Source organism: Girardinichthys multiradiatus, chromosome 11, assembly GCF_021462225.1.
Source record: "Girardinichthys multiradiatus isolate DD_20200921_A chromosome 11, DD_fGirMul_XY1, whole genome shotgun sequence".
Lineage (NCBI taxonomy): Eukaryota > Metazoa > Chordata > Actinopteri > Cyprinodontiformes > Goodeidae > Girardinichthys > Girardinichthys multiradiatus.
Window position 1 is genome coordinate 42,433,174 of NC_061804.1, and position 419,833 is coordinate 42,853,006.

Below are 419,833 nucleotides of genomic sequence, written 5' to 3' on the forward strand. Positions count from 1 at the left end.
TACTCATCTAGTTTAAATACCATGTCACATGCTGTTTAAACACTAAGCCTATTTTTAAAACCTCACAACTAAATCCTGATCCTCTCCCCTCATCTCTCCTTAAAAATGTTCAGCCCCTGTTCCATCATGTGTGAAGAGGTTTAGGCTTGAAAGCAGAGAAAACAGACTGGACTCAGCTTGACGTGAATTCCCCAGGTGAGCTCACCATCCTGATGTAGAAATATGGACTGACCTGTGCTCGGCGAAGTGGTCAGTCCACCTCATTTCATTTTCTAAGGTTACTCTGTTGCCTCAGCAACAATGCTGAGGCTAACGCAGGTGGACTGCTCATTTATGTAAGGTCAAAAAGGGTTATTGTGTGATTGAATCCAAAGCAGCAGGGTCCAGTTCTTGTGGGAATGAAATTCTGTTGTATTGTTGCTAATGGCCTCTGCGCTTATTTCTAAATCTGCAGTTTTCAAGCAAAGGAAGAACATGCCTGGTAATTTGAGGATGAGAGCTATGTCATCAAGACAGAGGGCCTAATCCTGGAATAAACTAAATTAAACTGATTTTAGACTGAATTAGACAAACCAGCAACAGAGTGAAAATATTGAACAAACCTGACACCTGGAGGGCAGACACACAATCCTCTCCAGCTGTTTTTTAAAGATGATTCCTTTTCTCACAGTATTACTTCCACTTGTCTGTTTCAGTTTTGTTTTGTTTTATTTTTTCAGAAAACTACAGTTTAGTAGGGCTGCTGGGTGGCGCAGTTAGAAACAATGGATCTTTGCAGCAAGAAGGTCCTGGGTTTGAATCCTTGTTTCTTTCTGCGTAGAGTTTGCATGTTCTCCCTGTGTGCCTACGGGTTCTCTCCGGGTACTCCGGCTTCTGCGGGGCGTACCCCGCATCTCACTATATGACTGCTGGAGGTAGGCCCCAGCTCCCCTGTGAACCTGTACATATAAGTGGGTATAGACAATGGATGGATAGATGGATGCCATTTAGAGAGTTTATAAGAGATAATGTAAATGTTGCATGAATGTGTATGAAACCAGAGTACCAAGTGAAAATCTGTTCATTTACAGAGAAACCATGTCAGCTCCACACTAAAAGACCCCAGCCAGGCTTTAAGTTGGCTTTAAGACCTATTCCTTCTATTACATTTATTGAATGGACCATAAGGTGGAGTAGCAGTTCATTCATATGCGGGGGCAAATATATCCACAGTGCATGAAAGCATTAATATGCAGCTGACAGTGTCTCTGATTGTCTTCATTAGGGAGGCTGATACTCCATGCAGACCTAAGCAACCTAACAGTTCCTCCCCAAATGTCGGACCAAGAATCCCCTCAGCCCTCATAAAGGTGATGTAAAGAACATCATAGTATCCTGATTTTGTGAACAAATCACTTCAATCTACTTAGTTTGTGACCTTTGTTCTGAATTCTTTTAGTTTATAATTAACAGATTTAAGTGCGTTATCTTTCATAACACAGTGGCAAACAGATAGCAAGGTCATCAACTATATTATGTTAAGTGGAGACCCTTGGGCAGATAGATCCAGAACTGTTCCACAAAGTTTTCTATTCTCACTAGTTTTGGGAAGTAGAGGAAAACCTTTTGGACTGGATTTATCATCACAATCTAGTGTAGGTGTTGTTTGTACATTCTCACCTGTTCCTATAAGATGAGTATCGGGCTACTGCAGAGGAACATTTACAGGTTCTGTTTCGTTATAGCACTCTAAAGAACGTAGTCTTGACCAAATTAACTTAGCATCAAACTTGTCATCTTCTGAATGTAATTCCACTGAATGGTGCCATACTATTGGCCCAGTTCTTCAGGCTTTGTCTCCGTCAAGTTATAGATTTTCTTACATTTAAACAGATATCTATTATTTTCTAAACATACTTTATCTCTCACTAATGGAAGATTTCAGTTATGTTCACTACAAATTCTTTTATAGAGAAACTCAGCAACAGCTACACGGGGCCATCTCCTGGCCAAACGGAGGGATGACATCTTAAGTATGTGGGTCAGAACAGTACTGTATTCAAGTTTAAAGCCACCGTATAAGTTCATTTCATTACAATGTGTTCGTTTTGGACTCTAATGGGATATATTAGAATATGCTCATGTGTATAAAACAACACCATTGCAGCCGGTTGCAATAGCCTGATTTTACATAATCTATTGTACTGTATTCTGTAAATGAGTCATCTGTGGCAGTCTCAGCATATTCCTTCAAGTTTGTGGTCATCAGATTTATTATCAGAATTTATTACAGCCATGAAAGATGTAACTGCCATCAGGGAATCCTATTCTCATGGAGCACTATAGTTGATCAGCAACAATGTTTAGGTAAGTGGTGGTTCAAGCATGAATGGTACCCAGGGTGAAACCCCTGCTTCTCCCACCTGACAAACAATCAAACACCCACCTACTAAAAAATGTAGATGTGGTCAAAATTGAAAATTATTTTTGGTGTTTGTAGAATAAAGATTTCATAAATCTGAAGTTGTCTTTTGAATAATCTCTCTTCAGTGATCACATGCCATCCAGACTAATTAAAAGGCCTTAAATATAACTTTGAATCATAAGTTACAAATCAGACTATCTTTGTTTTACCCTCCAAGTCATGCTACCCTGGGCAGAAAGCCGTATTGGTCCTATCAAAAACCATCCCCAAATGGTGAACCAAAATGAAAGCCAGAACCCATATCTTCAAACAGAGCATAATCTCAAGCTTCACCCTTCTTTTTTAATGCATCTTTTTGTGATGATTTTTTTCTGTTGGAAGGGAAGCGTAATGAGCCATAAGCATTAATTTGGTGCAAACAAACAAACACCATTATTCAACAAACCTGCTCGTGATTTGCCGGACCGAACAGGGTTCCTCCACAGTCGTCACACAACTTGCTTTTAGCAAGTATGGAACAGTATCTGACTCATGTTTTATGTTCAAAAAGAGAATGTGAAAGTAAAAATACTAAAAACTCAGCCATCAGTGTCTTGGTTTTTGCTTTGCTGTGAACCCACAGATAAATGCATGTGATTTATCTGATTTTCAGAACACTCTTTGGGTCTTTGACATGGTATCTTGAGCGTAAAGAACAATCCTTCAAACAATTAGTTCAATTTAACAGTAAATAATCAAATCAAGGTGTCCAAACAACCCCAAAAATAACAGAAAAATAAAAAAAGTTGAATCTGGAAAACACTGAAATTTAAAAACAATCCCACCTGTGTAGGAACCCTGTCTTTGGTCAAGTTCTGATTCTTTCATACCCAGTGTTGGTGCTTTCATCCATTTATCCGTAGGAGGTCACAGGCCCGCATGGGAACGTTGACAAGTTTTCAGCAAATCAGTTCCAAACAGTCCTGTCAAATTTCCATTAAAATGTGCTGACCCTTTTCTGCAGAGGACACCGTTTTTCGAGGAGCCTTAGTCTACCATGACCTTGAGATGAACTAATGTATTCACACCCCTTGAACCCTTTGTCACTGTATCACATTTCCTTTCTTTATTTTATTGATATTTTATGACAGACACACACAAAGTAATGCATAACTCTAAAGCGAAACAAAAATAACACCTGGTTTTTACAAATCTGAAAAGTATGGTGTGCATTTGTATTCATGACTGGGTCAATACTTTGTAGAACCATCCTTTTCTGCAGTTACAGCTCCAAGTATTTGAGGGTATGTCTCTACCAGATATGGGCATCAACAGAATGCATTTTTACCCATTCTTTGAAAAATAGCTCAAACTACAGAAAGCGTCTGGGAACATCATGTTTCAAGTCTTGCTACAGATTCCTAATCTGATTTAGTTCTGGACTTTGACAGGGCCATTCTAACACAACAGTATGGTTTGACCTAAATCATTCCATAGCAGCCATGGCTGTTTGTTGTGGGTCGTTGTCTTGCTGGAACCTCTTCCCCAGTCTTAGGTCTTGTGCAGCCTTTTTCAAGATCATGCCGTATTAAGCTGCATCCATGTTCCCATCAGGAAGAAGAACATCCCCACAGCATGATGCTGCCACCATGTTTTACCATGGAGTGTATGTTTGTGTGATGTGCAGTGTTACCTGTCTGCCACACACATGCTGTTTTGTGTGTAGGATCAGTTTTGTCTCATCTGATTAGACCTTCCACATTTTTGCAGTGTAACTTTTGTCCTTCTTCCATAAAGGTCAGATTTGTGGAATTAGAGAAACAATTGTTAGCAGATTATTTGGGCTTATCTCTGCAGCTGTTCCTTGGTCTTCATGACGCTGTGTGTTCACTAATGTTCTCTAACATACCTTTGAGACCTTCATAAAATAGCTCCATTTAAACTGAGATTAAACTGCACACCGGTGGACTCGATGTAATAATTTGGTTGATATCTAAAGGCAGGTCATCTCCCTGAAAATGTTCAGGGGTATTGCAGTAAAAGGGGCTGAACACAAATACACACGACACCTTTCAGAATTGATTTGTTCAAACATTTGAAAACCGTGTATCATTTTCCTTCAAATCCACAATTATGCACTACTTTGTGCCACATAAAGTGGCACACAGAGGCCTCCTCTGTGATGCTATTGGTCAGTTGATCACAGTTAGTTCCCTGTTAAACCATTTTATCACAGACAAGTCATTTTCACTATGCGGTTAACCACAGAGAGTTCCCCATTTATTATTGTTCGAACATGTAAACAGACAAGATGGTGACTTTGAAACAAGCACAGACAGTACATGGCATTAATCATGATTAATCATGAGGTAAAATATATCACATTGATCTTGATATCTTTCATGTTCAACCAAATAAATCTCACTGGAATGCTCAAGAACACTGATGTTCTTAAAAATACATTATATAAGCTATATGGTAGATTTCACATTACATAGATTCATATAGACACGCCACGTTTTGTTCTTTATCACAGTCCTTTCCTGACACATTGCACATAACCTTAGGATTCAGGCTTTATTATTGGCCATAACTGAGTCGCAGTGCTTTTGGGCCGGTTTCTGAGCAAACACAACATCCTGAAAACAACGAACATTTCTTCTCTGCTTTTGAAACACATTGGATTCACTGATAACACATCATTACATCACAAACCATCCAGTGGCTGCCTGCAGCAAGGGATGCTCCAAACTACTGGTGGTTACTTAGAATCACCAACCGGGTTTGTTCTGGCAGTAGGTCAGATCCCTGCCAGGGCAGTAAACTAACCTGTGAGCTAATCCGGTATGTTCATGTGCATCAGTGCAATGAGAAACATTGCAAGAGGGCACAAGGCCAGCATAAAATTGCTTTTAAATAGCTCTGCAGTAAGCAAACATCGCCTCCTGGTGGGCAGGCTGGGTTTTGTTTTTAAAAGTGTTCTTTTCATACCTTGTTTTACAAGGCAGCTTCAAGCTATCCAGTGACTTCTCTGACACACCTGCCTTAACTAACCCCCTATATAAAAGGTCTCATCATTAAAGCATGGTCTCACTACATTCATATGCTGCTGGTTTCTATGGAGACATGACACAGTTAGAATTATAGAGGCTCTAAAATAGAAAACCTAATGTAATGTAAATCTAATATAATCTAATGTAGTATGGTTTTTCTGTTTTCTATGAGATAACTCAGACACGAGTAAGTCAGAGAGTAAAATGAGGTCTGAGCTCCTACATATGGAGTTTTAATTAGAAGGTTGTTTTTCTGGTGGATGTGCTCATGTTTAACGGGTTTGTTAGCGATGCTGGAAACATCTGCACAAGCTTCATTAAAGTTGTAGGTCTCTGTTGTCCAGTTTTGGTCATTTCATGTTTCATAATTACTCCAACAACTGATTAAAGTTATTTTCTGTAAAACAAAATGTGCTTATATGACTCCTTTAAACAATGTCTACCAACAGATCACTCAGAGTTATTTTGATATGATCAGGGGTAATAATATATCATATTTAGTGAGAGTCGCCTGGTCCAAACATTGATCAGAGCCACAATCATTGGAATAATTGTGAAACATAAATTGCTTCATTAATTTATGTGATATTTGACCGTTTTATGATTATTTATCTCCTTAATTTGTTATGGTAGCTATCAAGAGAAATAAAGTTTAGTATATGGGTATGAAATGGTTTGTTTACAGGTACAAAATGGAATATGGTGGAGGGATAAAATAGAAACAACTGGGTATGAAATGGGATTATAAATTAGTGAAATGGGTCAGTGGACCACTGCTGCTGTTATATTATGAGCCAGAAGCTTAAAAAGTTTGGAGAACATGATTCTAGGCTGCAAAACCATGGTGACAAACCCAGGAAAGAAGACAACCAGCAATGCAACACTGAAAATCCTGAAATAAGCTGGAAGTCCTGCTTCTTCATACAGGCCTTGGCCTGTTCTGTTAATGTTAATGCTGGCTAACACCATCTGGACAGGAATGTCTCATTTCCATTGCTTATGCTCTGTTGTTTGAGTGGAACCATCTCTTGCTGCTAGCCAGTAACATGTGCAAAGCATAAGGCATCAATCAGTCTCTACCCAAAGATATTCTGTGAATTCAAACCGGTCAGAGTGAAGGCAGTTTCTAAATACATATATACCTCGGTCCCCTCACTTGGTTTGCTACATCCTACTGAGGTAGACAGATGCATACTGCAGTGTAGTCCCCTACCCAAACCCTGCTCTCCCTGATCAGACACATTAACAAACAGTGGAACAGTTCTAGTGCACCATTTTCCAAAATAAACCCAGGTCCTGGTGTCGTCAGTGCTGCAGCTCTACAGACTGGTCTGTACAACATTTCTGCCACAATCTTTGAGGGTCTAATGAAATGTTTTACTGAGACAGAAAATTTTGTAAGTTACAAACATGTCATTAAGTGCTGCATCCAAACTGAAAGATGAAGTATTTTAAATAACTTGAGCACATCTTCATGAGCTTATCATGGTGGGCAGCTTTAACTGGTGACAGATAAATAAATACGTCCTTTAGCAGCAAATCAACATTACATTTCAATGCATGTTTCCATGACAATCAAAAGAGACAAGAACTGTTAACCTTTTTTAAGCTGCTGGTCTGTAACCAGAGGAGTGTCCCCACAGCATGATGCTGCCACCACCACCACTGCAAAAACCAAATGTAGAACACTGAGGGGTAGTTACAACGTTTCTTTGTTGTTGAATTTCAATGAGTAACCAACAGCAGTTTCAAGGCATTCCACCAGGGAGCCTGCTGAGAGGAAGTCCAGCTCCACCTCAATGAATTTGACATAAATAGCGCAACATTGTTGTGAGTCTTTGCTGCATTCGCTGTCCTGACCTGTTCTGGCACTGCGACAGTTCTCCTGCAGGAAGTGTGTCACACTGGAAGGCTCACCATAGGCGTAGTGTTTCCCAGATCCCTGAAAGTGCTGGAAGAGGCACTGCTGAATGGTCCTGTCCTCAGCTATGCCCAAGTAGCAGTAAGTGACTGTTGGCCAAGTCCTGACACCTTGCTCTGTTTCTCCGTCACACTGCTCTGACCCGTTTTCTCCCCCACACTGAGGTAAGCTGCAGCTGTCCTCCTCGTCAGCCTGAAGAGATGTGTGAGCTGGGTTGTTACAAGCCGACAGTGTCCCATAGCCGATGGCATACAACCCATGTGTCTTGGGGATATGACCAGGAAGGAGATAGTGGGACGAGACCTTGCTGCTGCTCATCACCTGGGACTGCGACACGGGGATCCAGTCCACCTCCATGTGGAGCTCCAGGCAGCGCGCCTCACTGATGGTAATGTCCAGGAACTTGTAGTAAACACTCTTCCAGTTCATCTTCTGAACTTTCGTCATGATGACCCGGCCCTCTGGCTTTTCTGGGTTGAAGTACTCCCGAAGCCTCTTGCCCAGCGGCACCTGGGAGCTGATTTCAGCGTAGTGGTAGCGTATGTCCTCACGCCAGCGCGTGTTGTAGCCCACGCCGAAGATGGCCAGTTTATTGGACAGGTGCAGCCGTGAGAACTCAGTCCATGTCTGGAAGTGCTCCCAGTTCAGCTGCACAGACTCCAGGATGCGGATCGTGGTTTGCATCGTCTCCCTTTTTCTGCACACAGCAACAGATTCAATAATCAATACCTAATGCTCAAGGTATAAAATCATACAATGCACTAACTTCTCACACAATTAGAAATCCATTCCACTGCTAATTCACAAATATGTGTCTATACTGAGACACCCAGTTGGACTTTATATGCTTAGTAAATGAGTTCTGACAATTGGGTGCACAGAATTTTATTCAGGGGTATCAGAGTGAAGTGGGCTGAATACAAGCGCACAATGAGATTTTGAAAAATGTTCTTTGAAAAACATTCATCATAAGATCCATAGAGGTTTGAGATGACAAGCTGTGAAAAGGGTCAAGGGATGTGAATACTGTTTCAAGACACAGTAGTTTACCCTAATGACCAGATTTTAAAAACTCTAATAAAACATAGCTTTTGTGACACCAGACAGGAGTCCACACATGTAGTAAACACAGGACCTGAACCAGTTTGCTGTAGAAGCTAGAAAAGACCAATCAGTTAAATCATATAAAAACAAGCTTCTTAGAAAAAAACTACTAGAAATGAAGAATTCTTGTCTTATTGACTTACTGTGTTAGTTCACACAATTCTGCTTGAATCTGTAGAGCTCTGCTTTTAGGCACCTGTATGTCTTCTAAACCTGAGAAAACATGGAAAGAAAATAAATATGACAATTAATTCCATCTATTCCATTTTGACACAGTTACATTTTAATAAATGCAACCAGAACTCACCAGTGTCCATGTCTCCCTCCTGGAAAGCTGAATCCAGCACCTGGTTGCACCAGTCCTCCTGGGAGAAGTCTTCCAGGGTGCTGCCATTAGACTCCATCTCCTGATACAGCCCGCTGCTGTTGATGAGCACAGGGGCGCAGCTCTGAGAGTCCCAGCCTCCTTGGCCAAACACCTTCTCCAGCTGCTCCAAAGTGTAGCTGCTCTTTCTTTTCCCGATTCCGTGTTCCTTCACACGGCTGTAGCAGCGCCTCAGTGTCTGTGATGGGGGAGCAGGGAGGATTCACTCAGCAACCAGCACCTACGTTTCCAAAGACTGCTCTAAAATGAATCACACACTACTGACCAGAAACTGATCTATGGAGCTGTAACATCTTCACTTCCACCATCTCAATGGATGAATGGCTGATGAAAGCATAAACTGGTAAATACGTGAATTCTTCTTTTAATGAAGTCTCACTGAACTGTGGATCAATTGATTTATTGCAAAACTCCTTTTCTGGCCATCCTCAGAACTATACCTCAAACGGTAATAACCCAAAAACAATAAATTGAATCACACAAAACTTTTCTTCATTCTGGCCCATTATTGAACAAGCATTGCAAATTATCTAGTGTTGCTCTGAAGGCTCATTTGGGCCTAAAGCTCTACAGAAATATACCAGATCTGAAAACACTTTACATTTCCCATTTTAGGAAACAACATCAGAAACATGAATACATTTTAGGAAGTGCGATTTAACAAATATTAGCAGATGAAAATGCGCCCGGAATGACCCGGCTGTCCTCTAATCCGAGCTGCAGCCAGCATACCCAGTTTGGTGTCATGGTAACAGGTTAGAGTCGTGACAGTGACATGTTGCAACCATGATTCCATACCTTCATCCTCTCCCTGCACTGGGACGGGGTTCTGTCGTACCCCAGGTCCAAAAGGGCTCTGGACACCCGCTCGTACATGGCAGGACCAGGTGGCTTCCCGGAGAACACGGTTCCAGCGACCTCCAGCTGCTGCATCCTCGCCTCCGTAAGCCTCTCGTTGCCCCACACCGCGATGAGAGCGTTTGTCTCGGACGGCGTCCATGACATCCCCCGGCAGGCGGTGAAGCTGTTAGACGAGGATGAGGCCGCCGTCCGGCCCGCGGTGCCAGAGCCCACGTTCAGAGGCGAGAATCGGTTCGGTGTCGAGGGATTAGAGTGGTATTGAACACTGTCACTCAAGTCCTCTGACTCGGGAGATGGCACTTCGGTTTTCGGTATCTTTAATGGTGTCGTTATCTCTGGAGAGAGCTCAGCGTTACTGGACGCCGCCATGTTGGCTCTGTTGCTAAGGGGAGGGGCCGAGAAGAAGATGTAACGTTAGAGGGGCTCGGAGAAACGGGTGCGGCTGTGAACAACTATTCATTTTGGGCGAAATCTTCTTAAAAGTATAAATAAATTGAAACATTAATTCAACACAGGAATAAATAAGCCCAGTGAACAGCCCAGTTGAAACCAGATTTTTAGTGTATATAACGAAACAAACATTTTTTAATTGTCTTTGGTCAGTTTGTATTTAAGAATTACTAAAATTATTTTTATTTACTCAATACATTTCCAGAAAAATAAGACAGGGAACGTTTAGAGACGTGTTACTATCTTCAACTGCTGAAGCAAACACACAATAAGTTTGCTGTGCCTTTAAAATTTTTGGGAAAGGAAAATAATATAATTTAATTCCAAGCTAAGTATGTTAAATCACAACTAGAGATGCACTGATATGGAACATTAGTATCCACTGTTATTATGTTACGACAAATTACCGATATTAACCGATTTTATTGTCACTACCCTTTTGACACCGTGAAAAAACGACCTAACCGCTGACATTGCTTCTCTGCTTCTGTCAAATATGGAGGACCGATCCTGACAAAATTTAAAATAAAAGCAGAAATATATATATTTTCTTTTTCCTTTTGCTTACACATGCGTTTTCATCAAGAAATGTATATATTTTCTTTTTCCTTTTCCGTACACATGCCTTTGTTCTTTTTACATTTCCTCGTCTCGTCTCGTATGCATTTCTACTTCATTATGCAAATGAGGAGGGCTGCCTTCTTCTCTTCAGCTCCTCTCCTATTGGTCAATATACAGGAAGGAGGAGGATCCATGTTCAGGCCGAGGGTGTGTCCCAATTCAGGGGCTGGATTCTTCCAAGTCCGTACCTGTGGGCCGATTACGTCACAGTGCGGCACGCAAGGTCTGTCAAATGCGGCAGACAAATGTGTCCTTCTTTTGCCCGATTTGAAGGATGCGTTGTGAATATCCTTCGCGGTCCATCTTTTCCCATGATTCATTGCGGGTCGAAGCGGTTTGGTCAAACAGGGGCCGCCATGGCGGACCACAGTGGCAAAAGCTGTGAGTAAACTGTGAAAAATTACACTTTCTGTGATACAAATGAACTTTTACAATGTTTTTAGTGCGGGAATATAAATGTGTAGACGTGAAAAATTTGCTTGATTCATCAAGACATCGCTTAATTTCAAACGTGCTTCGATGTGTTCGGAGTTTACCGCTCCCGCCGTATTAACTCCCGGCTTGCCTCGCCAGCCCTACCAGCGGTGGGGCGAGCTAGACCCGGTAGAGATCTGACCGGACTATCGGCACTGAGTTCCTGCTGCCAGTCATCACAGTGAATGTTAAACACAAGTGATTTCTAACAGTTTATGTTAGTATTATTTTAATGTATTGTGTCATTTGTTCATGTAAGTCGATTTGACATTACAGGTGATATTAAAGTTAACCTGAATAAATGGACGATTTTATGTAATCCTACCGTATCGCTGGAGAGTGTGATTGAGAATAAATAAGCTTTTAAATATTAATTTTTGATGAAGAAATGTGCTATATGTGTTTTTAAAACACATATAGCAATGTGGGTTACATTGATAACTGGCGAACATTTTGGGGAAAATCTGGTCTGATCCGGAGAGACGGCATCCATCCCACGTTGGATGGAGCTGCTCTTCTTTCTAGGAATCTGGCCGAATTTATTAGTTCGCCAAAACTCTGACAACCCAGGGTTCAGACCAGGAAGCAGGGTCGTAGTTTAATACTCCTCTCTGCAGCTTCTGTATTGCTACCCACCCATTACCCTATTAAGACAGTGTCTCGCCCACGGCCAAAATTGAATAGATTAAAAAATAATCTAAAAGGAGGAAATCAGGAAAATCTAATAAAAATAAACACAGCTCAGACTAAAAAGAAGAATAAAACCATTACATGTGGCTTACTGAACATAAGATCTCTCTCTTCAAAGACATTGCTAGTTAGTGACCTGATTTGTGACAATCAGATTGATTTATTTTGCCTCACAGAAACCTGGCTGCAGCAAGAGGATTATGTTACTATAAATGAGTCAACTCCTACTAATTATTAAAATTTTCACATTCCTCGAATTACTGGCGAGGAGGAGGAGTAGCAACCATCTTTCAGTCGGATTTATTGATTAGCCCCAGACCAATCAATAGCTACAACTCTTTTGAATATTTAATCCTTAGTTTTCCTCATCCAAATTGCAAAGCACTAAAACCTCTTCTGTTTGTTGTCTTGTACCGTCCACCAGGCCCTTACTCTCAATTTTTAGATCAGTTTTCAGACCTTTTATCTGATTTAGTGTTAAATACAGATAAAGTTATTATAGTGGGGGATTTTAACATTCATGTAGACGCTGAAAGTGATAGCCTAAATATAGCGTTTAATGCTATCTTAGACTCAATTGGCTTTGATAAAAACATTATTGTAAATATGAATCTGAGAATATTATTTAATATTTAATATTAATATTTTAATATTTTACCAAATAATATCCCGGTCTGTTAAGGATTGTCCTGTGAATACCAGCCCCATTAAGGCGATGGTATTAGGACAGAATAGAAAGGTGTGAGACGAGCTCTGGCGTTATTGAACAGCGTAAACTCTGCACACATATGGAATGAATTCACACAATTTCTTAAAATACAAGAATTTATTAACAAAAATAAGTCAACTCAAAGTCAAACATATTTCAATCAACAAACTCTTTACTATGCTAAAACAATCCAAATAAACTACCAAGCAGAATCAAAGAATAATGAAGACTAATGGGCTATGTACAATATAAACAAGTTGATTAAAGATGATTAGAAATCATGACCAAAAAGAGTGATGCAACATTACCATGCAATGTTTATGTTTGAGAACCAAGGATTATCTTGAAGAATCTGGAAGTGAAGTTAAGTTAGTTTTGGAACTAACTTAGAAAATAATCAGCAACATTTAGACAACCCTTCACAATGCAAGATCAGATTAAATATTATTTTAATAAAATAATGTTTTAAATAATGATCTGCTGAATAAAACCAACCTCCTGGATGACTAATTCTCAACGGTGTCTAATTAACTGCCTTTATTTATTAAAATAATATTTGAAGAAATATTATTGAGTATTTTGGAAAAGGGCCAAATCTTTCTGGAGAAATGGGGCTTAATGGTGTTTACTTAGTTATCAACTCTAGCAAATGATGTTCGGGGACTATTATTCACTAGCTTGAAAACTAACAACCTTTCTGTTGACTAGCCTTAATGCTAGCACACGTGTTCTTACCGGCTGGCCGTTGGGCTAACAAAGAAGCTAGCTAAAGTGCTAAGCTAGAAGATAGCTTAGCACCAGAATCAACACATACCTCTAAAATACCAGGGTTACAATGCATAAGCGCGGACGGCGCGTTATGAGCAATGTTCTGGTTGAAACCACCCTTTAAATAAAGTTTATCTTAGCTTTAAAACATACAAAGAACACGGAACCGGCACGTGCCGTAGCTAGCCTACTAGCGCTAAAGATAGCCGGGTTCCACAAAACAAACTTCATAACATGAAAACGTTTAGATCATTTCATGTTAAACCTATCTGTTAATCTGCCCAAACCCAACCTCTGACCATGGTGAGTAAACGTTGTCCAAGGCGATGAAGTTCGAATAAACGTCCACAGTCAACAAGTGGTTGGTTTTCAGCTAACCTCTGCGTTCGCTCTGTGAGCAATAGCGTTAGCTCCGGAGGGCTGGGCGGCTGTTCGGTACCGTAACACGGTGGTGCAAGCCGTAATCCGTCCTTGCGGCTCGGCTTGTAGAAACAGCTTCTCCACCGGGATCTCTCCTCGATACAGTTTTGCTTCTGTGGGGCCTCGAAGAGAAAATGTAAGCAACTCTTACACCTTAATTTCCCCGTTCATGAATGAAAATACCGGATACACAGACAGTATTTCATTCTACTTAACTTTGCATATGATCGATGATCGTATGGCTTTGGATCCAGTTGAATTTATGTCTTTTTGCCATCAAAAGACATCAGCGCGCTCTCCTCTCCTATCCGGTACCTCTGGAAGGCCGCGTGGAAGAGAAAGACTTGTGGAAAGGTGGGGGCTTTTATTTGGGTAATGGCGCCACAGAAAGTCCGCAGTTACCCCCTTTCCTGGCTGTGCTGGAAGAAGGTCAATGCACTTTATTTTGAAAAGTTCCAGGAAAGTATGTACCGGAGTTTTAGTGTTGAAACCCATGGCTGTGGTCCCAACAACATTAACAAACCTACCCACCTTTGTCTTCATTCTCTGGACCTTGTGCTGACATATGGCATTGAGTGTAAAGACATAACAATATTCTCTCATAACCCTGTCCTGTCTGACCATTTCTTAATAACCTTTGAGTTTAATTTAACCGAGTACTCCACACCTGAAAGAAAATTTCATTATAGTAGATCATTATCAGGCGATGCTGTAACAACCGTTCCACTTTTAATTTCCTCATTATCACTGAAAAGAACAGTGGAGGGAAATAATTCTGTTTCTGCCCCTTCACAAATTGATTCTTTTGTTCATAGTGTTTCTTCATCATTGCGTGATGCATTAGACAATGCAGCCCCCTTGAAAAATAAGGTAATCATTAATAGGAGGCTAGCTCCTTGGTTTAATTCAGAGCTGCATACTTTAAAGCACAATGTTAGAAATTTGGAGAGAAAATGGCGCTCAGGTTTCAGAGCTCATCATAGCACTGAAACAGCTCTGCTGAAAGTCACTAATGATATTCTTATGGCCTCAGATAATGGACTTGTGTCTGTTCTGGTTCTGCTAGATCTCAGTGCTGCATTTGATACAGTCTATCACAAAATTCTCTTAGAAAGGCTGGAATATGCTGTAGGGATCAGGGGAACAGCGCTAGGCTGGTTTAAATCTTATCTGTCTGACAGATTCCAGTTTGTTCATGTAAATGATAAATCATCTTTAAACTCCAGGGTTAATTGTGGAGTACCACAGGGCTCAGTACTTGGGCCAATTCTCTTTACTATATATATGCTTCCAATAGGTCAAATTATTAGGCAGCATGGGATAGATTTTCACTGTTATGCTGATGATACTCAGCTTTACTTATCCATAAATCCTGATGAGCCCAACCAGTTAGACAGACTACAAGCATGTCTTGAAGATATAAAAACTTAGATGACGTTAAATTTTTTGCTTCTAAATTCAGACAAGACATTAAATTGACCTCTGATAATAAAGTAAAAAACCTTGGTGTTATTTTTGACCAGGACATGTCATTTAAATCCCATATTAAACAGGTTTCTAGGATTTCCTTCTTTCATCTCTGGAAAATTGCCAAAATTAGAAATATCCTATCTAGGAGTGATGCTGAAAAACTAGTCCATGCAGGCCCAAAACAAAGTGGAACAATATGAAAAAGAAATTTAAAGTATGTTCAGAAGTTCTCATGTCACACACAAATAAATATATGTCTAAAAGTCTTATTGGTTTCTCTGTTTTGTCAACTCTTTTTTTCTTCCTTCTAACTTTAGGATTGTAAGTATCCAGGGTCAGGAGAGGGAGTCAGTGAAAAGCCCACTGCTGCTACTTGGCCCTGGTTTGTCCTTATGGATGAGGTGTTGGGACAGAGGTCTTCCACAACACCTCCTGTCCTAATTGCCTCCATCCCTGAGGACACTCCAGGGCCAAGCGGAGCGGTGGGCAACCAGATGGAGAAGGAAGACAGAGAGCCAGCAGGAAGGGGTCAGAAAAGAAAGAGGGACAGATATGAGGAGATGATGGAGTTGATCAGGGAGGACATGAGGGCACAGAGAATTGACAGACTGTTTTCCATCTTAGAAAGAATTGTACCGAAATAAGTTGCTATATAAGAAATAAATAAATATGTTTTGTTCAGATAGTTTCTTAAAGTTTTAAGCTGTTCTAATACATTTCTAAATTGTTGTTGTCACCAATGTATTTTATTTCCATTTGACCTAACTATACATCAACTTCATTTAAATTTCTAAACACAGTTTATTTTGAAAATTACAAATAGCATTTTAAACAGAATGTGGAAAAAAAAACATTCAAACAGATCAAGATTATAAGACAAAAGGCATAAAATAAAACTATGTACAAGTATTTACAATGGCGACAGCAGGATCAACCTGAGTGACTGGTTCCTGGAAAAACCTCTTCAACAGAACAAAGAGGCAGATGTCTTTCTGAACAGAAAGTCTCTGGCGGTGTGGCTAAATCTCTCGCAAGGTCAGAGACTTGGATGGGATGCTGCAACTGAGACCTGTAGTTTGTCTTTCTGGATGGTGAACTTAGGAAGAAACACTGATTGACAATCAATTTCACATTGTAAGGATTATGATTATTGATTAATTAATATTCATCAAGAATTTTAATTCAAAATCATAATTTGAAAAAAATGTATTTCTTAACCAAAAATCATTACTTACAAATATAAATCAGAGATATCCTCTGGTGTTGTTATTATGGGCTCAAAGCTCTTTAATAGTTACAAATTATTAACCAAAACTACAAACTGTCACTGTTTATTCAACCGCTTCACGAAGGTGGGGGAACTTTGACCTTGTTTTGACAGATAAATCATTCTTGCACGAAATAAACACAAACGCTTCTCTTAATTATATATATATATGAAGAATTATTGAAGCCAAATAATCCTGATATACCATTATTCTGGTCCAAAAACCTTCACCTAACTAACAAGCACCGTTCTACACAAAGGGAATAAAAATGACTACCTAACAATGATAATAAAAGAAAAATATATATGCGCATTTAGTGTCTATGAAGATCAAACTAGTAGTTTTATGGACAAAATGTGTAATTTGGGTTAAATGTCGTGCTGATGTCTCGATCGCAGCGATCAGCTGATAAAACGATGGGGCCACGCCCCTTTAGCCACAACCAGCTGATCGCTCCAAATCTTCACAAAGAGTCATAAACTCTGAGGCAGGAACTCAGTGGAAAATCTCCAGCAATAAAACTGGAACAAAGAGTGGTCGGGCGAGGCCCAGACTGCAGTTGCTTTGAATGAAAAACTTTTAAAAGTTCAACTTCTAACTCCTGGCTGATTAGAGATCAGCCGGACAAAACATTAACCACGCACAATTCAGCAGCGCTGGCGCGCCAAATCAAAACACAGCTCAGCATAACATAATTCAATCGGTATTGCATGCAACAAGTTAGATTAACTATTGGTGATTCTAAATCACTTTCATTATGGCTCATCCTGCCCAGACCTCTAAATGGACCTATCCGGTTTAATATAAAAAGAATGAAATTACTTTGACGTTGATTTCTGCTCTCTGCCGGTTGAGGATCAAGTCTGAAGAAAAACGATTCAGCAAAAAAGCAGCAGCTGGGATGACGGTGTCATTTGGTACTGACTTAATGAAGCTGCATGTCACAGTTAGGAGGAATTTGTTACCTCCTGCTAATTTTGGAGCTGGTTCGACCCAGTTGGTCTGAAGGTGGAACCAAAGTAATGTAACCCCCTTCGCTGAAGTGGAGGTTGACCGATTGGCTGGGATGGCTGAAACTGGCAGCAGGTTAAGCATCCTTGGATGTAGACCTGAGTGCCGTGAGATGTTGGAGGCCAGTACGCCATCTGTTGGAGGGTGTGGAGTGTGGCTTTGCAGCTCCTATGGCCCCCTACAGGAGGGTAATGGGCGTAGGCTAATGTGACCCCCCTTTGGTCTGTTGGAACAATGCTCAAAGCATGGGAGAGCTGTTTGATGCACACTGGAGGTGCACAATCTGGCTGTCTTAAGGAGAGGGCGGAGCCCGTCTGTTAAGAGGAGTATGTGGCTGTGCCTCAGTTAAAAGGGGATCTTCTTGGCACACGCGGTCATACAGCTCTCTACCAGTTGATAATTTCTCAAGCCAGAAAGCTAGAAGCACTTCTGATATGAACATGGTTTCCAGGTGTACATCTTCCACCACTTTGGGGTTGTGAAGTTTCACACTTGGGTTCTTTAAAAAGTTAAGAAATGATGCATGACTGCATCTGGGAGGAGTTTTCTGGGTGGCTGGGTGCAGCTGTGTCCCAGAGGTGCCCATGTCTGGCAACAACGAGGACCTGAGAGGTTATTTGGGCTCCTCTAAGCTGGCAACTTGGTCTGTCAACAAGGATGGTTTGCTGCTTGCACCCAATGGTTTTTGCACCTCCACCTGGACCCAGAGTTGGTCCTGGTGGCAGTCAATGAGTGGGGCCAGCCAGTACAGCAGGTCCTGGCCACCAAGAGAAAGCTCTATGTTCAATGTGCACATATAGAAGGGGTGCACCAGAGTCATGTCTTTGAGTGTGATGTCCATCTCAACCCAGCTGGTGATGCTTACATCACAAGCTTCAGCCTGAAATAGTTTATTGAGGGAGAGCATGGCTCTACTCACCTCCTCAAACAAGACTGAGCCCATCAGGTTGATATCTGATCCTGTTTTAAAATGGAAACTCAGTTTGACATGTCCTCCTATACTGGTGAGATAGTATAGGTAAACTGTATGTTCATTTTGGTTCAGTTTACTTAAGAACCGTGGAAAAGTGGTTTGTTGTGTTTCTCCTGGAGAGGTCCCAAGGGGTTCTTGGAGTTTCCCAGGATTGTCTCCCCATTCGCGCAGGTAGACTCTGATGGCTGTGGAGACTGGGTCCATGCCTAGTTGTACTGGCGGGGGTTTTGGATCCGGTTTCACCAGATGGTTAGCTGTCTCTAATGATGGTGGAGGTTGGGCGCATGCCTGGCGCACTGCTTCTGTCAGAAGTTTGATTTACATGGAGTTATATTGTGTTGTTTAAGTGATCCCTTTATTTTTTTTAGCAGTATATATATATATATATATATATATATATATATATATATATATATTTATATATACACCACCAGAACATGACTACTGTATGCAGGCAAGTATAATATTATAGATGTGATTAATTTTTGAGGTGTATAACTAATTGTCATATTTTGTGAGCACCATCTTCTAATTCTGCATTTTTCTGATTACATCTTAGTGATGTGGTCCAGCCAGCCCTTTAAACTTGATCAATGAAAGAGGCATCACAAACATCTGCAGACCACCTGTGTGATGCTTCGCTCAGCATCCAGAAAGACAAACCAAAGGTCTCAGTTGCAGCGTCCCATCCATGTCTCTGACCTTGCGAGAGATTTAGCCACACCGCCAGAGACTTTCTGCCTTTTTGTTCTGTTGAAGAGGTTTTTCCAGGAACCGGTCACTCAGGTTGATCCTGCTGTCGCCGTTGTAAAAATTTGACCATCGTTTTATTTTATGCTTTTGTCTTGTAATCTTGATCTGTTTGAATGTTCTTTTTTTCCACGTTCTGTTTAAAATGCTATTTGTAATTTTCAAAATAAACTTTGTGTTTAGAAATTACATTAAGTTGATGTATTGTTAGGTCAAATGGAAATAAAATACATTGGTGACAACAACAATTTAGAAATGTATTAGAACAGCTTAAAACTTTAAGAAACTATCTGAACAAAACATATTTATTTATTTCTTATATAGCACCTTATTTCGGTACCATTCTTTCTAAGATGGAAAACAGTCTGTCCATTCTCTGTGTCCTCATGTCCTCCCTGATCAACTCCATCATCTCTGTCCCTCTTTCTTTTCTGACCCCTTCCTGCTGGCTCACTGTCTTCCTTCTCCATCTGGTTGCCCACCGCTCCGCTCGGCCCTGGAGTGTCCTCAGGGATGGAGGCAATTAGGACAGGAGGTGTTGTGGAAGACCTCTGTCCCAACACCTCATCCATAAGGACAAACCAGGGCCAAGTAGCAGCAGTGGGCTTTTCACTGACTCCCTCTCCTGACCCTGGATACTTACAATCCTAAAGTTAGAAGGAAGAAAAAAAGAGTTGACAAAACAGAGAAACCAATAAGACTTTTAGAAATATTTTTTTATTTGTGTGTGACATGAGAACTTCTGAACATACTTTATATTTCTTTTTCATATTGTCCCACTTTGTTTTGGGCCTGCAAGGGGATGACCTTCCCCTGTTGGCCCCTCTTCTCCAGAATTGTCCTAAACAAGCAAAAGGAAAGAGGGAAAACCAAAAGAAGTATGTTAGTCACTGGATGGATATTTATGAAAGTTAGAAAGATAGGAGTTATTGAAACTGGACAGAAACTGACAACAAAGAATGTTGTTATTGTACCTCCAAGCCACGTGGCTGAGTTTTTAGCTCCAGTAAAAAGGTGGTGGTTCTCACCCCTGAGCTTAATAAACTGGACCGTCTGCTCCTTTGTCCCTAAACAATAAAAAGAACAAAAAAAAACATCTTGCTTAATATCAGTGTAAAAAAAAGCCTTTTTTAATTTTACATTTGTCTTAATTTGTAGAACATATTACAATATTTCTATACAAATGCCTAAAACAAGCTCTTTCAAACTTTTCACTTCTTTACTGAGATTTGCTTGCATTTGAAAGTGTATTTCTCTTCAGCTGTACCTGGAATCACAAATTATAATGCTAGCTGAATTATAAATACACTTTTAAAAACACATATAGCACATTTCTTCATCAAAAATGAATATTTAAAAGCTTATTTATTCTCAATCACACTCTACAGCGATACGGTAAGATTACATAAAATCGTCCATTTATTCAGGTTAACTTTAATATCACCTGTAATGTCAAATCGACTTACATGAACAAATGACCCAATACATTAAAATAATACTAACATAAACTGTTAGAAATCACTTGTGTTAAACGTTCACTGAGATGACTGCCAGCGGGTGCTTAATGCCGATAGTCCGGTCAGATCTCTACCGGGCTAGCTCGCCCCACCGCCGGTAGGGCTGGCGAGGCAAGCCGGGAGTTAATACGGCGGGAGCGGTAAACTCCGAACACGTCGGAGCACGTTTGAAATTAAGCGATGTCTTGATGAATCAAGCTAATTTTTCACGTCTACACAGTTATATTCCCGTGCTAAAAATATTGTATAAGTTAATTTGTGTCACAGAAAGTGTAATTTTTCACAGTTTACTCACAGCTTTTGCCACTGTGGTCCGCCATGGCGGCCCCTGTTTGACCAAACCGCTTCGACCCGCAATGAATCATGGGAAAAGATGGACCGCGAAGGATATTCACAACGCATCCTTCAAATCAGGCAAAAGAAGGACACATTTGACTGCCCCATTTGACAGACCTTCCGCGCCGCGCTGTGACGTAATCGGCCCGCAAGTATGGACTTGGAAGGATCCAGCCCCTGAATTGGGACACACCCTCAGCCTGAACATGGATCCTCCTCCTTCCTGTTTATTGACCAATAGTAGAGGAGCTGGAGAGAAGAAGGCAGCCCTCCTCATTTGCATAATGAAGCAGAAATGCATACAATAAAGGAAAAAGAGAGATGAGGAAATGTAAAAAGAACAAAGGCATGTGTAAGGAAAAGGAAAAAGAAAATATTTACATTTCTTGATGAAAACGCATGTTTAAGGAAAAGGAAAAACAAAATATATACATTTCTTGATGAAAACGCATGTGTAAGGAAAAGGAAAAATAAAATATATATATTTCTGCTTTTATTTTTAATTTTGTCAGGATCGGTCCTCCATAGTCAAATACATCACGCATCCCTATTCACAACATTTGAGTTAATTGGAGGTACACATTCAGATCTATTTAATACAGCACTTCAAACACACTGCTTCTGTTTGCAGTCAATAAAAAGATAAATCTGCCAACAAATCAGGAAGACAATGGAGGACAAATCTGGTTCATCCTAAGGTACTATTTCCAGATGCCTGGAGGCGCTACATTCATCTGTTCAAACAATCATCTGCAAGTATAAACACCATGGGAACGTCCGCCTGTTACAGGTCAGGAAGGAGATGTGTTCTGTGCCCCAGAGATGAATGTGTCTTGGTGTGAAATCTTTTTCTCGACCCCAAAAACAAAAAGCACTAGTTCTTGTAAAGATGCTGGCTGAAGCTGGTGAGACCCCAGCCAGCATGTTCAGATGGGCCCCATAAAATGTTACCCAGTTCTGGCCCATGCGTATTGAACCATACCATACCACACCAACTTTATTTATAAAGCACTTTAAATATCCCACAGGACCAATACAGTCATAAAGTAAAGAAGGTGAAATATAAAAGCAGTAATAAAATAATTAAAATATAAACACATTAAAACAAAGTCAAATATCTCAGATTGTGCCAAAAGCCAAAGAGAAGAGATGGGTCTTAAGAAGTGATTTAAAAACAGCATGTGAAGAGGCCTATCTTATGCCCAAAGGAAGGTTATTCCATAGCTTTGGAGCTGCTACAGAAAAAGCACAGTCCCCTCTGAGGGAACGGAAGGGTGTGTAAAGATGTAACAGCTCAGACAAATAGGGAGGGGTAAGGCCATTAAGAGCTCTAAAAGCAAATAAAAGGATTTTAAAATTAATCCTAAAATGTACTGGCAACCAGGGTAAAGAAGCTAAAACAGGGGAAATTTGGTTAAATTTCCAAGTACCTGATAAAAAACACGCAGCAGCATTTTGTACCCTCTGAAACTGGGAAATGCACAAATCACCAGCTCCTATATGCATTAAAGTAGTCTAGCTGCATGGTCAAAAATGCATGAATAACAGTTTCAAAGTGCTGTCTAGAAAGAATGGGTTTTACTTTGGCATACTGCCTTAAGTGAAAAAGCTGGATTTTACAACAGCTCTAATGTGAGTTTCAAGCTGAAGACCAGCATTCATCTTGACCCCTAAATTTGTAATGACTGGTTTGACATAGTTGGCCAACAAGGAGCCAACATCGGTCATGGAATCTTTACTGGAGCTGCCAAAAAACATTACCTCTGTCTTATCTTCATTAAGTTATAAGACGTTTAGTGCCATCCAGGCCTTTGTTGGGACCCACAGCCATGGAAACAACATTAAAACTCCGGTACAAACTTTTCTGGAATTTTCAAAATAAATTGCATTTAACCGACTTCCAGCAACTGAGGAAGGTGGGGTAGCAGCGGATTTCCCATGATGCCACAGGCTGTATAAAAGCACCCCCTTTCCAATGGTCCTATCTCTACCATCCGGATTCTGTGCGAGACTGGCCGGTGAGACAGCGCACTAATGTCTCTTTGCTGGCAAAAAGACATAAACTCTTCAAACTGGATCCAAGGGTGTCATAAGATCACGCGATAGTATGCACAAGTTAAGTACTGATGAATTACTGTTGAAACAATTCGGTATTCATTCATAAAGGGAGATTAAGGTATAAGCATTGCTTTATTTTCTCTCTGAAGCCTGCAGAAGCAAACTGTGTTCCAGAGTTCCCTGCAGAAACGCTTTCTCTACAAAGCAGAGTGGAGTTGTTTTTCCCCGTTCTGAAAGGACGACAACAGGAGCCGCATCACCGTGGTTACGGTAACGTGCAGTTGGTTGGCGGACACAATGAGCTGTCTTTCATCCACAGCAACGGAGGTTAGCTGAAAGCTAAGCCTTTGTTCACAGAGCGGCCGCACCTTCAAACCCCCCACACCCCCACAGCTACGGAGGTTAGCTGAAAGCTAACCATTTGTTGACTGTGGATGTTTCTTCAAACTTCGTCATCGCCCGGACAACTCCTCAACATGTTCATACGAAGTTTGGTGTTTGGGCAGAATAATAGAGAAGGATTTAGAATGAAATGATCTAAACGTTTTTCAGTTGATGAAATTTGGTTTTGTTTGGGTTGAACTCAGCTATCTTGGTGCTAGCAGATGATCTGCCAACACGTTCTCACTCCCAAGTCGTCACATTTGGACGATTGGTCAGGCTCCCTCTGCGTCACGTATTGAAGGGGCTCTGCGTCAATACGTGACGCAGAGGGAGCCTGACCAATCGTCCAAATGTGACGAGTTGGGAGTGAGAATGTGTTGGATCTGCAGCACACGTGTTCAGTTTTGTGTTCTTTGTTTGTATGTTTTTAAATTTAAGACAAACTTTACTTGAAGGGTAATTTTAAACAGAAGATTGATCTTAACGTGCCGTCCGCGTTTATGAATTTTAACCCTTTTTTTGACGGTATTTTTAAAGGTGTGTGTTTGATTCTGGTGCTAAGCTATCAGCCTCCTTTATTAGCTTCAATTGCTAACAGATAAGAACACGTGCTTGCTGCCAAATAATATTTACCCAGAAAGGTTTAGTTTTCAATCCAGTAAATAATGTGTCCCTAACATCATTTTACTAAATTTGATAACTAAGTAAACACCATTAAGCCCCATTTCTCCAGAAAGATTAGGCTCTTTTCCATAATATTCCCTTAAATATTTTACCATTTCCTTTAATAATATTTCTTTAAATATTATTTCAATAAATAAAGGCAGCTAATGAGACCCCGTTGAGAATTAGTCATCCAGAAGGTTGGTTTTATTCAGCAGATCATTCTTTAAAACATTATTTTATTAAAATAATATTTTATCTGATTTTGCATTGTGAATGGTTGTCTAAAGGTATGCTGATCGTTGCCTAAGTTAGTTCCAAGACTAACTTCATGTCACCTCCGGATTCTTCAAGATAATCCTTGGTTCTCAAACATAAATAACATTGCATGGTAATATTGCATCACTCTTTCGATCATGGTTTTCCATCATCTTTAATCAACTTGTTTATATTGTACATAGCCCATGAGTCTTCGATATTCTTTAATTCTGCTTGGTAGTTTAGTTGGATTGTTTTAGCATAGTAAAGAGTTTGTTGATTGAAATATGTTTGACTTTGAGTTGACTTATTTTTGTTAATAAATTCTTGTATTTTAAGAAATTGTGTGAATTCATTCCATGTGTGTGCAGAGTTTATGCTGTTCAATAATGTCAGAGCTTGTCTCACACCTTTCTATTTTCTCCTAATACCATCGCCTTTCTGGGCTGGTATTCACAGGATAACCTTTAACAGACCAAAATATTATTTGATAAAATATTAAAATAATAATATTAAATAATATTCTCAGATTCATAATCACAACACCTTCAAATCTTCCAGACATAAAAACAGAGACTGAAGAGAGGGGGAGTCTGCCTTCTTTAGCGGTACATACATCTGTGTGTCATCCGCATAGCAATGAAAAGCAATCCCATATTTCCTAAGAATAGAGCCAAGAAGAAGGAGGTACAACAAGAAAAGGAGAGGGCCTAAAACCGAGCCCTACGGGACACCACATGACAGTGGAGCAGAGGAGGACATATGGCCATAAAGACATGCACAAAAGTACGCTTGGCCAAATAAGATTTAAACCAATCCAAAGCTACAGGTCCTTCTCAAAATATTAGCATATTGTGATAAAGTTCATTATTTTCCATAATGACATGATGAAAATTTAACATTCATATATTTTAGATTCATTGCACACTAACTGAAATATTTCAGGTCTTTTATTGTCTTAATATGGATGATTTTGGCATACAGCTCATGAAAACCCAAAATTCCTATCTCACAAAATTAGCATATCATTAAAAGGGTCTCTAAACGTGCTATGAACCTAATCATCTGAATCAACGAGTTAACTCTAAACACCTGCAAAAGATTCCTGAGGCCTTTAAAACTCCCAGCCTGGTTCATCACTCAAAACCCCAATCATGGGTAAGACTGCCGACCTGACTGCTGTCCAGAAGGCCACTATTGACACCTTCAAGCAAGAGGGTAAGACACAGAAATAAATTTCTGAACGAATAGGCTGTTCCCAGAGTGCTGTATCAAGGCACCTCAGTGGGAAGTCTGTGGGAAGGAAAAAGTGTGGCAGAAAACGCTGCACAATGAGAAGAGGTGACCGGACCCTGAGGAAGATTGTGGAGAAGGGCCGATTCCAGACCTTGGGGGACCTGCGGAACCAGTGGACTGAGTCTGGAGTAGAAACATCCAGAGCCACCGTGCCCAGGCGTGTGCAGGAAATGGGCTACAGGTGCCGCATTCCCCAGTCCTGGGCTACAGAGAAGCAGCACTGGACTGTTGCTCAGTGGTCCAAAGTACTTTTTTCGGATGAAAGCAAATTCTGCATGTCATTCGGAAATCAAGGTGCCAGAGTCTGGAGGAAGACTGGTGAGAAGGAAATGCCAAAATGCCAGAAGTCCAGTGTCAAGTACCCACAGTCAGTGATGGTCTGGGGTGTCAGCTGCTGGTGTTGGTCCACTGTGTTTTATCAAGGGCAGGGTCAATGCAGCTAGCTATCAGGAGATTTTGGAGCACTTCATGCTTGCATCTGCTGAAAAGCTTTATGCAGATGAAGATTTCATTTTTCAGCACGACCTGGCACCTGCTCACAGTGCCAAAACCACTGGTAAATGGTTTACTGACCATGGTATCACTGTGCTCAATTGGCCTGCCAACTCCCCTGACCTGAACCCCATAGAGAATCTGTGGGATATTGTGAAGAGAACGTTGAGAGACTCAAGACCCAACACTCTGGATGAGCTAAAGGCCGCTATCGAAGCATCCTGGGCCTCCATAAGACCTCAGCAGTGCCACAGGCTGATTGCCTCCATGCCACGCCGCATTGAAGCAGTCATTTCTGCAAAAGGATTCCCGACCAAGTATTGAGTGCATAACTGTACATGATTATTTGAAGGTTGACGATTTTGTATTAAAAACACTTTTCTTTTATTGGTCGGATGAAATATGCTAATTTTGTGAGATAGGAATTTTGGGTTTTCATGAGCTGTATGCCAAAATCATCCGTATTAAGACAATAAAAGACCTGAAATATTTCAGTTAGTGTGCAATGAATCTAAAATATATTAATGTTAAATTTTCATCATTACATTATGGAAAATAATGAACTTTATCACAATATGCTAATTTTTTGAGAAGGACCTGTATAAGAGGACGGATTGCCAGCACTTCTTTGCCTGAGTGTTTTGCCAAATGTGGTTCAACTATCTGGCCATTTAGCTGTTTATTCTTGCTACGAACCTTGCAACTTTGAAAAGACTAACTGTCTTGTTTTGATCCAGGTACCTGACCAAGCCAAGCTCCTCACGGAGAAATCACACAGCTGAACTGAAACCAGTAAACCCCAGGATCAAGCCTTCAGCTGGCAGTTCGTTCCAACTTACCTCCAGGTCTGCCTAGCCGAACTCTGTCCACCCTCCGACGGTTAACTCGCTCCGGTCATCGAGGCTCCAGGCGGTTCCCGGCCATCAGTCCAGATTCTGTTGCCTTCTCCCTGGAGGATCGAACATCGCTCCAACTAGCACCCGCTCCTGATCGATGCCCCATTCTCACCATTTGCCTTCAGTTTAATAAACTTCCTAAATGGTCTCAGTTCTCTGGGTGTTTTTCTGCATGTGGGTCAAGTCGGCCTCAAAAATCATGACAGAAAGTAAAATTCTGTGGTCGACTGTGTCAAAAGCAGCTGATAAATCTAACAGCACCAGGACAACACAGTCACCAGTCAGTTGCTAAAAATATATCATTAAAAACCTTTAAAAGAGCTGACTCTGTGCTATGAAATGCTTTAAAACCGGACTGAAAAACCTCTAAAATATTTTGTTCAATGAGATGGTCCATCAGCTGATTATAGACTAGCTTCTCAAGAAATTTTGAAAGGAAAGGTAGTTTAGAGATAGGTCTATAGTTCACCAGAACAGTAGGATCCAAAGTTGGTTTCTTAATTAGAGGCTGGACAACTGTATGCTTCAAATCGTCAGGAACAACACCTGAAGACAAGCTGCTATTTACAAGGGTAAGGACTGAAGGACCTATAGTAAGAAAAACATTGTTGAATAATCTAGGTGGAATAGCATCATCTGGAGAACCAGTTGGCGTTAAGTGACTAACCACCTCCTGCAAAGATTGCAAGGTCATACATTCAAAGCTGTGGAAAACAGCAGAACAAGGCACAAAAACTGAAGGGTCATAAACAGGGGGTATGCTTTGGGTCCTTATAGAAGTGATTTTCTCAACAAAAAAGTGTAAAAAGCTCTCACATACAGCAGGTGAAGTCTCCATACAACCATTATATGGAGCATTTAGAACAGAGTCAATAAATTTAAATAAAACAGAAGGATTGTGACTGTTTGATACAATCAGATTTGGCAGGTGTTTTCTTTTGGTGTCTCTTACTATCTTTTGATAACGGCGCCAGCATCCCTTCAATATTATCAATAGGAGCGACACTTGTAATTTGTCCCATTTTCCATTTGTGTTCAGCTCTGTGACAGTCTCTCCTGCCAGCCCGAGTGTCATCATTTAACCAGGGCTCATGCTTGGATTATGAAAGTCGAATTTTTAGTGGTGCCATCTAGAGCTCTTACTGGTAGAGTAAAGCCAGTTGTTGAGTTCCTCAGTTTTATTTCCCGCAGTCTCAGGGATGATACAGTTCTGATTAAAAACAAGAGAGAACTGACCAGCAGTAGAAGGGTTAAGAACACGACAGAGCCGAACTGCAGCGCGAGGTTTTGCTTCGGTACAGAATCAGAATCAGAATCAGCTTTATTGCCAAGTTCGTGCATACAAACAAGGAATTTGACTTCGGTACACTTTGCTCTTTTGTTCTGTTTTTGCATTACAGAATATACAAATTTACAATTTACAATGTACAATATACACATATCTAATAGAAAAGGTGCATTTGCAACATCTGTATGCTGTTGTTCTGTACTCTATTGAATGTTCATCAGAGAAACAACCTGGGGGAAGAAACTGTCTACAGGACAGCTTTATCTCAAATAAAACAGGCATGTGGTCTGAAAATAATGGGTCACTAATCACTAAATTAAAATCCAGTAGACCATGAGATAAAACCAAATCAAGAGTGTGTCCATGTTTATGCATGGCACCAGTCACAGACTGCACAAAATTAAAAGAGTCAATAACATTAAGAAATGACTGAGCCATAGGTGAACCTCCATAGGCTCCATGTAGGTCCTGTATGGCCTGCCCATGTGGGCTCCCCATGTGGGGCTCATATAACCAAACATATACGGGTCCTATGTAATTCTGCCCAGTTGTAACCTGTGCCCATACAATCTAAATGGGCTCCATATGGGTCCCACGTGGACAGCCCTCATGGACTTCTCATATGGGCCCTGTATTAAAAATTCTATGTGGGGCCCACACTGTTTGCCCAGTTGAAGCCCATGCCCACCCTTTACCCATGTAACCCATCTGTAACCCACATGGGGCCACCACAACATGCTGGCTGGGACCATGTCACTATCCACAGTGAAATGAGTCCAGTTTGTTACACCGTCTCTAGCCTTTGTAAGAACTTGAATTCTTTCAGTCATGAACTTCAGTCAGTGACAAGATACATTATCATCAGCAAATACTACGGATGAATTACATAAGAGATTTGTAAAAAAAATTCAGAGTCCACCTATACCTTACTGTAGAGGTACCTACTCCTCTGCCCTGCAGCCAAATATCAGCACTGATTGTGGACATTTGCTGCTTTTCTTCACTTATGTTTCATTGGGATGGCACCAATCAGGTTATTTTCCCCTGCAAGTAGTTATATTGCAGCAATGTATGTTTAATGTAAGCATAAAGAGTTTATAACACACACTGAAGAAGACTCAGTAGACACTGATAACTGAAATCTACTATTATAAACAACACTGTGCTTGTTACTGTGTTACATTAGGTAACTCGGTGAGAAGTAGGGTTGGTTTAGTGATCTTCTGCGGATTCATGCTTCTTTTTGTATCTGATTTGTAAGCGTTTCCTGCTGTGAATCAAACAGATTACAACTAGATTTCAGTTAATCAATTCTAAAAGACTGGGCTTTTCTCATTTTTAAATTATGAATATGGACACAGTGTTATGATTTTCTGTGACATACAAAATACGGATTCAAAAATTATCAAAGTACAATCAGTATACATTAAAAATGTATCCTCATGTAATACTGTAGGCACCTCTTACTGCAGTGTTTAATAGTGCAGGATTTTACAAAAAAAAAAATATATATTTTCCTTCTACTTGATACTTATGCACTACTTTCTGCTGTTCTGTCATATGGGATCCCAATTAAATATGTTGAAGTTTCTTGTTTCTTGAAACATTTTAGGAGTTTGAATATTTCTTACAGAACATTGTATCTCTATGCCAGTTACTTCTAAATTAAATTTTAGCTTAAACCACAGGATGTAAAAATTTATAACCCAGTGAGATTCATTGCTCATCTCTACTTTCTCAGATGAGTGAAGCCCTTTGCCACCACTGTGCAGGGAGCAAGACCTTTTGTCAGATTTTAGTGTATAATTGGTCAGTTGATGGCCGGATCAATAAACTTTCTCATTGTTTTCTTCATCTGACTGTGTTTGATAAGCTTCCATCCGGGAGTACGAGTCATTCAGGCCTGCATTGCCATCTGCTCCTTGTTGATTCTGTGTGTGTCTCTGGGCAGTAAGGTCCTGACCTGGCCAGAGGAACAGTAAGATCCACTGTGAATGAGCTCCTACACATTTGCTGTCCAATAAAGATTAGAGACAGGAAGCAGTGGACAGTCTAACCTTGTCATGTCAAAACTGCTGTTGTGACAGATGACACATGCTTGATATGTTTTCTGTCAGGAAGGGATGAATTGAACCAGAAACATGATGTCCCAAAGGCAGCTGGATTTTTTGAGTGGACTTAATCAACTTTTTTTGAAACTGGGAGTGTAACTGAAGAATCCCTAAAATTTGTTTTGTTTACTTTTTGTCTCAAATACAATGTTAGATATTGGAAAAATGATATCAAATGTTTCAAAAATTGTATAGATGGTAGAATGAATTGGATCTAAATCTGAAGTAATGATCAGTATTTTGTTACTCATAGCATAATTGGAGTCATATATATATTATATATATATATATATATATATATATATTTTGCAAATATTGTTTTAGGCAATTATGCTATGAGGCTAACAATTTTGCGAGCCATCATTTCCTGTCATGTTTATAAACTATAAATGTTTATAAAAGAGTCATTTATGATCCACCCCTGTTTTGTATACTTCATGTGCATCAGGACAAGAGGTGTAGTTTACAACTGCATATGGAAAGAGTGAGTTACTATGCTGTTGTGTCACTGTTTTGTTTTTACTTTGTTGGGAGTTATGATTATTGATTGATTAATCTTGATCAATGATTATAATTAAAAATCATAACCTGACAAAATCAACTTCTTAACCAAAATCCTCATTTATGAATCGAGACCAGAGATGTTTCTGGTGTTGTAATTGTGGCTCAATGCCTTTAACAATTACAACCGTTAAATACTCCGTAATAATTATTAACTATTGCCGGAGATGTCACTGTTTAATCGACCGTTTCTGCCAAAACGTGTGGAACTTTTAACCTTATCTTGACTGACGAATCTCTTTTGCACACAATGAACACAAAACGCCTTCTGTTACCATCTATGTGAATATTTATTAATCTTCACCTACTCAACATGCAACGTTCTACATAACAAGGGTAACGCATCTAACTAAGCAAAACTAAAGCAAACATCAGTGGGTGTGTATTCAATCAACCAGCAGTTATGGCAAAAAAAAGAAGGAATGAGAATATGAAAAAGGGGTGTGGTGGCGAGTGGTGGTGGGTCGCAGCTCCACTATAACTCAGTGATGTCCAATCATAAAACCCCCAACTCCTTAGCACACAAAGAGTTATAAAACTTTTGGCGGCAAGCTAGCGAGCAGTGAGATTGGAGACAAAGGAAAATGGGGAATTTCACTATGAGGTTATTTTAACAGTCCAGTCTTACAGTGCACCTGCGCTGACTCTCAGATGGTAAAACACGCCCAGAGCTAGGAGAGCAGCGGCTTCAGACATCAACATAGTACATCAAAGTCTCAATAAACAAGGTTACATGCACATATCATTCAGAACACATTAGATTCTGACTGCACTAAAAATCTCCTCTACCCTGCCTGGCTATTCCTAATAAAGAAATAAAAGATTAAAATAAAGGATGGATTTTACTTGGTGAAGTTTCCTTCTGGGGCAGCGAGTGAGAAGGAAAAAGGGGGGTGAAGCGTTGCTGCGCGTCCGCAGTTAAACTCCAAGAAAGCGGTCAGTCCTCGTCCTTCGGCCTTCTTGGCGAAAAGGAAAAATATGATCTGACCATCAAAGTCGACTTGGGATGAAACACGGTAGTGGTTCGACTCCTCGAAACTTCGTGTTCTTAGCTACGTGTTAAGCTCACGTCTTCGATCGGCAAAGTGAAATTTCTGGCCTTCTCATTCCAGAAACCTCAGTTAGGAATTGTTCGTTGTCCAACGAGAGAGAATAAATGAACTCCGCCATGAGCTCTTCTCTTGAAGTGGCGCGCTTCAGTTGCTAGTCCGGTCTCCAGCAGAAGGCGGGGTGTTCAAAACGGAGGCCTTCCTATATAGCGTCTTGTAACGTCAGACTTGGGACGCTCGTTATATCAGTCGCAGTGCTCGACGGGATATGTAGTAGCGGGCTGTACAAAATGGCCAATGCCATTGGAGAGGCACAGTGACGTCCAACAACGTGCAGATAGTCCAATACTCAGCAAACAAGTGGTCCAACAACTTGATGATCGACTGACCACATGGAAAACAAGGTTCAATGCTCTCTGTATAGGCAATTGGTCAAATAACCTTACTGAGCAAATAAATGTTAGCAAAACCAATGAGAAAATGAGCTGGACTGTGAACATTCAGCACAAATCTGCTTTTAAAGTTTATAAAACACAACATTTGAGTCAATGCCAAAACATATATGTAGCCATGACTGTATGATAGTAGGACAAGAATGCTGCAAAAGGTTCTGACAGCGCAACACAATGGTTAAAACATTATACTGCTGGTCAATCACCAACCCAGCCACCTTGCCCCCTCTCTCTCTCCCACCCATTTCCTGTCAAAATAAAGGCCACTAATGCCAAAAAAAGAAAAACAAAAGAAATGATGCAGTGCACCCATAAAGTATTCACAGCACTTCAGTCTTTTCACATTTTCTCATGACACCACTGTATCCCAAATCAATTAAATTCACAATTCATACAATACAACAGAAAGACACAGTGAAAAAAATGTGTGAAAATCATTGTAATATACAATAACAGCAAAAAACATGTGTACATAAATATCTACAGCCTTTACCTGTCATAGTCTGAATGACTTGTACTTTTGTGTTCTGTACTCCATGTATTTAAGATTCCGATTTAATACTGTTTCTGAGTTTCTTAGTCCCATTTGGCATTTGTATTTAGCCCTTCTTGGGTTGAACTACGTTTTGATCTATATTTTTTTCTGTTTCACCATGCAGTTCTCTTAGTTTCCCTGGTTGTCTCTGTCCTCAGGTTTCCAACCCAGCTGTATTTACTTAGGAATAAGACTTACCTGGTCCCTATACAAGTAATTAGCTTCCGTCTGTGTATCCACCCCATGTTTTCCATAATTATTTGCTAAATCTTAATATTATCTTCAATACAGGCTGCTGGTTTAGTCTCCTGGTCACACGTCTTCAAGTTTGGCTTTTGTATTTTGGACATGATTTATTAGGTCTCTGTTTGTTTCATGAAAGTGCTTTTTCTGCAACAGCCCTGCCTCCCACCTACCTGTCTGCATTGGGGTCTTGAAGAGCGTTATTAACAGACATTGCCATGACACTCTCAACTGGACCAAACAATACTTGGTAATAATGAATGCAAATTGTAAATATTTAGGTAGTGAATATTTGTGTACATGCAATTTTTATGTTCTGTTTTTATTTTTATGAATTTATAAAAATGTCAAACCTCTTCTCTTTGTCATCATGGAGTATTGAGTTAAGATGTTTGAGGGAAAACTTTAAAACAAAACTGCTACATACCAAAATGTGGAAAAGTGAAGTGTTGTGAATACTTTCTGGATGGACTGTATACCAGTGACACGTTCAGCAGGGAGAAAGGTCACACCATCTATGGCCTCATTTGTATTCACATTCCTTAAAGCACAGTGAGACAGAATAGCTAAGGTCCATGCTGATCTGTGTACCATCCAGGAAAGGCCATTAGATTCTGTGGACATGTGCAGACATAACTTAATGTTAATGAGATGTTATTTGCACACATTCAGGACACAGATGTCACCTTTCGGAGCTGCTTTGCTGACACCTCATGAATTTGAAGGTTGACTTTAGCTTTTGTGCCAATTAGAGAATGACTGTGAACATAATCCTGGGCCTATTATCAGAGGGATGATTTTTTTTTGCAGTCTGTGAGTAATAGCTGCCATATCACTTTTGGCAGAGATGAAGGGGGGAATTGGTGGGAAGTTTCATGTTGGCTGCTGAATTTTGATATTGGTTAAGTTGACAAAAACTGTGTGCTCTTTGTGTTATTGAAATAATTTGGAAAGGCTGGTTTCGAATATTCTTCAACAACGAATATTGAAAGGTAACTTTCCTCTCCACTGCAATGCCACTATAATGAGAAAGGCAATGACTAAGGAATAATATCAAACAAACAAAATGACAATCTTTCTATTTGAGAAAGTAGGTCTACCAATCAGCTTTTTTATTGCTCCAGGCTAATAGGCAAATCCTCCCCAACACCCAGGTGATGGATTTATTTTGTGTCACTATGCTCATCTTTGATCGAGCCACATCTGTTCCCCATGATCCTCAGTATTAATGACAGCACCAGGAATTGCCTCAAGTGCTTTCAGTTATGCATGTCTAACTGCAGTCTGGGTTTTAAACTCATTACTTTACACGTGTGATGTGGCATGATGATTATAAAGTCAAAGTGTGACCTGTTAACTTTTATTTGATGTTTATTTGATGCAGCCATTAGAAGCTAGCGTATGCATTGGCCTGCAGGTCTTCTCCAAGGAAGTTTAAAGTTATTTGAGTGGCATAAAAACAGCCCATTTGCTGTGCTCTGCACTCTATATGGAATGATTTTCAGACTGCTAATACCCAAATGAATATCATAAAATGAGCACAAATGGGTTTCAAACTATTGCAAAGCACATATGGAGCTACGCTATCTCAATGCAATATATGTTGCTATAATGGATATCACACTTTGCTATAATCAGTCAGTCAGTCATTTTCTACTGCATCTTCCATAGTGGGTTGTGGGGAAGCTGGTGCCTATCTCCAGCAGTCTATGGGCGGGAGGTGGAGTACACCCTGAACAGCTGCTATCATCACTGATGACATAAAAAACAGCATTTCTAACACTTTCCATAGGATGTTTTAATCAGTCAAACAGAAAAGATCTGTCTTTGTTAGACACCGCCTATTGCTTCCACTGATGGGATGTTTTATAGAGAACCTTCAGTTGAAGAATCCAGAGATGGCTGAAGTGGTGGGAGGGTGCTATTAATTTGATCCAACTTGGCTGTCTAGAAGAAGTAAATCTCCAGAGTTCCATGTTAGTCCTTTTACATATAGGCTGTGTTGGAGATTGAGTGCAGCCATAGTTAATGTTTGTTTTATGAACCCAAAATACCTGCTATATTGATGATATACTGGTATATATACAACTGTTAGAATTCAGCAAAGTTTTGTTCAGCAATTCAAAAGTAAATGGGATTTTACCCACAACCAAAATGTGTGACAGTACATCTTACAATGACAATGTGTGTGCTTGGTTGGCTTTGGCTGACTGCCAACCTGGTGCCAAAGGTCAATTGAGCAAAGGCGCTCAGGCATGACGCAGAGGTGGACATGCTACAGAACAGTGTGGAAGAGGAAGATCGCAACTTGGTGTTGCCCCCACAAAGGACATCCAAGAAAAAGGAGTACAAAGCAAGGATGCCAACTTTGGTTTGGTGCTAGAGGATGATGGTTATCTACAGAATCAGGTTTGGGGTAGAAGAAGCCTAAGGAAGCTCAGCGTTTGTATTCAAACAGAGAGGGTGAGGGTTTCCTTCACCCCCTCACAGTCAACTCCTGTTTCTTCTTACATTTTAGTACAGCAGTTGGCCAAGAACAAGATATATATTTTCTTCCTTTGTATTGGTCCCTTTCTTGCATTTATAGACATTGGTTAAATTGAAACGTTTAGAATTGTTAAGCATTTGGAGTTGCTCCTGCCCTCAAATTAAGAGTCTGGCTGCATGATTTCATCACTATAATGCCAAATATGTGCTCAGCCAATATCAAGCTACGAATCATTGCATTTATTGGATCCTCACTTTACATTCAATTATAGAGCATCTGCACTAACTGGCTGTCACTATAAATTCATCTAAAGATCAGGTGAACAGTCACATCATGATTCTTCTGTTTTGTATTTCTGTCTTGTGACTGGCTTCAAGAGATATAATAAAACAGTTTTTAAGGAAAATTAAACAAAAACAAGTTTCCACTTTGTCCTGTAACTTGGGAAATGAGTATGTAGATAACAAAAAACTTAAGGGAATGTTTATTTTTCTGAAATCATCAGCAAAACTAAATAAATAATAAATAATGCTCATGCCTAGTTTGCTAGTTGACAGCTGAACAAACCATCCTGTGTCTGGAGCATCCATGTTATCAGGTGTTTTCTCGCAGACCTTGAAAACAGCAACTATCAAACCACTGTTGAGCTCACCACAGAACCGAGACCGCCCTTGTCAAGATGTTTTATAACATCTGTATAAATGCAGACTGTGGAAGAACCAGAGTGCTGGTATTATCGGAACTCAGCGCAACATTCATCACTGTTGATTACAAAATATTACTGGAATGACTGGAGAACTGGGTCGGTCTTTCTGGTACAGCACTTGACTGGTGTGACTTTTATTTAAAGCAACATTTTGTGTCAATAAGTAAATTTACATCAGAATTGAGAAAGATCATATGTGGGATTCGCCAAAGTTCCTTCCTGGGACCTCTGCTATTTAATATTTACATGCCCCCCCTAGCTCAGATAATAACAAACAAGATAAATTACCATAACTACACAGATAACACACAGCTCTAAATTACAATGTCACAAGGTGCTACTTCAAGCATTGGCTAGATGCATAGAACAAATCAATGTGTGGATGTGCCATCATTTTGTTCAGTTGAATAAAAACAAAACTGAAGTTCTTAGTTTTGGACCAAAGTAGGAGCGATCAAGAGTCAGCTCACAGCTTCAGTTAATACAGCTAGAAACCACAGATCAGACCCACAATCTGGTTGTTATGATGGATGAGATCCCAGGATCTCATCCATGCATTTATTTTTAGTCAAACTGATTACTGCAACACTGTCTTTACATGTCTGCTTAAAAAGTAAGTTAGACAGCTTCAGCTGATCCAGAACGCTGCTGCCTGCGTCCTCACTAGAACCAAAGCAGTAGTCCTTACACTGGCTCCCTGCATCTCAGAGAATAGACTTTAAAATACTTCTGTTAGTTTATAAATCACTGAATGGCTTAGCAACAAAATATATTAAAGATTTATTGCTGTTGTATCAACCCTCCAGACCACTTATGTCTCCTGGTTCAAGTCTACTCTGCATCTCGAGAATCAGAACCGTACACGGAGAAGCAACATTCATTTCCTATGCTCTACTAATCTGGAACAAACTTCCAGAAAACTGCAAAAATGATTAAATCATGAGTTCTTTTAAATAACGGTTAAAAAATCAGTTGTTATGAGTTGTCTTTACTGTTTAAACTATTCTGTTTAAACTATTAACTAATACATCACTAATTTCAGTCTGTAGTTCAACTTTTCTTTACTTTCCTTTATTATGCCAGTGTTCTGTGCTTTTTCCCTGTGTTTTCATTTATTATGTTTTCATCTAAAGCACTTTGATTACTTTTTAACAATTGTCTTGTTACTGATGTGCTACACAAATAAACTTGTCTTACCTAGCCTTGCTTCTTGACCAACATTCAGTTCAACAAGAGACATGCACACCACCTTTTTGCATTGTGCTAGAAATGACAAATTAAAAACACATTGTCTTCACATTTATTCTTTAAAAACTTGCTTTACTATTTTTGCATATAGTGGATTTCAGTAACAACTCAGTCCATTCTGGTCTTTGCAAAAAAGTAAAGCAGCATGAATTACTGAGCAGGTCTGTTTAATTGGTTGAAGGTCCCCAAGGAAGATACTGTTTTTCCCCCTATAGAACTACTGAGGCATGAACTATCATTTTATTATTATAAATCTCCCTAAATGATATGCTTTTCATATTCATTATTAGAAGTAGAACCTATTTAATTGTGAGTAAAGGGAATAGGTTGTGCAGATTAAATTATTGATGAACCAATCAGCTCAAACACTCAAGTAAAGTAACACTAGAATAATTTGTTTGCCCTCTCAACTTTGAAGCCCAGAACTAGAAAACTAGGCTTTTTTCCCTCTTTATCGTCACTAGTGTCATCTCTTCCTCATCATGTCAAGGCTCTGGCTGGATCTCCAGGTCTGGTCATTTCACACCATCTGGCGCAGAGACTGCTTCCCTGATACTAATTATAAGAAGATGTCAACTTAATAATTTCAAGTTCAAAAAGAGCAGTAATACTGGAAATTATGTCTCAGCTTTAGGGTAACACTTCAGTAAAATCACTCAGACCCTATAAGAGACAGAATCTATCAAAAAATTGGAACCGACTGTATGTATTTCAAATTTAAACTATTCTTTTTTTAGAATAGTTTAGAAAGATATGTATTCTGTATATAATGTTTTTAATTTAAGCTCAGGTGTAAGCTCAACATAACCTGTTATGATTCAGGCACGTCTGCTCTACCCTGTCTCCCTGGCTCCAATCAGCTGATGAGATGCACCTGGTGGCTGCTGCAGTGCAGTGCAATCTGTGGAATGCCAAGCACCTGTGTCTGCCCTGATATATACTGACTCTGACAAGCAGACGGTGCCAGATTTTTGAAAGCCATCGTGTGAGTAGATATCCATCGTTCCTTCCTGTCTGATTATTGTTCTTGACCTTGCCTTGCTTTTTGGATTTATGCCTCTGCCTGCTCCCTGTCGAACTATTTGGATTTTGGTTGTCGACCTTGTTTCCTGCATCTGGTTTATGCCTCTGCCTGCCCCTTGCCTGACGCCTCTTGTTCCGATCGTTGACCCTGTTTCTGTCCTTGGATTATTGAGCCAGCCTAGCCCTCGGATTATTCAGCCTGGAGTCACTTCTTACCTGTGCTGTGGAGATCACCGCCTGCTGCCCACTGAGGTTTACCCTCTGGGTTTCAAGTTCCACTCAAGACAAAAGCAGGTTAGTGACTTTTCTGATCCCTGCAAAATCTGGAGACTACAAGTCACTAATCCCTCTTTCTGCCTCAGTGATTCCTGAAAGCTGTGAGGAGTGTTACCTGTGTGACATTTTCCTGTGGCTGAATAAACCTTAAACTTTCAGTACTGTCTGGCTGAATCTTGGGTCCGCCTTTTTCTGATTCATAGCAGAAAAATCTGGCCAAAAATGGACCCTTCGCCAGCACAACGATGGCGCACCCATGTTGATGAGACCCTTTCCTGGTTGGGTTCCGGCTTGGAGGAAATAATTTCCACATTACGTTCTATCAACCTTGTCCCCGAGCCACCACTGTCACAAAGAAACCACGCCCAAGTGACACGAACAACAGCAGAGGTAAGGGAGCCACGCCTCTCTCCGCCTGAGATGTTCATGGGAGACCCAGACCAGTGTCGAGCTTTCCTAACTCAGTGTGAAATTAATTTTGAGCTTCAGCCGTCATCCTTTCCTACTGAACGTTCCAAGGTGGCTTTTGTTATATCTCTGCTAGCAGGAAAGGCAAAACAGTGGGGAACTGCTGAATGGCAAACAGGTCTACATCTTGTAACTTCTATAAAACTTTTTCTAAGGAACTCATTCGAATTTTTGACCCTATTATTCCAAGTTGTGAGGCCGCAAGAGGATTACTGTCCCCCAAACAGGGTGATCAGCCTGTCTCGTCCTATATAATTGACTTTCATTTGTTGGCTGCAGAGAGCCGTTGGAATGAGGCAGCACAGATGGATGCATTCATGAAAGGACTAAACGCAGACATCAAGGATGAGTTAGCGACCCGTGACTACCCCTCTTCCCTGAAACAACTCGAGGATTTGGCTGCTCGCATTGATATTCGGTTGGCAGAGAGAAGGAGGGAGAAGCGACATGAGAAAGGTCGCTCATCATTAACTCAGGGTTCTGCACACCGGCATGAGAGAAGGAGTCAGTCACTTCTCACTGAGGAAAATGAGAATTGTGAGCACGTGCAGCTGGGCAGAACCAAGATTACCCCTGAGGAGAAAGATCGTCGGAGAAGATTCAAACTCTGTTTTTATTGTGGAGAGAAGGGACATTTAGCACTCAGGTGTCCACTAAAAGGACAGGCTCAGCAGAGGAAGGGAGGTCTCTGCTGAGCCGATGTCAACTAACTGCCTCCTCCTTCTTGTTTCCTGCTCGTTTTCAAACCTCTTCTATGTCTCTCCCGGGGGCCGTGTTTATTGATTCAGGAGCAGACACTGAATTCATGGATGAAACTTTCGCAAATAAGAACGGCATAAAACTTATTCCATCAGCTGACACACGAAACGTGCTAGCATTGGATGGTCACAGCATGAACAATTCACACCTCAGGACGGAGGAGATTACTTTAACAGTTGGAGGTAATCATCAAGAAAAAGTAACTTTTATGATCATTAATTCACCTGAACTTCCTGTAGTCCTAGGGGCCTCCTGGTTGCAGAAACACAACCCTCACATTGACTGGAAGAAAAAAGAAGTTCTGGGTTGGTCTGAGTCATGTTCCACTGACTGTCTTTTGTCTGCTGCTACGGAGGTCAGTGTGGAGAATGAGGTTGAGGAAACCTATCCGGATTTATCCAAGGTACCGCAAGAATACCATGATTTAAAGGAAGTATTTAATAAAATCAAGGCCACAGCTCGGCCACCCCACAGACCATATGATTGTGCTATTGATTTGCTTCCTGGCACATCACCCCTAAAGGCAGAACCTATTCATTGTCTGGTCCAGAGCACAGGGCCATGAAGAATTATGTTGATGAGGCATTAAAGGCAGGGCACATTCAACCTTCTTCCTCTCCTGCAGGTGCTGTTTCTTTTTTGTTGGGAAGAAGGATGGTTCGTTGAGACCATGCATTGATTATAGAGGCCTTAATGAGATAACAGTTAAAAATAGATACCCCTTACCACTCATGAACACAGCTTTTGATCAGATCCAGGGAGCCAAGATATTTTCTAAGCTGGATTTAAGGAATGCATATCATCTGGTCCGAATCAGAAAAGGAGATGAGTGGAAAACGGCTTTCAACACGCCTACGGGCCATTATGAATACAAGGTCATGCCATTTGGACTTACTAACGCTCCTGCAGTTTTTCAGTCATTGGTCAATGACGTTCTAAGAGACATGGTGGGTCAATTCGTATTTGTTTATCTTGATGACATACTGATTTATTCTCAAGATCTGGAGACCCACAGAAAACATGTCAGAGCTGTTCTCCTGCATCTTCTCCAAAACCAGTTGTTTGTCAAGGCAGAAAAATGTGAGTTTCACATCACTACCACTTCCTTTTTGGGCTTCATCATTTCCCCAGATCAAGTGCTTGTCGATCCCTCCAAAGTGAAGGCCGTTTTGGAATGGCCTGTTCCAACTGATCGCAAGCAACTTCAAAGATTTCTGGGCTTCGCAAACTTCTATAGAAGGTTTATTAGAAATTACAGTCTGGTTGCTACTCCCCTGAACGCTCTTACCTCTTCCAAGACAAGATTTTTGTGGAATAAGGATGCAGAGAAGGCCTTCAATAAATTGAAGGAGTTCTTCACGTCAGCTCCAGTGTTACAGTCTCCTGACCAAGAGAGACAGTTTATCATGGAGGTGGATGCCTCAAGCACTGGGGTCGGAGCCGTATTAAGCCAAAGAGGTGAGGATGATCGTGTTCACCCATGTGCCTTTTTCTCAAGGACTCTGTCTCAGGCTGAGCGGAATTATGACGTGGGAAACAGAGAGTTACTGGCCGTCAAGTTGGCATTGACAGAGTGGAGACATTGGCTGGAGGGGACTAAGGAGCCGTTTATGGTGTGGACTGACCATAAAAACTTGGAGTACCTGAAATCAGCAAAACGGCTGAACCCCAGGCAGGCAAGGTGGGCTCTGTTTTTTGGTCCTTTTAATTTCTCCCTGTCTTACAGGCCAGGGAGTAAAAATGGCAAACCTGACGCCCTTTCCCGGATTCAAGAGCCCGCAGAATCTCAGTCTGCGGGTGAAGAGGAGTTTATCCTTCTTGAAACCGTCAGGTTGTCTGTATCCTGAGTTGAGGTGGAAAGAGAGATCCAGGAGGCCATTAGGGATCTGCCTATCCCACCATCATGCCCACCGGACCGCTGGTTTGTTCCTGAACACCTTGTGCCAAAGGTATTGGAGTCTTGTCATTGCTCTCGCCTCGTTTGTCATCCTGGAATCAGCAGAACTATTCAGACAGTTCAGTCTCAGTTTTGGTGGCCATCGCTGGTCAAGGATGTCAAAGACTTTGATTCTGAATGCACTCAATGTTGTCGAGCCGAGCCTTCTTGTCGCCCCCCTGCGGGGTTGTTGCACCCATTGCCCATTCCCCCTCACCCATGGTCGCTCATTGCGATGGATTTTGTGACAGGTCTACCGGTTTCAAATGGTCACTCTGTACTACTAACCATAATTGACAGATTTTAAAAGATGGTTTATCTGGTGCCCCTGGAGAAGTTTCCATCTGCAAAGGAGATGGGTGAGATATTGACCAGAGACGTTTTCAGGCTCCATGGAATCCCTAATGACATTGTTTCTGATAGAGGACCCCAGTTTGTGTCACGTTTTTGGAAGGAGTTTTGTTCTTTGTTGGGAATTTCTGTTAGTCTCTCTTCAGGGTTTCATCCTCAGTCTGATGGCCAAACCGAGAGAGCCAACCAAGAAGTAGAAACCAAACTTCGTATCTTATGTGAGTCTGACCCGACCAAGTGGTCACAAAATTTGCCCCGGGTTGAATACGCCATGAACACTAAGCAATCATGTGCCACTGGTTTGTCCCCATTTCATGTTGTGTTTGGTTTCCAGCCACCCATGTTTTCGGTTCAGGAAAGAGAGGCTAATGTTCCGTCCGCCCAAGCGGCTGCTCTAAGGTGCCAAAGAATATGGAGAAAGGCCAGGAGGTTGATGATCAGAATGTCACTGGTTCAGTCAAGAACGGCCAACCGGAGACGGATCCCTGCCCCTAAGTACCAGGTGGGGCAGAAAGTTTGGCTCTCCGCCAAGGACCTTCCATTAAGGGTAGAATCCCGGAAATTGGCACCCCGATTTGTTGAACCTTTCCCAATCTCCAAGATCATCAACCCTGTCGCTGTACGGCTGAGATTACCCATCTCCACGAGGATTCACCCCACGTTCCACGTTTCTCAGGTTAAGCCCTTTGTGGAGCCCCGACTTGGGAAGAATCCTTCTTTGCACAATGATCTCAAGAGGTTCTAGAGGAGTCCTCAGAACAGAGCCAGCCTTCTTTATCAGCTTGTTGAGCTTTTTCAAGTCCCTGGCTCTGATGCTGCTACCCCAGCAGATGATGGAAGAAGAGATCACACTCTCCACAACAGACTTATAGAAGATATGCAGCATATTGCTGCAAACACCAAAGGACCTAAGCTTCCTCACGAAGTACAGTCTGCTCTGTCCCTTCTTGTAGACGGCTTCACAGTTGCATCTTTACTCCAGTCTGTTGTCCAGGTGAACACCGAGGTATTTATACTCCTCCACCACCTCTACTTCTTCTCCCATGATGGAAATAGTGTTTGACCTATTCTTGTTTCTCTGAAAATCTACAGTCATCTCCTTTGTTTTATTCACGTTCAAGATGAGATGATTGTTTCCACACCATGCCACAAAGTGGTCCACCACCTCCCTGTACTCAGCTTCTTGTCCATCTCTGATCCAGCTCACAACTGCAGAATCAATTCAATTCAATTCAATTCAATTCAATTCAAATCAATTCAATTCAATTCAGTTTATTTATATAGTGCCAATTCACAACACATGTCGTGGTACTTCACAAACATCAGGGACATACATTCCAATTAATCCTAATCATTGAACAGTGCAGTCAGATTCAGTTATTTATTCAAATTGGAAAAAAATGTTTTTCTATATAAGGAAACCCAGCAGATTGAATCCAGTCAGAGACTTGTAGCATTCACTCCTCCCGGATGAGCATGTAGAGACAGTGGACAGTCCCTGGCGTTGACTTTGCAGCAATCCCTCATACTGAGCATGCATGTAGCGACAGAGGAGAGGAAAAACTTCCTTTTAACAGGTAGAAACCTCCAGCAGAACCAGAACCCGGCTCAGTGTGAGCGGCCATCTGCCACGACCAACTGGGGGTTTGAGAGAACAGAGCAGAGACAGAAAGAGAACAAAGAAGCACTGATCCAGGAGTCCTTTCTATGGGAAGGAAAAGTAAATGTTAATGGATGTAGCTCCTTTAGGGATTTCATCTAGGAAGAAAAAACAGATAAACTCTGAGCCTGTTTTCAAGTTTAGAGTATGAGAGAGAGCACATACAGTCACAATAAAACCTCAGTCAGTAGCTATGTCTAGGAGAAAAATAGGGTTAAACACTGAAAGACAGGGCCATATGGATCATCGGTAGAGGGTGAGCATTAAGTTGTTGCCAGCAGAAGCTTGGCCGATGCCCCTCTCCAGAAAGGTGTCACAGGTAGACACAGAGTCAGGCCAGGTGTAGCTTCTAGGAAGAGAAAAGAGAGAGAACATAAAGTTAAAAACTGTTCACTAAAACCGGCCACCACAGAGACAGTTTCTTCCCCCAGGCTGTTTCTCTATTGAACAAACTTCTAGAAGCAGAATGGTCCATGGCTGAGGTGGTAGATAAAACATTTGAGGTGTGACAGGAAAGCTGTGGGTCAAAGGATGGTAGGATGTCTTTTTGGCTGTGAACAGGAGAGGAGGAGCTTGTTCCTGAGCTGAACCTATTGAAGAATGTGTTTAGGTTGGTCCATAGTTACCTTTACTCCTAAGGATACTGAAGCCACCTCTTGACATATTCAGAAGTTGAATGTTTAGCTCCAATGCAAAGCATTAGACACTGTGTTTTTACTTGTTCATGTTTCATGTTCAAATGGAACATGACAGTGAACAATGTCATTGTTTTAGGAACCGACTTGACCCACATGCAGAAAATGCTCAAGAGAATTTTAACTTTTTAACAGGTTTTATTGTCAACTAAGGTAGAACCAGAGAAGTACTGGTTGGAAACAACCGGCAACTGTATTGAAAGAAACAAACCGTGAGTAATGGTACTGACTGCACCTCAGCAGACTCGTCTGTGAAACTCCTTAAGTTTGCAGATGACACCACCGTCATTGGACTGATCCAGGACGGAGATGAGTCTGCATACAGACAGCAGGTGGATCGGCTGGTCCACTGGTGCGGTCAGAACTACCTTGAACTCAACCCACTCAAGAATGTGGAAATGGTGGTGGACCTTTGGAGAACACCACCCCCATATACCCCCCTCATCCTTCCTCAACAACACTGTATCGGCCGTGGCCCACTTCAGGTTCTTAGGAACCACCATCTCAGAGGACCTTAGATGGTCCTCACACATAGACACTGTTCGAAAGAAGGCCCAGCAGAGACTGTACTTCCTGAGGCAACTCAAGAAGTTCAACCTTCCACAGGAGCTTGCTGGTCATCTTCTACACTGCCATCACTCAGTCTGTCCTGTCTTCATCCATCTCAGTGTGGTTTAGCTCATCCACAAAACAGGACAGGTCCAGACTGCAACAAATAATCAGGACTGCAGAGAGAATCATCAGGGCTGACCTTCTCTCCATCCAGGACTTATACAGGTCTAGGGTCAGGAAAAGAGTTGCTAAAATCTCTGCAGACCCCACACACCCTGCACATAAACTGTTTAGAGTTTTACCCTCAGGCCGTTGCTACAGAGCACTGTTCACTAAAACCAGCCGCCACAGAGACAGTTTCTTCCCCCAGGCTGTTTCTCTGTTGAACATTCAATAGAGTACAAAACAACAGCATACAGCTGTTGCAAATGCACCTCTTTATTTATATATGTGTATATTTTACATTGTAAATATGTATATTCTGTAATGCAAAAACAAACCAAAGAGCAAAGTGTACCGGAGTCAAATTCCTTGTTTGTATGTTTGTATGTACAAACTTGGCAATAAAGCTGATTCTGATTCTGATAAGGGGTAGAAACTGATGGAATACTGTATCTTACTAGGTTGGGGATGTGGACTGCCAGGAGGAGAGGTATACATGGACTTGGAGCAGACACGAGGTAGAACAGCGAAGGTAGGTTCATAGGATTTCTCAGTCACAAGACCTTGGTGTCTGGGGCTTGGCTTTGCAGTGCTTGTACTAGGCATAAGTTGTGGAGTGTGATGGAGAGTGGAGAGGGTTCGCTGGGTGAGGAACGTGGTGGTGGAAGCCCGGTTGTGGCCAGCTGATGATTGATCCGGTTGAATCACGGCTCGGTAGCGTCTTGTAGACAGTCAGGAATCCCTTGTAGTCCGGGAATGAAGAAGCCCTAGGAGGTAGCCAGCCGGAGGCAAGACTGGGTACGGACCAGGTCGTCTCCGGCATAGTACTGAAGAAGAGCACACAAGACAGGTTAGACGAGGTTTAACGAGAACTTCTAAATCTTTACTAAGATGTTTGGCCTGAGCTTATACCATTGTAGGCTAACACTCGAGCAAAGAGGTGCTGGCCGCTTCCTGCTTAAATACTCCAGAAATAATCATCGGGAATGGGGTACACCTGTCTTCTCACACCACTGTCTCCAGCACTCTCTGGGGACTAAGCACATAGCACATAGCAGACAGAAAAACAGTCACTCCCAGAACCCCAACAAACAAGAGTTGAATCTTATTTTTTTCTTCTGATTGTGAAAATGCCAGTATGGACACCAAGCTCATTATTTTGGCAGGTTTTTTTTTTGTTTTTGTGATGTTTCATAATATTAGTCTTTCCATCTTCTGTTTATATCTTTAAGTTGTTAAACGTAGTTCTGGCCCGTACAGAAGTATGAGATTTTGCAGTCATGAACCTCCTGTGTTTTTTAAACCTTTATGGATAATTTCCCTAGGTTCTGGCATTTTCCACAGTGTCCTTATACAAAAGAACCCCCACGAGTCCCCCGCTGTCTCTCCTGATGCCAAAAATTCAAACCCCTCTCTCATCCTTCATCCAGCTTCAACACCTCCCCCCCAACTTGGGGCCCAGGTGCCATCAGTGGACGAGACGTCAAGGTAATTTGGCTCGACGAGCTTTAACACACACAGATCAGGGGTGGGGAGGTCTCTGGGCATTAAACACTGTCTCATTATGTGTTTGGATGAGACTTGAGACGTAATGAGAGGTGGTGTATGACCGAAAACATCTGATCTCCACCCGCTCCAAACTAAACATCCAGGTAGGCCCTGGGTCAGGGCCAAAGCCATGTCAAGCTTGACTGCCTGTGTGTGTGTGTGCGTGTGTATGTGGTTTGGGGTGGGATGGGTAGGGGTGTGTGAGGATAATCCAACTCAATATATGAGTGATGGACTGTTCTTTGTTCCTTTGATGTTTTAAAGCTTACTCTCAGTTATTGTTCCATTTGTAATAGATTAAAGTTTTTTTAATATGGTAATAAAACCTGCTTGGAACACATTCTGAAAAATAGCTTTTTTCCACTATTGTTGTGTTCATGTGAAGTAAAACAAATAGAGAATAAACCAAAGTTGTACTGAAATTTATTATAAAAAGCAGCTGGGTACCTTTACTTAATTAAACCTACATTTCACAGGCAGCTTTTGAAATGATGGGCATTCTTCAGTTCATTAACATCTCATGAATGTTGGATCAAAATGCTAATAATTGTTTGGTGATGATTTAATTTGCGAAGTCATCACAAAGGATAACCATAAATAACAATCTGACCACAGTGCGGCTTTGTTTTTATTGTTGAGGGTTTATTTACATTATAAGACCGTCTGCCCTATTTATGTGATCATTTTCAGACTAATTCATAAAATATCTTTTTGATATTATATATATTATTATATATTACCAATTATATTATATATTATAAAATATATTTTTTTCCAATTTGCTGTCTTAAATAAAATCACACATCCTGTAGTATTTGTTTGCAACATGAGAAGTGATGTGTTGGTTTGCATCTTCTAGAATGCCAAAAGTTAATATAACGACAGAGAAAACTTAATTAATGAATCAAAGACTGCAAATTGTAATGGCATTTTGACCCAAAGTGCTAGATATGCCTCTTTGCTTGGATGTAATTGAGGGGACTCAATAGATGAGTTAATGATGAATGAATTCTTGGTGGTAAAGTGGACCCCCCATCTACACCTCATCTTCACAGGACCTCAGGTGCAAAGCAGCTGAAGCTCCCAGGCCTCTTGACCTATGGCCTGCCCACAACTCAATACAGCATTAGCCTTTGTGGCTGACCTGACCAATGTGTTCAGGTCTGTTCATTCTGGATAATAACTGGTGAGAAACATACCACTTATCAGTGGCAGAAATGGTGATGAATTACAAACTTAATACCGGACAAACTTAACAAACTTAATTTCTGAGGCCGTTAAATCTTTTTTTCTCAAAATTACACACAAAATGCCACATATTTCTGTAAGCTTTCGAGGTGTTTAAAACTGCAAAATTAATATATACAGTGCTGTAAAATGTATTTTCCACCTCCCTCTGATTTGCTTTTTTCTCACTGTTGGGGTCATCCATTTTGTTCAGGCAGTTTGACATGTGCAACCCACGGAAAATAAACATTCGTTGCCATTTCCAGTGTGTCTCACGGGACGGCGCAATGGGTGTTCTCCACACAACCACAGTGAACATGCCAACTTGAGTCTCTTGCCCAAGACATAGAGTGTTTTGACCCTAATAATACAGAATCAAACACTGATGATTATCTTAGGGAAGTTGAACACTGCCTTTTGGATCTGTACTGCCCATCAGTAGGGGAAAAGTTGAAGCTCATTTGGACGACAACAAGGACCATCTATGTTTTCATGGAAAGCCTGCCCTCTAGGGTCCGTGACTGTTATTCAACCCTCTGGGAAGCTTTAAGGGAAGAATATTCTGTGTACACGGACTGCTCCTCCGCAACACTTGGTGCTTTTGCCATCCAGCAAATAAAAAGCAAAGCACCCAGGGAGTATTACTGGCTGCTGAGAGCCCCTAAGAGCATCTACCGGTGCACATTAGATACAGAGCCTTTCCCTGGTGGTCAGGACTGGCTGAACAGACTGCCCCCGCTCATTGACTACCACCAGAAACAACTCTGGGTCAAAGTGGGGGTGCCAAAACCAATGGGTGCAAGCAGCAAACCATCCTTTGAGACCAACCAGGTTGCTAGCTTAGAGGAGCCCAAAGAACCTCTCAGGCCCTTGTCACAGCCAGGCGTGGGCACCTCTGGGACACAGCTGCACCCAGCCACCCAGAAAACTCCTCCCTGCAGTCATGCATCATTTCGTTGCTCTTTAAAGAACCAAGGTGTGAAAACTTACAACCACAAAGTGGTGAAATGTGTGCACCTGTAAACCATGTTCATACCAGAAGTGCTTCTAGCATTCTGGCTGGAAAAAATGCTCATCAGTAGAGAGCTGTATGGCCGCTTGTGCCAAGAAGATCACCTTTTAATTGAGGCACAACACAGCCACACACTCCTCTTAGCAGACGGGCTCCGCCCTCTCCTCAAGACAGCCAGTGTGCAGATTGGCATAAAACAGCTCTCCCATGCTTTCAACAATGTTCCATCAGACCAAAGGGTGGTCATATTAACCTACGCCCATTACTCTCCTGTAGGGGGCTACAAAGAGCTACAAAACCACAACCTCCAACAGATGGCGTACTGGCCTCCAATGTCTCACGACACGCAGGTCTACATCCAGGTATGCTCAAACTGCTGCCAGTTTCAGCCATCCCAGCCAATCAGTCAACCTCCGCTTCAGCGAAGGGGGGTTACATTACTTTGGTTCCACCTTCAGACCAACTGGGTTGAACAGCTCCAAAATTAGCAGGAGGTAACAAATTCCGCCTAACTGTGACATGCAGCTTCTCTAAGTGGGTTGAATGCTTGTCAGCGCCAAATGACACCGTCATCCCAGCTGATGCTCATTTGCTAAACCAGATGAAGTTCTACATCGAACTCTCCTCCAGAGCTTGTTTCTATGTTTGGGAAAGGAGAGACCAGTACGTAGGACCAGTTTAAATGAGTGCATGTTTCAAAACTCACACTAACTTCCTTCAATAGTAACTGTTAAAAATAGAACTACCTTTCAGGACATAGTTTTGAACTGTAAGTTTGCACGCTACGTTTCCATTAACGCTCTGCAGGCAATGCAGACCCTCACAGAAGTGATTAAGAATGAGTTAATGAACACACACGTTGCCAGAGATTTCATGCAAAATCTTATTAGAGAGGTTGGTTCATCTGTAGACAGCCCCACCGAGGCACGGATACCTACTTAGCTTGTTCTGCTGGATTTAGTAGAGAAAATCCTAAAGTCCACCACAGCAGACACCTTGCAAACTCCACAAACACACCTGACTTATAGCCTAAGTAGTGCAATTCAATTGTTTTTTTCTTTCTCTCTTTTCCAATCTAGATAGTTTAGAGACAGGAGTTATGTTAAACCCCATCATCATTTGAAATAGCTAATGTGTTTAAACCTAAACCCATGTTAAACATTGGTTTTTGTTAAGATAACACACTGCATAGTCGGTTACAAACCAGGATGGACTCCCTCACATTTATTTTCCCATGGTTCATAGCTCCACCTATGTTAATGAAACAGGCTGATTCCCGTGCCTGACTGGAGTTGGTTGACTAAGCTCTGACCCCATTAGTTGGTTATCTTGTTTTTTTTGTTTGCTTTATTGTTGTTTCACTTTGTCTCAAGGTTACCAAAGCTGATGACCAAAGGAATGTGATAATGATGTGAATGTATTGTTTTTGTATTTTTCTCATTGAATGACATAGACAGGTATGAGTTAGTCAGAGTTTAGTCCTGCCCAGGCTAATCTTATCCTGCCCAGTCATAGGCCTTTGATAAGCGAACTGAACTGGGAACTCCCGTTCCTGCCAAGAGGAACACAGGGACAGTATTTCAGTTTTTTATTTTTGCTTCTTCTTGGATCACGGATCATTGAGTTTCAGCTCCTATGATGGATGGACCCAGTAGCTTCAAAGACTACGATTAATCACACCCTTCGGACCTAGGGGGGAATGTTTGAGTCATCCATTTTGGTCGCACAGTTGAACATGCGGAGCTCAAGAGACATCGCAGCTCTGACGTCACTCGGGATTATAAAACCCACGGAAAATAAACTTTCGTTGCCATTTCCAGTGTGTTTCACAGGACGGCGTAACAGAGGCTCATATCTGGAGAGGCAAAAGCTCGCAGGCGAACTTTTCCTCCACACGGCCATTCCTGGAAGAGCTTGAAAGCTGGAAATCTGTCTGATACAAGAAGGTCAGGAAATTCATATACCGATCAAAGACCACGCCGACACCCAGCACAGGTGAAAAACCCACAGAGGTTTTATTTCCAAGCAGATGAGTTTTCCTCCTTGTTGATTCAGTCGACTAAACAGTTCTTCATATTTTCCCATCTTGGACGGATGAGAAGCTTACCGTTTTTTTTTTTTTTTTGGAGTTGACACCTGACCCCCCCTGTTTTTCTTCGGACCTGCCCAAGAAGAAATCAACGTCAAAGTAATTGTGCATGTTCATGTTTTTAGAAGTTAGAAGTTGGACTTTTAAAGTTTTCCATTCAAAGCAACTGCGGTCTGGGCCTCGTGGCCTGACCACTCCTTTGTTCCAGTTTCATTACTGGAGTTTTCACTGAGTTCCGGCCTCAGAGTTTTATGACTCTTTGTTCGAGATTTGGGGCAATCAGCTACTAGTGGCTAAAGGCCCAACCCACCGTCTACCAGCTGATTGCCACAATCGAGACATCAGCACACCAGGAGGGCTTCTCTTTCTAAGTTAACTCAAATTGTACATTTTGTCCAAAGAACTGCTGGTTTGATCTTCATAGACATTCAATGCACATATATATGTTTTTCTTTTATTATTATTGTTAGTTAGTAATTTCTATCCCTTGTGTAGACTAGTGCTTGCTAGTTAGGTGAATGTTTTTGGACCAGAATGGTGGTATTTCAGTATTATATGGCTTCAATGAATCTTCATATATATAAGTAAGAGAAGTGTTTGTGTTTATTTCATGCAAGAATGATTTATCTATCAAAATAAGGTCAAAGTTCCCCCACCTTCAGTGAAGCGGTTGATTAAACAGTGACATGGTTCAGTTAGTAATGAGAATTTACTAATTGTAATTATTAAGGGGTTTGAGCCCATTATCCCAACACCAGAGAACATCTCTGATTTCTATTTGTAAGAATGTTTTGGTTAAGATATAATTTTTCTGAATTATGGTTTTTAATTATAATTTTTGATAAATATTAACTAATCAATAATCATAATCCTTACATCACACTCAAAGGTTTCTGATCATCGATCAAATATTAGTATTGGGCAAATATAACATGGGGGAATGCAAAATGCATTTTTTAAATAAGGAATGCATTTATTTAAGGAAAAGGAATTGGAAGGGTATAGCATGATTTGAAGACATAGATGGGTTGCAATTTTGGAAGCTGGTTTATTTGGAGAATAAAAAATTTACTTTTTATTGCTCATTCCAGTTATCGTAAGCTCTCATTTTCCCCCAAACACTTCTCTGTGTAACATTTGGTGTCAGAAGTGGGATTTACACCCGTAAAGACAGAAGAGGGCAGACTAAATGAGAACAGGACTTGGAAAAGCCTGTGGAACTAAGGGAAGCCCTGTTACTGACATGTAAGATGAAAGAACAATCCAGATCCATCACCTGAAGGAGCTATGGCTGCTGAAAATGATTATAACTCTGTGATAGAGCTAAAAGGCTAAAGCTGATTCTTTGAGTAAAGAACTTTCTGAACCTTAGATCTTTGATTAAATGAGAGAATTTATGTGATGCCTACTTACTTAACATATTAAACAGATGTTTAGTAATTACCTGACAGATTACCTGACTTTACGTATAACTGAAATGTGGGGATGGCATCTAAGTAAACAGCATGCACGAGTTGTCACATTATGAACAGGGGTGAAAGTAGTTTTAAAATCTTGCCGGTACTTAGGGGCGGAGCTGGAGGGGGGATGGGGAGATATATATATATATATATATATATATATATATATATATATATAGTACATACCAAAAATTTGGACACCTTCACATTCAAGAGGTGAAACACAAAAACAATACAAATATTATTATCATTCAAATCTTTTTAACCTCAGTTCTCCATGTTTATTTGTTCAGGTTTGAGACGATAAAAGTTTCATGACATAAAAATAACCCTTTAGTAAATAAAAATGTTGTCGTTTAGTATTTTTTCTGGATTTCTCCAACAAACTAAATCACAAATAAAAATCAAAATGATATGTTTTTTAAACTAGACAGAGATAACCGTGACTTTTGTCCAAGATGTGTTATGATTTCTACTGCAGTGACAAGGGTCATAGAATTTCCAAATGTCAAAAGAAAGGCCAGTACAGAACTCTGCTGAGCCAAAGGAGAGTTTCCACCCTCACTTCCCTAAAATCCTTCCCCGCTAATCTTGTGGTCTCTTCCATTTCTCACCAGGTCTTGGTATTCATTGAATCTGGAGCTGACACTGAGTTAATGGATGAGTTATATGCCAAGGAGCTCGGCATTAAGCTCTTCCCAGCTCCTTCCTCGCACAATGCTCTAGCCTTTGCCTAGCCAATGCAGCTCAGATCACTGAGAGCATCAGTCTGTCCATTGGGGGTAATCATCGTGAGGGCATGACTTTTATCATTATTCAATCCCCTCAATTACTCATTGTTCTAGGGGCTACCTGGTTGAGGAAACACAACCCACATATTGATTGGCAGAATAACACTATACTGGGTTGGTCTAAGATCTGTTCTGATTCTTGTTTATTTTCTGCCTGTTCTCCCTCTGATGCCATCAGCTCCGTAGAAGAGACCTACCCAGATCTGGCTAAGGGTCCCATCTAAATGCCATGATCTTAAGGAAGTGTTCAATAAGTCTCAGGCCTCAGCACGTCCCCCTCACTGGCCCTATCATTGTGCCATTGATCCGCTTACGGGTCACCTCCTATGGGGCGCCTTAATTTTCAGTCTGTTCCTGAGAACCTTGCCATGAAAAAACTATATAGTAGACTCTTTAAGGCTGGCATCGTCCTCCCCCTGCCAGAGCTGGCTTCTTTTTTGTGGGCAAGAAAGATGGCTCTCCCAGACCATGCATCGATTACAGAGGTCTTAATGACATTATGGTTAAGAACCGTTATCTACTCCCTCTAATGAATTCTGCCTTTGACCTCATCCAGGGGGCGAAGTACTTCACTAAACTGGATCTCCAGAATGACTATCACCTTGTCCGCATCAAAGAGGGGGACAAATAAAAGACAGCATTCAACACCCCTAATGGACATTACGAGTAAGTCATAAAGCTGTTTGGATTGACCAATGCTCCAGCAGTGTACCTGTAATTGGTCAACAACGTTCTCAGAGACATGGTGGGACATTATGTGTTTATTTACCTTGAAGACATTCTGATCTTCTCGTACACTCTAGAGTCCCACAAACTCCATGTCCGGTCTGTTCTCCTTCTCCAGAACCATCTTTTTGTGAAGGCGAAAAAATGTGAGTTCCACACAACATCTACCTCTTTTCTGGGTTTTGTTATTTTCCCTAACCAGGTCACCATGGACACTAAGACCACAGCAGTTTCGGAGTGGCCCATTCCATCTGATCGTAAACAGCTCCAAAGGTTTCTGGGCTTTGCTAACGTTTATCTGTGCTTCATCTGAAATTACAGTCAGGTTGCCTCTCCCCTCCATGCACTCACATCTTCCAAGGTTCGTTTTGAGTGAAACAATCAGGCTGAGAAAGCATTCAGCAGATTGAAGTCTCTGTTTACCACAGCACTTGTTTTGGTCACCCCTGACCCTGAAAAACAATTTATGGTGGAGGTTGACGCTTCTAATGCTGGGGTAGGTGCTATTCTCAGCCAAAGATCCACTGATGTTCTGTTCACCCATGTGCATTCTTTTCAAGGACACTATCCACGGCAGAGCATAATTATGATGTGGGAGACAGAGAATTGCTTGCTGTCAAGCTCGCCCTGGAGGAGTGGAGGCACTGGCTGGAAGGAGCTGTTGTGATTATTAATCTGAGAATATTATTTAATATTTAATATTTTAATATTTTATAAAATAATATTTCGATGTGTTAAGGGTTGTTCTGTGAATACCAGCCCAGTAAGGTGATGGTATTAGGAGAAAATAGAAAGGTGTGAGACGAGCTCTGACATTATTGAACAGCAAAACTCTGCACACACATGGAATGAATTCACACAATTTCTTAAAATACAAGAATTTATTAACAAAAATAAGTCAACTCAAAGTCAAACATATTTCAATGAACAAACTCTTTACTATGCTAAAACAATCCAACTAAACTACCAAGCAGAATTAAAGAATAGGGAAGACTAATGGATTATGTACAATATAAACAAGTTGATTAAAGATGATTGAAAACTATGACCAAAAGAGTGATGCAACATGCAATGTTTATGTTTGAAAACCAAGGATTATCTTGAAGGATCTGGAAATGAAGTTAAGTTAGTCTTGGAACTAACTTAGGCAATAATCAGCACAACTCACAATGCAAGATCAGATAAAATATTATTTTAATAAAATAATGTTTAAATAATGATCTGCTGAATAAAACCAACCTTCTGGATGACCATTTCTCAACGGTGTCTAATTGGCTGCCCTGGGAGAAGAAGTGGAGGTGGTGGAGGAGTATAAATACCTCAGTGTTCACCTGGACAACAGACTAGAGTGGAGATGCAACTGTGAAGCCATCTACAAGAAGGGACAGAGCAGACTGTACTTCTTGAGGAAGCTTAGGTCCTTTGGTGTTTGCAGCAAGATGCTGCATATCTTCTATAAGTCTGTTGTGGAGAGTGTGATCTCTTCTACCATCATCTGCTGGGGAAGCAGCATCAGAGCCAGGGACTTCAAAAAGCTCAACAAGCTGATAAAAAAGGCTGGCTCTGTTCTGGGGACTCCTCTGGAACCTCTGGAGATCATTGTGGAAAGACGGATTCTTCATAAAATGAAGAACATTATGGAGAACCCTGAGCATCCTCTTCATGAAACTGTCCTACAACAACAGAGTGTCTTCAGTCAGAGGCTTCTTCAGATCTGCTGTAAGACGGAGCGCTACAGGAGATCCTTCCTGCCCACAGCCATCAGCATCTACAACGGCTCTTTGAGGAAACCTTCATAATATGAGCTATAACAACATTTAATTTCCCTTTGGGATTAATAAAGTATTTTTGAATTGAATTGAATTGAATGTATTTATTGAAATAATATTTGAAGGAATGTTATTAAGGGAGTATTTTGGAAAAGAGCTAAATCTTTCTGGAGAAATGGGGCTTAATGGTGTTTACTTAGTTATCAAATCTAGTAAATGATGTTTAGGGACTATTATTCACTAGCTTGAAAACTAACAACCTTTCTGTTAAATACTCTTTAGTAGCAAGCACGTGTTCTTACCGGTTAGCAGTTGAGCTAACAAAAGAAGCTAATAGCTTAGCACCAGAATCAACACATACCTTTAAAATACCAGGGTTAATAAAAGGGTTAAAATGCATAAGCGCGGACGGTGCGTTATGAGCAATCTTCTGTGTTTAAAATCACCCTTCAGGTAAAGTTTGACTTAAAACACACAAACACAGAACACAAACAGGACACATGTGCTGTAGATAGCCTGCTAGCACTAAGATAGCCGAGTTTCACACAAACAAAACCAAACTTCATAGAATGAAAACGTTCAGATCATTTCATCCTAATCTGCCCAAACTTAACCTCATGAACTGTGGTAAGGAATGTTGTCCAAAAGACGATGAAGTTTGAAGAAGGTATCCACAGTGAACAAAGGGTTAGCTTCCCGCTAACCTCCTTAGGTTTGGGGGGGTTGAAGGTACGTTCGCTCTGTGAACAAAAGGGTTAGCTCCGGAGCTGTAGCTGGGCGGCCCGTCCTGTTCGCTGACCACACGGGTTAACACGGAGACCGCGTCTTTGCAGGGGCTTCTCTCGAACACCGTTTGGTTCTGCAGGGCTCGGAGAGAAAGTCAAGCAATGCTTGTACCTTAATGAAAATACCGGATACAGAGACAGTATTTCATTTGTACTTATCTTTGCATATGATCGATGATCATATGACATCCTTGGGTCCAGTTGAAGAGTTTATGTCTGTTTGCCAGCAAAGAAACATCAGCGCGCTTGTCTCCCCTATCCGGTTCCTTTCGAAGGCCGTGTGGAAGAGGGCGGATGTAGCAACAGCTATGCTTTTATTTGGGGAGTGGCGTCACAGGAAGTCCGCAGTTATCCCGTTTCCTGGCTGTGCCGGAAGAAGGTTAATGCACTTTATGTTGAAAAGTTCCAGAAGAGTTTGTACCGGAGTTTAATGTTGAAATTCACGGCTGTGGGTCCCAACAGGGCGAAAGAACCATTCATTGTTTGGACAGATCACAAACATTTGGAGTACCTTAAGTCAGCCAAGAGACTCATCCCCAGGCAAGCCAGTTGGGCAAGAAACTAGCACCTCGTCTTGTTGTACCTTTTCCCATATCCAAGGTGGTGAACCCGGTGGCAGTCCGCCTGCAGTTACCTCGCTCCATGAGAATTCACCCTATGTTCCATGTGTACCGGGTCATGCCCTATGTCACGTCTTGTCTGGAACCCTCCTTTGGGGCCCCTTCGCCCACCCGGGTACTAGATGACGAGCCTGTCTACACGGTGCGTCACATTCTCCGGACTAGGAGAAGAGGCCAGCATTTGGTAGACTGGGAAGGTCCACCAAATACTGGAGAGTTCCTGGATCCCTGCACACTTCATTATTGACAACACTCTCATCAGGACCTTTCATAGGTCGCACCCTGATCAACCTGGTGGTCCGTCAGGAGCCGGACCTTGAGGAGGGGGTACTGTTATGATTCTGGACTGTTTGTCTGCACCATCTGTGTCTGTCTACTGATCATCTCTGTGCTGAAGCTATTAGGAGGATTGCTTTCACCTGCTCCTTCCCAGCCAGCTCCCTATTTACGCCTCTTCAGCTCCACCTGTTCCCCTGGCTTTATAAGCAGCACGCTGACAGACAAACAGCGGCAGATAATCAAAAGCCTTTGTGTGAGTAAATGTCTAGCATTCCTTCCTTGTCTGCCTGCCTGATCCTGATTTCGTTTTTGCCCCTTGGATTTCTCTGCTCTGCCTTGCCCACGTCGGATATTTCCCTGGCTTCTGAATTCTGGACATTGACCTTGCTTCTGCCTCCTGACTACCACTCTCTGCCTAACGCTTGGATCCGCCTGCCTGAATCTGCCTCCTCGTTTCTGTGCCCTGACCAATGATTCAAGCCTCTCCCTCAGATCCTGTCGCCTGATTGTGCTTCCCTGGCTCTGACCCAATTTCTATCCCCTGAGCACCACACTCTGTGTATTCACTGGAGTTGCAAACCTGAGAACCCGTGTGATGCTATCCTGCTGTCTGCAGTCCATCACACTGAGGAGCCGAGATACAGTTTCCTTATTCTCCCATGGATTCTGAAAAGGTTAGTGGGTTTATTTCTGAGTTTATGTGGGAGAAGAAAGTTTCCTAATTTGAAAATGATGAAGAAACAACTGGTTTCCTCTCAAAGCCGACGCGGGGGACCTTTCATTCAGAACACATCTCTGAATAAATTTTCACAGAAAATCCCAAAGAATCCCAAAATCCCTTTCACGTGTCAATATATATATATATATATATATATATATATATATATATATATATATATATAACAGTCATATCGTTGTTGTGTATATGCGACTATTTGACCAATCAGATGTACCCTTTCACTTACGCACATTTTGGCACTCACAACATTGATTCTCAAGCGCAGTTCCAGGTATACAGAACCAGCAAACATCTGCAGGAAATCAAACTGGTCTACGTGAAAGTTTGTACCATAACACTTTCATCACTCCGGTCAACTCCCCATTCTTCAGCTAAACTGGACTGCTGAACTAATGTCAAACCAACCTGGCAGGATTCAGGATAACTGTTTCCATCTAGCCTACAAGTTTGCTTCTACAATAACGTCGTTCATCATGCCAAGACTTTTTCCTTATCTATCTTGTTCCCAGACAGGCCTTGCATGCTGCTCAGAGTGACTTCTCCGTTATGCCCAGAAGAATCTACACAGAATTAATTTTACATATGGTAAAAACTATACACTTTTTAATCTTCTCAGTTCTCAGTTCTCTGCTCAGCCACTATCCTGTCTGTCTGCCCTCAGAGGTTCCTGAGCCTGTCACTGGTGGTTTCCTGCCGAGTGTCACCCAAAGCTTTCAATACTTCTTTTGAATCTTATCTGTTTTGTCTGGCTGAAATTTCGGGTCCTCTGTACTACCTGTTACAAGATGGGTTACAACATTATTGTGTGCTTCAGGGAACAGTTGTTAAATAATTCTAGTGTTTTTCTTGTTTTAACATAATTTTTGCCATCAGTTAAATATGACAATAAAAGCTGCTATTTTACCAATCCATGTGGCGTGCACAGACATTTTGGGGGGCAGGTGCTCAAGTGGAAAAAAAGGGCACCTTGTGCGACACATGGAGCTGTCGGTTGTCTTTGTAGTGTGAGATTTATTACAGGCACAGCATTAACAGCATGAACATAATTTATATGTATTACTAAGCACCCCCAAAACAAACTGTCCTGTGGGTTGAAGGGAAATGACCACCCAGGAAAACAAAAAACCTCAAAACAAGAATGCATTTGACAAAATTCTTAAGATGAATAAGGGAAAAAAATTATCATAGACTGATTTAAATTAGATTACTGACTGACAACCTGAACTTCCTGAGTCAAATTTGAAACTTATGTTATCCTTCATTTTTTTTCTTTTTACACACTGAGCACAACGTGTTTGTCTTGACTATATCACTCTTTACTTTTATCACAAAATGTCTTCTGCACCAAATAACCTTATGTTGTAGCAAAGCAGGTTACACTGCCAAGTTTACCAGGTAGGTCACACTAAATGAGTTATCTTCAGAAATGTTAGTAACCAGTGACCATTCTACAGTGTAAATCAACTATACCCAGAAAATAAGTTATAAAATCTTTTTAGTCAAAATGAAACCAACATCAGAGAATATGATCATAAGAAGAATCATCTATACTTCTACATGTAGCCAGTGTGATATATGACAGAAACTATTCTTAGAGAATAAAAATTAATGCGATTACAAGTCCTGAGAACTGATAAGATGTCTGCTATTTAGAAAATAAAATACTCTGATCACATCATCATTTTTACACACACAGAAGTAGAAAATACAACTTAGCCTACATGCCCCACATTTACTGAACTTTATTAAAGGTATTTTAGTAGTGTATGAATTGTAATGTTAACCAGCTCATTTGGCCGTATTTGCAATAAAAAAAAACATGAGTCAAACAGAAGTCATCATGGACCGTTTTAGCAAATGTAATACGTACAACTATGAGATAGATTTGAATTTATTTATTTATTCTAATTTAATCTAAGAATTAAATCATAGACACTCTCCTAGCCTGTCCAGGGTGTACCCTGCCTCTCGCCCATAGACTGCTGGAGATAGACACCAGCTTCCCCGTGACCCACTATGGAATAAGCGGTAGAAAATGACTGACTGACTGACTGACATTCTCCTTAACTTTTTCATCTGAAGTTTAGGAAGCAAGTCTATTCGTTTTGTTTGTTTCCTGGATGGTTAGCCGGCCTGTCGGCAGGGCAGGGCTCTATCTGACGGCAGAGAGGAGGAGAGAAGAGGTAAATTCAGAAATTTTACCTTGGGCCCCACACTATACATTGTAAAAAACAAAAAAAAGATTTCAGGAGGGCACTTTTTTCTCCAAAGGATAAAAGTGCAGGTGCTCTAGCAGCACCTAGCGTCTATCTGTGCACGTCCCTGCATAGGTCAGATACCAAACAACTGGTATAGACAGACACTGAACAAGTATTAGTAATGTGCAAGTAAAACAGACCGTTAGCATAGAGTAAGAGCACACCATGTATATGTGCCATTTCCAAAAATCATCATCAGTGTGTCTAACAGCGAAATATAACTGCAAAACAGCATTTACAGTCCCCTCCTATCAATAAAGTCGTGGTCTGGAGAACAATTTATTTTGTGAAAAAAGTTGAATTGATAAAATCAACCTCAAAATCAACAGATATTTCTTAAACTTTTGGAAACAATGGATACACTGGCATTCTTCTGTACTACAGGTTTTTGTGTACCTTCCATGTCATTTTTGAGGTGGAAGATGCCACAAAAAACTTTATTCTGCTGAATTTGTTCTGCTCCAACAAGAGACTGACAGATAGTGATGTGACGTTCACAAACGATCCAATTCTTTTGAACGGCTCTTTAACTTGAACAACAGGATTTGAGTCTCAGTCATTGAGAGCCTTTTTTTGTTTTTTACGACTTTGCTTTCTTATAAATGCTTTGCATGCACTACACTCGCCACTTTTTTCAATTCAATTTAATATTATATATTTATTACTTAGGCAACTAAATATGGAAACAGAAAGTGGGGTGTTCTGAGCATACAGAACTCATGCTCATTGCTCACTGTTTGTTTTTGTCACGTATCATGGCAGCAGACGTGTGGGACTGAATACGACCTGGCTGCGATGCCAGCGCAGGCTGAATAAAGCGGGACAGAGGAGGAATTTTCTCAACCCAAATTTGTCAGATTATAACAAGGTAAAAACAGAAGAAATCTTAAATCAAGGTTCTGCCTTTTTTTAGGGCAATACATTTGTTTGGATGTTTGCACACTTTATTTGGTTAATGTTTACAGTTAACTTTTGTTCATCATTAGTGTGTTGTCCTATTTCTTATATTTAATGCTGCCGTAGGTGATTTTGGTTCCTGGCAAAGCAACTCAAGTGCAGTTTTTTCTCTACTTCTTTGTTACTTTTTGCTCTTTATTGTGTTTCTATAATACCAACAGCACTAAAATGCCATTCATGCACACAGCATTTGTAGTAAAGAGCTACATGGGTATTTGATATTTATTTTTTGATATTTTATATCTAATTTTATGGAAATATATACATAAAGATTTTTATTTAGCGTGAATATGCCTTATTAGTCTTAGTTAATACAGATGTTTCAACTTTTTTGTGAAATGTGTCCACCCATGCCAGGTTTCCCAAAGTTAATATATTTTACACTATATTAGGGATAAAACTTCTTGTTCTTCAAAATATGTACAGTACAAACCAAAGGTTTGGACACACCTTCTCATTCAAAGAGTTATCCTTATTTTCCTGACTATGAATATTGTAGCTTCACACTGAAGGCATCAAAACTATGAATTAACACATGTGGAATTATATACTGAACAAAAAAGTGTGAAACAACTGAAAATATGTCTTATATTCTAGGTTCTTCAAAGTAGTCACCTTTTGCTTTGATTACTGCTCCACACACTCTTGGCATTCTGTTGATGAGCTTCAAGAGGTAGTCACCTGAAATGGTTTTCCAACAGTCTTGAATGAGCTCCCAGAGATGCTTAACACTTGTTGGCCCTTCTGCCTTCACTCTGCGGTCCAGCTCACCCCAAACCATCTCGATTGGGTTCAGGTCCGGTGACTGTGGAGGCCAGGTCATCTGGCGCAGCACCCCATCACTCTCCTTCTTGGTCAAATAGCCCTTACACAGCCTGGAGGTGTGTTTGGGGTCATTGTCCTGTTGAAAAATAAATGATAGTCCAACTAAATGTAAACCGGATGGAACAGCATGCCGCTGCATGATGTTCTGGTAGCCATGCTGGTTCAGTATGCCTTCAATTTTGAATAAATCCCCAACAGTGTCACCAGCAAAGCACCCCCACACCATCACACCTCCTCCTCCATGCTTCACGGTGGGAACCAGGCATATAGAGTCCATCCGTTCACCTCTTCTGTTCTGCACAAAGACACGGTGGTTGGAACCAAAGATCTCAACTTGGACTCATCAGACCAAAGCACAGATTTCCACTGGTCTAATGTCCATTCCTTGTGTTCTTTAGTCCAAACAAGTCTCTTCTGCTTGTTGCCTGTCCTCAGCAGTGGTTTCCTAGCACCTATTTTACCATGAAGGCCTGATTCACACAGTCTCCTCTTAACAGTTGTTCTAGAGATGTGTCTGCTGCTAGAACTCTGTGTGGAATTGACCTGTTCTCTAATCTGAGCTGCTGTTAACCTGCGATTTCTGAGGCTGGTGACTCGGATGAACTCGGATGAAAGGAAGACTCTTGGTCTTCCTTTCCTGGGGCGGTCCTCATGTGAGCCAGTTTCTTTGTAGTGCTTGATCGTTTTTGCAACTGCGCTTGGGGAGACTTTAAAAGTTTTCCCAATTGTTCGGACTGACTGACCTTCATTTCTTAAAGAAATGATGGCCACTCATTTTTCTTTACTTAGCTGCTTTTTTCTTGCCATAATACACATTCTAACAGTCTATTCAGTAGGACTATCAGCTGTGTACTGTATCCACCTCCTGCACAACACAACTGATGGTCCCAACCCCATTTATAAGGCTTGAAATCCCACTTATTAAACCTGACTGGGCACACATGTGAAGTGAAAACCATTTCAGGTGACTACCTCTTGAAGCTCATCAACAGAATGCCAAGAGTGTGCGGAGCAGTAATCAAAGCAAAAGGTGGCTACTTTGAAGAACCTAGAATATAAGACATATTTTCAGTTGTTTCACACTTTTTTGTTCAGTATATAATTCCACATGTGTCAATTCATAGTTTGATGTCTTCAGCGTGAAGCTACAATATTCATAGTCATGAAAATAAAGACAACTCTTTGAATGAGAAGGTGTGTCCAAACTTTTGGTCTGTACTGTACGTTTTCAAAAAAAGATCATTTCAACAGCTTTTTTAAACGGCGCCTTGAAGCGATCAGATCCTGAAGATTTGGTTCCCTTCAAAGAGCCACAAGTCCCATCACTACTATCAGAACTGGCAATAAAACACAGCAACCACTGTCACTGTCAGCTGAAATTCAAATGCATATGAATCATATCACTGGTGAGAGTTTCTATACTGTATATTAAAACTATTAAACTATAACTAAAACTATTAAACTAAAACTATTAAAATGTTATACACCTACTGCCTGGTAGGTGTTCTGTTGGCCGGTTGGTGTACAGTTTACACTGATCATTTGTGCTTAAAGGGCTGCATTGTGGTGCAGCTGTCAGCTCTGTTGCCATGAGCAAGAAGGTCTTGGGTTTGAATTCCAGCCTTGAGTCTTTCTGCATGGAGTTTGCATGTTCTCCCTGTGCATATGTGGGTTCTCTCCAGGTACTCTTACTTTCTCCAACAGCCTAAAAACATGAATGTTAAACTAATTTGTCTCTCTAAATTATCCTTAGGTCTGAATGTGTTAATGCATACTGTTTTTCAGTGTGTGTTTCTGTGATGGACTGGCAACTTGTCCTGTCCAGCAGTCCCTGGGCTCCTCGCCCAATGACTGATGGAGATAGTCACCAGCCCCCAGTGACACTACACAGATAAAGCTGATATAGAAAATAATGTCTTAATGTTGGTTCCGAAATGCTTAAGAAGATGAATGCCTCGATAGGCTTGTTGTTATTATGTGTTCTAACTTAAAGCTTTGAAAGGTTTGCATTTAAACTGTGGCAGAATGTAACTCAGGAACTCTAAATAAAGACCAAGAGGTGTGTTAATAAAAACATTCACTAAGCACTAAGTCTGCCTTCTTTGTATTGCCAGGATTCTGAGATTGATAGAGGTTTGAATTATGTCTAATCCACTGAAAGATGAAGAAGCCTCATGTAACAAACATCTTTAATTAGTAAATATAGGAAAACACTTGAAATATGTATGATCCAACAAGATGGCGCCGACGATGGCAGCCTCGGAGCTTCGCTCTCTCTTTGTTTTTGTATTTTGTGTGTTTTTATGTTTTTCGAGCCACAGTTCTGTGGTCTTGGGCCACAATCCTGTGGTCTCATTCAGCAGAGAGGAACTTCTCAACATCAGAGAGTCCTCTCTTGGGTTTTTTTCACCATCTTTCATCGATCCGAGGTTCACTGAGCTCCTGGCAAGCGGAGCTGCGGCTCTATATGGGGTCCTGCTCCGATCCGGCGGAGGGGAAAGGGTGCTTGCGCGCTGGTAAAGCTCCGCAAAAGAGGACTTCGCACACCACTGCCTTCAATCCACCTGGCAAATGTCCGCTCTCTCAACAACAAGATGGACAAGCTGCTTCACCTCACCGGTAAAAACACGGACCTCCGCGGATCAGCGGTTCTCTGCTTCACCGAGACATGGCTGAGTGAAAACATCCCGCTGATGCCGGACTTCCAGCTGTTCAGAGCGGATCGCAGCGCGGAGCTATCGGGGAAGAGACGAGGAGGCGGAATATGCTTTTATATAAATGAAGGTTGGTGCAGAGACGTAAAAGTGCTGGGAAAAACATGAAGCCCGGATCTGGAGTCATTTTCTATAATCTGTAAACCGTTTTAATCACCGAGAGAGTTTTCCTCGTTTATAATAATCGGCTCATATTTTCCACCGCATGGCTGCACTTCTGCTGCTGAAAAACATCTTGCTGAGCTGATTACAGACGTGGAGAAAAAATACATGGACTCTTTCATCATAATACTGGGAGATTTTAACAGCGCAGACCTCTCAAATGAACTCCCCAAATACAGACAGCATATTAAGTGTCCCACCAGAGACAAAAACACACTGGACCATTGTTACACAGCTTTAAAGGACTCATATCATGCTGTTACCAGGGCTGCTCTGGGTTTTTCAGATCATTATCTAATCCACCTCATCCCAACCTACAGACAGAGACTAAGAGCCAAGCCATGGTTTACTCCACACCTCAGGAATCTGTGCAGGGAAAAGGAAGAAGCTCACAGCAGTGGAGATTGGGCACGGTACAGGCAGGCCAGGAACAAACTAACAAAGGAGATCAAAGCAGCTAAGAGAAGCTACAGTGAGAAGCTTAAGAACAGCCTTTCTACTGGTGACACTTCAGCTGTATGGACTGGTCTGAGAAACCTGACTGCCTACAAGAGCCCCTCCACCCATCCTGAACAGAGTCGTCTCCTGGCCAACCGTCTGAATGGCTTCTACTGCAGACATGACAAGAAGCCATTCACACCTCAAACATCCCCTCTACATCCCATTCAGGAACAAATTCCTCCCATAAAGCAACCAACCCCCACCATCAGATCCTCTGCCTGCACTAAAGATCTCTGAGGAAGATGTAAAAAGGCTCTTTCAGCGCATGAAAACAAAGAAAGCTAGAGGACCTGATAATGTCTCCCCATCATGCCTGAAAGCCTGCGCACATCAACTCGCTCTGATCTTCACAAGGATCTTCAACAAATCACTGGAGAAATGTGAGGTCCCCTCCTGCCTCAAACGATCCACCATCATCCCGGTTCCCAAGAAACCCACCATCGTAGGATTAAATGACTACAGGCCTGTAGCCCTGACGTCTGTGATCATTAAATCCTTTGAGCGGCTGGTGTTGAAGCACCTGAAAGACATCACAGGCCCCCTGCTGGACCCCTTGCAATTTGCTTACCGAGCAAACAGGTCGGCAGATGATGCTGTTAACTTAGGTCTACACTTCATCCTGCAACACCTCGACCACCCAGGGACGTATGCCAGGATCCTGTTTGTAGACTTCAGCTCGGCCTTCAACACCATCATACCAGACATCCTCCACCAGAAGCTCACACAGCTCAACGTCCCAGCCTCCACCTGTCAGTGGATCAACAGCTTCCTGACAGACCGACAGCAGCAGGTGAGACTGGGGAGCATCTTTTCCCGATCCAGATCAATAAGTACTGGTGCCCCCCAGGGGTGCGTTCTATCCCCACTCCTCTTCTCTCTGTACACAAATGACTGCACCTCACTGGACTCATCCGTGAAACTCCTTAAGTTTGCAGACGACACCACTGTCATTGGACTGATCCAGGACGGTGATGAGTTTGCATACAGACAGCAGGTGGATCGGCTGGTACACTGGTGTGGTCAGAACTACCTTGAACTGAACCCACTCAAGACTGTGGAAATGGTGGTGGACTTTCTGTGAACACCAACCCCATACACCCCCCTCACCATTCTCAACAACACTGTATCGGCCGTGGACCATTTCGGGTTCTTAGGAACCACCATCTCTGAGGACCTGAGATGGTTTTCACACATAGACACTGTTCGAAAGAAGGCCCAGCAGAGACTGTACTTCCTGAGGCAACTCAAGAAGTTCAACCTTCCACAGGAGCTGTTGGTCATCTTCTACACTGCCATCATTCAGTCTGTCCTGTCTTCATCCATCTCAGTGTGGTTTGGCTCATCCATAAAACAGGACAGGTCCAGACTGCAACGAATAATCAGGACTGCAGAGAGAATAATCAGAGCTGACCTTCCCTCCATCCAGGACTTATACAGGTCTAGGGTCAAGAAAAGAGCTGCCAAAATCTCTGCCGACCCCACACACCCTGCACATAAACTGTTTAGAGTTTTACCTTCAGGCCGCCACTACAGAGCACTGTTCACTAAAACCAGCCGCCACAGAGACAGTTTCTTCCCCCAGGCTGTTTCTCTGATGAACATTCAATAGAGTACCGAACAACAGCATACAGATGTTGCAAATGCACCTTTTTATTATTATATATGTGTATATTGTACATTGTAAATTGTAAATTTGTATATTCTGTAATGCAGAATATTGCATTGTACATTGTATATTCGTACTCGTCGTCTTCCGCTTATCCGGGACCAGGTCGCGGGGGCAGCAGACTCAACAGAGACGCCCAGATGTCCCTCTCTCCAGACACCTCCTCCAGTTCCTCCAGGGGGAGCCCAAGGCGTTCCCAGGCCAGCCAAGAGACATAGTCCCTCCAGCGTGTCCTGGGCCGTCCCCTGGGCCACCTCCCGGTGGGACGTGCCTGGAACACCTCCCGAGGAAGGCGTCCAGGAGGCATCCGGTATAGATGCCCGAGCCACCTCAACTGGCTCCTCTCGATGTGGAGGAGCAGCAGCTCTACTCCGAGCTTCTCCTGGATGGCCGAGCTCCTCACCCTATCTATAAGGGAGTGCCCGGCCACCCTACGGAGGAAGCTCATTTCAGCCGCTTGTATCCGGGATCTCGTTCTTTCGGTCATGACCCAAAGTTCATGGCCATAGGTGAGGGTAGGAACGTAGACCGACCAGTAAATTGAGAGCTTTGCTTTTTGGCTCTGCTCTCTCTTCACCACAACGGACCGGCACAGCGCCCCCATTACTGTGGCAGCCGCACCGATCCGTCTGTCGATCTCCCGCTCCATTCTTCCCTCACTCATGAACAAGACCCCGAGATACTTAAACTCCTCCACTTGAGGCAGGAATTCCCCTCCAACCTGAAGAGGACAAGCCACCCTTTTCCGGTCGAGTACCATGGCCTCGGACTTGGAGGAGCTGATCCTCATCCCAGCCGCTTCACACTCGGCTGCGATACCGCCACAGCGCATGCTGTAGGTCTTGGCTAGAGGGGGCCAGCAGGACCACGTCATCTGCAAAAAGAAGAGACGAAATCCACTGGTCCCCAAACCCGACCCCCTCCGGCCCTTGGCTGCGTCTAGAAATTCTGTCCATAAAAGTTATGAACAGGACCGGTGACAAAGGGCAGCCCTGCCGGAGTCCAACATGCACTGGGAACAGGTCCGACTTAGTGCCGGCAATGCGGACCAAACTCCTGCTCCGCTCGTACAGGGACCGGATGGCCCCTAGTAAAGGGCCCCCGATTCCATACTCCTGGAGCACCCCCCACAGGGCATCACGAGGGACACAGTCGAATGCCTTCTCCAGGTCCACAAAACACATGTGAACCGGTTGGGCAAACTCCCATGAACCCTCGAGCACCCTGTAGAGGGTATAGAGCTGGTCCAGTGTTCCACGGCCGGGACGAAAACCACACTGCTCCTCCTGAAGCCGAGGTTCGACTATTGGTCGGACTCTCCTCTCCAATACCCTGGCGTAGGCCTTACCAGGGAGGCTGAGGAGTGTGATCCCCCTGTAGTTGGAACACACCCTCCTGTCCCCCTTCTTATGAAGGGGGACCACCACCCCAGTCTGCCAGTCCAGAGGCACTGTCCCCGACCGCCACGCAATGTTGAAGAGACGTGTCAACCATGACAGCCCTACAACATCCAGAGACTTGAGGTACTCAGGGCGGATCTCATCCACCCCCGAAGCCTTGCCACCGCGGAGCTTTTTAACCACCTCGGTGACTTCAGCCTGGGTGATGAAAGAGTCCAACCCCGAGTCCCCAGCCTCTGTTTCCACCACAGAATGCGTGATGGCAGGATTGAGGAGATCCTCGAAGTACTCCTTCCACCACCCGATAATGTCCTCAGTCGAGGTCAGCAGTCTCCTGCCCCCACTATAAACAGTGTTGGCAAAGCACTGCTTCCCCCTCCTGAGGAGCCGGATGGTTTGCCAGAATTGCTTCGAGGCCAACCGGTAGTCCTTCTCCATGGCCTCACCAAACTCTTCCCAGGCCCGAGTTTTTGCCTCTGCCACAGCCCGGGCTGCAGCACGCTTGGCCTCACGGTACCCGTCAGCCGCCTCAGGAGTCCCACAAGCCAACCACAGCCGATAGGACTCCTTCTTCAGCTTAACAGCATCCCTTACTGCCGGTGTCCACCACCGGGTTCTGGGATTGCTGCCGCGACAGGCACCGCAGACCTTACGTCCACAGCTACGGGCAGCAGCATCGACAATAGATGCGGAGAACATGGTCCACTCGGACTCTATGTCTCCAACATCCCCCGGGATCTGGTCGAAGCTCTCCCGGAGGTGGGAGTTGAATACATCCCTGGCCGAGGGCTCTGCCAGGCGTTCCCAGCAGACCCTCACTATGCGCTTGGGCCTGCCAAGTCTGTCCGGCTTTCTCCTCCTCCAGCGGATCCAACTCACCACCAGGTGATGATCAGTGGACAGCTCAGCCCCTCTCTTCACCCGAGTGTCCAAATCATGCGGCCGAAGGTCTGATGATACGACAACAAAGTTGATCATCGACCTCCTGCCTAGGGTGTCCTGGTGCCAAGTCCACTGATGGACACCCTTATGTTTGAACATGGTGTTCGTTATGGACAATCCGTGACTAGCACAGAAGTCCAATAACAAAACACCACTCGGATTCAGATCGGGGAGGCCATTCCTCCCAATCACGCCTCTCCAAGTGTCACTGTCGTTCCCCACATGGGCGTTGAAGTCCCCCAGCAGAATAATGGAGTCCCCAGGAGGGGCGCTATCCAGCACCCCCGACAGGGACGCCAAGAAGGCTGGGTACTCTGCACTACCACTTGGCCCGTAGGCTGAAATAATAGTCAGAGACCTCTCCCCAACCCGAAGGCGCAGGGATACGACCCTCTCATCCACTGGGGTAAACCCCAACACGAGACGGCTGAGCTGGGGGGCAACAAGCAAACCCACACCAGCCCGCCGCCTCTCCCCGTGAGCCACTCCAGAGTAGAAGAGAGTCCAACCCCTCTCAAGGAGATGGGTTCCAGAGCCCACGCTGTGCGTGGAGGCGAGCCCGACTATTTCTAGTTGATATCTCTCGACCTCCCGCACAAGCTCAGGCTCCTTCCCCCCCAGCTAGGTGACATTCCACGTCCCTAGAGCCAGCCTAAGCATCCGGGGATGGCCTCGCGTCTCTCGTTCGGGCTTGGCCCGGCCGGGTCCCGCGAGGAGCAACCCGGCCACCAGGCGCTCTCCGACGAGTCCCGACCCCAGGCCTGGCTCCAGGGTGGGACCCCGGCTCCGCCGTACCGGGCGACGTCACGTGCCTCAATATACATTGTATATTGTACATTGTAAATTGTAAATTTGTATATTCTGTAATGCAGAATATTGCATTGTACATTGTATATTGTACATTGTAAATTGTAAATTGTAAATTTGTATATTCTGTAATGCAAAAATAGAACAAAAGAGCAAAGTGTACCGGAGGCAAATTCCTTGTTTGTATGTATGAACTTGGCAATAAAGGTGATTCTGATTCTGAATATGGTTATTATAAAATTCCATGAATAAAACACCGCAATCAATTGTAACTTATCCTCCATCCCACTATCCATCCCACTATCCGTTTCCAATGAGGAAATGGATAGTGGGATGGAGTCATTGTGTCGGTTCAGAAAAAGTGATCACAAGAAAAAGTTCAAGACCTTCATGTTTTTAACTGAGCAGCCAAAAATGCTCAGACAGGTCATGACTTAATTTTCTGTCAAGAATAACAAAAACCTCAGCTTGGCTGTTTTGATTTTGTTGGATAAGTTAGACTTCTCAAAACTTCCTGGAAACAGTTGTTTACAGTTCTTAGCATGTCTATTTCATTTCAAGCCCAGAGATTCTAAGGTGAATGTAGATTTAAAGCAAAGCAGCACACACCTTGTTTCAAGCTGTGAACGTTGGAGGCATTGTGAGCATTTTACCAGATAGCATCTTACTGCCAATTCATTCATCACTACTTTGTTTTGTTGTACAATTTCATCAAAACGCATATTTTTCACATTTTGGTTAGCATTGCATTTTAAGAAGGCCATGACAGAAGAGAATACTTGAGACTGGGAATATTAGAACACTTCTATTGTCCTCTCAAGATCTGTGGGACAAAGAACATTATTTAACAGAAGCTTACGATGACTTATTTAGACAAAACAATGAAGCAGAAGAAAGATATGCAACTGTCAGGCTTATGTGTGTGTGCATGCATCTCTGTGTGAGTGATGAATGGCGTGTGTGTGCTGGTGCAAGGTTCCTGCTGTGAGGCTAATTAAAAGGCACTGAGTGCAGAGGGGGCTACTTTGCCGTCCAACCGAGTCTCTTTATACCCCTGCTTTCCTCACAGTATATCCTGTGCCTTTGATGACCATAGAGCACTAATGCCCCTCAAACAGAGCTGCATATGTGGCTCCTTTGTGGTTGAAAAGGGAAGGAAGTGAAAGAGAATATCTTTCTTTGTTTTATAGAGTCAGCTTAGGGCAGTGTTGGCTAAAATCAAGAGGAATCACAAAGTGACAAATACATACTTTTGTGATGTGGCTTACAAGACAAGCTACCATTTAATTGTCACTATGAGGACATCACTGATGGAAACAACCAGATAACTTTTACATATTCCTTTGGGTTTGGACATTATCCACAAATATGCAGGTTAACTTTGTACAATTGGAATTATTTTTTATTTAATTAATTGTATTTCCCATCATTCCTTTATTGGCATTTTAGGCATAGCCTTTTCTCTAGTTTCTAGACCTTTTCATTTTATTTAAATCATTATAGCAAGAAGCCTCTCTTGCCATCATTTTGTCTGTAGCGACATGGTCATCTAACTTCACATGTTCAATGTTTTGTCAACCATGTGGGATAGACAACGTTTCTCCACACAAAACCAGATGTTTACAGTCAAATTCAGTAAATTTGAATATTATTGAAACATTGTTTTTTCAGTTTCTTAGTTCAGTAAGTGAAACATACTATATAGATCAATTATACACAGACTGATCACTGGTTATATGAAGCCTGTTGGGTCTCCAACTAAGTAGTTGTTCCAATTGTGGCTTCTTATGTAGCCAATATTATATATTATATTATATACATGCAGTGGTGACACTATTGAAAAAGCCTGGCCTGGACTCCACAAAATTACAAATTTTAGGCTCATCTCAAAACTCCCTTTTCTGTCTAAGATCCTGGAGAAAACAGGCAGTTCATTTTCTACTTAAATGAGCACTACCTTCTTGAGCCATTTCAATCAGGTTTTAAAACCCGTCATAGTACTGAGTCAGCACTGTTGAGGGTTTTTAATTCTTTTAACCACAGACTTTGGTAAACGCTGATGTTTTTCCACCTAAAAACTCTCTTTCTTAAACAGGTTCAGTTTGCGTGCTATCACACTTTGGTGTTTTGTTGACCACCAATGCATGTTTTCACCAGTTTTGGGAACCAAGCATGACTTAGCAGTGGGTGTTACACAGCGTGGTAGCGAGACAGCGTCGCTTGCTGAGCTGCGTGCAGTGTTTATTTTAATGCAAAAAGAGAGCATCCATAAACTATACATAATACGGAAACCGAAACGGCGACGAGAACAATGGTATGTATTCATTTGCATATCTTTAGCATCCAAGAGTGTGACGGAATTAAGTAGTCATACAATGAGTGTTTAGTGTGTTTTTGCAAACATATAAATGTTTATACTGTATGTTCTTCATCTTCACCGCTATACTTGTTGCTTCTATTATCTGCAGCTTCCACCTGCCCATGTGTAACATTATAGTTTGCGCTGAAGAACCAAGTACTTGGCTGTGCCTGAGTTGAACCAGAGTTCGTGCTCTGAAACCTATTTCTGTCGGTGGAAACACGCTTCACTGGTTCAAAATCACGTACGGGAACCAGAACAGGCTACGAACCGCGATGGTGGAAAGGGGTATGTGATATTTTAATGCTGTTGGACTGCTGCACACCTTTTAACTGTTACCAAAAAGCAAGAGCACATCAGTCCTGTTTTAGCATTACTTCATAGGTATCCAGTTTGTTTCAGGATTGATTTAAGTTCTTTAATTTGTTTTTAAATGTTTACAGGGTCTCGCCACTGAGTATCTGTTCAACCAGAGCCAGCTGCGTGCTCTCTTATGCTCACTCAGATTGGCAGATCAGTTACTGGTGGTATGTTTAATACCTTCTTAAAGGTTGCTATTTTCAAAAGGTACTCTAAATCTGACAAACAAGCCTCATGGTGCGTTTACTTGCATTTTCCGGGTTCAGATTCACCTTAGCATCTTTAGTTCTGGTCCAACATCGTATCTTAGCATACAGTCAGCATGTTTCACCTGTTATGCTGAAAGATGCTAAGTATTTGCCACAATCAACCTAAAGCATACATATTTCCAAATACTCGTCAAGTAGGCCGACTTATGTTCTCTGAGGTTTGGGCATGCACCCAATGCATGTTTGCAGTCCGTGGCTCTGATAGTTAAATGAATGAGCAATATGCACTGCTCTGATGCATATTCAGAGTTTAGGTTTGCACTTAAACCACAAGAAAGTAGACTTCAATCTTTCAAGTGACCACCTTCTTAGGTATGGTCCTAGATTCCAGCTACTGTGGTCTTAAGCCTAGAAAATGGACAATCCCTTGCAACATACACCACTGGTCAAGTTTTAGATACACTTTCTCTCCTAACAGATCTCTTTATTTACATTTGTATGTAAATAATTTCTAAAAATGCTAAAATAAATTATATATTACCATTTTTTGTTTGCTTGATAATTCCATATGTGTTCATTCACAGTTTTGAGGCCTTCATTGGGAATCTACGTACAGTGTAAACAGTCATAAACATAAAGAAAAACATTAAGTGAGAAAGTGTTTCTAACACTTTTGATCGTTAGTGTATAGTAGTGTATAATATAAAGATATAAATGGTGAATCTGAATGATTTTTGTCAGTTTATTACCATATAACAGGTCCTAAATAACTACATTGCATATTTAATGATATTGAAGTGGATTGCAAAATAATACCATTAGAAATGTTTATAATAATGATAAGTATGACAATAAAGATAATAAATAATAAACAATAATACAATTTTTTTTGGCAGATTTCTACTAAGATGTTCTCAAGTGGCTCTTGCTTGAGATGGTATTTCTCCTGGCCAGTCGTATGCCAGCAGAAAAGACTAGCTCTATGTGTTATTTGTTCACAGCCTTTGTTAAGCATTTCTGCATAAGGAATTGGGAGTAGTGTTTGTTCAAATCCAGACTAAATTCCATCTGTCCCAGTCAACTGGGTTGCAGTCTTGGTTCTCTTCTGGTGAAGGACAGACTACACTTTGTCCTGTTTAGGTCCTACATGCACGACACACTGATCTGAAAGCATTAGCATTAGCATTAGCATTAGCATTAGCATTAGCATTAGCATTTTGTCTGCTAAAGTCCTACACGTTTCAGCACGACTTTATCTATGTCCAAGCTAAATTGTGGGTGTGATTCAGAATGTGTACATATTTTCAGGTATGCTAGCACTATTACATATTTGGGCACATTCAAACTGTGTGGTGGCCATATTATGGCCATTAGGGCAAGGAGACTCTGGCCAGTATTTCCCCTGCAGCAGCTTGGTCAACAAAGTTCACATCTTCAAAGTTGTATCACCTCAATGTGGCAGCCAATCCCTTCTTGGGGATCTGATGGGTAAAACTAATAGAAACTTGTTCTTCATTAGCTTGGCAACTTTCAAATTGATATAAGTAGCCAGTTATCACAGGTGTTCCTGGGTTAGTCTAGCATCTCCCAGACTGTCCTGAGCTTCTGCCTTTCAGGATTTGCCTTGCATCTTGCATGCCAAGTCTTGGATGCTTTGTAGATACTGGACAATTGTAAAAAGCTAATTTGCTGCACCAGTTATGGGTTCCTCTCTCTCCTCACAGCATGTCTTAAAGAGTTACCACATACATATGGAATTTGTAACGGAGTGGAGACATAGCCCCGATGTTATAGAGAACGCGCTGTAACCTTGGTTTTCCGAGTGATACAGCCATCTCTCTATCTTTTAGGCTGCTTGAAGACTGGTTTCTTTCAACCTATCACAGTCTAGGGTGTGAATGTGTAAGATATTCCGGTGTCTTATCCACACAGTCTGAAAAGCAACGGGAATCACTTCCTCAAATATATAAAATATGTAAGATAGTGGAGAAAAAGCATTTTCAACCAGTGAACCAAAGTTTCAATGTAACCACATGTTCTTTAATCAAAAAATCTCTGGCTATTTACAGCAAAAACCATAATGGTGACCTTTGTATTTGGAACAAGTAAGATAAAAATATGTTGATCTTATATGGCAAGATTTGTTTTCTGACTTCTTTTACTTTAGTTTTTATACTGAAAAAGATTTTTGACGTGAAACCGCAGTTTTAATAAATAATTTTTCATCCCTGTCACCCATTGACAATATCTAAAATGAAATATTGCTCTTATTTGTTGTGTCACATTTATTCTTCTTGCAGCTGTAACTATGATAGTAGATTTGACTAAAGGATGAGACTAATATCTTCCGGGGGATCAGCTGCCAGACAGGATCCCTTCCTCTTCTACATGGCAGAAAGCAGACACTTAAACACACACTGTGGCCAATTAGGGTTTAAATAAGGGATATAATACCTCGCTGTAATTGCATTCAGGAGGATTCAAAGAGTCTTTATACCTCACTGAATCCACTTCAGAGGGAAAAGTTGCATCTCACGTCTTTTCAAGGTCGGTGCTTGGCAGCATTAGTCTCATCATTCCTTAATCTCTTTGTTCCCAAAAATGATAATAAAAGCACAAGCTGCAAGGTTTGTAATTACCCAGACCTTCTGATGCACAGCTGTATTTGAAATTGCTTCAAAATGAGCTGCTGAGTAAAAACAGAATGGCAGCCTATGAAAACTGAGAACCATAAGTAGATGTTGTTGAGTGTTCTTTTCTTGAAAAAAGAAAAAAGCCTTTAAAAGTCTTGGGGGTGAATCAGTGAAAGATTTGGTCTGTCCTTGGTTGGAATTAGTGGCAGAGCTTTAATGGGTTTTAAAATCTATAACTTCTATATAAAACATAAAGGTGACTTTGACAATAATGGATAATTTTTGTAGCATTTTTACCTGTAAAGAATAAACATTTCTTATACAAGTAATAGGATTTCCTTCGAACAGAATTCACTTTATTTCACCACCTCCCAGCTTCTGCTTATGTTTTTGCCATGTCCTCTCAACTCCTATGGAGCACCGTTTGTTAAGGTGTAGAGATGGGGCTGCAGATGAGCCCCAGCCAAGCTCGTCCATCACCTCTGGCACTAATCCACCATATTCCCTCAACTGCTTCACATACCACATACATATTCACAGGAGCTGGTGTCCCATTTGAAGACCCCAGATTGCCCCACCTTCTGTATCTCTTTCTTAGTAAATATTAAAATGGGCTAATAAAGAGGGGTGAGATTCCCCTGTGGTAATGGCACCCCAGGGAACCCTGACTAATTAAAGGCCTGCCCCTTTCAATGAACGGTAATCACTCACAGCTTTGGGTTGGAAAACACATGCTCTTTATAAAGATGAACAAACAGTATATGCTGTTTTGCTTTGTTCAGACTTTAAAGAGATAATGCTTAGGATGTAAAATACACTGACTGTTAGAATCCGAGTTGGAAAAAATAAATAGATTTTGCATATTAAATGCATTGTGACCAAAGAAAATGAAATATGAATAAAGAGCATAGCGTGTCTTGCATATCCATATGCTGAGCTGTTTGATTTGGTATCTGAATTCTGATTGCTGAATAAGATGGATAGACGACATATCAAAATGTCAGTTTTTTTCTTTAAGAAACTTGTAGTTTAAATGTACGAGTTTCTAAAGAATGTAATCATCAGTTTCTTTTTTCTTGTTGTAATTTTGTAATTGTAATTATAATGCTAATCCAAAAAAGAAAAAAAAAAAACAAGCACATATATTTGATGATAAAAATATACAATCATTAAAATTCTCAATAATTGTAACACTTAGAGTGCAGCAAGGAGGAAATATTATTTCACAGTTGCACATTGACAAAAGAGTAAATTGAAATATCACATCTTCCGTAATTGGAAACAATTGATAAAACAAATCAAAAATAACAATAGCAAACATTATATTACTTAAAAATTAAAATATCACTGGTAGAAGGTACCTGATGCCAGAGCTGATTGTGCAGCAAATCCTAACAAGATCCTCCTAATGACCTCAGTGAAATGTTCGCTGGCCTAATTAATTGGTACACTTTACATTGTGCCTCAGAGAATTGGGAATTAGTGCCTGTTTGTCCCTACATGAGTTTCTGGGTGGTTTCAGAGACCCTTTAACATGGGATAACAAAAAACCTTAACTAATTTTAATCCTAACACAAGGACCTTTTATGAATTTGTTTATTATGGAAAAGAGAAAGGAAACAGTATTCATTTACAAGCACAGTACAGTCCATTCTCCCTCCATATTTGTTTTATACAAACAACACAGTAACCCGCCATTTCTTAACACACTATGATTTTAGCATTAATTTGTAGTGGTGAAAACAATAAAAGACATACACACCCACACAAACATGTGCAACAAATCCAGAAAAAAAAGGGGGTCTGCAAGACGTTCAGTGACTTCCAATAGCTCACAAAAGAGCCCCACATCTTATCAAATTTTCCATAGATGCCCTTTGCTGTTACATCTATCTTCTCCAACTTTAGGAATGTCATAACATCTTGGAACCACCAGGAAACCGATAGTGCCCTAGAAGATTTTCAAAACAATAAAATACGACACCTGGCTAAAAGAGATGTAAAAGGCTAATATTTTAGAGCGAGCAGTGACAGTTAATACAGTATTGACTGGAAGCCCAAAGATAGCTTAGTAGGGGTTCATGCAAACCTGTGTCCTAAGAACTTTGTAAAGAATGGCTAAGTACTGGCTCCAAAATATTGGGTCTTGGGCAGAGAAAGAACATGTGACTCAGGTTACATGGAGTGGCATGACATCTCTCACACTGATCCATTACTTGTGAGTACATTTCAGACAGTCGAGACTTTGAATAGTGAACCCTATACAATACCTTAAACTGAATAAGTTGTAACCCAGTACAAGCTGTACTGTAACGGACATTGAAAGTTGCCTTCTCGCACTGTCGATCTGAAAATGTTTTGCTTAATTTTTGTTCCCAAGACCTCCTAATCTTAGCCAGTGAATGAATATCCAAAGCCATAGGTTGTTTGTATATTAGAGATATAGCTGAGGTTTTTTATTTTATTTAAGGGACTACAGTTTCTCCCATAGCTGGACAATTGGAAGAAAAGGATAAGAGGATAAAAGAGCGGAAGCACAAGGCCGAACTTGAAAATAGCTAAATAAGTAGGCCGCTGGAAGATTTTCATCTGTGGACAAGTCAGAAAAGCTAGAGAAAACACTGTCTGTCTAAAGGTTTTCAAAAGAATTATTTCTGTACATAATTACTATCCATCTGACCAGGGGTGAATAGAAAATTCTCTGTGATAGGCATGTTTACTAATGCAGAACCTAAAGTTAATCCTGTACTGAGACCAGATCTTAAGACTGGACTGCACCACAGGGTTTTCTGTGAAACAAGAGGGTTTTATTGGTAGAGGAGAGAACAGTAAAGCCTGTAAACAAGAAGAGTTGCAAGACTAGTGTTCTAACCTGCACCATAGCAGTTCTTGTAATTGGAGCCAATAGGTCATTCTATGAATATGTGCAGACCAATAATAAAATAAGAAATTAGGCAAAGCAAGACCACAGACAAATGTCAGTCTCTGTAACAACAATTTCTTCACCGTGGGATGTTTTCCTCCCTACAGAAATGTCCTGACAATTTGGTCCTAATTCTTAAAAAATGTCTTTAGCAAAACACAGGAATACACTAACAAAAATACGAGCCGAGGCAAAATGTTCATCTTAATTACGTTGATCCGACCAATTAGTGACAAGGGCAATGATTTCCATTTCTGAAAATCAGATTTAATCTGAGTAATCAGAGGCGGGAAGTTGAATGAATATAAAGAAAGAGTACAAGTCACATTAACTTCCAAATATTTAAATCCTGAGGGACTGAGCTTAAAGGTAAGCTCAGACTGTTTAAATGTAAGACCTGAGGAATTTATGTGGAAACACTCACTCTTGAGAAAGTTTATTTTATATCCTGAAAAAGAGTCAAACCTCGTCAACAAGGATACAATCAGTGGTAAACTGCGCAAGGTATTAGAAACTCAAAGAAGTAGATCATCTGCATACAAAGACAGTTTTAAGTAAAGACCAGACCGAGAGATGTCATGAAATTGAGGGAGGGACCGTGAAGCTATTGACAAGTGTTCAATAATATTTACAAAATGCAAGGGGGACAAAGGGCATCCCTGTCTTGTACCATGTGATAATGCAAAGTAGTCAGTGGAAATTAGTTTTGTGTAGACACTAACCTGGGGCCAATTGTACAACAATCGAATCCACGAAACACACTGGTCCTTAAAACTAAATATGCGTAGGACAGCAAAGAGAAAGCTCCACTCCACACAGTCAAAAGCATTCCTAGCATCAAGTGAGATAACTACTTCTGGACTAGTGGTGGATTGCTGTGATAGAATCACATTTAAAAGCCATGGACATTAAAAAACATCTGGCAACCTTAAATGAAGCCGTTTTGTTCTTCCAAGATAATAAAAGGGAGGATCTTTTCAAGGTGAATTGCTAATACTGTGGCCAAGACTTTAGCATCCAAATTAAGAAGTTAAACTGGCCTGTATGAAGAGCAACATGTAGATTATTTGTCTTTCTTTAGAAGGGATTCAGATTCATACAAGGAGAAATAATATTGCTTAAACACTTTGTTACCAAGTTACCTGCTGTGTCCTTAATTGGAGGTACTAATCAGGAAGAGGCCTGATGTTTTAACTGATGGGCCAGGAGCCTAGTCTGCTTATCACCATGCTCATAGTAAGCGCAAGAGCGAAGGAGGAGGTGCTCAGCATCTACTGAAGAGAACAAGTCAAATTCAGTCGTCAGATTGAGTCATTTTTTGTGAAATCAGGAGTTGAATGAGCTACGATTTGTCTACATCACAAATGTGTAATTAGATTGTGAAGTTTAGCTTTATGGTCTTTACTGGAGTAAACAGAGAATGAAATTATTTTCCCATGTAGATACGCTTTAAGAGATTCCCATAGCAATGATGTCACTTTCATTAAAGGCTATATATACATCAATTGTAGAGTTAATAAAAGTCATAAATGCCTCATCTATGGGTAGCAGAGAGTTTAACCTCCAGGGTGTTGGAATAAAGACTGAGTCATACACTGAAAAAAATAATGCATTGGATTTACTCAATTCAATAGTGGACATTGGTTGCACACAAAGTTTTTACTTTGGCAGCAATCTACACTGTTGTGTTCATTTAACACAAAGTTGTTATATTCAGTAAACTCAAATATTTTATGTTACTACAAAATGATTAAAATGTGTTTGAATAAATTAAGTTCTGCTATCATTTCACTTTTGTCATTTGACTTCAACACAACTCAGTCATTCCCCCAGTGGGCCCACCACCTGCAGGGGGAACCGTGAGGGACCGGTGCAAAGAGGAATGGGTGGCGGACGAAGGTGGAGACCTCAGCGGCCCGATCCCCGGATGCTTAGGCTGGCTCTAGGGATGTGGAATGTCACCTCGCTGGGGGGGAAGGAGCCTGAGCTTGTGCGGGAGGTCGAGAGATATCGACTAGAAGTAGTCGGGCTCGCCTCCACGCACAGCGTGGGCTCTGGAACCCATCTCCTTGAGAGGGGTTGGACTCTCTTCTACTCTGGAGTGGCCCACGGGGAGAGGCGGCGGGCTGGTGTGGGTTTGCTTGTTGCCCCCCAGTTCAGCCGTCTCGTGTTGGGGTTTACCCCAGTGGATGAGAGGGTCGTATCCCTGCGCCTTCGGGTTGGGGAGAGGTCTCTGACTATCATTTCAGCCTACGGGCCGAGTGGTAGTGCAGAGTACCCTGCCTTCTTGGCGTCCCTGTCGGGGGGGCTGGATAGTGCCCCTCCCGTGGACGCCATTATTCTGCTGGGGGACTTCAACGCCCACGTGGGGAACGACAGTGACACCTGGAGAGGCGTGATCGGGAGGAATGGCCTCCCCGATCTGAATCCGAGTGGTGTTTTGTTATTGGACTTCTGTGCTAGTCACGGATTGTCCATAACGAACACCATGTTCAAACATAAGGGTGTCCATCAGTGCACTTGGCACCAGGACACCCTAGGCAGGAGGTCGATGATCGACTTTGTTGTCGTATCATCAGACCTTCGGCCGCATGTTTTGGACACTCGGGTGAAGAGAGGGGCTGAGCTGTCCACTGATCACCACCTGGTGGTGAGTTGGATCCGCTGGAGGAGGAGAAAGCCAGACAGACTTGGCAGGCCCAAGCGCATAGTGAGGGTCTGCTGGGAACGCCTGGCGGAGCCCTCGGCCAGGGATGTATTCAACTCCCACCTCCGGGAGAGCTTCAACCAGATCCCGGGGGATGTTGGAGACATAGAGTCCGAGTGGACCATGTTCTCCACATCTATTGTCGATGCTGCTGCCCATAGCTGCGGCCGTAAGGTCTGTGGTGCCTGTCGTGGCGGCAATCCCAGAACCCGGTGGTGGACACTGGCAGTAAGGGATGCTGTTAAGCTGAAGAAGGAGTCCTATCGGCTGTGGTTGGCTTGTGGGACTCCTGAGGTGGCTGACGGGTACCGTGAGGCCAAGCGTGCTGCGGCCCAGGCTGTGGCAGAGGCAAAAACTCGGGCCTGGGAAGAGTTCGGTGAGGCCATGGAGAAGGACTACCGGTTGGCCTCGAAGCGATTCTGGCAAACCATCCGGCTCCTCAGGAGGGGGAAGCAGTGCTTTGCCAACACTGTTTATAGTGGGGGCAGGAGACTGCTGACCTCGACTGAGGACATTATCGGGCGGTGGAAGGAGTACTTCGAGGATCTCCTCAATCCTGCCATCACGCATTCTGTGGTGGAAACAGAGGCTGGGGACTCGGGGTTGGACTCTTTCATCACCCAGGCTGAAGTCACCGAGGTGGTTAAAAAGCTCCGCGGTGGCTAGGCTTCGGGGGTGGATGAGATCCGTCCTGAGTACCTCAAGTCTCTGGATGTTGTAGGGCTGTCATGGTTGACACGCCTCTTCAACATTGCGTGGCGGTCGGGGACAGTGCCTCTGGACTGGCAGACTGGGGTGGTGGTCCCCCTTTATAAGAAGGGGGACCGGAGGGTGTGTTCCAACTACAGGGGGATCACACTCCTCAGCCTCCCTGGTAAGGCCTACGCCAGGGTATTGGAGAGGAGAGTCCAACCGATAGTCGAACCTCGGCTTCAGGAGGAACAGTGTGGTTTTCGTCCCAGCCGTGGAACACTGGACCAGCTCTATACCCTCTACAGGGTGCTGGAGGGTTCATGGGAGTTTGCCCAACCGGTTCACATGTGTTTTGTGGACCTGGAGAAGGCATTCGACTGTGTCCCTCATGATGCCCTGTGGGGGGTGCTCCAGGAGTATGGAATCGGGGGCCCTTTATTAGGGGCCATCCGGTCCCTGTACGAGCAGAGCAGGAGTTTGGTCCGCATTGCCGGCACTAAGTCGGACCTGTTCCCAGTGCATATTGGACTCCGGCAGGGCTGCCCTTTGTCACCGGTCCTGTTCATAACTTTTATGGACAGGATTTCTAGACGCAGCCAAGGGCCGGAGGGGGTCTGGTTTGGGGACCAGTGGATTTCGTCTCTTCTTTTTGCGGATGACGTGGTCCTGCTGGCCTCCTCTAGCCAAGACCTACAGCATGCGCTGTGGCGGTTCGCAGTCGAGTGTGAAGCGGCTGGGATGAGGATCAGCTCCTCCAAGTCCGAGGCCATGGTACTCGACCGGAAAAGGGTGGCTTGTCCTCTTCAGGTTGGAGGGGAGTTCCTGCCTCAAGTGGAGGAGTTTAACTATCTCGGGGTCTTGTTCACGAGTGAGGGAAGAATGGAGCGGGAGATCGACAGACGGATCGGTGCGGCTGCCACAGTAATGGGGGCGCTGTGCCGGTCCGTTGTGGTGAAGAGAGAGCTGAGCCGAAAAGCAAAGCTCTCAATTTACTGGTCGGTCTACGTTCCTACTCTCACCTATGGCCATGAACTTTGGGTCATGACCGAAAGAACGAGATCACGGATACAAGCGGCTGAAATGAGCTTCCTCCGTAGGGTGGCCGGGCACTCCCTTAGAGATAGGGTGAGGAGCTCGGCCATCCGGGAGGGGCTCGGAGTAGAGCCGCTGCTCCTCCACATCGAGAGGAGCCAGTTGAGGTGGCTCGGGCATCTATACCGGATGCCTCCTGGACGCCTTCCTCGGGAGGTGTTCCAGGCACGTCCCACCGGGAGGAGGCCCAGGGGACGGCCCAGGACACGCTGGAGGGACTATGTCTCTCGGCTGGCCTGGGAACGCCTTGGGCTCCCCCTGGAGGAACTGGAGGAGGTGTCTGGAGAGAGGGACGTCTGGGCGTTTCTGCTGAGTCTGCTGCCCCCGCGACCCGGTCCTGGATAAGCGGAAGACGACGAACGAACGAACAACTCAGTCATTTTATTCAAACACAATTTGATTACTTAAATTCAACATTAATTTTATATGCTAATGACACCTTGATAATGTTAATACTTTAATATCATTAAAAATTTCAAAAATAAATGTTACTCAAAAAATAAACCTTATTCTAAATTAAAACCAAATTTTAAATGCAAATTAAGTTGTATTCTACAATCTATTTTCAACATCTTGTTACCCACTTTCCCCCCACCAAATAAGTTAACATTTAGAAAACATTTTGACACAATAAAAGCTTTTATTCAATGACTTGCAAAAAGTTAAAATGGCACATTTACAGCCATTATAAATGGTGTATTGATTAAAAAGTATTTGCACCAAAACGTTCAACAAAACTGGTATCTGGACCCCCACACACATGAAATGTCAGTTTGTTTTTAAATGCAAACGCTCATTAACAATTATTGCATTGGCTCATTGGTGCAGTCATTTTATTTTATAACCTGGAAGAACAGTCAAAATGGCACAGCATTACATTATAAATGGTGTATTGATGCACACATTGCTCCAATATGTACAACAAAACTGGTATCAGATCCCACCACCCCTCGCTACCCACACATTATATTCTATAACCTGGACGAACTGTCAAAATGGCACATTTTACATCCGTTGTAGAACAGCATTATATTATAAATGGAGTTTGATGCACACATTGCACTTATTGTCACTGTTGGGAGTTCCTCTAGATATGTAGATTCCAACAGTTGTTGCTTCTATGGCACTGCGGTGTAGTAGACTTAGTCATGTCCTGGTGATAAAACATGAATTTATTTTTAGATTTATTTTAAAACACATTTAGATCTTTTATCCTTTACAGTAGGGTTGAAACAATTGGGTTAATTCCATTTAATTGATTAAATAATCAACTAATTTAATAATCAAATAAAACATGCCATTTCCTAAAAGATAAACACCCAGAGCAGTAATTGAGGCAAAACTGTATAAAATATGAAAAACATATAAAAGCACACAGTGGCACACTAAAGATAAGCAACTATGAAATAATTGCATGAATGCCTCAAAGTAAAATTTTATACAGATACCCACCCACACCATACATATATAGATATAGATAGATATATATCTATATATGTATATATCTAGAGATAGATAGATAGATAGATAGATAGATAGATAGATAGATAGATAGATAGATAGATAGATAGATAGATAGATAGATAGATAGATAGATAGATAGATAGATAGATAGATTTATTAACATACCTGAGGGTGTAGACAATATTAAGAACACTTTTCAATATAAAGCACATATGCAGCATCTATTTATCTCCTTAACAATGAAAAAAAACTGTTTCTAAAAGTAGAATTCATACATCTTCTACATTGGATTACATAACAAAAACTTATCTCACCACCACAAACACTAGAGTCCACAGCAAAAGACTTGACAACAGGATATCCAGAGATGGATTTGGTCTGTCAATCTGCAGCAAAAACAGCAACAAAAAACATTGCAGTGAACGGAACTTTTACCTTTGCCTCAAATCCACAATCTACCAACTCAAAAACGCTCTCGTGGAACAGTTGTGAACTACATAATTACCACGCTATAAAATAATAATGTAACATCACGAGACATAGTTGTTTTCTAGCCAAAACCTAAAGAAGTTCGGGAAACAGAACTTCGCACAGAACTTGAACTACATTCCAGAGACGGATGCTGTGCGGGGGGATTTCAAAAGCGCGCGTGGTGGACAGCTACACCCGTCCTAGGAATGTAGTTACGAGTATTTGCTTCATGTCTCGTAATATTACATAATTATACGTTATTATTTCATAGCGTGGTGAATGTGCAGGTCACAAAGTGTCCACAACAGCATTTTGAAGTTTTTAGATTGTGTATTTGATTAGGTTTGAGGGAAAAACGTGAATCCCGTATCCCTCCGCTTACAGAGTACCTGCTCTCAAGCCAGAGGTTTGGTGATGGACAAAACGTCTTTTTCCCGCCTCTTACTAATATGACTGCAGCCAACATGGCCAGAAACACTACATGTGCTCCTGGTTGTCCAACAACGCTAGTCAACTAACCATCAAATATTTGAGAGCATATGCTAATTTAGCAAACAGCATTAGCATGGTGAAAAACTACAAGGGAGCCACGCCTTAACGTTAATAACTTTACAAACGCCGTCGCAACAGCACGAAATATGGCACAGCTTATTTATACAAAGTCATTCATTCTGCCTGTTCATGACCTGGTCTGTTAGATTTAACAAGTTAGGAACATTTAGTTGGCAACAAAAAGTTAGCTTGCACGGAAAGTGGCGCATTTAATAATGGCAGCTGAAACTCTGGATATGCCCATTAAACAGCGCGACAAGAATATATCCCTTAAAAACTGGTCTTTCATGTTGCTATCCAAGAATATATTAAACATCGCTGCTTGGTTTATACTGAAATAGATTCCATACATACCGAGCTGAGCTGCACCTTGCACTTGCTTAGTTGGGGATGTAAAGGAGTCAGATACCGTTGGGCAGGATTTTCTTTTAAACTTTCTCATTTTAAGAGAGCAATATCGCGAGAAACCTTGTACTAACATGAGTGATTCACTTTATCCCAAGATGAATTGAACATGTTAAAACACAGACTATGTATATTATGTAGTATCTACACAATGCAATTACTTTTTTGTTCAGTACATAAAACAATTTTGTTAAAGTTAATAAAGACATTTGCATGGATTCAACAGATGCCAGTTTCCTTTTTTTCAGTGTACGTTTAATATCGACAATAAGTGGTGCATGATCAGAAATAACAATCTGGTGATATTCAGTTGACAATACTTTCGAAGTAAAGTAGGCATCCACAAAGAAATACTCAAGGCATCCACAAAGAAATACTCAATCTGTGTAAAAGAATGATGTACCCGAGAGAAAAAAGAATAAGCTTTTGTAGTTGGATTAAAAAATCTCCAAGATCCACAAACCCATTCTTAAGCATAAACTCTGAAATAGAGGATTGGGACACGGTCTGGGGGTTTGACTGGTCTAAAGTGGTATCAATAGTACCACCAGAATGTCCTAGGTTTTGATCTGATGCAGTTATCATTGAAGGTGAATAAGAATAAGGGAAAAAAGCACACTCATGCATACACACCAACCAAAATGACAAATGTACAACACCGGAAAAACAGAAAGAAAGGAACATCAAATTGGCTCACCACCCTACCTCCCAGGCAGATGCCTCCTTCCCAAAATGATAGAGACGGCGGTGCACACTCCCACATGGAGCAATCAAAACAAAAATGCTCCCGACTATAAAACAATCCACAACTAACTAAGGAAGTTTCAACAAATTCATTTCTGAATAAAATGTAAGGCACAAATAAAATGGCTTACCAGTAACCAAACTCACTGAAGTGAAACTATTTTGGTCAATCACTTTCTCAAAGAAAAATAATGTCCGGCTATGTCCTTATTGTGTAACTATTGTTTGAATGTCCTGTCCAGGTTGTACCCCATCTCCTGCACATAGACTGCTGGAGATAGGCACCAGCTTCCCCGTGACCCACTATGGAATAAGCGGTAGAAAATGACTGACTGACTGACTGTTTGAATGTATGCCTTGGGCTTTTCCGGTGAGACTTAGTCATGTTGCACATCCTCGTGTGTGATGAGTAACTTGGCCGGGTGGAGAATCCCATTACGGACTCTATTGATACCCCCCAGCTACTGCCGAACATTGTTGAAAGCCGCACAGGCTTGTGCCATCTTAGCAGTATGATCAGGGAAGATGGAGATAGTCATGTTAGGTATTTTTATCTGCCGCAGCTCCATGGCTTTCTGGAGAATTTTGGCACAGTCCGTGTAATAGTGCAGCCTCACTACCATAGCGAGAGGACGTTCGTTGGGTTTAGGCTCGGAGGCCATGGTCCAATGAGTTCTGTCCACAAGCGGCTCCTTCTCGAGTCTGAAAGCCTCCATCAGAAGGGCGGACATGTCCACAGTGGACAAGATGTTTTCCTCTGGTACACCAACAATGTGTATATTATTACGACAAGATCTGGACTCCAAATCCTGACATTTGTTCCCCAGATTTATCGGCTCTTTTGACATACTCTATGCTTTGGCTTGGAGAAGGACAATATCATCCGTTCGTGTAGATAGAGCCAGCTCCACCTCCGTAATGGTGCCCCTGAGCTCATTGAATTCCTGCCGCTTGGCAGTGATATCAGAGGAAAGTTTAGTTTTTAACACCAGTAATTCAGACTTGATAGTCAAGATATAATTGAAATATCTTTGTGAAGTTCTGAAAAGAGTTTAGCCATTGTGTGCTCGTCTATTTCAGCAAGCTGCAAGTTGGATGTCCCAGGCGCCGGGGAGGTTAGCTTGAGAGGCATTTTTCGCGATATCATGAATGCCAGGGATAAATAAACTGTACTTCAAAAAGTTATCAAGCGGTTAAAATAAAGAGGGCAACCCAAACGTGCCTGAAAATATTGGATAACAACAAAACTCTGCAGGAGCTATACTCAATGAGACCTACTCCATCTTCAGCCAAGCCAGAAGTCCACACAAAGACCTTTCAAATGCAAATTCTTTGTATTTCTTGTATTGTCTATGTTTAATCAATGGCTAAATTATATAAGACTAATGATAAAAATGAAAAATCTGGTTGATGAAGATATACAGGTCCTTCTCAAAATATTAGCATATTGTGATAAAGTTCATTATTTTCCATAATGTCATGATGAAAATTTAACATTCATATATTTTAGAGTCATTGCACACTAAGTGAAGTATTTCAGGTCTTTTATTGTCTTAATACGGATGATTTTGGCATACAGCTCATAAAAACCCAAAATTCCTATCTTACAAAAATTAGCATATTTCATCCGACCAATAAAAAAAAAGTGTTTTTAATACAAAAAACGTCAACCTTCAAATAATCATGTACAGTTATGCACTCAATACTTGGTCGGGAATCCTTTTGCAGAAATAACTGCTTCAATGCGGCGTGGCATGGAGGCAATCAGCCTGTGGCACTGCTGAGGTCTTATGGAGGCCCAGGATGCTTCGATAGCGGCCTTTAGCTCATCCAGAGTGCTGGGTCTTGAGTCTCTCAACGTTCTCTTCACAATATCCCACAGATTCTCTATAGGGTTCAGGTCAGGAGAGTTGGCAGGCCAATTGAGCACAGTGATACCATGGTCAGCAAACCATTTACCAGTGGTTTGGCCCTGTGAGCAGGTGCCAGGTTGTGCTGAAAAATGAAATCTTAATCTCCATAAAGCTTTTCAGCAGATGGAAGCATGAAGTGCTCCAAAATCTCCTGATAGCTAGCTGCATTGACCCTGCCCTTGATAAAACACAGTGGACCAACACCAGCAACTGACACGGCACCCCAGACCATCACTGACTGTGGGTACTTGACACTGGACTTCTGGCATTTTCGCATTTCCTTCTCCCCAGTCTTCCTCCAGACTCTGGCACCTTGATTTCCAAATGACATGCAGAATTTGCTTTCATCTGAAAAAGTACTTTGGACCACTGAGCAACAGTCCAGTGCTGCTTCTCTGTAGCCCAGGTCAGGCGCTTCTGCCGCTGTTTCTGATTCAAAAGTGGCTTGACCTGGGGAATGCGGCACCTGTAGCCCATTTCCTGCACACACCTGTGCACAGTGGCTCTGGATGTTTCTACTCCAGACTCAGTCCACTGCTTCCGCAGGTCCCCCAAGGTCTGGAATCGGCCCTACTCCACAATCTTCCTCAGGGTCCAGTCACCTCTTCTCGTTGTGCAGCGTTTTCTGCCACACTTTTTCCTTCCCACAGACTTCCCACTGAGGTGCCTTGATACAGCACTCTGGGAACAGCCTATTCGTTCAGAAATTTCTTTCTGTGTCTTACCCTCTTGCTTGAGGGTGTCAATAGTGGCCTTCTGGACAGCAGTCAGGTCGGCAGTCTTACCCATGATTGGGGTTTTGAGTGATGAACCAGGCTGGGAGTTTTAAAGGTCTCAGGAATCTTTTGCAGGTGTTTAGAGTTAACTTGTTGATTCAGATGATTAGGTTCATAGCTTGTTTAGAGACCTTTTTAATGATATGCTAATTTTGTGAGATAGGAATTTTGGGTTTTCATGAGCTGTATGCCAAAATCATTCGTATTATGACAAAAAAAGACCTGAAATATTTCATTTAGTGTGCAATGTATCTAAAATATATGAATGTTAAATTTTCATCATTACATTATGGAAAATAATTAACTTTATCACACTATGCTAATATTTTGAGAAGGACCTGTAGCTTAACAGGGTCCACTCCTATCACAGAACATAACTAAACATGTCTCAACAGATGACAGCTTGTACAGTCCAAGACTCTAAAATCTGACTCAAGAAATGCTTAAATGAAAGACTATCATAATCAGATCATACAATACTGAAAGACTGACTCTGGTGTTTGATGAAGACTTGGAGACATCCCACAGTAAAAAAAGTGATCCATAAAAATGAAATGCTTTCATCATAATAACTAATACCAATCTGTACAAGGGTTGGACAATGAAACTGAAACACCTGCCATTTTAGTGTGGGAGGTTTCATGGCTAAATTGGACCAGCCTGGCAGCCAGTCTTCATTGATTGCACATTGCACCAGTAAGAGCAGAGTGTGAAGGTTCAATTAGCAGGGTAAGAGCAGAGTTTTGCTCAAAATATTGAAATGCACACAACATTATGGGTGACATACCAGAGTTCAAAAGAGGACAAATTGTTGGTGCATGTCTTGCTGGCGCATCTGTGACCAAGACAGCAAGTCTTTGTGATGTATCAAGAGCCACGGTATCCAGGGTAATGTCAGCATACCACCAAGAAGGACCAACCACATCCAACAGGATTAACTGTGGATGCAAGAGGAAGCTGTCTGAAAGGGATGTTCGGGTGCTAACCCGGATTGTGTCCAAAAAACATAAAACCACGGCTGCCCAAATCACGGCAGAATTAAATGTGCACCTCAACTCTCCTGTTTCCACCAGAACTGTCCGTCGGGAGCTCCACAGGGTCAATATACACGGCCGGGCTGCTATAGCCAAACCTTTGGTCACTCATGCCAATGCCAAACGTCGGTTTCAATGGTGCAAGGAGCGCAAATCTTGGGCTGTGGACAATGTGAAACATGTATTGTTCTCTGATGAGTCCACCTTTACTGTTTTCCACAAATCCGGGAGAGTTACGGTGTGAAGAAGCCCCAAAGAAATGTACCACCCAGACTGTTGCATGCCCAGAGTGAAGCATGGGGGTGGATCTGTGATGGTTTGGGCTGCCATATCAAGGCATTCCCTTGGCCCAATATTTGTGCTAGATGGACTGTGCAGGACTTGTATATGTCATTCCCAAGGCGAATTGATGGTGTATTGGCCGCAAAAGGAGGCCCTACACCATACTAATAAATGTTTGTGGTCTAAAACCAGGTGTTTCAGTTTCATTGTCCAACCCGTGTAGTTATCGGTGTAGCTCTGGTGATACAGGATATCCTGGTACTACAATGTGACAGTGTTTGTTGTTTGAATACTGTCAGTCTGGTCAGACACTCACTATTGCTACAACACTACCTGACATCATGACGGTTGGGTGAAATAGGCCTTGATGAGGCCCCTGTCACTTTTATATCATTTGTACTGCAGAGTTTTGGGTTCTAGGTGAAAAAAATAAATGATGACAAAGTGACAAAAAAAGCATCAAATAATATAACCATAGTGTAAAGAAATGTGACTTATTAATGATGCAAAGTTGGCATCTAAGTCAAAGTTTCCTATTGAAGGCTTAATATCTATTTACTGTTCCTTAAGGAGTCTGGATTGCATTTAAATATCTGTTTAGAGTCTTAAACACTCCAATGCTGCCAATCTCTACTTTGGTCTAACCCACAGGTGTCAAACTCCAGTCCTCGACAGCCGGTAACCTGCAATTTTTAGATGTTCCTCTGTTTCAACACACCTAATAATTAGGCTCTGGAAAACTGACTGCAGCCATTTGTTTGAGGTGTGTTGGACCAGGGACACATCTAAAAGTTGCAGGACACTGGCATTGTTGCTGAAGTCTTGCGGTTCATTAAAATGCTAATTTTGCTAACCTAACTCATGCTGATATTTTTGTTAGATTTATGATTATTGATTAATTAATCTTTATCAATAATTATAATTAAAAATCATAATTTGATAAAATTTATTTCTTAACCAAAATCCTTATTTATGAATCGAGACCAGAGAAGTCTTCTGGTGTTGTAATTGTGGCTCAACGCCTTTGATAATTACAACCGTTAAATACTCAGTAATAATTAATAACTATTACCAGTTTTGTTGTCCGCTGAGCCAACCCCTCCCTCCTACTTCCTTAATTCTAAAAGGGATTGCTCAATCCAGCTCTCCATCCAACGGGTCCGGACTTCCCTAAACCTGAGAGGTCTTACTAAATAGGTTTACTGAAAGTTCTGTTTAAGCTGGTGTCGGGAAATGACTCGCCTAGCCTCTGACAGCCTACATCCAAAAGTCTCACCCTTCTTCAACTGGAGGTCCGGGTGACCGAGTAGCCTCTCGCAGTCATCCACACCTTCGACAGTCACTTTTGTTCACGGCTGCTCATTCCCTAATTTACAACTGGCACTTGGTATATGGGCTAGGTTAATTTTAGTAGCTCGGAACAAGCTTCAAGGGCATTGTTTTGTCAAACTTTGGCTAAGGCAACCAATAAAAACCTCCTAATACATCTCAGAACCAGGCAACAAGACTTTTTACCACCACTGAAAAACCAACAGTATAGTGACTCAAATAATTGAATGTCCACGAATGAACTAGAATTTTATATGCTTGCTTTAATTAGTAACGCTTTGGCAGGAGTCAGTAACAGCTTAAATTCAGCAATACAATTAATTATCACAAAAATAGAAATTAATCAATCAACACAACCTGTCTTTCCCTGATGCTGAAACTAGTGGATTTAAAGAGGCTTTTGAAGACGGAGACTCATCCATGAACCTGATGGAGAAGAATTCTTCTGGTGACAACGAGTGGTTTCTTGAAGGGAATATGACTTAATCTTCAGTTTTCTTCCTTTAAGTGGCATGTACTGATGCTCTAAAACTTGATGGTTAAACTGGATCTTTGTTGTTCTTTGTCCCCAAAGGTACTGGTTTCCAGGGACTGAAGAGTTGAGGGAAAACCGGAGACACAAATGAGTTTGAGTCAGGACTTCCAGATGCCTGAATCTTGGAGCAATCAGCTGTTCACCGATCAAGTTCACTTCTGTTGTCTGGATAAAAAAGCTTTCAGATGAAATCAGATTCCTAATTGTGAGGCACAGTCCTTCAAAGGCAACGGGTTGATCCTCTGTTAAATGCAGTCGATCAGCTGGGCTGTGTCTCTGATCTGATTCCTCTGTGGCATCTCTCCGATCTTGTTTGCTGGTCTTCTGCGAGAAATACAACCCTGTTTCCTCTTTTTCCATTGCTTTTATAGTGCTTGGAGTCCTCCTCAGTCAAGCCCTTATTAGGAAACTTTAGTGTGCCTGCAGTCCTCCTCAGTCAAGCCCTTATTAGGAAACTAAGTTGTTGTATACTCATACTGGGATTTAGTCATCTGGCTCTCGGCTACAGTTCTTCCCCTATTCTGCTCAGTTGTAACCTTGTTCAGTGTTATACATATCATCTTTCAGCTTTCAATATTTAGCTTTTAAAACATTGTTTCAAAATCATCACATCACTTCATTTTCCAGTTCTTAACCACATTTCTATCATACATCTTTTGATTTGTTAATCAAAATCTACTAACTTTATTCATTACATGTAAAAGGTATAATCATCAACTAACCTTTATTCATTACATACAAAAATATAGAATCATCATACATCATTCCTTGGATATAATTGTTTATACTTTTGCATGAGAAAACATAAGACAGATAATTAATGGCTCCATACAGTCCTCTCCAGTTTCTCAGCTTGATTATAAGAACATTGCACACACCACACACAAGGATATTTTTGTTATAACTTTCATGGGGTTAATTGTGAGCATTTACTATGTGCAGTATGGATTACATGGCAAGATCTCACCTTATTTTGACACCAGAGATGTCACTGTTTAATCGGCCGTTTCTGCCGAAACGTGTGGAACTTCAACCTTATCTTGACTGACGAATCACTCTTGCACAAAATAAACACAAAACGCCTTCTGTTTATTTATGTGAACATTTATTAAATCACAGCCCTGATACAATCCGTTCTTCCGATTTAATAATCTTCACCTACTCAAACATGCAAAGTTCTACACAAAAGGGGTAAAATATCTAACTGAACAAAAATAAAGCAAAACAGCAGTGTGGTATGGGACCAAACCAGCAGTTATGGCAAAAATGATAATATGACAAAGGGGTGTGGTGGTGAGTGGAGGTGGGGAGCGGAGCTCAAACTGTAACTCAGTTATACTCAGTCATAAAACATCCCCCAACGCTGGGCGAGGTGAGCAGACAAAGGGTTATAAAACTTTTGGCGGCAAGCTAGTAAGTAGTAAGGTTGAAGACAAAGAAAATGGTGAATTTCACCATGAGGTTATAACAGTCCAGTCTCACAGCGCACCTGCGCTTGCTCTCAGGTGTTCACCAACCCCGCAATACACACACAAAGCTGGGTAGCGCAGCGACTTCCAGGCATCCAACACGGCACATCAAAGTTTCAATAAAAGGGTTACATGCACATATAATTCAGAACACATTAGATTAAATAGCGAATCTCATCGCACTAAAACCTCCTGTACCCTGCCCAGACTTTCTGAGAAAGAAATAAAAATCAGAATCAGAATCAGCTTTATTGCCAAGTTCGTACATACAAACAAGGAATTTGACTCCGGTACACTTTGCTCTTTTGTTCTGTTTTTGCATTACAGAATATACAAATTTACAATTTACAATGTACAATATACACATAACTAATAGAAAAGGTGCATTTGCAACATCTGTATGCTGTTGTTCTGTACTCCATTGAATGTTCATCAGAGAAACAGCCTGGGGGAAGAAACTGTCTCTGTGGCGGCTGGTTTTAGTGAACAGTGCTCTGTAGCGGCGGCCTGAAGGTAAAGCTCTAAACAGTTTATGTGCAGGGTGTGTGGGGTCTGCAGAGAATTGCAGCTCTTTTCTTGACCCTAGACCCGTATAAGTCCTGGATGGAGGGAAGGTCAGCTCTGATTATTCTCTCTGCAGTCCTGATTATTTGTTGCAGTCTGGACCTGTCCTGTTTTGTGGATCAGCCAAACCACACTGAGATGGATGAAGATAGGACAGACTGAATGATGGCAGTGTAGAAGATGACCAACAGCTCCTGTGGAAGGTTGAACTTCTTGAGTTGCCTCAGGAAGTACAGTCTCTGCTGGGCCTTCTTTCGAACAGTGTCTATGTGCGAAGACCATCTCAGGTCCTCAGAGATGGTGGTTCCTAAGAACCCGAAGTGGTCCACGGCCGATACAGTGTTGTTGAGGATGGTGAGGGGGGTGTATGGGGGTGGTGTTCTCCGAAAGTCCACCACCATTTCCACAGTCTTGAGTGGGTTCAGTTCAAGGTAGGATGGGTTTTACTTGTCGCTGTCTTCCTTCTGAGCGGGGTTGAGAGAGAATGGGGTGGAAGTTGGAAGTTAATGTGTGTCCACAGTTGTTGGATGGGTGCAAAAACTTGTTATCACTCATGTAAAAACCTTGGGTTGGAAGGCACCTGCACTATGCCTTCCTCCCTGTGTGTGTGAGATCATTGTTATCTCTGTGTGAACCAGCCTCCTTTCCGTCTCACACACACACACCCTGTCTGAACTGTCTGTTGAACTGTGCATATAAATAAAGAGATAGGGTGTCAAAACTTTGTAGTTTCACTGCAAAGTGGGCTACCCTTGTCACAAGTAACTATGACTGTATCGTTCTTACCTCTGAGTTGACTAAATAATACCTAACATTTATTGGTCCTTCGAAGCCGGATTAATTCAATAACCTTATTTCTCTTTGCTTTAACAGTGACTCTGGGATCCGTGGGGGAAGCCTGACGTCGAGCGAAGCACCGCTGCACAGCCTCCTTTAGCCGGAGTGGCTGAAAGTCCCGGTGTGTGTGAATTCACACCTGGCCAGTGGGTTATAGCCTTCCTCTGCGCGGGGTGACTCTCACAGGGTTCAAAGAGTCACCAAGAAGTCAACTCCGAGGTGAGACAGTTTTAAAATACAGTTCATAGGAAAAGTACTTAACAGTCGTTGGTAGTGCGTCGCCGGTAAGGACGCTGCATTCGAATGGTTTTATTCCACCGTGAAAGGGATAGTGACAAATTTGGTACAATCCCGCCGTGAAGGGGATTAAAGAAAACGACTGAGGATTATTCCCCTGCGAGGGAATAGAGTAAGCGCTATATAAATAAAAGAAGAAAAGTACTTAAAAGTCGTTGGTAGTGCGTCGCCGGTAAGGACGCTGCATTGGGATGGTTTTATTCCACCGTGAAAGGAATAGTGACAAATTAAGGTAGGGCCCCGCCAAGAAGGGGGCCAAATAAAACGACTAAGGGTTATTCCCCTGCGAGGGAATAGAATAAGCGCTATAAAAGTAAAAAGAACGGAGTAAATTGAGCTCATAAAATAACACCAAGTTAACTTAGAAAAATTACAAGGTACCTGAAACTAACTGTGTGACTGTGTTGTGTGTGTTTGGAGGACTAAGCATTTTAATAGAATCATAGCAGGATTCTGCTAGTCCTGTGTTTTCTTTTGCCCAGATTAAAACTACGTACTGGTGACTTTGGAGATTCAGGTCGGATTTCATTCCAGAAAATTAACACCGCTGCGAATTAGTCGCAGTAGAAGGGCGTGTTAATGTCCTCTCCTTAAAGTCTCATGCCAGTGACCTTTTATCTGGGACATTTATACTACAATTAAACTAACATAAAACATAATGGGGAAGAAACAAAGTAAACTAATTGACTTAGAAGGGGAGGTAAAGTTTATGGAGAACTATGTAAAAGGAGCAGGTATGATCTGTCATAGATGGAATAAAAAATAAAAAACATGGGTTTTTGGGCAAATTAGATACAAAGGATGTCTTAAAATTACAAGGGGATCTAAAATTAGCAATAATGAAAACTAAAAAGAGAAAAATAACAAAGAACAATGGGGAAAGAACAGAGAAAAAGCTCTGATTTAACAGAAATATGTGCACGATGGCATAAAAATACGGATTTTCAGGTAACTTAATTATCACTGAAATCCTAAAACTACACGGGGATCTTAAACTGGAGATTAAGCATTCAAAAGATTCAAGAGACAATAAAAAACCTTGCCAGATTATAATTTCAAAGGGGACTTTTCAGTCCCTGAGTGCTCACAGTTGATAAACAGATTAAAACAAAAAGATGAATTAAAAAAACAACAATAAGAGCAGCTTTTAACTGACATAGCCATAATACTGAGGCCTTAAGAAAAGCACAGAAAAAAACTTTCAGCTTAACTGAAAACAAATAAAGGGGGGGGGCGGACTGCCACCCATCCCAGTTTAGAATACCAAGGTAGCCCCAAATTATAAAGACTAAGAGGTGGTTTTAGAGGACGTGGTAAAAGAAGTTAAAATAGGAGGTGACAATGTGGACAACATGGAAACTGTCCAACTGGACAACCCAGTGAACAATGACTAGAGAAGAGAGAACAGAATGTTGTTAAAGAAGTAATCTGAGAGTAAAAGATTTTGTAGGCAAGCATTAGTGAGAAACAGGTGCTTTAAAAATCATTCTATGGTGTTATACTACTAACAATATCATGATAAAATGCAAAAGATTCATTTTACAGGGAAATAATTCCATATTTGGCTCAGATTGTGTGCATTCTTCATTTTTCCTCTTTGAGAGAAGTTAAATTTCAGCTCTGTGAAACGACCTTGACAAAGAGATGTAGCTGCCTGAAAACAAAGATAAAACTTCTGCAAACAGCAGAAGTCTGTCTCTGCTGAAAGGTCTAAAAAAATAAATTGTAACTCTACCCTGCATGTGTCAAACTCAAGGTCCGCGGGCCAAAACCGGACCCCAGAAGTTTAGTGATTCTCTAGAAGTAGAGCCTTTTAATATGGTGATTGTGTGCTTGAATGTTATTTTGTCAATCAATAAGCAGTTTTGTCTACATTCTGCCACAATCTGCCTTTTGAAAATGTTTTGAATCTTGCTCTTTATGTATAAAAAAAAAAAAAAGAAAAGAAAAATTGGCTAAAGTCTGCAGACACAAAATGAACTTGGATTGAAGCTCTAACTATGTTTATTTAATCTGAGATCCTCTCCAAATGCAACAGTATATGTCAGTCTACATGAGATACTAACAACTTCACCTACTGGTATAATATAAAGATCTGATTGAATATGTGAAACAAACAATGATGAAAGTTTTTCAACAGGTGATGTTCATCCAGGAGGAAGACAGTGTTCCTAGGAAATGCAGCTCATTCATTAACAATCATTTTTTCTCCTATAGGTGGAAGTTTTGCTGACTAATCATAGGCTGGATCTATGAAACATTATGTGCACAGAACAAATGACCAAGGTTCTGACTGACTTATGAACCTCACTGACCTGACAATGATAACATGACACCCAACAGATAACACCTTTAAGGTGGACCCACTAAGACCACCTTATTGATTCTTGGTGAATAAAAAAAAAGAATTTAAGCATTCAAAACAGATCTAGTGGAAACAAAGGGGTTATGAGGAAACAATGTGCATTTTAAGAATAATAGAAGTCAAATTATGTTCAAATTTTTGCAAATAAAAATTACTCTGACAGAAAAATAAGTAAGTAGTGTGTGAATGTGTGTGAATGGGAATGACTGATTTCATTGTAATGCATCTTTGAGGGACTTTAAAATCGCTAATAAAGGTCTGATGTTCTGATGATCTTTGCCAAATTTATATCTTAATAAGGTTTCCAGAATCTTTTTCAAAAAATCATATAAAGATGGCAAAGGTTCTACCTCTACTGAAAATACTGATAACCATAAGAAAGTTCATAGATCTGTCTTCAATGTTTCATAATTCTTTTACAAACAAGTTATTTAAACTTTCATGTGGCCAAATGTCTGTGTTTGACTTTCTGTTTTTGTGAAATAAATGTCTGTTTCATGTTATGTAAAAATTAGAGTCCTCAACATTACCATAATAATATTAGGTCAGTTCTCTATAGTAAAACAAAAAGATTTTAACAGACGTTTAGACTTTTTCCAGTCAGGTTCAAAATGATTGAATTAGACTCAAACTTAACATAAGATTAAATTAACCTTAACAGAATTACTGGACTGGACTGAAATAGAGAAAACTTTAGTTAATTGAAACAAACTTGAGTTACTTGAACTAAATACAAAGCTGACTGAAACTGGATGTTGTATCTATAAAACTGGGTAAGATAAACTAAGATTATAAGATATAATATGCCCTTCATTTTTTGTGTTCATCAGTGAGTGAGTTTTTATTTTTTATTTTTAATAAGAACTAAACCAAGCATTATTTATAATAATAGCAACTACCAAAAATAGTGATCTCATTTTTAAATGTAATAAGGACTTACTTTATAAAATATGATAAAAAAGAATAATAAGAATTTGGAAAAACAGAGGCTTTAAACCTCTGCAGGAACAGCACTGACACCGTCAAAAGTGGATCCTAATACAGGAATCTGGAAGCTCATTCTGGCGTGGATAGTCAAAGTCCATCCAAGGATACATTTAGATGAGGCAGAGGGACAAATACAGGGCTTAGCTGAGAGCAAAGAGAGCAACATGCATCCTGCCCTAGCTGCTGTCCCACCTGAACTGTGGTCCCAATCATCAACTGATGTAGGGCTTATAAAGGGGTTCCCACCATACAAGGTTAAACTAATATCTGAAAAAAGGCCATTAGTCCGTCAATACCCCTTAAAGCCAGAAGCTGAAGAAGGTACTAAGCCAGTAATACAAGATATGTTGAAGTCAGGAATATTAAGAGAAGCACCTGACGCTACATGCAAGACATATCACACTGACATCACTATTATTATCACAGCCAAACATAACTCTAAAAAGATGTGCCCTTTAAATCCAAGTACTCTAATACCTACTGCAGAAGATGGAAAACCACATTCTTATAAAGCAAAAGTTGAAGAAGACACCAAACCCAGACAAGACATTTCTCAAACCCTTATACCAGATTCATGTGTTGTGTTTGTAGATGGCTCAGCATCTAAAGATGAATATGGAAAGAATAGAGTTGGTTATGCAGTAACAACCATCGACAGAATAATATAAGCTAAATCTCTACCCAATACATGCTCAGCCCAAACAGCAGAATTATATGCTGTAGTAAGAGCATGTGAATTACATGAGGGACAAATACTTACTATATACACAGACAGCCAATACGTTTTCTGATCAGTACATCACCATGCTAAGATTTGGCAAAATAGAGGTTTTAAAACATCATCAGGGACAGAACTAACTCATTTCAACCTATTAAAGAGAAAATATCAGATCTGCTATTTATAGACACAGACGTGCTGAAAGACGCCCAACAGTCAGCACCCAAGACAGAAATAAAGGCCTGGTTAAAGAGAGGAGCACAGAAAAAAGATGACATCTATCAGATAGAAGATAAACCAATCCTCCCAAAAAAGTTATACAACACAGCGGCTACAGTGACACATTGGGAAGACCCACGTGTCAAGGGGGGAATATGTCACATCTGGTAAAGCATTAATGCTACACTATAAATATTTCTGACTATGCAAATCATTTTTGCAGATCATGCATAATTTGTTGCAAACACGGGGGAAGAAATATTGCCTAGTTGTAATAGATGAACCTAGTTACACATTTCTTCCCCACATATGGTATCCCACAGATTATAAGGTCAGATAATGGAACTCATTTTGTAAATAAATTAATAGATCTAAGTTCTAATGCATTAGGGTTTCAGTTAAAGATTAAGGAAAACAATGGAAGAAACAGGGAGGCCATGGCCCGAATGCCTATCCCTGGTTAATTATGGATGAGAATAACTCCAAATCAAACTGGTCTTACTCCATTTGCCACCTACTGTACATCATTGTATGGCTCCACCCACTGTGTTCTGAGTCTGAGATCACGTGACACCAAGTTGCTGATGTGAATTTGTATTCTCAAAGAAATAGTACATGGCAGACCGTTTTCTCTGCCCTCTGACATGAATGAAATAGAGAAAGCACAACAGGAACCTTCATTAGCTGAGTGGATGAATAAAATGTTGCAGACAAAAGAAGAACAAATGTCCAGTGGTCTGCCGATAATCTCTGCTCCTATCCCACAGAATGAGGCCTGGAGACCTGGTCCTGATTAAGACACTCCACCGGAAGGATTGGAGCACTCCTTGGTGGAAAGGGCCGTTTCAAATACTCCTGACAACGCCCACAGCTCTGAAAATAGCAGAGAGGCCTTCCTGGATCCATAAAAGCCACTGTAAGCCAGTTTTGCCATTACAGGAGCCAGATCAACCGACGGGGTAGCAGAGGAAGTCCGGGTTCAAAGATGGCCCAGCGTCTCAAACCGGTGAAGAAAACAGCTGATCTGCGCCCAATTATAAAATGGCTCTCTGTAACTTGTGGACAGGACTGATAAGCCTGAGCTTAATTCTGGTAGCAGGACTCTTTCTCTATCTAAAGCAGGATCCACAGGAGGTGATACCGAACCAGAAGAGATGGACATCAGATGGGACCCATCTCAGAACACTGACGGAAGAACATGACGCACATCCATTCCTACAGAATTTCTGGTATCGTTCATGGTGGCATATGCAACACTGAACTAGGTAGAAATACACAAAATGAAGGGGACGATTATGATGACATGTTGTAAATAAATCACATCAAAAGTCTGAGTGTACTCATACATTGTATTTCATAAAATAACCTTACAGCAGAAAATCGAAAGAAGTTGTTGCTTAAGTGAAATGAGAAAAAGTACAATGATGACATAAACAGGGCAGATTTTTAAATTCCTTTATTATGTTTCACTGTTTTCATTAAGTATTATTCTTTTATTTTTATGATTTAAAGTATTATTTTTTATTTTTATGATTTCAAGTATCATTCTTTTATTTTTATGATTTCAAGTATTATTCTTTTATTTTTATGATTTCAAGTATTATTCTTTTATTTTTATGATTTCAAGTATTATTCTTTTATTTTTATGATTTCAAGTATCATTCTTTTATTTTTATGATTTCAAGTATTATTCTTTTATTTTTATGATTTCAAGTATTATTCTTTTATTTTTATGATTTCAAGTATCATTCTTTTATTTTTATGATTTCAAGTATCATTATTTTATTTTTATGATTTCAAGTATCATTATTTTATTTTTATGATTTCAAGTATTAATCAACATTTAACTTTTAATGGTTGCCGAGGGCGGCGGGGCCGTATGAGTATTTCCCACAAAATATAATCTGTTTACCGTCCGTGGGTTTTCGCTCATACAAAGTATTTTTCTTACTCGTTTTTATATTAAATGTTTTTACTTGTGATAAAAGGAGGGACTGTTGGATGGGTGCAAAAACTTGTTATCACTCATGTAAAAACCTTGGGTTGGAAGGCACCTGCACTATGCCTTCCTCCCTGTGTGTGTGAGATCATTGTTATCTCTGTGTGAACCAGCCTCCTTTCCGTCTCACACACACACACCCTGTCTGAACTGTCTGTTGAACTGTGCATATAAATAAAGAGATAGGGTGTCAAAACTTTGTAGTTTCACTGCAAAGTGGGCTACCCTTGTCACAAGTAACTATGACTGTATCGTTCTTACCTCTGAGTTGACTAAATAATACCTAACAACAGTTAACTTCAGGAAAAGCGGTCAATCTTCAACCTCTGGCCTCCTTGGCAAAAGGGAAAATATGATCTGACCATCACAGTCGACTAGAACAAAACAAGGTGGCAATTCATCTCTTTGAAACTCCGTTGTTTTTTTTCTTACGTGTTAAACTCACGTCTTCGATCGGCAAAGTGAAATGTCTGGCCTTCTCATTCCAGAAACCTCTTTTATGAATTTTTGTTGGCCAACGAAGGAGAATAAATGAAATCCACTCAGGACTCTTCTCCAGGTGATGCTTCAGATGTTGGTAACCGTGTCCCGGTCTCCAGCTGAAGGCAAATGGTGGGTCGTCTCATCCTCTGTTATATAGCAGGGCTGCGATGCCCCTGTCTTATCAGCCGCAGGGTTTTGTAGGACAGATTATCCTGCGGTACAAAATGGCCGATGCCGTTGGAAAGGCATAGTGGCGTCCAACAACGTGCAAATCGTCCAATATTCAGCAAACAAGTGGTCCAACATTTTCTTTTAAAAGGAAAAAAAGGTTTCTCTTGGCAAAACTTCCAAAGAGCCCGTACACGTTTAGTCTGTTTTCATTGTTCTGTGATAACTTTAACAGATAACATACTAACCGACACCTGTTGAGTCTGAGATGTAGCAGCAGCTGCTTCTTTAAGGTAATGACTGATGTATTTCCTACCTGGCATTGTTAATACAAACATGTTTGCTTCACATCAGCAAGCTGATCAATCTCCTGATTTCAGAGGTGGTCAGACTACATCTAATTAAGTGTATTTGATTAGCAGCACATAGCTGCTACTCTCTTTAAATGCTCTGAAAGCAGCAAGAATGTATTTACTTAGAAAAAAAAGCCTGTAGAGTCTCCTATAAAATAAACCTCTGCAAAAGTATTCATACCTCTGTAGCTTCTTAATATGTAGTCACTTTACAGCCACACACTTCAGAGTATATTTATGGATTTTATTTGATTGAGAAACACAAAGTAGTGATAATTATGAAGCAAAAGCAAAAATTATTTATGGTTTTTAATTTCTTTACAAAAAAAAGTCTGAAGAGTGTGGTGTGCACTGGAAGTCAGCCTCTTCCTGTCTCTTCAGGGTCAGAGTGGTATTTAAGGGGATCTGCAGGCTTAGTTTATGGCCACACATTTTGCATGTGGGCCAAAAAGATTAATTTTGGTCTCTTTGACCAGAGCACCTTCTGCCACAGGTTTTCTTTTGTCCCCCACATTTCTTGTGGTAACTGTAAACTGTAACTTATTACATGTTTCTTTCAACAATGACTTTCTTCTAGCTGCTCCTCCATTAGTGGTAGAGTCATGGAGGCATGACTAATAGTTGTTTTGTTGGCGTGAATCTCTGCAGCTCCTCCAGAATTACCATGACCATCTTTGATGATGCCTGGATCAAGGAACTCCTTGCTTGGCCTGTCTGTTTAGGTAAATGGCAATGTCTTGGTAGGTTTGAAGTTTTGACATACCTTTGCTCAAAACATGGGATATTGTTTTATAAACCTTTTAAAACATCTTCAACGCTTTCTCCCTGACCTGTAGGGTTCCCTGGTCTTCATGATGCTGTTTGTTCTCTAGTGTTCTCTAACAAACCTCTGAGACCTTAATAAAACAGCTGCATTTATACAGAGATTTAATTACAGACAAGCTAACTCCTATTTACTAATTAGATGACTTCTGAACTTCTGAACTTGATTGTATTTGGTTGATTTAGGGGTATCAATGTAAAGGACACTTTTTAGATCTTTATTTGTGGATTATTTTGAAAAGCACATGTAATTTTCATTCCACCTAATAACTGGTTACATTGTTACATCAAATAAAACTCCAATAAAATATATTGTGTCGCAAAGCATGGAGCTGATGGACCAAAATTCAGACAGGAGCTCGAGAGCCACATGGTGAGTGAAAGGTTTAATAAAGAAATGTACTTACAGGGAACACTTGGAGGAATGGAACTTAGAACAGGCCAGTAGCTGAATCTTGAAGCAGAGGAGCATGAGACATGAAGTAGGGTACAGGAGATCTCAGCAAAGAAACACTGAAAACTAAACAGTATATATAAAGGGAGAGAGTGAAGAGAAAGGCAGGAGAGAACAGGTGAGGAGAATTAAAGCAGGGAGCAGAGGGAGAGAGAGAGACAGAGTATTAGCATGGGCCGACAGGGAGAAACACAGGGAAAAAAATCTCAGAATATACCTAAACAATAGAATAAACCATGAATTAAGCACAAAGGAATACACTTATGAGACAACATCTAACAAAACAAGAAAATAAAATGAAATTAAATTAAATTAAACTCACCTAACAACTACACAGTTGGAACTAATTCAATTCAGTTTCAATTCAGTTTTATTTATATAGCGCCAATTCACAACACATGTCGTCTCAAGGCACTTCACAAAAAGTCAGGTAGATACATTACAATTAATCCTAACCATTGAACAGTGCAGTCAGATTCAGTTATTTATTCAAATTGGATAAAAAGTTTTTATATCTAAGGAAACCCAGCAGATTGCATCCAGTCAGTGACTTGCAGCATTCACTCCTCCTGGATGAGCATGTAGAGACAGTGGACAGTCCCTGGCGTTGACTTTGCAGCAAACCCTCATACTGAGCATGCATGTAGCGACAGTGGAGAGGAAAAACTCCCTTTTAACAGGAAGAAACCTCAAGCAGAACCAGGCTCAGTGTGAGCGGCCATCTGCCACGACCGACTGGGGGTTTGAGAGAACAGAGCAGAGACACAAAGTGAACAAAGAAGCACTGATCCAGGAGTCCTTTCTATGGGAAGGAAAAGTACAAGTTTCAAATCTGTGGCTTAGTAAAATGAGTACCTGAAGTGTTTGCCTCAGGAACTAAAGAATGAAAAACAGTATGTGAATTAGTCAATGTTAACATCTCTCTTTGGCATTGACAGATCAAGCTCCTGGCATTAGCTTCTTGATGTGGTTCCTTCACCAGAGGAATCTTATTTTTGAGCATTTTTTTCTTTAATGCTGGCTCAGAGAGAAAGATCATGCCAAATAACTATGAAAGAGTCATAGCAGAGGTGATGCTGCACAGTGGTTTAGCGAGTAAGTGTAGTCATCACCTGATAGCAAGACGGTTGAATCTTGGCTAGTGCCATTTTCTCATTGAATATTCACTACATGTGCGGGTTTTCTTTGAGTTCAGTGACGTGAAGGAAACAGAGGGGTTGTAGAAAATGATAATGATTTAGGTGGAAATTTTAACACATTTACTAATAACTAAGCTTAGTAATGGTTCATAAGTCAGTCAAGAACCTGTATTGCATGTCTGTTAAATGCATGCAAACCTAAGAAGATATCAGTGTTTTCTATTGATTGTAATGTTAGGTTTGGCTTGTGTTATTTCAGTGTTAAATGTTGGGTTGTGTATAAATCTTTATATATATATATATATATATATATATATATATATATATATATACAGTATTGTGCAAACATTTTAGGCAGGTGTGAAACAAATGCTGTAAACAACGAAGGCTTTCAAATATGGAGTTCAAACAAAAATTCAGAATGAAAGACTCACCCTCACCGTCTCCACCGTCCAATGACTTCCCCGTGCATCTCCCGGCCTTCCAATCAGCATCCTGTCCGCCTGATTCATCATCCAATCACCTTCCGACGCTTTGTTTTTAAAGTACCTTTGGCTGTGTTCCTCCTCGCTTGTCAGCTGAGCTCATCCCTCCTCCACCGTCTTGCTTCACATCTACTCCTGGCTTCCTCGCTCCCTGGCCGCCAATCCACCACCATTGTCGGATCAGGGGGAAGACATCTCTAAATCTAAGCCTTACAAATGTTCATCTAAGCTCATATCATTCATAGCATACATGTCTTCCTCCCAGGTCTGAGCGCCAAAGATATAATATTGTAATTTCTCACCATTAAAACTTTTCTAATTGCCAACCCTCTCTTTGTGAGTTTTTTCAGATTGAAATGGACGTGTTAATCATTTATTTTCATCAATCAACAAAATGCAGTGAATGAACAAAAGAGAGATCTAAATCAAATCAATATTTGGTGTGACCAGCCTTTGCCTTCAAAACAGCATCCGTTCTTCTAGGTAGACTTGCACACAGTTTTTGAAGGAACTCAACTGGTAGGTTGTTCCAAACATCTTGGAGAACCAACCACAGATCTTCTGTAGATGTAGTTTTTCTCACATCCTTCTGTCTCCTCATGTAATCCCAGACACACTCCATGATGTTGAGATCAGGGCTCTGTGGGGGCCATACCATCACTTCCAGTAAGTCTTGTTCTTCTTTACGCTGAAGATAGTTCGTAATGACTTTGGCTGAATGTTTGGGTTCGCTCACCTAGCATTTTGTAAATTGATAAAAATAAACAATCATCATTTATATTTCTGAAAGCATTCTTTGTTTACCGCAATTTTTCACACCTGCCTAAAACTTCTGCACAGTACTGTATATATTTTCAGGGCTATTTGAGAAAATTTGTGGATTGTTGCTGTCTTTCAATACGAAGAGATGTCAGACAATTTTTGCCATTTTTAGGAAGGTTTGCTGACTCAGTTTTTCCTCCCAAAAATCCAAATTCCTCATTTGCTCAAAAACATCCTACATCTTCTATACTGCTGTTACATGGTCACAGTAACAAATCTTGGAAATTCTCATATCTGTCCCCATCTTTATACTGTATGTCTTTGGCCTGCCAGCACTGTTGTCACTTAAAACTGGGTCATTTCGAATGTTTAAGCAGGGATTAAATGTATGATTAAGATCTACAAAGGTTCTCTTACACCATTTGAAAATTGTTTTTCTAAAAATTTGAAATTTCTGGACTGAACACCTCACATCACTGTAAAAGCAACTTTCTCTGATCTTACTTAAAGTTGTCTTCAGAGACACTGTCATTTCCTGACAGGCCACCTATAAGTCCTTGCCAGTGGGCCACCTCTGATAATGGCTTCAGTGTGAAGGATGTGAGAGCATTAGTAGTTGTGAAACTGGAAGATCAGTGGGTGCCTGGAAAGGCACCACTCTGCTACCTAATTGCCATGAAAGCTCTGTCTAGTTTGGTTTATGAAGTGGCTGGAGGGACTGGTACCCTCTGCGAGATTTTGTGAGGCTGGCTCCGGCTTCTCTTGCTGCCAACCACCCCCAAGGGCCTAAAGAGGTGGGATGCAAATAGACACCAGATGGAAGTGGCATCACGGTGTTGCAGGGGAGAAAGAGGAGGCGGGAGCACGGTGAGTGATTTGGCTAACCTCACTGTGTATTGTTGTTGTGGCAAATACCAAAGTTTTAAGGTTCTGTAACCATGGAAACATTTTGTTTCCATTCAATACAAAAGGAAAGATATAACAGCTAATAATTATCAGGAATATTTCATCTGTATAAAAGTTGTCAGAATATTAAAAAATCTCAAGAGAAAACTTAACTTTAGAGTTTGGCTTACATAATGCATCAGTTCTGTTACCATAAACATTTTTTTAAACTGTGCAGTGATAGCCCAGTTAACCAAGCCAGGCCTGTACATCCCAGACAACAGCAATAAATAAATGGATGGCGACTAAATTAAGAGGGAAAGGCTGACAATGGGTCTGCCTTGTTGTGCTGTTAGTTAATCATTTTTTAGCCCCTCTGGCCTCAATAAAGCAGAATAAAAGAACATAAAAGAACAATTTGGATAGCCCCAGCTGTGAATAACCAACCCATCACGCAACACAATAGACCAGTGCTCACTATAATACAGCTTGTGATCGCAGACACGCCCCTCTCTACCCACATCTTTGTTAAAGTCATCTGTCAAGCATATCATTTCCCTTTCCTCACCCCTCTTGTGTCGCCAGATGGTTAAAATCCATACTTTGCTGCCAGAACAGGAGGAAGATCGGCAAAGCGCAATTCCACATGCCTTCATTGCTCATTACTGACCAGAAGCCTCCCATCACTAATTAAGCTCAGCTTTGTTGAGGTGGGGTGCAATAGTTTAGCAATCCATGAGGATGTTCTTGCACCTGGGGAGCCTACCTGTTGCAGACCCTGACCTATCAGTCTCACAGGGATGGAGAACCGAGCTGGGATACATTAAGCCCAGCTGGCCGGTCTACACAAACACTTAAAGAAGAGGTGGCTGGAATTCACTGGGTCGTGGTACCGTTATTTTAGCTGCCTTGAGGAGCTCTGTTGCAAGACGCACCTCATTGGGTACAAAAGCAAAATTGATAGATCTTTTACATTTTAGGGTGCATATATTTAAAGTGCAGCCCTTTTGAAAACCACTGAAAACTAAAGCAAAACCTCTTTAAATTTCCCACTGTAAATCATTTTCAGCCAGCAAAAAATGTCAGGTATCCCTGAATCTGAATGGCAATTAATTATAATCATGTCTTGGGAGAGTTGGGTTTTTATTCATCAAACAGCTTTTTAAAGCCCATGAAGGGAAACTTTTGTCAATTGTACACAGAGGATAATTTTTATATATTAGTCAACTGATGTGCCCATGATTGTAATTTCAGCACTGCAAACAGCTCTGAAAAGACAAAGCTTGACTTTTTATTAATAATCGGGATTCTCTGAAAAGCTGATTTGTGAATATTATTCAGAGTGCTTCGGGATGACTGTCTATTGAACTAACTGGTGCTTGCCATTGATTTTCCCTTTGAATGCATGCCCTCTTTGAAGTTGGCTGTCTGCTGGGCGAGGCACTGTGGGAAAGCAATCAAGCTAAAAAAGTTATCTCCTCCCTTAAATTCTGAGGCTCACAAATAATCACAAATCTCTTTTTTTTTTCTCTCCAATCAATATGACAGAGACCTTTTGACTTATGTGCAGCTAAGATTCTCTCTAAATCTCTGATTGGAGTGAGTTCCAAGGTCCAGTCCAAAATGATTGTGAGAATCCCAGTCAGTCTCATTAAACACTACAAGATCTTTACCAGGCAGGTCTCATCAGGGTCCAGCACAGTGTGGAGGAACAGTCTCCAGGAAACACATGGAAAAGGTAGAGATTAGTGAGAGCATTGGGAGCTTCGAGGGAGCAACTGGGACTTGGGCTTACCAAAATTACCACCCTCAGTGGAGAGGTGGGGACCATTTATAATACTAATGCATATTTAAATGAGTATTTTGCATTGATCTGCATTAATCTGAAAAAAAAAAAAAGAATATGAAAATAAGTGCAGAATGAAAATTTGTATATGAAGGTGTTGATGGAAATTCATGAGATGCAAATATAAGCTAAATGACAGGTCCTCCTTTTCATTCTAAATATCCATGAGGTTGTGGCTAATTGGGCTTTTGTTGTGCAATTATCTAGAGTTTGTTGAGGGTTTAACTGTTCCTGATGTGAGGTGCAGCCAGTGCTTTGTTTAACTTCCTCCTCTCATGGCCCTCCATGTAACTTCAAACCTCTGGAGATCAGATAATCCCTACGCTGAAACATTGGTTCTGTCAGTCCCAGTTATGCAGTCTGCTATCTGACTGTTGATGAGCTGAACCAGATTTAGATGGAGACAAAAAGATTTCAATCGGAGTTAAAGGCTTGTCTGGGTATAAGCTATTGTGGGTGATATCTTGCCGGCAATCCAAATGCTTTGAAGTTGACTTTGAAGTTATGAGGCAATTGGAGGAAATAAGGAAATTATCAGCAGGGCGCCTGGACAACCTACTTGAAAGAGACATGATTGGACACTGCTCCCTATTGGGAAATGATGGCCATTTCACTCTGGGGGCCTCTCCTTATGGCCAGACAGCTAAATGTATAGTACAGAGATGCCAATTATGGCAATTTGGCACATGGACAGCTGTGAGTTCCCAGCTTTAATGATGGACTGTGCCAGTCCAGGTCAACAGCACATTGCTGCAAACGAAGAATCTGCTATTACTGCCACCTCCCTTTTGGAGGTCAGTTAGGAATAAGGGGGTGGTGGGCGTTACACACCTGCAGCCAGTTGGGACTCTGGATCTGATTCCTTGTCTACCTTCCACTAACCAGTTGGGAGAGAGGGGCTGGGGATGCCTCCAGCTGTCTTTGCCCAAGCCCAGAGTTTCCCAACGGGGACAAACTGCTGCAGATGACCCCAGAAGGCACAGCACCAGACCTGGACACAGATGTTCAGCCTTGGTAGCGTGTGGTGTGGTGACACATTGCTACTTCTGTGATGTTTCTCTGACTGTTGGTGCAGGCACCAATCACGCCTCACTGCTCAGGATGTCAGATATTCACCTGGCTTTATCTCAGACACACAGATCCAAGACATTAGAAACAGCCAATATGAAAGTAAGGTACGCATGAGGACAAACATTTTTATGCATTGCGTAAAATGATTATTAAATGTATATTGGTAATGGATTTTCAATAAAATAATTTTAGTTAGGTCAAACTGTTATCAGTTGTATCCCCTCCACCCCCTTCCTACTCTATTAGCAGCTGGAAGGCCTTTGGCAAAAAAAAAAAAAACAGTTGAATTTGGAAAATGGTCAAATCAGCAAACACTTGGTTAGACAGTTTAATAGAAGTAAAAGGTATTTAGTAATAGTAATTGGTGTAGACCCAGCCTGTACTTTGTGAGTCATTTTGGATAATAAAGGCCATATCTGACTCTTGTTTATAACAGATATGGACCACAGAAGATAGACGACAAGGCACTCTGCCCTGTAATTTAACTTGCTTAAATAAGCAAAATATGGTAAAGCGCTGTGTGAACATTTACCTCTAACTGATGCTTGTAGCTGCTGAGATGCAGCTCTGAGCCATAGGAGCTCTAAGTCTCTGCACTCCTAACACTGTATGAGGATTTGAAGTTTGCTCAGAGTCGGGGAGATGTGCATACCCCTCAGAGCATTTTCAGACTGCAGTCTGATCACAGAGTTCTCTACCTCTAAGTTCTCTACCATCAAAAAACACTTTCATGTGTCTTTAGGAGGAGAAGAAAGAGCAAAGCAGTGTTATAAAGGGTGATCCTGGTCTAGCTGTGAGAATTTAGGTTCTCTGTGCCCCGTACAGCTTGGGTTTAAGCACTGTGCTCGCTGCTTCCTGTGTGTGAACAGGCTAATTATTTTCATTGTTATGGCGCAATGTATGTTGTGGTCCTGCTGGATGTTTTTCTTTTTTAAAACTGCTGGAGTCAGGATTGTATCAGTTCTCAATGAGCATTATGGTGACATCTTGCTAACTTATTTGTGGGGGGGTTTATACAGCCAGTGACATCACGGGAAGTCCACTGTTATCCCCTTCCTGGCTGTCTGGAAGTAGGTTAATGCTATTTATTTTGAAAGTTCCAGAAAAGTTTGGACCGCATGTTGTAATCCATGGCTGTGGGTCCCAACACAAGAATGGATTGACTTTTCTTCTGAGGCCTCCAGAAGCAGCCCTAATCAAAGCAGATTTCCCCAAGGCCTGGAACAGAAGGCCAGGACTACACCTTCCTGCGGGTACGTCCAGGTAGAGAGAGATACCCGCCACATAGCGGGCACTCAAGGAGCCGAACATGCTCCCAGCTAAAGTCCTTTCCCACAGCTACGGAGGTTAGCTGCAAGCTAACCCTTTAATGCCCATGACAACTCCTCAGCACGGTCCACTTAAGAGGTGGTGTTTGGGCACGAAATATCAGTTTAGAGTTAAATAATTGAAATAATGTTTATTTAATGATGTTTGTTTTTGTTTGTGTTGAGAAACTCAACTAATGATGTGTTGTGTGTTGTGTTTTTAAAGTTAAGACAAACTTTATTTAAAGGGTGGTTTTTAAACACAGAAGATCGGCCATAACGCGCCGTCTACGCTTATGCATTTCAACCCTTTTATTAGTGGTATTTTAAAGGTATGTGTTTGATTCTGGTAACCAGCTATAAGCTTCTTTTGTTAGCTCCAACCGCTAACAGCTAAGAACACGTGCTCTTTGAGTCAGCTAAGGAACATTTACCCAGAAAGGTTGGTAGTCTCCAATCTAGGAAGTAATATTTCCTTAAATATTATTTTACTAAACGTGATGATAACTAATTAAACACCATTAAGGCCCATTTATCCAGAAAGGTTAGGTTCTTATTCAAAATATTTCCTTAAACATTATTTTAATATTTCCTTAATAATATTTTTTTAAATATTATTTTAATAAATAAAGGTAGCTAACTAAACACTGTTTGTCATTCAGAGGGTTGGTTTCACTCAGCAAATCATTCTATAAAATGTTATTTTATTAACATAAAGTTTTATCTGTTCTTGCATTGTGAATGGTTGTTTAAAGGTATGCCAGGTTCCGAGACTAACGTAATTTAATTTCCAGATTCTTCAAGATAATCCTTGGTTTATCAGCACAGTACTGTGCAAATGTTTTAGGCTGGTGTGAAAAAATGCTGTAAACAAAGAAGAATTCTTTCAGAAATATAAATGATTATTTTTATCAATATACAAAATGCTAATTGAGCCAACCCAAACATTCAGCCAAAGTCACGATCTCAACATCATCCAGTGTGTCTGGGATTACATGAAGAGACAGAAGGATGTGAGAAAAACTACATCTACAGAAGATCTGTGGTTGGTTCTCCAAGATGTTTGGAACAACCTACCAGTTGAGTTCCTTCAAAAACTGTGTGCAAGTCTACCTAGAAGAACGGATGCTGTTTTGAAGGCAAAGGCTGGTCACACCAAATATGGATTTGATTTAGATTTCTCTTTTGTTCATTCACTGCATTTTGTTGATTGATGAAAATAAATAAATAAAAGTTCCACAGCATTTTTTTACACTTGCATAAAACGTTTGTACAGTACTTCACAATAATAATGTATCTTGTCACATAGCATAGAGAGACAGATCAACTTAGTACCAAGGCCTGCAAATCATGCAGTTCTCAGTCTCACTGACAATGTGAAGTACTGATTGACAAACAATACTTCATTCTGGCACATTGATAAAGGCAATAAAGTATTTTTGAATTGAATTGATCTTTTCAGGGGCTATCGATCTCTTTTTGAGCTCACCCTCCTCCATGTAATTCCCACATTGTATCCTCATTAACACCATATGTGTTTGTGTAGCTGGCACAGATTTCCTATGAATGGAAAACCCTCAAAAATGAGAAGGAACAGGAAAAGATCCCAAAAATAGGTTGCGAGACAGGAGTCGGGAAAACTCCCATTGACACATTGATGGGGCAGGAAGACATGGCCCTGATGGGGGACGGGTATCGTTAATAGGAGTCACACAGAGGCTGTCAGTGGGACGTCCCAGTACCACATGCAGCTGCATTACCCTGTTCACATGTGCACGTCAATAATGATATGTGGGCAATGCATTAAGGCTTCATGAGCTTGAGCATGATTGAAGGCACATGATGCATGCATGCAATCTGTTTAATACAAGACTGCCAAAAAAGCTGAAGTTTGTTACAGTAGGGGGTTTGCAATGTGATGCATGCATCAATTTCTTTCTTAGAAACTGAATTAGGACATTAAACACTGACCTTGTAATAATACATATACCTAATTTCTTATTGTGGAAATTTCACAGTATCCACAAATACTGGTAAAAGGTGCATGGCAAGTATTCACGTTCCTTAAACATTTCAACATTTTGTACTTTAGTGGGAGTTTCTTCTAGACATACACAGGGTAGAACGTAATTGAAAAGTGAAAAAAAGTAATGGTTTCAACAAACCCCCAGTCAGTCGTGGCAGATGGCCTCTCACACTGAGCTTGGTTCTGCTGGAGATTTCTTCTTATTAAAAGGAAGTTTTTCTTCTCCACTGTTGCTGCATGCATGCTTAGTTTGAGGGCTGCAAAGTCAATGCAAGCAACTGTCCACTGTCTCTACATGATCATCCAGGAGGAGTGAATGCTACAAGTCACTGACTGGATGCAATCTGCTGCGTTTCCTTAGATAGAAAAACTTTTTAACCAGTTTAAATAATAAACTGAATCTGACTGCGATGTTTGATAGTTAGGATTAATTGGAATGTATGAACCTGACTTGAAATCTGTATGATTCGATTGAAATGACTTTGTAAGGTGCCTTGAGAAAACATGTCTTGTGAAGTGGCGCTATATAAATAAAACTGAATTGAATTGAACAATGATTAGCTCCCCCGAGTCACTACTTTGTTAAAAAACCTTTTGCTGCAGGTACAGCTGCAGGTCTTGTGTGAATGTCTCTACCTGCTTTGCACATGTATTGAGTTCAAGCTTAGTCAGAATGGATAGAGGGGCTGTGTTCACTGGGTCTTTCAAACGCATGAATATGCTTTGATATAAATCAATACATTGTAGCTCTGGCAGGCGGTTTAAGGTTGTTTTACTGGAAGACGGACATTCAGCACAGTCTCAAGTATTTTGCAGCCTCTAAAGGGAGATTTATACTTGATTCATTGTACCAGGGTGCCAAGGTGCGCATGCCAACATTAATGCAGTTGCGCCATCTTGCCTGTCTCTGCGCCTGGACGTTGCCTGGTTGTGTCACCTGGTCGTGCACCTTTCAAATTTTTGTAACTTGGCGCAGACCGCGTATACCATGCTCCATTCAGAATGAACAAAGTTAAAGGTTCAAACATTTCACACACAAATAAATCACTTCTTTGTGAACACAACAAGAGAATAACAGAAAAGAAAAACAAGAAACAAAAATAGATAAGAGAAATACGAATCACTAAGTTAGATTGTATGCATTGACAGTGTTCAAAGTTTTTATGGCTTTTTTCTTGTTAAGAGTCAGAAATTGTATCTAGGTACAGTTTTAGATCCTTTACAAAGAGGTCAAAAATCCTCTTCATTGTTTTACTTTCATGAATCTGAAACTTTGCAAGAAAGAATCATGTTGATAAGAAATGATGCTTTCAATAGTGCATACCATTTCATGTAACAATATGGTGTTACATTAAGCATTTCTTCTCTCTTTTACTACATTTCCACTGGTTACGTAGCAACATGACTTGCAGCAAACTGTAAAAAGGAATTCTTATAGTTTTCCTCTAATAATAGCTTTCTTCTTTCCACTCTTTCATGAGGCCAACTTTGTGGAGTGCACAACAAAGAGTTGTGAACACCATAGAATCGTTCACCTAAGTTGTGAATCTGTGCAGCTCCTCCAGAGTTACCATTGGCCTTTTGGCTGCTTCTCTGATGAAAGCTCTCCTTACCCAGCCTGTCAGTTCATGTGGACGGCCTTGCCTTGGTATCTTTGTGGTTGTGCCATACTCTTTCCATGTTCAGATGATGGGCGGGGAAGAGCTCTGTGAGTCACAGCTTGTAATCTTGTTTTAGAATCTTACTGTGCTTTAAACTTCTCAAAACCTTTCTCCCTAGCCTGTCTGCTGAGGTCCTTGCTCTTCATGATGCTGTTTGTTCACTAGTGTTCTCTAACAAACCCTCTGAGGACTTCATAAAACAACTGGATTTATACTGATATTAAATTACAAACACACTGTGATGAATTCTATGTCTCTTAACTTCGAAACAACAGTTCATAAGCTAGCTTAAACTTTGAGTAAAGTCAATTTTGAGATTTGCATCGTCTCAACTCATACAAGCCTAAGAACAATCAAGACAATTTACACCCAGAAGTTCAATTCAATTCAATTCAGTTTTATTTATATAGCGCCAATTCACAACGCATGTTGTCTCAAGGCACTTCACAAAAGTCAGGTACATACATTCCAATTAATCCTAATCATTGAACAGTGCAGTTCGATTCAGTTAGTTATTCAAATTGGATAAAAAGTTTTTCTATATAAGGAAACCCAGCAGATTGCATCCAGTCATTGACTTGCAGCATTCCCTCCTCCTGGATGAGCATGTAGAGACAGTGGACAGTCACTGGCGTTGACTTTGCAGCAATCCCTCATACTGAGCATGCATGTAGCGACAGTGGAGAGGAAAAACTCCCTTTTAACAGGAAGAAACCTCCAGCAGAACCAGGCTCAGTGTGAGCGGCCATCTGCCACAACCGACTGGGGGTTTGAGAGAACAGAGCAGAGACACCAAAAGAACACAGAAGCACTGATCCAGGAGTACTTTCTATGGGAAGGAAAAGTAAATTTTAGTGGATATAGCTCCTTTAGTCGTTTCACCTAGAGAGAAAGAACAGATAAACTCTGAGCCAGTTTTCAAGGTTAGAGTCTGAAAGAGAGCACATATAATTAGTTACAGCAAAAGCTAAGTTAATCACTATATCCAGGAGAGAGAAAGGGTTAAACACTGAAAGACAGGGCCATGTGGATCATCTGTAGAAGGTGAGCATTAAATTGTTGCCAGCAGAAGCTTGGACGATGCCCCTCAGCAGCAAGGTGTCACAGGTAGACACAGAGTCAGGCCAGGTGTAGCTTCTAGGAAGAGAAAAGAGAGAGAACAAGAGGTTAAAAACTAAAATAACAGCAAATAATGCAAAGTTGGAGAGTAGTGTGAGAATGTTAAACATTAAAAAACATAAACTTACATTCTGTGTAAAAAAGGCACGATAACAAGTAAAACACACTTTTAAGGGATAAACGTGTGTTATGCCTAAGGGGCATTCATTACTGGTGGACTTTCAGTTATTTTGAAATCAATATAAAATTCATCATCTTGCTTCCACTTTAGAATTTTGTGTTACTTTGTGATGGTTTTTTACATAAATCTCTATAAAATACGTTGAAGGTTGTGGTTAAAATGTGACCAAATATGGAGATTCTCCAGTCACCACAAGCCTATAAAATGTCTCCAAAAATGCCTGCTTTCACCTCACAACATAGTTAGGTGCTGATGCCCATTTACTCACCATTTAGTTTAAGAAAGATCGGATAAAAGAAAAGCGATTATATTAGATTACTTTAAATTATTAGCTGATAAATTGGGTACAAAGGGATTCTTGGCAGGCAGCTCGTTATCATACAAAGTGGCATTGAGGAGCCAGCACTCCAAGCAAACAACTTCAGAATTAAAGAACTCATTGGACTCTACTCAAATGGCACCAAGGTATTACCATGTTTAGGGTTTTCTTGCATTATCAGGCTGTGCTCAAAGCTGATAGTGAGGCTTCCTGGAAACATCATTAAACAGATGGTTCCCAGTTGGGAATTCAATTCAGTTTGTTTATATAGAGTTGAGTCACAACAAAGGTCATCTAAAAGCACAAAAATCCAACTCATATATTCAAATATAAAATCACTTCAGTCATAAGGACAGATTCAAAGTCAATTACATACTTTCCAATTCAATCAATGTAGTCAAGTTCACTTTATTATCCCAATTGGTAAAAAGAAACCAGCCAATTTATCATCAAATTTATTCCCCGGAACTTGGATCCATGTTTAGATCCTGTCAGGTATTGGTTTTGGAAAATGGGACAGATTCAAAGCACAGCAGGAATTTTGCTTGTCCTGTATTTGCTTTTCTTGAAACATCCTGTAAGTGAGCATTTCTGCATGACAGGTGACATTGTTTTTGTGTGCATGTCCTTTATAGTTAAGACAGTGACACCAAGCCTTTTTAAGCCCTGTACCCAGCTACCCTGATTCACAGCCTCCTGGGATGATTATGAATCTAATAATTAAACATTTATTGCCAACAACACCTGCTCTCTACCTCACTCTGGAACCCCCCCCCCCCCCCCCCCCCCACCCCATACCCCCATACACACACACACACAAGCCCTATACGTCCCCCCAGGGACCCCATCACAGAAAGAGGGGCGGAAAGAGTGAGAGATGGAGGGAGGGACACAGGAGGAGCTAGAGGGAGGGGTTGGAGAGTGGAGGACAATCCGAAGGGGTCATCACCACATCACTGGATTCTTTTACAGCGGCAAGAGGCTGTTGTTTAGTGTGACGGCAGACAGCATGTGAAGTTATTTTATCCCAGAACAATAGAAACAAGGAGGACAGCACAATCTGATGCTCAGAGGGAGTCGCAGCGGGACCACCCACTCCCCCACTTGAAGCTGGCAACCAATTACCACCAACTTGATTTGTTTTCTATCCACTTTTACACTTCTCTGTTTTATCTTCTCCTACGAGTGCATATATCAGAACAGCATCATTTCAATTTTCCTTAGGACAGAGAAGACAGAGGAGTCAGCTGGAGAAAGACTGTTAGGAAGACAAACTGAGAGGGAGCACCACAGAAAGGGGGACTGCAGGTCCCTCGGGGGGGCACGATGCTGCGCTACCTGATCAAGACCCTGCTGCAGATGAATTTATTCACTGACACCATCCAAAACCCATCTAATGGCACCGATCTGTTCTTCAATGAGTCTCTGCCTTCTTTTAACAGCTCTCTGCTTGACTGGGGGAACTTCACCGGCTCCAACGGTAAGTGCATGCAGGGTTTTTACATCTTCACCTGGTGTGACAGCCGGATTTGTTTAAAACAACTGGGAACTGGTCTGGAGATTCTGTTAAGAAAAAAAGTTAGCAGGAGTTAACTCACATTATGGGGTGACTGGATGTAATTGGATTTTCTGGCAGAATTCAATACAATTGCTCTCAGATCAAAGTGCGCACAGAATATCAGTAATGATCCGGTGTTTTCATTTCATACAGAACATGAGAATAAAATTCACCATTTGCTCCTTGATTCTCCTGTTATCTGGGCTGGCTAGGATTCTCACAGAGAAAGATGTGGTCATTTAACAAACCTTCTCTTCCCCTTCCTTTACTTGTGTCCTCAAAAACCTTTTCTTACTTCTTTTTCCTGTTGAAGATTTCTGTTAGCAGAGGAAGCAAATGACAACCTCAGGAGACCTGGGCTGAGAGTGAAATGTGACAGGTAGACCGTTATACCTAGTGTAGGCTGTAGAACCATGAATGCAGCCTGTTTGCTCTGTTAAATGAAGCTGTCCGCTCTCAGCCCCGTTGGGCTGGAGCTGTCACTTCTGCTTAACTTTTGCCACTGGGCTTCTCCTTCCCTCAGTCTCTTTGCAGTGGGCTCAGTTCTTGTTCAGGTGAAAATCCCCAATGCCTGTTTTTATTGGTGCAAGTGAAAGTGTGTGTGCATGTGCAAAGGGCTGAGTTAAGTCAACAGATCACCTTGATATGCCTCCTGTAATGAGCACACTGGCTTTGATGCCATGTCAGTGCATAACAATGAAAGTATGAAAGTGGCTTTCAGGCACTGAAACACACACACACACACACACACACACACACACACACACACACACACACACACACACACACCATTGTCAGGTGCATATAATATATGCGGAACATGCTATTTGGTTTAAAGGTAACAATTTCAGTCTGCCTATCCTTCCTGTTCCAATTTTGAGCTGGCTTTTGAAACACCCTGCTGCTTCCCAGCTTGTGTCCTTCAATTGAAAGTGAAGAGCCAATCAGCAGCAGCCCTCTTTGTGCACCATTTTTTGGATGTATTTTGGTACAGATAGGAGTAATGTTTGCCCTTTGATGAGTGGACATGTGTGATAGAGCAACCTCCCTGCTCCAGCTTCCCATCTTTGTAACCTTCAAGAAGCACTGATCCTGCCTCACTTCATAGCTTCTCTCATAACGTCATCACACCTTTTTTCTATTTTGTTTTCTTTACATCCCCAAGCTCTAATGGAGTGTAGATTGAGCGTGGGGCTGATTCCGTAGATCTATACAGAAAGTAAGCACAAGAGGCAATGAGGAACAATGAATCCATTGAGGGAAATCTATCTGAGGCAGATCAGCTCAGACTGGCAGGTTGATAGACAGTCGTGCTCCATGTGTATCTGGGCTCATATTCCTCAGAGCTCACAGTCACAGACATCACCTCTCCCAGTGATGGCATCGATAAATTGAAGGAGTATAAAATGAGTAGTGAGGCAGAAGAAATAGTTCTACTAATCAGTGAGATGAGGAATAAAATGTTTTTTTTATTAGAAGGGATCTAGACTGACCACATGAAGATAACCACACTAATAAACAAACACTGATATGTTATTCTCTGCTCACAAAATAAATCAATATAGCCTTTTGTATGACTCATGCCAAAGTTATCTTTGTTGTGATCCTCTGTATGGGTGCTTAACAGCCGGACTAAACATAATAGAGATGTCTCCCTGTTCATTAAGTGCTGATTCATCAGTGTGGTGTTGGAGGGTGGGGGGTGGGGGTGGGGGGGTCCTGGCGACCTGTGGTCAAACCGTGGTTATCTATGCGAAAAGCTCGATAGCAAGACAGTCAACAGACAGCTTGAGTCGGTTGACTGGGAGCTCAGAGGGAGGCTCAATGAAAAAATCAATGATGCCCAATGAACAATTTGGGAAATAATGGACAATCCACTCAAACATGGAATCACAACACTATAGCAGACTCCTGGCTCTGGCTATTTTATCTGTCACTTCTTTTACTCACTCGTCTGGTCTCTGGTCTCGCTGTTCTCCTACAACAGGAATATTACTGATAAGATCTGACAGCCACTAAAGGGTCTTACATTTCTTTTAAGGGAATTTCAGAGGTGTCTTTAAGAAATAGAAAAAAAACATTAAATTTAGAGGACTGCATTTAAGTGTTTTTTAAGCATGAAATTGAAGATTATATATTTCTAAAACATTTAAATATTAAATATTTTTTCAGTTTTAATTTGCACAAATTCTTGCTCAATGAGTTTAGAAATGTATTTGCGCTCACTCATTTCACTATTTGTTGATGACTGTACAACCACAAAATCAAAAGAAATTCATAAAGTCATTTTAGTCATAAGGGAGTTAACTACCAAGAGGTTCCCTTTTAATAAAATATTGATTCTGTCTAAGCACATTTACTGATCGATGCTTCAATAATGTAAATAAAATACATTCAATGTTCTTTCAGTTACTTACCTGTAAGAAAGTCGGAGAGAGGAGTTCAGATTTGCGGTTTCTCTGCCTGTCTTTGCTCCATATTCTGTCCATGAATAACAACAACAAACAGGGCAGTGTAAAACCCTTTAGTGTAAACTGATAGTTTAGTTGGAGCTTCAGCCTTTTGTTAACAATCTTATATAGAAAACATAGTTAAAGTGGACATATTCAAGGGCAGATGTGTCACTGTGTCTCTGCTGTCGGTGCGCACAATGACAGACAGCAGACATTGAGCGCGCACATTAAGTTGAAATGCTATGGGTCTTTTAACCATGAAATATCCAAAATGTGTCCCCAAGAAACATAGAGTTACACTTTCATTCATCCCCAAACATCAGAGCCCCATTAAATGATTTTAAAATGAGCTGTGTTACATTTTCAACAGCATTGTTCAGTTCAAAGTTCTCAAAAATGTGAAATCCACTCATGAGCGTGTTCATTTGAACTCATTCATGGCAGAGAATACAGCATGTTTGCCCTATTTGTGTTGCAAGTCCCTGCTAAATGTTGTATTTTTACTGCTTCCCCTCTTTTCAGCAACACAGTGCTGCATATTGGCTGTAATTCCCTGTAAAAATGGACAGTACTGGACAACTATCCAAAAACGTGCATGTTGGTTTAATTGGTCGTGGTTAAAAGTCAACGGATGTGAGGGTGCATGCATGGTTGTCTGTCTTCTGTGTCTCTGTGTTTCCCTTTGGTGACCTGTCTGTACCCTGGTGCACCCTGCCTCTCAGCCCCTGCGACGATTGAGCAGGTATAAAAGGTGAAGGAATGGACTCAGACGGTATTTTAATATGAGTACAGACATTGATGGTGTGGCTTCTCACCTTCTTGCTCACAACTAACATTTCTTTGTGCCCCGGTTTCACCTCCTGATTGCCGAGAATCCTTTGTATTCAGAATTAATGGAAGCCATGTTTGTTTCCAAAGTTGTTCAGACAGGTGTCCTCTAAAGAGCAGGTGTCAGAGTGAGATCTCCAAGGAAGATATTTGTGCTTGTGAATATGCAAAACAAACCTTAAAGCTCTTCACCCTTCAAACTGTTCAAGCGTAATCAATAAAGCTCCATAAACAATATTTTCTGTAGGTGGAACGTGTGAAAGAAAAAGGTTGCAAAGCAGAACTTTGGGAATGTGGTGAGCAAGTAACTCTGGGAACACTGAGCTACATCTACACCTGACAACCCCAGTGTTTAACAAGAGTAGCCACATGAACAGGGGTTTCAGGGCATCTGGAGAAGACAGTGCCTGCTGCTCTACTGTGTAATTATATGTCTGCGTGTGTATATGTAAAATAATTCATAGGCACTAATGTGGCTATTTGTCCTTTCATGGAGGTCAAGTAGATTCACCTCTGCTCTTCTCTCTTTAAAACTGTCAGGGACTTGGCAGCTCTCTGTGTGCATTTTTTCTAGGCAATTATGCTATTTCCCCATGCAAATCACACAAACGTAGTTCACAGCCGCTTTTATTTGTGCACAAATCAAACTATCAGCAGACTGATTTTCATTGCAAATCAGTGTTTCACATAAACAAGCTTGCTTACTTTGTAAGAAACCTCTGAATTCATAAACACATAGAACAAAACAGAGGGAAGAGGAATAGCATGGTGCCCACTAGGAGCTCTGACAGGAGGGTTAAACTACCTTTACCAGGAAGCCCTCGGGTGAATGTTAAACAGGGATGTTTGGTTCTGACGCAGCTGTCAGTGTATGTGCAGAGCAGCCAGCTCCAGCAGCAGAGCAGTAGCACAAAATAAGCTGTACAAGAACCAAAAAAGATGTAGCTCGGGTTCTCACGTATTTGTTTTTTTTTTTTGGAAGTAGAGAAATAGAGATACATTATTAATAGATTTCTGGTGAGGACATCATCTTAATTCATAGTGTGAGGCAGCCTCCAGGAACCAGCAGTTGTCTTCCTTAATACCTTCCTTTGCTCGGCTCTGTCCCAGCCATCGTCTCTCTCAGTAACCCGCATTACATGGACCTCAGATGCAGATACACACATGCACAGAGAAGCATGTTAATTCAAAGCCAACAGGAGAGCAGACACAGACTTGGTCCCCCCCCCACCCGGACCCCACACTTCCTGTTAAAGCAGCTTCCAATGCCAGCACGATGCTGGGATCATTAAATGTGACCTTTCTCGCTGAGCTTGTGTTGATGCTGGTGCGGCTGCAGCAGACGCTTTGTAGCGGGGTAGAAAGGGAATGTCTGATGACCACGGAGGCTTCGGTGGCGGTGGGCCACAAAAACTGTGGTTTAGAACAGAGGGTGGACGGATTTAGACCTCACATTCTGGCAGCATGAAGCCTAACAGACCCACCACTCAGAGTAGGCTCAGACTTTTCACCCACAGCCAGTGCACCCTCGGGTCAGTCTCAGCAGAACACTTTAATGTTGCAACCTATTTATTTATACCATACAGTATGAAAAAAGGTTGTGTCTTTTTACTTATGTGTTTTTACACTGCATGTAAATATATAGTTTTAACTGTGTGAGATTGTGACTAATAACAGAGATTTTTTTTTACATCTCCAGAAAGCTTGTTACGGCCAAGCTTAGCTGGTGATCAAATTACATCAAGTCAAGTAATGGTATCAAACAGGAAGCAGATACGCAAGGCAGAGGCATTATATTGTACTCGTACTCGTCGTCTTCCGCTTTATCCGTGACCGGGTTGCAGGGGCAGCGAGGGCAGCAGACTCAGCAGGGACACCCAGACGTCCCTCTCCCCAGACACCTCCTCCAGCTCCTCCGGGGGGAGCCCAAGGCGTTCCCAGGCCAGCCGAGAGACATAGTCCCTCCAGCGTGTCCTGGGCCGTCCCCTGGGCCTCCTCCGGGTGGGACGTGCCTGGAACACCTCCCGAGGAAGGCATCCAGGAGGCATCCGGTATAGATGCCCGAGCCACCTCAACTGGCTCCTCTCGATGTGGAGGAGCAGCGGCTCTACTCCGAGCCCCTCCCGGATGGTCGCGCTCCTCACCCTATCTCTAATGGAGTGCCCGACTACCCTACAGAGGAAGCTCATTTCAGCAGCTTCTATCCAGGATCTCGTTCTTTCGGTCATGACCCAAAGTTCATGGCCATAGGTGAGGGTAGGAACGTAGACCGACAGGTAAATTGAGAGCTTCGCTTTTCGGCTCAGCTCTCTCTTCACCACAACGGACCGGCACAGCGCCCCCATTACTGTGGCAGCCGCACCGATCCGTCTGTCGATCTCCCGCTCCATTCTTCCCTCACTCGTGAACAAGACCCCGAGATACGTAAACTCCTCCACTTGAGGCAGGAACTCCCCTCCAATCTGAAGAGGACAAGCCACCCTTTTACGGTCGAGAACCATGGCCTCAGACTTGGAGGAGCTGATCCTCATCCCAGCCGCTTCACACTCGGCTGCGAACCGCCACAGCGTATGCTGTAGGTCTTGGCTAGAGGGGGCCAGCAGGCCCACGTCATCTGCAAAAAGAAGTGACAAAACCTCTAGTCCCGAAACCAGACCCCCTCCGGCCCTTGGCTGCGCCTAGAAATCCTGTCCATAAAAGTTATGAACAGGACAGGTGACAAAGGGCAGACCTGCCAGAGTCCAACATGCACCAGGAACAGGTCCGACTTCGTGCCGGCAATGCGGACCAAACTCCTGCTTCGCTTGTACAGAGACCTGATGGCCCCTAGTAAAGGGCCCCCGATTCCATACTCCTGGAGCACCCCAAACACACAAACTGTGAGCTTATTACTCTGCTGGGTTTGATATAATATGCAGAAATATGTATGTAGCTGAGGACTGAATGGAAATTAGACAACATCTAAAGGAAAGACGAATAAGGTGGACAGAGAGCAGGGCAAAGCAGGAGAGTGTTCTACATATACTAACAATGTCTCAGTCAGCTGGTTCAGTCACAGTTAGGCTTTTACCTGGTGAATCCATGATGAAGTCAATAGATCATAACATGTGAGGTGCATGGCTTGGGATCGGATTAGCAGAAAAAAAAGGAAAAAGAAAATGTGGAAATGATTAGGATTCTAAATGTCAGTGTGGCTCAATTCTTTTCCTGGAGTGTTTTAGGAGGACAGCTGCCTTAAGCCACAGTGATGAGGATGATAAATGCAGTTTGGCTCCCGTGGTTGACTGAGTTATTGGAATGAATGAAAATGATGTCCTCTCCAATACAGAGAATGTCAACACTCAGTTTCAGATAAAAGCAGGCTGGGTGCAATTTGCAACTTTATTTTCTTTGATCCCATTCAAAAAAATGCTACTTCTTCCCATGGGCCTCTTGGCTGCTTCTTTTGTTTCTGTTCTCCCTCCCAGCTTGTCAGTTAGGGTGAACAACCATGACTTCGTAGACTTGCAGTGGGTCCATCTTCTCTCCGTGTTCAGATGATGGATTGAACAGAGCTCTGTGAGATGTTCAAAGCCTGGCATATTGTTGTTGAACCTAACTCTGCTTTAAACATCTCTAGAACTTTCTCCATGACCTGTCTGCTGTGTTCCTTTGTCTTCATGATGCTGGTTGTTCTACGAATCTTTTCACAGAACAGCTGCATTTAGAAAGAAATGAAATTACACAATGTTCACTAATTAGTTGACGTTTAAAGGCAATTGATTGCTCTGTATTTCATTCAGGTGTATCAGGAGTGTACCTCTGTTGCACACAACCTTTTTTAGATTTTTATTTATAAAAATAAAACTAAAATGGATATGGACCACTTTGTGCTGGTCTATCAAAGGTCTGAGGCTGTAACGTAATAAACTGAACAAAAATGTGCAAAGAACAATACCTTTGTAAGACACTGTAAGCTCATACTGAGTGGAATTCTGATTCTCCCCAATGTTATTGTTTATTGTTCAAAGCAATTCTGGATAAACTGATTGACTCTTAAGTATTACCAGTGCATGCTTTTACCTATGCTTCCCAAAATGATGTATATGTTCTGGACCCTTTTGTTCATGTTTGAATCAATTAAATCTATAAATCATACATTCACACTTAATTTTGCAGTGCAAAGAGAAAAAAAGGTAATTTTCCCCAGTGGAGCAGCACATCACTGGGGAAATGTGCTGCTCCACTGGGGAAAATGACATCTCAAATATTGCTTGACCAAAGTCCGATCTTGTATCATGACTAATTGAAAATCTGTATTCATTGCATTTTTCTCTTCCACGTTATTAGTTTTTACTTGTTAGACAAGTAGAGTTCAAAAAACAGCCGAGTAACACACACACACACATACACACACACACATACATGCATGCAAACATGTACATATACATAATGTTGTATTTTCCATCACAATAATCGATTTCATATCAGAGTCCTGCTTGTAGATGATCCTCTGAATCCATCAGATGGAAGGAACTATGCAGTGACACAATTGGTCATGCATTCCTCTGAATACCAGCTCTTACACTCAGGTTGTAAAGATCCAGATTGTGGAGGCTGTGTTGCATACAATGATCTGTTTCTCTGCTCTTTCTGCCAATATAATAATAATTATAAGAGCACAGGCTCTGATGTAAGCTTTTTTTTTACAGTTATGGTAAAATGGACAAAATGTATATAGCACCTTTCTTGTCATACTAACCACTAAAAAAGCTTTACACCATAGCCACAATCAACCAGCTGCACTCACAAACACTGACACAAAATTTGGTTAGCATTTTGAGTTGAAATGCCTTGGCCTGGGGTGCATCAACATGCGACAGGAGAAAGTGGGGAACATGCAAACCCAAATACTAGGTTTATCCCTTAATGTTGTACATTGGTCACTTTGAGCCATTTTTGAGTTAGAAATTTAACCCTGTGTACTGGTTCAAACCCATAACCCAACCCTGTTATGTTGAATCCTCCTAAGGCTGTATCACTCCATATTTGACCCTTGACAGGTGAGCTCAATCACACAAACCGAAAGAGTGCAGCACTGACCAAAGACATCTCAATGCTGATTTTGATTTTAGTTCAGTAGAACCTGGCTGTGATGCATCAGCATCACAGGACCTCTTAAGGTCTTTTAAGTTTCTTTTACCAATGTAAAAATCTTCTTTTACCAATGTGGTTCCAGTGCTAAACCGGTAAAAGTGTTCTCTCATCATAAGTTCTTTCTGTTTCCCTTGGCAAAGTACTGGTCCTGGCACCAACAAACTCTTTCCACTTCAGCTACAGCTCTTACCTGGACCAGAGGAAAGAAATGTTTCCATTAGAAGCATTGAGGCAGGTTCATGGAGACCAATAACCAGTCACCCCGCTACCAGTCAAACTGTGACAGCTTTGGTTAAACTCCCAAGTTGACTTTATGTTTAATCTGCCTTATTTCAGACAGATAAGCTTGAGTCAGCACTGAATTATGATGAACTCATCCTCTTTGGTTTTTCAGTTTGCTTTTATGTTACCTGTCATCTAATGCAGGAGGTCATTGCAGTGTATGGAGCTGCTTCAATAGTTGCAGTTTACAAATTATACTTCATCTATGAACACAGTCAGGTCAATGTTGCCAGCTGATATTTTATAAATCCTGCTTTAAAAGGAAGACTTGACAGAGCTGTTTCTAAACACAGGTCAGAGATGGGTAATGAATGTTGGCATTATAAACAGCATGTAATTTAACACAGTTTTTATAAATTGATGTGGTGATAAATTGGACATTCCTATGCTGATCCGACAATGAGATTTCTGTAGAAAATCTGTCTCCCTGCACTGTGACCCTCTGCAGAATACAACTTGGGGAGTACCAATCATTTACTGTAAGACATGTTTTTAAGTAATATCATGATTTTATTTTTATTTTTATTAAACCTGGTAAGAAACAGCTGTAGTCTCAGCCCGGCCTAGCGGAAGAGATAAAACCCAGTTGGAGCTGTCCTTTTTATACCTTTCAAACTTTCTTTGTCATATCTAATCAGGTAAATGCTAGTTCTTCACCTCATCATCTCGTGCTAAATTCACCACTGCTGTCATTATGCTGTCATTGTAATTCATCTCCTCTTGCTGCAAATAAGGAGGATGAATTTGAGTTTTACTCTGCTATATTAAATGCATAAATTTGTATAAATCCTTCTCAAATCCAAAGAGGTCACATTGACAGAAAAGCAATCAATGTCAGCGTTATTTTTTCATACAAGCCATATGAGCGGTTGTCCAGGATGGCTTTAGAAAGGAGGGCCAGATAAAAAAAGAAAAAGAATGTAACTGTCAGCCGTGCCCTGAACACGTTTTCTACTTGCTTTGTGCAGAACTGCACTAAATTTTATCTCAGCCCAGAATCTCAGATGACTGCCTGCATATTTTAGGGGTGAGGCAGCAAAAGGTTGGGATCTTCCATGGCACCATTCCTGCCTGCAAGAACCACCACAGAGCCAAGCTTATGCCGATGTTTAGGTCCATTTAGGAAAAATAATAATGTATCTGAACGTACTGAAGATGCACTGATCAGAGATTGTGATTTTAGATCATTTATGTTTTTGAACTGTTAAGATCTCAGTAATGCTAAAATTGCTGAGACTCATTTCTGCATTAACAAGTTCAGCAATGGAGAGTGTTGTTATTAGTGCAACTCGGTATGATGTGTTCACTGATAGGGAAAATAAAAACAATTTTGGGTTACTCACAGTTAAATCAGATTGTCTAGTGGTGGCCACTGGCTGAATTCTTTGTGCATGTTTAGAATCTGCTTTGTAGTTTGGTCTGATTTCTATAGAGGTGTGTTAAGTAAAAAAGTCAGGCCTGTAAATCATGAGAGTCACCATTAAACATAATTCTACAACAAACTGCAGAGCTGCTTACATTATTTTTTCCTCGTCATTTTCTATTTTTGATTTCTTTGTTCCCTTTGCTTCTCTAAGCTCTTTGCATTCAATAATTGCTGAGTCTCATCTTGCTTAAATCTCCCTTGGAAATGAGACCAGTGATTTCACTGGGAATACCCAGAATAAATGAAATAGGAATCATGTGGAGCCAGAAGAATAGTTGCTATTTTAATAGTTGTTTCATTATTAAATTAATCTAATAATAGACAGTCGGTACTAGATAAATACAGAAGATATTCAGTTAGCCAAAAGAAAAAATCCTCCATGCCATGATTTCTTCATTAATATTTGATGCATGGTTTAATTTATAGCTCAGTGAGTCTATCATGCAGCTCACTAATACTGATTTGTTTGCTGAGGCTGAACAAAAGTTAGTATTCATGTGGGTGTATGGGGATGCTCTATGGCTGCAGTGATCACCCGGCAATTAGTATAAGCATAAATACTAATTAATCAAGATATTCAGTCTGGAAGCTGCACAGACAGACCTTCAAATGCAAGTTCATGCATAAACAGACAGACATAGCAATGCACTGACTGCATAAAAGATTTAATTCTGGTCTCTAATTTCTTCCTCTTGTAATGTTGGTTGCAGAGTAACATAAGGTAAATTTTGAATTAATTAGCAGTTTAAATGAAATCAGAATATTCTAATTTTGACATTTATTAAAATGCTGCTAGAGTAGCAGTAGAACAGCCACATTTTAGTCTAAATAAAGCACCTGAAAAGGCCAAAGAATATTTCTTACTTCTTATGTCTATGAATGTATGTAAAAAACAACAAGACTATTTTTATGCAGAATGTTGGATCAGGTTTACTACCTCTAAAGTTTAAAATTGGCTGAAGGGTCAGAAGTCCTTTATGAGCTGGCAAGAGTTGAAGTCTTGTTGTGTTCAATATGCAATAGATATTTCTGCTGAAACAGTACTAGCTTCCAGGCATAAGCTTCATTTTAATGCGTTTAATAGGCTACACTGTCATACAAAGTGACAGTGCCACACATTACCATAAGCATAAAAACTAATGAAATGAAGAGCATTTCATTGTATTGACCTAAAATATTAAAAAAGGCTGAAATAAAAGGTTAAATTTGACATTTTTTCTCAAAATGAAACCCTCATTTTTTATAATATTATATAACATATTAGCTGTAAAAATTTAAAAAAATGCATTTTGTAGGACTTAATGAGACATTTTTGTCTTTAAATTACATGCTGGGGAAAAACGTTTTTTAAATTGAATACTGAACAAAAAGTGCATAATGCATTAATAATGCAGTCAGTCAGTCAGTCATTTTCTACCGCTTATTCCATAGTGGGTCGTGGGGGAGCTGGTGCCTATCTCCAGCAGTCTATGGGCAGGAGGCGGGGTACACCCTGGACAGGTCATCAGTCCATCGCAGGGCAACACACAAACAACCAAGCACACACTCATTCACACACCTAAGGGCAATTTAGAGTGACCAATTAACCTGGTGAGAACCCACGCATGCACGGGGAGAACATGCAAACTCCATGCAGAAAGACCCCCGGCCGGGAATCGAACCCAGGACCTTCTTGCTGCAAGGCAACAGTGCTGCATTAATAATGCATTCAAGTCAAAATGCTTACTAATCCTTGACATATCCAAGGCTGTGTAAAAGTCATCTCCCAAATTATTGGTTAAATAACTAATTTTAAGAAAACATTAGTATCATTAAATTTATCTTACAATTAAAGGGTTAAAATTGTAATATTTGTTTAATATCTGATGGTTTTGATAAGGAGATTTAACGTTAAAAGGCAGAAAGGAATTCATCTGTATGGATTTTATAGTAGATTTTGGAAGTAGCCATTTTTATCCTTATTGACTCAAGAGGAGGGTGGTAAATTTTTAAGCTAATGCAACACAAAAACTAATAACTTCATTTTTGTGTTTTTTATGAAAACAGCGATGCCAAGTAATCAAACTGGCATTTCAAGGGCTAAACACTAGAAATTGTTTGATGTTTAGTAGTTTTTTGCAGGACTGAAGTTGTTCAAGCGATGAATGCATCAAAAAGCTAAAAACATAAAATCTGTAAAGTTTTAATAGCGGTTTTTTGATGACTTAAGAGGATAGTATTTTTCAGAACCAATACAGTTGGGCTGATCCATAGACAAAATTTGACCAAACGGACAAAAATGTTCATAACGTCGCATGGTGTTGATGGTTGACCAAACCATAGGAAATCTCTATTGATAAAAGTCTGAGTGACAGACATGGTACGTGATGAGAAACCTCAAAATGGCTCCAAGTGTTAAAAACTATTTTAGAAGATCAATAGTTAAAGGTGAAAGAAATGGCTTCTGAGTGTAAGAAGTTCAGAGCAAGTCAAAGGTGAAAAGCCAGAAGGCAAAGAAAGAAAGATGAAAGAGCAAATATCAACAAAACAACTGTTTTGAATTCTGTTGCCCATAGATGTCTGGCTTGATTTTCTCGAGAAGGTCAGTAAATACACACTCATGCTGTTAAACACATCATGTGAGGGGAGATCACATTGTGCATTAAAACCACGCAGCAGGTTCTCTCAAGGAGGGTAAGCCACCATTTCTCCAGATCCATAAAGCAAGATTCCACTTACTGCAAAACATTTTCAGAAAAAAAGCAAACATACTGCATCCCTGCTTTAAAAAGGCAAAATGTGGTTTACCATTATTAAAAGGTCCATTATATCCTCATACTCACTATTGCATATTTTTATGGAAAAACCTTGTACAGGTCCTTCTCAAAATATTAGCATATTGTGATAAAGTTCATTATTTTCCATAATGTCATGATGAAAATTTAACATTCATATATTTTAGATGCATTGCACACTAACTGAAATATTTCAGGTCTTTTATTGTCTTAATACGGATGATTTTGGCAAACAGCTCATGAAAACCCAAAATTCCTATCTCACAAAATTAGCATATCATTAAAAGGGTCTCTAAACGAGCTATGAACCTAATCATCTGAATCAACGAGTTAACTCTAAACACCTGCAAAAGATTCCTGAGGCCTTTAAAACTCCCAGCCTGGTTCATCACTCAAAACCCCAATCATGGGTAAGACTGCCGACCTGACTGCTGTCCAGAAGGCCACTATTGACACCCTCAAGCAAGAGGGTAAGACACAGAAAGACATTTCTGAACGAATAGGCTGTTCCCAGAGTGCTGTATCAAGGCACCTCAGTGGGAAGTCTGTGGGAAGGAAAAAGTGTGGCAGAAAACGCTGCACAACGAGAAGAGGTGACCGGACCCTGAGGAAGATTGTGGAGAAGGGCCGATTCCAGACCTTGCCCCGGGGACCTGCGGAAGCAGTGGACTGAGTCTGGAGTAGAAACATCCAGATCCACAGTGCACAGGCGTGTGCAGGAAATGGGCTACAGGTGCCGCATTCCCCAGGTCAAGCCACTTTTGAACCAGAAACAGCGGCAGAAGCGCCTGACCTGGGGTACAGAGAAGCAGCACTGGACTGTTGCTCAGTGATCCAAAGTACTTTTTTCGGATGAAAGCAAATTCTGCATGTCATTCGGAAATCAAGGTGCCAGAGTCTGGAGGAAGACTGAGGAGAAGGAAATGCCAAAATGCCAGAAGTCCAGTGTCAAGTACCCACAGTCAGTGATGGTCTGGGGTGCCGTGTCAGCTGCTGGTGTTGGTCCACTGTGTTTTATCAAGGGCAGGGTCAATGCAGCTAGCTATCAGGAGATTTTGGAGCACTTCATGCTTCCATCTGCTGCATTTCCATGGAGATGAAGATTTCATTTTTCAGCACAACCTGGCACCTGATCACAGTGCCAAAACCACTGGTAAATGGTTTACTGACCATGGTATCACTGTGCTCAATTGGCCTGCCAACTCTCCTGACCTGAACCCCATAGAGAATCTGTGGGATATTGTGAAGAGAACGTTGAGAGACTCAAGACCCAACACTCTGGATGAGCTAAAGGCCGCTATCGAAGCATCCTGGGCCTCCATAAGACCTCATCAGTGCCACAGGCTGATTGCCTCCATGCCACGCCGCATTGAAGCAGTCATTTCTGCAAAAGGATTCCCGACCAAGTATTGAGTGCATAACTGTACATGATTATTTGAAGGTTGACGTTTTTTGTATTAAAAACACTTTTCTTTTATTGGTCGGATGAAATATGCTAATTTTGTGAGATAGGAATTTTGGGTTTTCATGAGCTGTATGCCAAAATCATCTGTATTAAGACAATAAAAGACCTGAAATATTTCAGTTAGTGTGCAATGAATCTAAAATATATGAATGTTACATTTTCATCATTACATTATGGAAAATAATTAACTTTATCACAATATGCTAATATTTTGAGAAGAACCTGTATGCACATGCGCGCTCACACTCAGACCCACAGGTGTTTAGATTCAGGTGTTAACAGATACATAAATGTTCTATATTGAGCCGCATTTACCACTAATTACATCTTGCATTGATAAATACCGTGCACTTTTTGGTAAAAAAGCTGTTAATAAGAATATTTCCGCAGGTGTAGAAGCAGGTAGGGTGTTATCTTGTATTCTCTTCATCCTTCTTTCTTTCCTCCATTCTTCTCTCCTTCTCTCCCCTTTTTCCTTTCCTCTCTCTTTTTCGTGCTTCTTATTTTTTACTCTTCATTTCTGTCTCCGTGTCCGTAACAACTGAAATAATCCCAAAGCAGTTTCTAATAAGGTTTCTTTTTATGAATATCAAGCAGAGCTTTAAAGCATTACCGGTAATGCTCCACCGGTTAAAGTAAATCTTTTGGGCTTTTTCAGCTACTTTACCGGTCAGGACACGGTGAAAAAAAAAGAAAAAGATCCATTATATATATTATGTATTTTAATTTTGATTCCAATTTCATACAAAAAATAACATTTTCCCTTTCTTGATGTTTGTGTGTTGATTAGCATTTAATATTTGTTTTTTTATTGTCTTCTATGACTTCAGCCTTGTCTATATGCAGATCACACAAAATAGAAAAATCACTTGTTGAACAGAATTAATTTTGCAGAATTTACACGTGAATCATTATGTAAACCGGAATATGAATGCAATATGCTGTTTGTGATGTATGTAAAAACCACAATCAGAATCAATGGAAATCATATTGTAGAATGTAAGAGCATGTGTGGGAATATAGTAAGGAGGGAAAAACCATAATCAAAATGTGCTTTAAATTGGATGACTGCTATGAATGCTGATATGATTTTATTTTAGTACAACAATAACAAAAAACACACTGCTAAACTAGGGGGTTGCTGTTTGTTCATTCTTTCCCATTAAAACCATTTAAAAAGTTTCAAAGCATCCTGCATACCGATTTCATAAATCAAACCTTTATGGACAGACTCAAAGACTCAGTCTACCTTTGCAAAACCTATTTTGGTCTTCAGTGAGTGTATTACAATCAATGGCCAAAATATCTGATGTTCCCATGTCTACATACCCAAAATTCATACCTTCATATTTAAGACTATAAGGTTTACTTTTACACATTCTGCTTTTGTTACCATGTCAATGTCAGTTCAGGAATTGGTCTCCTGTAAATAACATTAAGAATGCTTCCTGTGCTTTTTTCCAGTTCCTCAACACACTGTCACATATTTGTCTTTTATATATTAATGGTGTAGGAAGATACTCTGCCTTGGGTAAAAAAGAAGCTTTCAACGCCTCCAGTACAGTAGAAGACACAGCTGGATCCATTATTCAGCCATGTGTGCTTCATGACCAACATAGCTCAGACCTAATGTACATACACACAACTGCTATAGAACCAAAATAAATCTAGCACAAATGGCCCAATAATTAATGACTTAATCGCACCCTACTGTATGCAGACACACTGTCTGATTTATTGAAGATTCACCCACCCCAGCTACTAATTATTTCACTACTTAAGGGTACTCATAGAGCTTTGACCTTTCATACCTAAAGGTTAGTCTTTAAATATGGTACAATAAAACAAAAAGAGACAGTGATGTCACAGCAAAATTAACGTGGCTTGTAGTAATGCAGTTGCGCTGTGAATTCCACCCTATTCATCTCAATACATATAAACAGGCACATAAAATCCAACACATATATTAAAGATGTGACAGGACTTGATGTTTCAAGGATGACCAGAGCCATGAAAGAACAATTTATTTAATTTTTAAGCATCAGCACAAAAATAATGGGTCTGTGTTAACTTTTATGTTAGATTAATTTATCTCTTAATCAAACACTGAAATTAGAGATGAATCGAAGGGGCAGACCCTGTGACGCCTGCAACACACGATGAGAAGTGAAAGGTCTGGATAGGCGCTACTAGGCAACAAGGGAAGGTGATATTTTCAGTCACTTCAAGAAGTGCATTAAGATTGACAGCTTGATTTGGCGTTCACAGACCTTATTACCATAAAGCTATTTATTAGGCTGATTTTCCAGCCTGGGAAAAGTAGACACCACTGAAAGGAGCAGAGGGGGTCGGCTCCATGGGGAAGGGCTAGTAGAGGGTTAAGGGTATGTCACCATGGAAACAAAGTGGGATGTTAAAGGGGAGTGATGTTGAATAGTGGAAATGCTTTTACAGGTAGAGGATAGATACTGTGCATTAGGCCAAAAGGTTAGACAGGGGTATCACTTCTGCTGTGTGAACATTGGGGAGTTTTCCTATTTAGAGTGAGCAGAATGTGTCACCTAGGTTTATAAAGGTTAAATAGGCTGTTATTATCTAAACTCAATGACCCCCTGTTTACTGATCCTACACACATTTAACATGCAGTCCTTGTGCAACATGTGACTGTTGCAGCTTACCATAAAACCATAAAACTTCTGCAACTTCAATCCACGACCCCATTTGCACTAACATTTCCTGCAGGTCGTCATTAGCACTAAAGACAAGAGCTAAATAATTAGTGTTTGCATGTGTTTCTTTTACAGGTCCAATTGAATTCTTATTACTAATTTATTAGAATTTATTTTATTTGAATTTTCTACAGAAAAAGACACCTTATGAAGCTACAAAGCAAATCTTAAAATGACTTTACACCCCACTTTCTAAATGCAACTTGTATTTAGCAATACAAGCCAAAAATAATGCATTTGCGAGCGTCTTACATTACAAAACACTGAGAAAACATGTTTATTATCATAAGATGGATCACTTCATCCATTCACATCATACAGGTTGATATGCTGAAATCAAGCCCTATGTGCTTTCACTGTATGTAGCTGGCTGCCACGGCTTGGCTTATACTATAATATAATTTTGGGTCATGCTGCTTATTCGCATCGCAGTATAAGCCAATATTTCCGTTTATTAGCTTCTATTCTTTCAAACACAATGTCATCAATATGATCACTAACAGAAGTTATGCAGTTCTATGTACAGATCATGGGGTCAATGACCTGATGTTGTCCGAGCTACCGCACCCTGTTGGCGGTCAGATGCCTCGAAGCTCCTCCGGTCCTTGGTCCCCAGAAGCGATCACACATTCTATCTAAAGACTCTTAAATGAACGACTCTCAACCAGTTTCTAACTTTTAGCTCTTTTAATCTAAATTAAGGCAGAGGAATGATTACAGAGATCAGCGCTGAGGCTCCCGTCTCGGACCGTTGCTGTCTGTTAGAGGATGTTGAAGAGCCTCGATAGAAGGTCACATATACAGGTCCTTCTCAAAATATTAGCATATTGTGATAAAGTTCATTATTTTCTATAATGTCATGATGAAAATTTAACATTCATATATTTTAGATTCATTGCACACTAACTGAAATATTTCAGGTCTTTTATTGTCTTAATACAGATGATTTTGGCATACAGCTCATGAAAACCCAAAATTCCTATCTCACAAAATTAGCATATCATTAAAAGGGTCTCTAAACGAGCTTTGAACCTAATCATCTGAATCAACGAGTTAACTCTAAACACCTGCAAAAGATTCCTGAGGCCTTTAAAACTCCCAGCCTGGTTCATCACTCAAAACTCCAATCATGGGTAAGACTGCCGACCTGACTGCTGTCCAGAAGGCCACTATTGACACCCTCAAGCAAGAGGGTAAGACACAGAAAGAAATTTCTGAACGAATAGGCTGTTCCCAGAGTGCTGTATCAAGGCACCTCAGTGGGAAGTCTGTGGGAAGGAAAAAGTGTGGCAGAAAACGCTGCACAACGAGAAGAGGTGACCGGACCCTAAGGAAGATTGTGGAGAAGGGCCGGTTCCAGACCTTGGGGGACCTGCGGAAGCAGTGGACTGAGTCTGGAGTAGAAACATCCAGACCCACCGTGCACAGGCGTGTGCAGGAAATGGGCTACAGGTGCCGCATTCCCCAGGTCAAGCCACTTTTGAACCAGAAACAGCAGCAGAAGCGCCTGACCTGGGCTACAGAGAAGCAGCACTGGACTGTTGCTCAGTGGTCCAAAGTACTTTTTTCGGATGAAAGCAAATTCTGCATGTCATTCGGAAATCAAGGTGCCAGAGTCTGGAGGAAGACTGGGGAGAAGGAAATGCCAGAATGCCAGAAGTCCAGTGTCAAGTACCCACAGTCAGTGATGGTCTGGGGTGTCAGCTGCTGGTGTTGGTCCACTGTGTTTTATCAAGGGCAGGGTCAATGCAGCTAGCTATCAGGAGATTTTGGAGCACTTCATGCTTCCATCTGCTGAAAAGCTTTATGGAGATGAAGATTTCATTTTTCAGCACGACCTGGCACCTGCTCACAGTGCCAAAACCACTGGTAAATGGTTTACTGACCATGGTATCACTGTGCTCAATTGGCCTGCCAACTCTCCTGACCTGAACCCCATAGAGAATCAGTGGGATATTGTGAAGAGAACGTTGAGAGACTCAAGACCCAACACTCTGGATGAGCTAAAGGCCGCTATCGAAGCATCCTGGGCCTCCATAAGACCTCAGCAGTGCCACAGGCTGATTGCCTCCATGCCACGCCGCATTGAAGCAGTCATTTCTGGCAAAGGATTCCCGACCAAGTATTGAGTGTATAACTGTACATGATTATTTGAAGTTTTGACGTTTTTTGTATTAAAAACACTTTTCTTTTATTGGTCGGATGAAATATGCTAATTTTGTGAGATAGGAATTTTGGGTTTTCATGAGCTGTATGCCACAATCATCCGTATTAAGACAATAAAAGACCTGAAATATTTCAGTTAGTGTGCAATGAATCTAAAATATATGAATGTTAAATTTTCATCATGACATTATGGAAAATAATGAACTTTATCACAATATGCTAATATTTTGAGAAGGACCTGCAGTTTTATATCTGGTTCTCCAATGCAATGGATGTTCTCTCCCTCATTGATTATCAGTAGACTATGTGTCACCATTGTGTTGTCTATCTGTTAGGTTGTGTAGTAGCGGGTGTTCATACTTAATCTAAGTGTGCTGTAGCTTTCTAATCAAACCAGTTATACCGGTTGCTCCACTATCAACCCCAGTGCCCCAGCTTCAGGTCATTTAGGACAATCCTTGGGCCATTTCTCCTTGTAATGTGTGTCGATGAGCATTCTTATCCTATTGTAACGAAAGGGAAACATTAGTACATGTATTTTATATCACTATGGTATAAATGGGAAAAACAGCTATGAGCATATTAATAAAGATTATTCCTAACAATGTGTTACAAACGGTGAACAGACAAGCAGATTAGACACTTCATACAACTTCCACATCTGCCGTGTTAACACATGGCAGCCATATTGGATGTTGGGGTTTGGATTTGTGAGGAACCTTTCCAATTCAGAACGTTGGCTTCTTGTGGCATTCCAACTGACTTTTCTGAACTTTAATGTGGAAATTCTGACTTTCAAGTTTATATGGACAAAACCACAAAGTTCGCAATGTTGTTTAAGGAATTTCATTAATTTAAACTAATAAAACTAAAACTAACCAGAATTAAAATGTATAATTTCCCTCATTGAGGCCTATGATACTTTAAATGTAGCATTGATTTATCATTCTAAAACTTGTTTCACAGTACAACACATATTTATGATCATCTCTGGCATTTGGGCAACTAATGGGGCAGATTGTCAGTGTACAGTATGATCTTTTCCACCTGATTCCTGGTGGGAATGATTCTGGGTGGAACTTCCAGTACAGTTAATTGTACCTAGTGATCTGTATTTTAGCCTAATTTCAGTTTTTTTGTCTGTTTTCATCACTGACATGTCCAAACAAAGCTCTGCTACTTGTTGCACCTATAAATCTATTAATCTTAACTTTTGGCTTCAACAAGTTTGTATAAATATACACCCAAAGTGAAACAGGATTTGTTACAAACAGACATGAAATCAAGTCGAACATGGCTGAGGAATCTTAATCTTACTCTGGAGAAATAAGACTGTGGTTGGAAAATAAAGCTGTGATATTAATCTGTGAGTCAGTGCTGTGACACCACCTCTGATGTTAAAGCTGACCTAAGTTAGTTTTATGAAGAACAAAGAGAGACATTCTGTATGCCTCCTGGGACTGTTGCAGAGTATAAGAGGTTCCTTCTTTGAGCCACCCACCAGCATGAAACTAAACATTTTTTAGGTCAGAGTATATTTACTGTTAGTGAGCTGTATTTTATATCACTGGGATTATTTTAAAAGCTGTAAATAAAAGTATGATTGCTCCTCCTGAAAACAGTTCCACCCGTGGATATAGATGCTCTCTGTTACTGTCGGCTGTAATCCAGTGGGCAGAGGATTAAGCTGCATGATATTATAACATGCACAAATGAGTGGCTGTATAACCAACATGAAACAGAATTGTAAATGAACAAAACACAAAAGCTCTTGCTTTGATCCTGGAGAGTGGAGTTAATCTACTTTATGATAAAAAAAAAGTTGCTTCAGTAACAACAACAGCACACTTTTATTTTAATAAATAAATCATGACTTTTTAATTGTTAGTTTTTTAATTCCTTTGATCACCTACTGTAAATAGAAATCCAAAGACAGGGACCAAAAGCATCAGGGTTTCTATTTAAAATTCATCCTTTCCCCACTGTTGGAAAGACAAGTTATTTCCACTATAAATTCTTTGTTGCTTTAAATCCTAACTACAACAAATGTCCTGTTTCACCAAGTTTGAAACTCATAATTTTTTGAACTCAAACAAAATGATGAGCTAACGTCATTTCAATATAGTCATATCATCCACACATGGGGAAGAGTCCAGCTGAAATCACTCAAACAGGTTGCTAGAAAAGAATCCTTTTTTATCATCAACAACCTCAAGATAAGAGGTTGAGCTGCAGTGAAAAAGGCCTAGGGACATTCAAGACCAAACACCAGGACTATTTCCTGCTTAACAGTGCACTACCAGCGCAGAGCTTGCTCTGCAATGGCAACAGGTGGGTCTAAGAGCATCTACGTGCACAGTGAGATGAAGACATGTACTATGGCATTGTGAAAAGAAGGCCAGTAAAGAAGACATCTCACTGGTAGCAAATTAAAGTTATAAAGAAGGGCCTACACTGTAAAGTTGGACTTTTCACAAAAATCAGATGAAAACTTTTGAAATGTTTTGTTCTTTGGTAAATCACTAAAACAGGAGAAGAATTATTTTAACATTCCTTAAATTTTCACTAAAACAAACATTTGTGCCACTGCCATTGTGTTTGGTTTGGCACGCAGCTGGCACAAGCAGACATGTTGGACTTCGTGGTCATGGCTGGTAGGGACTTCCTGGTGTTCTGAGTCCAAAACCTGACATTAATTCTCCTTTTTCTTAGACACAGTACATGTGCTGCAAACAAACAGGACCATATTTGTTTGTATGCATCAAATTTGTAGCAAACAATCCAAAAAAGATCTCCAGGTGTCTCTGTAATAAATCTGATACAACAGAAATGAAGCCAAACAGCTCCATCGATAGGCAACAGCTTGCAGGATATAATAATTCATATTTATAGAATAATCTCTATATATTTAAAAATGTACTGTGCATACACTGCAACTGTCTAACAAGATGAAAGCAGCTTTAGTAATGTGTAGAAAAGATGGAGCTGCAGATAAGAATAGAAGAGAGCGGTGGGTCACGCTGCTGTGTCTCTGGAGCACCTTAGCCAGATGACGCATCTTAAGAATTTGTGCCCCAGCACTGGTTTGTCCAATTAGCACCTACCTTCCAACCTCTGCATGCAGTATAGGCTTCAGGACTATGGAGGAAGACTGCCTCTCATCCCGGTTTTTCTGCTCTCACACTTTACTTTTTCAAGTGTTCATGAAAGACAAAAAATATAAATTAAATAAATATATGAGATGAAAGTAAATGTCAAAGGCAAAGTGCATGTCTGACAACATTTCATAAAAGGTAAAAAACCCTGGAGCTGCTGAGAGGCAATGTGACTGAACTGGTTCACTTCAGTTTAAAACCTGGATTCCTGCTTACTGAAACTCAGTTTGATCTGTGGGAATGAGCAGGATCAGAAAACCACAGGCAATCTTGGAATTCCATGGATTACTGGTTGTATGAACCAGGGAGACCTCTAGTGGCTATATATATTATCTGTGTGATTTGTATTCCAAGTCAGATCTTTGTTTTTCCTTTTTACCACAATGGAGCGGAATTATTTATAGAATCAAAAGAAAACTAAATAAAAAAATATTGGAATTATTTCACTTTTGCTGCAAATAAATATGTTTAATTTAGTTTGAACTACAGTAGCAAGTGAAATGCAGCACATCTTTGGTTCCATCCTGTGGCCTGAACAAAGTGAGCCAGCTTGGAAATTTTTTATTTTAATTTTTAAGCTTAGATTTATTTTTTTGGAATCTTTTCAGGGTGCTTATTTTTGATTTACTGCTTCTGTTGTCTCCTTTTAAAGCCTTTATTTCTGTAACAGCAGCTGATTTCATCCACAAGCGTAACTAGATGGGAATACCATCCAGCAAAGTTGTTCCTGTGATACTAGAGCCGAACAGCAGATGTCAGCAAAACATAACAGTTTGTAAACCCAAATCAATGCTGCACCTTCATTAACATGCAAATATTTTAATAATGATACATTTATTAGTGAAGCAAAATTAGAGATGGATTTAGAGAATATTAGCTGCTATAGAACAACATCAGGGTGGTTTTTCATATTTAAGTTGGGCAGTAATAGCCTTTCTTTGAACGATTCGATGACATCAAGTGGAAGTAAAATGATGGCTACAATAGCACAGACATAGTTTTTAATTTTCTCTATAAAAAACATCTTAAAAGTCTGGCTGCATTTGTATTGAGCCCCCATTACTCTGATACCTCAAGATACAACTCAGTGCATCAAAACCCCTTTCAGAAGTAATCTAATCAGTAAACAGAGATCCTGTGTTTAATTTAATCTCAGTATCAATCCATCTATTCTATGAAGGCCTCAGAGGTTTCTAAGAGAACATTAGTGAACAACCAGCATTATGAGGACCAAGGAACACAGCAGACAGGTCAGGGAGAAAGCTGCGGAGAAGCTCAAAGCACTGTTAGATTATAAAACAAAGGAACTACAGCTTTATTTACGAAATTTTTGCAAACCATAAATAATTTTTTTTGACTTAATGATTATACAACACTTTGTGCCGGCTTTTCGCATAAAACCTCAACAAAATACACATGCAAGTGTTCAGCTGGAACACCACTAAATGGGGATATCTTTTAGGCACCTAAAAGAACTCGCACTTATGTACATAAATAACACAGTTAGGCTTCATCAAACATTAAAAGCCAAAGTTACACAGAGAACAGATATTAATTAAAATGATTATTATGGTTGAATTTAAGAAGCAGATGTGAGAAACTTTAGAATCATTTTACAGCTATTTCTCTAACATTCACTTGCCCAAATGTCACATATTTTGCAGTTATGATAATTTACCAAGTTGATTTTATTTTTTTACCTCTTTACATACCAGTGGAAACAGTCAATGTAATCCACTACATATCAAATGCTCAGAAATGTATTTCATGACTGGGAATTTGATGAAAACAGAGGTAATGTTCTCTTTTACCCACCAGGTGGCAACAGAGGTCTGTAAAAGAGATCTGATTTGTTGGTCATTTGCTGTGTTACATCCTTTTTCACAGCAGTCTAATCAAAGAAAACTGTATGATTTCAGAAAAAAAAACATTTTGACTTGTGACACGTTTTTGTTCAAGTCCATTTCCAGGTCACAGTAGCTCCACAGTTCTGTGTACCGATCCAAAACATAATCTGTCCCTCATATTCTGTAGATCAGACTGCAGCCTCCTGTCATTTACTGAGGATCTGAAGGGCTTTGTTGGACACAAGTGACAGGTGAGGGGGCGTTGCCTAAATGACAGTCTTTTGCCTTTGACCTGCTCTGCCCTCAGACATACCTTCATCCATCACTCTCCCTGGCACCCCAAACACGCCCCCTCTCCTGTAGATGTGTATGTTTGTGTGGGTGGGCCTGCTCTCCTGTCTGTATGGGGATCAGAAAGCAGAAATGTTTATGGATGTGCTCTTGCTAAATCCATTAATGTTCTCTGCAAAGTCTACATTAAGTGAAGGACAAGGCATAATGGAAGAAATGTGAATGGGGAAACTAATTACCGCTCAGCCTTGAGCTTTGTTTTCAGTTTATTCTGAACATGTTTTTATCATGCCCGGCACTTGAAGCTGCAACTGAAGTGTATTCTTGGTAAATATTCATTGTGGAGAAGTAATTTTAAAAGCCCAGCTTAATTTTTCACCAAAAACATGGAGTCTGAAAAGATGCATTGAGTTTTGAACTCATGTCAGCCTTTTTTAAATCATACACAGGAGAAAGATGTTTTACTTACCATTGCTTATGGAGCTGTGAAGTGAGGACTTACTTTATATATTTGCAAGTGGAGTCATTAAGCAGAACATTATGACCACTGGTAAATGAAGTGAAAGAAATAGATTATCTCTTTATTATACCAGTTATTAATTTGAATAATTTAGGAAAAAAGTGACAATTTTGCCCTCTGAGTCGTTGTCCAATGAGCAGAAAAAATCTTAAATAGAGTCTAACTGAAAGTAGACAGAGCATACGTCCTGATGCGAACCTTCAAAAGGCTTCACAATCAGGATTCTGAGGGGGCTTATGTGTGAGTTTGGTGATGTACAGTATTTGTCTCATTATCTCGCATAAATATATTCTAAACATGTTCAGGAGAACACCATGGCAGCTCTATAGTGGTAGCCAGGTGAAGTTCCTCCAATCATTTTTTGCTTCTCTTTCTATCTTCTTGACACTTTATTTGGAGCTTTGCTTTATGGAGACAAGTTTTTTTTTAGCCTTGTTGGAAGTTGCCTCTGTGATTGCTGCTGGCACATTTTACCTGGGATTCCCATTGCTTCTGATATGGTGAGAAACAATGACATCAGGCAGGATTATCTTCCAGGTGCTGGTCCTGAGACTCCTTCACCATGTCAGGAAGGGACAGAATGGTTGTTAGACTTGAAGAAGGAACCTAAGCTGACTGAACAAAACCAAATGTTTGCCAAAAAGAAACATCCATTTTTTGATATGGGGAGGACAGGAGATTCCACATGTAAGGGAGAAGGAAAACGCAGAGAAAGGCAGAGGAGAAAAGAAAGACTGGAATGCTGACAAATGCACAGCAGGAGTTTTGGACCTGTAGTATTTACTGAGACAGAGCTGCAGGAATATATTTCCTACAGACTCTAACACTTCTCTATTCATCATTCTGACAAAACTGGTGGGTAAAGACAGACAGCTCTGCTTCTTTGAAACTGGTGTAATAAGTCTTTCTGCGAAATACCATAGCCTTATCATAGCAGAGGAGAAATGACTTGTCTCTTAGAATGTCCTGATCTTCCTACTTTTATTCTAAAACATTCTATTGAAATAACATTTCTAGCACTCAGCTTCTTAAGGCTGTATGGTGGTAAAGATTTGGGTTCCAATCAGCCTGGAATTTCTGTGTGGACTTTGCATGTTCTCTCTGGGTACTCTGTCTTCCTCCCACATATTCCAGAAAAAATACATGTTAGCTTAATTTATTCTAATTTGTCCATAGGTATGAGTGTTTATGTGCATAGCTGTGTGCTCCTATGTTGGACAGGCACTCTATCATGGGTGTGCAGCCCAGCACCAAGTCTTACACTGCTCAATCCAAACAGTGGTAGAAACAAAGTGATCCAGCTCTGTTTTACTAAGTAAAGCAAGTTTGTAGGTTTTTAAGAGTCGGACCACAAATTCCTGTCCTCGTTTAAAAAATTCAGATCATTTGTGCAGGTGTCTGAGTGTAGATAAGCCCCCAATGGGAGCTAAACCCAGGGGAGGTTGGATGCTATCTAGCAGCACCCCTTGTACAGCCCCTATTTAATCAATTAGCTGCAAAGAACCACTCCTGTAGCTTTTTTCCTCTCATTTTCTTACCGCTGTTTTCTACTCAGCCGTCCCACTTGCAGGTCTTTTACCTTTCTAAATATATCTATGCCCTGAGCAATTTGGTTTTCCCCACCTCCAGCATCCATTGATTCTCTTCTGGCATTGATCTGAAATGCGCTATCCATGTGTGATTGTAGGCTTAAGCACAACAGTATATGTGCTCCTCCTCAGTTGTGTGGTGGTGTGTATGTATGCACTCAACCCATATGTGTGCTTTTCTTGCAAGGTAAATAGATTTTTCTGCTAAACCCTGAGAGTCTCTGACAGTGCTCTCTCAATGGTTCATTTTCGACTCGTCTTAAAATCAATGTTTGGATTTTAAATGTGAAACCTCTAAAATCACAATAGCTGCGATGCTTAGCACATGAAAAGACCCAGTGGAGCCAAACCTGCCTTTTTTATCTGACATTCAAACCCTGTATCTACTCTTTTAATTAGAATATTTGTCATTTGAAGCAAATGCACAATGTACACCCTCCTCATCTTATCAGGATATGACATGTTTCCACACTATTGTTCAAATGGGCGAAAAAACCAATTTGCTTTAAATCTTTTCATATTTAGATGTGTGCTAATGTATTCGCCTTCCTACAGATTTCTGCTGTTTTTGCTTTTATTTTTAAAGGGAAAAAACAGCTATCCAAAGCATGCCAGTGAAACGTTATTGCCCCCTAAACCTAATAACTAGTGATTCCACCCTTGGCAGCAACAACTGCCATCGAGCATTTATCATAACTGGCAATGACAGTTTAGATGTTGCCATGGGTTCTTCTGTGACTTCCTAAATGAGAGCCACGACTTCTGAGAAGATTCTCCGCTATTCCTTGTTTTCTCCATTTGAGGATAATTCTCATTGTGGTTTGCCAAAAAGAAACATTTGCTGGTTTGCTGGAGTCCTAAAGGCTTAAAAAATCCCGTTGTAATGTCAGTAATTTTGTTTTATGTTTAAAATAGCTTCTCCTCTGTATCTTTTTAGATTTGGACATGATGTGTTGATGTTTTTTGATATTTTATTGCCTACTTCATGTTGTCAGACACCTTCTTTTAATTGATTTCTTGATTTTACAGGTCTGATTGTAGGTAGAAAAACTAAAACTAACAAATGTGCTTATTCACAGTTAATTCATGATTTAACAAGGGTGGCAATTATTGTTTCACACAGAGCCAGGCTGGTTTGGATAGCTATTTTCCCTTCATAAATCGTCACTCAAAAACCGCTTTTTGTAACACTCAAGTTATTTTTCTCTGATGCTAAATTTAGTTTGATCATCAGAAACATTTAACTGTGAGAAGAAAGCAGATATCTCTTTTCAGAGCACTGTAATGTTATCATTCTGATCAAGCCTGCCTTAAGTAGAGGCTACAATAATGAAAAAGGAAGACAGCTTGTGACTTTCATTACCACAACTGCTTGAGCCAGAACTTGCACCACAGTGTTATTGTTCTGTGCAAAAAAACAAATAAAATAAAAAAACAACCCATCCTTGAGGCTTTACAGCCAGGCGAGTTCTTATGGATTAAGGAAGACATAAGCTGAGAACAGAAGGTATTTCTCTCCTCACCTCTTAGCTAGTTGGTTATATCAAGACAAAACACCCAAGGCAGAAGTTCATTTTTCCCCTTACCACAATTCCCATCACTGGCCTGTGTGAGAGCCGATCGATGTTCAGGTAATAACGTTCTGATATATGTTGCTTTCAATGGGGCGTGATTTATGTCTACAGTGCAGTGGACCTGCTGCATGCACTTCGACCAAATTTCCTCACAAGGATAAGGCTGTTTAGGGAAATCATTGGACATATGCATCGTTTCTCTGGGTAGAGTCAGGACTTCAGGGTTTTAGATCACCAGACTGGTGCACAGTGAACACACAACTTTTCATTTTTATCTGAATTGCAACAGAATGTTCACAACTTTGCTCTTAATAAATAAATATTTGTTACATAGAAAATGTATTCTATGCCCGGAGATACTGCACAGTTTAGAAGTTGTTGGAACCATTGCCTCACAGTAAGAAGCCCAGTCACGCCTTTCTAGGAAGAGTTTGCATCTTCTCCCCATGCTTGTATGAGTTCCTCCCACAATCCAACGACATACAATAGATATTAGATGAATTACCTGTTGGTTGTTTGTCTTTGGTGTCTCTGTGTTGCGCTGTGATGGACTGGTGACCTGTTCTGGCTCTTCCCCAGACCCTGCAATGATTAAGTAGGTATAGAAAATGGATGGATAGATGGAGATATATATTCCTTACAGGTGATTCAGTAACAGAGTGGTTGTTTTCTAATTTAAAGATCAAGGTCTTGGATTTTGTCACCAAATGTCTGTTAAACAAAGACATTGAAAGTCAGTTGGTAAGCCTGCAGCGTTGTCCAGATTGCTCCCTAACAACCCCTACAGCTTTTCAGCTACATTTAGATTTCAATCAGTGTCTTCATGGGGATGTCTTTTGACCTTTTACTTTTTCAGTACACCTGTCAGTAATTTCCTTCTTCTGTATGCGTAAGTGTCAGCCATACGGGCCATAACCATACAATACAAAGAAGTAATAGGCACTTTACTTAAGTAGCAGTTCAAATGTGTCTTTATTTGTAAACAGAAATAATATAAAAATGCCCATATACAGTCATCTCGTACTCGTACTCGTACTCGTACTCGTCGTCTTCCACTTATCCGGGACCGGGTCGCGGGGGCAGCAGACTCAGCAGAGACGCCCAGACGTCCCTCTTCCCAGACACCTCCTCCAGTTCCTCCGGGTGGAGCCCAAGGCGTTCCCAGGCCAGCCGAGAGACATAGTCCCTCCAGCGTGTCCTGGGCCGTCCCCTGGGCCTCCTCCCGGTGGGACGTGCCTGGAACACCTCCCTAGGAAGGCCTCCAGGAGGCATCCGGTATAGATGCCCGAGCCACCTCAACTGGCTCCTCTCGATGTGGAGGAGCAGCGGCTCTACTCCGAGCCCTTCCTGGATGGCCAAGCTCCTCACCCTATCTCTAAGGAAGTGCCCGGCCACCCTACGGAGCTCGTTCTTTCGGTCATGACCCAAAGTTCATGGCCATAGGTGAGGGTAGGAACGTAGACCGACCGGTAAATTGAGAGCTTTGTTTTTCGGCTCAGCTCTCTCTTCACCACAATGTACCGGCACAGCGCCCCCATTACTGTGGCAGCCGCACCGATCCGTCTGTCGATCTCCCGCTCCATTTTTCCCTCACTCGTGAACAAGACCCCGAGATACTTAAACTCCTCCACTTGAGGCAGGAACTGGCCTCCAACCTGACGAGGACAAGCCACCCTTTTCCGGTCGAGAACCATGGCCTCGGACTTGGAGGAGCTGATCTTCATCCCAGCCGCTTCACACTCGGCTGTGAACCGCCCCACCGCATGCTGTAGGTCTTGGCTAGAGGGGGCCAGCAGGACCATGCCATCTGCAAAAAGAAGAGACGAAATCCAATGGTTCTCAAACCAGACCCCCTCCGGCCCTTGGCTGCGTCTAGAAATCCTGTCCATAAAAGTTATGAACAGGACCGGTGACAATGGGCAGCCCTGCCGGAGTCCAACATGCACCGGAAACAGGTCCGACTTAGTGCCGGCAATGGAGACCAAACTCCTGCTCCGCTTGTACAGAGACCTGATGGCCCCTAATAAAGGGCCCCCAATTCCTTACTCCTAGAGCACCCCCCACAGGGCATCACGAGGGACACAGTCGAATGCCTTCTCCAGGTCCACAAAACACATGTGAACCGGTTGGGCAAACTCCCATGAACCCTCCAGCACCCTGTAGAGGGTATAGAGCTGGTCCAGTGTTCCACGGCCGGGACTAAAACCACACTGCTCCTCCTGAAGCCGAGGTTCGACTATCGGCCGGACTCTCCTCTTCAATACCCTGGCGTAGGCCTTACCAGGGAGGCTGAGGAGTGTGATCCCCCTGTAGTTGGAACACACCCTTCGGTCCCCCTTCTTATGAAGGGGCACCACCACCCCAGTCTGCCAGTCCAGAGGCACTGTCCCCGTCCACCACGCAAAGTTGAAGAGGCGTGTCAACCATGACAGCCCAACAACATCCAGAGATTTGAGGTACTCAGGGCGGATCTCATCCACCCCTGAAGCCTTGCCACCGCGGAGCTTTTTAACCACCTCGGTGACTTCAGCCTGGGTGATGAAAGAGTACAGCCCCGAGTCCCCAGCCTCTGTTTCCACCACGGAATGCGTGATGGCAGGGTTGAGGAGTGCTCCTTCCACCGCCCGATAATGTCCTCAGTTGAGGTCAGCAGCCTCCCACCCCCACCATAAACAGTGTTGGCGAAGCACTGCTTCCCCCTCCTGAGGCACCAGATGGTTTGCCAGAATCGCTTCGAGGCCAACCGGTAGTCCTTCTCCATGGCCTCACCAAACTCCACCCAGGTCCGAGTTTTTGCCTCTGCCACAGCCCGGGCCACAGCACGCTTGGCCTCACGGTACCGTCAGCCGCCTCAGGAGTCCCACATGCCAACCACAGCCGATAGGACTCCTTATTCAGCTTGACAGCATCCCTTACTGCCGGTGTCCACCACCGGGTTCGGGGATTACCGCCGCGACAGGCACCGCAGACCTTACGGCCGCAGCTACGGGCAGCAGCATCGACAATAGATGCGGAGAACATGGTCCACTCGGTCTCTATGTCTCCAACATCCCCCGGGATCTGGTCAAAGCTCTCCCGGAGGTGGGAGTTGAATACATCCTTGGTCAAGGGCTCCGCCAGGCGTTCCCAGCAGACCCTCACTATGCACTTGGGCCTGCCAAGTCTGTCCAGCTTTCTCCTCTTCCAGCGGATCCAACTCACCACCAGGTGGTGATCAGTGGACAGCTCAGCCCCTCTCTTCACCCGAGTGTCCAAGTCATATTCACTATTAATGAAATCTTTCATTAATTTCTGTAACTCAGTTCACAAAGTTAAACACATTATTTAGATTTCTTACACACATACTGCTGTTTTCAAATCTTAATTTCTGTTAATTGAGATGGTTTTCTGCTTACAGCTGATGAAAACATGACATTTAAGATTAGAACAGTAAATCAGACCAATAAAAACCATTTTTAATACAGAAATGAAGAGTACGTTTAATAACTGCTTAAAGGTCAGTTACGATTACAAAAATAATTTCTACTTGCTAAATGTCAGAATAATGAGAGAAGCATTATTTAAAAACTTATTTCCGCGTGTGGTGGAGGTTTTCAACACAGAAATGAACCTTTCTGAAAATTAGGTGAGTGAGAACAGATTGATCCAAGATGATTGTTAACTTTCACCCTCATTTGACTGTCAGAGTTCTCATATACATGAGACATCAGTGTTCAGCAAAGGTGAATATCAGTCCTGCCTTTGAATGAATGGAATGTCCAGGTTTATCTGTGGTTGACCTATTGACCTTTAAAAAATGAAAGTTCACCAATGTGTGTAATTGTCTGATCATTTAAAGGCCTTTGCTATAAAACAGTCTCACATTGACTTCCAGTTGGGAATGACTCAGAAATGATTTGCCAGTTAAATAAAGAGACTCAGAGTCTGAAGCTTTTTACTCTGCACAGCAGGTCCGATAACGTGCTGAATGTTCTTTGGAATAATCACCTGGAATTCTTATTCCATTAACAAGATGGAGCTCGAGACCTTCTCTTCAACTTGTATGGCCGGTTGTGGTCACATATTCTCTGTTCTCATTATAAATTGCTTATTTACTGAAATTTGCTCAAAATTCAATTTCACAATTTGACTCAATATGTGACTACAGTACAAAGTTAAAGAATCTGTTGTAAGTCAGTTTACAGAGACTTTAATTTACAAAGTGTAATTATCATGTTCAGCCATGATGTTTTGAGCAGATGAAAGAAGTCATACTGGTTTGCTGTTAGTTCAGCTGTTTCACTGTCCTTCCCTCAGACTGCTATTAAGATGGCTTTACATTTCTGTAGTTTAGTTTAGTGTTTTAAGAAATAATTCAGTTTCAGTAATAATTGTGATTTTCTTTCTTTATATCATAATTCCACACTAACTGGTCTGTTGCTGGATTAAAAGCATGAGCATTTGTGCAGCGCATAGAAAGGTTGTCTTTGTAGAGATACTCGTGCCTGAGTTACTCACGTCCCTCTTTAGAACAAGGCAACTAAGTTCATAGAATAATAAAAGTGCACTGAGGCCCTGTGCTGTCCTTCTCCACTCTGTGATATTGAAGAGCATTGGATTTACTGTGAACATGGAGCAATAAATTAGGCAAAAGGTGTGCAGACACAGTGATCTGTGCACTTGGCTCGAGTCTCTCTCAGATTCCCTTACATAGCATTTAAGTGAATCACGGGGCAGAATTGTCAATGGTTTGTGTTTGAAGTTCACTGCTGATTGTGCCATTCCTTGTGACAGGAAAAATGCATGTCTCCATTTTTATGTGGCCTGGCTGTGATTGTTACTTTGGCTTGCACATATAGCATGACCAGGCAGCGGAAAGACCATCTGATGGAAGAAGCTCGTTACTTTAAACTCACCACCATAGTCTTATTGAGAACGTGTGGCAGCTCCAGTACTTTGGTCCACAGAGAAAAATGCTGCAGTTGCACAATAACAGTTAGATATTGTTCAGTGACTACATTAATGGCATGCAGCTTTATGTTTCTTTTCAGTTCAGTTTTCTTTCTCTAGGTAGTGCCCTCTTGCCTGCTTCTGCATTTGCTTTTGTCTGTGTTTTTCTCAGAGCTTCACTTTACATATCTTCCAAACTTGCAAATTATGGATTTGGTCAGCTGGTCTCTCAACGCAATTGATAAAAAAAATTTCACGGGAAGACAGAGTAAAGGAGACCCTCTTGCCCAGCCGGTACATTCTTCTCTGGACACACAATGGATTCCGGGCAACAGTGAAAGATTGTGTGCTTGACTACAATGTCGGTTGAGGACACAGAAGACGTTTATATATTTGGATTTTGGATAACAGGATTTGTGCTTTTTGGAGCCGGCGGTTACGTGACTTATCGAGTGAGTAGCAAAACGTGGGCAGCTGTTCAAAGCATTCCAAAGCTGCATGGGATGTTGGATGGAGTCTGCAGAGCGATCAATGCTCTGACTGAATTATTAAGAGAGCTAAGCCGCAAGCTGGATACGGTTCTTGAACAGAATTGTAGCCTGGAAGCGGCTTTTGGACTCAGAGGTAAAAGGATTTAATCATGGAGAAGGTTGTTTGCCCCAGAACTGCGGGAAAGTCCCAGAAATTTGGATATTTGGATTCGAAGTTGAGAGATAACTGTAAAAATTCTTAAAGTAGTTGGAAATCCACACAACTCCTTGAACCAGAACACTTATTGTTTTTCTAAATCTGGTGCCCCAACGTGGCCTTGGCAACTTCTGCTAAGTGGTTATCGACAAAATATCTCCTGGATGTTATATAAACATGGCGCTCTTTCCCAGCACCCCTGAACAGCTGTGACCCAGATAAGACTTTGCGGCTGATTGAGACAATTTCCATCTCTCTCCTCAAGGACAATGGCGCTCTATCTGTGTTGACAGTCTAATTCTTGCACACACACTCACATATATTAGCTCCCCCAGGAATCCACCGCACTCTTGCAAAATCTTTTCTTCCTGTGTGTTGCTTAGCCCTGCACCTAATTGCGTGATTTCATTACTTTTTCATAGATTTTTAGTTTTATCAGAAGGATTACCAGCGAAAACCAAACATTATTAGTAATTTGGACTTCAGCTACTCTTACACCAATGACCCAGCTTTCTTAATTAGACTACAATGGACTGTTATTACTTAGTTCAACTTCAGTACCAGTAAAACAATATATTATTAGCACCTGAAAATGTGGATTAAAGCTGTTTTGTACCAGTGAATCAGCTTCCCTAGTTAGAATTCAGTGGAATGATGAGACTATCAATATTATCATCTTATTTTAGCATAAGATGCTTTATTATTAGGAGTGGCTTGGAACCAATTTCTACCAGTAAACCCGGAAGGATTATTAATTATTATTACTCCCAAGAATTATTAGTGTCAATTGATTTGTTTTTTCTTTCTTTTTTTTGTGTGTGTTTGCTGTGTGATTGTATTGTAATTGTTTCTCATGTACAGCGCTTTGAATGTCTTGTTACTGAAAAGCGATATATAAATAAACTTACCTTACCTTACTCTACTACTTTCTGCATAGAGATAACATGGTCTCACCATGCATGCGTTTGACAAGGTATATGAACTTTAGGTTAATTGGCCTCTCTAAACTGCCTTAAGGTCTTAGTGTGAATATGCATGTTTATTTGTTTTTTGTGTCTCTATGATGTACTGGTGACCTGGCCAGGGTGTATCCTGCCTTTTGCCCAATGAACGCTGGAGATAGGCACTAATCCCCCTGCAGGGAGGTATGGGATATGGCTGCAATAGAGTCAGATTACTACAAGATTCAGCCTGTAGTAGTTGTAGTAAAACAGAAAGAAAGCTCACATTACCTGAATTAAAATGTCTTCCCACTGGTTATCTGTACATTTTAAAGATGATATCAAGATGTTTTTAATGACTTTTAAAGCCATGAATGATTTTGTCACACAGACTATCCACATCCCCCTGGTCTTCAGAAAAGGGTTTCAAACACAGGGTAAAAACAAACTTAAGATAAATCTTTCATTAATTGGTTGATTGATTAACGTAACCTGAAAGACAGACAGTTGGAATGCCACGCATTCACAACCTCTAGGTTCAGAATTCAGACATAAGTTCAGCCTTGTTAAAAATGTGACTGCCCCTCTTGTTTCTAAGCATTTTGTTACAGTTCCCTGTTTGTAGTTCCCTAATAATTTCGGAAGCAGAAGATGTTCTTTTACTTCACCTATTAAACAAGGTTTTCCAAAGTACTGTGTGTGATTAGAGCTTACAGCCCAGATTGTTCAAGATGTGTTGATATTAAATTATCAAATTCTCACAATAAAAACCTTGATTCCAAATTGTTTTTAAAAATTAGCATTTTTGTTACACAGAATTTCTGTGATAGTGAGTAAGGTAATGATAATTTTCATAAACTAAACAGGTGTTAAGGACAAGATGCAGGATACAGGAAGGACAGCAGGCTTCCTTCTTCACAGCAGGGCATCCTGCATCCTACATCTTACATCCGGACAATGTCCCCCTCCTCTTTCACCAAACCAGGATGTCCCTTGTTCCAGACACTGCGTCTCCGTACCACCTCTATATATAGCAATAAACAGAGCAGTGTTCACCATCAGCTTCCAGCTTGATGAGATACTTCCTGTTTGCTGAATTTAACTCCAGATAATTGACACCACTGTTTCGGACCATTCCTAGCTATACGGGGAGCATAACAAGCATCCCAATGTTTTCTGGAAAAAAATAAGAAGAAAAAAACTAGAGGTATTAAACTCCATAATAGATCGTCTTCCCACCGCAGAGGTGGGTAGTGGGAATGCTCAAATAAATCAATACAACAAAGTGGGCTGTGTGAGGAAGACGGACACTTGGCTGAAATATTAACCAAGCAGTAGAAGAACACAGGCTGGGCTCTATGAAATAGGGAATCCATTATGGACAAGGCTGGTGTTCTCTATGGAATTGAATTCAGTAATAGGACGGGGCGGGGGGGTGTAATGCCCCTTCACCGGTTTTATTGAGAACTCATTGCACAACAAAATTGAGAAGCCATTGGTATTGATCAGGAGTGCAGACTTCCCAGTGGGGCTCAAGGCCTTTAAGGTGTTTCTCTCTGCTCCCTTCAGGTCGCGGGTGGAAAATACGCCTCCTTGCTCACTATTGTACAGTATACCTAACTGTTGTTTAGTGGACATGTTTATTCAACCACATTTTTATTCCTTTGTTAGCCACAAGTTATCTTTCAGACCACTGCTTGTACTATGTTGTGCAATTATGATTATTGAATTATGAGTGTATATTAAAAATCATTACATTTAACTATCATAAATAATCATTTATAATTCCTGACCAAAATAATCCACAATATTTAGGTTTTCAAAATATACAATAAAATTGGAATTGTTGGGCTACACGACCCAATGATTATAAATAATAGTTGCAATTAATAATCAATAACTATTAACCAAAATCACCAAATGTAACTGTATTATCAGGCAGTTAAACAAAGGGAATTATATGAGCACAGGCCTTTGGGCAGCAAATCACTCTCACACAAAAACAAGCATAAAACTTGTGTGAATTTAATAACAAAAATATTTCAACCTGACAGTCAAATACGCCAGCTAATGAAATCCTCTGACTAAAACCAGCAGCACTAACTAAACTACTCAACAAAGGGAAATTAATAATAATAGTAATCATAGTAAAATGGAAGATTGATCAATTGATGAGTAATGAACAACTGGAAAATAAAAAAAAGTTTTGGATCATGCCCAGGATCAGTCCATCTTCCCGGTAGATGATGGCCCAACACTTGTCTGCATGTTTCATAAGGTTGGATGTAAAATCTCAACTGGGTGAAAATTCTTTCTAAAAAGACTATTTTAAACAACCTACGCCTCTTTTCTATTCACGGTTCCAGCACCGCCCTGCTCCACTCCACTCTACCTCGCTCTACACAGCACAAAACCTTGTTTCCATTAATTTGGCTTCAAGACCCAACTCCTGTTGTTAGCATCATGTGCTGTGCAAAGTAAAATAAATACTCACCATTGCACATCATGTCCTCTTAAAATTTGGTGTCCGTTATTGGAACCACAACGGCTCCAGCTGTTGTAGTTCTTAATATTTTTATAGTCACTTTTCAGTTTAGTGAGTTTTTCCCTGCACTTCAGCTTGCAGGAAAATCTGTGGCGTGTCATTCTCTCCACTACCTCAGTGAACACTTTCTCATGCCACTGACATACAGCTGAACACGCTCATGGCCTGTCAGTTAACAGCAGTCTGTTCAAGTCACATTTTGACCCTAGTCATCCTAAATGTGACCTGCTGACGAGCGGGGGCCAAGAAAGCCAGTTGAGGAAATGGGCTGAGTGGAGTGGAGCCAGAGTTTAGATAACCTCTTATACCAGCCCAAACTCCGGTCCTTTTAAAGTGGACCATACAGCTCTGATGTGAAGCTGAACTAAGTTGCAGACAGTTTTTTTTCAGCTTAGTCAGGCTTCTGATGGGGGAGCGAAGCAGTTTGTAGCTCAAATCTGGGGTAACGGAACCTAAAGCACAGTGCATGTTGCCTTTATACACAGCTTCAGGTTTGGTTCCACATTGTGCGATCTAAAACAGAAGTCACTCATTATAAACAGCCACAATTCTTGGTTTTAAATGAATGTTGTTTCAGATAGAAAAAGCAAGCTAAGAAACTGTTGTTTCTGGAATCAACATCATCTAACATGACCAAAGTGTCAGAGATTTTGGATTAAGACCAAACTAATAACCCTATACTGAAATAAACAGAGTAGTACACATGACAATGGAATATTCCTTTTAATGTGTGAATATAAATTTAAGAGATAACTAATGCAAAGTGTTCCTAGGAGAATCCCCCTACATTTCTACCATGCTAGGTTACCTCCTATGTGACTTCCATCGTCATATCTCTGCACCTCCCCAAACCCCCACCACCACCACCTCTTCTCTTCCTCCTCAGCCACTTAGACCCTGCCTTGATAATAACTTTGGAAATCCCCATCCAGCAGCAGTGCAGACAGGCCTCATGAGAACAGGAGATAGTCTTGTGACGTTAGATTGAGCGCAGAGATGGAGACAGGAGAATGAGTCACAGATGAAAGAGGGCAGCTGCCTGACCTGCAGAGCAGGATGTATAATACTCTTCTTCATACCGCTGTCTGTGGATTTAAAGACAGTTATTCCACCTCGATGTTGACTGATTTTGTTCTAAAAGTACTTAACCATCATTTCTTATTACATTTACCTGTCATCCAAAAAAATCTTACATGAAGAAATTTGTTTTAATTCTAAATCTCAATATTTTCTTCTATATTGATGTTTACATATTTTATTTTATGATGTATTTTCTTTAATGCTGGTAAGCTGCCTGATAATTAATCCATGCATGGTTATCCTGTATCCTCCCAAAAGTGACACAACTAGTCATTTGGTCTGACTAGTATCATGTTTTTAAAGTCTCCTATAGTTCCATATATGCTGGAGTATTAAAACATGTTGCAAAGGTCTAAATATGAGGAAATGAAGGGGAATTTGAGTAAGGCCTGCCCTGTCAAATAAGGATATTTATTGCTTTTTATGTGCTCCTGTTGTTTCAGCTGACTCAAAGCAGACTCTCCTCTTGAGTATCCCTAAAGTAGCACCTCACCAGGGTCCGGGTCTGAATACCCACTGAATACCCATAAATCTTATATTTGATCGTGACAATTCTCCCATTTTGTGTACAACAGCACAGAGGAAATCAACAACTGGACCGACTGATTGCTCAAGTCACCCAACATGCTGGTCGGGATCTAAGCATTACTCAAATGTTCTAAAGTAATACATCCCGACATTTGCATAAAATGATCATACACTCCGTTTTCTCTTGGACCTACATTTCAAATTTAATCTCAGTTATCTCCAAGTGGCCCTTAGAATAATGATAATTAAGAGGTCTGTGAAATTATTTGGTGCTATGGTATTTAAAAATATGTCCTGTACTGTAGACATACATTTAATGTATAGCTGTAGCCACTTCTTTGAGATGGTTATTGTGGTTCTTGATTTGGGTCGCCAGCTGCTTGTCTGCTAAGGTTTTTAAATTGGTTTTGATAAACATTTTCATCTAAAAAATCTTATGAAGCCCAGTTGCTTATAGCAAGCTCTATGTATTTAATTCACATTCAGTGGAAATGATAGCCAAGCAATTTGTTGTTTTCCTTATATGTTTTCACAGCTTTCATACAAACCAAGAGAACCAAGAGGTCTTTCATATGTGCCAAGAATAGCAAAGCTCTCATCTCAAATGCATTATATCTGCAATATGCGTGTTTGTCCCAGCCTGGCTTCTTCGTGTTTGCAACAGATATACAGCTTGAATGGATCTGAAGGATTGAGTGCTCAAATGACAGCCACAGGGATCACTGGTAGCACAAAGAAACACTGATTTATTCAGCTAAATGTTGCGGCAACAGTTGCAATTTCAAACATAAGCAGATTTCTGAAAGACCTCAAAAGAGAAAAACACAATAATGTCTTCCAGGTTAAATACAAAACAGAGCCATTAGTTTTCTTCTCATTATGTTCATGTCAACAGAAGCATTGTGACAATTTGTGTTATTCATGTTTTGTAAATGATTGTGCATTTAAACTCAAATAAATACATTACAAAAAGTAAACAGATTATAGCCCTGCTCAACAACTGATCTTAATTGTATCCCCTAATGTGCTGAGTTTTGTGCACTGGTTCAACTCTATTGTGTATTTACATTCTTGTACCTGGAATATGGTTACTGGCTCCTTCTTTTTGATGACATCAGACAGATGAAGAATATTATAACTTATCTGTAGAGACTGAGCAGTCTTTTGAACTGAAAACATAAAACCACGGCTGCCCAAATCACGGCAGAATTAAATGTGCACCTCAACTCTCCTGTTTCCACCAGAACTGTCCGTCGGGAGCTCCACAGGGTCAATATACACAGCTGGGCTGCTATAGCCAAACCTTTGGTCACTCATGCCAATGCCAAACGTCAGTTTCAATGGTGCAAGGAGCGCAGATCTTGGGCTGTGGACAATGTGAAACATGTATTGTTCTCTGATGAGTCCACCTTTACTGTTTTCCCCACATCCAGGAGAGTTACAGTGTGGAGAAGCCCCAAAGAAGCGTACCACCCAGACTGTTGAGTGAAGCATGGGGGTGGATCAGTGATGGTTTGGGCTGCCATATCATGGCATTCCCTTGGCCCAATACTTGTGCTAGATGGGCGCGTCACTGCCAAGGACTACCAAACCATTCTTGAGGACCATGTGCATCCAATGGTTCAAACATTGTATCCTGAAGGCGGTGCCGTGTATCAGGATGACAATGCACCAATACACACAGCAAGACTGGTGAAAGATTGGTTTGATGAACATGAAAGTGAAGTTGAACATCTCCCATGGCCTGCACAGTCACCAGATCTAAATATTATTGAGGCACTTTGGGGTGTTTTGGAGGAGCGAGTCAGGAAACGTTTTCCTCCACCAGTATCACGTAGTGACCTGGCCACTATCCTGCAAGAAGAATGGCTTAAAATCCCTCTGACCACTGTGCAGGACTTGTATATGTCATTCCTAAGACGAATTGATGCTGTATTGGCCGCAAAAGGAGGCCCTACACCATACTAATAAATTATTGTGGTCTAAAACCAGGTGTTTCAGTTTCATTGTCCAACCCCTGTAGGTGTACTGCATGAGACTGAACAGAAATCATTTGACAACACCTAAATAATTTTTATTTTGTTTTATTCATATTTGATGGAAAATGTTCTTATACTTAGGTCCTGTGAGTAAACTATAGTACATATCAAAGTAAATATCAAATATATTGGTCGGTAAAACACATTAAATTCAAACAGTCATCCTTTTAATATAAGATTACCTTAGCAACAGATTAAAATGAATTTCCATGCTGTTGTTTCAGGATTCTAATATTAATGATACAGCATACGCTGTATCTAAATAACAATACTAACGCCATGTGTTGGTCCATCTGCCAAGGACCCACAGCCAAGCAGCAACACGCTTTGACTTCGTTAAATAAAATCAGAGGCCTCATCACACAGGGGCCAACAGGGGATACCCTCTGGACCCCTCCCCTCTCTGATGCACTCTTTTTGTCAGACATCTCTTTTCTTCATTGCTGTCTGGGCCCCAGTTATGGCTGGACAGAGGTCACCTCACTTTCATTTCCATTCATGTCAGGAAATGAATTGTAATTCCACTGGGCCATATTGCAACACATATCCATCTTAACAAGTCAATTCATGTCTGACCAGCTCTGTGTTTTTCACAAATCAGCTGAAAAATTGGTCATGGGTGTGACATCATATTTATTTGTCCTTGATGCAAAATTATTTGTTTAAGAAATCAAATACTGTTTCATTAAACATGCATTGCACACAGAAAGAAAACTTATTCCACTTTGACTAACCTTGTGCAAATGTTCAGCATGCAGATCACTCTTAAAGATGCTATATCAGAACATTTAGCAAAATATACCTTTACCAAATTAAATTAGTGGTGTGCTATTGTACTATACATATCTGACAATACACTCATACTGTCAACAACAGAGCCTATGGAGGGAATGTGTGTGACATCATTATCAATCTCAGCCTTGGATTAGACCAACTTGGTGTGACCAGTAGGAACACAGTTAACAGACATAAGAACAATGATACAACTAAATTTGGAAAACGCTCCCCGAGACCTCTCATAAAAAGTGGTTGCAAACTACGTCAGCAAGAGCTGCTGCTTATGAACTTACTTAAATTAAACTGAACAGAGAGAATTTCAGTTCTCAGTTCTGCACAGTATACAGTTATTTAGGATTGTTGAACTTAGGTTCTTTTAGGATCTTTAGGACATTACCTGTGATAACTCTGACAGCATCTTCTTTTAGTATAAATCCAGATTAGTTGGTTCTGGAGGTTGAACAGCTCGCCTGAAAGGGATCAATACCAAAGTGGACTTTTACCATCATAAAACAAGTCAACAATATCAAGAACATCATTGCAGTTTATGCAAATGCTATTTTATGAATATTTAAAAAGTCTCCATGTTTGCATTTGGCCGTTATTTTCACAGAAGCCAGTGATTATTAACTCTGGAGTTGGGGTTACTAATAACCTTCTGATGTGAATATTCTGAAACCAAAGCATGTTATTATTTCTGATCAGACCAACAACCTAGTAGAGAAATAAAGCAGTGCAAAAATCAACAAAATACCCTTCACCTAAACTGCCATAATATTTTTGCTTTTTGCATCATTTTAATGTCAGACAGAAATGTTTGCTTGAGGCACACCGCCTCCTACCTCTGGGTGTAAATATTGTGTTTTGGCCTTTAAAATCGCAAACCAAGTAATCACCTGCAGAGGACATTTTTAGCCAACATGGTAATGCTTCACAGCATTATTATCAAAACCCCAATGAGGGAGTCTTACTGCTGATGTTGAGGATGAAAGGAGGGGGATGGTTAAAAGGGAGTGTGTGGGGTGGGGGATTATAGCAGTTTCAGTTGGGTTTATTCTTTATTAGACCAACACAATAGTTACTACCTTTAAAGATTTGTCTTTAACATAACTTTTGTTCTCTAGCAGTGGACAAACCTCCTAAAGACCTGCTGTGTGCTTTACACTATTTTCATTCCAAATGAAATTACTGATTTTGATATTGTACATTTGTCCCAGGGTATGAGATATAATGATCAACTTGGGCTTTACAAAAATCAGTACTTATACCTAGTTTATCTTCAGTTGCTAACGCCAGCGCTGCAGTCACATATTCACACTTTCAGGTGACTGGATACCAGGTACATAACCAAGGGCCTTTTCAGACCAGGCACTAACATGTAGCATGACCTATAGAGATACAAGTGGACAGATTTAAACAGAACTGTTTGCACTTGGCAGTTACATCCTGCGACTGAAAGCAGTCTTCTGAGATCAGAACTTAGTTTTTTCCTTTTCATGCAGTCAAGTTGGTTTGCAATGGCACCATCAGCAGACCTGCTCATATTTTTATAAAATCACCAAGTGATTCAGTCACCTACCATGTGTTTTCATTCACACACTGATACTATTCTGATTGACCTAATTAGCTTTTTTTTTATCGGCCATAAAATTCCTGTCAAACTTAACCATGTAACCTAACAGTGAAATGTCCCAAAACACCTCTGAAGGTGGCCTTAGGGGAACCTAAATCAAGCTATATTAAAGTGATTTCTGGGCTAGTTCCGGTCACTCAGGATGGATCTGAGTACCGACCCACGCAACACACTTTTTGATACGCCACCATACATGGCAAGAATGAGATTACAGCTTGAGTGTCGGAGCAATATTTTAAGTCATGTGAATACTGAACTCAATGTCGTGAAAGATAATAAATAGAGTGTTATCGTGAAAAAGAAGGATAGGGTGAGATTGAGGCGGCTGATTAACTAGACAGAGTAATCAAGATAAAAAGAAGCAACAAAACACAATAAATGTATTGTTATGGAAATATGCAACAGTTCTGTCATAGTCTGTATTAGCTAAACATGTTAAACATGTTTTTATTTAAATGAAAGTGCTAAGAGCCATTGTTTTCCACATTAGATGGACCCACTTGTTGGACCTGCAGTCACCAGGTAACAGCTAATTTGTTATTCATGAAAGCCACTTATATAAAGGCACCCTCAGCCGCAGATAAATTGCCCATTTACACAAATGGAAGACCATCTCTTTGTTCACAGCGACCATTTTGGTTGGAGTAGGTGATGGTGATGGCAATGTGTGGGAGGTATTAAAGCGTCCACACAATTTCACATATACACACAAAAGCACAAGTTATAGTTTTATTGATATGTGTGTTGGAGGTTTGGAGGCCTCCATTGTAGCTTCAGACAACGCTTAGATTGGACTAAATTATTGTTTGTGTGCTTGAAATGTCGTGGCAGGAACCGCAGTTTTGAAAGTCACTGGAGGTTTGGATGAAGTGCAAAATGTCACCAAAGCAGCTGGAGAGGGCTTGCAGGGTTTGCTATCTCTATCAGTGCATGTCTGGCTGGACCCAGACAAAACTTGGAGGTAATCATCTGAAATTAAAACCAACAGTATGTCCCTGGTTGTGGTCAATACACCATTGGTTTGTTTCTGCAGCTTCTCCTTTTTCTTCCACTCTGTGCCTCATTGTCTGCTGTTGCCCTGTTCTTGCTACAAAGACATGTTTTGCTGTTATTAACATGGAAATGACTGAAGAGAAACTCCACAGGCAGCTGACCACTGGTCTTTAGCTACAGTCAGAGGGAAATAAATGGAACGGTACCTGCTGTGCCTTGAAGTGAAGAACGATGCATGTCTGCCTCTGCTGTGAGCTCTTTGGCTGCAGCAAATAGAACTGAGTCCCACTGCAGTGTTAATGCAGAGAGGAGAGCATTTATAATTTCATAACAAAGGCTTTACAAATGTGAAAGGAATATTAATGGTAGCTGTCAGGCATTGCTGCCATGTTATTTAGTCATCATATTTACATAGAGGCAGTTAGAGTTTATAATGTTAGTCATAAGTTTTTCTTTTCTTTTCTTTACTGTTTTATTTTTCAATCTGGTTTTCTTTTTTTTTTCAGTAGCTGATTACTGAAGTTGTTAATTGAGGTGTAACAAGATCCCATGCTAGTAGATCTCATGATATTAAAACAGGACAGTATTACGAGTCAAAGTGAAATGTGTCTAAAGAAGCACTATCCAGTGGCTCTCAGTGTGGGACCTGATCTGTTGTCCCTGCTTCAAGCTTGACACTCTATGTCTGAGACTCTTAGTTTGAAGTAAGAAAGGTAGTAGTTCCTGAGTATCCCTGCTGCATTGGATGATTCGACTACTATCTACTTCTTATTGGGCTTGACAACACCCAGATACTGCAACTTGGTAGAATCCTCTGAAAGAGAGTGCTATATTAAAGGGCTATTACACAGTGTTATGAGTCTGCATTCAATGATTTCTTGTTTAAAACCTAAAACATTGGGACTGAACATGAACTAGATAATTCTACAATGAACAGGACATCTTTTGAACAGTTTGGGATGAATAAAACCTTTATTCTATTTGTGAAAATCAAAAAAAGCAACATTTCCCATGCTTGTTTTGGCATTAGGACCACATTGGAATTAGACAAGTGTAAAAACCACAATATATGGATTAGTCAAACTTGGACTGGACTATTCTACAGTAATTACCAAAATATTTCTAAATTATCAACCAAATTCTGAACCAAATATTGTGTATTGTCTCTTAGGACAAATGTATTGTTGCCCCCTAGCTGTAAGTCATTGTTTTGTTGCTTAAAGCACCAAACATACTTTATAGTTTGCCAAAAGGGATATGTTTTTGGCTCAGATAGAGCTTTAATGTAGACAGTTCCATGTGGCAACTCATTGAAAAAGTATAGGAAATCAGGAAAGACATCTTAAACATCCACAGGTTCATCCTTGTTCGTCCAATTTCCAGAAGCCAGAAGGTGCTACATTTGTGGTTTCAAACCTTTATAAACCCAGTGAAACTGTGATAATTGCAATTATAACATTTAGGAATGGAGACGAGATCAGTGCCCCAGAAATGTGTGTATCAACTTCATTACAAAAGCTAAAGACATTGTGAAGATGCTGGCTGAAGCTGGTGAGAGATTGTCATTGTCAACAGTGGAGCAAGTCTTGTACCAACATAGGCTGCAAGGCTACTGAGAGATGAAGCCATTAGTCCAAATACAACAACAAAACACAGATCTATATTTTGGTATATCCTGTTGTTTGATGGAGCTATAATGAAAATGTTTGGCCTTACTGACCCGGGAAAAGGAGGAAACCTGCAGCATGAGAATGCCACCCCAGCTGTAAAGTACAGGAGTGGCCACAAGACAGACTGGTGCACTTTACAAAATAGACAGCATCATGAGATCATGAGGAAATAACATTACATGGAAATATTAAAACAACATCTAAAGACATCAGCCATGAAGTTGAAGCCTGGCTACAAATGGGACTTCCAAATAGGCAGTAACTGTATGCATACTGCCAAATTAGTTACAAACTGGCATGAGGACAACAAAGTCAGTGTTTTGAAGTGGCCATCCCAAACCAATGATTTTAGATGCATAGAAAATTTATGGACAGAGCTGAAATGGTGTTTGTGAGAAAGACAGTGTGTAAATCTGATTCAGGTGCACCATTTATGCTAAAATTCCAGCAAGGTTTGTAGGAAGCTTGTAGGACTTCTACTTCCGCCTCTCTGCCTGCTCAGACGCTTTTCTCCTAAGCTTCCTGCTTGCTTGCATTCTTTTACTCCTAACGATTTATCTCTTAGCTAAAATTAGAAAAATGTTGGACTAAAACTACTTCTTACTAGCGACTCCCAAGGATTATTATTATTTGTATTTATTTTTTAATTTTTTCTAAAGGATTTTGATGTTTTAATAATCGAACTCGAAAGAAGGACAAGTTGACCCCAGTTAATCAGCACAAAATGCCTCCCTTCACCACGGAGGACTTCGACAAACTTTTACAGAAACTGGCTGTTTGGGAGAAGAAAATCCATCGACTAGAAGTGAATGTGGAGGTGAATATGGGGTACAGCGATGATTCAACTCTGCCTGTGATCCCAAACAGTGACAGCCAGCTCAACAACTCAGCCGGCAATCAGAACACTGAGAATAAACCTACCGGCAGACCCCCCTGGCATGTTTTAGGCGCATGCCCAAAAAATCAAGGTGGATCAAGGTGGAAAACTGGAAGATCTCAACAATTAAATAAATTAGAATGGCCAGAATTACAGAGAAATGCCCCCGTTTCCCCTGGGAAAAGGAGACTTCAACAGCAAGCTGCTGTCACAACAACTGATAGGAGTGAGACAGCTGGAAATAATGGAATTCCCCTCCAAAACAGATTTGCCGCACTACAAAATGAAAACCAGGAAAATGATCCATCTTCTGAGATCAATAAAAGGTTTGAGAACAACCTTCATTCTCCTAAGCTGCCAGAGAAAAATCGCCCCACCAGACCAAGAACCCTAATAGTGGGCAACACAGCTCTGGATGGGATTAAAAACTTCTACAACAAGAAAAACACAGAAGTTATGATTGGTACCAGTAACATGGTGTCCAATATCTCAGAGAATATTCTTGCAATCACAGAAAAGCGCCCGTCTCTAGAAAATCTTAATCTTATACTCTGTGGAGCCACGGATGACGTGGCTAAGAAAAAATCAGAAGGACTGAAGGAGGATTTCACTCGTCTGCTGAATAAAGTTGGAGGTCTCAATATCAAGGTGTTTCTCAGCGGAACCTTTGCTCCGATTTTCTGTGGAGATTAAACATTTTTGAGAGTTCTGATGATTAATAAGGGGTTGAAAAAAACATGTCACAACTTCATCAACAACTTTAATATTTTTTGGGAAAAAAGACAACTGTTCAAGCAAGATGGTTTCTGTTTGAACAAGCCGGGAGCCAGACGTCCCACATCTAATCTCTTCTATTCAGTAAATAATCCACCAGCAGCTTCGACTTTCAGCAGAGAACATGGAGTATCAACAACAATGATAACGCTGCCTCCAACAGCTCCAGCAGAGACAACCGGCCAGTTGGCTGAGAAAGAGAGGTCATCACAAAAGGTCTCCCACCGAAATTCACAGGAGAGGTGGCTCTGACATCTTCTCCATTCAACACCCCCCCGTGGCCGAGGCCCTGCTACTAAACCAACATCTTCCAAATGCCGCAGAGCCTCACCACCTCCTAATCTATCTCCTCCTAATCAGGACCTTCAAATTACTTCTCTGTGATACAGTCTGGGCCCCAGGGGTAATCATTTTTAATCAATGACTTCATTACTGACCACGATCTTGATGTTATGTTTTTAACAGAAACATGGTTACATGAATTTAATGAAGCTCCCATTCTGATAGAGGCGACATCTCAGAACTACAATTTTCTTTGTGAGAGCAGACAGCAAAGAAAAGGTGGAGGGGGGGCACTTTGTTTAAAGTTTTACTAAAGTGTAGAAAAGTGTTTCTGGGCAAATTTGACTCTTTTGAATATTTGGCTCTCCAGGTAAAAAGCCCGGTCCGGACCATGTTCTTGAATATTTACAGGCCTCCTAAGTCCAAAACAAACTTTTTCAGTGATTTTAATGAGCTTTTATCTGTGATATGTGTTGATTATGACTGTTTAATTATTGTGGGAGACTTCAACATTCAGATGGACAATCCTGAAGACAGAAGTGCAATAGATCTACGTGACACTCTTAGAACTTTTGGTTTGACTCAACATGTTAAACAGCAAACACACAAACAGGGACATATTTTGAACTTGATCATCACTAAGGGTCTAAACATTTCCAAGGTGTCTGTAACTGATGTTGCTCTATCTGACCACTTTTCTGTTATTTCTGAAAGCATCATCTGCAATGACTCAGTTTGCCAAAGAGACATGATAAGAAAACGCATCTTTAAGGACGGTGCTGCTGAAACGTTTAACCAGATTTACTCTTCTACCTCCACTTTGCCCTATAACACTGTAGATGAGCTGGTAGATAACTTTCATTCTAAAATTCATTCATTCTATTGCTTCAATTAAAATGAAAGTCGTTTCTGGGAAGAAAATGTCTCCATGGAGAAGTGCTCCACCAGTCAGAAGTGAAAAAAAGGAGTGTCGAAAAGCTGAACACAGGTGGCGAAAGACTGGACTCCAGGTTCACTATATTATCTATAAAGAGAGACTATACAGATATAACCTACAACTGAAAAATGCAAGGGAATCTTTCTTTTCTGAGATCATCAGCAAAAACATTAACAATGCTGGTGCATTATTTGCCACGGTCAACAGATTAACAAACCCTCCTGTAACTGTAGCATCTGAACTCCACTCTACCAGGGCCTGCAATGAATTTGCTAACTTCTTCACTGAAAAAACCCAAAAGATCAGAGGGGCAGTCAGCATATCCACATCAACTTCAGTACCAAAGTTGTCTCCAACTAGAACTGATTTTGACAAAATTTCCCATTTTCACCAAATAAACTACAAAAACGTAGAAGAAATCGTACACCAACTAAGCTCATCTTCCGGCTGTCACGATATTTTACCCACAGCTTTCCTTAAGAAAGCTTTGCCTGTAATAACACCTGATTTAACACAAATAATAAACACGTCCCTTTTTTCAGGTGTTTTCCCCCATGCCCTGAAAACAGCAATTATCAAACCTTTATTGCAAAAGAGCAACCTGGACAAGCTGCTGCTACAGAACTGGAGGCCTATATCGAACCTACCCTTCATCAGTAAGATTATTGAAAAAGCTGTGTTTCAACAGTTAAACAACTTCCTAACAACACCACTTCGATGTCTTCCAGTCAGGCTTCCTGCTCACCACAGTACAGAGACGGCTCTTGTCAAGGTGTTCAATGACATCCGTATAAATGCAGACTGTGGCAGAACCACAGTGCTGATATTATTGAACCTTAGTGCAGCATTCGACACTGTTGATCACTCCATTTTATTAGAGTGCCTGGAAACCTGGGTTGGCCTTTCTGGTACAGCACTCAACTGGTTTAAATCCTACTTGAAGGAGAGAGACTTTTTTGTGTCAGTAGGTAACTTTACATCACACAAAAAATCACATGTGGCGTTCCCCAAGGGTCCATCTTAGGGCCCCTCCTGTTCAATATCTACATGCTCCCCCTAACTCAGATTTTAATAAAGAACAACCCTGTAGCTCAGAGAATAGTCTTTAAAATACTTCTGTTAGTCTATAAATCACTGAATGGCTTAGCAGCAAAATACGTTACAGAGTTGTGGTCAGTGTATCAACCACCCAGACCTCTCAGGTCTCCTGGCTCAAATCTACTCTGCATACCCAAAACCAGAACCAAACATGGAGAAGCAGCTTTTAGTTCTTATGCTCCACTAATCTGGAATAAACTCTCAGAAAAATGTAAAAGCGCTGAAATCCTAAAGATTCAAAACTTATTTGTTTAGAGTGGCCTTTGACTGGGCCATCTAAACATTGTTAGTTAAGTTTTCAGTCCAATTTTCCTTTCATTTTCTTATCCATCATTCTATTCTGTTTTTTTATTACCTCTATTGTTTGATTTTCTGTATCATTGTAATGTTTTTCCTTATGTACAGCACCTTGAGTGTCTTGTTGCTGAAAAGCGCTACATAAATAAACTTAACTTAACTTAACTTAACTTAACTTAACTTAACTTAACTTAACTTAACTTAACTTAACTTAACTTAACTTAACTTAACTTAAGGAAGCACACCAAAAATTTGACCCAAGTTATATACTTTAAATGACCGTTCTACCAAATATTAACGTCATGTATGTAAATGTCTGAGTTTGAAGAATATAAGAAAATAAATCTTAAAAAATGTCTGTCATTATTCTGGCATCAAACAAATACAATTAATTTGGAAATGGTTTGGTAACATGCTTTTTTACACAATGTGTGTAAATATATATATATATATATATATAAGAACTATACATCTGCTCTGAAATCGACATTTTTCTGAATGTCCAGATCTGAGTGGGAGCAGTTTCTTGCTGATGTCAGTATTTTGCACCTAATTTACTTTCTCAAACACATACTCCACATATGGCAGAGGGTTACCAACAGTAATAACCAATGAAGCACATACATTAATTTTCTATTTTCCTCTATTTGCTTTATATGTGTAAAGAACTGTACAACAAACGGGCATGTTCATGCCATGTGAGAAACACATAACAGAAAGAATGTACAGAACAAAGCCACTGAACACTTTAGGTCTCACAGCAATCTAACCAGAGTGCTTCATTGTCTAAATAAAGGAATTACAATTCTAGCATGAACACACTTGTCATGTAGCTGTATAATTGGCAGCCAGACAGATGGGCTTTGTGTGACATTGTTCTCTTCATTAGCACACCTAACTCATATTGGTTTGATACCAGCCAGGAAGTGTGATGGCGATCCATGTGCAGGCCTCTAGTTTTATGACTGCACAGCAGAAGAAATCCAATTAAAGTGGAGGAATCAAATTAAACTGGCTGCATCTGGATATGCTAATTCCTGACTGGTTTGTTGCTCAATCTAATTCCTCCCAAGGGTAATTTTTTGACAAGTGTGCAGCATGTGACAGTGGACTTCAGCAGCAGCAGCAGTTCCTCGTGGATGTGTAATTTGGCAGAGCTTTTCATTGTTATTGGCTAAATTTCAATTAAATACAAGTACAACCTGGTTTTGATAATTGAAGGACAAAAATGGCAGCTCTATGTAAATTTGAATATGGCCTGACATGTGGCAATTATGTGCATCTGCAGACATGAAGGAGGGAGTTCGGCTCCTAACAGACTATTTTGCAGCAGTTTGGAGCGAGAGGTGGGTCACTCTCCAAGAAAAACCAACAACACAATAAACTAATTCATACTTTTCTTCCAAACGGTCAATGTTCTGAACCACAAAATGAATATATGGTTATCAACTTAAGTTTTGTTGTGCATTTTTATGCAACAGCAAATTTTGGTTTTATTTCACAGATTTCAGAAAGGTTGTCAAGCTAAAAGAAAACAAAAGTACCTTTTGCTTAAACTAATGACTTAAAATTTGATTATTGCCGTTAATTATTATCAGTTAACAATATATATACAACACACATAAAAACATCAGCCACAGATGATGTAAAATAAAATGTCTAATAATTATCTATACAAAGGGCAGAGCTTGGCTGGCCTGAGGTATGCTGTAGACCTCAGAAGACATTCACCCACGGCACAGAGAACAGCAGGCCATAGCAGAGAGTGAAATATTAATGCTGTCTCTGTTGGTCACTGGCCTTACAAGGTCATCTGTTCTCTTTTCATTGTGGTAAAGCATCCTGACAGCAGAGGCAATTGAAACTGAAGAGATTTCCAGCTTCTCCTCACTCAAATTAAACTGAGGGAGCCATGACTCTTTGTTGCCTGACCTCGGTGCACATTGTTACCTGCAAGGATGGAGAAAGAAGGAAGCACAGAGGGAGGGATTTAGAGGAGAGGTTTTTCTTCATTTATGTAGCTCTTAATGCTTACAGCATGGCTGTTACATGGGGCTGTTGTGAGGACGTGTGTCAGTCTGTGTGTTTGTGGCATTCTGTGTGTTTGAGTGTTTTATGTGAGCAGTCTCCCTCATGTTGAAGGACAGGCATGATCAATAGAAGCAATCAATGTTGCATGAAGGCTGGATGGAAGATATTTCTTCAGGTTCCCCTATTTTTACCAGCTGCAGTAAACAGACCCAGAAACACACATTTTTACAGTATATACTACATATTCCAGGATTCATAGCAGCACCGCAGTGGCTCTGCACACAAGCTGCCTTTCGTTCACATCTATAGCAGCATATTTAAATGAGAATGCTACGGGAAGCATTTGCATCTTACTGCAACCAGTTCTTTTCATTTTTCTCCTACAAACCTGTGTGCACCTAGAACTATAACCCCAAACCAACAACTAATTACAGCACAGTACACCTGCTTTACAGTTATCCACTGATTTCCAACCTGGCGGTCTGCGCCTGTCTGTTCCCTCACCAAAAAAAAAATCTGCAAATGCAACGTTGTGACCTTGTTATAAATCCTTCAACCATCCTGTTGTACCTTCACTGTAAAAAATGTTTTTTGTTTTTTAAATAGCTAGACAATCCTACCTGCCCAGGGAGTTCTCCATGGTCAGCATCATAGCTGTTTACATTCCTCCAGGAGTTAACACAAAGAAGGCCCTAAGCAAACTATACCACTCAATTAATAAACTGCAGACCACACACCCGGAGGGCACTACCCGGGCTGTGTTCACGGATGCAGCAACAACTAATCATCATATTGACAAATAGGGGTATGCTGCAACTGTCTCTGCATACATCCAGAAGTACACGGAAGACCTTTGTGTGACCAAAACATCACCACATGAGCAAATCAAAAACCCTGGATGACCAAGGAGGTGTACTGCATGCTGGAGGCATGGAATGTTGCATTTAGATTGGGGGATGCAGCTGCTCTAAGGTCAGCCAAAACCACTTTTAACTGTGGCATCAGGTTCACAAATGAACCTACAGCTTGAAAGTAGAGCACTTCTCCACAACCCAAGAACCTCAGGCAGACGTGGATCCAGTCCATCACAGATTACAAAGCACCTTCACCACCATGCGAGAACGTCACAAACTTTTTAAACCTGCTCAACACATCACATGAACACTACTCAGACGAAGAAGTCCATCCCTCACCCAATCTTCTTAGGCTTGAGATAGCAGATGTTCGGAGGACCCTAAATATCCATAAGGCTGCAGGTCCTGACAACTTTCCTTGACAGGTGCTTAAGGAGAGTGCAGACCAGCTGTCTCAGGTTCTCACTACATATTCAATTCCCTGTGGATCAGGCCATCGTTCCATCATGTTTCCATCATGATTCCAGTGCCAAAAACAAAAAACACAATCAGCAGCATTTATGACTTCTGCCCAGTAGCACCATTGTGATGAAGTGTTTTGAAAAGCTGGTGAAGGAACCCATCACTTCCAGTGCTCCCCCTTCAGTTGACCCCTTCCAGTTTGCTTACTGCTTCAAATCCCTACAGATGATGCCATCTCCTCTTTTGTCCACCTTAGCCTTTCTCACTTAGGGATGAAAAACACTTCAAAAATATACTGTACTGTGGAGTAAGTGAAGTAAAATGTTTGCTGATTTTTCTATATTATTTTTTCAGTGTTTCATTTAGTAATTTTATGCTTCAGTTTCTATCTATATCAATTTATTTCTTAATATCTTTATTTTAATGTCAAACGTAGCTTTCATTTGCATATCTTCAACTTGTATAGATTCAGCATGCAAATGAGTTATGAACAAGAGAGGAAATGTTATAATAGAGGAGAAAAAACAATCTACACATGTCTTCTACAAGTCATAATCTTTTAAAATATTTGTCTTTTAAAGGTTTGGATAAAAAGAGACTGAACATCCTTCTGTTTGTAATGTGAATCTAAATTTCGTGGAGGCACCTTTGCTCATCAGTATTAACTATTCACTAGTTGCATTTAACCTCTGTTGTTCACTGCAATATTCATTCAGATCAACAGATAAAAGAGAATTCCATCTTCAAAAAAACGTTGCAATGCTAAACAAAGAAGCAAAAGTAAAAATCAATCATGCTTTGAGTGTCATTTTTGAGTGTCTGCTTTTCAGCATTCCTGCAGCATGTTTGTACATGCATTAAAGGAAGAGCAAATTGAATTAGCTTTGGTAAATTAAATCATTTTAAGAGGAATACTTGAGAAAACCAAGCTCTGAACATCAGATGAGATGACAACTACGAGGCTATTTCAAGTTTCCAATCAAGACTGTTCACTTCTGCCTCTATATGTTCCAAATGTTATCATATGTCCTAGCAAAATGATACCGAGAAGCTCACTTTGACTCCCACACAATTAACACATTTTCAGTGCACCAGCCTTCAAGATTCAGAACTGTTTCGGGCAATATGCCCGAGCAATTTTAGGCCGACATGAGCAGAGGTGGTGAGGGAAAGAGCTTTTTCAGATGGCTCTAAGATGCTGAAGCATGGCGTTTTGCAAGGCTATATTAGATTTCGCTGGCGTGGACAGGCAGAGTGAAAATGGGCCATTTGATGAGCTCTGAGCCTCTGTCGTCTCCCTGAACAAGCATCCAGCATGTCCTGGATTGTCCTAGATGAGTTCTGTTGGTTATTTGTTAAATTACATCTTCCAAATTATTTGAATTCAGTCCGCGTTTTGAGTAGTTTGTTGAGAACCTAAGTAAATCTGTTTTGTTGTTGAAATGAACTTTTTGCTGCTGGTTTTTCATGATAGTAGAAGCTAATTTACTGTGAACTGACTGACTTGGTGCCCGAGGACATCTGAATATTCTGAATGGTTCTAAATTTGTGTGGATGCCCAGTAAGGACATATGGATCTATGGTTAGAAAGAGTATTGGTTCACATTTGATTTGAGGCCTCGGGGGAGTCAATGTAAGAAGAAAAAAGACAGACTTGCCAATTTTAACTGAATTTCAATGATATGGTTCCAAGACTAAGTTGAAGTGAAGAATATTTAACTGTTGCCCTGCTAAAATGCTGATCTAATTAAAGTAAAGCAGTTGCAAACTAGACCAAAGTCTCCCAAGTAGAGGTCAATCTTTTCAGGACCTACGGTACCACTAAACTATGAAACAGGTAAATGGTATAAAACATGTTTGAAAGAGTAATTAATTGTCATGCTGGTAAATGCTGGTTCTTGTTTTTATGTTTCTAGATTTTATGCTTTTGTAATTTATTTGGGGAAGCTAGATATTTTAAATTTGGTATAACAAGGCTATACTTTGTAGGTTTCCTTCTCTTTGTGGCTGTTATTACTGATATCACTTATAGTTGCATTGTTAATTATATTTCACATTATCTGAATGAAAGCTTTGCATAAGTTCTTTGAGCTTTCAGTCCCTCTTGTTGCAACATGCTGCAGTGTTTCAATCAAACACTGCCACAGACACATTTCAAAAAAGTACTTTTGTATCTTAGCAAAGTAGCTCTCATCTCTTAAACAGGATGGAGACTGTGTTAAAACGAAGGTTGATGTCAAATTGTCTTCTACAATCATCTACCAGTGCAAACAGCTGCTGTTTCATGCTCAGTACCAGAAGAATATCACATAGCCACGAGCTGCTGATTTAGATCAGAATTTATTAGTGGCCCAATCAAATGCCACCACAAAGGGTTCATATCACTCAGTTTGTGCGTCTTTTAGTGCAAACAGTTTTTACAGATTGAAACCCTCATTGCTGTTTTCCAGCGGTGTTCCACAAGGTTTAAACCTTAGACCTCTTCTGGTTATAATTTATCTCCTCAGAAAACACATTTTACCCATTTACAACTGTTAGCCTTAAACATTTCTAGAATTTCTCCTTATTTTTTGTCTGGTTGAAATGAAAGCCTCATTTGCTCAGTTTTGTGGAACTCAACAATTACAAAATGTGTTTGCTCCAAGTCTACTGTCCCAGAATGTGGCCAATAATAGTCCATAATTCTCCATCACCTCCTGTTAAGAGTCCAAGTGCCATTTTAAATTGTGCACTTTCTTTTCATAAACACAACAGTACAATTTCTTGGTCAACTGTCTTCATGAATAAATTTGGCACAGGTGGTTTGTGAAATTTTCCCATCATCTGCTAATACTATTGATTTATTGTTACTGCACAAATCCTAAACGTCTTCCCATTTACCGAATAGAAAGTTTAACATAGAAAATTTCACATCAATTTTTTTTCTCTATCTCGTTTTGCTCCATAGTGCTGTGCTGCTTTGTTAAAATAATGCAGTTTAAATTAGAAACCCAATGTGTCTAATGGCTGCGATAATCAGGTTTTTGAGGTGAAGCTTTGCAGTGTGATACTCTTCAGTGTCATTTTTCTGCCCACATTATGCAGAACAGCATACTTTGGGAACACTGATTATTTCAACATACATTTTGTTTTTGTTTTAGTTGAATGTTTTAGTTGAATTGAACAATGTAACAGGGGAAGACTATCATGCATGATCAGTGCAGGAAGTAATGCATCTGTGCTTCTGTCTTTGGGGGATGTGTTTTGTCTTTCTTCGTGAAGAACAGATACAGGAGGGTAACAGAAATCTGCAGCTAGAAGTTGTTTTTGGAAAAAGAACTTGTGGAAAAAGCCTTTCAATGGGGAAACAATAGGTAAGTGAAGGTGCTGAGAAAACAATAATGGCACATTCTAATGAAATCCCTGGAGTGGTGAAACACTCAGTGGATGATTGGAATCAAATCACCCTCAACCTTAGTTTCCACCTATATCATTTCAATTCGAGCAACATGCTCCCATCAGTTTCCTGTTTTTCTGCCAAGTACGTGTGTTCTGACTTGTCTCGCTCAGGATTTCATTGCTGTCTCTCTCCTTTCTCCTCACATACGTGTATCTCTTTCTATTTTACTCATCATGTCATGTCATCAGTCTTTAAAAGAACAATTCAAACTGCTACTTCCCCTTCATCTTTATTTTAATTTGCTTTTTCCTAATGATTCCTTCTTACTTTCCTGATTCCTTTTCCAAGCTTCAAGTCCAACTAGGCAGATTAAGCAGATTCCTCTGTGATCAGTGGAGCACCCTCTTCTCTTGAATCTTGAGAGATGGGAACCCCAACGGCTGACTGTTGTGTCTATATGCATCACATAATGTTGAGTATGGCTGTCAAGTGTTATGTATCTGCTATCCCAACTCATATTTTGAGCATACACACATTTAGAAAATAAGAAGTTAAAAAAAATTACCTTTGCCAATAAGTTTAGTTTAGATCTAAGCCATTCCATTGTAGATCTGACTGTATGTTTAGGGTCGCTGTGAACCTCAGTCTCAGGACTTTTGTACATCTAACAGGTTTTTTCAAGGATTAGCCCATGCTTATCCATCCTGGAATCAGCTCTTACAAGCTTCCCTGTGCCTGCTGAAGAAAAGCATTCCTACAGAATGATGCTGCCACCATCATGGGTCACCATGGAGACCATATGTTCAAACTGATGCGCTGAAAAAACAATTTCACGGATTTACTTAATTCAATAGTGGACATTAGTTGCATTCAAATGTTTGCTTTGGCAGCAATCTCCAGGGCTAATTTAACACAAATTAGACATGTTAAGTGAACACAAGTATTTTGTGTTGTTACAAAATGATGGAATTTTTTTTTCTTTGTTGCAGCACTAGTGGCCTTTATTTTTGACATTTTTGCAACAGTAAGTTGAGAGGAAAGAGGTGCAGAGAAGGGGAAGAGGTCTCCTGGGCCGGGTGTCAAACTGCTGCATCGAGGACTGAAGCCTCTGAATATGGGTCGCACGTTACACCCCAGCACCACTGCTGCGCTCTGAAATTTGTTAATTAAGTTAATTAAGCTCTGCAATCATTTCACTCCTATGCAATTTGGTCACTTTCATTTAACACAACCCAATCCCTTTTCTTCCAACACTATTTGGTCACTTTGATTTAACAATGTTTTAAATTTCTAATAACATTGAAAGGGGGAATCTTAGATGAGGGTAGATTTCATGGGATTTGCACCCACAGTGGTTGGTCTCTTAGGTCTTTGAGTTAATCCCGTACTCCTATTGAGTTTGGTACTCATTGTTTTTGTTGTTCTGTGTGCTTATTTTGGGGGTGAGTTGGGGTGAGATCCTGTTTAATTTTGATTTTGTTCTTGAGTATCTTCTTCTTGAACATGAAGAGTTTTTTTCAGCTCTGTGACCTCAAGCCTCATTCTCTTGTTTTGGGACTCGATAGTGCGAGAAAACGTAAGTTGATATAACTGATTCACTTTATCCCAAGATGAATAGAACATGTTAATATGCAAACTGTGCATATAATGTAGTACCTACATAATACTATCACACTTTCTTTCAGTACATGAAACAATACTGTTGTAGATCCAGCAGATATCAGTTTCCTTTTTTTCAGTGCATCTTGCCATTCTGATGCTGATTAGCAAACTTCTGAGGTATTCAAGAACAGCTAGATTTATGCTGAGATTAAATGACACACAGATGGACTCTATTTACTAATTTAGGGGCAACACAGTAAAGGAGCAGAGTAAAATTATGTATAATTTTTTTTCCACGTTACAATTATACAATCATTGGTTTGGTCTATCACATAAAATCACAAAAAAATATATTAAGGCTTGTGCCTGTAATGCGACAAAATGTAGAAAAGTTCAAAGAAGGTTGAAAGCACAGTTTTTTACTAGAAAGAGTTTCATTTTAAAGAACACAATATGTAGTATATCAACATTTATTATTTAACGACGACACTGTAACCGCACTAGGGAGAGAAACAACATGATAATATTGCAGCCAAAAAGTTAAAATGTGGTGATTTAAAGATGGCTAGTGTATGAATTCTACAAAAATTGTTTTACAGTTTTCATACCACTGGGTTTTTCTGTTGCTTTAAATAACTCATTGTTTCCATAAACAAAGCTTTCCCCTCTCACCGTATCCATAATTAACAATACAGTTTTGCTAATTTCCCATTTTACAGCTGATGAGGGACAGATTCTGCCCCCAGGTCACAGCAGAGGCACAGCAATAACATTTAATCGTGGTCATGCACGAATTTAAAGGGAGCAGGGTGGGGAATTAAACACACATGGAAAAAACATAAAAAGGAGCCTCTGACTAATGAGTGCGCAGAAAATGATGCATGAATGCATTTAGGTGCCACTGATGTGAAAGCAGAGAGCCCAGGGCCACAGAGAGCCATCTGGGATTCCAGAATTTGACAGTTACAGTCGGCACCAGGGCAACGGACCTCTTCCCTCTGCTGCTCTTCAAAGAACTGCAATGTGTTGTGTGAGGCTCCTGTCATCTGTTTTTATAGAAATCCTTCATAATGTTACTGGAAAAACAACCAATTAAAATAACAACAATCAGTAAGCACAAGCAGAATCCAATTTATCCTGGAAGTCTGCTGAAGGTACAGTTGATTCAGTATGCTGCACAACATAGCAGACAAACAAAGATGCAAAAACTCCAGAGAGTTGCAGTCCCAAACAACTTATTAGCTACTCCAGGGGCAGAATAAATTTAGTCTCCTCAATTAGTGAGGAGGCTAGGGTGTAAATTTAGTTACTAAACACAAAATTGTACGATGAGACCTGTGTTTATCTTACAGTGCTCTTAGGCTGTCATTTCTTTATATTTCTGCTTTCTGGTAGACAGTTTGTCTCTTCTGACCACAGGTGGCAGCACAGCAATTAATTAAACGTGAAAACATGTTTCCTTATCATGTAATCCAGCGATTATCACAACATTTGAACACCCATGGTAGCTAAAATAATGGTAAATGTAATCTGTACTTAGCCGGAGCCACTTGTGTACTCCGCCTATGTGTGAATGTGTGCTGTTACCTCTGTGCCCTGGTGTCTTTAGGCTGATTACAACAGTGCCAGAGGGGAATACACCATTGTTCATGTTATTTATGAGCCTCATTTAATTGGGCTGAGAGCAGCAAGCCTCAGCAACCTGCTCCTTCCCATTTAAGCACAGCACTGCAGACTATGAGGAGGGCAAGGCAGTAGGTAACAGAATTTATCTTGATGTTTTGAAGGTGGATTAGATGCACAGCGTGATAGGTCACGAAGAGCAGCTGACTGCAACGGTTCTGACCAATCCCCCAGCTTTGCATCTTTGTTTATTTGGATGGTGGGCAGCAAATCATGTGCTCATTTCATTGGCTTGATGATTGCATGTGCTGATATCTCTATTGAATGAAGGGCTCGTCACAAGGCCTTACCTTGGCTAAGTGCCCTGAATCAATAGTAATGAATGAATACAGAATCCATTTAATTTAGACATTTTTATTAGATTCAATTCAGGTTCAACCCAGTTCTGGGAACACAGCAGAAATTAGTCCAGTAAAGGTTCTACAGTCAGTAGGCTGAATTATATCAACTATTAGATCATTTAATGTTAAGTAGTTAAGGTTTCTATTTATGTGAAAGTTGGACCAGTGAGAGGATTGCCTGTTTTCTCTGTTTATTTTCTCATCAGGATTCAATTACAGACTCACACATAACCCAACATTTCTGGAGAAACTTGTTGCATTTCTGATTTTATGCAGTTTATCAACAAGTTTATTCATTATGCAACGCATTTCTCCAATACTTTCCAGCTCAGTGTTCAACCACACCACAGCTCTGAGACTGCACATATAGTCTGAAATCAGATCTTTATACTGCATAAAATACACACAACATTAAACTTTTAGGTCAGTCAGGATTACCAAATCCATTTCTTTTTGCTAAATGATTTGTTTTGTTTTATTTTCTTCAAACTCAGAGGTTTTCATACATTTCTTTACTTATTGGTATAACTGGCCTTTAGACTGTAGGTCTTTTTCAAACATTCTGGGTATCCTTCCAGAAAGTTCTTACAATTGTTGGTGGAATTTTGGCAAATCCCCCCCACAGAACTGGTCACCCCCCATATTGTGGGGGTGTGCTTAGGGTCATTGTTCTTTTGGAAGACCCATTTGTGCCCAAGCTTTAACTCCCTTGCTGATGTCTTGAGATGTTGCTTCAACATATCTATATAATGTTTTTTTCCTCATGATTCCATCTATTTTGTCAAGTGCACCAGTTGCTCCTGCAGCAAAACAGCAACACATCATGCTGCCACCTTTTTTTACTCTGATGTTTTGCACCAAAACTTGTTCACCTCTGACACAGAACTCTCTCCTGGACAGAAAGATGGCTGGACATTCCCATGCTGTTTGATCTTGCATATTGAACATATTTGAACAGATGAACGCAGGTATCTGGAAATTGATGAGCCAGATTTGAGGAGGTCTATTGTTGTCTTCCTTTTGACTGATTTATTTTGTCTTTCCCATAATGTCACACAAAGAAACAGTGTGTTGCCTTAAAATACACCTCCCCTGACCCTAAATGTTGTGAAACTTATGTGACATCATCATCTGAGCTTTCCCCAGATTCTTTGAAGTCATAGTAATATTAGCGTATGTAAACATCTTTGAAAAATGTGATTCTCTCTCATTATCCCTGCAGTTATCGAATGGACATTTTTTTTTGTAATCCTAATGGTATATACTATTGGTCACATACATATGTCACAGATTTCTTTATATATACTGTCTAAATTGTAAGAAAATATTTGCATGTTTTTAAAGTAAATGTTCATTTTTAAATGTATTTTACGTTCTGTAGAATTGCTGGTATGAAATAAAAATGTTTCCCCCATGGAAATTCAACATATTCTATTCTAGCTTAAATCATTTTCTATTTCCTTTTATTCATTGTTTTTATATTTTTGATAACTGCTAAGAAGGCTCTTACCCACTGTAAGAAATGTCCATATCTTTAAAATGAGTTAGTTGGAAATTGTGACATTGCGAAGTATAGCAAAGCTGTTTTTGTACAGTGTAGAATGCGCATAACTAAGTTAAAATTCATGAGTAATAATGTGCACCAATGTATCCTGCAAATGTGCTTTTTTATTATAAATCCTCAATCAGATATCTTTTTTGACTAACAAAATTAGAGCGATTTTTGTGTTTTTTACCATAAGCACACTTCCTTCACGTAACTGTCAAATTCTGGAATCCCATAAAATAAAATATAGGATTGGAAAAAAAATGTTGTGTGACATAAATTCGAAACCTTTTTTCTTCACTGTCTATAAATATGTGCTTTCAGCAGTATGTAGTGTGAGGTAATGACATTGTAAACTTCTTGTTTATACAGAATTAGAAACTTGTATGCACATATTTTTTGCATTGAAGGCTGTTGGGTAAGAACCAAACCAATAAGCATTGTAGAAGTGTAATAGTTGAGGCAAACAAAACAGTTAAACTATAATTGCTTTGTGCTTTAATTAACTGGCCTATGGATTGTAGTAATAGCTCAGGCAGAGGTGGTTAAAACATCTTATTAATGTTCCTCTTCTGCCTCATGGCCAGTTAAAAGTAATACTTTCACTCATCCTCTTCCTAGTACATCTGTCAATGAATCAGACACTCTTGTACTAAACCTACCAGATATGAAAAGTGCTTAGATTATACAGGACTAACACTTAAAAAATATAAAAGAATGAGTAAAAATGGTTTTAAAAGGAGATAACAAATAAATGCAAAGGATTTGAAATCGGCCTTCAGAGGGAGTATCACAAAGCTGTAGAGTAGCGGTAACAGCAAAGAGAATTTCATTGGCGGAATGCGTAGCATCACAAAGGATGGAGGTAACGTCACCGACAAACAGAGCAGCCCATCATTTTCCAGGGCTCATTCTAGTAGACTGTAAGTTTTCTGTTTTTAGAAATAAAAATGTATTATGATATTCCACTGTCTTTTCTTGCCTTCCACATAATATAATAAAGCTGTGAAAAACCTTCCTTTGAGTCTTATTTACAGTTATGTGCAAATATTCTACACTGACCGACAACAAACAGTGATGGATTTGCAAGGAGCTAGTATGTCTGGAAGAATTCAAAGGATTTCCCAGTGGAATTAATAAAGTGTATTTGAATGGAACTGAATTGAATAAATGAATTAGACAGCATTACCAGCAGTTAACAGTGTTTGATAAGGGTCACACTGTGGCTTTGAAGGAAGCCACTGTTGTTTTATGTAATTACCCACCATCTGGCATTTATTGTTTAAAACACATAGGGCAAGATGTGTACAATGCAAGACCTGTCACATACCCACTGCTTCCATCGTCGGAACGTCATGACATCTATATATTTTACATCACTAAGCCTCATTGACGAAAGTATGATTTAAACCCAACATTTATCTGAATGTGTGCATAGTTCTGTCCTATTCAGACCATTCCTTCAGGCTGTCTAACATGGTGCTTTGGTGTTTATGTCAGAGTGTAACTGAGGGTTTAGATCATGAAAACTGGCCTCATGCAGATGTTAGGTCTCTGAACTTTTTCTCAAGCACAAACACATATCTCAACGACTTTCTGTCCCTCGTAATTCCTACTGACTCTTGATCAATGTTGTAGAACAGCCTTTATTTATACCTCAGCAGTACAATCACAGTCTCTAACTACCTTTGCACTCCGTTGTTGTTGTTCCTTCCCTCCCTAAAGACATTAGAAATTTTTATCTTCATGCATCATTGGCAATGCTCGGCTCTCAGAATTAGATTTAAGAAGATTTTTTGGCTTGCAGTTAAACGTGTGAGGTGTTCTTGCCGGAAACACAGCTGATGTCGCTTAAGCACATTTTCCCAGCACAGGCTTCTGTCAGCTCTGCGAGCCAACACATACGGAGCCAGATAACGACGACACTCTGTTGCTTTGTTAATGCATTAAATTGTATGTGTCATTACCGGACAGAATATCATCTGTTGGCACGCAAATGTCTCCAAGTTTTTCCAATATTATCTGCAGGCACAAACTGTGATGACAGCCTGTTTGGTAAATCATGCTGCTGTCAACTATAAATACAGTAATGGTAAAGAAGATCATTGTGAGCTTAGTGTGTTGTGCTCACTGAAATCATTATGTGCACTAGAATTGAGGAAATAATCTTTACATTGACCTTTCGCTACCTCTGGTATTAACAAAGGTAGTGAAACAGTTTTATTCAGCTTGACTTTTTAGTGGCTTCATTAGTTGGCACTTGATAGAGAAATGAAATCAGTGTTTTCAATCTGTGATGTCTCGTTCTGCTTTGAGCTTGCTTACACAGCCTTGTTTTGGAAATCAAAATGGAGGACAGCTCAAGAGACTCATCTAGTCATTTCCTAATGAGCTGTTGGCAGATCAGCACTGCTTCATCTGTCCAGATAGGAAAAACTTGCAGATAATTGGCCTGTTTCATAGTAGGGATGTTTTCTCTAGCTTGAGATTCTGTGCATTAACGAGCTGAGTATCACAATGCTACGGGTCAGTTCAAATGATGACAAAAAGACAGGAAATGATGATGCTCTCATAAAACTAATGAGGTCTTCCATTAACTGGAAAATATCTTGCTGTCAATGACCTCTCCGACAGACTCCAACTGGAGTTGGTACCAGAAACTCAGATATGTAGAAATATGTAAAGTCCTAGAATTTGATGTGGGTGTACTTTATTTCTACCATGACGGTATATAAATAAAATCTTGGAAAATTATTCTGAGTCTTATGGTGCTTATGGAGTGGGGTGATGATTTCACGGTTACTCTTACAGCCCCCTACAGTCATCGCAAAAAGAAAAAAAAAATACTTCCAGCATTCTATGAATCCGAACATAGCAGAAAATCATCTGGTCATGTCCTTATCAGTGTCTCACCTGGTTGTGAAGAATTTAGGCCCAATATTCCTTGAAAACATTGTTTCAGTGTATTGAAATTGTTGCTGCAGCATTGCAATCAGATGGAGGTTCAGACTTTGGTTAGGCCATTGCAAAATTGTTATTTTTCATCTTGCTTATGGGATTATTGTTATTTTAAATACATATTTAGACTTCATGATCCACTCAGTAATTCAGTGGCTCACAATCATTCTGCTGTACATCATGGCCAAACATCTTTACTTTGGTCTAAGAAATAGAATAGAAATATTGTCCCTCAGTGGGTAATTTCAGGAGGTTTTGCCTGTCCAAAGGCCTTTTTTTTCTCGATTTTCTTCCGATCGCGTGCAGCTTTGCAAACCTAAGTCATGCTGCCATTTTCTTTTTGAAGAAAAGAGGCTTTTGCCTGGCAGCGCCTTAAACAACCCTTGAACTCTTTTTTTACGAAACTCTTTAAGCCAGGGCTTAGATGCCGTCTGGCTATCTCTGTGTCATCAAAGCAGAAAAGAGATTGAAGTCAACCTTTGGTGGTTATACTTCTGATCTAAGCAAGATGACAGTGCCGTAAATCTATATATATCTATATATATATATATATATATATATAGATATATGTATAGATATATATATGTATAGATATATATATATATATATACATATATATATGTAGATATATATATATATATATATATATATATATATATATATATCCAATGGACAATGAAACTGTCATTTTAGTGTGGGAGGTTTCATGGCTAAATTGGACCAGCCTGGTAGCCAGTCTTCATTGATTGCACATTGCACCAGTAAGAGCAGAGTGTGAAGGTTCAATTAGCAGGGTAAGAGCACAGTTTTGCTCAAAATATTGAAAGGCACACAACATTATGGGTGACATACCAGAGTTCAAAAGAGGACAAATTGTTGGTGCACGTCTTGCTGGCGCATCTGTGACCAAGACAGCAAGTCTTTGTGATGTATCAAGAGCCACGGTATCCAGGGTAATGTCAGCATACCACCAAGAAGAACAAACCACATCCAACAGGATTAACTGTGGACAGAAGAGGAAGCTGTCTGAAAGGATGTTCGGGTGCCAACCCGGATTGTATCCAAAAAACAAAAAACCACGGCTGCCCAAATCCCGGCAGAATTAAATGTACACCTTAACTCTCCTGTTTCCACCAGAACTGTCCGTCCGGAGCTCCACAGGGTCAATATACACGGCCGGGCTGCTATAGCCAAACCTTTGGTCACTCATGCCAATGCCAAACGTCGGTTTCAATGGTGCAAGGAGCGCAAATCTTGGGCTGTGGACAATGTGAAAGATGTATTGTTCTCTGATGAGTCCACCTTTACTGTTTTCCCCACATCCGAGAGAGTTACGGTGTGGAGAAGCCCCAAAGAAGCGTACCACCCAGACTGTTGCATGCCCAGAGTGAAGCATGGGGGTGGATCAGTGATGGTTTGGGCTGCCATATTATGGCATTCCCTTGGCCCAATACTTGTGCTAGATGGGCGTGTCACTGCCAAGGACTACCGAACCATTCTTGAGGACCATGTGCATCCAATGGTTCAAACATTGTATCCTGAAGGCGGTGCCATGTATCAGGATGACAATGCACCAATACACACAGCAAGACTGGTGAAAGATTGGTTTGATGAACATGAAAGTGAAGTTGAACATCTCCCATGGCCTGCACAGTCACCAGATCTAAATATTATTGAACCACTTTGGGGTGTTTTGGAGGAGCGAGTCAGGAAACGTTTTCCTCCACCAGTATCACATAGTGACCTGGCCACTATCCTGCAAGAAGAATGGCTTAAAATCCCTCTGACCGCTGTGCAGGACTTGTATATGTCATTCCCAAGACGAATTGATGCTGTATTGGCCGCAAAAGGAGGCCCTACACCATACTAATAAATTATTGTGGTCTAAAATCAAGTGTTTCAGTTTCATTGTCCAACCCTTGTATATATACAAATGGTCCATGAGACCTGCCAACTGTTGGAGACCCCCAAATGATACACTGTTGAAAGGTAGAAAATACAAGACAAATGTTTGTCAGTGTTGTGTACAGAGGAGCAACCAGAAGTAAGGAGAGTAAATTATTGTAGTTTTTGAACTTTTTACCCCTATATGCCATGGTGTTTAAAAAACGTTGGAAATGTCAGCAACATGTGGGAAGAGTTTGCTGTCCTTTGCTGTTCTTTGCTCAGATTTTATTTTATTGAGCTATTTGGTGTGATTTCTCAGTCTCTCATGGACATACACTGCTATGTTTCTCCTCATGAGGAATTACTACCAGTTTAATACAAAAATTGTTATGGAGGGACTTTGCTGCTGGATGTAGTGCTATTTTACACAATTTTACCAACATTTACACCCCAGCAAAGCTAAAGGGTTGCCACCACCAGCCTTTTAAACTGCAATTATGTTCTGAAGTACACTGTGCACCCCAACCCCCTCCTCAGTCTCAGCAATCTATGCACAGATTTAGCAGTTCGTTAGCATGGTAATGTGAGAATGAAAGGATCAGTCTAAATTGTGTAATTATCAACTTAGTAAATATTAAAATAACTGATGCCACAACTGCCAGTGAAGGTATGTTTTGTTCGTATTTGCTTTCAATAAAAGAGCTAAATCAACTTAAAATATTAAGGCTGAAGTGTTCTGGATTGGAAAAATGTTGGTAAGTGCTATTCAAATCCAGATAGTGGAACTGGTTCAGAACACAAAAATCTTTTTCCTCAATGTTGACCCATTTAGGTTCTAAAGTGCACCTTCCGTGGTTCTGTGAAGCTGGCTTTATTATTAACAGTTCACATGGCCATGGTCAGCTTGATTGGTGATTCATGAACACCAAGAGGCACCTTGTGGGTACATGTTTGATCTGTATTGGAAAAGAAGATTTGTTTGGTCTTCTTTTCTGAGCATTAACAGCTCTGACCTTGTGGTGAGTTACTTGGGATGTCCACTAATCATTTTCAGGCTTCCTTATCAGTCTTTCCAGACTAATGGGCAGCAACGGCTACTGCTGTAAGATCATTGTTGATGTATATCCTCATTGGCATTGTGTTAACACTATGCTGTACCCTCCTGATGAGCAAACTGCCAAAACTTCTGCTTTTATGATGTAGATCTGGTGGCACTTGCTGATGATAAGTTAATGTAGTGTTTCAGTTAGCAGAGCCTGGTTTCTGAAGAAGAATGGTTCAGCTCTTTTAATTTTTAAAGTCTTTGTTTAATAATAAAACATTGTTAAATCCGTTGTGTGTTTTCATAAATTTTAGGTTATCTTTGCATATTTGTAGAACCTGGTAAAATTAGCACGTCCTGCTATTTTAAACGCTAAGGTTGAAACATTGCAATCTTTTTTTTTGCCATGACTATTTTTTAGATCTGGCTGTATTTTAGTTCAGAATGAGAGACCGACAGCAAGTGTTTCAGTCAAGTGGCTCTAACATAAATCAATGCAAAGCTGCAGGGAGAAATACCGTTTAATCTGTAGAGTGTACACAGTGTTTGACACTCTCACTGGTTTGTGATCTCTCCATCTGTGATGTTTGCTTTGCAATCTTCTTTACATCTCAGCATTTTAGAATTCTGTTACTTGTTTTTGATTTTGCTGCTAATTTCATATTTGTAATTAAAGACTAATATGGATCCATGGCTCCTACAGACACCAGGCTTTGACATCTTTCTTCTTTGTAATTACTAATTTGTCTTCAAGGGCTGCAGTGATCTGACTTTTTACTTAAAATGACTCGGGTGTTTTATGCTCATTTAAATTTGTTTTCTCACTGTTATTATGATTTACTGTTCTGAAAACTGAAAAGTCTGCAGAACCTGTTTTTTTCCAGAATCAAATTACGGGGTTCATTTGGTCCCAGTCTGTATTGCCCTGTTGTTCTGTGTCACATATTGATCACATCCATGACTGCTGATCAAAGTGATCTTTCATCCACCAAATCCAAAGACAACACTTTTGCTTGTGCACAAATTTTCATAACTACAAAATTTAATCGCAGGAAGGATGTACACAGTTACCAGCTCAAAGCACCTAAAAATGTATATACCCATATTTTGTATTTTGTTAAAGTGTGGTAAAGGTATTTTTCTTTAATATTGCTTCTTTATTTCACAGTCCAATGTAGTTTTTCAGGTTGTGTTATTAGGATGTATGATTAAGCAGGCCAAGTCTACTTGTATAACAGTATACATACACAGGGCAATTTAAAACTGCCTTATAGGATAAATTAACTAAAAGAACGCAAGTAAAATACAAACTGCAGAAAATATGAACTTTGTAGTAAAATGCATACAAGACACATTGATAAAAGAAATAAAATGCAAATTAAAATAGAAATAGTCTTTAAGCCTTTAAATCTATTCCTACTTTTAAACATGTATCCAGAGCTGTGATTTACTGACCCATGTGATTTGTTCCATTTTACTAAAGTTGGTTAGGAGTTGTTAGCAGCTGTGTTTCAGTGAGCTGCAACTGCCTAAAGACACCAATGCAATAATCTACACAATATACAATTTAGTTGTCCTGTTTTAACATGAAAAATACCTTAACTGCTGCGGTTTTTTAAAAAGATGTCACTGTTCCCAATGGTATGATTTGCAGTCTGTCCACAAACATATCTGCACACAAAGTGATTAGGTGGTGTTGTAATTATTATTATGATAATACTATTTAATATTTAATTAAATAACCATTCAATCTGTTAAATGTTGTCCTGTGAACATCAGCCCAATATGGTGGTGGTATTAGGACAACAGATAAAAGGGGTGAATCGAGCTCTGGCATTTCTGAATAAGACAACTCTGTAGCTCCCGCTACCCAGACACGCACCATGGTGTGCGATGCTGGCGGCTGAGAACAAAAGGAAGTGCGGCAAGAGTTTTTGTTCAGGGATTCCAGCTCTGACTCCTCCTTCCTGCCTGAGCTAGAAGTTGTTACCTTTAACAACTTTGTTGTATTTACTACTGAAGGCTTCTCCAAACTCTGAGCTACTATTGATACACATACACCCACTATGTGGCCAATATGGTCACAAAACTTTATGGGCCTTATACATGCAACTTGGAAACCCAAAAAACAAATGCTACACAAGGTTAAAATGAAGAATTATTTTGTAGTAAAAACGTAAATTTTCAAACCCTGATCTAGATAATTCAAAACAGGTTAAAATAACTCCGTCAAAAAATAAAAATCTAAAAAAAAAAAAAACTTTAAAAAGCCAGGAGAATAAAACACTGCTTAAAACATGGTCTGAGAATTGTCCTCGACAGTCAACAAGGGAGGGGCCGAATTTGGCACCAGGAGCCATCTCTTGATTGAATTCAATTCAATTCAATTCAGTTTTATTTATAAAGCGCCAATTCACAACACATGTTGTCTCAAGGCACTTCACAACAGTCAGGTTCATACATTCCAATTAATCCTAACAATTGAACAGTGTAGTCGGAGTTAGCTTTTTATTCAAATTGGATAAAAAGTTTTTCTATCTAAGGAAACCCAGCAGATTGCATCCAGTCAGTGACTTGCAGCATTCCCTCCTCCTGGATGAGCATGTAGAAACAGAGGACAGTCACTAGCGTTGACTTTGCAGCAATCCCTCATACAGAGCATGCATGTAGCGACAGTGGAGAGGAAAAACTCGCTTTTAACAGGAAGAAACCTCCAGCAGAACCAGGCTCAGTGTGAGCGGCCATCTGCCACGACCGACTGGGGGTTTGAGAGAACAGAGCAGAGACACAAAGAGAACAAAGAAGCACTGATCCAGGAGTCCTTTCTCTGGGAAGGAAAAGTAAATGTTAGTGGATATAGCTCCTTTAGTCGTTTCACCTAGAAAGAAAGAACAGATAAACTCTGAGCCAGTTTTCAAGGTTAGAGTCTTAAAGAGAGCACATAGAGTTAGTCACAGTACAAGCTCAGTCAGTAGCCATGTCTAGGAGAGAGAAAGGGTTAAACACTAACAGACAGGGCTATGTGGATCATCGGTAGAGGGTGAGCATTAAGTTGTTGCCAGCAGAAGCTTGGACAATTCCCCTCTCCAGAAAGGTGTCACAGGTAGACACAGAGCCAGGCCAGGTGTAGCTTCTAGGAAGATCCACGCTGTCGGTACTCATTCGTTGGTATACAATTGTGTTCACCCGACACCCCGGACCGGGTTCACAACAGTCTAGTTTTTTGGGGGATTTTTTAAAGGAAAACAAAAACTAAGGAAATACAAAACACAATACGAGCAAATCATGCTAAATAAATGCAAGAATCACATACTAACCCTGTGTAACAACTACACTCTTCTGTCTGTAGAAACTTAAGCAATCCTCATAAAATTGTATCCCATCTATCCTTGATATGTGCAGGGGGTCAGCTTTTTACAGTAAACTCCTACTGTTGGTTCATATTTAATGCTAGAGAGAAAACAAGAACTCTAAGGAACCATTTCATCTCAGGCGAGATGAACAGAAGAAGCTAAAATACACTAGAAAGATATTTGTGTTTCTCTGCACCCACACAGCTTGGCCTCTGTGCAGCTGATGCTTTAATGACTCATTTGTTGTTCAGCTTGCCATTTATACTCCCTCTTGTTGCGACGTGAAGTGAGAATGTTAAACACATGAGTTACAGCTGACACACACACTAACCATCAAAAACCTCTTGGTACCTATCTACATTTTTCTTCTTGTTGGTTCATCTGACTCTCATTGACCTCACCAACAGTTGAAGCGCTTCTAAGGCCTCTTTTCCTTCTAACAAAGAGTGCTCACCAGGCCAGTTGAGTTACTTTGGGGGTTTTGCTTGTCAAACTGACTGGCTGTAAAAAGAAAGAACCTTCAAAGCCCCATTTATAAAGTTTAATCTGATCTCCTACGTTCTACGGCGACAGGCGGGGTACACCCTGGACAGGTCGTCAACACAGAGACATAAAGGACAAAAAACCATGCACACACCATTCACACCTAAGGGCAATGTAGAGAGACCAGTTAACCTAACAGTCATGTTTTTGAGCTGTGGGAGGAAGCCAGAGTACCCAGAGAGAACCCACGCATGCACGGGGAGAACATGCAAACTCCACGCAGAAAGACGCCTGGCTGGGAGTCCAACCCAGGACATTCTTGCTGCAAGGCAACAGTACTATCAATTGCACCACCGTGCAGCGAGTAATTAATCTATAAACTGTAATATGTTTTACTCAGTGAATTAGGTTGCTAAAATGAATTAACTTTTCAATAATTTTCTAATTTATCGAACATGATATAAATATATATGTCATTAGCTTGAGTCCTTGCCCTACATAGCAAATATTCAAGGATTTTCCAAGGGTTTCAAACCCCTATATGCCAGTTTTAGAAATTTGTTACTTTCTTTTTCTTTCTCTATCTTTTCTTGGAAAAGAGAGCACAGAGGATTTCTTTTTTCCGTGCCCATATATTTAAATTAGAATAGCAGAAACAATCAATACATTCAGTCTTTGTTTTTTGTCACTTATAGTGGTCAACAGGTTTCTCTTTTCCATCAAATGCATTTTTTAAGTTTACAGTAAAAAAAATTTTTACTAGTGGAAAACAAGACAACATTACACTTGCAAGTGATTTCAACATAGGACAATGAAAAACATTACAATTAGCAATGAAATTAAATACTAGTTTATTCAAGAAAATGCATTTTTAAAGGGAGTCCATGGCACAGATTGTTGCATTTTGTGTTAAAGGAATATAAGAGTTTGGAAAGACATACTGTAATAATCATCATAAAATAAATTTCCAGCACAGACTGCACCCTCTACAGCCTAAGTTATGAATAAAGGTAGTTTAAAACATCAACACACACACACAAAATCAATAAACCTGGGAGGGCAAAATGATAAAACATTGCATGCATTCACAGTTATGTAAGAGTGCGAGTCAAGTTTTGAAGTTGTAGTAAACTTTTAATTCTCAAGTTCATTAGGTAATCATTTCCATAAAACCTTCTTTATCAGAAAACACTTTTCAGGATGTCCATCAGAATGAGGCAGGTTTTAATTGAATAATTCTCATCAAAAGTCTTATCTCACCACACATCCTTTCTTTTCATTCATGTACAACATTTCTCTATCTCTCTGCGTAATGCAAATTGTTGCCTTTGCCCTGTTTATTAGTGGAGCGTGGGGTCAGGGTGGAATCTCTTTGCTAAAATATGGATCTGGACCCTAACTGAAGTCTGCAGTAGTGGCAAAGCCTGCCTCCACTCTGCAGCACATGCTGGATGAGGATTCCGTGTTATATTGTTCGTCATATCCACAGGACTGAGGAAGAGGTGATGAAGTGCAAATAATGTGCAAAAACAATTGCTTGAACAGCTGTATGCTTGATTAATATCAGTTGCTGAATTTAACTTCCAACACTCCAGCCAACAGCCTCTGGGAAGCACTTCCTCCAGGCCCTGTGTGACCTTTGCTCTTTGGCCGCCCACCTGCTCTAAAGCTCAGTCAAACAGGTGTTCACGCCACTTTCTGCTCCAACAACTCGGTTTATGCAGGCCATTTACCAACCACAAAGAAGTCATTTGCTGCGTGTTTTGGCACTAGTTTCTGACTGTGCTGTTGTTCAATGTGGGCCTTTCTATGTGATGACAGTTGCTCACAGGAAGAGGATTAAACATCTATACCCAATGTGAAACTAGAACATAGATTATGTCACTGAGTAGAGGCTTACAGGGCCATGGAGGCCACAAGATCTATTAAATGCATATATACATGAATCAACAAACATGCTGTGACTCCCGGTCACCACCTAGATTTGGTTGAATTCATATGAAGACAAAATCATTAAAATTCTGGAAAACCTCTGGGAAATATGGCTATTTTTTGAAAAACTGGTAAAATACTGCAAAATATGAAGATTTACATAAAACTGATGATGTCAAATGTTGCCATTTGCATCTGCAAGTTTAACATGTGATGACATACTGTTCTGTGTTGCGTTGAAATGATCCCTAATTGTTGTAAGTGATCCTTAGAAGAAATAAGATTCCATTTATCCATCCATTTTTCATATTGGCTTAATAGTGTCCAGGGTCATAGGGAGCAGGGCTCCAAGAAGCAAAGCAAACCCTGGAGAGGTCAGCAGTCCACCACAGGCCCAACACAAAGAATGTATGTTCCTACAGATAACTTAGTGTGGCCATTGTCTTTGGACTGCAGGAGGGAACCGAAGTGTCCAGAAAAACCCATCCATGCACAATGAGAACTCCACATTCAAACACACCAGTCCAGAGTTGAACCTTGGACCCTTTTATGCTTTAAGCCAATAGTGCAATAGTAATTTCAGTTGATTTTTTTTTACTTTTAACCTTAACTTGAACAACTTAAATAAAATAATAATATATAACAATGTTTAACTGCTTCCAAATAAAAATCTTTTTTTGTATTTTAATAACAGCAGAAGAGAGTTTTGTGGGTGTTAACATTAAAATAACCAGTTTTATTCAAATGTTTAACATTTAGAGTTCTAAAAGGGTTTTTCAGGAGTAACCAGTTCTGTAAGATGCAACCTGAAACTGCACTGATCTGCTAACACAGGTGGAATTTCTGTAAAAACCAGCAGTTGTCTTAAGAGCAGAATGATGACTCAGCTTACAGCTGACTAGAACAGACTGACCGGAAGTGTCAAATTACATCTATTTCTATTAATTCTGATTTTTCACAACACAGAATGTGTCATCAGTAGCAGCTGTCAGTAATGCATTACCTGTTTGCATTGGAGAGCTTTAGAGCTTTTATTTCTCAGTTCTTCAAATTGTCTTCTTCAACAACAAAACCAAAAATGTGACATTCTTCCCCAAAGGATGTTGTACAATGATACCTGCAACACTCACTGTCACGCTTCAAGCGTTAAACCTCCTACTCTCCCCTTTACTCCCCATCATAACAATCATTCTCCCCTCGTGTTCCAGCATTGCATGCAGAGCTGTGATAGCTCTTATTCCTCCGAACTTCCCTCCATCTGACTCCCTCAAAGTGATGGGCAGAGTGGCTATTGTCTTGTGATTCTTGTGATTCATCAGAGACCCACAAAAATGAGAAAGGTCTGTCGTTAGAAGAGGATGTCACCGGGGTACTGTGGGTTGAGCGTTGCCCCTGGGGTCATGGCGTGTCCCTGGTCATGCTGGAGGTGCCATAAATAAAAACAGACAGTGGGAGAGAAAGGGAACAATGAATCCCCAATGTTCCCTGCCTCCCGCTAAATCTCACCTTCCCATTGGTCAGCAGGGACATTGTAAATCAGAAGATGGAGATGGGGAGAAACCTGAGCATGAGCAAGGTATTAAGGCAAGTAGACATAAAACGGAGAACCTTGCTCTCTAAGATCCTGAACATTTCCATCATCATTAGGAAGTGTGGGAGACAAAGCAGGGAAAGATGATGTAAAACAAGATGTGGGACAGCAGCCTTCACTGTGTCACAGAGACATACTGTAAACGTGTGGTTCCTTATGTGCTTACTGCATCACTTGTGCAAGTCATAAATCCAGCTTGGGGAGATTTTGTTCTGACAGTGCTATTGTACAAGGACAAAGGTAATCCAGCAATACTTTTCACTGAACAAGGGATTTTGATTTCTATCACATCAGGGAGGAAGAAAGCCAGAACCATCTTCAATGGGCTTTCTTTTGATGCAACTCCGCTCAGCCTACAGTCGAGAAATGTCCTTGCATTTGCAGAGATAAAGCCATTTCTGACAAGGACGGAATAAAGAACTGCTGTTGGCGAGACAGACAGGAGGCTGAAGTGAGGTAGTAATGAAAGACAGGGAATCTGAGTGTGTCTATGAGTGTGTGTAGTTGTGCATTAATGTGAGGTAGACAGGTGAATAGTTGCACCTTTGGATCTTTCTCTGTACAGGCTTCAATCACCGTTCTATAAATACTGGGGAAAATATTTCTCAAATTCTATTATCCTGACCTTTATTTTGATGTTAAATTAAAAGCTCATTATTCTATTTTACGGCTGGAAACCTTAAAAATATTTAATACAGATAAATCCCTTTAAAATTCACATTTCTGACACAAAAGAGTCAATGGAGCCACGACTCTAAAACTGAAAGCCAACGCCATGAGTGAAATGGGATAGACAGCTAAACAACTGTAGTGCAGTGTAGATAAACCAACTGCATGGTTGGCTAACACAAACTAGACTCCAAAATGGTAAATTGGGCTGAATTTATATAACTCTTCTCAAGTCATGCAACAAGCACACACAGATTCATACAGTGATACACAGATCAGTGGGCAACCTTGGGTTAGAGGGGAAGCTGACAAAGTGCAGTTGGACACTCAATTAAAACAGGGTCTCAGTCAGAACAAGAGTAGAAATTGTGTTTGCCTAAATACTGCGAGAAATTCTGTTTTTTAAATTATAGATTCTGTCACAATCAGACATTACCCATCAGACATGTTTTGCAGCTTGGCCTTAATTGTTGGTAATGATGGTAATGGCTTTTCACAAGTCAGCCATTTGAAAAATCCACTTCCTCTGACCATATATGCCTACATAAAGGAAGCCGAGGTTTAGGGGGACAGGTTAACTTTCACCCCCCTGATCTAGTATTTTATCTTTGACTTCCATCTGGAAAACAGAACATGAATATAACTGAATATTTTTCCTACAAGGAGCTAAACCAAGTTTCAAATCTGGGTTAGGAGGTTTAGGGATAACTTAAGCCTTTCCTCACCAGACAGTCAAGCTAATGTCTAAACATGTCTAAACCTCACTCACTCAAATTCATTTAAGTGCTATTTTTCAAATCAATGCCCTGTTGTCACCTTTCCATCTAATGCTCTTTGGTTAGTTACTCTGAAGACACAGCATGGCCATGCAGCAATGTTGCTGGCCAGAGGACCTTAGAACAAGCACATACAGTCCCATGAAACGTATTTACCCCTTATAGATTTATTCTGTTTTTGCTTTTTGGTCAAAATTAAATGTTCCAGATCATCAAACAAATATCAGGCAAAGATAACCTGAGTAAATACAATTTAATAAGAACAAAAAGGCTATACAAGCCAACCTGATCCTATGAGAAAAGGTATTGGCCACCTGTTGAATCATGTATTAACTCTGATCAAAGATATTTTTTTCAGTTTCAATGAACTATTTTTTTACACTTGCAAATGACTGAATCCCTTGAACCAGGGACACAGAATCATAACAAATCTGTAAGCATGTTCCTTTACTTTTTCAATGCATACAATGGAGAGAAATATGTTATGATGAGCTTGCACTGCCTGCTCACTGACTAAAACAATTAGCATCTCTCACTAGTTTTCGATTGTGACGTCATTCTCCAATCCAAGATAAGTACAATGCAGCAGAGATTCAAATTCAAAACAACCCAATTTTCCAACAGCCTCAAGAAAGAATTTCAGGTTCTAGTATTTTTTTTTAATCCCAATCCTTATTCCCTTCCCCAGCTTAATCTTTACTACAGCTAACAAATCACTGAAACTTGCTTCCTTTTGCAGCCCTGATTGTTTACAATAAATCTGGCCATTTACTGTCGGGCCTTTTGACCCATTGTGACACCTGGTGACCTGGATGTTCACTATGTCAAAACACTATGGATTGTTTTTGAGTGCACTGTTTAAAAATGTTGTGTTTTAGTGAAATTCTGCAATAGAAATCCATACATTTTCGCATACTGCTGTTTCTTACTGCTGTTTCTTCACAATAATACACAGTAAATGCACTTGGTCTGATTTCAGGATCCCGCAACAATGGAATTTCTACAATAACAAAGGAACATAAGGAATAGTCAAGGAAACACTCAAGAGCCATTAAGAGTCAGGGTTACACATCTTTCTTATACTCCTTTTTCTTATACTATTCTTATATGCCTCTATTCTGTACTGTTGATGCAAGCTGTCAAACCAGGTTTACTCAGTGCTCTATCCCTCTTTCGGACATTTATCACTCTCCCTGTGGGCACAGGTATCTCTCAGCCCCTCTCAAAGGTAACCAAGCCATGAGGAATATTTCATGCCCTTTTCCCTGACCTCAGCATCTCATATTTTCCCCTTGAGGTAGTGAGGATTAACCCTGTCAGCTGCTGAAGAGGGCTGTGAGGGAGGAGCAGAGCCACTTTTCACTGAAGTGCAGAGAGGTTTGGAATCTTGAGCTGAGTAGAAAAAGCTCCTGAAGGAGCCTTCAGGCTTGTTCAAACTGGAGCCGGAGGAGCTTCATTGTGGCTCATTGGAACACATTGTTTGTAGATAGATTCAAATTGTGTTCTTCGTCACATAACTTCTCACTGTATGTTTCATCTTGCTGAAGGATAATCTACTTCATTTAGGAAAGACAACAACTAATTGTTATCAAAAAATACATCCAGTGTTCCTGTAGATGTTTGCAGCTGTTGTCTATTTTTGTTCTCTGCAGAGATGCCATGTCTGAGGTAGGAAATCATGTTGTTTGTTAAAGGAACATATTTCTCATCTGGTAATCACTTTTTTAGTTAGTAGATATGACAACTCTCCATTTCTTTATTTTCATTGAAGTAGTAAAATGAATTACATAAACATAAAAAATGCAGATTATACTTTGCCAGAGGTGGCCCGCCAATAATCCTGGGGTGGTCCACTAAAACCAAAACCCGTATCTGAATGTTTTATTTAAGTATTGTTGTTGTGGCAGAACATGAAATAGGTCCGATAATAATTAAATTTTGTTCCTCCTTATCAGTTGATTAGACATGTTCTAACATAATTTTTTTAGCCCCAGAAAAACTTAGTCCCCAGGACTTTGGATCACTGCAATTCTCCTCTGTCTCCTTCAGTGTTGTATACAGTTGTTATTTTTCATTACTTTAAGCAATAATGCTTTATCTCAAATACTTTATTTTGCTTCATATTTATCTCCTCTTGTATCTGTATTATGTAGCTAAAATTAATAAAAACATAGACGATAGGGTGGCAGTGTTGAAGCTAGTTATTAAGGTCACAAAATCCTTAGGTGACAATTATATGAATTCAGTTAATATTAAGCTTCCTCATAGCATGACCATCAAGTTATGGTTTGTGAAGTTTATAGTGGAAATGCTAGACTCTAAAGGGACCTGGGATAAAGGCAGCGCTTTGAGTGTCTCATTGTTGAAAGCGCTATATAAATAAACTTACCTTACTGTATGCAGTTAAACCCAGAAGTCAAGCAAGGTGTGGCCGGAGGCGATAGACACCCTATAGCAATGGAAAGAGTAATCTTCTTGCAAGCTGAAAGGTGTGGGTTTGATTGCAGTTTCCCCCTACCGTGTGTCAATGTGCCCTTAGGCAAGGCACTTTACCCCAGGTTGCCTACCAATCTGCGTATTTGTGTATGAATGTGTGTGCGTTTGTGAGTGTGACTGAGTAAATGTGGCTCTCAAATTGCTTTGAGTGGTTGGTTTGAGTGGAAAAGCATTATATAAATTCCATCCGTTTACCATTACTCAGACACCATGGAGGAGCGGTACTGGTAGGGCTGATATTATAAAAGATACTTAAACCTTTTTGGGTTGTAAATGGACTCAAACTCAAAACCCAAATGTTCTGCCAGGTTTTAGAAGACACCTTTTTCAAGCAGCGGTACAATAAGTCTGCCTCTTTTTAGAAGACTATAATTTTTCTGCTGGACAATGCTCCATCACATGAGCCGAACTACTCTGCATGGAGAGCCAGTAAAGGCCTCGAAGAATAATCATATGGAACCCTTCCTCACCCATACACGAAGGAGAACTTCTGATTTCGCTGGAATCAGATTTTTTTTTGCGTGGTGGTTCACTACTGATTTATTGCGACCGCCATCAGACTTCATTCTGAGAAGTTCACAACCCCAAAGCAGCCTGCATCCACAGAAGGAGAAAATTAACGTCACACAGCAGCACACTGTTTACAGAAGTAAAAATGAATGTCAGTGTCTGTGTATCATTTTTTAAGTTGTTGAGCAATGGGAAGTGACAATATTATGACTCCAACATAACAAGATGAAGAAAGGTAAGAAAAAAGAAAGCCCAACAATGGCCTCTAGTGGAGCAGTGACTGCTGCGTCTGTGGAAAATCTGTGTGGATGCGTAGTCGGAGCCAGGACAACGTTGTCAGATGAAATACAACATGACGGTTCAGACTGCTGACACTTTGAAAACCATCAGAAACATATCCGATTTAGTACCACATATGGAAGTGGAATATATCAGATTTTTTTGGATTTGGGCCACATTTGCCGGCTACGTGAACATAACCTTAAACGTAATAGGCAGGTACAGTAAACTGCCAACTACAGGCCTACTACAAAGCCATGAAAGCTTTGTAGTGAGCTTGTCAGGCTCCCAGCATTGCTTTTAAAAGTACAAACTAAAATTAGTTGTTGTTTAAATTAAAGATCGGTCTGACAGTACACTGAAATGCTGACACTGATTTTAAACAGGGTGCTCTCTCAACATGCATGTCTGGTTATTATGATCAAAACAGCTGGAAACAGTTACCTGGTATAACTATTATAGTCATTTATATAGGACTTTTTGGTTTTATGTAGTAGCATTAGTAATACAATGCCTGGCCATATGTTTTATGGCCCTTTAACTTTCCAAATTTTATCATGTTGAAACTAAGAATTTCATGTATTTTATGGGAATTTTATGTCATAGAGCAACACAACGTAGTGCAGAATTGTAAAGCTAGAAAGTGTAACATAATTGTAATGATTTCTTGAGCCACCCTCAGTCAATAACTTGTAGAGCAACTAATTACAGGTTGTCCAGGGGTTGGACAATGAAACTGAAACACCTGTCATTTTAGTGTGGGAGGTTTCATGGCTAAATTGGACCAGCCTGGTAGCCAGTCTTCATTGATTGCACATTGCACCAGTAAGAGCAGAGTGTGAAGGTTCAATTAGCGGGGTAAGAGCACAGTTTTGCTCCAAATATTGAAAGGCACACAACATTATGGGTGACATACCAGAGTTCAAAAGAGGACAAATTGTTGGTGCACGTCTTGCTGGTGCATGTGTGACCAAGACAGCAAGTCTTTGTGATGTATCAAGAGCCACGGTATCCAGGGTAATGTCAGCATACCACCAAGAAGGACAAACCACATCCAACAGGATTAACTGTGGATGCAAGAGGAAACTGTCTGAAAGGGATGTTCGGGTGCTAACCCGGATTGTATCCAAAAAACATAAAACCATGGCTGCCCAAATCACAGCAGAATTAAATGTGCACCTCAACTCTCCTGTTTCCACCAGAACTGTCCGTCGGGAGCTCCACAGGGTCAATATACACGGCCGGGCTGCTGTAGCCAAACCTTTGGTCACTCATGCCAATGCCCAACGTCGGTTTCAATAGTGCAAGGAGCGCAAATCTTGGGCTGTGGACAATGTGAAACATGTATTGTTCTCTGATGAGTCCACCTTTACTGTTTTCCCCACATCCAGGAGAGTTACGGTGTGGAGAAGCCCCAAAGAAGCGTAGCACCCAGACTGTTGCATGCCCAGAGTGAAGCATGGGGGTGGATCAGTGATGGTTTTGGCTGCCATATCACGGCATTCCCTTGGCCCAATACTTGTGCTAGATGGGCGCGTCACTGCCAAGGACTACCGAACCATTCTTGAGGACCATGTGCATCCAATGGTTCAAACATTGTATCCTGAAGGCGGTGCCGTGTATCAGGATGACGACTGGTGAAAGATTGGTTTGATGAACATGAAAGTGAAGTTGAACATCTCCCATGGCCTGCACAGTCACCAGATCTAAATATTATTGAGCCACTTTGGGGTGTTTTGGAGGAGCGAGTCAGGAAACGTTTTCCTCCACCAGTATCACGTAGTGACCTGGCCACTATCCTGCAAGAAGAATGGCTTAAAATCCCTCTGACCACTGTGCAGGACTTGTATATGTCATTCCCAAGACAAATTGACGCTGTATTGGCTGCAAAAGGAGGCCCTACACCATACTAATAAATTATTGTGGTCTAAAACCAGGTGTTTCAGTTTCATTGTCCAACCCCTGTATGTCTCTACTGCTGTTGGTTCACAGAACCTTCTTTCTTTTCAGCTACAGCTGGAAGACTTGTGGGTATTAAAAACCTTTGCATATCTAGAGGGTGACATTTTTTGCCCATTCTTGTTTGCAAAATAGCTCAAGCTCCATCAAATTGGTCTGTGAACATTAATTTTGTCTTCCCGAATTACAGTTCGGTTTTGGCTTTGACTGGGCCACTCTAACACATGAATACATTTTGAATGGAAAACATTCCATCGTAGCTTGGGGTGTACAGGTCCTTCTCAAAATATTAGCATATTGTGATAAAGTTCATTATTTTCCATAATGTCATGATGAAAATTTAACATTCATATATTTTAGATTCATTGCACACTAACTGAAATATTTCAGGCCTTTTATTGTCTTAATACGGATGATTTTGGCATACAGCTCATGAAAACCCAAAATTCCTATCTCACAAAATTAGCATATTTCATCTGGCCAATAAAAGAAAAGTGTTTTTAATACAAAAAACGTCAACCTTCAAATAATCATGTAAAGTTATGCACTCAATACTTGGTCGGGAATCCTTTTGCAGAAATGACTGCTTCAGTGCGGCGTGGCATGGATGCAATCAGCCTGTGGCACTGATGAGGTCTTATGGAGGCCCAGGATGCTTCGATAGCGGCCTTTAGCTCATCCAGAGTGTTGGGTCTTGAGTCTCTCAACGTTCTCTTCACAATATCCCACAGATTCTCTATGGGGTTCAGGTCAGGAGAGTTGGCAGGCCAATTGAGCACAGTGATACCATGGTCAGTAAACCATTTACCAGTGGTTTTGGCCACTGTGAGCAGGTGCCAGGTCGTGCTGAGAAATGAAATCTTCATCTCCATAAAGCTTTTCAGCAGATGGAAGCATGAAGTGCTCCAAAATCTCCTGATAGCTAGCTGCATTGACCCTGCCCTTGATAAAACACAGTGGACCAACACCAGCAGCTGACACGGCACCCCAGACCATCACTGACTGTGGGTACTTGACACTGGACTTCTGGCATTTTGGCATTTCCTTCTCCCCAGTCTTCCTCCAGACTCTGGCACCTTGATTTCCAAATGACATGCAGAATTTGCTTTCATCCGAAAAAAGTACTTTGGACCACTGAGCAACAGTCCAGTGCTGCTTCTCTGTAGCCCAGGTCAGGCGCTTTCTGGTTCAAAAGTGGCTTGACCTGGGGAATGCGGCACCTGTAGCCCATTTCCTGCACACGCCTGTGCACGGTGGCTCTGGATGTTTCTACTCCAGACTCAGTCCACTACTTCCGCAGGTCACCCAAGGTCTGGAATCGGCCCTTCTCCACAATCTTCCTCAGGGTCCGGTTACCTCTTCTCGTTGTGCAGCGTTTTCTGCCACACTTTTTCCTTCCCACAGACTTCCCACTGAGGTGCCTTGAAACAGCACTCTGGGAACAGCCTATTCGTTCAGAAATGTCTTTCTGTGTCTTACCCTCTTGCTTGAGGGTGTCAATAGTGGCCTTCTGGACAGCAGTCAGGTCGGCAGTCTTACCCATGATTGGGGTTTTGAATGATGAACCAGGCTGGGAGTTTTAAAGGCCTCAGGAATCTTTTGCAGGTGTTTAGAGTTAACTCGTTGATTCAGATGATTAGGTTCATCACTCGTTTAGAGACCCTTTTAATGATATGCTAATTTTGGGTTTTCATGAGCTGTATGCCAAAATCATCCGTATTAAGACAATAAAAGACCTGAAATATTTCAGTTAGTGTGCAATGAATCTAAAATATATGAATGTTAAATTTTCATCCTGACATTATGGAAAATAATGAACTTTATCACAATATGCTAATATTTTGAGAAGGACCTGTATGTTTATTGCTGTTGTCTTGCTTAACCTCCACTCCAGATTCAAGTCATTTGCTGTCTCTAACTGGTTTTCTACAATCATTGCCCTGTATTTCACTCCACCCATCTTCCTGTCAACTCTGACCAAAGTCTCTGCTCCTGCTAAAGAAAAGCAACCACACAGCATGATGCTGCCTCCACCATATTTACTGTTTTAATTGTTTGTTGAGGGCTGCAACAGTAACCCTTAAGATACCAAACAAGGTTTTAATCTACTACAATGTGATGCGCAGTTTTAGTTTTTCACAACACAGTATTTCATATACAAGGAATTCTTGACCTGTCTGTAGTATTCATTGGTCTTCATGATGCTGTTTATTTACTCACGTTTGTTGTAAAGCCTCAGAGGCCTTAGAACAGCTGCATTGTGTTGGAGTCTACATTTAATTGCTTATTCCACCATTCCAATCTGTGGAAAACTGTCACGGAGTGACATTTTTGGACTTTGTTTGTGGCTTTGTGTTTGTTTACCTTTTGCTTAGATGTTTCTATTTTGGTTTTTGTATCATGTTTTCTTTTCTCCCTCTTCCGCCTCCTAGTGTTTACTTCTTAAGTTCTTTTATGGTTGTTTTCTTATTACTTTGTATGGTTTATTATTATTATTATTATTATTATTATTATTGTAATTATTATAGTTCTTGGTCTTCCCTGGATTCTCTAGTTTTATTTCTCTTTAGTATCTTTGTGTTTAATTGTGTTTTATTATTTGTTCCTTTGCACTCTTCTTGTTTAATAGTTTATTTTCTGTTTCCTTTCCAGTTAATCCAGTCAGTGTGGTTAGGTTTGTTTACTTTTGTATTCAGGTTTTCTTTATGGGTTCTTTGTTTATTCTCAGGTTTTTATTGTTGTTCCTATGTTCCCTCTAGTTTCTCTGTTTACTTTAGTCATGATTATTCTAGTTTTCTTATTCCCCATTTGATTATTTATCTTTGTCCATAGGTTTGCTTGGTCTGTGTTTCTGTTTATTGTTTATTAGTTACTTTGTCCATCGTCAGCCTTTGTATTTGTTTTACCTGTTCCTTCTGCTTCCCTGCCTCCTTGTCACACCTGTTCCCTGTTCCGTTGATTATCTGCCTTTGTTATCCCTCAGTATATAAGTTGGTTTTGTGTCTTTGTTCGTTGCTGGTTCCTTGTGTTTGTCATACCCCGTTCTCAACCCACGTATTCGTGCTGAGTTTTTTCCATGTGCCCACAGAACATCTTGTAAGTTTTTGGATCAGGACTTTGTATCTGCAGTGCCTTGTTTGGTTTCTTTTGAAAACCTCTGGAAATAAAGCTAAAACCTTTTACAACATGCTGCTGCCCAGCTCTTGTCTGCAATTTGGTCCGCCCTCAAACCCTTTTCTGACAGAAAACCAAGTTTTGGAGATAGGGACAGGCGTGCCTAATTGAAATTCTTTTTAAAACCGATCAATGTCTTTACCAAAAGATTTTGATCGCCCAATAATATCTGTCAGAACAAGAGCCGAAATCTCAAGTAATTTCAAAGTAGCCCAAATAACATGACCTTCCTTACAGACTCTGACTTTGCTCTCATTACCTTCACTCCTAGAGTCACATTCAATCTCTGCCTGAAAGCTTTGTTAGCAAGCAGCTGCTGCCTCGTATGTGGTCAGAGTCAGACTATTTTCTCCTGCTTCTTCCATTAAAACGAGAACATCTCTGCTGTCTTATTTTGCTTTATTAGATCAATTTTCAATACAGACAAATAAGCTAGCTGTGTACATTCATAGTGTAATTACTTTCCTTTTCCAATTTGCCAGAGCCAATAGCTCTGTCCTGGAAATATAATGGGCTACTTTGCATCAAACACCACTAAAGTAATAACAGAATATTGGCTTACCTCTCAGCTGGAGGCTGGTAAGATGGGGTCAAACTCAATACAGGAGACAAAGCTCCTGGCATGTTCAGACTGCAGTCAATGTTTGTAAAAAAATAACACTGTCTGAAACGTGAATGTGTGTGATAATTGCCCACATATCTGTTGTTTTGTCAGGATGCTTTTTAATCATTAGATATGATTTGCAGATTTGATTTCTACTGTAAAGCATAAATACTATTATGGTAGCAAAAAATAAAATGTCAGTATTGTAACAGGATGCACAAGTTTCAAAGAGCTTTGTTGTTATCTTGCCACTTGAATATCAATTTTGATATGTTGGCCACTCCTGGGAAGGTTCACCTCTGTTCCACGGCTCTCACTCCCTATGATTTCACTGGAGTCCCAAAGCCTTAGAAATGGCTTAGCAACCCTTTCCAGACTTCCAGACAGAGATGTCAGTGAGTTTGTTTCTCCTCTGTTTTTGAGTTTTTTCAGATTTGGGCAAGATGTGTTGCTTTTTCGGATCTCTCTTGTTGTCAGAGAGGTTCTATTGAAGTCGTTTTTTTTATTATTCTAAAGGTTTAATCACAGTTATTTATGATTTAACGAGGGAACTGATTATATTTTCACATAGGGCCAGGTTGGCTTAATTCAATTCAAATAAATTCAGTTTTATTTATATAGTGCCAATTCACAACACATGTCATCTCAAGGCACTTCACAAACGTCCGGTACATTCCAATTAATCCTAACCATTGAACAGTACAGTCAGATTCAATTATTTATTCAAATTGGATAAAACGTTTTTCTGTCTAAGGAAACCCAGCAGATTGCATCCAGTCAGTGATTGCAGCATTCACTCCTCCTGGATGAGCATGTAAAGACAGTGGACAGTCACTGGCGTTGACTTTGCAGCAATCCCTCATACTGAGCATGCATGTAGCGACAGTGGAGAGGAAAAACTCCCTTTTAACAGGAAGAAACCTCCAGCAGAACCAGGCTCAGTGTGAGCGGCCATCTGCCACGACCGACTGGGGATTTGAGAGAACAGAGCAGAGACACAAAGTGAACAAAGAAGCACTGATCCAGGAGTACTTTCTATGGGAAGGAAATGTAAATGTTAATGGATGTAGCGCCTTTAGTTGTTTCACCTAGAAAGAAAGAACAGATAAACTCTGAGCCAGTTTTCAAGGTTAGAGTCTGATAGAGAGCACACATAATTAGTTACAATAAAAGCTCAGCCTACGCCAGGGTATTGGAGAGGAGAGTCCGACCGATAGTCGAACCTCGGCTTCAGGAGGAACAGTGTGGTTTTTGTCCCAGCCGTGGAACACTGGACCAGCTCTATACCCTCTACAGGGTGCTTGAGGGTTCATGGGAGTTTGCCCAACCGGTTCACATGTGTTTTGTGGACCTGGAGAAGGCATTCGACTGTGTCCCTCGTGATGCCCTGTGGGGGGTGCTCTAGGAGTATGGAATCGGGGGCCCTTTATTAGGGGCCATCCGGTCCCTGTACGAGCGGAGCAGGAGTTTGGTCCGCATTGCCGGCACTAAGTCGGACCTGTTCCCAGTGCATGTTGGACTCCGGCAGGGCTGCCCTTTGTCGCCGGTCCTGTTCATAACTTTTATGGACAGGATTTCTAGACGCAGCCAAGGGCCGGAGGGGGTCTGGTTTGGGGACCAGTGGATTTCGTCTCTTCTTTTTGCGGATGACGTGGTCCTGCTGGCCCCCTCTAGCCAAGACCTACAGCATGCGCTGTGGCGGTTCGCAGCCGAGTGTGAAGCGGCTGGGATGAGGATCAGCTCCTCCAAGTCCGAGGCCATGGTACTCAACCGGAAAAGGGTGGCTTGTCCTCTTCAGGTTGGAGGGGAGTTCCTGCCTCAAGTGGAGGAGTTTAAGTATCTCGGGGTCTTGTTCACGAGTGAGGGAAGAATGGAGCGGGAGATCGACAGACGGATCGGTGCAGCTGCCACAGTAATGGGGGCGCTGTGCCGGTCCATTGTGGTGAAGAGAGAGCTGAGCCGAAAAGCAAAGCTCTCAATTTACTGGTCGGTCTACGTTCCTACCCTCACCTATGGCCATGAACTTTGGGTCATGACCGAAAGAACGAGATCACGGATACAAGCGGCTGAAATGAGCTTCCTCCGTGGGGTGCACTCCCACGGAGGAAGCTCCCGGGCACTCCCTTAGAGATAGGGTGAGGAGCTCGGCCATCCGGGAGGAGCTCGGAGTAGAGTCGCTCCTCCTCCACATTGAGAGGAGCCAGTTGAGGTGGCTCGGGCATCTATACCGGATGCCTCCTGGACGCCTTCCTCGGGAGGTGTTCCAGGCACGTCCCACCGGGAGGAGGCCCAGGGGACGGCCCAGGACACGCTGGAGGGACTATGTCTCTCGGCTGGCCTGGGAACGCCTTGGGCTCCCCCTGGAGGAGCTGGAGGAGGTGTCTGGAGAGAGGGACGTCTGGGCGTCTCTGCTGAGTCTGCTGCCCCCGCGACCCGGTCCTGGATAAGCAGAAGACGACGAACGAACGAACGAAAAGCTCAGCCAGTAGCTATGTCTAGGAGAGAGAAAGGGTTAAACACTGAAAGACAGGGCCATGTGGATCATCGGTAGAAGGTGAGCATTAAGTTGTTGCCAGCAGAAGGTTGGACGATGCCCCCCTCCAGAAAGGTGTCACAGGTAGACACAGAGCCAGGCCAGGTGTAGCTTCTAGGAAGAGAAAAGTGAGAGAACAAAGATAAAAGCTCAAATAACAGCAAATAATGCAAAATTGGAGAGTAGTGTGAGAATGTAGTGAAGAGGGTGAAAGCGGTCATTATGTCCTGCAGCAGCCTAAACCTAAAGCAGCATAACTACAGAGATAGACCAGGATAACCTAAGCCACTCTAACTATAAGCTTTATCAAAAAGGACAGTTTTAAGCCTAGCCTTAAAAGTAGACAGGGTGTCTCCCTCACGGACTAAACTGGCAGCTGGTTCCACAGGAGAGGAGCCTGATAACTAAAGGATCTGCCTCCCATTCTACTTCTAGAGACTCTAGGAACCACCAGTAAACCTGCAGTCTGTGAACGAAGTGCTCTGTTAGGAACATATGAAACAATCAGATCACTGATGTATGATGGAGCTAGATCATTAAGGGCTTTATATGTGAGGAGGAGAATTTTAAATTCCATTCTGGATTTAACAGGGAGCCAATGAAGGGAAGCTAAAATAGGAGAAATATGATCTCCCTTTTTAATTTTCATCAGAGCTCTTGCTGCAGCATTTTGAATCAACTGAAGGCTTTTAACTGCATTTTGTGGACATCCTGATAGTAAAGAATTACAATAGTCCAGCCTTGAAGTAACAAATGCATGGACTAGTTTTTCAGCATCACTCCTGGACAGGATATTTCTAATTTTGGCAATGTTCCGGAGGTGAAAGAAGGAAATCTTGGAACCCTGTTTAATATGGGATTTAAATGACATGTCCTGGTCAAAAATAACACCACGGTTTTTTACTTTATTATCGGAGGTCAATTTAATGCCATCCAGGTTAAGTGATTGACTAAGCAATTTGTTTTTTTTGACTCCGGTCCAAAGACGACAACTTCTGTCTTGTCTGAATTTAGAAGCAAAAATGTTAAAGTCATCCAAGTTTTTATGTCTACAAGACATGCTTGTAGTCTATCTAACTGGTTGGGCTCATTAGGATTTATGGATAAGTAAAGCTGAGTATCATCAGCGTAAAAGTGAAAACTTCTTTCTTCTAATAAATGAAATCATCATTTAAAAAATTGCTTTTATATTTACTCTGGTTTTCTTTGTCTGGTAATACAATTTGATTCTAACATTTAGGTATGACAAAAAAGCAAACTACAAAATTCTTTCAGAGGGCAAATACATTTTCACAAAAGTGTATAAAAATAAAGATAAACTAAAATTTACACACCTTCCTTAAGAAAATGCATTCCATTTATTCTTCTTAAAAAGAAGGCATCTCCTGTGCGGCTACTAACAGCCCTGCTTGAATGGCCCCTGTCACACTGCATAATAGCAAATAAAAGGCCAGGGCTGCCTGTTAACACCAGGTGATGTGCAAGCAGAATGGAGCCAAAGGAGCTTTTCTGTGAAGCAGAAAAAAAAATTTTTCAGGTTCTCTTGTAGCTTTGTAGGAGTGTGTGTTGGCAAGAAGGGAAGGAGGGGGGGTTGTTTCATAATTGCTGCCGCTACTTCATCTCCCCACCCCCTCCTCTCCGGAGTTCTGCTGCAGACAGGGTGAATTGGAAGAGTCATTTCATCTCGCATGAAACGAACGGATGGGAGCTCTGTGGGGTGGGGAAGCATAGGAGGCTAAATTACAGGGCAGCACAGTGTGGCAGCCGGCTGCAGGCTCTGACCCTCTGTCCTGACACCACTTGGGGCCTGCGAGGAAGATTATTTTGAGCAAGCAGAACTACTTCTGCCAAAAACTGCTGAGAGAGAAAAATTACATGACATCCTGCTGCTTCTAATACAGAAAAATTACAATGTGTACTAAATTTGTGAAAATATTTTGTCCTGGAAACAATGTGGAATTGTTTTTTTTTTTTTTCTAATCCTATCATGTTATGAAAGTAACAATATTATTTTGTCAATAAAAAATTATCTAGAACATTTTCACTTTTGCATAAAAACTGATCTTTCTTAATTGTGCTGCAAGTTAAAAGGAGATTACCTGATAAGACAAAACAAGTGATTCTCTAATTACCTTGATCTCATATGTCATATTTATTCAGGTATACAGAGAAAATGACTTAGCTACCTTTAACCAAATAATGCAATACAAATGGACAGAGCAGAATGAACAATGTCTACATTGGTGGATATAAAACATGGCTCCAAAACATGTTGACTTTGTTGATTCTTTAAAATACCATATCTTGTTAAAATATATGTCACCATGGCCAAAAGGTTTGGCAGAGATGGACATGTTGCAAAATTCACATTGTTTCAGATCATTTTACGGATATGGTCAGTACAAGTAAAGTGCTACTTGCAGCACCTAGAAAAGTTAGTTTGGGTTATTATTTTTTTTTTTAACCGTGTCCTGTCTGGCAGAGTAGCGCTCAGAATTGTTGTCTGAGTGCTAAGAAATTGCCCAACAGATTTACTTTCATAAGCGGAGCATCACAGATAATGCTTTAAAGCTCTGCTTGATATTTATAGAAGAAACTTTATTATAAACTTATTTGGGAATATTTCAATTGTTACGGACACGGAGACTGAAATGAAAAGGAAAAAAGAAGCTCAAAAAAGATAAAGATGGGGAAAAAGGGGAGAAAAGGAGGAAAGAGTGGAGGAGAGAAAGAAGGATAAAGAGAATACAAGATTACACCCTGCTTGCTTATACACCTGCAGCTGTTTTTTTTTTGTTTTTTTTTTAACAAAATAGCACACGGTAATTCTGAATGTAAAATGTACTTAGTGAGAGGTGCAGCCCAAAATAGAACATCTGGGTATCTGTCAACACCTGAAGCTTAACACCTGTGAGTATGGGTGTGGACGCGCTCCTGTATACAAGGTTTCTCCACAAAAATATACAATAGCAAGTGTGAGGACCCACAGGCCTGCCCCCTGGTCCCTGGACGGACACTGAGGAGATCTGGGTCACAGACATCTAAAGGTCCCCAAAGCACAGGAACCCCAGGAGAACCATCGCCGGGACTACTGCAACCCCCCCAGAGAAGAGCAGTAGAGAGTCCCAGGGGAGCCACCCAGCAGCGACAATGCAGAAGCCCCAGGGAGTCGCAGCGACAAGTCCACAGGCCCCGCCAGCAGCCGTCCACGCCCGAGCAGATCCAGCCATGGATCCAGAGACCCAAGACCCCGGGACACACCACCCCCCAAGCAGAGGCCCGACAGAGCCCAGGGGGCCAGGCCCCGACAAGCAGCCACCGGGAGTGAGCCAGCACACACCAAAGCACCTGGCCCCGGACACCGAGAACCACAAGTACCCCAGCGGGCAGAGACTCCAACCACCGGCAGGCGGTGTGGCGGGGAGGAAGTTGATCCAGGAGAGGGAGCAGTTCAAGACCCAACCTGTCGCAAAAAAAAAAAACTAAAAAAAAAAAAAAAACAGGCACACACAGCCACAATCACCCACTCCCACCCTCATGCATACACATAAAATCACTCACACCCAACGTGAGGATGAACAACAACGGACGTCATACACTCACTCACACTCCCCATGCATACTCTATACTCCCAGGTCCAGGCGCCGGTACTCCCTCGGGGCAACCAGCCCCCGGACCCAGGAGGTGGTCCCCTTCCCTCCTGGGGCAGAGGCAGGCAGACAGCGCCGGTACTGCCCAGACCCGGGTTAGTTTGGGTTATTAAGAACTTCAACATGAAAGAAGGATTCAGGATGTCCATCTATGTCCAGAAAGAACAATTTTCAGAAGTGTTTTTTCATTTTAAGAATGTGGCTGCATTGTTTGACCCATAAATAAAATTAGTAATCAATCATCCTATTTGCATTTTAATTTTCTTCTTCAAGACTGCTCATGCTTTCACTTAATTAAAATGAAAAAGAAAAAGACATTTGAGATTTATTTTTCAAAATGTACCCCAGCAAATAGATACCAAACTTCAATTTGAAATGTTAAATTCTAAAATGAAAAAGCATTTCCAGAAATGCTTTTTCATTTTAAGAATGCGGCTGCGTTATTTGACCCATAAATAAAATTAGTAATCAATCATCCTATTTGCATTCTCTTCTTCATGACTGCACATTTTATGCCATAATCAAAAAGAAAACAAAGCAGACATTGCTTTTTTGTTTTCGTGGTCTGCCCGCAAAGTACTGCCCAGAACTCCAAAACGAAAAAGCATTCCGAGCTGCGGGCGCAGCAGAGTGACGTCAGCAGCCGCTCTTCCTCAGCTCCCTGCTGACCGAGCTACCCAGCTTGTTTGGTAGGGGGCGCTGTGCACGTCTGCATTGGCTGTGGCACTTATGCCACAGCCAATGCAGGGTGGCAGGGGATTCCGCGAGGATGCCAGAAGGTGCCAGAGCGGCCTTGAAAGCTTGCCAATGCGGTTGCTGCTGTTTTTGAGGAAGCTGATGCTGATTGTTGGCAAATGGGATGTCATTGTTGTTATAGCCTGTTACCTTTACATAATGATTTCATTATTGATTATTATTTAATAAACAGCTTTAGACCCATAACATAAGGTGATTGTATTTACTTGACATGGAAAATAAATAGCACTATGTGTATGTGTGACGTGTTGAAAGGATGACGAAGATTTATTGCACAAACAGCCGGTTTATTATAGAGCACGAGGGCTATTCTGAATTGTCACTCACAGAAAATTATAAATAAATGCTTAAAAACACGCTGGATGTCCCAGGTCATAAGGCTGCCACCGGAACTACCAGTTCTGCCTGCCACTGCCACAAATTGAGCTCGGCCCTGCTGCAATTCAATCAATTTTGCGGCACGTTTGCAATGTAATGCACTGCAGACGTGCACAGCGCCTCCTACCGAACAAGATGGGTAGCTCGGTCAGCGGGGAGCTGAGGAAGAGCGGCTGCTGACGTCACTCTTCTGCGCCCGCAGCTCGGAATGCTTTTTCGTTTTCGAGTTCTGGGCTGTACTTTGCGGGCAGACCACGAAAACGAAAAAGTAATGTCTGCTTTGTTTTCTTTTTGATTATGGCATAAAATGTGCAGTCGTGAAGAAGAAAATGCAAATAGGATGATTGATTACCAATTTTAGTCATTTTTGAACCCAGGACCTTCTTGCTGCAAGGCAACAGTGTTGTACTCCAGCTTCCTCCCACAGTCCAAAGACATGCCTGTTAGGTTAATTGGTCACTCTAAATTGCCCATAGGTGTATGAATGAGTGTGTGCGTGGTTGTGTGTTGCCCTGCGATGGATTGGCGACCTGTCCAGGGTGTACCCCGCCTCTCACCCATAGACTTCTGGAGATAGGCACCAGCTCCCCCATGACCCACTATGGAATAAGCGGTAGAAAATGACTGACTGATTACCAATTTCATTTATGGGTCAAATAATGCAGCCACATTCTTAAAATGAAAAGGCATTTCAGCAAATGCGTTTTCATTTTCAAATTTTACATTTCAAATTGAATTTTGGTATCTATTTGCTGGGGCATATTTTGAAAAATAAATCTCAAATGTCTTTATCATTTTCATTTAGTGAAGAAATGAGCAGTCTTGAAGAAGAAATGCAAATAGGATTATTGATTACTAATTTCATTTATGAGTCAAACAATGCAGCCACATTCTTAAAATGAAAAAGCATTTCTGAAAATGCTTTTTCATTTGAAATATATGGTAACGATTTGCTTCCATAGGGTAGGAGGTGGCGCATCACCAATGTTCTTCCTGTGTGAAACAGGTAATGCGAACAGTACAAGTAAAACCTTCAACGTACCTAGAAGGAACAGTAAGCCAGTGCAAAAATCAATAAAATCGAGTTCACTTAAACTGCTATAATGTTTTTGCTTCTTAGACCACTTTGATTTCAGTCACAAATGCCTTTTTGCATAATTCACACAGAAAGATAACTGGTGGTGCTCTTCAAAAATGTTGATGTATCCCTTTAACAATATTCTGAATATTCTGAATTGCATTATTCTAAGACTTCCCCTACAAAGGGAAAGTGAAGTATTTTCATCTCACAATTTTGCGGTGAGACAACATTTAGATCATAGTAAATCCGGTTACATAGTCTCTGATGAGAGCGGGCTGTAACAAATAGAAACCACTATAGAACTATATCAATTTGTATGCTAGCTGCTGCTTTTGAACAAAAATAAATTCTGAAATAAAGATGTGACTCTGTCATTGATTCCTACAGCAGTAAATAGCCCTATATCAAAACCCTTCTGACTGAACCTTCTTGAATTACACTCAGAAGATTTCTCATACAACCCCTTTCATAGCAGTTGTCAATTCCAGTAAAAATCTAAATACACAGCTAAAAGTATCTTTCTTTCAATCAGCTCAGACTGAGGGAAAAGAGATTTTTTTTCTAAATGTAAAAAGAATTTTAGAATTACAATCTTGAGGAAAGATTAATGAAGTAACTTTTTGACATATTGTACCTTCTGGTGATGCTGGTGTGTCATGCAATTACATTCACAAAAATAGAGATGCAGAAGCTTCAAATTATGGAAATTGTATAGAGACTTTGAAGTAGCTTCTGCTTAGATTAAACGTGCACCTGGGCTCCTCTCAGACGTCTACTTTCATTCAGACACTGAATGCACACCTCAATGTGACTAGACATTCCTCATTTCACTGATATCAAGAGCACAGACACATTACTGCAAGTTTCTCTAGTATTTCCTTGTATTTTCTTTTTTCTTCATTATGGGCTCATATTGGTAGCTCGAGATTGATGTGAAAGTATTAAAACTTCTCATAAAAATTGTAGGCTTTTTCTTCTTATGCTAAAAATAAACCTTTTATTGACCTTTTGCTTATAGCTTCCATCCTGTCCTCATCAGCTAGCTAAAATTGTTCATCCCCTTTCATTTCCTCCAGTTTTTGTGTGTTCATGGTTACTAATACAGCATTTAGTTCAAATCCAGGTTTCAGACAGATTGCTTTCACACCATTATACCACTCATTTTTATGGGTATAATGGTAAACATGAATAGTGGATTGGCACGTTTCTTGGTTTTATGGTTCAATACTGGTCTGTAACATGTTAAGCTTCAATTTACTGATTTTTAACCAAAAAGCAATGTTTTAAATAAAATGTTTGATTAGGTTAAAAAAAAAGAGTGGTATACATTATGTTTGTTGTAATTATTGTGACTTCTCCATTGTTTTATCCATCCATTATATATACCCACTTATTCCTGCACCATTGTGAGGAAGGGGGAGCTGATGCTGATATCCAGCATTCATTAGGTGAGAGGCAGAGTACACCCTAGACAGGTCGCCAATCCATCTATTCATTTTCCTTAATCTAAATTATACAAAAGTAAATAGAATACTAACCAGCCATCCACCCACTTGTCTGGTGTGACACTGTAAGGTGGTGTTTATTTAATGGGTGTAATCTGGATTTATTAGATACCAACATGCAAGGAGCTGAAAAAAATTACTTGACTGGCCATCCATAACCACCCAACTCTTTTCCCACTGCTCCTGTAGATCACCAAGACTCTTTTTTACACTGCTGGTTAAAAACAGGAAAACTGGTAGTAATTTGTTTCCAGTTATCTTTGCTCGCAGTGGAATGTTTCTCATATTATCATCTACCAATTGTCTGCTGCTGCACTTATCCTTTAGCAATAAAACACATGAGACATTTCTTCTGGATGAAATTTATGAAACGTCTTTTATCTGAGTGCGTCACTGGACTGTGTCGGCTGTACTATGACACATTGGTACATATACACATCTTTACACTCCCGCTATGGAATATTATGCTACTTAACACTTAAACCTGCTTGCTCTTATATCTAATGGGGGAAAACCATCTTGTGGAACTGTAGCTGATCATAGTTCCTAAAACTGCTCTTACAACCGTTTTCAGCCTTTATTTCCTAATAGCTGGGACTGTTTCAGACAGGGTAACAGTGTAGATTCATTGGCTGGACGTGCTTTCTTTGCAAATCAGAAATACATCATAAGTTTCTCACCAAAGAAGTAAACTCACTTCTGCAATATAAGTTAATCCATGCATTATGCCTTATGCATATCCATTTGCACAAACATCAAAGAAACAAGATCAGCAAGACATAGTGTGTTTCCAGTTTAATGAAATGAGACAAAGAGTCACAAGTATACACAAAATGTACCTTTGTACACACTGAGTGTGGCCAGTGTTAGTCATGCACAACCATATGTGCGAGTGGGATCTCTGCAGTTCCTGGAACCAGACTTTAGCTGTAAGATGTTTGAAGAAAATGTGCCACCTCCACATACCAAGAGCAAAGAGATTCCTACCGCTGAACAAAGAAAACAATTCGCAGATAAGGGCAAAAAAAATACCTTTTTAATGTATTTTTGTGATCTACAAACGGATCGTGACCAGCATACAGGTAAAACAGATGTTCCTGGACACCTAGTGTACCACTGTGATCCTGAAGAATACATCTGATCATAAGGAAACACCTTGTGAAGCACCTTTGTTCATTTACAGGTTAGGCCCAAATTATTTATACTCCTGGCCGGTTTAGGTTTAAAATAATTTTTAATTCAAACAAGAAGTTTGTTACTAATAGGAAGTGAGAGTATTTCTTAACAATCAATAAAACATAAAAGGAATATTTTTTCTTTTTTGTTGCTGTTTTATTCACATTTTATCAGTATTTGGTATTTCAAAATTATTTATACTTCTCTCAGTGACCAATGAAAAAAAAGTTTTATTTGTATTACGGCAATCAAACCCTTGATCAAAGTGCTGGCCAGCAGTTGGATGTTTCAACTGGTATTTTGATTATTTATCTGTAGTCATGAGCTTTGTCTTCATGAGCTTTGAAATCTTTAAGATTGGAAGACCTCCATGCCATCGCCCTAATCTTAAGCTCCTTCTACGAGTTTTCTATCAAATTCAAGTCAGGACTCTGGTTGGGCCACTCTACAACATGTATATTATTTCCAGCCAAAAGAAATATGTTGGTAAAATCAAAAGATTTGAAGTCTGTCTCGTAAATGTTTTTTTATTTTTGTGTTTTTCAATTACAGATCTATATACACATCTAACTCTGGAGATCCCAGACCTAACCCCCATTCATAACCAAATCCAATCATTATGTGAAACCAGTTGAATGGCTGAGCCCTCACAGATAGACCTCATGTCGCCTCTCACACTCTAATCTGCCCTGCTCATTATGTGTGGTGGCAAACAGACGGGGACACCTCTGACCACTCTGTCATCATTCACCCATATTACTTGATTGGGGGGGTTGAGGGGAGTGCGTTGACAGAGGACACGTTTCGCTTCACAACCCTAAAATTAATAGGTGGCCTCTCATTATGTGGAAATGGGAAAGACAAAGAGGTCTTGAGACATAAAATGGGAACTGGATAGGTGGATCTGTATATAATAAGACAAGAGAAAGCAGAGTGAGAAAAACACTGAGAAGTGAGATAAAAAGCACTTCAGTCTGGGATTGTGCAGTACTGAGTCTCCTGCTCATATTTTTACTCATACTGAGAGACTGAATCCAAGCTGAAAGACAGCAACAAAAGAAACAGGAAATTAGTTGCCCCTTTAATGGAGGCAACGTATTACTGTCTCCTCCTCTTATTTTCCTTCTCTTTTTTCTCTCTCTCCCACAGGGAGGTTGGGTAACAGCCAATCTCATTGAAAGGCAGATCAATAAGGAGATATATTGTCATCTCGCAACTCCACCTTCTTAATCAATTAATCCATAATGGAATGTATTTGCTGAAGCTTCGTAAAGGGTTCGTCCTCCCATTATCAGTGATGGGTCACAAAAGGTGGAGACATATGGAGTTCCCATTGTGGGTAATGGAGGCGAGAGATGTAATAGTTTCATATGTATGGCTGTAGATACAGGTGATGTGAATTTAATTGTAAATCACAGAAACCTGCTTCTCCACCACAGTGATTCTCAATAGCAGTCCTAATGAGTTATTATCCAAGGATTATCATCAGATAAATCAACATCTTCTTTCACCTACATGTCAGTGATTATACAGTGCGCTGTTGATTCAATCTTAGCACACTGTTGCTTTTTGCCTTAAGCACTGGCAGTACAGTAGCTGCAGCTCTACTCGCATATTCCTAATAAATATTCTACCACGGTTAGCCATGCAGTGATTATTCAGGTGCATTGTGAACATTCACAGGCAAAAAAGTAGTGTTTGAAGGCCAAATCCCAGCACAAGGTCAGAGTGAATAAAAAGCAATGCGTTCAACATTTTTTTTTTATAATTTGTTTGACAATGTGTTAAACAATGGCATTTAAGAAATGCTAATGTTTGACCTCGACAGTAATCAGTCCACAAATCTGCGTGGGAGGCTATCTCCCCCCTCCTCTACTTTAGCAGCTCTAATTGTAAGCATGCAAAATAACCTCTTAAAATTTTTTAACAACATCAGAGCTTCCATCACTGCTCTTCATACATGTTAATGATGATTTATAGTCAGGAAAGCGTGTTTCTGGAAAAGGTAGTTAACCATGTCTAAACACCACTAAACAGACCCTCGACATTGAATAACTGTTTACGTCTTCCTGCAGCCAAAAAAGTGACTGCTGTTTGGAGAATTTTGGATGGTTTTTCACAGCAATAATTTTAAATGAACAGTAAATATATATTTATAAGTGTTCATTAGAATGCTGCTCTAAAATAAAACCTGGTCTGTTTTACTGTTAACACACATAGAGAATCAGCCAATCACCTAGCAGCAACTCAATGCATTTAGGCATCTAGAAATTGTGAGGACAAAAGGGCTGTAACAATACTTCAAATGATTCAAAGAATCCTGTAGGCAATATTTCTCACCTCCATTCTACATTTATTTCTTATAACCTTATACAAAATTTTCCACCTAAGTATTTTTCCAACCTGGTCATTTGTTTCACAGGCGACTATTATTGAGGTTGCACAACAAGCTAATGTTTATTCTATGATCGAAATACAGAAGATAATAAGCGGAAATCTTGAGAAAAAAAATCTAGAAGTTTAAATCGCTAAGAAAAAAGCGATGTGAACATCCTCTACAGTAAACAGAGTTAGCTTAGCATAAAGCACCACATCAACAATAACTTTAAACTGTGGCCTGATAGTAGCCCAGAAATTCATGGAACCATAGTTACAACGTAATCTCCATTCTGTTATATTCCTTCCTGCAAGTGGCGCTAAACAAGGTGGATGACTTATGCCGGCAATGTCACAAGGAACGAGGTACCCACCTATCGTTCAGCATGTAGAAGCCAGAAGCAGTACCATTGAAGCCAGTGTAGACCCGTGGCCCAGGTCAAGGCAGTAGAAATGTGCAAACGTGCATTGTCGTCCAGCAGAGCTTAAGCTCTTTCTAAATGGAGGAACATCAAACAGAGAAGCCACCAGGGCACGGAGGAAAAAAGGTGTGCCTATGGCACAGATTGCTGGTGCATCATCCAGCCTGACCCTAGCCAGAGCTGCCATCATAATTGCCCACAATAGACAACGCTTTTGCCACGGGTCAAAACTCAGTGAATTCCTGAGTGAAGTTCCTGAACCGTCGTTGACCTCCATACTTGGGGGCTCGGTATCTCCCCACCCCCACTGTAAACAGTGTTGGCGAAGCAATGCTTCCCTCTCCTAAGGCAGCCGACGGTTTGCCAGAATCGCTTTGAGGTCAACCGGTAGTCCTTCTCCATGGCCTCACTGAACTCCTCCCAGGCCCAAGTTTTTGCCTCTGCCACAGCCCAGGCCGTGGCATGCTTGTACTCACGGTACCCGTCAGCCGCCTCAGGACTCCCACAAGCCAACCACAGCCGATAGGACTCCTTCTTCAGCTTGACAGCATTCCTTACTACTGGTTTCCACCACTGGGTTCAGGGGTTGCCGCCGTGACAGGCACTGCAGACCTACAGCTACCAGCAGCAGCATCGACAATAGATGCAGAGAACATGGTCCACTCAAACTCTATGTCTCCAACCTCCACTGGAATCCGGTCAAAGCTCTCACGGAGGTAGGAGTTAAATACATCCCTGGCCGAGGGCGCCGCCAGACGTCCCTAGCAGACCCTCACTATGTGTTTGGGCCTGCCAAGTCTGTCCGGCTTTCTCCTCTTCCAGCAGATCCAACTCACCACCACGTGGTGATCAGTGGACAGCTCAATCCCTCGCTTCACCTGAGTGTCCAAAACATGCGGCCGAAGGTCTGAAGATGCAACAACAAAGTCGATCATTGACCTCCTGCCTAGGGTGTCCTGGTGCTAAGTGGACTGATGAACACCCTTATGCTGGAACATGGTGTTCATTATGGACAATTCATGATTAGCACAGAAGTCCAATAATGAAATATCCCTTGGATTCAGATCGGGGAGGCCATTCCTCCCAAACACCCTCTCCAGGTGTCACTGTCGTTTCTCATGTGGGCGTTGAAGTCCCCCAGCAGAATAACAGAGTGCCTGGGAGGGGCCCTATGCAGCACCCCCAACAGGGATGCCAAGAAGGCCAGGTACTTTGTACTACTGCCCAGCCGGTAAGCCGAAACAACAGTCAGAGACCTGTCCCCAACCCGAAGGCGCAGGGATGCGAACCTCTCATCCACTGGGTTAAACCCCAACACAAGACGGCTGAGCTGGGTGGCAACAAGCAAACCCACCCAGCTAGCCGCCTCTCCCCACGCGCCACTCCAGAGTAGAAGAGAGTCCAGCCCCTCTCGAGGAGATACGTTCCAGAGCCCACATTGTGCGTGAAGGTGAGCCCGACTATTTCTTGTCAATATCTCTCGACCTCTAGCACAAGCTCAGGCTCCACGTCCCTAGAGCCAGCCTAAGCATCTGGAAATCGGGCGGCCGAGGTCTCCTCCTTCGCTCCACGCACGTTCAATCAAAAACAAACAGAGTAGAGAAAAAGGATCACGAACCACAGCCTTAGAGGGCTGTCTACAAAGTGCACTCAGACAGCAAAGTCACAGGCAGGATGGCACTCTACCACACCAAAACATGTGCTTACCTCTCTTAGACCTGCAGAAACCCAATAAGTGCCGAAACACAGTCTTATGGAGCAATCAACCCACAAAACATGGCAAGTCGACAGAGAAAAGATCAGAAGAAACTGAACGTAGTTTCCCAGTGACTTTGTTTACACTACATATTGATCTGCGAAGAGATTGCAGACATATCCACTTGTTTACTGCCACTGGCAGTCAGGAAAGAATGACACAGGACCGTTGTTGCTTGAAGCAGGAGTACAAATAAATGGATTTCAAATCGCAGCAAGGCTGGTGCTGCATTCAGTGTGGAAGCCCCAAGAAACAGCTTTACCTGCAGAAATAATCCATCTGCTGTTGGAGCCACAGGTAGTTGGGTCATCCTCAGTCATTAAGTACAGCTTCAAATGATGAACTGTAATGATAAACTCCACAGATGCAACAGTTCAGGTCTGAGCGCTTTTATGAACAGATTCTCAACAACCTTGAAATGGAAATTAAGTTTGAATTTAATGATGCTGAAATCATCTTAGAAAGGAATTGTGATTGGACTTTTTCAGCTTATGTCTAAGAATATCTAAGAGGAAGGAAGTTGTTCTATTCTCAAAGAAATATTGAATAAAGAACATAGATTAAACAGTTAAGATTTTCATTTAGCACAATGTTGTCTTATAGACAGAACAGTCTGTTTTAAGTACATTTTTCTTTATACACTGTATAAATATGACATTTCATTCATTCATTTATTTCCTAACTTATACAGATGAGACCCACTGAGACACGATATCTAATGAGAGTGACCTGTTTAAACCATCAAACAATATATCAATTCAGTTTGTTTCAAAGTAATATTATCCAATATTATAGAACACAATACTTCAAAACAAGCGTTTAAATGTTATATTATCTTGTATCTTAACTATAGCAAAGTCTGAAGCAATGTTCCCAGCGGAGCACTTTACAATACTTAAAGTAGGTACAAATGTTGTACTCTGATACTCTGAGTAAAAGATGTGAGTGGGTTTGAGATAATTTTCTGGGCCTGTCTGGTTATTGTTTTGTCAAAGATGTTCTGAATAGCACTTTGTATGAGCCAGGTGAGCTGGGTCTTTTTTTGGACAGACAGGTCACCGAACCAGGTTGAGATGCTGTATCTGACGATGCTCTCTATTACAGCATGGTAAAAGAGCAGTATCACCTTCTGACTGACAACGGAGGCCCTCAGCCTGCGGAGGAAGAGCAGTCGCTGCTGGACCCTGGTGCAGACATAGTCAACCTGAGCATGCCATGTGAGTTTATTGTCTATTTGTATTCCCAGGCATTTATAAGAATCCACCTGGGCAATACTGTGGTGATGGATGACCACTGGTAAGTGGTCTCCAACAGACTTTGGGTCACAGATGATTCTTGTGTTTTTTGGACATTAAGAATCAGGAAGTGTTCCTCACACCACTGAACAAAAGTTTGGATCTGCTGTTTGTATGTTATTGAATCTGCTAGATTTGACATGAGGCAGAGAATGGCTGTTTCATCAGAGAACTTAAACATGTAGTTGTTGGGTGTATTACAGATGCAGTCATTTGTATGTAGGGTGAACAGGACAGGTGAACTGACACAGCCCTGGGGGGCGCTGCTGCTGATGGTGAGAGGATCAGACAGAGTCCTGTTCGCCCTGACCTGCAGAGAACGTTTAATAAGGAATGAGTGAAACCATCTGATGTTAAATGGGTTGAAGTTAATCTGTTTCAGAGTGGTCAGAAAGACCTGGGGCTGGAGAGTATTAAAAGCTGAGCTAAAGTCAACAAAAAGCACTCTAGCATGGGTCCTGAGGATTTTTTTAGGTGTTTAGCCACCAGGTGTACATGGATGATGCCATTACAGGCATCATCAGTGCTTCTCTTAGTTTTGTATGCATACTGGTGAGGATCCAGTTGGATTTACTTCCAGTCACAGATTGATTACCACTAGTTTTTTGAGACACTTCATCACAAAGGATATTTAAGCAATGGGTCTAAAATCAGTCTCATATGGACTGTGCTTTTTAGCCACAGGTGTAATAGTTGCTCTGTTCCATAGAGATGGTACTGTGTGAGTGTGAAGAGACTCCAAACAGGTGTTAATTCATCTGCAAAGGTTCTTAATCACTAAATCAACTGCTCTGAATCATGGATAGTCAGTCCTGATGTGACCTGTTCTGTGACTCACTAGATACAACAAGGCTCATTATCATCACTCTTCTCTTGTGTGTATGTTACAAGAAATCTCTCCTACCTTTTACTACTACTCTGTACTGCTGTTTGACTTTGCGTGGCACATTAAAATATATCACTGAACTATAGAAAGGACAGACTGCAGGTTTTCGTTGGGGGTTTTCCTTTTCATTTTTCCTGGAGAACACAGTTAAATTGTCAAAACAATCAGCAACCTGTACAACTTTGGAAACCAATCCTTGCTTGATCCATTAATTCATTATTTCAGTTAGTGCATCCATCTGTCATCCATCCATCCATCCATCCATCCATCATGACTCAAGCTCATGATAAAAATGTGCAATGGAAAAAAAGAAAACAACCCTGCAGGTGTACGTGATGAGGACTCTCATTTGCTGCTTGATTATCTTGGAGCTGAAAAAGATGTGTGTAATATATCAAAATGCCATTTTGATTATCTCATTAGAAGGCATTCACTACAAATGTTGGATTTTCTTGGGAAATAAAAGTGCTTGATATTTCTGCCTATTAATTACTCATTCAATCAGCTCTACAGTCCTGAATAATCACATTGCCTATAGTAGCTGCTCAGGCATAGTAGAAAGAATAAGCAATCAAACACAGGGATTGAAAATCAAAATAGCTTTTTTGGAGATTAAAAAAAAATCCACATAACCAATAGCTACATCAAAGTCAAGCTATAAACCTGTGTTTTAAGCATGATGGATGGATGGATGGATGGATGGATGGATGGATGGATGGATGGATTGATGGATGGATGGATGGATGGATGGATTTTAGAAAAATATTCACAATAGATTAAATGGCACAATTCTAAATTGTCCCCTTTGTGTTTGTGGACTGGGAGTGATTCTATGATGTATGGCTCAGCTGTTAGTATGCTGTGTAGCACCAATTCACACTGATGGGCTGTCATTGTAATTCAGCACCTAATGTGGATAATTAGTCTAAATTCATGGAGTACTTGATTCTGCTGACAGCTACGCCAAATGTTTGACGAAGGCAGCAAAATAGGAGCATCAGTCACAGACGAGCGGAAATGCATTTAGTGGAGGGCCTCATCATGTTTTATTCAATCACAGAGCGATGCTCAATTAATCAGTTTCTGCAATTAAATTAAACATGTACATGCATAAAACATGAAAGAAATATTAGGGGCGTTTAAAATGTTGTTAACCCATAAGGAAAGAATTTATTCTTAGTCCTTCAAGACTGTTGCTTTGACCTTAGAGAAGGGGATGTGTTTCTGTTACACACAATGCAGTGAACAGTGTGAGGCAGAATGCATTGAAGCGCATCTTAGTATGCAGCGCTTGATGCATTCCACTATCCAAAGCATTTCTGTAAATGTCAAGAGTTGTGTGTTTACTAGGTCTGCCTGACCCCTAATATTTATTCAGCCCAACAGCCCTCCACCCAATCATTTCTTATTGCTCCATTGCAGAGCTGAGGCTCTTGCGATGTCAAGTTTCATTGGCAGCAGTTTGCCCTATCTTCAACTACATATGATATTACTTTTCGCTTTCCATCAACTTTCTGGAGAAGCCTGTGTGGAGATAAATAGTGACATTTTAAAGTGTTGTGTGGATTTGTTTGTACAGGTTCATGTCTGCATATGCTAATGACTGATTGGTAAATGCAGCATCCTGGCTGTAGAGGTTGAATGTCTTTTACATGTAAGGCACATTTGCATGTGGATTCACAACTGACAGTATCTTCTATGTGTTTATAGTAAGACTCCAGCTTTGAGGACTGTTGTCATTGGCCACACATTTAATATTGTGACTTCAAAAGAAAGGGCTGTTTCAAGATAGAGTTAGATTGAATCTTATCTGTACTGTTATCAATATGAGTGCAGAAAAAAAACATACAGCATTTGAGGAATCAATCAGCTGACTTATACTACATGAAAAAAGATTAACATGGTCAGTAACACTTGAACAACCTCCATTGAATTTTAAAGGCTGCCAGAAATAAATGTAACATTGTGTATTTTTTTTACATAGAGCACCTACCGAAAGCATTCATATCCTTTGAATTTACAACTAAAAACATTTATGTATTTTATTGGGACTTTATTTTATAAACTGAAAGAAAATAAATTTCCCCCTATTCACGAATACCCATCTGAAAAGTGTGGCATGCATTTGTACTCTGTCATTTCTTCTCTGATCCCCCTACAAAACTGCCTTCAGAAGCCCTTATATAGGTTATCCAAAAATATGACTTACAACAACATTGACAAAACACAACAGTATTTTTTGAATACTAAAGAATGAAAGAATTTAATTGAATTAAGAATGGACAAACTAACGCACAACTGAAAGTCTAACATGATATGGCAAGGACAGCATTAATCAGAGAAAACATTCATGGCAACTCTGAAGGAGCTGCAGAAACCCACAGCTAAAGCAAGATGAGCTGTTGACAGGGCATCTACATACATCTTCATACATTTCACTAATCTGGTCTTTACAGAAGAGTGTCAAAAAGAAAATAATTGATGAAAGAAACCCATGAGTCTGGGTGGGTCACTGTCCAGCAGAACAACAAGCTTTAATAGCCAGAGATACTATGGAATGGTGTAGATCAAACTTGGGTCATCTGTTGAAATGGTCCTGGCAATGTTTGGACATAAATTGAGAATCTGTGGAAAATTAATGTTCACAGACACTCTCCATCCAATGTGACTGAGTTTGGGCTAATTATTTTATTTAATGTTTTAAATAGCATGTACTTTCAGAATTCTTACTCCTTTTGATGGTCTATCACATAGAATCCAATATACTGAATATGTAATCTGACAACATGTGAAAAGGTTTAAGGGATATGAATACTTCTGCAAGGTACTGTACTTTTCCTCATTTCATATATGTGAACCTTTGACACAACAGCTTGCTTTCTTTTAAACTACTTTTTTTCTTCCATAGAAAGCAAAAAAAATAAAAAATAAAAAAAGGCTGATGTTAGCTGCATGACGCATAAAGTTATATCAGATGACACATAGGAATCAGGGAGAATAATGATGTATCAGGACACGTTGGGCTCAAGGTATGGATGACCCTAGAAAATGAGATCCAGTCTGGTACACAGTGTTAGTCATTGTCACGGCGACTGTGGCTCAGTAGGAGTAGTCGTCTTGCAATCAGAAGGTTGTGGGTTTGACTCCAGCTTCCTCCTGCCATATGTCAATGTGCCCTTGGGCAAGGCACTTAACCTCAAGTTGCCTACTGATCTGCGTATCGGTGTATGAATGTGTGAGTGTTAGTGAGTGTGATTGGGTGAATGTGGCTCTAGTGTAAAGCGCTTTGAGCGGTCTGTATGACTGGAAAAGTGCTATATAAGTTCAGTCCATTTACCATTTGCCCAGTAGGTGATCCATCATGAAGGCTGGCTCCAACTCTAACCTGCTCCTAGATCTGCTCTTTAAATATAGTCTTATTCTTTAGCTTTTAATACTGTGTGAAGCACCTTTCTGTTGTTATTCCTTTTGAAGTCACTTCTAATAATTTATTTTTAGCGTTTTTCTGTTGTTTCTTGAATAAACTTGACTACATCTCATCATGTTTAAGTAGAAACATCCTTTAAATCCCATGAAGTCTGCAATAATTTTGAGTGTGCTGGCCCTTTAAAAACGCTTTGGGCTGTAAAGCTAAACATTAGGCGAAAGTAAGCAGAACATGTTTCCGGGACGGGAGCGTATAATTTTCCAACTTTTCCCACACGGAAATAGAAACTTGTGCCAAATAGCAAAAAAATAAATCTTTTTTGTATTCCAACAGTATTGTTGCAATAGCATAAATGTCTAAGAATAATTTTCATCTATAAAATAAGAGAAATATAATTAATTAATAGAAAAATGACCAAACTAAGAACTCGTAGTTATGATTATCAGTTTTCGCAGCTGCTCTTTTCCTCACTAAAACATGGGATAGATATCTGACTGACTGATGAAACTCTTACTGCAGGATGTCCATCACATTTATTCCAACGCTTTGTTGCTGCATAATTGTATTTTGAAAGTCCCTCCGGAAGTTCTCTATGTAACAGCGGACACTCTGTGACTGTGCTTTGCTCCGGGACCGCGCTGCTTTGTGATGAGGCTGTGATTCAGTCAGTCCCAGCAGCAGAGCCGAACACAGAGGAATTAGATGGGGCAGCGTGTCTAACAGTGTCTGTTTCTTCTCAGCGCCATGACTTTATCTCACCTCCGACCTGTTCGTCTCCCAGAGAAGCTTTTTTTCTCTTAGTATTTTCCTGAAATAACGGTACACGGAGGGCTTGTTGCCACTCGCAGCGGCTTCCCTCCTCACCTGCGTGCTGCTTTGTGCGGACCATCCGGAGCGGACTGGCGGAGACTTTTGAAAGCGGTGTCCGGGAGAAAAGTTACCCTGTGGGATGTTTGAGCTTCGGCTTCCATCCTGCAGCGTCTAGGATGCTGCCTGAGGAGTTAGATGCTGGTTGCGCAGATTTCTCTCCATGAATTGGAGATAACTTGGATATACGACCGTTGAACAGCCACACTGTTACCCCACAGTGTTCATGCTCTGAGGACTGTCAGCAGCCGTGTCTACCTATGAAGAATCCCAGCACATGATGGAGAGCAGCCTGATTCTGGTTCCTGTGCTCATTTTCTTTGCTCTGGAAACTTTGGCATCTGGTAAGTTTTAGCTGAGCTGTGGATGGTTGTTGGACGAGTTTGCACTGACGGTGCCTCTATACAGAGCCTTTCAAATGAATTTATACCCCTTTATTTTTTCTTTTACCTTAGTCACATTACAAACACAAACTTGAATAGATTTTAATGTGACAGCATAAAGGGCAGTGACTGTGAGGGGTTTCCCCTTTCCGGTGGTCCTACAGCAGTGAGGCTGTTGATTGCACTGGATTTTTTTTTAGAGGTAGAATGAAGGGAGCTGAAAACAAATGCACACCTCATTTTTCAGATCTTTATTTGTTAAAAAAAAGTTGAACACCACATGAATGTCAGTCAGTTAGTAACCAGCAACTAATCCTCTTCGGTGATGTCATTTAAAGGCCACTTAAACCAGCAGACATCAGAGAGGCCCAAATGAAGCTTCACCATGTGTCCTGCCCAGGGGACACTGGCTTCACACCAACATCTGCTCCCCACAGAAATAAACATTTATCACTATTATCAGACCCATTAGGTGAAAGGATTGGCCTATCATGGCTACAATGCAGCACTGAGACAAAAACATTTAATCCAGCCCTGCTGGCCAGTATGGCAGCGTTAGAAGACGGATTTTCCTCCAGGATGGTATAAAGGTGTGATGTGATTGTGTAGCAAGTTCAGGGATGTGGATGCTGAATGTGTTGCGCTGGGCTTCTGTATGTCCGTTTTCTGGAAATCGGCCTTCAGAGAAGCCCTCTTGGCAGGACTGTAACACAGAATACTGCCTTTTGTTGTTTAATGACTTTTTATGCCTCTGTAATTAAAGATAAGTATACATCAGTTTTAATTTGAGCTTTTAGCTGAGCAAGGTGCTATTGTCTGTTCACTAGAGTGCATAAGCCTAATGATAATGCTCTAATCCCTGACCAGCCACACTTATTCCAGCCTAATACTACATGATCATTTTATGGCCTAAACCAGTTGTCCCTGTTATTGTTCTTATTTAATTGTAGAACCATTAAAATGTGGCTTTGTTTGGGTGATCTGACATGTTTAGAATTCCTATCATTAAGCCAGATCTGAACCTCATATCACCTTGTAAATATCTTTCCAAGGAAATTTTGTTGCCTCACAGCAACTTTCTACCAGTTGAACACGGACCCTTATCTGTATATATAGAACATTCAGTTGCAGTGTTAAATAAAACAAGAATTTGGGGAAGAAGATTTTCTGTAATCCATGATTATGTGAATAAAATCACAATCATTACAGATCTCTGAAGCTTTGAAGCGTAGTTTATAAGTTTAGTCAGGGTCTAGGTTGGGATCTTGGCAAGGCCATTCCAGAAGCTTCCTGTTAACCTGTTCTATGATATTATTTTATGCTTCATATAATTAACTTGTTTAGCTCTTTTGTGTTGCAAGCTCCAACTTTCTCACTGCTGTTTTGAGGTTAGGTTGAAGAATTTATAGGCAATGCTTTTTTCATCATTATTCCATCTACTTTGTACATTGCACTGGTGCCACTGGCAGCAAAAAAAAAAATAAAAAAATATAACAGTTGGGAGAATATCCTTTGAGGCTACACCTCTTAACTCAAGTATGATTTAACTCCTCTAAACACATCTTATGAGAAACAGCTCAGATTTACCATAAAACGTCTCTCCAGAGGGTATTTGTCTTGTCCATGAGGGCAAATGTCATCTGAGCTTAAAAGTTGATTTTTTTTTAAGGCAGAGTACCATTTTTGTTCGACATCCTCTAAGTCGATGGCAATCTAAAGCTATCTTTTCTACTGACAGTAATGCTGCTGTTCCAGCAGCTTCCAGTTTATGATTGCCCTGAGCCTTGGTGGTTCCTGGCTTGTTCCTGAACATCTTAACCAGTATCCTTTTATCTGATGCTGATGATGTGGATGATGCATTTGATTAGGGTTAGCTTATGTACAGCTGTTTGAGCTGATCTCTAAATTTCCCTCAGGTATGAGTGTGTGTTGATGAGTGTTTGTCCTGTGTTGCCCCAGAATAGATTGGCAAAATGTCTAGGGTGTACCCTACCTCTTAGGCACCCCTCATATCCTGGAACCCTGCATGGATAAGCGGATATAGACAGTGGATGAATGGATGGATGTTTGAACTGATGGTCTCCCAATCTGTGGTTAAGACATGGCTCTAAATGACGCTCTGAGTGTAGGTCAATCCCCTCAGTGCTGTCATACAAATCCTCATTTGCCATTCATGCTCATAAAAAGTGTTTATAAACTTCTAACAGGACTGAATGCGACTACGATGCTGCCAACAAGAGACACGACAGAGTTAGTGACGATGCATTCTCGTCTGGCAATGCTCCACTGCTGAGGCTTCCCTTTACAAGGCTGTAAACACTGGCTAAGAAACCAGAGCAGATGAACGCAGCATCTGTGAAAATGCTCCTTCAGTGACTTCATATGCTCCTCAGGGACTACAAAGGCTGGAATAAAGCTCCTCATTTTCACCTTCACAAAGCACACTGACTTTAAAACAAGTGCACACTGCTTTTAGTGACGCTAAAGTCTGCTAGAGTCTTTTAATTTTAATTTGCTTAAACAGGCTATTGAAATAAATAAAATTTCACCGGGGTTAAACCATAAAATGGGTCTTTCCACCCATTTTCTGTTTCCTTTTGATATCTGATGGAGCATTTCCTGTGGAGGCAGAGTCATGTTTCAGTCTTCTGCTCATTAGACTGTTTGGTCAGTAAGGGGACACTGCTGTCTCAGTCAACACAGCACTCTCCGTCCCCAGTGACCATCAACAGGCCATGTGTTTGCCATGCACTTCAGTGAAGGGACTTCCAGGCTGGGGTTTCAAACTGCCCCCTTGTTGTCTCATGGTTGTCTGCAAACAGAGCCGTAACCAGATCAAACAGGCTGCACCAAACCATGGTACCCATGCTGTAATTACGGCTTGAGTCTACAGCCCCATTTCCTTTAGGGACGGAAGTGCGTGGGGCGGAATGTGGCTGAAACCGCACCGTTACTGATTTCACTTACAAACTTCATTCTTTGTTATTGGTGATCAAGAATTTGAATATGAATCATTTCAGCCAGACTTGCTGCCATCTAGGTGTGAGCAGGTATGAGATACTAACCTTGGTAAAATTCCAAGGATTCCATGTTTTCAATATGATCTAACTGCTTTTAAGTGAAAACCACATTTTGTCCTACTGCATCTTCAATAATTTGGGATATTAATTATAACAGTTACAATAATGTTATTCATAACAGTTATTTGTTCTTATTTTAGCACACTAGTTTGCTTATTGTGCCATATATTACACCTCTTTTCTGTTCTTGTCTTTATAAAATAACACATGTATGGCAAGCTAAGATTAACTGGTTAGTTAGGCTATCTGTTCAGGTAGCCTGCCTGCAGGCATCTGCTTTACAGACATGCCGCCTGTAGTCGGTCAAATGTAGCGTTAAAAGAGTCATAGGTGACACTCCTGGTATTTCCACACCGTAGATGTTTATGTTTTTTTGTGATCAGAAGAATTTCCAACCAGTTGAATGCAGTCCTCTTATTTCTGCTGAACTGGCAGTGTGTAGCAACAGGTAGGGGTGGGGCTGTGCTGGGTTATTGTATGTCTCATACAGTCATAGAAAACTCCAGGCTATTCCTGGGCTGGTATGTGATTATATTATTTACACACAATTTTTAAGCAAAATGTATCACACCATCAAATTGCTTTTTAAAAAAGGAAAAGTATCAAGTGTCCTTCCTGCTGCATAAATAATTTAATATGTAGCCTTTTACAGTTATGATGATGTTATGATGACTGTAGGAAAAATATAGAAAAATTACCCATTAGCATAAAGTTTTCTAGTGATTATTGTGCAGAATGATATATCTTTTTGATGTTCTCCTTGCTATAACAAGTTGATAAAAGCTGGGTAATTAGTTGGGTTATCTGCTTCTCTGTAAGCAACACGACAACGGGTGGGGGAGGGGCAACTCAATGCTTTATAAAGCTGGAGAAACTCCGGTCATATTAGCACGTTTTCTAGGCTCTCATTACAAAGACTAATCTGTCTGATGGAAAATATTTGAAACAATGCCATCCATGACTGGCATCTTTATAAAAGTATCTCAAACTGTAGCAATGATGTGACGGAACGCTTTTGTTATTTTGAGACTAACTTTATACTAGTAGCCGGCCCATGTCTATCGCCATCCATAGAACCTTGCAAGGTGTTTGATCAGGCTTTCAGTGGATTGGTCAAGGACTAACTGAGAAGAGAAAAGGTTTTTCACAAAATGAGGAACCCTTGAAAAATGTGAAACAATAGCATTTCCTTTAGACAGACAATCAACGCATTAGCAGATTTTAGCAATAAAACACATTTTCTCCTGTTTTTTTGCCAAGTTCAAAATCAGTTACATACGTTCCAGTTTGATCCTGTTCATAATACTGTGTCGTCAAATTTAGGAGCAACTTAATGCAGAATTAGCCCAGATCTAGTTATCATTCATCCCAATATTATAGGCAGTATTGATGGCTCACAGCAGTGTAGTAAACTCCTGTTTTTCTATTGGCATATTCCTAATGTCTGTTTCTTATGGAGAGAAAACAGAGATGTGAAGAAACCTCTGTAGTGGTTTTGGAGAACAAACAATGAGCTTAATGTCCTCCTCCTCCACCTGCCTGCCCATCTGTTCTTTGCAGATCAATTAGTCTGTCAATAGCTGCAGTATGATACGTCCACAGGAGCCACTGTAGAGTATTCAAGGCAGAATCCTAATTAGTGCTGACTGACAAGTCTGAGCAAAGAAATAAACATCCATTTCGTGTCATCACAGCATCAGCCTGCTGAGTTGGCTGTTTGAAGCTGAGCTCTATATGTTTTCAGTCACGGACGATGTACTAAATTTAGAAATCTGAAACAAGACAAAAAACATTGGGGTTAGATATGCTGAGATGCCTGTCAGTGAACAGCCCACTTCTTATGTAGACTTTAAAAATAGCATTTCCAGGTTCCAAAGTTCTAAATATCCATTACACAACTGTCTAACAATCTTCATGCAACTTGGAAAGGAAAAGAACTGCTGCTGACTGTGGGTTGTTCCTGCCTGTAAACCTACAGGTGCCTGTCTCCTCTGATATTAATGTTTATTGGTACATAGAGGAACACAAAAGACACACGATGGGGTGCTAGAGTCTAAAGTCACGCAATGGGATGGAACTCCTTTCAACAGTGATCCAAGTCAGCTCACCCATTCCCTTAGAGGTCTAAAGAGCAAATGTCCTGGGCGTGGGGTGGGCAAGGGGGGGTTTGCGTTGATGGCCTAGACTTGCATACTTAAGTCCAAAATCACCAAAAACCAAACTATTTCCAGTCATGGGCAAATTATGCCACCTCACGAAGTCTGATTTATTTTCACAGTTCTGTAAATGAGTGCATATTTTCACTATTAACTACAGGGACGTGCACAGATAGACACCAGGTGGGGCTAGAGCACCTGCCGTTTTCCCTCTGAAACAAAAAAGTGCCCTAATGATGATTTGTTTTCTTTTTTCAACAGTGTAGCTTTAGTGTGTGGCCCAAGGTAGCATTCCTAGATTTAAAAACTATTACCAATGCCGCTAACTTTTATACTTTTGCACGACAACACCCCCCTCTCACTTCCCCCCTGCTCGGCCCCATGTCCCTCTAGCAGACATGTGAACTCAGAGGCGTGCTCGATGGTGCAACGCTTCTCTCATCCACCCTGCCCTTGTGACCGGCAGGGTGCCCATCCAGGATCAAACCAGTGCAGCTTCAAAGGAGGAGGAGAAAGATGATGAAGAAAGGTCATAGTCGATACCAGAGTCATGTTAAGAGACAAGCTTTTCGGAAAGAACTGTCTTAATGCTCAGATTTGTTGTTTTTTTTAAATATATATTTTACTAATAATAATAATATGAATATTAATAATAATAATAATATATTATTATTATTACACTAATGATAATTTGTTTGTAGAAAAAGTAGTTATGTGGTAGGGTGTTGATTTTTGGCCTTGACAGTCAATGAGTCAGTGAGGGAGTCTTCATGTTGTAATTGTTGGTCTTCTAGGCAGCCAGGGCAGGTGGCCCAGGGAAGCAGCTCAATGCTGTCCTGTAATAGGCCATTTATGAACATGGAAGATGAGGCAGAAGAAGTTATCACAGTCAGAAGCCAGAATGTCAGAATCTAAAGCATGGATAGCCACAGAAACAGTGCTCTCTCATAATGAAAGTGAAGGTGAGATGGAAAGAGAACAAGAAAGCCATGAAGAAGAACTAGATGTGTGTGAAAGAGATGACACAATTGCAAAGCTACGTATTATGCAATATCTGACAGATCCTTCCCATGTTGAAGCATTTCACATCAAGTGCAATGACAGCTACATTTCCATGTGCTGCAGTGTGGGTCATTCTCAACCAGATATGACATTTCCCAAAAATGATAATGGGCGGTCATTCCAAAAACAATGGTTCTCTGGGAATGAGTGGTTGGAGTACTCACCTACTACTGATTCAATTCACTGTTTTAGTTGTCGGCTTTTCCTCTCTGAAGAAAAATATAAAAAAAAACAGCATGGACAACTTGTGGCATAAAAAATGGAACACTGCTCTTAAAAAAAATCAATCAACTCTCAGGCACAGAGATGCACATGAAAAGCATGGTTAGGTGAAGCAGTTACCAGACAAAGGCATTCCAGTCTACCTTTGATGTTTTAGATATAAAGGGGGTGGAAGTTAGAGAGCGAGAGAGACAGACAGAGAAATCCTGACCAGGCTAATTGATCTCACAGTATGTCTTGCGCGACAGGGACAAGCTTTCCGAGGTAGTGATGAGAGCACATCTAGTAACAACCGTGGTAACTTTCTTGAACTGGTAGGTGTATTTTCCAGATATGACAGTGTGCTGAAAATGCATATAGAGAAAGTTGCCAATGTAGAAGCCATTAAGACGAGGCCCCAGGTGTCAATGCTTTCTAATAGAAGCCAAAATGATATAATTGCAGTGCTGGTTACTTACATCCGGAAGGAGATACAAGTTGAAATAAAAGAGGCTGACATGTATTCCATCCTACATGATGAAACCTCTGATGTTTCGCATCAAGAACAAGTATCATTTATAGTGCGCTATTTTCATAAAATGCAAATAAAGGAGAGATTCATTGAGGTGTTCAACGTCGACGCAACTACGGGTCAGGATCTGGAGAATAGTGTGCTTTCGCTCCTGAAGAATGGCCTAGAGCTGAAGAATATGTATGGCCAAGGCTATGAGGGAGCAGCTAACATGAGTGGCATGTATAAAGGTCTTCAAGTCAGAATACGTGCACACAGTGAGAAGGCCCTCCATGTGCGCTGCAAAGCACACTGTCTAAATCTAGTCTTGGTGGAAGCTTCTAAGTCCAACAAGCATTTTGTCACATTTTTCAATTTTGTGGAGAAATTATATGCTTTTTGTACTGGTTCTCCAAAGCGTCATGCTGCCTTGGTGAAATGGCAACAGTCCCAGTATCCTGGACAGCGTGTTATGGAACTCCAGCAGCTGTCAGGTACTCGAAGGGCCTGCAGGGAGGCAGCACTGAAGGCCCTCCAGAGAAACCTAAATGCTGTTTTAAAGCTCCTGGATGACACCATTGACAACAGTCCATCTCAGCTGGCTCGAGGTGATGCTCAGATGTACAGAAATGCCATTAACTTCCTATTCATTTTCTGCCTGGAAATCACCACACCAGTGTTCAAAGTCACTTCTCTGGCATCAGATTCTCTGCAGGAAGAATGGTTGGACCATAGCACTGCCTACAAGGTGAATGATGGTGTACTTCACACATTGCAAACCATGTGGTCTGAGGAGAGGTTTGGGGAGATATTTGGATGTGTAGCAGAGAAGGCAAAGAACCTCAACATTGCAGTACCTACTGTAGTGCCTGGTCAGGAGAGGAAACGAAAAGTGGCAATGCGTTTACAGTCCAGTCCAACAGTGTCTCAAGTACAGGGGTTGGACAATGAAACTGCAACACCTGTCATTTTAGTGTGGGAGGTTTCATGGCTAAATTGGACCAGCCTGGTAGCCAGTCTTCATTGATTGCACATTGCACCAGTAAGAGCAGAGTGTGAAGGTTCAATTAGCAGGGTAAGAGCACAGTTTTGCTCAAAATATTGAAATGCAAACAACATTATGGGTGACATACCAGAGTTCAAAAGAGGACAAATTGTTGGTGGACATCTTGCTGGTGCATCTGTGACTAAGACATCAAGTCTTTGTGATGTATCAAGAGCCATGATATTCAGGGTAATGTCAACATACCACCAAGAAGGATGAACCACATCCAACAGGATTAACTGTGGACGCAAGAGGAAGCTGTCTGAAAGGGATGTTTGGGTGCTAACCCGGATTGTATCCAAAAAACATAAAACCACGGCTGCCCAAATCACGGCAGAATTAAATGTGCACCTCAACTCCTGTTTCCACTAGAACTGTACTGTCGGTCGGGAGCACCACAGGGTCAATATACACAGCCGGGCTGCTATAGCCAAACCTTTGGTCACTCATACCAATGCTAAACGTCGGTTTCAATGGTGCAAGGAGCGCAAATCTTGGGCTGTGGACAATGTGAAACATGTATTGTTCTCTGATGAGTCCACCTTTACTATTTTCCCCACATCCGGGAGAGTTACGGTGTGGAGAAGCCCCAAAGAAGCGTACCATCCAGACTGTTGCATGCCCAGAGTGAAGCATGGGGATGGATCAGTGATGGTTTATGCTGCCATATCATGGCATTCCCTTGGCCCAATACTTATGCTAGATGGGAGCGTCACTGCCAAGTACTATTGAACCATTCTTGAGGACCACGTGCATCCAATGGTTCAAACATTGTATCCTGAAGGCGGTGCCGTGTATCAGGATGACGACTGGTGAAAGATTGGTTTGATGAACATGAAAGTGAAGCTGAACATCTCCCATGGCCTGCACAGTCACCAGATCTAAATATTATTGAGCCACTTTGGGGTGTTTTGGAGGAGCGAGTCAGGAAACGTTTTCCTCCACCAGTATCACGTAGTGACCTGGCCACTATCCTGCAAGAAGAATGGCTTAAAATCCCTCTGACCACTGTGCAGGAGGCCCTACACCATACTAATAAATTATTGTGGTCTAAAACCAGGTGTTTCAGTTTCATTGTCCAACCCCTGTAGGTGCTCAGTTTGAGTCTGTGGACGCATAGTTTAGGAGTACTGTGTACTACACTTTTCTGGATACTATGACTGAGGAGCTCAACAGGAGGTTCACAGGAGACAAACCTGGATGTTCCACTGACAAAATCATTCAGTCCTTTCACCACTTAACAGTGCATTCCAACTGGATAAACAACACTATGCAGACGACACACAGCTATACGTTACGATGTCACCAGGTGACCATGAACCCATTCAACTGCTTGGTAAATGCTTAGAAGAAATCAATGCATGGATGGGCCTAAATTTTCTTCAGCTGAATCAAAACAAAAGTGAAGTAATAATCTTTGACCAAAGGAAGAGCATTTAAAAGTTAGCACACAGCTTCAGTTAATATAGCTAGAAACCACCAGTCAGGCTCAAAACCTGGGTGTAGTGATGGACTCAGACTTGAACCTTCAGAGGCACATAAAGGTAGTAATTAGGTCGGCCTTCTATCACCTAAAGAACATTTCCAGGATTAAAGGACTAATGTCTCAGCCGGACCTTGAAAAACTAATTAATCAGAATCAGAATCAGAATCAGAAAAGCTTTATTGCCAAGTACGTTTTTGGACATACAAGGAATTTGTTTTGGCGTTCATCTTTAGTAGAATTGATTACTGCAACGGTGTCTTCACAAGTCTGCCAAAAAAGTCGATCAGACAGCTGCAGTTGATCCAGAACGCTGCTGCCCGCGTCCTGACTAGAACTAAGAAAGTGGAGCACATCACCCTGGTTCTAAAGTCCCTACACTGGCTCCCTGTAGCTCAGAGAATAGACTTTAAAATACTTCTGTTAGTCTATAAATCACTGAATGGCTCAGCACCAAAATACATTACAGACTTGTTGTCAGCGTATCAATCCCCCAGACCTCTCAGGTCTTCTGGCTCAAATCTACTCTGCAGAACCAGAACCAGAACTAAACATGGACAAGCAGCTTTTAATTCTTATGCTCCACTAATCTGGAATAAACTGCCAGAAAACTGTAAAAGCGCCGAAACCCTAAGTTGCTTTAAATCAAGATTAAAAACTTATTTGTTTAGAGTGGCCTTTGACTGTGCCATTTAGGCATGATTAGTTGCGTTTCAGTCCAATTTTCCTTTCATTTTCTTGTCCATCATTCTATTCTCTTTATTTTATTTTACTTTTTTAAATTACCTCTGTTGTTTGATTTTATCATTTGATTTGTTTTTCTGTCTGTATCTGTGTTTGTTTGCTTTGTGATTGTATTGTAATTGTATGTACAGCGCTTTGAGTGTTTCGTTGCTGAAAAGCGCTATATAAATAAACTTACCTTACCTTACCTTACCTTACCTTACCTTACCTTACCTTACCTTACCTTATACATGAGCTTAGCTTCAGACCAAAATATGATGCATTAATGAAATGCATGAGGCAACCTAGGAAATCATTTCAAATCCACTGGAAACTACATGATTTACAGGTCTCTATAATTCATGACAGTGGAGGAATCCCATGCAGCATGTCCCAGATGTTTGACCAGATGGGTTCCCGCTTAGGTGTTATTGCACCGTATAAACACAATTAAAAGTCATTATCGGCTTCTAAATCAGTAGAAAAAGACTTTACAGCTTCTGCAGTTCTTTCTGCTTAATATGTTTCTGTATGCTACTTTATTGTGCAGGTGGGAAAACATCGGATAAGTGACAAAAATACTTAGTTTCATATTACTTTACTAAATAATTGTGTTCAGAAAGGATTTATAAGTAACTAACAATACCTTTATTAATTAAGCTGTAACTACTGTAGAAACCGTTATCATGCTGGCAGCTTTAGGGTTTTTCATATACTGGTGAATTGGCAAGAAAAGTATTATCCCTTATATTACTTTCAGCAATGTTGTCTTAAAAGTGAACCAATTTATAGGAGGAATCTCATTGTGAAATGCTGTCATTTTGCTTTCAAAACACACAACTACACTTTGCTGAAAGATGTTTACATATCTATCCGCACTCATTGTATAAAGCAGGTGTTATTACATCAGCACTCCACATATGCTGAAAATGATTCTAGGTGATTTTTTGTTATAATTATTACTCTTTTTTTTCAACAGCATTAAATGAATGAACTGTTCTGAACTGGCTGAATAGTATTCTATAGGTGGAGGTCAGGGAGAAAGAGAAACACCACAGAAAAAAATGTTTTTAATAAAGCTGGGAGCTTTATTAAACTAAAGTCTCTCTAGTTTTTACAAGCTGGTAAAAACTTTTAGTTCTATTGATTGCGTAACGTAGACTTATTTTACTGCGAGCTAATGAAAATCTTGCGGAATTTTAGTGTTCTTCACAAAATTTCAAGACTTTCACTCTTATTTGCCAAGTGTCTGAGAAATTTGACATTGGTTGCTATTTCCAGCATCTGTACGATCCGCAAGGTTTGTGCGGCTGCTGTTACCACTGTGACTGTGTCAGCAGGTTGGAAATATTTGTGTTAGTCTGACACTTGAAGCTCAGTGTAAGATCAAGCCAGCTGATAATGGATCGCTCTCAGGCCTTGTGTATCAGGGTGATTCTGTAGCCGTCAGATTTTGACAGCAGCTGTCTATGACTGACTCCAGAGCTGACAAGGATAGCTCCTTATGTTACTGTTACAGCTGTTATTGTGTTATGCTGTTGATATACAAGAAGAGACTGGAGAAGTAGGAGGCACTTAAAAGGACACGTTTTGCTGTGTTCTTGGTGGCATCTCAGCTGGATGATTGATTGTTGATTAGGTAATTACAACAGCCATGCTCATTCTTACTGTGTTGATTTGATTGGATGTGTCCCGCTCCTTAGACTTATTGTTTACATCAATTCATCCACTTTATAAATGAGTTATATGTCATTATTATAGCTGCTGGAATTGTCTGAAACATTTTTTGGTGATTTGATAAATGTCATTTATTGTCAAAGTGACAAATTAGCATTTTTAAATAGCTGATTTCCAGATCTTCATACTTGATTAGAGTTCATTGCAATCTTTCAAAGCAATTCAACATGAAATGATATGATTTATAGCAAGCACACTGCATAAATCAGCTGTTCTGATCTTCATTACAATGGCTCAAATCATATTGGCTTTGTGTAACAGAGATTTTCTCCCACCATTTGCAGCGTACAGTAGCATTCCCCCACCCCCACCTGTTGTGCCACATTGTCAGCTGGCTGGAGGAAATGAAGTTTGCTCTTTGTTGAAAGAAAGATGAAGTCATCTTGAAATATTTTTACTCTCAGAACTTAATCTGGCATGGGGTGCTGAGAGTGGAACTCTGCAGGGTTCAATGTACAGACCTTTGCATGAAATAAGTGTCAGAAAACTCCAGAGGGTCAAACAACCTTGGTGGTATGTAAAGCCTTATCAGTTTCATTCTGTTTTCAAGCCTCACTGCAGTTGAAGAAACTGCCCTTGGCCAGAGTCCAGTCTCTCAGCACGCTTCAACACGTCCAATACAAGATAACTGCAAAAATGTATGCAGTACTGATTCACTATGGATTTAGTTTGTTTTTGCTGTAAATCTAAAAGCCAGTTGGTTGCTTAGACAATTGGTCATCTCTACATCACACCCTCGAACTGAGAGCCTGGCTCAACCCAACATAACTCCACTGATCTGGGGTTGTATCTGCCTTCCTTGTTGTCACGACTGTAACTTTGGGGACTTTAACCACCGGCACAGTCCTTTCATAAAACACACACAGATGGTGAACAGCCATCTAAATCCTGTCTTTAAGTGTTTTATGGCAGGGGCTGATGTTATATTATTTTAGCCGCAGTAGGAATAATTGCCTGTTTTTGTTGTAAATAGAAATAATTAAACCATGCTACACATGAATGGTTTTAATTTCTGTGTAAACACCATGAGATCTTGAAGTCTTGGTGTTTTTATTAATCTATCTTACCATCAAAATGTGACATGTGTAACAGCTAGAACAGTTATAATCATTTAATATATCGTAGCATCTAAGATGATGCCTGTGGAAAAAGTTGATGCTTGTTACTGATTGGTTCCTGGAGGATAACCAAACTCCCGCCAGGGTCTATGATAACCTGATAATTGTATTAATTATACATCCTTTGCTACTCCTAACCTTTTTGGATTGTTTAAATATGAAAATAGTTTACCAAATCTACCATAAAATCTACCCCGCCACCCCCCACCCAACACACACCCATCTCACTCCCTGGGCTTGTTTTAGAATTAGAACACAAATAATCAGCTCTTGTTTTACCAGAAAGGCACAATTTAGAGCAAAAATAGTTCTTCATGCTCAACTGTCTGTTCCTATTGGAAGAGCAGAGCAAGCTGCTTCTGCCTGGTCAGCTTCCCCCTAACATCTAGCCAAACTGCCAGTGGGAGGGATAGTGCCAGAAACAGAACAGTTTGAACTTGCATTTGGAGTACATTTGTTTCTTCTTAAAGAACTGAAGGTATGAGCTTTCTCCAAGAGAGACTTGATAAATACCATCAGTTTCCCCTTCACTGCAGAGTCAACCTATTTAGATGCTTAGTATAAACTCTGGCTCAATTAAAGAGCTGGCGGGGGGTGCCTTCTTGGGAACCCAATGTATTCTCATATAAGTTATTGTGTTGTGCCCAGTTGGTCACAGAGTGGGATAAAGCTGTGTAGCCCGCCTCCCCTACTGCTTCACATCCAACTCTAAATGCAGATTTTGCAAATGAATTCCTGTGGATTCTGTGAAAGAGTAGGAGGAGGTGACAAAGCAGTAAAACAACACATTCTGTTAAAGGGAAGCCAACAGGATGAAAACAATTGCAATGAGCACAAAATATGAAGGTCTTTGCAATGCCTCTGATGATAGTACCCCCACCTTCCCCAACCGCACCCCCTCTCTCTGTTCCTATTCACCAGTAGCAGATCTTCTTTTTGCTCTGTTATTTGAATTTCAGATAGAAGTGAATTTTTAAGTATAAAATACAAAGAAAGGCTTGGATATGTTAAGTACACTATATACATGAGCTCTTCTTAACCTTAATTTTACTTGCTAAACTAGCGCACAGCTTAATCTTTCTTTTTCAACACAGTGATAAGAAGTAGACATGAAAGGCATGTTTTACCCTGTCTGGACTGACTGACTGGATGGATGGATGGATGGATGGATGGATGGATGGGAGGGATTTTGGCAGCCCTTCTGAGGTTTCTTTTAGAGTCAGACCATCCTGTAGTCAGCAATATCATGTTTGTTTGCAGGGTACCGTCTAAGCTCGTTACATGCTGTAATGGAAAGATATGGTGATTCTAATCATTTCTACATTCAGAGCTGTAGATGTTTGGAACAATAATTTAACAGCCTGTCACCCCAAACAAATAGTGTGTCAATTGAAATTATGTTGAAATGAACTTTTCGCAGAGCTCTTTTCTTCACTTTGTGTCTGTGCCTCTTTATGTCCTACTTCATTTACCTAACAGCTTAGATTTGTGCTGTTTTCTTTTTGTTTTAGTCCTGTTTTGATGATTCCTGTTAAGGCCTTTTGCTTCTGGCAGCAACATGAAGAGCATGCATCTAATCCCACCTGACCTGTCACTTGATAACAGAGAACTATTTCTGAATAGTTTTCATGGAAGTATTTTAGTCCCACAAAATGTGCCACACATTTAGTCAATGTGACATCTGGCTATTTTGGGACATTTTAAGGTTTACAGGCCTTGGAACCAGAGCATCATTTGGCCATAGGGTCTGTAATGCTGTGACATGCTGTGACTTACAGACTTTGTGGCTGTTGTTCTAATTCTCTACTTTTTCATAGGGATTAAATCTGCTTGAAGATGAAAGCCTGCTTCTGTTTGGTGAAATAAGGCTTGTGTTTTGGCAGGATGGGGGATGCGTCTCAGCTGGACATATCAGCACTGGTCCTCTTTACGTTTTTCATAATAGCAGAGTGTGCTGAAACATTTGTAATCCACTGAAATAGAAAAAGTCATGCCTTCACATTTTGCCAGCTCCGATTACTGAAAGGATGCTACAGCAAGAGTCTCTCCTGTGTTTGGCTGCTTTGTTTTAAATCCTTCTCATTCATTTCTGTGCACCTCTGTGCTATGTACTATTTGTCCGTCACCATTTCAGATTTTATTCTCTCATTCACCATATTTCTGCAGTTGGAAGGACTTTGAAGTTGTTTGCCATTGATTTATTCTGTGTATGCATTCCTCCTGATGGTTTAATATAGTATAAATACAGAGTGCTGCTCTTTGTGATGAAGTGTTTTTGATGTTCAGTCTGACAGTTCGGCCTCTGCAGGTAGGAGGAGCAGGTTCAGGCTGCAGAGCTGCTGATGTGGAATAAACTGAAATAAACTGACAGCTTCTTTACTTTAATAGAGACATAGCCTTGTGAGCACTAGCCTTTATTCTTTGCTTTATTCTTATTGGTTTATTGAAAATAAAGAACCCTGATGAAGTCTTTCAATTGGTTGAAAATCAATAACTGACAGTTCACATGTTTGCCTCATGTTCAAACTGCAGCTCTGCAGGGCATTAAGGAGTGGATAAGAACAGAACGCACTCATGTTCAGGGTTGTGGGGTTCTCCCAGCTTGTGACAAAAATGGCTTTGCTGGAGAGAATGAAATGTTGACAGTTTTGGGGTTTGTATTTAGTGTGTTTCTATTAGAGGCATAATGCAACATCCAGCTCGCAAGATGTGCAATAAACAACTTTAGCCATATTTTGGGGGGAACTGAACTTTTCACCAATCACAGCACATGCTTTAAGTAATCTGTAATCAGCTTAGAATATACCAGTCCAAGTCTAACTGAGTTTATATATTACATATGTCACGCTTGTCTCATTCTTTGGTTGGTCCTAATGCCAAAAAGCTCTGAAAATGCTCTTTTTGTGTTTTCACAAATAAAATAAATGTTGGATAAATCTTTAAATGTATTTACAAAAAATCTCTAATGTAAAAATATTTATATATTTATATAAGGTTTGATCTGTCAAATAGTTCTAGGCTATTCTAGGCTAATTATTTTGAGCTAGAGATGCCTCTTGACTCATTAAAATAACTGTAAAATAGCCCTTTAGTTCAGCTGCATATCAAGCTTTGCTGTTGTTAGCTGCAGTTAGCCATTGTTAAAGCATTTTAAATCTTTTCTATCTTGTCACTTAGCCAGTCTTTGTCACTTAGCCAGTCCTACAATTAGAACACTAGAACTACTTCCTTACTTTAAATTAATAGTTTTAGACATAGATACAGATCTTTAGAAGCTTTAAATAATAACTTTTATGTCTCTGGTCCATATTAATAGTTAAGAGTTAAATCACCAGAGGACGTCACATGCTGAGAGCAGCTATCACTTTGTACGGCATACTTCAATATGACAATAAATAATAATGGGTTTTTTTTTCGGCACTAGGGGCCTTTATTTTTGATAGTAGGCAGGCAGGAAGGAGGGGCAAAGAGAGGGGGAGACATTCGGCAAAGGTCGCCGAATCCGGGACTCGAACCCGGGAAAGCTGCTTCGAGGACTATAGCCTCTGTATGTGGTCGCGTGCTAACCCCCACACCACCAGCGCCGCGCCCAATAATAATGTTTTTAACATTAGGAAATCTCATACCATTAGATCTCCTCGTACCTCTAGCTTCCATGGTAATCTAAACAACCGAAATACATGACATTTTTGAATCTTTGAATTTTATATATATATAAATATTATATATAATATTTTTAAATCCTGACTGATGGTGACCCGTTGTCGTCGCCGTCTTCCGCTTTATCTGGGACCGGGTCGCAGACTCAGCAGAGACGCCCAGACATCCCTCTCCCCAGACACCTCCTCCAGCTCCTCCAGGGGGAGCCCAAGGCGTTCCCAGGCCAGCCGAGAGATATAGTCCCTCCAGCGTGTCCTGGGCTGTCCCCTGGACCTCCTCCCGGTGGGACGTGCCTGGAGCACCTCCCAAGGAAAGCGTCTAGGAGGCATCCGATATGGATGCCCGAGCCACCTCAACTGGCTCCTCTCGATGTGGAGGAGCAGCGGCTGTACTCCGAGCCCCTCCCGGATGGCCGAGCTCCTCACCCTATCTCTAAGGGAGTGCCAGGCCACCCTACGGAGGAAGCTCATTTCAGCCGCTTGTATCCAGGATCTCGTTCTTTCGGTCATGACCCAAAGTTCATGGCCATAGGTGAGGGTAGGAATGTAGACCGACCGGTATATCGAGAGCTTCGCTTTTCGGCTCAGCTCTCTCTTCACCACAACGAACTGGCACAGTGCCACCATTACAGTGGCAGCTGCACCGATCCGTCTGTCAATCTCCTGCTCCATTCTTCCCTCACTTGTGAACAAGACCCCAAGATACTTGAAATCCTCCACTTAAGGCAGGAACTCCCCTCCAACCTGAAGAGGACAAGCCACCCTTTTCCGGTCTAGAACCATGGCCTCGGACTTGGAGGAGCTGATCTTCATCCCAGTCACTTCACACTCGGCTGTGAACCGCCCCAGCGCATGCTGTAGGTCTTGGCTGGAGGGGGCCAGCAGGACCACATCATCTGCAAAACGAAGGGACGAAATCCACTGGTCCCCAAACCAACCCCCTCCGGCCCTTGGCTGCGCCTAGAAATCCTGTCCATAAAAGTTATGAACAGGACTGGTGACAAAGGGCAGCTCTGCCGGAGTCCAACATGCACCAGGAACAGGTCCAACTTAGTGCTGGCAATGGGGACCAAACTCCTGCTCCGCTTATACAAAGACCGGATGGCCCCTAATAAAGGACCCCCAATTTCATACTCCTGGAGCACCCCCCAAAGGGCACCACGAGGGACACAATTGAATGCCTTCTCCAGGTCCACAAAACACACGTGGACTGGAAAACTCCCATGAACCCTCAAGTACCCTGTAGGCGGTATAGAGCTGGTCCAGTGTTCCACGGCCGGGACGAAAACCACACTGCTCCTCCTGAAGCCGAGGTTCGACTATCGGCTGGACTCTCCTCTCCAATACCCTGGCATAGGCCTCTGAGGAGTGTGATCCCCCTGTAGTTGGAACACACCCTCCGGTCACCCTTCTTATGAAGGGGGAGTTTGCCAGTCCAGAGGCACTGTCCCCGATCGCCACGCAATGTTGAAGAGGCGTGTCAATCATGACAGCCCTACAACATCTAGAGACTTGAGGTACTCAGGGCGGATCTCATCCACCCCCGAAGCCCTGCCACCACGGAGCTTTTTAACCACCTCGGTGACTTCAACCTGGGCGATGAAAGGGTCTAACCCCGAGTCCCCAGCCTCTGTTTCCACCAGGGAATGCGTGATTGAGGAGATCCTCTAAGTACTCCTTCCACCGCCCGACAATGTCCCCAGTTGAGGTCAGCAGCCTCCCACTCCCACTGTAAACAGTGTTGGCGAAGCACTGCTTCCCCCTCCTGAGGCGCCACACGGTTTGCCAGAATCGCTTCGAGGCCAACCGGTAGTCCTTCTCCATGGCCTCACTGAACTCCTCCCAGGCCTGGGTTTTTGCCTCTGCCGCAGCCAGGGCCGCGGCACGCTTGGCCTCACGGTACCTGTCAGCCGACTCAGGAGACCCACAAGCCACAGCCGATAGGACTCCTTCTTCAGCTTGACAGCCTCCCTTACTGCCGGTGTCTACCACGGGGTTCGGGGATTGCCGCCGCGACAGGCACCGCGGACCTTCTGGGCAGCAGCATTGACAATAGATGCGGAGAACATGGTCCACTCGGACTCTATGTCTCCAACATCCCTCGGAAACTGGTCAACGCTCTCCCGGAGGTGGGAGTTGAATACATAACTGGCCGAGGGCTCTGCCAGACGTTCCCAGCAGACCCTCACTATGCGCTTGGGCCTGCCAAGTCTGTCCGGCTTTCTCCTCTTCCAGCGGATCAAACTCAACACCAGGTGGTGATCATAGGACAGCTCAGCCCCTCTCTTCACCTGAGTGTCTAAAACATGCTGCCGAAGGTCTGACGATACGACAACAAAGTCGATCATCGACTTCCTGCCTATGGTGTCCTGTTGCCAAGTGCACTGATGGACACCCTTATGCTTGAACATGGTGCTCATTATGGACAATCCGTGACTAGCACAGAAGTCCAATAACGAAACACCATTCGGATTCAGATTGGGGAGGCCATTCCTCCCGATCATGCCTCTCCAGGTGTCACTGTCGTTTCCCACGTGGGTGTTGAAGTCCCCCAGCAGAATAATGGAGTCCCCTGGAGGGGCACTATCCAGCAACCCCGACAGGGACGCCAAGAAGGCCGGTTGCTCCGCACTACCGCCCGGCCTCTAGGCCGAAACAACAGGCAGAGACCTATCCCCAACCCGAAGGCGCAGGGATGCGACCCTCTCATCCACTGGGGTAAACCCCAACACGAGATGGCTGAGCTGGAGGGCAACAAGCAGGGACTGGTGCAAAGAGGATTGGGTGGCTGACGAAGGTGGAGACCTCGGCGGCCTGATCCCTGGATGCTTAGGCTTGCTCTAGGGATGTGGAATGTCACATCACAGGGGGGGAAGGAGCCTGAGCTTGTGCGGGAGGTCGAGAGATATCGACTAGAAATAGTCGGGCTCATCTCCACGCACAGTGTGGGCTCTGATGGTGACCCATTCGTGTTTATTATAGCATGGAGTTTATAACATTTTGTCTTCTGCTTTTCCACCTACTTTTCTAGAACTAACCATAGGTCCAAGCCTGCTCTTGTAGGATGTTTTGATTCCACAACTTATTTATGGATTTGTTCTTGGCCAGAATTGTGAGTGAGCCCAATCCTTGGGCTGAGAAGCCATTCCAGGATTCTTCACTGGCTGTGTACCACAGCCCTTATGGTGGCTTTCACCTTTCTGCTTTCCAGGTAAAGGATCTGAAGATGTCCGAGGGAGTTCAAAACTGAATTCATGGGACCAATGACTTTTCATCAGTCTCTTGCTTTATATCTATGGAGTCTGTTCTTTTGTCTTGCACACAAGGCTTCTTTGTTGCTCTAAACGATTTGCCACTCTACGCGTGCCTGCTGTTAAGCTCTGCAGTGGTGGCAGCAGAATTCTGTAACACACTCTTGAGTAGAAGACAGTCGTGGAGGGGAATGTTGTTGGACCACCTAAAATCTTCTTTACTGCAGTTAAACCGTTCACCTTGAAGTTCTTGATGCTCTAGAAAACTTTCCTTTCAGCTGCAGTATTCTTAGTAGCTTGACTGTTACTGTACATTCAGTGTTTCTTGAATTGTTGAGGAAAGGTTAGTGCCTTTGGACATGCAGGTAATGTGCACACAATACTGCCGACAACTGTAAAAACATTTTTAAACCTTTTTGTAACGGTCCAGATGGGGTACAGGATATTTAAGACCAAGGGTGTCCAGCTCCAGTCCTCAAGAGACAGTATCCTTCAGGTTTATTCAAATAGCTGAATTAACTCCCCAACATGCCACCATGCTAGGTGCTTTAGAAGTGTTTTTTGTATTATTTTGCTGTATCAATAATGTGGTGGTGAGAGTTTAATGTAATGCAGACATCACAGTCAATTTATAAGAAGCAGATGCAGGCTTACATCTATTTGAGGTTATAAAGCTTCACATATGTCAAATTTGTGTATTCTCATTGAGCAAAAGCTAATTTCTTAAATAATCAAGGTAGAGCATTGTTAATGCGAAGCGCAAGTCACCTGTTTGGCCACATTTGCATTGGATACACATTTGTAAATCACACATTGATCAGAATGTGGCTAATTGTCATCATGGATAGTAGTCTAAAGGCTGATGTTGTGATGTGTGGACATCTGGTTCCTGAGCTCCATCCTGATTTCATTGAAATCAGAATCTATCTACTTATTTTGGGAGTAATTCAGCTTTCCTTCATGTACCTCTCTCATCAAACACAGTCAGGCTTTCAGCCTGGGTTAACGCTGCATCCCTGAGGCTTCATTAGCTCATACGTATCTTTAAAAGTTGCTGCCATTCTGCTGTAGAGCACCATGCACAGCAGCTAATAGGTCCTTAGAGGAACCATAGTGTTCATATTAGAAACTCTTCTCAACACAAGGCAGACTCCAGCTGTCTCCTTAACCGGATTTGAGTTCCACTTTTCCAGTCTTGTCCTTATCCGTTGTGTATCTCTTCACTCACTTTGAGCTGAGGAACTGGGGAGCACTGCTCATCTTAGAAATTCAAATATCCTTGAGATGTGTGTCAGTGCAGTCAGTCTCTATCATGCAGATCAGTTGCATTTTACTGTCAGTTTAATGTGCAGCCTGCAGCAGCACAAAGGAATCTTATGCAAAGGTCGGGGTTAAAGAAAGTCCTTTGAGTTATAATGAATGCATTGACAATTTCCTTCACTTCTTCGACTGATCCGGACATGTGGGTGACATCTCATAATACAGATGGCAAAGCATTTCAGTTTTGGATGCAAAATCATTTTATGAAGCCTACATTTCCTTGGCTGCTGGGCGTATCATCCATTAGAGATGCTGTTCATTGGTTTCCACTTGGATATTCTCTGCTGATATTTAGCTCTGCCTCCCCTGATCGTCTGGTTCTCTGTAAAATACGTTTCTTTTGATTCCTACACAGTTGGCTTTACCCCTGCACACACACTGTAAAATTTATGAGTTAGCTCTTAAATGGTCTCTATTCCTGTACTTGTGCCACTTTGGTTTATTTCCACCCTGATAAATATATAATGCACTATGTTTAGGTGAACTGCCTACATAACACAACAATTTTGGAGGTTACCCATTATTTTTTACACAGTATACAATACCTATAAATAACAGTACATTGTGTTTGATATGTATCATATATTGGGTCATATGCTGAGGACCATCATTGGCACATATTATATTGACATGATTATTAGAAGGTGATTGGATAGCAGATATAGTTTTCTATTTGTACGAAACATCTTCACACCCATTCAACTATAGTCTTGTGACAACTACAACTTCCAATATATTTCATGTGATTGACCAAATTATGAAGTCCCGGTTATTGAAGTTTTTTAACAGTCATTTTTCAGTTTCCATTTTTTACCAAGTCTTGATCATGCTAATGAATGCTAATATAACCCATTGCTGCTAGCCAGCCTGCTTCTCTCAATGCAACAGGGCAACTCAAGAACTACTTCCTTTCTTCCTTCATAATAAAAGTCTTAAATATGGATACAACAGGGTGTTGAGGCTCAGAATAACAGCTTAAGCTTACTTCACCAGGCAGAGTTACTTGTTGACAGAAACTGAATAGGGTATCGTAAGACAGACAATAGTTTGGCGAGAAATATTACGGCATTTTCATATTGTGATGTTTGCTGCCATTAGATCCTGTCACAGTGAATATTCTTTTAATTAAATTATGAAGAGTACTTCTTTGCACAATGATCTCCAGAGGTTCCAGAGGAGTCCCCAGAACAGAGCCAGCCTTAGGCTCAGCCTTTAGGGTTAGGGTTGAAGACAAGCATGCAGAAGCAGAAAGGTCCATGGCTGAGGTGGAAGATAAAACATCTAGGGTGTGACAAGAAAACGTTTGGTCGAAGGAGGGTGGGATGTCTGTTTGGCTGTGGGCAAACAATAATGATGCTAAGCTTGTTTCTGAACTGAACCTATTGAAGATTGTGTTTTCATTGGCTGTCCCGACATCCTGCGGTCTGATCAAGCCTGTGATCTTCGTCCCTGACCACACATCTCTGATATTGTTTTGCTGGAGCTGCTCTCCAGCTTCTTCTTGTACACCTCCTTGCTGTCTCTTATCTTGACTTTAAGTTGCTTCTCTATACTCCTCAATAATTCCCTGTCTCTCTCTCTGAAGGCTTTTTTTTTCTTGTTAAGCAGGCCATGCAGGTCACTGTTGGTCCAGGGTCTGCTATTGATCAAGGATCTCACCATTCTGGTGGGGATGGTGTTATTCACACTGAGGTTTATGTAGTCTGTTACACACTCAGTCATGGCATTGAGGTCTTGCTGCAGAGATGTGTGAGTATTTGACATTTGTATTAAACAAATCCAACGTTTTGTTTTCTCTGGTAGAGCAGCTGTCAAACTGTTGAAACATTGGAAGTGTAGCAGAGAGTGAAGCTTGGTTACCAGATATCGCCACAAACGCATTGGGGTGTTGTGTATGTAGCTTAGCAACAACTGAGCTGATGACATCACATGCAGTGTCAGCAACAGCTGATGGTGGAACGTAAACTGTTGCAAAAATAACACTGGTGAACTCTCTGGGTAAATAATATGGACAAAAAGTTACAGCTAACAGTTCAGTATCTGGACTGCAGAGACGACGCTTCACAATAACATGTTCTGGATTACACCATCTGTTGTTCACAAGTACTGCTAGTCCAGCTCCTTTACGTTTGCTGCTCCTCTTTAAATCTCTGTCTGCTTGTATGGTCAGAGAGACGTAGGAGTCAGGGATATGTTCCTGCTGCCATTTCTCAGTGAAACACATAATACTGGATTCCAGATACTTTGGCTGGGTCCTTTGTAGGGCTGGAGTTCATCAAACTTCAGGGTTTCCCATGGCGCAGCGCCACGGTAAAACAAAAGCAGACACACCTTCAGATTAAAGTTATTTTTTTAAATACCACATTCTCCGTTCTAACCGAAGGAGCAACTCCGTTGTTATGTTAATTAATTAGTTCCACATTCTCCATGTCTACTCCGAACGTCACCATCGACGGACCCGCTCTCCGTCGTTCTCCGTCAAACTACAGAACAACTCCAATTTTCTGTTCCATTCATTCTTGCTTTGGCCGTGTCAACCAATGTACCTCTTGTATATGCTTTCTTCGGGCTCCAAGGAACTTGGAGCGGACATATGTTGCCTTTGAATGACAGTAATGTAGTTAAATAATATAAATTTTACCTTAATGCGTAATGTTTCAGATACGTTTTGAACAGTGCGACGTACCACCACCCTCCCTCGACAGCCCACCACCACGATTTAAAAAAAAAAACCCTAGAGGAAACCCTGAACTTGTTTCCCAACAATCTCACAACCTGCTGCCACCTTGAGCAGGGCAATTCTAGAATAAAACCAATCAGCATCCTTTCTCTGAAATAGTCAGCAAATGGTGGTACTTAGTTTAGTTACCAGGAAACTGATCAAAATGAAAAAGTATTAGTAATCAAATCGGTTTTTTTAATACATATAAGTAAGGAAAACATGAAAAGCCAAATATAAAGTAAAAATTTTTCCAGCTGTCCAGTTTATACTGTAAAATTTTAAAATGGAGAGTATAGAGGTGCATAATGTAAAATGTAAATGCCTGCAAATACTTAGAGATGCATTAAGTGCAGTTCAGACAAATTCATACTAAAGCCTAGTATTTTTACTTGATCTCTAAGCAAATGCAGTGCCTGTGGACCATTTCTGTTGTTACATCCCATTTCTCCATCTCTGTGAGGGTAATTGCACTGAAAGAAGGCCATCAGACTATTCTCTACATCCCCACCAAGAAGCACTTTAGAGCAGTTTCGTATCCTCCAAAACCTCAGAAAGGATTTATGGGTTGAAGGAATTCTGACTGCTTTTCTTATCAGATAGTGTCAGTAAAGTTTCACCCCTTGAACTAGTTATTTTTAATAGACCTGCCGCATGAACCAGATAAGCTCAAAGCAGTACCTGATCCATAAACACTTCACCAGCAAACTGGAGATTTATCCAAACTCAAGGGAAGATTGAACACATTTACTACTTTGTTTGTTGACTAAGCTAGGGATGTACATAGTTTATATTTATGTGAAAAGGTATTTGCCCCCCTACAGATTTCCTTTGCTTTTTGTCACACTTTAATAGTTTAATATTTGAAAAAGAAAACCTGAGTAAAACCAAAACAGTTAGCAAATTATGATTTTATTTTGAAAAGAGGAAAGAAATTATTTAAATACAACCTTTCTGACAGCATGAAGTAGGCTAAAGATCTGAAAAAGCAACACATTATGCCCTGATATAAGGACATTCAAGAAGTGATGAGAAACAATTATTGACATCTCATGGTCTAAAAGAGTAAGTGTCTTTCTAAGGCAAACAGCAGCAGGCTCCATCATCCATAACTAGGAAAAAAACATGGAACAGTGGTGTTCATCCAGGAGGTCACAAAGGAACCCAGAACAACATCTAAAGTGCTGCAGGCCTTACTTTCCTCAGTTAAGATTAGAATTCATATTTCAACAATAATGATACTGGGCTAAATGGTCTCTATGGGAGAGTTTAAAAAACGGCTGACCAAAAAGAACACAAAGCCTGTCTCAAATTTACCAAACAAATGTCTTGATGATTCCCAGGACTTTTGGGAAATGTTCTACTGTCTGACAAACTAAAAGTGGAACTTTTGGTGTGTGTCAACTGACTAAAATACAAACAAAAGGAAATACAAAAAGGAAATGCAAACAAAATACAACGAAAAAGAAGATATTCACCGGAGTCACCAAGAACATTATCGCCACCCGGGGGAAGCAGTGCTTCACTGCAGCCAGGTGCTGGTAAAAACAAGCCTGAAATAATAATGCTTGTACTTATATACCTTGCTCCATTAATCTTAGAGATCAGGTGAGAATTGACATCAAAGAGAATTTTCTCACTGGTAATATTATCTTGATTTTGTTGGTAATAGAAGCTGGCAAAGCATTTTAACGTATTGTGCATACTGTATTTGCTATATAGAAACAGTAATGTGTTTTAGAATGTTTAATATTGCCGAGTATGAAGCTAATTTATTGGGAGAGAAATACCAGTAAGCTGATTATCTCTGCAGTTATCACCATTATGACAATAGCAGCCATGTTGGATTTTTAACTTGGTGCTGGTCGTTTTCCTCCTTCATCAAATACTTTTGCAGATTTGCTCTTTTCATACCGGACCTTTTCAGCAATGGAGTTTGGAATCTTGAGGAATTTCCTTAGGGTCTTTTTCAACTAATGGTTTAAAGATATTATCAATATTCAGCTTCTAGTCTATTGTAAGGAAATTTTGTTTTGTGACTCTAATCTATATTAGCTCATTAGGTCACTAATAGCTGTTTTGGTTGGATCAGGGGTTAGAATCAGATATACATCTAAACTGACTCAAACAAAGAGCGAACCCTCAGATAATTTAAACAGGGTGTAATCTAACATCTACAAAAGTAACAAATGCAGAATTATTTATTTAATTTTAGAATTATATAACTATCCATAATTTATATAAAAAAAACAGAAATAAAAAGATTCCTACTGACTACTAGGAAGTAGTTTGGGATCACAAATTAGTGAAGGGGGAAATGGGCCTGCAGCCACTGGGAGTTAATCCTAACTTCTAAGACTGATTAATATTTCTTTAATGAAAGGTCTGGGGAATGGTACCAATTTGCAGCAGTGTAAGGCATTTGTATGGTGACAATGAAAAATAGAGCACTGTGCTATAACAACAGCATGGCTTGGTACCTCAAAGTAAAGACGAAAGACATCCGGGATATACTCATGCATGAAATGTCCAGAGAACAACGCTAGAAACCTCTGGCATGACACACCTGGTGTTGGTATTCCTTCTGTCACTTAGCAGGGTGAAATAAAGACTTATTCACACCTTCGGATGCTTGAGTTTGTGTTATTACATAATTGTACTTCTGACATGCTCTCTTCCCAGTTGAACAAGGAAGGATGGGATTAACCTAATCTACCTTCCAGTCGAGAAAAAGAAATTCATGAATATTGATTTGAGGCTTGTGAAATTCTAGTCTTGCACATCTATGTAGAGTTTTTTTGTCTGTCTTCACAGATTTTTATGCCTTTTAAATTGGAGCATAAATTCAAATCAATTCAGTTTAATTTATATAGCGCCAATTCACAAGACATGTCGTCTCAAGGCACTTTACAAAGTCAAATTAATCGAATCATACAGATTTCAGGTCAGGTTCATACATTCTAATTAATCCTAACTATCAAACAGTGCAGTCAGATTCAGTTCATTGCTCAAACTGGTGAAAAAGTTTTTCGGTTCTGATCTCTTTGTATGTAATTGGTTGTGTGTCTAACTTTAGATGTTTGGAAGAAGGACTTCTGAGTGTATTCTTTTTGTTCATTGGTTGCCTGCCACACTCTTACCATCTCTCTTTTAATGATCTACAAGGTCCTACTCTAAACCAGAAACAGAATTATGGCATAAATCTTAAATCACAGTAGTTTTTAAATAACAATACTGTAGATGTTCTTGCTATATCAGTTACTTATTTTTTCAGCATTTTCAGAAATAAATATTTGCTTTCCTGCAATAAAAATGTGCCCATCTTTAATTTTGTGTTTCTGTTTTTTTCCTTCAGGGTCTCGTCCCAGGTTAGAGGATGCTGCTCCTCGGATCATCGAGCATCCATCTGATTTAATCGTGTCCAAGGGAGAACCAGCCACTCTCAACTGTAAGGCCGAGGGTCGGCCCACACCAACGGTGGAGTGGTACAAAGATGGCGAGCGGGTGGAGACGGATCGAGAGGACCCTCGATCCCACCGCATGCTGCTGCCAAGCGGGTCACTCTTTTTCCTGCGAATAGTGCATGGAAGGAGGAGCAAACCCGATGAAGGCGTTTACGTGTGTGTGGCACGCAACTACCTGGGCGAGGCTGTCAGTCGCAACGCATCGCTGGAGGTGGCAAGTGAGTAATGTCAGAGCTAAGCTGCCATGTTGAGTATGCACAACGTTAGGAAAGGGAAGGAATTGATAAAGGACTGGTGTAAAGGATTATTATTAAACGTTACAGCTGAAAATCATACATATGAGGGTGTTTCACACTTTAAAGGCTTCCCTGAAATGCAGAACGTTAGAGAAAATCACCCGCAGTAGGGATCAAGAATGAAGTGTGAACGTATGCTTGTGTGCATGTAAGATAAGGTGGTGGAGACTGTAAAGTGCTTGTCCATATAAGAGGTGTATATAAAATATACAGAGGCTTCTTGTTGTAAGAAAAGATTTAAATCACAGATATAGTCCACAGGTAATAATGTTAGCCACACTTTGAGAGTCAGAAGGTGGAGATTCCGCTTCAAAGGACTCCCTGCTCTCTTCTCATGGGCCTCACTAAGCTCAGTTAACGTACAACACAGATCTTGACCTTGGTGTTAGATCTACTGACAGCTTTCACCCTGAGCCCCCCTTCAAAGTCTCTGAGACCATGTCCTATCTTTACCCGCTCCACAGAGCCTGGCCTGCTGTCATGCTACCACCAGGCCTCTGCGACTGGGCCCTATTAATGTGGACGATGACAGCTATTTCAAGCGACAGAGATAACAGTTGTTCTCACTGGACAGGAAAGCTGGGAAACTGTCTTGCAGAGAGGAGACAAGGGGCCACCGTTAGCTGGCATCTTCTCACTAGCACATGCAATTTTCTTAAAATACAACCAACTCCTGTCAAATTGGACTCTTCAGTTCTTCAGTTGTTTTAAGTCAGGCTGCTTGTGAACATTTCTAATTAAACTTTGACTGCTAAACTCATCTATTTACTGTGGTTAAAAAGGATTTCCATGAATATTAATGTTGTTTTGACAGCAGCATTCAGAAATAAGGAGCAACTGTCACTTTGAATACAGTTGATAGTGCAAGTCTCACTAACTGATCTTTTTATTTCTTAATGAAAAGTAAAATAAGTTTGTTAATACATCTGTTTATATTGCTTTGCTTTCATAATTAGCAAAGCTTCTTATCAAGCTAACATCTAGAGCTGGCACTGTTAGTCTGCATAACTACATTAACCGTAGTAAGGGGGGAGACGGTGGGGAAGATCCAACCCTGCACAGGTTACCAGTCTATCACAGGGCAACACAGAGACACACCGAATGAACAACTTATATATAAGGATTATTTGGGGACGTGTTAACCTAACAGTCATGTTTGTGAACTGTGGGAGTAACCCGGAGTACCCAGAGAGAATCATGTATGCATAGGCAGAACATGCAGACTACATCCAGAAAGACCCCAGGTCAGGATTCAAACTCAGCAATTTCTTGCACCACCATACTGTCCCATTTAAATTTTGAGCTGATATTTATCAACCTTGCTTAAAACACAAATTTGGGTGGCTTTAAAAACACAGGTCACTGCCAAGTATTGGAGGTCGGTTCTGTAAACTAGGTTTACAACACTACCTGTGTACATGGCACCACCTCTGGTTTGGTGCTTAACTCTATACTGATGCCACATACAGTGGCTTGTAAAATTATTCATACTCTTTGAGCTTTTCCACATATTGTCAAATTACAACCACAAACATAAATATATTTTATTGGAATTTTATGTGAAAGACCAACACAAAGTGTTATACAGTTGTGAAGTGGAACAAAAATTGTACATGATTTCTTTTTTTTTTACAACAAAAAAACAAAAAACAAAAAGGGCATTGTGCAAAAGTGTTCAGCCCCCCTGAGTCAATACTTTGTGGAACCACCTTTTGCAGCAATTACAGCTGCAAGTCTTTTAGGGTAGGTCTCTACCAGCTTTGCACATCTAGTGACTGAGATTTTTGCCTATTCTTCTTTGTGCCCTAATGACTGTCGTTCCTGTAGGCTGCTATCAGAAGTTGTTGCGGTCGATCCGGTCCTGCTTCATCTCAAGCTCAGTCAGATTAGATGGAGAGCGTTTGTGAACAGCAGTTTTCAGATCTTTCCACACATTCTCGATTGGTTTTAGGTCTGGACTTTGACTGGGCCATTCTAACACATGAATATGTTTTGTTTTAAACCATTCCATTGTAGCCCTGGCTTTATGTTTAGGGTCATTGTTCTGCTGGAAGGTGAACCTCCACCCCAGTCTCAAGACTTTAGCAGACTCCAACAGGTTTTCTTCCAGGATTGCCCTGTATTTGGCTCCATCCATCTTCCCATAAACTCTGACCACCTTCCCTGTCCCTGCTGAAGAGAAGCACTCCCAGAGCATGATGCTGAAACCACCATATTTGACAGTGGGGATGGTGTGTTCAGAGTGTTAGTTCTTCACCACACGTAGCGTTTAGAATTTTGGACAAAAAGTTAAATTTTGGTCTCATCTGACCAAAGCACCTTCTTCCCCCTGTTTGCTGTGTCCCCAACATGGCTTCTGGCAAACTGCAAATAGGACTTCTAATGGTTTTCTTTTAACAATGGCTTTCTTCTTGCCACTCTTCCATAAAGACCACATCGGTGCACGACTAATAGTTGTCCTGTGGACAAATTCTCCCACCTGAACAGTGGATCTTTACAGTTCATCCAGAGTCACCATGGGCCTCTTGGCTGCTTCTCTGATCAGTGCTCTCCTTGTTTGGCTTGTACGTTTAGGTGGACGGCCTTGTCTTGGTAGGTTTACAGTTGTGCCTTACTCTTTCCATTTCCAGATGATGGATTGAACAGAGCTCCGTGAGATGTTCAAAGCTTGGGAAATCTTTTTATAGCCTAAGCCTGCTCCAAAGTTCTCCACAACTTTATCCCTGACCTGTCTGTTGTGTTCCTTGGACTTCATGATGCTGTTTGCTCCCCAATATTCTCTTAACCAACCTCTGAGGCTGTAACAAAGCAGCTGTATTTGTACTAAGATTAGATTATACACAGGTGGACCCTGTTTAGTCATTAGCAATCATCAGGCAGCTTCTGAAGGGTTGCACTCAGAGTAAAGGGGGCTGATTACTTTTGCACACCGTACTTTTCAGCCGTACTTTGTAAAAAAAAAAGAAATCATGCATAAAGTGGAATGGAACCACTTTTTGTTGGTCTTTCACATAAAATTCCAATAAAATATATTTATGTTTGTCTTTGTAATTTGACAATATGTGTAAAGGTTAAGGGTTATGATTAATTTTACAAGCCACTGTATTTTTAGTGAAAACTGTCAAACTACTGTCCATTACTTTTATGACCATCCATCCATTTTTCCGAAAGGCTTCCAGCCTAATGTTATAACAATGCCAGACTCCATCTGCCTACCTAGAAAAACGTTCTATGAATCATTATCCATCTTCTAAAAACAGCATAAATGTGTGAAGTGTGTCCGTCATCTTCCCCTGAGTGGAACTGCATATAGATGTACTTTTCATTTCAGTCTTACTCTGTTTCTGTAGGAGAATCAGGTGTGGGTCTTTTGAATCTTGGCCAGACTTGGAAACCAAACTGGTAGAGTAGGTGGAGGTGTTGAGAACCACTGTTTGACAATTTGTTCTAGATATCTTTCAATCTATGATTTGTCTGATCTTTAGTTTATAATACCTAAGAGTGACCCAAGAGTGTTTTCCCAGTATTGAGGGATCACACTTCTCAGCCTCCCTAGGAACGTTTATTCTGGTGTGTTGGACAGGAGGCTCCAACGATAGCCAAGCTTGTATCCGGGAGAATCAATGTGGATTTTGTCCTGGCCGTGGAACAGTGTACCAGATCTTTACCCTTGCGGAACTCCTGACGGGGTCATGGGATTATACTTCTCTGGTCTGCATGTGTTTTGTGGATCTGGGGATGGCCTATGACCATGTCACCAGAGTAATTTGTCAGGGGTGCTCTGGCAGCATGGGGTATCCGATCCTTGTATGTCCAAAGCAAGAGCCGTGTCTGCATTGCTGCCACAAAGTTAAGCTTGTTCCCAGTGCGCGTTGGGCTGCCCCTTGTCACCGATCCTGTTTGTGGTATTCCTGGACAAAATCTGAAGGCGTAGATGAGAGGAGGGTGTCTAGTTTGGGAACTGGGGAGAGGGATGTCTGGCGTTCTCCTTTGAAACTTTTCCCTCTGTGACCGGATAAGTGAAGGTGGATGGATGGATGTAGCATTTATACTCCAGTACCACAGTGCCTTGTCTGCACAAGGATGTGACATTCAGGGCCACATCCCTTAGTTCCTACTAGCTATTTCTTTGAATGTCTACATCTCTGATGTTTTTATTTTATTGGCTGTCCCAGTGCCAGGCTTTATGGCTCATAAATATTCAGATATGTGGGAAGAAAAGGTACTTTCACTGAGGGGTGGGGGGTGGAGTTTGAATTATTTTTTAATTCAACTAAGTGGAATAACCTTTGAGGGCTGGTACACCCTGAATTCACATTCAGGTTTTTTTGGTGTTGTGGGGGAAGAGGTGTGAAAAAGGAACAGTCTGCCCCCAGGATCAAGATCGCAGCTGTCTTCAAGAATTTAGGAAATAAACAGGTGAAGGTGGGGGAAAAGGGCTGTTTGTGTGTATGTCAGGTCCAGTCCAACTTTCTCACCCACAGTAATCCTGGAAACCAGAGTGAGAGAAACAGCTGAACATCACTGTCACTAGCCATATCTTCCAGTCTCATTCTACTGCTCTCTCTCTCAAACAGTCACATGTGCACGCACATGTATACACACTTAGACACACCACATGATGACTGAAACTCTCAGAAAAACTGATTTCAGGGTTGATAGATTTAAATTTGAGGGAAGGATTTAGGGAGTTAGATAGAAGTTAGAGTGGAAGAAGAGGAGGTTGGGTGCACCTGATAAAATGGATAAGGTGACCACACACACACATGCGCGCAAACACACACACACACACACACACACACACACACACACACACACACACACACACTGTCCTGGAGATGCCCTCTGTCCCTGTTATTAACCGTAGTGTTCTGTGGACATATGGGCTGTGATGGGAACTCTGCAGGGCATGCTGTCTACACAGCGCAAATGCAGCCACACTGCTCTGTGCCCTTACAGCTAAGTGTCTTCTCACCTGCAATCAATCTCTGTTTGCACCTACATTGCTACAGTACAAGTAAGGTCAGGGCGGCTGTATAACTAGCAGACAGAAAATGACTTAAAGTTGACAACCTGAATGGGCCTTAATGCCATGCCGCAGGATAGCAGTTTACCGTGGGGGCTGTAATGGCGCTGCCTTTGATAACGGGGACTAAGAAGAACATTTGCATAAACTGAATAGTTCTTAAACCACTGGCCTAATCTGTTAAACATGTTAAAACATTAATGAATGAGGCTTTTTTTAAGGATTTAATAAATAAACTGGTATCATCTATTGTCAATAGTGTCCCCTTGTTTTAGAACGCTACAGAGATGTTTTTATAAGGTTAGGGTTATTTAAGGTACGTATGAGGAGTCCACAGTAGACAGCAGTCAGGATACCCTTAATTTGGAGATTAGTGAAGGATTTATTACAGACAGTAAAAGTTAGCCCAATGGGTTTCCACAGACTCTGCTCTAATTCATGCCAAATGTGTTCTGTTGGGTTGAGGTGCAGGCAGCCTGGTTCTTCCACACTAAATTTGTTCACACCTGTCTTAATAGACCTTACTTTGTGTGCTGAAGTGCAGTCATGTTAAAAAAGGAAGGGGCCATTCACAAACTGTTTACACAATCTTTCCACAATGTTGGGATCATGAAATTGTCCAAAATGTCTTAAAGTGCATTTTCCTGAAACTAAGGACCCTGAAATCAGCCCCACACCATACTCCCCTCTGCACCAAACTTTCACTGGCAACGTGCTTCAGAGAACTGTATCCAGTGCTTTGCATTAAATCCAGTGATGTAGGCATGGATTTAACTGCTCTGCCATATAAACCCATTTCATAAAGATCTCTAAGTATTGTCCCTCAGCTAATCTAAAGCCACAATGGTTTGGAGGCCTGTAGTTGTTGGCTCTGTAGGAAGTTGGTGACATCTGCACACTATGTGTCTCATGCCGGTAATTATACACTACCACTTAATGGAAGAGTTGCGGTTGTTTCCGGACCACTCCACGTTGTTGTAATACGCATGTGATATCCTATATTAAATACCACGCTGGTATTCACTGAGCTTCAGAGAATGACCCATTCTTTCACAAATGTTAATAGAAGCAGTCTGCATTCCTTGGTGCCGGATTTTAAACCCCTTGGCAATAGAAGTGATTGAAACACATCAATTTAATGATTTGGAGAGATGAGCGCATAGGCAATAAAGTGTATTGCACTGCATGGGGGTGTTTTACTGTTGTTTTTCAAAGTGCTGTTTTTGATACGTGTTATTAATGTCTGCCTAGACAGACGTGAAATGTTGTATAGTAACTGCATGTAATTTAGGCTATTTTAAGACATTCTAATAAGTTTTTCACTGTACTTTTGTGGATTAAAGACACAACACACAACCTGATTTTTTTAACTAAAATCACAATAAATTTAGAGCATCCAAGCAAGAGATAGGAAGATAAGCAATCAAACAAGTTCTTAATGTTATAGAAACTTTACAGAACTAGCTTGTCACCTATTAAGACCAGCATCATCAAACAGCAGGAAGGTTTCCAGCTGAAGAGCCCATCCAAAGATGAGCTTGTAACGCAGGAATACCGGTGTTACGTTTTTGTAATCTCCATCAATCACAGAACTTCCTTCCTATCCAATCAGCCCTTCATTTTCTTTCATTGTGTTACCCACCGGCATCCATGTTTCTTTTTTATTGTAGAAGTCTGCCTTCCTGAAACGTTTTTCCTGCCTGGATTTTTGCTCAGGCACCGTCTGTCTCCTCTTTACCAGTCTGTAAAGAACTGCAGGACCCAGAGGACAGGCATCAGATTTCATCTCTCTGTTCCCAGACTTTCTCAAATACCCAGGGCCAGTTCTAGGCATGCATATATGAGGGGGCAGGCAGAAATGTGAAGGGAGCATCATCATGCGTACACATTAGGCTGCGGCTTGTTTATTGTTGTTGATTAGTGTTTTCTTTATGGGATTGGGGTAAACTGTGTAGTGCTGTGCAATTTGCCAGTCTGGACTGGAACATGTTGGGCTGGGGAAATAAATGGCTTTGGGCGGGGTTTTAAAAATTGGGCTGCTTTTCACAACATTTGGAGTGATTTTAGGAATGATTTGTGGGAAAATTCTATTAAAATAGTTGTCATTGTGTGGCAGAAAAGTAAAAACCTACAGACCTCAAAATCTCATATCAAATTCCTATATTTCCCACAGTTTCTGCAATAGCGTCATCAGACGGAGAGGCACAGCTAATTTGCCGTGTAGGTTTGGAGAAACCAAAAGAAAAGAAGGTGGTGTTAAAGGCCATGAAACCAGTCTAGGGACGAAGAAGGGGAATACACCTGTCAGTGCGGCGCAGAGTGGCAGTGATGCTCCGCGTACTCGCGACCGGCTGCTCAGAGCAGTGTGTCACATATAAAGCAGTTCGATGTGGAGACTTTTTCCCACCAAACAATTTGTTGTGTGGTGCCGTGTACGCAGTCATAAAGACTTGAGCTTTGCCCAGACATGAAACAAGTACGCGTAACTTTGTTTTGCCCTGCAGGAGGAGGGAGAGGCAAAACGGGGGGTTGTGTTTGTGTGATTGAAGAATGATTTGACGGGGCCAGGCATTTGTTTGAGGGGGCATTGTCCCCTCTTGCCACTGCGTAAAGCCGGGCTCGGTCAGCACTGCCTTAACAACTTTTTGTTTGTCCCTCTGCAACACCACATTAGTGTTGTTATTGCTGCCTCACATTGATGTTCCGGGTTTAGCTTGCACTGTTTCTCACTTTTCTTCTCTGACATTTGCCTCATTATGTTTTGATAGATTGGGGTTTTTGTAACTGATTGAAGTTCTGTAACTAAGTACAATTTTGTATCTTTGTTAACAAAGATAATAAAGAGTCAAATGAAGCTACACCTTGGGGCCATTTGTTGAATCATCATGGTGGACTGATTGTTTACACATGTGCATCACACTTAGCAGGATGGCAGCAGAATGAACACAAAGTGCACTCCTAATTAGGGATAATACGCTTTTAATGAGGGTATTCAAAGCAATACACTCATTATTTCATTGGCTCCCTGTTAAGTCCAGAATAGAATTTAAAATTCTCCTCCTCACATATAAAGCCCTTAATGATCTAGCTCCATCATACATCAGAGATCTGATTGTTCCATATGTTCCTAACAGAGCACTTCGTTCTCAGACTGCAGGTTTACTGGTGGTTCCTAGAGTCTCTAGAAGTAGAATGGGAGGCAGATCCTTTAGTTATCAGGCTCCTCTCCTGTGGAACCAGCTCCCAGATTTAGTCCGTGAGGCAGACACCCTGTCTACTTTTAAGGCTAGGCTTAAAACTTTCCTTTTTGATAAAGCTTATAGTTAGAGTGGCTTAGGTTATCAGGGAGGGAGCCTTCCTCCCTGTTGGTTGGAATAAGGGGGAGTCAGGTTTAGCCTAAACCGGCTCAGTTATGGTTGTGGTGCAAACACACCCTCCATTTCTGCTACGTGTATGACCCCTTCTCTTTTCCAATGGTTATAATCAGTCTGAGAGAGGGATGTATCCCAATCCTTGTGGTTTTTAGTATATCAATGACCATCAGTAGGACCCTTTGTGAGGTGCCTTGAGACGACATTGTTGTAAATAAGCGCCGTTTAAGTAAATAATCTGAACTGAAATTATCTGTGTAGTTATGCTGCTATAGGCTTAGGCTGCTGGAGGACATAACGACCACTTTCACCCTCTTCGCTACATTCTTACACTACTCTCCAATTTTGCATTGTTTGCTGTTAGTTCAGCTGACACCTTTCTGGAGAGGGGAATCTTCCAAGCTTCTGCTGGCAACAACTTAATGCTCACCCTCTACCGATGATCCACATAGCCCTGTCTTTAACACATAGTATGAAACTAAATGATTTTAATTGTCAACAGCTGTTATTTCAGTTTTTAACCTTGTTCTCTCTTTTCTCTTCCTAGAAGCTACACCTGGCCTGGCTCTGTGTCTACCTGTGACACCTTTCTGGAGAGGGGCATCGTCCAAGCTTCTGCTGGCAACAACTTAATGATCACCAGATGATCCACTTGGCCCTGTCTTTCAGTGTTTAACCCTTTCTCTCTCCTAGACATGGCAATTGACTGAGCTTTTACTGTAACTAATTATATTATATGTGTTTCTTTCAGACTCTAACCTTGAAAACTGGCTCAGAGTTTATCTGTTCTTTCTTTCTAGGTGAAACGACTAAAGGAGCTATATCCACTAACATTTACTTTTCCTTCACATAGAAAGTACTTCTGGATCAGTGCTTCTGTGTTCTTTTGGTGTCTCTGCTCTGTTCTCTCAAACCCCCAGTCGGTCGTGGCAGATGGCTGCTCACACTGAGCTTGGTTCTGCTTGAGGTTTCTTCCTGTTAAAAGGGAGTTTTTCCTCTCCACTGTCGCTACATGCATGCTCAGTATGAGGGATTGCTGCAAAGTCAACGCCAGTGACTGTCCACTGTCACTACATGCTCATCCAGGAGGAGTGAATGCTATAAATCTCTGACTCGATGCCACCTGCTGGGTTTCCTTATATAGAAAAACCTTTTATCCAATTTGAATAAAAAGCTAACTCCGACTGCACTGTTCAATTGTTAGGATTAATTGGAATGCATGTACCTGACTGTTGTGAAGTGCCTTGAGACAACATGTGTTGTGAATTGGCGCTATATAAATAAAACTGAATTGAATTTAATTATTTTTCTCTATCCTGGTACCTTAATACATCGTTACTGCACAAACCTACTGCCAGTCTTTTGGGGGCATAGCTCTGCCAGCTTTGCACAAGCAGAAATTGAGATTTTCTCTATTCTTTCTTGCCAAATAGCTCAGGTTCAGTTGGACTGGATGGAGCAAGGCTGGTAACATCAATTTTCAAGTTTTGCCCACAATCTATTGTTGGATTTGGGTTTGGACTTAGACTGGGTCATTCTAACGCACGAATATGCTTTGCTCTAAACTATTGCTATGCAACTTTAGGGTCACTGTCCTGGATGGTAAACCTCGGCAACAGTCTCTAATCTGACCTGCTTTTCTGTTCCTGCTGAAGATAAGGATCCCCACAGCATGATGCTGCCACTGCCATGTTTCACTAGGGTGATTTGTTTTTCAGCATGCTGTGCAGTGTTAGTTTTTCTCCACATGTAGCATCTCTATAGACCCAGCAAAAGTTTGTTCTCAGCCAACCAGATAACCTTCTTCCACCTTTACTATATCACCTACATGGCTTGTGGCCAACTTAACAAAGAACCTTTTTTTGACACTCTTCCAAAAAAATGAGATTTGTGGAATACTTTAGAAATGGCTTCACCCTCCTCCAGATGTGCTATGGATATTTTGGATGCTTCTCTGCTCAGTGATCTCATTTTCTTGCCTGTAGTTTTATGTGGACAACCTGAATGGGCCTTAATGCCATGCCGCAGGATAGCAGTTTACCGTGGGGGCTGTAATGGCGCTGCCTTTGATAACAGGGACTAAGAAGAACATTTGCATAAACTGAATAGCTCTTAAACCACCGGCCTAATCTGTTAAACATGTTAAAACATTAATGAATGAGGCTTTTTTGAAGGATTTAATAAATAAACTGGTATCACCTCTTGTCAGACATCCAATAGTGTCCCCTTGTTTTAGAACGCTACAGAGATGTTTTTATAAGGTTAGGGTTATTTAAGGTACATATGAGTAGTCAGAGTCCACAGTAGACAGCAGTCAGGATACCCTTAATTTGGAGATTATGCTTGTGATTATAATTGTGCTATGGACATTTTGGATGCTTCTCTGCTCAGTGATCTCATTTGCTTGCCTGTAGGTTTATGTGGCCATCCACATTTTTGTAGGTCTGCAATGATGTAGTAAGTATTGCTCTTTCCATTTGGGGATGGATTGGACAGGTTTGATCCTTAACACTGCTCTAAACTCCTCCACAACTTCCTCCCTGACCTGTCAGCTATGTTTCTCAATCTTTATGAACTCTCTGTGGCCTTCACAGAACAGCTGAAAGTCAGAAAGGCATGCTTCATTTTCCTTCCACTTTACAATCATGCAATGCTATGGGTTGGTCCACCACACACTGTGGCTTGATTGCATGTTGAATTATTAATATTACTCCCCTACATGATAACACTGTCTAAAACAGTCTTATAATTGCTGAAGCACATGTTTAAAATTGGCCTAAAAAGGGTCTGATGTGTGTTCACGCTTCACTAACAGGATTGCAGGTCCTGGCATTGTCAAAGGCTGGTCATTTTGGTCTCCTAAAGGGGGGGATCAGATGGCTGGAGTGAGTCCGTGGGCTTCTGGCTTATCCCCTTTGTATGATCCGGCTGTCTGCTGGTCATTGAGCCAGACACACTGGCCAACCTTCCTCCAGAGGATATCCATGAATTAATTAGACCATATAAAAGACGAGTGTGATCAGTGACCACCCTTTGTTTATGTGTGTGTGCGTGTGCGCATGTGTTTTTCTCATAAAGAGGTCTCTGAGACAAAAGCTGTGAGATGGTTAGGGTGGAAGAACAATTTTGGGAGAAAAAGAGGTTAACAACAGGTGGTGTGAGGAAGAGCAGAAATGTTCTCCCCCTCTTTAACGACAGTGTAGGTCAGGGGCCACGGGGCCAGCAAGAGAACAATGAAAGGCTCTTGCTCCAACTGTTGTGCCCAGTCATGCTCCATTATCGCCCTGTGTGGTTGATCACAGCACTGCCATCCACACAACACCCTCTAATATTTGACTGTGCACTGAACTTTGTCCTCTATGGAGATATGCTAAGATTTACAGGTATATCCAAAAAAAAAAGTGAAATTCATGAAAAGTTCAATGTTTTTTGTCACTCATTTTAGAAAGTGAACCTAATATGTTGCATTTATAAATATATTATATATTTATACTAAATGAGTATGAGTGAAATATTTCAAGTCTTTATTTCATGTAATTTTGATGTTTATGTCTTGCACATGATGAAAACCCAAAATGCAGTGTCTCCGAATATTAGAGTATTACATAACATTAATTAAAAAAAGAGTTTTAATGTATAAATGTAATTGCAATTTATCTTATGGCCCATACAAAATGTCATTGCTAAAAAAACTGGTTGTATCCAGGCAGATATATAGGGAGTTGAATTGAAGGAAAAAGTGTGAAAAGGTGCACCATCAACAGGGATAACTGCAGCCTTTAGAGGATGAACACAGCAATGCACGCACACGAGCGTAATGACGTCAGTAGCTGCTGGAACCGTCAACAATATTTATATGCAGTACATTCATAGTAAGTAAATTAGAATATTATGAAAAAAATTATTTCAGTAAATTAACTAACTGAAACACGTGATATAGATTAATTCCACACAGACTGATGTTTTCAAGCCTTTATTTCCTATTTTAGATGATTTTCTGCTTACAGCTAATAAAAACACAACACTCAGACGAGAATATTACAGCAGACTAATAAAAAAACATTTTAATACGGAAATGTGGGCTTAATAACCAGTATGTTTAATACCTGCTTAAAGCTTGTTTATTTTTTAAATGTACTTTTACTTTGATAAACGAGCCTTATCAGCACACAGTCTAATTTATTGAACATGACTGTAGTTTCCTATGGATACTTAAAGCCACAGTTTGCTAGTATAAAGTATGTTAGAACCAACCAAAAATCTTAGCCTTTAACTCAATGTGCAGATGGATAAAGTAGAACAATTTTTTTTTTAAATTGTGAAATTTAAGCCTGAGAGACATGACCCACACACAGAGCAGCAGCAATGCCTTGTCTCTTAATATTCTGTTAGTGATTCGCAGGGCTTGTATTTGTGTCTCAGCGCATAAACCGGTTAAAACCCTAAAATATGATTTTGGTCAAAGGATTTACCCCCTCTTCCACAACAGACGGCTTTAAACAGACATGGATTTCAAATCCATTTATGTTAAAGTTAACAGATAATAAATAGGAGCTCTAGACTATTTAAACTGGTATGACTAAATTTAACCAATTGGAAATGCTTTACACTCTCATTTCACCAAAGTCCCTGGGAGAAAAGTACCTCTCAGCCAGGACCTATTTGTGGGGCTAATTTCCACCCTCGTAAACTGTTTTACCCTAAGAGAGATTGTCTTAAAACCTATGAATTTGAATGTAGGTCTGCAGTAACAGATCCTTATTGGTTACAATGTTGAGAACTGCACACCTTGCTACAAAGATCCGAGTTGTTACAGTTTAACGTTTGTGTCTGTCTGAATGTACAGGTCCTTCTCAAAATATTAGCATATTGTGATAAAGTTCATTATTTTCCATAATGTCATGATGAAAATTGAACATTCATATATTTTAGATTCATTGCACACTAACTGAAATATTTCAGGTCTTTTATTGTCTTAATACGGATGATTTTGGCATACAGCTCATGAAAACCCAAAATTCCAATCTCACAAAATTAGCATATTTCATCCGACCAATAAAAGAAAAGTGTTTTTAATACAAAAAACATCAACCTTCAAATAATCATGTACAGTTATGCACTCAATACTTGGTCAGGAATCCTTTTGCAGAAATGACTGCTTCAATGCGGCGTGGCATGGAGGCAATCAGCCTGTGGCACTGCTGAGGTCTTATGGAGGCCCAGGATGCTTTGATAGCGGCCTTTAGCTCATCCAGAGTGTTGGGTCTTGAGTCTCTCAACGTTCTCTTCACAATATCCCACAGATTCTCTATGGGGTTCAGGTCAGGAGAGTTGGCAGGCCAATTGAGCACAGTGATACCATGGTCAGTAAACCATTTATCAGTGGTTTTGGCACTGTGAGCAGGTGCCAGGTCGTGCTGAAAAATGAAATCTTCATCTCCATAAAGCTTTTCAGCAGATGGAAGCATGAAGTGCTCCACAATCTCCTGATAGCTAGCTGCATTGACCCTGCCCTTGATAAAACACAGTGGACCAACACCAGCAGCTGACACGGCACCCCAGACCATCACTGACTGTGGGTACTTGACACTGGACTTCTGGCATTTTGGCATTTCCTTCTCCCCAGTCTTCCTCCAGACTCTGGCACCTTGATTTCCGAATGACATGCAGAATTTGCTTTCATCCGAAAAAAGTACTTTGGACCACTGAGCAACAATCCAGTGCTGCTTCTCTGTAGCCCAGGTCAGGCGCTTCTGCCGCTGTTTCTGGTTCAAAAGTGGCTTGACCTGGGGAATGTGGCACCTGTAGCCCATTTCCTGCACACGCCTGTGCACGGTGGCTCTGGATGTTTCTACTCCATACTCAGTCCACCGCAGGTCCCCCAAGGTCAGGAATTGGCCCTTCTCCACAATCTTCCTCAGGGTCCGGTCACCTCTTCTCGTTGTGCAGCGTTTTCTGCCACACTTTTTCCTTCCCACAGACTTCCCACTGAGGTGCCTTGATACAGCACTCTGGGAACAGCCTATTCTTTCAGAAATTTCTTTCTGTGTCTTACCCTCTTGCTAGAGGGTGTCAATAGTGGCCTTCTGGACAGCAGTCAGGTCGGCAGTCTTACCCATGATTGGGATTTTGAGTGATGAACCAGGCTGGGAGTTTTAAAGGCCTCAGGAATCTTTTGCAGGTGTTTAGAGTTAACTCGTTGATTCAGATGATTAGGTTCATAGCTCGTTTAGAGACCCTTTTAATGATATGCTAATTTTGTGAGATAGGAATTTTGGGTTTTCATGAGCTGTATGCCAAAATCATCCGTATTAAGACAATAAAAGACCTGAAATATTTCAGTTAGTGTGCAATGAATCTAAAATATATGAATGTTAAATTTTCATCATGACATTATGGAAAATAATGAACTTTATCATAATATGCTAATATTTTGAGAAGGACCTGTATGTTGGACCTGATGTATGGGGTAAGAACGCTGTCAAAAACAATGTGTATGTAAAGAGGGAAATGTGTGCATGTTAGTCGATAGTTGTGCATAAGTAAAATCCAAAAGAGGTATTGTATATTTTCTCTATAAGAATACAAAATAAAATGTTACAGCTTCAAGAAATTACAAACACGAAGTTCAAGTTTACAGTTGTGGTTTATTCTTTATGAATACAACATGCTATAACCGTTTGTGAATACGATTTATTTTCTATGAGAATACAAATCTACAGCACTCGTACATCACGTGACACCAAATCACGTGATCTCAGGCTGGTTAGTGGAGCACAGAGTTAGGCCTTGGATGACGGAAAAGGGAAATGGGAGATGATTCAGTCTAAAAGCAATATTAGGAACAGAGGGGAGATAGGGGGGAAATCAAGAGTATTATAAATAAAGCATTGTTCTTATTTTTATGAAATACAAAACTAAAACATAGAATATAGTGGGTGGAGTTATACAATGATGTACAGTAGGTGGCGGTATGCACCTCTGAGTTTGTTGCGTACCACCAGCAGAAGAAGAAGCAGCAGCGCTATAGCGCTAAGATGACGGACCAAGAGCATATATTAACGACATTAAGACATATATAAACTTTTTAACATTACCTGGCTTTGTACCGTAGTTTCTTGCTTTATATATGTCTTAATGTCGTTAATATATGCTCTTGGTCCGTCATCTTAGCGCTATAGCGCTGCTGCTTCTTCTTCTTCTGCTGGTGGTACGCAACAAACTCAGAGGTGCATACCGCCACCTACTGTACATCATTGTATAACTCCACCCACTATATTCTATGTTTTAGTTTTGTATTTCATAAAAATAAGAACAATGCTATAATACTCTTGATTTCCCCCCTATCTCCCCTCTGTTCCTAATATTGCTTTTAGACTGAATCATCTGCCATTTCCCTTTTCCGTCATCCATGGCCTAACTCTGTGCTCCACTAACCAGCCTGAGATCACGTGATTTGGTGTCACGTGATGTACGAGTGCTGTAGATTTGTATTCTCATAGAAAATAAATCGTATTCACAAACAGTTATAGCATGTTGTATTCATAAAGAATAAACCACAACTGTAAACTTGAACTTCGTGTTTGTAATTTCTTGAAGCTGTAACATTTTATTTTGTATTCTTATAGAGAAAATATACAATACCTCTTTTGGATTTTACTTATGCACAACTATCGACTAACAGGCACACATTTCCCTCTTTACATACACATTGTTTTTGACAGCGTTCTTACCCCATACTGATGCGTCATGTAATGAGATGAGATGCAGCACCAGGGCAAGCTAGATACAGTACATGTACCACTTTGGTATGCAGGCTACAGTCATAAACCAATCTATTAGTTCTTCACCTATAACATGAACCAGGATACTTCTGGGGAGTTTCATGTCATCCGTGACAGACAGCAAGCCTAAGAGGCCAACACAATCAATAACTAGCTCAAAGAAATCAATTGGAGGCAATCCGAGCATTATTACAACACAGGGTAAAACGGGGGGGTCAGAGAAGACAGGAAGCAGAAACTGGTTCCCAGTTTTATGTATGTTATTACAATGCAGGAAGGCAAGTGTACGAATGAATGTAATATTTGTACTAGTCTTAACAATCAGAATGAATAGTGTGGCATGCTGTTTGGACTGCATATCTAGTTGTAATTGGAGCAAATGTTTCTGTCCAAAAAGCAGCCTATTGTGATTATTATTTAAATGTCAGCTGCGTGTGGGATAGCTGTAGGCTTTTATTTCTGCTAGCTGAACAGCTTGTTTGTATCACTCCTGTTTAAATGAAGGGCTGCCATCTTCCAAACTTCTGTTATATTTAAAAACTCTAACCAGGTCATCAGATGACATATTCTAAGCTTTATTAAACACATTTTAAACCCACAACCAATCAGAGTGGGCCAGCTTATTTATATCACTGGACAATTTACACTTCCTATTTGGATGAGTCATAAAAGCTGTGTGGTTTGGACAGTTTAGGTTTTTTTTTAACAACTGCTTATGAGTCTTGCATACAGTTAGTGTATCTTAAATTTGCATTTAGGGCCATTTCAACTCTCACATAATAGAGATAAACAGGGTTCAATAGATAGTTCCTTTTAAATAAATCATAACATGTTTGTCATTCCAAGGGTTGAGAGGGAAATTAACATTGACTTGATGGACACAGTGTGTCTTTGCACACCAATAAGGAGCTTATATGTATCCTTTCTAAACTGAGAACTCTTTACTGTTGGCTAGAAAGCAGCATCATCAAACAGTGAGATTCACTGAGCCTAGTGTCAGCCTTGTCTTAAAAATCACAGATGAGGATCCTTCATGGAGCCATGGATCGTCCCTCCTCTTAGCACGGTTGGCTGGAACTAATTCCTTCTGTCAGAGAACGCCCCATCACACAGCCAGAAGCAGTTCTCTTTGTAGAGGGTCAGCAATCCACTACCACTGTTGACCTAATATCTTGAATAGTTATTTTTCCATGATAATACATTTAAATTTCCTTTAAATGTACATGCTGCTAATGTTTAGTTTAGAAATGCCCCAGAAAACATTTTGGTAACGATCTCCAGGCTCTAGTTCTTGTAAGGCTTCATTGTAATAATGTGTGAAGGTTTTGTAGGACCAACGTGCAAACAGGAGCGAGGGAGTCAGAAGGTAAGTTGAATATTTAATAATTATAATGGAACTTACAGCACAGAACACAGGCAGATAGGAGAACGTGGAACAGGAAAATCTATGGCGACATGGAGCAGGGAATCAACAGACAATGAAAACCATAGAGCTTAAATACAAAGGCAAGGAGGAGAATGGACCAATGAACGTAGGAAACTGATCAGGAGGAATATCAGGAACAGCTGGTGGAACCAGGAGATATGAGCTAACTGGGAGATTGGCTACAGAGCAGGGAGGTAACAGGAAAACATGTCTAACTGAACAGAAAAGGTAAACAATGGGACTAAACTAGAGAAAATAAACAAGGGGAAACCCGATCTACAAGGAAATATAAACTAAACACATATAACACTGGAATCCAGGAAGTAACAGAACTAAACAAGGAATATAATAAACCTGAATAAACAGAACAAAACCTGGCTGAGCAGAGAAGGTAAACAGAACACAAACACAACAACCTAACCCAGGTGGATCATGACATTTATATGCAGATACTGATTTATAACCTATTCTGAGTTCTCTTTAAACACTTTAATTTAGAAAGTACATGATTATTTTAAATTGATACTCTTTAGCCTTCCTGCTGTGAGTGGTCATAATTAGTTATTCTGGAAGCAGAAAACTATTACAAAGTTGACATGTTAAACTGTCTTTAGCATCTTATATTAGTCATTAGCACCATTAGCATAGCTAGCCTTTCTAAAACTCCTTAGAGAATGTACAGGGGTTGGACAATAAAACTGAAACACGTGGTTTTAGACAACAATAATTTATTAGTATGGTGTAGGGCCTCATTTTGCCGCCAATACAGCATCAATTCGTCTTGGGAATGACATATACAGGTCCTTCTCAAAAAATTAGCATATTGTGATAAAGTTCATTATTTTCTATAATGTCATGATGAAAATTTAACATTCATATATTTTAGATTCATTGCACACTACCTGAAATATTTCAGGTCTTTTAGTGTCTTAATACGGATGATTTTGGCATACAGCTCATGAAAACCCAAAATTCCTATCTCACAAAATTAGCATATTATTAAAAGGGTCTCTAAACGAGCTATGAACCTAATCATCTGAATCAACGAGTTAACTCTAAACACCTGCAAAAGATTCCTGAGGCCTTTAAAACTCCCAGCCTGGTTCATCACTCAAAACCCCAATCATGGGTAAGACTGCTGACCTGACTGCTGTCCAGAAGGCCACTATTGACACCCTCAAGCAAGAGGGTAAGACACAGAAAGAAATTTCTGAACGAATAGGCTGTTCCCAGAGTGCTGTATCAAGGCACCTCAGTGGGAAGTCTGTGGGAAGGAAAAAGTGTGGCAGAAAACGCTGCAGAACGAGAAGAGGTGACCGGACCCTGAGGAAGATTGTGGAGAAGGGCCGATTCCAGACCTTGGGGGACCTGCGGAAGAAGTGGACTGAGTCTGGAGTAGAAACATCCAGAGCCACCGTGCACAGGCGTGTGCAGGAAATGGGCTACAGGTGCCGCATTCCCCAGACCTGGGCTACAGAGAAGCAGCACTGGACTGTTGCCCAGTGGTCCAAAGTACTTTTTTCGGATGAAAGCAAATTCTGCATGTCATTCGGAAATCAAGGTGCCAGAGTCTGGAGGAAGACTGGGGAGAAGGAAATGCCAAAATGCCAGAAGTCCAGTGTCAAGTACCCACAGTCAGTGATGGTCTGGGGTGCCGTGTCAGCTGCTGGTGTTGGTCCACTGTGTTTTATCAAGGGCAGGATCAATGCAGCTAGCTATCAGGAGATTTTGGAGCACTTCATGCTTCCATCTGCCGAAAAGCTTTATGGAGATGAAGATTTCGTTTTTCAGCACGACCTGGCACCTGTTCACAGTGCCAAAACCACTGGTAAATGGTTTACTGACCATGGTATCACTGTGCTCAATTGGCCTGCCAACTCTCCTGACCTGAACCCCATAGAGAATCTGTGGGATATTGTGAAGAGAACGTTGAGAGACTCAAGACCAAACACTCTGGATGAGCTAAAGGCCGCTATCGAAGCATCCTGGGCCTCCATAAGACCTCAGCAGTGCCACAGGCTGATTGCCTCCATGCCATGCCGCATTGAAGCAGTCATTTCTGCCAAAGGATTCCCGACCAAGTATTGAGTGCATAACTGTACATGATTATTTGAAGGTTGACGTTGTTTGTATTAAAAACACTCTTCTTTTATTGGTCGGATGAAATATGCTAATTTTGTGAGATAGGAATTTTGTGTTTTCATGAGCTGTATGCCAAAATCATCCGTATTAAGACAATAAAAGACCTGAAATATTTCAGTTAGTGTGCAATGAATCTAAAATATATGAATGTTAAATTTTCATCATTACATTATAGAAAATAATGAACTTTATCACAATATGCTAATTTTTTGAAAAGGACCTGTACAAGTCCTGCACAGTGGTCAGAGGGATTTTAAGCCATTCTTCTTGCAGGATAGTGGCCAGGTCACTACGTGATACTGGTGGAGGAAAACGTTTCCTTACTCGCTCCTCCCAAACACCCAAAAGTGGCTCAATAATATTTAGATCTGGTGACTGTGCAGGCCATGGGAGATGTTCAACTTCCCCTTCATGTTCATCAAACCAATCTTTCACCAGTCTTGCTGTGTGTATTGGTGCATTGTCATCCTGATACACGGCACTGCCTTCAGGATACAATGTTTGAACCATTGGATGCACATGGTCCTCAAGAATGGTTTGGTAGTCCTTGGCAGTGACGCGCCCATCTAGCACAAGTAATGGGCCAAGGGAATGCCATGATATGGCAGCCAAAACCATCACTGATCCACCCCCATGCTTCACTCTGGGCATGCAACAGTCTGGGTGGTACGCTTCTTTGGGGCTTCTCCACACCGTAACTCTCCTGGATGTGGGGAAAACAGTAAAGGTGGACTCATCAGAGAACAATACATGTTTCATATTGACCACAGCCCAAGATTTGCGCTCCTTGCACCATTGAAACCGACGTGTGGCAATGGCATAAGTGACCAAAGGTTTGGCTATAGAAGCCCGGCCGTGTATATTGACCCTGTGGAGCTCCCGTTGGACAGTTCTGGTGGAAACAGGAGAGTTGAGGTGCACATTTAATTCTGCCGTGATTTGGGCAGCCGTGGTTTTCTGTTTTTTGGATACAATCCGGGTTAGCACCCGAACATCCCTTTCAGACAGCTTCCTCTTGCGTCCACAGTTAATCCTGTTGGATGTGGTTCGTCCTTCTTGGTGGTATGCTGACATTACCCTGGATACCGTGGCTCTTGATACATCACAAAGACTTGCTGTCTTGGTCACAGATGCGCCAGCAAGACGTGCACCATCAATTTGTCCTCTTTTGAACTCTGGTATGTCACCCATAATGTTGTGTGCATTTCAATATTTTGAGCAAAACTGTGCTCTTACCCTGCTAATCGAACCTTCACACTCTACTCTTCCTGGTGCAATGTGCTATCTATGAAGACTGGCTACCAGGCTGGTCCAATTTAGCCTTGAAACCTCCCACACTAAAATGACAGGTGTTTCAGTTTCTTTGTCCAACCCCTGTAGATTCAAACCTAAACTTTAAAATTTCCAAAAGACCGTCAACATTCCTAAATCCAGAATGTTCCATAAGGTTAAAACTTTAAAGGATAAAACACAGCAATTTTGCTGTAATGCGTTCAGTCTTCCTGTTATCCTCTGGATGTCTCACCCTCTCACAGGCTGAAAGAACCACAGACGTGTGTTGACATTGGTTCCCTTTTAAATAGCTTCTTCTACCTCTGTGTTTCCTATAGCTTAATTTTTAAACATCTCACTGGTACTGAAAATAGCGGAGTTTTCTCTCGGTAACAACGACACCTGAGTGTCGTTGTTGACCTATAACCTATTGACCTATTGGTGCCTATGTATGATGTGTTCACTGATCAGAAAAATAATTTGATTGGCTGATTACTAATCAGGTAACTCTAATTTAGTCTCTTTAGGCCCGTCTTTGTTGACTTCCGTCAGCTTGTCAGATCTCAGCTTCCCTAAATGTCTGCCTGGTAAAAGCTGAACTTTTCCAAAGGCTTCTGACTCAAAGTTGACCTTTGGAAGTTTTTATAAAGCGAATCATTCATGTGTGAGTATTTAGTATGGTTCAGTTATAGCATCCAGCTCTTTGTGGTAAAAGAGGCATTTGAGGTGGATTCTGCTACATTTGACCTGTTTACTAATTGTTGGTATGAGGGTGAACAGCTGTGTGAAATCATTATTGATTTCTGCTCCCATGTATTTGCAAAAGATTCATTTCTTCTAAAGATGCACTCCCACTTTTAAATTAAAAAACGTTCGCAACGGGGGCTTAAGTCATTCAAGTGGAGCTAAATGGATTTCTGCTCCAGGATCCATCTGTTTTTGAAGTTTGTTGACCAGGGTGGAAAATTGGAAATGTTGCTCTTCTCTCTTTCTCTCTCTCTCTCTCTCTCTCTCTCTCTCTCTCTCTGTAGCTTCACCACTTTCTCCTATTCAGTGCAAAGGTAGCTGTTTACCCTTTAACTAACCTTTTAAGTTGATTCCTAAATTTCACTATTTAACATGGACATTAGATTCCTTTGCCTCTTTTTATCCACTCCCTAAACTAAGGCACCAGTTTTTCAGTTTTCCTTCATTGTATCAGTTTATCTAAGATTGTCACACTGGACCAAAAAGGATAGAAAGTGTTCCAGCTCCAGGCCTGACCATCTGCCTCCAATACGATAACATTTTTGTGTTTTTTATACATGGCCACCTGGCTCGTCGGTCATAACTTGTTGTAGTGGACAGAGACAGCTGACAGGAGGTCAGCTTACACAGACAGACTGGCTTGTCTCCGCACAAAAGACGCTGATGTCAGAAGGACACTTCACCTTCTTCACCTCTCCAGCAGCGCAGCGCTGCAGGAAAAGTAGGCAAGGTCAAAAAGCAAACAGTGAAAGTGCTACTAATGCATCAAAATAACAGGACTGCATTTGAGAGGGAACTTAAACTGCTGTACTGCTGGAGTGGCTTCTCTGTTATTAAACTGCATAGTTTAAAAGGATGGTGGTGTAATACAGAGAGAATGGCCTGTAATGGAAGCCAGATCTAACTGGTTTCAGACTTATTCTGTCACAGATCAAACTGTTACAAGATCTCAAAAAGGAATAAGGTACAACAAAGCACCTCAGCTATTTTTCTAAAATAGATGCAGTAGAAGCAGATTTAAACTATTTGGACTACAACATTAATACTACAAATGATCCACCTTATTGCTGCAATGCTTTAAAAAGCTTCCAATTGAGCTGTCTATACATACTTATTAAAATAAAAACAAATCTTAAAAAACGTACAAAGTCATGCACACAGTAAACATCATACTACACTACTAGACTCAAATAACTCAAGTAAGTAAAATCTTATTTATATAGCATGTTTTCATAGACAAATGTCACAAAGTGCTTAACCCAATAAAATACACAGCAATGTACCATACAGAAAAAAACACAATACATTTATAAATGCGTATCATAAAATCTAGCTAAAAGCTTCGGGATACAAATGTGTTTTTTAAAAGTGTCCACAGGGTCCAAACTCCATAGGAAGATAAGCAATCCATTCCACAATTTGGGTGCAACAGCTTGGAAAAATTGGTCTCCTCGGGTTTTGAAGCGGGTGTGGGGGACCACTGAAAGGTTCTGATTCAATGACCTCAGACTACAGGAACAGGTATATATTTAAATCAAATCAGAAATACAGGAATACAAGCAGATATGGGTTTTTCTCACTTCCTTTGGTAGCCTATAACAGAGATGTTTTCCCAGGTCAAGTCTCAGACCTCAAACAAGTGAAATTAAAATGTTTTATCAAATGTATGCCATCTGTTCTGCCAGTAACACTGCACTGTTGTAATCCTGTACTATTTGTTCTATGGCCTGACTTACCAAACATGGACATTTAACATGTATCTCTCAATGTTATAAAGTTGAACTTGACTGGCAAACACTGTTAAGCATGGAAAAATAATGCAAAAGTTTAATTGTTTTTGATGCTGAGTTTCTGCATGAATCAAAGAAAGTAAGTTTTATTTAGGCTTTCTAATAACTTTAACACCTGTTAGTCCCTGAGCTCATTTTACTGCTCTAGAGACTTTCTTGCTCCTAACTGTAAATAATCTATTCATTGTGACAAGACTTGAAAATGTATGTCTATGCATCCTGATTGAAGATGAGCTAGTTTGCAAAGAAGAAGGAATTAAAGGTTCGCTTTTTAAATATATAGACTTCCAGCTGTACCTTGAGGTGGTTCTACAAAGTACCTACTCAAGGAGGTGAAGGGTTTAAAGACAAGTAGAACTGTAGAAATGCTAACTTTTTTGTAAACCAGGTGTATTTTGTAATGTATAACGGAAAACCGTTAGTATGACAACAACATCAGGTCTTTATTCACAGTTACTTTCTATTTAAGACAAGATTTTCTTATCTAGGCCTTCTGTTTTGTTGCCATTGTAGCAGTGTCACAGAAGCAATTTAAGTTGCTTTCCTTCTTGACTGAGTGATGTTGTTCCCAAGCCAACAGAAGTCCCCCTGATAATATTTCACTTGTATTGCCTTATTGTTAAAGCGGAATTCTTGACAGTGGTCACTGCCACCCTTCTAGTGTAGTGGACAATCATTAATACCTGCTGGGTGGGGACACCTATTGTTAAGAGCTACCTCTGTCCATCCTGTTCCCCCTGAGGTCGAGTTAAAAAGTGTTGCCTGTTTTCCAGATGGGTGAACTACAGTAGGCCCGATTGGGCTGGAGGGTCAACTGAGGGCAGCAAGGAGCTGGTGAGTATGGGAGTGATAGGCCAGGGTGCTGGGGTTGAGGGCTTTATTTTCCTTACAATGGGCTTCTAAATGACCCTGTTACAATGCCACTAAAGGCTGCACGACATCAGCCATTACTAGATTAAAGTAATCCTCTTTTCTGGCTAGGCAATTGCTTTATTAGCTGACCACACACAGGAGCTCCAACCATCTCTACAATGGTATTGTTGTGGGGGACCCTCAGGGTCCCATGGTGGGTGTTACTGGGCAGAGGAGGGTGAAGGGTTGTTTTTTTCAGCTCCTCCTTGCAGTTCCATGCAAAGGTTATATTTACTTGTTCTCATTAACCATCATACTACCCATGTGCTTCTCTGCCTATATTTCATATAACATAGTGGTATATAACACATATAACATATATGTTATAACACATATAACATATATGTTATAACACATATAACATATTGGTATATAACACATATAACATATTGGTATATAACACATATAACATATTGGTATATAACACATATAACATATTGGTATATAACACATATAACATGTACGTTATAACACATATAACATGTATGTTATAACACATATAACATATTGGTATATAACACATATAACATATTGGATGATTTACAGTCAGATTAGGTGCCTGTAAAAAAATCCCTGAATTTTTTTGATACATCCTTGCTAGCTTGTTTTTACAAATAACTCATACAGCTGCCCCAGCTTCCCTTGACTTAGTTTTTGAAGGCATGGTTTATTTATCTACATTATTTACTGATGTCTTTTTGATGACATGCCATTCAGGTTCTAAAGGACATGAGCTGTTTTCTTATGCTGCCTTGTCAATGAAGCATAAATAGCTTCAGCTTATAATTTATTTAAAATTTTGAGAAATAGGAACCCATTCGAGCAGAATAAATATTCTGAAATATGCTTAAGATTTCATGAGTATTATGAGGCATGTTTTTATTTTTCCCATTTACATTATAATGTTCATATGAAAAAGAGGCATGTTTTTTGGAAAGAGCTTCTGGAGATGCATCTCCACATTCTCAAGAGATAAATCCCTGTTTATGTTCCAAAAGGAATGCAAAAATAAAATTTATGATTAAGCAAAGAACAACCCATGCAAATTAATCTTTTCTCTCCTCTTGCATCATCAAAAAAATATTTTTGGACTGAAACCATTAAGAAAAAATAGGTAGCATCAGTTAGCTGAAATATCTGACAGCCATGCCTTCTAATCATTCTTCCTTGGAGGTCACAAGCCTGCTCTCCGTATCATCTATTCAGATTAAGAGACCAAGGGCAGAGAATAAATCACATCTAGCACTTTTTGATAATGTGACTTCATTGATCCATGCTCAGAAAATGTTTTTGTTTCTCCTCACTGCGTCTGAAGGTTTAGAAGTCAGGGTCAACCACACAGCAGTACTCTTGCATCAGAAACAAATCATCATTTTGCTCAAGGACATTTTAACAGTCTGGATGTTAGTGGCACTAATCCTGCTAATGTTTTGAAGGACATCTCCCTCTACTCGAGTCTGTCCTACGGGTTCTTATAACTTCCTTCAAGCAGAGAGCTGCTGTGTTGTCTTAATATTTAGTATTGTAAAGTCCTGCTGAGTTTAGTTTGCAAGTTATTAAAGGGTTGGGGGATTTATGCATTTCCCATTAGGAATTATAGTATAAAGTCATGTTCATAAACAGGTTTTAGATGATTTTATGGACACACACGCACGCACACACACACACACACAAACACACACACGCATACACACACAACATATGTACCAAACCCTTATCTAAAGTCTGTTTACACCTCAGCTTAAAGTTGTAGTAGGTAACTTTCATAAAAACTTTTTTTTACAAAAATAAATTTTTGTAAAAAATACATTCTACTGTCAGCACCCATGTCCTGACAGTAGAATATGAGACAGATTATCTATGAAAAATATCAAGCTCCTCTGGCTTCTCCCAGTGGTCCTACTGGCATTTGCAGAAATACAGCGCTTGCGGTCAGAAACATCCAATCAGAGCCTGGAGAAATGTCTTAGCAGGTCCATCATGTTGTACACACTGCTCACACCCCTCCCCCGCACACAGCGTACTGTTGTTGAAGATTGCTGTTGTGCTGCAGCTGTGCTAATGATTTGAGGACAAAGTTTGTAGTCACAGTATGGACAGGCCATAGTCAGTGTAAAGCATATCATTGATTTTTCATCCCTACCAGTTAATATGCAATAGATGTTTATCCCCCGATGGCCTTGCTTACTAGCCTACTTGTTCACAGATGGCTCCGCTGTTGAGGGAGGGCTCTAGCTCTAACCAGTAAACCAAATAGGATGTTCAATCTTGATACGGTCAGATTTATAAAATCTTGTTGGTGGGTCCAAACATTTTATTGATGAAGTACTGTTTTGTAAGGTGCAAGGCTGAAAATTCATATTTTCTTAAAGAATTTCCAAACTAACCTTAGTCATTTATCTGTAGATAAATCAAATGCTTAGTCCTTTACTACTTGTATAAACATGTACGTATTGTAATGAGCTTTTTGTATGTTCGTTTTTCTTTTCAAAGCTGTGCTGGGTGCATCTTGACAAACCCAGATATGCAGTTTTATTTTGACAAAACTACATCATGTAAATAAAATATGTCTAGTGCCTAACATTGATCTAGTTAAGGCAATAGTGGGTCAGTTTAGACATTGTTTAAGATGAATAGTAGGAAGTAAGTAATCAGCTCATACAGTCAGTGTTGAGCTCCCTAGAAATGTTCGTATTACCAGCCTTTTTACTGAAAGCTGCACGGTACTTATGAATGCAAGATGTATTTAGTGGTAAATGCGGCTCAATATAGAACATTTGTGTATCTGTTAACGCCTGAATCTAAACACCTGTGGGTCTGAATGTGAGCACGCATGTGCATACAAGGTTTCTCCATAAAAATATGCAATAGCGAGTGTGAGGAGCCACAGACCCGCCTCCCTGGACACGGGACAGATATGGAGGAGATCCGAGCCACAGACATCCAAAGGCCCCCAGAGCGCAGGAACCCCAGGAGAACCACCGCCGGGACTACCGTAACCCCCCCAGAGAGGAGCAGGGGAGAATCCCAGGGGAACCACCCAGCAGCAACAGTGCAGAAGCCCCAGGGAGCCACAGCGACGAGCCCACGGGCCCCGCCAGCAGCCATCTACGCCCAAACAGATCCAGCCATGGACCCAGAGACTCGAGACCCCGGGACATATTACTCCCCAAGCAGAGGCCCGTCCGAGCCCAGGGGTCCAGGCCCCAGCAAGGAGCCACCAGGAGTGAGCCAGCACACACCAAAGCACCCAGCCCCGGATACCGAGAACCACAAGTACACGGCGGGCAGAGATACCAACCACCGGCAGGTAGTGTGGCGGGGAGGGAATAGGCCCCACATTCGATGGGGGGCTAAACTGATCCAGGAGAGGGAGCAGCCCAAGACCCAACCTGACACAAAAAACAGGCACACACAATCACACATTCTCACCCTCATGCATACACTTAAAAACACTCACACCCACGCACCCAACGTAAAGACAAACAACAATGGATGTTGTACACTCACTCACACTCCCCATACATACTCTATACTCCCAGGTCCAGGTGCCAATACCTCATAGGGACCAACCCCCGGACCCAGGAGGTGGTCCCCTTCCCTCCGGGGGTTGAGACAGGCAGACCGCCCCAGCACCTGAACCTGGTCTGGGCTAGCCCGGGCTCGTGCCTGAACCTGAGCGACCCCGGCCCAGACCCTGGGCCCAGGAAAAAAGGGGGGTCTACATGGTCCAAACAAGCCTGCCAACCAGAGCCACCACAGAATAAAATAGTCCCAACCCCCAATGAGTTCCGATCCCAACCCCATGAGCCCTCCACCCCCAATGAACCCGACATGAATCTTCCCACTGGGCCACCCCCAACCAGGACACAGATATCAAACACATGCCCCGAACTCAAACACCATGAATCACCCCCCCCCCCCCCCCCCCCCCCCCCCCACAGCACATGGGCACACTACCACAGGAGAGGTTCATCCCCGAAAGGCTGACGAAGCAACACCCACACAGCGCAAGCTCCACACACAGCCCCACTCCACGCACCCCCACCGCGTCGCACCCCACCACAGAGCGCGCCGCGACAGCAAGGCAAGGGCCCCGCGCAATGCTGTCCCAACTCCCGCCCACAGGCACAACAGGGCAGACACCATCGAGCACCGAGCTCACAAGGGAGCCCCCGACCCCACACCAGGACTGGACAAACTCACCCGGCAAGCACTCGAGCCCTGCATCCCCCGCCCCGCCCCGCAACCACACAGCCAACCTGTACATGTTAAAAACTGACAGTCCAAGATCTGCCAGGTTTGTGGTAAAATGCCTTTGTAGTGTCTTGCTATCCTTCACAGACTCTGACCATCATCATTGCCGTTGAAATAGCTGTACCTAAGACTTACATTTCTCCTAGTTAACATTAGGATCGGATGCCCATAGTTGAAAAGGTATCAATCAGTGTAAGTATGATAGAGTGCTCCTTATGACCCCCCACCACACATACACACACACACACACACACTTGTTTTGCTATATGTAGTGAGGACCATCTGTTGACTCCCATTGACTTCCATTGATTTTCAGTCATTTTCAACCCTTTCTATGCCCTAACCCTGACAATAACCCTAAACCTAACTATTACCAGTGCATGCCTAACCCTAACCTTAACCTGAACTCAATTCACACCTTAGTCCTAAACCTAACCGTTAGCAAAATAGGTCGTGAGGACCAGCAAAATGTCCTCACTATGGTACAAACGGTCCTCAATTTGATGGTGAAATCGGAAAAATGGTTCTCACTGTGATGCCAAGACAGACAGACACACACACACACACACACACACACACACTTTGGCAGCTCTGAGAGGTAACAGTGGTATTTGAGCTTCAACCTCCCTCATAGTCTTTGTGTAATTCTCACCCTGAGGCATGCTGAAATATTATGAAAATGGTTTATGTCAAATAGCCACTAATCATGTTTCTGTTTATTAAATAAAAGAACGTTAGATTAATACTGCTTTAGTTTCTTTAATTGGATTAAACAAGGACTGCAGTAACAGTGTTTTGGGGACATAGATGGTTTCTGGGTGGTAGCAAATAAAATCTCCCCTGCATTTCTTAATCACAGTATGGCGTTCCTGTCATTTCATATGATATACATGCCATAGAAACTCTTACTATCTCTCTAGAGGTTCCTTGGAATATTGGCTTCTTTATTTACCTCAGGTTTCAGGCAGACATGACAGAGTCTCTGTTTCAGGAACTGTCCATTCTGAACAATCCGGATATTTATATTTACATGCAGCTTCTTTGAGTTTGGATCATTTAGGCTTGTGTGACTTAAATGTTTTCTTAGCTGCAAATGAGAGTCAGATTGTTCCTTTGCTGACCGTGTGCAGCTCAGAATGTTCTTCAAGTTGGACTTTACAGGTGGAGAGCACATTTGAATGGCGAAGCTCCCATTAAAACATAATGCCAGCCATGAGAGATAATAAAGACTGCTGAATTTCTCCATGTGCAAGTTTCTAATTAATTTGTTCCCACAGACACAAAAAACATGTTTAAGCATTAATGGAAACAGGTTCAGAGTTACAGTATTGTTAAATGGCTACAAATGATTGTATAACCTTGATAAACAGCACAGTTGCAAACAGGATCATGTTTAGAGGACTTGTGAACATGTAGCCGAGTGAGTAGCTTACCTCCAAGGTAGCCTGATCATCCTCACTGTTTCTGCCTTAGCAGGCTTATGGGCCATGTGCTTCATTAGAACTCATATGGATGTGCAGGCACGCATGAAGCACACAAGACACCTCCCCATGAGCACAGGCTTATCTCTCTGCTGTTTGTGAGTCAGCGATTGCTTCCTGTAATGTGTCAATGAAGCATGTGGAGTGGGCCCACAGTTAGACCCACCTCTGCCAGGTATTACCCCCAACCACCACTACCCTGTGCTCACTACTCCTCATTAATCCTTACCCTACTCCCCTTTCTACCTGTGTGTGTGCAACAGAATGGGGTACAAGGGTCAGACCTTGGCATTAATGAGTGTTTAAAAAGCCATCAAACACTTCACCTTCGTAGACGTGATTTGTATTTTTTTCAGAGCAGGTGAAGAACAGGCAGAGTTCGTTTAATTTTGTTTAATATTTTACGTAAAGCAGCTAAGACACAATTTTATTGGAACGCCTCAAAGAAACATTTAAGTGAATGTAAATTCCTTGGTTTGGCCTGCTCCTCCTTTTGTATAAAGACGCTTTTCTGTGATAATAAAAAGCTTGAATCAGCTAAATGTGAGTCTATTGTAATTAGATATAGAGTTTGTTGAAGTAATTGGATTTTGATCTGAAACTGACTGTGTGATTAGATTGTTTTTGTATGAATTGGATTTATTTAAATTAATTTGAACTGGATTTAGTTATATATATTATTAGATTAGAATCAGACCTGCTTGTGTTGTTGAAATGACATTTATTGTGAACTGGCGCTGTATAATTCAATTCAGTTCAATTCAGTTTTATTTGTATAGCGCCAATTCACAACACATGTTGTCTGAAGGCACTTCACAACATTCAGGTACATACAAATTAACTGAACTGAATTATAAACAGCTGATGCATTGCAGTGACTTTAACAATAGAAATGTACTTTATTTTTTCACGTTAGGATCCACACAAAGTGTGTGGTTGGCCAACATGCGTAGCATGATGAGAAACATTGGAAGGGACTAAAACTGAGAGAGATCAGGTTACAGAGGAGGTTGAGATGGTTTGGACTTGTGCAGACAAGGGACAGAACATACTGTGTGTTGGACAAAGAAACCTCAATGTTTAGTAAGAATTCAGTATGGAAAAGAACAGGATAAAGTCAAACCTTTCTAATGTATCTGAGTAACTGAGCTGATTGTACTGGTTTTAATTTCATAAAAGAGTGACTGAATATGCAGAAAGGGCGAAAGAAAACAGAACATTCTTCTCAAGCTCCTGTGGCTCATTTTTCCCACGGGTGTATAGAAATAATTTCTTACATTCTTGTCTGCATTGTTAAAGGAACCAGCTGCTTTTTGGATTACGAGCCAAGTTTGGTGGCAGCACAAAGGGCGGGTAGTGCCTGTGGATTCGGTGGGTGGGAATGGGACAATTTAGGCTGCTAAATGGACTCAGCTGACAAGACTAAGCACAGCAGCAGTGGTGGCCTAAATGGCTCTGCCAGGGGACTAGCTAAGGGACAAAAGAAGATGGAGAGGACAGATTTGGCGGGGGCCAGTTCTGGGTGTTGATGAGCAGGTTATATATGTGTGTGTGGTTGTGGGAACTGAGCAGTGCTTGGACTGGAAGGTCACCCTGCTGGGGTTGTGGAAGGAGTAATTAAAATGTCCTTTCACAGTGATTAACTTTTATTTACTGTTATCGTTGTTGCAGTTTTATGATTTGAAATATAGTCATTTCCAGAGAGCCAAACCATCTTATGCCATTTAGCTACAGTAAAGTGCTTTTTGGGGGAATCGATAAACTAAAATAAATATGGAAGAAAGGTCTTCTGCAGAGAGTGTGTGTGTGTGTGGTAGCTAGTGAGGACATTTTCATGGTCCTCACTAGCTATTTTGCTAGGGGTTAGGTTTAGGACTAAGGTGTGAACTAAGTTAAGGTTTGGCTTAGGGTTAGGTTTTTACTGGTAATGGTTAGTTTTAGGGGTAGGGTCAGGGTTAGCCCATAGAAAGGGTTGAAAATGAATGGAAGTCAATGCAAGGTCCTCACAACAGATAGTGATACAAGACTGTGTATGTGTGTGTTCTTGTACTTGTTGCTGAGTGACAACCATTTTTCGTATTTTTATCGCAAAGTGAGGACATTTTGACAAAGTGAGGACATTTTCCTGGTCCTCACTTTTTCAAATTCCGTTCTTGGGACAGGGGTTAGGTTTAGGACTAGGGTATGAATTGAGTTATTGTTAGGTTTAGGTATTAACTGGTTAGGGTTAGTGTTAGGGTCAGGGTTAGGCACTAAAAATCAAGGAAAATGAATGGAAGTCAATGGAAGTAATCGAAAAGCCCTCATATAGATAATAAAACATGAATGTGTGTGTGTGTGTGTGTTCCTGTCTTGGCATAACAGTGAGAACCATTTTCCCGATTTCAACATCAAATTGAGGACCGTTTGTACCAAAGTGAGGACATTTTGCTGGTCCTCACGACCTATTTCGTTAACGGTTAGGTTTAGGACTAAGGTGTGAACTGAGTTTAGGTTAAGGTTAGGGTTAGGCATGCACTGGTAATGATTAGGTTTAGGGTTATTGTCAGGGCTAGGGCATAGAAAGGGTTGAAAATGACTGAAAATCAATGGAAGTCAATGGGAATCAACACATGGTCCTCATTACATATAGCAAAACAAGAATGTGTGTGTGTGTGGTGCTGATGCAGTCCAGGGGGATTCCAGTCAGCCTGTATGTTGCACTCATATTAAATGCAGACTGTGTTTGCTGCCACAGCTGCCATGCAGCATATCTGCGAGAGTGTCTGTATTTGCACTGGGAGGGCTGGGGTGGGTAGGCGGTTGGTGCTTAATGGCAGCGTGGACATCTGTCTCCAACTGTGAGACCCCCACCTCCCTTCCACAAGCTGCACACACTTCCACCGAGCCTCCCATCACCACCAAGAACACACACACACACCGCACTCGCCAATATCCTGTGTGGGCTGTTTTGTTGGGGTGTAAGAGCTGATAGGGATCAAAGGGGGTCCTCCCTGGATAATGAGAGTGGCTGATGGAAGGTGGCTTCTGATGAGGGCCCCTGTTGGGCCTGGGCAGATATTGCTGTAGGGAGCCGCCTACACCTTTAAAGAGAACTCAGAAGATGGGACAGTTTGTGTCTCCACAGGCTTGAAGAATGGCTAAGATGTTTGGATTTGGGCAATAGAGCAAAAACATCAGTGTTCTTCTGAGTGTGCGTTCACACCAAAGCAGATTGCTTCATGTCAGGACAAGATGTCTGATGACAGATGCTCAGCGCCTGAACCGCTTTACTCCATTCCCCTTCCTTTCACATCTCTGAGCTCTGCAAGCCCAGGGACTATCATTCCCTTTCTGCAGTCAGTCTTTACTCTTGGGAGAATTCACATACAACCATACGTGCATTTGTTAATTTTATTTATGATTTACACACTGAACAAGATACCTTTGGAGAGTTTCACTTAGTAGGATCTTTACAAATGTCACCACTAGTTCTTACTGAACTTACAGCCAGTCCGGAGCTAAAATCCTAAACTTCTTTCCATCAGTGAATGCTCCTTACCTAAGTGCATGACCAACATTCATCAGTGTCATTTTATGTTAACAGTTTTTTATTTTATGCAGAAAGTATTTTGTTGCTTTTCATAGTTTTAAAATATAAATCAGAATGCTCTGAAATTAGAATCAGCAGCTCAGAGCTTTATGACAATCTCTACTACCCCTTCTTATCTTATACCTTGTGGCTGTGTACCTTGAGCCTGAGCTTCGATTAAAGAACACAGTTCAGCCCCAGTGGTGCAGATTACTTGGGCTTTGTTGAAGGGGTTTAAAGAAAAGGTCAAAGTGCACTCACTTAATATGGGCCCCAAAGGGCCTCATGGGTAATTGTGAGTATCTAATAAACTTTTCGAGTCTCTCTTCCTTCTCAGATCTGGTGAACGCTGGAGGCAGAATGGAAATGATCAGACTCCCCTGGAGCCACGATTTCAGAATGTTCTGTGACAGGTCATGACAGCAGTCCTTTAACCCCACCACATGCTAATTTAAACCCGGGGTTCCCTCAGCTGTCCCATTTCCACTCTCACACTGCGTGGCGGGACACAGTCCTGGACAATTTAGTTTGATTCTGTTTAATCTGCTGTGACTGAGCGAAATGTCAGTAGGGTCAGGGGTGTGGTCCTGCATATCATTCCAAAATTGAGGGGGCCAGTGGGATTCAGTGTGCCCCAAATGCTTTTTGCAAAGTAATTGGCCATCACTGTATGGTTCTGACTTAAGCTGCAAACAACCATTTTATCCCTCTTAGACACACAGATACAAAAAGCACAATGACATAATGGTTCAGGGGCCAACAATGACTTCTAGTTTTAATGGGCCAACACTAGTAGTCTGTTTACCAATTGGAGCAAGATATTTTTTTCCTCTTATTTATTAGTATGTCCTTTCATGACCTTAATCCCAAACAGAACATGTTTTATCCCATTACACACTTACACATAAAAAAAAGCTGAGTGGAAGAGGACTGAGTCTTCCTGGTGTACATCAGACACTGTGATACAATAAATTTACCTGACAAACCTACTGGGTTAGATAGAAACATGTCCTCAGAAGCCTTAATGTAGACTCTTTGGAGGGGATGGATGGATGGATGGAAGCATGGATGGAAGCATGGATGGATGGATGGAAGCATGGATGGATGGATGGAAGCATGGATGGAAGCATAGATGGATGGAAGCATGGATGGATGGATGGATGGAAGCATGGATGGATGGATGGAAGCATGGATGGAAGCATAGATGGATGGAAGCATGGATGGATGGATGGATGGAGATGGATGGATGGATGGAAGCATGGATGGATGGATGGATGGATACTTTGACATTCACTTCAGTGTACTTGCTATGAACCAAACCTAAACAATAATGATGTGATCTCTACATCATGTAGGTCCTTGCATTGTCCATGTCTTTCCGAGGCTGGATGCATCTGGAGATGTGCCTCTCAGAATTTGTGGCTGATTTCTGCTCCTCAGCTCTGAAACGCCACTACCGATAGAATCCAAATATTTTTTCCAGCTCCCTAATATGAGTGGTCATTTTCATTTATATTAGCACAACTTTCTAAGGAAACGGTCACTGTAAAACAAGACTGTACTGTTTTAAGACAAAGATAAAATAATTGTGAAGTTTACATTTTAAATAGTTTTTAGCATCTTAGAATAACTATTAGCATGGTTAGCATTACTTTGACTGGTATCTCTTCGTTTGTATTCCCTATTGAATTTACAAAAAACCACCAACCATCCAAAATCCAAAATAACACAGAACAACTTGGCAATATTCTGTTGAGCCTTCCTGTTATCTGCGAAAAAGTCTTAATCTCTATCACTCTCTCATACCAGCATCCACACTAGAGAGAGTGTTGTTACCACACCCTGTCAGCATTTATGTGTATAAATGTGTGTTCACTGATAGGCAAAGATCTGATATTTGATTTTCTGACGGACTCAACATCTGGGGGGGCTGAAAATGAGCCAGTTCTGGCTACCAGCTGATTTCTCTGTGTATCTTCCATTTAAGGCAAATCTTTGAGCTTTGCTCATACTTACTCTTCACCCCGGAAATGTGCTGTCTTTTTATTCACATACAGTGCCTTGCGAAAGTATAAGGCCCCCTCGAAATTTTCAACCTCTTGCCACATTTCAGGCTTCAAACATAAAGATATAAAATTCAAATTTTTTGTGAAGAATCAACAACAAGTGGGACACAATTGTGAAGTGGAATGAAATTTATTGGATGTGTCAAACTTTTTTAACAAATAAAAAACTGAAAAGTGGGGGGTACAATATTATTCGGCCCCCTTGCATTAATACTTTGTAGCGCCACTCTTTGCTGCAATTACAGCTGCAAGTCACTTGGGGTATGTCTCTATCAGTTTTGCACATCGAGAGACTGAAATTCTTGCCCATTCTTCCTTGCAAACAGCTGGAGCTCAGTGAGGTTGGATGGAGAGCGTTCATGAACAGCAGTCTTCAGCTCTTTCCAAAGATTCTTGATTGGATTCAGGTCTGGACTTTGACTTGGCCATTCCAACACCTGGATACGTTTATTTGTGAACCATTCCATTGTAGATTTGGCTTTATGTTTTGGATCATTGTCTTGTTGGAAGATAAATCTCCGTCCCAGTCTCAGGTCTCTTGCAGACTCCAACATGTTTTCTTCCAGAATGGTCCTGTATTTGGCCCCATCCATCTTCCCTGTCCCTGCGGACGAAAAGCAGGCCCAAACCATGATGCTGCCACCACCATGTTTGACAGTGGGGATGGTGTGTTCAGGGTGATGAGCTGTGTTGCTTTTACACCAAACATATCGTTTTGCATTGTGGCCAAACAGTTTGATTTTGGTTTCATCTGACCAGAGCACCTTCTTCCACATATTTGGTGTGTTTCCCAGGTGGCTTGTGGCAAACTTTAAATGAGACTTTTTATGGATATCTTTGAGAAATGGCTTTCTTCTTGCCACTCTTCCATAAAGGCCAGATTTGTGCAGTGTACAACTGATTGTTGCCCTATGGACAGACTCTCCCACCTCAGCTGTAGATCTCTGCAGTTCATCCAGAGTGATCATGGGCCTCTTGGCTGCATCTCTGATCAGTCTTCTCCTTGTTCGAGATGAGAGTTTAGAGGGACGGCCGGGTCTTGGTAGATTTGCAGTGGTCTGATACTCCTTCCATTTCAATATGATTGCTTGCACAGTGCTCCTTGGGATGTTTAAAGCTTGGGAAATCTTTTTGTATCCAAATCCGGCTTTAAACTTCTCCACAACAGTATCTCCTGCCTGGTGTGTTCCTTGGTCTTCATGATGCTCTCTGTGCTTTGAACAGAACCCTGAGACTATCACAGAGCAGGTGCATTTATACGGAGACTTGATTACACATAGGTGGATTCTATTTATCATCATCGGTCATTTGGGACAACATTGGATCCTTCAGAGATCCTCACTGAACTTCTGGAGTGAGTTTGCTGCACTGAAAGTAAAGGGGCCGAATAATATTGCACGCCCCACTTTTCAGTTTTTTATTTGTTAAAAAAGTTTCACACATCCAATAAATTTCATTCCACTTCACAATTGTGTCCCACTTGTTGTTGATTCTTCACAAAAAATTTGAATTTTATATCTTTATGTCTGAAGCCTGAAATGTGGCAAGAGGTTGAAAAGTTCAAGAGGGCCGAATATTTTTGCAAGGCACTGTAGTTTTGTTGTTTTAATGCTGATGCTGATCTGAAATAGAATTATTACCTAAAGTAAGTATTTTTCTCAATGAGAAATGCATGGAGTTGGTTGAGCTTTTGGAGATTGTCATCAACAGTTGGACTCTGTTGTTCTTACTGCAAATATTTGTTCAGGGAATTTTAGCTGCTACATGTTTAGACTCAGGCATTCATACAAGCCTGAGTCTAAACACTCAGGCATGTATGAATACAGCTCAGTCACAGACAGATAGGACAACTAGACCTTAAGCATTGGGCAGGCGTTGTTCTGATCTGCCATGGCATTAAATGTGCAAAGACAGTTGAAACGATCATGTCATTAAGCCTAAAAGATAGGAAACTGATAACAATACAACATGAGCAGATACTTTCTAAAATTCTTCTTTTGCAAAGAATGTCATCAAGTTTTACAGGCAAAACAGATTTTTTTATGTAACAGGAATGAAATGCTTTAATTGCATTTCCTTTATCTGTCAGACTTGTATGTAATGCATTAAAACGTACTTTCACAGAGATCTGATGCACTTGACAGCTTGTTTAGCTGGAAGGTGTAAGAATGCGAGGAGCTGTCAGTAGAAATAAGGCTGCTAATTTTTGATGTAACTCACAACTTTTAGCATAAACACTCCAGTAATATTTACAGCACTCTCAAGATTCATTCCCAACATTGTCTGATCTTGAATTGCAGATATGACTTACTAATGTCATCAGTCAGGCTTTCATAGTGTGGAAATTAGGGATGCATTGAAATCTTGTGTAACAAGGTCTTGTTATATTAAAATGCCTCAAAATGGGTCACCAAAGATGTCTGTCACACGAAGCGCTATCTAGATGTACTGTTAGCATGTGGCTTTGTTTGGTGAAGTAAGTTTACTTTCATTATTCTGTTTTTTCTATTATCTAACCTTGCGGCTATTGAAGATCAGCACTTTAAGCCTGACACCTGGATCTTTGTTTGGGACTCTTATTTTGAAGTAAGAAATTAAGTAGTAGTCCTGTTGTATTGAACGTTCGAAGATTTCACGTTCGGCTAGCTGACAACACCGAGTTCCAAAACCATCGAAGACGTCCGACTGCTTTTAAACTGTATTGGTTTGTGATTGGTATTCTTTATTTTCCCAAAATTTGCACTCATAATAGGCATGCACAATTATTACATTTTCAGTCCTTACATCTGTTCAGTTAGTGTGTAACCTAAATAACATTTTCATTCAACAGTATATCAGAATGATTTGTGTTGAACTGGTCATATTATTTATGTGGATCTTTGTGTAAGCAGATCCTAATTAATAAAGTGAGACACAAAAATTAATATGTAATGAGAAAGTCTGATCCCCTCATACCTCACAATGCTCACTACAGAGGCATGAAAAAAATGAGACACTGTGACCTAAAATAAAATTCTCATTTCATGAATATAAAGCCAGGAAGAACACAAGACTAAATTGTGTATTCCAACAAAATTACCGTGGCTGATGAAATTCATTTACTCAATTTGCTTGTTTAGACGTTGTCTTGGTTATGGATGTGTGTGTGTGTGTGTGTGTGTGTGCGCGCGGGGGGGTCAGACTGAATAATTCAGGGCTTTGTGTGCCTATTTCTACTGGAGCCTTCATTATTGATGTGCTGGGATACCACACACTCATGATATGAACTCAATGAAGACCTCAGGGATACATGTGCACCATGTTTCAATTCAGTCCTGTCAAGTACAGTCTGAGAAGCAATGTCTCATCATGCTTTGTGCTTTCAGCTTCTTGACAGTAACTCTTGTGACAATGTAACAGACGTTTGTATGTATTGTTAGAAAAACAAGCGTGATCAGCAGATGTATGCAGAATTTTAGTAAGGCCCCATGGATGTGACACCAGACAAAGGCCTGGTGCGACATCAGTGTCATCAAAATAGAAGCTTATTCTAACTATGTTTCTGAACCTTGTTTTTTCCCCAGTTCTGAGAGATGACTTCCGTCAGACACCGAGTGATGTAGTGGTTGCAGCAGGTGAGCCAGCTGTAATGGAGTGTATTCCCCCCAGAGGCCATCCTGAACCAACCATCTCCTGGAAAAGAAACAACATCCGAGTCAATGATCGAGATGAAAGGATTACTGTAAGCAGACTTATTCTTCCATATAGATAGAAGGCAGAACGCCATCTTGTTTGGAGAAAAAGTTCCAGATAATGGATTGTGTGATTTAAGACAGCAACATTTTTGTATCTCCTGTGTTATCTCCATATGATCTCTGGGACACACACACACTGCAATGACTATGATGGTTGTTCAGTTAACATTTTCAATCCATCTGCTTCAGACCAAGGTGCTGATAAATGCACATCTGCAACCATAGAGTGGTGCACAGATCTTCTTCTTTACACAACAAAACCAACAAAACTAAAGACTCCTGCGATCATTTTATTTTAAAATGAGACATAATTACAGTATAGAGTTATCTAGAAAGATGAACCAATCTTATACTGTTTATCAGGAACTAATGAAAGATCATCTGGTCTTGCCCAGGTCAAATAATTAGGTAAAATACAAACTCAGATGAACAACATTTGTTACAATATAATTATTTTATGTAAGCTAGCTGTGTTAAACTAAGACCAGCTCAGCATTCAACAGCTAGAGGAATTTTGGCCTCTCTCCTTTACATTGCTTTTACTCATTGAGATTTGCAGGCACAACTTTCTCATCATATTGTTTTCAAACAGATGAATTTGCAGACTTTGACTGAGTGAAATAAACACTTTAAGATGTTTTACTGTGAACCATTCTGCTGTAAATTTGCAACTGTGCTCAGATTCATTCTCGTTGTTGAACACACTTTTAACTGGAAAACATTTTATTATAAAGAGGGGTTTATAATTGACCTCATGAGATCAATGTGCCCAGGTGACTGCAAAACCGTGTTTGACAGGTTTTATCTGCTTTCTGACTTAGAGTTTGTTAAATCAGTGATGTCACATAGTCTTATCTTATCTTCAAATCTCGGTGAGGACCATATGTTTTGTTTGAATATGTGTTAATAAATAAAACCTTTGCAGGGTGTGAATATTCATCCGTAGAATCAAACACTGGAGGTCTCGGGGTCAGTATTGAAACCATGTGAAATTGGCCATCAGACGTTGAATATTGTGCATACACACTATCCACTAAAAACTGAGCAGCGGAACCCATTTCCATGGCGATTGGTTTAGAGTTAGAACCATTGTGAAATAATGCTTAACAGGGGAGCCATCTGTCACAGCACACACTGGAAATGACTGAGTGGCTTTGCTCTTGACTAACATGTCTTAATATCCTGTTTCCACTCTTTCTCCATTTGTCTTCTCTTCATCCCCTCCTTAATCCTCTTCTTACCTTCTCGTGTATTTCTTTCTGTTCTTCTCTATCTCCCCCTCCTCCTCCTCTTCCATCGTTTTCAGATCCGAGGAGGAAAGCTGATGATTTCAAACACCAGAAAGAGTGATGCTGGCATGTATGTATGCGTGGGAACAAACATGGTTGGTGAGAAAGACAGTGATCCAGCTGAACTAGTTGTATTTGGTGAGTTATTTTTAAACCTGATCATATCATAGTATACTGAATTCAGTTCATTTTTAGCATTTGTTTGTTAAAAATATTATTTTGCATTTTCTTCATCTTTGAATTTATCGCATATCCTTCCTCTCCTTGCCAGCTGTTGGGGCAGAACATCAATCTTTCCTTCCCAGTTGCCCTTTTGACCTCTCTTCTTTTTCTCTTGTCTGACTTTCTGCTCAGTGGGACTGCAGCATTCATACAACAGTGTCTATTAATCATGTAGAAAACACGACCAACCATTGCTGTTCTTATACATTTCACTGCTTCAGTAACCCTTGAGTGTTTTTTCAGCCTGTCACAATTTTAAAAGCAATCATGATCTTTATTGGAGTTTACAAGACATCCTTGTCTCAATAGGTTTATTCCTTAGTGATCATGCAATCTGGAGTTAGATGTATAGTTGAGAGTTTCCTTTAAGCTTAGAGAATGAAATATTGATGAAATCGAAATAATAATGATATGTCTTTCATTCCTAGTCAAGGTGGTTTTATATTACAGAAATCCATCCAAGTCACGACATATGTAATAGAGACCATAGATGTAAAGTCATTGCGTATGTCTGCAGCTGCCTAAATTATACCAGTTTGTGATCATTATTACATCAGTGTTTGCAATATTGCAATGGTTGCCCTACAGAGAGCTACAGAGATGCAGTGTTTGTTAGACTATTATATTTCAGATGACTTAGATTAATATTCTGCATGCAAATAATACTGTATACCTGACCAGCTGGATGGACTCTCAAAGCCCTTATTATTCTGTGATTAAAACCTGAACAGGTTGTAAGTTGACTTTCTAAACATTCTGACTGAACTGTGCTCACACAGCTTAGGTTATTATGGGCTGTGTAGTGGATTGTGATAAATAATTTTATCTGTGTACAAAATGTCAGCAGGGAACTGTTTGTTGGACCGGCGTGGTTCCCACCACATTGTCCACTTTAGTTCTTCCTACCTGAAATTCACTGATATATCCAACCAGGATATAGTCCAAGCAGGGTTTTAAATGCCTTCTGGCAAGAAACATAGTCTGTATAAATATTCGGAAACTTATTTTTTTCAGATGTTGAACTTTGTAGTCCAGATCTTCTTTTATAGACAGCTAGAATCTCTTTAGAGACCATCCATCCATTATCTTTACCTGTTTAATCCTTGGAGCAGGGTCAGAGGGGAGCTGTTGCCTATCCTTAGCAGTCAGTGGGCAAAAAGGCAGGAACCTGGACAGCTCCTCTGCCTATCACAGTCTGCTGAGCCCAGCAACCTTTTTATTTATGATGAAATTCACCAGTTATTCTCTGGAGCTAATTGCTAATCATAAGAATCATGTTAGATGTTTTGCCACCTAGGGAAGCAAATATGAGCGGCCTAGCATAGAACAGTGTCAAATCTGCATGATATCTGTTCTGCTCAGTAAAGACTAAGAATGTTAAACAAAAGGTTCTTCAGATTCTGTCATCTGAATGGCCCAGTAATAATTCATACTAACATATCATCTATGAGACTATGCTCCTCCTAAAACGAGGTACTGACCCTGTGGAATAGAAGTGTCTGGGTTTACAACCACCAATCCAGGTGCAGCAGATCTAAGCACCTGTCTGATTTCAGAAAGGCCCATCTTCACCAAACAACCAGTGAACCAGGTGGTGTTGGCAGATGACACAGTGGAGTTCTTCTGCGAGGTGCATGGAGATCCCACTCCGACAGTCCGCTGGCGGAGGGAAGAGGGAGAGTTGCCCCGGGGCAGGTACAAAGAAAGCAACACTGGCCTTTTAAAAAATTCATCTCACATTCAGATGTTATTTATGGATGCATGAAGAGAAGCTAACACGTGAAAACAACCTCTCTGGGTCCTACTGTTCTCAGAGTTTCTTCAGTCATCTTGTGTTCCTGTGTTTGCAGATTTGAGATCCGCAGTGACAACAGTCTGCGTCTGAGCCAGGTGCGAGCAGAGGATGAGGGCACCTATACCTGTGTGTCAGAGAACAGCGTGGGCAAAGCTGAGGCCTCCGGAACCCTCCAAGTGCACGGTAAGACACGTGTTCATACTGCTGCATTTCTCTGGTATGTACCAACACATTCACACACAGACTAATAATATAACAGGAAGTTCTGATTAGAAGTTTACATCCAGTCATTATGCTAATGAATGCCATAATATTGTGGGTGTTTTAATAATTTACTTAGAGGATTCGCTTTTCCAGGTCGCAAGATGTACATCATACAACTTCAACAGTTTCTATAATCTAGAAATGGGAGCACAGGATTGAATGTATTGGGGCTTTTAACCATTAAGATCTTATCCACACATGGTCAAAACTCTACTTTAAGACTTAAATATAAAGAGGCACATTTCCACTAATCCCTTAGCAAGTTTCTCCCAACAGGGTTGTAATTGTAGCTCAGCATGTGACTGCTGTTCTTGGCAGAATTGGGAAAGTTAATTTGAAATGTTTGATTTCATAGCAAGGATGGAACTTTTTAATTTTCAAAAACATTACGCTTTATGTTAGCCTTCTTTAGCAGTTCTGAAACCGGTTCTGATATTAGTTTTTTTTTGTCTGCCAACTATCTGCATTGCTGTTTATTTGAGATTAAGAAATAAAAAAAATTAGAGCTCCTTCTTCATTATTCCACCCATTTTGTACAATACACCAGTACTACTGACAGAAACAGCCCCACAGCATGATTCTACCACTACCATGTTTGGCAGATGGTTCCTTCAAACATACATTTTGTCATTATGACCGAATTATTCAATCTTTGTGTTGTCTGACCATAAAATATTCCCTTAGAAGTCATTTGAAGGCACTTCTCCTTCTTTATTAGACAGAACACCCATTAGTGGTGGCAGCTACAAATTTCCATTTAGCTTGAAGGTGTTACTTTTGGAGCAGAGACTCAGGACTTCATGGTGATAGTTAAACTGGCTTCAGTTTGGATTGTGGCACTGGTGTTCCAGCGTAGTTCATGGTACACTTGAGCCTTAGTGGAATCTGGGTGGTTCCTAACAAATTCCTAACAAATAATTAAAAAAATATCCTTCAAACGACAACTTATGGAAGTGTACGATTCTTCTTCTTAGAACTTCACTGAGTTCTTTGGGCTTCCAACTCTTTCTTGGTGTTGGTCAGTCCAATTAGAGCTGTCAAATAAAGCTAATAAAACCTGTCCAAAAGAAACTGAGAGCTGCACTCAAATATAGCCGGTACTGAGAATTATTGGTCTTATCAAGTTAAGACATGTTCAGCAGTCCTTATCACATTATTGTATATTTGTATTTATTTTTGACTCTGTGTTTATTAGAGAAAATCTAGAGTAAGTTGAAACCTTTTCAGCTCATTCTTCTGTACAAAAATCATTGCAGTTGTATGTTATAAAGCATTCTACCCATTACTGTTTTATGAAATGTTTAAAATCCTAGCAATGCAGTGTTTCAGTCTGTTAATTTAAAAAATGTTCAAAGTTAAGTTTATAGCCAGTTGCCAGCGAATACGTTCTATACGATTCCACTGGTTACACATTGTTAAGTTCAACTAAAAGAGAGATAAAGAGGAAAAATGGATTTTAAAGTCCTTTCAAGCCTAGACTCGACATCCCTGCGGACAGACAACTAAGATCAAAAAGCTGTAAAATTGCCTGAGAATAAAGGCAGTCCCTTGAAGAGAATCATGCGGATGAGAAATCTGTCATTTGCTATGATAAAAGGGAATATTTAGTGTTTTTACTCAGTACAGACACGAGCCTCTACCCACAGAACTGACTGATAGACATGTCAATACACTCCAATATGATAACTTTAAGCATGCTTTGACAATCAGAGCAATGAAACACACAGAAAAACACGTTGAACATTTAACTAATAGAAGTTTGTCTCAGAGTGAAGGAGGAATTCCCAGCAGCTGCTTTTAGACAAATTAAAATTGATTATGGGTGGGTTGTTATAGCCGGGAACATTATGTATAATAGGAATGACAAACACACACACACATGTAAATGAACATGTACATGTACAGAGTGGTACCACAGATCAGAATGTCTCATCTTCACCTATATGTCCACGTTTGGATCATCACTCCTCTTGCTCCCTGTCCCACTGCTCCTGTCTTTCAGGATCAGCTCTTAAAATTTATTGTAATCATTTCAGTCAAGTTGTGTCAATATTCTTTTTAAATTGAACTCAGCTTGTATTTAAAGCTAGTTAAACGCATTTTAACAGTCTACATGTTCTGTAATCCCACCTGCATTCTGTGGACGCACACACGGCCCGTTATCTTGGCCGATCCTCTTGTATGGGGTGAAAGGACAAAGTGATCCAAGCTGTGGGCTTCATGGTTGCGTGTTTGCAGCTGAACTGTGCCGTGAAAGGAGCTTAAGACAGCAGTCTCTGTGTGTTTATCCGGCAGTATGTAGAGATTTCCAAAGGACTGACATTTCCACATGTAGCATGTTTCATGACAGATGGAGGTTGAAAGCTCAAAAGATAGAACAGTAACTTTGCTTTACTACATTCAGCACTTCCTGTTATCTGCTGTAAGTCTCGCTCTCTCTCACAGCCTGAATGAATCACTGACATTTCATGTCGAAATAGTTTCTTTCTAAATAGCTTCTTACAATGTTTTTGCATTATATCTTTATTTTACACACCTCATTGATACTAAAAACAGGGAACTCTCTTATCTCAGTAACAACATCCACACAGAAGAGGGTTGTGGTTACTAAAACCTGGTAGCGATTAGATATGGTGCTTTCACTGATTGGAAAAATATAGATTTTTTGAATTTTTGATGCATCTCTCATTTCATTCAACGTCATGTGTCACTGCCAGCTCATCTGCTCATTTATCATACTTCTCTTCTCTCCCTCCCCTCCTCACACCTCCTCCTCTAACATCCCTCCATGGCAGTTGGCCACTCATGTAAGTATTCCATTTCATTCCATCCTTGTATTTGTGTGTTTCTGGGTGAACAATCCTTTTGGGTTGCCATGTTTCAGACAGCATCCACTAGTACTGATGCTTGTCTGCCTAAAAGCATAAAAAGATGATCAATTAGCAGTGAAGCACTTCTATGATAAGGAACGAAGGCTTTTTATTTTCACTACTCCCATGTTGTGTTGTCTTAAGATTGAACCTTAGGAAGTAAGGAACAAGGCTTCCATCAATACCAGGGGTCTTTAATTTCAAAACCAAACACTCAGCCTTTGTCAGATGAATTAAAAGGAGGCAATGATGCTGTAGTTTAATTCAGATTAATTCAACGTACTCGAAGAATTCAATTTGCTCTCTGGGTTGAGTATCAGGATGGGGTCGATGAATCTGAATTCTTTACCATACCCTGTAGTTTTGGCTCTCCAATGTACTAGTGTATGCAGCTTGTTTGCATTCCTTGAAGACAAACGTGTAATTGAGGTCAGGAGATTAACTGAGTCACAGGCTGTCAGTCGGCTGCTGTTTAGACTACCTAAACTGGAGTCACACTGGTTTTCAGGAAACACAACAAAGTTGATTCCTGACAGGAGCAGTTCAGTTCCCCACCCCAAAAAAATTTTGTTTGAAAAGATAAAAATTCCATTTTCATCTGTGACACATTTTGTCTGTGTTGCAACAGATAATAGGGGTCATAAAGTAAAAAGTTTCAGCTAATAACACCTTTTAACAATTCATTCAGTAGGTTATGCTGAAGTGACATATTTTAGTGAGTTTATACATGAATCTGTTCTGACCTGTTGGTGTGTTTAATAGAAAGTCTGGTTCTGGTAAGCTAGAAGTCATAAGCTTGTAATGAACAGTCAATATTACTTATTTTGAAACTCACAGTGTTAAGACTTAATATTTTGTTGGTAGAAGTGTGTCTGCATGGCAACATTTGCCCACTCTACCTTTGAAATGTTCTTCAGATGATTTGGCTAGCCAGGAAATCTGTCCACAGCCTTCCTCAGGTGCTTCCACAGATTTAGCTCCTGTTTAGTTTTGGACAAAGTGGACAGATATTTGGAACTGTTGATAATTTTATCCATTTTGACGATAATTCAGTTCCAGCTGAAGAAAAACACCCCAGAGCATGATGCTGCCACTACCACATTTCACAGCTGTGTTTTTTGTATTTATGTTATTGTGTTTTATTTACTGCAATCTGTCACCTTTTTGGCCGGGTAACAAAAAAACTTCAATCTATATGACACATTTGGCCTTGTTAAGTGGTGGATTTAAAAGGTTTTGTGAGATTTAAAGCAGCCCTGGAACTTTGGGAGCCCTATTCCTTCGCTTGGACACATGGAGAATACAGAAGACTGTTGGAACATGCTGAACACAACTGCTACTAGTCAGACCTTCCTGCATTGCTGTTATCAAACCTTTGGAAGCCTTCCTGACCATTTTTCCATCGTATCTTTCATTTTGTCTGTTTTGTGAGGTCACTGTGGTCCCATATTATGACCACTTGTTGAGTATGGTCTTCACGGTAACATGAGTTATAATGCTGTGAATTTCTTCGTACCCCTCTGATGACTGGTATCTGACTAATAAGATTCTTTGAAAACTTTCCAACTTCTCTGCCAATCTGACTTTAAGAACATTGCAGAAAAATGCTTCAAGGATTTAGGTTGTGGTTTAGGACACTTATGCAACCAGGCAACTGTGTGTTTTATTTTCACACTGCTCCACACAGATGTCATTATTTTCCAGTTGAACAATATAACATATGTTGCATTAAAGGTGGGAAAACCTAACTAAATTATTTATCTAGTTTTTAAGTCAAAGAAACCGTCCATTTTACCAGAAATATGTGTACCTTTGAACGTTACACCATTTTGCTGTCAAACCCATTTTCAGTGGGTTTATTGCAGAAATGGTTAGTGGATGGTGCAGAAAATGCCACTCCAGATTTGTAAACATGTGAAAGAATACATTGAGAGTACACACACATGTTCAGAGTTCACATACGTGTTGGTTCCGCCATGATCCAAATTAATCCTCTAATCTTACACTTGATTGAATCTATGTGCTTCCAAATGGATCCTAATACTCAGAGTTAGAGAGAAACCAGTAGCGCAACTCTGAATTTAGGGCTTAACCAACATATGTATTTATTTGTTCAGTAAGTCTTTTGGATTACTAATTTAGATATTAAAATCAAATGTTATTGAAAAAGATTGGCAAAAACAAGATTACATAGAGAATAAAAGGTAATCATATTTTTGCTCTAATTTTGAAGACCTGTGAGGCTTCGAAATGATATTCTACTCAGAGGAGGAAAGAGGACTGACCATCGGAATTTTCTTCATCCCATTTCCCACCCAGTACCCCCTCAGGTGCTGTTACTTTAAATAATAACCAAAGTGCTGCTTCTGCAGCATTTCTGGTGCTATTTTAAGCATCATCATTCTTTAAAACACTGTATTGATGTTGGATAAATAAGTCGGAGTCCAGGGCAAAAAAGGCCAACTTCCAATCAAATTTAAGCTCAGATGAATTATAGCCTGACTGCATCGCTCCCTGGAAAATAACCACATCCTTAATGATCATCTGGGAGTAAAAACATCTGTTTGCATGTAAGAGTCGGAGGTGTTATATGATAGGAAGAAGCAGGGGTAGCTGTAGCCTAGAAGAGTGTTTATTTGACTGAACATGTGTGAAACAGTGTCTGAATCAGTGTGGGACTGTGACAGCTGCCGGTCACATCTAAACCCCCAGAAGAGCTCCTGCTGGGAGTGTGTGTGTGTGTGTGTGTGTGTGTTTAACCATGTGCCTCGCGTGTGTCTGTTATGTCAGGCATGCATGCACAGGAGAAGGGGGGTGGGGGGCATCCTCTGGCTGTGATCACTTTGTCTGCCTTTGCTGTGTGATTCAACAACACAGTGAGTTCATACAGCAGCGACGGAACAATCTCACACACTCTGATCTCTCTGAGCGGCTGCACAGTATGTGGTGAGCAGCTGAGCCCAATAAGTAGTTTTAGGTTCAATTGGTCAATTTCTGCTTCTTCTGCAAACGCTTAGAAATTGTGATATTTTAAAAATGTGTTGTATGGCTCAGATTATGGAAGACTAGACTCTGTAGATTTTAGGATTAATAATATCCAACCAGTTAGCAACTTACAGTAAATACTCTGCAGACAGGACCATCTGTTCAGACTTTATTCTTGAGTCTGCTCTGGGTTTCCAGACAGAACAGAACTAGTCTCCACCAGTCTGCTGATAACAAAGAGTATCTTATAAAAACCTGTATTTTTAGATTGTTATGGAAAGCCTGTGTTCTTATCTCCTTGGTAAAAACAAAAAGTAATATGAAAAACTTTTGACTCCCTGGGATTTTTTGAAACAATGTTAAACAGAATTTCTGTTAAAAGTTGTAAAAAACTCCAAACTATTTTTAGTTTAAGTAGGATTTTAAGAGCACATTCATTAAACAAGAATACAGATTCCAGGTCAAAAACATAAAAAAATGAAATATTCAGAGCCAGAATCCCATGATTAAGATGTGCTATCAATGATATCATAGCCTAGATACTCTCACCATTTATAAAATGTGTTTGCAGGATCCACATGAGGCACTAGTTGGGAATCACAAGTAAAGATGCCTTCACATTGTTTCTTTTTTCAGCACATAGGTTTGTTAATTGGTTATTATTGCTTCAGCTATGAGTGGCCATGAGTGCAGCCTGGCTTGGCTGAAACTCAGACTCGGCTACAATATCAGATCTATAGACTAGTGCTGGAGTGTTAGAGACTTAAAGCTGTAGAACTTTGTCATCAGACAGCAGCTTATATCAGACAATCTCCCATAATTTTTAAGAAGTTTTTAAATCTAATGCTTAGTTTGTGGATTGTAATCCTTAAAATGTTGTTGAGTCATAATTCAGCAACAACCATGTTTAAAAAAAAGATTTAAAATCTTTGTCCTGGGAGGCAACTACACCTTCTTAGCCTCTGCTGCATCAAGGGAGATTTTTACAAGTCTTATGTGCAGAGTGAAAAGGTGAAAACCAAACTCTCACTCTTCCAACTATAAAAACAATTCCATTTACTGCTTCCTGATTTATCACATTGATAATCGTGCCTTTTCTTGTCACATCAATCCAAGGAAGCACAATACAACAGAAAAAACAACAAATGCTTTTTCTCCAATTACCTTAATAGGAAGAACAGGATACTGAAGGTGTTTTGTGCACAACGGACAACATTTCCTGTCCACAGTAAAGTGAGGACTAGTGTCTGAATAAACATCCACTGAAACGTTTAAAATAGGCTGTACATTTTAGCATTTCAACATAACTGTTCCAGCATCATCATCAGTCATCTCAGGCTGTATCCATGTCGAAATATTTAGCATCTGAAAAGGGTTCTCAGTTCGTAATGAACTCTAATGTGTCTTGTCTCTCAAATCCAGTCTCAACCAGGCATTTACACTTAATTTTAGACTTTACTGGCCGTTTCACAAGAAAAAAAACTGAATTATAGCAACACTATAATTAACCAACTATTTGCAGAATTGTTCTGATTATAGAGGAAACATTTGGTTCCTATCTGACTAAAACACACACATTCAGAGTAACTTAGAGATTCACACTCCAACCAGATTTTCCTCCTTTTAACTGACAGTTCTTGTCTGGAATGTTATGGAAATCCGACATGCAGCCCATGTCTATTTCTACCTCCATCCTGGCAGGTCGGCGCTCCATGTGTTTAACAATTCTGGCAACAGTGCCTTTAGAAAACATGTCTCTAAACTCAGTTACAGGCTTTTCTTATGGACATCCATGACTTATCGTCATAAATGTGCCATTATCTATACAGATAGAATTTATATATTATATGTGTAATTGTGCAAAATAGTTATTTGCTGTCGTTGATCAGAGCCTGTTAGGAGACACTGGTGCACCAAAAAGCATGCAGCTCTGACACTTAAATAACTCCACAAGTGACACGCAGACATTGTTTGCTGATTCTTGTCATGTATATTTCAGTGACTCTGTTACGATCTATATCCCCCTTTCAGTCCCAAGTGCGGATGCTAATGTTCCTTGCTGCCCTAAATCTAAGGCTCAGTGTCGTGCCAAGTGCACCCATTATTGCTAATTATTTATTGCAGCCTCAGGCGACACGCCAGCTTGCCTCCTCCAATCAAACATTGTTATTCTGCAGACAGGGCTATGCGGTGCACCAAAGGCAGCATGTTCATTTCACACAACTATACATTTCTTTTAAAAAGTTTTGTTTTGTAAGAAGTTAAATGCGTTTTGGCTTTTCTTTCCCTAAAATGGCCTTCAAAGCACATGGCTTTAATGTTGGATATGTTCTCCTGTTTGTTCTTCATACAGCATATATGTGTGTGTGTGCGTGTGTGTGTGTGCCTGGAGATGGATTACATAAAGAATGAGTATTACACTGCATTTCTTTAATATTTCAGGCCTTACATCAGACTGTACAGGAAGCTGCTCCTTGAATTAGCGAGGGAGCAAAGGCGAACACTTCCATATTACTTTCTCATGTTCAGATAAAACACACAGGGGTGTATGTGTAGACATTGACCTTTAGGGTGAACAGAGAGCTGCCTCTTTGACCCCTGGACATGACCCTCACCAGCTCAGCCAAGACCCCCCCTGAGCTGGGATTTATCCCCCTGTTGACACATGGATCTCCTCCTGCTGAGCCGAGAGGCCTGGGAAGGAAGCAGCCTCCAGGTTGGGTAATAAAACTTGGATCTGGGGTATTCCTGCTCAGTATGAGGGGGAGTTATTTACGGGGAATAAGCTATTTAGTGATAGGGATGGAGAAACGACAACAGTTTACATCAATCTGCCTTTAGTTCCAGTTTCCTGACTTTTTTTCATTTATCTTTATTGTCAAAGCTGCTTTTTACAATTTTAATAGTTCAAACTGTGACCCCCAACCCATCAAGTGCAGATGGGAAATGAAAGACTGGCCATTTTGGACATACCTCACATCAGTCAGATTTTCAACCCAGCTGTGTGTCAGTGATGTGTTCCACAAATGTTTTTGTTTGCTCTTTTCTGAACATCAGTCTTTGGACTGAGGTGTTTGAAGAAAACAGTGTTTCATGTTTACTTCATCTAGAACATTTAAGATGGGATTTTAGGTTCTACCATTAACAGCTTTTCTAAATGAAGCATCCAAATAGGAAACTTGGTCATTCTGTCCCCTGACTGCACATTCTGCTGCTTCCCTCTCTGTTGAATGGCTCTCCTCCTTCCTGTCGTCCTGTCTGTCTGTGTGCTTCTATGCTAATCGAGGTGAGAATGAAAGAGAAGCAGGAGATCAGGTGGGAAGATGAGAAATCAATTAGGACTGTTGGAGGGCATCATTATGCATTCACACCCCCTCTGTGGAGGAAGGCCTGTCACTTTGCTACAGAATCAATACAAATCAAAAAGGTGTGTGTGTGTGCTCATATGCACACACACACACACAGACATGCACATACCTTACACACACCAACAGCAGAATAAAAGTAAGAAAGCCTGCCATTTATCTGCAGCCCTTTTCTCCTCCTGCTTGACACAAGTTCAAAGACATCTGATTAGCCTCATCACAGAGGTGACCCACAAACCTGGATTGAGACGGCGTGATGCAGAGCTGGTCTTACTGCAACAGAGGGGAAACCATGGCTTGTATTTGACGCACTAAATATGTATCGTTGGTTGGAGCTAAACCAACCAGGGTTGATTTGGACCTTTTATCCTGTTAGAAATTATTCAGTTGGAGTCATTTTAGTTTATTATATAGCAAATCGTCACAACACGTCATCTCAAGGCACTTTACAGCACAAACAGATCCAATTCAGATCAAACTAGTATATAGCAATATGCAAGTGAATAAGTCCAGTTCATCCCAATATAGTCCAATTTATACAGACAGATTTAATCACATACAGTCCGATCCGCTTTAAACGGACCAGAGTTCGTTTCCCCCCTTGGTCCGGACCTTTTTTGGAGGTGTGAATACACTCAAGCGAACCCTGGTCGGTACCAAACAACCAGACCGAGACCCACTTTTAGAGGTGGTCTCGGTCCGCATCCGACAGTCGGTCCAATCAGAGGGTGATGCAGGCACAGCAAATGCCTTGTGGATAAAACAGAAAGCATTACCAGCTAGAGGTGTAACGATACATCAAGCCTATGTGATATCATGGCTAATATTATGTGACCAAATGTGGCATAAGGTACATTTCCCAGCACCGGGGTGGCTGATCTGTATGGGTACCTACAGTCATTCAAACCCAAAATACGAAACCTACAAAATTCTGCTTCTTACTGCTTTGACTGATTGTCAGACACTAGCAATGCTGTCTGTTCTATATGTACCAGTTCTTAGCAGCGGCATCCAGTGAACCCATATCAGACCGTTCTTGGAGTTTATATTGGTGCTTAGATGTGTTTCTATGTGTGTAAAGTGGAATATTCTGTCAGAACATAATATATATATATATATATATATATTTTTTTTTTTTTCCAGCAGAATTTGACAGGAGACAGCAATGAAGTTTATCTTTGAGCTTTTTTAATTTTTGATTGCATTTAGCTTGATTTCAGCATCTAGGATTATTTGAATCGGTCAATTGAATTTTTAGATTAAGAAATTCCTGTCATGCTTTTTGTCTGACCTTCAGGAACCATAACAGAAGAATTTTGTAAAACTAGTCCCTGACGATCCTGATTGAAATGCAGCCTCCTGAAAGTGGAAGCAGAATACAGGTTTGGGTTTTGGAATGGCAGTTTGTTGCGCTTGTGTCGACACTGCCAGGTTAGCTCTGATATCTTGTTTTCTGTGAGACAAAGTGACAGAGCGGTGGAACATCGTGCATCAGGTTTACTGACAGTCAGTGTTATGTATGAGTGCATATGTCTAACTGTATATGTGTGTTTGTGTCTGACAGGTAAGAAGGAGTTTGACAGTCGTCAGTTAGTTGTTGTCATCACTGTTAGCCTGTCGGCTCATGCACTCAGCTCCACTGCAGGGATATAATCTGACATGCATGAAGGATACCATGGAAATATTTCCAGTTCTAAGTTTGCCTTTTTGTCTTTTTTTCTATCTTGCAGTGCCTCCTCAGATTGTTGTCCGGCCACGAGACCAGATCACAGCCCCAGGTCGGACCATAACCTTCCTCTGCGGTACCAAGGGAAACCCTCCGCCTGCAGTCTTCTGGCAAAAAGAAGGCAGTCAGGTGAGAAAGAGCCTGTCTGATGCATCACAGTAAACAGTAAAACACCTTCTGTTCTGAATAAATGTGTCCTCTGAGGCCTTTGGCAGTCTCCCTGGCAGTTTGAGTTTGACAGTAGCTGCATGGAGAACCGAGTCTGAGCAGTGCGGTGGACTGCTGGTTAATGGAGCTCAGATTGTTGATTGTGGTCATGGGCCACTTTACAGAAAAGTAGCTTCTATTTTAAATGGATTTCATCAGGTATTCAGAGACACTTAATAATTGAAATGAAACAGTTATAAAGGCAGATGGTCTGAATCAAGAAGCATGTCACACCAAAAGCTGCAATCAAAGACATATAGTCCATCAGTTTTGCTTTGCTTTTTATTTTTCTTTCATTGGGGACATAATGAGGTCAAAGTATTTCATGTTATGTCTCGTTATCTTTGGTTTTACTTGTTGATGTGATTACAATACTAAGAGCTTAAGTAGAAGACAACTGGACTTCTATTGTTCTTTGAAGAGGGTTCACCAATCCAAATTATTCTATACATTAGACTAAAAATAGATGGGGGGTGTGGGTCCAGCTGCCTTGCAGCAACAAGGTTCTGCATTCAAATCCCATGTTCTACCTGTGCATGTGTGGGTTCTCTCCGGGTACTCTGGCCACCTCCAACATCCTGTCAACTGTTAGGTTAATTGGTCTCTATAACTTGCCCTTCGGCATGAGTGTGTGTGCATGGTTGTCTGTCCTGCTTCTCTATGGTGACCTGTAATGGACCGGTGACCTTCCAGGTCTCTCGCCCACTAATCACTGCCTCCCCGCGACCCTGCAAGGACAAACGGGTATAGTCATTATTGTGTTGTATGTTATATAGCCAATGGAAATTTTTATCTCTGGTTGGATTTTTTTCTGTTCTATTCAATTTTATTTAATTCTATTCTATCCTATTCTAAATTCAGTACAGTTAAAACCCACAGTTGGAAAATAAGATACAAGAGCTCATATTAGTGCTATTATGATTTTTTTTTTTATTGAGGCATAGTGTTTTATTGTTATCAGATTCAGTTAAAAGTTTATTAAGACCATTTGGAATAATTTCTTGTTGTTATCATTTAGCCTACTTCATGTTGTCAGACGGGTTCTATACAAGTGATTTTTTGATTCTAAAGGTACGGCAGTGTTCAGGTCTGGCTGTGGCTACTAAAACTAAACTCAATTTTCCATAAAACACTAAATCTGATTTAACTTATGATTTAGGCAGGGAGACATTACATTTTCCACAGAAGGCCAAGGTTGTTTGGACAACCTTTTGCCCTTATAAATGAAATCATCATTGGCATTTATTTTCTGTTGAGGATATCCTTGTCTGAAATTATTGATGACCTGAAACATTCAAGTGTGACAAAAAAAAAAAAAAAAAACAAAAACAGAAGAAATCAGTGAGGGACCAAATTGTTTTCCCCTGCTCTTCGGTTCTTCTCTGCCATCCTCCCTTTCATCGTCGGTAGCTATGTGCTGCAGTTTAGAGCCACTCTAACAGACACAGTATACACACTTCACATTCCCATCATCCAGCTGGTGCATTATTCACCAAAGCATGAGTCTGCACCGGCCTGTATGTCTTCAGAAGCTTGTGTGTGTATTGAATGGTGAGTGTGATAAGCATTACAGCCTGCTGGAATCCTAAGAAAAACCATGAGAGTGAGAGTGCGTGGGTGCTCACAGCGTGGCTCTCCAGTATAGATTATAGGGAAGTGCAAACGAGATTGGAGGAGGTCTGAAAAATGTGTGTGGGAGAGTAGGTGTGGAGGACAGAGATAAAGAGGAGAAAGCACCAAGTGGAAAGAACAAGGAGGAGAGAGAATATGTGGGAAGCATCTTGGGAGTGAGTGCAGGTTGCACTCTGGCAGAAGTTGGAGAGGGTTCAGAGTTTATACTTCATGTTGAGGTGAGCTACAGTGGTGCAGAGTCTACACACCCCTGTTCACGTTCCGGGTCTTTCTGACCAAGATAAATAACATCGAAACTTTTTCCTGCTTTACTGTGACTTAAACTGAACTGAATCTAAATAAAAACCAGGCACACCAGTAAGAGAGAACAACATTAAAAAATAAAGGCTGCAATAACCTAACTAATACCGTACCTTGTTGAAGCAACTTTTAACTTCATTTCAGTATTGTCTTCTTGAGATTCCACCTGCCCTCAGATATATTGATGAACCTATAGTAATTTTCTTGAAGGGTCTTATTGAACTTTGAATCCTTTTGCTCAAGTCATAGTTTGCAGAAAGGTAACAAAGAATTTAAATGACCCTATTATAGAAATGTATCAGTCAAGGGGAGAGTACCAAACATTCCACACCATTATACCATGGCACAGTAGACTGTCATCAATAACTAGAGTAAATTCAGGACAACAGTGTCGTAGCGAAAACTGGATAAAACTGGTCAGGGAACCTGCCAAGTACCAGGCAGCAACACTGAAGAAGCTGCTGGAAGGCCCGGTTAGAACTGGACTGGCTAAAATCTCCCGTACCCTTGTGGAAGAAAGGGTTATGGTCTGGAGGAACCATACTGGTAATTTTGCCCACAAAAACTTCACTGAGCCGGAAGAACACCACACCCCCATGAAAAATAGTGGTAGTATCATGCTTTACGCTCACGTAATAAGGTACAGCTATCAGCTAGCCTGCATTCTGCTGCTTACAGCACATGCTGGTCCAGCATGGCAACCATATAAAAACTATGAGCTTATAAACAGTGCTGTTCCTTTAGGTTCCACTCCATCACTTTCCAACCAGACGCTTTTCTGTCTTGTAAACAGGGGAAATGTGTTGGAGTGTAGAAAGTACACCAAAGCAGGTGAGGGAGCGGCGTTCTGCTCATACTGTTCACTCTAGAACGTTCTGTCTTATCTTATTAAAATTTGACAGTCATTCTAGTGATTTTGAAAATATAACAGAGATTTTAAGAGAAACAAGAATAAGTCAAACACTATTTCTATCATGGGAGAAGAAGTGAAGGTGGTGGAGGAGTATAAATACCTCGGTGTTCACCTGGACAACAGACTAGAGTGGAGATGCAACTCTGAAGCCATCTACAAGAAGGGACAGAGCAGACTGTACTTCTTGAGGAAGCTTAGGTCCTTTGGTGTTTGCAGCAAGATGCTGCATATCTTCTATAAGTCTGTTGTGGAAAGTGTGATCTCTTCTGCCATCATCTGCTGGGGAAGCAGCATCAGAGCCAGGGACTTAAAAAAGATCAACAAGCTGATAAAAAAGGCCGGCTCTGTTCTGGGGACTCCTCTGGAACCTCTGGAGATCATTATGCAAAGAAGGATTCTTCATAAAATGAAGAACATTATGGAGAATCCTGATAATCCTCTTCAGGAGACTGTTGTACAACAACAGAGTGTCTTCAGTCAGAGGCTTCTTCAGATCTGCTGTAAGACGGAGCGCTACAGGAGATCCTTCCTGCCCACAGCCATCAGCATCTACAACGGCTCTTTGAAGAAACCTGCGGAATATGACCTACAACCACATTTAATTTCCCTTTGGGATTATTAAAGTATTTTTGAAATTAAATATGTTTTTTGAATTCTGCTGTTCTTTTAGACGGGTAAAAGAACTAGGCTGATGCGTAGTACCCAGCGTACAGGTCCTTCTCAAAATATTAGCATATTGTGATAAAGTTCATTATTTTCCATAATGTCATGATGAAAATTTAACATTCATATATTTTAGATTCATTGCACACTAACTGAAATATTTCAGGTCTTTTATTGTCTTAATACGGATGATTTTGGCATACAGCTCATGAAAACCCAAAATTCCTATCTCACAAAATTAGCATATTTCATCCGACCAATAAAAGAAAAGTGTTTTTAATACAAAAAACGTCAACCTTCAAATAATCATGTACAGTTATGCACTCAATACTTGGTCGGGAATCCTTTTGCAGAAATGACTGCTTCAATGCGGCGTGGCATGGAGGCAATCAGCCTGTGGCACTGCTGAGGTCTTATGGAGGCCCAGGATGCTTCGATAGCAGCCTTTAGCTCATCCAGAGTGTTGGGTCTTGAGTCTCTCAACGTTCTCTTCACAATATCCCACAGATTCTCTATGGGGTTCAGGTCAGGAGAGTTGGCAGGCCAATTGAGCACAGTGATACCATGGTCAGTAAACCATTTACCAGTGGTTTTGGCACTGTGAGCAGGTGCCAGGTCGTGCTGAAAAATGAAATCTTCATCTCCATAAAGCTTTTCAGCAGATGGAAGCATGAAGTGCTCCACAATCTCCTGATAGCTAGCTGCATTGACCCTGACTCACGTCCTGTGTCCTGACTGGCTCAGAGATGGGACTGGGGTCGCTCAGGCCGTAGGCGTTGACAGCTCGGACAATGAACAGGTAGACAGTGTTGGGAAGAAGGCCAGTGATGGTGTGTGTTTCCATCTTCACCATGTCTGCTACAGTCTGCCATGTGCTGCCAGCTGATTGGCTGTGTGGGGATGAAAGGGAAATTATATATCTTTGCTTTCTGAAATCAGCATCACTTGGTTTTCTAGGGCAATAAAAACCATACTTCCTTATGAATTATAGTTCAACTTAAACTGGTAAACTTGATATACATAAAACCTTTTTATAATTTTTTTTTATTTGACTAAAACTACGGTTGAAAAGCACAAAGTATTTTTATTGGGATTTTATGTAACCGACTGACAGAAAGTAGTGCAGAATTGTGAAGCAGAAGGAAAAGAACACATGGTTTTTAACACATTTTAAGATCTGAAATCTGAAAAGGATTGTGAGCGTTTATATTCAGTCGGTACTTTGTAGGACCACTGTTTTACTGCAGTTACCGCAGCAGTAACTGCAGTTAGTAACAGTAGTTCTCAAATCCTACAACACATTTTCAATTGGATTTGCATGTGGACTTTGACTGGGCCATTCTCACACATGAATATGCTTTAATGAAAACCATTCCATTGTACTGTAGCTCAAGCCTTTTGCAGCATTTAACAGATTTGCTTCCAGGAGTGTCTTGTATTTAGCTCTACCCATCAGACCTGACCAGCTTTCCTGTCTCTGTTGAAGAAAAACATCACAGTGGTGAAACTGTGATTGCATTTACAGGTCCTTCTCAAAATATTAGCATATTGTGATAAAGTTCATTATTTTCCATAATTTCATGATGACAATTTAACATTCATATATTTTAGATTCATTGCACACTAACTGAAATATTTCAGGTCTTTTATTGTCTTAATACGGATGATTTTGGCATACAGCTCATGAAAACCCAAAATTCCTATCTCACAAAATTAGCATATTTCATCCGACCATTAAAAGAAAACTGTTTTTAATACAAAAAACGTGTTGGGTCTTGAGTCTCTCAACGTTCTCTTCACAATATCCCACAGATTCTCTATGGGGTTCAGGTCAGGAGAGTTGGCAGGCCAATTGAGCACAGTGATACCATGGTCAGTAAACCATTTACCAGTGGTTTTGGCACTGTGAGCAGGTGCCAGGTCGTGCTGAAAAATGAAATCTTCATCTCCATAAAGCTTTTCAGCAGATGGAAGCATGAAGTGCTCCAAAATCTCCTGATAGCTAGCTGCATTGACCCTGCCCTTGATAAAACACAGTGGACCAACACCAGCAGCTGACACGGCACCCCAGACCATCACTGACTGTGGGTACTTGACACTGGACTTCTGGCATTTTGGTATTTCCTTCTCCCCAGTCTTCCTCCAGGCTCTGGCACCTTGATTTCCGAATGACATGCAGAATTTGCTTTCATCCGAAAAAAGTACTTTGGACCACTGAGCAACAGTCCAGTGCTGCTTCTCTGTAGCCCAGGTCAGGCGATCTGCCGCTGTTTCTGGTTCAAAAGTGGCTTGACCTGGGGAATGCGGCACCTGTAGCCCATTTCCTGCACACGCCTGTGCACGGTGGCTCTGGATGTTTCTACTCCAGACTCAGTCCACTGCTTCCGCAGGTCCCCCAAGGTCTGGAATCGGCCCTTCTCCACAATCTTCCTCAGGGTCCGGTCACTTCTTCTCGTTGTGCAGCGTTTTCTGCCACACTTTTTCCTTCCCACAGACTTCCCACTGAGGTGCCTTGATACAGCACTCTGGGAACAGCCTATTTGTTCAGAAATTTCTTTCTGTGTCTTACCCTCTTGCTTGAGGGTGTCAATAGTGACCTTCTGGACAGCAGTCAGGTCGGCAGTCTTACCCATGATTGGGGTTTTGAGTGATGAACCAGGCTGGGAGTTTTAAAGGCCTCAGGAATCTTTTGCAGGTGTTTAGAGTTAACTCGTTGATTCAGATGATTAGGTTCATAGCTCGTTTAGAGACCCTTTTAATGATATGCTAATTTTGTGAGATAGGAATTTTGGGTTTTCATGAGCTGTATGTCAAAATCATCCGTATTAAGACAATAAAAGACCTGAAATATTTCAGTTAGTGTGCAATGAATCTAAAATATATTAATGTTAAATTTTCATCATTACATTATGGAAAATAATGAACTTTATCACAATATGCTAATATTTTGAGAAGGACCTGTATGTATGTGTGCATTGTGACGGAACTAAGCTGAACAAAGATCAGAATAGAGCCAAAAATGATATGCTCCTGTGTAAATATGATTGTAAGATGAGGCTCTTTAGCTCTTTTAAGACCCTCAAATATAATGATTGGAGAAACACTGTTGTCATTTGAATGCCAGACCCTTAATTCATGGTTTGACATTGCAGTGCATTATAAGTATATAAACTGTCTCTGTACTTATGCTCTGACATGCAGGTACAGATTTATCTTAAATTATATTATATTCTGTATTTGAGTAAAACGTTTGACACAACCACAATAAAGCTTATTTTTCTCCTCTAGATCTTGCTGTTCCCCATCCAGGAGCCTTCTCAGTCAAGTCGTTTCTCTGTGTCTCTGAGCGGTGAGCTCACCATCACTGATGTACAAGTTGAAGACTCAGGCTACTACATCTGCCAGGCCATCAGCGTGGCTGGCAGCATCCTGACTAAAGCCCTGCTGGAGGTGGAAAATGGTGAGTCTAAACAGAGAGTACCCTGTATGAACAGTGATTGAAAAGAAAGTATGCAGTAAAGAAATTAAAATTACAGTTCCAAAGTTGGCAACATTTGTAGGATGATATAATCAGAGATTTCATGCTTTGACTTCTTCTTTTTTGGCTCATATATCTGTTATTTGTCTGCACTTTTACAGCAATCTTGTGCTCTGCATCTTTGAAATTCATATGTTTACATACACTGGGAAATCTGAATTAGATTCCTGTGTACAAAAATACTCCCATATACAACTCCAGTGAAAATATTCTTCTCCTTAAATCTCTTCTCTAATCAGATGTAATCAAAGGGGACAACTGCTGATAGTTTTATGCAAATGACTGGGCTGCAACATATGCTTGGTTCCCTGCATCCCTCCCAATCAACTAGGATTTTGTTCAGCTCCATCTGCAGTTACCCCTCTGTTGACTTTTCACATTTTCAGTTTAACTCCAGTTAGCTTATTATTTAAGATCTTACATCAGCATAGAATGCTAATGATGGCATGGTCCATGTTTTTGAGCAAATGTTATATGCACTGTAAAGTAGATGATCTAATTTTGCACAGTGACTGCATGTCAGTGACTATGTGAGCCTGACTTACCTCCATGCAGGACAGGTCTTAAACTAGTCCTGCAGGGAATTTATGTTACTTGGCCAGTTTAGTGGTGCTCTGCTTTTTCATTCAGCTTCTTCCTTAGTTGTTGTGTTTGAAAACAGGATTTCAACTGCAAACAGGAGTCAGGGAAGTCAGGCTGTCCGGCAACATATCTTTGGCCCAAAAACCCATACAAGGGCCAACCAAAGGGTATACCAGCTTACTCTTCATGCTGTTCATAGAGAGTCCCTGCAGTTTTACATTAGAAAGACCAGTGCAACCTGTACAGTACAACTCCCAAAATAGATATTCTGAAGCTGTGAGTGGGATCCTGATAGATAAATTGTAAACAGCTATAACAGTAATAAAAAGGTAGATAGAAATAGAATTTTGCAATTATATTATTTTTTTATTTAATTCATTGGCATTCCTGAGTCTAAAAATAAAAGGATGGTAAAATGTACCGTACCTTTGAATTGTATCAAGTTTTCTGTTGTACTTACCCATCATGAAAAAGGCCATTCATCACGATGTTACTTTAACACATAGCAGTTACCTAGATGTTGCCGATCAGGTTAATGCAGCTTTGCTTGACAGCAGGATTCGCAGATGACAGTATGACAGTATTCTATCAGAATAATGCTCAAAACACGTAAACACATGAAAGCTGATTCTCTGATAAAGAATGCTGTTCTGGAAGTCCTGTACATTGTGTCAAGGGTCTACTGCAAGTAGATCTACCACATCTACCAGATCTACTAGAGGTTGGTGTCAGATACTGGGAAGAGTAAATTATAGGAGCACACTCACGTGTTTTTCATGATTCATCATAATTTAAACATACATTTAGGAAATTTATATTTACCTGCATTCATCAGCGGATAGAAGGGTTTGGGTATGATAACTCCTGTTTAGTCACCCACTAAAATCCATATTTAAAGTTCCACTGTTATAACATATTCATTGTGCCTCAGTTCTGTATTGAGCAGAGGAGTCTGCTGCTCTCACAGAAGGTAAAGTAACATTTTTTTGCCCACCAGAAAAATCTGTGTCATTGATTTGGATGTTAAAATGGAGCAAGGCACCACAGAGGTTGGACCTGACAGCCGTTGAGAGTAAATGTTCTATAGTTTGAACACTTCATCTTTCACTTGGCAGAACACACATAAATAAATGGAAGCCAAAGGTAAAAGTTTAGACTTTAATCTGTTGTTTCCTGTAATTCAATTTTTTTGGACTGCAATAAGTGGAGATGCACTGATACAGAAGCAGATTTCTGATCTCTTGTTCTTTTAAGCTTTGACCAAAGTCAAATACAGATTTTAACTCATTCTAATTTAGGGGTTTATTTTAGGAATATATAAGTCCAGCATTAAAAACAGTTTTTGCTTGCCTTCCTGCTGAATAGTCATGAATTATTTAAATTAGAAGAGGACTGCAGTCTGTGTAAAACAGGATTTACTGTTATTTGAAAACACGAACAAAATGATCATTGAGCTGGCAACTTTCCCAGGCTTTAGCCTCTCATATTAGCTGTCAATGTGACTAGTAAAGTAAAGTAGCAGTTTGTTATTTTAGAGGATATAGATGTTTAACTCTAAATTCTAGCAGTGGGGAATATGATGTCAAACCAATATTTACTTCTCCTATTTGAACAAATGGATGATTTTTTTAGTAAAAACAAAGGAAAACCAGAACTTTTATCTCTAACTCTTAAGTCATTGTATTTCCTCCTGTCCCTTCAGCACCCTCAGACCGGGTCCCTCCCATTATCCGCCAGGGGCCAGGCAATCATACTGTAGCTCCTGGTTCGACTGCTCAGCTACACTGTCACGTCATGGGCAACCCCATCCCCAGCATTCAATGGGAGAAGGATGGCCAGAGAATCCTGGGAAATGACGGTCGAATAAGCCTGATGGAGAATGGCACCTTTCAAATCACCCGCCTCCAGGTGAGACAATAAGACCCCCACCTAACCGCCCATTTACAGCTTCTCTCTAATGACATTTAATATATCTTATCCCATTACACCAAACTAATAAACTGTGTTCACAGTCTACATAATGTTTTGCACATCAAACATAATGCAGCATACACAACATGATTCTGTTTTATCTGGTGAAACTGGAGCCTCTTTCCCATTGAAGGTATGATGAACCTAAACATAGAACAATGTTATGCTTCATTCACATTGTGAGTGTTTAAAAGTAGAGCAGAGGTAGAAATGAAGGGTTGTGATCGCCCCGATAATGAACGCGCAAGACCATTAACGGTCGTTAACACCATCTGACTCCAAGCTAATTAAATCTATTCTGCCCAGAATTCCCAGCTGGGAACGACGTAGCACCTGAGGTCACTGCAGCCTTGACGAGCTTGGAAGAGGCTCATGCATTAATTGATTGTGGGTTCTCAATGAGTAACGATCTCCGAGACTTGTAATTAAATCCTCAGTACATCAGTGCAAGTGAGGAGTGAATGAGTGAGTGAGCTGGGGATAGATGGTGGGAGAGCAGGAGGCTAACCCAACAGAGAGGAATACAGCAGAAATAGCTGGGAGTTGGAAGCCCGGAGGATGCCATCTTTCTACTGCACTCGTCATGTGGGAAGAAGAGGTAGTGACTTGACAGCTGAGCATACTGTGTTGGAAGTACTCAGTTTCAAAAATCCTGCAACTGTTAAGTGTGATGCCGAAGTTCACCTTAGAATTTGTTTCAGTCTGATCAGGATGATGACAAACAGATAGCATTAGTTTCAGAAATAAGAACAAAATGTCTGGTGTTCAGCCTGCTCCACACACTGATCCTGTGTAGGTCATCTGCATTTCTTATCAATCATGTTGACCTGGGGGATACACAATTCACACAAGCTAAAGGGAAATATGTCGAAGCAGGAACGATAACGCAAGGTTTGTCCAGAACCAAATATTGGCTTTGGAAGGCAGTGAATGAGCATGCTCAGGAGGAGGAATTTGGAACCATTTTAAACAAATAGACGGCATTTATTGTTTATATTATTCAGCCCCCTGAGACTGTACTTTATAGAATCATCTAACACTGTAATTACACCAGCAAGTCTGTGGGGAACGTCTCTACCAGCTTTGCACATCTAGAGATCTTTCTCCATTCTTCCTTGCAAATTAGCTCAAGCTCAGTCAGATTGGATGGAAGTCTGTGAACATTTTGATCATTTTAAGTCTTGCCATAGACTTTCAATTGGATTTAGGTTTGGACTTTGACTGGGCCATTCTAACACATGAACCTGCATTGATATGAACCGTTGAGTGTAGCTCTGACTGTATCTTTAGGGTCGTGGTCCTGCTGGATGGTGAACCCCTGCCCCAAGTTCCAGGATTGTCCTGTATTTTTCCAACTAGCTATCAATCAACAATGCCCTGTTTTCCTGCTGATAAAAAGCATTCCCACAGCATGACGCTGCCCCCACCACACGTCATTTAGATGGTGGTGTGTTCTCTGCCTTGTAGACAATTTCAGGAACATAGGTAAGTGCAGTACTATTGCTGAAAATTGCAATGATATCGATTATGATTAACACTCATTTTCTCATTAGAAAAACTTTTAACCAATTCGAATAAATAACCGAATCTGACTGCACTGTTTGATAGTTAGGATTAATTGGATATATGGACCTGATTTGAAATCTATGATTAGATTGAATTGACTTTGTAGACCAAGTGCTTTGAGACAACATGTGTTGTCAGTAAATAAAACTCAATTGGACTGAATTGAGGGCTGCACGGTGGGGCAGTTGGTAGCACTGTTACATTGCAGCAAGAAGGTCCTGGATTCGACTCCTGGCCAGGGTCTTTTGCATGGAGTTTGCATGTTCTCCCCATGCATGCATAGGTTCTCTCCAGGTACTCCAGCAATCCAAAAACATGACTGTTAGGTTAATTGGTCTCTCTAAATTGCCCTTAGGTGTGAATGAGTGTGTGCGTGGTTCTTTGTCCTGTGTGTGTCTGTGTTGCCCTGCGATGGATTGGCAACCTGTGCAGGGTGTACCCCGCCTCCTGCAGTTCTGTATTGAGTCCTGGCATGACCTGTAAATACTTTTAGGGTGTATTCACACTTGCCACTTTTGGTCCGCTTTAAACGGACCAGTTCGTTTCCCCCCTTGGTCCGGACCTTTCGTGCAAGTGTGAATACACTCAAGCGAACCCTGGTCCAGACCAAACAACCGGGCCGAGACCCACTTTTTGAGGTCGTCTCGGTCCGCTTCCAAACGGACTCTGGTGCGGTTCACTTATGGTCTGAATACAAACCGGCCCCGATCCGAACCAACTACAAAAAGCGTACGTCTCTTTGGACATAAAAAGCCACCGTAGCCGGTAGCAAAGGTGTGTGTTGTAAGGTAATCATACATGATAAACTGTGTGTTGCTTAGCAACGCTACTGGCTTGTTGTGGGACAAGGCATGTAGAGAATCTAGGCGACGGGGTTCCAACATTATAAATGGAACGTCTCAAAGTCTGTGTTGAATGAGCTGCTCTTCACCCTCACAATAATATTGCAGCTGTAATAACGTCACAAATATGCAGAACAGAGGTGCTGCACGCAGCACGTCTACAGATGTTTTCCTAAATGTCCGGATATGTGTTCTGTCCCGCCCCTGTCATTTCTGTCCAATGGGAACAATGATCGTCACACGTGTGGCTTTCGTTTACAAGTAATAGTTCACTTACAAAAAGTACAATGTGAAAACAAACCACACCAAATGAAAAAAATATAGTTCGCTTTTGGTCCGGACCAAACAAGCGGACCAAAGGACTTTCCTGGTGTGAATACACCCTAGTAATAATAATAAAAACAGGTCAAGTCTGATGGCCAATAAGAACGTTGACCAAACATTCCCTTTGTGAAAGGGATTACATTTTAAAATTCAGACTTCAGGTGCTAAAGAGACACATTTTAGCTATTTAAACACATTGGATATCTGTGCATTAGCTGGAAATTAATAGAAATGTACATTATTTTGACCAAACATGCCTGCATGCCTGTGACAATGATCTAAAAATGGCAGCATAAGCATAAAGTACAAAGACAACAATGAAATGAACAGAACATTTAACCCTAAAACACTGGGTATAAATAAGTTGATTGGATCCGGGGCCCTGCAGTGGCACAGATGGTGTGCAGGCTCCTAGTACCCTGGCAAAGAGGAGATGCCATTACCCCAGGATTTCTGCCAGACACACTTCTGCTCTTCCTCACCCTGGTACCAAGGTGGACTGGGAGTGTTTGTGTGTGTGTTGCTGTTAAATGGTTAATGCTGGCATGGGGTACAAGATGGGGACAGCTAATGCAAGGTGTAGAAGCCAAACAAAGCCTGGGGAGAATCAGAAACAGCACATGGGTACAAGTAAACAGATTATCATGGGAAGTGATTGGGTTAGGGCAGGAAATTGTGTTCACAAGTTAGATTTAAATCCCTGGTTCATCTATGTTACTGACATCATTACCAGAGGGATCATGTGGCCATTAGCAGGTTAGCAGTAAGGATTAAACTCCTAAAAACATAACATCAAAGGTGTGAACAAAATTATAACTTGTTCAGTTTTCAAGTCTGGAGCACCTCTGTTCCGCTCTCCTCCCTACCTTTCTGTCTTCCTGTTGCTTCTTTCCATTTTCCTACAATCGGTTTCGTTCAGCTCCCAGGGCTGCCGGCCTTAATTCATAGCCAGGTGTCTCGGCAGCTTATCCCACCACCCCACCACTGATCAAATACTACCATCTGGGGATCTGCTTTTCCCCCTTTCAGACAGATCCCCAGCAGCTGCCTCACAGGTCAACTCAAGATCAGCTTCTACAGAGGAGGAGGAGGAGCAGCAAGGGATGTGCCATGTTGAGGGGGTGGGAGTGGGAGTAACCTGTCCTCCGTTCTGCAGGATAGTCTGACAAGCCACTTAGGTCTGAGTAATTCCTCTGTCACTGTTACTGATGAGCTGGCCCACAGATCCAGGAGAGGAGAGGGTGCTATGATTATTGACTCATTAGTCATGATGGGCTGTGCTGGGCATATATTGTGCATAATGTATAAGGTTTTCAGTGGGAGGAAAATGGCCTGCGTTTACAGAATGAGTGAGTAAGTGAAAGCAGATGGTGTGTGTGGGTCGGCATTGTAAAATGATGAACAAACAGGACAGTAACAGCTAACAGCAATACCAATGAGGCCCCCATTACATTACACACAAAGCACTGTGGACAAATTGGAAACAACCCTCTACTTAATAATACTTACAAAACACCTCCTACCTCCACAGCCACTGAACTGAGCTGAGCTGGTGTTATATGATGGGGGATCTCAACATCAGAGGCAAGGGCATACTTTAACTCAGATGGCTCAGTAAACTACGTAAGAAATGTAGTCTGGAACTAAAGCAACAGTAATTGCCCATCACATGTGTTGTAATAGAAGACCTATCTATGGATGATACGTGACCACTGCAGTGCAAGGTTCTGCCCCTTCAATGTTTTACATTGTTGCTTTACACATACAAAAATCCTGGTTTAAAATCAAGGCCAGGAAATGGAAAGATGAACTTCCTAAAACATCCTCAGTCTCATTTTAAATTAGTTTGACAAACCTCGTTTTGTTTTTACTCAAAATACACATATCTACATCTACATTTGATAACTAGGTTCATTTACAATGTATATAATTGTATTGCAATCTGCCTGTATTATCGGACTGAATTGACTTTTTGTGCCTTAAGACATTTGGTGATTTATAAATGAACTGAATTGAAATGAAATGGGGTGCACAGTAGTGCAGTTGGTAGCACTGTTGCCTTGAAGTAAGAAGGTCCTGGGTTCAACTCCTGGCTGGGGGTCTTTCTGCATGGAGTTTGTATGTTCTCCCCGTGCGTGCATGGGTTCTCACCGGGTACTCCGGCTTCCCCCCACAGTCTAAAAACATGACTGTTAGGGTAACTGGTCTCTCTAAATTGCCTTTAGGTGTGAATGAATGTGTGCATGGTTGTTTGTCCTGTGTGTGTGTTGCCCTGCGATGGATTGGCGACCTGTCCAGGGTGTACCCTGTCTCTCTCCCGCAGACTGCTGGAGATAGGCACCAGCTCTCCCTGTGACCCACTATGGAATAAGCGGTATAGAAAATGAATGAATGAATTGAAATGGGTAGAATCCTTCTGTGCTTCTTTCTTTTCTGCATATTTAAGTGTTAACTGCTTATCTGTGGATTAAATTTCCCAGTTCTATCAATGCCCCCAAATCTTCGGATCATTTTCAGCAAAATCAGTATGTCAAACTGCCATCACTTGGAACTACTTTGCATGCCGAGGTGGGTGAATTTTCATCAGTGTCTGCATACTATCCCATGGGCATAGTGTTATTGGGTCATTGCTTCAAATTTTAGTAGCACCTGTAGAAATGGTATATGAAGTATATCATAATGAATGTTATATGAAGTATGTGAAGTATATGTGTGGTTTTAGAGTGATGACATTCATGCACTTTTTCACGATGTCCCAAAGATCCGTAGTGTACTGGCTTAGCTGGTCATCATATTCTTTACAGTGTCACATCCATAGGAATTTGATACAACGGCAGAAACGGAATATTGTGACAGGTATTGTGTTGGATTCTTCAGTTTAGTTCACCTTTTCTTTATTTACGTTCAACTGATGATTCAGTAAATCTAGTTTATTTTTATGTTCTTTTTCTGAAAAAATACAAATGAAAATGCAACTTGTGCTAAAATCTCTTTACGCTGACTCTACATTGGATTGCGTGTACTTTAGTTTTCTTCGTTCAGAACATTTATCAGTTAGCCATATTTAGGCTAGATGTTAGATTCAAAACTTCTGATAAATAGTTGAAAGCGAGTTGATGTGAAGCAACACAACGCTGTTCAGAAGTGCAGCACATGTGAATCATTACTTACCTCTCTGTCCCAATGACAGTTTTCTCCAACATTCGCTGTGTTGTAAGCAATTTCACAGCCTATCTAGCTTTTGGCTTGCCCCCCAAAAATTTAATAGCCAACATTCACACATACACACACACACACACACACAGACGCAGCACATTTATCACACACCTCTTAATTACATCTGCTCGTACCTTGTCCAGAATGCTAAGTAGCTGTTGAGCAGAAAAACAGCGAAGCCTCAGAAATCTCAAGACCTCTCCCTGGTCATTAAAATTCAGTCCTTTGATCCTTCCTGCAGCTCTCCACCTCTGGTGGGAAAGAATCAGACGAGGAACATAAAAGCCACAAGCTTGACTTCAGCTTTCACTTCAAATGGGAACACTGAGAATATTTCAATTAGGGCAACATGGAAATAACTACAGTTGACAAAATCTCCAAAGCTGAACCAATTAATTGAAACAGCTTGTTTATTTAGGTATGCCTGGTGGGAATTATTCAAATATGGTTAAAAGTTATTTTTTATTATTATTTTTAATTTATAAATACATGTTTTTTAAAGATATACTTGTGCACAAAGATCTAAAAGTATATAGGTTATTAACTTGTATGTTGTTTTTACTTTTTATCCAATCACAAGAAATGATCTGCTGTTCTTTACAAAAGTACTAGTTGGAAATAGGCTGAACTTATATAACGTATTTCCAGTCATACCAACCACTCAAAGCTTTTTACACTAGAGCCACCCACATTCACCTGATCACACTCACAAACTCACATACATTCATACACCGACACTCTGATTGGTAATTAGCTTGGGGTTAAGTGCCTTGCCCATGGGCACATCAACATGTGACCGTAGGAAGCTGGAATCAAATCATCGTAATATCCGTTAAATACCTTTAAACATTCATGTGTCATAACAACAAAGTTCAGTGTATTTTATTGGGATTTTATGTGATCAACTGACAACGCACTGCATAATTGTAAATCTTATACATACATAAATCTAACAAATGTGGTATGCATTTATATTCAGCCCCAAGAGTCAGTACTTTCTAGAACCACCTTTTGTTGCAGTGACAGTGGCAAGTCTTCTGGTATATGTATGCTAAATCTTTGCAGCTCTGACGGTATGTTTAGTTACTCTTCTAACAGTTGCCCTGTTAGAAGAGTAACCTCTTCCCGCGCTCAAGTCTTTTGAAGCTTCATTCTTCTTTCTTCCATCAACTCTGTCCAGCTTCTTTGTCCCTCCAGAAGAACACATCCTGATGATGCATGATGCTGCAAACGCCATGTTTCACCATGGCTACGGTGAGTTTAGGGTGTTAGTTTACCTCCACATAGCATTTTATAGCCAGGCCAACTACCCACACTACCTTCTTCCATGTTTGCTGTGTCCCCTGCATGGCATGTGGCAAACTGCAAACAGGACATACTATGATGTCTTTCAACAATGGATTTCTTCCTCAAACTCTTCCATAAGGCAAGATTTATTGAGTTGTCCTGTCAATAGATTTCCATACCTGAACCGAAATCTGCTTTAAACGTCCTTTCTACTGGGTTTTGGTTAGGGGTAAAAGAGCAAAACAGGCAGATAACAATTGTACATTTATTTTATCTCGCTATTATGCACTACATTGTGTTTGTCTATAACGATTAGGAATGGGTAGCTTTCACATTTGAATCAATATGGTACCGAAACTCTTTTGTCTTTGTGATGTATCAAGAGCCACGGTATCCATGGTAATGTCAGCATACCACCAAGAAGGACGAACCACATCCAACAGGATTAACTGTGGACGCAAGAGGAAGCTGTCTGAAAGGGATGTTCGGGTGCTAACCCGGATTGTATCCAAAAAACAGAAAACCACGGCTGCCCAAATCACGGCAGAATTAAATGTGCACCTCAACTCTCCTGTTTCCACCAGAACTGTCCAACGGGAGCTCCACAGGGTCAATATACACGGCCAGGCTTCTATAGCCAAACCTTTGGTCACTTATGCCAATGCCACACGTCGGTTTCAATGGTGCAAGGAGCGCAAATCTTGGGCTGTGGTCAATATGAAACATGTATTGTTCTCTGATGAGTCCACCTTTACTGTTTTCCCCACATCCGGGAGAGTTACGGTGTGGAGAAGCCCCAAAGAAGCGTACCACCCAGACTGTTGCATGCCCAGAGTGAAGCACGGGGGTGGATCAGTGATGGTTTGGGCTGCCAAATCATGGCAATCCCTTGGCCCAATACTTGTGCTAGATGGGCGCATCACTGCCAAGGACTACCGAACCATTCTTGAGGACCATGTGCATCCAATGGTTCAAACATTGTATCCTGAAGGCGGTGCCGTGTATCAGGATGACAATGCACCAATACACACAGCAAGACTGGTGAAAGATTGGTTTGATGAACATGAAAGTGAAGTTGAACATCTCCCATGGCCTGCACAGTCACCAGTCAGGAAATGTTTACCTCCACCAGTATCACGTAGTGACCTGGCCACTATCCTGCAAGAAGAATGGCTTAAAATCCCTCTGACCACTGTGCAGGACTTGTATATGTCATTCCCAAGACAAATTGATGCTGTATTGGCCGCAAAAGGAGGCCCTACACCATACTAATAAATTATTGTGGTCTAAAACCAGGTGTTTCAGTTTCATTGTCCAACCCCTGTAAGTACACACACACTCAGAAAAACAGTATATAAATGGCTGGGCCCATGGTTTCCTCTGACTGCAGGGCGTTTGAGCTGTCTACATATTCAACAGAACATTCTTGCGGGAAAAAAAAAACTCTGAAATGTTTATTTTCTGCCTACTGGATTTATATATATGAATATCTCTTTTTTTATTTATCTTTAACTGTCTCTCCATCTTTCTGTCTCTTTATCACATCTTTATGTTTCTGTCTTTTTCCATCGTTTTCTTTCTTTCTTTTCTCTATCCATCATGTATGTATTTAATTACCAGTCTTATAGATCCAGGGGGATAATTTCACCTCCGACAGCCAGGCCAGGTCAAAAACTTTTATTCGGTGGTGACTGGACTTTAGCTGCGTGTCAGAGGCGGGGCGAGAAACACTCAGTCATAGTTACTACGGCCGTTTACCCGCGCTTCACTGAATTTCTTCACTTTGACATTCAGAGCATTGGACAGAAATCACATGGCGTGAACACCCACCTTGGTTTATTTTGTGTACTTCTACCTTCGCCATATGTACCAGGAGTAGGAGAGTTAGCAGCTGCTGCTGCTCGCAGGAGAGGAAGTGCTGCCATCAAAACTAAATTTGGCGCTTTTTAAAACCGCAGATATCCTTGCCTACTTTCTAGGTTTTAGCGGCATGTTTTCCTGTCCGCTGTCAGGAACTTGTGTTCACCTGTGCGAGCGTACGTAAATCAGTGTGTAAGCGTCAGCGTTGGTGGCACAGAGTATGAGGAGTGTGTTTTTGTCTAGTTTTTGTCAAGTTTGGCCATAGAAAGTAGAGTAGCGCCGACGCAGGACACGTGATCTATTAAAATGAATGACATTAACTGTTAGAAAAAATACTATTACTACATGCTGTGATCCTCTTGGGGGGCGGGCGGTCTGGTTGGCGGGACGGGGCGCCCCCCTTGAATAGTGGTGGGGGAAACGCTGCAGGAGCTTCCTCAGATTAGAAGCATTCCCGTCGCTGGTTTTGCACACTGCATCACAAATATTGCGGCGAGCGTAATCTGCATTGCATTTTAGAAAGTAGAGCCATACTTTGAAGCGCTTTCTATCAGCCATGTTTGCTTTGTTGACGGTACCAGAGGCTACTGACGTCATTACGCTCTTGTGCGTGCAATGCTGTGTTCATGTCCGGCATGGAAAATCGCCCACTCTTCCTCTCCCTCAGTGTCACAATGATGCGTTTAGGTACCGAAACATGGTACCGTTTGGTTTTACGTGAATCGATACTCGGCAGTACCGATGGAATTTGTTCATACCTATAAAAGTACCGAATTCGGTACCCATCCCTAATAACGATAAATACATTTTAAATGTAACAAAATGTGAAACAATTATTTATACAGCACTGCATTCTTTCCTGGGGGTTTGAAGTCCAAAATTCTGAAAACTTAGTCTCTTCTTTCTCTTCTTCTTATCAGTCCTAATGCTGCTTCTTTTGTCATCATTTCATGCTTCTGTGCTTATTTTTTATTTGAAATATGTTATCCAACCTTTGTATTTCACACCTGCATAACTGAACTAATTCTATCAAACAAAAACAGAACAGAAACATGATAATGACTGTTGAAGTCCCATTTCAGGTGCACTTATTAAACATGTTGGGATTAATGGGAGTCACATGGTTTTGGAAAACAAATTTTAAAAGGCCTTTTTACTGAGCTGTGAAAGGGATCTGGAGGTGAAGTTATTATCAGCTCTCTGTTGTGTTGGCTTTTCATCCCAGCCAACGTCCTGCTGCTCAGTATTCTGAGCACAAACATTCTGGTTTTAGAGATATGACATTTAGTCCCAATCACTTGTAATGGATGCATTAACACACCATCACACTCTCACACCCAAGCACACTAAAGTAATGATGCACAATTTTGCGGTTGCCAGGAAACGGATTCTGGAGTTTACACCTGCCTGGCTTCCAGCTCCAGTGGAGAGACGAGTTGGAGTGGAGTGCTCACAGTCAAAGGTAAATTGTCTCTGTGTGATTTAATTCCATGCAAATGGTAGCTCCTAAGAGGCAGTATGCAAACACAGAATTATTGTCAAACCTTAAATGGAATAAAGTTGGAATACTGATGAAAATGCACCTGAAAGTGAGAAATTTGTATGTGTGCTATGAAATGTTGGTTTAATGCAGACAGAATGAATTCAAGATAGTTTATATTTTGTCTCATCTCATTCTTCTTCTTTGGTGATATAACCCTGTATTGTATTTTAGGTGGACTCAATAAAGTTTTTCAACTTAGTGAGGATGGTTTACCATGACTTGTACAGGTCCTACTCAAAATATTAGCATATTGTGATAAAGTTCATTATTTTCCATAATGTCATGATGAAAATTTAACATTCATATATTTTAGATTCATTGCACACTAACTGAAATATTTCAGGTCTTTTATTGTCTTAATACAGATGATTTTGGCATACAGCTCATGAAAACCCAAAATTCCTATCTCACAAAATTAGCATATTTCATCCGACCAATAAAAGAAAAGTGTTTTTAATACAAAAAACGTCAACCTTCATATAATCATGTACAGTTATGCACTCAATACTTGGTCAGGAATCCTTTTGCAGAAATGACTGCTTCAATGCGGCGTGGCATGGAGGCAATCAGCCTGTGGCACTGATGAGGTCTTATGGAGGCCCAGGATGCTTCGATAGCGGCCTTTAGCTCATCCAGAGTGTTGGGTCTTGAGTCTCTCAACGTTCTCTTCACAATATCCCACAGATTCTCTATGAGGTTCAGGTCAGGAGAGTTGGCAGGCCAATTGAGCACAGTGATACCATGGTCAGTAAACCATTTACCAGTGGTTTTGGCACTGTGAGCAGGTGCCAGGTCGTGCTGAAAAATGAAATCTTCATCTCCATAAAGCTTTTCAGCAGATGGAAGCATGAAGTGCTCCAAAATCTCCTGATAGCTAGCTACATTGACCCTGCCCTTGATAAAACACAGTGGACCAACACCAGCAGCTGACACGGCACCCCAGACCATCACTGACTGTGGGTACTTGACACTGGACTTCTGGCATTTTGGCATTTCCTTCTCCCCAGTCTTCCTCCAGACTCTGGCACCTTGATTTCTGAATGACATGCAGAATTTGCTTTCATCTGAAAAAAGTACTTTGGACCACTGAGCAACAGTCCAGTGCTGCTTCTCTGTAGCCCAGGTCAGGCGCTTCTGCCGCTGTTTCTGGTTCAAAAGTGGCTTGACCTGGGGAATGCGGCACCTGTAGCCCATTTCCTGCACACGCCTGTGCACGGTGGCTCTGGATGTTTCTACTCCAGACTCAGTCCACTGCTTCCGCAGGTCCCCCAAGGTCTGGAATCAGCCCTTCTCCACAATCTTCCTCAGGGTCCGGTCACCTCTTCTCGTTGTGCAGCGTTTTCTGCCACACTTTTTCCTTCCCACAGACTTCCCACTGAGGTGCCTTGATACAGCACTCTGGGAACAGCCTATTCGTTCAGAAATATCTTTCTGTGTCTTACCCTCTTGCTTGAGGGTGTCAATAGTGGCCTTCTGGACAGCAGTCAGGTCGGCAGTCTTACCCATGATTGGGGTTTTGAGTGATGAACCAGGCTGGGAGTTTTAAAGGCCTCAGGAATCTTTTGCAGGTGTTTAGAGTTAACTCGTTGATTCAGATGATTAGGTTCATAGCTCGTTTAGAGACCCTTTTAATGATATGCTAATTTTGTGAGATAGGAATTTTGGGTTTTCATGAGCTGTATGCCAAAATCATCCGTATTAAGACAATAAAAGACCTGAAATATTTCAGTTAGTGTGCAATGAATCTAAAATATATGAATGTTAAATTTTCATCATGACATTATGGAAAATAATGAACTTTATCACAATATGCTAATATTTTGAGAAGGACCTGTATAAACAGTTCAAAGATCTTGGTAATAAGAGATGAAGCATTTTGCTGCAAACCTCCTAAAACATGCAAGAGAACAGAGCTGATGGATTTTGGCTGTAAATCTCTTTGGGGACAGGATGGGACAGCTCTAATGATTATCCAGAGTATCCACTCAGACTTGGCCCCTTGCCCTCAGTATATTGTGTATTTTGGGAGCATCATTCCAAAACATTTAAATATTTTTCTTCTAATATTTCCTGAGAAATTGGACATCCATTATCCATATTTACTCTTCAGAGAATATGCTCTGTCTCAGCATCTCATTAACAATTACTAACAGAAAATTGATACTAACAGAAAATTGGTATAAACACACCTGTCCTTGTCAGCTGGTGTTGACTCATTGTTGTCCTCATTTCACATCTACTAATGAACTTCTACCAAGAATGCTGCAGCCTCTGAAGTTCTAGATCTCTACATACATATTCTGGAGCCCTGGTTTCAGCTCAGCTCAGAGCACACCATTAGAATAAATATAAACTCTAATTTCAAAAACTGTAAGACATAAGGTTCTCTTCCTGGAAGAGAAGGTTGTCCTAATCCCAAACACCATAATCACATTTGCTCTTTTCCTTCACCGTGCAGAGAGCGCTGACCCATTGGTCACGCAGGCCACAGAACCCTTCCAGCTGCCGGGCCCACCCCACAAACCCATTGTCACAGATGTGTCGAAGAACAGCGTCTCTCTAACCTGGCAACCCAACGCTCATGAGGGTGGAGCTGCTGTCACCTCCTACATCATCGAGGCCTTCAGGTGAGTTTATGGAAAACATTGAAATTTCAAATTAGATTCTCCACTTCTGAGCTGCTGCTTGTTTCTGGTCTTCACTAAGCGGTGAAGGATGTGTTCCAGTGTTTCCAGTTTGCCACTGTAGTGGTTTTAATGAAGTATTCCCTCAGTGGAACACCTAAACTGCTTTACATAAGTAGATTATATTGGAGGAATCAAGGAATGTCAGGAAAACATGTCAATATAATCATCAGCCACATAGGAATGACTAAACATATCGGAAAGAACTCAGAAAAAATACAGTTCTCCCAATAAAAAGTTTGATGTCCAAGTTATCCTGTGTTATGCTCCTCAAAGGAGTTAAGTGCCGAGTCCTCAGAATCACCTGAGGAGAAATCATGGCTGTATTAAACTTAGCTGAGCAGGATGGGGGGGGGCTCACCACACAGGGAGAGGCCTCTAGACGAAGATCAGCGGAGAAAATAAATCCTTACTACTCCATGCAGAGGGAACTCTGGCTGAGATTAATCAGATGCAGATGTCCTCCGTGGCCCCTGGCAGGGAATAACGCAAACCGATTCTTTAGAAAGCAGATAGAAGGAACCGATGGAGTGTTTGCAATGAAACTTTATTCCCTCGGGTGCTGAGGTGGGTTGGTAGACACAGAGAAAAGCAACGATTGGAGTGTTTGTGATGGTGTTTTATTTTGATCTTTAAGATCATATGTTATAATTTTCCTCTGATGAGACTCTATTTCACTCCAACATCATATGAGTTTTACAAAGTCACACCACATCTAACTGAAAGGGCCTCCTGCATTTGTAGCGTGTGCTCATGAGTCCTTCTTGGTGTAGAGTAGCTGTAAGACTTCATCTGTAAGCTTACTTGGAATAAGTTCACAGAGTAAAGGAGAGAGGAAGGATGCTGTGTCACCCATTAGGGGGAGGGCCACATAGTCCAGATCAAGCCCTCATTTCCTGTTGACAGCATGGCTGTACTACAATCACTGGTCCATCACTCACTGAGATAGCAGATTGTTTCAGTTTTAGCAGGTCTTCTGAAAGCTCAGACCAAGTCTGAATGGAGAAAAAGTTGGATCACATCTATTTTTCACCTGAGAAGAAAAATTCAGAAAGTCAAAAATGCCCCTAACTGTCGTAAAATGTTCATTTGGATTGATAAATTGTAAAGCTGCAGCTCACATCACTCCTGAACACAACATGAAGGTCTTCACACTGTGTGTCTTCACAATACAATACAATACAATAATACAACTGACAATGTATTATATAGAAAAGTGGAAGAAACGGGCTCCTAGATCTTTTTACAAATATAACCATAAAGTCTGGTGTGTTACAGAACATTAATGGACAAAAAGCATCATGAAGACCAAGAGACACGGCAGACAGGTCAGGGAGAAAGTTCTAGAGAAGTTTAAAGCAGTCAGGTTCTAAAACATATCCCAAGCTTTAAACATCGCAGAGAGGTCTGCTCAATCTATCCAAGACATGGATGTCCACCTAAATGAACAGGCCTGGCAAAGAGAGCACCAATCAGAGAAGCAACCACAAGGCCCGTTATAACTCTGGAGGAGCTGCAGAGACCCAAAGCTCAGGCAGGAGAATCTGTTAACAGGACAACTAATAGTTGTGCACTCTACACATTAGACCTTTATGAAAAAGCCAGAAGAAATGCATTGATGAAAGAAAGTTTTAAGAAGTTGTAGTTTGCCATCAGGCTTGCAGGGAAGTCAGCAAGCATATGGAAGAAGGTGCTCTGATCATATGAGACCAAAGTTAAAGTTTTTGGCCTACAGGTCCTTCTCAAAATATTAGCATATTGTGATAAAGTTCATTATTTTCCATAATTTCATGATGAAAATTTAACATTCATATATTTTAGATTCATTGCACACTAACTGAAATATTTCAGGTCTTTTATTGTCTTAATACAGATGATTGTGGCATACAGCTCATGAAAACCCAAAATTCCTATCTCACAAAATTAGCATATTAAAAGGGTCTCTAAACGAGCTGGGAACGAGCACCTCAGTGGGAAGTCTGTGGGAAGGAAAAAGTGTGGCAGAAAACGCTGCACAACGAGAAGAGGTGACCGGACCCTGAGGAAGATTGTGGAGAAGGGCCGATTCCAGACCTTGGGGGACCTGCGGAAGCAGTGGACTGAGTCTGGAGTAGAAACATCCAGAGCTACCGTGCACAGGCGTGTGCAGGAAATGGGCTACAGGTGCCACATTCCCCAGGTCAAGCCACTTTTGAACCAGAAACAGCGGCAGAAGCGCCAGACCTGGGCTACAGAGAAGCAGCACTGGACTGTTGCTCAGTGGTCCAAAGTACTTTTTTCGGATGAAAGCAAATTCTGCATGTCATTCGGAAATCAAGGTGCCAGAGTCTGGAGGAAGACTGGGGAGAAGGAAATGCCAAAATGCCAGAAGTCCAGTGTCAAGTACCCACAGTCAGTGATGGTCTGGGCTGCCGTGTCAGCTGCTGGTGTTGGTCCACTGTGTTTTATCAAGGGCAGGGTCAATGCAGCTAGCTATCAGGAGATTTTGGAGCACTTCATGCTTCCATCTGCTGAAAAGCTTTATGGAGATGAAGATTTCATTTTTCAGCACGACCTGGCACCTGCTCACAGTGCTAAAACCACTGGTAAATGGTTTACTGACCATGGTATCACTGTGCTCAATTGGCCTGCCAACTCTCCTGACCTGAACCCCATAGAAAATCTGTGGGATATTGTGAAGAGAACGTTGAGAGACTCAAGACCCAACACGTTTTTTGTATTAAAAACACTTTTCTTTTAATGGTCGGATGAAATATGCTAATTTTGTGAGATAGGAATTTTGGGTTTTCATGAGCTGTATGCCAAAATCATCCGTATTAAGACAATAAAAGACATGAAATATTTCAGTTAGTGTGCAATGAATCTAAAATATATGAATGTTAAATTTTCATCATGAAATTATGGAAAATAATGAACTTTATCACAATATGCTAATATTTTGAGAAGGACCTGTAAATGCAATCACAGTTTCACCACTGTGATGTTTTTCTTCAACAGAGACAGGAAAGCTGGTCAGGTCTGATGGGTAGAGCTAAATACAAGACACTCCTGGAAGCAAATCTGTTAAATGCTGCAAAAGGCTTGAGCTACAGTACAATGGAATGGTTTTCATTAAAGCATATTCATGTGTGAGAATGGCCCAGTCAAAGTCCACATGCAAATCCAATTGAAATGTGTTGTAGGATTTGAGAACTACTGTTACTAACTGCAGTTACCGCAGCAGTAACTGCAGTAAAACAGTGGTCCTACAAAGTACCGACTGAATACAAACGCTCACAATCCTTTTCAGATTTCAGATCTTAAAATGTGTTAAAAACCATGTGTTCTTTTCCTTCTGCTTCACAATTCTGCACTACTTTCTGTCAGTCGGTTACATAAAATCCCAATAAAAATACTTTGTGCTTTTCAACCGTAGTTTTAGTCAAATAAAAAAAAATTATAAAAAGGTTTTATGTATATCAAGTTCACCAGTTTCAGTTGAACTATAATTCATAAGGAGGTATGGTTTTTATTGCCCTAGAAAACCAAGTGATGCTGATTTCAGAAAGCAAAGATATATAATTTCCCTTTCATCCCCACACAGCCAATCAGCTGGCAGCACATGGCAGACTGTAGCAGACATGGTGAAGATGGAAACACACACCATCACTGGCCTTCTTCCCAACACTGTCTACCTGTTCATTGTCCGAGCTGTCAACGCCTACGGCCTGAGCGACCCCAGTCCCATCTCTGAGCCAGTCAGGACACAGGACGTGAGTCCTACAGGTCAGGGGGTGGATCACCGGCAGGTACAGAGGGAGCTGGGAGAGGTGGCTGTCCAGCTTCAGGACCCAGTCATGGTCACAACAACCTCCATCCGAGTGTCCTGGACAGTAAGTGATTCACAGCTTTCATTTCTTCACTTCGATTCTGTTTTCTCCTTTAACCCCTGCGCTGATCTAGCTTTGGTTTGTGTTTAGGTGGACCGTCAGTCTCCGTATGTCCAGGGCTACCGCCTGTTTTACCGCCCCAGCGGGGGAACCTGGCTCCTCCAGGACATTAACTCACCCTCGGAGCGCAGCGTCGTCCTCACCGGCCTGCTAAAAGGAACTGAGTATGAGATAAAAATCCGTCCGTACTTCGATGAATTCCAGGGCAAGGACAGCCGAACGCTGCTGATCCGAACTCGAGAAGAAGGTAATCTGTTGCTTTCACTAATAAGAGCATTGTGCTCTGTGAGGCTGCAGGGCTTTATGAGGGGTCTTCTCATTAGCCTGTGTTGCACTACATGAATCTTATCCACGTTATCTCTTGCTACAGTCTGAGTTTGTTTATATTGATCCGTATATTCAATAGATTTCCCCCATACACCAACGTATGCAGCCTCAGGCTTTTTATTGCTCTGTGCAAAATTCAGCAGACCAGGTATTGACCTGTCTGAGTTCCAAGTCGGCCAAAACAGACCATACTAACCTTGCAGCTCTCAGTGAGTCTGCTCTTTATATTTCATGTCTTAGCTTCATGTTTTTTTCTAGCTGACCATAGAAGTAGTCCATACTTGTTGATAAAATGACACTGATTCTATTGACCTCCTCTCATAGTCCCCAGTGCCCCACCTAGAGGAGTTACAGTGGCAACAGTGAAGCTCAACAACAGCTCCACCATCAGCGTCACCTGGGAGCCTCCACCCAGCGACATGCAGAACGGCATCATCCAGGAGTACAGGGTAAACACACTCTAGCCAAGTCCAGTCAGAACAAGTTCTAAACAGTCCAGTCAGAAGCCCAGGGATGTTGTGTATGGGTCTGTTAAACTCAGAGACTCTACTCAGTCTCTGGACGATGATCACAGGTATTGTGCAGATAAACCTAGCCAAAATCAAGTCTCCAACGTGAAGAAACGTCTCAGAAACAGGAAGATCTCAACAGTTTCAGCATGAGCTTGAGTACTGAAAACAAAACTGTGTATCCTAACAGGTTTGGTGTGTGGGCAGCGGCAGTGATAATCAGACACGCTACTACATCAACAGGACGGTGGACAGTAACACGCTGTCCACAGTGCTGAAAGGCCTCATCCCCGGCGTGCTCTACCAGGTGGAGGTGGCGGCAGTGACGAGCGCCGGCGTTGGAACTCGCAGTCATCCCGTGTCTGTTCTCATCAGTGAGTTTTCTGCAACACTTCCTCCATGAGAAAGTTAGGTTATGGATGGAGTGCAGTCATGGCTAAGGCAATGATTTCTGAACCTCTCTCTGACATGCTGGATATATTAACTTCTGGATCATATCCTTATCAGAGTTTGGAGTTGATCTCATGTTTTTGGCTTCTATTTCTCCACCTGCTGTCTCAGAACTGACCACAGGTTTTCAATTTACTTCTGGGAAGTTTCTAGGTCCAGAATGTCAAAGTTCTGGTCTATGAGTCCCTTGTGCCGCAGTTCTCCGTCCTACTGGGAAATACACATCATTTCCTAACTGTTTCTGGATTGTTGGAAGGAGTTGCTCTTGGAATACGATTTTGATCTCATTCTTTAAGGGAGGAAGTCCAGCCCACACATGGACTGTGTGGGGTTAGGTTTTATCCATGGGAGGGTCCTTGGATAAAAAGTAACCCCCACACATAGATTGTAGTTTTAGCTGCAACGTTCTTTGCAGCAGTCTCCTTACATGCAATGCACTTTTGATGATAGTTGCTCACTTTTTTTTGGAAGCAACCATTTTAGCACAAGTATATTTTAGTCACATCTCTTCCTTTATTACAGCAACAATATGTCAATCAGATTAATAATTTTAGCTGGACTCTTTCACAGCTTTACCTGTGTTGATCATATTACTCTGAATTTAGCAGATCACTTTGTTTTAAAGCAAAAAAAACAATCAAAACAAATTTTTTGTTCTAAAATGGCTCTTTGCGATGAATTACATACTAAATACTTAATACATACACAATACATACAAGCTGACAACTTGAGTTTTCCACACAATAGTCCAAACGAGGCACAACATCGCCTCTACTTTTGGCCTTGACTGTATTGTGAAGTTGAGTACAAACCTATTAGTTTGAACCAAACTGAATTCAGCTTCTCCTAAGCTATGTATCATAGTAGCAAAAACGTCCTGTGTTTTTTAAAGAAACGTAAGGACAACCAAATGCTATACAAAGCTTCAGTTCATATATTATGTTATTAAACCGTTGTCACGTCTGTGTTTGTTCCCACAGAGCTGCCAGCTGAACAGCCGACTGCTTCAGGCGGCGGAGGGACCAGTGACAGCAGCGAGGAGGGCAGCGTGAGTCTGGCTGAGCAGATCACTGACGTGGTTAAGCAGCCGGCGTTCATCGCAGGCATCGGCGGGGCCTGCTGGGTTATCCTCATGGGCTTCAGCTTGTGGATCTACTGCCGCCGCAAGAAGAGGAAGGAGTTGAGCCACTACACCGCTTCCTTCGCCTACACACCAGCAGGTCAGGAAGGATGAGTGACGTGTGGGAGTCTAGATTTTTTGTTCTGCTCTCGCTTTCTGCTGTCTGCTTTATAAAAGAAGCCACGGGACTTACCTGTGGAAGAATAATTCAGAGTGTTGCCAGAGGCACTGGAAACTTAATTATATTTTAGGGAAGCATCATGATATTTATCTTAGTGAAAAAAAGTGAACTTTGTGATAATCTGGATGGATTTCACAAATAGTTTAAAGTTGGGTGTTATGTCTAGTGTGCTGAGTTGCTGTGCAGTCTGGGATCGAAGTATTTTTCAGGCCTTTCTGTCCGTCCCTCTGAAGATAATGTGACATGCAGCAGTCAGTTTACCCCTCCTCTAAACTGTTTTTCTCCCTGTCTTCTTGTAGTTGGTTTCCCTCATGGTGAGGGATCAGGACTCAGTGGAAGGTAATTGAGAATCTTTCTCTTTAAAAGATCTCATTTATTAATTTCTTCTCATGTTGTGTTTTTATTTCAACTTTTGCAACATGCTTTACAGGCCTGGTGTGCTGGGGGGCAACATGGGGAACTACCCATGGCTGGCAGACTCTTGGCCCACCACCAACCTGGTCCACAGCAGCAAGGAGGCCGTCCACTGCTGCACCACCAATCACGACACAGCTGAAAGATATTACAACGGTAAGAAGCTCTTGGGGAGCAATCATTTCCAAGTGCTTAAAAGAAAGCAACAAACCTGTGCTGAGTACAAACTTCACCCTCAAACAGAAGCTGGGATCTCAAACTACCTCAATCAGACAGAGAAGTACAGCATAGGAGGCTCCACAGAAGGTCCCATCTACAGCACCATTGATGCCACCAGTGAAGACCTGCACAGCTTCACCTACGGCCAAAACATCTCCACAACCCCGTACGCCACCACCTCCATCATGCCCTTTGCCAGTCAGACACAGGGAGCAGCTTACACTGGCGAGCAGCAGGAAGAAGGGCACTGGATCGCCCAGCCAGGCCCCTCTGGAGCTCAGTATGCCCAGCCGGATCGCTGCAGTGGTAAGATGAGAACAGGCTTTAATCTGTCTGACAGTGATTAGTGTTATGGAGAAAGAAACCCATGTAAAGGCTTCATACAGCTCTACAACTGTGCTTGGATTTTGTTTTTACAGCATATGATAAACAGGAAAATGACAACAAAAGTACTCATAACTTTTGCACCTGAGCGGTATATCCCTGTAGCTCCCCCAAAGGCTTTTTAGTTGCTTCTCTAGATAATGCTCTCCTCGCCCAGCTGCCTGTTTAGGTCGTCTTGTAATGAAGGATGATGGATTGAACAGAGCTCCATGAGATGTTCAAAGCTTGAGATATTGTTAAAAACCTATGGGGGAAATTTACTGCCAAAAACAAGAGCACATGTTTTCAGTTAGAGAGCAGGATTTCATTAAAACATTAAAATGTATGAAATCTGAATCATACATTTCATAAATAAATGCTTATTCTTAGTTTTCCATAATTTAAGTGCTTCACAATAAAATTACTATAATGTTAAACTTTCTACCATTGTTACAGACTCTGCTGAGGCGTCAAATTCTGGAGCAATTGCTGAGCCAAATGCAATATGTTCTCAGTCATGAAGAGCAAAAAGAATTTGCAAGCAGGGAAGAAACTTGAGAGCGCGGTTTTGATCCGAGCAGAGAGCAAGTTTGTGCGCATGGAGGATGAAGCAAGCAGGAGGAGAAATTATCTATGCAGGAAGCATTAGATCAGAGCACAGAAACAAAGATTTGAGAGAGAACGGAGTATATTTGAAAGAAAGCAGAAGTTTTGAGTGAAAGTATTACTAAGTTTGAGTACAAGCAGAATGAAATCCTGCTCTCAAATAGAAAATATGTGCTCTTGATTTTTGGCAATAAATTTCCCCTATAAAAACCTTTATTGTTTTAAACATCTCCACAACTCATCTGTTTTTATATTGGGATAAAATTTTACTCTACTGAGCTGTATTTATTGATTAGTTTAATTCTAAATGTAGTTGTCTGCTATAAATTTTATTTAGGGGTACTAAAGGCGGATTAATACAAACATGCCACAATTCTTTATTTGTCAAAGCCGTTTTCCTTCCACTTCATGAGTATACACCAGGCGCGTAGCTAGACCTGGGCTTCCGAGGCAGAAGCCCCAGATGTTTTCTGAACAACCCCGGACTTCTTGATTGAAGAAATTTAGAAGTATTTAAAAGAAATCAGCCACAAAATGGTATAGGACTTCACATTTTTATTTAAAAACAATCAGGTTTTTTAATTGTGTTCCGTATAATCACGTCCCGCTCCACCAAACCTGACAATGAGTTAAAAGGAGAAGACAAAAGATTATTATTTGCGCACTCGCGGCACCGCTTATGCGCAACTACGCGCACAGCCAGTGACGGACTAAATTCTGGCGAAGTCCAGAACAGCAGTTTACTCCAGGTCGACCTGCCTTGTTCATTACCTGAAAAGTTACACTGAGCGCCTCGAACTGGGCTCATTTCAGAGGAACCGCAGAGCCAACCGGAGAGAGGGAGCCTTGTGGGTGTGTGTTCAGGAACAGGTGGACGCCGAGCGGTATAACCCAGACAAAGATAGCGGTAAAACCTGAATGCTGACTCAGAATGGGCTAATTGTAAGTTACAGCTAATCACTGATTCACCCAGCAAGACATGAGGTGGAGGTTCACTCTAATGAGCATCTTCAGGGTCATGATGAGGGACTTTCACCTGAGCTACAGGTGAAGTTAAATGATCTGTGATAGAAAACAGGAGCAACCTTCTTCTAGCCGGATTTGCATCATAATGTGAAAATATCTGGTCCTTTAATTCAGTCAAAATAAAAGCATTTAATCCTAACGTAGCTGAACACATTAAAAATCCTTCAGATCATCTCATGGCTGCAGCCAGTCTTATAGTCCAGTTCTACATGTAGATAGAACCAGGTGTTGCTCAATAAACCAGGAAAATATCTCCTGGTTCCAGTAAGACGTAGTAGAAAGTAAACCTCCCTCTTCTCTTTCATATCTTCTGTGTTGATTCTAAACATGTAGCTCTGGGTTTAAAGATGCAGAATAATTAGGAAATAAATCATAGCAATTAATCACAGGTGGATAATTGATTAGTTAACTATTTTATTTTCCTAAATTACACATGTAATATTATATAAAATAAACTAATTAAACAAGGATACAGTTTTACTGAAGGTGAGACATACATACCAGATGTATACAGTTATTAATAACTTTAATATTAGTACTAATAAGGCCTAGGATGAGACTCTACACTATATTTTAAACACCACAACTTAACACACTTTCCTCTCAAAGTGTTTAATAGTAAGAACTGCACTAATATCTCACATGTAGAACAAAAGACTGGGTTGAAAAAGGTTTCATTTCTTATTTTTGGCAGGACAAATTTCTTAAGAAGTGGAATGAAGTGCTGAAAAGATGGTGATAAAAGAGAACAGGTTCATAAAAGAAGGAACAATTTTAATAAAATGTTTTGAAAGCTCTTGGCATCATAAAATAAACGTGTTTTAGGATTTTACCATTTGACTAAATCAACTTTATACCACTTTCCCTTTTTGAAATATAAGAATAAAGACTATGGAGTCTCAGGAGTGGAACCCTTTGATGAGAATTTAACGTTTAAAAAGGTAATTTATGTTGATGACAAAAGAAGCATATTTATCTGGCCCAAACTAAACATCTCTGAGTTTAAGAAAAACCTTTGTCAGCAAAAATTTACATTAAGTTACTTTCTAAATACCTCAAAATGTGTCATTATTTGTTTCAACAAAATGGTTTTTCATCAGTCCTAAACTCTATTTCTCCTTGTCCTTCATTCAGCTTCTAACAAAAATAAAAAGTAAAATTATTGCAAACCTTTTCTGTTTGATTCATAATAATTTACATTCAGTCTAAAACCAGCCGAGACAGAGAACTGATACAATATGTCCTATATTATTTTAATTTTAAATTACCTATAAATTGTCTCATTGAAATCTAAATATTTTGGATTTGGGCTAAAGCCCCCAATGGTTTGAGACCCTAAAAACGCCCCTGGTATACACTACCTTATGTTGGTCACTGAAACAAAATCCAGATAAAATACATTAAAGTTTGTGGTTGTAACGTGACACACTGTGAAAAAAGTTCAGTTCTAATGAGTATTTTTGCAAATATCTGTAGATCTGTGTTCTCTCTTCTTAATTTAAGTGAACTGAAATAAGTCAATGTTGTTGCTCCCATATTTATATTCTGGAGCTTGGTTGCTGGGGGAATATCTGCTCATGATGGATTGACTCCTTTCAACAGAGCTTTGTTTTTAAAAGGTTTTCTTTTCTGTTTCGATTTGAAGGTAAGCCCAAGCAGAAGGCAATGGGGAAGGCTGTTAAGACCCCATCTCTGACCTGGATGGAGGCTTTGCCCCCACCTCCACCAGTTGGAGAGCTGGAACAGTGTGAGCAAGACAGCCAGCATGATGACATGGACATAGGGTGAGGCAGACTTCTAACTTCTAATTTATAACCTGTTTTTCTTAGACAAACAGGTTATAAATACCCATTACCCAGTCGGATCATTACTTAGATTTTCCCTTATTTCTGTGAGGTACATAAAGTATTGATCCCAACATTGTTTTCTGCTTCTGGCCTTAACAACTCGATTATCTCAGCCCCGGCCAATTGCTTAAGTTATTTAGCAGTTTTACTCCTTAGCACTGGCTTTCTTTAACCTCAAGGCAAAAACATCATTCTTATCACTTGCAGAGCAGCAGTGCCACCCTAGACGAAGCTTAGCCCCCTGCAGTTTTGCCAATGGCTATCATGAGCCAAGTCCAAAAGAACATCATTAATCTTTAAGCAGCCTCATGGCTTGCTGAATTTGATGGAACCAAAGAGCAAACAAGCTGCTCTGTCCTAAGGGGTTTAAACAATACATGGACGAAAGGTCCAGTCAAAGCTGCAATATGCTGTACTCTCAGTGTGAAAAACGTCTTTTTCCATGTAGCTCGGATGAGGAGTGGTGTCCACCCCTTCCTGAGAGGACTTACCTGATGGAAGGCTGTGAAGAGGGGCCCTCTGGCCCTCAGAGAAACATCACGTCCTCACCAGCCACTTCCTACAGCCATCAGTCGACCGCAACCCTCACGCCTTCACCCCACGAGGAAGCCAGAGCCCTTAGTGACCAGCAGCTGTCACGGTATGTGAATAGACTTGGTACTTAATGTTTTGATTTATGTTTCAGAGCAAAGTAAAAAGGTTTTTTTTAATGTCAGCAAACAGACTGCTGGGATGGTGTCAATCCCACAGAAATCAAGTCACATTAAAGCTTTGCTGGAGGGAGGCTTTTCCATGTGCTTCTTTCCACTATTTTACATTACAACAGGACTGGGAGGGATACCTTCAACTGGTAAATGACTAAATAAAGTTGGCTAGAACATGATAATAACGCTGATTGTGTTTAGATGTGGGCCACTCATCTCAAAGTTCCTAAGAAGTGTGCGTTTAGATTTTTTTTTCTTCTTATACTGCACATATAATCTTAAATATAACTTTTGATTATTTGAATGTTAAAACTCAAAACTACTGCAGAGAAACAAAAATACACTAACATGCTGTGCTGTGCTTTATACTAAGGTGGTGTTAGCTCAATTTACACCAATGCAGTATTTGCACTGCTGAGATAGCTGCTTCACCTATGCAGCTCGCAGCATCTGATTTACAAAGCAAATAGCAGCTGTTCTAGGCCAGAGTAAAAATGCTCATTAGGTGCAGCAATTGTTAACAGTTGGCTTTTCTTTTTGTCAGGACAGTTTTTTCTTGGTGCCAAAATGAAAATACGACCTTCTGGAATGGCTGCCAGAAGTGACGGAGAAGGAAAATATTACCTCACAGGAAGCTTCACATTTAAACTGTAAAAGCAACATCTCACAACCAGGACCCACTGTCCTCAGCATGTTCGAGCACTACTGTGCATAAAGAACAGGTTTTAGAAGATAGTTAGTTTACTGCATCTGTTTGAAGGTTCTTTAATTATAAGGTTTGTATTCTGAATATGAAACAGTATTTTTAGGGGTTCCACTAACTATTTGCAACAATATTCAGTGAGTACTTGTAACTGGAAGATCTGATGAATGCCTTCTGTGACATTCATGCCCGTTTCAGGTAAAGCCAGTAGGTCACATGGTTCCTTTTTACTTGAAAGTAAATAAGTGTCTCAAATGAAACACTTTGAGAATGTGACACGTTCTCTGCCCTGAATGGGGCCTCATCTGGAACTGCAAGCAGAAAACTTCATTAAAATGTGGAAAACCTGGAGAGATGTTTTTTTTTCAGGTGCTCAGTTTTTAGAAATAAATCTGCATTTTCAAAGCCAATGTGAACCCGAGTTTGATTAGATTTTATGACGGTCCCTCTGATAATGTTACCATATATTCAATGAGTCTATGGTGGTATTACTAAGCTGAGTTCTGCTATTTAACTTTGATTTGTTATTAAAATTGAGGTAGAATAAAAGAAATCTTAATTTGCTTTTAGATTGTCATGTTTACAGATACAAATTAAAGTGACAGCACTGATTGAGAGATAGATTTATGTAGGGAAAACAGAAACAAACCAGCTTTGGTGTTTCACATTCATCTCACATTTCGTTTTCATAAATGTTTGAAGTAAAGTAGGAAAAAGAAAAAAAACAGATAACAAAAAGTTATGTAGGAATGTCAGTGAACAGAAACTCATCAGCTAAGTGTTTAACAACTGAAAAAGTTGAAACAGTTTGAGAAATCAGAAGCAAACACAGAAAGCAATCGTTTGTACTTTAATTTAGACAAGTATTTAGTTGTAGATGGTTTAAAGGTAGTGAAGAAAATGTGATCTTATCAAGTTTAATGTATTTGTTAACATTATGGTTGTCATAATGTTAACTCCTCCTGTCTGCTTACTTTTGACCAAAATACCAGAAAATAAAGGCCACTAGTGCCAAAAATAAATAATTAAAAATGGATAAAAATGGTATTGAGCACTTTTCTTGGTATCAGCATCAAGTTTGTGTCAGAACAACCGTAGTTAACATGTATTTTAAAATTTCATGAACGGAGATGATTAATATTATGTAGGACAATCACACCACAAATATTCTACTGATCCTAAACTGTACTTCTCCTTCAATTATAAACCGATCTCCCAAACAGCTCAGCTCAAAATCCAACCGGTTAGCATTCAGTGACATGTTGCCCTTACTTCCCATAGCAGAAGGTTACCCTGCGGTCCAGTGCCAGTTCCCCAGGCGCCGAGCCCACCACTCACCCAGTCCAACCCCATCCTGTGTAGCCAACAGCATCTCAGCTCAACAGAGGTTGGCACGCTGCAGTTCCAAAGTCCTGCTCACTGCTGCCTTCACAGCCAGGGGCCAACAGTGAACGAAGACAGCGCAGCTACGCCTGGTAAAGTCACTGCTGCATTCATGCATTACAAACAGAACTCAGCAATCAATATGCAACATAGCAAACAGGCCCATATCAGCTGTTCCTGGATGATCTGAATGTCATCTTTCTGCCACAGTGCACAGCCGCTCCTCTCCAGCCGAAACCTGCGCTCCTCCCATCCAAAAATCCAGAGTGAAGAAAAAGGTGTCCAAGACGTCAGCATACAGAAGAGATATTCAAGGAGGTGAAAAGACGTTCTAACCTGCTTTTCTTGATTCACATGTTGTCGAATTCAGGAAGTATTTGTACAGGAAATGCTACGTTTTTTAAATCAAGGCATTATTGTGTGTGACCAAGACAAGTCACACACAATAATGCTTTTTTCTGAATGGGACGAATGTTTCCTTGTGTGTTTCAAACATCAGAAATTCTAAGAGAAACTGCAGAGGAGTGAGTGCCCATATTCTGAACACAGAACACATGTGGTTCCTTGTGATTTACACAATCAGAACTGTTGTTTGACAAGCAGATTGTTTTCACTCATTTAAATTCACAAATTTTCTAAATGAGAACAGAGCTGGAAGAAGTCTGTCATGTTCTCTCCATCTGAATGTGAGGCAATTAAATAAACTGTAACCAAGTATTCTTTGGAAAGCAAATACAGCTGGTATATAACAGACACTATAATTAGCCGAACCGCCTCTGAAAACTATGGGGAAATTCTTTATTACGGTATTGTTTAAAAGTTTCTTATTTTATTCCTCACCGTGTGGTTTAGACCTCCCCCCACCTCCGGAACCCCCTCCAGAGGAGGATAGGCTTCAAGGCCCTCAGGGGTGTATGGAGACCAGCAGCTTGGCAAACGGTGCCCCTTCTTCCCTGGAGAGGAGTGAACACAGCAGCAACAGCCACCAGCGGAAAGGCTCGGGACAAAAACACGCCGACAGTAAGAAGCCGTGTTTGTAACTCATCATCTCATTAAAGGTTAGACATGTCTACTCACAGATAGAACCGGGCTTCAGCTGTACCAAAACCCATTTTCAGCTAAACGCACTGGTAAACACAGTCTAATAAAGTCTAGACAACATAATGCTGCATCATGCTCTTCTGCTGCACTGCAGTGTTTCTCCTCCATATGAGAGTAAAGTGGGACTGACTTCAATATGTCATTCTTTATGAATGACTCTGCAGCAGACACATTACAAGATGTTGACTGTAAATAAAAAAACACATGTTCTATAATCCTGAAATTGCTGCTGTAGTATTAGTTTAGCAGATCAAGGCTTCATTTTGAACTACTATTAACTACAGTATCTGAAATAGTTAGGTGTTCAGTCATTGGGTTAGGTTGAGCTAGCTGATAAAACAGTAGCTAATAAATAGGCTAGTTAACCTTGTTTATGGATAAAAGCACCACAGGAAATTATGGTTGACACTTTTTTATAAGCAGGTTTCTCTAGATGCCTTCATTGTGTCTGCATCTTCTCTTCATTTTGCCTGATCAGATGAAGAAGTGGTGGCATACAGCAGTAAGAGCGGCTACCTTTCCAGGAGTCAGATGTCCAGTAACTGCTCGACCACGGGGAGCTCCTCATCCAGAGGCTCCACCGGCTCTCGGGGGCTCAGCTCGGCCAGGAAACACATCGAGGTAGAAAACGGTTTGATATTTTTGTTCCACCACATAATATCTCTCCTTGTCTTGGAAAAAATAAAACAGTAAACATATTTAGTAATAAAACCTATTCCTGCCATGGAAAGGCTCATATATTTACACACATACCCACACACACGCGCACTTACACACACACCATGATGTTCTCAGGCTCGCAGATCTACCATTACCTTCAACTCACTAAGCTTTACAGTAAAAAATGATTAAGTGTACACGCCCACCACTCCATTTGGAGTGCTCTTCAGAGGGCACACTTTGTTGTGGGAGGGCTCTTTTAAATGCACCCCCTGCAGGCTCCCTGGTGACGAGCCGGTGTCTTTTATGGCAGAGCAAGCTGTGCCAGTAGAAGGAAAACTGTGCAGAGACTCTGAGCTGCACAGACAACACTCACAATGTTTGACATGACAGTAGGTAGACAGTAAAAACTGGCTGACAGAACCTTGATCCACAGCATTACAAGGCTGAATCATCTCTAAAATCAAGTTTATATCGAGTGATTGTAAAGTATCGGTAAAGTATAGGAAATAAGGGAAAAAAAAGTTTCATTTTCATTCTGTTTAAAGGAGTCAATCCAGAAATTGTATTTTAAATTAGTTTTAAGCATTAATTTAAAATACAGGTGTATTCATCAAATAAAAGGTGAAAAAATACTTGACTTTTTCTTTTAAATTCTGCAGTTAAAACCACAGAATTTAAATTTCAACAAGTTAATTTTTATTCTAGAATTTGCACATATCTACTGGTTTATTCTAGCAGTTCCTGTGCTATCCTGTATTGTTGTACATTAGATGTTCTTTTTAAAGCTATAGCCTGAGGTGTGACAGTAAGGCTGGCTGTGTGAGGAGTCAGAGGAGCTGTAGCTTTGTCAGGGGTCAGCGCTCTGCACCCATCTGACAAGGGGCTGTACACACAGACCTGGAAAAGTGGCAGTCATGGGCGCAGATGTATTTTTTCACTTGTTCCACAATGCACACAGACTGGGCTATCCCATCCTATTCTATTCTATTCAGTAAATCCCCGCAGAGCAGCAGGGACCACCCACACCTGCCCCCCCTTGTGCCCCCAGATGACCCTTCCTGGGCTTCTCACACCTTCCAAAGGACATGAAGGCATGTCCCTGCCCAGCTGTAAAATTTGGGATGTTTTTGCAGGAAGCCTGGATTAGGTTTCCTCTTCCTCGTGGGATGTTCCTGCCTTCTTTCTTTTGGCCTTTGACCCCTAAGGTCAGTCTAGGACAGTAGATTTCCCGCAGCCCCAGCACTTATTTTGGACTGTGAGAAAACTTTATTACAGAATGGGGAAATGAAGATTGTGGAATTTACACCAATCTCTGACTTTCCAATGGAAAACTTACATTTCTTCTATATTTTACAGAACCAATTTATTGAGTATAAATGCAGACATTTAGTTTAAAGCAGAAGTTATGAACAAAATAATTGGAAAGAGCGTTTTTTAGTTAAAACTTGACAGTCGTATCATAAACTCGAAAATGTGTTTTTACTCTGTAGATGATGTTTGAATGAGCTGGTTGGGTGAAATGTGACATAAAGCAGAACCTACTTGTTTAAATTAGCTCACAAAACTAGAAGAGCAAATATTCAGGGAGAATTTGTTGAAGTTCTGTAAGAGCAAAAGGTCTGGTGTTATAATAGGTTTATAATGTAGAAATTATATCTAATTGCTTAAATGTAACAATAATTTAATTTGCCCAGCATGCACATATAGTTTGCAAAACTAGTCACTAATGAGCATGCTAATATTAGCATGCTAGCTAAGATTAACACTAGCTTTATGCTAACAGCAGACTAAATTCTAACTTTAACACAACGTGAATCCTGTATGTGGTTTTAAAACGCAAAACAGTCCCGAAGGAAGCATTGCCAGCTGGCATCATTGTAGGTGCCCAGGAAAAGGCCTGGATGGATGCAGTGAACTTGTGGTAGACTGGTTGAACGCGGTGTTGGGAACACTCAGAAAAATGAAAAACATGCTTGTTATGGATGCCTTCTGCGGACACCTGACTGATGCGGTGAAAACTCAGGTGAGGAAGATGAACGTCGACTTAGTCATCATACCAGGAGGTATGACAAGCCAGCTACAGGTGATGGATGTGGTGGTAAATAAGCCTTTCAAGGATAACCTGCGCAAGAGGTCCACCTAGTGGCTCCTGTCTGGCGGTAACACGCTCACACCGTCTGGAAAAATTCAAAAGCCAGCTGTACGTAAGCTTTGTGAATGGATCCTCCAAGCATGGGGTGAAGTGACTCCGGAGAGCATCATTCATGGGTTTAAAAAGTGCTGCGTATCAAATGCATTGGATGGTAGCGAGGAAGATTTCTGAGGGAGGAGCTTTTGGTGCTTTCTTTCAGACATTAATGTTGTCTAACCTAAAAGTCTTAGACGATTTATTATATATATTATAAACAAATAGTCTAAGACTATTAAGTTAGACAACATTAATGTCTGAAAGAAAGCACCAAAAGTGGTGCATGCTGGAAGGAAACGTTTTTAAGCTCTTCACAAAAACCTTGGATGTAGTGAAACTCTGCGAGGAAAACAGCAATGGTGACCCAGGTACCTGGCATTTACCCACCACTGTGGAGCACTCTGCAGCTTACCTTCCTGCTGCTGCCTTTCCATGTATGAGTCAAACTGGTTCACCTGCTGTGAGCCAGCACTTAGACTGGCTAAACCCCTGTCAACACTAATGCTTTCTAAATAACTGATTGGATTATGTGAAATTTACTGATAATTCAACACTTCATGGGCTGAGTTGACTGAGCCTGTAATCTAAATATAGCCCTGGAACGTTCAGTTTGTGATCCAGCAACAAAATGTCCAGACCATAATCACAGTTATAATGCTGTTAAATATTCCATTTATGTTGCAGTTAATCTGGTTTTATATTGAAATCAGTTTCTGTGCCATGCCTACTTCCAAATAACTGACTGTACTGATGATCTCTGCCTGAACATTATGAAAGCTGGCAGAACTGTTGACGCCATCAGATGTTGTATATGTGATAAAGCTTTATAGTGACTGTAAAAATACACATTATTTTTATTTGTTGTTTTAGGAAATGAGATAAGGAGCCCAGTAAATCTGTCAGTATACCTGTGATGCCTCCATCAGCCCTCCCCATCTTTTCACCAGAGACCCAACGGACTAAAGATGAAGAGAAGCTTTCAGTTTTCAACATGCTACACTTATTGCTGTGAAAGAAGAAAAACTGACTTTTGGTATTACTATAATTATTTATGAGTTTGAGTTCACTTTTCTTCCGTATTTTGTAAATACCTGTCTGTACTGTTCTTTTGTGAGCTCTGGATACAGGGAGAGAGACGTATATCGTATTTATGATCAAAAAAAAAAAATCAAAGGATAAAAAAAAAGTCTGTTATTATGGAAAACGTCTTCTTGAATGTGCCAATTTTTTTTGTCAATATGTAAACTTTTAGGGGAAAGCATTAACTACTGTTGCACTCTTGTTGTGATGGCAAAACAACAGAAAATAAGAAGCACAAAGTGTGTTTGCTGGTTGAGGAAAGAGGTTGGAAAAGCCAAAAAAAACCCGGAGGTGTGCCACTAGCGCCTCCCTTCTGGGATCCCTGCATCCTAGGTGTCCGTTACGAATGTCATATTTCTCTATGATTCCTTTGGTTTTTCTGCAGCACTGTGCTGGCTGACTGAGAGGCTTTATGAAAGTTTGATTGTACCCCCTCTTGTACGCCTCCAAACAAACCCAACCCTCCCCCTTTTTACATCTTAGAGACCGTTTGCTGCAGTTCTGAAAATAAGATTTCATATGCTCCTTCTAAAACAAGGAAACGTCTGTGGGCTGACTTTTTGTACTCGTTGTTTTGTAAATGTACAATAAAAATACATTTGCTGATTAAGATTTGTGTTTACGTTATTCTTTTTAGCAGTGACTGTCTCATAGTACAGAGCATGAAGCTGTGAAACAGTCCAGTTGAAACCACTCTGTCATCAAGAACTTCAAGGAGAGAGGTTGAGCTGCAGAGAAGTTGTCCCAGGACTGTCTCCTGCTGAGGAATTCTCTGTAGAATCATGTTACTACCAGTGGGTGGGTGTTTGAGTGCATCTTCGTGCACCATGTGGTAAACACATCTGGGCTACGTTTTGAGAAGGGGGTCAGCAAAGGGGTCACCTCTATGATCAAAGACCAAATGAAATTCTGCAGGATCTACATGGGTAGAAATGTTATTTTCTCAGATGCCTCCCCCATACAGTTGGTAGAGACATCTAGAAAAACATTATTGTCATCCACAGCAGAAAAAGCATGAGCTACCATGGGCCAACACTGAAGCATCGTGACATGGGTGGGGTTGCTTCTTATCCAAGGGAGTGGGCTTCCTCCCAATTCCGCCCAAAAGTACTGCCATGAATAAATAGTGGGATCAAAATGTATCCCAAATCTCCTTCCAAGACTTCCATCACAGTTTGGTGATGATCTGTGTTTTTTTTCACCGAGACTCAAGGGAATATTGATAAAGTGGCTCAAAAATTTGAACAATGACATTCAGATCTTAACCCTATGAAGAAGCTGTGGTCAGTTCTCAAAAAGTAGGCGGAGAAACAGAAGCCAACAAACTGAGATCAACTTCAAGCACTTTACCAGTCCAGAAAGCGGCGTCTCTCCTCTCTGCTCCAAAGTTTGCCTCAAGAAGTTACAATTTTGGGTTTTATGAAGGAAGTTTTTGTCTCAGCCATGGCAATAACAAGGTCAAGTACTTTAAAGTGCAAAACCACGGACTTTTGACCGTGGTGCAGTTATAGTTTCAGGTTGGATATTGGATATTTGTGCTCCGCGGATTCAGCGAGATCTTCCTCCCGTTTGATCCAATGAAGGCAGGCTGATTACGGGCAGCTGCTCTCTGCCTGCTCCCTTCTGCAGACGCTGGTTCGCTTAAAGACCGTCAATAAATCTCCGAACCAAGGACGGTGTTTCATGGTACTGTTTAGCGTGGTTTAGGGGAAATGTTGGTACGTCTGATCATCTGATGTAGGATGTTATTCAATACAGCGCCCCCTACCTGCGTGTAAGTCAGAAAGCTGCTGTGCCCTTTTCTTGTCTTTTAGCCTTCAGGCATGGATTATAATTTGTGAACAGTAAAATAAAATTTCAGTTTAATCCGCTTCAGTAAATGCAGTCTTTAACATTACTGTAGTTGCTTTTGAGTTTTATTAACTTTTCCCTGCGGTACCTCAGCAAAAACCTTTTAATATCTCCTGGTCCCATGGCCAATCAGAGAAAAGCACTCTGTTCAGGTCATATGTAATCCCGCCTCCGCCCCGGTCAGGAGCAGGGACCGAAAAACTAGGTGGAAACGCTCACAAATGCCCCTTTGCCACTGGCTCGATTTGGCCCAACTCGGCTCCACTCGGCTCGCTTCATGAGCATTTCCATTACTGTTATTTCAGTACCGGTACCTTCTTTTTTGGTACCTCCTTCTTAGCAGGGCTAACGAGGCCGAGTCGGTACTGTACGTGAGGTGAACAAACAGCTGTTCACTGATTGGGCGCGGCCAGCCGGAAGAGTCAACCAGCGTAAAAAAAAACAACCACAATTGTCAAACGTGCGTTCAAGCAAGTGAGAGAAACATATGATGGAGTCCGGACGGTTATCCGGAAAAGTCACCCCTTGGAGCAATGACGAGGTGCAAACTTTTCTGGCGATCATAGGAGACTGCAATATTCAGTGGCAGCTGGATGGGGCGACAAGGAATGAAAAGGTGTTTGCTGATGTAGCGGATCAAATGGCCAGCCAAGGATTTCACTGCACCTCGCTTTAAAGCTGCGCCTCCAGGAGGTGTTCCCTTCAGCGGACCGAAAGTGGGTCTATGGAAATGCAACACACAACGTGCAGACCCGCGCGGAGCCGTTCCAGGCTGGCCAAATCGAGCCAGTGAAAAATGGGCATAACTTGGTTGTGGTAATTTAGACACTCCCATAGATTTCCTACTTAGTGACAGACTTCACCACTGAACTTTTACACCAGCCCTCTGACATCAAACTTCAGCTTATTTATATGGAAAGTCTGGATCATTTAGGGAGGTAAGAGGTGTGCAACTGAACTCTGGTGTTGCCAAAAAAATTGGTCTGGGCCCACTTCAGGTGAACCAAATGCAGGAAGCGATCAACAAAACAGGGCATTAGGTTTGTAACAGTATTGCAAGGAGAAATGGCTCAAGGTCACACGTAGAGGAAGGATGAGGGAAATACTTCATTCAAAAGGACTGATTCATTGGACAAACTACTGTAAAAGCAAATTCAATTTGGCCCCAATTGTATGGGGTCTACTGGACTACAAGGTGAATTATCTCAAGACAGATTTTATGGTCTGAGGAGATAAGAGTGACTCATGACAGACCAGAAGGATGGACCCATGGCTTGATCAGTAAAGGATTCCACTTCAATTCAGACACCATCAAGAAGAAGGAGGGGTACTTGTATGGGCTGATATTATTAAAGATAAGCTGATGGGATCTTTTTGGGTTGGAGATGGACTCAAAATCATGCAAATCTTCTAGCAATTTTTAGAAGAGACTTTCTTCAAGAAGTGGTACATTAAAAGGTCTCCATCCTTTAAAAAGATCATCTTTTTTTCCACAGGGCAACGCTCCATCACATACATCAAGGTACTCCACTGCATGGCGAGCCAGTTATGGCCATAAAGATGAAGTAATAATCCCAAAGAACAATCTAGAGCTTGGTAGTTCAATAACAAAAATCAATCTTGAGAAATACAAACTGCTAATAATTGTGCACATAGTGTCTTCCTCTGTCTCACTAACTAGAACCCACCATAGATCAGTATCTTGTTAGAGGAAACACAGATTGGATATTCAGCATAACTCATCTGTGTCCACCTGGCTCAGCCACCCCTGTATCCTCACCTCACCTCAACCGAACTCTGTGTGTTCAAGCATTTGTATCAAAGAAGAAACCTCTCCACATCTCATGTACTATCTGTTATTTCATGACACAAGTAGAATTGCTTCAACAGTGAAATGAGGTCAGAGCCACCAGAGTAAGATACTGGTGGTAACACAATTCTGTAGAAAACTTTTCACTAGAAGAGGAGACATTCTTGGATGTCCTGAAGCCCTCATTACTACAGCTGAACCTCTTACCATGACGTTTTTCATGATTCAGAAACTGTTTTTGTAGCTGCAATATTCTTGATACAGAACAGTTTCTTAAATATAAGAGCATTCAGACACAAAGCTGCACGTGGTGAACACAAGAAGACAGGGGCTTTTTAAGTACATCTGTCCTTCCTTTTTAGTAACCACTCTGCTAATTAGACTGACAGAGTGATTTCAGTTGCACTCTAATGCAGCTTCATCTGTAAATGACTTATTATACGACTACAGTCATATTCAATAAATTAGAATATGGGTTCCAATTAGGCTCGTTTGTCAGATTAAAGTTACCTTTAGAAAACACCAAGCTTTGGGCAGGTATTAAACATACTTTCATTTAAGCCCACATATCTGTATTACAATATTTTTTAATAGTCTGATATAATATTCTAATCTTGAATGTTGTGTTTCCATTAGTTGTTAGTGGAAAATCATCAAAGGAAAAGAAATAAAGGCTTGAAAACAGTCTGTTTAATTAATCTATACAATGTGTTTCAATAAGTAAAGTAAGTTACTGAAATATATTAACTTTTCAATAATATTCTAATTTACTGAATATGACTTTACTGAAAACAACCCGTTCCTGCGTAAATCTATTTAAAATGAGAAGCATGAAAAATTAATCCTTTTGTTTTTACTAAATTAAGCAGGGATTCATAATTTTAATGTAGCATGTATAACTTGTACAAAAGTATATATGATAAAAAATGAGCACATTAGGAATAATTGTGCATAATAGTGATTAGTTGATAGTGTTACACTGATGGCAAGATGTGCTTCCAGTACAGTCCCTGGAATGTGTCAAATATGCATCAATAGACATTTCTGCTCCATGAAGACCAAGAGCAGTTCCAGGCATTCTTGCAACAATAATTTAGAAGGAGTTAAAATATTAGAGCATTAAGTGCTTGGCTGCTCCCTCTGGGTCAGGCACCAGTGTGAAGAGAGGTTTAAGTGTTTTGTTTGTGAGTAGAACGGAAATGGATTGTATCACTGGGGTCTTATATGCAGTAATGCCCGTGTTGTTCCACTCTGTTGTGTTGAAGAAAGAGTTGAGCCCAAAAAGAAAGTTCTTAACTTACCGTCTGTTTATGTTTTATACCCCACCTATGGTCATGAGATATGGATCTAAATTTGGTTATTTTGTTGGGTGACTGTCTTTTTTTTTTCTCTTGCTCTCGGTGGATGACACACACGTTTTCTCTTTCTCCCTCCCTGCTGATCCCTTCTTCTGCTTTTTGTCTGTATTTTTCTCAGAGCCTCGCTTTGCATATCCTCCAAACTTTTAAATTATGGATTTGGTCAGCTGGACTCTCAATGTAATTGATCAAATGTTGTTTTTTTCAACGGGAATATTACGACCAGTGACTTGAGGACCCAAAATTCAACCAAACACAATGTAAGAAAGTTAAAAGGTTTATTCAGCAAAACAGGAATCAGAGAACAGGAGACCGGCAGTCAGCTTCCACGAATCATTGAGGACAGAGATGCGAGTTAGTGGCTGAATAAAACTCAGGACAGAGTTAAGTAAAGCCACTAACCTTCTCAGTCTGGGAAAGAGGAGCGGAACCCAGAAGAAGATGTGATCCAGAACTTCATGGGAATCAGCTGAAACTGTGGCTGGAACACAGAGAGCAGTGATTGTCCTCTTGACAATGAATCCAGGCAGGCTTGAAAGCCGGACAGGCTCAGGTTGAATAAACCAGGCCTTGGCTGGGGCGTAAATCTGTGGACAGAAACAGGGTCGAGATCCAGGGCTAGAGGTGTCAGACAAGGAGCAGGCAGAGGCATGAAACCAGAGGCAGAAAACAGAGTCGAAATCCAAAATCCAATCCGTCAGACAAGGAGCAGGCAAGGTCATGGAACGAGATCAGTCAGGAAGGGCCGCTGGATAACTACTCACAAATGTTTTCGAAAATCTGGCCCTGTCTGCCTGTTAGAGGGCTGTATATAACAGCAGGGAAACAGGTGCGTGGCATGACTGTGGTTGCACCCCAGCACAGCAACAAACAGGTGAAGCAGATGAGATGATTGCATGATGACAGAGCAGGGCAGAGCAGGCAGACGGACAAGAATCATAACAGGGAAGACAGGGTAAAGGAGACCCTCTTGTCCAGACGAGACGTTCTTCTCTGGATACACAATGGATTCTTGGCAGCAGTGGAAGATTGTGTGCCTGACTACAATGTCGGTCGAGGACGTAGAAGATGTGTACATATTTGGACTTTTGATAACAGGATTTCTGCTTTTTGGAGTTGGTGGTTACCTGGCTTATTGAGTGATTCGCAAAACGTGGGCAGCTGTTCAAAGCATTCCAAAGCTGCCTGCAATGTTAGATGGAGTCTGTAAAGTGATCAACACTCAGACTGAAATGTTAAGAGAGCAGAATCGCAAGCTGGACACGATTTTTGAACAGAATCGCTGCCTGGCAGCGGTTGGACTCAGAGGTTAAAGGATATAATCTTGGAGAAGTTGTTCGCTCGAGATCTGCGGAAAGTACCAGAAATTTGGGTATTTGGATTCTCAATTGAGACATACTAGTAAAACTCTTAAGGTAGTTGGAAATTCACAACTGCCTGAACCACAACATTTATTGTTTTTCTAAATTTGGCGCCCCAATGTGGCCTTGGCAACTTCTGCTAACTGGCTATCGACAAAATCTCTCCTGGACGTTATATAAACATGGCACTCTTCCCCAGCACTCCCCTACCAGCTGTGTGCTGATAGGACTATGCGGCCGATTGATAAAACTTCCACCTCTCTTCTCAAGGACAATGGTGCTTCTATCAGTGTTGACAGTCTAATTCTTGCAAACACATTCAGACTTATATATATATTCACACCCTCAAGATTCCACCGTACCCTTGCTAAATCTTTACTTATGTGTGTGTTGCTTACCCCTGCTGAGGTTTTTTGTACTATGTTAGACTCTATTCTGCTAAGAATAGAATCTGAAATATGATTTTTTTTTCCCTCCTGTCTTACTTTACCTAAATGTGTGATTTCATTACTTTTCATAGATTTTCAGATTTCTCTGAAGGATTACCAGCAAATCTGTATCATTGTAATGTTGGCTAGAGATTTTTAGATTTCTCAGAAGGATTAATAGATTTTTAGGTTTCTTAGAAGGATTGTAGTATCATTTGTTTTGTTTTTCTGTGTCTATATCTATGTTTATTTTCTTTGTGATTGTATTGTAATTGTATGTACAGCGCTTTGAGTGTCTCGTTTCTGAAAAGCGCTATATAAATAAACTTACCTTACCTTACCTTACCTTACCTTACCTTATACCTTACCTTATACCTTACCTTATACCTTACCTTACCTTATACCTTACCTTATACCTTACCTTATACCTTACCTTACCTTATACCTTACCTTACCTTATACCTTACCTTAAAGACTGGATATGGATCTCAGAGCTGCTCCTTCGCATTGATAGGATTGGTTTAGGCATCTCATCAGGTTTCACCCCAGGCGCCTCCCTCCGGTGGTTTTCATTACACATCCAAGTGGGAGGAGACCCCGGGGAAGATCCAGAATCCACTGGAGAGATTATATTTCCGTCTGGTCTGGGAATGCCTTGTGATCCTCCAGAAGGAGCTAGTGAGTGTTGTTGCTGAGAGGATTTGATGGGTTTCCTTCATGACCCACTCTCAACAAAATGAAAGACAGTAAAATGTTGCTGGTAGGTGGTCAGTATTATGAGTGACAAATAATTCAGCTCTAATTCTGCAGCTGCATTGCAATTAAAACCACACTTGATGTGTGTGTGTCACACCTGTGGCGTGTATGCTGGAATCTGTCATCATGGGAGCTAATATAAAAATGATGCCAATGCACAACCCTACTGTTAGTGTAAGGCCTGCCTTTGGGACATGCACCCTGGAAGCCATGTTTATGGGCCCTGTTCTTCAGCAGGGATTAATGGAAGACATCAAGAGCTTTTCCTCAGTGGGTTCCCACAACACCCGAGGTCACAGAAGCAGACTCACACCTGTCAAACACAGTGTAGTTTATGTTGTACAGTTCCCACAGCAAACAGAAAGGGCAGGATGGATACAGAGCTGCACTAGAAGAGTTTGCTCAAGGGGAATCAATCCCAAACATCTGGATAAAAACAAATAAATGGGCCTTTAAAGGTTGAGGGTAAGATGATCAGAATCCAGCCTAGCCACAGTTAATACACTAACCTGAACAGTGAGGGATGAAGGCTCAGAGCTGCTGTCTGTACTGCTGCTCACTGGTAAACAGCAACTTCAGGCTGCTTTATTAGCTCCAATTACAAACAAAACGTTTTATGGCTTAAGCTCCACCACACTTTTCAGCAGTCAGACCTACAACACAAACCTAAAAAAAAACAACAAAACTGTGTTACCGCTGGCATTCTGTTTGCCTCATTCTGACTCCAACTGCATTGCATCTTGGTGAGAGCTGCACGCATTTAGAATGAAATTGATGGAATGTTCTACTCAGAGGGGCACCACATATTCTATCCACCTCCCATGAGGCATGGATTACCCTCAGGTGCTCTGCAAAAGCTTGCTGTGTCTCATCATACACAAACACCACAGCTTGCAGTAAGAGGTGTACACACTTAGCTACACATGCAGTAAATAACAGAGGGTCTGTTTGTTTGGTAGGTTAGAACTCTGTGAACCAATGAGCAACAGACACTATCTGGTAAAATATTTTCCTTCACACTGTCACTGTTGGGCTGAAACAGAACTGATGATGAAAAACAGGTCAAATTAAAGATCACCTAAGTATGCCAGCAGTATGAATAATTTTGGCCTTAACTGTAAATGCCACATGGAGCACTTTGTGCTCATACTGACCTTTTAGTCAAGTCAAGTTTATTTATGTAGTGTTTTTCAGCAACAAGGCACTCAAAGCTCTGTACACAAGGAAAAACACCACAATGATATCAAACACAGAAAAACAAATCAAATGACATTAATAATCCTTGGGGGTTTACTGGTAAGAGCTGGTTCTAATCCAATCTTTTTAATAGAGGTAATTAGATCATTAAGTCCTCTGTGGTAAGGAGAGGACCCTGATAACTAAAGCATCTGCCTCCCATTCTACTTCTAGAGACTCTAGGAACCACCAGTAAACCTGCAGTCTGAGAACAAAGTGCTCTGTTAGGAACATATGGAACAATCAGATATCTGATGTATGATGGAGCTAGATCATTAAGGGCTTTATATGTGAGGAGGAGAATTTTAAATTATATTCTAAATTTAACAGGGAGCCAATGAAGAGAAGCTAAAATAGGAGAAATATGATCTCTCTTTTTAATTTTCATCAGAACTCTTGCTGTAGCATTTTGAATCAACTGAAGTCTTTTAACTGCATTTTGTGGACATCCTGATGGTAAAGAATTACAATAGTCCAGTCTTGAAGTAACAAATGCATGGACTAGTTTTTCAGCGGCACTCCTGGATAGGATATTTCTAATTTTGGCAATGTTCTGGAGCTGAAAGAAGGAAATCCTAGAAACTTGTTTAATATGGGATTTAAATGACATGTTGTTGTAAAATGGTAGTTTTACTCTCTTTGGCCCCTGTGCACCACCAGATCCGTTTCTCTCCAGTTCCGAGACCCAACCAGTAAAACCAGCAAAGTATTTACCTTGTGAAATAATGAGAAATGGTTAAGTATAAAATCAAGATTTAATGCCAAAATGATCAGTGTACGGAGTAATTGAAAAGATACAGAGAGACATTCACCTTCGGTACCGGGCCCACCTCAGCCCATCTTAGGATGAACCGAGAGGAGCAAAGAATGGAGCGTGACTCCTGCTTTTATCTATGCCTGTTCTTAACCCTCCTAAAGGTTGTCATCCTCTTGTATCAGTTTATCTTTCACTATGTGTTGCGTCTTATGTGATATCAGCAGTTATGTTGTGTAAGCTGTAGCAGGGAGAGGTGCGGCAGATATATTTAATTAGGGCAGCAAAGAGATGATTAGACAAGGCCACAGAATCATACATCCATAACACTGTCCTGGTCAATAATAACACCAAGGTTTTTCACTTTATTAACAGAGTTCAATTTAATGCCATCCAAGTTAAGTAATTGATTAAGCAGTTTCTGTCTCTGTCATTGTTTTCGAAATAGATCTGACCCACATACAGAAGTACACTTGGAAGAAACTGAATCAGTAAAATGGAGTTTTATTTTCAGCAAATAATCAGGAACGTGAACAGGTGGATCGCCAACTGTATGGAAAGAGGGGGAAGAGAACTGGTGAAACAAAGAACTAATATAATGCAGAGGTAACAAAAGATAATATAGTAATCAGGTAAACAGCTTACTAAATAGGTGCAGTCAGATCGCCAGGGGTTGAGGGATTCGGGGTCCAGGTTTACGAAGCAGGGTTTGTTCAAATGATCTCTGGTGCTGTTTGAGTGAGCTTGGTGAGACCAAGAGGAAATCTAATGTGCAGATACTTGTGTTGGAGGGTGGACAGGCTACGCTTATGCCTTGGTCCAGAAGAAGGAGGAAGCAGGAAGCTGCCAGCTTGGTCTGAGTCCAGATAAAAGTCAGGGGTTAGGAAACAAAGTCCTCAAAACGTAGATAATCTTGAACGCCCAAAACGTCTGGGACCGAAGTCTGTGTTCAGCGAGGTAAATCCAAGATTTAGGTTTCAGCCTGCAAAGGAGCATAAACAAAGTTACTTGGAGCAAAGAACAAAGCATAGATTAGAGGTGGCTGAGCTTGTTACCACTGAAGGCAAAACACTCTGGCGTCGAAGTGCTGGCAGCCTCCTGCTTAAGTACTCCTCCATGCAATCAGCAGAATAAGTCACACCTGTTACCCAGCACACCTGAAAACTCCAGCACCATCTGAAAAAACTGAAGCAATGTTGCAAGCACAATATACAGACAACCCAGACCCCGACAGTTTCAAAGACTCCAAAGACAACAACTTCTGTCTTGTCTGAATTTAGAAGCAGAAAATTTAAAGTCATCCAGGTTTTTATGTCTTCAAGACATGCTTGTAGTCTATCTAACTGGTTGGGCTCATCAGGATTTATGGATAAGTAAAGCTGAGTATCATCAGCATAACAGTGAAAATGTATCCTATGCTGCCTGATAATTTGACCTATTGGAAGCACATATATAGTGAAGAGAATTGGCCGAAGTACTAAAAAAATGTTTTCTTATTATATGTTTTTCGCTAATTTAGACAATGGAAATAATGCTTTCAAAGCTAGCATATAAGTGGTCAGGTGGGGCAACATCAGTTACAAAGACCTTGGAAATGTTCAGAAAGTTACTGATGACTAAGCCCATAACATGTCCCTGTTTGTGTGCTTGCTGTTCAACATGTTTGAGTCAAACCAAAGGTTTTAAATGTATCACATAAGTCTTTTGCCCGTCTATCTTGGGGGTTTGTCAGCATGGAGGCTGAAGTCTACTGCAAGGATTAAACAGTCGTAATCAACACATATCAAAGATAGGTCATCGACATAATTGAAAAAGTTTGCTTTGGATTTCAGAGGCCTGTAAACATTTATAAACATAGCTCGAGCAGGGCATTTTACCTGGACAGCCTGACATTCAAAGAATCAAATTTGCCCAGGAACACCTTTTTACACTTTAATAAAATGAAACAAGGTGGCCACCCCTCCCCCCCCCCCCTATATGCTCACTGCTGTTACTTAGAACATTTTAATTCAGAGGCGTTGACTCTGTCAGTATAGATGTCTCACTATTTTCATGTAACCATGTTTCTGCTAAAAACATAACATGAAAACATGATTGATGGTTGTGTAGAGATAATGTGAGACTTAGGCATGGTGTTAGTTGGTTTCTGAACTTAAAAAGGTTTTAACACAGTGAAGCGATTTGTGGTCCTCTACTGGGGTGTCCTGCTACAGCCTAGGGAGACTGCACTTGTAGTGTCCCTGTCGAAGTCTTTTTCTCCTAGTTCATCCTTATCTCAGCAGGCTATACGTGTCCTTTAGAGCACTGTCCTTTCAGTTGTAGTCTAATCTCTTATCTCCTGTTTGTGGCAGAGGCTGCTGGTGTCTGATTCACAGAATAAAAATTGCCAGACTTAAAGAGTTATACTCCAGACCTATTAAGACAAAATCTATCTTTTTGAAAAAGTTGTCAATAAAGGTTACTGATTTTGCAGCAAATGCCTTTGTAAGCCATTTGTTGAGCATCAGCAGTCTACTAAATCTCTCATCTCAATGCCAGACTGTCAGTAAAGGTCCATTAAAAACACTTTAATATTGAGACATTAATGTTTGTTCAGCAAATTAATAAATTCCTCTTTCAGAATTCCCAAGTGTACTTCACAACATCATTGGCATGTATGATACAGTTTTTAACTATTGGATGCTCATCGGTCATTGTCAGTATTTTCTCTGCAATATCAGACATCATGTTATTGACAAAACAAAGTATTTAGGTGTTTTTCTTGATGCAAACGTGTTTAATCCCCATTCATGGCTCCATCAACCACTATTAGTGTTTGTGGCCAGGTGGCTGGCTCTTTCTGAAGTTGTTTAGTAGGTAACTGTTTAGAGTGCAATCTGTTCTCAGCACTCTCTGGTGTTTGAAGAAGATATTTCCTTCATGGAGTCAGAATTTAAAAGAAGTGGAGCAAACCTGTTTTCTAGAGAATTCCTGTGTTTATAGTCTGCTTAAACCATTTGTTGTGAGCACAGTCCTCTGCTGTTTTCTCCTTGGTGCTGGAGTTAGACAGACGTTTCTCTGTATCGTCAGCCTGGCTGTTTCATCCAGGTTCCTATTGTTAGCCATCTTCCCAGATCTGAAGGAAGGGATTTATTGTTTGGCTATGTACCAAAAGAGTTCCAGGGAGGACTCTTGGTCAGTTTATTCTCATTTACATCATTCCTCTGTTTTTTAGTAGTGCTAGTTTGCTATCTATCAGTCGTATCACTGCTTTGAATCATCTGTAGTGTTGTTTTTATTTTCATATACAACATTACAGCCAGATTCACTTCAAGCCATAGAATTTTTATTTCCATCACTGCTATTTTCTGGACAGGTTTGTCAGAATTATCTGCGCAAAAGCAAAGCCCAAAATTGTGTGTTTGCAGGGGCCCCACACTGGCATCTAATGTTTCTGTTTGCTTTGGTTATATCTTTTAACTACTTTGAACTCTTTTTTTTGACATGAAGCTTTCAGATGACATAAATATGGTTATTGTAAAAATGTATTTGCAATTGGCATGTGGCAAGGACAACGCTTTGCAGAAAACAACAAAAGCAACGTATTTGTTACAATTGTATTTCAGATAATCAATGGTAACACTGTCACTCTACTAATATGTGAAAATATAGGTCTCTTTCACAGCTTGCAGATGAGAAGATTTATGTTACTGACCTTCAGCAGGTTGCACCTTTTATTCTTTCCATGTCCCTCCATCCTCCAGTCCTTCTTTCTCTCTGAGCCATTAATCACCTCACTCATTCACTGGGCAGGTGTCACGACTGGAACGCCTACTGGGTCCAGAGGAAAAGGGGCCCAAGGCCCCTGGGAGAGCAGAGAGGCTGAGGAGAAAAGAGAGCATGGATAAAAAAAATGGTGTTGTTTAAATCTCTGCTTCTTTATTCCAAAATGTAAAGCAGCAATTTCCATGTCTATTTGGTGAGTGACATGATGGATGTTTGGGAGATTTTTGTCTGATGTCACCCATCCATTGAGGAGCTAAAACAGAGCCAGCATGGAGGCAAGGTCTTTGAATGTAGGAGGTAGATTACTGTGGGATAGAGCAAAACATTTAGCATTTAGGTAATTTCCCTGAAAAATCCAGAGGTATATGGATGGGTTGAGAAAATACTTTTCCTTAAACTTACTTTGCAACTTTGGTTGTGATGTTTCATCTCTGGTCAGGAGGGGAGGGTGATAGAATAAATTAAGTCAACACTGAGTGTCTTTATGGAGCCAGAAAGGTGTATGAGTGACAGAGCAATCCTGAAACACTTCACCCATATGGCTGTTATTGATTTGCAGTTAATTGAATAATTACAATGTTAGCATGCAGCAGCTCAGCTGAGTGCTGCTGTCAGTCAGTGTGGCAGTGTGTGTGTGTGAGCCACCTGATGTGCTACCTGCCTGACAGGGGGACTATGGTCCCTCATTAGCTGCTCCAGCTTTAGATGCAGTTCTACGTGGAGGTTTATTGCAAGTGTTTGCTTGTTCTACTTTAGAACAAATCAATATGACATGTTTGTGTTATGCTTCTCTGGAATAGTACGGAAGATGTATTCTTAATATTCTTAAGCTAACTGCTTCAGCAATATCAGCACTGTTACTATTTTCCTCAGATTACGTTTCTTTTCCTGGTGCTGTGTTCTGTTTGCCTTTAAACCCTTTAATATCCTTTTACAACTGCAGCAGCAAAACCAGACTCATTTCTGTCATGGATCAGTTGGGCTCTACTGTGTTGTCTAAATACAGATGCGAGCGAAATGACTAGATCAAAATAAATGTTTGTAGCTATAAGTATGACCAACTGTGGATGTAAATCCAACCTTTGTGACTGTTTTATCCAATCCAATCCATCTCGACATGGTGTTCAAGTCTGTCCCAGCTCCCTCTAAACACCAGCCAGAAAAGGCCTAAAAATGACCAGTTAACCTCTAACAGGCATGCATTTTCAACTGTGGAAGTATCCCACACTGATACTGGGAAATATGCAAACAGAGGAGGAGTGTAGCAAAGACAATGTCAGTAGGAACTTTCTCATTTATCATACAGTGTCTTGCAAAAGAATTCACCCTCCTTGGTTTTTTCATGTTTTGTTCCCACACAACCTGGAATTAAAATGGATTGTTTGAGAGCTTGCATCATTTCATTTACAAAACATGCCGACAGTTATGAAGATGTATTATTTGTTTATTATGAAGCAAAAAACAAATAAAACAAAATAACTGAAAACTTCAGCATGCATTATTGTTCACCCCCCTAAAGTCAGTATTTTGTAGAGCCACCTTTTGTGGCAATTACAGCTGCAAGTCTCTCTGGATAAGTCTCTATGAGCTCGCCACATCTTGCCACTGGGATTTTTGCCCATTCCTCAAGGCTAAACTGCGCCAACTCCTTCATGTTGAATGGTTTTCACTTGTGAGCATTGATCTTCAAGCCTCATCACAGATTATCAATTGCCTTGATGTCTGGAATTTGAATCATTTTCTTGATGGCTGAAAAGTTCCATTCTTGTCTCATCTGACCAGAGCATCTTCCTCATGGGGAGTCACCCACATGCTTTTTGCAAACTCAAAACATGCTTTCTTGTTTTCAACACTAAGTGATGGATTTTTTCTGGCCACTGTTCCATAAAGCCCATGCAGTGTACAGCTTATTGTGGTCCCATGGACAGATACTCCAGCCTCTGCTGTGGAACTCTGCAACTCCTTCAGGGTTACCTTTGGTCTCTGCGCTGCCTCTCTGATTAATACCCTTCTTTCCCGGTCTGTAAGGTTTGGTGGGCGGCTGTCTACATCTCATCTTATAGAGCTCACCTCAGTCAATCATCTGAAAAAAGAAAGAAAAATGACCAGAACTACCAAGACATGGCTTTCCACTAAAACTGAAAGGTCAGACAATTAAAGTATTATTCAGGAAGCAGCCAAGACGCCCATATGAGCGCTACTGGCTGGACAAATATTAGTTGCATACTTCATAAATCGAACCTTTATGGAGAAAGGCTGGGAGGAAAACCATTGCTGAAAAAAATATCATAAAAGGTCTCTTTTAAATTTTGCCACAAGTCATGTAGGATACAAAAAAAAACACATCTCGAAGAAGGTTCTCTGGTCAGAGAAGACCAAAATTAAACTTGTAGCCTATTTGTGAAATGCTGTATGTGGGCTGAAAACTAAAACACACCATCACCACTGTGAAACATGTCTGTGGTAGCATCATGCTGTGGGGATGCTATTGTTGAACAGGGACAGTGATCAGAGTGAATGACACAGTAGATGAAACTAAGTACAGGACAATCCAGGAAGAAAAGTTCTTAGAAGCAGCAAATAACTTGACCAGACGGAGGTTCACCTTCCAGCAGGACGACCACCCTAAACCTACAGCCAGAGCTACAGTGTAATGGCTTCAATCAAAGCGTCTTCATGTATTGGAATGATCCAGTCAAAGTGCAGAAATCAATCAGACTGAGAATCTGTGACAAGAATATAAAGACTTGATGTTAACAGATGCTCTCCATCGAATCTGACTGAGTTTGATCTTTTTTGCAAAGAAGAATGGACAAAAACTTCAGTCTGTTTTTGTAAAACATTTTTAAAAAATCCTAGTAAAGCTTGAGGTTATAATGCGAAAAAAATGTGAAGAAGTTCAAGTTGTCTGAATAGTTTTAGAAAGCATTGTCAGTATCAAGTGACTCTCAGCCTGGAATCCTTCATTTGCTAAGACAAGCTGACTACAGGAAAGACACACTGTAATGCTGCATCTGTACACATCAGTGTGTGTAAAGTGTGCAGATGGTTTCAAGCTGCGTCTGACATGCCTCACTGGTTTGAAGACATGCTATATATAAAGCTGGTACTGGCATAGAATAAAATCTGTGATGCAAAAATCCCAACGGCAATGTTCCTTGTTCATGTGTGCGGTGTGTGTGAGCACTAATAAGACAAGCAGACAGACACTCAGTGGGGCTTCGGTTTTTCACTGCAGGGTTGTGTGCATGTGTGTGCTGTGCACAAGAGCTTGGGGCTTCAAACACAAACATATGGTTTTCACTAAAAGGAGACAGATGAAGGCTAATCCCTGTGGCAGTATGCTACACAATTAAAAACACGAACAAACAATCCAGCGCAGAGTTGTGTGTTGTCCGTTCTCATGTTTTCAGAATGTTTTGACCAGCAGGTCTGCTTGACTTACTCTGACTACAGCAGCAGCCAGTTAAGACATAAAAAATGTATTTCTCAGCCCTGGTATTTACACAGTAGTTTTAGTTTACACATAAATTGGGAGCCCTGAGCAGGCACTGCTCTACAGGTCCTAAATGAAACAGATGGCAAAGCTCGCCCTCCTCTCCACGTTCTTGGTCTTGGACTTAAGCAAGCCAAATGCACACAGATTAGAGAAAAAGAAGTGTGTTATGCTTTGCTGGGGCACGACAAGCTGCTGTCGAGGAAATGATTTATCAGACTTAGTGAAGGAGTCATGGCTGACCTCACGGCTCTAGAACAACATCCAGGCAACTCTGCGGAGCTTTCTCTGATTCATCAGCACACAATCTGCTTGGAACAGGAAACATCAGGTAAGAGCGTGAGAAAGTCACAAATCAAGCTCTTCCTGTTTAGCTCCAACTGCAAAGAGATGAACGTGTAATTATTCCCCTCAGCCTTTATTAGGTGTAGCAGACTTGTTTGCCTCGGTTAATCAAGTCAGACAGATGAGTTCTAAACATCACCTTCCTGCTCAGCAGCCATGAAGAGCTGCTGGAGTCAATGAAATCAGGCCTCACCAGGATCATCTGGATTGATGAGATAGTTTACATCTGTCAGCCTAGCTGGCCTAGCATGCTGGCGGGAAAAACTGGACACTGTTTCATCTGCTCCTGTAGCATGTGTCACTGGTCAACAGGAGAAAACAGCACAGGGAACATGTGGAGGTCTTTGCAGGAACAGTTTGGAATTCTCTCTCACGTTGGATGTGAACAAGACAGTAGATGATTGGAACAAAATGTGGAAAATGTGAAGCACTGTGAATACTTTCCGGATGCACTGTAGTCACTCCAGTTGGATGTGCTATGTTCCTCTTTGCAGATTTCCATGGAAGGTCTCTGTTGAAGATAGTTTTTTTTTTTTCAAGAATTCCAAAATCGTACAAATGGAGAAATTTCACATATGTACATCTGGAATATTTATATTTCACCTTTTACCATTGATTGTGGTTCTGATGCCTGTTTGTAACAGCCGATTTATAAAATATGAGAATAAACCAAAATGGTTATGAGTGACCTTCTACTGCTAGATTATATTTATTGGTCATAGACCACATTTCCATACAGTAGACACTGGAAAAACTAAAAACCTGTACAAAAGTCCAAGGCAGGTTCAGACAGACATATAGTCTGTTGGCAAAAGCCAGTTAGCATAAGATCTAGAGACCAAAACTGCCTAAGCATGAAACAATGAAGCAGCAAAATGACCAACATCCAGGTTAACACATTTTCTTTCAGTCCTTATTTTTGCTACGATATAATTCCACTTTGGGAATTAATAGGCACCCCCATTTAAATGTGATTCATTTAATGAACAAACTTCAGTTCAAAATCAAATGTATTTTTCAAATTTTATTTCATATTATAAAACCACATTTTATTGCAAAAAGGATAGAATACAAAGCAGATTTTTTTAAACGCTAAAGTCTGCTAAAATTAGTAAAATATTTGTATAGGTATAAAAACTAAGCTCACCAAAGCTCTAATTCTAAATACATGAAATACATCAAATTGCAGTTATTTAAAGTTAAAATCTTCATCACGATTTAAATATGTATATCTCTAGTAAGGCAAATAAGAACTTTAGAATAACATAAACTTTATATAAGCTTAAAAAATGTATTTACCAGTAGTGATGTCCCGATAAACTCACACCACAGCATTTTGTAGTGATCAGTATCAGAACTGCCAGACAAACCTCAGGTTCTGAGACCTGATATTGGCCTACTGTCTGTAAAGATGTCATCCGCAACTCCAGTGAGACTGCATGGCAGTTTGTGCATCCAATTTTTACAGTTATAGCTTGTTTTCTTTCACGGAAAATAGTTTTTACACATTTAATTGAATAAATGAGGATGTTCTATTTAGAATCTAAGCCCTTTCCACTCGTCCACACAAGATTAACTGGAACAGCACTGAAATATGTTACAAGCCCAGTTATCAATGAGTCACATAAAAAACAAGGAGTAAACATGCTAACATTAGCCTAGCACAGCAGCAAATGGCTCCCGGTGTAAAAACTGTCTGCAGGAGCTGCACTGGCTGGATGTGCCGAGTCAAGCACATCTTCAGAAACAAACTGAAACTCTGCATGTTTTAGGTAATAATGTAACTATTTTATTCAGACAATGTGTGACCTAAAACATGGAGAATTCCATCATGTTGGAGCAGAATATTACAGCTGACCTACTGAACCTCCTGCTGGAATAAAAGAGATAGTAGATGATTGTGGAGAAAAGAGCAGTGACAGCATCCAGAACGTCATTGGTGGGTGAATAAGAGTAATCCTGATAACATGTAGGATGTTCTTAACGCACTGCAACATATACAGATAATTTATTTCAATAACCTTAATGAAGTACTGCAATGTTATTCGAAATCTGCAGAAACCTATTTTTAAATGACTTGGATTGGTCTTACTGGCAAAAATCAGGACATTCCTAGTTACCAGCATACAGAGAAGTGCTGAAGAAAACAGGAATGATTTGGATCATGTTTAAAAGTCATTAAAACGTTGGCTGAATAAGCTGCATATATAACATTAATTCACAACAAAACCAAAATGCTATAATTGGTTCGAACCTCAGTTGTAATAAAAACCTGTAACAAATACAAGAAGACAAAAAAATGTTTTTTAAAGACTCCTGTCTCCCTGTCTCTCACCCTGTTTTCATCACATCTTTCTGGACTTTTCCAAACAAACGGGGAGAGAACATCCCGAGGGAAACATCTCATTATGCTGTTTTTCAAGGAAATGAGTCAAATAAAAAAACTTTGACAGCTCTATAAAAGTCATTTCAAAAATTCAAAGTAGTCGCTGAAGTGCCCTGAGGTAAAGAGGGAAACTATTACAAACAGCGTGAAATGTACATCTCCCATGGAGAGATCATTGAATGCCTTTAATTAAGCTTCAAAACCAGGTTGGAAAAATGCTCAAAATTGCAGTGTCAGGTCAGTCTGCTCTGCGTTCTTTTGAAGGAAGAAGCCAGTTGTGGTGTAGAGTTTCCCTGTGTTGTTACTGTCACCGTCACTGCAGAGCCTCTAAGTATTCACTCTAAGTATTCAAGGCTTTTGTACTTCTGTTGAGATAGTGGGCTCTGTACTGGGCGTCCATATCCTCCATCCAGGCCATCCTCCAGTCCCACGCAGACATGGGCTCCAGCTCTCTGAAGCCATCGCGGTCTGAACGGTACGATGGGTACAAGGCGCTGAGCGGGGAGGCCGGTGGAGAGAAGTCTAAACACAGAACAAGACAAAACTTCATGAGCTTTTCAGGATCATAAAAACAACACTAACCCAGCCTAGGTAATGGCTCAGACCTTCTGTGCTGGAGAACTATTTCTGAAAAGCTGAAGAACTATTTCTGAGCTATAGAAATCCTGAACCCTGAAACTGAGAACATTGATCTGAAGAAGTTGAAGAAGTTGAAGTGGTTCAGGTGGTTTCAACTTTTGTTTGTGTGAAAAACATTTAAGGCAGAAAAGAGCCAAGAGTGAGAGTCTGACAGATGGAATAAAGTCTGTGGGGAGCGGGCAGAGTGATGGATGAGGTGACAAAAGTTCCATCTGGAACTTCACTTTATTGAAAGATCCCAAGTAAGTGAGAGAAGGTAGCAGACTGAATTCATCTCTCTTCAGCAGCAGGCATGTATCCATAAAATATTCATTACATTATGCATTACATGCATATGTTTATTATTCTGCATGTCCACAAGTTTACATGACCTATTGTTCTTCCTTACATTATTTTTAGAGAGGAAGGTATGAAAATCATGGAGAGCTGGACTAAGCAACTGTCTCTTCAGGCAGGTGGACTAAAGTGCGGATTTCTTTTCCAAACCGGATCACAGCTGAATGGCACCATCTACAGGACAAACATATTAGTCACATCTTGGTCTGTGAACTGAGACCTTTGGTTTTACATCCTTCACTGAGATGAAAACTAATTGTTTTTGGAAGCACAGAGCTCCTGCCAGGGTGAAATTTATTGCATGGACACAGGAAGAACCTAATTCATTTAAGTGCTAACTGGAACCACTTTAGTAAAAAAAACGTCAGCCTTAGTTTGAAGGAGTAGAGGATGTGCTGGAAAGTGCTCAAACAACTTATCTAACAGCAGAGGTTTGCAAATGCAGGCTGATCACAGGTTTGAAAGCAATGCTGAGTCAGCTGATGCCAAACTTTGTCCTTTTTATGACTGGATATCAAATGATAGTATATGTTATAAAGTTCATATTTAAACATGAGTGTTGTTACAAAGATTCAATAAAGCATATCACATGTCTTCAACAATAAAACACAGAAGATCTGTTCAACCTTTACAGTTTTTGGTTTTGTCCTGCTGATGAGCTATGCTAATTAATTCCACACAGACATCGAGATTTTTCAGTTAGATGATCCTTAAGGTTTTAATTTTTTTTTACTTCTAACAGTCAAGTACTAATGATCATAAAATCTGTGTGTGTGTGTGTGTGTGTGTATGTATCAAAATGCACCAATTGCTTCTCTGTAAGCCCCTCCCCTTCCTACCTGTCAAAGAGGCTCCACTCATAGTCTCTGCAGCCACAGCTAGCAGGTGAGCAAACGTAGCGCTGTCATTGGTGTAGCAGCTGTCCACTGAGCTGATGAGACTGGTGCGGTTACTGTCCAAGTTGCTGTCCATGGCCGAACTCCAGGTGTTCCACAGGGAGCTGTCCCAGTCACTGTAGCAGGAGGATGGTGAGCTCTGAAGGTGGGAATGGTGCAGCGTGGTTGGTAAAGGCTGAGGTTCTGCAGCAGCAGTGTCATCCTCCAGCTCAGTGGAGCAAACGGGCCCACAGATACTGCCCAGGGTGGAGATGAAGCTGTGGGGCAGGGAGGGACGTTGCTCTGGGAGGATGCTGCTGACACAGGGAGACAAAATGTCAGGGAAAGACCGAACATCTGGAGAGAAGGAACTGAAAAAACATCTGTACCAGTATCTCTCAGGTTTAGGACTGATCTCCAGGTACTCAGTGGCTTCTTGTGCTGTCAGAGAAGGACTCTGATCATTATCCGTTAAAGTTGAATATGATGCAGTGGAAAGGTGGCTGTAGGGGTCGCAGTGGATTCCAGGGTTGCCTGATGGAGGACTTATTGATGGAATGGAGTCCAAGTCCTCAGTAAGCTTTGTGGAGTGACTGGAACTAAGCAAAATGAAAAAGACAAACTCAAATCTCAAAAATATGAAAGAAATCAGTAGGAGAGCTTTGGACATAATGTTGTATGTATTCAGCCAACTCTTCTCAGTCACTAAAACTAGAACAGAACAGAGGCCAGATTAGTGAAGCGCATGACAGTATGATAGTTGTCCTTTCAGGAGAATCTACCAACAATCATTACTAGAAAACCCCAATATTTAAAGCATTTTGCTGTTTCTCTGATCAATGCTCTCCTTGCCCAGGCAGTCAGTAGACGGCCAGGTCTTGGTAGGTTTGCAGTTGTGCCATAATCGTCTAATTTTCTTGTCTTTTTCTCTTTTCCTTTTATATGCTCTATAGCTCATATACCAGCTTGTATATTACATAAGATAAAAACTGTTACTAAGACTTGAGCCTCAGACATGGTGTCCAAGTCTAGTCTCATCTTTAGGGCACAAATCTGAAGTCTAGTTTGCAACTTAACTGCGACTTGAACCGGAGGCACAAACCTGAGTCACCATCTCTGATTTATACTGGCATTAAAATACAATATATTTAGGTATCTTTAAAAGGCAATGAGTTCTACCTTACGTATTTAGGTATAAAAGAGCGAGAGGGGTAAAAAACATACAAATTTCACAGTTTCCATGAAAACCACTAATCATTTTCGTTCCACTAAACATTTATGTCCAAATTTGTGTTGATTTGCCTCAAGAAATCCCATACAATACATTAAAAACTGTGGTTGTTACCTTGATAAAATGTGGACATTTTCAAAGGACATTAATGTATCTTCTGCTGTGTTTCATGACAGCGAAAGACATTTAGTCCTAAAAGGTTTTGGAGGACAGCTATCTAGCTGTAAATATATATTAGATTCTACACAGACTGTTACTCCTGCTGACAATACTGTGCAGCTAGGCTAATGTTAGCATGTTCCCTATGCTTGGGTTTTGCAAGCCATGCAAATGAAATTTGACTTTGAAAAATCAGCAAAGCAAATTGTAGTTTGGAGAAATTGAATGATTTGTCAGCCATAAAACAGAATAGGGCTGCTCCTACAAATTGGCTAGATTATTTCAGTAGCAGCCTAAGCTGCACTGTGCTCCTGTGTTTTACCCATCGTCTGAGGACAGGGTGTTTCTATCGGTGGGGTCATCTGTGTCCATCAGTGGTGGAGGGGGCAGCAGGTCCACTAAGTGCAGAGAGGCAGAGTAATGCAGCAAGTGAGATCTGGCAGCACCTTCACCACACTCTGGAGCTCCACCTGGATAAGTCATAGAAAGAGACGGCAATGATGGGACTCCTTCTCTTCTATCCGTTTTAGTAAAACAGATAGGGTGTGGACAGAAACAAAAACACATTTGTGTACCATGCTGTCCTGATGGTACATGACTCAGTCTCTGTTTGTAGAATCTGGAGGGACAGGCCTGGTTTCTGGATGAAAGTACAGGTACGCTGTTCACTGCATGCAGCTCTGTAAAGACATGGCTCAGCATTAACTGACCAGAAGGAGCCCTGAAATCAAACAGATAATTACCCCCAAAAACAATGTTAGCATTACATTCCCAACTCTCCATCACCTTGTTTTCCATTGTTTCTCTTTTCCCATGATTCCCTCAGCACGCCCATCTTGGGCTGAGGACGTATGGCCTGTTTCCAAGGCAGAGCTTCCTGGCTGCTCAGGGAGGAGGATTTGGAGTTAGGCTGAGAGAAGATCTGGATCGTCTCAGCTGCTTGCTGATGAGGCAAACCATGAGGCATTTTAGTGCAGCGTCCAGGACTGTTGAAGGTCTTCAGGCCACTGCCCGTGAGGTCCACATAAAATGTTCCATAGACTCCATAGCTGTCTGACACAACAGGTACAGCTGAATCCAGGATTCTGCTGTCCTGCTTGGATGAGACTGGGAGACCTTGAGAAAAACATTTCCATCAGAACAGGAACATTTCCTGATGCAAGGAAAAAGGCCTTGTAAGGCTTATTTTTAAATCAGGAGAATCTCAAGAAGTTGGCAACTACAGGCCAATAAGTCTCCTTTCTGTCATGTCATGTCAGGTGTTGGAGAAGATTGTTTCAGAACAACTGCAAAAATATCTAAAAACTAAAAGCCTTTTACATCCTCTCCAATTTGGCTTCGGCTTGCATATTACTAGCCCCCCTGAAATCTGTCCCAAAGTCAACTTGCAAATGTACGCTGATGACACCGTCGTTCACATGTCTGGTAAAAACTGTGCTGCAGTCAGAGAAAACTGAACAGCAGCTTCCAGAAAATATCGGCTTGTCTTAATGACTCCTGATTAAGTCTGAAAACAAAGTGTGTTTGCTTTTCAGTTAGGAAAACGTCATCAGAGGTCTTGTAAATTCAGATTAGCGGGGAATCTGTTGAAAACATTTTAAGAAGAAAAATATTCAGGAATACTTTTTGACTCCCAGTCAAATTTTAAAGGCCATGTTAAAAAATTACAAAACTGTTAGGTCCAACATTAACTGCTTTAAAATAAGAAAATGCTTGACTTTTGATTGTTCAGAGATGTTCTTTAACTTAATGATTCTGTCACACCTGTCTAATGGAGCTACTCTCTAATTACAGACTCACCAAACTACTTTTAAACCACTGGACAATTTTACACTAAAAGCCAATCAGATTTCATCGCTATAGAATTGTAGACAAGTTCAGTATTTCAGATTTAGCTAATTTTATTAATTTTAACTTGCTGAAACTGATTTTCAATGGTTCTGATGGACTTGTGCCCACACCTCTAAGTAAGTAACTATATAAACTAACTGCAGGACTATAGCAGATCTGCCAGAGCAGCCTCAGATGGCTGTAAAGTTCCTTTTCATATAAAACCTATTTTGCTCTCTCTTTGAGAGGTATTGGACTTAGGAACACACTTCATGTCAATGTAAAGTCTGTGACCAGATTCAGCAATGTTAAAAAAAAACAAAGAAAAAACCCTGTCTGTTTCAAAAACAGCATTGTAATCATGCTTAATATGTTTTACTGCCATGTTTTAGTCCTTGTACCTGTCTGTGTCTGAATATGTTGTTGGTATCACTGTCAACTCATTTGCCATTATTCTATTCCCTGTAGTATTTTAGATATTGTTCGTAAAAGCCCATTTAAGGACAAGTGCTGCAAATTAGCTACAAGCACCATGATGCATGCATGTGGCTCCTGCTTTCTCAGTTTGTCTGTTATTGTGTATCTGTCCCAGTCAAATAAACTCAATAAATAAATAAAATTTAAATTCATGCGTGTTGCTGAAAGGTTAATGACTGTTAAACTGGAATCTTAAATCATTTCTTTTCTGTGTTATCAGTTCATTTTGAAGAAAATCACTGCTAAAATGATTTGTGTTTAGTTTCATATGACCAGTAGAGTTGTAACAGTGCAAAAATCATGGCTCTATACATAACCTGGTTTTAAAGCCACAGTTCGGTACATTTTGGTACACTTTAATCAAGAAATATAAGTTAAAATGTATGATTTATACTTTGGTCAGCAGTAAACAAAGAATCTTTAGCAATTTCTGAAATTCATTTAATTCCATTATGTTCTAAAACATAAAAAGTCAAAAGTATAGAATTAACTGGAGATTTGGTTGGATTCTTTTTATGAATAAAGTAGTATAAACAGGCATAGCCAATGCCTTAATTGATAGATTATACAATTTTGAAAGGACACTGTGCTTGGGAATAGAACATGTTTGGAGTTATTTTAATATTTTCCATCAACAGAGATTCCTCTGACTTGCATTTCAGAAAAGTTTCCCCACAATATGTGATGCTTACATTCAGCTTGAAGTTGTTTCCGTTGAGTAATTAGACTCAGTGTAGAGCAAGCTAGTGTTCATACTACCTTATCACTGCTGAAAAACACTGACATAAAGTTCTGGTTCAGTCCACCTTTCTTTCTCCACTGTTGTTGTTCGACAAACCTAAATGTTCGGTGAAAGCTGGTAGTTATCTCTGTAATGATTTGGTGTCACTTTTTAAAGTTGCCCTACAGAACGTTGCATTTCTCTAGTTCCACTCATGAACATTCTGCATGTGTTTATGTATACAACAGTGCTGTATTCGTTCGATGCACGTGCGCTCCTAACCAACAGGGCTGTAACGGATACTTTCAGTACAAATGAGTGTACCATTACACCCCTAATGACTCGCTTTAGTCCTATCTGTCAAAATTAAGAGACAAACATGTTTTACCTCTCTATATGAAGGGTAAACTAGAGGAGTCTGTCTGGCATGGATAAAAAGCTCGGATTTATCTCTTAGTTTCGGTCTTAGAGACAGCCAGGACATTGTTAAATCACCATTGACATAAATCAGAATGCAATAGCAAAATAGATTCTGAAAACCCAAAGCAACTTGGGTCTGGATAAAGCGCTGCTGTGGTAGATAGTGAGAATATTTTTACAGCAGTTAAAGCTGAGGAGGGCTTGTGCTCTTCGCAATCAGCTGAACAAATGAACCGTGGCTGTTTGAAACACTAAAGTTCAGCCGTAACCAACATCAACATCATCCTTTTTTAAATTAGAGCATATATATGAAGACACAGCAAGAGGAAGCACCAAAAATCTAAGTGTCTATGTTTGAGAATTGAAGTATTTTTTATGACTTTATAAACAGGAAAAATTCCATCTGTTCTGTTGTCCTCGTAACACAGCCATGGGGTTCTGTCTCCTACACACGAAGCTTCCTGCGACGTTCTCTTTGAAAGCAAGCACTATAGCATCCCCTAGTGGCTGCTTTAACAAATGACTTGTCTCCCTTTTCTTCTTCAGGTTTATTTTCTGCTGTTATTTGAACTACAACAGAAGAGAAGCTACGAACATCTACGAACTTTTACAACATGACGAAGATGAGTGACTGTGGACGACACAGTAAGATGTGTGCAGGTCACGTCATCTCATCTCATCTCATCCAAATAAGTCAAGGACAGATTCAGTTACACAGAAACACATTGCAAAAATCTTCCAAATAAATAATGGGTATTTGGTATTTTTGGCTTGTTGTCTGTAGGTCATGACATATATGGGAAATACTAGTTTGGTGAGTAAAAACTATCCACTTGGACTGATGAGAAACGTTATGCATTAAGTAAACCAAAATGTTATACAACACAGAAATCAAACTGCTGTTTAATATATGATATTCAAACATTAGTAGCAATATTAGTAAAAGAAAATTGCAATATTAAGGATAAATATTGTCAAGACAACATTAGTTATGATTAAATAACATTTTCCTCACTCTTATTTTTTTTTATGTCCTATCAGTGTTATCTGAATGCAATGTTATACACTTTGATATTACAATGACGATTTCCATTTGAAATATTGTGCACTTCTAAATATGAGCAACACAGTCAAAACGAACCAATGATGAAAGTGTTAATCTCAGTCAGTTTAAACCCTGGTCCTATCATTTGTGCTAGCGCTTCAAATACTTCAAATAACATCAGAGCTTTCCAGTTATATGTTGGTCATGAGCAGTGACATTTCTTTTATGTTTTTGGTTTTTTTAAATGCTGGTATGATTTTAAGACAAATCTGAAAATTCTACTAGTTATGTTTGATTAGTTTATGCCAACCTCAGTTAGTGGGTTTAAAAAAGACTAGTATGAAACAAAGACTCTAAAAGAGATGTGCAGGTGTTCGAACATGAGTGTCTGTTTTTAGGTGCACAATTTCATAATGACCAAGATTTCATGATTAAGAAAGTCAAAACCCAGGATGTAGAGAGCCTGCACACCCAGTAAGAAGATTCCTACAGTAAAACGTATTCATGAAGTCAGTACGTATAATGTATTAGTGTTAAAGAGGATACAAATTTGAACTTTAATGTAATTGATCCAAATGCAACGGTGCTGATTAATTCACAGTCATGCTTACTACCTCTTTAATAAATTGGCTAGACTAATCTGATCAGGGCTAAATGTTGGTTTGATCATTTTTTTAATTAACTGCTTTACATCTGTGTCATTTAGCTTACTGGTGCTCCTGATTCCAGGATGTGAGTGACCCTGGGCCCATAAGTCCTGATATTTCTGGTTAAAGGGAGGTCTCCAGCTTCCAGAGGTCCATGGGGAATCTGGTGTGGCCATCCTGTAGAACAGAAAGGTCATTTCAGTTGAAGACAAATCAAGAGAAAATACACTGTTAGAGATTCAAAAGAGTTTTCAATTTTGTTTCTATATACAGTTATAATAATGAGAAGCAAGTATTTTCTGGTTGTTTAATACAACCCAACTTCAGAAGAAGTAAGGACTGCAAGAAAATGAATGCATAAAAAACAAAACACAAACCTAATTTCTCATCTCTGATCACTGCGATCGCCATGGATCAGAGGTTGTCAGTAATTAATAGTTAGACATAATAGGCAGGGGGTTACTTTGGGACACTCATCAAGCACTACTATATTCTTTTTAACCAATTTGAATAAATAACTGAATGTGACTGCACTGTTCGATAGTTAGGATTGATTAGAATGTATGTACCTAACTTGAAATCTGTATGATTCGATTGAACTGACTTTGTAAAGTACCTTGAGATGACGTATGTTGTGAATTGGCGTTACATAAATAAAACTGAAGTGAATTATACAGAAGTAGATAAACCTTTTTGTTCTGAATGTGTTGAATGATGTTTATTATTGACCCTGTAACTAAATCAACAGCTTAAAAACACTTGCTGAAGAGTTCACAAATTACAACTTTTATTAACAGGAAGCCGCTTTTGATATCTGATAAAAATAACCCCCACTGCATCTAATTTATTCATAAGCATTTAATTTGTAAGATTGTTAATGTTGTCACTGTTTTTATGAGAATCATCCAGTTACAAGCACCATTTAGTGTAAGTATAATAATCTTCACCATTAACACAAACGACATTCAGAACCTTTTGTTTTTCTTTTGTACATGTGTAAAATGGAAGAGATCTGGAAATGTTGGGACTTGAGAACAGTGCAAAGTATTGGTGTAGTGCTGGGAGTCTGCTGCAGGAGCTATTTCTGCTGATCATTGGTGCTGCTGCAACAAGATTAATAAAAAATCATCCATCTGTAAGGCAAACAGTGGTTTTAAGGTTCTGCTGAATTTATACAATATTCAGTTTTATTTTAGGTAGACTGCATCAGAATTTTCATGTAAACATGTCAAATGTACATGATATTGTTTCATTTTTACCTGTGTTTGATGATGAGATCTTCACTGGCCAATCTGCGCAGACCTGAGGAAAAGAACAATCAAAACTAAATAAATATTCAATTTCCTGTTCTGAAGACAAATTTCAGATTCACACATCACACCTGCACGTTACACAGTTCATATGCAGTTTCTAATACACACCTTTAGCCTTGCCATGGTGAGGTAAGAGGTGACCTGCGCTGCTGTGGCGTCTAAACAGGAAAACAGCTGCAATCATCAGAATACACCACAAGAGGGCACCAATGCTGCCAATCAACACTGGGTCCTGGAGCAGGGCCAGCACAGGGGACACATCCTGTTTGTTGCTTTCTGACTTTGATGGGCCTCCTAACTGTGGGTCTGAGTAAAAACAGACAGTTCTGGTTGTTCAAATACAGGACTGAAGATAATTTTATCTCTGCAATGTCCTGATAGAAAAATGTGATGAAGAGGCTGATAGCTGTTAATCTCACTGATGACAAATCCATGAGGGTCACTGAGCGTGCCCACTCCGGCACCGTTCACTGCTGCCATGGTGATCCAGTACTGTTTTTCTGGTTTCAGTTGGGAAATATCCAGGCTGTGTTTGCCACTGTCCACCGTCCAGTTCTGATACTGCTGCTCATTAGACTCCACACACCACACCTAAAGGAACAGTTCACATCTTATTTAGAAAAAGCAATGCTGACGAACAACTAATAAAATGATTTATAATGAGAGGAATATATTCTAACAAACCCGTATTTTGGATTAGGATTAGCAAAGAGCTCTGCAATGAATTTTAGGAATAATATGAGTGACCTATGATGGTTGTTGTTTAAAATAATCATTGCAGGAAGTTTTGCAACTCTTATCACTTTATATGTAAGAAAACAAGAGTACATCAATATGAACTGTTGCTTTACTATTTACCTTATTTTGAAACACTTACTTCATGACTCAGTAACCTTTTCAGATCATAATGTTAATCTACGCCTGTTCTTCACAACTCCAAATCATCTAATAGACACTGACAAAGAGTACAGGGTTGAGGTTAACCAACCCAGATTACGTACAAGAGTTTACCATGCCATGCCATACCATGCCATGCCATGCCATACCATACCATGCCATACCATGCCATGCCATACCATACCATGCCATGCCATGCCATACCATACCATGCCATACCATACCATGCCATACCATACCATACCATACCATACCATGCCATGCCATGCCATACCATACCATACCATACCATACCATACCATGCCATGCCAAAGCACTTTAAAACAACCACAGCTGAAACAAAGTGCTGCACATAACTGCAAACTATAAACATATATTAAAATACATATATAAATTTGGCATAAGAAGTACATAGGTTAAACACAATAAAGCCAATTAAAACAAACAAGGTCAAACTAATGTTGAAAGCCAAAGAATAAAAATTGGTTTTATGACCAGTTTTAAAAGTGGACAGTGAAGGAGCGTCTCTAATGTGCAGGGGTAGGCCTTTCCTCAATGCAGGAGCAGCAACAGCGAAGGCCATGCCCCCTCTGAGCTTCCTCCTACATCTTGGTAACTACAGGAGCTGCTGTTCGGCCGAGAAGGTAAGTAGGGATGAAAAAGCTCCGGGCAAGGTCATTCAAACATTTAAAAATGAAAAGAAGAATTTTAAAATGAAAAATAAAATGAACAGGCAGCCAGTGGAGTGAGACCAGAACAGGGGTGATATGTTCTGTTTTTGGAGTACCAGCAGCGTTTTCAACCATCTGCAGATGAGAGAGCAAGGACTGACTCACTCCAACATAAAGTTCATTACAATAATCTAAGCGTGATGAAATAAAAGCATGGATTACTGTTAAAAAGGTCTTCCTTGACAGGAAAGATTTCACTTTTGCAAGCCATCTTCAGTGACAGGAGCAGGGCCCTACAGCTGCTCTAATTTAACTGTCCAATTTAAAATCAATGTCCATTTTAAAACCTAAATCGGTGACAGTTGGTTTAAAATATGCTGTCAGGAGTCCAACAACATTGGCGGACTCACAGGGGCTGCCTGGTCCAAACACTTACCTCTGTTTTGTTTTTTTTTCACAAAAACTTTAGAAGTTTAGGGCCAGCCAAGTTTTAACTTCCTCCAAGCAATAAAACAAAGCTTTCATTGAAAATCTGTCCTTCTGCTTTGTGCTGTGTACTGAATGCCCACTAAGGAATTCAAACGTGATATTAAAATCTTGTGATCCACAGAGTAATGAAGGCACCTACAGCCCTGAGATCTTCCTGGATCAACATGAAATATGTGGATAACTAAAGCCCTTGTCAGATTGTAGTCCCAAGGTAAACACAAAACCACAAAAAACCCTATGTCATTCACATCTTACATGTCGAGTCAAAGCGGCCTGTTATTATCTGCATCTAATTCTGATAATTAATGTATTCCTCAGATTAAACAAAGTTGTGCTCCTGCTGTCTTTGATTTCTGTTATTACTAAATCACGCTAATCCTGCAATCCTGGCTTACCCTTACATCTCATCATTATTATGTAGATCTTTGTGTTTACCTCAAATACATAACAGAGGTGGGTCCTCCTTTCAGTTGATCCCAATGCATAAAGGACACATATAGACTGTGAATTGAAAGTATAATCTGAAAGGTACTAATGATTCTTACCTCTTCATCGTCTAAAAACCAGCCATTTACTAAAGAAGCATCCACATTTTTGCAAAAAGAGAAGAAGAAAAGAAAGGCCAGAAGGAAGCTCAAAAGTAGGAAGGAAGGACAGAAATGAGGGAAGAACAGGCCCGAGGAAGGAAGGAAGGACAGGGCACACAAGGAAAGAAGGAATGAAAGAAAGGAAACAAGGAATAACTTACAAAAAGAAAAAAGATTTGGATTTTTAAAATCAAATTTATTCTGGCATTTCACTCTTACATGAAATATAAACTCAAAACTGAACAACCAAAGACTTCATCAATGGTACAAATTACATCTTTCACAGCCCACAAATTAACAAAAAAATAAATTTTTGTTGTTAGCTTATGAAACTCAAACTCCACCTAAAGCCATGCTGCTAGCTGTCTGTGTGGCATTAATAAAGCAAACCCTCTCCCAGTAACTTAAGTTTTCTAATTTTCCAAATGGCTAATTTTGCCATACCTAAGATGAAACAAAAATGCAGCTTTTGCAGAATAGCATGGACTGTAAATAAAAAGACAAGAGTAAAACTATTTTCCAAACCCTTGAAAAAGGGTATTAAAAAATTTGAAAAGAGCTATTTAGCAAAAACATTTGATAAGCAGATGTTGAATTGGGAATAGAAAGCCCCATGATTTAAAGCCCCAGGATTTGTTCTACCCAGCTAATAGGAATCCCAGGGAACCTCGTACATTCTTTTTCCGTTTATTCCATTTATTTAAATCAGCCAAATGACGTATGGGGAAGTTGTGAAAAAACTGCAATACATCTTCATGTCAGCAGATGACATTCCTCTTTACTTCATTTTAAAGCTAATAAATAATTTATTTCTGTCAACTGATAAATAATAAAAGATGAGCAGCTTTAGAGTTACACAGTTGATTAATTCCTTCCATTATTCCTTAAGTTGGACTGGATTCATAAGCAGGAAGAGTTTAAATCACCATTTTACATAAAAAAAATGTTACCAACCTGCATCTGGCCAGAGTTGTTGGTTTACAACTGCATGATTCATTCACAATAACTACTAAACACTGATTAACACACTCATTTTTTACTATCACCAGTTAAACTCATATCAGATAACTACAGAACAAGTTTTGAGAAAAAATGTACTTATTAGAATAAAAAAACTGATAATCAGTCCAGAATTACAGGCAACTGATACATCGACTGTCTAATCATAAGCAAATATTTATATAAAGTACAAGATGCATAGAGCAGAGCAGACTGGTGGGATCACAGAGCCTCTGCATCCAAACCTGGAACTGTTGTCTCTCCGCCTGCAGAGCCGTCTGCATAAAACTATGGAAAAATAAAAATATACTCCTGCTCATACTCCACTAAGTTGAGTTTATATATAAATACAGTCTTAGGGAAATATGTATTTTTTATGTACATGGAAAATGTGTTCTCGGATCATCAGCACTGCATTAAAACATTTGTCTTCCAGAGTTCTGGCGAAAAAGTTAACAATGGGCTGCACGGTGGCGCAGTTGGTAGCACCGTTCCCTTGCAGCAAGAAGATCCTGGGTTTGACAGTCCAAAACATGACTGTTAAGTTAAATGGTCTCTCTACATTGACCTTAGGTGTGAATCAGTGTGTGCATGGTTATTTGTCCTATATGTGTCTGTGTTGCCCTGTGATGGAATGGCGACCTGTCTAGGGTGTTCCTCCCTTCCGCCCATAGACTGCTTGAGATAGGCACCAGCTTCCACACGACCCACAATGGAAGAAGTGGTAAAAAATGCCAACAATAACTTAAAATGTCACAAATTTCTGGTACTTGCGGTTATTCACCACCCACCCACTAAACACTATATTGACTTTCAGCCGCAACAAACAGATAACAGGTAGTGGTAAATCCCAGTGTGCCTGGCTGAGACCAGGCAGGGGTTAGTAGGGAAGTCCCAGTCCAGCTGCCCAGTTAGCTGCTCCCCTGATCCCCTGCTCTGAAAACTCAAAAAACATTTAAATGTAGGCACGTTCTGGATGAACTGCCTGCACAGATAAAGTTGTGAGGTCTACTTTCTCCCTGGGGCTTTGCAAAAGCCTGGGGCTTTCTGCAGGCAATAGAAAAAAGGCTCATGTATACAGGTCCTTCTCAAAAAATTTGCATATTGTGATAAAGTTCATTATTTTCCATAATGTCATGATGAAAATGTAACCATCATATATTTTAGATTCATTGCACACTAACTGAAATATTTCAGGTCTTTTATGGTCTTAATACGGATGATTTTGGCATACAGCTCATGAAAACCCAAAATTCCTATCTCACAAAATTAGCATATCATTAAAAGGGTCTCTAAACGAGCTATGAACCTAATCATCTGAATCAACGAGTTAACTCTAAACACCTGCAAAAGATTCCTGAGGCCTTTAAAACTCCCAGCCTGGTTCATCACTCAAAACCCCAATCATGGGTAAGACTGCCGACCTGACTGCTGTCCAGAAGGCCACTATTGACACCCTCAAGCAAGAGGGTAAGACACAGAAAGAAATTTCTGAACGAATAGGCTGTTCCCAGAGTGCTGTATCAAGGCACCTCAGTGGGAAGTCTGTGGGAAGGAAAAAGTGTGGCAGAAAACGCTGCACAACGAGAAGAGGTGACCGGACCCTGAGGAAGATTGTGGAGAAGGGCCGATTCCAGACCTTGGGGGACCTGCGGAAGCAGTGGACTGAGTCTGGAGTAGAAACATCCAGAGCCACTGTGCACAGGCGTGTGCAGGAAATGGGCTACAGGTGCCGCATTCCCCAGTCCTGGGCTACAGAGAAGCAGCACTGGACTGTTGCTCAGTGGTCCAAAGTACTTTTTTCGGATGAAAGCAAATTCTGCATGTCATTCGGAAATCAAGGTGCCAGAGTCTGGAGGAAGACTGGGGAGAAGGAAATGCCAAAATGCCAGAAGTCCAGTGTCAAGTACCCACAGTCAGTGATGGTCTGGGGTGCCGTGTCAGCTGCTGGTGTTGGTCCACTGTGTTTTATCAAGGGCAGGGTCAATGCAGCTAGCTATCAGGAGATTTTGGAGCACTTCAAGCTTCCATCTGCTGAAAAGCTTTATGGAGATGAAGATTTCATTTTTCAGCACGACCTGGCACCTGCTCACAGTGCCAAAACCACTGGTAAATGGTTTACTGACCATGGTATCACTGTGCTCAATTGGACTGCCAACTCTCCTGACCTGAACCCCATAGAGAATCTGTGGGATATTGTGAAGAGAACGTTGAGAGACTCAAGACCCAACACTCTGGATGAGCTAAAGGCCGCTATCGAAGCATCCTGGGCCTCCATAAGACCTCAGCAGTGCCACAGGCTGATTGCCTCCATGCCACGCCGCATTGAAGCAGTCATTTCTGCAAAAGGATTCCCGACCAAGTATTGAGTGCATAACTGTACATGATTATTTGAAGGTTGACGTTTTTTGTATTAAAAACACTTTTCTTTTATTGATCGGATGAAATATGCTAATTTTGTGAGATAGGAATTTTGGGTTTTCATGAGCTGTATGCCAAAATCATCCATATTAAGACAATAAAAGACCTGAAATATTTCAGTTAGTGTGCAATGAATCTAAAATATATGAATGTTAAATTTTCATCATTACATTATAGAAAATAATGAACTTTATCACAATATGCTAATATTTTGAGAAGGACCTGTAATTTTCCACCGGAGGTCATCCTGTGTCTCAACAGGGGTCTTGTACAGGGACCACCAACAGCCTCTTTGGGTAGAACTGGGGTCAAAAATTTCTGTCCACGTTGAAACCTTAACATCTACCAGATAGCGTAAATTCAAAACCTTCACACTGACATATCTCTTTTATCCTGCCCCAACTCAACAGTTGAAGGAACAATCAGGAAAGGAAACAAATACTCATGCTAATAATCCCACTGGTGAAATAGAGTATAGTTCTCAGCAAACACTGTAAGGGATCCTGGCAGAGAAGCACAAATCTTGATCAAACTGAGCAACAATCCATGAGACCATATATTCAACAGTTCATTGAGCCTGGAGACAGAGGTCTTCATCAGGGGCGCTAGGTTTAAGCAGCCAGGCTCTCTCAGCCTGGATCACATGCTGACAGAAGAAAGGAGTTGAGATGACAAACTACTTCCAGTCATAGGCTCCTCAAAAAGCCACATTCCAGGTGTAGAGTTCATCTTTCTTTTAAAAGTGAAAACAGATTGGTAAGAGGTGTTATTATTATAGTCAGATCCAAGTGTTGTAGGTAAAACAGGAGGTGTTTATCATAGCCAAGGCAACCAGCCTACCTCAGAAGCATACATTGTTAGGCCCAGCTATGGGAGGAACAAAAAGGACTGAACTGAACTGCAGAACAGAAACTGACAAAAACTCTAAATCCCAGAATGCAATTTTAACCCATTCTCTTGCACAGCTACCAAAAAGCAGGAGTTTCACAGCCGGAATCCCAGTTATGTCATAAAGGTATAAAACGCTATGTACAGCCGCAGCACATTCTTTTTATCTGCAGTCTCCACAGGTTGCATTGGGGGAGACACACACATAAATATCTTGATCTCGCTGGTGAGTAAAACACTGCATCTTTGAAGAAACCAAAAAAGAATCTGAAAGAAGCATAGATTCCCCAAGAAGAGATGGTGTCTAATTACGTCAACAAAGTGGTTTTCCCCCTCTTCCTGAAGAAGACGGCACTGAAATCCCAACAACACACGTGTATGCCCGTCAATGCCAGTCCAAGCTGACGCTTGCCCCAGCTGCTAGACTGAAAGCAGGTGCCAGGTCTTTTCTGGTCATTGGACATCCCGGACTCACTGGCCTTAAAGGATGTCTTCCTGTTTATCACGGTTCAAGCAATAGGTTATGTCTGGGGAGAGAAAACTGGCTTAGGATAAAGCAATTTAAATAATGTTTATTTCATTGTGTTTTGCTTTGTTTGTGCTGCTTAACTGCATGTGTGCTAACAGGGCACTGAGCCTTAATGCTACATAATGTGTTTTGTTTTGGGTTGTGTTAGGTTGCGACAAACTTTATTTCAATGAGTGGTTTTAACACTGACTGTCCAGTAACATGAACCTGCTCTGTTTTATCTGTGTTTTCCCATCCTCTCTCACTAACCTGCATAAAACATGTCTACATAGTTCTTAAAAAAATGCTAAATTGTGTTTCTGTTATCCCTAATGCTAAAGCTAAAGTTCTGCTAATGTTAAGATGGAGCCACCATCAGTTTGGCTGTGTTTACTACACAGCTCATTCTGTATGAGGGTCGAGTGACTGTAGAACGCCATCTGCCCTTATACACACGATTTGTAATAGATGTAGAGGTACGTGTGGGGCCTAAGAGGGGGTGCTAAATGTCACCACAGCTGCTTATTAACAGAACAGCTAATCCTGGACGTGACATCGCCACTCGATCTGTCCATTCATTCGCCATTTTGTGAGTCCATAAATGTTTTTAAGCTGGCATTTTGGTAGTCCATCACTCCATTCAATCAGCCACTGTGATAGCTAGTTCACACAACATTAAATCATTTGACCAAAAGATTATTGATTACTAATTCGCCAAATTACTTTTGAAACTTCATCCTTTTAAAATATGGTTTAATTTAGCCTTCAGCCATGTGTTGTGGACTGGTTGTTTGAGAATCTGTGTCCGTTGTTACATTTCGGAGCTAATCTGGCCTCATTCCCAATTCCTCAAATAAAACCTTGGTTCTTATTGTTTGAAAATGCCAGTGTGCAAATTCGAATTGAATGTTCTATAATACCACACCTCACCAGACAGGTATTCTTGAAACAATAACTGACATACTGAGAGCTGCTTGGCTATAAATTCCTGTTCAGGTTGTACCCCCACTTGTTAATTTTAATCTCAATTAATAATAATATTTATATTTGGCACCTTTAATAGTTATTTAAAGCCAAACCAAAATATTGTTGCAAACAACTTGGAGTGTCCAACCATGGCAGACTGAAACTGTAACAGTCTTTGAGCCTTTCATACCCTGGATTACCTGGTAGTTTTGGTTCAACAGTATTTAGCCGCTGTCCAAAAAGTAAAGCTGTACTGTTTCCCCCAATTACTATAGCTGCTGAAGCATCCTTATGAATTTTCAAAATATCCCCTAGAGTACCTGCATCCCATTGAAGTCTCAGGAAAACGTTTCCTGACTCGCTCCTCCAAAACACCCCAAAGTGGCTCAATAATATTTAGATCTGGTGACTGTGCAGGCCATGGGAGATGTTCAACTTCACTTTCATGTTCATCAAACCAATCTTTCACCAGTCTTGCTGTGTGTATTGGTGCATTGTCATCCTGATACACGGCACCGCCTTCAGGATTCAATGTTTGAACCATTGGATGCACATGGTCCTCAAGAATGGTTCGGTAGTCCTTGGCAGTGACGTGCCCATCTAGCACAAGTATTGGGCCAAGGGAATGCCATGATATGGCAGCCCAAACCATCACTGATCCATCCCCATGCTTCACTCTGGGCATGCAACAGTCTGGGTGGTACGCTTCTTTGGGGCTTCTCCACACTGTAACTCTCCCGGATGTGGGGAAAACAGTAATGGTGGACTCATCAGAGAACAATACATGTTTCACATTGTCCACAGCCCAAGATTTGCGCTCCTTGCACCATTGAAACTGACGTTTGGCATTGGCATGAGTGACCAAAGGTTTGGCTATAGCAGCCCGGCCGTGTATATTGACCCTGTGGAGCTCCCGACGGACAGTTCTGGTGGAAACAGGAGAGTTGAGGTGCACATTTAATTCTGCCGTGATTTGGGCAGCCGTGGTTTTATGTTTTTTGGATACAATCTGGGTTAGCACCCAAACATCCCTTTCAGACAGCTTCCTCTTGCGTCCACAGTTAATCCTGTTGGATGTGGTTCGTCCTTCTTGGTGGTATGCTGACATTACCCTGGATACCGTGGCTCTTGATACATCACAAAGACTTGCTGTCTTGGTCACAGATGCGCCAGCAAGACGTGCACCAACAATTTGTCCTCTTTTGAACTCTGGTATGTCACCCATAATGTTGTGTGCATTTCAATATTTTCAGCAAAACTGTGCTCTTACCCTGCTAATTGAACCTTCACACTCTGCTCTTATTGGTGCAATGTGCAATCAATGAAGACTGGCTACCAGGCTGGTCCAATTTAGCCTTGAAACCTCCCACACTAAAATGACAGGTTTTTCAGTTTCATTGTCCAACCCCTGTATATATCATCAGCATAGGCAGACAAAACCAATGAAGGGAGATGGGAGAGACCTGGGGGGACAACACCTGAAAGTTTAAATGGAGTCTGTTTACAAGTGGTTCAATAGCAATTGAAAAAAGCTGTCCAGAAATAGTATACCCTTGTCTCATGCCTCCCTGAATTTTCACTGGACTGTCTAAACCTTTTCCGACTTTAATGGACTAATTGTAAGCTGTGGCTAGTCACTTATTCACCCAACAAGACATAAGGTGGAGGTTCACTAATGAGCAACGTCAAAGTTATGATGATAAAGGGAGAGCAGAGGGACTGTTACCTGAGCTACAGTTATAGCCTGGCTATGATAGAAAACAGTTGGAACCCTCTGTGAGCTTCTAGCTGGATTTACAGCATGATGTGAAAATATCTGGGGTCTCCTTCATAAAACATTGCATAGGATTTATAGTAGTAGTGTAAATATGGCCAAAAGCAAAAAATGGTGTCTGCCAAAACACAAAATCCAGACCTATAAAACCATGCGCACGCACACCAGTGAGCAATTTCTCCAATGCAAAACAGCTTATGAATGTCAATGTGTATTTTAATGAGCTAGATGATCAATGTTATTTCATGGTTAACAATAGCAACCAAGGAGAAAAGAGCAAAGAAAAGCAGCAGTACACATGAGTGTCTCTATGGTATTTAAATGTTTACAGCAATCAGTGTTATTGCCTCACACCTTGTCACAATTTATGTGTTAATCTGTGGTACACATTACCCTGGTGATCATCGGGGAGAGGAATGTGATGGTGAGAAAACTTTGATGAAATGTTGTGCTGACTTTGATTTAAGTTGGTTTATAGGTCTTTTTTTATTTCAAAGGTCTGTATGTATAGTTATGGCTCACCGGTGCAACCATAAATAACACTGCAGTTTTTAATGCATATGATGAAGTTGATCTATGATTGATGCTGTGTTGCTTCAATTCCTCACCTAACCATCTGTGTCGCCAGTTTCCCCTGTCTCCACAACGAGCGTACGCATGGGTCAAAGTTTGTGTGAGGGACCCCACATTCTCCTGCCAACTTGGTTTTTAAAGATCACAACCTTTGCGTGAAAAGTGATGTACGGCAGTTTCAGGCCCCATTTTGTGTGTACGCCACATTTATAAATGACATACCTGGTCCTTTAGTTCAAGCAAAATCAAAGCATTTAATCCAAACGAAGTTAAACACATTAAAAGGTCCTTCAGATCAACACATTGCATCTCATTGCTGCAACCAGTCCTAAAGTCCAGTTCTACAAGTAGACAGAGAAAAACAGTTGGTCATTAAATCAGGAAAATATCTCCTGGTGCCAGTGAGAAAGTAAGCCTCCCTTTTCTCTTCTCATATTTTCTGTGCTGGTTCTGGACATAAGGTGAGAGTCCAAGAAAGCTCTATTTTATATTTGAAATAAAGTGTTAAATAGTAATAACTGAACCAGACTCACAAGCTCTGTGGAAAACAACTTACTGTGTTGTAAATTGTTTTATGTATTATTTCTGGCAGGCCAAGTTAAAATAGTTTTGTCATAAGTGGAATGAAGGGCTGGAAAGATGTCCGTAAAACAGAACAGACTCATTAAATAAGGAACATATTTAGAGAATCAGTTTTAATCAAACTTTTGGGAAGCTCTCATCATAACAAATAAGCTAAATAATAAATAAACACATTTATTTATTTTGCTTATTGTGTTTTTAGACTCTTACTATTTGACCAAGATTGGGGAAAATCAACTTAATACTAGTTTCCTTTTTTGAAATGTAAGAAATTTTCTTTAAACATTTACACATTTAAAATTGTAATTTAGCAAATGAGTAAAGAAGCACGTTTTTGACCCACAGTAAACAGTTTCTCTGAGTTTAAGAACTTTTGTCAGACGGAATGAGCAGAAATTACTAGCAAAACAAATTAAAACAAAATAAAATTATTAACTTCACTTGCTTGCTTTACATTAATTTGCATTCACTGAAAACCCAGCCAATGCAGAGAACTGGTACATGTCCTATATTAGTATAATTCTAAATTACTAACAAACTGGGCTGCTGTCTTATGAAAATTAAACTATTTAGAGCCTGGGCTAAAGTCCCCAAGGTTTCAAGACCCTAAAAACACCCGTCATACCTCCACTATAGAATTAATTTGTTCCATGATGGAGGTCCAAACACCCCCAAAACACCACATTGCAGCAATCATAAATATGAAGGTGCTCTAAAAATGTCAAATATTTGGTTTTAGACTCCTTCATACAAAAATAAAAGATTCAATCAAAAAAAATAAATAGGCAGAGAGCTTAACCCCCCCAGTGGTAGACCCAAAGCTGCACCATTGCTCACAACAGTGGTTACTGCTACAGAAACAATTTTGCATCCAGAACCGCTCTGTCAGCAGCTGACAAAGTTCCTCCAACAGTTTTTTTTTTTTAAACACAGGCAGCATTGCAGTTTTCGTTCTAGGACAGGGCACTTTAAAAGTCTACCGCATGTTGTTTCATGATAGTAGGGTTAGTTGTCACAGTGTTGTCCGGTAATCTAAGACATGCTTTGTCTGAGAAACGGGATCATTCTAGATTTCAGGAAAAAAATAAGTGGCTGCATCCATATCCCTTATATTAGAAAACCTTGACCTAACTAAAACCCCTTAAGCTCTTTCATGTAAGAAAGAACTTAACTGCTGTTCTTTGAGTATATGATCACTCCTGCCATTATGAGTTGAGTTACACATTTATTTTTCCAGGTTATGGATAACCCATTAAACTAACTATGGAATGGCTAGTACATTGCTGGAAAATCACAAACTTGAGCATTGCCTTCTCACCACTCACTCAGGGATTTAAAATTAATCTTATTTTCTCAGATTTTTCCCAGAAGGTCTAAAATTTTTGACAAAAATCCCTGTCTTAGAGTAGTTTTGTATTAAAGTGTCAATAAGATGCGCAATATAAAATTCCAGAGTAATTAGGTGGTGATCAGTAAAACCTACAGGACAAATATATAAGGCTAACAACCTGTTTCTGTAAAACCTGTCCTGATCCTTTCAGCTTTAGTCACTGTTTGAGTAATGCAGTCTTATGCTGTCTATTAACAAACCTCAGGATGATATCGGCCTTGTTACGGGTATTTCTCCTGGGTAGCGGGTGGCATGCCTCAACGTCCCCGCTGTTCAGGGCAATGCCTTTGGAGTGGCGTAAGGTGATGAAGTAATAAGATGTAAGAATTATGATTACTGATTAATTAATATTTTTCAGGTGTTCAGACACAGACAGCTTCAAAGCGAAGCGGCTTCAGAGTCCAACAGCAATCAAAGTTTCAATAAGACGTTGCATGCACATACATGCGATTCTAAATCGCCCAAAAATCCTACTCTATCCTGCCCAAGCTATTTCTAATAGAAATAAAACAGGATTACTTGTTGTCTTCTTTGGAGCAGGGGAGAGAGTAGTTACACGTCCGTAACAAACTCAAAAGGAAAACGGTCGGTCTTCGTTGTTTGGTCTCCTTTGGCAAAGGGGAAAAATATGACGGAACGTCAGCAGTCGACTGGAACAAAACATGGATGTTTTTGTTTGTATCCTTGAAACCTCCGTGGGTTTTTGGTCACGTGTTAAATTCACGTCTTCAATCGGTAAGTCAGGGAGTGTAATAAAATGAAGGTTGGTGTACTGATGTCACAGTGTTACAGAAGATACGTAGTGCTTAGCTGGAGTCATTTTTAATAAACTATAAACCTTTGTATTTACTTAAGGAGTTCTCCACATTTCTTTTGATTGGTGTTTACATCCCACCAGAAGCCTGGACATCAGAGGCTGAAAAACAGCTTGCTGACCTGATAATTTCAATTCAGTTTATTTGTATAGCGCCAATTCACAACACATGTTGTCTCAAGGCACTTCACAACAGTCAGGTACATACATTCCAATTAATCCTAACCATTGAACAGTGCAGTCAGAGTTAGCTTTTTATTCAAATTGGATAAAAAGTTTTTCTATTCAAGGAAACCCAGTAGATTGCATCCAGTCAGTGGCAGATAACAGATGTGGAGAAAAACAACCAGACTCTCATCATTGTTCTTTGGGATTTTAACAGTGCAAACCTCTCAAATTCACTACCAAAATACAAACAGCTTGTAAAGTGTCCAACCAGAGACAAACAGTCCGGACCACTGCTACACAGCTTTAAAAGATGCATATCGGGCTTTTACCAGGGCCGCTTCAGGACTTTCCGATTACCATCGGCTTTATCTTATTTCAACCTAGAGGCAGAAATTAAAAACTTCTAAACCTGTGGTTAGGACTGTTAAGTGGACGGAGCACTCAAAGCAGATGTTACAGGCCTGCTTTGACTACATAGATTGGAGTGTTTTTGAAGCTTCAGCCTCTGATCTAAACAAATTCACCGACACTGCCATCATACATCAGTTTTTGTGAAGAAGTGTGTGAAGACCAACACTTTTCAAAAAAACAAAAATAAACCTTAGTTTACCTTGCATCTTAGAAAGCTGCATTGGACCAAAGTTGAGCAGGCCCTGTATAAGCACACAAGAAACAAAATGACCAAGGATTTCAGGGCAGCTAAGAGAAGCTACAATGAAAAGCTAAAATGCAGCTTCTTAGCTAATAGCCCAGTGGCAGTTTTGGAGGAACTTGAATACCATTACCAGCTACAGGAGCCCATATTCCCAAGCTGTGATGAGCCCCTCAACCGGCTGATGACTTCAACAGCTTCTTCTGTACATTTGAATACCAGCCATTCACTCCCACAAAACAGGGCCACTTGCATCCCCTAACAACAACCCTCCCCTCTCTTCTGGTGGTATTTTCTTGCTGAGATGGTTCAGACACATCAACATTGTTCAGAAGAAGGAGCAGCAGAGTCTGTATTTTTCCTGTGGCAACTTAAGAAAAGTACAAACTACCACAGGGGTTGCTGGTCATCTCCTTTTTTCTTTCAGCTTTTCCCTTTCAGGGGTCACCGCAGCGAGTCATCTGTCTTCATCTAACCCTAACTTCAGCATCTTCTTCTCTCACACCCACTACTTTTATGTCCTCTTTGACTCCATCTGCAAATCTCCTCTTTGGTGTTTCTCTAGGCCTCATGCTTGGCAGTCCCAGCCTCAGCATGAAAAGGTGGTGAAGGAAAAAGACAAAGAGCAAACAGTAAAAAGAGGAACACCCAGTGAACTACATTCATGAATATATTTTTTCAGTGAAAATATTTCTTTTCATCTAATAGGTCAACACTGATTATCCTTTGTAGTCACTACACTTTAGATAAATTTGACTACATTGGGGAAAAAAAAAAAAAAATTACCTTTCACAGATTTTCCAAAGGTTTTATCAAGAAAAATACACATTTCTTCCAGATTGTAGAGATCTCCTGTATATGACTGAATCTGCAATAGAAGTGCAATCCTAAACCTTGTTATATTTCATATCCTCTGCTGCAGCAGGAGGCTCAGTAACAGAAACCACTGTACTAGGAGATACATCCAATTGTGCATGAGAAGCTTCTTTTCTGTCTTCTGAAGTTTATATTGTCATTGTCAACATTGCCTGAGACCTGTACACACAAACCATATAATGGCCCTCTTCATGTATTACTCTGAAAGAAACTTAAAGTGCCTGTGATGGTGAATTTAAAAACAAACACTTGCCTTCTGAATTTTCGGTTTGTCACTCTAGCATCCCAGACCAGTTAATCAAAAACCACTCACAATCTTGCAAATTTTTGAGTTCTTGCTTCTATGATTCATTGAGGATAAATGAGTAGACACCTGAGAATGTCATCTGTGTGGAAGACACAGCCACTATTGCAAGTAGTCACCCTCTAAAGAAACACAGCTCATAATGAAATCAGCCACAAAATGCTAATTTTTAAGAAAAACAACCCATTCATCCTAAACGCATATTCAGATTGTCATGACCCAGAAGATCTTCCACAGCCAGGAGAACAGTCTCAACTGGGATTATTGAGTCAGGCTTCAGCCAAACTCCATGTTGTTGTGACAGGGATGGCATCTCAGCTGACACCATCCCTGCAAACAGGCTTCACGCAGAGTGGTACAATTAAAATATTAAACCATACTCAGAAAAGCTTTATTGCCAAGTACATTTTTGGACATACAAGGAGTTTGTTTACTCTAGCACCAACCAGTCAGGAAATGTAAGCAAATAAACTCCCATAAAGAGAGTAGGAAAATATAGGACTTCAAAAGAGATTCAAACTTTCAATCAAACTCTCCACACACAGCAGCAGTGCCACCAACCCATTCCCAGCATGCAACACGAGAAAGCACGAAAGAAAGAATCCTAAAAAGAAAAGGACATATGGAAGGGAAAAGGAGATAAGGTAGTATATGAGGGAGAAAGAAATGACGTGGAAGAAAAAAGAATGAGGATAATTTTAACAATTATGTGGATGCAAGGTTAAAGCTTCGGATTACAACTTGGTTAATGATGTTTATGGATGAATCTCTGCAGTGCTGCCTCACTCCGATTACCTGGTAGCCCTGTATGACACCATTGTGGCTGTCATGAGGAGGAGGTTCCCAACTCAAATGGATGCTGTTATTCTGCTCGTGGTTCACCATTATGAACACAGCCTGTGGGGGGGCACCTGGCACTGTATGAAAAGGGACAACATTTTTGTCCTGAGTATGTTTGATTTGTGAATTAAAGCGAAAAAAAAATGCATTTTAGCAGTGTTTGTTAACCCAACCTTTCCTCACCTCTCTCTGGGACTCTGAGATGCCGTGTGTTGCTCTCCCTTCCATACAAGTTGCTGCCATAAGGGCGAACCTTGAACTCATACTTGTAGCCCCTCTTCAGGGGACCGACCTGAGCCTGGAAGCTTGGCAGTGAAACCTTTTTTGCTGCCCAGTCTGAGTTGGCAGGCACCAGGGAGCGATAGAGAACCTCAAAGCCATCAAGGTAATGGGGCTGAGCTGGGTAGGACTGAAGCTGATCACAGAAAACACCAAACACAGATAAATCACTTCACCTGTTTGTACTCTGCCTACAAAGCTCTGAAAGAGTGTTCTCATACCTTCCATTGTACCAGGGATATGTTGGACCCAGAGGCAATGATGGTGACATTTTCCAGAAGCACTCGTAAGGCTGACAGCTCTCTGTGTAAGTCTTTCTGTTCAGTGCTGGGAGCTTCTGAAATAGTAAATGTTTCACATATTTATTTAAATTTATTTGAAAAGCATCAAGTGGTCTATAGTTATCTTTTAAGGATGAAGCAACACATTTAGCCAATTGTTGGGGCTGTAAAAAGCAGTTTCTACCATGCCAACTGAAACGTCTGTTCCAATGAAACTTCTCTTCATTAAGATGGAAATAGTTAACTAATTAAAAATACTGGCACAAAAACAGAAATGGAAAATGTATTGCTGCATAATTAAGCAGCTGCCCAGGGGGCAACCCGCCTCTTGCCCAATGATCACTGGAGATACACACCAGCATGTCCCATGACCCTGCAGGGACATCCAGGGATAGACAATGGATGGATGGATGAATACATTGATACTGACAACTCCAAGAGTCACAGCTTCAGTGGAAAAGTAAAAAACAAACAACCATTATCACATCATATATGCTACGCTGTTGTTAAAGTCAGACAAAAATACCCCAACCCACTTACTGTATGCTGATAAGTCACTTTTTATATAATGATCAAGTTTATTTTGTTGCTGTCACGATGGGGTTTGGGGTCAGACCGAAGTGCAGACAAGAGCTTGGCAGCAGCAGCTTAGTAATTCTTTAGCTTATTTTCAAAAAAACGTAACAAAATCACTGCAGGAACAAACCAGAGAAGAGATCAAAAACTTACATAAGGACGGCAGGTTCTCATGGCAAAAACGTAGCATGGTTTTCCAAAACGTAGCATAAACAAAGCATGGTCATGGTAGGGAACGGGGTTGTGATGAAGAGGAATCAGCAACACAGAATGACACAAAACCAACTAATATACTGAGGGATAACAAAGGGCAGGTAATCAAAGAAACAGGGAACAGGTGTGAGAAGGAGGAACAAGGAACAGGTGAAACAAATACAAAGACTGAGCATGGGTGAAAAGAATAATAAACAATAAACAGAAAACACAGACCAAGCAAAACTATAAGCAAGATAATTAATCAAGTGAAGTATAAGGAAACTACAATAATCATGAACTACAGTAAACAGAGAAACTAGAGGGAAACATAGGAACACTAACAACAACAACCTAAGAACAAACAAAGAACCCATAAGGAGAACCTGATTTACAAAAGTAAACAACCCAAACATTAACAATAACTACAGCTGAGGAAGACCTGGAAAGAGAACAAATACCTAACCATAAATAAACACAGAGATACTAAATGAGAATCCAAGGAAGACAAAGAACTATAATAATAATAATAATAATAATACCACACAAAGTAATAAGAAAGCAACCACGAAAGGAACTAAGAGCGAGAGAAAGAAAACAACAAACACTAGGAGGCGGTAGAGGGAGGAAAAGAACTAATAAACACGATACAAAAACCAAAATGGAAACATCTAAGCAAAAGTTAAAACACAAAGCCACAAAACAAAGTCCAAAATGTCACATCCTGACAGTTGCAAAGTTTTGTTGCAATGAAACTGTGATCTTTTTGTTCAAATGTATTCTTGCTTTCAAACTCTTTAATCTATATAAACACAAATATCTCCCTTTCTGTGGTGTAACTTAGTTAGAATGAGGTAGGTCAGAAAGCTGAAGACTCAAAAAAATATGACTGAAAAAATGATTCCTTAGCTTCTACTTTAATGTACAAATGAGTTGCTGGCAAACTAATAGTATGAGAGTAAATATCCTTGTTTTTCTATACTGCAGAAAGCAATTTAGCTTTAAAAGCTCCAGTTCTCTGTTTGCATTCAACATGTCTGCCTTCAATTTGTTATTATAAAGTAATAACAACCGGTTCTAAGAAATCTGCTTTCTCAGTGACAGAACGTTATGGCAGTTTTCAATCCAAATGGCAACATGGAGCAGGTACCGAATAAATTTAGAAAACAGAATAAAAGCTCACCTTCCACTAGAAGTTGTGCAGTGGCAGTGACAACACCAACATGATTAGCAGCAGTGCAGGTGTACCTCCCAGCATCCTGCTCCGTCACATAATGGAGCTGCAGTGTCTGGTCTGGGTTTATGAGATACCTGGAAACATACCGTACCACAGAAAACAATCAACCATCCCATATTACTTGTCAAGGTCTGTTAGCACCTAAACAGGTGCATCAAGTTGACAAGTAAGGTAAATGTTTCTCAGGAACAATTCACTGTTCATCTATTTGATGATGTCTGTATTTCTGATATAAAAAGCCTTAACTGTTAGTTTTTGTTATTCAAGTGCTCTAAACCAGTTGTTCCTCATACCTTTCAGCTTCAGACCACCTAAATATTGTCTGGGGAGACTTGTGGACCCAACTACCAGTTAAGAATACAAGTATACAAGTCAATTAAACAGGATTATAAAGACAACATAAACTGCAAATATATTTTTTGTATTTCTATCCCTCCTTTGATTTATATCATAAAATATGTTAATATGATTTTTTTTGGTATGTAATTTGATTTCTTAAAAGGATTTGAAACTAACTGATGAAACCCAAAGTGAGGTCCTGATCCTGACTTTAGGAACCGCTGCTCCAAAATAAAACAGTTTGGAAAAAATAGAAATCTCATGTAATTGATACTGCATAAAGATGTAATGACTTGCACAATTTCAACTGCTAACATAACAATTCACAAAATCGCACTTTAAATCCACGTCTTATTAGTCAAAGTCCTATTTCTAATTTAGATAACTTACAAGAAAAGCAAAATTAATTTTACCTCAAGAACATGAAACATATATTGTCTCTCTGTTCATTGATTCATTCATTTTCTACTATTTCTACTATAGTTGAAGGTTACAGATGTTGGGGACTGGGGTGTATCCCAGCAGTCAACAGGTGAGAGAGGCAGACACATGACCATCATATACTCTGGTTTTCTTACAGTACATATAATAGTGACTATAGTTTCTTCAGCTACAGTATTCTGTGTCACCGATGAACTAGAAAAGCACTCATAGAGCACAGAACTCTGCCAAAGCAATAGAGTCATTGATGCATGTCAGGTTCTTCCATTTTGATGAGCTGTACTCTGGATGACTTCTGGCCACTGCATGTCAGCTGCTGACAGCATGACGACCCATGTGGGAGCTCCAAGTTGTTGCATCATGGTCTGCCATTGATAAAGAATTCTTTTGTTTGAAATTTTCATCAAAATCCGTTCATAACGTTTTGAGCTATTTTGCAAACAGACAGACAGATGGACAGAGACACAAACCAACGCTGTCTAAGACATAACCTCGTTAGTGGAGGTAATGAAGGTTGATCAGGAAAATAATTCAGTCTACCTGCCATTAGGAAGTGGCCCTCGCTCTCTGCTCCACACCAAAGTAGGAGTAGGGTCACCTTTAGCTTGGCAGTAGAAGTGGGCAGACTCTCCCGTCCTCACAGAAACATTTTCTGGCTTAAGCACTAATACAGGCTTAGCTGCGGTAGATGAAAGAGGAAACTCAGTGGATTGACACAGGATATAAGTCAGGGGGTTGTTTGGAGAGAGAAATGCTTTTTCCACTGGTGGGATTAAAACAAATGTAAATATAGTAAAACAAAATGGTTAAACAGAAAGTCTTTTTTCTAATCTGGTCTGACCCAGGACGGAGAGCCGAGCCGCCCGGCTATGTCTCTCTCCCATAATGTTCCTGGCCACGCAGACATAAGACCCAGAATGGCTCTTCTCCGCAGGCTCAATGATCAGCTTCCCAGTCAGCTTCTGCAGAATAGGCACAATGCAAACAGCAGAGATTTTTTCCCAAGCCCTAAGTACATTGAGATAGTCACAGCCTTTATGTCAGTCAGTCATTTTCTACCACTTATTCCATAGTGGGTCACAGGGGAGCTGGTGCCTATCTCCAGCAGTCTATGGGCGAGAGGCAGGGTACACCCTGGACAGGCCCCTGGCTGGGAATCTAACCCAGGACCTTCTTGCTGCAAGGCAACAGTGCTACCAACTGTGCCACTGTGCAGCTACTGCTTTTTTGTAAGATTATAATTTTATATTTTCAGTTTAGGTTTCAGTCAAGTTAACTATTATAATTTTGCCCCTGGATCATTAACCACAGGAAGAAGACACCTTACCTTGAAGACATTTGTTTTTTTCAGCTACAGTACATTGGATTAGATTAAACTGTTCTAAGTGTTTACTATAATGAAAGCAACATATCTAGCAGTAGAAGACAATCAGTCAAGGTTCTTACAGTGTAGTGGTGGTCAGTGTTGTTGATGGGCACACCATCCTTCTTCCAGATGACATTAGGTTCTGGGTGTCCCAGTGGTGGATCACAGTTTATCACAGCAACCTCTCCTTCTGCCACCTCCACATCACTGGGTTGTGCGTTGAACTCTTCTTTCAGATCTGCCAGAACAGAGTAACATTTAATCTGAGCAGGACTAGAACAATGGGGTCCACATGGAACCTGAAAATATCTCAGGGAATTAACAGTTTTATGGACATCAGATAGTTTGACATAGAGTGGAAAAATCAATGAATAACTGACCAGATCCAATTGTTTTAAAATGTACTTGTTTAGTTTTTCTTCATCATAACTTTTTGTTTTTGTTCAGTCTAATGTTCCAGCAAGCTTTGCTCTCTTGTGCACCTCTGGTAGAAACTGTTCACCAGCTTAGCTAGCAACATAACTTCTTTGCACAAACCTGATTTGGTTATGAATCATAGAGCTAGGAGTTGGCAGAACCCGGGTCAAAAACCCAAGTTGGTTTTGGAAATGTAAACATCTATCTCACTCTAGGTACTCTTGTCTTTTTTTTCTATTGCATCTGAGGTATGATGGCCATCATCTGATTGAATTCATTCTGCCTTTCCTCTCCAAACCTTCCACAGCCGTACGATATGTGGTTAGAACCCCAGGTTCTGCACAAACTGTTTGAGTTTGCCTTTAAAGAGACAGAGGGGCATTTAACATCTTTAGCCATCTAACGATACTCTGAACATTCTTTCTCAGTTCCATTCAGAATTTTCCTTTACTGAGATTTCATGTTTGTTTATGTTGTATTTATGCTTCTTTACTTAATTACTTTCCCTCCATTAAATATATATTTGTATGAACACTAGTAAAATAACAATTGATTCCATTTGAGCCTAATATAATTAGACTGCAATCAGTCTCAGGCCTCTCACCTGTGAGCGGCTCTGCATAGACGCTCTCCTGTCCACGGCTCTTCGTCAGATTATCAAAACCTCCTGTCAGTAGATGTCTAGCCTTCCTTCAATGTCTAATCTCCACGTTGTGACCTTGTTTTAGTGTCCTGGATTCTCCTTTGTTGCCTTGTCTTTGTCTGACTTCTGCTGAGTCTCTGATTTATCGACAACAACCTTGCATTTTCGCCACAACCTTTCAGTACTGCTTAATGTATGGATTTGCAAGCCTGTCTCTGGCATGTTGTGTATGACCCCTGCTTATTTTTTGGATTCTTTACTATTCTCTGACAATCTGCCAGACCGCTGCAGCCAATAAAGCCAGCGTCCTCTTTTAAATCACTCTCTTTGCCTGACTGAAATTCCAGGTCCACAGTCTGGTTCATTGCAATTCTTTTTGTAATGCAATTAGTGCCCACCGGGTAAGTAATTCAAGACTGATCAGAATTTTTATTATTTAAAGTAGCTTAAGACTGTTTTGATTTTAAATATATAAACATCATAATCCAGAGTATGAACTATAATTACTTCTCTCCATAGTTATGGTTTAGCACCACTGACACATGGTTGTTGTCATCCAATGGGAGCACATCGTGGCTGTGTTAAGTGTTGTTTATTATCAGAGTTCTTCTGAACAATATACTCTTTTTGTCATTAAACTGTACTTACAGGGGTTGGACAATGAAACTGAAACACCTGGTTTTAGACCACAATAATTTATTAGTATGGTGTAGGGCCTCCTTTTGCGGCCAATACAGCATCAATTCGTCTTGGGAATGACATATACAAGTCCTGCACAGTGGTCAGAGGGATTTTAAGCCATTCTTCTTACAGGATAGTGGCCAGGTCACTACATGTTACTGGTGGAGGAAAACGTTTCCTGACTCGCTCCTCCAAAACACCCCAAAGTGCCTCAATAATATTTAGATCTGGTGACTGTGCAGGCCATGGGAGATGTTCAACTTCACTTTCATGTTCATCAAACCAATCTTTCACCAGTCTTGCTGTGTGTATTGGTGCATTGTCATCCTGATACACGGCACCGCCTTCAGGATACAATGTTTGAACCATTGGATGCACATGGTCCTCAAGAATGGTTCGGTAGTCCTTGGCAGTGACGCGCCCATCTAGCGCAAGTATTGGGCCAAGGGAATGCCATGATATGGCAGCCCAAACCATCACTGATCCACCCCCATGCTTCACTCTGGGCATGCAACAGTCTGGGTGGTACGCTTCTTTGGGGCTTCTCCACACCGTAACTCTCCCGGATGTGGGGAAATCAGTAAAGGTGGACTCATCAGAGAACAATACATGTTTCATATTGTCCACAGCCCAAGATTTGCACTCCTTGCACCATTGAAACCGACGTTTGGCATTGGCATGAGTGACCAAAGGTTTGGCTATAGCAGCCCGGCCGTGTATATCGACCCTGTGGAGCTCCTGATGGACAGTTCTGGTGGAAACAGGAGAGATGAGGTGCACATTTAATTCTGCCGTGATTTGGGCAGCTGTGGTTTTATGTTTTTTGGATACAATCCGGGTTAGCACCCGAACATCCCTTTCAGACAAGCTTCCTCTTGCGTCCACAGTTAATCCTGTTGGATGTGGTTCGTCCTTCTTGGTGGTATGCTGACATTACCCTGGATACCGTGGCTCTTGATACATCACAAAGACTTGCTGTCTTGGTCACAGATGCGCCAGCAAGATGTGCACCAACAATTTGTCCTCTTTTGAACTCTGGTATGTCACCCATAATGTTGTGTGCATTTCAATATTTTGAGAAAAACTGTGCTCTTACCCTGCTAATTGAACCTTCACACTCTGCTCTTACTGGTGCAATGTGCAATCAATGAAGACTGGCTACCAGGCTGGTCCAATTTAGCCATGAAACCTCCCACACTAAAATGACAGGTGTTTCAGATTCATTGTCCAACCCCTGTATGTGTCACAAGATGAAAAAACATAATATAGGTACAACAACAAAAAAATCCAACAAGAAAAAATACAATACAAAAACATACAGTTTCTGTTGTGCCCAGAAATCAGTGGTGATTGCTCTACGCCTGCAAGGGAATCTCAGCTTCCCCTAAAATGTCAAAAAATAAGTAATCAAATATATACTGTTGTGTGTACATGTCCTTGACTAAATATGCCCTACAACACGCTCAAGTTTTGTTCAGAATCAGCTTCTTATCACTGGTAACGACGCGGCTTTCCTCTCACTCATTCCCGCAGCTTCACAGTGCTTTAAACAGTGAGTTCAATAGCGAAGCAAAAATGCTGGGCTTTGTCCCGCCCATCGGACGCTCAGCGTCTCTGGGGGTCTATGGGGCAGTGGGCTGGCCTTGGCTGGCCCAGACGCTCAGCTTCTGCATGATGATTGGATGATCTGTCTGAGGCTGAATCCCTTTTTGATTGACAGCGAAATGAGCGAATCAGCTATCTTGAAATTGAGCTTCCCCTCCTTGAAAGACCAGCATCCGCCACTGCCGGAAATGCACTTCAAGATAGGATGCTTTTTATCAAGAAAATCATGGCAGGACTAACATTTGTTAAAATAAAATTATGTTGCACCCACGAACAGAACTGTTAACACCAAACAAAGTTTTGCTTTGTGCATCTGTATTTCAAAAAACCCACAGCTCAACTACACAGCATATCAAGTTTTTCTGCCATGCTCATTTACAATCACATGTCATCACCTCTAATTCCCATCATGTCTTGCGTCGCTCTTAAAGAGACAGTATGACAGAAATCAACGAACTGGATCCAGAGTAACATCATCTTTATCTGGTCTCTCTGTGAGTCTGTCTGAGAATACATTCATTAAACCAACCTGGTCTAAAAAAGAAGCTTTAAGCATTCAGCATTTTCTTGATGCGGAAACTGCTGTCTCTAGAAACAACATTGCAATCAACATCCTTACCTGATACATTTAATAATTATCAGGGTTCCTAAACACCTTCTAACATTCCAGACTTTTAGGTCCAATTTTGACATGTAAGTACAAAAATACAGTATTTCCTTTTTTTATGTTGTACATTTTTCTTTAACTGTACAGTCTACCTTACTTTTTGATTTCAAGTGTTTTTACCTTTGTGAGTACCTGCATGCTTCCATTTGCCTTCAACTTTGCTGCTGATGCACCAACATTTTCTCACTGTGGATATTTCTATTCTATTCTGTATTTAATGTAATTTGGGTTGATTTTTTACATTATGTTTATGAAATTATTTAGATATAAGATTTTAAGCTATCTTAAGATAATAAAGAAAATAAAAATCTTGAACTCAGAACCTCAATCATCTTTTGATCCTTTCCTTTTTTTATCTTAAGGTAAAATGTCCAGCTTGTTTTGTTGTAATAACAGTTTTATTATCTCATTACGTTAATTAATAAGATCTGAAACTCTTTATGTTGCCATAGGTTTTATTATCTCATGATAACGAGAAAAACAACATCTTGCTTGTTTTCCTATTAAGACGGTTAGTAATTCTATTGTCTTGAGAAAATAAGACTTTGAGTTTATATTGTGATGTTTGATCATTTTTATTTTCTAAGAAAAATCAGATCAAATCAGAAAAATAAAATCAGAATATAATTTCAGTGATGTCTTTATGTGATGTAAAAGTAGTTGTTTTAAATGATTATTTATTGGGCAGATTATTGACGGTACAGCTAAGATCCATGTGTATATCCACCCCACCTTCTTACCTGCAATATACAGTGAAGCGTTGCGGCTGATGGCCTTGCCGGCACTGTTTCTGGCAATGCAGGCATAGACGCCCTCATGGGACTGGCCAAGCCTGCCCCCTCCTACGTTTAGAAAGAAGAGGCTCCCCTCTGACAGAACCATGGGTTGGACTTGGCCGTCTCCCTTCTCCGTCTCCAGGGGCTGACCATTCCGCAGCCACTCGATGGTCGGCTTCGGGGTGCCATCCACCCGGCAGGAGAGAGCGGCAGGGTTGCCCAATTTCACCACCACATCAGAAGGGTGGTGGACAATACGTGGTTCTATCTCCTCTGTCAGAACTCTGGTACCTGAGGAGGACACAGTGATGATTCTACAGTTTCCAACTACAGGTGGGATAAGATGTTTATAGAAAATCACATTCATTTTGTACTCTTATAATTATACTCTATGAATACATTCCCAACCTTTTCATGTGGTGTTCGGGGTTCAGTCACTAAGGGTTAGAAGGAAGATCTGCTTATTTATTTATATGTGAAACCTACAGGGGTTGGACAATGAAACTGAAACACCTGGTTTTAGACCACAATAATTTATTAGTATGGTGTAGGGCCTCCTTTTGCGGCCAATACAGCGTCAATTCGTCTTGGGAATGACATATACAAGTCCTGCACAGTGGTCAGAGGGATTTTAAGCCATTCTTCTTGCAGGATAGTGGCCAGGTCACTACGTGATACTGGTGGAGGAAAACGTTTCCTGACTCGCTCCTCCCAAACACCCCAAAGTGGCTCAATAATATTTAGATCTGGTGACTGTGCAGGCCATGGGAGATGTTCAACTTCACTTTCATGTTCATCAAACCAATCTTTCACCAGTCTTGCTGTGTGTATTGGTGCATTGTCATCCTGATACACGGCACCGCCTTCAGGATACAATGTTTGAACCATTGGATGCACATGGTCCTCAAGAATGGTTCGGTAGTCCTTGGCAGTGACGCGCCCATCTAGCACAAGTATTGGGCCAAGGGAATGCCATGATATGGCAGCCCATACCATCACTGATCCACCCCCATGCTTCACTCTGGGCATGCAACAGTCTGGGTGGTACGCTTCTTTGGGGCTTCTCCACACCGTAACTCTCCCGGATGTGGGGAAAACAGTAAAGGTGGACTCATCAGAGAACAATACATGTTTCACATTGTCCACAGCCCAAGATCTGCGCTCCTTGCACCATTGAAACCGACGTTTGGCATTGGCATGAGTGACCAAAGGTTTGGCTATAGCAGCCCAGCCGTGTATATTGACCCTGTGGAGCTCCCGACGGACAGTTCTGGTGGAAACAGGAGAGTTGAGGGGTACATTTAATTCTGCCGTGATTTGGGCAGCCGTGGTTTTGTTTTTTGGATACAATCTGGGTTAGCACCCAAACATCCCTTTCAGACAGCTTCCTCTTGCGTCCACAGTTAATCCTGTTGGATGTGGTTCGTCCTTCTTGGTGGTATGCTGACATTACCCTGGATACCGTGGCTCTTGATACATCACAAAGACTTGCTGTCTTGGTCACAGATGCGCCAGCAAGACGTGCACCAACAATTTGTCCTCTTTTGAACTCTGGTATGTCACCCATAATGTTGTGTGCATTTCAATATTTTGAGAAAAACTGTGCTCTTACCCTGCTAATTGAACCTTCACACTCTACTCTTACTGGTGCAATGTGCAATCAATGAAGACTGGCTACCAGGCTGGTCCAATTTAGCCATGAAACTTCCCACACTAAAATGACAGGTGTTTCAGTTTCATTGTCCAACACCTGTATATTGGAGCCACTTCAGCTACAAATAATTTAAATTAAAAAAATACATCTCACAAAGGGGATGGATTAAGGAAGGACTGTCTCCAGATTCTATAATTTACCAAACTCAACAGTTGGCTGAAACGTGGCTACAACTGAGTGTTCCCAGAGAAACATTATCCTAAACACATTAAAATTAATTTTGGAAGGGATAAAACTGGTCCTCATGAAGGTTCATGACACCTTCATGAGGACCACAAAATCGAGGCACGTGACGTCGCCAGGTACGGCGGAGCCGGGGTCCCATTCTGGAGCCAGGCCTGGGGTCGGTACTTGTTGGAGAGCGTCTGGTGGTTGGGTTGCTCCTGGCGGGACCCGCCCGGGCCAAGCTTGAACAAGAGATGCGAGGCCATCACCCAGTGGGGCCACCACCTGCAGGGTGAACCGTGAGGGACCGCTGCAAAGAGGATTGGGCAGCAGACGAAGGTGGAGACCTCGGCGGCCCGATCTCCAGATGCTTAGGCTGGCTCTAGGGACGTGGAATGCCACCTCGCTGGGCAGGAAGGAGCCTGAGCTTGTGTGGGAGGTCGAGAGATATCGACTAGAAATAGTTGGGCTCGTCTCCACGCACAGCGTGTGCTCTGGAACCCATCTCCTCAAGAGGGGCTGGACCCTCTTCTATTCTGGAGTGGCCCACAGGGAGAGGTGCCGGGCTAGGGTGGGTTTGCTTGTTGCCCCCCAGCTTAGCCGTCTCGTGTTGCGGTTTACACCAGTGGATGAGAGGGTCGCATCCCTGCGCCTTCGGGTTGGGACAATTCTCTGACTGTCGTTTCGGTCTACAGGCCGAGCAGTAGTGCGGAGTACCCGGCCTTCTTGACGTTCCTGTCGTGGCTGCTGGATAGTGCCCCTCCCGGGGACTCCATTATTCTGCTGGGGGACTTCAATGCTCACGTCGGAAACGACAGTGACACCTGGAGAGGCATGATCGAGAGGAATGGCCTCCCCGATCTGAATCCGAGTGGTGTTTCGTTATTGGGCTTCTGTGCTAGTCCGAATCAGAATCAGAATCAGAATCAGAAAAGCTTTATTGCCAAGTACGTTTTTGGACATACAAGGAATTTGTTTTGGCGTAGTCGGTGCAATACAGTACAAATTAAACAGTATAAACATATCTACAATATAATATAAATATATGTGCACAGTCACGGATTGTCCATAAAGAACACCATGTACAAGCATGGTGGAAGTCACCGAGGTGGTTAAAAAGCTCCACGGTGGCAGGGCTTTGGGGGTGGATGAGTACTGTAAAGTCTGTGGTGTTGTGGGGCTGTCATGGTTGACACGCCTCTTCAACATTGCGTGGCGGTTGGGGGCAGTGCCTCTGGACTGGCAGACTGGGTGGTGGTCCAAGAGTTTTGTGGGGAATTGCCGGCACTAAGTAGGACCTGTTCCCGGTGCATGTTGGACTTTTGTCACCGGTCCTGTTCATAACTTTTATGGACAGGATTTCTATTGGCAGCCAAGGGCCGAAAGGGGTCTGGTTTGGGGACCAATGTATTTTGTCTCTTCTTTTTGTAGATGACGTGGTCCTGCTGCCCCCCTCTAGCCAAGAACTACAGTTCGCGCTGGGGTAGTTCACAGCCGAGTGTGAAGCGGCTGGGATGAAGATCAGCTCCTCCGAGTCCGAGGCCATGGTTCTCGACCAGAAAAGGGTGGCTTGTCCTCTTCAGGTTGGAGGGGAGTTCTTCCCTCTAGTGGAGGAGTTCCAGTATCTCGGGGTCTTGTTCACGAGTGAGGTGAGAATGGAGCGGGAGATTGACAGACGGATCAGTGCGGCTGCCACAGTAATGGGGACGCTGTGCCGGTCCGTTGTGGTGAAGAGAGAGCTGAGCCGAAAATCGAAGCTCTCAATTTACCGGTCAGTCTAAGTTCCTACCCTCACCTATGGCCATGAACTTTGGGTCATGACCGAAAGAACGAGATCCCAGATACAAGTAGCTGAAATGAGCTTCCTCCGTAGGGTGGCCGGGCACTCCCTTAGAGATAAGGTGAGGAGCTCAGCCATCCGGGAGGAGCTCGGAGTAGAGCCGCAGCTCCTCCACCTCGAGGGTAGCCAGTTGGGGTGGCTTGGGCATCTATACCGGATGCATCCTGGACCCTTTCCTCTGGAGGAGGCCCAGGGGACGGCCAAGGACACGCTGGAGGGACAATGTCTCTCGGCTGGCCTGGGAACGCCTTGGGATTCCCCCGGACGAGTTGGAGGAGGTGTCTGGGGAGAGGGACGTTTGGGTGTCTCTGCTGAGTCTGCTGCCCCCGCGACCCGGTCCCGGATGAAGCGGAAGACGACGAGTACGATAAAACAGGTTACATTAGGCCCAACATGCCCCAACATTACCCTGTTAAAATAAGAGTACTATGTCCAAAAGCTGAGGCCATCCCAAGAAACCCACTAGTTTAAATGAACTCTAAAAATCTGTGAAGAAGAAGATTGCTCAAAGATCCAGCCAAATTGGTGCTAGAAGCTTTTTGATGTGGTCCAGGTGTAACTTGCTAAAGGACTTTTAAGCCAGTAATTGACTGTACATTCAAATGTGTGCACCCAGTTCTTGTTTTTAAAACTATATTAAAGTTGTGTGCTGTAAAACCATCCCAGTTTGGGAAAATAACAATTGAAATAAACTCTAAATATGAGGTCAGACAGAGGATGCTGTATCTTGGCTGTAAATAGTTAGTAATCATTGGAAATAGATTGTTTCTGATGATGAACACTCTTTCTGTTAGGCTGTCAGACATACTAGGAAAGAAACATCTGGAAATGTTGCATTAAGAAACCACAAAAAAGCCAATGCTCTTCTTGTTTTTCATACATTCTACATTGTGACAGCACTGTTTTTACCCATAGTTATTGTAAAGCCACAGCCAAACAGTCACCAGGACTACACATCTCTGGGTTCATAACAAGAAAACACCTACAGCTAACATATTCAAACCCTGCTACTCCCAGATTATGTCTATTTGTGGCCAGCTCCAGAGGAATGCCATTGTTCGAACTTCCCATGAAGTCGGATGATTGGAGGAAACGGGAAGACTGTGATCAGTTTCCTGACATGAGAGGAAACTCGGAACTTGCAGGTCTCAGGAACATCAAGTCAAACAAAACCCCAGCAGAACACAACAGAATATAAAGAATATTTTGGATCCTTTTCCTCGTCAATTTTTTCCTCTTATTGCATCTGATACAGTGGAAGTATTTCCATCAAAGAGACCACTTCCTTTCTGATTTACAATATGAACAAGCAATACTTGTAAATTCCAAAAGATCTAGATTGTATTAATCATATTTGATAAATAGAGTTCTGAAGAAGGAGTATGGAGATAGTCCCAATCTACCCTAAATACAAGTAGTCCTTAAACAGGAAGGAACTACTGTATATCAACAAACAAATATCAACAATTTAAATCTTGTATCACGTCACTTTAAGCATCGTCTTTCCAGTGTCCTGAGAGATTTCACAGACAGCAGATTTAGGCTCTTTTAAAGGTTTCAGGCAGTGCAGCACGACGTTGTAGTTAGTGTTAGCAACATGTTTATGATTCTAAAAGATTATCATTTCCTTATAATACATCCCATTAATTATCTGATTACTTTAGACAGAAGAAGAGCTCATTTAAATGAGCCTTCACACAAACAGACGAAGCTAAATAAAGACCTGCCACTTATAAAAAATGACTTCACAGAACATTGAAGGTTCTTAATTAATCAGTTACAGTTGTGAACTTACCGCAGAGCAGGAGCCCAAACAGCGCTACTAATAGACCTGTTCTAACACACTGGCTGGTCATTATGGGGAGTTAACAGAAAAATAATCTAAGGTTTCTTAGCTAAACGCTGAGGTCTAAATGAAATTAAAGTCGTTGGTACGTTGATTGTCTTCTTCTGTGAAAAGTTCGGACTAACTCTAACCTGCCGCTCCTTGAGAGAACTACGCGTCATTCTGAGCAGCCTGTTCGACAAAACGCAGTTAACTTCCTGTTTGCTTCGACTCCAACATTTATTTTGAAAATATCAGCATAAAGAAGTTCTAGTAATATGAATGTAGACTTTACGGTGCTTTAGTTTAAATAAGCGCATCTGTTATTCTGCCTACGTCGTGCATGTTGCAGTGGTTGTTCGCTGGATCCCAAACTTAAGTTGAACTTTAAACAAAGTGTAAAATCATTTACATTTTACAGAAATCATTCTGCAGAGATTTCATTAACTCCAACCACATATGATGTAAGAGTGTGGCTTGATTTTTATACAAACAACAGTTTATCATAAACTGTCTGCTAACATGTATTTGTTTAATTCATGTTGCTGAGTTTAAACCCCTTTTTGTTAAGCAACGGTTGCTCTTTAACAATAACAGTAGCTTTCTGTCTTTTCAGTCTGATATGCTCTGCATCCTCATCCTCTAAGCTCCTCCTCATCAGTCCTGTTCATAAATAAGATGCAATAATAAACTAATTAAAATCCACAAAGGTTTTTTTTTTTTGTCTTTGGTCTGATTAGGCTTACTTCTAACAGTAATATAGCACAAGAGATGCAGTCTCACTATTACTTTAACATATTGTTTTATTATAGTCAGTATAATAAAAACCTGTGGAGCAGATGTCTAGATTCTGCCCTCTAATGTAAGTTGCAGTGAATCTCTCTGCTGTTGTCAAGTTTTTTGTTGTTGTTAGCAGCAGCTCTGTCACCATCTGTATAAGGCAGGAAGTTCTCAGTGTGTTTGTTTTATAACAATAGAAGGAAATTGTGCTTCTCTCACTCGGCATTATGTCCACAAATATCTCAGTGGTTGAGGGGTATTTTGTCTTGGAGTCAAACCTCGGTTTTCCAGAATGTTTCACCTGAACTGGAAAATCTAGTTCCAGAATGTTATCTGATTTGTGTACATTTACAGGTCCATTTACTATTTTCCTATCCCTGCAAAATATTCACAGTCTGTTACTTCACAGCCACAAACCACAGTATATTTTTGGGTCTTTTTTGTAATAAATCAGCTCTTCTGATATTATTATCCACAATAACAATACAATGATGCACATGTTTTAATGATCTTATGTGCCTTTTGAATTCAAATATATTTGAATTAGAAGAGGAGATGACAAATAAAACAAGCACCCTAAAGGAAATAATAATAGAAACAATGAAAAGTGCTCTGCAAAACTATGACATTTTCACATGTTACTACATCACAATACAAATTTAGGTGTATTTTTTGGATTTCAAGTACTGTCTAGCTCTGGATTAGAAGGAAAAGGATACATGTTTTCAGAATTCTTAACTTACAAAAACTTGAAATATGTGTGTACATTATTATTTTTTGAGCCCTCGGCGTTAGTATTTTGTTAAACCACCGTTTGCTGAAGCTGTAGGTATTTTGGGACATGTCTCCATCAGCTTTGCACATGTACAAAGAAAGGATCATTTTTTTTCCCATTCTTCACATTCTCAATTGCTTAGACCGTTTGGCAGCCACCGATTCTTCATTAAATTTAGGTCTGGACTTTGACTAGGCCATTCTATCACCTAAATATGCTTTAATCTAAACCACTCCGTTGTAGCTCTGGGTGTATGTATAAGGTTGTTGTCCTGCTTGAAGGTAAACACCACCCTACTTCCACACTGAAGCCTTCAACAGGTTTTTTTTTCCAAGTTTCCCCATATTTAGCTCCATTTGTCCTCTTATCACCTCTTACAACCTTCCCAGTTCTGGCTGATGAAAATCATCCTCACAGCATGATGCTGCCACCACCATGTTTCACAGTGGGGATAGTGTTCAGAGTGATATGCAGTGTAAGTTGTCATCCACACAAAGTGTCTTGTTTTTGAATAACTCTACAAATGGAACTCCACGTTGCTTTCTACCAACATTGGCTTTCTTCATGGTACTCTTCAATGAAGGCCACATTTGTGGAGTGCAAGACAAATCATTGTCAACAGATCTTCCTACCTCAGCTGTGGATCTCTGCAACTCCTTCAGAGTTACTTCTTGCTGCTTCTACAATTAATACTATACTCTATATTAATACTTAATCAATTTTGATGGACATCCATGTCTTGGTACGTTTGTGGTTCTGTCATACTCTTTCCATGTTCAGATGATGGACTGAGCAGAGCTCTACGAGATGTTTAAGGCTTTGGATTTTGTTTTCTAACTTAACCCTAATTTAAACTTCTCCACATCGTTTTCTCTTATCTTTCTGTTCCTTGGTCTTCATGATGCTGTTTGTTCTCTAATGTCTAACAAATCACTGAGGCCTTCATGGAATGACTGGATTTATACTAAGATAAGGTTACGTACAAATTTTAATTTGATGAATTCTGAAGCTGGTTGTTTGCAATCTATTTTATTTCGTGGTATAATAATTAATACATATACATGTAGCAGTAGCACATGCAACAGTTTTTGGATTTTTACAAGTAAAACTTGTAACTATGTATCATTTCTCTTCCATTTCTCTCTTTCAGATAAATTCTAATAAAACTAAAATTACACATATATAAAATAATAATAAAAATGCAAAATAATTTGTATGAATACAATTACAATGCACTGTGCATGTTGTACAAATGCAACACTTCTCTTGATTAATAAAATCTTCTAGGTTTCCATAGCAAGGACGACCCAGAAATAAGTGAACTACCACAAGTTCATTCCCTCGAATGGCTCACACAAACAAAGCATTGTGCAGTGAACTGTTCATTGTGAGGCTTAGAAAGGACCAGGGCTAAGTGATGGATGTTTATATTGATCCAACAACGTAAGCTTGATGGCCTCGGCATCAGCCAGCTTTCAGTCAACAACAAAAGCTTTAGAAAGGATAAGGGATGAATCCCGCCTGCTAAAACACAACCCATGGGAATGTTGTGAGGCTGAGATTTGCTGAAGGAAGGACTCTTTTCTAAGCTGTTGACCGAGAGGTCAGGGGAAGTATAGGAAACAGGCAAAAGACGGGGAAAAAGAAAGAATGTGTCAGTTGTAGTGAAGAATGTGATAAACAGTGACTTCACAGTGAATTCTTAATGTAAGTTTATTGAGATTTGTAAAGAATTCATCAATCACCATCAATTAAAACTTGGGCTGTATAAAGCAAGTTAATATAAACATGTGCTGTGAACTGAATTAGGTAAAGCTGAGGATGAAAACAAAATACGTCATGCTCCAACATAAAGAAATGTAAGAACACATGAGATAAAAAGTAATTGAAATTTATCAGTCCGGGAAGAGTGACAAAGCCATTTTTTGGGATTCCAGTAAACCAGAGTGACAGCCATTATCCACAAATGTTGAAATCATCGAATATGGGTAATCTTTCTCATTGTGGCTGGCCCAGAATATTCCAAGACAGCATTCACACTTCATCCAGGAGGTCACAAACGATCCAAAGACAACATCTAAAGTATTGCTGCCCTCACATGACTCAGTCTTGGGCTGCTTTGCTTCTTTAGGATCTGGATGGCAGAATTGATGGAACCATACATTCTCCTCCCTACCAAAATCCTGAAGGAGAATGTGTAACCATCAGTTTGTGACCTTAAGTCAAAGCACATTTTGGTTATGAAGCAGGAAAATGATCCAAAGCACACCAACCTATTCACCACTGAATGGCTCAGATAAAAAAAAAATGAATGGGGATTTGGAGTGGCCTAGGCAAAGTCTGGATTTAAGTCTAATTAAGATGCTGCTGCATGACCTTAAACAGGCCATTCATGGTCGAAAAAATCTCTACTGTGGCTAAAACATTTATGCAATGAAGGATGAGCCAAAATTTCTCTAAAGTGATAAAATGATTCATTTCCAGAGTCTCATTGCCAATTATCACAAACTCTAGAGCATCCAGAGTTTGTGATAATCCAGATGTTGCTGGAACAGGATGACACTATCAGTTATCAGGTTTAGGGAGCATTACTTTTCATATAAGGTCAGGTTGGTTTAGACATGTTCCTTTAATAAATGAAACCATTATTTGAAAAATGCATTATGTATTTTCCCAGGTTATCATGGTCTGAAATGAAAATTAGTTTCATGATTTGAAACATTTAAATGTGAAAAAAGTAAAAATAAATAAATAAATAAATATGTTAAGGACAGGACTGTTAGTGTTACAATTTCTAAAGGACCTTTAAGAAATATTTAGATTTCAGAAAGAGTCAAACTATACTGATAAACAAAAAAATGCTCTAAAAATAATTATTTTAATCAGGAACATTTCCTAATAACTTCTGCCAGTTTTATCTAGTTTGTTAGGTTTGTTCTAAAATATATTGTTTTGATCCCTTTACTTCTTGATAAAGAGAAACATTTCAAATATTATGACAGTTATTATGTTTCTGATGCCAGTTTTTACCAAAGTTAAAACAACGTTATTCTAGTTACTAATTAATATGTGTAATATGTGTAAAACTAAGTTCTTCTGGACCTGTGTGAGTTAGAGCCCTACCTTTTTTCCGATGTGGCCTGGTTCTGTGAGGTGTGTCCTGGTGTCCCACACTGTGACGAATAAGCTCTTTGACCCGGCTCTTTGAGCTTCCACCCAGCAGTCCTGTTTCCATGAGACACATGTGGAACCTGCACTGCTGTGAGTACCTAACCCAGGTGTGAAAGCTGAATATGCAAAGAAGCCACCCATGGACATGCATCTTCACCATGCAAGTCAACTCTTACTGGATGGAAACTTCAGCTCTTAAATGCAGGCACCCTGTACCGTCCACAAACTGACACTGATCATTTAACCCGCAACCTGTCCTACGAACTAAATTATGGGACACTGGAGCCCTGCTTTCTGCATATTCCTTAGCTCCTCTCCCCCTCATGTCTCCCTCCTTTATGGGTTCCTTTTTTTCTCCAGGGAAGAACAAAGTTAAAGGGAGGAGGGCTAAATAGTGATCAAATACAAGTTTCAGACCTCATGCTGAGATAGAGGCAATGGGGCCCGGCATCTGCATCATTTATTTGATTAAAAAATCCGACTGATTTAAGGGAAAGAGAGAGAAGGATACATCTCAGATCAGCAGGAGAAATGTTTTGCAGTTACATTGATCATTGGATTAGTTAAATAAAATCTGATTAAATTATATTAAAGACAAAATAATGACCATGTGTTTAAAATGCAGAGTGGCAGATTTAAAGTAATTCTAGTCCAGAACATTTAATTTTACCAAAGGTCAAAGCAGGGGCATATTTTTTATTAAATTATCTTAGAGAAATGAATGTTTTGACAACAACAGCATCAAAGAAAACAAAATGGGAACAAAAGTTTCCTGGCTTTCTTTTAACAACAAGCCCCCTCACCAACACCCTCCACCTTCTCTCCCTACCCAGCCTCCCACCATTCAACAAGCCAGGCAAATTTGTAGCTGCCTGTCTGCACAGTATGAGTCTCATACATCATCTTGGCTCGCCTTCTAGAATCAAACAAAAGTACCAAGCCAGCCATGTCTGGATATTCTCAATTGAAATGCAATCAGTTTGTGTAGTTTGAGTGGCCTCCCAGGGAGGAAGCAGATTCAACTTCTGATTGGTTGTACTTCATATCCCCCTGTAAACAACATCGGATGTTGTTAAATGAAGGCTGCGTAGAGAAGATGTAGTTGTCAAGAATTTTTTCTAGACGTGTTTAATTCACAAATATCTCTGCCCTCAGATTGTAGATTGAAGAATGCTGCTCTGCACCTAATTTGCAGCATTCTCTTGATGAATTGATGTAATGAATCCTTAAACTTAAAAAATGTCTATAGAGAATTAAGGTTGAACTGTAAGAACAATTAATGACATGCTGAGAAATAATTACAGACTACAACTGTACCTAAAGGAATATCAGTGCATAAAGGAGAAGAGTGGAAGCCTATAGGCCTGGGCCACTGTGAGCCCTAATCCTCTAACATCCATCTGAGGGTGGTATGGGACTGTATCAGTAGTCAGTCAGTCATTTTCTACCACTTTCTCTATAGTGGGTCACGGGGGAGCTGATGCCTATCTCCAGCAGTCTGTGGGCGAGAGGCGAGGTACACCCTGGACAAGTCGCCAGTCCATCGCAGGGCTGTATCAGTAGGCTTAGATTATTTTATGTTATTAAAATATTTGGCACTAGTGGCCTTTATTTTTTTGACAGGAATAGGCAGACAGGAAAGAGTGGTAGAGACATTCTGCAAATGTCACCGGGTCGGGGACTGGAACCCGGGACGGCTGCTTCAAGGACTGTAGCCTCTGTACATGGTTGCGCGCTTAACCCCTACACCATCAGCGCCACGCCCATTAAAATATTGATCTTTGACAGAATCTGTGAATGACCTGAAATTCACAACCTGTTGCCTTGCTATGGTTTCCACAAGTCTTTACAGAAAATGCCCTTAGCTGTGTTAAAGGCCCTGAAAACTGCATAAATCAAACCACTTTTAAAGAAGCCCAATTTTCCTCAATTATAAATACAGGCCCTATAACCTAAAATGTTAAGCAAAGATTATTGAAAGATTATTTAAAAGTTTATTGACACATTTATTCCATTTTGATTATAACACATCTTTAAAGCATTCGGACCATGTTTTCAACTACACCAAAACACTGGGACTCCAATAATACGAGTTTTGAATAACATACACTACAGGTCAAAAGTTTCAGATAGGACGTCCATTGTTGTTTGTCGTCACGTTGCGTGCGTGGGTGTGAGCGTTTTTGTTTACGTATGAGGGTGCGAATGTGCGATTGTGACTGTGTGTGCCTGTTTTTGTGTCAGGTTGGGTTTTGGGCTGCTCCCTCTCCTGGATTGGTGTAGGCCCCCCATCAAATGTGGGGCCTGTCCCCCCCCCCCTCCACACACACACACTACCTGCCCCTGGTTGGTGTCTCTGCCCGCTGGTGTACTTGTGGTTCTCGGTGTCCAGGGCTGGGAGCTTTGGTATGTGCCGGCTCACTCCCGGTGGCTGCTTGCCCGGGCCTGGACCCTGGACTCTGTTGCCTCTCTGTTTGGGGAGTGATATGTCCCAGGGTCTAGGGTCTCTGGGCA

The 419,833-nt window shown here is 40.9% G+C and overlaps 3 protein-coding genes across 7 annotated transcripts; 1 reads left to right on the top strand and 2 right to left on the bottom strand.

The window, feature by feature from the left end:
- Nucleotides 1–4,641: 4,641 nt before the first annotated feature.
- LOC124876954 (myb/SANT-like DNA-binding domain-containing protein 2) lies at nt 4,642–10,293 on the bottom strand. Its single transcript, XM_047380021.1, has 4 exons — nt 9,645–10,293; nt 8,769–9,024; nt 8,605–8,674; nt 4,642–8,054 (listed from the first exon to the last, which is right to left on the bottom strand). The coding sequence occupies exons 1-4, from the start codon at nt 10,074–10,076 to the stop codon at nt 7,136–7,138; spliced, it is 1,677 nt and encodes a 558-aa protein (XP_047235977.1). The 5' UTR covers nt 10,077–10,293; the 3' UTR covers nt 4,642–7,135.
- A 108,783-nt stretch (nt 10,294–119,076) lies between these two features.
- Nucleotides 119,077–352,521, top strand: robo3 (roundabout, axon guidance receptor, homolog 3 (Drosophila)). Of its 4 annotated transcripts, none has more exons than XM_047379127.1 (29): nt 119,077–119,548; nt 255,471–255,797; nt 295,284–295,441; nt 296,761–296,881; nt 298,522–298,660; nt 298,816–298,943; nt 301,820–301,831; nt 309,975–310,099; nt 316,974–317,145; nt 319,508–319,713; nt 330,252–330,333; nt 332,873–333,041; nt 336,682–336,970; nt 337,058–337,274; nt 337,679–337,803; nt 338,054–338,237; nt 339,294–339,533; nt 339,914–339,953; nt 340,045–340,184; nt 340,272–340,553; nt 343,888–344,026; nt 344,538–344,729; nt 344,806–344,939; nt 345,338–345,443; nt 346,778–346,971; nt 347,090–347,197; nt 347,732–347,899; nt 348,459–348,601; nt 351,702–352,521. In XM_047379127.1, exons 1-29 carry the CDS (start codon nt 119,395–119,397, stop codon nt 351,711–351,713), a joined length of 4,506 nt encoding a protein of 1,501 aa, XP_047235083.1. In that variant the 5' UTR covers nt 119,077–119,394; the 3' UTR covers nt 351,714–352,521. The 4 variants fall into 4 exon arrangements, with proteins under 4 accessions (XP_047235083.1, XP_047235085.1, XP_047235087.1 ...); XM_047379128.1 differs by lacking the exon at nt 119,077–119,548 and adding an exon at nt 227,420–228,011; XM_047379129.1 differs by lacking the exons at nt 344,806–344,939; nt 345,338–345,443 and having other exon boundaries at nt 119,080–119,548.
- A 17,559-nt stretch (nt 352,522–370,080) lies between these two features.
- robo4 (roundabout, axon guidance receptor, homolog 4 (Drosophila)) lies at nt 370,081–417,645 on the bottom strand. 2 transcript variants are annotated; one of them, XM_047379280.1, is made up of 19 exons: nt 417,272–417,645; nt 407,014–407,340; nt 402,341–402,498; nt 401,736–401,856; nt 401,435–401,573; nt 400,061–400,188; nt 398,050–398,165; nt 397,733–397,964; nt 397,505–397,626; nt 381,570–381,741; nt 381,259–381,456; nt 381,097–381,139; nt 379,902–380,014; nt 375,484–375,813; nt 375,273–375,377; nt 375,020–375,167; nt 373,697–373,906; nt 373,272–373,621; nt 370,081–371,979 (listed from the first exon to the last, which is right to left on the bottom strand). In XM_047379280.1, exons 1-19 carry the CDS (start codon nt 417,477–417,479, stop codon nt 371,798–371,800), a joined length of 3,402 nt encoding a protein of 1,133 aa, XP_047235236.1. In that variant the 5' UTR covers nt 417,480–417,645; the 3' UTR covers nt 370,081–371,797. The 2 variants fall into 2 exon arrangements, with proteins under 2 accessions (XP_047235236.1, XP_047235237.1); XM_047379281.1 differs by lacking the exon at nt 417,272–417,645 and adding an exon at nt 412,564–412,780.
- Between the last annotated feature and the right edge of the window lie 2,188 nt (nt 417,646–419,833).

Coding starts and splice junctions, on each gene's coding strand:
- LOC124876954 (XM_047380021.1), bottom strand. CDS start 10,076: ATGGCGGCGTCCAGTAACGCTGAGCTCTCTCCAGAGATAACGACACCA. Junction 9,025..9,644: donor AGTGCAGGGAGAGGATGAAG/GTATGGAATCAT, acceptor CCCCCATCACAG/ACACTGAGGCGCTGCTACAG. Junction 8,055..8,604: donor GAATTGTGTGAACTAACACA/GTAAGTCAATAA, acceptor TGCTGTGTGCAG/AAAAAGGGAGACGATGCAAA.
- robo4 (XM_047379280.1), bottom strand. CDS start 417,479: ATGGTGAAGATGCATGTCCATGGGTGGCTTCTTTGCATATTCAGCTTT. Junction 401,574..401,735: donor GGCTCGGCTCTCCGTCCTGG/GTCAGACCAGAT, acceptor CATCTACCGCAG/CTAAGCCTGTATTAGTGCTT. Junction 381,742..397,504: donor GTGTCATACAGGGCTACCAG/GTAATCGGAGTG, acceptor CTGTTCCTTTAG/GTGTGGTGTGTGGAGTCTAA.
- robo3 (XM_047379127.1), top strand. CDS start 119,395: ATGCTGCGCTACCTGATCAAGACCCTGCTGCAGATGAATTTATTCACT. Junction 337,804..338,053: donor GCATCATCCAGGAGTACAGG/GTAAACACACTC, acceptor GTATCCTAACAG/GTTTGGTGTGTGGGCAGCGG. Junction 344,027..344,537: donor CATGATGACATGGACATAGG/GTGAGGCAGACT, acceptor TTTTCCATGTAG/CTCGGATGAGGAGTGGTGTC.